General features: G+C 50.3%; 27 protein-coding genes, 1 long non-coding RNA gene, 2 other non-coding genes and 1 pseudogene across 108 annotated transcripts; 18 read left to right on the plus strand and 13 right to left on the minus strand.

The window, feature by feature from the left end:
• Positions 1–2,899: 2,899 nt before the first annotated feature.
• On the plus strand, positions 2,900–9,568 carry CTSW (cathepsin W). The gene is made up of 10 exons (XM_003828647.6): positions 2,900–5,620; positions 5,881–5,965; positions 7,086–7,199; positions 7,854–8,008; positions 8,109–8,205; positions 8,288–8,368; positions 8,458–8,583; positions 8,748–8,812; positions 8,894–9,103; positions 9,187–9,568. The coding sequence occupies exons 1-10, from the start codon at positions 5,534–5,536 to the stop codon at positions 9,295–9,297; spliced, it is 1,131 nt and encodes a 376-aa protein (XP_003828695.4). The 5' UTR covers positions 2,900–5,533; the 3' UTR covers positions 9,298–9,568.
• A 31-nt stretch (positions 9,569–9,599) lies between these two features.
• Positions 9,600–14,226, minus strand: FIBP (FGF1 intracellular binding protein). Of its 3 annotated transcripts, none has more exons than XM_003828645.5 (10): positions 14,008–14,226; positions 13,608–13,806; positions 13,274–13,400; positions 11,998–12,098; positions 11,209–11,342; positions 10,757–10,865; positions 10,614–10,677; positions 10,249–10,335; positions 10,071–10,168; positions 9,600–9,722 (listed from the first exon to the last, which is right to left on the minus strand). In XM_003828645.5, the coding sequence occupies exons 1-10, from the start codon at positions 14,090–14,092 to the stop codon at positions 9,653–9,655; spliced, it is 1,074 nt and encodes a 357-aa protein (XP_003828693.1). In that variant the 5' UTR covers positions 14,093–14,226; the 3' UTR covers positions 9,600–9,652. The 3 variants fall into 3 exon arrangements, 2 of the variants coding, with proteins under 2 accessions (XP_003828693.1, XP_003828694.1); XM_003828646.5 differs by having other exon boundaries at positions 11,188–11,342; positions 14,008–14,194; XR_010113441.1 differs by lacking the exon at positions 9,600–9,722 and having other exon boundaries at positions 10,249–10,367; positions 11,188–11,342; positions 14,008–14,192.
• A 2,232-nt stretch (positions 14,227–16,458) lies between these two features.
• On the plus strand, positions 16,459–17,310 carry CCDC85B (coiled-coil domain containing 85B). The gene has a single exon (XM_034933047.2). It carries the CDS (start codon positions 16,459–16,461, stop codon positions 17,065–17,067), a length of 609 nt encoding a protein of 202 aa, XP_034788938.1. The 3' UTR covers positions 17,068–17,310.
• Positions 17,311–17,896: 586 nt separating this feature from the next.
• On the minus strand, positions 17,897–26,297 carry FOSL1 (FOS like 1, AP-1 transcription factor subunit). 3 transcript variants are annotated; one of them, XM_003828648.6, is made up of 4 exons: positions 25,929–26,297; positions 22,481–22,678; positions 19,689–19,796; positions 17,897–18,972 (listed from the first exon to the last, which is right to left on the minus strand). In XM_003828648.6, exons 1-4 carry the CDS (start codon positions 26,025–26,027, stop codon positions 18,562–18,564), a joined length of 816 nt encoding a protein of 271 aa, XP_003828696.1. In that variant the 5' UTR covers positions 26,028–26,297; the 3' UTR covers positions 17,897–18,561. The 3 variants fall into 3 exon arrangements, with proteins under 3 accessions (XP_003828696.1, XP_034788937.1, XP_063464649.1); XM_034933046.3 differs by lacking the exon at positions 19,689–19,796 and having other exon boundaries at positions 25,929–26,232; XM_063608579.1 differs by lacking the exon at positions 22,481–22,678 and having other exon boundaries at positions 25,929–26,109.
• A 16,249-nt stretch (positions 26,298–42,546) lies between these two features.
• Positions 42,547–44,865, minus strand: C9H11orf68 (chromosome 9 C11orf68 homolog). 2 transcript variants are annotated; one of them, XM_034933048.3, is made up of 2 exons: positions 44,646–44,865; positions 42,547–43,955 (listed from the first exon to the last, which is right to left on the minus strand). In XM_034933048.3, the coding sequence occupies exons 1-2, from the start codon at positions 44,765–44,767 to the stop codon at positions 43,196–43,198; spliced, it is 882 nt and encodes a 293-aa protein (XP_034788939.1). In that variant the 5' UTR covers positions 44,768–44,865; the 3' UTR covers positions 42,547–43,195. The 2 variants fall into 2 exon arrangements, with proteins under 2 accessions (XP_034788939.1, XP_034788940.1); XM_034933049.3 differs by having other exon boundaries at positions 42,547–43,952; positions 44,646–44,803.
• Positions 44,866–45,047: 182 nt separating this feature from the next.
• DRAP1 (DR1 associated protein 1) lies at positions 45,048–47,274 on the plus strand. The gene is made up of 7 exons (XM_034933050.3): positions 45,048–45,275; positions 45,511–45,583; positions 45,679–45,772; positions 46,074–46,193; positions 46,300–46,393; positions 46,603–46,691; positions 47,049–47,274. The coding sequence occupies exons 1-7, from the start codon at positions 45,234–45,236 to the stop codon at positions 47,152–47,154; spliced, it is 618 nt and encodes a 205-aa protein (XP_034788941.1). The 5' UTR covers positions 45,048–45,233; the 3' UTR covers positions 47,155–47,274.
• A 23,958-nt stretch (positions 47,275–71,232) lies between these two features.
• TSGA10IP (testis specific 10 interacting protein) lies at positions 71,233–91,564 on the plus strand. Of its 10 annotated transcripts, none has more exons than XM_008954091.5 (9): positions 71,234–71,580; positions 75,657–75,764; positions 76,824–76,960; positions 77,054–77,772; positions 77,947–78,094; positions 83,494–83,664; positions 88,816–88,915; positions 89,123–89,247; positions 89,750–90,806. In XM_008954091.5, exons 1-9 carry the CDS (start codon positions 71,575–71,577, stop codon positions 89,871–89,873), a joined length of 1,638 nt encoding a protein of 545 aa, XP_008952339.4. In that variant the 5' UTR covers positions 71,234–71,574; the 3' UTR covers positions 89,874–90,806. The 10 variants fall into 10 exon arrangements, 9 of the variants coding, with proteins under 9 accessions (XP_054950513.1, XP_008952339.4, XP_054950515.1 ...); XM_055094539.2 differs by having other exon boundaries at positions 71,541–71,559; XM_063608580.1 differs by lacking the exons at positions 71,234–71,580; positions 89,750–90,806 and adding exons at positions 91,203–91,328; positions 91,430–91,564 and having other exon boundaries at positions 75,618–75,764.
• Positions 91,565–91,705: 141 nt separating this feature from the next.
• On the plus strand, positions 91,706–108,826 carry SART1 (spliceosome associated factor 1, recruiter of U4/U6.U5 tri-snRNP). The gene is made up of 20 exons (XM_003828650.5): positions 91,706–92,026; positions 94,015–94,072; positions 94,456–94,511; positions 95,036–95,162; positions 95,286–95,391; positions 95,646–95,723; positions 95,831–95,930; positions 96,020–96,162; positions 96,294–96,500; positions 97,203–97,327; positions 97,415–97,530; positions 97,623–97,765; positions 106,138–106,311; positions 106,412–106,522; positions 106,770–106,857; positions 107,319–107,409; positions 107,520–107,655; positions 108,327–108,416; positions 108,520–108,641; positions 108,739–108,826. The coding sequence occupies exons 1-20, from the start codon at positions 91,714–91,716 to the stop codon at positions 108,755–108,757; spliced, it is 2,403 nt and encodes an 800-aa protein (XP_003828698.3). The 5' UTR covers positions 91,706–91,713; the 3' UTR covers positions 108,758–108,826.
• EIF1AD (eukaryotic translation initiation factor 1A domain containing) lies at positions 105,175–131,915 on the minus strand. Of its 19 annotated transcripts, XR_010113452.1 has the most exons (10): positions 131,775–131,914; positions 130,037–130,215; positions 129,787–129,895; positions 129,299–129,407; positions 129,079–129,129; positions 128,230–128,481; positions 121,386–121,507; positions 115,761–115,898; positions 113,696–113,888; positions 105,175–106,647 (listed from the first exon to the last, which is right to left on the minus strand). XR_010113452.1 is itself a non-coding variant. In XM_008954098.4 (6 exons), the coding sequence occupies exons 2-6, from the start codon at positions 130,121–130,123 to the stop codon at positions 128,337–128,339; spliced, it is 501 nt and encodes a 166-aa protein (XP_008952346.1). In that variant the 5' UTR covers positions 130,124–130,239; positions 131,775–131,915; the 3' UTR covers positions 126,286–128,336. The 19 variants fall into 19 exon arrangements, 5 of the variants coding, with proteins under 5 accessions (XP_008952346.1, XP_003828701.1, XP_008952345.1 ...); XR_010113454.1 differs by lacking the exon at positions 113,696–113,888 and having other exon boundaries at positions 105,417–106,647; positions 131,645–131,784; XR_010113453.1 differs by lacking the exon at positions 113,696–113,888 and having other exon boundaries at positions 106,516–106,647.
• Positions 131,916–131,965: 50 nt separating this feature from the next.
• BANF1 (BAF nuclear assembly factor 1) lies at positions 131,966–133,881 on the plus strand. 3 transcript variants are annotated; one of them, XM_003828655.5, is made up of 3 exons: positions 131,966–132,248; positions 132,970–133,108; positions 133,361–133,881. In XM_003828655.5, exons 2-3 carry the CDS (start codon positions 132,986–132,988, stop codon positions 133,505–133,507), a joined length of 270 nt encoding a protein of 89 aa, XP_003828703.1. In that variant the 5' UTR covers positions 131,966–132,248; positions 132,970–132,985; the 3' UTR covers positions 133,508–133,881. The 3 variants fall into 3 exon arrangements, with proteins under 3 accessions (XP_003828703.1, XP_003828702.1, XP_054950516.1); XM_003828654.4 differs by having other exon boundaries at positions 132,166–132,305; XM_055094541.2 differs by lacking the exon at positions 131,966–132,248 and adding an exon at positions 132,483–132,869.
• Positions 133,882–138,577: 4,696 nt separating this feature from the next.
• CST6 (cystatin E/M) lies at positions 138,578–145,493 on the plus strand. The gene is made up of 3 exons (XM_034933062.3): positions 138,578–142,034; positions 142,570–142,695; positions 143,060–145,493. Exons 1-3 carry the CDS (start codon positions 141,795–141,797, stop codon positions 143,141–143,143), a joined length of 450 nt encoding a protein of 149 aa, XP_034788953.1. The 5' UTR covers positions 138,578–141,794; the 3' UTR covers positions 143,144–145,493.
• Positions 145,494–146,221: 728 nt separating this feature from the next.
• Positions 146,222–159,121, minus strand: CATSPER1 (cation channel sperm associated 1). Of its 2 annotated transcripts, none has more exons than XM_055094542.2 (12): positions 155,340–159,121; positions 152,634–152,846; positions 151,550–151,663; positions 151,280–151,427; positions 150,878–150,969; positions 150,595–150,738; positions 150,348–150,411; positions 150,101–150,173; positions 149,924–149,984; positions 148,599–148,674; positions 146,821–146,935; positions 146,222–146,677 (listed from the first exon to the last, which is right to left on the minus strand). In XM_055094542.2, the coding sequence occupies exons 1-12, from the start codon at positions 156,160–156,162 to the stop codon at positions 146,651–146,653; spliced, it is 1,950 nt and encodes a 649-aa protein (XP_054950517.2). In that variant the 5' UTR covers positions 156,163–159,121; the 3' UTR covers positions 146,222–146,650. The 2 variants fall into 2 exon arrangements, with proteins under 2 accessions (XP_054950517.2, XP_003828705.3); XM_003828657.4 differs by having other exon boundaries at positions 154,947–159,121.
• A 12,614-nt stretch (positions 159,122–171,735) lies between these two features.
• GAL3ST3 (galactose-3-O-sulfotransferase 3) lies at positions 171,736–179,079 on the minus strand. 3 transcript variants are annotated; one of them, XM_034933059.3, is made up of 3 exons: positions 178,794–179,073; positions 175,074–175,310; positions 171,736–173,461 (listed from the first exon to the last, which is right to left on the minus strand). In XM_034933059.3, the coding sequence occupies exons 2-3, from the start codon at positions 175,196–175,198 to the stop codon at positions 172,291–172,293; spliced, it is 1,296 nt and encodes a 431-aa protein (XP_034788950.1). In that variant the 5' UTR covers positions 175,199–175,310; positions 178,794–179,073; the 3' UTR covers positions 171,736–172,290. The 3 variants fall into 3 exon arrangements, with proteins under 3 accessions (XP_034788950.1, XP_034788951.1, XP_034788952.1); XM_034933060.3 differs by lacking the exon at positions 178,794–179,073 and adding an exon at positions 173,674–173,701 and having other exon boundaries at positions 175,074–175,205; XM_034933061.3 differs by lacking the exon at positions 175,074–175,310 and having other exon boundaries at positions 178,794–179,079.
• Positions 179,080–181,475: 2,396 nt separating this feature from the next.
• SF3B2 (splicing factor 3b subunit 2) lies at positions 181,476–198,655 on the plus strand. 4 transcript variants are annotated; one of them, XM_008954101.4, is made up of 22 exons: positions 181,476–182,288; positions 182,444–182,490; positions 182,798–182,875; positions 184,865–185,104; positions 185,324–185,374; positions 186,621–186,738; positions 187,049–187,158; positions 187,819–187,915; positions 188,079–188,170; positions 188,595–188,810; positions 188,966–189,103; positions 189,279–189,359; positions 189,549–189,776; positions 190,349–190,498; positions 191,453–191,542; positions 191,658–191,765; positions 192,774–192,881; positions 193,165–193,307; positions 193,393–193,494; positions 197,709–197,808; positions 197,911–198,096; positions 198,437–198,655. In XM_008954101.4, the coding sequence occupies exons 1-22, from the start codon at positions 182,156–182,158 to the stop codon at positions 198,506–198,508; spliced, it is 2,688 nt and encodes an 895-aa protein (XP_008952349.1). In that variant the 5' UTR covers positions 181,476–182,155; the 3' UTR covers positions 198,509–198,655. The 4 variants fall into 4 exon arrangements, with proteins under 4 accessions (XP_008952349.1, XP_008952351.1, XP_008952350.1 ...); XM_008954103.4 differs by having other exon boundaries at positions 181,917–182,288; positions 185,327–185,374; XM_008954102.4 differs by having other exon boundaries at positions 181,940–182,288; positions 187,052–187,158.
• Positions 182,915–182,999, plus strand: LOC112441320 (small nucleolar RNA U13; annotated as a pseudogene).
• A 1,378-nt stretch (positions 198,656–200,033) lies between the features above and the next one.
• Positions 200,034–398,822, plus strand: LOC100990116 (phosphofurin acidic cluster sorting protein 1). Of its 11 annotated transcripts, none has more exons than XM_034933063.3 (39): positions 200,040–200,608; positions 323,498–323,585; positions 341,239–341,328; positions 342,011–342,136; positions 346,973–347,117; positions 347,374–347,465; positions 347,549–347,629; positions 350,600–350,659; positions 351,487–351,647; positions 352,010–352,103; positions 358,358–358,438; positions 361,360–361,475; positions 361,617–361,752; positions 362,984–363,088; positions 363,772–363,878; positions 364,598–364,752; positions 364,945–365,055; positions 366,114–366,216; positions 366,711–366,753; positions 369,766–369,808; positions 370,104–370,239; positions 372,392–372,618; positions 373,877–373,996; positions 381,170–381,282; positions 389,505–389,780; positions 392,701–392,931; positions 393,082–393,151; positions 393,776–393,998; positions 394,622–394,709; positions 394,813–394,914; positions 395,008–395,181; positions 395,307–395,406; positions 395,985–396,034; positions 396,130–396,197; positions 396,617–396,725; positions 396,816–396,974; positions 397,055–397,179; positions 397,396–397,453; positions 397,836–398,822. In XM_034933063.3, the coding sequence occupies exons 1-39, from the start codon at positions 200,253–200,255 to the stop codon at positions 397,917–397,919; spliced, it is 4,806 nt and encodes a 1,601-aa protein (XP_034788954.3). In that variant the 5' UTR covers positions 200,040–200,252; the 3' UTR covers positions 397,920–398,822. The 11 variants fall into 11 exon arrangements, with proteins under 11 accessions (XP_034788957.1, XP_034788954.3, XP_034788955.3 ...); XM_034933064.3 differs by having other exon boundaries at positions 398,134–398,822; XM_034933065.3 differs by having other exon boundaries at positions 398,137–398,822.
• LOC112441312 (small nucleolar RNA U13) lies at positions 282,512–282,616 on the plus strand. The gene has a single exon (XR_003029246.1). It is a non-coding gene; the product is annotated as a small nucleolar RNA U13 (small nucleolar RNA).
• LOC129393381 (uncharacterized) lies at positions 375,790–389,367 on the minus strand. 5 transcript variants are annotated; one of them, XR_008620211.2, is made up of 3 exons: positions 389,246–389,367; positions 377,106–377,303; positions 375,790–376,055 (listed from the first exon to the last, which is right to left on the minus strand). XR_008620211.2 is itself a non-coding variant. In XM_055094547.1 (3 exons), the coding sequence occupies exons 1-3, from the start codon at positions 388,498–388,500 to the stop codon at positions 375,992–375,994; spliced, it is 312 nt and encodes a 103-aa protein (XP_054950522.1). In that variant the 5' UTR covers positions 388,501–388,611; the 3' UTR covers positions 375,839–375,991. The 5 variants fall into 5 exon arrangements, 1 of the variants encoding a protein (XP_054950522.1); XR_008620210.2 differs by lacking the exon at positions 389,246–389,367 and adding an exon at positions 388,278–388,532 and having other exon boundaries at positions 375,801–376,055; XR_010113455.1 differs by lacking the exon at positions 389,246–389,367 and adding an exon at positions 388,702–388,840 and having other exon boundaries at positions 375,839–376,055.
• A 656-nt stretch (positions 398,823–399,478) lies between the features above and the next one.
• On the plus strand, positions 399,479–408,432 carry RAB1B (RAB1B, member RAS oncogene family). 3 transcript variants are annotated; one of them, XM_003828664.5, is made up of 6 exons: positions 399,479–399,655; positions 402,742–402,814; positions 403,102–403,197; positions 403,310–403,405; positions 406,748–406,879; positions 406,988–408,432. In XM_003828664.5, exons 1-6 carry the CDS (start codon positions 399,642–399,644, stop codon positions 407,180–407,182), a joined length of 606 nt encoding a protein of 201 aa, XP_003828712.1. In that variant the 5' UTR covers positions 399,479–399,641; the 3' UTR covers positions 407,183–408,432. The 3 variants fall into 3 exon arrangements, with proteins under 3 accessions (XP_003828712.1, XP_063464670.1, XP_063464672.1); XM_063608600.1 differs by having other exon boundaries at positions 399,500–399,655; positions 406,748–408,432; XM_063608602.1 differs by lacking the exon at positions 403,310–403,405 and having other exon boundaries at positions 399,501–399,655.
• Positions 408,433–409,113: 681 nt separating this feature from the next.
• CNIH2 (cornichon family AMPA receptor auxiliary protein 2) lies at positions 409,114–415,133 on the plus strand. Of its 2 annotated transcripts, none has more exons than XM_034933069.4 (6): positions 409,114–409,477; positions 413,190–413,258; positions 413,664–413,711; positions 413,966–414,078; positions 414,179–414,322; positions 414,501–415,133. In XM_034933069.4, the coding sequence occupies exons 1-6, from the start codon at positions 409,397–409,399 to the stop codon at positions 414,526–414,528; spliced, it is 483 nt and encodes a 160-aa protein (XP_034788960.1). In that variant the 5' UTR covers positions 409,114–409,396; the 3' UTR covers positions 414,529–415,133. The 2 variants fall into 2 exon arrangements, with proteins under 2 accessions (XP_034788960.1, XP_034788961.1); XM_034933070.3 differs by lacking the exon at positions 409,114–409,477 and adding an exon at positions 412,352–412,505.
• A 373-nt stretch (positions 415,134–415,506) lies between these two features.
• Positions 415,507–420,110, minus strand: YIF1A (Yip1 interacting factor homolog A, membrane trafficking protein). 3 transcript variants are annotated; one of them, XM_003828663.5, is made up of 8 exons: positions 419,882–420,110; positions 419,008–419,219; positions 418,739–418,843; positions 418,525–418,603; positions 416,628–416,685; positions 416,308–416,463; positions 415,800–415,893; positions 415,507–415,710 (listed from the first exon to the last, which is right to left on the minus strand). In XM_003828663.5, exons 1-8 carry the CDS (start codon positions 419,910–419,912, stop codon positions 415,564–415,566), a joined length of 882 nt encoding a protein of 293 aa, XP_003828711.3. In that variant the 5' UTR covers positions 419,913–420,110; the 3' UTR covers positions 415,507–415,563. The 3 variants fall into 3 exon arrangements, with proteins under 3 accessions (XP_003828711.3, XP_008952355.3, XP_063464668.1); XM_008954107.4 differs by lacking the exon at positions 416,308–416,463 and having other exon boundaries at positions 419,882–420,071; XM_063608598.1 differs by having other exon boundaries at positions 415,507–415,893; positions 419,882–420,071.
• Positions 420,111–422,916: 2,806 nt separating this feature from the next.
• TMEM151A (transmembrane protein 151A) lies at positions 422,917–427,745 on the plus strand. Its single transcript, XM_003828666.4, has 2 exons — positions 422,917–423,175; positions 425,404–427,745. Exons 1-2 carry the CDS (start codon positions 423,101–423,103, stop codon positions 426,733–426,735), a joined length of 1,407 nt encoding a protein of 468 aa, XP_003828714.1. The 5' UTR covers positions 422,917–423,100; the 3' UTR covers positions 426,736–427,745.
• A 17,795-nt stretch (positions 427,746–445,540) lies between these two features.
• On the minus strand, positions 445,541–448,477 carry CD248 (CD248 molecule). Its single transcript, XM_034933071.4, has one exon. The coding sequence runs from the start codon at positions 448,072–448,074 to the stop codon at positions 445,801–445,803; it is 2,274 nt and encodes a 757-aa protein (XP_034788962.3). The 5' UTR covers positions 448,075–448,477; the 3' UTR covers positions 445,541–445,800.
• Positions 448,478–463,243: 14,766 nt separating this feature from the next.
• On the minus strand, positions 463,244–468,445 carry RIN1 (Ras and Rab interactor 1). Of its 4 annotated transcripts, none has more exons than XM_003828667.5 (10): positions 467,499–468,445; positions 467,160–467,340; positions 466,944–467,058; positions 466,792–466,864; positions 466,589–466,680; positions 465,696–466,433; positions 465,098–465,403; positions 464,706–464,837; positions 464,437–464,588; positions 463,244–463,931 (listed from the first exon to the last, which is right to left on the minus strand). In XM_003828667.5, exons 1-10 carry the CDS (start codon positions 467,582–467,584, stop codon positions 463,455–463,457), a joined length of 2,352 nt encoding a protein of 783 aa, XP_003828715.3. In that variant the 5' UTR covers positions 467,585–468,445; the 3' UTR covers positions 463,244–463,454. The 4 variants fall into 4 exon arrangements, with proteins under 4 accessions (XP_003828715.3, XP_008952356.3, XP_008952357.3 ...); XM_008954108.4 differs by having other exon boundaries at positions 467,856–468,351; XM_008954109.4 differs by having other exon boundaries at positions 467,473–467,599.
• A 73-nt stretch (positions 468,446–468,518) lies between these two features.
• Positions 468,519–476,235, minus strand: BRMS1 (BRMS1 transcriptional repressor and anoikis regulator). Of its 2 annotated transcripts, XM_003828669.5 has the most exons (10): positions 476,120–476,235; positions 473,241–473,386; positions 472,713–472,803; positions 472,386–472,513; positions 472,147–472,226; positions 471,954–472,050; positions 471,301–471,393; positions 469,901–469,965; positions 469,423–469,462; positions 468,519–469,069 (listed from the first exon to the last, which is right to left on the minus strand). In XM_003828669.5, the coding sequence occupies exons 2-10, from the start codon at positions 473,377–473,379 to the stop codon at positions 469,062–469,064; spliced, it is 741 nt and encodes a 246-aa protein (XP_003828717.1). In that variant the 5' UTR covers positions 473,380–473,386; positions 476,120–476,235; the 3' UTR covers positions 468,519–469,061. The 2 variants fall into 2 exon arrangements, with proteins under 2 accessions (XP_003828717.1, XP_063464669.1); XM_063608599.1 differs by lacking the exon at positions 476,120–476,235 and having other exon boundaries at positions 468,519–468,987; positions 473,241–473,379.
• On the minus strand, positions 468,519–478,875 carry B4GAT1 (beta-1,4-glucuronyltransferase 1). Its single transcript, XM_003828668.5, has 3 exons — positions 477,638–478,875; positions 476,120–477,388; positions 468,519–473,386 (listed from the first exon to the last, which is right to left on the minus strand). The coding sequence occupies exons 1-2, from the start codon at positions 478,691–478,693 to the stop codon at positions 477,197–477,199; spliced, it is 1,248 nt and encodes a 415-aa protein (XP_003828716.1). The 5' UTR covers positions 478,694–478,875; the 3' UTR covers positions 468,519–473,386; positions 476,120–477,196.
• Positions 478,876–478,903: 28 nt separating this feature from the next.
• On the plus strand, positions 478,904–494,578 carry LOC130540599 (uncharacterized). The gene is made up of 3 exons (XR_008954594.2): positions 478,904–479,247; positions 484,628–484,791; positions 494,465–494,578. It is a non-coding gene; the product is annotated as an uncharacterized LOC130540599 (long non-coding RNA).
• TRNAS-GCU (transfer RNA serine (anticodon GCU)) lies at positions 479,297–479,378 on the plus strand. Its single transcript has one exon. It is a non-coding gene; the product is annotated as a tRNA-Ser (tRNA).
• On the minus strand, positions 493,714–503,687 carry SLC29A2 (solute carrier family 29 member 2). 6 transcript variants are annotated; one of them, XM_034933074.3, is made up of 14 exons: positions 503,547–503,687; positions 503,198–503,449; positions 502,751–502,799; positions 502,432–502,513; positions 500,567–500,730; positions 500,258–500,397; positions 499,735–499,869; positions 498,970–499,067; positions 498,662–498,746; positions 497,629–497,762; positions 497,324–497,429; positions 497,134–497,219; positions 495,421–495,620; positions 493,714–494,743 (listed from the first exon to the last, which is right to left on the minus strand). In XM_034933074.3, exons 3-14 carry the CDS (start codon positions 502,777–502,779, stop codon positions 494,632–494,634), a joined length of 1,371 nt encoding a protein of 456 aa, XP_034788965.1. In that variant the 5' UTR covers positions 502,780–502,799; positions 503,198–503,449; positions 503,547–503,687; the 3' UTR covers positions 493,714–494,631. The 6 variants fall into 6 exon arrangements, with proteins under 6 accessions (XP_034788965.1, XP_063464662.1, XP_008952359.1 ...); XM_063608592.1 differs by lacking the exons at positions 503,198–503,449; positions 503,547–503,687 and having other exon boundaries at positions 502,751–503,103; XM_008954111.6 differs by lacking the exons at positions 499,735–499,869; positions 503,198–503,449; positions 503,547–503,687 and having other exon boundaries at positions 502,751–503,106.
• Positions 503,688–531,504: 27,817 nt separating this feature from the next.
• On the plus strand, positions 531,505–539,976 carry LOC103783334 (uncharacterized). 9 transcript variants are annotated; one of them, XM_063608203.1, is made up of 5 exons: positions 531,561–532,296; positions 532,695–532,883; positions 532,988–533,203; positions 533,691–533,808; positions 539,632–539,976. In XM_063608203.1, the coding sequence occupies exons 1-3, from the start codon at positions 531,653–531,655 to the stop codon at positions 533,028–533,030; spliced, it is 876 nt and encodes a 291-aa protein (XP_063464273.1). In that variant the 5' UTR covers positions 531,561–531,652; the 3' UTR covers positions 533,031–533,203; positions 533,691–533,808; positions 539,632–539,976. The 9 variants fall into 9 exon arrangements, 6 of the variants coding, with proteins under 6 accessions (XP_063464273.1, XP_034788971.1, XP_034788972.1 ...); XR_001338626.5 differs by adding an exon at positions 531,505–531,550 and having other exon boundaries at positions 532,201–532,296; positions 532,695–533,808; XM_034933080.1 differs by having other exon boundaries at positions 532,700–533,203.
• Positions 539,977–543,849: 3,873 nt separating this feature from the next.
• NPAS4 (neuronal PAS domain protein 4) lies at positions 543,850–549,525 on the plus strand. 3 transcript variants are annotated; one of them, XM_003828672.4, is made up of 8 exons: positions 543,851–544,189; positions 544,940–545,091; positions 545,271–545,373; positions 545,494–545,761; positions 545,943–546,052; positions 546,398–546,533; positions 546,655–548,090; positions 548,781–549,525. In XM_003828672.4, exons 1-8 carry the CDS (start codon positions 544,015–544,017, stop codon positions 548,807–548,809), a joined length of 2,409 nt encoding a protein of 802 aa, XP_003828720.1. In that variant the 5' UTR covers positions 543,851–544,014; the 3' UTR covers positions 548,810–549,525. The 3 variants fall into 3 exon arrangements, with proteins under 3 accessions (XP_008952363.1, XP_003828720.1, XP_054950525.1); XM_008954115.4 differs by having other exon boundaries at positions 543,850–544,189; positions 546,655–549,525; XM_055094550.1 differs by lacking the exons at positions 543,851–544,189; positions 544,940–545,091; positions 545,943–546,052 and having other exon boundaries at positions 545,277–545,373.
• Positions 549,526–552,481: the final 2,956 nt, after the last annotated feature.

A 552,481-nucleotide genomic window follows, 5' to 3' on the forward strand; every position in this document is an offset into this window, starting at 1 on the left:
GGCTCACGCCTGTAACCCCAACACTTTGGGAGGCCGAGGTGGGCAGATCACAAGGTCAGGAGTTCAAGACCAGCCTGGCCAACATGGTGAAACCCTGTCTTTACAAAAACACAAAGAAATTAGCTGGTGTAGTGGCACATGCCTCTAATCCCAGCTACTCGGGAGTCTGAGGCAGAATAATCTCTTAAACCCGGGAGGCAGATGTTGCAATGAGCCGAGATTGTGCCATTGCACTCCAGCCTGGGCGACAGAGTGAGACTCCATCTCAAAAATAGTAATAATAATAATAGCTCTTTAAAACGAGAAAGACAGTAACAAGTGTTGACAAAGATACGGAGAAACTGGAGCCCTCATGCACTGTTGGTGGACAATGGTCTGGCAGTTCCTCAAAATGTTATCACATGACCTGACAATTTCACTCCTAGGTATACATACCTAGGATAATTGAAAAGATATGTACACACACACAAATCTGTACGCAGCGTTTATAGCTGCACTATATATAAGAGCCAAATGCAGAAACAACACAAAAGCCGTCAACTGATGAATAACAAGATGCAGTACATCCACACAGTGGAACATTATTCAACCATAAAAACGAATGAAGTACTGATGCATGCCACAATATAGGTGAATTCTTTTTTTTTTTTTATTGAGACGGAGTCTTGCTCTGTCGCCCAGGCTGGAGTGCAGTGGCGCCATCTCGGCTCACTGCCAGCTCCGCTTCCTGGGTTCACGCCATTCTCCTGCCTCAGCCTCCCGAGTAGCTGGGACTACAGGCACCCGCCACCAGGCCCGACTAATTTTTTGTATTTTTCGTAGAGATGGGGTTTCACCGTGTTAGCCAGGATGGTCTCAATCTCCTGACCTTGTGATCCGCCTACCTTGGCCTCCCAAAGTGCTGGGATTACAGGCGTGAGCCACCGCGCCCGGCCAATATAGGTGAATTCTTGAAACTACTATGTGAAGTGAAAGAAGCCAGACACAAAAAGCCACATATTCCATTTACTTTTTATTTTTTTTAGATGGAGTTTCGCTCTTGTTGCCCAGGCTGGAGTGCAATGGCATGATCTCAGCTCACCACAATCTCTACCTCCTGGGTTCAAGCAATTCTCCTACCTCAGACTCCGGAATGGCTGGGATTACAGGTGCCTGCCACCACACCTGGCTAATTTTGTATTTTTAGCCAAGATGGGGTTTCACCATATTGGTCAGGCTGGTCTCGAACTCCCGACCTCAGGTGATCCACCCACCTTGGCCTCCCAAAGTGCTTGGATTACAGGCGTGAGCCACCGTGCCTGGCCCACGTATTCCATTTATATGAAATAACCAGAATAGGCAAACCCAGAAAAACAGAAAGTAGATTAATGGTTGCCAGAGGAAGGTGGGGAATGGGGATTGTCTGCTAATGGGGTCTGGGTTTTCTTTGGGATAATGAAAATATTCTAATACTAGATAGTAGTGATGGTCACACAACTATGCAAACATACACAAACCCACTGAATTGTACACTTCGAAAAAGTGAATTTTCTTTGGGAGGCCGAGGCGGGTGGATCATGAGGTTAGGAGATCAAGACCATCCTGGCTAAGACAGTGAAACCCCATCTCTACTAAAAAAATTAGCCTGGCATGGTGGCAGGCGCCTGTAGTCCCAGCTAATTGGGAGGCTGGGGCTGGAGAACGGCGTGAACCTGGGAGGTGGAGCTTGCAGTGAGCCGAGATCGCGCCACTGCACTCCAGCCTGGACGACAAAGTGAGACTCCGTCTCAAAAAAAAAAATGTGAATTTTATAGTATGTAATAATACCACAATAGGCCAGGCACGGTGGCTCACGCCCGTAATCCCAGCACTTTAGGAGGCCAAGGTGGGTGGATCACCTAAGGTCAGGAATTCCAGACCAACTTGGCCAACATGACAAAACCCCATCTCTACTAAAAACACAAAAATTAGCGGGCTATGGTGGCGAACGCCTGTAGTGCCAGCTACTCAGGAGGCTGAGGCAGGAGAATCACTTGAACCCGAGAGGTGGAGTTTGCAGTAAGCCAAGATCGTGCCACTGCACTCCAGCCTGGGCAACAGAGCAAGACCCTGTCTCAAAAAAAAGGAAATATAAAAAAAGGCAGGAAAGGGGTGCTGCTATCACCCCATTTCACAGATAGGGAGGCTGAGAGACTTGTCCCAGGTGAAGGATGGGACTTGCACTCATGTCCCATGGACTTCAAGACTCGCTGGGCTCCTTGCCCCATATTAGAGCATTAAGGACCCACCCCGCAAACACCCACTCTGTGCCAGCCACAGTGGTGGGTGCTCCACTAAGTATCTTCCACTCAAGCCTCAGCCTGAGAATTGTCATTGCCAATTAGAGATGAAGACATGAGGCCCAGGGGGGATGACTTAGTGCACAGCTGGTGCACAACCTAGACCTGAACCTCCATCTTTGCACTATCCAGCCCGAGTGAGCCTTCCACTTGGAGTTGCCTCCTCAGAATGCCTCCCTCGTCCTCTGCACCCCCAGTGACTTTCCCTGCCTTCGCCTGCTCTGCACTGGGTCCCTTTCAAGGTCCCAGACACCACTGGATCAGTGTCTCCCTCCTACCAAGCAGGGAGCTCCTCTCAGGCAGTGAGGCCCCTGTGCCCATGGCCCAGCCCTTATTGGGTGCCAGCTGGGATCTGCAGAGTAGGCAGTTGAATGAACAAATGAGTGAGTGGGTGGAGGAAGTTCATTGATTCACTCAACAAATGTTTTCTCGGCCAGGTGCAGTGGCTCACGCCTGTAATCCCAGCACTTTGGGAGGCCAAGGCAGGTGGATTGCTTGAGGTCAGGAGTTTGAGACCAGCCTGACCAACATGGTGAAACCCTGTCTGTACTAAAAATACAAAAAGATTACCCCAGCATGGTGGTGCACACCTGTAGCCCTAGTTACTTGGGAGGCTGAGGCAGGAGAATTGCTGGAACCCGGGAGGCAGAGGTTGTGGTGAGCCGAGGCTGGGTGACAGAGTGAGACTCTGTCTCAAAAAAACAAAGCAAAGCAAAACAAACAATGTTTACTGAGTGGCCACTGTGAAGCAGATGCTGTGGTGCTAGCCAGGGACACAGCACTGACCAAAAACAGACCCAAACCTCCTGGCCTCGGGAGCTCTAGTTCAAGGGAAGGGAGGAGAGGATCAAAGGGAAGGCCACTGGGCCCCACACCTCCAGTTCCTTTTCCCCGTGGCCTCCCACATCCCCTACCATCACAAGAGGCCCACACTGGGACCTCCACCTCTGAGGGCTGACATGGAGCCTTAACTATCAGTCACACACAGGACAAGACTGGCTGGGGCCCATAATTGGGCTCTAGAACCACAGGGCCAGGCACCACTCTGGGGATGGTCTGTCCACTGCATTTCAATAAAGGCAGCAGCATGCTTTTCAGATAGAGAAGCCCCTTGGTTTACTCTCTGGGCAGGGTGACAAAGTGTGGCCTCACGACTCTGGGAGGAATCCTAATAAAGAAACATGGTAGGCCGGGCGTGGTGGCTCACGCCTGTAATCCCAGCACTTTGGGAGGCCGAGGCGAGCGGATCACGAGGTCAGGAGATCAAGACCATCCTGGCTAACATGGTGAAACCCTGTCTCTACTAAAAAATACAAAAAATTAGCCGGGCGTGGTGGCGGGTGCCTGTAGTCCCAGCTACTTGGGAGGCCGAGGCAGGAGAATGGCGTGAACCCAGGAGGTGGAGGTTCCAGTGAGCCGAGATCGCACCACTGCACTCCAGCCTGGGCGACAGAGCAAGACTCCATCTCAAAAAAACAAACAAAAAAAAGAAACACAGTAGTGAGCATGTAAGTGAATAAATCCCAGGATTATAGCTGTCCTGTCTCCCACCCCATGGAACCCTAGAAAGCCAGCTCTTCACACCCTTCTCTGGTCTTGGTCACCAGTTCTCAGCCTGAACTCCTATAGGGGAGGTCCCCAGCCCAAGGACCCACTTAGAACAAAGGCAGCAGTAACGGGTGTTAATGCTGCTGCCCAGCCCTTGACCTCACAAGTCAGGCTTTGGCCTCCCTCTGTCTGTGATGCTCACCCTGTTATCCTTCTGGTTCTTCAGCCCCCTCATCCTCATCCCTAGACCGTGGGAGGGATGAGGAACGGGAGGCACTGGCTGCAATTGCTGCTCCCGGACTCTGACTCTGCGCTTTCCTGTTTTGTTTTGTTTTTTGAGATGGAGTTTCACTTTTGTTGCCCAGGCTGGAGTGTAATGGTGCGATCTCGGCTCACTGCAACCTCCACCTCTCAGGTTCAAGTGATTCTTGTGCCTCAGCCTCCTAACTGGGATTATAGGCGCCCGCCACCATGCCCAGCTGCTTTTTTGTATTTTTAGTAGAGACAGGGTTTCACCATGTTGGCCAGGCTGGTCTCCAACTCCTGACCTCAGGTGATCCACCCGCCTCGGCCTCCCAAAGTGCTGGGATTACAAGCGTGAGCCACCGTGCCTGGCCTGGTTTTGTTTTTTTGACACAGGATCTTGGACCCACGCTGGAGTACAGAGGCATGATCATAGCTCACTGCAGCCTTAATCTTCCAGGCTCAAGCAATCCCACTGGCCTCAGCCTCCCCAGTAGCTGGGACTACAGGAGAGCACCACCATGCTTGGCTAACTTTTTTTTTTTTTAAGTAGAGATGAAGCCTTGCTCAGTTGTCCAGGTTTGTCTCCAACTCCTGAGCTCAAATGATTCTCCTACCTTGGCCTCCCAAAGTGATGAGATTACAGGCATGAGCCATTATGCCTGGCCTGCTTTCCTGTTTAAAACTCATGATGATCAATTGTTCAGTCAACAAACACCTAGCGAGCCTGCCTCATGCCTAGCCCTATCCTGGGCACCGAGGACACAAGCGAACTGAACACTTCTGGTGTGGTTGGAGGCAGATGCCCAATGGGCACAGGTGCAGCTGGGCTGAAGGGGCTGCAAAGCTTCTACCAGAGGTTGGGGAAGCAGGGAAGGCTTCTTGAAAGAGGTGGCCATTGAGCTGACTGAGCTTCATAGGATGAGCAAGAGTGGTTCCCTTGGCTGGGCGCAGTGGCTCATGCCTGTTATCCCAGCACTTTGGGAGGCTGAGGCAGGTGGATCACCTGAGGTCAGGAGTTGGAGACCAGCCTGACCAACATGGTGAAATGCTGTCTCTACTGAAAATACAAAAAATTCGCTGGGCATGGTGGTGCATGCCTGTAGTCCCAGCTAGTCGGGAGGCTGAGGCAGGAGAATTGCTTGAACCCGGGAGGTGGAGGTTGCAGTGAGCCGAGATCATGCCACTGCACTCCAACCTGGGTGGAAAAAAAAAAAGAAAGAAAGAAAGAAAAAGGGGTGGGATGGGGAGCAGACAGGCAGGGACTGAAAGCCTGAAGGCCTGAGCAACTTGTGGGTTCTAGGGGTCCACCCCCAACCCACCAAGCCTGTCTTCCCCTTCGTGGTTTCTCCAGCCCCGCCCTCACACCGTCCTCCTCGATCTGCGCGGCTTCCTGCCTCCATGCCACTCCAGACTGCACCAGCATGGCACTGACTGCCCACCCCTCCTGCCTCCTGGCCCTGTTGGTGGCAGGCCTAGCCCAAGGCATCAGAGGCCCCCTTAGGGCCCAGGTAAGTGCTCCCAAACCCTTACCTATGCCAGTCCCACGCCTGGGGTCACCCCTTCAGAAACAGCTGGCCTGTCATTCTCATTTTTCAGAGGGAGTCGCTGAGGCTGGAGAGGGGGCTGACGTGCCCAAGGGCACATGGGAAGACAGAAAAGGCTAACTGGCTGACCCCTAGCCCAGTCCTTGCACGGCTGGGAACTAAGGTGGGGCCCCAGCAATGATTCCTCTGCCCACTGCCCCTCTCCACCCTTGGTTCCTTGCCAGGACCTAGGTCCCCAGCCGCTAGAGCTGAAAGAGGCCTTCAAGTTGTTCCAGATCCAGTTCAACCGGAGTTACCTGAGCCCAGAAGGTATCACAGGGCACATACATCTCCAGTCCAAGCCCCCACTTTTTTTTTTTTTGAGACGGAGTTTCACTCTTGTTGACCAGGCTGGAGTGCAATGGTGTCATCTTGGCTCACTGCAACCTCCACCTCCCGGGTTCAAGCGATTCTCCTGCTTCAGCCTCTGAGTAGCTGGGATTACAGGCATGCGCCACCACACTTGGCTAACCTTTACATTTTTAGTAGAGACGGGGTTTGACCATGTTGGCCAGGCTGGTCTTGAACTCCTGACATCAGGTGATCCGCCTGCCTCGGCCTCCCAAAGGGCTGGGATTACAGGTGTAAGCCACGGAGCCCAGCCATCCCGCTTTGTAATAGATGAAGAAATCGAAGCTCAGGGTGGGGAACAGGCATGGCCAAGGCCACTCAGCAGGACAGGCCAGGGCTGGGGGTGTGTTCCCTGGTTTCCCGAAGGCATGAGTGGGTCCAGGATCATTCTTTGCTATGGATCTGGAGGGCAGTGGCAGGAGGTGGGGTCCTGCCCTAGTCCTACGTGATCCCCTGGCTCCACAGCCACTTCCCTGCGATTCTAGGCAGTGGACAGGAGGCCACCACCTAGTCATTTGCTCATTCAGCAAACACCCAAGGACACCCATTTTGTCCCCACGTTGGGGACTTCTTCTCTAGCCCATGATCTAACCCCTGCCCCTGCCCTCTTGCTGTGCTGATCTCTCTAGGGGGCTGATCTGTGTGTGCCTTTTAGCCCAGACTGCCTGTGCCTTGTCATCTCCTCTCCCTGCCATGTTCCAGCTCTCCTCCTGTGGTCAGAGGTGTAAAGGAGGTGGCCTGGCAGGAAGCTGGTCTCCAGCCACACATCCTTGAGTCACCACCACCGGACCCCTTGCCTGGCTTCCCACCTAGGGTGGCCAGAGATGGTCCTCTGGCTGCCTCTGGGGAAAACCCAACCCTCGGTGGGCTGGGTAACCACTTCCTGGGCCTGGGTATCTGCAGTGGGGCCTTGTGGGGGCTACAGGAAAGGAGCCAGTGCTCAACTGGGTGGGTGTGGGTGGAAGGGTGCCCAGCCAGCGGCTACTTCCTGCCCCTAAGGGCTTGGGAGTCAGCCTAGGACAACTCCCTTTTGGTCCAGAGCATGCTCACCGCCTGGACATCTTTGCCCACAACCTGGCCCAGGCTCAGAGGCTGCAGGAGGAGGACTTGGGCACAGCTGAGTTTGGGGTGACTCCATTCAGTGACCTCACAGGTACCATTAACCCTTCTGGCTCATAGGTGGTGGTTGGGAAGCGATCTCCCCAGGGACACTGGCAGCTGGACCCAGCGGACCTTCTATTTTTACTTCCCAGGGAAGGAAATTCATTTCCCTGAGGACCAGGGGCTTGGGTGCTGGTATCAAATCACCCAGTGCAGGGGCAGAATCTCTGCAGTCCTGTGTCCTAATCCAGCCTAGGGGCCAGCGCAGCAGCTGCAGGGAAGCACCCAGCAGGGAGCCCAGCCTCTCTAGGCTTGGCACCCTTGCCTTTTTGAGACAGGGTCTTGCTCTGTTGTCCAGGCTGCAGTACAATAGTGCAATCACAGCTCACTCAGCCTCCACCTCCTAGACTCAAGCAATTCCCCCGACCCCTCAGCCTTCTAAGTAGCTGGGGCTACAAGCCTGCACAACCACGCCCAGCTAATTTTTCTACTTTTTGTGGAGATGGGGTCTCGGACTCCTGACCTCAAGTGATCCACCCACCTTGGCCTCCCAAAGTGCTGGGATTATAGGTGTGAGCCACCACGCCCGGCGTATCCTTGCCTTTTTGCCCCTCAGGGAATTATGGGACCAACAGCTGGAGTGGGAGAGGCAGAACAGGGAGAAGGGGTCAAAACGGAGACCTCAGTGGCCCTGTCTGTTCCCCAGAGGAGGAGTTTGGCCAGCTCTACGGCTATCGGAGGGCAGCTGGAGGGGTCCCCAGCATGGGCAGAGAAATAAGGTCTGAAGAGCCAGAGGAGTCAGTACCTTTCAGCTGTGACTGGCGGAAGGTGGCCGGCGCCATCTCACCCATCAAGGACCAGGTATCTGCCGCTACCCAGCTGGCTCTAATTCAGCTAAGTGGTGGGAGGGAGAGGGGCATGGCCCGAACACCTAGCCCCGCCCCACCCTCTCGCCCTCCAGAAAAACTGCAACTGCTGCTGGGCCATGGCAGCGGCAGGCAACATAGAGACCCTGTGGCGCATCAGTTTCTGGGATTTTGTGGACGTCTCCGTGCAGGGTAGGGTTGGGAGAGGGTGCGCGTGTGACAGGGGAGGGAGGCCTAGGGGCCTGGTCACCCACACTGTCCCTTCTTGCACCAGAACTGCTGGACTGTAGCCGCTGTGGGGATGGCTGCCAAGGTGGCTTCGTCTGGGACGCGTTCATAACTGTCCTCAACAACAGTGAGTGCACTGCCCCACCACTCTGGACATCTGCAGGGGGACAGGGTGGGCAGGAGTGGAACCTCCTCCCTTGTCTTGCTTATCTGCAGGCGGCCTAGCCAGTGAAAAGGACTACCCGTTCCAGGGCAAAGTCAGAGCCCACAGGTGCCACCCCAAGAAGTACCAGAAGGTGGCCTGGATCCAGGACTTCATCATGCTGCAGAACAACGAGCACAGTGCGGGCAGGGCAGGGACACGGGCGGATGGCAGGGACAGACACCGGGGCAGAGGCAGACACGCTGGGCTACTGGGCTAGAAGACAAGAGGGGGTGGGGGGAGCGAAGGAGCGAGAGACCCACACACCCACATGCCAAGGGTCTGATGATGTTCCTGTCCCCAGGAATTGCGCAGTACCTGGCCACTTATGGCCCCATCACCGTGACCATCAACATGAAGCCCCTTCGGGTGAGACGGGGGAGCTGATAGGGGAGGGGCATACAGGAGACTTGGCCCCACACTCAGCCCCTCGGCCCCCACCCCCTGCAGCTATACCGGAAAGGTGTGATCAAGGCCACACCCACCACCTGTGACCCCCAGCTTGTGGACCACTCTGTCCTGCTGGTGGGTTTTGGCAGCGTCAAGTCAGAGGAGGGGATATGGGCAGAGACAGTCTCATCGCAGTCTCAGCCTCAGCCTCCACACCCCACCCCATACTGGATCCTGAAGAACTCCTGGGGGGCCCAATGGGGAGAGAAGGTGAGTGTGATCTATTGGGGGAGGGGGCAAGGCAGAACAGGCCTCTTCCCACCTTCCCGCCCCTATGTCCCCTAACCTCCTAGGGCTATTTCCGGCTGCACCGAGGGAGCAATACCTGTGGCATCACCAAGTTCCCGCTCACTGCCCGTGTGCAGAAACCGGATATGAAGCCCCGAGTCTCCTGCCCTCCCTGAACCCACCTGGCCCCCTCAGCTCTGTCCTGTTAGGCCAACTGCCTCCTTGCCAGCCCCACCCCCAGGTTTTTGCCCATCCTCCCAATCTCAATACAGCCTGAATAAACCAAGACAAGACCTCTGGCTTGTGAGCAGACTCTTCTGGTGGATGGGCCGAGCACAGACACCATTCCCTGAGATATGTCCCAGTTCCCAAGGAGCCACTGTACACATCCATCCTTGTACACGGACACCAGGTGCTCAGAGACAGACACAGGCACATCTGCACGCCCCCCACTTGCTCCCCGGAGCGAGGACCAGGCTCCAAACTCAGAGCAACTTTATTGTCAGCGTGGGTGGAGCGTTGGGAGGCGCCTCAGTCATGATACAGGCGCAGGAGGCAGCCGCGGAGGGTGCCCATGTAGCGGTCCCAGAGGGCCTGGTGTCTGTAAGAACATGAACAGTGACAGCTGAGTTTTCACAACATTCACCGTGATGGAGGCCCTGCCCTGCGTGCTTTCTACACCTTCATTCATTTTGCCCTTAGAAAATCCTTACAATTCTTCTCATGATGAACCCTAGTTTGTACATGAGGAAACTGAGGCATGGAGAGGTTAAGAAACCTGCCCCAAATCACACAGCTTCTAAGAGGGAGAGCCAGAGCTTTGGTCCAGAGACTTTGGTCCCACCCCCAGGGTAGCAGAATGGGGAACCTTGAGTCTGCAGGAGGCGAGGTCCTGGCAGGTGGCAGGCTGGGGCAAGGCCAAGCTGGACAGGAGGACAGGGCTGCTCACCGGAAGCCATCGAGGGAGTGGACAGACGCTGAATACTGATTCAGGAAGAACCGCACGTCGCTGAGTGGCCAGTGGTCGGAGCGGCAGGGTTCCACAAACTGCGGGCCCAAGAGAATACTTAGCACTTGTATAGGCCAGGGACAGACCAGGTTGGGCGTCAGAGAGCACGACAGCTCACCTTCTCCACGAGGTCCACAAACAGGTCTCTGACATCTTTATTGTGGGTCAGCTTGGTGGCCACGTTCACCAGCCCCCGGGACAGGTTCTGTGGGGCAGGGATCCTTGGAGTTCTGCTTTCTGCCCCAGAAGTTGGCAGCTGAGCACAGAAGCTGGGGGAGGAGGAGCAGGCCCCTCCCCAGATCCATCCACCTCCCTCCATCAACCAACTCCCCATTGTTTATGAGCTCCTCCCGTCAGCGGCCACCAGAGGGAGCAGCAGTGCCACCTGCCGGCCAATCCCTGGCAGGGGCAGAGCTGCCCAGTAGGGGTGGCGAACTGGAGGCTGAAGATGCCAAGGGTCAGAGGCTGGATGGGACCACAGACCTTGAAGTTGGCTTCCATCTCAGAGAAGACGCCCAGCTTTCCCCGGAGAGCAGTGCACACCAGGCTGCAGAGAGACAGGGTCACGCCTATAGCCACCTGGGCCCCTACTGCAGGCCCCGCCCCATGGGCCCCTACAAGGTCACCTCTTGTGCAGGTCCAGAAGGTCCTTGTCAGCCACTAGCACCTTGAGCTCCTTCAAGTCCTGGAGAAATTCCTTGTCTAAGTCCATGTCCATGTCATCCATCTGCGAGTCTGTGAGGCCATGAAGGGGGTTGGGGTGGGTGATAAAAAACCCCTCCTGTGATAGCCTAAGCCTTTCCTCACCCACCACCTCATTTCCCCCCTGGGGACAAAAGAGGAAATGGAGTGTCAAAGAGATGGAGTGACATGCCCCAGGCCACAGAGAGGCAATGGGCCCTTTGTCTGCAGACAAGGTGTGTGTGGGGAAAACATTCGTGGGCAGGGGGAGCCTGGGTGGGGGCCATGAACAGGAGCGGATGCCAGGAACTGAGGGCCTGTGGGAGAAACTACTGGTGGGGAATCAGGTCCTGAGGATGGGGAGGCGTCCAGGCACCTGGGTCAGTGGGGGCCTCACCGACGGCTCCAAGGGTCCAGTTTTGGATCATGAGCTCAGCGCAGAAGGCAAAGTCACCGAAGCTCAGATACTGCAGTTTTTTCTTCCCTGTCTCAAAGCGGTTGTTAGCAAAGAAGACGATGGCTGCATAGTCCCTGCACAGACGAGAAGAGGGTCCTCTTAGGGCTTGAAATTCCTTCTTAGGAAGCAGCTCCCACCTGCAACCTCAGCTGGGTGTCCGAGTTCTGGCCTCTCTCTGCCTTAAGTCACTGTGTGACGTGTCTCAAGTCACTTCTCTATGACCCTTCCCCATCTGTGCGAAGAGAAGGTTCCAGCTCAAGTTTACTAGTGGATACAGTGGGAGACCATAAGGGTAACAGTTACTATTTACTGAGCGCTTCCTAAGTGCCAGGGCTGTGCCATGGGCTTTACATATGGTACCTCTCAACAGCCCAGCTGGAAATCGCTGGACTGTGCTTTGAATCCAGGTCAGTCTGGTCCAAAGTACAGACCAAGCTGGGTGCGGTGGCTCAAGCCTGTAATCCCAGCTACTCGGGAGGCTGAGGCAGAATTGCTTGAACCAGGAGGCAGAGGTTGCAGTGAGCCAAGATTGCACCATTGCATTCCAGCCTGGGCAACAAGAGTGAAACTCCGTCTCATTAAAAAAAAAAAAAAAAAAGTACAGACCAAAAGTGGGATAATCATTCCCCCAGCATACTCAGGAGGTCAGAAGGTTTGGGGTAGGGAAGGTGGACGAGCCTCCGGGCCCAGGAAGTAGTGTGCGGGATGGGGAGGTGGCTAGCTCCTCACCTGGCCAACCGGTCAGAGAGGAGGAAGTGTTGCTGAATATTGTCCACCAGGGAGCCCCGCATTTCCTCTACCACCTTGAAGACCCGTTTAAAGTTGTCAAACTGCAGGGCAGTTAGGGTAGAAGAGAGGACTGGTCAGAGTGTACACTGTGTCGCTCACCCAATAAACCACTTATTGAACATCTCTCCCTTCCCCATCCACCTATCCAGTCAGCAGACGCTGATTTAGCATTTGTTATTCCTTCAACCAACTATTAGTTATTAGTACTTGTTATCAACTCAAATGCTTAGCAGCTCCTGCTGTATCTTGCCTTGAATAAATGTTTACTCAATCTTAACTCTAAATCCAACCCCATTTTAGCACCATGCTCTCCAGATCTTCACAAGTTTGAGTTGGAAGAGACTTTCCTGGCTAAGCCCTAGGAACTAAAAAATAAAAAACAAATGCTAAGCTATAAACAGAAAGCTCACAGGAGATACAAAAGAAAGGCAACCCAGAAGGGTTACTTCTTCCTGGCGTACCAAAACGGCTTGTGGAGAAGGTGGCATCTCACCTCTTGTCTTGGATTTCAAGGGGTAGATATTGCCAAGAACAGTACCCTCCAGGTAGAAGCAACATGAGTAAAGGAAAGCCTGGGGCTGGAGAAATGTAAGCCTAGAGAGGTCTGCAGGGATGAGATCACAGGACAGTCCATAGGTCAAAGCCAAGGAGTGCAGCTGCTACCCAGGAGGCAGTGGGAGCCAATGAAAGTTTATCAGGGGTCTGATAAAATTTCAGGTCATTCTGAAAGGTCACTCTGGCCATACAGTACACGATAGCTTGGAAGGCACAACAGGGAGCCAGGCACGGTGCCTCACGCCTGTAATCTCAGCACTTTGGGAGGCCGAGGCGGATGATCACTTGAGGCCAGGAGTTCAAGACAAGCCTGGCCAACATGGTGAAACCCTGTCTCTACTAACAATACAAAAATTAGCTGGGTGTGGGGGCGGGCGCCTGTAATCTCAGCTACTGCAGAGGCTGAGGCACAAGAATTACCTGAACCCAGGAGGCGGAGGTTGCAGTGAGCTGAGGTCGCGCCACTGCACTCCAGCTTGGGCCACAGAGCAAGACTCCTTCTCGAAAAAAAAAAAAAAAAAAAAAGGAGGGGAAAGGGGAAGGGAGGAGAAGACTAGGTATGAAGCTGCTGCCACAATCAGAGGCTGGAACTGGGCCAGTGGCCAAAGGGAGGGAGTGAAGTGTAGATGGGATGCTGTGTCCGTGTGGATGCAGTGCCTACCTGTCTCCGGCAGCTCTTGAGGGTGATGCCTGTTTTGGTGCTGATGTCATCCAGATCTTTCTTGGTGCCTTTGGACAGCTTCTTGCCCAGCACCTCCCGAACAAAGGCCTCATCAAAGGCATAGTACCTTGTGGAGTCAGAGAACACCATTGACCCTCCATAAAAGAGAGGAAAGGGAGTCTGGCGGGGCCTGGCAGGGCCTAGGTCTGACCCCTTCTACTCTCAACTTTCTGATGGCTGGGTAAGTCCCATCCCTCCCTGGGCCTGTTTCAGCCGGCAAAATGGGTATACAGTCAGACTGGTTGATGTCTCCACCATCCCACAGGGTGAGCACCTCTCGATGAGTAGTGCCTGCCGGGAGGGCGGAATCTGGAAGATGAGCTGGTGCAGTAGCTTGGGCGGCGCATGCAGCAGCCGCTCGAGCATGTGGAAGGTGCGGTAATGGTCCATGGTGTCGCTCTGCAGCACCGCTGCCGTGGCGCCAGTCTGCTCCAGGATTCCCGAGCGCACCCGCAGGGCCACCGCGTCGGTCACTGGAAAGCGGACGCTAGCATCAGGCCCCGCCCCGCCGACGCCAGAGGCCCTTAAGGGTTTCCATCCCAGACCCCTATAACACCTCTTATTCCCAGGCGCTCGCCCACTTCCCTAAAGGATGCCCAAGTCTTAGCCCCGCCCCCTCTCCCATTCAACACAACCGCTCCGCCGACTGGCTTCCCCACACGCCCCTCACGGACCCGAGTAACCATCGAGCCAGAGGCGATACACGTCCTCGTCGATAAGGGTCGTGTTCCCCACGAAGATGTCCAGCTCGCTGGTCATGGCGACGCCCGGGGCCGCAGCGCCCCGAGCAGGAGCGAGCACTGCTCGGGACTGGCGCGCCGCCTCCGGGCCACTTCCGGGAGCGCCGAGATTCCGCTCGCGGCATCGGGACCCAGCTTATGACCACTTCCGGGACACAGCCAGTCGGGGAGGGGACGGGGCGGGAGCGGCGAGGGAAGAGAGGGGGAGGCCTGCGCGGAGGAGCACCGCTTCCTCCCGCCGGGAGGGGGAGTCCCGGGCTCCTGCGTCCTGTCTCCCTCCCCGGCCGTCTGCAGGAGCACGAAGGGAGTGCCTCCTCTTCGTTTCCTCGGTCCCCGTAACTTCTCCCCTCACTTCCTCCTGGCTTTTCTCCCACCTTCTCTGCCCTCTTCGGGACCTCCTAAGTTTGATCTGTATCCTAAACTTAGGGGTTTCACAGGGCTCTATCCTAAATCTCCGCAAAAATGGGGTATGACCCGACTTCCTCGGGCTCTTGCTGGAGACTGGTTTGTCCATCCTGCGCATGAGCACCTCTCCTGGGTTTGGGGCACCTGCTCCCACCTTGGTTTTAATCCCACCCCCACCCCCACGAGCTACTGACGTCTCTAATTCTGCCCCTCCGAGCTCTGCCTGGAAGTCCACATCCGGAGGGGCCGCCTATCGGCCAAGTCTGTCCACACTCTTCCCGTAAGCCCCTCAAAAGCTCAACATATTCTAGACAGACCTCTGCCTCTCCCCATTTGTTTCTTTCCTGCGTCCCTATCTCAGTGACAGCCCTAACATCCACCAGTTCTCATACGAGAAACCTGGGCGTTCTTCCAGACTCCTCTCTCCCCACATTCAGTTCGGCTGATTTGCCTCCCGAATATTTCTAGTATCTGTTTGTCCTCTCCACCCCCACTGATGCTGCCCCAGCCGTCTTTCTGCTTAGCTCTCCTTGCTCTTGCTCTTTGACACCGTTACTAATCTCCCTGTTTATGTCCCCTCCCCGCAGGGTCCGGCCCACACAGATCAGCCCAATCTTTTTAAATACATTTTTTTTTTCGAGACAGCGTCTCGCTCTGTCGCCCAGGCTGGAGTGCAGTGGCGCGATCTCGGCTCACTGCAACCTCCGCCTCCCAGGTTCAAGCAGTTCTCTGCCTCAGCCTCCCGAGTAGCTGAGATTACAGGCTTCTCCCACCACGCCCGGCTAATTTTTGTATTTTTAGTAGAAACGGGGTTTCACCATCTTGGCCAGTTAAAGGCATATTTTAAAATGTTACTCCCTTGCTTAACATCCTTACAAATGTTACTCTCTTGCTTAACATCCTTAGTGGCCTTTGGAAATGCTCCAACCTGGTACTGGAAGTTCTTAAGAATCTGGCTTTTACCTACCTTTGAAGCCTCGCTCTCTCTCTCTTAGCATTTTCTCGACACATCTGCTTTTCAAAAACCAAGCTATCCTCATTGTTCCTAAAACAGCTAGGCTCTTTCGGGCACCAGTGTCTTTCACTATGTTATTCTCTCTCCCTGAAATAGCTCTTTACTTGGCAAAGTCCTATGGATCTACCAGAGCCTCTTGGATAGCATCTCTTTTGGGAACCCTCTTAAGGACCCTCAGACCATACGCCTCCCGGATTTATTTCTTGCTTAACACAGCTTGACTTCCCGGACAGACTGCGACCTCCTTGAGGATGGAATCGGTATTTTGGTTAAATTTATTTCTGCATGGGCCTTGCACATAAAAAACGTTTATTGAACAAATGAATCCTGTATGTTCCTCCCCCCAGGCAGGAAACGCTCCCTAGGAGGGAGGGTAGTCTATTGGTGAGCTAGGACGTTTGGACTCAGGGTTCCGAGGAACCAGGAGCGATCCTTAGTGGGCCGAGACTTCCGAATTTGATCAAAGGTAAAGAGGGACTGGAGAGCGGTCCATCTGACTTCTGTGGGGGATGGGCAGGAGTCAGGGGCGGACGCCTGAATCTTGGTTCTCAGAAGAGCCGAGAGGCCTAGGCTCAAGCTTGGGGCGATCCGGTACTTGGAGGTACGAAGCTCCTAGTTTCGGGTTGAGACCGATGTGGAGGGCGATGACGCGCGGGTTCCTTGACATCGAGGATCAGTAACACCCGGAGTGGGTGGGGAACGAGGGGGGGCGGCCCCTGAGCTCAGGCCCCGCCCCTTTCCGGGGACGTTTCACCGGATTGGCTGTCCTTCCATAACGTCATGCGGCCCCGCCCCGGCGCGCGCCCCGCCGCGTGCCCAGCCCGGGTAGCTGCTGCAGCCTACGCTGCCTCGGCTACTGCCTGCCGCGCGCGGAGCCGGAGCCCGAGCCTGAGTGGCGCCGGGCCCGACGTGGGGCTCCTGGGCCGCGGCGGCGGGCGGGCGATGCTCCAGAGGCCTGACCAGCCATGGAGGCCGAGGCAGGCGGCCTGGAGGAGCTGACGGACGAGGAGATGGCGGCGCTGGGCAAGGAAGAGCTAGTGCGGCGCCTGCGGCGGGAGGAGGCGGCGCGCCTGGCGGCACTGGTGCAGCGCGGCCGCCTCATGCAGGAGGTGAATCGGCAGCTGCAGGGCCACCTGGGCGAGATCCGCGAGCTCAAGCAGCTCAACCGGCGTCTGCAGGCAGAGAACCGTGAGCTGCGCGACCTCTGCTGCTTCCTGGACTCGGAGCGCCAGCGCGGGCGGCGCGCCGCACGCCAGTGGCAGCTCTTCGGGACCCAAGCATCCCGGGCCGTGCGCGAGGACCTGGGCGGCTGTTGGCAGAAGCTGGCCGAGCTGGAGGGCCGCCAGGAGGAGCTGCTGCGGGAGAACCTAGCGCTTAAGGAGCTCTGCCTGGCGCTGGGCGAAGAATGGGGCCCCCGCGGCGGCCCTGGCGGCGCCGGGGGCTCAGGAGCCGGGCCAGCACCCGAGCTTGCCTTGCCCCCGTGCGGGCCCCGCGACCTAGGCGATGGAAGCTCCAGCACTGGCAGCGTGGGCAGTCCGGATCAGTTGCCCCTGGCCTGTTCCCCCGATGATTGAAGGCACTGCTTCCTCCACGCCGACGCCCGCCCGGATTGCTCCCCGAGCCCCGGGACCGCTGTGGACCTCGGGACCTGGACGCCGTCCTGGCTGCGCAGGAGGGGCCGCTGGCATGGACTAAGAAATCCTGACACCAAGAAGGGCCCCTCGCTCTTGCTGGCAGGGCAGCAGGGGGACTGAAGGCTGGAGCGGAGGGACTTGCTGGGGGTTGGATTGGGGGTAATAAACCCGGACGGAAGCGGAGCCCACGGCCTGGGCAGCGTCTGTTTGGTACTCGCCGGGGTTGGGGCGAGGGTGGGGTGCTGATACAGGGTACAATTCCCATCCAGAAGGACTGCAGAACTAATGATTCCCCCATTACTTCGAGCCTGGGGTGGGATGCGGGGCAGTGGTAAACCAGACTTCCCCCATCAGGCGCCGGGACCGGCCTTAATCCAGCCCCTGAAGTGGCTCTAGCTCCCTTCCCGGCTCCTTCCTGTCCAAGACAATGGGGCAGGAAGCAGGTGCTGGGGGCCTAGAACCACTCGGCCGCCTCCTCTGAGGCTGGAAGGGGGCATAACAGCGCCCCCCCCGTGGCACACGCAGCAGCACTGTGGGCCCCCACGGGGAGAGGGGCGGTAAGCCTCTTCGCTTTTACCCCAGAGGACTGTCTCCCCTCAGTCCTGGAGATGAGGCCGAGCGGATGTAGCCCCACTTGTCAGATAAGACAAAGTCCAAAAATATCAAAGAATTTGTCCAAGGTCATGCAGTGAGTCTGTAGAGCTAAGGCTGGGACCTAGGGCTCCAAATACTCTCCCATTGGCCTCTGGGTCCAGTGAGGCACTCAGGCCACAGCTTCAAGCCTTTTATTCCATTTTGGTAGGTTTGTATAAAAATACTCTCTTTAGGAAAATAAATAGCAGCTGCCCTCGCTGTGGAGGCTTGGATTCCCTGGAGCTGAAGGCTTCTCAAAGCTGAGATCCGCAGATCAGCTCATCACAGAAGCCAAGGGCGCCTCCTGAGCTGTGCGGTTCAGGAGGGGGCGGCAGAATGGCCTGGTCCAATCACCTGCTGCTGCTGGCAGTGGGGCTGGTGAGTTAGTGTTCTAGGTGGGTAAAGTGGCACCTTCTGTCAGGAGATAGGGTTGGGTGGATCACAGGAAGAGGGTGATGGAGAGTGTGGCAGTGATCTGGAAGGGGTTAGGGCTCCAGAGGACCTCTAAGGATCTACAAAGTCTCTGGGCTGCCAGGATTCCTCTGACACAAATGGGAAATATTTTGTCTCTGATTTAGTGCAAATTGTGCTAGAGAGGCCAGCTCAAGAGAAACAGTGGGCAGCTTTGGTGGCCCCAAGCTGGCTCTACTGTGAAGCACAATATGGTCAGTCTCATTAGAGGGATGGAGAAGAAGCTGCTGGAGTTGGATGTGGGATACTGTCCAGGCCAGCTGGACCAGTGGGGGAAGGGGAGGAGACATTGGCTAGGGTGGCATCTGCAGGGAGTAGGGCTCAGGCGCCTCACAAAGCGAGGAGGGTTGGAGAGCCAAGGGGGTCAGAGGATGGGTCTCCGCTGCTGCTGCTACTCTTGCGATGAGCTGAGGCACAAGGCTCAGGAGTGCTGGGGTAGGTGAAGACCAGGCTGGGGGTGAAAGGAGTTAGGGAGGGTGTGGTCATGAGTGTGGGGGTGTGCAGTGCCTCAGGTTCAAGCACAGGCCCTGGGGAAAGGGAGATACAAGGTACAGGGCGGCAGGGGGCTGGTGGGCTGCTGGTGCCACTGGTACTGCCTGTGTCCCCCTCCTTGGCTCCTTCCGGGATTTTGCAGATGGGTCGGTGGGCTTCCAGCACCAGCTCTAGGCGCTCCTTCTGCTTCTGCAGCTCCTCAATCTCTCGCTGCAGCCCAGATTTTTCATCTTCCAGTTTGTCAGTCTCCTGTAGAAGATCAGGAGAGGAGTCAGGAAGGTGAGGGCTGAATACCCCAGAGCCTCAGACGTTTGGACTCAGGGTTCTGAGGAGCTGGGGTTGGGCGGGGGGAGGGGGGGGCAGTGGAGAGTCCCCAGAAAGTCTGGACTACAACTCCCATAAGCCCCTGGGAGAAAATGGGCACAACTCCCATCAGGCCCAGACGTTTTAGGAGATTGCTGGCACCAGGCAGTGACTCCAGCCTGTAATCCCAGCACTTTGGCAGGCTGAGGCGGGCGGATCACTTGAGACCAGGAGTTTGAGACCAGCCTGGCTAACTTGGCGAAACCCCGTCTCTACTAAAAATACAAAAATTAGTCGGGTAGGGAGGCAGGCGCCTGTAGCCCCAGGTACTCAGCAGGCTGAGGCATAAGAATTGCTGGAGCCTGGGAGACAGATGTCACAGTGAGCCATGAGCCGAGATCTCGTCACTGCACTCCAGCCTGGGTGACAGAGCGAGACTCTGTCTCAAAAAAAAAAGGAGATTGCTGGCTGAGCTTCAGCTCTGCTGTGAGTGAGACATGCTGCAGCCAGTTTCTAATCAATTTTTCCTCATCATTTTCCCAGAAGGACTGCCCCTCAGACAAGAAGCTAGGATGGTGAGGAGGGGGCTACATATACTGGGGCTCTGGGGGCTCTGGGAGACAGGGTCCCTCTGAGCTCGGTGGACCAGGGCTGGTGCTCACCGCCTGCAGGAAGTCGGTCAGTTCCTTCCTCCGGTTCCTGCACTTGGCCGCAGCCAGCTTGTTCCGCTCGCGCCTTACTCGGCGTCGCTCCTCTTCCTCCGGGCTGATCTGGGGGTGAGACCGGCAGTGAGGAGAACCCTGGGCTACTGGCTGCCTGGAACTCGCCCCTCACGGTGGCCCAGTGGTAGGACCCTGGCAGAGGTCATGGCAGGGCCCCCTCAGCCGGTGATTTAGGGATCACTGCACCCAACCAGTTCCCTGCACTGAGGCGCTGTCTGCTTTGATTGGTAAAATTTCCTCCTCGCACCTAGCTTTAGTGCACATTCCTCTCCCATAATGCCCTCCCCCTCCGCAAACCCTAACCCTCCTCATCTCCCAGGACTCAACTAAGATGCTCCTGCCTCCAGGAAGCCGTCTTATTCCCCAGCCAGAAGTGACCTTTCCTTCTCAGCACCCTCTTTGCAGGACCCTCATCCTTCTGGATCTGTGGACAACCAAGTCTCCTCTTCCATGAGCTGTAAGCACTAGGAGGGGCTAATGAGTGCTGCTGATTAAGTTGCAATTTATTGGAAAACTACTATGTGCCAGCCAAGTACTTTATGTAGATTCTTGTTTTTCACTGAGAACATGCAAATATTTTATTTTATTTTATTTTTTTTTTTTAGACAGAGTCTCACTCTTTCCCAGGCTGGAGTGCATTGGCCCAATCTTGGCTCACTGCAACCTCCACCTACTGAGTTCAAGTGATTCTCGTGCCTCAGCCTCCCAAGTAGCTGGGATTACAGGCATGTACCACCACACCTGGCTAATTTTTGTATTTTTAGTAGAGACGAGGTTTCACCATGTTGGCCAGGCTGGTCTTGAACTCTTAACCTCAGGTGATCCACCCTCCTCAGCCTCCCAAAGTGCTGGGATTACAGGCATGAGCCACTGTGCTCGGCCTTTTTTTTTCTTTTTTTTTTTTTGTATAGTGACGGGGTCTCACTGTGTTGCCCAGGCTGGTCTGGAACTCATGGGCTCAAGGGATCCTCCTGCACTGGCCTCCTAGAATGTTTGGATTACCAGGGGTAGTCACCACAGCTGGCCTCTTTTTTTAAAAAACATAGATTCTTTTTTTTTTTTTTTGAGACGGAGTCTCGCTCTGTTGCCCAGGCTGGAGTGCAGTGGTGCCATCTCGGCTCACTGCAAGCTTCGCCTCCTGGGTTCACGCCATTCTCCTGCCTCAGCCTCCCGAGTAGCTGCGACTACAGGCGCCTTCCACCACGCCCAGCTAATTTTTTGTATTTTTTAGTAGAGACACGGTTTCATCATGTTAGCCAGGATGGTCTCGATCTCCTGACCTCATGATCCACCTTCCTTGGCCTCCCAAAGTGCTGGGATTACAGGCGTGAGCCACCATGCCTGGCCTTAAACTAGATTCTTAACGCAACTTTCCATGAAAAACTGAAGCCCAGGGAGGATAACTTACTTATGGTTCCAGAGCAGGACTTAGAACCCATAGAACTCACTCACTCTATTCCACATTGAGTGACAGGCCAGATGACAGAGACCATTTCACCAAAAGGATCCAACTCACAGCTCACAGCCCTACCTGGAGAACCCAGGATCAAAGGGTCACCCTCAGGACCAGGCTGAAGGAAGGACACACAGGAGGGTTTACCCCTGGCCCGCTTCTGTGGCTCACACCACAGTCCCTCCTCACCACAAAGGCCAGACATTCTGTTCTGGGAAACCTGTCTCTGGCTGATCTCTCACCTTTCCCAGGGCCCTAACCTCTCTCCCCATCCTCTACCTGCCGACCAAGCTTTTTAACCTCATCCCCTGTAGTCTCCCACACCAAAATGCCCCAGGGAGAGGAAAGATGAGCCACTCCTTTAAAGACTCGCCATCTCTTACTCACTTATTTTGGTAAGGGCTTTGGGGAGCCAAGAATTGTCAGTTCCCTCTACTTTGAGCCTTCTGTTAGCTCCCAGTGAGACAGCGTGGCTTGGTGATTAGTTTTGGGGGTTTTATTTTATTTTGTTTTTTCGGTAGAGACAGGGTCTCTCTATGTTGCCCAGCCTAGTCTTGAACTCCTGGCCTCAAGTGATCCTCCTGCCTATGTCTCTCAAAGTGCTGGGATTACAGGCATGAGCTACTGCACCTGGCCCTGGTTTGGTGGTTAGGATCTGACTTTAGAGTTGTATAGACCTGGGGCCAAGGCCAGTCCTGTGTCATTACTCACTACTTGTGTGATCTTGGGCAAGTGACTACCCTTCTGTGCCTTCATTTCTTTGGTGGAAGATGGGGAAAACCAGAGTACATTCCCCAGAGAGATTTTGTGAGGATTAAATGAGACAGGGAAACTGAGACTGAGGGAGTAGCTGAAGGGAACCCTCTTGTTCCTGTTCTCTCCCAGACAACATAAGCGCCCCCTCTATGCATGTCAGCAGGTGGAGACCCCCTCACCATTCCGTGTGCGCACCTTACATGTTCTTGCCTCCGCCTCCATCCTTGCTCCTGCCACCCCCGCTACCTGGAATGTCCTTTCCTTCCTCTCTGCCTCTGCCAGTCCTACCCATCCTTCTAGGCTAATATGCCACCTTTTCCAGGAAGCTTTCCCTGATCCAGAAGTGACTGTTGTACCCTCTGGGCCTCCCGTGGGGCTCCTATCACTTTCAGCCTTGGGCAGTAGTCACCTGTAGCCTACCTTACCCCCTCCTAAGCCTGTGCTCTCCTTTCTGGCAGGAGCTTCTCTGCACCCTAGCACTCCTGGGTGGGGTCGGAACCACTGCAATGCCTCTGTGCCTTACCTGTTCACAAGGCCTTCGACGTACCCCTGGAGGCGGCCCCAGGGCCCGGATGACTCCTGGCCGGGGTTGTGGGGGGCTGTACTGAGGATAGGTCAGAGGCCTGGGGTAACTGCTGGGCCCCAGGAAATGAGGCTGTACCATCCACTGCAGCTCCTGACTGCCACTCATGGTGTTGATGCTTGGCACCAGGTGGAACTTCTAAGGAATAAGAAATGGAAGGCCACAGATGAGGTCCGTGTGGATTGAGGGGCTTCCACTGGGCAGAGGCTACACTGCTGTCTACCTTCAATGTACAGGCTAGCTCTGGGAACAGAAAGAGCACAGCTTGGCAGTCAGAGACTGACCTGGTGGCAAATCCCTGCTCATAAGCTGTGTGGCTTTGGGCAGGTCACATAACCTCTCTGTGCCCCCATTTCCCCATTAGAACTAACATTTATAAAGCATAAACTGCCAGGAACTGTTCTAACCACTTTACAAATACTGACTCATATCATTGGCATAGTAATATCTTCATTTTCTTTTCTTTCTTTTTTTTCTTTTTTTTTTTTCAGATGGAGTCTCACTCTGTTGCCCAGGCTGGAGTGTAGTGGCACGATCTCAGCTCACTGCAACCTGCGCCTCCCAGGTTCGAGTGATCCTCCTGCCCCAGCCTCCTGAGTAGCTGGGATTATAGGCGTGCACCACCATGCCCGGCTAATTTTTGTATTTGTGGTAGAGACAGGGTTTCACCATGTTTGCCAGGCTGGTCTCCAGCTCCCAACCTCAGGTGATCCACCCGCCTTGGCCTCCCAAAGTGCTGGGATTACAGGCGTGAACCACAGCGCCCAGCCTAGTATCTTCATTTTCAGACGGGAGAACAGTTGTCCGCAGACACAGAGCCAATGAGCCCAGCAGCTGGGCTCTTACCCACTCCTGCACCCGTTTGCATGAAGAGGATAATTACAGCTCCCAGCTCAAGGGGAGGCTGTGAGAATCAGGTGAGAGAATGTGTGCGACAGTCTGGTAAGTGGCAGGTGCCCAGTGCAGAGGGGCTGAGGCAGGAAAGAGTCACTGCTCTGGGTTCAGGCCATTCCATTGCTTTTTTTTTTTTTTTTCTTTCTTGAGACAGGGTCTCACTCTTTCACCCAGGTTGGAGTGCAGTGACCTGTGGGCTCAAGCAATCCTCCCACCTCAGCCTCCCAAGTAGCTGGGACTACCGACGTGCACCACCACATTTGGCTAATTTTTTTTTTTCTTTTCTGTTTTTTTCTTTTTTCTTTTTTCTTTTTTTTTTTGAGACACAGTCTTGCTTTGTCACCCAGGTTGGAGTGCAGTAGCCCGATCTTGCCTCACTGCAACCTCCACCTCCTGGATTCAAGCAATTCTCCTGCCTCAGCCTCCCGAGTAGCTGGGACTACAGGCGCCCACAACTGTGCCCGGCTAATTTTTGTATTTTTAGTAGAGACAGGGTTTCACTATGTTGGCCAGGCTGGTCTTGAACTCCTGACCTCTGGTGATCCACCCGCCTTGGCCTCCCACAGTGCTGGGATTGTAGGCATGAGCCACCGCGCACGGCCTGGCTAATTTTTTTAAAATTTTTTTGTAGAGACAGGGTCTCACTAGGTTGCCCAGGGTGGTCTCAAATTCCTGAGCTGAAGCAGTCCACCCACCTCAGCCTCCCAAAGTGTTGAGATGACAGGCTTTAGCCACCTGGCATGGCAGGCTGTCCCAATTCTAATCTCAGCTCTCAGCTACTTACTGGCTGTGTGACCATGGGCAAGTTATTTAACCTCCATGTGCCTCAGTTTCCTCATTTTTAATATTGTTACAGGTGAGGATTACAGGATTTCACTGATGTTAAGAAGTACCCTTTAATAGCTCTGAAATCATAGTTTAATTGGCAATTTAAAAAATTTTAGTGGACTAGGCATGGTGGCTCATACCCAGCACTTTGGGAGGCTGAGGTAGAAGGATCACTTGAGCTCAGGAGTTTGAGGTCACACCGGGCAACACAGTGAGACTTCATTTCTACAAAAAAATTAAAAAATTAGTTGGGTGTGGTGGTGCGTGCCTGTGGCCAGGTCGCTTCCCAGCTAGGATCTCAGTAGGATTGCTTGAGCCCAGGAGGCTGAGGCTGCAGTGAGCTGTGATTGCACCACTGCTCTATAGTCTGGGCAACAGAGGGAGACCCTGTCTCAGAAAAAAAAAAAAAAAAAAAAAAGGAAAGAAAATTAGTGGCATAAAGTTATAGTGGGTTTTTTTTCAATCGATGAGGTCTTCGATTCCGTGAAATGTGGTAAATGATGTAGCAAGAGCCCAGCACAACGTCCCTGTTCCCATTCTATCAGCCAGCTATCTGAGGAGTGGGTTGGGATGCGGCTCAGTGTTCTGGGAGAAGTGGGTTCTAGCTCTGCCGCTGGGCCCTGGGTGTGGGCGCCCAATCGTCCGGGAAGCGCCCACAAGCCCAGGCAAGTCCCGACAGCGGTAGCCCGAGCCCAAGCGCTGCGGGCCCGGCGTCCCAGTGACCCCAGTTCCGGGTCCGAGGCACCGCCGGCGGCATCTCCCACTCCCGGGCCCGGGCCGCTCAAGGCCAGGAAGGGAGGGACGCCCCGGGTGACTCAGCCGCCGTGACTCGGCCGCCGTGACTCGGCGGAACGGACGCCCCTCCTTCCCTCCCCTGTCGACACGTGCTCGCAGCCCCTCGACAGGAAACGGGCACCTGCAGCCTCCCGGGTGCCCCCCGGCGGGCAGCGGGCGCCGTTAGGGGCCGAGAGTGGGGTCGCGAGAGTCGCCCGCAGCCTGACCCCGCGCACGTCCCGGAACCTCGAGGTCTCTATTCGCCGCATTCGGCAAAGGGATCGAGGGCCGGTCTCCGGGGACCTGGCAGGTTCCACTACCCGGACCCCCCTGGACTCCCCAGGCCGAGAAACGATAGGGACTTGGCGACGGAGGGGCGAAGGACAGACAGACGGACGGACACGCGGAGGGTCGCAGACCGGGCCGGGACTCCCACCCTGGCCCAGCTGCTCTCCCGACGGATCCCGCCTCCCTCCCGTGTGGGGACGCTCACCCCAGCCCAGACTCCAGATCCCAGGAATTCAGCCCGAGGCGGAGAGACCCTCCTAGCCGTCGAGGCGACCACCCTAGGCGCCCACGCCCCTTCTGAAGCAGGGTGGACGCAGAAGTCAGAGGTGGGCAGGAGGAGAGAAAGCGGGCACGGAGACGGAGGGACGGACGCGGACGGCGAGGGAGAAGGGGGCGGCTGGGAGAAGGGGAGTTCGCGGGTCTCTGCTGCCCGCTGCGCGGTGGGGGCAACTGGCCCCGGACGGCGAGGGGCAGGATCCTCGCCCCAGCCCCCAGCCCGGCCCCGACTCCGGTTCCCCGCTCCAGTCCCGGAGCGTGCGGGAGTTGACCCCGGCCTCCCACGCGCGGTCCTCCCGTGGGACCACCGGCGTCGGGCCCCACTCACCTGCTGGGCTGCCTGCGCTGCGGCCGGGGGCTGCGCGGGGCCGCCGTACCCGCCGCCGTTCCCGGAGCTCGGGCCGGGTTCCCCGAAGTCTCGGAACATGCCCGGGGCTGGCGGCTCTGCGGGGTACACGGCTGCTGGGTTCTGACTCACCCGCGCCGTGCGGAGTCTTTTCTTTTATGAATGAAAAGTTCTCGGGCTGAACCACTGCGACCGCGGGGGGTGGGGGCGTTGCAGCGGCGCGGTCACCTCCAGGCTCCACCCCCGAGACGCGCCGCCTTGGCCCGTCGGTCCCGAACTTGGCGACGCCTCCCCAAGTCCGGCGGCAGCCTTTTCACCGGGATGGGCCCGGCTCGGCGTTCCCCGGTGGCTGCGGGCCCGCCCCCCTGACGTAGCTGCCCATACATGGTGTAACTTCCTCGCCGCGCCCAGGTGGAGCCCCGGGTTCCCCTGCGGACTGACGCACCTGCCAGAGCCCGCGCCCCGCCCCAGCCCTCTCGAGGCCTGGGCTAACCTCCGTTTCTGCTCCCACAAAATAGCACGAAAGAATCACATCTCTAGGAGCCACGCCAACCGCCACCCAAAGCTTCGTGGAGTGAGGTCTTTCCACTGGCCTTGTTTTAAGGCTTCGAGTATATGAAAAGTGAATAAATGACAAACCAGGGTTACAAAAATGGTGGCATATTTTATTTTACTTTATATTTTTGAGACCGGGTCTCTGTCACCCAGGCTGGAGTGCAGTGGCTCGATCTCGGCGCACTGCAGGCTCAACTTCCTGAGCTAAAGGGATGCTCCTGCCTCAGCGCCCCCTCCAAGTAAGTGGGACTACAGGCGCGCGTCCCCACGCCCAGGTAATTTTTGTGTTTTTTGTAGAGATTGGGTCTCGCCGTATTGCCCAGGCTGGGTGGTATATTTTAAATGTTTGCGATAAGGTAATGCTTTGAACTAACCCCACATAAAATGCAATATAATAGTATTACTCAGGATAATTTCAGGAGCTATAACGAGTTTTAATTCAGGGCCACTACAGGTGTCCTGAAGTCTGATAAACGCCATCTTCATTACGGTCAGTGCCTTTCGGAGGCTTGTGGCCACCAGACTTGTTTGGAGAGTATGTCAAAGGTGAGTGAATGTGAGGCAGGTATCATCCTCATCCCTGTTTTACAGATGGGGAAACTGAGGCTGGGGGATGCTGAAATGAATTGCTTAAAGTCGCGAAGTGAGTAGCTGGCACAGGTTGCCAAGTCACAGCCGTGGGCACTCCAAGCCCAGGCTCAGCCAAGATTTTCAAAGCCCTTACACATTCACAGACACCTTGTCGCACATCCAGAATGTTAGTGCTGGGCACCATCCTAAAGCTTCTCTCTGATTACTTCCATCATAGATGAGGAAACTGAGGCCCAGATGGAGTACTGAGCTGTCAGTTGTCACACGACTACAGAAAGAGGGCTGGGGCCAGGTGTGGTGGCTCATGCCTGTAATCCTAGCACTTTGGAAGGCCAAGGCAGAAAGAACCATTTGAGACCCCATCTCTACAAAAAATTATAAAATTTTCCGGACATGGTGGTACGCCTGCCTTGTGGTCCCAGCTGTTCTGGAGTCTGAGGCGGGAGGATGGCTTAAGCCAGGGAGGTTGAGGCTGCGGTGAGCTGTGACTGCGCCACTGCAGTCCAGCCTGGGGGACAGAGCAAGACTCAAAGTAAATAGATCAAGAGAGGGCTGGGCTCTCCTGCTTCTCCATCGGTCCTTCCATTTCATCAGCTCTAGCTTTGCCCTCTGGGCTACTTTCCTTGGGAACACAGGCCAGAAGTCTGTGGGTGCACTCAGGACTTAGAGCCAGGAAGTCCAGATTGCCCCTGGGGTTCTAGTCCCAGAGCTACCATTTTCTGTCTGTGTGACACTGGGCAGGTCACCTTCCTTCAACTGGGCCTCCCTGCTGATCTCACGGAGCTGTTGTGGGATCAAGTGAGATCACAGATGTGAAAGTGCTTCGTAAGCTGTAAAGTGTTATGCACTCAGAAAGTGGTTACCAGCCTGGTGCCTCTCCTTTGCCTTTGAGCGACCCAATGCTTGTCACCCTCTTGTCATCATCATCTCTGTGTGTGTGTGTGTGTGTGTGTGTGAGAGAGAGAGAGAGAGAGAGAGAGAGAGAGAAAGGAGAGGAGAGTGTTTTTGAGGCAGTGTGATCCGTGGACAGAACACCCGTGCTGGGGTCAGACAGCTCTGGGGTCTGGGTTTGAATGTGGTTAGGCTGCTCACCAGTTGTGTGACCTAGGTGAGGCACACAATCTCTCAGAGCCTCTTTCATTATCTGTGAAATGGAGACATAATGATAACTATCTCAAGGGTTGTTGGAGGACACAAGTAATGTCACATGCTTAGCACAGCACATAGTAAGAATTTGACACATAGGCTGGGTGCCGTGGCTCACGCCTGTAATCCCAGCACTTTGGGAGGCTGAGGCAGGTGGATCACGAGGTCAGGATTTCGAGACCAGCCTGACTAACATGGAGAAACCCCGTCTTTACCAAAAATACAAAAATTAGCTGGGCATGGTGGCCCATGCCTGTAGTCCCAGCTGCTTGGGAGGCTGAGGCAGGAGAATCGCTTGAACCCGGGAGGCGGAGGTTGCAGTGAGCCAAGATTGTGCCATTGCACTCCAGCATGGGCAACAGAGTAAGACTCCGTCAAAAACAAAACAAAACAAAACAAAACAAAAAAACCCAGGGGTGAGAGCCTTTGGGACTGATCACACATGAAGGCACTCACACAGCACATGTGCACACACACTGATACCTCAACTTCTTGGCAGAGCCCAAGCTGGACAGGTCAAGTGTGACACAGGTAACCAGGGGAGGGGTGACACAGGTCAGCCTTGACTGCATTCACTTGCCTGCTCCAGAAACATCACCCTGCACCTGACCCCACCGCCCCCAAGCAGTGGATGCTGGGGCCACTGGGGCAGCTGAGGGAGCAGGGATTCAGGTCTGGGGTGTGTGTGTGTGTGTGTGTGTGTGTGTGTGTGTGTGTGTGTGTGTGTGTGTGTGTTACATGACTTTGAAAGTCTCTTCCTGCTCTAACCGTCACTGGAGCCACAAGGAGGTCCTTTCAGAGGGAGCACATTCCAACCTCCTCAGTCACTAACCCCCGCCTTGTGGCCGTAGAAACGTTCCTGGCCTCTGACCTCACCAGCTTCCACCCAGGGAGGCCAGGAGAGAACCCCAGGGGGCCACAGCCATCGCTGGAAGTTTGGGGGCAGGGAGGCCTGAGGGACCCTGCCACTGTGCCTTGGTGGCTCTGTAAGACTGGCTCAGTCCCTTCCCATCTCTGAGCCCCAGAGAATCCCTGCCTTTTGGGGCTGCAGTGAAGGAGAGGAGGCTTGGCACCCTGTGCATTCTCAGCATGGCCAGGGCATTGGAGGTGATATTTATGTTTATCAGTTTCTATTCACTCTTTAATTGAAGTCTATGTTGTTTTTGTTTGTTTGGTTGGTTGGTTGGTTTGAGATAGGATCTCACTCTGATGCCTAGATGCCTAGGCTGGAGTGCAATGGCAGGATCGCAGCTCACTGCAGCCTCAACCTTCTGGGCTGAAGCGATCCTCCCTCCTCAGCCTCACGAGTAGCTGGGGCTACAGGCGCGTGCCACTACGCCCAGCTAATTTTTTTTGGCTCAAGCAATCTGCCTGCCTCGGTCTCACAAAGTGCTAGGATTACAGGCGTGAGCCACCGCACCTGGCCTTTGAAGTTTACGTTTTTACTTGAGATTAAATTCATGTAACAAACAATTAACTACTTTAAAGTGTACACTTCAATGCCATTTATTACATTCACAATGTTGTACAACCACCACCTTTCTTTAGTTTCAAAACTTCATCACTCCAGAAAACACCCCACACCTATGAAGTAATTACTCCCTATTTCCCCCTTCCCTCATCCCCTGGTATCCACTAATTTGCTTCCTGTCGCTATGGATTTGCCCATTCTGGGTATTTCAAATAAATGGACTCATTCATATATTATGTGATCTTTTGTCTGACTTCTTTACTTAGCATAACATTTTTTTTTTCTTTCTTTCTTCTTCTTCTTTTTTTTTTTTTTTTAGATGGAGTCTTGCTCTGTTGCCCATACTGGAGTGCAGTGGCCCAATCTTGGCTCACCGCAGCCTCTGCCTCCTGCACTCCTCAAGTGATCCTCCTGCCTCAGCCTCCCGAACTGCTGGGATTCCAGGTGTGAGCCACCGCACCGGGCCAGCATAACATTTTCTTTTCTTAGTATTATTATCTTTTTTAAAAACGGAGTTTCGCACTGTCGCCCAGGCTGGAATGCAGTGGCATGATCTCTGCTCACTGCAAGCTCCACCTCCTGGGTTCACAGCATAACATTTTCAAGGCTCATTCATGTTATAGTATGTATCAGTACTTTGCTCATTTCTATGGCTGAGTATATATAACCATTTATTTATTTATTTATTTTTGAGATGGAGTCTCGCTCTGTCGCCCAGGCTGGAGTGCAGTGGCACGATCTCCGCTCACTGCAAGCTCCGCCTCCCGGGTTCACGCCATTCTCCTTCCTCAGCCTCCCGAGTAGCTGGGACTACAGGCGCCTGCCACCACGCCCGGCTAATTTTTTGTACTTTTAGTAGAGAAGGGGTTTCACTGTGTTAGCCAGGATGCTCTCGATCTCTTGACCTTGTGATCCGCCTGCCTCGGCCTCCCAAAGTGCTGGGATTACAGGCATGAGCCACCACGCTGGGCGTTTTTTGGACAGATATCTATTCAAATCTTTACTTTTTTTTTTTTTTTTGTAGAAATGAAGTCTCAATATATTGCCCAGGCTAGTCTCAAATTCCTGGCCTCAAGTACTTCTCCTGCCTTCACCTCTCTTCACGCTGAAATGACAGGTGTGAGCCACTGCTCCCAACCATTGCCCAGACTGGAGTGCAGTGGTGCGATCTTGGCTCACCGCAGCCTCCACCTCCTGGGTTCAATTGAGTCTCCTGCCTCAGTTTCCCGAGTAGCTGGGATTACAGGCATGTGCCACCATGCCCGGGTAATTTTTGTACTTTTAGTAGAGACAGGGTTTCACCATGCTGGCCAGGCTGGTCTCTAACCCCTGACCTCAAGTGATCCTCCCACCTCAGCCTCCCAAAGTGCTGGGATTATAGGTGCCCGCCACCACACCTGGCACATTGCCCATTCTTAATTTTTTTTTTTTTTTTTTGAGACGGAGTTTTGCTCTTGTCACCCAGCCTGGAGTACAATGGTGCAATCTCAGCTCACCACAATCTCCGCCTCCCTGGTTCAAGCGATTCTCCTGCCTCAGCCTCCTGAGTAGCTGGGATTACAGTCACGCGCCACCACACCTGGCTAATTTTGTATTTTTAGTAGAGACAAGGTTTCTCCATGTTGGTCAGGCTGGTCTCGAACTCTCAACCTCAGGTGATCCAACCGCCTCGGCCTCCCAAAGTGCTGGGTTTACAGGCGTGAGCCACTGCGCCCGGCCAATTTTTTTTTTTTAACGTTGAGTTGTTCTTTTTATATTCTGGATACTAAACCTTTATCAGTTATATGATTTGCAAACATTTTCTTTTATTCTGTAGGTTGTCTTTTCACATTCTTGAAAATGTTCTCTTTTTTTTTTGGAGACGGAAAGATGTTCTTTGATGCACAAAATGATGCATTACTATTTTTTATTGAAGCCCAATGTATCTTTTTGTTGTTGTTGCTCATGCTTTGGATGTCTAATGTAAAAATCCATTGCCAAATTCGAGGTCGTGAAGATTTACTCCTATGATTTCTTCTAAGAGTTTATAGTTTTAGCTCTTAGATTTAAATTGTTGACTAAATTGAAGTCAAGCACACATACAGTAAAGTGCACACATCAGTGTGTTCAGCTTAATGACTTTAAAATAATTCATTATTTTTTATTATTATTTTGAGACGGAGTCTTGCTCTGTTGCCCAGGCTAGAGTGCAGTGGCATGATCTCAGCTCACTGCAACCTCCGCCTCCCGGGTTCAATAAATACTCTTGTCTCAGTCTCCTGAGTAGCTGGGACTACAGGCATGCGCCACCACACCCGGCTAATTTTTGCATTTTTAGTAGAGATGGGGTTTCACCTTATTGGTCAAGCTGGTCTCGAACTCCTGACCTCAGGTGATCTACCTGCCTCAGCCTCCCAAAGTGCTGGGATTACAGGTGTGAGCCTCCGCACCCTGCCTTATTTATTATTATTTTTAAGACAAGGTCTCACTCTATCTCCCAGGCTGGAGCACAGTGGTGCAATCATAGCTAACTGCAACCTTGTACTCCTGGGCTCAAGCTATCCCCTAACCTCAGCCTCCCAAGTAGCTGGGACTACAGGTCTGCCACCATGCCAATTATTTATTTATTTATTTATTAGTAGAGAGGAGGCTGTTGCCCAAGCTAATCTCAAACTCCTGAGCTTGAGTGATCCTCCCGCCTCCGTCTCTCAAAGTATTGGGATTACAAGTATGAACCACCAAGCCCAGCCTCAATGACTTCTGCATCTATATAAACCCATGTAACTACCACCCTTATCATGATGATGTTTTTAGCAACTCGGAAGGCTCCTCTGAGTCACACTCCCCACCCATAAGTAGCCACTATTCTGACTTCTGTCATCATAGATTAGTTTTGCCTGTTCTTCAACTTCATATACATTTGACCATATGGCATGTTCTCTTTTGGTCCTGGCTTCTTTTAGTCAACATGTCTGCAGGATTCATCTGTGTTACTGAGTGACCTGGTAGCTTGGTCTTTTCTCTTGCTGCATCCCATTGCACAAATATTCCACAATCGGTCTCTCCATTCTCCATTCCCCTGCTGATGACTTGGGGGGCCTTCCAGTTTTGGACTATTATGAATAAGGCTGCCATGAATATCCTTGATACATCCTTTTGGGAGCCAGTTGTATTCATTTCTCTTGGCTATGTGCCCGGGTTGGGAGGAATTATTGGGTCATATGGTTGGTGTACATTCAGCTTGAATCGATCCTCTCCACCAGTGCTCCAACGTGGATGTACCATTTTGCATCCCACCCATGTTGTTCAATGGGTAACAGTTCCAGTTGCTCCACATCTGAAGACGACTTTTTTTTTTTTTTTTTTGAAACAGGGTCTTGCTCTGTCACCCAGGCTGGAGGGCAGTGGTGTGATCTCAGCTTACTACAACCTCTGCCCCCCAGGCTCAAATGATTCTCCTGCCTCAGCCTCCCAAGTAGCTGGGACTACAGGCGCCTGCCACCATGGCCGTCTAATTTTTGTATTTTGTGGAGACGGGGTTTCATCATGTTGGGCAGGCTGGTCTCGAACTCCTGACCTCAGGTCATCCGCCCACCCTGGCCTCCCAAAGTGCTGGGATTATAGGCATGAGCCATGGCACCTGACCTGGAGATGACATTTTAATTCACTTCTACAAACATTTATTTTCCTTGGTCCTGGCCCCATCCTCTCTCCCCTGAATGCTCTCCACAGCTTCCAGCTCAGCACTTCCCACCCTGCAGCCTTAGGGATAGTTTTAATCACAAAAAATTTTAAGAGTCTGAGCATTTCACCCTCAGACTTGGACCTACCCCAGCTGGAATTGCTACCCAGGAAGGCCTGAAGCCTGGGAAGGGATGGGCTAAGGGTGCTTGGCGTACCCTGTGTTCTTTTAGGTTACGTGCTGCCTGGGAGACTTGAGGGGCTAAGAGGATAACACTAGTGGCTCTTGCTCATTGAACACTGATGAACCAGATGCCATTCCAAGTAACATGTTTAATCCTCACAGCAACCCTGTGAGAGAGATGGTATAATACACCCATTTTACGGATCAGGAAATGGAAGCACAGAGAAATTAAGCAACTTGCTAAAAGCCACACAGTGAGGAAGGAAAGTGTGCGGAATCCAGATCCTCGTAAATCTGGCGGGGCTTGGCCGAATGCACAGGCTTTTCCTTCATAGGCACCTGCTCACTCTCAGCCCCAGGCTGCCAGACGGAGCCCCTCACCTTTGCACAGATGGCTCCCTCTGCCCAAGGGACCTCCCTTGTCCCCTCACCTGGCTGACTCTTATGCTGCAGCTTTCAATTTCCCCACCATTACCTCAGCAAGGTCTTCTGCGAGCCCCAACCCAAGTGAAATCCCTTAATCCCTTATGCAATGAGCAATACAGTCCCCTCGTGCAATGAAGGACATTACCTTTTATTCTCCCTGCTTGGAATAATGTTTGAAGGTATTGCATTTTGGAGACGGATATGCGTGTATCTATATGTATATCTGTATCTGCATCTACCAAGTTGATGGCCATAAAAAGGGGATGTGGAAAATAAATTATTTTATCATATTTTATTTATTTATTATTTGAGATGAAGTCTTGCTCTGTCGCCCAGGCTAGAGAGCAGTGGTGCGATTTTGACTTACTACAACCTCTTCCTCCTGGGTTCAAGCAGTTCTCCTGCCTCAGCCTCCTGAGTAGCTGGGACTGCAGGCACCTGCCACCATGCCCGGATACTTTTTTGTATTTTAGTAGAGACAGGGTTTCACCATGTTGCCCACGGTGGTCTTGAACTCGTGAGCTCAGGCAATCAGCCCACCTTGACCTCCCAAATTGCTAGGATTATAGGAGTGAGCCACCACACCTGGCCTGGAGAAGAAATTATTTTAAAACGTCGTTTTTATTTTTAATGTTGCTTTACACTAAAACATTTAATTGCATTTCTTTTTCAACTAGGTAATACATTAAGATATTTTAAAATTCAAAAGCTACAAAAGGGGTAGAGTGAGAAGCCTCCCCTCCATTTTAACCAGTTTCTTGCGTATTTTTTCACCCAGAAGGTAGCCTATCTACATCCCGTATCGTTTCTTGCTTTTTGGTTTTCTAATAATAATCTTGGAAGATCTTTCACTGAGTATATGTAGATCTGCCTCGCTGGAAAGAAAAATCTAGCTGAGCACTGTGGCACACGCTTATAATCCTAGCACTTCGAGAGGCTAAGGCAGGAGGATCACTTAAGCCCAGGAGTTGAAAGCTGCAGTGAGCTGTGATCAGACCACTGCACTCCAGCCTGGGCAACAGAGTGAGAGCCTGTCTCACGAAAACAAAAACAAAAGCTACCTCGTCGTGGTTTATCTTACATTCGGTAGAATGCACACTTTGTTAATGTGCTGGTTATGTGTATACACCTGCGTAGCCACGTTCCAATCCAGATACAGAACATTTCCATCCCCTTAGAAAGTTCTCTCCTGCCTCTTTGCAGTCGATTCCCCCACCCCAGGAAATCACTTAACTCATTTCTGTTGTCATCGATTAGTTTTGTCTGTTGCAGAATTTCACATCAATGGAATCGTTCACCGCGTGCTCTTTTGTGCCTGGCTTCTGTCCCCCACTGCATAGATGTACCACAGTTTCTTTATCCATTCTTCTGAATTAACTGAACTAAAAGTTGAATGGAGCCAGATGTCGGGGAGGTAGGGACGATTAAAGACTTAGTCCCAGGCGCGTGGTGGCGGGTGCCTGTAGTTCCAGCTACTCGGGAGGCTGAGGCAGGAGAATGGTGTGAACACGGGAAGTGGAGCTTGCAGTGAGCCGAGATCGCGCCACTGCACTCCAGCCTGGGTGACAGAGCAAAACTCTGTCTCAAAAAAAAAAAAAAAAGACTTGGTCCCAGGCCAGGGGTGGTGTCTCATGCCTGTAATCCCAGCACTTTGGGAGGCCAAAGGGGGCAGATCACCGGAGGTCAGGAGTTCAAGACCAGCCTGGTCAACATGGTGAAATCCTGTCCCTACTAAAAATACAAACATTAGCTGGGTGTGGTGGCGCACTCCTGTAATCCCAGCTACTTGAGATGCTGAGGCAGGAGAATCACTTGAACCCGGGAGGCAGAGGTTGCAGTGAGCTGAGATCGCGCCATTGCACTCCAGCCTGGCCAATAGAGTGAGACTCCGACTCCAGAAAAACAAAAAACAAAAAAACCCCAGCAACTTCGTCCTCCTGGCCGCAAGGCACTTTCAGCCCAGAGAGGTGGTCAGACACTCAGACTAGTCCTGGTGCTAAGGAGACAGTGCTGGGGGGAGGAGCCAGAGAGTGCCAGGGCCATTACTGGAGCCCCAAAAGGAAGAGTTCTTTCCACCTGTGGTGGGGGTGGGTAGGAGAAGACTTCCTGGCAGACGAGGATTTGGGAAAAATATTCATAAAAAGTGGGGCTCGCTTTCCCTCACCAGCCACCCCTCCAGCCCAGGACTGTGGGGTGAACATCAAAGACACAGCTCCAGCCTGGCTGGGTCTCTAGTAGTTCAAGTGACTTCATTATGTGACTTCGGGTCAGTCTCTTTCCCTCTGGGAGCCTCAGTTTCCCCTTCCTGCAGATGAGTGGTTTACATACTGTGGACCCTGAAACTAGAGGTTTCCATGGAGATGGCAGGGGCTGGGATGGGGTTTTGGGCCCCTCATTCTTGCTTCAGTAAGCGTCACTCAGCAGGCAGGAGGGGCTCTGGCAGTGGACGACTTGGGTTTGAATTTCAGTTCAGCCACTTCCTGGCTGGGCAAGCTGGGCAATTCCCTAACTTCTCAATGCCTCAGTTCCCTCACTTGTAAAGAGAATGCTGGCCAGGCGCAGTGGCTCACGCCTGTAATTCCAGCACTTTGGGAGGCTGAGGCAGGTGGATCACCTGAGGTCAGGAGTTCAAGACCAGCCTGACTAGCATGGAGAAACCCTGTGTCTACTAAAAATACAAACTTAGCCGGGCATGGTGGTGAATGCCTGTAATCCCAGCTACTCGAGAGGCTGAGGCAGGAGAATTGCTTGAACCTGGGAGGCAGAGGTTGTGCTGAGCCAAGATCGTGCCATTGCACTCCAGCCTGGGCAACAAGAGCGAAACTCCGTCTCAAAAGAAAAAAAAAAGATGCTAATAATCAGACCTGCTTTTCACGGTTGTTGGGGAGTGACTGAGCCATGGCATGGACAGTGCTGAGCATGGCACCAGTACAGTAAGCGATGGATAAATGTTAGTGAGAATTTTCTTGCTGTTTTATTTTGTGCTTTACGGGCAATTTCCTCTGAAGGGAGATATCAGGGGCTCTGCTGTCAGTGCCCAGGATGGATTTGCCTGCTTAGCCTAGCCCCTTAAGTTTCTTGGAGTGGCTCCTGCTTCCTGCAGACCCAGGCTCAGACAGTTGGAGCCTGTCACCCAGTTCTCAGGCTCCCCCTAACTCCTCAGACCTGGGCCATACCCCGACCCAGTACCCCATGGGTGCCAGCTCCTGCTCTGGGCCAGGAGTGGGATGAAATGCCCGTCCTGGATGAAAGGCTGGCAGGCCTGGGCTGGGCCAATAAACCGCCCCACCCATCCTGGGAGGACCTCCGGGCACCGGTGTAAACTGAGTCATGGGGGGTGAGGGGGTGAGTCACACAGCCTGGGAGTGGGAGCCAAATGGGACAGAGCTCGCCTGTGTGGGGTCCCTGGCCCCATCTCAAACAGCCACAACTCAGCCCACCTCCAACACCCATCAGGCCCCTGGCCCATGGCAGAGGTAAGCGGGGCCAGACCAGGTTCCCAGAGGGCAGGAGCCTGGAGGCTGGAGTCCCAGCACGCACGCATGTATCTGTGTGTGAGTTTGTGTCATGTGTTGTGAGGGGCGGGTGGCAGACCGGAAAGGGAGGCTCTGACTCGGGAGGAAAGGATGGATTGGGGTTTGGAAAAGAGTCAAAGCCCTGGAGAGATTTTGGCGGGAATGCTTCGCTGCCCTCTCCTGGCCTCTGAGGGTTGGGCTGATTTTCCTGCCTGAACCAGCTTTCTCCCTTTAGGGGAGGGAGGAAGAGGAACTGGGCCCTGGTGGGTGACCTCCCCGTCCTCTAGGGTCTACAGAGGGCAGACTCGGTCGGAGGAGGGAAGATCCCCAGAAGCCAATTTGGGCTTCACCCCAGAAAGGTCTTTACCCTCGGGGCCAGAGCTGCTCAGGGACCAGGGACAGAGCTCCCTGGGACACGGGTGTGTACAAGGACTCTTGGGAGTTGTGGAGGTCCCCAGAGCATTTCTAGCCTTGACCTTGGCCAAGTTGCCAAGTTATTTAACCTCTTTCTGCCTCAGTTCCCTCATGAGTAAAAGGAGGAGGTCTGTGAGGACCATAATGAGTTAATGCATCTGAACTGCTTAGGGTGTGCCTGGCACAGAGTAGGTCTGTATACAGGTTTGCTGTTTTTCTTTTTCTAGACAGGTTTGCCAGGCTGGAGTGCAGTAGCTGGATCATGGCTCACTGAAGCCTTGACCTCCCAGGCTCAAGCGACCCTCCTCCCTAATAGCCTCCTGAGTGCTGGGAGTATAGGAATGTGCCACCATACCTGGCTTTTTTTTTTTTTTTTTTTTTTTTTGGTAGAGATGGGGGTCTCATTGTGTTGCCCAGGCTGGTCTTGAACTCCTGGGCTCAAGCAATCCTTCCGCCTCAGCCTCCCAAATTGCTGTTATTATAAATATGAGCCACCATGCCCAGCCCATGTTTACTTTTACTATTTGAGCCTGTTTTCTTATCTATAAAATGGGTAAGAAAGGACCCCTGAGGGAGGTGGCCCTTGTACAGGTTTCTCTCTGGTCCCAGTCTCTGGTTTTATTCCCTGGGAAGTTGCCCCCTAAGCCCTGCCACCCTGCCTGACTCTATCTCCCGGGGATTTTTTCCCAGTAAGCAAAGGAAGATGGGGTTGGTGGGCTTCTCAGCTGGGTGTCCTCAGGTTTACCCCCTAGGTGCCTGGGGGATGTGTGTCAGAGGAGTGGGGAGTTTCCCTCCTCAGATGAATCAGCTGTGTGACCTGATCCTCATCCCTGCCAGAGCCCCTCCCAGCCGGCAAGAGTGGGGCGCAGCTGCCCCACTGGGAAAATCCCCCAAATCCTGCCAAAGCTCTTGCTGAAGCGTTCTCTTGACTCAGCTGTTTTAGTCCTCTTTGAGTCTGCCCAAGTTCCAACAGGAGTCAAGTCGGGCAGATTCTCTCCTTCCCTGGACAGACCCTCTGGAGCCTCCTCCCTGGGGTCTGGGGTTTGCAGTATGTGGGAGTGGGAGGAAAAGGAGTTGGGGCTTTTTCCTGGCCTCAGTCACCCTTCCCCTGGTTTTATAAAAGGAGCAGAGCACAGGACTTGTCCAAGTTTGCCCAGCACCCCCTGGGCCAAAGGCACTTCCCTGCTCCAAGGTAGGAACAGGCCAGCCAAATAGAGCAGAACTCACTCCAGCCTGAGGGGGTGGGTTTTGGGGGGGCCATTGACCTGGCAGGGGGCCAGTTCCCACTGTAGACCTGGAGACCCTTCCTGCCCAGTAGGCTTCGTCATTGCACTCTCTAGGCCTCAGTTTTTTCATCGGTAAAAAAGGGACTTTCGGCGGGGCATGATGGCTCATACCTCTAATCCCAGCACTTTGGGAGGCAAAGGTGGGCGGATCACCTGAGGTCAGGTGTTCGAGACCAGCCTGGCCAACATGGCAACCCAGGAGGCGGAGGTTGCAGTGAACCGAGATCATGCCACTGTACTCCAGCCTGAGTGACAGAGTGAAACTCCATCTAAAAAAAAAAAAAAAAATAGACTCTCAGTTTTGGCCCAGCTTCTCTCCCAGGTGGTTCTGAGGACCCAACCTCCTGTGTGCTTTAGAAACCAGATGCTGAGTCCTGCAGGGTCTCATCTATCCTTGCAGCCCCCACCCCAACAGCACTTCGATAAAGTGGAGGTTCAACAGTGCATAAGGTGCCCTGGAGTTGGGTGAACTGGGTTTGAATCTTGGCTCTGCCACTTACTTTCTTCATAACCTTGAGCCAATTATTGAACTTGTCTGGGTCTCAGTTTCCTCTTTTGCAAAATGGCAACAATAATAGAGCCAGGTGAAACTTAGATGAAATCATGTAGGTAAACGCTTAGCACCGTGCCTGGCTCTTGTCATGAATAGAATGAGGAAACTGAGGCCCAGAGAGAGAGTGGCTTTCATTCACTCACTCATTTATTCAAGAATGTTTGGCTGAGTGCAGGGGCTCATATTTGTAATTCCAGCACTTTGGGAGGCTGAGGTGGTAGGACCGCTTGCGCCCAGGAGTTCAAATCTGCAGTGAGCCATGATCATGTCATCGCATTCCAGCCTGGGCAGCATAGCAAGACCCTATCTCAAAAAAGAGGCCGGCCGCGGTGGCTCACGCCTGTAATCCCAGCACTTTGGGAGGCCGAGGCGGGCGGATCATGAGGTCAGGAGATCGAGACCATCCTGGCTAACACAGTGAAACCCCATCTCTACTGAACATCCAAAAAATTAGCCAGGCGTGGTGGCGGGCACCTTGTAGTCCCAGCTGCTCCGGAGGCTGAGGCAGCAGAATGGAGTGAACCCGGGAGCCGGAGCTTGCAATGAGCTGAGATTGCGCCACTGCACTCCAGCCTGGGTGATAAAGCGAGACTCCATCTCAAAAAAAAAAAAATGTTAATTTGGCATCTGCACTAGGTTGGGCCCTATGCCGGATGCTGGAGGATAAAGCATTGCCACTGTCTGAAGGGATCTTACACACAGATGAGAGCAGCAGGTGGGCGGGAGCTGTGGGAGCCTAGGGGACATGCCTGCAACACTTGGGGTGAGGAAGGATCCGGAAGCATCCTGAAGAATTACACCTGAGCCAGTGGGTCTGCAACGTGACGCCAGCCAGGGAAGTGGGCGAGGGTAAGCTAAGCAGAGGCTACGGCACCAGCAAAGGCGTGAAAGTGAGAAAGGCCACCATGTGTACAAGAAAGTCACACGCAGCTCAACGTTCTTGGACAAGGAGTGCAAAGCAGGGAATGGAGATGGGATGAGGCAGAAGGGTCCAGCAGGGGCTGGAGTCGCCAATTACCTCATTCATTCATGTAATAACTTACGGAGTCGTTGTTCTGGCCAAGCACTGTGGTAGGCTCTGGGAACAGGGCTGAGATCTAGCCACTGTTCCTGCCTTCACAGAGCACAGTGTGGGCATGGGGCTTAGGGGCCAGCAGGAGACAGATATCAATCAAGCCATTACACAAGTCACCACACACTCTGGCCATCAGGGCTGCAAGGCAGGTGCTCAAGCAGAAGGAACAGCCCGAGGCCCAGGGTTGTGCACCAGGGAGTGAAGGAAGTAACAGATGGCTCCAGCAGGGTGAGCATGGGCAGAAAGGGGTGCCCGAGGGAAGCGGGGGAAGTCTATGGGAACCAGGTCACGGCCAGTGCAGGAGAGCAGACTCCATCCTGCAGGCTGTGGGGAGCCATGGAAGGGCTTTTGGCAGGACATGGCCACTCTGCAGGAGGGATCTGTTGACCTGGCTGTGGAGAACGGAGCGGGGACAAGAGGAGGGTGGAAGTGGCTTGGGAGACAGTGAGTTGTGGGCTGGGGCAAGGCACAGGGATGAAGAGGGGCTGTGTGTGTGACACACTCAGCTATGGAAGAAGCCAGTGCTGTTGACCCCACTTGGGCATCTCTGCGGGACCCATGAGGTACCTTGGCCCACTTTGGTGGAGTGCAAGGCCCTGGCAGCCCGAGGGAGGCAGAGCACCAGGCTCCAACTCGGAGACCACCCAGCTCTGGGGACTTCCCAAGGCTGGGCAGAGGGGGACTCAGCCCTGGGGAAGCTCAGGGTGGGGAGGAAGCTGGAGAGAGCACTGAGCCAGCATCTCATGACTCAGCCACTTCCACCCAGTCAGCCCGGTGGCATCTCTGCTACCCTGCTCTAAATTCCGATTCGGTGAGACTGCTGGAGGCTGAGTCAGTCCCGGCACGGCACGAGAGCTGTGTCCCAAGGGGCTCCCTGCCAGACACCCTGGCCCCCAATCAAGGCCAGGGCCAGGCACGGGGCTGGAGAGGTGGCGGGGTGCAGGAGCCAGGCTCCGAGGCTACAGCAAGTCCCAGCAGAGTGGGGCGGCCCAGTGAGATCACGTAAGTGAACATGCTTTGTGAGTTATGAAAAGCTCACTGTTTTCCTCAGTGGGCTCAGGGACCTCATTGCCTGAGGAAGGGACTGGGATGCAAGTCCTAGCTCTGCCCACCTCATCGCATGACACTGAGAAAACTCCTTTCCCCTCTTGGCTTCAATTTCCTTGACCGCAGAATGGGGCCAACATCTCCCAAAGGGGTTGGGAGAATTAAATTTAATGCATATGAAAGCGCTTTGCAAACTGTCTAGTGGGCCCTATGATGGTCAGGGTGGTAGGAGAGGAGAGTATGAATGGCAGGGCTTCCAGAGAGACTACCTAGGGTTGTGCAGGTTGTTCACTGCACAAGGATGTCCAGCCTAGGGTGCTGAAATCCAGCCCATCCCATCCTCTGCTCCCCAAACCGTGTACCCCGGCCTAGGACTGCTTGGACTTGGTACCTTTCTCTAATATGCACAAATGCACCCTGAGGGCTAGCAGTGGCCCCTTAGACGTTCCTGGAGGGGTCAACCCCTGGAATTATGGGAAATCTCTGAGAAACTGATTAGGGATGGAGGGGAAGGGGGGCTGGTTTTGCAGAGGTTCTTAAGAGACAGTGCCTAACCTCAGCAGTGAGGCACAACTTATTGCTAGGGGCAGCTATGGGGGCCTGGCCGGGTCAAGGGGGTAGTCTCTCCTGGCCCTGCCCCTCCCTAGCAACGAAAGCAGGTAACCACCAAGACAGTATTTTAAAAAACACTCAAGACACAGACCCAAGCCGGGTTTTATTGAAATGCCAGGAGCAGGCACATGTCAAAGTAGCCAAGGAAGGGGGGACAGTGGTACAGGCTGTGTAAGTTGGCAGGGATGGGCAAGCCTCATGTCCATGGTCCTGGCATCCCCTCTGCCAGGGGATAAGTAGGCACAACTACCCTCCCCTCAAAATGGCATGCTCAGGCCAGTGGGGCCCCTACCCCTGGACCATGAAGGCTCCAAGAAGGGCTGGAAGCACTAAGTTTTCTCTCTCCTGAGGGGGAAGGAAAGAAGGGGAGATGCAGGAGGAAGGGGAGGTATAGCGGGGGATGAGCGTTCCAAGAAGTCTCTCCTCCTAGGTGTCTGCACCCAACTCATGGTGCTGGGCAGTGGAGAGGAGCAGCATTACAAAGGGAGGCTGAAGGCTCATCCCTCAGGGAACCGGAGCCCCCCAGCCTGTGGGGCTTGTGTCAGCCCTGAACAGAGGGCAGAAGTTCAAGGGGACTGAAGATGCAGGTAGTTCCCAAGTGACCTAGGAGTCCCCAGAGCTGGGGGGTGTGGCCTTCATGGGACAAGGAGGAAGACAGGAGGATCCAACCCCAGCATGGAGGGGGGAGTGGGCAGTCTCCCCAATTTGGCCCCTCTAGGTCAGTTCCACGTTGTTGGCACGGTCAAGCACTCGGGAGCCACGGGCACTGCCCCCAAGCTGGAAACGGCTCTCATAGAGAGTGGGGCAGAGGTGCCAGCGATTGGCCCGGTAGATGCCCAGGTAGGTGTAGACATCAGGCTTGTAGGTGAGCAGGCACTTAATGCCCGCCGCACGGATGGCTGAATCCGCCTCCAGTACACCCAAGCGGTCCGTGAAGTCGTCCGTGTAAACACAGATGACCTGGCGCCCACCCTCCTTGGCCCGTGGGCTCACCTTGGCCACCTGAAGCCGGCCTTCAACCACGGCCCGGGCAATGCCAGCCCAGGCGTGGTCCAGCTTGAAGCCCGGTGCCAGATGCATAAGCCACTTGCCCGAGAGCACGTGGTGGGTGATGGCGAGCTGGCGCAGGGTACCCGGTGTGATGGGCCGCCCACTGGTCTGCAGAGCTTCCCAGGCTGCCTGCAGGCCCTGCACGTCCCCGGAGTTGGGGCTGTAGCCCTGCCCATACACTGCAATCCAGCCCACAGGCTCTGAGTTGGGTGAACCGGGGTCCCCATAGCGGGTAACTTGGGATGGTGGGTACTTGGCCAGCCAGGCATCCAGCTCAGTGGCAGGCGTTGTGCGGGCATCAAACACTAGCCAGGGGTCCATGTCAGCTGCCATGGCCTCTGCAGCCAGGTGCTCGGCGGTGAAGCCATCCTCACGGCCACCTGGAGAGTCCTCCTCTTCCAGCTCCTCACCTGGTTCCATCCTGCTGTGAGGGAACCGAGTCAGGGCAGGGTCTGAGACAATAACTACAGATGCCAGGCACTGGATTAAACTGTGGCCTTGGGTAAGAGTTACTGTCGATGCGCCTCAGTTGCCTCATCTTTACAATGGGATAACAACTGTTCCTGTCCCGTAGATCTGCTATGAAAATTAGATGCCTGAGGAGTCAGCGCTCCAGAAGGGTTGCTGCAGTTATTACTATTCTCCTTGACTTACAGAAAAGGAAACTGAGGCTGAGAAAAAGGACTTGCCCAAGGTCACACCTGTAGTGCGTGGCAGGGCCGAAGGGTGAATCCAGGCGTGGGAGCAACCGGCCCCAGCTACACCTCCCGGCCCTGCCAAGTTCCCCTTTTCCTGGCAGGTATCCGGTGCGCTGGCATTTAATAGAGGAACGCAAAGAAGCGCACGTTCGCGCAGCTCCCGAGGCCGGCTCTGTAAGGCCAGGCCTCCCGGGCAGGCGTTATCGGGCCCACTTAATGACGAGGACGCTGAGGTCCAGAGAGGTTACAGGCCGTTCCGAGGCCAATGGGGCGGTTCCCAGACTCGAACCTGGGCTTGTTAGAGCCTGCAGGAGAGCCAGGCTCCGGCCGTGCCGCGCCCGCCGCCATTAACGCCCACGGCCCGAGCTGTGCTCCCGCCCCGGCCCTGCCCTGCCCCTCCCGCCGCCCGTAGTCACCTCCGGCCTTCGCTGCGTTCGACGCCGGCCCAGCCCCGGGCCCGGCTCCGCTCCTGCCGTGGCTCCGCGCCACCGCCGCCGCGCCCCACCCCCGCCACGGCCGCCGCCGCCGCCGCCGCCATCTTAGCGCCGCGCCACCTCAACAACTTTATAGACAAGCGCAGCCACAGGGCGGAGCCGCGGGCCTCAGCGGCCGCCGCGGCCGCGCTGTGGGGCGGGGCCGGCAGGGGAAGGGGCGGGGCCGACGGGGAGGCGCTGACTGGGGGCGGGGCCATCGCGGGAACCCCGGGATGGGCGGGCCGCGGGGGGCGGGGCCAACGTTCGCTCTTCTGGCCTTGGGGGCGGGCGGGAGCGGCGGTCCAGACTGGGGAGGGACGCGCACCGGCCAGGAGGCTCCAAAAGGAGGGCACTAGGGCCCTGCGAGCGGCGTCTTAACCGGCGGCGCTAGGACTCCGCGGGAAACGGCGGGGGCGGAGCGGGCGGCACCAGGACCCAGGGGAACCGCGGCGGGCGGGCGGCGAGCAGGCCCGGGAGCCGGGAGGCTGCGGGCGGCGGCGCTGGACCCGACGCGGCGAGAGAGGCCCCGAGATGCCGAGCAAGAAGAAGAAGTACAACGCGCGGTTCCCGCCGGTGAGCACGTGGCAGAGCCCGGCAGGAGTGGGCCGGCTCCCGGGTGGCTTGGGCCCAGTTCCCGCTGGGGAGGCGGGCGCGCCGCGGTGTTCGGGGGCCTGGACGCCCCGCCCCCTCCATGCCCTCCCCGCGTCCGCGTCCCCCGCCCCCTTTCTCCGGGGATGCCCCTTCCTCCCCCAGCACCCCCTTAGGGGACGGTGGCGACGGGGTCTGAACTCTGCTCCCCCACCCGCAGGCGCGGATCAAGAAGATCATGCAGACAGACGAAGAGATCGGGAAGGTGGCGGCGGCGGTGCCTGTCATCATCTGTATCCTGCAGGGGGCGGACCGGGTCTAGGGGCGTGGGGGAGGGAGGCAGCGGGTCGCCCTCTCCCGCCCCGGAGTTCTCCTTGACGCTCCTCAGCCCGGGCGCTCGAGCTCTTCCTAGAGTCTCTGTTGAAGAAGGCCTGCCAGGTGACCCAGTCGCGGAACGCGAAGACCATGACCACATCCCACCTGTGAGCGGCGAGGAGCCGGGAGGGGCCGGCGGGTTTGGCGCGGGGAGTTCACACACTGAGGGAGGCAGAGCCTGGGTGGCGAGGGAGGTGGGCGGCAGCCGGGACACCAGCAAGGCCACAGACTGGCAGAGGAGAGGCTGGGCTTCCAGGCAGAGGGAGCCACCTGAGTAAAGCAGGGCAGGCCCGGGAGCGGAGATCGGCCCGGGCTCCAGCCTGACATCTGGGGCCCCTTGCTGCCACCCACTGCGGGTTTGGGTGTCTGGGCCCCTCTTGAGTGCCAGCCCCTCCTCATCTCTTCCAGGAAGCAGTGCATCGAGCTGGAGCAGCAGTTTGACTTCTTGAAGGACCTGGTGGCATCTGTTCCCGACATGCAGGGGGACGGGGAAGACAACCACATGGATGGGGACAAGGGCGCCCGCAGGTGGGGCCAGGGCCTGGCATACAGTGGGGAAGGCCAAGGCCACAGGGCTTGGGGGTGGCCAAGGAGTAGGGAGAACTCCGGGCAGATGGACTGTACCTTCCCAAAGGGGCCGGAAGCCAGGCAGCGGCGGCCGGAAGAACGGTGGGATGGGAACAAAAAGCAAGGACAAGAAGCTGTCCGGGACAGACTCGGAGCAGGAGGTGAGTGAGGCCCCTGCCCTTGGTGATGGGACAGGCAGCCTCGCCCCAGGCTGAACTGGCAGGAGGCCAGCTCTCATCCTTTTCTGCAACCTGTTTGCTCACTGGTTTATTTGTAAATTGGGGCTATGAGGGTCTACTGCTGTCCCTGCCACTCCCAGTGATGGGTTCGTGTCTTTTCTTGTCAACTCTGACCTCTGCGGTGCTCACAGGATGAATCTGAGGACACAGATACTGATGGGGAAGAGGAGACATCACAACCCCCACCCCAGGCCAGCCACCCCTCTGCCCACTTTCAGAGGTGAGCAGCCCAGAGGCATGGGAGGGTGCTGGCAGACTCCCCAGAGCCAACTTACTCCTCTTGTTCTCCCTGGCCCCTTGGTCTTGTTGATTGTGGCAGATTTGGGGGGTGGAAGGAGAATAACTGAGGAGGGCTTGAAGGCAGGAGACTGTTCTCCCGAAAGATCCTGCTCCACCCTGCCAGGGCCCGTGGGTGGGGCCTGGGCCTGCCCTGCGTGAGCTGCCCTGGGCCTTGGCCCCATGGATCTGGAGGGTGGTGGTGGGAGGGTCAGATGGGGGAGGGAGGGTCTTGGCAGCTGCCCCTGTGGAGGGCATGGTGGGGCTCAGGCCTGACTCTCTCCTGCCTTCTGCCCTGCAGCCCCCCAACACCCTTCCTGCCCTTCGCCTCTACTCTGCCTTTGCCCCCAGCGCCCCCAGGCCCCTCAGCACCTGATGAAGAGGACGAAGAAGATTACGACTCCTAGCGCCTTCTGCCCCCCAGACGATAGCCCCTTTTAGTTGGTTTTAGTTGCTCTGGGGGGAGGAGAGAAGGTAGAGCTGTTCTTAAATTTATTAAAAAAATAATAAAAGGGAATCTCAGTGTCTGTTCCAGGCTCTGCGCAGGACGTCATGGTTGCCATCCCATCCACCCACCTGCCTTCCCCACATGAAACTGGGAGCTGGGGCCGGGTGCGGTGGCTCATGCCTGTAATCCCAACACTTTGGGAGGCTGAGGCGGGCAGATCACCTGAGGTCAAGAGCTCAAGACCAGCCTGGCCAGCATGGTGAAACCCCGTCTCTACTAAAAATACAAAAATTAGTTGGGCGTGGTGGTGCATGCCTGTAATCCCAGCTACTAGGGAGGCTGAGGCAGGAGAATCGCTTGAACCTGGGAGGTGGAGGTGGCAGTGAGCTGAGATCACGCCACTGCACTCCAACCTGGGCGGCAGAGTGAGACTCCATGTCAAAAAAAAAAAAAAAAAAAAAAAAAGAAACTGGGAGCTGGGGCCACGTCAGTGGCAGGTGAGGTGGCAGCGAGGGGAGAGAGGGGTCATCTGGGGAGGCTGGAGGCCCTGGGTCTGCTGAGTGCACCACGGCTGCGGACAGAAGGGAGTTGGGAGAGCTTGCAAGTGCTGGGCATGCGGGGGACACTTGCCCCGTGGTGCTGACCCCCGGCGGGCTGCTGACCCCCGGCGGGCTGCTGCCCTGCTCTGAGCAGCCCCTTGTCTCTCTGATGGAGACTGTTCTGCCCCCTGTAGGCTGCTGTGAAGGGATAAGTGGGACAGGGAACAGGTACAGGTCTTGGAAACTGTAGAGTCCTGTGTCCAGTGTAGTGAAGGGCAGGTGGAAACGAGCAAACAGAGAGAGATGGTGGAGGGCCTTGAAGGTGGTTTTTGAGCAGGGCAGTGACACAGTCTGTTCATCCAGATAACCTTTCAGAGCAGACCCAGGAGCTGTGCTGCCTGTAAAGCAGAGGTACTCGGTGAGGCTGGGGAGGGCGCAGGTGGCCCACATGGGGCCTCCTGGAGCCCGCAAGGCATTCAGTTTTAAAGGTCTGCTGGCATGGTGGCATATGCCTATGGTTCCAGCTGCTTGGGAGGCTGGGACAGGAGTTCCAGGCAGCAGTGAGCCATGATTGCACCACTGCACTCCAGCCTGGGCAGCAGAGCAAGACCCCATCTTAAAAAAAAATCTCAAAAAGAAAATGTATACATATAGTCTGTTTCTTAGCAAGCTCACTGGCTTTCTTGTGGGCACTGGTGGCAGCAGGGAACTGACTCAGAAGTCTGGGTGAGGGTGATGGCAGCTGGAGCAGGACGAGATAGGGGCACAGTGAGCAGTGGGCAGACTTGGGTCTGTGCTGGCCTCAGCCTTGAGCATGGAGATGGCTGACTGGACGTGGAGGTTGAGGGGATTGTTAAGGGTGACCCCCAGGTTTCTTTCTGCAGCAGCTTTGGTGGGCAGGGGCTCCTTCCCTGCTAGGGGACACAGGAAGAACAGGTTCAGCCTGAAGGTCATAGTCTGGCTGTGATGACTTGGGGGTGCCTGTGAGGCTGCTGGGGGAAGGTGCCGAGTGGATGCGTGAACATGGGACAAAGACGCGTGTAAGCCTCAAAAGCAGGTGACGTCGCCGAGCATGGGGTGCTGGGGCAGACCACCAAAGATGAGAGGGCCCAGAACCCAGGCCACCCAGGTTCCACAGTGGTGCCCATCCAGGTACATCTGGAAGCAGGGAGAGGTCAAGTGTCAGATGCTGTGGACAGGAGGTGGCGCCTGCAAGGTGTCCCTCGGCTTTCCTGGAGCCTCTACCAGTCCTGCTTGGGCCTTGGTGGTGGTTGTAGGGGGTGAGGGGGCTGGAGGTGAGAGACCCTGAGGCGTGTGGAAGCAGCACTTAGGGATGCCAAGCAGAGACCGCTCAGAGTGAGGGGCACAGGGGTGGGGGGTCGTTTGTTTATTTACATATATATTTACATTATATATTGTATATACATACATTTCTCACACTATATGGATGTATGGGGTGGTTTTTAGATGGCGAGAATGCAAGCCTTTAGAGAGAGAGGGGCTGCAGGGATAGGATGGGAAAGAATTGATGGGGTGAGGTCGGGGAACCTCAGGCCAACCTCAACCTGCCAAGGGACAGGGCAGTAAGTGGGTTTTGGGGGGAGGACTGAGGTAACTTTTTTTTTTTTTTTTTTTGAGATGGAGTTGCTCTTTTGGCCCAGGCTAGAGTACAGTGGCGTGATCTTGGCTCACTGCAACCTCCACCTCCTGAGTTCAAGCGATTCTCCTGCCTCAGCCTCCTGAGTAGCTGGGATTACGGGTGCCCGCCACCGTGCCCAGCTAAGTTTTGTATTTTTAGTAGAGACGTGGTTTCACCACGTTGGCCAGGCTGGTCTCGAACTCCTGACCTCAAGTGATCCCACCTGACCTGGCCTCCCAAAGTGTTGGGATTACAGGCATGAGCCACTGTACCCAACCAGAGGTAACAATTTTTTTGTATTTTAAATTTTTTGTTTTGTTTTGTTTTGGAGCCAGGGCCTCTCTTTGCTACTGTAGAGCAGTGGCACGATCATGGCTCACTGCAGCCTTCTGGGCTCAAGGGATCCTCCCACCTCATCTTCTGGAGTAGTTGGGACTATAGGCATGGTGTGTGTGTGTGTGTGTGTGTGTGTGTGTGTGTGTGTTTGTGTGTGTAGAGATGAGGTCTCACTATGTTGCTCTGGCTGGTCTCGAACTCCTGGGCTGAAGTGATCCTCCCACCTTGGCTTCCCAACATTCTGGGCTTACAGACATGAGCCGCCACACCTGGCTGGTCTTCACAGTTTTTATCTGATGGTGTCTGACTTCTCTGTGAAGCAGGGGGCGGGTCTCCTAACCTGAGTGAGGGACGCAAAGAAGGAGAAGATGGGTTAAAACACCCAAGACTGATGGGAGGGTGAAGGATTTGAGGCATGGAGAGGGGACAGCCCTGGGGAGCTGGAAACAGGCGTCTACGGGCCCTGCCTGCCTCTGGGTGCCCTGCTGTGGTAGCAGTGCTTTTGGTTTCTTTTCAGGAACCATCTCTCCTCTGCTGGAACCTGTGCTTTGTGCAGCTGAGCCCCCTCCCTGGGGCTGAGGGGTGGGAGTGGTGCACCAGGCTAGTCCATCACAGAGCCACCCACACTCCACCACTGGTTGGTGCAAGGGTGGGGTCCTGAGCCCTGGGACTTCAAGTGGGACCATCGGGAAAGGGTTTTGACAGGATCGCTGGCAAGATGACAGTGGCCACACTGGGGCAGCAGAGCTGGCGGAATGCATGTGGTCCGGGAGCTGTTGGAAGTCACTTATTACCCCAAGGGCCCATCCTGCCTGAGAACAAAGCCAGTACAGGGAGCAGAGCCAAGAGGTCCAGAGACAAGAGCTTCCTGATGCCATCTGGGCACCTGGGGCTGAGCTGGCTCGAGGCCTGTGGACCTTGGACTTCTTAAGTCACAAGAGCCAATAAACATTTTCCTCCTGTAAGCCAGTTGGGTTTCTGTCACTTGTCACTGAAAGAGCTCTGGTTGGCATAGTCTGTGGACAGGAGGTGGATCTCACTGGCCCAGGGGCAGCTTTCTCTCAAAACAGGTTGGGGGTAGACCCAGGGAAGGTAGACACTTGGGGTCACCAGAGCAGAGATTGTGCCAAGTGCATGTGAGGAGTGGGAGAGGGAAAAGCCCCTGGAGGCCTGTTGGCCGGGTCCATCCAAGAGGTGAGGGTCAGAACGGGGAGGGTTCAGGGTGATGCCTGGGAAGGCGAGGAGGCCGGGGTGCAGGGTGCAGCCCTCACTGCATCCAGGTGAAAGGCCCGAGGAGGCCTAGGTGGGCGGGAGGAGCTGCCCGGAGCAGCCGGCCTGCACCTCTGTATTCTTGGCCTGCTGGTTCAGCCTTGAGGCAGAGCACTTAAGACTGGAACCTCTGGAGCCAGGCCCAGGGTTCAAATCCTGACTCTTCCACTTACTAACCTCAGACAAATTCTCCAACTTCTCTGTGCATCAGTTTTCTCATCTGTAAAATCGGGTTAGTTGTTACCTATGTTAATGATATGTACTATATATTTTCTTTTTTTAAACATATGTACTATATATTGAATAGTCACTTCTCAGTATCTGGGGGATTTGGTACCCCATGGATACCAAAATCCGTGGATGCCCAAGTCCCAAAGTTTGCTCTGCAGAACCTGCCAACAGGAAAAGCCAGCCTTTCATATCCATCGGTTTCACGTGCTGTGAATATTGTATTTTTGATCTGTGGTTGGTTGAATCCACAGATGTGGGACCTGCGGGTGTGGAGGGCCAACTGTACTGTATATACCTGTATGAGGGCAAAGCTTGCTGATGTCATAAAGCCCAAACATACAGGTTCAAATGCAATGGAAGTTTGTATCTTGCTTACATAAGGTTCATAATGGGATTTATCTGATCAGTGGTAGCACTTCTCTAAGAAGGACTTCAGGCCTTGGCTCTTGTGGTGCCGTCTTCCTCAGCCCGTGACTTCCAAAGTCACTGTGGAAGGGGAAAGCTCAGAGCCCATGGAGGTTTTTACGGGCTAGTATGGGAAGTAGCCCAGTGCCTCTGCCCACCTCCCACTGGCTAGGAGTTTCTGCTGACCTCACAGGCCACGCCCAGCCTTTGCCAAGTGTTAGGATGCAGCCTCCTGAGACAGAGGGCAGGGGCCCAGGGGAGATGGTGTTCCTGGCTGGGCCACGTGGCCTCTGGGTGCCTCCTAGGAGTGGTGAAAGATGGCCTTTGCCCAATGGGTGCCACTGGACACCAGGAAGGGGCAGCCTGTCAGTGCCCTGTCTGCAGAGCTCTGCTGGGGAACCAATGATTTTCTGTCTTTTTTCTAGCCGTGGGAAGCCTTTAGCCTAGTCTGTCTGAATGTCTTGGTCTGATCTCAGCTGCGCCCGGAGTATAGGTGTGACCAGTATGTGGAACAGGGAGCAGCTTCTGAGGCCAGCATGGCAGCCAATGACAGTGACACTCCCTGCCAGGTGGAGAGCCACTCTCCATAGCCCACCACAGGGTTCTATCAGCAGATGTTTCCTGAGCATCCAACATCATTACTCAGCAGGGAAATGAGATGACAGTCACCCACCCATTAAGAGTCTGACATCCCTGGCTGGGCACAATGGCTCATGCCTGTAATCCTAGCAGTTTGGGAGGCCGAGGCAGGTGGATCACCTGAGGCAGGGAGTTGGAGACAAGTCTGGCGAACATAGTGAAACCCCATCTTTACTAAAAATATGAAAAATTAGCCGGGTGTGGTGGTGGGTGCCTGTAATCCCGGCTACTCAGGAGGCTGAGGCAGGAGAATCACTTGAACCCAGGAGGCAGAGGCTGCAGTGAGCTGAGATTTCACCATTGCACTCCAGCCTGGGCAACAGGAGCAAAACTCCATCTCAAAAAAAAAGAGTCTGACATCCCCAAGTACTGCAGAGGAAGAGGCTACACGGCACTCATACACGGCTGGTGGAAATGTCAGTAAGTACAACCACTTCGGAAAACCGTTCAGCAGTTTCTTATTAACACACACACTTCCCCTATGACCCAGCAATTCCACTCCTAGGTAGCTACCAAGAGAGATGGTGGCATAGGGCCACTGGAAGACATGTACAAGCCTGTAGCCCCAAACTGGAAACAGCTCAAATGCCCATCAGCAAGAGCAGGAATACGTAAATGGTGGAATGTTGTATGATAGAACAGCAGTAAAAGGAACCACTGTCAATGCAACACCCTGGGTAGATCTTGTAGACCTTACGTGGAGCAAAAGAAGCCAAACAAAAAAGTACATGGGCCAGGTGCAGTGGCTCACACTTGTAGTCCCAGCACTTTGGGAAGCCAAGGTGGGCAGATCGCTTGAGCTCAGGAGTTCAAGAGCAGCTTAGGTAACATAGTGAGACCCTGTCTCTACAGAAAAATACAGACATTAGCTGGGCATAGTGGGGCCTGCCTATAATCCCAGCTACTCAGGAGGCTGAGGTGGGAGGATGGCTTTAACCCAGGAGGTAGAGGCTGCAGTGAGCTGAGATTGCTCCACTGCACTCCAGCCTGGGCAACAGAGTGAGACCCTGTCTCAAAAATTAATTAGTAAAAATGAAAAAGAGTACACCCTGATGTAATTCATTTAAGCCAAGCTCAGGAACAGGAAAAACTAATCAACAGTGATGGAAGTCAGTACATCCATAAGGGGTGGGGATTGGCTGGGGGTTGGGTACAGGGAGCCTTCTGGAAGTGTTCTTCAACTTGACCTGGGTTATGTATAAAACGATTAAGCTGTACACTGAAGATTGGTGCACTTCTTTGATACCTTCATAAAAGTTTTACTTAATCTTTATCTATCTATTGAGACCCTATTGCACACCAGACACTGTTCTAGGTAGTGGCGATCAAGTGAACAAAATGTTCTTGGAGTTTATTTCTGAAGTGGTGAGACAGACAATAAAGATGTATCATGCCAGTCATGGTGGCTCACACCTGTAATCCCAGCACTTTGGGAGGGTGAGGCGGGTGGATCGCCTGAGGTCAAGAGTTCGAGACCAGCCTGACCAACATGGTGAAACCTCGTCTGTACTAAAAATTCAAAAAATTAGCCGGGTGTGGTGGCAGACGCCTGTAATCCCAGCTACACGGGAGGCTGAGGCAGGAGAATCGCTTGGAGCCGGGAGGCGGAGGTTGCAGTGAGCCAAGATTGTGCCATTGCACTCCAGCCTGGGCAACAAAAGCGAAACTTCGTCTCAAAAAATAAAAGATGAATCGCATGTCGGCTGGTGATCCATGCTGTGGGGAAAATAAATAAAGCAAAACAGGTGATCCAGGGTGATAAGGGAGGCCTGCATCCTTTTTTTTTTTTTTTAGAGACGGAGTCTCGCTCTGTCTCCCAGGCTGGAGTGCAGTGGCACGATCTCAGCTCACTGCAATCTCCGCTTCCTGGGTTCAAGCGATTCTCCTGCCTCAGCCTCCCGAGTAGCTGGGATTACAGGTGCCTGCCACCACGCCCAGCTAATTTTTTGTGTTTTTAGTAGAGATGAGGTTTCACCATATTGGCCAGGCTGGTCTCAAACTCCTGACTTTGTGATGTGCCTGCCTCGGCCTCCCAAAGTGCTGGGATTACAGGCATGAGCCACAACACCCAGCTTTGGGGGGCCAGCATTCTTAACTGAGTTCAGGCAAGACTCTGGTGACAGTGAGCATGGAGTGGGCGGGCTCACAGCCTTCCGTGGGGAGAGGGCTCCAGGGAGAGGGAACAGCAAGGGCAAAGTCTGGGAGAATTGGATTTAATCTGTCAGTTTCCCTGTGGTCTCCTCTGCTCCCACTGTGTCAGCCACCACCCAGGGCCTGACTCAGGGGCCACCAGCTCTGGACTCAGCCCACTTTAGCTGGGAGGTGTCCTTGTGGCACTGACAGCCCCTTGGGCCTGAGAAGCTTGGTGCAAAGGGAGAAGGAAGAAGCATGGGGCACCTACCACACCCCTGCCCTGGGTGCTGCTGGACCTGGGGCCCCAGAGGCTGGGGAAGGAGGCAGAAGGGGAAGGAGAGTTGAATGACTGAGTGAACCTGCTCGTCCTCTCCCAGCCTCATCCCTGGCCTGGTCAGGGAGCTGACGTGCTGTGGGATCTCTTGATTTCCCCTTTCCCTCTCTGGGCTTTGCCCTCCACAGCCATGAAATAGGTCTGCGGATGCCTCCCCCGTGGTTGATGGGAGGCAGGAGGCGTTGCAGCAGCACGTTGCTCTGTGCTTGTCAGGTGTGAAGCCACCATCAGTTTCCCTGCACCCCCGAGCCCTCCTCTAGGAGAGATGTCCTCATACCCCCACCTTATGGATGAGGAGACTGAGGCTCTAGAAGTGACATAGTGGCCCAGAGGTAGGCAGGGGTTTGGTCTAGGCATGTATGTCGTCCAGGACTTGGAGAGGTGGAGTTAACAGCTTAACCCCCAATACACACCCAAGGGCCATCCCTTTCTCTGGAGCAGGGACACTTGGCTCCAGGACATAGACACGACCAAATTCCCACTCAATTAGGCTATGGGCCCTGAGGCAGGGGACTGGCACCCGTGCTCTGGACAATCTACCAGGGGCCTGGTCCCTCCCCTCTTTGGTGCAGGGCCTTTGATGAGAGTGGGTCTGGACTTTCTCGGGGGGCTCCTTGTATCCGGAGAGTGACAGGGCTATGTGACTGCCACCTCCCATCATCAGTGAACTATTTCTATTTTGAAATCCCATTTTTCCTATTGTGTGTTCAAATGTCATTTTAAAAAATGGAATAAGGACTAAGATTTTTGCCAGTAATCAGAGAGCTGCAAAGAAAAACAGGATCCCACACGATGCCCATCAGATAAAACTGAAAACCAGATAAAACCTGTTGCTAGTGAGGATGCCAGTGAATGGAATTCTGGCATTTGGTAGGCGTGTAAGTTAGTGGGGATGTTTGAAAGGGCATTTTGGCAGTTGTGTGTCCCCTGGCAGGTCCACTCCTGGGTTAAACCTCTCACAAGCAGAAAGATGTGTCCTAGGCATGGTTTGAGGTGGCAGAAAAATCAGTGTCCATCAATGGAGAACTGCTTGGGCAGAAGGCAACAGGGATAGAGCTTAAATGCAGAGTGCTGAGTGACAAATAGTCAAATAGAGAACAAGAAACAAAAAACGCAGACATACATGAGAATCCTTTATATGGCATTTCTGCCACTTACTCTGTTACCTTGGACAAGTGACTTTAAGCTGTCTCTACCTCTGTTTTCTTTTTTCTTTTTCTTTTTATTTTTTTGAGACAGTCTCTCTCTCTGTCGCCCAGGCTGGAGTGCAGTGGAGCAGTCTTGGCTCACTGCAACCTCCACCTACCAGGTTCAAGCGATTCTCCTGCCTCAACCTCCTGAGTAGCTGGGACTACAGGTGCGTGCCGCCATGCCCGGCTAATTTTTGTGTTTTTAGTAGAGTCAGGGTTTAGCCATGTTGGCCAGGCTGGTCTCAAATTCCTGATCTCAAGTGATCCGTCAGCCTCGGCCTCCCAAAGTGCTGGGATTACAGGCATGAGCCACCGCGCCTGGCCTGTTTTCTTTTATAAATAAATAAAAGAAAGGCAAGGGAATGGTACTTGTGATCCAGGCCCTCCACCACGGGTCTGGTCCCTCCCCTTTTTGGTACAGGGCCTTTGATTAGAGTGGGTCTGGACTTAAACACAGGTGTGTGTGTGGAACAGGGCATGGAGAGGTGAAGTTAACAACCTATCCCGCCACACCTGAGGCCATTCCTTCCAGGTTGCAGGGATGCTCGGCTCCAGAACATGGACGAGACCGTATAGATACAAATATATATGTATATGTCTCTATATACACAAATATATGTATTTTTATATGTATATGTGTGTGCCTATATATGTGTGTATATATATGTGTGTGTGTGTATGTGTGTGTATATATATGTACACACATATATGTACACATATATATATGTATATATATATTTTTTGAGACATGGGATCTCACTTTGTTGCCCAGGCTGGTCTCAAACTCCTGACCTCAAGTGATCCACCCTCCTCAGCTTCCCAAAGTGCTGGGATTACAGGCATGAGCCACCCCACCCAGCCGCTACCTCTGTTTTCTTTTCTTTTTTTGAGGCGGAGTTTCTCTCTTGTCACCCAGGCTGGAGAGCAGTGGTGCTATCTCGGCTCACAACAATCTCCGCCTCTCAGGTTCAAGCGATTCTCCTGCTTCAGCCTCCCGAGTAGCTGGGATTACAGGCATACGCCACCACACCCGGCTAATTTTGTATTGTTTTTAGTAGAGACAGGGTTTCTTCATGTTGGTCAGGCTGGTTTCAAACTCCTGACTTCAGGTGATCCGCCCGCCTCGGCCCCCCAAAGTGCTGGGATTACAGGCGTGAGCCACCTTGCCCAGCCTATCTCTATTTTCTAATCTGTAAAACGGGGATCATAATAGCACCTCCTTCAGGGACATGTGATGGTTTCATGAGATATGATATGTAAGTCGCTCAGCACAGTGCCTGGCATACAGTAAGCACCCAATAAATGGTGCCTGCTGTTATGGACATTTATGGAAATAAGATCCTGGAAAGCAGATTGGAAGGGCATGTACTAAACAGACAAGGGGATGTCGTGGCTCAAAGCAGCAGGAGTAGGACTGGGATGCAGGGAAGGGGAGAGTCCATTGAAAGGGGAAGCTTTAGGCTGGGTGCGGTGGCTCAAGCCTGTAATCCCAGCACTTTGGGCAGCCAAGGTGGGCGGATCACCTGAGGTTGGGAGTTCCAGACCAGCCTGACTATCATGGAGACACCCCATCTCTACTAAAAATACAAAATTAGCCGGACGTGGTGGCGCATGCCTGTAATCCCAGCTACCCGGGAGGCTGAGGCAGGAGAATTGCTTGAACCCGGGAGGCGGAGGTTGCGGTGAGCCAAGATCGTGCCATGGGACTCCAACCTGGGCAACAGGAACGAAACTCCATCTCAAACAAACAAACAAACAAAAAAGAAAAGAAAAGGGAAGCTTTTCAGGGCCCTATGGCTGCATGGAGTGCCCCAAACTAAGGCGCATGTCTGCTTGATTCTATGCACCCTGTGTTCAAAAAACAGAAAAGACATTGTCAGAATGGGCCCAACCTCAGGGGACAGCATCACATAGGGCAGGGTAAAGCATGGCCCTGCAGGATTCATGGGATCATACATTGTCTTCATTCAGTCACTCAAGAAATATTTGCTGAGCACCTACTCTGTGCCGGGCCCTGCTCTGGGCTTGGGGAAGGTGAACTCAGAGAAAACACACAGAGCCTCTGCTCCCTAGCTCAGTCCAGTTGGGGGAAGGGGCAGCAGACTGATGGTAAACAAATAGGTACATTCACGCCTCTCCAGGGGTAGTGGGGAGAGGGGACCCCGAGGAGGCCAGGGTGTTGAAGCCGCAGCAAGCAAGTGGGTGGGCAGGGCCCTGGTTCCTCCAGGGGGGTGCGGCTGCCCTGTTTTTAGCCACAGATGCTCTTCCATTCCAGCCTGGTGCCCAGAATCAGTTTCACTTTCCTCTTACCCGTTTTCTTAGAGTTTGGTTTCTGTTTTGTGGGTTCCCTGCCCCCCTTCCGCCTTTGTCTGGAGTTGCAGATTAGCCTAGTGGTTCTCAACCCTGGCTACATCTTAGAACCCTGGGGAGCTTTTTTTTCTTTTTTTCTTTTTTTTTTTTTTGAGACAGGGTCTCATTCTGTCTCCCAGACTGGAGTGAAGTGGCGCAATCTTGGCTCACTGCAACCTCTGCCTCCCAGGTTCAAGTGATTCTCCTTTCTGCCTCAGTCTCCCCAGTAGCTGGGGAGGCTACTCGCCACCACGCCTGGCAATTTTTTGTATTTTTAGTAGAGACAAGGTCTCACCATGTTGACCAGGCTGGTCTCAAACTCCTGACCTTAAGTGGTCCACCCGCCTCGGCCTCCCAAAGTGCTGGGATTACAGGCCTGAGCCACTGTGCCTGGCCGACCCTGGGGAGCTTTAAAATACCCATATCTGGGCCTGTCTTCAGTTAGATCAGAAGCCCTGAAGATGAGCCTTCCCAAACTCTGGTCTCGTCTTCTTAACTCGGTGAGAACAATGGTTGCCCTCCCAGTGCAGTGGTAGGAAAATCACCTATGCAATGTCAGGGCTCCTCCCCTTTATCTTCCGTTTTTCAGGGATCACAGCCCTGAGCTGCCCTTTGTCTAATATCTGAAAACACTTGTTTCCTGTGCTTTGTCCAGTTTCTTAGCTGTTTGTAGAAAAAGGGCAATTTCAGTTCACCTTACTTCCTCAAGGCCAGAACCTAGAGTCCCTCCTCATCCTTTGAACTCCCCAAGTCCTTCACCTGTCCCCTCTCCAAGTTTCTTCCCATGCTCTGGCTGGGATAACTGTGCTTGCAGGTTTCACCTCCACTTCTGGAAAGCGCCCCTCTTGGGGACACAGGGCCTGTCGGATTCACGTCTGTGTCTCCGGGATGTCTCACAGGGCCTGGCACGTGGTAGGTACGTGGTGGGCATGTTTTTGTGCATGGGTCTGCCCTGCCCTTCTTCCTTCAGGCCACCCCAAATCATATCCGTATCCCTAGAGAACTGACGCCCACCCCACTCCAACCAGGTGGCACCTCCAGGACCGCTGGTCAAGATACCCTCCCCACGGCCATTGGTCAGGGGTGGCCGTGAGACTCAAGACAGCACATGTGGCCGGGTGCAATCGCTCACGCCTGTAATCCCAGGACTTTGGAACGCTGAGGCAGGCAGATCACCTGGGATCAGGAGTTCAAGACAAGCCTGGCCAACATGGCAAAACCCCATCTCTACTAAAAATACAAAAATTAGCGGGATGTGGTGGTGGGTGCCTGTAATCCCAGCTACTCAGTAGGCTGAGGCTGCAGAATTGCTAGAACCTGGGCAGTGGAGGTTGCAGTGAGCTGAGATCGCACCACTGCACTCCAGCCTGGGCGATTGAGCAAGACTTCGTTTTTTTAATAAATTACCCAGTTCCAGGTTTTCTGTTATAAGCAACAGAGAATGGGTGAAGACATTTATTTTTATCTTTAATAATGTATTTAGGCCAATTGTATGCTAGAGAGACCTGACTACTACAAGACATCATTGTATGCTTGCTGAATAAATGAAATACCATTGATTAATTTGCAAACCACATTCCCAGTGCACCTGAGGTGGCTTCCAACAAGAACAAGGAAGGTAAAATTTAAAAAACAGAAATGGAGATTCAAGAATGTGGATGGGTGCAGTGGTATACACCCGTGCTACTAGTGGTGCACTCCCAGCTACTCTGGAGGCCCGAGGAGGGAGGATCACTTGAGCCCAGGAATGAGTCCAGACTGGGCAACATAGCAAGATCTTATCTCTAAAAACAAAAAATTTTAGGCCGGGTGTGGTGGCTCATGCCTGTAATCCCAGCACTTTGGGAGGCTGAGGAGGGTGGATCACGAGGTCAAGAGATCGAGACCATCCTGACCAACATGGTGAAACCCTGTCTCTACTAAAAATACAAAAATTAGCTGGGTGTGGTGGTGCACGCCTGCAGCCCCAGGTACTCGGGAGGCTGAGGCAGGAGAATCTCTTGAACTCGGGAGATGGAGGTTGTAGTGAGCCAAGATCGTGCCACTGCACTCCAGCCTGGTGACAAAGCGAGATTCTGTCTCAAAAAAAAAAAAAAAAAAAAAATTTAGGCCACATGGGATGGCTCACACCATAATCCCAGCACTTTGGGAGGCCAAGGCAGGAGGATCACTTGAGGCCAGGAGTTTGATATCAGCCTAGGCAACATAGTGAGACCCTGTCTCTAAAAAAATTATTAAAAAAATTTTTAAATAAAATAATAAAATATAATTAAAAGAGAAAATAAAGATCAGAAACAATAGCATACATATATAAATATGCAACCCATAAAGGCCTGTAAAAGTGCTTTATTAATTCAATATCAAATTTAGTTCTGAGCTTTCTGGCAGCCAAAGCAAAAAACTTTTTTTTTTTTTTCCGGAGAAAACTTCTTCAGTGGAAAGAAATTTTTTCCTAGACTTTAGCTGCAAAAGAACAGTTTCAGATGGGGCCCGCGGTGTGATGTGGTGAAGGCCAATCTCAGCCGCATTCGCACAGCCAAAGCCTGTAATAAGCCTCCCACAATGAGTCCTTGGAGAATGGGGTCCAGGCGATTCAGTTGTTCTCATTTGGGCTCGCCTTGACCTCTCAGTGGCTCTTGTCATAGTTGGTCGCTTGCCTCCTCTTTGAAACACTTTCTTCACTTGGATAGGGGCCCTCACTCTCTTGGCAATCTTTTTTTTTTTGAGACGGAGTCTCGCACTCTCACCCAGGCTGGAGTGCAGTGGCACCATCTCGGCTCACTGCAAGCTCCGCCTCCCGGGTCCACACCATTCTCCTGCCTCAGCCTCCCGAGTAGCTGGGACTACAGGCGCCCGCCACCACGCATGGCTAATTTTTTTTATTTTTACTAGAGACGGGGTTTCACCGTATGAGCCAGGATGGTCTCGATCTTCTGACCTTGTGATCCGCCGCCTCATCCTCCTAAAGTGCTGGGATTACAGGCGTGAGCCACCGCGCCCAGCCTCTCTTGGCAATCTTCTTCCCCACCGTGGGCTGTGGTCTTGTCTCCATGGCCACATCTCCCTGACCTCTCTTGACCTCTTAATGGTGGCGGTCCCGGGCTCAGACCTCTCCCCTGCCCTCCCTTCCCCTCCCTTCCCCTCCCCTCCCACTTCCTGGATGACAGGCCACTGTTTCCACCCCAGGCCCTCCAGTCTAATTTCTACTCACAGCCAGAGGGAGTGCAGCCATTACATCTTATGCCATTTCCTCATCGTCCTGTGATCACCTAAAGTTACTAAACAAATCTCTATTAAAGTGCCCAGTTTTGTGTAGTGGCCAAATCCCAGAACTTGATTTAGAATGAAGTATTCTTGGGCTGGGCGTGGTGGTACGCACCTGTAGTCCCAGCTGGTCGTGAGGCTGAGGCTGCAGGGATCGCTTGAGTTTGAGGCTGCAGGGACCCAGATAGCACCACTGCACTCAAGCCTGGGCAACAGAGCGAGAGCTTGTCTCAAAACAAACAAACAAACAAAAAAAACGAACACAGCTTTTTCCACTTCTGGCCATTGCAGCCCCCACTGATAAGGAGTCAGGGAAGTCGGGTCTGCGCCTCTCCCTGGCCCCACTCCCAGGCTTGAGAAGACGCTGCCTTTGGAGAACAGGGAGGGAGGGCAGTGGGTGCAGAGAGTGCATCCTGGATTGACACTGGTGTAAGATGGCATCTCACTCCTTGGGTGGCAGCTGTCTAAAGCTGGCTCCTGCCCTCAGGGGTTTTATGGGCTCCCTTATGTACTACCCCCTTGACTGAAACTCCTGGCAAAGGGGCAGCCCCTCTCTGTTGACTGGCTCTGGTTTTCTTTCAAGTGGCATGCACTACCCCACTCTGTTGCATACCCTGTGCCAGAGAAAACAAGCCCGTGGGGCCAGACCCCTTTTTCCATTCCTGCGGTCCAGTGCCCACTGCAGGTCACCTCCTTTCTGGAGGCCTTTCCTACCAATGACCCACGGGGGTGCCATGACTGCAGGAAGCCCACCTCAAGCGCTCTGGGGGGCTTCCTTGAAGCACTTCTCACCAGATTTGAGGTTAGAAGGCAGCTCCCCAGCTCCACCCCCTGCAGACTCACTGCCATAGCAGCTCTTTCCAAATCAAATCACCGCAAACTGCCCCTTTCAAATCCACCCTCGATCCCTTTATACTCTTGCAGTGGATGAGGGGCTTCGACAGTGGCAACATGGGTTTCTGCTTTCTTTAAAATTTTGCAATTTGGCCAGGAGCAAGCACTTCACTTTGGCATTTCATATCCATTCCATTCTAGAGCCTCAGTCAAATATTCTTGCACGCTGTTCATCCTTAGGACAAACCCAGAATCCTTTCCCTGGCTCCCAGGCCCCACGTGATCTGACTCTTGAGCAACCGCCTCGTGGAGGTTTATTTATTTATTTTTTTGAGGCGGAGTCTCACTCTGTCGCCCAGGCTGGAATACAATGACGCGATCTCAGCTTGCTGCAACCTCCGCCTCCTGGGTTCAAGCGATTCTTGAGCCTCAGCCTTCCGAGTAGCTGGGACTACAGGTGTGTGCCACCATACTTGGCTAATTTTTTGGTATTTTTTTAGTAGAGACGGGGTTTCACCATGTTGGCCAGGCTGATCTCAAACCTCTGACCTCAAGCGATCTGCCCAACTCGGCCTCCTAAAGTGCTAGGATTACAGGTGTGAGCCACCGTGCCCAGCCCCCCATGGAGGTTTAAAATATCAAAATACCAACCTGGGCACAGTGGCACACACGTGTAGTCCCAGCTACTCAATAGGATCGTTCTAGCCCAGGAATTTGAGTCCAGTCTGAGCAACATAGCAAAACCCCATTTCCAAATAACATAAAATATCAAAATACCAAAAAACATTACAAATAATTGTATGTTGGTAAATATAGAAACTTAAGCAAAGTAAATACCTTTCTGGAAGAATGTGAAATGTCAAAATTGGCACAAAAATATCAAAACTTCAGTAGACCCATAACCAGGAAAGAAAATTGAGTAGCTCATGCCTGTGACCTCAGCACTTTGTTTTATTTTGTTTTTGAGATGGAGTCTCACTCTTGTTGCCCAGGCTGGAGTGTGGTGGCGCAATCTCGGCTCACTGCAACCCCTGCCTCCCATTTTCAAGCGATTCTCCTGCCTCAGCCTTCCGAGTAGCTGGGATTAAAGGCGCCAGCCACCACGCCCAGCTAATTTTTTTGTATTTTTAGTAGAGACAGAGTTTCACCACGTTGGCCAGGCTGGTCTCGAACTCCTGACCTCAGGTGATCCACCTGGCTAAGCCTTCCGAAGTGCTGGGATTACAGGTGTGAGCCACTGCACCCGTCCTAACCTCAGCACTTTGGGAGGCTAAGGCAGAAGGATCATTTGAGGCGAGGAATATAAAATCAGCCTGGGAAACATAGCGAGCCCCTGTCTCTTGGGAAAACAACAACAACAACAACACTACAATAGGCCGGGCACAGTGACTCACGCCTATAATCTCAGTACTTTGGGAGGCTAAGGCAGGCAGATCACCTGAGGTTGGGAGTTTGAGACCAGTCTGGCCAACATGGTGAAACTCTGTCTCTACTAAAAATACAAAAATTACCCGGATGTGGTGGCACATGCCTGTAATCCCAGCTACTTGGGAGGCTGAGGCACGAGAATCACTTGAACCTGGGAGGTGGAGGTTGCAGTGAGCCGAGATCACTCTACTGCACTCCAGCCTGGGCGACAGAGCAAGACTCCATCTCAAAAAAAAAAAAAAAAACTAAAAGAAAAAGAAACTTGTAATCTGAGACTCCAATGTGAAAAAACCCAATAGAAATGTTTTTATAGGGCAGTTCTACCAGCCTTTCGAGGAACAGATGGTCCTTATCTCACACCAGTTGTTACAGAAGCCAGAAAGAGAGAAGGCTGCCCAATTTCTTGTATGACCCCCGCAAGCCAGATAAAGACAGTATCAGAAAAGTCTGTACACAGAGCATTTCGTTATGAACACAGATGTTAAGCGTAAACTAATAGAATAGAATATAGGAAAATACCCCACCTAGGGATAGGAAAAGGAAGACTCTCAAAATACAAAGCTCTATTCAAAAACATTTATGAGTCTAACTCCATCAAAATTAAAGATTTTTTTTACCAGACTTAAAAAAAGATTAAGCATTTCTGGCCAGGCACGGTGGCTCACACCTGTAATCCCAGCACTTTGGGAGGCCGAGGTGAGTGAATCACTTGAGGTCAGGAGTTCGAGGGCAGCCTGGCCAACATGGTGAAACCCCATCTCTACAAAAATTAGCCAGTCGTGGTGGCACATACCTGTAATCCCAGCTACTCAGGAGGCTGAGGCAGGATAATTGTTTTGAACGTGGGTGGTGGAGGTTGCAGTGAGCCGAGATTGCACCACTGCACTCCAGTCTGGGTAACAGAGCGAGAGAGCGAGAATCCGTCTCGAAAAAAAAAAAAAAGTACCAGACCTCATTTTATGACCCCAGGGTTAGTCAAAATTCATAAGGTGAATAATGTCAATGTTTGGTGAGAATGTGGGCAGACAGAAATCCTTGGTCTTCTGTAGGCACATAAACTGACAGCCCTTCTCTCAAGCAATCTGAAATTAGGTGTATGTTTATGCCAAGACCTTACACTCTCAGTCTTGGATAAGTAGGCCAGAGAGATTCTCATTCAGGTGTACAAAGAGGCATGTGCAGCGGCGTTGACCACGGTGTTCTTTGTGAGAACAGGACTTGGGAGCCAGTCTGGCATCCATTGTCAGAAGGATGAATTAAGTAAAGCATACAAAGGGAAACTACGGAACACTATGCAACAGTCAGGATCTACAAGGCTTTTAAAACACAGTGCGGGCCAGGCACAGTGGCTCACGCCTGTATTCCCAGCACTTTGGGAGGCCGAGACGGGCGGATCACCTGAGGTCAGCAGTTCAAGACCAGCCTGGCCAACATGGTGAAACCTGGTCTCTACTAAAAAATAAATACAAAAATTAGCTGGGTATGGTAACGCAAGTCTGTAATCCCAGCTACTTGGGAGGCTGAGGCAGGAGAATTGCTCGAGCCCGGGAGGTGGAGGTTGCAGCGAGCCAAGATTGCACCACTGCACTCCAGCCTGGGCAACAGAGCGAGACTCTGTCTCAAAAAAAAAAAAAAAATCGAAAAACAAAAAACAAAAACAAAAACCACAGTGTTAGCAGCGGAGGGTGGCATGTGCCCATAATCCCAGATACTTGGGATGCTGAGGTGGGAGGATCTCTTGACCCCAGGAGTTTGAGGCCAGCCTGGGCAATATGAGACCTTGTCTCTAAAAACAAAACGATGGGGCATGGTGATTCATGCCTATAATTCCAGCTTTTTTTTTTTTTTGAGAAGGAGTCTCGCTCTGTTGCCCAGGCTGGAGTGCAGTGGCGTGATCTTGGCTCACTACAAGCTCTGCCTCCCGGGTTCACGCCATTCTCTGGCCTCAGCCTCCCGAGTAGCTGGGACTACAGGCGCCCGCCACCATGCCCGGCTAATTTTTTGTATTTTTAGTAGAGACGGGGTTTCACCGTGTTAGCCAAGATGGTCTCAATCTCCTGACCTCGTGATCCTCCCGCTTCGGCCTCCCAAAGTGCTGGGATTACAGGTGTGAGCCACTGCGCCCAGCCTAATTCCAGCTTTTATTTATTTATTTATTTATTTCTGAGATGGAGTCTTGTTCTGTCACCCAGGCTGGAGTGCAGTAGTATGATCTCAGCTAGCTGCAACCTCTGCCTGGGTTCAAGTGATTCTCCTGCCTCAGCCTCCTGAGTTAGCTGGGACTACAGGTGTGTGCCACCATGCCCGACTAATTTTTGTATTTTTAGTAGAGACGGGATTTCACCGTGATGGCCAGGCTTGTCTTGAACTCCTGACCTCAAGTAATCCACCTGCCTCGGCCTCCCAAAGTGCTGGGATTACATGCATAAGCCACCTTGCCCAGCCTGATTCTAGCATTTTGAGTAGGCTTAAGCGGGAGGAGTCCTTGAGGCCAGGAGTTCAAGATTAGCCTAGGCAGCATAGTGAGACCTCTGTCTCTCCAAAACTAATTTTTTTTTAAAGTAGCCAGGCATGGTGGCACATGCCTGTAGTCCAAGCTACTCAGGACGTTGTGGTTGTGGTAGAGGATCACCTGAGCCCAGGAGTTCGAGGCTGCAGTGAGCTATAATCACACCACTGCACTCCAGCCTGGGTGACAGAGTGAGGCCTTATCTCTAGAAAATAAAATAAAATTTAAAAACCCTAAAACACAGTTTTGAAGGAAACGAGTAAGGAACAAAAGTGAGATCAATACTGCTTATGCAAATTAAATACATACAATACCATTTATTTATTTTTATACTTAGTTTTATTTTTTATGTTTTTCTTGAGACAGGGTTTCACTCTGTCACCCAGACTGGAGTGCAGTGGTGTGATCATAGCTCATTGCAGCCTCAACCTCCTGGGCGCAGGTGATCCTCCCGCCTCAGCCTCCCGAGTAGCTGGAACTACAGGGACATACCACCATGCCCAGCTAATTTCTTTGTATTTTTTTGTGGAGCTGGGGTTTCACCATGTTACTCAGGCTGGTCTCCAACTCCTGAACTCCAGCGATCCACCTACCTTGACCTCCCAAAGTGCTGGGATTACAGGCGTGAGCCACTGCACCCGGACCACAATACCACTTACATAAACAAAAAATACATACACACAAAAATGATAAAAGCTTCACAATGATCCATTAACATCTTTCTTTCTTTCTTTTTCTTTCTTTCTTTCTCTCTCTCTTTCTTTCTTTCTCTCTTTATTTATTTATTTTTTTCAGAGTCTTGCTCTGTTGCCCAGGCTACAATGCAGTGGCATGTTCTCAGCTCACTGCAACCTCTGCCTCCCATGTTTAAGCAATTCTCCTGCCTCAACCTCCTGAGTAGCTGGGATTACAGGCACGTGCCACCACACCTGGCTAATTTTTGTATTTTTAGTAGAGATGGGGTTTCACCATGTTGGCCAGGCTGGTTTCGAACACCTGACCTCAAGTGATCCACCTGCCTCGGCCACCCAAAGTGCTGGGATTACAGGCATGAGTCACCACGCCCAGCCTATTCACATTTAAATAGGATGGAGCGGGGATCAAAGATGAAGAAGAAAATACAAAGGCAAAACAAGAGTCGCATTGCATCCATTGATGCTTCTTGTATGCTGTGAAATAAGGAATACAATAAACTCAGCTATCTGCTCCCCAGGACTAATGAAGAAGAGAAATGTGCAAAGGACATGGACAGGAATTCACAGAGGTAGCACAAATGGTCCATGGAGATAGGAAAATACTTGAACCTCACAAATAATGAAGGTGTGGAGACAAAAATGACCCCATCTTAGACACGAATCCGCCATGCTGACTTCTGAATAGCTGCAGTCCCGTGAATCCCTCCTGATTCCTACTCTATTTACTGCCCTTAGCATAAGACTATGTCCACCTTGATGTTATCACACCAATTATAGGCTATGACGTATGCAGATTCTTGCCTGTTCTGGAGGGCTGCCTTTAATTGTCTTGCACAGAACACTCATACCCTTTCCCTATGGTACATAAGCCTTGGCTCTAGGATGACAGGCACGGAGATCTGTTTGTCTCGTGGCTGCCCAAGACCAAGCTTGTCTGTAAGGTCCCCCAAATAAATCACCCTGTACCAGCAAACTGGATTTGTCTGCCTTGTTCTTTGGTTTCTCTGCTCCTTCAGCATTCGGGAGCTGCCTTGCATATCTGGCCCTTTCATGAAAGAGAAGAGAATACAAGTTATTGCAACAATGCAATAATAGCTTTTCATCTATCAGATTAGCAAAGTGAAAATTATAATTGCTGGTGAGGGTATAAATACTGTTGATGGAAATCTATAATGATTGAGCCTTTAGGGGGAATAATTAGGCACCATCAAGATCTAAATGGCTTAGAGCTAGCTAGTTTGCTTATAGAACATTACCTTGCAGAAATCTCAAGACACATTTCCAGGGATGTCCGCAGCTGCAGTGTCTGGAGTGAGGACGCAAGCGGAAGCAGTCCCCGTGTTTGACAAAAGGACACAGGTGATGTACATTAGGTGGGTCAGACAGCCAAACAGTGATGATGGTAAAGACTGGGTGGCTCTGTATGTCCTGACATGGAAAGAATATAACATTCTAGTATGCAAAACCAGGATGATCCCATTTTTGTTGAAAAATATGTATATGTAGGTTTGTATACACACACACACACACACACACACACACACGTCTATCTCTAAAATCACAAGATATTCAAATGGTACCCTGGTTCAGGTCTTGGTTTTGCATCGGAGGCCAAGGACAAAGCAATAGCCCCAGGGCCCTGCGTTGCTAATCAGGTGCCAGGCCCCCTTGCAGGGAGGACAGGACACTCCTGACCTCAAGTGATTCACCCACCTCAGCCTCCCAAAGTGCTGGGATTACAGGCGTGAGCCACTGCGCCCGGCCCAGACTAGACATTTCAATTTCAATTTCTGAGGCTGTTCTTAGTGATCAGAGGACTTTTCACTACCTGAGGTGACTTGAGAAGTCATAGTGCCTGCTCACGTCTTATTCAGGCCTGGGAACGGCTTGGCCCAAGGGGGAGTGGGTGGGTGGAAAAGGATGCAGCTGTCTCTGTCCGAATGCTGCACCCCGCCTTGCTCAGGATGTCAGTTCCACATTTGTTTGTGCTCACAGGGGAAAAACACGGGCCAAATACACACCCAATAGTTAACAGCAGTTCTACTGCACAGACTTAATTTTTTTTTAGACAGAGTTTTACTCTTGTTGCCCAGGCTGGAGTGCAGTGGTACGATCTCGGCTCACTGCAACCTCTGCCTCCCTGATTCAAGCGATTCTCCTGCCTGAGCCTCCCAAAGTAGCTGGGATTACAGGCACCTGCCACCACACCCTGGTAATTTTTTTGTATTTTTAGTTGAGACGGGGTTTCATCATGTTGACCAGGCTGGTCTCAAACTCCTGACCTCAGGTGATCCACCTGCCTCAGCCTCCCAAAGTGCTGGGATTATAGCTGTGAGCCACTGCACCTGGTCATATTTAAATTTTTGACAGTGTGCATATATTACTTCTATTATCTGAAGAACCAATAAAGATATGTTTTCTATCTGTACATGTATTTATTATTTTATTTTATTTTATTTTATTTTTTGAGACAGTCTCATTCTGTTGCCCAGGCTGGAGTGCAGTGGTGTGATCTCGGCTTACTGCAGCCTCCACCTCCTGGGTTCAAGCAATTCTCCCATCTCAGCCTCCCGAGTAGCTGGGACTACAGGCATGCACCTCCATGCCCGGCTAATTTTTTTGTATTTTAAGTAGAGACAGGGTTTATCCATGTTGCTTAGGCTGGTCTCAAACTCCTGTGCTCAAGCCATCCTCCTGCCTCAGACTCTCAAAGTGCTGGGATTACAGGCGTGAGCCACTACTCCAGGCTCCCATTGCAGGTTTTAAGCAGAAGTCTTTAAAAAATGGCCCAGGCTGGCCGGGCTCGGTGGCTTACGCCTGTAATTCCAGCACTTTGGGAGGCAGAGGCGGGTGGATCATGAGGTCAGGAGATCGAGACCATCCTGGCTAACACAGTGAAACCCCGCCTCTACTAAAAATACAAAAAATTAGCCGGGCGTGGTGGCGGGCGCCTGTAGTCCCAGCTACTCGGGAGGCTGAGGCAGGAGAATGGCGTCAACCCAGGAGGCGGAGCTTGCAGTGAGCCGAGATTGCGCCACTGCACTCCAGCCTGGACGACAGAGCGAGAGACTCCGTCTCAAAAAAAAAAAAAAAAAAAAAGAAAGAAAGAAAAAGAAAAAAGAAAAAAAATGGCCCAGGCTGCTGGGTTGGGAATTGACCATGAAGAAGCAGAAAGTCTATGTAGAAGACAACGGATGTTGAGAATGCTCCAAATGGCTGGTGGTAAGCGTTCAGATTCTGAATGCACTTTGAAATCAGGAACAACTGTTGGATAGGACGTGGCATTTCAGAGAGAGAAAAGCCTAGGCTTTTGGCTCGAGAAACTAGAAGGATAGCATAGTCACTAGGCCAAGATGGAGAGGGCTGTGGGGAGGGTCGGGGAGTCAGTTTCAGAGTTGTTGAATGTGAGATGCCTGTTAGACACCTAGATGGAGCAGTGGACTGGGTTATTCGAGTTTGGGAGGCAGGACTCACCTTCTGAGCTTGAGGGAGATGTCCGGACTACAGATAAAAGTGGGGTTCATTGTCTGATAGATTTTATTTAAAATGAGCCTGTCATGCCTGTAATCCCAGCACTTTGGGAGTCTGAAGCAGGAAGATCTCTTGAGCCCAGGGGTTCGAGACCAGCCTGTGCAACACAGCTAGACGTTGTCTCTACAAAAAATACAAAAAATCAGCTGGGCATGGTGGTGCACACCTTTAGTTCCAGCTGCTCAGGAGGCTGAGGCGGGAGCGTCACTTGAGCCCAGGAGGTCGAGGCTGCAGTGAGCCATGATCACGCCACTGCACTCCAGTCAGTCTAGGTGACAGAGTGAGACCTTGTCTCAAAAAAAAAAAAAAAAAACAACCAAAAACCCAAAAACACAAAACCATGGTCCTGGTGAGTCCAGTAAAAGAGGAGCTGTGGCCGGGCATGGTGGCTCATGCCTGTAATCTCAGCACTTTGGAGGCCGAGGCAGGCGGATCACGAGGTTAGGAGTTCGAGACCAGCCTGGCCAACATAGCGAAACCCCGTCTCTACTAAAAATACAAAAATTAGCCAGGCATGGTGGTTTGCGCCTGTAGTCCCAGCTACTTCGGAGGTTGAGGTAGGAGAATCGCTTGAACCTGGGAGGCGGAAGTTGTGGTGAGTCAAGATCTCACCACTGCACTCCAGCCTGGGCAACAGAGTAGCTGTGGACAAAGAAGACAGACCGGGCAGCTGTCCCTCTCCTGCAAGAGGAGGAGGAACTGGCAGAGGAGCTGGGGAAGAGCTGGCCACTGACCTCATGTTAGTGGGAGGGAAGGCATCGGTGATTTTGGCAGGTGCAGGCTCACAGGGTGGTGGGGGTGACAGCTTGCCTGGAGTGGGTTCAAGAAAGAAAGGCAAGGGGGAAATTGACCTTGCCCAGTGAAAACTCTTTCAGAAGGCTTTGCTGCAAAAGGAACAGAGAAATGGGGCAGTGTTGAAGAAGGGGAAGTGAGTCAAGAAAGAAGGAACAGTAGTGCTGATGGAAATGATGCCAGAGAGATGAGACATTGCTGATGCAGGAGAGAGTGGGAGGACGGCCGGAGCCACATCGCTGAGCAGGCAATCAGCAAATGAATGAATGTGTGTGAAGCGGTGATAAGAGAAGCAGAGCAAATGGTGGTGCCTATTAGGGACTTAGGGGATCTGGGCAGGGAGGGCTTCTTTGGCAGGTGTCATTTTAGCAGAAACCTGGAGGTCCTGAAGGAGTAAGCCATGTGGATTCTGGGGAGAGAGCATTTCAGGAAGAAGAAACAGTCGGTGCAAAGGGCCTTAGGGGAGACTGGCTGGCGTACCGAAGGGAGAGTGTGGTTGGATCGGAGCGAGAAGGGATCATGGTGGCACTTGTGGGCAAACACCTGTGAAACATGCAGGACCTAGTGGGCCAGTAAGGACTTTGCCTTTTACTCAGCGAGACCCAGGACCCATCACAGGCGTGATGGACTCTGTTTTTGTTTGGTTTTTTTTTTTTTTTTTTGAGTTAAGGTCTTGCTCTGTCACCCAGGCTGGAGTGCAGTGGTGCAATCAGGGCTCATTCTGCCTCCTGGGCTCAAGTGGTCCTCCTACCTTAACTTCTCTAGTAGCTGAGATCACAGGCATACTCCACCACACCTGGCTAATTTTCGTATTATTTTTTGTAGAGAAGGGGTTTGCCATGTTGCTCAGGCTGGCCTCGAACTCCTGGCCTCAAGCCATCCGCCTGCCTCAGCCTCCTAAAGTGCTGGGATTACAGGTGTGAGCCACTGCGTCCAGCTGGGCTCTATTCTTCACAGAATCACACTGGTTGCTGAGTAGAGAATGGTATCAGGACAAAAGCAAAAACCGGGAGGTTGGGTGTGGTGGCTCACGCCCGTAATCCCAGCACTTTGGGAGGCTGAGGCAGGTGGATGGCTTGAGGCCAGGAGTTCGAGGCCAGCCTGGGAAATATAGTGAGCTCCCATGTCAATAAAAAATAAATAAATAAGCAAAAGCCGGAGATTAAGCGTTACTGAAATGATCCAGAAGAGAGAGGGTGTTGGTTTGGAGAAGTGCTGGATTCTGCATGTATTTCAAAGGTGGAGCTGGTAGGGTTTGCTAAGGCATTAGGGGCAGAATGTGAGTCAAACGAAAGAGTCAAGGATGATGCCAGGGCGTTGACCTGAGCAACAGGAATCTCAGACATGCCCCTGACTGGGATGAGGCAGGCCAGTAGTCTGACCTTCAGCATGTCAAGTTGAAATGCTTATTTATCCAAGTGGGGATGTCAGATGGGCCACTGGATATTTAAGTATGGGAGAGGTCAGGCTGAGATACGTAAACCTGGGGACAGGTGGAAAACAGCAGGTGCTGGCCTGGCGCAGTGGCTCATGCCTGTAATCCCAATGCTTTGGGAGGCCGAGGCAGGCCAGGAGTTCAAGACTAGCCTGGACAACATGGCAAAACCCCATCTCTACCAAAAAATATAAAAATTAGCCGGGCATAGTGGCGCGTACCTGTAGTCCCAGCTACTCGGGTGGCTGAGGTGGGAGGATCACTTGAGCCTGGGAGGTTGAGGCTGCAGTGAGCTGTAATGGCACTACTGCACTCCAGCCGGGGTGACAGAGTGAGACTCTGTCTCAGAAAGCAAGCAGCAGGTGGCTTTTAAGGCCATCAGACTGGATGAGCTCACTTAGGGAGGGAGTGTGGTAAAGGAAAGAGGTCTGTATGCACCTCATGAGAATATCAACCTGAGAAACCCAGACCTGCCCTCTGCCAAGGAAGAAAGTGGCCCAGAGTTCTGGACTGTCCAGGAAATCACCTGGGGTTGAGGTCTGGAAGGGGCTCCGTTTCTGAAAGTGAAGCCGCCTACATGTGCCTTCCACTGGGCCCCAGGTGTGGGAGAAGGATGGCAGCCCCCTAGAAAGAAAAGAGTTTGCATATTTTGGGTGGCAAAAGAGCTTCACCTGGAGCAGCACTATTTAGGATATTTACATTGGACGTGCTGATTATGAGGTGCCACTGGGATGGAGTCTGAGAGCAGAAGAGGAGCCACAGGGCCACAGTCTGAGAAAAATCCTGCCTCTATGGCATCTTCCAGGATAGTCTGCTTCCCTGGGGCCACATCATTGATTAATTAATAATGGCAACACGGCCCGGTGCAGTGGCTCACACCTGTAATCCCAGCACTTTGGGAGGCCAAGGTGGGTGGATCACTTGAGGTCAGGAGTTCAAGACCAGCCTGGCCAACATGGTGAAACCCTCTCTCTACTAAAAAAACAAAAAATTAGCCGGGCATGGTGGCACATGCCTGTAATCCTAGTTACCCGGGAGGCTGAGGTGGGAGAATTGCTTGAACCCAGGAGGCAGAGGTTGCAGTGAGCCGAGATCACATCACTGCACTCCAGCCTGGGCAACAGAGCAAGACTCCATCACAAAAAGAAAAAAAAAAGATAATAAGAATAACAGCAACGCTAACATAGCAGTTCCCATGAGCCATGAGGATGTTCTGTTTGTATCTGCATAGTGATTTAATCCTTACCACTATCCTGGGAGTAGATCCGATTATAACCATCCCCTCCCCATTGCCTATGAGAAAACAGGCACCGAGAGGGTACGGGACAAGTGGAGGAGCTGGGATTTGCACCCAAGCGCTTCCTCTATGCTCTTAGCCATGATGCTCTGCTGCCTCAAAAGAACGGCCAGCTAGTGTTAGTAATAATAACATTTACCAATTTCATCGTTTGGGGTTTCATGTAGTCCTTGCAACAAACCTATGAGCTGGGCCCGTGATTCCAGTTTTGCAGAGTGGGGAGTTGGTCACAGAGCTAGTGAGACCAGGCCTCCAGCCCAGCTGGTCCGTCTCCAGGGCCTCAGCTCAGCACCACATCCCTGTACTGCAGGCCTCAGTGGTCAGCACCAGGCGTCCCATGGGGACTTAAGATTCCAAGGCTTTTGAGCACTGCTAGAAGTTTGGGGTAAGATCTTTTTTTATATTAAAAAAAATATTTTTTTGAGATGGAGTCTCACTCTTTCGCCCAGGCTGGAGTACACTGGTGTGGCCTTGGCTCACTGCAACCTCCACCTCCCGGGTTCAAGAGAACCCGGAGAGGGAGAGCCTCAGCCTCCCGAGTAGCTGGGATTACAGGTGCCCACCACCATGCCCGGCTAATTTTTGTATTTTTAGTAGAGATAGAGTTTCAATCCAGGTGGGAGATGGGGTTTCACCATGTTGGCCAGGCTGGTCTCCAACTCCTGACCTCAGGCAATCCGCCCACCTCGGCCTCCCAAAGTGCTGGAATTACAGCCACTGCCCGGCCTGGGGTAAGCTTTCAATGTTGTAACTCCCTCCAGAACCTCATGGCCCATGAAGATGGCCAGGTGGGCCTGGGCCCAGGCTCTGAATGGCCTGCTGCCTCTCTCCTGGACACAGCATTCAACTTCCTGGCTGGGGCTGGGAGTGCAAAGATTTGTTTATTTGTTTCTTTTTTATTGAGACAGAGTCTCACTCTGTCGCCCTGGCTGGAGTGCAGTGGTGCAATCTGGGGTCGATGCAGCCTCTGCCTCCCGGGTTCAAGTGATTCTCGTGCCTCAGCCTGAGTAGCTGGGATTACAGGCATGCGCCACCAGGCCTGGCTAATCTTTTTTGCATTTTTGGTAGAGACGGGGTTTTGCCATTTTGGCCAGGCTGGTCTTGAACTCTTGACCTCCAGTGATCCACCTGCCTCAGCCCCCCAAAGTGCTGGGATTACAGGTGTGAGCCACCACTCCCAGCCTGGGAGTGCAAGGATTTAAATAAAATCTTGTGAAAGTTCAGTTTGGCTCCTTCAGGGACTCGGCCAGGCCGGGGGGCAGCACAGGAGACAGGCTGACTCCCCTGTACAGATGGATGGGGAAACACAGGCAGAGTAGGGACAGGGGACTTACACCAGGTCACACGGGGAGCCTGTGGATGAGGCAGAGGCAGGACTTGGGCCTGGGTCTCTGCGCTAAATGACTCCTGGGCATCCTGCTGAACTCTCTCCCAGAAGGAGATTGGCCTCACATACCCCACTGACCCCTTCCTAGCATGCTTTTTGCCAGACCCGTTGAGACTGGCTGAGGACTGGTTGCCATAGAGATGGCCTGTTAGGCAGTTCTATGGTGGGGATGGGGGATGGGGCAGGATGGGGCAGGACACCGATATGCTAAATACCTACCAACAGTTGGTTAGGACCCCGTCGGCGCGACCAGGGCAGGACGTGCGGCTCCAGGCTCCAGGAACCAGAACGGGGCTGCTCAAGCTGCTGTCGACCATCTCTCAGGACAAGCAGGTGAGGGAGGCCCAGTGAGGACACTTCCAGCTGCCTAGAGCCAGGTGGGTCAGGGAGGCCTGGGCTGGGGAGGCCCTTGAGAAGCCACAAGACCTGAGCTGAGGTCCAGATGAAACTCAGGGAGGCAGGAGTGGGACAGGGACCACAGGGAGGCCTAAGGGCCTTGGGAGAAGCCGAGGGATGACGCCCAGGAGTGACTCCCAGGGATGATGGAGCCATTCAGGGAACACTGCGGAAGGAGCAGGGTTTCAGGAAAGATGAAGACCACCTTGATGAAGACCACCTTGGTTTCTGCCTTGGCTGTAGCAGGTCCAGGGCCCAGTGGGACATTTGGGAGTGCAGTCCAGGGCCCAGAGGTGGCCTAGTGCAATGGTGACAAATCTGGGCTCCACCACTTCCCAGCTGTGTGACCTCAGTTACTCAGCCTCTCTGAGCCTCAGCTTTCTCCTCCACATGATGGGGGTGATAGTGAGTACTGGCCTCCTAGGGTCCTTGGGAAGGTTATGTGTGTTTATGCATGAAAGTCCTGAGCACACAATAGGTGCTCAGCAGGTGGCAGCTGTTGCTATTTTAATATGCAGAACGGAGGTGGTGCTCGGTCGGGCTTTTTGTTTGTTTGTTTTTTTGAGATGGAGTTTCACTCTTGTTGCCCAGGCTGGAGTGCAACGACACAATCTCGGCTTACTGCAGCCTCCAACTCCTAGGTTCAAGCGATTGTCCTGCCTCAGCCTCCCAAGTAGCTAGGATTACAGGCGCAGGCCACCACACTCGGCTAATTTTTTTTGTATTTTTAGTACAGACGGGGTTTCGCCATGTTGGCCAGGCTGGTCTCGAACTCCTGGCCTCAGGTGATCCGCCCCCCCCTTGGCCTCCCAAAGTGCTGGGGTTACAGGTGTGAGCACCACACCCAGCCCTGTTTGGTTGGTTTTTATGGTAACGAGGGCCCAGAGGGACCCAGCCAGGCCCAGCCAGGTGCATAGAGGGAGCACTCGGGTGAGGTGCAACACAGTCCAGGAGGCTGCTCAAGCTGGCTGCTCCTCCCCTACTGTCTCTGCCCAGGGCTGCCTGGGGAGTGGTGATGGTGTGCCAAATCAAGACCTGCAGCGGAGGTCTCAGAGCTCAAGGCAGACAGCAAAGAAGGACTGCAAGCCCAGGGGCCAGAGCAAGAAAGGACAGGGCTCTGAAGAGTCTGAAGAGTAAGCAGCAGTGGGATGGGTCAGGAGGCTGTTGGGGGTCAGGGCTCTCTGGGGGCTGGCGCCGACCCTGACCCCCACCCTTTCCTTCTTCAGTCTCTTCCCGCTTCTTCCTCGGAAACCCTCCTTCCCCTTCCAGTGGGCCTGGGAGAGCATCGCCACAGATGTCCGGGCTGTGCTTCAGCCAAGCTCCCCAACCCCTGGCCACCAAGCCCTGCCCATGCCCTCCTCGTTCTCCCAGCGTCAGTCCAGGCGCAAGTCCACGGCCAACCTCCCAGAGGCCCATGGCTGCTGCCGGAAGACAGAGGCGCAAAACCTGAAGGCGAGACAGCAGCTGGGAGCCTGGGGCGGTGTCTCCATCCCTACTGGCAAAGGGGAGCTAGGACCAGAGCCCCCCAGTGGTCTCCAGCTGCCTGGGAGGAGGCCAGGATCAGGATCGGCGTCCGACAAGCAGGTCCAGCTGCAAGGCCTGGGTGCTGAGGAGGCCGAGAGGGATCTGAGTTCTGGGGTGCTGCCCCAGCGCCCCAGGAGGGGGTCGATCTCAGAGGAGGAGCAATTTTCAGAGGCCACAGAGGAGGCTGAGGAGGGAGAACACAGGACTCCCTGCAGAAGGAGGGCTGGTTGTCAGAGAAAGGGGCAGATTTCTGGAGAGGAAGCCTCGGATGAGGGGGAAGTGCAGGGCCAGAGCCAGGGGAGCAGCCCCAGCTTCAACAACCTCCGAAGGCCACAGTGGAGGAAGACAAGGGCCAAGGAGCTGCAGGGGCCGTGGGACCTGGAGAAGCTGCACAGGCAGCTACAGAGAGACCTGGACTGTGGTGAGCATGCGGCTCAGAGCCTGGATTCCCCCGAAGCTACACCGCAGGGAACAGGGAGCAGTCAGGGAGGCAGGGGCTCAGGCAGGCTGGGCTGTGCTCTGGGTGCTGGGGGGGGGGTTGCCTGGCGGGCTGAGAGGGAGAGGGCAGCCCCTGACTTGGTCCCACTGTGGGCAGGCCCCCAAAAGCTGCCCTGGAAGGCTTTGAGGGCTGCCTTCCAGGCCTCCAAGCGGAATGGAAAGGCCTATGCCTCGGGATACGATGAAACTTTCGTGTCTGCCAACCTCCCTAATCGCACCTTCCACAAACGACAGGAAGCCACCAGGTAAGAGGGAAGAGAAGGGAGTGGGAGCCCAGAATGAGAAGTAGAGATGGAGCCACTTCTCCAAGAGATGCTTAGGCATTTGAACTCTCATTCATTTATTTATTTATCCATTCACCAAACTTTTGGATCATCCATCCATCCATCCATCCATCCACCCATCCATCCATCTATCCAACTACTGATAACATCCACTCAACCATTCATCCATCTCTCTCAATACCTGGCCAATTATCTATTGATACAACCACTTTTATTTCCCATCTTTTGTTCTATCCATCCATTAAATTATTAACTAAGTGATTAATGCAACATTTATTATCTACTCATGGGCCCTTAGGATATAACTATGAAAATACTTGGAATTAGCTGGGCATGGTGACACGTGCTTGTAGTCCCAGCTACTCAGGAGGCTGAGGCAGGAGGATCTCTTGAGTTCAGGAGATCAAGACTGCAGTGAGCTATGATCCCACCATTGCATTCAGCATGGGCAACAGAGTGAGACACTGTCTCTAAAAAAGAAGTTAAGGGGCCGGGCGTGGTGGCTCACGCCTATAATCCTAGCACTTTGGGAGGCCAAGGCGTGTGGATTGTCTGAGCTCAAGAGTTCGAGACCAGCCTGGGCAACATGGCGAAACCCTGTCTCTACTGAAAATATAAAAAATTATCCAAGTATGGTGGTGTGTGCCTGGAGTCCCAGCTACTCAGGAGGCTGAGACATGAGAATCACTTGAACCTGGGAGGTGGAGGTTGCAGTGAGCTGAGATTGCAGCACTGCACTCCAGCCTGGGTGACAGAGTGAGACTCTGTCTCAAACGAACAAACAAACGAACAAAAAACCCAGCCTGGTCAACATAGCGAGACCCCTGTCTCTACAAAGGAAAAAAAAAAAAGATTAGCCTGGCTTGGTGGAAAGTGCCTGTAGCCCCAGCTACTCCAGAGGCTGAGTCAGGAGGATCTCTTGAGCCCAGGAGATCAAGGCTGCAGTGAGCCATGATGACATCACTGAATTTTAGTCTGGACAACAGAGCGAGCCTCTGTTTCTAAAGCAAAGGAGACAGTGGGAGCTGAAGGGGAGACTGGAGGCTGTGAGGAGACTGTTGGCAACACTGAGGTGAGGAACCAGGAGGCCCTGTGGATGGAGGGAGGGGATCCATTTAAGAGACACTTAGAGGCTGGTTCAATAGGCCGTGGTGACTGGTGACAGGAGGCATGTGAGGGCAGGGGAGAGTTCATTCAGCATTCTTATAGCACCCCACAATTTTTTTTTTTTTTTTGAGATGGAGTCTCACTCTGTTGCCCAGGCTGGAGTGCAGTGGCACAGTCTTGGCTCACTGCAACCTCCGACTCCCAGGTTCAAGTGATTCTCCTGCCTCAGCCTCCCAAGTAGCTGGGACTACAGGAGCCCACCACCACACCTGGCTAATTTTTGTATTTTTAGTACAGACGGGGTTTTACTATGTTGGCCAGGCTGGTCTTGAACTCCTGACCTCGTGATCTGCCCGCCTCGGCCTCCCAAAGTGCTGGGATTATAGGCATGAGCCACTGCGCCCAGCCACAATTCTTTTTTTAAAATTTATTTTATGTAATTGATAAATAAAAATTGTATTTATGGTGTACAACATGAGGTTTTGAAATATGTTTATATTGTTGAAGGTCTAAATCAAACTAATTAACATATGCATTACCTCGGTTTTTTTTTTTTTTTTTTTTTTTTTTTTTGAGACAGAGTCTTGCTCTGTTCCCAGGCTGGAGTGCTGTGGTGTGATCTCAGTTCACTGCAACCTCCGTCTCCAGGGTTCAAGCAATTCTCATGCCTCAGCATCCCAAATGGCTGGGATTACCGGTGCCTGCCAGCACACCTGGCTAATTTTTGTATTTTTAATAGAGATGGGGTTTCACCATATTGGCCAGGCTGGTTTCGAACTCCAGACCTCATGATCTGCCCGCCTCAGCCTCCCGAAGTGCGGGGATCACAGGCGTGAGCCACCACTCCCGGTCTTACTTGATTTTTTTTTTTGTAGTGAGAACACTTAAAATCTACTCTTTTATTGATTTTTAAGTATACAATACATTGCTTTTAACTACAGACACCAGATCATACAATAGATCTCTTGAACTTATTTCTCCTCTCTAACTGAAATTTCTTATCCTTTGACCAACATCTCCCTTCTTCTCCCCACAAACCCAGTGAGGACTTGGTAACCACCATTCTACTCTCTGCTTCTATGAGTTTGACTTTATTTATTTATTTATTTAGAGACAGGGTCTTGCTGTGTTGCCCAGGCTGCAGTGCAGTGGCACAATCATGGCTCACTGCATCCTTGACTTCCAGGGCTCAAGTGATCCTCCCACTTCAGCCTCCTGAGCTCTAGGACTGCAGTCATGAGCCACCATGCCTGGCTAACTTTTTTTTTTTTTTCTGAGACGGAGTCTCGTCTCACTGTTGCCCAGGCTGGAGTGCAGTGGCGCGATCTCAGCTCACTGCAAGCTCCGCCTCCCGGGTTCACGCCATTCTCCTGCCTCAGCCTCCTGAGTAGCTGGGACTACAGGCACCCGCCACCACACCCAGCTAAGTTTTTGTATTTTTAGTAGAGATGGGGTTTCACTGTGTTAGCCAGGATGGTCTCGCTATCCTGACCTCGTGATCCACCCGCCTCAGCCTCCCAAGGTGCTGGGATTACAGGCGTGAGCCACCACACCTGGCTGCTGGCTAATTTTTAAAATTTTGGTAGAGATGGGGTCCCGTTATGCTGAGTTTGACTTTTTTAAGATTTGGCACATAAGGGAGATTATATGGTATTTGTTTTCCTGTGCCTGGCTTATTTCACTTAACATAGTGTCCTCCAGGTTTATTCATGTTGTTGCAAATGATGGGATTTTCTTCTTTTTAAGGCTGAAGAATGCCATTGTGTATATATACCACCTTTTCTTTATCCATTCTTCTGTTGATGGAATCTTAGGTTGATCTCATATCTTTGCTACTGTGAATATTCCTGCAATGAACATAGGAGTACAGCTACCTCTTCAACATACTAATTTCATTTCCTTTGAATATGTACCCAGAAGTGGGTTGCTGGATCACATAGTAGTTCTACTTGTAATTTTTTGGGGAACCTTGATATTGTTTTCTATAATGACTGTACTAATTTATATTCCCACCAACAGTAAACAGAGATTCCCTTTTCTCCACATCATCACCAACCCTTATCTTTCATCATTTTGGTAATAGTCATTCTAACAGGCGTGAGGTGATATCTTATTATCATTTTATTTTGCATTTCCCAGATGATTAGTGATTAGTGATGAAAAAGACATTTGTATGTCTTTTTTTGAGAAATGTCTATTTGGGTTATTTGCTTATTTTATTATTATTATTATTATTATTATTTTGAGATGGAGTCTCGCTCTGTCCCCCAGGCTAGAGTGCAATGCCACGATCATAGCTCACTGCAGCTTTGAATTCCTGGGCACAAGTGACCCTCTCACCTCAGCCTCCTGAGTAGCTGGGATTACAGGTGCATGCCACCACATCCAGCTGATTTATTTTTTAACTTTTTATTTGTAGAGATAGGTGTCTTGCTATGTGGCCCAGGCTGGTCTCAACCCCTGGCTTCAGGTGATCCTGCTGCCTCCACCTCCCAAAGTGTTGAGATTACAGGTGTGAGTCACCATGCCCTGACTCTTTGCCTTTTTTTTTTTTTTTGAGATGGAGCCTCACTTCGTCACCCAGGATGGAGTGCAGTGGCATAATCTTGGCTCACTGCAACCTCCCCCTCCCAGGTTCAAGTGATTCTCTTGCCTCAGCCTCCTGAGTAGCTGGGATTACAGACGTACACCACGAGGTCTGCCTAATTTTTTTGTATTTTTTTAGTAGAGACAGGGTTTCACCATGTTGGCCAGACTAGTCTCGAACTCCAGACCTCAAATGATCTGCCCGCCTTGGCCTCCCAAAGTGCTGGGATTTCAGGCAACAGCCATCGCGCCTGGCCTTTGCCCATTTTTTGAGTTATTTGCTTTCTTGTTACTGAGTTACTTGAGTTCACATATTTTGGATATTAACCCCTTTTCAGATGTATGGTTTGCAAATATTTTCTCCCATTCTGTATGTCATCTCTGTTGATTGTTGCCATTGCTGTGCAGAAGCTTTTCAGTTTGATGCAACTTCATTTGTCTATTTTAGCTTTTGTTGCCTGTGCTTTCTGGGTCATAGCCAAAAAACCATTGCCCAGACAAGTGTCATTAAGCTTTCTTTTGTGTGTGTGTGTGTGTGTGGCGTGTGTGTGTGTATGTGTCTGTGTGTGTGTGGCAGAGTCTCAATCTGTCACCCAGGCTGGAATGCAGTGGCTCAATCATGGCTCACTGCAGTCTTGACTTCCTGGGCTCAGGTGATTCTCCCACCTTAACCTCCCGAGTAGCTAGGACTACAGGTCTGGTCCACCATGCCTGGTTAATTTTTTGTATGTTTAGTACAGATGGGGTTTAAGGCTGAAGAATGCCATTGTATATATATACCACCTTTTATACACAATATATACACAATATATACCATTGTGTATATATACCATGTTGCTCAAGCTGGTCTCAAACTCCTGGGCTCAAGCAATCCACCTGCATCAGCCCCAAAGTGCTGGGGTTACAGGTGTGAGCCACCATGCCTGGCCTTTTTTTTTGGCTCAAGATTGCTTTTGCTGTTTGGAGTATTTTGTGGTTCTATATTAATTTAAAATTGTTTTTTCTATTTCTGTGAAAAATGTCATTGGAATTTTGATAGGCTTGCATTGAATCTGTAAATTGCTTTGGATAATATGGACATTTTAACAATATTAATTCTTCCAAAGCACCCTTCATTTCTTTTTTCTTTCTTTCTTTTTTTTTTTTTTGAGATGGAGTTTTGCTCTTGTTGCCCAGGCTGGAGTACAATGGCGTGGTCTCGGCTCACTACAACCTCTGCTTCCCTGGTTCAAACAATTCTCCCGCCTCAGCCTACTGAGTGGCTGGGATTACAGGCATATGCCACCACGCCTGGCTAATTTTGGCATTTTTAGTAGAAACAGGGTTTCACCATGATGACCAAGCTGGTCTCAAACTCCTGACCTCAGGTGATCCGCCTGCCTCCACCTCCCAAAGTGCTGGGATTACAGGCATGAACCACCGTGCCTGGCCTGGAAGCAGGAGACTTCTAGAAAGAGTAGGGAAAGGCCTTGAGCTGGGACCGAGGGCTGAGCCTCCAGGGCAGTCTCTGTCATGGACGTCCATGACAAACCCTACTCCCAGGACACTGGCTCTGGACACTGCAGCCCCTCCCCACAGGCTTCCATATTCCCTTATCCAGCCCCTGGCCCTCCGTGAGGCTCCTGCTGCCCGTGAACCTCTCATTCCCCTTCCCTTTCTCACCCAAGGAGCCTGCTGCAGGCCTGGGAGCGGCAGCGGCAGGAGGAGCGGCAGCAGGCCGAGCTGCGGCGGGCCCGGACACAGCATGTACAGCGGCAGGTGGCCCGCTGCCTGGCAGCCTACGCACCCAGAGGGAGCCGGGGCCCTGGGGCGGCCCAGCGCAAGCTGGAGGAGCTGAGGTAGGGAGCCTGGGCTTCGGGAGGCCTGGTTGGGAGAGGGCAGGGAGGCCATGTCAGGTCTCAGTCTACAGGACCGAAGAGCACCAGCCCTCGCCTTCCCTGGGGCTAACCAGGCCACTTCACCGCGTTTCCAGATAAGGACGCTGAGGCATGGGGAGAAGGGGTCTGTCGAAGGCCACCCAGTTAATAATGACAATCTCTGCAGCTGTTGAATGGTCAAGGTTAAAATATTCTACATGTATGATCACACTTTCAAATCTTCATTTTCTGATTTCCAATGCCAGACATGCTTGTTATAAAATTTCAAAGATTACAGAAATAATGCCTGGAGAAGGTGAACAGCCGTGTGACCCCACTCTGGGAGACAACCATTGTTCACAGTCAGCTGAAGAGTCGCGTTTTGTTCTCTTCCTATATTGTGACCATTTTCCTTTTTTTTTTTTTTTGAGACGGAGTCTTGCTCTGTCACCCAGGCTGGAGTGCAGTGGCACGATCTCGGCTCACTGCAATCTCCGCCTCCCAGCTTCACGCCATTCTCCTGCCTCAGTCTCCCGAGTAGCTGAGACTACAGGCGCCCGCCACCACACCCAGCTAAGTTTTTTTTTTTTTTTTTGTATTTTTAGTAGAGACGGGGTTTCACCATGTTAGCCAGGATAGTCTCGATCTCCTGACCTCGTGATCCACCCGCCTCAGCCTCCCAAAGTGCTGGGATTACAGGTGTGAGACACTGCACCCGGCCGTGACCATTTTCCTAATAAGCAGATTTGTGGGCTAACCTTTTTGGACTCCTAACAGGTCCGTGAAGCAGGGAGTATTGCTGCTGGTGGGCCAGGTCAGGTTCTTCCCTTGGCCGCACAAAAGAAAAAGTTTATTGCAAAGCAAAGGCCACCTTGACCAACATGGTGAAACCTCATCTCTACTAAAAATACAAAAATTAGCCAGGTGCGGTGGCACATACCTGTAATCCTAGCTATTCGGGAGGCTGAGGCAGGAGAATTGCTTGAACCCGGGAGATGGAGGTTGCAGTGAGCCGAAATTGAGCCACTACACTCCAGCCTGGGCGACAGAGCAAAAACTCCATCTCAAAAAAAAAAAAAAAAAAGCCCACCCTGAGGACTGCTCAGAGGGAGAGATGGCAGCTTGTGCCTTAAGAGGAATTCCTTTTATGGAAGTTGTTTATACCTAGTCACAAAATACTGGTGAGGTCAGGTATGCAAAGGTGGACCTGTGGTGGGCGCATGCGCTCAGCATCTGCATGCTCCAACATGCATCACATGTAACATTAGCATATACAATCTCTACCTAGGGGTGTGTTTTTTTACCATCAAAACGAGGAAAATGTTGCTATAAGCTAAACCTTGAGCCTAGCTGTGTATGCAGAACCCCGAGAAGTCCTTAGCTCCCTCCAAGGCAGGAATTTGTAGCTAATAGCTTCTTGGGCTTTTGGTGCTGATTGGCTGGAGATCGGGGAAGCTACATTATGAATAAGGGGCTTTTGTTTTTTTTTTCCTGGGCTGTGCTAGGTATCAGGGAACTTGTAGCCATCTGGTATCCCCTAAGACTGCTTATCTTGCAAAAGAGTTAGGTACTCGGCTGTACGCCGTGGCTCACACCTGTAATCCCAACACTTTGGGAAGCCGAGGCAAGTGGATCACCTGAGGTCAGGATTTCGAGACCAGCCTGGCCAACATAATGAAACCCCGTCTATACTAAAAAAAAAAATACAAAAATTAGCTGGGCGTAGTGGCGCGCGACTGTAGTCCCAGCTACTTGGGAGGCTGAGGCGGGAGAATCACTTGAACCCGGGAGGCGGAGGTTGCAGTGAGCCGAGACTGCACCATTGCACTCCAGCCTGGGTGACAGAGAAAGACTCCGTTTCAAAAAAAAAAAAAGAAAAGAGTTAGGTGCTGATGCACGAGGGCACAAGGGCTGCAGAGCTCCTGCAAAAGGAGCCCCTGGGGCTTCATACAAGGGGAAAAGTCAGTATGGCCCGCTCACCTTACTATCCTACCTTGGTATCTCCACCTGCATAACCCCACCGGTGAGGAACCTGAGGCTCAGAGATCTTCAATAATTTGTCAAAGGTCATGCATGGGCAGCAGAATTGGGTTCCAGCCATGATGCTGCCCTGCCTGAGCACTCAAATCCTCCGCTTTTAGATGAAAGGCACCAGGACCTTCCCCCAAGAGCCCAAACCAATGACACATGTAACACAAATAAATCAAATAAATATGACCAAAACCAGTGCCATTGATTTGAGCACCTCCTGGGTGCAGCGGGCGCAGGGCATCTTTTTCTGCACCCTGTCTCCTTTGGTCCGTGGCAAGTGGGGTGAGGGTCCTGCCCTGCCTTAAGGCCACTGACGGCTCAGCGGGGTTCTTATCACCTACTCTTTGAGGCTCAGTCTTTTTTTTTTTTTTTTTTTGAGACAGAGTTTCGCTCTTGTTGCCCAAGCTGGAGTGCAATGGCGCGATCTCGGCTCACCACAACCTCTGCCTCCCGGGTTCAAGCGATTCTCCTGCCTCAGCCTTCCGAGTAGCTGGGATTACAGGCATGCGCCTCCACGCCCGGCTAATTTTGTATTTTTAGTAGAGACAGGGTTTCTCCATGTTGGTCAGGCTGGTCTTGAACTCCCGACCTCAGCTGATCCGCCCGCCTCAGCCTCCCAAAGTGCTAGGATTACAGGCGTGAGCCACCGCGCCCGGCCAAGGCTCAGTCTTAATCACCCCAATTTTACAGATTTGGAAACAGGCTCTGAAAGGTCAAGTGTGTTTTTGGGGACTGCTTGGGCCAATGTTTAGGGGGATCCTTTCTCCTTCCCAATCTTGCTCTGTTGCCCAGGCTGGAGTGCAGTGGTGTGATCTCAGTTCACTGAAACCTCCATCTCCCAGGCTCAAGCAATTCTCCTGCCTCAGCAACCTGAGTAGCTGGGACCACAGGTGCGCGCCACCACACGTGGCTAATTTTTTTGTATTTTTGGTAGAGACAGGGTTTCACCATATTGCCCCAGCTGTCTCAGACTCCTGACCTCAAGTGATCTGGCTGCCTCGGCCTCCCAGAGTTTTGGGATTACAGGCGTGAGCCACCGCGCCCAGCCAAGTGTTTTGTTTTCACAGTGAGGCAGGAAGTGTAAGGTTCAGAACTCCAAGTGGCAGGTGCAGCAAAAAGAGTGATTCAACCTCACTCCTTTTACTTTCTATTTGAGAGGGCTAAGGCATAAGTAGGTCTCTCCCATGCAGTCTCTCAGCCATTACAGCCTATGAACTTCGCTGTCTGAGCGGAACAGGAGACTCTTTCCTGCCTAGGAAGGGCAGGCACAAAAGAGGTTGTCCTGTGGGAGGGAGGGATGTGTCTCCTTCCATTCTGAGATGATGGACGGGGCTGACACCCATAGGCACCACTTCCCTTTCTGCTCAGGGCTCCTGTCATTGTTTTTTTGAGACAAAGTCTCGCTCTGTCGCCAGGCTGGAGTACAGTGGTGCAATCTCGCCTCACCATAACCTCCAACTCCCCGGTTCAGACGATTCTCCTGCCTCAGCCTCCCAAGTAGCTGGGATTACAGGCGCACGCCACCACTCCCAGCTAACTTTTGTATTTTTAGTAGAGGCAGGGTTTCACCATGTTGGCCAGGATGGTCTCGATCTCCTGACCTCGAGATCTGCCCGCCTCGGCCAGCTCCTGTCACTTCTAACAGAAATAGCATAAAGTATCCAGCAGGAAAAGTGCACACAATATCACAGAAAAGATAGGGACTGCCAGCTCATTTGCCACCTCCCCTTGTAACTGCCATAAATTCCTTCCTAAATGGTGAAAGCCGTTTTTGCAGTAACTTGTGTTCCTGGCCATGGGTTTTCAAGTCCATGTCTTTTTCTCAATGAAGGACGGTACCTTCCCTGGCACAGGGCCACAGCAAGGGTGGCATGGCCCAGCAAGGCTGAGTTTTTCCACCGGGCCCAGCACAATCGCTGAGATCCCAGTACAGGTCTTGGGGTCTTGTCTGTGTCTCCCCTCCCCTCCTGTCATCTTGTCTGCGTCTTCCCTCCCCTCCTGTCCATGGGTGCTGCCTCCACACCTCAAGGCCTCTCTTACATGCTTCACAGATGGATGCCTGGTCCCATGTGGGTGTGGCTCGAAGGCCCCTCTTGCTGCTAGAGTGCTCTCTTCATGAGTGGCAGTGATACTCAAGTTTGTCAAACAGACACATTTCTGACAAGTGCACAAACTGGGTTTTGGGTTTTTTGAGACAGGGTCTTGCTCTGTTGCCCAGGCTGGAGTGCAGTGGCACAATCTCAGCTCACTGTAGCCTAGAACTCCGAGGCTCAAGCGATCCTCCCACCTTGGCCTCCCAACTACCCAGGACTACAGGTGCATACCACCATGCCTGGCTAATTTTTGTAGAGACAGGATTTCACCATGTTGCCCAGTCTGGTCTCAAACTCTTGGGCTCAAGTGATCCACCCTCCTTGGCCTTCCAAAGTGCTGGGATTACAGGTGCGAGCCACCACGCCTGGCCAAATTGGGTTTTTATAAATGAAAATTGTGCTTCCTCAGTGGAACCCTGATCTCTCAGGGGTGTGTTTTTTAAATTTGAAACATTTTTTTTTTTAGTTTCTCTGTCCCATTTTCCAAGCTGTCTGCTTACAAGAACCACAGAGAATGCTGGCAAGCTTGTCCGATCCCTACTATAGCACAGTGAAGTAAACTGAGCCCAGAGCCAAGAGCCCAGAGAGAGGCCTCACCCAAAGTCACACAACCAACAACCACAGCTCCCCTTCAAGGGAAAGAGGATGGGGAGGGGAAGCTATGTAAGCACGTGTCTGGAAGCTCAGAAGCCAGCACTGGCCCCTTTCCCATGGGGGTGGCACAGGAGGATGGGCAAACCCCAGCTGCACAGGGCTCGGCCCCTCACTTCCCAGCTGCACAACTTTGAACAAGTCCCTCAACCCTCCCGATCCATCCGTAAATTGGGTGAATAATTTCCACCTTGGCTGACTTCACAAGGAATCCAGGCAAGAATGGGAATGAAACAGCTTTGTAAAGGTGAGGGTGAGGACATGAATATCAAGTCCTTAGTGAAGATAAGCGGGCTCAGGAGTGGAGATCAACAGTTGTGTCCATGGTTAGCTGCACAAAGGCCTGTCTCCCCTGCAGGCGCCAGGAGCGACAGCGCTTTGCTGAGTACCAGGCGGAGCTGCAAGGCATCCAGCACAGGGTGCAGGCCCGGCCCTTCCTGTTCCAGCAGGCTATGCAGGTGAGGCTGGCACCTGGGCAAGCACATAGCTGCCCCCTGTGAAGAGCTGGCTGAGTGGGTAGGGAAGCAGGATGCAAGTAGGTCCCTGCAGATAGGATCCCAGGGCTGCTGCCCTCTGGAATCCCTGGGACCCCCTCAGTAACCCGAGCCCCACTTTGCCCTCGGCAGCCCTGGTGCAGAGCAGGAAGCTGTCTTCTCTCTCCTCAGGCCAATGCCCGGCTCACCGTCACTCGGCGCTTCTCCCAGGTGCTGTCAGCACTGGGGCTGGATGAGGAGCAGCTGCTGTCTGAGGCAGGAAAGGTGGACAGAGAGGGCACCCCCAGGAAACCCAGGTGAGTCTCCCCGTCAGGTCAAGAACTGACTCTGCCATGCTGCTGCGGGAAGGGGCGCCCACACCAGCACTCTGGGCTCTGGAGGGCCTCCCCCAGGACAGGCAGAGAGCCCAGAGGAAGGCAAGGCCAGGGTTGTCATTCCTACTTCTCAATAAGGAAACTAAGGACCTGAGGGGCAGGGCCTTCTTTAAGGACGCAGGAGCGAACAAGCAGCAGAACCAGTCTGGGACTCTGCAACCATCTGAGCGGCCACACACCAAGTCCCTCATTAGGGGCTGGCACCACCACGCTGGTCACCCCATGCCTTAGAATAACCTGGTACAGAGCAGCGATTATGAAGCCCACTTGACAATAAGGAAAGTGAGACTCGAGAAGAGTCACTTTGCCCAGGATCACACAGCAAGCCAGCACTGAAGCAGGGTTTGAAGCCACATTGTCAGTGGTTTCCTTGGGCATGGGGGTGGGAGCTGCAGAGTCAGGGGCCTCTATCTGTGTCTTGAAGGAGCCACAGGTCAATGGGGGTGAGAATGGAGCACTCTCCTCAGAGGCCCCCAAGGACAGAACCCACCAGCAGCCAGCCTGACAGGCACTACAACCCCAGCCTGGACCCGGAGTGCAGTCCCTGAGATAAAATTAAAGGCTTTATGGCAAACACAGTGTGGGATTTCTGGTGGTGGGGGTGGTGGAAGCTACGGGTTGGAAGTTGGAGGTGGCAGGTGGGTGGGCAGCAGGCTTAGCTCTGTCCCCGCACCCCCTCCCCACCAGGAGCTTTGGCTCTTTTGGTTCCCCCCACCCAGTACACACAGCCCCTTCTCTGCTCCTGAGGAGTGGGGACATCTCGAAGAGCAAGAGCTGTGACTTCTCCACCCCATCTCCAATGTATATGTTGGGTCCTATAAATTCAAGCATGAATAAGATGAAATGACTCCTGCCTCTGAGGACGCCCAGTGAGTGGGAGAGGGGGTGGATCCTTAAAGGGGCGCATACGACATAGCCTAACACATGCTGAGTTGCGCCACACAGGGAGCCACAGACCGAGCAACCACTGGGTGAGGGGAGGGGTTTCAGGAGAGATTGGGATTGTGTGCACTGGGCTTTTTTTTTTTTTAAGACAGAGTCTCGCTCTGTCACCAGGCCGGAGTGCAATGGTGTGATCTCAACTCACTGCAACCTCTGCCTCCCAGGTTCAAGCGATTCTCCTGCCTCAGCCTCCTGAGTAGCTGGGACTACAGGTGTGCGCCACCACACCCAGCTAATTTTTGTATTTTTAGTAGAGGCGGGGTTTTACCATGTAGGCCAGGATGGTCTTGATCTCTTGACCTCGTGATTCGCCTGCCTTGGCCTCCCAAAGTGCTGGGATTACAGGCGTGAGCCACCGCGCCCGGCCTGCACTGGGGTTTTAAGTCCCAATAGTTTTAAGTTACGGCTGGTCTCCTCAAGAAAAAAACTCATACACACAGATGTGCCACATTTTGCATTCAATTTCAGGGGTTCCAGGGATACACTGACGCCCATGTGGAGCTCCTAAACAATCTTAACAGTTCACGGGGCCAGGTTTTAAAAATCCAATCCAGGGCCAGGCGCAGTGGCGCATGCCTGTAATCTCAGCACTTTGGGAGGCCAAGGCGGGTGTATAGCCTGAGCTCAGGAGTTCGAGACCAGCCTGGCCAACATAGTGACCCCACCCCCTACCCCCGCTCCCCACCAACCATCTACAAAAAAATACAAAAATTAAAGGGGCGTGGTAGCGTACGCTCGTAGTCCCAGCTACTGGGAAGGCTGAGGTGGGAGGATCACTTGAGCCCAGGAGGTCGAGGCTGCAGTGCGCTGTGATCACGCCACTGCACTCCAGCCTGAGCAACAGAGTGAGATCCTATCTCAAGGGAAAAAACAAAACAAAACAAAAAAAACAGGGAACGTGGGAAGGAAGCGTTCCCTGACGATACTGGTTATAGCGGGTCTGAAGCTGGGCTGTGGAATTGGAGATCTCGGAAAAACAACACCCGTTGGAGCCACGACCCTAGGAGTCCACTAAGCGAGCGCCCATTGTAGGAGGGAGGTGTCTACGGAAAGACCGTGAGGTAGTGAACACCCCGTTGCCGGTGAAGTGCAAGCGCAGGGAGGCCGGGGAGGAACTTCCAGCCACGAAGACACTGACTTAATGGGCTCTAAGTCCTTCCAGTTCTGGGATCCCACCTCCGGGTTAATTCCGCTTCCCGTGAGGAGCGCATGCGCAATGGGACCACTCGCTCAAAGAAGCCAGCCGACCCGAGACGGCGCGAATGGGCAGTCGAGCGCTGATCCCGGCCTTCCCATGAGCCTCTGGGGCAGGCTCCAAGGCGAGCGACGGAAGCAGCCGCTCTTAGTTTCCGGCAACACGACAGCGGCTGCCGAGCGACCCGGAAGTATTCCCATTTTGCGTTGTCTGGGCTTGGCGGCAGCCGGGCTCGGACTGGACGTGCCACTATGGGGTCGTCCAAGAAGCATCGCGGAGAGAAGGAGGCGGCCGGGACGACGGCGGCGGCCGGCACCGGGGGTGCCACCGAGCAGCCGCCGCGGCACCGGGAACACAAAAAACACAAGCACCGGAGTGGCGGCAGTGGCGGTAGCGGTGGCGAACGACGGAAGCGGAGCCGGGAACGTGGGGGCGAGCGCGGGAGCGGGCGGCGCGGGGCCGAAGCTGAGGCCCGGAGCAGCACGCACGGGCGGGAGCGCAGCCAGGCAGAGCCCTCCGAGCGGCGCGTGAAGCGGGAGAAGCGCGATGACGGCTACGAGGCCGGTGAGGAGGCGGGGCCTGCGCAGGGGGCGGGTCGGGCAGGGGTCCCGGAACGCGTGGGTCTGGGTGTGCGCGCAGTGTCAGCGAAGCTCTTCAGGCCAGGAAACCCCCAAGCTGTCTACCAGCTCTATTAAATAGTCTTTCTACGGGATCCCTTGAGCCCAGGAGTTAGAGGCTGCAGTGAGCTGCGGTCCCGCCAGTGTACTCCAGCCTGGGCAACAAAGCGAGACTCTGTCTCAAAAAGAAAAAAGTCTTTCTACGGTTGTTTGGGATTAGAGGTTGACTTTCTCCACTTAGCTGCTTGAGGACAGAGGGCTTCTGTTTTCCTCAGTTGTCTGGTACAATCAGATTCTCAATAAATATGTTGAATGAGTGAATGAAGTAGTGTCAGCATATACAGAGGCAAGAAAAACCTGGTATTGGACGAATCGTGTAGGGCGCATGGTAGAGAAATGAGGGAGTAAGATAGACAGGGATGTGAACACAAAGGACCCTGTACTGTAGGCTCTGTTAAGAACTGTAGATTGTCTTGAGGATAGTAGGGAGCCATGGATGTGAGTTGAGGAGTGAGTTGCTCAGATCCGTATTTTGTAAACATCACTGGATTGAGAATTTAGTCAAAGGTAGTCAGGACTGGAGACCAGGAAACCAGGAGGGCTATAGGCCAGGGGAGGGCTGATGGTGGCCTGCACCAAGGCAGCAGCAGTGGGATTGAGAGAAGTGGACAGGTTGGAGAGGTGTTTTGGAGGAGGAATGAACAGAACTCAGCACTTGTATGAGGGTGGGAAGAAGGAATGGAGGATGACTCCTTGAATTTTGGCTTGAGCAGCCAGATAGGTAGTGGGTGTCATTTCTACTGAAATTGAGGAGTAGGGAAGAGAAGCAGATTTGGAGCGGGTGTGGGGGGAGATAGTTCACTTTTGGGGTTGTCAAGGTTGATGGTAATGGGGAAATCCAGAGTTTGGACTGGATAAAGCCATTGGGAGTCAGTATCTGGGTGGCCAGTGAAGCCCCTGAAAGACTGTGACATGAGAAGAGGGGGTCAGGACTAGAACCTGAGAAATGCCCTTATGTTAGTAGTAGGCAGAGAAAGATGTTAGCAAAAAAAGGAGACAGAGTAACCAAAAAGGCAGGAAAACCTTTGTGTCATGGGAACTTTGGGAAGAGAGTATTGTTAGAAGGAGGGAGTGATCAGCAGTCCCACATACCACAGGAGATCAAGCAAAACCAGAACCGAAAAGAACCCACTAGATTTAGAAACGAGGAGGCTGGTGACCTTGGGGAGCCTGGAGAGGTTGGGATCCACGGCCCAGGTGGAGAGAGAAGCCTTTAAGATAAAGGAGAAGGTAGGATGCGGGATGGGAATGCAGGAAAGGAAGAGTTGTTTTTTTGTTTTGTTTTGTTTTGTTTTTTTGAGACAAAGTCTTGCTCCATTGCCCAGGCTAGAGTGCAGTGGCACGATCTCAGCTCACTGCAAGCTCTGCCTCCTGGGTTCAAGCAATTCTCCTACCTCAGCCTCCCGAGTATCTGGGATTACAGGTGCGCACCACCGTGCCTGGCTAATTTTTATATTTTTAGTAGAGACGGGGTTTCACCATCTTGGCCAGGCTGGTCTTGAACTTCTGACCTCATGATCCATCTGCCTCGGCCTCCCAAAGTGCTGGGATTACAGGCATGACCCACCATACCCGGCCCAGACCTTGTCTCTTAAAAAAAATGAAAGAAAAAAGTAGAGGGCAGAGTGGTGACTACAGCAGTTTGGATGTCTTGGGTCAGGAAAGGAAGGTGCACAGAAGAGGCAGGGCTCTGAGACTGGACTCGGGCAGAGGAGCTGCTGGGGAGCTTGGGTGGAAGAAGCTGCTGTTTTCTGGTGTTTCAGCAGGCCCAGGTGCTGGTGAGGGGCCCTCATTTTTGATCCTGCAGCTGGAGCCAACGATGCTGGCTTCTTGGCCCTGTGTTCAGCTCCTGAGCCATGCTTCTTCTTGTTCCAGCTGCCAGCTCCAAAACTAGCTCAGGCGATGCCTCCTCACTCAGCATCGAGGAGACTAAGTGAGTACTGTCTCCCTTGTTTCTACTTTGTTTTTCTAAGAGAGGTGGCTCTGGGGCCAGCACGGGGGAGGCTTTCTCACATGAAAGTGTGCTAATCAGAGTTGGAAAGATTGTTTAAATCATCTTAGCCAACAGTTGACTTATAGAAGAGAAAACTAGAACCTAAGAGTAAAGTGGCATTCACTGGTTAGACGCAGACCAGGCTGGCGCCCATGTTTCCTGCTTTGGAGGCCAGGGCCCTTCCCAGTGTCCTAGGCTGCCTGGGGCAGACTCTGTGTTTGGGACCACTCACTCCCACCCTGTTTCTCCTCCTGTCTGTCTGGAAATGCACATGGCACCCTGTGTCTTTAATAGCCCCTAACACTTGTATCTCTTGTTGTCAGCAAACTCCGGGCAAAGTTGGGGCTGAAACCCTTGGAGGTTAATGCCATCAAGAAGGGTGAGTATGGGGCTGAGGATAGGGTTTGGGGGAAAGAGGCCATCTGAAGGGATCTTTGAAGAAGGTGGGGTTAGAGGGCAGGTTCAGCACTGTTTAGTGGTCTTACACATGCATATTTGCCGGAAGGCATGAGGTCCCTCCTTGCTGGTATAATGGGGATCTGGGGCTCCGCCTGCTCTCTGAGTTGGAGCTGTGGCCGTCGCATACTCACTCTGGCTGTGAGGAGTTGTTAGATGGACTGGAAGATGTGCACACTTGCTGCAGACTGCGCTGTGCGGGGGTGGGTTTCTTGTTTTTCTTTAAAGCACGATTTGAGGGGCTTTGGAAGCCACAGAGGGTCCTGTCGTGCTGCATGGGTTGGCCAGGAGTGTGGGGACGAAGTGGGAGTAGGGAGGTGAAGGATTGTTCCTTCCTGTCCTGACCCCTTCTGGCCCCCTGAGCTGGAAGGGGGCAGGGTGAGTGGCTCCCTCCTCTCCCCACCAGCCATGGGCGGGCATAGCCTCATGTCTGGGCCCCCCTTCCAGAGGCGGGCACCAAGGAGGAGCCCGTGACAGCTGATGTCATCAACCCTATGGCCTTGCGACAGCGAGAGGAGCTGCGGGAGAAGCTGGCGGCTGCCAAGGAGAAGCGCCTGCTGAACCAAAAGCTGGGGTGAGGGGTCCTGGCCAGGGCAGGCAAGGGAAGGGCTGGGGAGGCCACCATCCTTGGCTGCCTCTTGAGTGGGGTGGGGAGCAGGAGCTGGGCTCCTCGAGCATCACTTTCTCCCCTTTTCAGGAAGATAAAGACCCTAGGAGAGGATGACCCCTGGCTGGACGACACTGCAGCCTGGATCGAGAGGAGCCGGCAGCTGCAGAAGGAGAAGGACCTGGCAGAGAAGAGGGTGAGCACCTGGGCAGCATGGCGTGGTCGCCTAGTGCTTCTGGTGGCCTGACGGCACTGAGGCAGGGGCCGACCCCAGAGAGGTGAGACGGGGCTTGGAGAGGGGAAGGGCCGTGGTCAGTAGCATCCACTTTGGATTCTCAGCAGCTTTCCTGCAAGGCCTGCCCTTTTTGCACTCCGCTTGGTAGAGCCCTGAGTGTTTTCTGGTGATGCTGAGTGGCCTGAAGTCCTAGGTCACCCCTCCCTGTCCCGTAGGCCAAGTTACTGGAGGAGATGGACCAAGAGTTTGGTGTCAGCACTCTGGTGGAGGAGGAGTTCGGGCAGAGGCGGCAGGTGAGGCTGCAGCAGGGGTGGTACAGGGGGCACTGGTGGCCTCGCTACCGGAATCCCGAGGTTGGGTGCGTGGAGGGAGGTTCCTGACTCGCCGATTCTTCCCTTAGGACCTGTACAGTGCCCGGGACCTGCAGGGCCTCACCGTGGAGCATGCCATTGATTCCTTCCGAGAAGGGGAGACAATGATTCTCACCCTCAAGGACAAAGGTAATGCGAGCTGGGTGCCCTGGGTGGGGGCACAGCCTCTGCTGAGTTGCGGACAAGTGTGAATGGCCACTGCTCTGTGCTGCCCCCAGGCGTGCTGCAGGAGGAGGAGGACGTGCTGGTGAACGTGAACCTGGTGGATAAGGAGCGGGCAGAGAAAAATGTGGAGCTGCGGAAGAAGAAGCCTGACTACCTGCCCTATGCCGAGGACGAGAGCGTGGACGACCTGGCGCAGGCACGGCCTGGGCAGGCTGGGTGGCGGGGGCTGAGGTGGAGAATGTCGGGAATGGGGGCTCTGAGGAGGTGGTGGCTCAGTGGCTTTTCAGGAGCCAGCCTGGGTCCCAACCTGTACCTCTTGCCTTGCAGCAAAAACCTCGCTCTATCCTGTCCAAGTATGACGAAGAGCTTGAAGGGGAGCGGCCACATTCCTTCCGCTTGGAGCAGGGCGGCACGGCTGATGGCCTGCGGGAGCGGGAGCTGGAGGAGATCCGGGCCAAGCTGCGGCTGCAGGCTCAGTCCCTGAGCACAGTGGGGCCCCGGCTGGCCTCCGAATACCTCACGCCTGAGGAGATGGTGAGCCCTCCCGTGCCTTATACTCGGGGTCACGATTCTCCCTCCCTCTGGGGCTCCTGCCCTGCCCGCAGGCACTGAGAAGACAGGGCGAGTATTTGTGTTCACAAAACGCTTGGCCTCGCGGGCGAGCACTAAATGGCAACCGGGGGAGGCACCAGGTGTGGATGGGTCAGGGCTGCTGAGCCAGATGGGCCCCAGTCTGTTTCGGCTCTGCCATGCTGCCAGCTCGTGCCTTGGATAAACCATTTAACTGTGAGCCTGGGGCACCCCATCTGGAATGGCAGTGACAGGAGCCGCCTCCTGAGGTTGCTGTGAGGATGAGTGACAGCGTGGGTGAGGGGTGACTGGAGAGGTGTGCGTGGATTCTGTCCACAGGGTGACTGTGTGAACGTGAGGTAGACAGCTGGTGCGGTAGGCGTCTTCCTCAGTGGGTAAGAGCAGGACTCTGGAGCCAGACTGCCCAGCTCTCCCACCTAGGAGCTGGGCAACCTTGGGGAAGGTACTTAACCTCTCTGTGCCCCAGTTTCCCTAGCTCACCAGTGGAATTGAGATAGTAACCACCCCACATGTTGCTCATGTGTGGGAAGCGCTCAGGACACTGGCTAGCACAGAGGAACACCAAAGAAGTGTTCACTCTCGAGGGCTTGTGGCGACCTGCCTTTCTGTGGCCCCCGCTCCATGTCTCGCCCCTCTTCCCTTAAGGTGACCTTTAAAAAGACCAAGCGGAGGGTGAAGAAAATCCGCAAGAAGGAGAAGGAGGTAGTAGTGCGGGCAGATGACTTGCTGCCTCTCGGGGACCAGACTCAGGATGGGGACTTTGGTTCCAGGTGGGCTTGGACACGGTGGTGGGGCGAGATGGCTGGGCTGGGGTGGCCTGGGGACCGGTGCTCACCAGAGAGGCCTCCTTCCCTCAGACTGCGGGGACGGGGTCGCCGCCGAGTGTCCGAGGTGGATGAGGAGAAGGAGCCTGTGCCTCAGCCCCTGCCGTCGGACGACACCCGAGTGGAGAACATGGACATCAGTGATGAGGGTGAGGGCCCGGCCAGGGGGTGGGAGGGGCAGGGACAGGAGCCGCGGGTTGGAGGAGATGGTCTGAGCAGGCATCCCCTGTGTTTCCCCCAGAGGAAGGTGGAGCTCCACCGCCGGGGTCCCCGCAGGTGCTGGAGGAGGACGAGGCGGAGCTGGAGCTGCAGAAGCAGCTGGAGAAGGGACGCCGGCTGCGACAGTTACAGCAGCTACAGCAGCTGCGAGACAGTGGCGAGAAGGTGAGGCTGGGCGTGGGCGGGCCTAGGGCTACCAGTGCGTCAGCAGTCACCTGTCCTCACGAGCACCTGTGTCATAGGCGACAGCCACATTCCTGTCTGAAGCCTCTTTTCCATTTGTTTTTTGTTTTCTGGGTGTTTTTTTTTTTTTTTTTTTTTTTTGAGACAGAGTTTCACTCTGTCGCCCAGGCTGGAATGCAGTGGCGCAGCCTCAGCTCACTGCAACCTCCACCTCCCAGGTTCAAGTGATTCTCATTCCTCAGCCTCCTGAGTAGCTGGGATTACAGGCGCGCGCCACCAGACCCGGCTAATTTTTATATTTTTAGTAGAGACGGGGTTTCACCATGTTGGCCAGGCTGGTCTCCAACTCCTGACCTCATGATCTGCCTGCCTCTGCCTCCGAAAATGCTAAAATTACAGGTGTGTGCCACCGTGCCCAGCCCACTATTCTGTTTAAAGTCATGTTTTGCAAAAATTTTTAGATGCCTGCTTTAGTAGGGGATCCTTTCCTCGCCTCTCTCTTCTGTGCATGTTTGTTGAATGCCTGCTGTGAGTAGTGCATTGTTCTTGGGCTGAGAAGGTCATTGGTGAACAGGACAGCCATGGGGCCCTGGGCTCATGGAGCTGGCTTTCTAGAGTGTGTGGGGGAGAGCGTGGGGAGCAGCAGTGACTTTGTTAATGCAGGAACGGTAATTTCTGATGGTGGTGGGAGCTGGGCACTCAGTAAACCAAGATAACGTGCCGGGGGTTGGGATCTTAGATGGGAGAGTGCAGGGAAGACCTTTCCAAGGTACTAGTTCATCTGAGACTTGAGTCACACAGAGGAGCCAGCCTTGCGGGGGGTTAGGGGTGGCAGCAGGTGGACAGGCTGGCATTTAGGCAGTAGACCAACCAGCAGGTGTCTCAGGAGAAGCGACCTTAGAGTGCCTGAGGGCCAGGGAGGCTGGAGCAGAGCAGAGAGTGAGGGGTGGCGTGAGCTGAGATGGAGAGGTAGGGGGCCAACGCAGGGGGAGCCTTGACCCCATGGTTGTCGCTGCCCCACAGGCACAGTGGGCCGGGCACTGCTCACATGTTCTGTGTTTGTTGATTCATTCCATCCTCCCAGCAACACCCTATGAGGAAGGTTCTGTCATCTCCATCATTCCAGAGGCCACACTTTTAGCCCTACCCCACACTTCTCACCTAGGAAGAAGCCAAGAAAGCGTGTCCAGGAGAGGGAGCAAGGGAGGGAAGCTTCTGATACTACTGGGAGGCAAAGTGGGGACAGTTGCAGTGGATTCAGGACCCGGAGGACAGGGGAGTTGAAGAAGTGAGGGCTGAACCCGGGACGGAGGCCAGGCTTACTGTTGAAGGGCTGGAGAGGACATATTTGAGGTTTAAGGGCATATGGTCTCTGTTAGGCACCTTGGATGCTGTGCTGTTATAGGGAAAACAGCCAAGACAGTCTGTAAGTGAGTGGGCGTGGCTGGGTTCCAGTAATACTTTATTTCTAAGAACAGGTGTTGGGACATAGTTTGCCCGGCTAAAAAGGAACAGAGAAATGGGGCAATAGGCTGACAGGGCTGTTTTACGACTGAAATGAACATAAGGGTTTCTAGCCCCGTGGATCTCAGCCTGCCTGCACATTAGACTCACCTAGGAGGTTGTTTTTGTTGTTGTTTTAAGAAACAAGGTCTCGCTCGGTTGCCCAGGCTGGAGTGCAGTAGTGCAATCATAGTTCACTGCAGGCTTGAACTCCTGGGCTCAAGGGATCCTCCTGCCTCAGGCTCTCAAGTAGCTGAGACTACAGGCGTGCGCCTGTGGGTCTCAGTGTGTTGCCCGGGCTGGTCTCAAATTCCTGAGCTCAAACGATCCTCTCGCTTCCACCTCCCAAAGTGCTGGGGTTACAGGCATGAGCCACCAGGCCTGGTGTAGCCTAGAAAGTTTTTGTTGTTGTTTGAGACGGAGTCTCGCTCTGTCACCAGGCTGGAGTGCAGTGGCGCGATCTCGGCTCACTGCAACCTCCACGTCCCGGGCTCAAGCAATTCTCCTGCCTCAGCCTCCTGAGTAGCTGGAACTACAGGTGCATGCCAGCACGCCCAGCTGATTTTTGTATTTTTTAGAAGAAACAGGGTTTCACCGTGTTGGTCAGGCTGGTCTCAAACTCCTCACCTTGTGATCCACCCTCCTCAGCCTCCCAAAGTGCTGGAATTAGAGGCATGAACCACCACACCCGGCCACCTAGAAGGTTTTTTAAACATATGAGCCACACCCCACACACTGTGCAGGCAAAAAAGTGGAAAGCCTATCACAGTGAACACCTTTGTCCTCTAGAGTCAGTAATTATAAACATTGTTACAGTTCTTTTCTTTCTCTTCTTTTTTTCCTGACCACTGGGAGTTGCAGATATCATGACACTGCATCCTTAACGACTTCAGCAGGCATCTGGCGAAATCAGGGCCTTCTCCCGCATAGCCACACTGCCCTAACAAGCCCATAAATGCTGTAAAACAGCAGCTCGCATGTCAACATTTTCCAGTTATCCCCCAAAATGTCTTTTTAGTTTTTTGTTGTAAGCAGCATCCAATCAAGTTTCCCACCCGCAAAGGAGCCTTTTCTGACTACCGGAGATTCTAGAGTATGTGGGAGACACATTTATGACGGAAGAAGAAAAAGATCTCGGCAGGCGGTGCTGGGGCCTAGAGTGCAAGTGAAGGGTGGGCTTGAGTGAAGCCAGCTCGTGTCGTCATTTATTTCGGGAGGGAAGGTGGGGAGGGCACAGCAGCTGTGGGTGACCTTGTTTAGGGGAAGTCAAGGCAGCCCATGGCCGATTGTTCTGGTGTTTTCCAGTGAAGAGGTGGCAGAGGTGGTGGTGCAAAGAGACGGGAGATGCTGTTCTGGAGAGTGGAGAGCAGATACACCCCGGGAGAAGAGCAGGCCTGCCAGTGGCAGTGTGGATGGTGGGATTCATGAGCTGAGGAGGGGGATGGTGGGATTCATGAACTGAGGAGGGGGATGGTGGGATTCAGGAGCTGAGGAGGGGGATGGTGGGATTCAGGAGCTGAGGAGGGATGGTGGGATTCATGAGCTGCTGAGGAGGGGGATGGTGGGATTCAGGAGCTGAGGAGGGGGATGGTGGGATTCATGAGCTGCTGAGGAGGGGGATGGTGGGATTCATGAGCTGCTGAGGAGGGGGATGGTGGGATTCATGAGCTGCTGAGGAGGGGGATGGTGGGATTCATGAGCTGCTGAGGAGGGGGATGGTGGGATTCATGAGCTGCTGAGGAGGGGGATGGTGGGATTCATGAGCTGCTGAGGAGGGGGATGGTGGGATTCATGAGCTGCTGAGGAGGGGGATGGTGGGATTCATGAGCTGAGGAGGGGGATGGTGGGATTCATGAGCTGCTGAGGAGGGGGATGGTGGGATTCATGAGCTGAGGAGGGGGATGGTGGGATTCATGAGCTGAGGAGGGGGATGGTGGGATTCATGAGCTGAGGAGGGATGGTGGGATTCATGAGCTGCTGAGGAGGGGGATGGTGGGATTCATGAGCTGCTGAGGAGGGGGATGGTGGGATTCATGAGCTGAGGAGGGGGATGGTGGGATTCATGAGCTGCTGAGGAGGGGGATGGTAGGATTAATGCCCCGAAGCAGTGGATGGTGGGATTGAGGATTGGGTTTTCTAGGGAGGAGGGACAAGGCAGTTAAGGGTTTCACAAAGGAGAGGTTCTGTTGATTTCCCCGAGTCTAAACTGGGTAACGAGGGACATAACAGAGAATGATGGGTGTGAGGACAGGGCCTGGAGTCGTGATGTGGTTGAAGAATTACTGGATTGAAGTTAATACAGTCAATGAGCTAGAAAGAAAGGCTGGAGAGGACAGAAAGGATCCTTGGAATTGAGGGGTTGTTTTGTTTTGTGATAGTGTCTCACTTTGTCACCCATGCTGGGGTGCAGTGGCTCTATCTCAGCTCACTGCAATTTGCACCTCCTAAAGGTGCTCTGTCCACATGCAGTCATTGGGGGTTAGGGCTTCCCGATATGAATTTAGGGGGTACACAATTCCTAGATAGGACAATATATTGTCAAGATGTCCATCTCCTGTAGTTCATTTCTAGGTTAAATGCAACTCCAGTAAAAATCCCAATAGGGATTATTTTGGAAGCTGGAAAACTGATTCTGAAATTGGATAAAGTAGGGGCATTGTGGCAGTGTGGGATTGCATAAGGATAGACTAACAGAACAGAGAGACCAGACAGCGGGGCCCCGAGACAGAATCGTGTCCCAGTGGGAAGAGTCGCTCGTCAGTGCAGCGAGTGGGCGTGGGACAGTCAGTTATCTATTTGGGGAAAAAATGAAATTGGGTTTGTACCTCACACCTTGCAGATAGATTAAGAACTTCAAAGTAAAAACTTCACATTTTGGAATCAAATTAAGGAAATTACATTTATAACTTTTTGGTAGAAAAGATCTTTTAAGTTGTCAGCATAGCCAAGGCAGGAGAATTGCTTGAGGCCAGGAATTTGAGACCAGCCTGGGGCAACACAGCAAGACCACCCCCCAACCAACCCCATCTCTAAAAATGTTTTTTTAATTAGCTGGGCATGGTGGCATGTGTCTGAAGCCTCAGCTACGCCGGAGGCTAAGGCAGGAGGATTGCTTGAATCTAGGAGTTCGAGGTTATAGTCAGCTATGATAGACTATAGCTGACTATATCACAGATAGCTATGATAGCCTGGGTGATAGAACAAGATCCTGTCTCAAAAAAAAAAAAAAAAACAAGAAACCCACAGGTTCCATGGGTGAGTTTCTTCAAGAAACCATGAAGAAAAAAGTGAACATGTAACTACATAGAAATTGAGAACGTGGCCGGGCGCGATGGCTCACGCCTGTAATCCCAGCACTTTGGGAGGCCAAGGCGGGCAGATCACGAGGTCAGGAGATGAGACCATCCTGGCCAACACAGTGAAACCCTGTCTCTACTAAAAAAAATACAAAAAAATTAACCAGACGTGGTGGCGGGCACCTGTAGTCCCAGCTACTAGGGAGGCTGAGGCAGGAGAATGGTGTGAACCCAGGAGGCGGAGCTTGCAGTGAGCCGAGATCGCGCCACTGCACTCCAGCCTGGGTGACAGAGCGAGACTCCGTCTCAAAAAAAAAAAAAAAAAAGAAATTGAGAACGTAAGTTTTTTGTTTTTTGTTTTTTTACAAAACATACCATGAAGAATATAAAAAGGCAGACCAAAAAGAGAAGGTATTTGCCCATATATACCACCAAGAATGGGTTGGTGTCAGGAGTATACAAACAGACAAAACAAATCAACACAACAGAAAAATAGGCGAAAGATGTAGATAAGACAGGCAGTTCACAGAAGAGAAAGCCTAACTCACCAGGAAAATACCCGGTGAATCCAGTTTCAGGAGGGATCACAGAAAGGTGAACCAAAACAGTGAGGCACCTGCCACCTGCCAACAATTCCGCAGAAAGGTCCAAGCCTGACAGTAGCGAGTAGGAGTAAAGGACATGGAGCGGCCAGAGTCCTCAGCCACGCTACTCATAGCCATGGGCAGGAGTCTAATTAGATGAGAGGGAATGTGTGCGTGCCCGGGGCCCACCCCACACCTCTCCCGAGTGTGCCCATGTGCACCAGGAGACATTGTCAGTGGCCCTGCAGCCGCAGTACTTGGGACAAAAAAAGTCCATCCTCAGTGGGCTAGAGAGCCAGATCAAGGAGCATCCAGCTCACGGGCTGTGATTCCATAGTGGAAACTGATGAGCTACAGCCATGTGCATCAGGGTTACTCTCAGGGGCACAGATTTTTTTACAAAACAAATCACAGAAGAGTCATACAGTGTGACTCAGGTTATAGAATAATTAATACACAACAAAATAACTGTTCAGGGGCAGGTCCTTATGTGCCAAAGCCATGAAGACAAGCCGGTGAGTCATGACCATGGATGGGGAGGGGACACTCAGGTCTGGGCAGGGCATTAGTGATGCTGCCCCAGCCCCAGGGAGAGGGACATGGGTGTGTGTTTAGTTACTGTTTTAAAAACTATATCAGCGGCTGGGTGCGGTGGCTCACACCTGTAATATCAGCACTTTGGGAGGCCTAGGCAGGTGGATCACAAGATCAGGAGATTGAGACCATCCTGGCTAACATGGTGAAACCCCCTCTCTACTAAAAATACAAAAAAAAAAAAAAAAAAAAAATTAGCCGAGCATGGTGGTGCATGCCCGTAATCCCAGCTACTCAGGAGGCTGAGGCAGGAGAATCACTTGAACCCGAGAGGTGGAGGTTGCAGTGAGCCAAGATCGTGCCACTTCACTCCAGCCTGGCCAACAGTGAGACTCTGTCTCAAAAAAAAAAAAAAAAAAAAAAAAAAACCATATCAGCCGGGTGTGGTGGTTCACACCTATAGTCCCAGCACTTTGGGAGGCCGAGGTGAGTGGATCACTTGAAGTTGGTTTCGGGACCAGCCTGGGCAACATGGTGAAACCCTGTCTCTACTAAAAATACAAAAATTAGCTGGTTGTGGAGGCATGCACCTGTAGTCCCAGCTACTTAGGAGGCTGAGGCAGGAGGATCACTTGAACCTGGGAGGTGGAGGTTGCAGTGAGCCTAGATCGCCCCATTGCACTCCAGCATGGGTGATAGAGTGAGATGGTCTCAATAAATAAGTAGCATATGATGTATTAGATATACCTCGTTTTATGTTTACAATGTTCATTAAAAAATAAGTGTTCCTGGCCGGGCGCGGTGGCTCACGTCTGTAACCCCAACACTTTGGGAGGCCAAGGCAGGCAGATCACGAGGTCAGGAGATGGAGACCATCCAGGCTAGTACGGTGAAACCCCGTCTCTACTGAAAAAAAATACAAAAAAATTAGGTGGGCGTGGTGGCAGGCGCCTGTAGTCCCAGCTACTCGGGAGGCTGAGGCAGGAGAATGGTGTGAACCCAGGAGGCGGAGCTTGCAGTGAGCTGAGATCGCGCCACTGCACTCCAGCCTGGGCGACAAAGTGAGACTCTGTCTCAAAAAGAAATAAAAATTAAAAAACAAACAAACAAATGTTCCTGGATGTCCTGGAAGACTTTTTTTTTTTTTTTTTTTTTTTTTTTTTGAGACAGGGTATTGCTCTGTTGCCCAGGCTTGAGTGCAGTGGCAAGATCACGGCTCACCATAGCCTCAGCCTCCAGGCTCAAGCAATACACCCACCCCAGCCTCCCAAGTAGCTGAGACTACAGGCATACACCACCATGCCTGGTTGATCTTTGTATTTTTTGTAGAGACTGTGCTTCACCTTATTGTCCAGGCTGGTCTCGAACTCCTGGGCTCAAGTGATCCTCCAGCCTCGGCCTCCCAAAGTGCTAGGATTATAGATGTGAGCAACCACCCGGCCCCTGGAAGAATTTTTTTTTTTTTTTTTTTTTTTCGAGACGGGGTTTCACTCTTGCCCACTCTTTTGAGTGCAGTGGTGTGATCGTGGCAGCCTTGATCTCCCAAGCTCAAGCAGTCCTCCCACCTCAGCCTCCCCAGTAGCTGGGACTATGGGCGTGTGTGACCACAATGTCTAATTTTTATGTTTTTTGTAGAGATGGGATTTGGGTATGTTGCCCAGGCTGGTCTCGATCTCCGGAACTCAAGCAATCCACCCGCCTCAGAAGATATTTTTTAAAAAATGAATGTAATATAAAATGAAAGAGGGGTGCAGAAGTGGACATAGTGACTCGAACCTTCACTGAGGAGTGAGGACTTTGCTGTCTGGGCTGCAGGGTTGAGGGAGAAGTTTTTTAAAGAGGGGAGATGGTAATCATTGTGTGTGGCTGGGCATCTGCGACAGGAGGGAAAGCAGAGGGTGCTGGTGGCCGTGTGGGGGTCGCTGGATTCAGTGCTGGCAGCATGAGTGAGTTCTCTTCCCATGTCACGGAACCTGCTTTCTTGGTGAAGCAGGAAGCGAGAAGCTGGGCTGTGGGAAGTCAAGCGTGGGCCACCTCACCACCCTGCGGGTTCTAGAAGTGCTGTCTAGAGTCCTGAAACCGGAGTTTGTCGGGGGAGGGGCGGGTGGCAGGAGGGAGCCTGGAGGAAGGAGTTTGAGGCTGAGGTAGTGTGCGAGGGGCTTTGGAGGGGGATTGGCACAGGCCTGGTCAGGAAGGCCCTGTAGGATGTTGGGTATTCATTCAAAGGGCATCCAAACCTGTTGATGGGTTTGGAGCAGAAGAGTGACCCCAGTGAAAGAGGTGCAGAGTGGAGTTAGGAGGCAGATAGCAGCTGGGCCTGCATGGGCTGTGGGCGTGGCCTGTCTGGCTGCTGCCAGGGAGGACCCTTAGGTTCCTGGGTCTCAATGGCATCACCCCAGAAACTGCTGGGTTTGCCCACAGCTGCTCCCTCCCCCAGGTGGTGGAGATTGTGAAGAAGCTGGAGTCTCGGCAGCGGGGCTGGGAGGAGGATGAGGATCCCGAGCGGAAGGGGGCCATCGTGTTCAACGCCACGTCCGAGTTCTGCCGCACCTTGGGGGAGATCCCCACCTACGGGCTGGCTGGCAATCGCGAGGAGCAGGAGGAGCTCATGGTGCATCTGGGGCGGCCCCGCCCTCTGCTTCCCTCGGCTGGGTGGGCTGGCTGGGTGGGCTGGCTGGGGCCGGGGCCGACCCTGGTCTTTTATGCCCCAGGACTTTGAACGGGATGAGGAGCGCTCAGCCAACGGTGGCTCCGAATCTGACGGGGAGGAGAACATCGGCTGGAGCACGGTGAACCTGGACGAGGAGAAGCAGCAGCAGGATGTGAGGGCCGCGCCGCTGGGGGGTGGGCGTTTGGGGGCGCTCAAGCTGGAGATGAGCACCGGGCTCGGTGTCTAGAGCCTCAGCCTCCTCATCCAGAGTGGGCTCTGCAGACCTCCCACGGCGATCTGAGGAGTAAATGAGGAAATTAAATGTTGTGGAGGGCTGGTGCCTGGCAGGTGGTGACCAGTGGGTGGGGCTGAGAAGAGCCGGTATGGCCTGCTAACCACCCCCGCCATGTGTCCCGTAGTTCTCTGCTTCCTCCACCACCATCCTGGACGAGGAACCGATCGTGAATAGGGGGCTGGCAGCTGCCCTGCTCCTGTGTCAGAACAAAGGTAGGGAGCTCAGGGCAGCCATGACTTGGGTGGGCTTGGGTGCTGCTGCAGGTGCAGGCAGGGCCCCCTCCGGTCCCCTCTGCTGCCCCTTTCTCTCAGTCCCAATGCTGGAGCCAGCTGCCCGGCCCAGAGCCACTCCTTCCCCTCCACTGTGGCATCTGTCCGTCTGCTCTGCCTTTGAGGCTCCACACCTGCTTGGGGAAGGAGAGGGGAGTTGAAACTGTTCCAGCTGTGGCACAGAGAGCCCTGGTGTTAGGACCCCAGCTCTGCCATTTCCCTGGCCAGTGACCCTTGGCAAGGGGCTCATTTCTGCATCTTTGCTTTGCCTGTAGAACAGGCCTGATGGCTTTCCAGAGGCAAGGAAAGGGAGATGCCCCCACAGGGCCTGCTCTGCCTTCTCAGGCGGCCCTGGAGCTGTGGCTCTCGAGGGGTTGGGAGTCTCACAACCCCTCCATCCCTAGGGCTGCTGGAGACCACAGTGCAGAAGGTGGCCCGGGTGAAGGCCCCCAACAAGTCGCTGCCCTCAGCCGTGTACTGCATCGAGGATAAGATGTGAGTGTGGTGGGGCCTGTGCAGGGCTGAGGGGCCTGTGCCAGCTCGGAGCTTCGGGACCACAGCAGGCGGCAGCTCCTCACACTAAGGCCTCCTCTGTCTCGGGCCAGGGCCATCGATGACAAGTACAGCCGGAGGGAGGAATACCGAGGCTTCACACAGGACTTCAAGGAGAAGGACGGCTACAAACCCGACGTTAAGATCGAATACGTGGATGAGACGGGCCGGAAACTCACACCCAAGGAGGTGAGCAGGGCCTTTTGCAGGCGGAGGCCCGGCCTGCCACAGGGAGGCCAAGCCCAGGGCCATGCAATACCCCAGGGTCCTGGCTCCACCAGCCTCTGGCTGGGGGCCTGATGAATGCCACGGATGGGGAGGGGGCCCTCAGGGCCGAGGAGGGCTGTGCCTCAGTTTGTCTCTAGTGGGCACAGCAGTCTCTTCGCAAGCCTGGCAGGAGGGTCAGACAGGCACTCGGGACCTCTGCCCTCCTGTCCTCACCTGCGTGAGCCCTTCACTGGCTTTCCTGGCCCGCAGGGCCATTCCAGCGTCCAGGCCCTTCCAGCACTCTCGCAGGCCGCCCGACCCTCCTGCCCTACCACTCAGCTGCCCCCTTGCTCTCTGGGGTTTGTCTCCCTCCAGCCCCAGCGTCCAGGCCCAGCCCCTGCGTGGCAGGTCTCCAGGTTCCCCATGCTCTGCCCCCATGGCAGCGCATCCACTAGCCAAGCTGGTCTCCCGGCCTCTGCTGGGGCCCTGCAGGGTGCCAGCGTCTGTGCTCTTTTCCCATCTCCTTCCCACTGCACCCCAGGCCTGGCATTGGGGTCAATCAACACCCGCCCTGTTATTATACACCTTGTGGGCACAGGTGGCTCCGGCCCCACCCAGGGCCCTGCATCTCCTCTCATGCCCCGCGTCCCCAGGCTTTCCGGCAGCTGTCGCACCGCTTCCATGGCAAGGGCTCAGGCAAGATGAAGACAGAGCGGCGGATGAAGAAGCTGGACGAGGAGGCGGTGGGTGCCCTTGGGGACGTGGGGGGCCCTGTGCCTGCCGGGGCAGGGGTGGCTGGTGTGTGGGGCCTGCTGCAGCCCTTTCTGAGTGGCCCCGACCCCTCAGCTCCTGAAGAAGATGAGCTCCAGCGACACGCCCCTGGGCACCGTGGCCCTGCTCCAGGAGAAGCAGAAGGCTCAGAAGACCCCCTACATCGTGCTCAGCGGCAGCGGCAAGAGCATGAACGCGTGAGTGGCTCGAGGCTGATGGGGTAGGGTGTGGTGGGGAGGGGTGGCGTGGCCTGTGCCTGCCTCTGCAGCCTCACGCCCCTGTTCTTCTCTGCAGGAACACCATCACCAAGTGACAGCGCCCTCCCGCCCCGGCCCTGCCTCAACCTTCATATTAAATAAAGCTCCCTCCTTATTTTTTCCTCCCTGGTCGTGGTACAGATTCCAGGGTTGGATCTTTGGTTGGGTGTGGCACAGAGTCTGGCTCCTGCTAGGTGAGACCTGGCCATCAAATGACACAAACAACTAAACGATGGAAGAGAGAGCGAGCCCGGGTCCTGTAAGGCTCCTTCCTTCTCCCCTGGCTGTCGGTCACACCTCTGCAGGGCCGGCTCTCTGATAGAAAGTGGAAGGCGGTTTTAGAAACTCATCACCCTGCTCTCTCCTGGCCTCGGGGGCTGCACAGGTCACTGTCCTGTAATGTCTCCCGGTCAGGGCAGCCCAGGACTGCCCAGCCTGGTGGGCTGGGGATTGGGCTTTGGGTAGGGCACAGGTGCCACCTTCTGTCCTGGCTGTCCTGTGCCACCCTGGTCTGTGTCTAGAGGAGTGAAACTCCCAGGGTTGGGCTGGGAGTATTTGGTGCACGCGGTATGGGGAGGGCTGAGCCCAGTGCCTCCTGGGAGACTTGTCCCGTGTACAGTGACCCAGAAAGATGAGATTCCTTGGCCTGAACTCTGTGATAGAGTGTGACTGAGCTGCTGGGGGACATGTGAGCCTCAAATCCATAGAAAGACAAACGGCCACCTTGGGTGCCCAGGATACTGGTGCCCCGCCCCACGTACACCCACATACTTCCCAGATGGCTCCCACATTTTAAGATTTTAAAAATGAAACCAAAAAATAAATTGAAGAAAACTGTAAACTTTAAAGAATAATCAGCTGGGCGCAGTGGCTCATGCTTGTAATCACAGCACTTTAGGAGGCTGAGGCAGGAGGACTGTTTGAGCCCAGGAGTTTGAGACCAACCTGAGTAACGTGGCAAAACCCCATCTCTACCAAAAATACAAAGATTAGCCAGGCGTGGTGGTGAGCGCCTGTAGTCCCAGCTACTTGGGATGCTGAGGTGGGAGGATCACTTGAACCTGGGAGACACAGGCTGCAGTGGGCCCTGATTGAGCCACCACACTGCAGCCTAGGTGACAGTCAGACCCTGTCTCAAAAAAAATAAAATTTAAAATAATCTTGGGGTGAGGAAACTGTAGACAAGGTGCAAAACCCAGTAGCCTGAAAATGCATGGTTGGCATTGACGCTGTCGCTTCTGCACGGCTAGAGCTGTGGGGCTGAGTCTTAGCCTGAAAATGCACGGTTGGCACTGACACCATTACTTCTGCGCAGCGGGAGCTGCGGGGCTGAGTCTTTGGGTGCCCTTCCTTGAGCTCTGTATTCTCTATAGTTTGACATCTGACTCTTGATTCTGTTTTCACCTTGGCTGCTTCCTTGGCTTCCTCAGGAAGGGTGTCCTGGGGTGTCTAGGCTGGGACTAGGACTTGGGGCAGTCACAGTCTGTTTCTCTCAAAAGCCTAGGAGGAGGCTGGGAACAGTGGCACATGCCTGTAATCCCAGCACTCTGGGAGGCTGAGGTGGATGGATCACTTGAGGCCAGGAGTTCGAGACCAGCCTGGCCAACACGGTAAAACCCTGTCTTTGACTAAAAATACAAAAAAAAAATTAACATGTAGGCCGGGCGCGGTGGCTCACGCCTGTAATCCCAGCACTTTGGGAGGCCAAGGCGGGTGGATCACGAGGTCAGGAGATCGAGACCATTCTGGCTAACACGTTGAAACCCCGTCTCTACTAAAAATACAAAAAATTAGCCGGGCGTGGTGGCAGGTGCCTGTAGTCCCAGCTATTCGGGAGGCTGAGGCAGGAGAATGGCGTGAACCTGGGAAGCGGAGCTTGCAGTGAGCTGAGATTGCGCCATTGCACTCCAGCCTGGTCGACACAGCGAGACTCCATCTCAAAAAAAAAAAAAAAAAAAAAAAAAAAAAAACATGGCATGATGGCAAGTGCCTGTAATCCCACCTACTCAGTAGAATCGCTGGAGCCCAGGAGGTGGAGGTTACAGTGAGCCGAGATGGTGCCACTGCACTCCAGCCTGGGTGACAGAATGAGACCCTGGAAGCACCTCCTAGGCTTCCAGGGTTGGGACTGGGCAGTCAGGTGTCCCTGGCATGGACCCCAGGCCCTGGCCTACTGTCCAAGTCACACCTTGACGTCTGCAGGAAATGGCCCATTAGGAGGCTGTCAAAGCTGCTGTCACAGCTGAAAATGACCGCAGCCTGGGCTAGAGCCCAGGTGGAGCCAGGGTAGAAAAGACCAGCTTCAGCTCTGCAGCCGACTAACTTTCTGGCTCTAGTAACTGGGCAGACTACGTGGTGAACCAGGGGCCTCCTCGTTCACGCCATCTTGCTTCCTCTCTGCATCTCTGGCTCTTGGTCCTAGCCCAGAGACTTCCCTTCTCTGCCCTGGTGTACTCTGCTCTGCTCCCCAGCTGTGTCCTGCCCATGTGCCCAGGGCTGGGAGGGGTTGGGGACTACCAAATCCCTGGAGGCCTGAGCCCCCAGAGCAGACAGAACCCAAGGCGGCTTCCCACCTCTGCTGCTCAGTAGCCGGACGACACCAACGGTGCTTCTCCTGCCCTCAGGTACCTGAGGGGCAGCGATGGCTCAAAGGCTGCCCTGAGGGTCAGTGAGCCCTCAGCCAGGGCCTCAGCCAGGTGGGTGGCACTCAGGGAGGACAGGGTGCTTATGTTTGCCCTCTATGTTTCCCTTCACTGCTGCCTGACCTGAGGCAGGTCACCAAGTCTCTGTCTTACCTAGAAAATGTGTGTGTTGAGGGTGGGGGGCGTGATCTCAAGACTTCTAGGGCCACCCTACTGCATAGTTGAGGACTGATCCTTCCACAACTTCAACAAAAATGTACCGAGCATCTGCGAGCGCTGCCTAAGAACCCAGAGCAAAGCCGGACAGGCTGCCTGGGCCCGTGGGGCATGGGCCCTAAGAGCAAGCAGCCACTGCGCAAGGGCACAGCCAGGTGTGAAGGATGGGACGAGGCCCAGCTCCTGCCCTCCCAGGGCCCATCTCTCCTCGTGATGGGCCTTCCGGGTGTGGTGATGCCAACCCCAGCCCACAGCCCAGCAGTCCAGTGCTGTGTGGCCTTGGCTCTGAGCAAGACCAGGATGGGGTCCCCCTCTTGCTCTCGGGGCCTGCCCTCTCCTGTGCCCACCCCCTGCCCAGGTCCTCCAGGCTCCTCCAAGCCTCTGCCTGTGGCCCCAAACCTGCCCCACCCAGCCCCAGGCAGGGCCCTGCCTCTTCCTCCACAATTCAGAGATGCTCTGGAGGGTGCAGGCAGGCCCTGCCAGCATGGGCTCCCTGTGGACCTGGGAAAAAGTGCCCTTCTGGGCAGTGGACGCAGGCCTCAGGAGCACAGCCTGGTGGGCAGATTCACCCCCATTCATCCTACAGCGTGGTCCCTGGCGCCCCTCAGTGCCAAACCCACGATTGCCCTGGGGCTTTAGTTCCCTGCACTGCCTTCCCCAGCTGGTCCTGTCATTGTCCCTTGGCATCCTCAAGAAGGGCTCAGCCCAGGTGTACATTGGGCAGTGGACTGAAGGGGACAACCAGGGTGAGGACCTGGCTTTGCTGGTGTCGGGTCTCTGCGTTTCAGTGCCATGGGTGGGAAGGGCAGGCTGGTCCCAGGAAAGTGGGGATTCAGCAGTAAGTTCCCAGGAGGAGCAGGATTAATTGGCTGGAGTTCCCAGAGAGACCCACCAGCAGCCACGTGGACAGTGGAGAGCAGGGTGGGGCTGAGGACCCTGGCAATGCAGAGGTTGCTAAAAAGATTTTCCGAAACCGTGATACTGTTTAGAACCCATAGGAGAAAAATGATAGCTACTAAGATTTAAAAAAAACAAAACAAAAAAACAAAAAAAAAACTACAGAACCCATAGGAAAAGTTGCAAGCGATACAAAGTGTTTCCCCTTGAACCATTTGACAATCGGTGGTCAAGGGGATTCCGTACCGCCCCAACTAAGTGTGTGTTTCCTGCAAACAAGGGCGTTCTCCCACATAAACTAACGCCACCTAGGACATTGGGAAAAGTACCGTTGATGCATCACTTCCACCTCGTTTTAGACCCCAACTGTCCTAATGTCTTTTTTTTTTCTTTGAGTCGTAGCCTTATTTATTTACAAGCACTGGATGAGTCCCTGGCCACCCCCCAGGACAGAGCAACCCTACGCAGCCCCAGCGCAGTTAAATACAGTTGGGAGCTAGGGGACTGGAGGGAGGAATTAAGGGAAATACAGGACTAGGGACACATACTCTGTTAAGTGGTCACATACGGGCCAGATCCTGTAGTCTGCAGAGCCATGGCTGTCACCACCCCCACACCAGGACATGAAAGGTAGGGAGAAGAGCCTGAGGGAGCCGAGGCAGGCCCAGGGGTGCCCACCCGTCGTGCCCTAGAACGTGGAAGGGACAGGAATGGCTCTCAGGGAGTGTATGGGAAGGACGAGGCCAGAACTGTCTTCTTACGGGACCCAGTTTTAGGAAGAACACCTGGTTTGCTTTTCTGTAAACACAGCGGCCTTGAGGGAGCAGCTGCCCAGCAGAGGCTCTGCCTACCCCAGACCCGAGCACAGTCTAGCTCCTTCCCACCTCTACCCAGAAAGGATGGCAGCTGCTGGCTCCCAGCTCCCTTGAAGGGACCAGGCACAGTCTGTGAGTCCTCATGGGGCTCAGGAGAAGCTCTGGACAGGGTGGCTGACCTTCAGGCAGGCCCGAAAGAGGGCCTGGCCCAAACACAGCACAGCCAACAAGATGACAGACACCAGGCTGCATGGAGGCCTCCATGTCGCCCTGCATGCTTCCCTGAGCCAAAGCAGGTAGCAGATATGTCACTTCCACGGATATCTGCACCCATAGATGACACTTTCCAACAGTGAGGGTGACATGTGAACTCTGTCCATGGAAGAGTATTCCTGCAGTGCCCACGGATGGCCCTGACACCCACCTGAGGTTCTGGACCCCACAGTGATGATTCCTTTGCAGTAGGGCCGAGGGCAGGTAACCCGCTGGGAAGTCACTTTGCAGATGAGACAGCTATGAGGACTTCAGACATCTTTCTCCCTCGGGTGCGTTCTGGATTGGAGCAGCTTTGTTGCAGGTACTGCATTGACTACAAGCTGATGAGTTCTGCCTTCCACCTTGATGAGCAGTGGGCACTCTCACTCCCCAGGCTGGTCAGGGTGAGTAGGGGGCTGGGTGTACCTCATAGAAGGGGGTATGCCTGGGGTGGGGCAGGTTTACTGGCTTCACTCAATGGTACAAAGGGGGTCAGCATCTCTGGGCCCAGCCCCACTCCCATCCCACCCCACTAAATCATTGCCAAGGGAAGCCTCTCCATCTGCGGCCACCACTAGCAGGTCACCAGCCTAGTAATATCCTTTTTACTTTTTTTAAGACAAGGTCTCACTGTGTCGCCCAGGCTGGAGAACAGTGGTACAAACATGGCTAGCTGCAGCCTTGACCTCCTGGCTCAAGTGATCCACCCACGTCAGCTTCCTGAGTAGCTGGGACCACAGCTGCATGCTATCATGTCTGGCTAATTTTTTTGCAAAGACAGGGTCTTGCTATGTTGCCCAGGCTGGTCTCAAAATTCCTGGGCTCAAGCAATTCTCCTGCCTCAGCTTCCCGAAGTGCTGGGATTGCAGTACTAGCCACACCCAGCCGATAGTAGGTTTTAGCAAAAGGATTCAGTTCAGGCAACTGCACCCATTGCAGTTCTGGCCATGAGCCACCACACCCAACCAGAATTATTTCAAAAGATTTTAAGATAGAATATTTTGACCTCACATCCCTAGTAGGATATCTATTAAAATTTTTTTAAATTAACATAATGAAATCTTAAACACATTTAATAGTCTTATTGTTAGTAATAATAATGATGATATTGGCTGGGCATGGTGACTCGTGCATGTAATCACAGCACTTTGGGAGGCCGAGGCAGGAGGATTGCTTGAGGCTAGGAGCGGGAGACCAGCCTGGGCAACATTGCGAGATCCCCATCTCTACAAAAAATTTAAAAATCAGCCAGGCATGGTGGCATGCACCTGCAGTCCCAGCTACTCAGGAGGTTGAGGCAGGAGGAGTTGGAGACTGCAGTGTTCTAGGATCATGCCATTGCACTCCAGGCTGGACGACAGAGCAAGACCCTGTCTCAGAAAAAAACCCAAAAAATACAAAGAAAAGAAAACTGAAGCTGTGTAACAGGTACAATGGGATTCATTATTCCATTCTATCTACTTTTGAGTATGTTTGAAAATTTCCATTGTAGAACTTTGTTTAAAAAGAGAGAACAAGAACATGTTGGCTTAGCAACAGAAAAGCATACATATGTTCAGCTAAAGACATGAACAAGAATGTTCTTAACAGCACTATTTATAACAGCCCCAAACTGGAAACAACCCAAATGTCCATTAACAGAAGAATGAATAAATAGCCAGGCATGGTTCTTAGTGCCTGTAATCCCAGCTACTGGGGAGGCTAAGGATCCCTTGAGGCCAGGAGTTCAAGACCAGCCTGGTGACATAGTGAGACCCACCTCTAAAAATATTTTTTAAATTTAGCTGGGTGTGGTGGCTCATGCCTGTATCTGTAGTCCCAGCTACCCGGGAGGCTGAGGCAAAGGATTGCTTGAGCCTGGGAATTTGAGGCTACAGTGAGCTATCCTCACACTTGTGAATGGCCACTGCACCCCAGCCTGGGTGACAGAGTGAGACTCTGTCTCTAAAAAAAAAAATCAACAAAGGGTAGACATTCATATAACCGAATGAGTAACATGGATGAACCTCATGGACATGAAACTATACATACTGTTTGCTTCCATTTAATACAAAATCTGGAAAAATTATTTTATTCTGTTAGAAGCAGTATAGAAGGCTGGGTGCGGTCACTCATGCCTGTAATTCCAACACTTTTGGAGGCCAAGGTGGGAGGATTGCTTGAAGCCAGGAGTTCTAGAGCAGTCTGGGTAACAAAGCAAGACCCTGTCTCTACAAAAAAATTTTAAAAATTACCTGGGCATGGTGGTGTGTGCCAATAGTCCCAGCTACTTAGGAGGCTGAGGCACAAGAATCACTTTAACCTGGGAGGTGGAGGTTGCAGTGAGCCGAGATGGTGCCATTGCGCTCCAGCCTGGGTGACTGAGTGAGGCTCTGTCAAAAAAAAAAGCATCGTTTTAAATAATGACATAAATATAAAAAATGGCCAGCATGGCTGGGCGCAATGTCTCACGCCTGTAATCCCAGCACTTTGGGAGGCTGAGGCGGGCGGATCCCGAGGTCAGGACATCGAGACCATCCTGGCTAACACAGTGAAACCCCATCACTACTAAAACTACAAAAAATTAGCCGGGTGTGGTGGCGGGTGCCTGTAGTCCCAGCTACTCGGGAGGCTGAGGCAGGAGAATGCCGTGAACCCGGGAGGTGGAGCTTGCAGTGAGCCGAGATCGCGCCACTGCACTCCAGCCTGGGCGACAGAGCGAGACTCCGTCTCCAAAAGAAAAAAAAAGGCCAGCATGAGAATGAGTGAAAGTTCATAAACTCTTCCTATGGTGACTCACATATGGCATAAGGAACTAGCTCACTGGTTTTGCCTTCTCCTTCCTCTCTTCTGTAAGGTTCTTCATTTCCCAGGCCTGTAACTTGCTGTCTTCCCACTACGGTGCCTTCTAATAAAGAGCTTCCAAAACTAAAAACAACGTAAATCTTTGCTGTGGTTATTTTTTGACACATCAAAAAAGGCACCAAGCCTAGATGTTTTTAAAGCTTCAAAAGTTTATTGACCGGCACCGTGGCTCACACCTTTAATCCCAGCACTTTTGGAGGCCAAGGTGGGCGGATCACCTGAGGTCAGGAGTTCAAGACCAGCCTGGCCAACATGGCGAAACCCTGTCTCTACTAAAAATACAAAAATTAGCCGGGAATGGTGGCAGGTACCTGTAATCCTAGTTACTCAGGAGGCTGAGGCAGGAGAATCACTTGGGGCCTGGGAGGCGGAGGCTACAGTGAACTGAGATGGTGCCATTGTATTCCAGCCTGGGTGACAGAGTGAGACTCCGTCAAAAAAAAAAAAAAAAAAGGTTATTATCTAAAGGCTTTACCTTTAGATAATAGATCATTCAAATGCTATTTAAACTACTCCAGATCAGAGAAAAAGATGGTAAGCGCTCTTAACATATTTTATGATATTAATAAAATACTGATAGCCAAATCTTCTCATTGTTTCTGAAGTTTGTTTTCTAGAAGTTCCTTCTGTCTGCTGGTGATAAACTCCTATATTCTGTTGGTCTGAATGTCTTCACCATGGTGTAGGGAGGAGACAGCCGTCCTGGCCCCCAGGGCTGTGGTGAGAATCAAAGCTGTCCTGCCTTGGGCATGTCTCCAAAGCCCAAACACACTGGGAAGACGGAGTTGGCCCCACTCAGGGTCTCCACTCAGGCCAGGCTGGGTCCCACTTCCCTCTCCCTGAGCCCCGGACACATCGATGCTGTCATTGCATGCTGATTCTCCGAGTCCCTGAGCCCCGTACCTCCCGGCCTTAAGGAGCCTTGCCAGTGTCCTCCCCACCTCGCCCCTGCCCAACAGACACAGCACGCCACCTGCTCTGCCTTGGGTCCCAGGCCTTTCCCTCCCCAGGCACCTGTTCAGGGGCAGTGAGAGAAGCAAAACAGCCCTTCTGTGCCAATGCACACTCCACCTGGGGGAGGAGGCAGACAGGAGGGCTCCTCAGAAACGGCTGATTTGTCAGCCCTGGACAAAATGAAAGGGAGAAGCAAGAAGCAGGACAGATGGGCAGGTCTCCTGCGGCCCACCCCCCCAAAAAAGGAATGTGTGGACTGGGTGCAGTGTCTCACGCCTGTAATCCCAGCACTTTGGGAGGCTGAGGCGGGTAGATCACCTGAGGTCAGGAGTTCAAGACCAGCCTGACCAACATGGTGAAACCCCGTCTCTACTAAAAATACAAAAAATTAGGCAGGCGTGGTGGCAGGTGCCTGTAATACCGGCTACTCAGGAGGCTGGGGCAGGAGAATCTCTTGAACCCAGGAGCCAGAGGTTCCAGTGAGCCGAGATCACGAAGCAAGGAAGGAAGGGAGGGCACGAGGAAGGAAAGGTGTGGCCACAGATCGTGAGTAGGATCGATAAGACAGACCTCCATTGTCAAAAGCTAAATTATGGCAGACACAAAGTGGATGGGAGACCCACGTGAAAGAAGGCACTTGGAGCCTTCAGAGAAGAACGCAGGGAGGCAAAACCCCCAAAGGCCTGAAAGCTTCAGCAGTCACTAGAAGGGGAGCTGAATACATGTGCTAAGGGGCCCTGGGGAGACGACCCCTCCAGAGGCCGCAGTTCTTAGGTCTCACCAGCCCCTCCTTGCTGCCCATCTACCAGGTCCAAGGCTCCCTGAATCCTCAGACATTAACTACAGGGGTACCTCATCCTTGTCCAGAGCAGGGTTTCTGGGGGACACAGCCACAGACACCTCCATGTGAGTCTTCCTGCACCTCAATTTGGGTGCTTTCTAACTGAAAGACCAGGGCGGCCAGGCGCGGTGGTTCACGCCTGTAATCCCAGCACTTTGGGAGGCCAAGGCGGGCAGATCGCCTGAGGTCGGGAGTTCAAGACCAGCCTGACCAACATGGAGAAACCCCATCTCTACTAAAAATACAAAATTAGCCAGGCGTGGTGGCGCGTGCCTGTAATCCCAGCTACTCGGGAGGCTGAGGCAGGAGAATCGCTTGAAACCAGGAGGTAGAGGTTGTGATGAGCCAAGATCGTGCCATTGCACTCCAGCCTAGGCAAGAAGAGTGAAACTGGGTCCCCCAAAAAACAAAAAAACCAGGGCAGTTCCCCACCACCCTCCAAGCACTGTACTCCAGCTTGTAAATGCTGCTGGGGAGGAAGGCCACTTCTGATCATGCCTTGGTGAGTGAATCCATCTCTCGGGGCGTGGAACTTGTGTTCGCAGTGGTCTACCAGCATCCTAACTGCTGTTGGGGCATGTGGACCCTTTGATTGGACCAAGAATGCAGTTCCCTTATGAGACTGTAACTAGGTTAGATGCTTTCGGGTTCTGTAGCCCAAGGCAAGGTGCTGACTTGCTGGTTTTACGTGCTTAGGGTGACCTCTGCTGGTGGCTTCTCTAAATGTTGGCTGAATACACAGCCAGGAACTGCTGGTACCGTCTCACATCAGCCAGTAGTTGGAGCCACATTGCTACCAGGAGGAAAAGAGTGCTCTTCTCATACAAGAATTATTAAAACAAAGTGATGCCCAATGCTGTTCAAGAATGAACAGCCTGGTCTGGTTAGTAACAAAGGATTCTGGTACTTGGCAACTCATTGTGGATTAGCAAGGGTTAAATAACAAAGTGGGTATTTTAGCGTCATGAGAATCTATCACAATAACTGGAAGAATTGCTGCCAGTACTGGCACCTGGTGTACAGCCCTGGGCACTGCTAGTTCTTTTTTTTTTTGGTTGGAGTCTTGCTCTTGCCCAGGCCGGAGTACAGTGGCGCCATCTCGGCTCACTGCAACCTCTGCCTCCCCTCCTGGGTTCAAGCGATTCTCCTATCTCAGCCTCCCGAGTAGCTGGGATGACAGGCGTGCACCACCACACCCGGCTAATTTTTGTATTTTTTTAGTAGAGACAGGGTTTCACCAGTTGGCCGGGCTGGTCTCGAACTCCTGATCTCAGGTGATCCACCTGCCTTGGCCTCCCAAAGTGCTGGGATTACAAGCGTGAGCTACCATGCCCAGCCTGTACTGCTAATTCTTCATTCCTCAGTGTCACCAGATGAGGCATGCGGCATGCCTCCACACCTCCCACAGGGGCTTTTGGATTCTCTTGCAAATGTCACCAGTGGATCAAACACACGCACAGCATGAACTGCTGGTGGTGTCCGTGGTGTCCTGACTTCTTGCTTCATCAGTGATTTTCTGAGAGCGGCTCCCACTGAGGAAACCGCCCACACTTCTCTGTATGCTTCTCAGACACAGGTCAGTAGAGATGTTTGGGCCTTGAATGAAGACAAAACCCACGGTTCTGTGGCCCAAGTCACTTTCCTGGGAGACAACTGGGCAACTACTAAAGACGAAGCACCAGGCCGGGCACGGCGGCTCACCACCTGTCATCCCAGCACTGTGGGAGGCCAAGGCGGGTGGATCACCTGAGGGCAGAGTTCGAGACCAGCCTGGCCAACATGGTGAAATCCCGTCTCTACTAAAAATACAAAAAAATTAGCTGGGTGTGGTGGTGCAGGCCTGTAATCCCAGCTACTCGGGAGGCTGAGGCAGGAGAATCACTTGAACCCTGGATGCGGAGGTTGCAGTGGGCTGAGATCGTACAATTGCACTCCAGCCTGGGCGACAAGAGCGAGACTCCATCTCAAAAAGTAAGTAAGTAAGTAAATAAATAAATAAATAAAAATAAGTAAAAATAAAGCAAACCATGTAAAAAGAAAAAAAGTGCACATGGAATTCGGACAATGGTTGCCTTGGGTGGGACAGCAGAGAATGGGCTGGTCAGGGTAGGATGGGAGGTGGAGTATGTTACTTGGGTTATTGTTAAAGTCCTAGCCTTTATTTTGTGGTGGTGGGTTTGAAGCTGCTCACATTATTAAAAATAACCAACCAAATATTTAATTATTCTTGACTTTTAATTTTTTATTGAAAGGGAGTCTCACTATGTCACCCAGGCTGGCCTCAAACTCCTCAAGGGCTTAAGCAATCCTTTCCCTTCAGCCTTTCAAGTAGCTGGGATTACAGGCATGTGTCACCATGCCCAGCCAAAATGTTTAAATATAGGCCAGACTCAGTGGCTTACGCCTGTAATCCCAGCATTTTGGGAGGCCGAGGCGGGTGGATCACCTGAGGTCAGGAGTTCGAGACCAGCCTGGTCAACATGCTGAAACCCCGTCTCTACTAAAATATAAAAATTAGCCAGGCATGGTGGTGAGCGCCTGTAATCCCAGCTACTCAAGAGGCTGAGACAGAAGAATGGCTTGAACCTGTGAGGCACAGGTTGCAGTGAGCTGAGATTGCACCACTGCACTCCAGCCTGGGTGACAGAGCAAGACTCCATCTCAGAAACAAAACAAAACAAAACAAAACAAAACAAAGAAAGGAAAAAGAAAAAGAACTACAGGATAAACCCAGAGGGATTGGTTTGTTTCCCATTGGTTATGAGAAAAAAACAAAAACAAACAAAAACAAAGGGAGTATAAGTGGGAAATACGGTAAGAGCAGCAATTAATGAAATACCAATACAAAGAATGACAACAAAAAGCTGGTGCTTAGAAAAGACTAATAATGACCTTCTGCCAAGATTGACCAGCTATAACAGAGAGAAGGCACAAATAAACAATATTACATATAAAAAGGGGGACATAACTTTGGATACAGCCAAGATTACAAACATAAGACAATCATACAAATAACTTTGCGCCAGTAAGTTTGAAGCCATAGCAAACATGAGAAAATATGGGGGCTGGGTGTGGTGGCTCACGCCTGTAACCCCAGCAATTTGGGAGGCTGCGGTGGGCAGATCACCTGAGATCGGGAGTTTGAGACCAGCCTGGCCAACATGGTGAAACCCCATCTCTACTAAAAATACAAAAATTAGCCGGCCATGGTGGCACATACCTGTAATCCCAGCTATTCGGGAGGCTGAGGCAGGAGAATCACTTGAACCTGGGAGGCAGAGGTTGCAGTGAGCCGAGATGGGGCCACTGCACTCCAGCCTGGGCGACAGAGCAAGATCCTGTCTCAAAAATAAATAAATAAATAAATAACATGAAAATATTTTTCCTTGAAAATATGACTGAAGAACAGAACACCTGAGTAATCTATTACCACTGACAATCTAATTCCAAACCTACCTACCCACCCACCCAAAAAATCGCCAGGCATGGTTGGTTTTACAGCAAGCTTTACCAAAAATTGTAGAAATGCAAAATTCCAATCTTATACAAACTCTTGTAATGAAAATAAAGGGAAAACACTTTCCAACTTATTTATATGAAGCTGGTATAACCTTGATACAAAACAAAGGGTGGGGGCAGTACGGAAAAGGAAAAGCTTAAACCATTTCACCTATACACCTGGATGCCAAAATACCAGAGAACCAAATCCGGCAGTATAATAACAAATCCATTGTGACTGTCTTCTTCCAGGAATGCAAGGATATCTTAAAGTGAGAGAATGTTATGATACTCCACCACATTTACAGATTAGAAGAGGAAAACCATGTGGTGAGCTCAGACTGCCATCTGTGCTCCCTGGCACACACACAGGGGTGGCTGGGTGGCAAGGGGGGAAAGCGCACTGGGCCACACGGGGAAGCCCTGGTGGAAATGACCTGGCTGTAGAGGTTAGTCCTGAAGTGACAGAGGTGCAGATTCTGAAGGGCCACAAAGTCTCAAGCATAACTGCAAGAGAAGCCAGTAAGTACTATTAGGCAGCCAGTCACAGGGACTGGCCATGACATCGGGACAAGGGGCTCTTACATCAGATCTCAGCTCACTCAGGGAGATCTATTCATACATGGTTGGATCCCACCATTCAGTTGGGAGAACAGAGGTGGAATCCAGCTTCAGAGAATGACATAGGAAAGTAGCATGCAGAATACAAGGACCCTACCTCCATCAGTACCCTTAGCTACAGCCCACAGAAGCTGAATGGCTGGTAAGAGATGAAGAAGTGGAAACGAAAAGGTTTTAGGGGGAAAAAAAGATGTTACTAGGTGGATCACAGTATCACTGAGAGAATAGAGAAGAACATAAGACCAAGCTTACAGATAAAACGCCAAAACACACACACACAAAGTGGGGAACAGTCAAAGGACTATTTAGAAGAAAACATATAGCCCTGAATATATTAGAAAACAAATTGAAATTAAATTAGCTAAGCACACATCTCAAGAACCCAGAATGAGCAAATAAACCCAAAGAAACGAAGGAAAAGTCCAGTAAGGAAGACCTCTTGCAAAGCTAGCCAAATAAAATACACAAAATATAAACATATTTTGTTGATTTCACCTGCCCTCACCCCTTGCCCCACTTTTTCTGGTAATAGAACCTCTCTATTCCATGGGAAACATATAAGAATTACTTGTGGCTCATCCTGCCCCACCCCAGTCCTCCACACCCTCCCACCCCCAGCCCTGGCCACAGTGACTGCTCAAGCACAGCAAGTGACCTGAGGAAGATCAATCGCCCTTCACGGAAATACAGGGATCCTCAAGAGCCCCAAGGGGCTCTGTCTACAAGGACTGTGTATAAACTTGAGCGTCCTGGCTGGGCGCAGTGGCTCATGCCTGTAATCCCAGCACTTTGGGAGGCCGACGCAGGCGGATCACGAGGTCAGGAGATCGAGACCATCCTGGCTAACACGGTGAAACCCTGTCTCTACTAAAAATACAAAAAATTAGCCGGGCGTGGTGGCGGGCGCCTGTAGTCCCAGCTACTCAGGAGGCTGAGGCAAGAGAATGGCGTGAACCCCGGGGGGCGGAGCCTGCAGTGAGCCGAGATCGCGCCACTGCACTCCAGCCTGGGCAACAGCGAGACTCCGTCTCAAAAAAAAAAAAAAAAAAAAAAAAAACTTGAGCTTTCTACAGAAAACATCTGTAGGAGGGAAAGAAATTAATCAGCCGGGAGCAGAGATGACAGAGATAAATGAGAGAGCCTGAGGAATTCATGCTGCTGGCATTGGTTCATCCCTGCCCGATGCGCACCACTCAGAGACCTCAGGTCAATGAGCCTTGTTTACTTCTCCTAATTTGAGTTCAATTTTGTCATTTATAAGAAAGTCCCGCATACGCCAGGCATGGTGGCTGTCACCTGTAATCCCAGTACTTTGAGAGGCCAGGGCAGGAGCATCACTTGAGCCTGGGAGTTCGAGACCAGCCTGGGCAACATAGGGAGAGCCTGTCTCTACTAAAAATAAAAAAAATTAGCCAGGTGTGGTGGCGCGCACATGTGGTTCCAGCTACTCAGGAGGCTGAGGTGGGAGAATCACTTGGGCCTGGGAGGTCAAGGCTGCAGTGGCGCCATGATGGCCTGGGCAACAGAGTGAGAGGCTGTCTCAAAAAAAAAAAAAAAAAAAAATTACTGGGTGCAGTGGCTCACCCTTGTAATCCCAGCACTTTGTGAGGCTGAGGGGGGCCAATCACCTGAGGTCAGGACTTTGAGACCAGCCTGGTCAACATGGCAAAACCCCATCTCTACTAAAAATACAAAAATTAGCTGGGCGTGGTGGCGGGTGCCTGTAATTCCAGCTACTCGGGAGGCTGAGGCAGGAGAATCACTTGAACCCGGGAGGTGGAGGTTACAGTGAGCCGATACTGCACCACTGCACTCCAGCCTGGGCGACACAGTGAAACTCTGCCTCAAAAACAAAACAAAAACAAACAAAAAAAGAAAGTTCCAAATAATACAAATATTATGCATGAACTTTTGCCCAAAAAGCTTAAATATATATGAAATATGATCCTAGAATGATACAAATGATCAAAATTGACTCAAGGATAGAAAACTTTAGACAGAACACAACTGAATAAACTAAAAGGCAGTCAAAGATCCACCCCTGAAAAAGGTACCCAGCACAGATGTTTTTGTAAACAAGTTCTACAAAACGTTGAAGAAACAAATGCCTGGCCTATAAACTATTCAAGCCTGAAGAAAAAGACGTCTCCAAACCCATTTGCAAGGCTAGCGTAAAGCTAATCTCGAAATAGAACAGGAAGGTCATTTTTTAAAAAGAGGGAGGGGATTGGCCCAGGGAGAGAGATAAAACTCCTAAGTAAATACATAATATACTGTAAAACTAAGCAAGGTTTATATCAGAAAGTAAGGTGTGTCCAACATTAGGAAACCTATTACTGTAACTCAGTACAATCATACAATAAAATCTTTTGATTTTCTCCATAGATGTCAACATTCATCACTGTTAAACAAAAGGGAAGGAGAAAAAAAAAAAAACAGTAAGATGGAACAAAGAAAACATCTTCAGTCTAATGAAGATCATCTACCGGAAGCCCAGAGCAAGCGTCCTACCTCAGGATGCAACGTGAGAACCATTCCCACTGAGAAAGCATCAATCAAGGGTGCCATGCAACCACGGTGGAGGTCCTGGCCTCTGAGATTCACAAGAAATAGACATGAGTGTAAAGGAGGAGATAAAACTGCCATTAGTGGGATACGATTTGGCTATCTAGAAAGCCACAAGATCAACTGAAGAACTGCGCATTAGACAAGGTGGGCAACACAAAGATGGACACACAGGTGGATGCCAGGGATGGGGAAAGGTGATTTCCACAGATCCTTCACTACCAGTAACTAGGACTTTCATAAAACTCCTAAGACTAAACCAAATTGGAAGTAAAGGCCCATTTGAAGACCACACCACCTTACCAAAGAACATACCTCATTTCTGGACAGGAAGATGAAAAACTGTTAATTTTTCTACAATATTTATTTAAACAAAACTAAAAATAAACTGTTAAGATACCACTTCTTGGGTGGACATAGTGGCTCACGCCTGGAATCCCAGCCCTCTGGGAGGCTGAGGCGGGAGGATGGCTTGCCCAGGAGTTTGAGACCAGCCTGGGCAACATAATAAGACTGGCTCTACAAAAAAAAAAAAAAATAGAAAAAGAAAAATTAGCCCGATGTGGTGGTGCACACCTGTGGTCCCAGCTACGCAGTAGGCTGAGGTAAAAGGATCGCTTGAGCCCAGGAGGTGGAGGCTGCAATGAGCCGTGATTGCACCACTGTGTTCCAGCCTGGGTGACAGGAGTGAAACCCTGTCTCAAAAAAATAAATGTTGAAACTCCGTCTCTACTAAAAATACAAAAATTAGCCGGGTGTAGTGGCAAGTGTCTGTAGTCCCAGCTATGGAGAGGCTGAGGCAGGAGAATCGCTTGAACCTGGGAGGCGGAGGTTACAGCGAGCTGAGATCATGCCACTGCACTCCAGCCTGGGTGACAAAGCAAGACTGTCTCAAAAAAAAAAAAAAAAAATGCAGTATGGGCACACGGATCAATAGGACAGATTAGAAATTCCAAAAAAGATCCATATATATGCAGGAATTTATGTTTTAAAAGATATTTCTGGCCAGGCGTGGTGGCTCATGCCTGTAATCCCAGCACTTTGGGAGACCAAGGCAGGCGGATCACGAGGTCAGGAGACTGAGACCATCTTGGCTAACCACGGTGAAACCCTGTCTCTACTAAAAATACAAAAATTAGCCGGGTGTGGTGGCGGGTGCCTGTAGTCCCAGCTACTCAGGAAGCTGAGGCAGGAGAATGGCGTGAACCCGGGAGGCAGAGCTTGCAGTGAGCCGAGATGGCGCCACTGCACTCCAGCCTGGGCAACAGAGCGAGACTCCGTCTCAAAAAAAAAAAAAAAGAAATATTTCCAGTGAGCAAAGAATGAACCTTTCAAGAAATAGTACAGGGACAAGTGACTTTCCCTTTAGGGAAAGTTTGCTACCTCTCAGAAAAAACAAACTTCAGATGAATTAAAGATAGATACACACACATACATATCTTTAACCCATCTCGTTTATTTTTTGTATATACATCTACATACATTTTATACATTATATTCATATATACATATATACAAATGTATATATGTTTAAAGCCACGCTATAAGAGGAAGTAAATGAGAAACAGACAAATGAAGTGGTAGCTGGAGGACGTGGGAATCAGTACAGGTTTTCACGCCTGTTTCAGAAATGGGAGATTCTACAGCACGCTCGACACTAACACATCACATCCATAACATATCACATCCAATAGACAGGACAGCCAAAAACACAAAACAAAAAAAGAATCAAATACCCAAACCCAGACACAACAATACTCAACAACACAAATACCCGACCAAAGTCTTTAAGAAAGCAAAAGAGGCCGGGCACAGTGGCTCACACCTGTAATCCCAGCACTCTAGGAGGCCGAGGTGGGTGGACCACTTGAGGTCAGGAGTTCGAGACCAGCCTGGCCAACATGGCAAAACCTCGTCTCTACTGAAAATATAAAAATTAGCCAGGCATGGTGGCGCACGCCTGTAATCCCAGCAGTTTGGGAGGCTGAGGCAGGAGGCTCATTTAAGGTCAGGAGTTCGAGACCAGCCCGGGCAACATGGCAAAACCCCGTCTCTACTAAAAATACAAAAAGTTAGCCAGGTGTGGTGGTGCACGCCTGTAGTCCAAGCTACTCGGGAGGCTGAGGCAGGAGAGTTACTTGAACCCAGTAGGTGAAGGTTACAGTGAGCCGAGATCACGCCACTGCACTCCAGCCTGAGCAACACAGGGAGACACTCTCTCAAAAAAAAAAAAAAAAAAAAGATAGTCTCCAAAACACAAGAGGTAGGGTTTAAGTCCCATTGGCTTACGACAGGAAGATATGTGCACATCTGCAGAGCTGGTAACAGGGAGGCAGGCATTCCCTCTGATGGTTGCTGTTTCTTAATGAGGCATGTGTTGTGGTAACTACCACAAGGGGGAATTGATAGATAAGACAGAAGTTTTGAAACAGACATCCCAGAGTAGATCTGCTGGGCAGTGCTTAGTGTCCATCTGAGGTTTGTAATGATAAACCTAAGGTACAACTGGTGGCCAGGCTGGCTGTTTTCTCACCTAATGATGGTGACTTGGGTTTGGGCACAGAGGTGAATGATTGGGTTTACCCAGGGTTAGGGTTTTACTAGCGGAACAGAATGGAGGGAGACAGAGGGGTATAGGGTGGACTACGGAATTGATGCTACACAAGAGGGAAGTGAAGGCAGGTTACTCATGAGAATGTCAGGGCTGGTTAGAAGAATGAAGGGTGAGGGTGGAAAAGCAGCCTCTATTTAAAAGGTTATAAGACAATCAATGTCCTCAGGGAATAATCAGGTTTCAAATAAAGTCAGGAGATGGATGGACCATTCAAAACAAAGTTAAGGATAGAGAGATTTGCCAGCCACCTTCTGGAAGTGATAGATGGTACAGAGTGGGAGAGATGAGGTCGCATGTGGGGATGGACACAGTAGCTGGAGGTGAGCACTCCCGTACACAGGGTGACTAGAAAGGCGGGGAGAACAGCACGAGGCACCATGGGCTCCTGAGCGTCTCTTAGAGGCAGGTGGGTGTTAGGTCCTAGGGCTGTCATCCTGAGTGCTTAAATTGGTATGAACTGCAAGCAGGCAAGGAAGCAGGAGTGCTCCCAGCTGTTAAACACATGCAAGGAGGCCCAGAGCACGGCCTGGCACTTTCTAAGTGCCCAATAAGAAAGAACAAACCACCTGGGAAAGACTCCAGCCATTTCCCATTTCCTCCCCATTCAGCCCACCCACCCACAAGGTCTCTAATAAATAGGGAGCAGTTTTTCACTTCATCACAATCTCCCTCCCCCGAGAGAGCCACTCAGACACCAGAACAAGTCACCAACCCACCAGGGGTTTAATTCTCTGAATCAAAAGATCAGTTCAGAGAGGAGCCCTACTTTGTCCTCATGCAGGGGTGAAGATCTGCAGAGCACCCTGGGAATGTCCAAGCCCAGAAGAGCCAGGGGCCAGTCCCTGAGCAAGTGGAGAATTGGGTCCTGGAGTCTCAGGCTGCCTCCTCCTCTTCGCTCTCCTCCTCACTCTCATGATACTGTCTGCGGTTTGTGTTAACAAACAGGTCAGAATCATCTTCTGAGCTGGACTCCTCTCCTGATAACTGTGGCTCAGCTGGGAGTTCTGGTTGAGTTTGTCTGCACGAAGGGAAGAGAGCAGGGTTAGCCCAGCGCCTTCTGGGAAAATAAGATCTACAATCAAGGAGTTCCAAAAAAAGGCCCAGCAGTCAGGGCCCTACAGCACCCTTTAAAGACTCAAACAAGGGACACAGGAGAGCAAACAGTGGGGAAACGTGGCCAAAGAAACAGGCTAAAGACTGACCCCACTCCCCAAACGTGTGCCACAGCCATTTGTTTTAGTTAGAAATAATGATTCTACGACCACCAACTAACACTTAATGGACCCATATCACATAATAGATACTGCACTAAGCAATTTTACAAGCCATCCACTTCTTTAATCCTCACAAAGCTCCCATTTTACATATAAGAAAATAGAGTTTGAAGGAATTAAATAACGTGCTTAAAGTCATTCAGCTTTAAGTGGCAAAGCCAAGATTTTAACCCAGAGCATCTGACCTTCAAGCCCCATTCATAACCATGTTATACCACATGCTTAGGAGCTCTCAACAGATACCCTATGTAAGGAGGAAAGAAGGCTCTATTTTTCCCTCAAGGCACCAAAGCATGAACCCCTTATTTTCCATGTACCCCACCCCAAGGCTTGTTCCTCACCTGTTCCTGTTGTTGTTGTGTTTCTCAGCCACTTCAGAGAAGGCCTCAGGCCTATGCCAAGAGATGAGCCAAAGTCAGAAAGGACAAATAAATTTCTCACAAAAGAGCTGCTTCCAGCTGTGTCTGCCTGGGATGCCATGACCTTCCCTCCCCTAATTCCCAAGCTAGGAAGGCAATGCCTCCAGAAGCCAGACAGCCAATGATCAAGGGGACCACCTACCAAAACCCCTCCTTCTGCAGAGAGCGCACGTGGTCCTTGCAGAGCACAAACGAGATTTCAGCCTTCACCTTTTCTCCCTCTTCAATGGGGTCAACAATGAGAAAGTCCCCTGTAGGTAAGAAGAGAAAAGGCAAAGTCAGGCCTGCTTGCAATAAGGAAAGCCAAAGCCATAGGAAGTGGTTCTATCTCCTAGAGAGGGCTGCCTCTCTCACCTCTCTCTCTTTTTTCTTTTTTTTGAGACAGGGTCTTGCTCTGTTGCCCAGGCTGGCAAGCAATAGCATGATCATAGCTGACTGCAGCCTCCACCTCCCAGGCTCAAGTGATTCTCAGGCCTCAGCCTCCTGAGTAGCTGGGATCACAGGCACGTGCCCAACTAATTTTTTTCTTTTTGTAGAGACAAGGTCTCATTATGCTGCCCAGGCTGGTCTCAAGCGATCCTCCCATCTCAGCCTCTCAAAGTGCCGGGATTACAGGAGTAATCCTCTCACCTCTCTTGATCCAGATGTTCTTGCGGTATTTGGAGGGCATGCTCACCAGGAAGCGCTGCCCTTGGGCTGTCTCCACCTCATGCAGATTGTTCCCTGGGGTCCTGAGTACCTGGTTCAGGAGAGACCAAGAATCAGTCTCATCAGTCAGATCAAACACCCTCTCAGACACGCTGCACCCTACCCCCACCCCAGGGGCCCTCCAGGGCTGCAGGGGTGGGGAGCAGAACAGCTTGTGCCCCAAGCCACTCACCCTGACAATCTGCTGCTGGTCGGAGGGCACTATGTGCTCCCCTAGCACCTCCTTCACCACATGCTTCCTCTTGGTGGCCTGAGACATGCTGAAGTTGTCCCACGCTGGTTAGGAACGAAGACACTGTCAACTCCTCCTCCTGAGTTCCTTGGATGGCAGGCTCAGAACCCAGGACTGTTCTGAAGATGGGGAGGGGCCTTTTACTGAGGGGTGACACGGTGTCTTGGTTAAGAACATGGGTTCTGAAGTCTAACTGCCTGGATTCAAATCCTACCTTGGTTTATTTCCTAACTATTCAACTTCTCTAGGTCCCAGAGAAATAACAGCTAACTCAGCACTGTTACAGTATGGTATGAGGCCACCACTTCTCCTGTTGGCCTTCTTCGTTTCTCCCCAACCTCCCCTTTTCCCTAGTTTATAAGACAGGAGAAAAGGGAGAAAGCAAAAAGTTGGAAAGAAACAGAAGTAAGATAAATAGCTAGATGACCTTGGCACCACCACCTGGCCCTGGTGGCTAAAATAATAATAATATTATTAACCCCTGACCAAAACTACTGGTGTTATCTGTAAATTCTAGACATTGTATAAGAAAGCACTGTAAAACTTTTTGTTCTGTTAGCTGATGTATGTAGCCCCCAGTCACGTTTCTCACGCTTACTTGATCTATTATGACTTTTTCACGTAGACCCCTTAGAGTTGTAAGCCCTTAAAAGGGCTAGGAATTTCTTTTTCGGGGAGCTTGGCTCTTAAGACACGAGTCTGCCGACGCTCCCGGCCGAATAAAAAAACCTCTTCCTTCTTTAATCTGGTGTCTGAGGGGTTTTGTCTGCGACTCGTCCTGCTACAACAGAATGGGACAATACAATGCATGTCATGTAAAAGTAACTCCGGCCGGGCGCGGTGGCTCACGCCTGTAATCCCAGCACTTTGGGAGGCCGAGGTGGGCGGATCACGATGTCAGGAGATCGAGACCATCCTGGCTAATACGGTGAAACCCCCTCTCTACAAAAACACAAAAAATTAGCCGGGCGTGATGACGAGCGCCTGTAGTCCCAGCTACTCGGGAGGCTGAGGCAGGAGAATGGCGTGAACCCGGGAGGCGGAGCTTGCAGTGAGCCGAGATCGCGCCACTGCACTCCAGCCTGGGCGACAGAGCAAGACTCCGTCTCAAAAAAAAAAAAAAAAAAAAAAGTAACTCCTATAATCTTAAGTACTGGTGTAATATAAAACTATACGCATGCTCCAGAGAAGTCATCCTGGCAACCTCTCTGGAAGGAGTTTGAAATAAACCGTATCTTTCTCAACACGCTTGTACACCCCAAGTCTAGCATAGTCACACAACAGAGAAGTTCAGTCTGGCAACACACTACAGCCGGAGACAAATTAGGTGGCCACCGTGATGGTCCAAGCCAGGAACTAGTTAATTAAAGGTTGAGGTGAGCAGGCTTGTCTGCGACATTTGCATATTTCTGACTTGCGTACTTAGAAGACGAAGGCCAGTACCCTTAAGACTGATGGTTTCCGAAGGAAACACTGTCATCTCTAGTTGCTGTCCTCCTTCCTCCTCCCTGTCTATCCCGGAGAAAAGACCCTCAGAGAAACACCCACACTTAGTCTCTGGCCCTCGGCTCCCAGGAACGCTGCCGGAGCAACCCCGCCGTCTAGGCTGGACGCTGAGAGAGGATCGTCCACGACTCACTTCAAGGCTGAACCAAGAAAACACAGTAAAGGAACTTGCCGGCGGCCGCGACGGTAGCGTCAGCTAGAAATCAGGTCTCCAGTGTTCCCAGTTCCCACCAGTCCAACTGCGAGGAGTGCAACGTGAGTCTGAGTCTGATCCCTCCGAAAACCGTACTTCCGGCGCTGTCTCGGAGGCCTCCCGTCCCCTCCCTTGTCCGTCTTCTAACTCTTCCCCACGCCAGGTCCGTCAAGCCTAAGTCCTTGAGTTCCGGGTCCGGGCAGCAGAGAAAGGAAGTCCTCTCCCTGGAGGCCTATCTCCCTCAGAACTGCGCGAGAAGCGAGACCTTAGAAGGCAGGGCTTCCCGCGAAGGACCGGAAAGGAGCGCCTACTAAGGACGCCGTCGAGGTCCCGGGCGCCTCAACTCTATAGCTCTAACTGGCTAGAAGTGCCCAACGTGGAAGGTTTCTTTTTTAAAGGCGGCTCTTGAAGCGACCCGGAAACGGAAGTGGAAGAAAGTTCTAGTGGCTTGAGGTATCCGCAGGAGCGGCCGGGTGGCGGGAGGAACCGTTACGGGAACTGAAGTTGCGGGTGAGCGCCAGCCGCGGAGCAGGGCCCTGACTGGAGGCCAGAGGGGTTGCGGGGAGAAGGGGAGGAGAGGGGTCGCAGGCGCTGTGGCGGGCCCTGGGGGAGAGCTTGGCCGCGCTGCGGGGAGGGGGCGGGGTGCGGCGCGTGGGAGCCGGGCCGCGGGAAGGGGCGGGCCGCAGCGGCGCTCGGTGGGGGCGGAGCTGGGGCGCGGCGTGAACCCCGCGGGCGGGGAGCGGGTGTGCGCAGCGCTAGGTGTGCGCTTCGCCCTGTAGGTAGAGAGACCCTTTGGTTAGCTTTCCACGCCAAGTGGCCGTTCCAGGCAGTCAGTGTCGTCTTGGTTCAGCCAAGGTCGCAGAGGGAGTGACAGCTTCCGCGCAGCCCTGGCTACGGACTCTGGGAATCTTTCCACTGCCCCGCTTGCGCCACCTGTTAGGCAGGATCGTTTTTCCTCTGGGGCAAGATCAAAATCCAGGTCCTGCAGGAAGAAACTCCTCTTAAAAATAGTAGGGAAGAGTCTCCCTGGAACTGGTTTCTCCTTTCCGGATGAGGGGGATCGAGCAAGCCACGGTAACCCCTGGCTTGGCTTCCTCTTACTATGAGATTGCTCGTGGGCCCTTAGGAGTTCCAGGTCTTCAGCCCTAATCTGCCTTTTTTTTGGGATTCCTAGATTAAGCCTGATCAAGATGACAACCTCCCAAAAGCACCGAGACTTCGTGGCAGAGCCCATGGGGGAGAAGCCAGTGGGGAGCCTGGCTGGGATTGGTGAAGTCCTGGGCAAGAAGCTGGAGGAAAGGGGTTTTGACAAGGTGTGGGGTGGCTGCGTGTACCTAGTGCAAGCGGGGGGTGGAAGGGAAGTGATTCCATCTGCTGGGGGATGGACAGTAAGGTATAATCTGAAGAGGCTGCCAGAGCCTGGGCACCTGGTGGAGAGGAGAGGGGGGCAAAACCTGCGCTGCTTCCTGGGCTTGTGTGCTCTGAATGGCACAGGAATGGCTGTCTTGCTCTTATCTCTCACTGAGCACTGAGCAGCACGCCCCTTCCTTTTCCCTGTTTTGCAGGCCTATGTTGTCCTTGGCCAGTTTCTGGTGCTAAAGAAAGATGAAGACCTCTTCCGGGAATGGCTGAAAGACACTTGTGGCGCCAACGCCAAGCAGTCCCGGGACTGCTTCGGATGCCTTCGAGAGTGGTGCGACGCCTTCTTGTGATGCTCTCTGGGAAGCTCTCAATCCCCAGCCCTCATCCAGAGTTTGCAGCCGAGTAGGGACTCCTCCCCTGTCCTCTACGAAGGAAAAGATTGCTATTGTCGTACTCACCTCCGACGTACTCCGGGGTTTTTTGGGAGTTTTCTCCCCTAACCATTTCAACTTTTTTTTGGATTCTTGCTCTTGCATGCCTCCCCCGTCCTTTTTCCCTTGCCAGTTCCCTGGTGACAGTTACCAGCTTTCCTGAATGGATTCCCGGCCCCATCCCTCACCCCCACCCTCACTTTCAATCCGTTTGATACCATTTGGCTCCTTTTTTGGCAGAACAGTCACTGTCCTTGTAAAGTTTTTTAGATCAATAAAGTCAGTGGCTTTCATGACTGGGCTTTGTGCACTGAAAAGCAAGTGGGCTGGGAGTTGCCTCTCCTCCAGGGACTGACCATGTTTCCCTCACTCCTTATCAGTAGAGACCGAAACTGGCAGCTTCCCTTCCACTCCCAGAGGGCAGCCACCCTAGCCATGTAGGCCTCAGGCAGGTGACTTGTGTCTCAATCCCTGAGTGATGTGGGAGAGGGTGTGGGTGGATCTTTTCCTGGGAGCCAGATGGACTGTGCTCCAGATGTCAGTTAAGTCAACAGCTGGGCTAGGCAGCACCTGGTGGAAAAGTCAGTGGGAGTCAGAGGTACCAGACAGGGTGGGCCGGATGTGGGTGAGAGTTCACCTGCCAGTCATCATATCATCTGCTCTCCCAGCCTCTGTAAGGGTGGGCAGGGTGCTTGCCATCTTCCATGATCTCTTAGGGAGGAGAAGGAGCACAGGCATCACAGCTGGAAGGATGTGAGGGGAGTACACCTCAGTACATTTTAGTCCCGTTCTTTTTGTTTACTTTTTAACTTAATAGGGACAGGGCCCTGCTCTGTTGCCCAGGCTGGCCTTAAGCGATCCTTAAGCCTCCCAAAGCGCTGTGACTATAGGTGTGAGCCACCATACCCGGCCAGCCCTATTATTTCTTGAACACTTAGTATGAACCAGGCTTGAAGCTAAAACCTTCGCAAACATTTTTTTCTTTCACAATAATAAATATTTTCTCCTTTACAGGTGAGGAAATTTGAGGCTCAAGAGAGGCTAATTTGCCCATGGACTTGCTCCTGGGAAGTAGCCAGACTGGAACTCAAACTAGCTTGGAAACCCACGGACCCGGCCATGTGTTCCTTGGTCATGTGGCTTAGCCTCTCTGAGCCTCAGTTTCTCCACTTGGAAAATGAGGTGGTTGTAGGGAAAGGATATTTGCAGCAGTATAAACAACAAAGGACTATTTCCATAGCACATACAGAATTGCAATCAAGAAAAAAGCGGACTGGCTGGGCGCAATGGCTCACGTTTGTAATCCCAGCACTTTCAGAGGCCGAGGTGGGTGGATCACCTGAGGTCAGGAGTTCAAGACCAGCCTGGCCAACATGGTGAGACCCCATCTCTACCAAAAATACAAAAATTAGCCGGGTGTGGTGGTGCACGCCTGTAATCCCAGCTACCCAGGAGACTAAGGCAGGAGAATCGAACTTGGGAGGCAGAGGTTGCAGTGAGCCGAGATCACGGCCATTGCACTCCAGCCAGGGTGACCAGAATGAAACTTTGTCTCAAAAAAAAAAAAAAAAAAAACCAGAAAAATGGGTAAAAGACCTAAGACAGCCACAGAAGAGGGTTCCCTCCCAGTAAATAAGCACAGGAAAGGTGCTCCATATTGCTAGTAATAAGACATCACATGCCATTAACACCCACCTGACTGGCAAACACTTTTAAGTTGGACAATACCAAGTATTGATGAGATAATGAAGCAACAGGAACTGATACCTAGCTGGTGGGAGTATAAATTGGTCTAAACAATTTGGGAAGACAGTTGGGTGTTATTTAGTAAAACTGACACGCCCTGTGACCAAGCAGTTCCACTCTCGGGACTGTGCCTTGAAGAAAGTCCTGAACACCTGCAGCAGGACCTAGATGAGTTTGCAGCTGCATTGTTGGGAGCAACGCTAGCGGCTGTCAATACTAGAGTAGATAAATAGGCACTCATGCCACCGGACACTGGACGGAGGTAAAAATGAACAAATGATAGTTGTGTACAACACGAATCTCAATAGCGAATGAAGACAAACAAATTCTTAGGAATTCCTACATAGATGGTAAAACTAGAAGGAAAACAAAGGAAATGATTATGGTAAGTAGTAAAGGAAAAAGTCTACAGGGATTATCTTTGGGGGAGGGTGTGGAAGGGCTTAAGGGTAGGCTTGGCCTACCCTGACCTGTGTTTCTGACCTATGGGGTAGTGGTACAGGCATTGACCAAAAGTGTATGTTCTGCGCCCTTTTCAGTGTATTCGCTACATCTCAACAATAGATAACAGGAAAACCAAAAATAAAGACCTGAGGCTGGAACGATTGCGTGAAAGGTCAGAAACTAAATTGTTATTTGTAGGGATGAGAGTTCTGTGCAAGGCTGGGACTGGGAAGTGCGAGTGGCCCAGCTTGAAAGGGACACCAGGTGACTGCAGCAGGGCCCAGCTTGTGCTTCAAGCCGCTTCCTGGGAGGCTGCTGGTCTGCGTCCCGGCTGAGGTGGTCACGAGGGCTCTCTTGAGTTTCAGACTGTTTCTGATGTCTTCCCGGCTAAGTCCCCTCAGCCTTGACCCTCATGCTATGATGCTGTCGCAGGCCTTGTGTGCTTAGGTGGGGGCTTTGCAGGGCTCCGGCCTCACCACACCTCAGCCCTGATGCTGCCAGCTTGTTGCTGGTGCTCTGTGAGGTCATGGAGACTCCTCCTCCACGAAGCCCTTCCCTGGGCTCCTGCCCACGCTGGCCTCCTGGTTTGGCCTCGCCTGGCTGTGGCACTGGGACCCTGCTGGAAGCCTGCGGCTCATGCTGTCTGCTTTATTTCCTTGTCGTCTGCCTTTCCCGGCTCACCCACAGGCTTTGCCATAGAAGGGACTGGAACCTGCCTTCTCACCTCTCCCTTGGGGCACAGGCAGTGCATATACCAGGTGGCAGGCCACAAACCCTTTATCAGGACTCCATATTGCATCCCACACAAGTTCTTGGCTCTGTCCTGGGACAGCAGTAGACAAAGGGCATCTAGAATGTACCTTGTGACAGTGTGGCCTCTCAGATCCAGCCCGACTCAGCCAGCAGGACAAAGGGACCACGGCTTGGAATGCTGGCGCAGAAAGCAGACCTGGCTGGTGAGGGGTATGAGTCAGGTTGTCTCAGTGTCAGCCCGTGGTGTCCAACAGGACATGCCTGGCCACCCACTAGCCTGGGACATAGGTGGGCCCAGAAATCAGCAAATACTGACCCCATCCCCCCATCACACCCAGCCAGAGCTTGACCCCCTCAGCTGGTCTAGTCATGAGTGCTCAGAGCCAGCCTAGAACTTGATGTGAACCCAGCCCATGCACTCTGGGGTCCCGAAGGGCTCCTGCTGCCCCCAGAAAGGAAGTAGGGGGAGGCTACCTGGACCACCACAAGCCCTGCCCCCGGCAGCCTGCTGAGCATGGAAGGCTCCCAGCAGGTGCTTGTGACTGTCGATCCCTTTCCAGGCTGGCCCCTCCCTGTGGGGACCAGGGCTCTTTCCTGTCACTCCCAACCTTGACTGGTGGCAGCCTTGAAGAGCCAGCCAGGCCCGATTCTGGGGCTTTGCTCCCCATGCGATCTGGAGCAAGTTGCTTCACTCCCCTGAGCTACAGCCTCCTCTGCCAGCTGATACAGGGTTGTGAAGATTCAACCAGTGAATCAGCGGCGCTTAGGAGCGCTCCTCCCCAGAGGGGAGCTTTAATCCCTGTTGGATTACAGGTTTCCTTGCTGAAAGATCTCCTTTCCAGGATATGGGGCTACAGAGCCCTGGGGGGAGGGCAATATCCTCTGCCCAACTGAAGGTTCAAGGAAGAGGGTTCTGGGGGAAGCATCAAAGCCTTGGAGAGCCTGATCCCAGAGGGAAGGAGATGTCAAGAACCTGCCCTGGTCATCTCTACCCATCAGGCCAGGGGCAAGAGATGGGTGCTGTGGAAAACCTGGGGTGGGATGTCTGGGCCACTGCAAAACTGGAGGCTCTGCCCTGTGGCCAGTACATTTGACTGACCTCAAGCTCATGCTTGGCGCAAACCTCCTGGAAGCCAGAGTGGTCCAGACGGGATGGAGTCAGGCCCTGGGAAAGTCTGCTCAGGGACACCCCATCTGCAAGAAACAACCCCTACACCATGCACAGCAGACCTCAAACCCCTGTGGAGCAGCCCAGGACTCATGCACCGGGACCCACCACTAACCTTTCCCCTTTGATCTCCCATTTCCTCCTTGTAGGAAGAGATAATAATCATTGTCTGTGCAGAGCTGCTATGGGAATGAAAGAACATATATTGAATCCCTGGCGCAAGGCCTGGCACACAGCAAGAGTTCTTACCATTGTTAATCCTCCCCACCTTTTCTTACCAAGATACCACTTCTAGCTGTGTGACCTTAGACAAGTGTCCCGACCTCTCCGATTAACTTCTTCATCTGCAAAGTGAGGATAATGTGTACTCCCTCAGGGTGCTTGTGAGAATCAGTGGGTGAAAAGTCCTCAGAAATTGCTAGGTTGTACTGCAAAAAAGTCCTTGGCATCAGCACAAAGCAGAGGCAGGTGGAGTGGGTGCCCTTGGTGAGTGGCAGACAGGCCTTGGCTAGTTTTTGAGAGAGCTGTTGGAGGTACCTGTGGCCATGGCTAAGCTCCAAGTGATGACACAGCAGGCCCAGGGGAGCTGCCTCTCCCACCTCGCCCCTGTGGCACGATCCTGGGACTCTTCCTCTACCCCTCCCAGGCTTTCAGCTCAGAGTCCTGGCCAGGCGTCATCCTCCTGATCAACTCAAGCTCGGCCAGCACTTCCACAAACTGGAGTCTGTCCCTTTAAGCCAGACACCTGAGGCCGCCAGGAACTTGTGACGGTTCCTTGGAATCCCAGGAAGATGGCAGAGTTGGTTTTCCACAGCTGGGCTGAGGAAGTGAGGTGGGTAGCAGGCTGGCAGCTGCCCTGGGCAGTGAGTGACCGCTGTGGTCTAGGTCTCTGTGTGGGAAATCACTTCCTTTTGTGGTCCTGGGATTCTAAGGCCCAGAATCAGGAAGGGAGGGTGACACGCTGGATGCCTACATACAATATCCATCACAGTGACAGCTGCCAGCTGCTCTTTACGTACTGTGACCTAGCACCTCTTCCAAGCCCCAGTGAAGCCCCTGGAGGCTCTAAGCACTGCAAGATCTTAGTGCCCCAGGGACAATAAGCCCCTGCCCCCCAGCAACATGGAATTACAAATACAAACTACACTGAACTCTAAAATGCAGACAAATAATTCCAAGGCCTGCCTGTAATCCCAGCGTTTTGGGAAGCTGAGGTGGGAGGATCTTGTGATCTCTTAAGGCCAGGCATTCGAGACCCACCTGGCACTACTGTGAGACCCCATCTCTACAAAAAAATTTAAGAATTAGCCAGGTGTGAAAAAAAATTAACCTGGCATGGGGGCATGCGCCTGTGGTCCCAGCTACTTGGGAGGCCGAGATGGGAGGATAGCTTGAAGCCAGGAAGTCGAGTTATAGTGAGCTATGATAGCGCCACTGCACTCTAGCCTGGCTGACAGAGCTCTGTCACAAAAAAAAAAAAAAAAAAAAAAAAAAATTCAACAAAATCCAGACTTTTCTTGCGTTGACTACTTCAACACTGCTTTTCATCTGTTCCTTTTTTTTTTGAGACAGGGTCTTGCTCTGTCACCCAGGTGGAGTGCAGTGGCACCATCACTGCTCACTGCAGCCTCGACCTCCCAGACTCTAGTAATCCTCCCACCTCAGCCTCCCGAGTAGTTGGGACCACAGGCGTGCACCACCATGCACAGCTAATTTATTTTAGATTTTTTGGTAGAGACGAGGGCTCACTATGTTGCCCAGGCTGGTCTCAAACTCCTGGCCTCAAGTGATCCTCCTGCTTCCGACTCCCAAAGTCCTGGGATTACAGGTGTGAGCTACCGTGTGATTAATAGATCACCACCTATTAATAATAATCAATTAATTATTGGAGTCTTTTTTTTTTTGAGATAGAGTCTTGCTCTGTCACCCAGGCTGGAGTGCAGTGGGTGCCGTCTCAGCTCACTGCAACCTCTGCCTCCCAGGTTCAATTGATTCACCCACCTCAGCCTCCCAAGTAGCTGAGACTACAGGTGTGCACCACCACGCCCAGCTAATTTTTGTATTTTTAGTAGAGATGGAGTGTTGGGAGCCGAAAGGGCCAAAGGGATTGTGACCAACTCAGCATTCCGCTGAAGGCTATATGATCAAACAGCCACCTGTTTATCACGAATGCAGGATGTGGACAAACTCCCACTGCCCTGCCACCAAAAGGTTTGCTGAGGGCCTCACTCCTTGGCACTGGGGTCCCTGAAGTTATCTACTGAGAAAATTAGCACCTATTGTTCAAAGGATGCAGTCTCACAAGCCTGCTGTGAACCAAACTGCTGACCGACAATTACCTGACATACCCGACAATCACCCTCCCCCTTTCTCGCTATCTCTTTTGCCTACTACATACAGAGGGCTGTGTAAAGCTCAGGGCCCTTGTCCACTAGAGGCAAGGTGCCCCCTGACCCCTTCTTCCAAATATACTCTTTTGTCTCTTGTCTTTTATTCCCACGTTTGCCCGGCTTTGTTCAGTCCCCCTAGGTCCGTGCGGGCTACAATGGGGTTTCACCATGTTGGCCAGGCTGGTCTCGAACTCCTGGCCTCAAGTGATCTGCCCACCTCGGCCTCCCAAAGTGCTGGGATTACAGGCGTGAGCCACCACAGCTGGCAATTATTGGAGTCTTTAAAAACACAGTCATGGGCCTTGTTTGCTGGTACCTCCAGCACATGCTCACTGTATCCACGGGACAGCCAGATTCGAAACATCAATATCAGAACAAACTTAGGAGATAAGGTGTCTTTCAGACGAGGGCACGGAGGCTCTGTGTGGGAGGTTGAGGGACTTGCCCAAAGCAATGCCGTCAGTAAGATGGCAGAGCTGACATGACTGACACCCCCTCCTTCTGGGCAGTTTGTGTCCTGTGGGCTCAGTCTGGTTTAAGACCACAGATTTGACTTAGACTGTCAGCACACACAAGCCAGTGTCACCATTTATTTCCTGCCGGTGTCTTTGGGCAAATCCATTTTCCCTTCTCTGTAAAGTGGAAACTATTTTTTTTCTTTTTTTCTTTTTTTTTTTGAGACAGAGTCTCTGTCGCCCAGGCTAGAGCGCAGTGGTGCCATTTTGGCTCACTGCAACCTCTGCCTCCCAGGTTCAAGCAATTCCCCTGCCTCAGCCTTCTGAGTAGCTGGGAATTCAGGTGTGCACCACCACGCCTGGCTAATTTTTGTATTTTTGGTAGAGACGGGGTTTCACCATGTTGGCCAGGCTGGTCTTGAACTCCTGACCTCAAGTGATCTGCCTGCCTCGGCCTCCCAAAGTGCTGGGATTACAGGTGTGAGCCCTCACGCCCGGCCTTCTTTTTTTTTTTTTTTTTTTTTTTTTTTTTTTTTGAGTCAGCGTGTAGCTCTGTCGCACAGGCTGGAATGCAGTGGTGAGATCACGATTCACTGACTTGAACTCCTTGGCTCAAGTGGTCCTCCCACCTTGGCCTCTCAAAGTGCTGGAATTACAAGCATGCCTAGGTGCCTGGCCAGGTAGAAACATTAGTCACTCGCGCTCCAGGAAGGTTGTCAGGCAGCGCTGAGCAGTAATGTGTCCTACTCACCTGCTGTTTATCCAGCACCAGACCTCTTCTAAGAACTTTACCTGTTTCAGCTCACTGAATCCTCATAACACCCATTGTACAGAAGAGGAAACTGAGGCAGCAAGTGGTTAAGTGACTTCTCCGAGGTTACACAGCTAGGAAATGGTGGCAACAGTAAGAGCCCACGAAGAGCTGCGGTTGGTAGTTCATTCTGGAGAGCCCTCCCGTGAACCGTCCCTGTACTGGCACTTGTTGCTGGGGACTGTTGCTGTCCTCTCCCTCCCCGGGCCAGGTGTGTCCTGGAGGGCAGGGAAGCGTCTTGGCACGCGGGTGCGCGCCGCCCCCTCGGCCTCCTGGGCTCCCTGAACCTCGCAGGACCCCGGCAACTTCGAGCCCCGCCCCAGCTCCGGGCCGCGGGGGCGCATCGCGGGCGTCGGGCGGGGCGGCCCAGCGGGTAAAAGCTGCGCGGCCGCGGGCTCGGCACTCAACGGCTCTGAGGGCTCCGACGGCACTGACGGCCATGGCGCGTTCGAACCTCCCGCTGGCGCTGGGCCTGGCCCTGGTCGCATTCTGCCTCCTGGCGCTGCCACGCGACGCCCGGGCCCGGCCGCAGGAGCGCATGGTCGGAGAACTCCGGGACCTGTCGCCCAACGACCCGCAGGTGCAGAAGGCGGCGCAGGCGGCCGTGGCCAGCTACAACATGGGCAGCAACAGCATCTACTACTTCCGAGACACGCACATCATCAAGGCGCAGAGCCAGGTGCGGCGGGCGGGGTGCTGGGAGGGGACACCCGCCCCAGATAGGGGAGGCAACAGGCGCTGCCCCAGCGTGCATGAAGGGGGCCTAAAAGCGCAATCGGGATATTTTCATGCAATATTTTAAAAATCGAATTAATGCTAAAACTCCACGATGGACAACCATCTAAATTTCAAGGAAAGACATAATTAAACCCTGTATTGCACTACCTGCCTTCCTGGCTTGCCTGGTCCTAGTCTCTGCCCTGATGGGGTGGATCGGGGAGGAGGGAAGGCAGGTGGGGACAGTGGGCAGCTCCCTAGATGGGGCATGTCTGATGTCTGCCAAGGCTGCTGGTGGGGCTCAGCCTCCAGGCCTCTCCACCCTCCATCCCCACCAGAACTTCCCCCACCCCCCACCCCCCACCCCCCCGTCTGAATCATCCCCTCTCCCTCTCTCCCCACCTGAGTGCCTGGGGGCAACAGGAGAATATATCAAGAGGTGAGAAGTGACGATCAAGGGTCAAGACCCCTGACCTGCCCCTACCCTATGTCCCCAGCTGGTGGCCGGCATCAAGTACTTCCTGACGATGGAGATGGGGAGCACAGACTGCCGCAAGACCAGGGTCACTGGAGACCACGTCGACCTCACCACTTGCCCCCTGGCAGCAGGGGCGCAGCAGGAGGTAACAGCTGGGCTCCTCCAGCCCCAGCCCTCCCCAGAGCCTCAGGCACTCAGGTTGTCCATCCCGAACTGGTTTGGCTGGACACGTAGATGTCTAGATGTCTGGCTGAACCTGTCGTCCTTCTGGATGAGTCAGCCTCTGGGCCAAGATGGGGTGCAGAAAGGAAGCTGGGGCTTCCCTCGGGAATGGGGAAGTTGGCTACCAAGATCTGGAGTCTAGCCCCAGACATGCAGCTTGACATCCGTTGGGTCAGTGATTGTCCCTCTCTTGGCCTGGAGCGGCCTGGCAGGCAGAGGGCTGGCTGTTGGGAGGAGACAGGTCGAGGCTGGGCTCACCCCCCTTCTCCCCCATATTCCCTCCACAGAAGCTGCGCTGTGACTTTGAGGTCCTTGTGGTTCCCTGGCAGAACTCCTCTCAGCTCCTAAAGCACAACTGTGTGCAGATGTGATAAGTCCCCGAGGGCGAAGGCCATTGGGTTTGGGGCCATGGTGGAGGGCACTTCAGGTCCATGGGCCATATCTGTCACAATAAATGGCCAGTGCTGCTTCTTGCATTGGTTTCTTCCAAGTGCTTCGCTTCTGCCCCCATCCCCCACTCCCACTTCTGGCAGCTGCCAGCTCCCCAGCCCAAGCTGAGAGGTCACCCTGCCACCTGCAGCAGAGCTGCTGCTGTCCCAGCCCAGACAGTGCTGAAGGTGCAGGGCTGAGCCTCCAAATGTGGAGCCCCCAAACACCCCAGCATCACAGGCATAGAGGAACAAACCTTAGAGCCCCCACACACAGCCAGAGACTCCCAATATTCTCAGAGGTCAGGGGTGGGGGCAGACTCACAGAGGAGGGGCGATGGCCTGAGATAAGAACAGGGCCGGCTGCCTGGGAGCACTCTGAGGAGGAGTCTGTGCTCTGCTCCCACTCAGCCCCAGGAGGAGCTCATGGGTGGCATGGGGGGCTTCAATCAGGCAGTGTCCTCACCCAGGACACTGAGCTCCCAGCCTATAAAGATTCCTCCACCTGCATGTGGCCCAACGATGGCAGAGTCCCTGCAGGCCAAGAGACCATGAAGGCTAGGACAGTGCCTCTCAGTCCACACTGTGGGCTCCACGCCACAAGGACGCCTCTCTTGCCTTGCCCTGGGCAAGACGCCTGAAAGGGGCTAGACTGGGAGCCGTAGAGGGACAGAGATTGTCTAGTGCCCACAGGAGGGGTGAGGGGACAGATTCAATGTAATGTCATTTAAAGAAAACAGCATTGCAGCCGGCCTCACGCCTGTAATCCCAGCACTTTGGTAGGCTGAAGTGGATGGATCACCTGAGGTCAGGGGTTCAAGACCAGCCTGGTGGCTGGGCGCGGTGGCTCACGCCTGTAATCCCAGCACTTTGGGAGGCCGAGGCGGGCAGATCACGAGGTCAGCAGATCGAGACCATCCTGGGTAACACGGTGAAACCCCGTCTCTACTAAAAATACAAAAAATTAGCTGGGTGTAGTGGCGGGTGCCTGTAGTCCCAGCTACTCAGGAGGCTGAGGCAGGAGAATGGTGTGAACCCGGGAGGCGGAGCTTGCAGTGAGCCGAGATGGCGCCACTGCACTCCAGCCTGGGCGACAGAGCCAGACTCCATCTCAAAAAAAAAAAAAAAAAAAAACCAGCCTGGCCAACATGGTGAAACCCCATCTCAACCAAGAATACAAAAATTATCTGGGTGTGGTGGCGGGTGCCTGTAATCTCAGCTACTCAGGAAGCTGAGGTAGGAGAATCGCTTGAATCCAGGAGGCAGAGGTTGCAGTGAGCCGAGATTGCGCCACTGCACTCCAGTCTGGGAGACAGAGCGAGACTCCATCTCAAAAAAATTAAAAATAAAAAAAAGAAAGAAAACAGCATTGCAACATTTGCACATCTGAATTTATGGCTGCAATTCATACCCCCCCCATACATATACACACGCACACACCCAAAGCACAACACACCAGACATACACACACAGACACCCAGAGCACACACTCAGATGCTGGCAGATATCACATGCATACCCAGAGAAACACAGCCTAGCAACTCATGAGCACAGAAGCAACACACCCTAGAGAAACAACCTGGAGATGTACACACAAAACTCAAACACAACCCAAGGACCCACATGCCACACCCAGAGGTTCCTCAGATGCACAAGCACACACCCACACTTGGGATATGGGCCTTGGGGGCGCTAGGTATAGGCACCATCAGGCCCAGGCAGGCAGCACTGCAGTGGCTGCGGAGAGCATCCCACGGTCCTTCCTTTCTGACAAGGCCTCACACCCTGCTTGTGCCTGCCTGGTCCCCTGCCCGTGCCTGCCTGGTCCCCTGCCCAAGGCTGGGGCCTAATAAGCAGCAGCCCCAGCTCCCAGGCCCTGCTGTCGGCCTTTGGAGGCCAGATTGGGGTAGAGACGGGGAAACGGGAAGTAGACCCTGGGTCCCACCTGGGAGTGAGAAGCTGAGGGGTGGCATTTGACAGGAGCTGGGGACCCAGGAGACAACATCCAGCCCTGCTTCTGCTCAAGCTTGTCAGATGTGGCAGCTCAGACAGCCCAGGGTGTGTGCGGGGCCTGCTGCTTGGAAGGGCTCCCATGTGCCACCAAGCAGGGACTCCCAGCATGGGGCAGGCACAGGGTGGGTGGCAGGAAATGCCTGTTGAATGAATGTGTGAGGTGGTGGAGAGAAGCAAGGCCCAGAGACACCTGCCCGGTGACCTCTCCGCCCCTGGAATCTGTGCCCAAATCCCAGATGGCATTTCCTCCGCATAGTCTATTCCTGGGCCCTGGGCCCTGGGCCAGCCAGTGCCTTCTGCCAGACCAGGGAGGGGAGGTGCTTCTTCTGTCCTGGGACGCTGGAAGCTCCAGCACTGACTGGTCTGGTCCAGAGATGGGAGGGTTGGCAAAAAACTATTGCCCTTCAGCTCCCGCTCCTGACTCCCTCCGGCCTGAACTGCACCCTGGATTCGCCTCTACTAGAGGTGAGATGGCTGTTGTAGATAATGGAAAACCCTCCACTTAAGGAGAGACCCCTGGGGCCAGAGCGAGGCTTGAACTTGACTCAGTGCTAGGTCTCCAGCACCCAGCATAGGCCAGTGTCCCACTGTCACCCCCAGCCATGGGGACAGGGGCTCTGGACATCCAGCCTAGGCTCAGGCTATCAGTCGGGGAGGTCATCTAAGTCCTAGAGCAGGCAATGGGGCGCAGCCTTCAGCCTCATTCCCTGCTTCCCTCTCCCAGCAGCAGGGTCCTCCACACATCCCTGCCCACCCCTTGCCCTGAGGCCAGAAGGACTTGAGCAGCCCCGACTCCACCTCCCCTCAGTGGGGCTCTAGAGTCTGACCCCAGAAAGGGCAGGATATGGCAATGACCTCCGACCTCTGGGTTCATGATATCCCCATCCAGTTGGTGCTCTTCTACTGGAGCTGAGGGTCCTGGTAGGATTGAGTTCCTGGGCTCTGAGTCCCCATTCCTAGAGCCTATTGGGCCCCCAGGCCCTGGTAACCCGGGGGTGTTCAGGCCTATTCTTTTTCTCCTGACCTGTGGGCCAGATGGGCCTTCCTCCCCAAAGCAGGGTTACTGCCTCCTCGGCCCTCCCGGCACCGCCGGCACCTGAGCTCAGCCCACGTTCTGCCTCATCCCTCCAGCTGCTGCTAATGCCCTGCTGGGCTGAGCTAGCATGTGGGCGCTGGTAGGGCTGGAGGGGATCCAAGAGCAGCTCCTTTCACATGCAACACGGGCACACACTCGTTCGTGTGTGCGCACCAATTCCCTTCCCTGCGCCTTGGCCTAGTCAGTGAGGACATGGAGCCTCCTGGGGTTTAAAAACTCTGTTGGGGCCCCTACTCTGCAGGGCCCGGACAATCATTCCAGCAGATCTGGGGACCCGTCCCAGTGCACCCAGGTGGGCAGACTGCCAGGGGCTGAAGTCTGTATCTGGTGTCCTCCTGGGGTCAATTCCTGAAGTCCTCTTCTCCAGCCTGCAGGGGTGAGTGGGGCACTGGTGGGTGAATGAGCCAGACTTTGCCTTCCCCGATCCCCATGGGAGTTACTTGGAGCCATTTCTGGCTACAAGCCCCTGGGGTTCCCCTCGCCGGCCCCTTCCCGCTCCTGCCTGGTTCACCTCAAATGTGGTGTCCACAATCTCATCGATGACGGCTGCCTGGGAGCGGAACTTCTGCTGCTCCTGCTCCACGCTTGCCACCAGCTGCAGGTAATGGAACAGGAGTTCCTGCTGCCTGCGGGTGGGTGGGGGGGTCGCAGAGACAGGGGCTGGGCTGACCTGCTGGCTGGGCCTACTGCACCCCAGAACCACCCAGAGGCTCTTCTTGCCTGCCTCCTCCCCACAAAATTTATATGACTGCAGACCTGCATTTCCAGGAGGTCTCCTTTTCCAGATATGAGAAAGAGCCCAAGTCTGCCTGTAGCGCAGAGGCTTCTGGCTTTAATTGTTTATCTTCCTAACCACCCATCCCTCCACCCACCCATTCGTCTGCCCCATTCCTCCCCATACGCCCACTCGACCATCCGCCCATCCACCCACCCACCTCCTTATCCAGTCACTCACCCATCCGGCCCTCCAGCCACTCACAACTCACCTCCCCCTCCACCCACCTGCTCTTCCCTGTAGCCACCCCCCACCCACCCACTGACACCTTCATCATGCTGTGTAGTCAGTCACCCACCTGTCCCTCCACCCACTCATCTGCCCACCACATTACCCATTGTCCCATTCACACCCTCCCCGCCATCTTGTCAACCCATTCATCAAAGAACACTGGAAACAATGAACACAGCAAGGTACTCCGAGGAGATGGAGATGAATGAGAGACAGCTTGCCCTCAGAGCCAGACAGCTGCTGACACTTTGAGGCATGAAATTGGGTTCTGAGGGGCCCAGAGGAGGGAAACCTCGCCTGATGCTGGCGACCTGGAAAGACTTCTGGAGGCAGCGTCAATGAGCTGAGTTTGAAAGATAAGTGAGAGGCCAGGCGCGGTGGCTCATGCCTGTAATCCCAACACTTTGGGAGGTCAAGGCAGGTGGATCATTTGAGGTCAGGAGTTCCAGACCAGCCTGGCCAACATGGTGAAACCCTGTCTCTACTAAAAAAATATACACACACACAAATAGCTGGGTGTGGTGACATGCACCTGTAATCCCAGCTACTCGGGAGGGTGAGGTGGGAGAATCGCTTGAACCCAGGAGGCGGAGGTTGCAGTGAGCCTAGATGGTGCCACTGCACTCCAGCCTGGGTGACAGAGTGAGACCCTGTCTCAAAAAAAAAAAAAAAAAAGAAAAGAAAAAAGAAAAAAAGAGAAAGATACATGAGGGTTTACCAGGCTCGGGCAGGGCTCCTGGTGCTCCCAGGCCTGGCTCCCCAGAGATCCTTCTCATGGGGACAGCATGAGTCCCCAGATGTCCTGGCCCAGCTGGCCACTCAAGTAGACAGGAATGGAGGTTGAGCATCGGACCTCCAGGCCTTGATCTAAGCTGTTCCTCCAACCGCCTCATTATCCCTCCACTTGGCTGAAGTCTACTCATTCTCCATGGCCCAACACAGGTCTTTAGAGGTGGGGTCCTTATGGGCAGGGGCTGAATCTGTGTCCTCTTTGGGTCCCTGGAGCCCTCACAGGGCCCAGACTTGACAAAGGTTGGGGATGGTTCTGGGGTGAAGGAATGGGTGGCACCCCTGCTGCTGGGATTAGCCAGGTGGCACACACACCTCTGGATGTGCAGAAGCCACCCAGGGTCTCCTCGTTGCACCCACAGGCTCATCCACAAGCCTTAGCGCTCCATCCCCTTCTAGAGGGGCAGGCAATGTCCCTTTCCCTCCAGCCCTCCAGCCAGGCCCCCAGGCCTCACCCTCAGACCCCAGGCCTCGCTCCCTTCCTGTCTCCTCACTTCTCTGTCATGGTCCCAAACTTTTTCTCGATGAGCTGCTTCAGCATGGTGCCTTCACTCGCCACCTCTTTGGGCTCTGGATGTAGAGAAAGAAGGGTGAGGTCAAGGCCTGGATTTGGAGAGGAGGCAGAGGAACCCCATGTGTCAGGAAGATAAGGGCTAATGGAGTTTCTGGCCAGGCTGCTCCAGGAGGTTGCTTCTCCGGGCATGCAGCACGATGCAGTTCCCTTTGTTTGCCCGTCTAGCACCCACCCCACTTCTGGAAGAAGTGCCCCAATTGTCTTGAGGAACAAATCACTTCTACCCCCTTTCAGTCCATGTCCTTTGGCTGAGGTTAGCCCCACCTCCAGCTTCAGGGATACCCCCTTTCAGTCCATGTCCTCTGGCTGAAGTTAGCCCCACCCCACCCCCCCACCCCCAGCTTCAAGGACAGGTAACTTAGGCCTGGCCAATTAGAACTTCTTTTTTTTCTTTTTTTTTTTTGAGACGGAATCTCACTCTGCCGCCCAGGCTGGAGTGCAGTGGCACAACCTTGGCTCACTGCAACCTCTGCCTCCCGGGTTCAAGTGATTCTCCCGCCTCAACCTCCCGAGTAGCTGTGATTACTGGTGCCCACCACCATGCCCAGCTAATTTTTGTATTTTTAGTAGAGACAGGGTTTCACCATGTTGGCCAGACTGGTCTTGAACTGCTGACCTCAGGTGATCCGCCCGTCTCAGCCTCCCAAAGTGCTGGGATTACAGGCATAAGCCACCGTGCCCGGCCCCAAGTAGGTCTTTTAAGATTTGACAAGCACAGTCAGGTGTGGTGGCTCACACCTGCAATCTCAGCACTTTGGGAGGCTGAGGTGGGAGGATCATCTGAGGTCAGGAGTTCAAGTTTGAAACCAGCCTGGCCAACATGGTGAAACCCCATTTCTACTAAAAAATACAAAAACAACAACAACAACAACAACATTAGGCGAGTGTGCTGGCGCATGCCTGCAGTCTCAGCTACTCAGGAGGCTGAGATGGAAGGATTGCTTGAGCCTGGGAAGCATAGGTTGCAGTGAGCAGAGATTGCAGCACCGCACTCCAGCCTGTGTGACAGAGCAAGACTCCATCTCAAAAAAAAAAAAAAAAAAAAAAAAAGACTTGACAAGCAGTTTAACTGGCTTTGGGAGGATTGTTCTAGGGTCCTCTGGACTAAAGTCCTCCTGAGTCTCAAATTCTAAAACTCTAAAACTGAGTCTGGAATTCTGTGACTGTGGAAGGAGGTTAGGGGGATGGAGAGACTGGCCCCCACTGCGGACGGGCAGGTGGGGCCAGGGCGGGCCAGGCCCATACCTGCAGCTCTGAGCTCCGTCAGTGAGTCTTCCAGCAGCTTCTCTTGGATCCGGGCGGCCCTCTGGGAAGAAGAGGCCTCAGATCTGCCAGAGTCCCAGGCCTGCTCAACCCTGGAGGCCCCTGGCCTCACTCCTCCAGCTTCCTGATCTGGTCCACCTGTCCCACCCCACTCGGTACCTCCTGCTTCGCTTTCTCAAGGCCTTTGAACAGCGCCGTCTGGAAGCTATCCACCAGGACAGTAATCACCAGGCTGGGGAGAGGGACAGGGGTGTGCCCTCAGCGAGGAGGCCAGAGGAGAGGGGCACCCGGTACTTCTTGTGGGTTCAGCGTGGCATGACCAGGGTGAGAGGGCTGGGGTAAGGGTCCCAGGGGAGAGGAGGAAGTGCGGGTGGTGCTGGGCAGCAGAGCAGGGGTGAGTCCTCACTTGAGGAAGATGAAGTACTGGATGATGATGTAAATTATGAGGATGGGAATGATGTACCAGGCGCCTAGGGGGAGCAGGCCAGAGGGCACAGTCAGGCTGTGCTCGCCACCCCCAACCACGACCTGCTCCCTTCCCACACCCCGACATGCAGGCATCAGAAGCCCCACTTTGCCGATGGGGTCACTGAGCCCTGGCCGGTCCACCCCACCAATCCCCGGCCCTCCCTGCAGCCTGGGGCCTGCCCTACCCTGGGCACGGCTGTCCATGTAGATGAGGGACCAGTCATCCAGCGTGAGCAAGGTGAAGAGGGTGAAGATGGTGGTGAAGATGTTCTGGAAGCGCTTGGGGTCAGATTTGCGGAACAGTGCCCGGAGGACCGCGGAGAAGAGGACTGGCTATTCAGGGCCAAACTCAGCTCTCCAGTGCTATCCCCACCCCAGCGCCCCTCGTCCTGCCCCATCCCTGCTCCCCGCACCCCTTTCACCGCAGCCCCTCAGGCCCCCACCCCAGCCCCTGCAGCACCAGGATACAGAGGCAGGTAAACATGAGGATGAGGATGGCTGCGATGGACGGCAAGGACTGGCCCAGGGTCCCTGTCACTTCCTGGACGCTGGTCAGGAAGCTGTGGGCAGAAGGAGCGGGGACTGAGTCATCGGTGAGGGGCGGGGGTGTGTGTCTCTGCCCAGCAGCCACAGCTGGCGCTGAAGGCAGGAGGCTCCTGACTTGTTGGTGACTTGGGTGAGTCCTGGCCCCTCTCTGGAAAAATGAAGGGGCTGATTCCAGTGCATGACAGAAGGCAGAAGCAGGCTGGGGTCAGCAGCCTCCTGCGCCCCCATCCCTTGAGCAGGTCACAGTGGATTTCTTGGGGGCCCCGGTCTGTGTCCCCTCTTCCTTTGGAGTCCCCACCCCAGGTGGGAGCCGTGGCCACTGACCTGAGCCTCCGCAGGACCCGGATTGCCCTCAGGGCCCGCAGGCTCTTGAAGACCTTGAGGATCCGGAAGAGGCTTTGGTGGTAGATGGCGAAGGAGTGGGTCTGCATCAGCAAGAAGTCCAGCACGGCCATGGCCATAATGAAGAAGTCTGAGGGCACGGGGTGCCTGAGTCTGGCGGGCTCCCAACGCCAGCGCCCCCTTCCCCATCCTTCTCTCGTCCCGAGCCTCCCCCAGACTAAACACACGCAGCCTGGCCCCGGCCGCACCCACCCAAATTGTTCCAGAAGTCAAAGAAGTACGAGAGGCCCAGAGCGATGATCTTGAGCAGGGCTTCCACCACGTAGATGCAGAAGAATATGGAGTCCAAGGCCATGAAGTACCACTCTGCAGGAACACAGGGGTGCACTCAAGAGCTGTCCCCAGCACCCAGTGCCCTCTCTCTCCTCAGCATTAGCCTCACACAAGCCCAGATTCCCAGGCTTTCCCCGGCTCTGCGTAAGCAGCTGCGCGACTTCACTACTGCTGTGTCTCCGTTTTCTTGTCTTTAAAATGGGGATAATTGTGTCCAGGAGCAGTGGCTCACACCTGTAATCCCAGCACATTGGGAGGTTGAGGCGGGCGCATCACTGGAGGCCAGGAGTTCGAGACCAGCCTGGCCAACATGGTGAAACCCTGTTTCTACCAAAAATACAAAAATTAGCTGGGCATGGTGGTGGGCACCTGTAGTCCCAGCTACTTGGGAGGCTGAGGCAGGAGAATCACTTGAACCTAGGAGGCGGAGGTTGCAGTGAGATCGCGCCACTGCACTCCAGCCTGGGTGACAGAGCCAGACTCCGTCTAAAATAAAATAAAATAAAATGGGGATAATTGAAGTCCACTTGATAGAGTTGTGAGCGTTAAATGCATGAACACAAGCGAAGTGCTTAGAATGGAGCCTGAGACAGCGAGCCGGGCAGCTCCTGTCCTTCACCCTGCTCCACGGCGTTGGAGGGCCCAGCCTTCCCCGACCTTCCACCCTCGCCCCTCCAGGGCCTTCTCGGGCTCCCGGCCCTTCCGCGAAGCTCGGGCTCCAGGCGCCCGCCCGCCCTCAGCAGCACATTTGGAGCAGATGCGCTCCCTAGTGGCTGCGGCGCGAACAGCACCGCCTCCCGCCTAGCGGGTCCTTCTGTCTCGGGCCGGCCTCAGCGGGGTCTTTCTGAGACGCTCTCTAATACTGGGTAAGGCCATCTACTTCCCAGGGGTGAGGATCAAGTGAGCTGAGTCCTATAAACCGCCCGGCACTGGATCAGGCCCATGGAGGTCCTGGAAGAGCATCGGTGGCTTCTCCATGGGAACAGGACTCCCTGGCTCTTACCGCCCCGGATCTCGACTTCAGCGAAGGTCTGGGCCACCAGCATGACGGTGTTGAGGCAGACGACGAAGAAGATGAAAGTTTCAAAGGCCAAGGATTGGGTCAGGTTCCGGATCATTTCCCGGAAGCCCTGAATGAGGAAGGTTAGCTTTTCCCACAGCCACTGGAAGAGATTGGTAGAGTGTCCCTTCTTGCGGGTCCGCTGGAGCCGGCCGGCTGAAAGGAACAGGGCCAGAAAGTCAAGTGTGTGCAAGAGGGGACACGAGGTCCCAGGCACCCCCCAGCCTGGCTCAGCGTCCATGGTCACTCCTGCCTGCTTGCTGGCCCTCTGCCTCCCGGGTTCAAGCAACTCTCGTGCCTCAGCCTCCCAAGTAGCTGGGACTGCAGGTGCCTGCCACCACGCCCGGCTAATTTTTGTATTTTTGGTAGAAACAGGGTTTCAACATGTTGGCCAGGCTGGTCTCGAACTCCTGGCCTCCAGGGCTTCCACCACGTAGATGCAGAAGAATATGGAGTCCAAGGCCATGAAGTACCACTCTGCAGGGACACAGGGGTGCGCTCAGGGCTGTCCCCAGCACCCAGTGCCCTCTCTCTCCTCAGCATGAGCCTCACACAAGCCCGGATTCCCAGGCTGTCTCCAGCTCTGCGTAAGCAGCTGCGCGACTTCACTACTGCTCTATGTCTCAGTTTTGTTGTCTTTAAAATGGGCATAATTGTGGCTGGAAGCAATGGCTCACACCTGTAATCCCAGCACTTTGGGAGGTTGAGGCAGGCGGATCACTGGAGGCCAGGAGTTCGAGACCAGCCTGGCCAGCAAATCCCCAACAGGCTGGTCCTGTGCCTTCTGTGGCAGGGGCCAGCCTGTTGGGGATTTGCAGTTGGCTTCTGGGGATCCTGAGGGCTCCCACTCCTATGCCTCCATGCCTTTCTTTGCTCACGTGGCAACTTACATATGGAAAACCCACCCTCCTCATCATCCCATCCTCTTGGTAAACTTATCCTCTCCCTTTCAGGTCCTGATGAAATGTTCCCTCCTCTGGGCTGCCTTTCCTGTCCCCATTTAATAACACACTTGCCCCTCTCTGCTTGTTCCTGAGACTGTTGTCATATTTTGTTTGTTGTTGTTGTTGTTTTCTGAGATGGAGTCTCGCTCTGTTGCCCAGGCTGGAGTGCAGTATCGTGATCTCGGCTCACTACAACCTCCGCCTCCCAGCTTCAAGAGATTCTCCTGCCTCACCCTCCTGTGTAGCCAGGATTACAGGCACGCACCACCACACCCGGCTAATTTTTGTATTTTTTTGGTAGAGACAGGGTTTTGCCATATTGGCCGGGCTGGTCTCCAACTCCTGACCTCAAGCAATCTACCCACCTTGGACTCCCAAAATGTTAGGATTACAGATGTGAGCCATCGCACCCAGCCTATTTGTTTGTTTTTTGTTTTTTTTTTTTCTACGGAGTCTTGCACTGTCACCCCGGCTGGAGTGCAGTGGCACGATCTCGGCTCACTGCAACCTCAGCCTCCTGGGTTCAAGCGATTCTCCTGCCTCAGCCTCCCAAGTAGCTGGGATTACAGGGTTGCACCACCACGCCCAGCTAATTTTTGTATTTTTTTGGTAAAGATGGGATCTCACCATGTTGGCCAGGCTGGTCTTGAACTCCTGACCTCAAGCGATCCACCCACCTCGGCCTCCCAAAGTGCTGAGATTACAGGCGTGAGTCACCGCGCCTGGCCTGTTGTCATGTTTATTGAACTACTAGGAAGAAAGTTTGGTGGCGTATGAGCTAAAGGCCATGGTCCCTCCTTGCCCTCCAATAAGGCCCTCATTCAGGCATTAGTTCCTAATCTCTGTTCTCAAGCAGCTCACAGGTGAGTGGGAGAAATCTGGACAGATAGGATCCACCGTGGTAAATGTTCTGAGGGCAGGCCCCAAGCACAGGATGATCTGTGGTCAGCTAAGTGACCACCCCTAGTCTTGGGCCCCTCGAGGGCAGCGACTGTGTTGAATTTTTCCCCATGCTGCCATGGCCCAGGCAGGCCACACACCCACATTGGATGAGTATCAATGTTTGACTGGTGGACATATGAATAAATAAGGCAGTGACTGAATGAACAAACACCTCATGGCCTAAAGAGGTGCATAATTCAAGGAATAAAAGATGGGACCATGAACAGTCAGGAGAGTGAATAGCCAGTGGGGGACCTGTGCAGGAGGGTAGGGCCTTACGATCTGCGGAAGGACAGTGCGGGGCCGAGATCAGGTCTGGATCCTGCGCCAGGCAGCAGGAGTTGGCATGGGGGGCCCAGCAAAGACTCACTTTTGCGTTTCTGAAATTGCCCTTCTTCTTTGCCCCAGTCTTCTGAATGTTTGGTGGAGATATCCTGGGTATGGACTTTTTTGGACATGTGGGTGACACGTGAGCGGATTGTGCTGGAGGACCGAGTCATGCTGTGAGCCGAGCCCCGTGGGTGTGCTACGTGATAGGGGAAGACTCCTGTACGAGAAGCAGCAGGGCCGGGGGCATCGTGAATCAGGCTCCGGGACATGTGTGGGATAGAGAGTTGGGAAGTGCTCTGGACGTAGTCGCCCTGGAGGTAACTGGAATGATAGGCGCCGTGGTGGTCTCGGTGCTGATGGTAGTCTCGGTGCCGGTGGGTCCGGTGGTAGTGGTGCTGTGTGTGGTGGGGATGCTCGCCATGGTGGTACTCACTGGGGTGGTGATCACCTTGGTGGTACTCGCTGTGATAGTCAGATATCCCACGCTGGTAGGACCCCACAGAGGAATGAGGGGAAATGGTCTCTCCGTGATGAGGAGACTTTCCATGCTGGTGGGCTTCATGATGACGGGACCTGCCATGGTGGTGGACTTGGTGATGGTGGGGCCAGCCACGGTGGGGGACTTGGTGATGCTGGGACTCATCGTGTTGGAGCCCGCTAAGGTGGGAAGCCTCGCTGTGGTGGAAGGACTCACTGTAGGGATTGGGTCCATGGGGGAGGTAGGACCCACCATGGTGGGAAGCCTCACCGTGGTGGGGCACGCCAGAGGAATAGTGGGATAAATTCTCACCGAGATATTGGGGTCTGCCATGGTGAGACCCCCTATGGTAATGGGAGTCACTCTGCTGATGGAACCCACTGTATTGGGACCCATCATGATGCCTCCTGCCATCACGTTGGAGCTCATCATGGTAGTCCTCACCGTAGGAACGGTGGGAGGGGACGGCGCCTTGAGAGGGAGCCAGACCAAAGCCTGTGGGGCCATGGGCTCTGCCGTGATTCCGTGCCTCGCTGTGGTGGTGAGATTGGTGGACATGGGAGGACAAGGCTTGGTCGTGGAAGTCTTGGAACTCCGGAGGGTGGTGAGATTCACCACGTTGGTGGGGCACGCCGTGATGGTGCAACTCGTAATGTTGGAGAGCTCTGCTGTGGCCTGGCCTGTGGTGTGGGGGTGATGAGTGAGAGCGAAAGAACCTATCTGCGTTATTGGTGTCTGCCTCATTCTGAGCCTTTTCAGGCACTGAGTTTTGATCCATGACTGTGCTGGGAACTCTGGAGCCAAAAGAGCTCAAGACCTGGGCCCAACAGGCCCCGCCTGGATTTCCCTTCTTTCCTGAGCCAAGCTCAGTGCAGACTGTGGCACTGGGCTTCCAGAAAGGCCTGACTATTCTCGTGGAACTCTCCCCTCTATGATGTCACCAGCAGGCCAGGGCCTCATTCCCAAATGCCTCTTCCTGGGCTATAGTTCGGAATCAAGAATTATTGTGTCAAACTCCTTCATTGTAAATGAGGAAACCGAGGTCAAGAAAAGGGAAGGACTAGACCAAGGTGACCTCACAGGTCACTGGCAAAGCTGGACAAAGAAGTCCATGGGGGCGCCATGGCTTCATCAGCTACTTTAGCCCTGTTGTTGGAAAGAAAATGGTCCAAGTGGTCCAGTCTTCAGTCCCATCTAGAGATTAGCTGGCTCTGGGGTGAAGACTGCCTGACTCCCTCATAAGTAGGTGTGTGACCTTGGGCTTGTTGCTGAACTTTCCCGTGCCTCAGTTTCTTCCTCTGTAAAATGGGAATAATAATACCTAGCCCACAGGATCAAAAAAGTTAAGATATGTAAGCCTTATATTAACAGCATAATACATGGTTTTTGTTGTTATTGTTGTTGTTGTTTGTTTCTTTGTTTGTTTTTGAGATGGAGTCTCGCTCTGTCGCCCAGGCTGGAGTGCAGTGGCACGATCTTGACTCACTGCAACCTCCACCTCCCAGCTTCATGCCATTTTCCTGCCTCAGCCTCCCAAGTAGCTGGGACTACAGGCGCCCACCACCACGCCCAGCTAACTTTTTCTATTTTTAGTAGAGACGGGGTTTCACCATGTTAGCCAGAATGGTCTTGATCTCCTGACCTCGTGATCCGCCTGCCTTGCCCTTCCAAAGTGTTGGGATTACAGGTGTGAGCCACTGCGCCCAGCCCATGTTTTTTTTGTTTTTGTTTTTGTTTTTTGAGACAGTCTCACTGTCACCCAGGCTGGAGTGTAGCGGCATGATCTCCACTCATGGCAATCTCTGCCTCCCGGGTTCAAGTGAGCCTCCTGCCTTAGCCCCCTGAGTAGCTGGGATTACAGCCACCCACCACCATACCCCACCCCAGCTAATTTTTTTTTTTTGAGACAGAGTCTTACTCTGTCACTAGGCTGGAGTGCCGGGGTGCAATCTTGGCTCACTGCAATTTCTGCCTCCTGGGTTCAGGCAATTCTCCTGCCTCAGCTTTCCTAGTAGCTGGGACTACAGGTGCACACCACACCCAGCTAATTTTTGTATTTTTAGTAGAGACGGGGTTTCACCGTGTTGACGAGGCTGCTCTCGAACTCCTGACCTCAAATGATCCACCCAACTCGCACTCCCTAAGTGCTGGGATTTCAGGTGTGAGCCACCATGCCTGGCCAATACATGTTAATTGGCATTATTATTCTCTTCTTGATCTTGGAACCCCCCTTTAGGGTTATTACCAAAATTAAACTATCAGCCATCATTTATTGAGGATTGCTTCATACACATTTTGTTTTCTTTCTTTCTTTTTTTTTTTTTTGAGACACAGTCTTGCTCTGTCGCCTAGGGTGGAGTGCAGTGGCATGGTCTCAGCTCACAGCAATCTCCACCTCCTGAATTCAAGCAATTCTCCTGCCTCAGTCTCCCAAGTAGCTGAAAGTACAGGCGTGCACCACTACGCCCAGCTAACTTCTTTTGTATTTTTAGTAGAGATGGGGTTTCACCCTGTTGGTCAGGCTGGTCTCGAACTCCTGATCTCAAACGATCTGCCCGCCTCGACAACCCAAAGTGCTGGGATTACAGGCATGCGCCACCGTGCCCGGCCCATACACATTAAATTTAATCCTCACAATAGCCCCACATGGTAGATATTGTTTATCCCCATTTGACAGACAAAGGTGCTATGGCTCAGAGAATATAAATGAGTTGCTTGATGAATGAAAACTTACCGTCAGTGCTATCTCACTCCAAGTCTGTATCTGTAACCTTCATGCTGTCCTGTCTTCCTCCTGGAATCCACTGCAGAGCTTGCCCTGTATGCTGAATTCATATGTGCACAGCGCAGCTCTTCTGGAAGCTTATGGGTCTCAGCTTCTTGAGTGCTTGGTCAGAGCCATGTCCATAGTGGCTGCTGGGTTCCCAGTGATGAAAGAGACACGGCTCCTGTTTTAAGGAGCTCACTATCTGTTGCCAGCAGCAGACAAAGAAACAATTTGTGTGGGCTGGGCATGGTGGCTCACACCTGTAATCCCAGCACTTTGGGAGGCCAAGGCGGGTGGATCACCTGAGCTCAGGAGTTTGAGACCAGCCTGGGCAACATGGTGAAACCCTGTCTCTACTAAAATACAAAAAATTAGCTGGATGTGGTGGTGTGCGCCTGTAGTCCCAGCTGCTTGGGAACTTGGGAGGCTGAGGCATGAGAATTGCTTGAGCCCAGGAGGCGGAGATTGCAGTGAGCTGAGATCACACCATTCCAACGAGAGCGAAACTCCACCTCAAAAAAAAAAAAAAAAAAAAAAAAAAAGAAAGAAAGAAAGAAAAAGAGAAGACTCTACCCTGAGAGAGAACAACAACCTCACATGTTGATGACATGATCTCTGATACTGAACAGGTTTTCATTTTTGTTTTCTTGATAATAAACTGAAAAACAACTTGCTTTTTTTTTTTTTTTTTTTTTTTGAGACAGAGTCTCCCTCTGTCGCCCAGGCTGGAGTGCAGTGGCGCGATCTTGGCTCACTGCAATGCCGCCTCCTGGGTTCACGCCATTCTCCTGCCTCGGCCTCCCGAGTAGCTGGGACTACAGAAGCCCGCCACCACGCCCGGCTAATTTTTTGTATATTTAGTAGAGATGGGGTTTCACCATGTTAGCCAGGATGGTCTTGATCTCCTGACCTCATGATCCGCCCGCCTCAGCCTCCCAAAGTGCTGGGATTACAGGCGTGAGCCACCACACCCGGCCACAACATGATCTTTATCCTGGCTGATGAGTCAACTTATTTCACCAATAAAATGGTGACTGCTTACCACGCCATAGCACTAGTAAGATCTGTAAATGGTCAGCATGATCATCGAGAAAATGTTTCAGCTTTTCCAAACAAACAAAAAGCCAAGATAGATTTAATGTCATTTCATATCAGGAATCATCAAAAAGTCTGTCTTGGAAGAACTACCTCGGCATTTATACTGATGGTTCAAATCAGTGGTTAGCTCCATAAGAATTTTTACTGTTCTTGGATTGGAAAGAAACAAAACCACAAACAAAAACCTGATGTTGTCACAACACACTGCTTTCTTCACAGAGAGGCACTGGTGTCAGAAACTCTTGGAGATGAAAAGTAATAATGGAGCAAAACGTTTGCCTTTATTCAACAAAGACTCGCTCACTTGAAAATGTTTTAAAAACTGGCCAGGCAGGCTGGGCTCAGTGGCTCATGCCTGTAATCCCAGCACTTTGGGAGGCCGAGGTGGGTGGATCAGGAGGTCAGGAGATCAAGACCATCCTGGCTAACACGGTGAAACCCCATCTCTACTAAAAATGCAAAAAATTAGCCGGGCGTGGTGGCGGGCACCTGTAGTCCCAGTTACTTGGGAGGCTGAGGCAGGAGAATGGCGTGAACCCGGGAGGCGGAGCTTGCAGTGAGCCGAGATGGCGCCACTGCACTCCAGCCTGGGTGACAGAGCGAGACTCCGTCTCAAAAAAATATATAAAATAAAATTTAAAAAATGTGGCCAGGCAGGCTGGGCGTGGTGGCTCACGACTGTAATCCCAGAACTTTGGGAGGCTGAGGCAGGAGGATCACCTGAGGTCAGGAGTTCGAGACAAGTCTGGCCAACATGGTGAAACCCTGTCTCTACTAAAAATACAAAAATTAGCTGGGTGTGGTGGCGGGTGCCTCTAATCTCAGCTACTTGGGAGGCCAAGGTGGGAGAATCGCTCGATCCTGGGAGGCGGAGGTGGCAGTGAGCCGACATGGTGCCACTGCACTCCAGCCTGGGCAACAGTGCTGGGATTACAGGCGTGAGCCACCAAGACTGGCAATATATTTGTTTTTAATTTTAAAAACTAAAAGAAAAGCCGGCATGGTGGCTCATGCCTATAATCCTAGAACTTTGGGAGGCCGAGGCAGGTGAATCGCTTGAAGCTAGTAATCTGAGACCAGCCTGGCCAACATAGCAAAACCCTAGCTCTACTAAAAATACAAAAACAAAAACAAAATGCAGCTGGGCATGGTGGTGGGAGCCTGTAGTCCCAGCTATTGAGGAGGCTGAGACCTGAGAACTGCTTGATCCCAGAAGGTGGAGGTTATAGTAAGCCAAGATCGTGCCACCGCACTCCAGCCTGGGTGACAGAGCAAGACTCTGTCTCGGAAAAAAAAAAAAAAAACTTAGAAAAACTGAAATGAATTAAAAGCACTGTATAAAAACATAGACAAGGCATTCTTTTTTTTTTTCCTTTTTGAGATAGAGTTTCACTTTTGTTGCCCAGGCTGGAATGCAATGATGCGATCTTGGCTCACTGCAACCTCTGCCTCCCAGGTTCAAGTTCTCCTGCCTCAGCCTCCCGAGTAGCTGGGATTATGGGCATGAGCTACTGCGCCTGGCCTGAGCACAGCCATTTTCTTTTCTTTTCTTTCTTTCTTTTTTTTTTTTTTTTTTGCGACAGAGTTTCGTTCTGTCGCCCAGGCTAGAGTGCAGTGACACGATCTCGGCTCACCGCAACCTCCACCTCCCAGGTTCAAGGGATTCTCCTGCCTCAGCCTCCCGAGTAGCTGGGACTACAGGTGCCCGCCACCAGGCCTAGCTAATTTTTTTGTATTTTTTTGGTAGAGACGGGATTTCACCGTGTTAGCCAAGATGGTCTCCATCTCCTGACCTCAAGTGATCCGTCTGCCTCGGCCTCCCAAAGTGCTGGGATTACAGGTGTGAGCCACTGCGCCGGGCCAATTGAGCACAGCCATTTTCTAGCACACGCAGACATCTGGTGGTGGAGCACTCTGTATGGGACCATTGAGAAAGCATGGGTCTGGCCAGGTAAAGAGGCTGACACAATCTACAGCATGAGTCATCCCATCTCATCACCGAGGGCTGCTGCACCGATGGCTCTCTGATGGGCACTTCATATGGGAATCTTCCCACCCTGTGACTATTTTGAGAAGCTGGCCACAGTCCTGTCTCCTAGGCCATCGGATTGCCAGTTGTGCTCTTTCCAAGTCTCTGCAGCTGGCCAGCCTATCAGATGCTGCTCACCAGTCCATGTAAATCTGTACCTTAGGCCACCTTTCCTCCACAGAAAGCATCCACAGATGTATTGCCCCAAAGTTCCACCCACTGGGAGAATTTTCCTTCACCACTGTCTGTAACCTCAAACTCCTGGGCTCAAGCAATTCTCCCTCCCCCTTTAGCCTCCCAAGTAGCTGGTACTACAGGTATGCACCATCACACCTGGCTAATTTTTAAACCTTGTTTTTGTAAAGACTGGGTCTCACTATGTTGACCAGGCTGGTGTGAAACTCCTGAGCTCAAGCGATCCTCTTATCTCAGCCTCCTAGGATGCTGGGATTACAGGCATAAATCACCATGCTTGGCGCTCTTGTCTTGTCTGTCTGTCCCTCCCTTCCTTCCTTCCTTCCCTCCTTTTCTTTTTGCTTTTTTTTTTTTGACGGAGTTTTGCTCTTGTTACCCAGGCTGGAGTACAATGATGCAGTCTCGGCTTGCTGCAACCTCCACCTCCCGGGTTCAAGCAATTCTCCTGCCTCAGCCTCCCAAGTAGCTGGGATTACAGGTGCCCACCACCACGACCTGCTAATTCTTGTATTTGTAGTAGAGTCGGGGTTTCGCCATGTTGGCTGGGCTGGTCTTGAACTCCTGACCTCAGGTGATCCACCTGCCTTGTGCTCCCAAAGTGCTGAGATTACAGGCGTGAACCACCAAGCCCAGCCTCTTTTCTTTTTTTAAAAAAACTGAGTTTCGGCCGGGCGCGGTAGCTCACGCCTGTAATCCCAGCACTTTGGGAGGCCAAGGTGGGTGGATCACGAGGTCAGGAGATCGAGACCATCCTGGCTAACACGGTGAAACCCCGTCTCTACTAAAAATACAAAAAAATTAGCTGGGCGTGATGGCAGGCGCCTGTAGTCCCAGCTACGCGGGAGGCTGAGGCAGGATAATGGCGTGAACCCGGGAGGCGGAGCTTGCAGTGAGCCAAGATTGCGCCACTGCACTCCCACCTGGGCGACAGAGCGAGACTCCGTCTCAAAAAAAAAAAAACAAAAACAAAAACTGAGTTTCACTGTGTTGCCCAGGCTAGAGTGCAGTGGCGCAATCTTGGCTCGCTGCAACCTCTGCCTCCCAGGTTCAAGCAATTCTCCTGCCTCAGCCTCCCAAGTAGCTAGGATTACAGGCACCTGCCCTGACGCCCAGCAAATCTGACGCCCAGCAAATCTTTGTATTTTTAGTAGAGACAGGATTTCACCATGTTGGCCAGGCTGGTCTCGAACTCCTGACCTCAAGTAATCTGCCTGCCTTGGCCTCCCAAAGTGCTGGGATTACAGGCATGAGCCACCGTGCCTGGCCCCTCCAGTGTTTTCTTAAATCCAGGCTAGAGGTCAGCAAACTCCTTCCATGAAGTGGTAAATGTCTTAGGCTTTGGATGCCATATGATCTTATTGCAGTTACCCAACTCTGCCAGTGTAGAGCATAAACAGCATTAGAGAAGAAGTAAATGCATGAATGTGGCTGTGTTCCAATAAAACTTTATTTACAAAAACAGGTGGTAAGCCAGATTTGCTTGTAGTTTGCTCATCCCTGGTCTAGACAGTCAACAAATCAATAAAACCTCTGATGTATAATGTTTGTTGATTTGTAGTGTAAATACTCTCACGATGGCTGATTTCAGGCTATCAATGTAACACCACCAAGTGCTGTCCTGGAAGAGATAGGCAGTAAATAACACACTACTGGCTGGGCACAGTGGCTCACACCTGTAATCCAGCATTTTGGGAGGCCAACGCCTGCAGATCGCTTGAGCTCGGGAGTTTGAGACTAGCCTGGGTAACATAGTAAGACCCTGTCTACTAAAAAAAAAGATTTAGCCTGACAGAGTGGCACCAGGGATGCCAGGCTGAGGTGGGAGGATCACCTGAGCCCAGGGAGGTCAAGCCTGCAGTAAGCCAAGATCTCACCACTGTACTCATCTGGGCAACGGAAGTGAAACCCTGTCTCAAAAAAAAAAAAAAAGTAAATTGTAGTAAACTAATTAGTAAGTGATGAGTTTTGAGTATTTATCGTCTTTATTACTTATTTATTATTTTTTTGAGACGCAGTCTCACTCTGTCGCCCAGGCTGTAGTGCAGTGGTGCAATCTTGGCTCACTGCAACCTCCACCTCCCGGGTTCAAGTGATTCTCCTGCCTCAGCCTCCTGAGTAGCTGGTATTATAGGCGCACGCCACCATGCCTGGCTAATTTTTGTATTTTTAGTAGAGACGGGGCTTCATCATGTTGGTCAGGCTGGTCTGGAACTCCTGACCTCGTGATCCGCCCGCCTCGGCCTCCCAAAGTGCTGGGATTACAGGTGCGAGCCACTGAGCCCGGCCTATTGTCTTTATTATTTATACAATTTATTTAATTGTAATTTTATACAATTTAATTTTTTTTCTTTTTGCACCAGAGTCTTGCTCTGTTGCCCAGCCTGGCGTGCAGTGGTACGATCCTGGCTCACTGTAACCTCCACCTCCCGGGTTCAAGTAATTCTCCTGCCTCAGCCTCCTGAGTAGCTGGGATTACAGGCACGTGCCACCATGCCCAACTAAGTTTTCTATTTTTAGTAGAGATGGGATTTCACCATGTTGGCCAGGCTAGTCTCAAACTCCTGACCTAAAGTGATCCACCTGCTTCGACCTCCCAAAATGCTGGGATTACAGGCGTGAGCCACCACGCCCAACGACAATTTAATTTTTAATAATGGTTGTGTCCAACAACTGGCTTGCACAATTCAGCTTTTTTTTTTTTTTTTTTTTTGAGACGAAATCTCGCTCTGTTGCCCAGGCTGGAGTGCAGTGGCACGATCTTGGCTCACTGCAAGCTCTGCCTCCCAGGTTCATGTCATTCTCCTGCCTCAGCCTCCCAAGTAACTGGGACTTCAGGCGCCCGCCACCACGCCCGGCTAATTTTTTGCATTTTTAATAGAGATGGGGTTTCACCGTGTTAGCCAGGATGGTCTCCATCTCCTGACCTTGTGATCCGCCCGCCTCCGCCTCCCAAAGTGCTGGGATTACAGGCATGAGCCACCGCGCCCGGCCACAATTCAGCTTTCAAGAGCCAATAAGAGGCTGACCTGACATACCGTTGTGTTCAGGGAATGGAATGTAATCCAGTGTGGCTGGAATATGATGGCATAGGGGGCAATGGGAGATGTAGGTGGAAGGTTCTGGGGATCAGATTAGGTTGGCGTGGGGAGAGGTGGTTTCAAACAGGGGAGTGAAAGGATCATATTGCTTTAACAAGGATCACCCTGAATACAGAGTGGGAAGCACGTTTGGTGTGGGGAACGTCCGAGGCAAACTGTTGGATTAAGGCAGATGTTGTAGGGAAAGAGGTGTGCAGAGTCACAGTTATTCAGGAGTCAGAATCTACAGACGTGGTGACAGGTGGCACAAGGGGAAGGGGGAAGGAGGCATTGGGAGGTGCCAAGGTTTGGGCTCAAGCATCAACTTGAGTGGGGGGTTTCAGTCATGGAAACTGACAGACTGGAGATGGAGCCAGTTTGGGTAGAAGATGAGATGTTTGGTTGTGAGAATAGTGGGTTTGATCAAGCTGGGGGACACCCAGGCGGGGAGCCCTGGGCTGGAGACAGAGTTGGGATACAGGAGCCAGGGTCCTACTCCTGTGGCCCCAGCTCATGGGGGTGTCCTTATTCTCAGGGCTCTGCCCTGGCTCTGGGCCACCTCTGGGAGCCACATTCCCTCTCTAGTTCTCAGTCTTCCCATTTGTTTTTGTTTGTTTGTTTGTTTGCTTTTTGTTTTTCTTATTGAGATGGAGTCTCACTCTGTTGCCCAGGCTGGAGTGCACTGGAGTGCAGTGGCGCGATCTCACCTCACTGCAACCTCTGCCTCCCAGGTTCAAACAATCCTGCCCCAGCCTTGTGAATAGCTGGGATTACAGGCACGCACCACCATGCCCAGCTAATTTTTGTATTTTTAGTAGCAACAGGGTTTCACCACGTTGGCCAGGCTGGTCTCAAACTCCTGACTTGAAGTGATCCACCTGCCTCGGCCTCCCAAAGTTCTGGGATTACAGGCGTGAGCCACCATGCCTGGGCTGAGTCTTCCCATTTGTAATGGAGTATGAGAGCCTGACTCCTTCACCCTCTGTTGCCTGGGTGTTGTAGCAATCCCATGAGATCGAGATGAAGGTGGAGGATGGGGGTGGCAGAGGGTGATCCTGTCCTGTCCTTTGCCCACTGGAGGGCACCAGGGAAACTCTTGCTGGGGAGAAGAGGATTGGCTGGCAGGGATCCTCAGATTTCTGTAGCCCTGCTGGGCCAGAGGAGCTAATCTAGAATCTATGAGGTTGAGAAAGGGGCTCCCCTTCCTCTTCTCCATGCCCTTCTCTGGCTGGGACTGACTGTCTAGCCCCTTTCTTCAGGCACCTCTGCCCCACAGCCCCTCTCCACGCCTCTGGCCCATTCTGGGAAGCTGCCTGGTTGTGTTGGCAGAGCACCAGCTTCTCTCTCTTTGCCTCACCTCACCTTGGGCTCCCAAAGAACTTGGGCTCTCTGCCTCTCCCTCCCACTCAAACCTGCTCCCAGGAGGCTTTTATAATGAGGCTGTTTAATAAGGAGCCTGCAGGGATGGCTGGGAGGGTGTTTCATGGGGTCGGGTAATGTATTGTGGTGGGAGGACCTGGGCTTTGGAGCCTGAGCAGTCTGGTTTCTGTCCTAGCTCAGCTTCTCCCGGCTGTTATGAGCCTGGGCACTTCAACATTTTGTATCTCAGTTTCCTCTTCTACAAGAGGGGATATAGCTGGGTGTTTAGTGGTACCTGCCTGTAATCCCAGCTACTCAGGAGTCTGAGGGAGGATTGCTTGAGCCTGGGAGTTTACGGCTGCAGTGAGTCACGATTGCACCACTGCCCCCTCCGAGTAGCTGAGACTTGTCACTTGGGTGACAAGTGAGACCCTGTCTCTAAAATAAATAAAAGAGAGAGAGAAGAGTAACAGCTACCTCTTAGGGTGTTGTAAAAATCAAGTAAGTTGGCTGGGCCTGGTGGCTCATGCCTGTAATCCCAGCACTTTGAGGGTCCAAGGCAGGTGGATCGCTTGAGGCCAGGAGTTTGAGACCAGCCTGGCCAATATGGTGAAACCCTGTGTCCACTAAAAATGCAAAAATTAGCCAGGTGTGGTGGTGGGTGCCTATAATCCCAGCTATTCGAGAGGCTCAGGCAGGAGAATCACTTGAACCTGAGCGGCAGAAGTTGCAGTGAGCCGAGATCATGCCACTGTACTCCAGCCTGGGTGACAGCGCAACTCCATCTCAAAAAAAAAAAAAAATCGAATAAGTTAAAATACATAAAGTGTAGAGAAGAGCACCTAGCACAGGGGTCCCCAACCCCCAGGCCATGGACGTTACCACCTGAGCTCTGCCTCCTGTCAGATCACCATTAGATTCTCTTAGGAGTGTGAACCCCCTATTGTGAACTGCATGTGCGGGGGATTTAGGTTGTGCACTCCTTATGAAAATCTAATGCCTGATGATCTGAGGTGGAACAGTTTCATCCCAAAACCATCCCCCTTAACCCCTCACACCACGGACAAATTCTCTTCCACAAAGCCAGTCCCTGGTGCCAAAAACATTGGGGACCACTGACCTAGCATATAGTAAGTGATATGGTTTGGCTGTGTGTCCCCCCCACCCGCCCAGATCTCATGTTGAAATGTGATCTCCAGTGCTGGAGGTGGGGCCTGGTGGGAGATATTTGGATCATGGGGTAGATCCCTCATTAATGGCCTGGTGCCATCCCCTTGGTGATCGGCGAGTTCTTGCTCTGAGTTCACAGTGATCTGGTTGTTTGAAAGTGTGTGGCACCTCCCCTCAGAGGGCATTGACCTTGTTCCTGCTTTTGGCATGTGATATGCTTGCTTCCACTTCACCTTTCACACAATTGTAAGCTTACTGAGGCCTCCCCAGAAGCCGAGCAGATGTCAGCACCATGCCTGTACAGCCTGCAGAACTGGGAGCCAATCAAAACTATTTTCTTTTCTTTTCTTTTTCTTTTCCACTTTGTAGCCCAGGCTGGAGTGCAATGGCTGATCTCAGCTCACTGCAAGCTCCACCTCCTGGGTTCACGGCATTCTCCTGCCTCAGCCTCCCGAGTAGCTGGGACTACAGGTGCCCGCCACCACGCCTGGCTAATTTTTTTGTATTTTTAATAGAGACGGGGTTTCACTGTGTTAGCCAGGATGGTCTTGATCTCCTGACCTCGTGATCCACCCGCCTCAGCCTCCCAAAGTGCTGGGATTACAGGCGTGAGCCACCGTGCCCAGCCCCAATCAAACCTATTTTCTTTAATTACCCAGACTCACGTATTTCTTCATAGCAATGCAAAAACAGCCTAATAGAGTAAGTGCTCAGTAAAAGTTAGTAGCATTGTTCTTATTAACGTGCCTTCTCTCAGTGGCATTTGCAGCTTTTTTTTTTTTTTGGATGGAGTCTCTCTCTGTCACCCAGGCTGGAGTGCAGTGGCACAATATCGGCTGTCTGCAACCTCTGCTTCCTGGGTTCAAGGCATTCTCCTGCCTTAGCCTCCTGAGTAGCTGGGATTACAGGCGTGCACAACCACACCCAGCTAATTTTGTATTTTAGTAGAGATGGGGTTTCACCATGTTGGCCAGGCTGGTCTCAAATTCCTGATTTCAAGTGATCCACCCCCACTTGGCCTCCCAAAGTGCTGGGATTACAGGCATGAGCCACTGCACCTGGCCATGCAGCTTGTTACTAAAGGCCTTTCTCCTGCTTACCTCAGTGGCTCCCCATCACCAACAAGAGAGCTGTCCTTACATGCCACGGCTGCAGATGGACAGAGACAGTGACTTCCTCAGCTCTGGGGACAGCCTGGCCTCCCCTGCTGGTCATCTCTGGACATTCCACTTATGCCAGCATCCCAGGCAAAACAATCCCAAGTTTTAGAAAAATTATTTTAAAAATCTCCTCCTGATTTGGCCCAGCAAATAGGACTGACTGACACAGTATGGCCTTTTGAATCATTCTCAGAGGAATTCAGCTGGGATCAGGAGAAATGGATAAATGTTTTTTGAGAGAACAGATGGCATCTGGGGCAAGAGCGCACCCCCACCCAAAGAAAAAAAGTGTCTTAAATGTTCATTGTTCCTTTTTTTTTTTTTTGCCTCAAAAGTCACATTTATTCAAAGAAAAGAATGACAAGGCTGAGTGCAGTGGCTCACACCTGTAATCCTAGCAATTTGGGAGGCTGAGGCAGGAGGATCACTTGAGTCCAGGAGTTTGAGACCAGCCTGAGCAACATACTGAGAACCCTGTCTCTACAAAAAAAAGTAAATAATTAGCTGGGTATGGTGGCATGAGCCTATAGTCCCAGCTACTTGGGAGGCTGAGATGGGAGGATCACTTGAGTTCGAGGCTGCCGTGAGCTATGATCATGCCACTGCACTCCAGCCTGGGCAACACAGTGAGACCCTGTCTCAAAAAAAAAAAAAAATCAAGGCTGCTCATAGCCCATACCATGGCTGTGGGGAAAGTAGAAGAAGTCACCCCTTCCTCAAAATGCTTTCTTCCATCTGCTGAAAAACTCTTGTAATAGATGTGTCAAACTATAGCATCTGTAACATGAAAGGTGTTGACCCTGGAGGAGTCCTGATGAAACCAGAGATGCCATCTTGGGAGAACCTCTGTGTGCCAGGCCCTGTACTAGGGGCCTGCTTATTTCACAGGTGAGGAAAGTGAGGCTCAAAGGCTAAGTTCAAAGTATGTAACTGGTAGATGGCAGAGCCAGGGTTTGAACTCCAGAGCCCCAGTGTTTAATCATTAGGCAAGATCATCCCCATCGAGTCACTGTTGGCCAGGTTTACTGCCTCCACATCGTCTCTAGACCTTAGGGTGAGCTCCTCAAGGCAGGGACCACTTTTCACTCACTGCCAAAGCTCTGGCACTGTTCGGAGTAGGCACAGAGGTAGGCAGCACCAAGTGTTTGTTGGTGGAAGGAGCCTCTTTGCAGGAGTTCTAGGGGCTGAGGCCTGTTCCCCTGGGTTGTGGCTGAAGCTGGAGATGTTCCCACCAAAGAGTTCCAGAGCCCCTGCTCAGCTTTAGGATTTGCTCTTGCCCCTGAGTCAAACAGAGCACCCTCTCCTAGTGCCTGATGATTCCATTTGCCCCTGATTCCAGATTTTTCTGAGGCCAGAGTTGTGCTCTCTGCTGAAGCAGGGCAAGGTTTTTAAAGGAGGGCCCGCCTACCTGAGGGCCAGGGAGGCCAGGGGAGGCCTATTGCAGTGGTTTGGCTATTTGTCCCTTAAACCTCATGTTGACATTTGATCCCCAATGTTGGAGGTGGGCCTAATGGGGGGAGGTGTTTGGCTCATGGGTATGGATTCCTCATGAAAAGATTAATGCCCTTCCTGGGGGATAAGTGAGTTTTTTCACCCTTAGTTCCAAGAGCTGGTTGTTAAAAAGACCTGGCACCTCCTCTGACCCCCTTGCTTCCTCTCTCACCCTGTGGTCTCTGCATACTTGGGCTCCCGAGCGGAAGCAGCCTGAGACCCTCGCCAGATACAGATCCCAATCCTGAACTTTCTAGTCATCAGGATTGAGTCAAATAAACCTTTTTCTTTACCCAGCCTCAGTCACTCCTTTATGGCAACACATAATGAACTAGGACACTTATCAAAGTAGACTTGGCCGGGCATGGTGGCTCACGCCTGTAATCCCAGCACTTTAGGAGGCCAAGGTGGGCAGATCACCTGAGGTCAGGAGTTTGAGACCAGCCTGTCCAACATGGCCAATCCCCGTCTCTACTAAAAATACAAAAATTAGCCAGGCGTGGTGGTAGACACCTGTAATCCCAGCTACTTAGGAGGCTGAGGCAGGAGAATCACTTGAACCCAGGAGGTGGAGGTTGCAGTGAACCGAGATTGCACCACTGCACTCCAGACTGGGTGACAGAGTGAGACTGTCTAGAAAAAAAAAAGTAGACTTAAAGGCACGTCTGAATTTTCCAGGCCAACTGAGGGCAAGGTGAAGGATTTTCCTGGCAGAGGTATGACCAGAGGCTAGGGCTGGGGGTGCAGATGGAGACAATGGCAAGCACCTTATTGGCTGGGGGCCAGAGGACACCTGTTTTTGGATAGATCACTTTGAGTCTGGTACAATTCTTTACTGCTGCTTAATGTCAGAAACTTAATTATGCTTTTGCATGATTCTAATTATTGCCTTTTTCAGAGCTCTGCTGGTAAAAAGTGGGGTGCCATAAAAACAGTCCCTTTTCAAGCCCAGCGTGTCATGCATCCTGCCAATCAATCACTGTAATGTCCATTGTCCAAACAGGTCAACCGTTGTCTCCATGAAAAACTGGATAAAGAGTTGCTGATAGCAGTGTCCTGGTTTTTCCCTTTACATTCTTTTGGGGGAAGGTGCTGGGAATCAGCCTAGCTTGTGGCATGTGACCTTTTTTATTTGAATGGCACTACAGACAGCACTTGTGAGCACAAACTCTGAAGCCACACTGCCTTGGTTGAGATCCTAGTGGCCACTTTCTGGCTGTGTGACCCTGACTTAATTTCCCCCAAGTTTCAGTTCCCTCACCTGGAAAACGGCACCCATCTCCAAAGTTAACATACATAAAGCCCTTAAACGGTGGCTGGCACACCGTAGACCATAATAGCTATTGTTTTTTATCACTTGTCCAGATATGTCGATATAGCTCTGAAGAAAGTAACAGAAAAAGTTCCAATTCTCTGCTAGTCTTAAGGGAGATTTCACCTGGAAGTGCTGGCTATCTTGCTGTGTTAAAGGAAACTGCAGAAAGGGACTGGTCTTCATCTGAGTCCAAGTTGTCTCCTTGTGAGGAAAGCAGGCCATTAGTGAAGTCAGTGATTCACAGGAGGAGGTCAAATTCTGAGTTAGGCAGCTCCTTATCTGAAAATGATCCTCCTTCCACCCAAAGAGGTGTTGTGCTCTAACCCCTCCAGTCCTTCCTCTTTGCTTACCTGTCTTGCTCCTGTTCCAATGTTTTCCCATAAGCTCCATGAAAATAAGGCCCTATCTATCTGGTTCACCTGTATCCCCAAGTTACAGAGATGATGCTCAGTAAATGTCGCAGAATTTTGTGAAAAAGAACGATGTGGAAAGTGAGTGGGGCTAAGGTGGCCAGTCTGTGTTGGGGGCCCAGTCGGTCAAGCGGTTGAGGAGGGTTGTAGGCCTATGCCAGGTGGCGGGGGACCTTGAGTCCAGGCCCCCATCCTCATGGGTCCAGCCACAGCTCCTCCTGGGCATCCGTTTCATCCTCAAATGTGGGGAATCCGGCTTCTATGACTGACATACAACTCGCACATTTTAAAGATGTTTTATTAAAAAAAAGAAAAACCAACCAAACAAAAATCCCAACCCAAGAACTCTTGGTTCTGGGAGACTGGGAGCAGCTTAGGTCTGTGGGGAGGGTAGAACCTGGAAGACAGAAAAGTATAGGGAGCCTCAAGCCCTGGGAGGGAGAGCAAGAGCAGCCTTTCCCTAGGGCTGAGCCTCTCTCCATGGGGCCTGGGCTTATCCACTTGGAAAAAACAGGTTGTGGGGGCTCAGCCCCCAGAAAAAGGCAGGGTGAGCAGTTCTGGACAGCCCTCAGGCCTCTCGTCAAAATCACCAACCAGCTGGGAAGGAGAGGGTGGCCCAGCGCTGGATCCAGCCTATCAGCGCCGTGCCCGAAGGCAGGGTTCAGCCCACGATCGGGAGCGGGGGCTCAGATAGGGAGGCGTACCCCAAAGTTCAGCGAGGGACTCAAGCCCCTTGAAAAGAAAGGGCTCTCATGGGGGCAGGACATGGAGGCAGCCCCTGGCTGGACTCCTGGGAGGGCAGGGCAGGACCCATACTCCTGGAGGCCTGCGGAGCTCAGGGACCTTGAGGGCCGCGAGGCAGCACTCGGATGGGCCGAGGCGGGGGATTGTCCAGGACGGGCTCGGGCCGAGCCCGCGCACCGCCCCGGCGCTTCTGCTTGCGCAACAGGTAGTTCGAGTACTGGACCTCGGGCATGGCCAGCTTGAGGCAGGCCTCGGTGGCCGGGCCGGCGCCGCCGCCGGGCAGGTCATAGCCCATAATGTCCACCTTGCGGCTGGGCTGCCACGGCTGCAGCTGCTTGGTGCGGATCTGCGCGGCAGGCCGCAGCAGTGGCTCGTCCCCGAAGCAGCGCCGCAGTAGGCGCTGGCGGGCCTCGCGCAGCTCGCGCGCCTCGCGCTCCACGCACGCGCGGCCCGCGCGCGCCACGCGGCGCCAGAAGGTGGCGTTGAAGTGGTCGTAGAGGCCGGCGTCCAGGGCGTTCCAGGTGCGCGCCGCCCGCGCCAGCGCCGCGGGGATGGCGGCCAGGCGCGAGCTGGCGGCGCGCGCGTTGAGCTTGGCGTAGAGCACGTCGTCCAGGTCCCAGGCCAGCAGGCGCCGCAGCAGCACTAGCGACTCGTCGAAGTACTCGGCGATCATGACGAGCGAGAAAACCTCCTCCACCTGGCGGATGAGGCCCGCCAGGTAGGCGGCGTCGTCGCGCGGGCTGCGCTCATTGTCGCCGCCCAGGTCGTAGGCCAGCGTGTTGTGTGCGAACATGGCGAAGTGCTCGCCAGCGCGGTAGTATGCCTCGGGCGCGCGCAGGAAGGCCTCGAGCGAGGCGTTGGGCACGCGCCGGAAGGCCGGGCAGTACTGGTTGTAGTAGCTGAAGAGCGACTCGAACATGGCGGCCGGCTCGCGCAGGATGGTGACATAGACGGTGCCGGGCGGCATGAGGCGCTCCAGCTCCGCACGGTCGAAGCGCAGGTGGCTGGCCAGCACGTGCGGCGGCCGCGTGGCCGGGTGCACGAAGTGCGCCGAGAAGTTGCGGGGGTAGCAGAACTGGTGCTCGCAGCTCGGGTGCGGCAGGGCCACCGTCAGGTTGTGGCGCTCGGCAAAGCGAAACAGGATGTTCTGCACCGTCGTGCCTGCCGTCTTGTGAGTCTTCAGGAAGGCCACAGTCATGTGCTTGGGGCGCGGCGGCGAGTTCCGCAGAGGAGGGCAGCTCAAGGGGAACAGCTTGGGGTACCTGCCAGGCCCAGGGGGTGTGCGGAGAGGAGGGTGTGAGGGGGCTGCCGCTTGACCCCTGCCCTTACCCAAGGACTGTGGGATGCCCCACAGCGCGGCCCCGCCTGGGCTGCACTCATGGAAAGGTCGAGGGCGGTGCTTGGTAGCCTCTAAGATGCCCCCTATGATCCCTGCTGCCCTCCTGGTATTCACGCCCTTGAGTATTCCCCTCACCTGAGTTAGGCTGGACTTATCATTGCATCTAAAGAAGAGAAGAGGGCAGAAATGATGGGATGTCACTTCTTAAATTTCATCATAGAAAGACTGTGGCTGGCTAGTATCTTGGTGTCTTTCACTCAATCTGGGATGACATGATGGGGGAAGCAAGCTGCCATATAGTGGGCAGCCCTATAGGGAGCTACCACTAAGTGGGAAAAGCCAACAAGGACCTAAGGCCCTCAGTCCACCAGCCGGCTTGAAGACCTGAAGCCTGTCAAAACCACGTGAGTGAGCTTGGAAGCTGATCCCTTCCAATCAAGCCTTCGGATGAGACTGCATCACCAGCAAACACCTTGGTTGCAACCCCATGAAAGACCTTGGTCCAGAAGTTCCCAGTAAGCCACACCTGGCTTCCTGACCCAAAATAACAGAGATGTTTGTGTTTTCAGCTGCTAAGCTTTAAGATAATTTGTTTATGTAGAAATAAATAAGGGACAAAGACCCCTGGAGATCTTTGAGGAATCCCACTTTGTATATGTAGAAACTGAGGGCCAAAAGGAGAACAATCACTTACACAAAGTCTGGAGACGACTCACGTGGTCACTAAATCCTTTTGCTCTTTCTCATTTTTACTCTTTAACTGACTCCTCACTTTGTAGATGGTTGGCACTGGGCTTTGCAGCAACCCATTGTTATGTTTCTCTTGAGGCTTCTAAAGCCTCATTCATTCAGTCATCAAATATTTTTTGGGTGTCCACTATGTGCCGGGTTAATGCTAGGTTCAAGAAATACAGTAATATACGAAAACAATCCTAGCCCTCGTGAAGCTTTCATTTCTGTTGCTTCATTCTTAAAACATGGGTGTTTGGGATTTCAAACCAAATTATCTGGCAAGGGGGGCTGGGCGCATTCACACCATTCTCAGGGGCAGACAGTGTAGAAAATGGGGACATGAAGTCTCCGAGAGGTGCAGGGATTTGTTGGGTTCACACAGTGAGTCAGGAGTAGGGTTGGGGTTCCCATGAATCACATGGTATCCTGTGTGAGGGTGACTGGCTGTGTCACACATATCATGTCTCACGTTATAGATGAGAAAACGGGGGCTCGGAGAAGTGAGGGGACTTGGCCTTGCCCAGCACTACGGAAGTTGTGAGAAGTTGTTTCCACTGGGGAAATGCTTAGCTGCATGCTGTGGGGAGTTGAGCTGGATTCGGATCTCAGCTAACTGATTCTGTAACTTTGAGCAAGTCACTCAGCCCTTTCATTGAAGAGCAGTCCCTGTCCAGGGAGGCTGTGTGGCCCTAAAGGGAAAGCACTTTCAGAATAGAGGGGAGGAGCAAAGCCTAGCAGGACCCTTCTAGCAGGTGGAAGAATGGGGAGGGGAGCTCCCGCCCCCTGGGGCCACGCCCCCTTACCAGCTGAACTGCGCCCCCTGGTGGATGAGAAGGCTTACGGTGCTGCACCCTAGCACCAGCAGCAGGATTTTCCGGCGGCTCATCATCTTGGTGGCCTGCTGCAGGCGCTGGAGGATGGGTGGCATGGCGGAGTACCCACCCCTGGACCAGCCAGGGCCTCACTATCCAGGACTCCCTTCACAGGCACTCATGGGGGATCCTGCGGCTCTGGTAGCAGGGCCAGTGTTCCCGAGAAGCCTGGCAGAAGAAGGCAGACGGGTTTGCAGTGGGCAGAGGAGATGGGATCTGGCCCCCAGCAGGTCTGATGCAAAGAGCTCCAACAGGTGGGGTAAGCAGAGAGGCCAGGGCAGATCGGATTCCTACCTCCCATTATCAAGACCCTATCTCCTCACTGCTCCAGATAACTTAGTCTTGGGTGGAATTACAGGGTCTGGGGTGTAGCCAGCCCTTCAGGCTGTAGCCACTCCCATCCCTCAGCCCTGTCTCTGTCTCTCTGCCTGCTCCTAACTCGTCTTTGTCTCATGGTTATTTGTACATGTCTCCCCAGTGGAGTGGCTTTAGCGCCAGGGCTTGGCTCAGAACATAGAGGTCTCAACTCAAAGTTTCCTCTCCTCCAGGACTCCTTGCCCAATTGCTTTAGCCCAGGGTTGGTCCTGACTCCCCAGAGAAACCGAGCTCCTCGGAAACACTGATCAGGCCTTCACCTCCTTGGATCGATATGGCTTTGAGTCGATACTGCAGGCTTACTCTATGTACTGTATTATTACATACTTAATCCCATTTAGTCCTCACCACAGCCCTGACCTAGGTATTATTCCCACTGTATAGATAAGGAAACTGAGGCTCTAAGAGATTATATCACCTGTCCATAGCTACACAGCTGGTAACAGTAGAAATGAGAGTCATACCTGCTGTTTCTGGCTTCAAAGTCCATGCCCTTAGACACTGTATATGCTATTTCTGTAGAGAACTGGTTTCCCCAACCTTGCCCTAGACTCTGGCAGTTCTGCATCCTTCTGAGTCCTGAGCGCTCCTAGCTGGGCTCCTGCCCTGAGGGCCCAAGACTGAGAAATTCATGAGGGAAAGGAAGGTCTTGAAATCCTGGAGCCCTATCTGGATTCCATCCCCAGACACCTGAAATCCAGGCGGCCCCATCAGCTGACTCTGCAGGGAAAAGTGCCTGACCAAAGCAATGAGATGGCAGCCTGGGCGGGGTGTGGGTCGGGTAAGAGATGGCTCCTGCTTGTTGCCCTACGGAGGATCTCCAGGAGAAGGTGAGCTTCCATCCCAGGTAAGCCCAGGAGTAAGAGAGGGGAGGAGGGCTTGGTCACACACAAGTCTCCTTTCCCCACAGGAATGCCTTGGCTTAAGGGCAGCCCAATCCTGGGCAGCTCCCGTGGAAAGTCCACTTCAGCAGTGATGCCTGTCCCCAAGCTAGGGTGGGGCCTTAGTCTCCAGGTTCAAGTTTAGCTTCAGCCCTCACACATATCCTTCTCCACGGGGGAGGGGGAGCCTGGAACCTGATGGGCATGTGCATGTGGAACTAGGACACCTGGGTCCCAGGAGGGGTAAGGTAATATGAAAACCCTTTTGATCATCACCTTTTCCGGGAGCCCTGGGCTTGGCTTCCAGTCTCTCTTCTTGACCCTGCTCCCTTAATCCTGGATTACATTTAAACCTGTTTGGGTGGAAAGATGTTCTGCTTATGCCTCCCCTTCTCTCTAGGCCTTATCGCTGCTTCCCTCCACCTGCCTGCAGACAGACTTAATCCGGCCGGAGCCAAGGGTAAAGGGTCCAGCCACAGAGGGTAACCAAGGGCACAGCAGAGGAAGTCTAAGGCCCTCCCTGTCTCTTCAAGGATTGCTGGGGCAGAGAAGGGCTGGCCTGGCCTGGCTGGGGCTGCTTGCAGGAGGAAGTGAGAGCCCTTGGCCCTCTAAGGATACACACCTTTTTCCTCTGTCACTCCTGCTGCTTAGAGAACTTGGTGATTAGACAGAAGTGTCCCAAGATGGGAAGAGGGGAGTCTACATCCACCTTTGCTAAACTTGCAGAAACCACCCTATTTCTCAGAGGATTCAGGGTCAGCCAAGGAAGTCAAGTCTAGCTATGAGGGACCTTTCCCGAGGGCAGAGCTTCTACTGGCCACACAGAGAGAGTGACAGGTGCCTGGTATCCCCCTCTGTCCCACTCTTGGGCCTTTCCCCACTTCCCTACATGGCTGAGCTCTGGGGAGCTAGCCAGGCCCCAGTCTGAGGCCTGCTTAGGGACAGGGGACAGGGCATCCTCAGTGCAGGAATTCCCTGGACACCAGCCCCTGAAGGTGGGCACCAGCTTCTGTATGGCCACTGTCAATGACAGGGTGTTCATCACCTCCTGATACAGCCTGGTCCATTTCTGAGCAACTTACAGCTTGTTCAGGTTCTTTCCGGGACAGCCAGGATTACCCTGCCAGTGGTAGCACCTGCTTGGGCCTGCCCCTTCCACCTCCCATTCTGCACTCTTGGTAGTGCTGCCCTCCTAGAGCACACAGAACATTTTTCTCCATGACAGACCTTCAGGTATTTGGAAGCAGTAACCCTGTCTCCTCTGGGTGGGCACTCGGCCAGGCTAAACATTCCAGGTCCTGAGAGAGGGTGCTGCTCGGACACTGTGGGAGGCCTGCCTTCCCTTGGCAATTTGACTCCAAGATGCCTGTTTTGGAGATGGGGCCAAGGCAGTGCCTCTCAGGGAGGGGGCCACTGGGCTGGGTTTCCATCGGATTTTCTGGCTGGTGTGGGGTGCATGATGGTGCTGCTGGAGCTGCGCTTTAGAGCAGTGGCCCTGGCTCCTGCCCTCAGATGCTTCACACGACTCCCCATTGTGCCTGGTGTCTTCTCCATAGAGAGAGTTCTCCCAGCTATCCCAGGCAGGTCAGGACGCCCAGGCTCATCAGAATGTCAGTGCTAATTTTAGTCAGAACAATCTACCTCACGCTGCTGCCCAGTTTTGCAAATTGCTAGCTTTTCTCCAGGGAACCAAAGAAATAGTAGAGCCGACCAGAGCTTTGAAAATGGGCCTGGGTGCCCACCCTCCTAAAGGAGCCCTTTCTCCTCTGTCTCCTCTGAGCTCTAGAGCTGAAACCGATGCACTTGGAGGAAGGGGTGCCCTGGACTGGACCACTTGGACCTGACTGCTGGATGGCCCGGAGACTCCATCCTGTCCTGACTTGAGGGATGGGACAGCCCAGTGTTGAGGGACGCTGACCCAGGGTGCTCCAGAGGAGGGGCGAAGGGCTGAGGGGGTCTGCAAAGTACTGGCCTGGGAGAGCAAATCTTTCCACCTCCCTCTTTTTCCTCCTCCCCCACCCCCCAGCCTGCACCAGGTCTGCCCCTGGCCCCCCAGCCTCCTCTCTCTCTCATCCACCCCCGCGTCATCCCTGCCTTGGAATTCCCTCCATCCTCCTGTCTCCATTACTGCCCACCAGCACCATACCTCCCACTCCCTCAATTTCATCCCAGCATCCCCCAGGGATCCTGCCAGTGGGATCTGATCACCATAGGGGATAGGCCAGATTGGCCCGCTCACCCTATCTTCTCCCACTTTCCAGGGGTAGAGCGCCCCCCTCCTCATGCTTTCCAACCACTACGCCCCCAAGACACTCTCCCGCCCGCCTCTCGGCCCCCATCCCGGTCTGGTCCACTCCCACCCCTCCAACCCCATGCCGGCCACTGCAGTACTCACACCGCACGCCTGGGCTCTGCCTCTGGCCCGGGTTGGGGGCGGCCGCCGCTATCTCTGGACCCTTGTCTCGAAATCCGCACGGGGTCCGAGGGTGCCCGGGGCCCTGCGCGCCGAGTGCCGGTGGCTTGCCTCTCAGCGCCTGGATGGGATCAGGTGGCAGCGTCCACTAGGCTCGCTCCTCCCGGCTCTGCCCGCCCCCCGCCCCCCGCCCCCCATCGCACACAGGAGGAAGGCGAGGGGCGGGGCCAGGCCACGAGCAAGTAGGGGAGAGGGGAGAGAGGGGAAAGGAAGGGGGACGGGGGAGGGGGGGTGGTTCCCTGGCTTGCCCGCTGGCTGCCGTGAACAGTCTCTGGGTGGCATCTTCAGATGCAGTTGTCTTACTCTGGCAACCTTGCAGAGTTGGACACTAATGTGGCCAGCTCCCTTCTCTCACTCAGGCAGGGAAACTGAGGCCGGGAAGGTGTCTGGATACTCCTGCATTGCTGGGTATTCCGGGGCACCGCCGGTCATACTTGGGCTTCTGGGTGAGCCAGATGCTGGTACACGTGCAGGTACCCACATCCTCTCTGTCCTCCTCCAGTAGAGAAGCAGTGCTCCAGCCTTGTCTGGTCCCATCTCTGCCCACACACCCCCTTCCCTTCCAGCGTGTCTCCCATACCCTCTGATGTAGCTTCTGGCTGCTCACCCATTTTTCCTCACTAGGACTCCAGACCCACTCACTCCTGACCAGAGCTATAGTGAGGCTGGGACCCCTGCCTAGGCACCTGCCACCAGGCATCAAAGAACCCAAGTTCAATCCTGGTTTGCTCTTAAATCCCAGAGTCAAGAGGCAACTCCCTAAGCCCTATTGCTTCCAGCTGTAAAATGGGAAGCTGTTCTGAGGTAGCAGAGATAATACACACGAAGGCTCCATGTGAACTTCTTAGTCCTCAGCTCCCATCACCTGGGAGCTGGGCAGCAGCACCTCCCAAAGCCATGCCAGACATCAACAGCCCTACACTGAGTTCTGTGGCTGGCCTGCACACCTGCTTTCTATTTTGCTCTGGGCCTGGTAAAGCAAGGATCCTGGAGCTGGGTAGCCACCCAAAGGTGGGACTGGAAGGGGCTGGATACGCCCTTCTAGGCCCACATAGGAAATAGTATGAGGGTCCTTGTTATGGTTGAGGAGGAGGAAATAGGGACTCTCAGAGTCAGAAGGACTGCTGGTGGCCCCAGTTCGGCCCCTTGGGCATGTCACCTTCTCTGCCCATCAATCTTCCGCTGTGTACAATATCGTGGGGGAGGAGGATCTTGAGACCTTGCCTCCTTCCCAGGGCTGTTATAAAATGAGACTCCAGGCCGGGTGCAGTGGCTCACGCCTGTAATCCCAGCACTTTGGGAGGCTGAGGCGGGCGGATCACGAGGTCAGGAGATCGAGACCATCCTGGCTAACGCGGGGAACCCCGTCTCTACTAAAAAAAATACAAAAAAATTAGCTGGGCGTGGTGGCGGGCGCCTGTAGTCCCAGCTACTCGGGAGGCTGAGGCAGGAGAATGGCGTGAACCCAGGAGGCGGAGCTTGCAGTGAGCGCAGATAGAGCCACTGCACTCCAGCCTGGGCAACTGAGTGAGACTCTGTCTCAAAAAAAAAAAAATAATAAAAAATAAATAAATAAAATGAGACTCCATCAGCCTTTAGTTTATCCTGCCTCAGAGACCCCGCCCCCTTCCCTAGCACCTACACATGCCTTGGGGTCCTCAGCCTCAGATGACCTGCCCTGGGCTCTCCAGTTACAGGGAGCAGAAGAGCCTTCCTTTGGGCTAGAAAGGTTCTGCCTGAGTGGGCTGACAAGCTGGAGGGAAGGGCGCTGTTTTTCTGTCTTCGTTACTGTCCTTTCCGGGTTTGGCTTCTCCTCTGGGAGTGTGGCTGCAGGAGCCTGCCATAGTGATATTGATGGAAAGGGGAAAGGTCAAGGTTTGGGTAGGAGGAAGAGGACTTCCCACCCAGTGCTAGGATGTGAGCCAACCTTTCTCAACCCAGTCCTTTTCCCTGTCTCTCCCAAACCTCACCTTCCCCCGACCTGGTGCCCCATTCTTTTTTTTCCCTGTTCCCAGCTTCTTCTCCACTGGGGGCAGTTGGCAAAATGGAGCTGGAGAAAAGATCTGAAGGGGATGTGTAGGGGGAAAATGAGACCATTTCACTTGAGTCTCCCCACTCCCTTTCTCAACACACATAAAAACACACACAGGCTAGCTGTTGGTGAGAGGGCAGAGCTAGTGGCAGAGGTGGGGAGAGAAACTGAATTGATGGTGTGGGACAGGGAGAGGTGGATGCTAGGCAGGCAAGAATCCCTGCCAGTCTCTGCCTCTGTCTCCAAAGGCCAAGGGGAGTTGGGGTGGGGAGTGGGAGGCAAGGTGGGGCCCCCAGTGCAGGTGCGGCTGAGGGAAAAGGGCCTGAGTTTATTTTTGAGACTAAAAAAGACACAAATGCTGTCACCAGAAACATTGTTCCTTTTTTTCCAGTAATCATTTTTTGGGCGCCTCTTGAACGCCAGGCGATGCGAGACTGAAAATGATCAAGTCCCTGCTCACATTTTTGGGATAGAGGTAGGAAGAAAGGGCAAGACTTAACAAACGGTGGAGATTCGAATGTATTATGGGAGCTCTAAGAAAGGAAAGGAAAGCGGGAGGAGGCTTAGTGGAGAAGACGACATTTGAGCCGGCCTGGAAGGTGGAAAAGGGGGCTTTAGAGTCGCCCTTCCCCCAGGTCGGCAGCTGGAGCTCAGCCCGGGCAGGCCTGCTGCTCTCCCGGCTCGGATCCCCTTTCAGCCCATTCATCCGGGCCTGGGCCGGGGGTGGGCGGGCAGACAATCAGACACTGTTTTATCCCAGGCATCGGCTCCAGCCTCCCGCTTGGCGCCCGCAACGCGGGGCCGCCGGGGAAATGAGTCTCTCGGGACTCCCTGGGAGCGTAAGCGTTCGAGGATCTGACCGGAGGGCCGGGCCGGAAAGCTTGAGAGCCTTCGCTCCCGCAGGTGAGGCGCAGAAAACACTCCCTCGGGGAAGTGCCAGCCCTCCTCGCAGCCCCGCCCTCCGGCCCGCCGCCGGCCTTCGGGGCCGTAGCCGCGCGCAGGGCCCGCAGAGACCGACACCTGCGCACTACAACTCCCAGGAGGCCTCGCGACCAGACCGCCGAGGGGCCACTAGAGAAAGGTGCGTCTGCGGCGAATCCCGTCGCCCAGCGCACGGCAGCGGGTGTGCCTGAGTGCGCGTCGCCTCCCAACCAGAGAGGACGTGGCTTACGGCGCCACCGGAAGTTCCGGAAAGTGGGCCCTGAGGCTGGCCCGAGCTTCCGGGTTGGTCGCGCGCCTTCCTGCGGCTAAGATGGCGACGGAGCATCCCGAGCCTCCCAAAGCGGAATTGCAGCTGCCGCCGCCGCCACCTCCAGGCCACTATGGCGCCTGGGCTGCCCAGGAGCTTCAGGCCAAGTTGGCAGAGATCGGAGCTCCGATCCAGGGTGAGGAACACAGGAAGTCGAGGTGCCTTTACGGGCCTGCGGAGAAGCGGAGCCTGGTTACCCGGGAGACCCGGGCGCGAGGGGCGGAGGCAGGCCGCTGGGGCCTGACCTGGCCGGGCTGGCCTGCCCCATTGATCGTGTACTTTGCCCTGCAGGTAATCGCGAGGAGCTGGTGGAGCGGCTGCAGAGCTACACCCGCCAGGTAGGTGTTGGCGGCGGGACGTCAGGATAGGCCGAGCTTCTCCAGGAGACCTTATATACCCCATCATGGCTCGGTCTTCATTCTTTCTTTATCTCGGCACAGCAAGGCGGAGGCTTGCCCTTTTTAGCTTGTTCTTGCCTTTGCCAGCTTAGTTGTAATTTCTTGTATCCATCTTGGTCCTCTTCAGTGCCCAGCCAGAGCGCTGGCAGACAGGCACTGGGTACGTTTTGTTGAATGAATTGGGAGCGAACGTCGTTTAGTGAAACAGCTAGTTTTGGACTGACCTAGAGTCCTTTCTCTTTTGCAGACTGGCATCGTGCTGAATCGGCCGGTTTTGAGAGGGGAAGATGGGGACAAAGCCGCTCCACCTCCCATGTCGGCACAGGTAGGGAGATTCTTCTGTTTTTTAAGATTCCATCTGCTGATCCTTTTGTAGTTCATGAGCATGATGATTGGGTGTTCACGTGCATGTGTGAGATGTGACACCCTTGCACATTACTCGCCTGACCTGAGTGGGGAAAAAAAAAGATTCCATATGTTCAGGGTAGCCCTTCCTCTCACTTGCAGTGTTGGGCAGGGAGGTACTGCCATGACAGAATTGTGAGCTCTTCAGTTCTCTCTTTGATGCTGACACTTGCCTCCTTTTCCACTGTCTGCTTCTCCAAAAGCAGCTTGTGGCCGGGTGCAGTGGCGCATGCCTGTAATCCCACCACTTCGGGATGCTTAGATGGGACGATCGCTTGAAGCCAGGAGTTGGAGACCAGCCTGGGCAACATAGTGAGACTCTGTTACTACAAAAAATTTAAAAAATTAGCTGGGCACGGTGGCACGCGCCTATAAAGTCCCTATAAAGAGGCTCAAGGATTGCTGGAGCCCTGGGGTTGGAGGCTGCAGTGAGCTCTGGTTGCGCCACTGTACGCCATGTACTCCATCCTGGGTGACAGAATGAGACTTTGCTTCTTTAAAAAAAAAAAGGGGGAGGTGATGGGGGAGGGGCTGGGAGAGTGTCAGAAAAAATAGCTAATGCATGCCAGGCTTAATACTTAGGCAGTGGGTTGATAGGTGCAGCAAACCATCGTAGCACACATTTACCTATGTAACAAACCTGCACATACTGCACATGTACCCCAAAACTTACAATAAAATAAAATTAAACCAAAAAATAGGAAAAAAAAAAAAAAGAGGCAGGGCGTGGTGGCTCATGTCTGTAATCCCAGCACTTTGAGAGGCCAAGGCAGGTGGATCGCCTGCGGTCAGGAGTTTGAAACTAGCCTGGCCAACATGGCGAAACTCTCTCTACTAAAAATACAAAAATTAGCTGGGCGTGGTAGCACATGTCTGTAATCCCAGCTAGTTGGGAGGCTGAGGCAGGAGAATCACTTGAACCCTGGAGGTGGACGGTGCAGTGAGCCGAGATCAAGCCACTGCACTCCAGCCTGGGCAATAGAGCGAGACTGTCTCAAAAAAAAAAAAAAAAAAAAAAAAGAGAGGCAGGGCATGGTGGCTCATGCCTGTCATCCCAGCACTTTGGGAGGCTGAGGTGGGCGATCACTTGAGGTCATGAGTTCAAGACCAACCTGGCCAACATGGTGAAACCTCGTCTCTACTAAAAATACAAAAATTAGCCAGGCATGGTGGCAGGTGCCTGTAATCCCAGCTACTTGGGAGGCTGAGGCACGAGAATTGCTTGAACCTGGAAAGCGGAGGTTGCAGTGAGCTGAGATTGCGCCATTGCACTCCAGCCTGGGTGACAGAGCGAGACTCTTGTCTCAAAAAAAAAAAAAAAAAAAAATACAGCTTGAATACAAGGAAGCCTGACTTGTCCTTACCCAGCTGGAAGCAATCACCCTTTTCTTTGCCTGCCCCAGGCACAGTTCCCATGTTCTTTTGCGTGACATCGAGGACTCCCTGATTTGATTTCACACCCCTTGCGTTTAGTAGTCATTGGGGTTTGCATTGCCCAGATACAGTGGTTCCTGTTTATGTAAGTCCTCTCAATTTCCATGTTCCTTCTGATCCAGGATTTGCCTCATTTTCTCTAAAGCAGTGGCTCTGACCTGGCATCTACTGATCTCTGTGTGTAGGATGAGGAGTCCCTAGATGGCCTCAGAGGCGTCTTTGAGTCTCCTAGAATTGTATGCAGAATCTGTATTCAGGATATCTTTCTGGAGAGAGTGGATAGCTTCCTTTGGTTGGTGCCGGAAGTTAACATTCTCATATCTTTATAGAGCTGTGGAGCATTCTCTCTTATGGAGTGGTAACTATGTATCATTTGACTTAGAATTCCAGCTCCTGACTCAAAGTAGATCCCCCAGATATTTGCAGAATGAGTAGATAAATGCTTCCTAGTTTTATGATCATATTTTCTCCACAGCTCCCTGGAATTCCCATGCCACCACCACCTTTGGGACTCCCCCCTCTGCAGCCTCCTCCGCCACCCCCACCACCTCCACCAGGCCTTGGCCTTGGCTTTCCTATGGCCCACCCACCAAATTTGGGGCCCCCGCCTCCTCTCCGTGTGGGTGAGCCAGTGGCACTGTCAGAGGAGGAGCGGCTGAAGTTGGCTCAGCAGCAGGCGGCATTGCTGATGCAGCAGGAGGAGCGTGCCAAGCAGGTAGGGCAGGTGGCAGCCCTGGCCTTGGACTCATTAGGTCCCTGAAGGGGCAGTGGAGCCTTAGAGAAAGCTGGGTCCTAGAACTAAGGCTTCTGGGAAGGTCGGGACTAAAGATTGGAACATGGGCCCTTGACTGGAAGAGGATCTCAAGAAGCAAGAGTTGTGGCAGATTGGCGTGTTGGGTATTGGTGCTGGTATGAACTTGTTTTCTTTTTTAAGCAGGGAGATCATTCGCTGAAGGAACATGAGCTCTTGGAGCAGCAGAAGCGGGTAATACCCCTCCCCCTAACCTTTGACCTCGTGGTCCAGTCCGTTGGCTGTCATTTATAGTGCTTAGAGTGCACCATTCAAGTTTTCCCTGGAGGCTACTTTGTTCTCAACTAAGTTCTAGTATCTTCCAAAGCTTTCAATTTTTCTTGAAGTTCAGGAATTGACAAACTATGACCTGTGGCCTGCATGTGTATGGCCTGTGAGCTAAAAATAACTTTAAAATTTTTTAAGGGTTATAAGAAAACCCAAACCAAAAATATGTACCAGAGTCTGTACAGCAACCCATAAAGCCTAAAATATTTACCTTCTGACCTATTATAAAAAGAGCCTGCTGACCTCTGCTCGCCTTACATGACATCATTCTAGATAGGACTCTGGGTAATTGAGTTATTTGTATTGGATTTAGACAGAATAGGACTGTAAGTCTGGGAATGTTATATAAGATATTTGGCCCCAGAGGTGCATTGCATCAGTCATTACCCAGTGGGTTACTCAGGAGTATTAAAAAGTAAGTGTTAAAAAGCAACAAGTATGAGCTGGGTGCCGTGGCTCACACCTGTAATCCTAGCACTTTGGGAGGCTGAGGTGGGTGGATCGCTTGAGCTCAGGAGTTCGAGACCAGCCTGGCCAACATAATGAAACCCTGTCTCTCAGAAATACAAAAATTAGCCAGGTGTGGCGGCGCATGCCTGTAGTCCCAGCTACTTGGGAGGCTGAGGTGGGAGGATGGCTTGAGCTGGGGAGGCAGAGGTTGCAGTGAGCTGAGATCATGCCACTGTACTCCAGCCTAGGCAACAGAGCCAGACTCTGTCTCAAAAAAAAAAGAAAAAGCCACAAGTCTGGACCTGTGGGTAAAGTACTGTCTTTGCCCAGATTGTGCTGGATCTTGAGGGGTGGATATAAGAAAAGAGCTCAAAAGTTTCTTCTGTATAATTTAATCTTTTGGGGAAGAAAACTCTCTGAAAAGTAGAAGGCATTGTTTGGCTCAATATGAAATTCTCTGCTAGGAACCAGAAGTTTCCTGGGGTTTTCCTTGGTGTTATTTCTAGGGATTTTCCGTTGTGATGAGAGGGCTCCTCCGTTTGGATTAGTAGCCTGGAAGTGTGGGGGTGGAGGGGATGTCAGCACCCAAGTGGTTCATGATTGTTCTCCTTGGGCCCATTACCCGGCTGAAAGAATGCATTTGCCAGGGGCTGCCTGCCAAATGCGTTTTCAGGCAGTATCTACTCCCACTTCCCTCCCGTAGGCAGCTGTGTTACTGGAGCAGGAACGACAGCAGGAGATTGCCAAGATGGGCACCCCAGTCCCTCGGCCCCCACAAGACATGGGCCAGATTGGTGTGCGCACTCCTCTGGGTCCTCGAGGTGAGACCCTGGAACCGAGGGGAAGGGCAAGGAAGGTGATTTAGACATTTTTAAAAAGACTTTTAAAGTATCTATCACATTTAAAAAGGGCATATATAGTAAATATATAGTTTAATGGTTTTTTACACACTGAACACACCTGTACAACCAGCACCTGGACCATGATCCAAAACATTACCAGCATTCCAAAAGCCACGCCACGTGCCCTCCTCCCCTGCAGGTTTACCATCACCCTTTCAGCAGGAGAGGTAATTTTTTACATGAGTGTTTTGCCTCTTCTGACATTGGATTTCTTTTTCCCGTCTCTCAGTAGCTGCTCCAGTGGGCCCAGTGGGCCCCACTCCTACAGTTTTGCCCATGGGAGCCCCTGTTCCCCGGCCTCGTGGTCCCCCACCGCCCCCTGGAGATGAGAACAGAGAGGTGAGACTGATGATTTATTCCTAGGGATAAGAGAGTGGTAGTTTAGGATGGGACTATTTTTGGATTTTTAGAGAAAGGTTCTGTGAGAAGATAGGGGGACTTAAATTCCTGGGGGTAGTGGGGAGCCTTACTTATTTAAACTAAGGGTATGGCAGAGGGACTGGGGAGACATTACTGAGGCAGAGTCTTGGGGTCCCTCTGAGGAACACTAAACCCCACTGAGCCCAGTTGGTGTTGCCCACTCTCTGCTGCTTACATCACCTGGGCAGCAGCCTTTCTAGTCCAAGAGGTGGAAGTTGGTGGAAAAAGGGCACTGTGGGCTGGGTGCGGTGGCTCACACCTGTAATCCCAGCACTTTGGGAGGCCGAGGCGGGCGGATCACCTGAGGTCAGGAGTTCTAGACCAGCCTCAACATGGAGAAACCCCATCTCTACTAAAAATACAAAATTAGCCAGGTGTGGTGGTGCATGCCTGTAATCCCAGCTACTCGGGAGGCTGAGGCAGGAGAATTGCTTGAACCTGGGAGGCGGAGGTTGTGGTGGGCCGAGATCGCGCCATTGCACTCCAGCCTGGGCAACAAGAGCAAAACTCCATCTCAAAAAAAAAAAAAAAGAAAAAGGGCACTGTGATTTGCCTTCTCTGACTGGGTGTCTCTGGCAGATGGATGACCCCTCTGTGGGCCCCAAGATCCCCCAGGCTTTGGAGAAGATCCTGCAGCTGAAGGAGAGCCGCCAGGAAGAGATGAATTCTCAGCAGGGTGAGTGCCAGGCGTTCTGATGCTGTAGCCACAGAACCTGGAGAGGCTGAGCTGAGTCCTCATCCCTCTGTCCCTTTCCCTGGCTCTTGGTAAAGGCAGGTTACTGTGAACGAGTGCAGGGCAGTGGCACCATGAAGACTCATCACCACCTTCTTCCTTACAGAGGAAGAGGAAATGGAAACAGATGCTCGCTCGTCCCTGGGCCAGTCAGCGTCAGAGACTGAGGAGGACACAGTGTCCGTATCTAAAAAGGAGGTAGGGATTGGAGCTGAGTCTGGAAGGAAAGCCAGGAGATGGGACTTGGGTACGGAAATAACACAATTTGTAAGTGTTCAGTAAGTAATAGCTTCTATTTTGTGCCAATTTCCGCCCTCAGCATCTTATAGATATTTTTCATTTAATTGCTTTGAGTTCCAAGTACTATACGTGCCTACATTTTACAGCTGAAAAAGCAGAGGTTCTGAGACGCACAGTAATTTACCCAAAGGCATACAGCTTGTGAGTGGCAGAACTTTGGAGTCTGACTCCAAGGCCCCTTCGCAGCTACTTCATGAGATGGCCTCCTTGGGAAAAGCCTGACTGTTGAACTGTGGGGGAGAATGGGGGAGGAGTTTAGGGGTTGGGGTGCTGGCACAGTGCTTGGATTCCCTGACCCAGCTGGTTTTCCTCCTCTTGACAGAAAAACCGGAAGCGTAGGAACCGAAAGAAGAAGAAAAAGCCCCAGCGGGTGCGAGGGGTGTCCTCTGAGAGCTCTGGGGACCGGGAGAAAGACTCAACCCGGTCCCGTGGCTCTGATTCCCCAGCAGCTGATGTTGAGATTGAGTATGTGACTGAAGAACCTGAAATTTACGAGCCCAACTTTATCTTCTTTAAGAGGATCTTTGAGGCTTTTAAGGTACAAGGAGAGCACACTAGGAAGGGGCAGTGCCAAACAGGGAAGGGGCTCAGAGGTGGGTGAGAGGCAGCGGTGAACAGGCATCTTTTAGTGCTGCCCTTAGGAACTGGGAAGGGGCTCAGAGGGCAGGGGTTTCACCTTGTCTGCCTCCTCAGCTCACTGATGATGTGAAGAAGGAGAAAGAGAAGGAGCCAGAGAAACTTGACAAACTGGAGAACTCTGCAGCCCCCAAGAAGAAGGGATTTGAAGAGGAGCACAAGGACAGTGATGATGACAGCAGTGATGACGAGCAGGTCAGGCCCAGCCCTCCTGGTGGGAAGCAGGGACTCTGGGCACAGGTGGCTGAGATGCATCCAGAGAGGGACCATGGTGAACTCTTGCAGAGCTTTGGTGGCTTAAGGTTGGGGTGGGTTGGGCAGTTTCATTCACATCTGAGTCCTGCTTAAAAGGGCTGATGTTCTGTTCTAGGAAAAGAAGCCAGAAGCCCCCAAGCTGTCCAAGAAGAAGTTGCGCCGAATGAACCGCTTCACTGTGGCTGAACTCAAGCAGGTAAGACCTGAGAGGATCCTGCAGGCCCTGGAGCCCAGCTGGGAGACCACCTGGGGAGCTAGGGAGGTGAAAAGGAGTTCTTTGAAGGAGGTGTGGGTGATTTGGGTTTGGGTCCTTTGAGGAAGAAGAAGAGCTTCAGAACTGAGAAGTCGGGGCTCTCGAGAACACGGATTACTATGTGTTTTCCAGCTGGTGGCTCGGCCCGATGTCGTGGAGATGCACGATGTGACAGCGCAGGACCCTAAGCTCTTGGTTCACCTCAAGGCCACTCGGAACTCTGTGCCTGTGCCACGCCACTGGTGTTTTAAGCGCAAATACCTGCAGGGCAAACGGGGCATTGAGAAGCCCCCCTTCGAGCTGCCAGACTTCATCAAACGCACAGGCATCCAGGAGATGCGAGAGGCCCTGCAGGAGAAGGTGAGGGCCTGGCAGGGCTCAGACCTGCCCCCGGGTGTCCCCATCCTTCATAGCAGTGTGCTTCAAAATGGGAATCTGGTTTGAAACCCACCTACCACCTACTTGTTACTTGTCTAATTATCCTTTTGTTTTCCTCCTCTGCTCTTCCTCCCCTCTGCCTTCACTTTGCCAGCTCACCTGGTGACTCCTTTCTCAGATGTACTTTGTGGCTAGAGATTCATGATGGTTGTGTAACTTCTTAATTTTAAAGCTTTTAGTTAAATGCTTTGAATTCAGGAGGTAGAAAAGAACATGGGGAAGTCTCTGCTTTCCAGAGAACTGATGAGATTCATCTCTTGATGAGATGGTTTAAAAACTAGTTATTGATATACACGGCTGAGGCTGATATTATATAGTCTGTTTTGTTCAGTATGGATTATGTAATTTTGAAAGGTTTTAGCAGGAAGGATTTTGATGACTTTCAGGGTGAGATAATTGAGGCTTCCCATGATCTCATTTGGAGTTGGGAGCTGGATTCTCTACATGAATTTGGTGAGTACTTGTTAAGGCTTGTTTGCTGCCATTCTCCACAGGAAGAACAGAAGACCATGAAGTCAAAAATGCGAGAGAAAGTTCGGCCTAAGATGGGCAAAATTGACATCGACTACCAGAAACTGCATGATGCCTTCTTCAAGTGGCAGACCAAGCCAAAGCTGACCATCCATGGGGACCTGTACTATGAGGTTCGGGAGGGGGCTGGGAGAGGTCAGGCTGGGCCTTGGGGTTGAGACTGTCTAGGGCTTTTGTTTGTTTGTTTGTTTTTTAAAAAAAGATGGAGTCTCACCCTGTTATCCAGGCTGGAGTGCAGTGGTGTGATCTCGGCTCACTGTAACCTCTGCCTTGTGGGCTCAAGCAGTCCTCCCATCTCAGCCCCCTGAGTAGCTGGGACCACAGGCACACCACACCTGGCTAATTTTTTGTATCTTTGGTAGAGACAGGGTTTCGCTATGTTGCCCAGGTTAGTGTGGAACTCCTGAGCTCAAGTGATCCACCCACCTCAGCCTCCCAAAGTGCTGGGTTTATAGGCATGAACCACCGCACCTGGCCAAGGAGGGCTTTTGAAGCAACTATGATAGTTCCTCAGCCTTAGAATTGCCCATCGACTACCCTTGGATGAGATGGAATTTTAAAATGAGGTTCTATTTGGAGGAGAGATGCAGATCTGGTGGCTTCTTTCCCTGATAGACTCTTCGTATCCTGTCTTAGAAATGATAATAGTTTGTGGTAGGTGGTTTAGGGATGGAGGGGCCAAGGGGCAGATGCTTTTAGGAAACTTTTAATATTGGGAGTGGTAGAGAAATTGCTGGTTTTTTCTGATCCTTGAAATCGTAGTCACCGTGATGTCATGGAATTTATGAGGTGGAAGAATTTTGCATATCTTCCTGTCGAGTGCCCTCATTTTACAGATGAGGAGGCAGGTCCTAACGTTGGCCGTGTTCTCATAGTGGGTTATTGACAGCACTGTGAGTCTGGCCTGGTTTTTATTCCTTCCCCCACTTTGGCCAGGGAAAGAAGTGATGAGAATCAGAGTGGGAGCCAGGTAGCCCTCACTGGGATTTTATATCTGATGTGCGTTAGGATTGTGCTCCCACTGAGTGTCTGGGTCTACAATGTAGCATGCTCTGCTTTTCCCTCAGGGGAAGGAGTTCGAGACACGACTAAAGGAGAAGAAGCCAGGAGATCTGTCTGATGAGCTAAGGATTTCCTTGGGGATGCCAGTAGGACCAGTGAGTGTCAGTTAGCTGTCTGGGGAAGCAGCGAAGAGGCTGGTGGGGATTGGAGCGGAAGGCAGAGACAGGGATAGGGTTTGGCAGATGGTATCCTGTTCTCTTTTTCCTGCAGAATGCCCACAAGGTCCCTCCCCCATGGCTGATTGCCATGCAGCGATATGGACCACCCCCATCGTATCCCAACCTGAAAATCCCTGGGCTGAACTCGCCCATCCCTGAGGTGAGCATTGTCCTTTCGTTCATTCTTGGCCATTTCTGCTTTTGAACTGGAAGGTAATTTGTTTGTTTTCCTTCTCTAACTCCACCATGTGTCTCTTTATTTACTTAAAAAATATTTTATTGACACATAATATTTGTCGTATACCATGTGTATGTGTAGAAAAACAAGTAATGGTTTTTGTTTTTTAAAAAAACTGACATGCTCATCATAAAATATTCAGTCAGAATTGACAAGTACAAAGATGAAAGCAAGTCACAATTTTACCACTCAGAAATAGCCAAATTCACTGTTTGGTGAATGTGTTTCCAGATATGTCTCTGAATATTAAGAATGACCAGAGAGAAATAATTTTACCTCAGCCAGATGTGGTGTCTCAACACCTGTAATCCCAGCACTTTGGGAGGCTGAGGTGGGAGGATCCCTTGGGGCCAGGGGTTTAAGACTAGCCTGGGCAACATAGTGAAACCGCACCTCTACTTTAAAAAAAAAGAAAAGAAATAATTTTTTTTTTAGCTTCACTTCAGTCTCTCGGAAATAATTTTATCTCAAGAATGTCTTCAAATTTATTCTTATTTTAAAATAAGCATTAAAAAAATTGATGAGTCATTAAAGTAAAACAGTAGTATTGTTAAATTTTAGATAGAAATTTCTGCCCCTTAAGATAAATAGATTCTGAACAAGCTAGCTTTCCAAAGTTAGGAAAACTCAATAAGAAATTGAAGTCATGTTTTCAATGTACGTATTTTGGTTTCAGACAGTAAAGACTCTGCCATGACAGAAGTTATTAGCATACTTTCTGCCTCCTGTCTCCTTATCCTGTTGCCTCCAGATTTTAGTTGTTTATTAATTTTGGTTTCTAATGCTTCATAACATTTGATTTAATTCTGCAGTCATAATTTCTGGAGTTCCCAAGTATCAGCTCTGTACTTTTGAGTGTGCCTTTTCTCTAGGGCTTCAGAATTTCTTTTGCAGCTAAGGAGTGAACTGATCGTGCTCACTGTCTTGCAGAGCTGTTCCTTTGGGTACCATGCTGGTGGCTGGGGCAAACCTCCAGTGGATGAGACTGGGAAACCGCTCTATGGGGACGTGTTTGGAACCAATGCTGCTGAATTTCAGGTATGGGCCATGTACTGGCGATCTTGGTTTTACTTAATGTCATGAAGGTTAGATTGTTGGTTTATAGCTTCATTATCAGGGAGTTGTGTGTTCTGACACAGCAGAGTCTGGAAAAGGGCATACATTTTCCTGAGATGTTAATGTAAGCTCCTCACTAGAATTTGAGCTCTAGGTAGGTAGGGATTATTGTGTTTTGACTCTTACACCCCTTCAGCTTAAAACAGCCTGGCACATAATAGGTACTTAGAAAACATTTGTTGAATGATAAAGTGATCTCTTTCAGACCAAGACTGAGGAAGAAGAGATTGATCGGACCCCTTGGGGGGAACTGGAACCATCTGATGAAGAATCCTCAGAAGAAGAGGAAGAGGAAGAAAGTGATGAAGACAAACCAGATGAGACAGGCTTTATTACCCCTGCAGACAGGTGGGAGAAGCAGAGAATGCCTCTTGGAAGTGGGCTATCTTTGGGGTCCTTCTCTTTACTCCAGAGCTTGTTCCTCTCTTTACAGTGGCCTTATCACTCCTGGAGGCTTTTCATCAGTGCCTGCTGGAATGGAGACCCCTGAACTCATTGAGCTGAGGAAGAAGAAGATTGAGGAGGCGATGGACGGGTAAGGGTACCAGACAGGGCTGAGAGGGGAGGACCTTCACTTCCCTTTGGCTGGCTGGCTGACTGTTGTTCCTTTCTCCCTCATCCCTTTTTAAACAATTATTGAACCAACTCTCTGCCAGGCACTACTGTAGGCAGTGAGGAGTCAGCAGTTGAGGTAAACTGGTAATCAGAGAACAAGATACTTTCAGATGTAGATAAGGATGTTGAAGCAGAGGAAACTGGGTAATGGGATGGGGTGGCAGGGACGCCTTTGGGAAGGCCTCACTGGGGAGGTGGTGCTTGAACTAAGACCCGAATGAAAAAGCGCCAGCCACAGGATCATCTGGGTCAGAAGTAACAGTAAATGCAAGCAAGTGCAAAGGCACTGAGACAGGGATGGGCTAGTATTTTGAAGCTCCATTTTTAGGTAGTTGAATGTGTAGTGTTGTTAGTTCTTCATGAATTGACCCCTTTATCATGAAATGACCCTCTCTTTATCCATTCTGCTCTTTGTTCCCTTTTTCCTGTTTTTCTACCTTCTTTTGGATTACTTGAACAATTTTTATGATTTCATTTTATCTCCAGTGTTGGTTAATTAGCTGTTAAGTTTTTGCTTTGTTATTTTAGTGGTTGCTCTGGGGTTTATAGATCATGTCTTTATCAGGATCTACCTTCTCTTGATGTTACACTGCTTCCAGATAGTATTAAGAGCCATTATAGTATACTTCATTTCTCTCCTCCCAATTTTTGCACTATATTGTCATATATTCACTTTTACATATGTTATAAATCCTATACTATATAGTTATTATTTTTGTTTAAATGGTCAGTTATCTTTTAGGGAGGTTTAAATAAGAATCATGCATGAAGCCATGTAGTTACCATTTTTGTTTCTTTCATTTCTTTGTGTATATCCAGGTTTCTATCTGATATCATTTTTCCTCTGCCTGAAGGGCTTCCTTTAACATTTCTTAAGTTAGGGGGCATGGTGGCTTAAGCCTGTAATCTCAGTACTCTCAGTACTTTGGGAGAAGGCTGAGGTGGTAGGATTGCTAGATTCCAGGAATTTGAGACCAGCCTGGGCAACATAGTGAGACCCCATTTCTACAAAATATTAAAAAAACATTTCTTGTATTGTGGGTCTGCTGGTTTTGAATTTGTTCTGCTTGAGTAGTCTTAAAAATTCTTTATTTGGCCTTCATTTTTGAAAGATCTTTGCCAGGTATAGGATTCTAGGTTGACAATCTTTTTTCTTTCAATACTTTTTTTTTTTCTTCTTTGAGATGGAATCTTGCTATGTCACCCAGGCTGGAGTGTAGTGGTGTGATCTTGGCTCACTGTAACCTCCACCTCCTGGGTTCAAGCGATTCTCCTGTTTCAGCCTCCCGAGTAGCTGAGATTACATGTGCATACCATCACACCCAGCTAATTTTTATATTTTTAGTAGGGATGGGGTTTTGCCATGTTGGTCAGGCTGGTCTCGAGCTCCTGGCTTCAAGTGATCTGCCTGCCTTGGCCTCCCAGCTTGTTGGGATTACAGGTGTGAGCGACCGCATCAGCCTTCTTTCAGTACTTTTAAGATGTTGCTCCAGTGTCTTCTTTCTTGCATTGTTTCCAGTGAGAAAACTGCTGTCATTCTTACCTTTGTTCCTGTGTACATAATGTGTCATTTTTATTTGGCTGTTTTTAAGATTTTATCACTAGTTCTAACAATTTGACTACAATGTGCCTTGGTGTAGTTTCTGAATGTTTCTTTGCTTGGGGTTTTTTAAGCATCTTAGATCTGGGTTTTTAGTTTTTATTAATTTGGGGAAAATTTTGTCATGATTTCTGCAGATATTTTCTCTGTTCCCTTCTCTTTCCTTTGGGAACTCAAATTATTCCTCTATTAATGAAATAATAAATGAAAAAATAAATGAAGAGCTCACTGATGCTCTTCATTTTTAAAGAAATTCTTCTCTCTTTGTATTTCACTTTAGAAAATTTCTATTGCTATATGTTCAAGTTTACTATTATTTTCTTCTGTAATTTCTGATCTAACAGTAATCCCATACAATATAATTCTCCTTTCTAGAAGTTTGATTTCGGGTCTTTTAAATCTATTCTTTCTCTCTTAACTTTTTGAACATGTGGAATGCAGTTATAACAATATTTTATTTTTATGTTATTTTATTTTATTTTATGACGGAGTCTTGCCCTGTTGCCTAGGCTGGAGTACAGTGGCGTGATCTCGGCTTACTGCAACCTCTGCCACCCAGGTTCCAGCAATTCTTGTGCCGCAGCCTCCCAAGTAGCTGGGACTACAGGCGTGCGCCACCCCACCCAGCTAATTTTTTTGTATTTTTAGTAGAGACAGGGTTTTACCATGTTGACCAGGCTGTTCTTGAACTCCTAACCTCAGGTGATCCGCCTGCCTCGGCCTCCCAAAGTGCTGGGATTACAGGCATGAGCCACCACACCTGGCTATAACAACATTTTAATGTATTGTCTGCTAACTCTAACATCTGTGCCATTTCTGGGTTGACTGCCATTAGTTGATTCATTTTCCTCATTATGGATTGTATTTTCCTACTCTTTTGCACGCCTGGTAATTTTTTTTTCTTTTCCTTTCTTTTTTGAGAGAGGTTCTCACTGTGTTGCCCAGGCTGGTCTTGAACTTCTGGGCTCAAGCAATCATCCTGCCTCAGCTTCCCAAAGTGCTGGGATTACAGGTGTGAGCCACCAGGCCTGTCCAGTGCCTGGTAATTTTTTATTGAATGCTAGGCTTTGTGAAATTTACCTTGTTGGGTCCAAGATATTTTTGTATTCCTGTACATTTTCTTCAGCTCATTTGGGAATATAGTTATATGGAGATAGTTTGATCCTTTCAGGTCTTGTTTTGGGGTTCTTGAGGCAGGACTGAAGCAGTCCTCCCCATTGTGAGGCACAAGTACCTGTGTACTCTACCCACCACCCTGTGAATCAGGAGGTTTTTCTGGCTGGCTAGTGGGAGTTACACTATTCCCAGTTCTGAGTGAGCAGCAGGTGCTGTTATGAATCCTTTTGGGTGCTTCTTTCCCTGTCCTTGGTAGGCATGTGCTGCTTAGTACTCCCCTGCATACTTGAGGACCTTCTGTAGGTCTCGAGTTCTCTCTCTGCTCTTTTCTCCAGTACTCTATCCTGTGAACTCTAGCTGCCTTGATCTCCCTGGACTTTCAGTTTCATCCTCCCAACTCACGGAGTCCTCAGGGCTCTCCATGAGTCTCCCCTCTGTTCTGTGGCCTGCAAACTCTCAGGTGTGGTATGCTGGGGCAGTTGAAGGGCTCATCACATTTGTTTCCTATCTCGCAGGAATCACTGTGCTTTGTTGCCCCATGTGTAGTGTCTTGAAAACCACTGTTTCATATATTTTGCCCATTTTTTGGTTGTTTCAGGCAGGAGGGTGTATCTGGTTCCTCTTGCTCCTTGTCAGGAAGCAGAAGTCTCAAGCTTTGCATATTCAAGGAAGAAAAATAAAGAAGGGTACTGTGGACAGAGTATAGTGAGGAGGGCTTGGGTAAGGGACCAGGCTATGAACCCTTTAGGTCATGGTAAGGAGTTTGGATTTTATTCAGATAATGATCAGAAGCCTCAGAGGGTTTTGAGCAAAGGTCTGACAGGACCCGACATCCGTTTTAAGGTATTTTCTCTGGCTCCTGTGTGGAGAATAGATTGTCACCTCTTCCAGTGGGAGAGGTGGAGATGATGGGCATAGTCTGGGGTGATAGTGGTAGATTTGCTCTTGTTCCTAGTGTAATCCTTGAAATTAGTGGTGAAACTGGCTGTGGATGGCTCTTGCGTTGGAAGGCCTGGAAGTGTGAATTACATACATGAGAACTCCAGGCATGACATTCTTCGGGTGGGAACTGTTGTCGCCTGCTCTCTCTTGCCAGCTTCTCTGTACCAAAGTTCTTTTGGAAACTTTGAGCCTCTCTGACCTTTTGACCTTTATGTGCATGTGGGAGTCCTGGTCTGTGATCCCTTGACTTGATTCAGGGGGCCCCTTAGCTCCATCTGTGTTCCCTGGAGTCAGCACTGTGCCACCCCCCCGCCCAATTCTTTTCTGTCATGGGCAGAACTGCAGAGGCTGCATCCTTGGGGAGCTCAGAAGCTCTCCAAGGCGCTGAGTGGAGGTGCCACCTGTATCTTTTGTTTCCGCTTCTGGAGACCCTTTTGTCCCTTGCTTTTTGGGCCTGATCCCATTGTCCTTCACAGAAGTGAGACACCTCAGCTCTTCACTGTGTTGCCAGAGAAGAGAACAGCCACTGTTGGAGGGGCCATGATGGGATCAACCCACATTTATGACATGTCCACGGTGAGTACTTGGAGGATACTGCTTTTGGAGGCTGAGAAAGGCAGCAGAAGCTAGGGCTTCTCTGACTCTTTGGAGATGACCAGGCCCTGATCTCCTTTCCAGGTTATGAGCCGGAAGGGCCCGGCTCCTGAGCTGCAAGGTGTGGAAGTGGCGCTGGCGCCTGAAGAGTTGGAGCTGGATCCTATGGCCATGACCCAGAAGTATGAGGAGCATGTGCGGGAGCAGCAGGCTCAAGTAGAGAAGGAGGACTTCAGCGACATGGTGGCTGAGCACGCTGCCAAACAGAAGGTAGGCGCTTCCAGGGGCGCTGGGCTGGGTGAGAGCCAGGGACCCTGGCCTGCCATTTTCAGTGGCGTGGTGCCCTCTAGTGGTGAGAGTGAGGGTGGCCTCTGCTTGCTGCCCTGTGCTTCCTTAGATTTGGAAGTCTTAGAAATCCTCCAGTGGGCTGCCCTCTTTAAGGACGATGAGGGGGAGGAACTCAGCCAAGTCTGAGAGGGAGCTCGAAGAGAATTCAGATTCAGCGCCTTTCCCACAGACTTCTATGTCTATGTCAGGCTGCCCACCCTTGTTTTGGGGGTCCGGGGGTGGTTCAACCTGTCGTAACCTGTGTCTCTTTCTCCCTATACAGCAAAAGAAACGGAAAGCTCAGCCCCAGGACAGCCGTGGGGGCAGCAAGAAATATAAGGAGTTCAAGTTTTAGGTCCCCTCACACTAGCCCTTTTTTTGGCCCTACGTCTGGATGCCTGGGCTTCACACAAGAACCACCTCTCCCGCAGTTCCCAAGGACTTGTCATTTCATGTTCTTATTTTAGACCTGTTTTGTAAATAAAGCTGTTTCCCAAGGAAAGAGATGAATATTTAACACTCCTGAGCCTCCCTCATCTCCTTTTAGCCCCTTCTTGCAAAAGGACTAAAATAGTCTCTTTCTACAATCACTGGGCTGCCCCAGTAACCACGAACATAAACTGGGATTAGACGGCGCATTTGACTGGTGGTGACGCCAACCCCAGGCTGAAATCTGTGTTTCACCACTGCCCTGCTTTGTAGGAAGGCTTGGGGGAAGTACCTCTAGGTCTGGTTTGACCTTACTACTTTGTCCTTGGGGAGTAAAAATAGCCAGATTAGCGCCCTAGCGCGGCGGAGGAAGTAACAGTGGGCTTGGGAAGTAGGCCAGGGCAGGCCTTCCCAACTGACCTTGTGACCAGAAGTTCAAGTCCTTACCTGTGCGACAACATAGCTCAAAAGCTAAATTGTCTTGAGTCCATATGAACCCTTGGGTTCAAGCAACACTAGTCGCTGGGGTTTGGGATTTGTATGTGGGATGGGGGGACTTACTTTCTCCAGGTTGTAATCTGGTCCTGAGTAGCCTTTCTGACAGACTAGAGCAGGCTGGATCACTGGCTCCCATGGGCATTTGCCAGCCTGTGGGGAGGGTAGTCATGCGCTGCTGTTGTACTACTGTTGGTGTTTAAGTGCACCAGTGGAGGCGCTCACTTGCCGGAGGGTTCAAGATGGTCTCGGGGTTGGGGGGGGCATGATCCAGATAGGACGTGGCAGCTGAGCTAGGCCTTAGGAGGAATGGAATTTTAGAAATTTGGTAACCAACAAAGCACTGGCACTCTAAAGAGGCATTTGGGGGGTAGGGAAAGAAGAGGAAGGTTGGCTCCAGATGGGCCCCGGGGTAGCTTGAGAATTCACTTATGCGAAGAACCTTCTGGACTCCAGGTCCCTGAGCCCCCGCTTGCCCTCGAGGCGGGAACTTCCCGGGTCACAGGCACCCGCGGTGGCGGCGGGCCCCGGGTCTCCGCCGACCTCTCTGTTTGCCGGGGCCGCAGGGCAGGGCTAGGTCGGCAGGCGGAGAGCCGGCTTCCCCGGGCAGACCCCCACCGCTGGCGGCGGGTTCCGCATTGGCTCCGAAGACCCGAGGGGCCGAGGCGCGCTCCCGCGGCGGCCCCCTCCCTGCAGGGACCGAATCCCGGAAAAGCCGGGTTTCCGCTGGCGGGGCCGCGGCCGGCCGTGGGCGGGGAGGGGAGGAGCGGGGGCACACTGGCAGCGGATTTGAGGGCAGGACCCGTGGGCGCGCGCTGGCCACAGACCACCCCTTCTACTCCGCGGGAGCGAGGGGCGCGCGCGGCTGCACGCAGGGCGCGAGCGCGCCCGGCCCGGCCCCTCCGCGCTGGGTGGGGCCGCGCGGGCCGGGCTCCCCGCCCCCTCCCGGACACGCCCACCCGTGTCGGCCTCGCGAGCCGCAACAGGCAGCGGCGGTCGAGCGCGAGGCCCGCGCGCCCAGAGGCCCCGCGCGTGCGTGCAGCTCGCTGGCTGCTCGCGCTCGGGCAGGCGGGCTGAGGAGGCTGCCGCGCCCCCGCCGCCGCCGCCGCCGCGGGGGAAGCCTGGGAGCCAGATCGGCGTCGCCTCGGCCTCCGTAACCCCCGCCTAGCCGGGCCATGGCGGAACGCGGAGGGGCGGGCGGTGGTCCCGGAGGCGCCGGGGGCGGCAGCGGCCAGCGGGGATCCGGGGTCGCCCAGTCCCCTCAGCAGCCGCCGCCGCAGCAGCAGCAGCAGCAGCCGCCGCAGCAGCCGACGCCCCCCAAGCTGGCCCAGGCCACCTCGTCGTCCTCGTCCACCTCGGCGGCGGCTGCCTCCTCCTCGTCCTCGTCTACCTCCACCTCCATGGCCGTGGCGGTGGCCTCGGGCTCCGCGCCTCCCGGTGGCCCGGGGCCAGGCCGCACCCCCGCCCCGGTGCAGATGAACCTGTACGCCACCTGGGAGGTGGACCGGAGCTCGTCCAGCTGCGTGCCTAGGTGAGCGCGGGAGGGTGCGGCGGGGCGCCGGGGGAGCGGGGTGGCCGCCGGGGCCCAGCCCTCCCCGCCCCAGCGCCCATGGGGTCCCCGCCCTCCATCTCCCCGACTGTCCCGCGGCCCGGCCTGGCTCCAGCCAGGCCTCCCGGGACTCCTGCCACGGGGACCCGCCCTCTCCTGGCAGCCCCACCTTCTGCCTGGGGCCGGGACCACCCTTCTGTCCTCCCGGAGGGACCTTCTGGCCTCGGCCCCGGGCTTTCTCCGATTGGGCTGACCGAATCCGGCCTTCCTGGCAGTCAGTTTCCCTGAGTAAGTCACTCTCCTGCCTCGCCGGCGCCGGGAGCTGTACATACATGGATGTGGTATAGATCTCTTGATATTATTATTTCCCAATAGACTCAGCATGTGCCAAACTCGATTGTCACCTCTTGCAGGTGAAGCTCATATAATCACCCTAGGGGCTTCTCATTAGCCTTCGGCACACATGTTCATTTGAACTTCATATTACACACGTTCTGTCCCAAGCGCTAGGCTCTTAGTTTTGGGGCCCTATTTAATGTGTCCTCAAGTGTATTTTTACCTCCCCTCCCCCACTAAAACTGGTCCCAGAATCTCCCAGCTCTGCAGGGCTCTATGAAATTACTGCCTTGTTCCTAAATTCAATCCATTCCTCTCTGTCTGTTGGAACCATCTGGGGACTTTCCTTCCATTGGCAAAATAGGCCTGAGTTTGGGAATATTTTCTGTTTCTGTATTGGCAAGGCAGTCTGTCTCCAACTCTGGGGACAGTGTGCTGTGTCTTACAGTTTGCCACTTGAATAAGACGGTGTGTGGAGCTGGTTTCACCCAGAAAGCCCAGAGAAGTGCCTGGAGGTGTTCTTTTTTGTCACCTTGTAGCTGAGTTGATTCTGTTGCCTTGAAGTCTTGGGCTCTCTCCTCACTGTTGGTTAGGCAGACGGATGTGTAAGTCAGAGTTAGAGAGGATTGCTGGGCTCCCCCCTCAACTGTCTTCCTTTCCCCACCTTTATTCTGGATAATATTGTTTTATATATATATCCCAGATAGGAATGATGAGAGTACATCTTTCTGTTTCGCTCAGCTTAAGGAACAGAGCATTATCGCTTCTGTTGAAGCTCTCAGGGTGCCCCTTCCTGACTGTCTCCCCTCTTCCTTTTACAAAGGTAAACACTATTTTGAATTGTGTTTATCATTTCCCTTGTTAGAAAAAAATTAGTTTTACTACATAATGCATCTCTATATATTTTATAGTTCTGAATGTTCTTGAAGTTTGTGTACATGGTGTCATCCTGTATGTGTTCTGTGATTTGATTGGTTTTTTTATTTTTTTTTAAATCAGCATTAGGTTTGTGAGAATCATCCATGTGGTATGGTAGCCATAGTTTAAATATTTTCATGATGGGTAGTATTCTGTTGTGTGAATGAATATACTGTAATTCTCTTGAATATGTAGGTTGTTTCCTGTTTAACACCCACAGTAATGCACACATTTCCCCCCAGGACTCCTAGTGCTCTTGTGCAGAAGTTTCTTTAGGTTGTATTCATATGGAGGGGTGGGATTGCCGCTCGCAGGGTATAGATCTGGGACTTCACTAGGCAAAAGTAGATTGTTTCCACAGGCTGCTTCCACTCTGTGTTTCCACATCACTTAACAGATTTACACATTGTTTTTTTTTTTCTCTGTCCTTTCTCTAGGGAAATCAGGAGCCACATTAATTTAGTTTGCTGTGGCCAGATCCATAGCACAACACCAAGCTCAAGCGAGAGTTGAGTATGTGATGGTGTTCCTCTCTTGATCCTAAGCAGGCCTCTCTTTCTATACAGGCCCATCTATCGCTGAAGTATCCTAACCCACCTCTTTCACACATAGAAACACTGTGTTCCTTCCTACGTGGGTCCAGTCTTTCCCATTTCTCCTTCACTTTCATGCCTGTGTTTGGTGACGTTTGGGCAGCTGCCTTCTCCATCTCGTTAGGTTGAAAAGGCGCGAGCCGACTGGCAAGGAGCTGCAGCAGAGGGGCGTGAATGAAATCATTGACTGCTGTTGATGTTTGGTCTGCCCCTAGGTCTTTTGGTCACTGCAAAGTCCACGTAATAAATTATTAGCCTAAGAAACAGCCAGGCATCCTGATCAAATGTATAATTATTATGCTAACTTGCTGTGAGAGGCTTAGGCGGACTTATTTTTACATTCCGGGAGTGTGCAGTTATGTCACGTTTACTGACCAGTCCTTGAGTTTGTCCACTGTCCTGCTCCGACCTTGTTTTCCATCCATCACCCTTGTACCTCCTCACTCCTTGTGGAACACATGTGCTCTTTGAGCATTTTGCAGGCCGGAATAACACCCTGTGGGGAGAAAATGGCCTGCCATTGGTCTTTCCAATTATTAGAGTCATCTGGTTAATTTGAGGTCTCCTGGGTGTCCTTGTTCATGTTGTTTAGAATATATAGGCAACATGCAGCACTCTATGGAGGGATTAACATTCTTGTCTCATGTAACTCAAACGGGACACAAATACATGAGATACATGCCCTTTAGAAATGTAAACATGCTTGTGGATCTAAGGTTAGGTGTGCATAAGAATGTCATGGGATTTGGTCTCTTAGGGCAGAGAAGAGGGGCTCGAACAGTACAGTGTTAGGAAGGTCCTGCTGCTTTTCTTGATGCCTGTCAAAATATAATTTTCTTTTGAAAAAAATACCGTTTCCTGTATTAGATATTTAAATAAAGAGCAGTGTAGTTGTTCTTCAGGTAGGTGTCTGCTCTTATTTAACATCTGTTAAATTCCCCCAGAATACATAGTACTTTTGAAAAACTTTATATAGGTGAATAGCTTACTCACAGCTGGTTTTAAAAGAATGAAATTGTTCTGTTGATCACATTTTTCACCAGCATTTTTTGTTTTTTTTCTTTAGATGGAGTCTTGCTCTGTCATCCAGGCTACAGTGTAGTGGCACAGTCATAGCTCACTGCAGCCTCCAACTCCTGGGCTCAGCAATCCTCCAGCCTCAGCCTCCCAAGTAGCTGGGACTATAGGCATGTGCCATCACACCTGGCTTTTTTTTTTTCTTTTTTTTTTAGAAACAGGGTCTCACTATGTTGCCCAGGCTGGTCTTGAACTCCTTGCTTCAAGCTGTCCTCCTACCTCGGACTCCCAAAGTGCTGAGATTACAGGTGTGAGCCACTGTGCCCAGCCTTTTACCAGCATTTTTATTTAAAGACAAAATGATTAATATATGTCCATGATTAGAAATTTGAGCAGTATGGAAAGATGGAAAGCACAAAGGAAAAAGCCCCCAGTCCATCCCTCTTCTCACGTCCCAGAGGTAATCACTGTGAAATACAGTTGGCTTTTAAGATTCTGTTACAAAAAGGTAGTTTTGCTATAGTTCCTTTATCTTTTATGAAATTCAAGCTTTAGAAGTTAGCATTGTTTCCCCTTCATGCTAAGTAGTACTTCCTCTACTATGGTCCAGTATGGCATGGACCGTGGTGCAGGGTTATGGTGACCAGGTGGCATGCTGCTTGATGTTAAAGGAAGGGTGTTAGAGCCTCATTGTTGATCCCTTCCCTTCTGCCTTTGTATGGTGAGGTTTCCCTGATGTTCTTTTCTTTTTGTGTTGCTGTAAGTAGGAGAGGCAGAAAAATTACTAAATTTTACAAGCATTCAAAATTTCCTCAGTGGCATAAAAGTGATTATTAAGAGATGAAATGTGCTCTGCTGTATCACTCGCAAACCATATCCAAAGCCCATTTGCATACCCTTATGTGTATGTGAACTTAGGGTAGGAGTTGGCAGTTATCAGTCACTTTTCTCCTTAGGCCACATTTTTTTTAAGTGGGTGCTGAGGTCAAGCCTTAATGGACAAAAGCGTTGGATCCACAGAAGGTGGCCATAGCTGAGTCGGCATGACTGGTCTGCAGCAGAAGTGTTACTTTCAAGAAAACGCTTGGGGGCATTTGCCCCTTTAACCACAGAAGCACTATACGAGCCAAGATATACTACTCTATCTTCTTACTATATACTAGGACAAACTCTTCCTTGCATTAGTTTAATTTTATTAATTTTTTTATGGTGTTTTTTTTTTTTTTTTTTTGAGATGGAGTCTCACTCTGTCGCCCAGGCTGGAGTGCAGTGGTGCAATCTCGGCTCACTGCAAGCTCTGCCTCCCAGGTTTGCTCCATTCTCCTGCCTCAGCCTCCCGAGTAGCTGGGACTACAGGCGCCTGCCACCACGCCTGGCTAATTTTTTGTATTTTTTTGTACAGATGGGGTTTCACTGTGTTAGCCAGGATGGTCTCGATCTCCTGAGCTTGTGATCTGCCCGCCTTGGCCTTCCAAAGTGCTGGGATTACAGGCGTGAGCCACCGTGCCCAGCCTTTGTTTTGTTTTTTTGAGACACAGTCTTGCTTTTTTACTCAGGTTGGAGTGCAGTGGCACAATCACGGCTCATTGCAACCTAGACCTCCTGGGCTCAAGCACTCCTCTCACCTCAGCCTCCTGAGTAGCTGGGACCATAGGCACTTGCCACCATGCTAGGCTGATTTTAAGATTTTTTTGTAGAGATGGGGTCTTGCTGTGTTGCCCAGGCTGGTCTCGAACTCCTGGGCTCAAGTGATCCTCCCGCCTCAGTCTCTTGAAGTACTGGGATACAGGTGTGAACCACTGTGCCTGGCCCATGCCTTAGTTTTTTCATCTTTATGGGAATACTTTTACTTACCATCCATTCTTAGATGTGGATGAAATATATATAAAATTGGATCTATAGAAGCGTGGGAGAAAGTATTTCTTAAATTATAGGTATAAAGTAAATGTAATTGATCAAATAAGAAAGACCTGATGAAATTTCTATTACTACCCTAGCATTAAAAGTCTTTTTTTTTTTTTTTTTTTTTGAGACGGAGTCTCGCTCTGTCCCCCGGCTGGAATGCAGTGGCGCGATCTGGCTCACTGTAAGCTCTGCCTCCTGGGTTCACGCCATTCTCCTGCCTCAGCCTCCCAAGTAGCTAGGACTGCAGGTGCCCGCCACCACGCCCAGCTAATTTTTTATATTTTTAGTAGAGACGGGGTTTTACCATGTTAGCCAGGATGCTCTCGATCTCCTGACCTCATGATCCACCTGCCTCGGCCTTCCAAAGTGCTGGGATTACAGACGTGAGCCACCGCACTCAGTCACATTAAAAGTCTTAAAAGCATGTTTGTACCTTAGGAGATTTGAATTTCACATTGTGAGTGTTGTAATAGAATATCATCTCTATCAGGGTAATAGTATCCATCGTCCCTGTGGAAGCTCAGATTACATGAGTTAGAAAGATAATGACTTTCACAGAGTCCATTTTACATGTATTGATTTACAGATCTTTTGGACACCTTAGCGGTTATGTGATTTCTTTCTAAACTAGTTTTCCAATTTCTTAGCTAAGCCAGTAAGTTGTCACTGTTGTTGTAGGAGCTGGAATGAGGGCGGGTACGCCTCAGAAAATGTTAGAGCTGCGTCTTTTCACTACCTCAGTTCAGGAGGCTTGTCCAGTTTGGACTTGGACTTTTTTTTTTTTTTGAGACAGGGTCTTGTTCTGTCGCCCAGGCTGGAGTGCAATGGTGCGATCTCGGCTCACTGCAACCTCCGCCTCCCAGGATTCTTGAGCCTCAGCCTCCCAGGTAGCTGGGACTATAGGCACACGCCACCACGCCCAGCACATTTTTGTATTTTTAGTAGAGACGGGGTTTCCCCATGTTGGCCAGGCTGGTTTCAAACTTCTGACCTCAAGTGATCCGGCGGCCTCGGCCTCCCAAAGTGCTGGGATTACAGATGTGAGCCACTGCGCCTGGACTGGCCTGGACTTGAAGGTGTTGATGTAGATGCCAGCATGCATCTACATGGTGGGTCCTCTGAAATTTGGTGTTGGCCTGGCTTGCACCCATGTTGTCACATTCCGGAAATTCCGTGGGAATCTAGCGTAGCTGTGGGAATGATTTGCCAACGTTGGTCTTCTTCCAGCATAGGGCTTGGGGTGATATTGAGGGCTCTTGAGGAAAGTCAGAGTTTGGAGTTGGACTTAGAACTTCTTTCAGAGGGCCATCAAGCAAGGTGGGCAGTCTCTTAGGTTGGCAAGCACTGACAGGGTCTTCTTTGTGGACCTAGATAGAGGAATAACCAGCTTCCAAAGGTTTTAGAGACCAAGATATGCACCAGCTCTAGAGTGTTACCCCTTATAGACGTTCACAGGGCAGTCAACTGGACCTGTGTTCCCCGTTATCTCATTAAAAACCAGAGAATGGCTTTGGTCACAACTCAGGGATCGCCACTTAGGCAGACCTGCACCCTGCCTCTTGACCTTGGGAATCGCAGTAGGACAGCTAACCAATGAAACACATCTAGAAAACTTCTAGAAAATAGTTTATTAAAACATTCCAAGGCTGGGCGTGGTGGCTCATGCCTATCATCCCAGCACTTTGGGAGGCTGAGGCGGAAGGGTCACTTGAGCCCAGGAGTTCGAGACCAGCCTAGACAACATGGCAACCCCTCTCCACAAAAAATAAACAAAATTAGCCAGGTGTGGTGGCGTGCGCCTGTGGTCCCAGCTACTCAGGAGGCTGAGGTGGGAAGAGCACTTGAGCTCTGGAGGTCGAGGCTTCAGTGAGCCATGATCTCGCCCCTGTACTCTAGCCTGGGCAACAGAGTAAGACCCTGTCTCAAACAAAAATGGTTGAATAGAGAATGTTCTAAGTCATTACTTTCCTTGTGTTGAGGTAGATGGCGAGGCATAGGTGATAAAATAGTGTTGATGGCAGGTTTGTTTATTTAATTTTGTGCAGATCCTTTTAAATTGTAAGTTTTTTGTTTTTTGTTTTTTTTTGAGACGGAGTTTTGCTCTTGTCACCTAGGCTGGAGTGTAAAGGCGCAGTCTCGGCTCACGGAAACCTCCGCCTCCCAGGTTCAAGCAATTCTCCTGCCTCAGCCTCCCGAGTAGCTGGGATTCCAGGCATGCACCACCATGCATGGATAATTTTGTATTTTTAGTAGAGACGGGGTTTCACCATGTTGGCCAGGCTGGTCTCGAACTCCTGACCTCAGGTGATTCGCCTACCTCAGCCTCCCAAGGTGCTGGGATTACAGTTGTAAGTAACCATGCCTGGCCAACTGTAAGGTTTTTAAGGTACAACAAAGGTTGGAATATTTGAGTTTAGTGCTAGCTTCAACAATTTTTCTGAATCTCAAATATCGTTCTTCCTCTTTTCTCCTTGTGAGTAATGATCTGTGTCCACTCTCAGATCAACCTGGGCTCCCTTCATCCTTTCAACACTTTCAGTACTTTTAGTTTTGTAAATACAGTGGTATCCACAGGTCATTTTGGCAAAAACACTTTTTAGAACTGTATGCATCTTAGAAATTGTGCTGTGGGTAATTTGCTGTGTATGTTTTTTAGTGACCTGGTATAAATATAGGTTGATGTGAAAGGAGTGACGCCTTAAATTTGCTCCCTACTGTAACACCTGTTCCCTTCTTTGTAGTCTGTGTAACTCCTCCAAATGACAGATCTTTTGGACACATTAGTGGTTATGTGATTTCTTTCTAAACTAGTTTTCCAAACTACCTCTCAAAACTTTATTATGAGTAGGATTTCCCCCAGCTAACATTTTGGGTATGACTGGCATGTTAATTGTCTCTGAAGGATTTTAGACTGGTTATTTTGTTTTTGATTTTGAGATAGGCTCTCACTCTGTTGCCCAAACTGGAATGCAGTGGCATGAACACAGCTCACTCTGTTCAGCCTCAACCTCCTGGGTTCAAGTGATCCTCCCTCCTTAGACTCCCAAGTAGCTGGAACCACAGGCACACGCCAACATGCCCTGCTAACTTTTTAATTTTTTGCAGAGACAAGGTCCCACTATGCTGCCCAGGCTGATCTCGAACTCCTGGGCTCAAGCAATCCTCCCGCCTCAGCCTACCATAGTGTTGGGATTATAGGCGTAAGCCACCGCACCCAGGCTAGACTGGTTATTGTGCTGAGATATAGGAAGGCGTTTTTTCTTTTCAGCTGTTTTCTTTTCTTTTTCTTTTTTTCTTTTTGAGACAGAGTCTTGCTCTCTTGCCCAGGCTGGAGTGCAGTGGCGCGATCTTGGCTCACTGCAACCTCTGTCTCCCGGGTTCAAGTGATTCTCCTGCCTCAGCCTCCCAAGTAGCTGGGATTACAAGTGCATACCACCATGCCCGACTAATTTTTGTATTTTTAGTAGAGACAGGCTTTCACCATGATGGCCAGACTAGTCTTGAACTCCTGACCTCAAGCCCGCGTCAGCAGATTACTGGCGTGAGCCACCGCCCAGCCTCTTTTCAGTTGTTTTTCTGAAACATTGTGTGTGTTTGTGTGTGAGTATGTGCACTTCTGTATCTGTCTGTGAGTTTTCTTTTGTTCCTCTTGGTAGGTGAGACATTCTTTGTAGCAGGTTTTTTTTTTTTTTTTTTTAATAGTTTATTGCTGGGAAAAGGTCTGGGTAAAAAAAAAAAAGTTTAGAACACACTAAGGCTTGGGGCATCAGTCATCATTTACTGATCCCTCCTCACTAACCTTTTCCTGCCTCTTGTTTACAAACACCAAATGGCTTCAGGGTTTAGGGAGCAGCTTTTCCCTTCTGTTTTTCTGTTTTATGGTACCTCTCAAACACATTGCATTGTAATCCCTCCCAACCTCTGCCACCTTAGTCCTTCCCAGAAAGTAACCACTAGTGGCAGTTCAGAGTGATATTTTAAAATGAAAATCAGAACTTGTCACACCCCCTCTATAATCTTCCAGTTCATTCATTCAGCAAAAGCTTATAGACCAGCTGATATGTGCCGCAAGCAAAATCCTTGATCTCATGAAGTCTGCATTCTAGTGGGTGAAGATAAGAGACACCATCCAGTAACTTTCCGTCATACTTAAAAAAGATCCCCTTTTCATGGTTCAGGAGATGCTAAACGATGCAGCCCCTTCCCATGTCTTTGACCTCACCTTTGCGTTCTCCCCTTGTTCCTGCGGTGGGTCACCCTCGCCTTAGGGCTTTTGCACTTGCTGTTCCCTCTACCTGTGATACCCTTTCCCTGGATCCTTGGATCACTGAGACTAGCTCCTGGGTATCATTCAGCTCTTCACTGACCTGCTACCTTGGAAGGCTGTCCTCACCTGCCCAACCCCTTCTGGGAGTTTATAAAGCTACTTCACACCTACTCGCCATTACTGGAAATAATCTTGTTCCTTTATTTAGTTACTTTATAGATGCTCAATAACTACATTTGTCAAATCAATGACACTGATTTTCCTATAGTGTTTTATAATGTTTATTGAATGACTATCTGTTATGCACAATTCATCCATTCACCAAATATTTACTGAGTGTTTCTGTGTGCCAAGCACTGATCTAGGCTCTGGAGAAGCAGCAGCAGACAGGCTGACAAAGTCCATTCTCTCCCGGGGTCTGCTTTCTGGTGGGGGTGACAGATGAGGAACAATTATATTGTTATATCTGTGATAAATGGTCAGATAGCGAGTAGGGTCACAAAGAATAGTGTGGTGGGGAACTGAGTGTGGGGGGAAAGGCTGTCTTGGTGAGGGAGGGCCTCTGGTAAGGTGACAGTTGCGCTGATGCTCGCTGCAGTGAAGCTGATGACCAGAGCATTTACTGTGTGCCACAAAACTGCCAGAGCCAGGTGCTACAATCCCTTTTCTCAGAAGGGAAAATTGAGGCCCTGTGAGGTGAAGGCATTTTTTTAAGACTACAGTTTAAAAGTGGGCGGGGCTGGGATTTGTCTCATGACTCATGATTGCTAGACACCAGAGCCGTTTCTGTGTTTAAACTTGGTCCCCCAAGCCCTGTCTGGTTCTCATAGCTGACAAATAATATTTAATGCCTTATTCTTTGCCAGCTGGAATTACAAAACACTGCTCAATTTCCATCATAGACAGTGAGAGGCTGTGTGGCATAGTGGCTGTGAGTGTGGGTTCTGGAGCCAGTCAGGTCAGATTTTACTATTTGAGTGACTCTGGACAAGTTTTTAACCTCTATAATGCTTCAACTTTTCTCATCTGTAAATGGGCATAATAATTGTCCCTGCTGAGTGTGGTGGCTCATACTTATAACCCCAGCAATTTGGGAGGCTGAGGTGGAAGGATTGCTTGAGCCCAGGAGTTCGAGAGCAGCCTGGGCAACATAGGGAGACCCCGTCTGTACAAAAAATAGAAAAAAAAATTAGCTGGGCTTGGTGGCACATGCCTGTGGTCCCAGCTACTTGGGAGGCTGAGGCTGGAGGATTGTGTGACCTCAGGAAGTCGAGAATTCAGTGAGCTGTGTTCGCACTACTGCACTCCAGTCTGAGCGACAGATCAAGACCCTGTCTCAAAAAAAAAAAAGAAAGAAAGAAAAGAAAAGTCCCTGTCTCACAGGATTATCATCAGAATTAAATAAGGTTAATTTTGTTATTAACACATGTTAATCGTGTGTGTGGCAACATAGAAAGCACTTAATATCAGCTATTACTGTTGCTGTTTTTCTTGTCAACCTAATTTCTCTGTCTTCCCTGCCCCTCCCCCCAACCAAAACAAAACAAACAAAACAAACATGCTTTCTTTCTAGAATTAGGGTAATATTCAGATTTCCTCGGTGGGACCATCACAAGGTCTTGGGTTCACCTGAGGCACAGATCCTGCCAAACCCCAAGCTTATTAGACTACAAAGTCAAAACAAAATATTTTGGTTCTCTGAAGCAGTGGCTGGGTCGGGATCCTGTTTCTACATCCTGCCAGCTTATATGAACGGAAGAGATGGTACAGGCCCCGCCTGCAAACCACAGCTTTGTTTTGAGCCAGCTTGACTTGACAGCTTCCCTGTTTTACCTGCTGACTTCTTTAGCCCTGGTTTGGCAGCAGAAGAGCAACTGAACCGGTTTACAGCTTGCCATTTGTCACCAGTGAAAACGGAGCAACTCCTAGGAAAATGAGGGTTTAAATGTAGTTAATTTTTTTTTCTCTTGTCTTTTTAAGTTTTCCTTTTTGTGTCTCAAGCCATAGAAAAACTACATTCTACTTTTACAGGAGAAACCTGATAATACATTTGTGGTCTCTCCTGAAACATGTAGATCTTTGGGTGTATGTTAATTTTCACCTTTAATAAGCATCAGGACTTTATTTTTCCATTTTGGTTGGAAATCTACAATTATATTTACTTGTTTCTGGTTCTTCTTTAAGAATGTATAAAACACAGATTAACATTTCCTTGAATCTGGATCTTAATGATGAATGGATTCTCATGGTAAACATCAGGGCTTAATGAAGAGTGTAGACTGGTACATGGGGCACAACTGCTTTCTTTAGTTTTTTGGTTTTGTTTGTTTGTTTGTTTTTGAGACAGTCTTACTCTGTCCCACAGGCTGGAGTGCAGTGGTACAATCATAGCTCACTGCAGCCTCGAATTCCTGGACTCAAGTGATCCTCTAACCTCAGTCTTCCAAGTACAGGTCCACATCACCATACCCGGCTAATTTTTAAATTATTTATAGAGATGGGGTTTTGCCATGTTGCCCTGGCCTCAAGTGATCCTCTCACCTCAGCTTCGCAAAGTATTGGGATTACAGGTGTGAGCCACTATGTCTGGCCACCTTAAAAAAAAAAAACAAAAAAACACCTCATTTGTTATGAAGATAGATAAAATGTTTGTTTGTAAAATGTTTGCGCATCAGGCCGGGCGCTGTGGCTCACGCCTGTAATCCCAGCACTTTGGGAGGCCGAGGTGGGTGGATTACCTGAGGTCAGGAGTTACCTGGCCAACATGGTGAAACTCCATCTTTACTAAAAATACAAAAAAATTAGCCGGGCGTGTGGCGGTCGCCTGTAATCTCAGCTACTTGGGAGGCTAAGACAGGAGAATCGCTTGAACCCGAGAGGCAGAGGTTGCAGTGAGCCAAGATCATGCCATTGCACTCCAGCCTGGGCAGCAAGAGCAAAACTCTGTCTCAAAAAATATAAAATAAAATAAAATAAAATGTCTGAGCATCTATGTTCATAGAAATCATGACCTTCACATCTTTGAGGAGTGTCAGTGAAACTATGAATATGATGGTATAATATTTATACTGCAGCAGCTCTCATATCAGCCACCTTTTACATTGTCTTCACAAGCAGGTTTTTGTTTGGTACTTTAAATCACAGGCGATGGAATGGGGCAGTGTAATACGCCTTAAGTCTATTGTTTATGAAATTATGTCCTCAGAGTTAAAATATGTAGAAAGTAGTTGACAGCATTCTGTCATCTCTCCCATGCACCGCTTTTGCTGTGGATGAAAATGAATAAGCAACTCTGGAAACCAATGTCCTCTGGGAACATAAAAACTCCTGTGGCTATTAATGGATTTAATTGTATTTCCTCTCTGCCACCAAGATATGCAATAAATTGTTTATGCCCTTGCCGTTAGTGGGGAGAATTGTTCATTAAACGCATGTAATGTCATTATTGCTTTGTTTTTATTACTTGTAGATAGTCCTATCTCTCCTTTTAAAAAAAGTATAAAAAGAATGGCCGTAATTATTAAACACTGGCCATTAATCCCTTTGGTTGACTTTTTCCTCCATGGAGAAAAAGGAAAGTATCATCTCACTGGGGAAGCAAGCTTGGGCTGGAAATGGGTCATGGTCTCCCAAATCTAAGATCTGGCAGAAGGTTGGTTTTGTATACTTTGGACTTGGGCCAAGTGATATATTTACTTAGGCTCCAGAAGGGCCTGGTTCTAAGGCAGCCACACTGATAAATGAATGCCTTGTATCAAGTGTGGAGAGGCTTCATTATATTTAAATCCACTTAAGAGAACAGCTATAGAAGAATGACTGTTTAGGACTGTGGCTCTGTTTTCTTGTTTGTCATTTAGATATTTCTGCCAATTATAATAAATGTGGAGGAAAAAAAAAGCCAGCAAATTGCTATAGTCTCTTTAAAACCATGTGCCAGAAATGCTTTGACATTAAAGTTTGATTTCTCACTTGGCTTTACCCCACCATGTGGGTTTGGATAAGTCTTTGTAACTCTTCCTGCACATACCTCTACTGTTTCCTCATTTAGTTGAAAGATACTTATTGAGCACACATTACAGACCAGTCACTGCTTGGATACTGAGGAGAGAGCAGTGAACAAAACAGACAGAAATTCCAGCTCTTGCGGAGCTTACCTTCTGGGGACAGGGTGGGCAGCAGGCAGTAGTGAGTGAGTGAGCAAATATTAGGGTGTGTTGGACGGGAAGAATAAAGCTGGATGGGGATAAGTGGGCAGAGGAAAGAGGTCACGGTTTTAAACAAGGTGGTCTAGAAAGACCTCAGAAAGCGAGCCGGCCACATGGAACACACATTTAGGTAAGCTGGGTGCATTTTATGGGATGAGGCCCCCCAGTAGAGGGAACAAGAAGTACTGGCAGGTTCCAGAGCATCCAGGAGGCCAGTTTGGCTGGAGCCAGGTGAATTAAAGAGAGAGTAATGGATAAAGTCAGAGAGGTAAAACGGGTGATCTCACAGGCCATTGTGGGACTCTGGCTTTGATCTTGAGTGAGATGGGAAGTCACTGGGGCTTCTGAGCCAGCGAGGAGGCATGATGGTCACTTCCACCCTAAAAGAACCCCTGACCACTGTGTGTGGAAGCAGGGAGTCCGGTCAGGGGGCTGCTGTGATGATCTAGGTGGGAGCTGATGCTGGCTTGGACTAGGGTGGTGGAGGTGGAGATGAGAAAGTGGTGGGAGTCTGGGCGTATTGTCAAGCCTGAAGGATTTGCCTATGGATTGGATTTGAGGTGTGACAGAACAAAAGGATTCAAGGATGACACCAATAGTTCATTTAACTTCTTTGTGTCAGTTTTCTGTTTGTTTTCTTTAAAAATAATTATTGTCGTCTCTTTATCTTAGCGACTTTCTGTGAGAACGAGATCTGTGTAACAGAGCTCTTGAGGGAGTTTTTTTTGTTTCCACTTTTACCATTTGTAATTAATTGGAAATAAAATTTCTTGGGAATGTACTGGGTGATAGAATAATCCATAGGTTGGCACCTGATTGTTTTAAAAACCTGGATGAGTTCTTCTTATGCTTTAGGCCACAGTGATGCTGTGGGAATGGCTGAGTCTCAATATCCCTAATTACTCTGCTGTTGTGTTTGCTGTCTGGTGTCCCCTCTGCAATCCTTATTTATTTGATGGTTTCCAAAGAGGTAGATTGCAGAAGCCATTAATAACTGTAGCCCCATAGCCTTTGTCACTAACCCAGCAAAATAGAAAAGTCCAAAACATCATGTTTTTTTCTTTTTAAATATTTTTTCTTTTCTAATGTAACTGTAAGAGTTTTTTTCTTTTTTGAAAGACTGGTTTGCTGTATCAGACAGCCTGTCTGCACTTCCTAGGAGCTGTTCTGTGAGGAGGAATCCTGCTGCAGAATGATCTAATTTGTGTAATCTTGAAGGTGGAGCTATTTTTGAAAGAGAACAGAAAAATAATGGAGCCCTTTGCTCAAGATTGCCAAACTGGATCTTACTGTTTTATAAAGGCAAAGGACTCAGAGTTTGCAGTTTGAACTCCTATTTCCCTCTCGTTCTGCTCATTATATCTAGATCAAATTTATGATAGATATACTTAGATAATTACTCTTGAAAATGACAGCTGGGTTTTCATTTGTTTCTTTCATTCGTTCATTTACATTTTAGTTAAGTATATTATTCAACTTGTGGTATTGATGATGTGAGTAGTATAAAAGAATAGTTACCAAGTTTAGGAATTCGAATTCTCTTTACAGTTCTTAACAATAGACTGATGGTTTGTAACTAGTTCTCAACCCTGTCATACCCTGTGACTCCCTTTAATATCCTGAAATAAAATTCCCAGATAAAATCTACTGACCTGTCTACAAAGTCTTAACTGTAATATGAAAGAAAAATGAAAGGAACATTATGGTAATAAAACATTATGGTAATAAAATATGTATTTCTGTGTAAATTCTCAGAAGACAAATGTAAATGCTCACAGCACATTGGAAACTGGAGCCATCAGGTGCTTGTGGGTACACGTGGCTTTATTTGTGTGAATATGACACCTATAAATAGAGGCCAATACAGGTGTATTGTGTTGGTGACTCAGATATGTAGCAATGCCACTGGCGATATGATTTTCTAAAATGGTGACCAAATCTTCATAAAGTTCTACACAAAACAAAGTATAATCTTTCCCTTATTTACATAGTAGTTACATTCCTGGAAAATTTAGTGTATATTTAGTGGTGAAAAAATGCTTATGATTTCTTTTTTTTTTTTTTTGAGACGGAGTCTCGCTCTGTCGCCCAGGCTGGAGTGCAGTGGCGCGATCTCGGCTCACTGCAGGCTCCGCCCCCCGGGGTTCACGCCATTCTCCTGCCTCAGCCTCCCGAGTAGCTGGGACTACAGGCGCCCGCTACCTCGCCCGGCTAATTTTTTGTATTTTTAGTAGAGACGGGGTTTCACTGTGTCAGCCAGGATGGTCTCGATCTCCTGACCTCGTGATCCACCCGCCTCGGCCTCCCAAAGTGCTGGGATTACAGGCGTGAGCCACCGCGCCCGGCCTGTAAGATCTCTTTAGGTCTAGGCTGAGATAGTTATAAACTGCTTTTTACTTAGATGATGTGTCTGGCAGGGCCAAAGGCCGATTTGTTATGAACCTGATGAAGCTTTTAAGTTTTAGGGCCCTGTACATGCACAGGCTACTTCCAGGGCCCTAATTAGAAAAACAAAAGCAAAAACACCTTTTTTCTTTTCCCTTGAGACAGAGTCTCATTCTGTCCGCCAGGCTGGAGTGTAGTAGTGTGATCTCAGCTCGTGGCAACCTCCGCCTCCCAGGCTCAAGTGATTCTCGTGCCTCAGCCTCCTGAATAGCTGGGATTACAGGCACACACCACCATGCCTGGCCAGTGTTTTAATTTTTTTGTAGAAATGGGGTTTCACCAAGTTGGTCAGGCTGATCTCGAACTCCTGACCTCAAGTGATCCACCCACCTCTGCCTCCCAAAGTGCTGGGATTACAGGCGTGGGGCCGGCCCCAAACACCTTTTGAGCACGTTTTCAGGGCCTTCTGAGGCTGTGTCATGGAAATAAACAAAAAACCTTTTGTTTGGAATGTCATGTACACTCAGAAAAGGACATATATCATAAGCCTAACTTGATAAATTTTCATAAACTGAACATATAAGCAGCACTCACATCAAGAAACAACATTACCAACGCCCCAGAACATTACCATGCCCCCTTCTAATACCACCCCTCCCACTCCACCAACGATAGCTAGTTTCCTAATTTCCAGCAGCACGCATTAGTTTTGCCTGCTTTTGTGCCTCACACAGTGGATGAAGTACAAAAGAACACTTGTTTTTTTTTTTTGTTTTTTTTTTTTTGAGACAGAGTCTTGCTCTGTCGCCCAGGCTGGAGTGCAATGGCACGATCTCTGCTCACTGCAACCTCCGCCTCCCAGGTTCAAGTGATTTCCTGCCTCAGCATTCCCCTGTAGCTGGGATTACAGGCATGCGCTACCATGCCCCGCTAATTTTTTGTATTTTTAGTAGAGGAAGGGTTTCACCATGTTGGCCAGGCTGGTCTTGAATGCCTGACCTTAGGTGATCCACCTGCCTTGGCCTCCCACAGTGCTGGGATTGCAGGCATGAGCCCAGCTAAGAACACTTGTATCTAACTTCTGCTGCTCAACAGTATGTTTATGTGATGCATCTACCTTGTTGCATGGAGTTGTAGTGAATGTAATCTTGTTGCTATGTAGTACTGTATTCCATGGTGTGAGTATATCATAGTTTGTGTACAGTCCGCTGTTGATGGCTATATAGGAGATTTCCAGTTTGGGCTATGCTGAATAGTGCTACTGTGGGCATTCTTGTACATGTCTGTTGGTAGACCAAAGCACTCATTTCTCTGCAGTATATACCTGGGAGTCAGATTGCCGGGCTGTGGGGTATATGGACAGTATATTCAGCTGAGCAATATATGAAAGTTCCTGTTGCTGCACATCTCCACCAACAATTGTTTTTTTTGTTTTTTTTTTTTTTTGCCTTTTTCAAGGCAAAGAATTGGGCTGGAGTAAAATGATTTCTCCTATGGCTTTAATTTGCATTTCCCCGATGATGTTGAGCACCTTTTCATGTATTTGTTGGCCGTGTGTGTATCCTCTTTTATGAACTGTCTGTTCAGGTTGATTGCACATTTATCTATTTTGGTTGTCTCTCTGTTTCTTATTTACCTTTAGGAGTTGTTTTTCTCAAAAATATCTTCTCATACTCTGTGTGTTCCTTTTTTACTCTTTATATTTATTTATTTATTTTTATGACGATATCAAGCAACCTTTTTACTCTTTTAGTGGTGTCTTTCAATGAACAGAAATTCTTAATCTTATAATTCAATTTATCAATTTTTTCCTTTGTTTAGTACCTTTTATTTTCTATTTAAGAAATCTTTGCCTACTCTAAGATCATGAAGATGTCCTCTACTGTTTTCTTCTAAAAGTTTTATTGTTTGCCTTCGACATTTAGAGTTCCAGTCCATCTGAAATTGATATTTGTATGTGATGTGAGGTATGGATTAAGACACATTTCCCCTGATACGGATACTCAACCCTGTACCATTTATTTACAAGGTCATCCTTTTCCCACTGCACTGCATTATCACCTTGATCATAAGTCCCATGATATTTTACATGCAGTTCTAATTTTAGGCTTTCTGTTCTGTACCATCGGTCAGTCTGTCCATCCTTGCATCAATGCCGCCCTGTCTCCGTGACTGTATCTTTATAATAGGCCTGTTACGTAGTGTGTCTTCCCGCTTTGTGCTTCTTCATAATTGCCTTAAGGTAGTCTTTGCCTTTTGCATTTCCTTAGGAATTTTAGAATCAGCTTTTCAGTTTCCTTAAAAACTTCTCTTGGGGGAGAAATTTTATTCAGGATTGCATTGATCTCTATGGATTGATTTGCAGATAATTGAAATCTTTAAAATTGAATCTTTTAATTCATAGACATATGTCCCTTTATTTAGGTCATGGTTTTGCATATTTTAGCATATAAGTATTCTGCACTTTTCTTTAGATGTATTCCTATATATTTGATATTTTTAAACCCTAAAGCTAATTTTATAATTGTAATTTTGTATGCTTTTTCTTATAGAGGACTCTTTTTTAAGCTGTAGGCCCTACAAAACCTCATTCTATCCCTGGGCAGAATGTTTTCACTCACATGAATGTTGAAAATCATGTGGGAAGCTAGTCATTTCTTAATTGTGCAGGACTCGAAGGTTCCCACAACTGTGGGTCGTAGGATGTTTGGCATTCTTATTTTTCCCACCACTGAATGTCAGTGAATTCTCAATCATTGTGACAACCCCAGAGACATTACCACCACCATCATTCTTTTGAGACTCAATTGTTAAAGACATTTTGCTCTTATTATGACAGTTATTATAGTCCATAAATGTAAGCATGCTTGAATGTCCCCAAGTGCGTGTGATTTTTTTGCAGGAAGAGACCTAAAATAAGTCAACAGTTTCAAGTGTTGCCATTTATTAATACAACCTAGACTTTATAAAAATTAGCAAACGGTTAATCTTTACAGACTTCTGTTTACAAGCTTCCTGGTAGAGTGGATTGAACGCTGGACTTGGAACCAGAAGAATTAAATCCTTCTTTTAGCAATTAGAAACTCTGTGATTTGGGGTCTGTGACCTTTTGCGGCTCAATCTTCTCCTCGAAATAGAAATAAGTAAATATAACTATCTAGCTGACTACTCAGAGTTCTTGGGAAGAACAGACGAGACAACTTATAAATGCTTTGTATCTCAGAGCACCATAGAAATGCCATTGGTGGCTGGGCGCGATGGCTCACGTCTGTAATCCCAGCACTTTAGGATGCCAAGGTGGGCAGATCACAAGGTCAGGAGATCGAGACCATCCTGGCTAACACGGTGAAACCCCGTCTCTACTAAAAATACAAAAAATTAGCTGGGTGTGGTGGCGGGCACCTGTAGTCCCAGCTACTCGAGAGGCTGAGGCAGGAGAATGGCGTGAACCCGGGAGGCTGAGCTTGCAGTGAGCCAAGATTGCGCCACTGCACTCCAGCCTGGAGGACAGAGCGAGACTCCATCTCAAAAAAAAAAAAAAAAAAAGAAATGCCATTGGTATAAATTCACGTATTTGTTAACTCTTCTTTGCCGGGACTGTGGGCATAATTACCAAGAGGAAACCTCCTAAATAGTTTGGATCCATCCAGTTTGGGGTTCTTTGAACATGGACACTTTAGCCATAACTTACAGAAAGTGGCTTGGCTTGACTTGGCTTGGCTTGGCTTTTCTTTTCTTCTTTTCTTTCTCTTCTCTTCTTTTCTCTTCTTTCCTTTCTTTTTTTTTTCAGATAGGGTCTTGCTCTGTTGCCCATGCTGGAGCGCAGTGGCATGATCTCAGCTCACTGCAGCCTGAACCTCCCAGGCCCAAGCAGTCCTCCCATCTCAGCCTCGGAAGTAGCTGGGACTACAGGCCCGTGCTGCCACACCCAGCTAATTTTGTTTATTTTTTGTAGAGACAAGGTCCCACTGTTGCCCAGGCTGGTGAACTCCTGGACTCAAGTGATCCTCCTGCTTCAGCCTCCCAAAGTGCTGGGATTACAGGCATCAGCCACCGTGCCCTGCCTAAAAGTGGCACCTGTTTTCTAAAAGTGTGTGTATGTAGGAAGGCAACAAGAGCACTGATCTGTTGGGATTCCTATGTCTTAATTCTGATTTTGTAAATGAAAGTAGGCAAACCACTCACTTTCCAGACCCTTCATTGTCTTACTGCTTAGAAATGCTCTGAGGAGAAAGATAGAATCTCTAAAGAGTTTTATGTTCCTCAGTGAAAGGTATCAGATGAATATAGGTGATATATTATTATAATTAGATTTTCTTTCATATAAATGCACGATAACCCTGACTTTCCAGCCAATGGATTGAGAAATCCTTGGCCTGTTAGTGGATAAAAAGATAATGAGAACTTGGAATGTAAGTTGTGAAGAAGAAGGGATACAGTTTTTACAATTTTAATATGGAATATGCCTAATACTAATAAAATATTGAATTTCAATACGATTTCTCCACCCCAGTAAATCTTAGTCTCTTTAATTAGCATTACATTTAGCATACAGATTCTTAGAAAAGACAAATGCTCCTTTTAATTGTGTTTTTGTTTCATTTGAAGTTTCAGCATTTGATTACTTTCCTCCCTGGTTTGTTTTATTTATTTATTTTTTTGAGACAGACTCTCACTCCAGCCCAGGCTGGAGTGCAGTAGTGGATCTCAGATCACTGCAACCTCCGCCTCCCAAGTTAAAGTGATTCTCAGGCCTCAACCTCCCGAGTCTCTAGGATTACAGGTGTGTGCCACCACACCAAGCTAATTTTTGTATTTTTAGTGGAGACGAGGTTTCACCAAGTTGTCCAGTCTGGTCTTGAACTCCTGAGCTCAAGCAGTCCACCCACCTCGGCCTCCCAAAGTGCTAGGATTACAGGCATGAGCCACCACGCCCAGCCTGGTTTTATTTTTTGGTAGTCCAAATTCCCCAGTAGTTTTTTTTCTCATTGTTGTTGTTGTTGTTTTTTTCTTTTATTATTATTATACTTTAAATTTTAGGGTACATGTGCACAATGTGCAGGTTAGTTACATATGTATACATGTGCCATGCTGGTGTGCTGCACCCATTAACTCGTCATTTAGCATTAGGTATATCTCCTAAAGCTATCCCTCCCCCCTCCTCCCACCCCACAACAGTCCCCAGAGTGTGATGTTCCCCTTCCTGTGTCCATGTGTTCTCATTGTTCAATTCCCACCTATGAGTGAGAATATGCGGTGTTTGGTTTTTTGTTGTTGCGATAGTTTACTGAGAATGATGATTTCCAATTTCATCCATGTCCCTACAAAGGACATGAACTCATCATTTTTTATGGCTGCATAGTATTCCATGGTGTATATGTGCCACATTTTCTTAATCCAGTCTATCATTGTTGGACATTTGGGTTGGTTCCAACTCTTTGCTATTGTGAATAGTGCTGCAATAAACATACGTGTGCATATGTCATTATAGCAGCATGATTTATAGTCCTTTGGGTATATACCCAGTAATGGGATGGCTGGGTCAAATGGTATTTCTAGTTCTAGATCCCTGAGGAATCACCACATTGACTTCCACAGTGGTTGAACTAGTTTACAGTCCCACCAACAGTGTAAAAGTGTTCCTATTTCTCCACATCCTCTCCAGCACCTGTTGTTTCTTGACTTTTTAATGATTGCCATTCTAACTGGTGTGAGATGGTATCTCATTGTGGTTTTGATTTGCATTTCTCTGATGGCCAGTGATGGTGAGCATTTTTTCATGTGTTTTTTGGCTGCATAAATGTCTTCTTTTGAGAAGTGTCTGTTCATGTCCTTTGCCCACTTTTTGATGGGGTTGTTGGTTTTTTTCTTGTAAATTTGTTTGAGTTCACTGTAGATTCTGGATATTAGCCCTTTGTCAGATGAGTAGGTTGCAAAAATTTTCTCCCATTTTGTAGGTTGCCTGTTCACTCTGATGGTAGTTTCTTTTGCTGTGCAGAAGCTCTTGAGTTTAATTAGATCCTATTTGTCGATTTTGGCTTTTGTTGCCATTGCTTTTGGTGTTTTAGACATGAAGTCCTTGCCCATGCCTATGTCCTGAATGGTAATGCCTAGGTTTTCTTCTAAGGTTTTTATGGTTTTAGGTCTAACGTTTAAGTCTTTAATCCATCTTGAATTAATTTTTGTATAAGGTGTAAGGAAGGGATCCAGTTTCAGCTTTCTACATATGGCTAGCCAGTTTTCCCAGCACCATTTATTAAATAGAGAATCCTTTCCCCATTGCTTGTTTTTCTCAGGTTTGTCAAAGATCAGATAGTTGTAGATATGCGGCGTTATTTCTGAGGGCTCTATTCTGTTCCATTGATCTATATCTCTGTTTGGTACCATGCTGTTTCGGTTACTGTAGCCTTGTAGTATAGTTTGAAGTCAGGTAGCGTGATGCCTCCAGCTTTGTTCTTTTGGCTTAGGATTGACTTGGTGATGCGGGCTCTTTTTTGGTTCCATATGAACTTTAAAGTAGTTTTTTCCAATTCTGTGAAGAAAGTCATTGGTAGCTTGATGGGGATGGCATTGAATCTATAAATTACCTTGGGCAGTATGGCCATTTTCACGATATTGATTCTTCCTACCCATGAGCATGGAATGTTCTTCCATTTGTTTGTATCCTCTTTTATTTCATTGAGCAGTGGTTTGTAGTTCTCCTTGAAGAGGTCCTTCACGTCCCTTGTAAGTTGGATTCCTAGGTATAAAGAGTCAAGACCCATCAGTGTGCTGTATTCAGGAAACCCATCTCACGTGCAGAGACACACATAGGCTCAAAATAAAAGGATGGAGGAAGATCTACCAAGCAAATGGAAAACAAAAAAAGGCAGGGGTTGCAATCCTAGTCTCTGATAAAACAGACTTTAAACCAACAAAGATCAAAAGAGACAAAGAAGGCCATTATGTAATGGTAAAGGGATCAATTCAACAAGAAGAGCTAACTATCCTAAATATATATGCACCCAATACAGGAGCACCCAGATTCATAAAGCAAGTCCTGAGTGACCTACAAAGAGACTTAGACTCCCACACAATAATAATGGGAGACTTTAACACCCCACTGTCAACATTAGACAGATCAACAAGACAGAAAGTTAACAAGGATACCCAGGAATTGAACTCACCTCTGCACCAAGCGGACCTAATAGACATCTACAGAACTCTCCACCCCAAATCAACAGAATATACATTTTTTTTAGCACCACACCACACCTATTCCAAAATTGACCACATACTTGGAAGTAAAGCTCTCCTCAGCAAATGTAAAAGATCAGACATTATAACAAACTGTCTCTCAGACCACATTGCAATCAAACTAGAACTCAGGATTAAGAAACTCACTCAAAACCACTCAACTACATGGAAACTGAACAACCTGCTCCTGAATGACTACTGGGTACATAACAAAATGAAGGCAGAAATAAAGATGTTCTTTGAAACCAACGAGAACAAAGACACAACATACCAGAATCTCTGGGACACATTCAAAGCAGTGTGTAGAGGGAAATTTATAGCACTAAATGCCCACAAGAGAAAGCAGGGAAGATCCAAAATTGACACCCTAACATCACAATTAAAAGAACTAGAAAAGCAAGAGCAAACACATTCAAAAGCTAGCAGAAGGCAAGAAATAACTAAAATCAGAGCAGAACTGAAGGAAATAGAGACACAAAAAACCCTTCAAAAAATTAATGAATCCAGGAGCTGGTTTTTTGAAAGGATCAACAAAATTGATAGACCACTTACAAGACTAATAAAGAAAAAAAGAGAGAAGAATCAAATAGACGCAATAAAAAATGATAAAGGGGATATCACCACCGATCCCACAGAAATACAAACTACCATCAGAGAATACTACAAACACCTCTACGCAAATAAACTAGAAAATCTAGAAGAAATGGATAAATTCCTCGACACATACACCCTCCCAAGACTAAACCAGGAAGAAGTTGAATCTCTGAATAGACCAATAACAGGCTCTGAAATTGTGGCAATAATCAATAGCTTACCAACCAAAAAGAGTCCAGTACCAGATGGATTCACAGCTGAATTCTACCAGAGGTACAAGGAGGAACTGGTACCATTCCTTCTGAAACTATTCCAATCAACAGAAAAAGAGGGAATCCTCCCTAACTCATTTTATGAGGCCAGCATCATCCTGATACCAAAGCCGGGCAGAGACACAACCAAAAAAGAGAATTTTAGACCAATACCCTTGATGAACATCGATGCAAAAATCCTCAATAAAATACTGGCAAACCGAATCCAGCAGCACATCCAAAAGCTTATCCACCATGATCAAGTGGGCTTCATCCCTGGGATGCAAGGCTGGTTCAATATACACAAATCAATAAATGTAATCCAGCATATAAACAGAACCAAAGACAAAAACCACATGATTATCTCAATAGATGCAGAAAAGGCCTTTGACAAAATTCAACAACGCTTCATGCTAAAAACTCTCAATAAATTAGGTATTGATGGGACGTATCTCAAAATAATAAGAGTTATCTATGACAAACCCACAGCCAATATCATACTGAATGGGCAAAAACTGGAAGCATTCCCTTTGAAAACTGGCATAAGACAGGGATGCCCTCTTTTACCACTCCTATTCAACATAGTGTTGGAAGTTCTGGCCAGGGCAATTAGGCAGGAGAAGGAAATAAAGGGTATTCAGTTAGGAAAAGAGGAAGTCAAATTGTCCCTGTTTGCAGATGACATGATTGTATATCTAGAAAACCCCATTGTCTCAGCCCAGAATCTCCTTAAGCTGATAAGCAACTTCAGCAAAGTCTCAGGATACAAAATCAATGTACAAAAATCGCAAGCATTCTTATACACCAATAACAGACAAACAGAGAGCCAAATCATGAGTGAACTCCCATTCACAATTGCTTCAAAGAGAATTGTTGTTGTTTTGAGATGGAGACTTACTCTGTTGCCCAGTCTGGAGTGCAGTGATGTGATCTCCACTCACTACGAACTCAGTCTCCTGGATTCAAGTGATTCTCCTGCCTCAGCCTCCTGAACAGCAGGGGTTACAGGCACATGCTACCATGCCTGGCTAATTTTTGTATTTTTAGTAGAGACGGAGTTTCACCATGTTGGCCAGGATGGTCTCGAACTCCTGACCTCAAGTGATCCACCCGCCTTGGCCTCCCAAAGTGCTGGGATTACAGGCGTGAGCCACCACACCCGGCCTCATTATTGCTTTTATTTTTAATCAAAGTTATACATATATTTTAGAGAGTCACGTAGTTTTACAGACTTATTTAGAAAACAATCTTTAGGTATTATCTAGTGAATTCCAGCTGTCGAAAACTGGGTTTTTCATCAGCACCCACATTTTCCCAATAAGTTTGTAATTTCTTCTTCTTTTTTTTTAAATTTTTGAGATAGTCTCACTCTGTTGCCCAGGCTGAAATGCAATGGCGTGATCTGAGTTCACTGCAACCTCCACCTCCCAGGTTGAAGGAATTCTTCTGCCTCAGCCTTCTAAGCAACTGGGATTACAGGCATGCACTACCATGCTCAGCTAATTTTTTTATTTTTAGTAGAGACGGGGTTTTGCCAGTTGCCCAGGCTGGTCTTGAACTCCTGCCCTCAAGTGAGCCACCATGCCTGGTTTTCTTTTTATCTTTTTCTTTCTTTCTTTCTTTTTTTTTTTTTTTGATGTAGGGTGTTTCGCTGTGTCACCAAGGCTGGAGTACAGTGATGGCTCACTGCAGCCTTAACTTCCCAAGCTCAAGTGATCCACCTGCCTCAGCCTCCCAAAGTGCTGGAATTAGAGGTGTGAGCCACTGCGCCCAGCTAGTAGTTCATTCTTTTTTATTTCCAAGTATTTCATTGAAACATGATATAATTTGCATATCCATTCTCCTGTTGATGGACATATAGGTTCTTTACAGCTTTTAGCTTTTATGAATAAAGTTGCTATGAATTTTTTCTTTTTTTTGAGATGGGAGTTTCACTCTTGTTGCCCAGGCTGGAGTGCAATGGCGTGATCTTGGCTCACTGCAACCTCTGCCTCCCGGGTTCAAGCGATTCTCCTGCCTCAACCTCCCTTGTAGCTGGGATTACAGGCATGCGCCACCATGCCTGGCTAATTTTTTTTATTTTGTGGAGACGGGGTTTCTCCATGTTGGTCAGGCTGGTCTCAAACTCCTGACCTCAGGTGATCTGCCCACCTCGGCCTCCCAACGTGCTGGGATTACAGGGCTGAGCACCGCGCCCAGCCGCTGTGAACATTCTTACACAGGTGTTTTTACAGACATACATTTTCATTTCTCCCTCTCTCTCTCTTTTTTTTTTTTTTTTAATGTAGAGACAGTCTCGCTTTGTTGCCCATGCCAGTTTTGAACTCCTGGCTTTGTGGAATCCTGTTGCCTCACACTCCCAAAGTGCTGGGATTACAGGCATGAGCCACCACGCCCAGCCCCATTTTCATTTCTTTGGGGGTACATATGTTGGAGTGGAATGGTGTGTCTTAGAGTAGGTGTATGTTTAAACTTTATAAGAAACTGCCAATTTTTTCAAAGTGATTGTATCAGTTTGCATTCCCACTAACTGAGGCAGACAGATTCTGAAGTGGCCCCCATGATAAATACCCCCTGGTATTTATGGCCTAGTAGTCCTGTGCCCTTGGGTGCAGGTGGGACCTGTGATCGACTCCTCACTGATAGAATATGGCAGAGGTGACAGGACGTGTATGGTCATGCATACCTGATTATTCCGAGTCAGATCATAATGCTCATCTTGTGAGGAGACTCTCTCCCTTGCTGGCTTTGGTGCTGTGTTGTGAGCTGCCTATGGAGAGGGCTCTGTGGCAGGGAGCTCAGGGCAGCTTCAAACCCACAGCTAGCAAGAGACTGTGGCCCTCAGTCCAGCAGCCCACAAGGAATTGAGTGTTGCCAACAACCATGTGTGCTTGGAAACAGATCCTATCCCACTCAGTTCTCAGATGAGACCATAGTCTCAGCCAGTACCGTGGTGGCATCTTATAGAGGACCCAGCTAAACTGTGCCTGGGCTTTTGACCTATAGAATCTGTGAGATAATAAACATGCATTAGTTTAAGCTGCTGCTAAGCTTTGCTAGTATTATTATGCTACAGTGGATAACTAATACGAGCAATATAGTTCCTGTTGCCCTGTATCTCCACCGACATTTAGTGCCTGTCTTTTAGATTTTAGCCATGTTAGTGGGCATGAAATGGAAACTCTGAGGCTTTAATTTGCATTTCCCTAATGACGTTGAATACCTGCTAATTGGACATTTGGATACCTTCTTTTGCGAAGTATCTGTTCAAGTCTTTTTCTTATTTTAAAAATAGGTAGGGTGGGCATGGTGGTTTACACCTGTAATCCCGGCACTTTGGGGGCCAAGGTGGGTGGATCGCCTGAGCTCAGGAGTTTGAGACCACCCTGGCAACATGGTGAAACCTCATCTCTACTAAAATACAAAAAAATTAGCTGGGCATGGTGGTGGGCGCCTGTAGTCCCAGCTATTCAGGAGGCTGAGGCGCAAGAATCACTTGAGCTCGGGAGATGGAAGTTTCAGTGAGCCCAGATCATGCCACCACACTCCAGCTTGGGCTACAGAGTGAGATTCCGTCTCAAAAATAATAAAAATAATAAGAATAAGAATAATCAATATGTTTGTCTTTTTATAATTTATTTGTAGAAGTTCTTTATATATGACGGGTTAAGTTCTTAATCAGATGTGCGTGTGTGTGTGTCTCTGCATGAATGTGTGTTGTATGTTTGTGTGTGTATCTGATAGAGTTTTCTTCTAGTCTGTGATGGGGAGGAACTTGCACATTCCTCTCACCTCATGCAGATTTCCAAACTGTTCACGTTTTACTGCATTTACTCTATTGTGCTATTTCTCTCTCTAAATCAGTTTTTTCTGGGTCATTTGAGACCATGTTATGCACATGCTATCCTAGCACCCTTAAATATTTCAGTGTTCATTTTCCCCCAGTTAAGGGCACTCCCAAATAACCACTACATACTCCTTTAAGTCAGACAATTTGCAGTGATAAAACCCTATTGTCCAATCTATTGACCCCATTCACAGTTTGCTGCCCCAACTATATCTCATTTCTGTTTTGTCCCAGAATCCCAGGGAGGAGTGTGCATTGCACCTAGCTGTCAGCGTCTCTTCACACCCTCCAGTCTGGGATCATCCTTTGTCATCCCGGTCGTTCTTGTCCACAACCGTTAGATATCCTGTAGGGTGATTGGCAAGGCGGATCTTATAGTATTTCTTTATGACCAAATTCAGGTCATGATTTCTTGGCAAAAGTATCACAAAAATGATGCTGTAATAGTCTCAGCACATCACATCAAGGGGCACATTCTGTTAACCAGCCCTGTTACTGCTGTTGTTGGCCCTCATCACCTGCTCGTGTTGGTGTCTTCCAGGTATCTCTGTTTTTCTTACTGTAATGCCATTGTTTTTCTTTTCTTTTCCTTTTCTTTTTTCCCTTTTCCCTTCCCTTTTCAATGGAGTCTCACTCTGTAGCCCAAGCTGGAATGCAGTGGCACAATCTCAGCTCACTGCAACCTCTGCCTCCAGGGCTCAAGCAGTTCTCCTGCCTCAGCCTCCAAAGTAGCTGGTACTACAGGCGCATGACACCACACCCGGCTAATAGTTATTTATTTATTTATTTATTTATTTTTGAGACAGAGTGTCGCTCTATCGCCCAGGCTGCAGTGCAATGGCACAATCTCTGGTCACTACAAGCTCCGCCTCCCAGGTTCACTCCATTCTCCTGCCTCAGCCTCCCGAGTAGCTGGGACTACAGGCGCCCACCACCACACTCGGCTAATTTTTTTGTATTTTTAGTAGAGATGGGGTTTCACTGTGTTAGCCAGGATGGTCTCAATCTCCTGACCTCGTGATCCACCCGCCTCGGCCTCCCAAAGTGCTGGGATTACAGGCATAAGCCACCGTGCCCAGCCTATCACTTTCTATATCATTTTCTTTTTTGGGGGGGTTTTGAGGGCAGGGTCTGGCTCTGTCTCCTAGGCTGGAGTACAGTCGCTCGATATCAGCTCACTGCAACCTCCGCCTCCTGGGCTCAAGTCATCCTCCCACCTCAGCCTCCTGAGTAGCTGGGACCACAGACATGTGCCACCATACCCAGCTAATTTTTGTATTTTTTGTAGAGTTGGGATTTTGCCATGTTATTCAGGCTGGTCTTGAACTCCTGAGCTCAAGTGGTCTACTCACCTTGGCCTCCCAAAATGCTGGGATTATAGGCATGAGCCACCATGCCTGGCCTATATCTGTTTTTGTTTTTTGAGATGGAGTTTTGCTCTTGTTGCCCAGGCTGGAGTGCAATGGCGCAATCTCGGTTCACCACAACCTTGGCTTGCTGCAACCTCGGCTCACTGCAGCCTCCGCCTCCTGGGTTCAAGCAGTTCTCCTCCCTCAGCCCCCTGAGTAGCTGGGATTACAGACATCCGCCAGCACACCCGGCTAATTTTGTATTTTTAGTAGAGACATGGTCTCGCCATGTTGGTCAGGCTGGTCTCGAACTCCTGACCTCAGGTGATCTGCCCGCCTCGGCCTCCCAAAGTGCTGGGATTACAGGCGTGGGCCACCACGCCTGCCTTTTTCTTTATATATCTTAAAAACCATGTATTCAGACTGATCTCTTAAATTCCAATGTAACATTTTAGGGTTCTCTCCAGCCTAAGCCCTTTGCATGTTTGTAAGTACCTCTTCCAAGAGGTACTTGGAAGAAACCTGGCTTTCACTATTCTCAGTATATTTACTTATTTGCTCCTTGTAACTGGTCTTTCACCTACTCTGACCTTGCCTTCTGTCTACCACATCTGCACGTGCCCTCACACCCCTGCCTCAGCACCCTGCGTCCTTGAGCACTAGTAGGTGGAAGCAGGAAAACAGACGTGTAAACTTCATAACAGTGACTCATAAGACAATAGAGGTGGAAAGCGAGAAGCCAATTTACTCTGCAAAATCATAAGTAGTATTTTTTCCATTATCTACTGTTGTGTAAAAAAGTCTCTCCAAAAGTTATCACTTAAAATAAGGGCAGAACTATTTTGCATACAAACTGCACTTTGGGCAGAGCTCAGCAATAATACTCAATTCTCTCTGCGGCACTCAAGTGAGGTGGGCTGGTTCAAAGTTGGAGCATCCAGGGGCGGAGGCTAGAATCTTGTGCAGTCTCCCTCACCGTGTGATGTCTGGCAGCTGATGCCAGCTATTAGCTGGGACCTCCATGAGAACTGTGGCTGGAACACCTGTAGTGGCCTTTCCACGTGGCTGCTTGGCTTCCTCACGGTACGGTGGCTGGGTTCCAAGGGCAGGCATCACACAAGCAAGAGCGAGCTGGCGGAAGCCTCAGTGCCTGGCCTCCTCCAGTGTGGAGAGTCACATGGCCTCATTTCTACTGCATTCTGCTGGTTAGAAGGAAGTCACTAAAGCCAGCCATATTCAGGGGGAGGGTAATTTGTTTCCACTTTTTCATGAGAGGACTGTTAAAGAATTTATAGATATGTTTTAAGACTGGCACAGAATTTAAAAATATACTATTTTCTGGAAGAATGGAAGATTCATTTGTACAGTTGCATTCGTTCAGTATTTTTAATTCATTTTGTTTAAAAGTTTTAAACACTTACATCTACTGGTATATAGGTATGCTTGCCCCATTTCCTTTTCTTTTCACTTTCTCTTTTTGCAGAACCCTGCTGCCAGCTAACTCATGTATGTGTCCGTTCATGCTTTTGTTCATTCTTGTGTGATACAGAAATGTATATACACATACATACAGTGGGTTGGGAATCTTGTTTTTAAAAAATAGAATCACATTGAAACTAATTTTTGCATCCTGTTTTTCTGAACACCTTGGAGAAATCCCTATAAATCAAGAGGTTTCATTCTAATTTGTTCTTTTTAGATGCTGCACATACTCTGTTTTCTGATTTGGTTATTTGATCATGATGGGGTAGGAATAGAGAGGGACAGGCTTCAAAGAAAGGGTAGTCAGGAATGAGAAAGAGGAGGAGTGCTAGGTATTCCTGGGGTCTTCAACCTGATGTGTCATCGAAGTGGGTGGGAAGTTGGGAAAATGGTGGTGGGGAGGTGTGTTGGTTGGTTTTAGCGGGGAAATGAGTATTTTTTTATATGCACTAAAATTACCTACCAGGCAGTTGAATACATAGGAGCAGGGAGTGAGTCCAAGGATAGGACTGGAGTTGATAGACAAAGCTATAAAGGGAGACGGTTACTGGGGGGAGAGCTCTGTCTCGCTTAGCATCACTTGCTGTTAGTGGTGGGCCCAGACAGTGACTGAAATATTTTCATTCCAGACCAGGGTCCAGTGTATTTATACTTGATGCATTAAGTTCTGATCTTTAAAAAGCTGCCAGTTTTTTAGAAGGAGAGTTTTTATTTTCATTTTATATGGTGTGGGCTGAAGGAATCTTTTGCTAAATATAACAATGTGAGTTTGCTAGTCTTTCTGAGGCATTGAAGGCATTTAAAATTTGAAACCAGAGCTACCTGATGGGAACATCCTTGATCTCTTCTCCAAGTCAAACCAACCTAGGCCACGTGTAATAATTAGTTCAATTGAATGGCTGAAGAAGGATTTATTTGCCCCTTTTATGTTACAGAGGAGATCCACAGTACAGCTAGAAAAGGGATGCAGAATGAACAGGACAGACACGTGATTCTGACCCTGATAACCACTCTGTTTCCATCGGATTTACTATTATTATTATTATTATTATTATTTTATTTTTTATTTTGAGACGGGTCTCACTCTCTCACCCAGGCTGGAGGGCAGTGGTGCGATCTCGGCTCACTGCAACCTCCGCCTCCCAGGTTCAAGCGAGTCTCCTGTCTCAGCCTCCCAAGCAGCTGAGACTACAGGTGCGTACCACCACGCCAGGCTAATTTTTCTGTTTTTAGTAGAGAAGGGGTTTCACCATGTTGGCCAGGCTGGTCTGGGATTCCTGACCTCAAGTGATCTGTCTACCTTGGCCTCCTAAAATGCTGAGATTACAGGCCTGAATCACTGTGCCCAGCCAAGTTTACTATTATTATTAAAAATACTGGTGGCCTTGAAATCAGTGTAAAATAATAATGTCATCTTTTTAGGAATAAAAATACTGCTCTCCCCATGCCCCACCGGCTGTAGGAAAATTGAGGGAAATGGTTGTTATTTTCTCCTTGTAGGTTGGATTACTGAAGCTCGGAGTGAGATGACCTGTGAGTTTTATTTATTTTTATTTATTTCATTTTATTTATTTTGGAGACAGATCTTACTCTGTGTCCCAGGCTGGAGTACAGTGGCACGATCTCAGCTCACTGCAACCTCCACCTCCCAGGTTCAAGCCATTCTCCTGCCTCAGCTTCCCGAGTAGCTGGGATTAAAGGCATGTGCCACCACGCCCAGCTAATTTTTGTATTTTTAGTAGAGAATGGGTTTTACCATGTTGGCCAGGCTGCTCTGGAACTCCTGACCTGAAGTGATCCATCTGCCTTGGCCTCTGAAAGTGCTGGGATTACAGGCATGAGCCACCAAGCCTGGCCAACCTGTGAGTTTTATATAAATGGCACAGTTGAAATGATAAACGTCCTTAAGATTTAATTTTGATTAGGGGAAGTGAGTGAAAGGTATTCCTCTTGTTGGTTTTCCCTGTATTCTGTTTGGTTTGGTCTTTTTTCAGATAAGTTCAACAGAACGTGGGGTGTCAATTATATGTAAAGTACATGGAGAAAGCTGCAAGGATGTGGGTGGCTCAGGCCTGTCCTTAGAGAGCTCCCCATCTTGGTATCTACAGCTCACAGCAAGACAGAGCAGATTGAAATAAGTAACAACTAGAGGTACATGTGAGGTAATTTAGGAGAAAAGGGCATTAGTCCCTTTGGAATCTGGCATTTGACCTGGAATTTTTCTTTTCAGTTTTTTGTTTGGAATTTTTTTTTTTTTTTTTGAGGCGGAATCTGGGGCTGGAGTGCAGTGGCACAATCTCAAGCCTCCACCTCCTGAGTTCAAGTGTTTCTCTTACCTCAGCCTCCCCAGTAGCTGGGATTACAGGTGTGCACCACCACGCCCAGCTGATTTTTGTATTTTTTTTAGTGGAGACGGGGTTTCACCATGTTGGCCAGGGTGGTCTCAAACGCTTGACTTCAAGTGATCCATCCGCCTCAGCCTCCCAAAGTGCTGGGATTACAGGCATGAGCCAGTGTGCCCAGCTGGAAAATTTTTTAAATATACAAAAATAGAGAAAGGTGTGTGATGAATCCCTGTGTACTCACCACCCTGCTTTATTATCAGCTCAGGGGCAGTGCTGTTTTATCTGTGCCCCCATCCCCTCCCCCCACTCCCACCCCCAGATTATCTTGAAGCAAATCCCAGACATCATCACATTTCTTTTGTAATAATTTCAATATGTGTCTTCAAAAGATAGGGACACTTTAAAAAATACATAACCACAATACCATTATCTCTCCTAAAATAATAGTAAATCCTTAATTTTATCTGATTTGCAGTCACTTTAGTTGGAATTTACAAAAAGAAGATTTTAATAGATGGTGAATGGGAGGAAGGGAATTCAGATAGAGGGAATAACACATGGAAAATCAGGGACCGTGTGTAAGTGAAAGGTAATAAAAGTCTGATTTAGGGCTGTGGCATTGGGTGGAAAGGAAATTGCAAATGTCAGTCACGGCAGAGGTAAACTTAATGGAATTTTCCAGTTGAGGACAGCACGTGTGTCTTCCTTCTATTTCTGGTTAATAGTAGTCATTTTGAACCCTATAGAACAGGGTTGACAAACCATGGTTTGTAGCCCAAATCCTGTTCTCAGTCTGTGTTTGTAAATAAAGTTTTACTGAAATACAACCACACCCATTTGTTGATGTATTGTTGTGTATGGCTGCTTTCATGAACCCCACAATGGGCAGAGTCAAGCAGTTGCAGCAGAGACTCTATGACCTGTAAAACCCCAAATACTTACTACTATCTGGCCCTTTATAGAAAAAGTTTGCCAACCTCTGATCTAGAAGAAACTGGGCCCTGGATTTAGTGCTTGCTCTCAGAGGAGTTGAGTAGAGTATATGGATTAGAAACAGCCATGTCTTTGTGATATATAGGGGTATACAGGAGTCAGAAACAGTGGATTTTGTTTTGCTCTGTCTTTATCATTCATATTATAGCCTGAGAAAGTAAGTCTAAGAATCTTTCTGCCTCTGTTTATTATTTGATTTTATATTGTGAACTAAGCTCTGTGAAATCAGAGGTTTTTGTCTTTTCCTCGCTACTCTATTGGCAGGGCCTGGATCAGTGCCAGACATTTAGTAGGCATTCAGTAAGTAATTGTTGAATAAGTAAGCAAATATTTTAGTCTTTTTGCTTCTCTTCTGTATTACACACATTTGGAGTTTCTTGGGGGAACAAGGATGATATATTTGTAGGTGGCAATTATGTTATTATGTAAATCTGTTATAATTTTTCCCAAAAGTTCAGAAAATTGTTTCATTAGTACAATGGAGTATTAAGCAGCAGTTAAAACTAGTAATTATGGGCTGGGCACGGTGGCTCACTCCTGTAATCCCAACACTTTGGGAGGCCGAGGCGGGCAGATCACCTGAGGTAGGGAGTTCGAGATCAGCCTTACCAACATGGAGAAACCCCGTCTCTACTAAAAATACAAAATTAGCCAGGCGAGGTGGTGCATGCCCATAATCCCAGCTACTCCAGAGGCTGAGGAGGGAAAATCGCTTGAACCGGGGAGGCAGAGGTTGCAGTGAGCTGAGACTGCGCCATTGCACTCCATCCTGGGCAACAAGAGTGAAACTCTGTTTCAAAACAAACAAACAAGCTGGTAATTATGATAACTATAAAAATGAGGAGAAATGTTTATGGTAGGTCAAAATCTTAGGCACACTGCCTCCCTAAAATATGAATGAATATGGACAAAGACTGGAAGATAATGTGAAAATGAAATCATTTTAAGACAGTGGAATTTTTGGTGGTTTTTCTCTCCAAAATTTTCTTTAATACTATTGCTTACTCATCTTTTCAGAAATGATTTTAAATATGTATAAACTTTCCATGCCCTTCCCTGCACTATGTACAGAAATAGAATCTTTAATGTGGATCACAAATAACACAATAATCAGAAATTAGAGATGGTGTTGAATCTCAGCATTGGTAATGAGAATAGGCTTTATGGATACATATTCCACTTTATCCTGAGATACACAGCTACAGTATACTTTCTGGGAGGAGTATGCCTATAAGCATCCTTGGCTGGAACCTGAATTGGGTTTACAAGCTTACATTTAGATAAAAGCCTTTTTATTTGAGATGAAACCCATACAGGCAGGGTAGAAAGGAGTGGCCTGGGTGAGAATGTCTAATGTTTGGGTTTTCTCAAAGCGTCATTCCTCCTTTCCTCTTATTCTGGCTAGCTTTTCCACAGTGTCATGTAAAGAGGCAGCATTTTCTAGAAGATGCAAGTCATTTGAAGTAGTCATTTGGTTTTCTTCTCATTTCACTTTCAGCCTGCCTTTAAAAATGTAGCTGAGGCCCACCGCTGTGGCTCACACCTGTAATCCCAGCACTTTGGGAGGCTGAGGCGGAAGGAGCACATGAGCCCAGGAGTTCAAGACCAACCTGGGCAACAGAGGGAGAACCTACAAAAAATGAAAAATAAAAAATACAAAAATGGCCGAGTGCAGTGGCTCACGCCTGTAATCGCAGCACTTTGGGAGGCTGAGGTGGGCAGATCACCTGAGGCCAGGAGTTCAAGACCAGCCTGGCCAACATGGTGAAACCCCATCTCTACTAAAAATACAAAAATTAGCCAGGCGTGGTGACACGTGCCTGTAATCCCAGCTACCTGGAAGGCTGAGACATGAGAATCACTTGAACCCGGGGAGGTTGCAGTGAGCTGAGATCGTGCCACTGCACTCCAGCCTGGGTGACAGAATGAGACTCCATCTCAAAAAATAAAAAAATATATTAAAAAATTAGCCAGGCGTGGTGGTGCATGCCTGTAATCCCAGCTACTGGGTGGAGGTGAAGAGGTAGGCTGAGGTGGGAGAATCGCTTGAGCCCAAGAGGTTGAGGCTGCAGTAAGCCAGGATCACACCACTGCACTGCATGCAACCTGGATGACAAAGCGAGACCCTGTCTCAGAGAAAAAAAAAAGATAAATCTTGTCTTTGTACCTTAGTTTCTCCACATGCAAAACTGGTTCTTTATACCTTTCCAAAGGTTGTGTGGTGAGTTTGCTGCTAAATAGGTTTTTGTGTTTCTTCTACCAAACTACCTTTCCAGGATATCTACAGTTGGTGTTCAAGCCATTGCCTCTGGGCTTCATGTGAGCATTCTTGCCACGGGCAGGAATTCTGCAGCACAAAACAAAGTACTAAAGATTTTACCCTTTGAGAAGCCTACTCCTTAAGGGAATATTACCTCCCAGGTTTAGCAGTTGGGAAGACATGAAGTACCTGTTCTCATTTCATTCAAATGCCATTCAGTGGTCTATGAGTCTACATGAAATGACTCCCTGCGGACAGCACCCTCCCCCAGTCTGACCACCTACTACTTCCTCCCAGGTCACTCCCTTGCAGCCACGCAGGCTTCTTTGCTCTTTCCTGAAAATGTCAATTATGATCTGCCTTGGTCTCTGCACTGCCTCTGCCACATAGAGTCATGGTTCGTTTTCACTCCTCCTCAAAGTGTTTGCTCATGTGTCATCCGTCCCAGTGAGGCCTGTCCTGTGCTCCCCTCCCCCCTCATTATTCCTGCTTCCCTTTCTCCATAGCACTTGTCAACTGCTAACACACTATATCCTTTTCCTGTATACTATGCTGATTGTTTACTGTCTCCCTGTTTCCAGGTAGAATGAAAGCTCCATGAGGGCCATGATTTGTACTGATTTTGTTCACTGTTCTATCCCCAGTGGTTAGATTAGGGTCAACCACATAGTAAGTGCTTGGTAAATATTTGTTGAATGAATGAAATGGCTGGGACACTGAGTTTCACCCTCTGCTTGGAATTCTTTTACTTATATGATTGTTACCACTATACCACGTTGGCCAGGGATGCTCTGTTCCCCCTTTAATGAACAAGGACAAAAACATCTTCTCTTGGTTCTTTCTTAGCATAACTGAGATAGGCTGGAGAGTTCAAGGAAGTGTTTTGAGTACTAAGAACAATAGAGAAACCAGCATAGAGAATGCAACAAGTATTACAACAGTCTGGCTTAATAGTGTTTCACTCTTGGAGCTGCCATATCTAGCTTGTTCTCATATTTTGCAGGCCCCATCCTAATCTACCCACTTAGGAGAAATCTAATTCCAGCTTCATAGGACTAGTCCTGACCTTGCCTTGATGCCCTGCATGTGGCACCATCTCATAATCTGTTACGAAGGAGCTCCCTTTTGTACATCATGACAGCTGCCAACAAGGTCAAGAGAACCCAGCAAGGCCCATTTTCTAGTTTGAGTGTTGTGTTAGTCTGCATGGGCTACCATAACAAAATACCATAGAATGAGTGGCTTAAAAAGCAAACATTTTCTCACAGTTCTGGAGACTGGAAGTCCAAGATTAAGGTGCCAGTAGGGGTTGGTTTCTGGTGAGGCCTTTCTTCTTGGCTGCAGACGGGCACATTCTAGGTGTGTCTTCATGTGGCCTTTCCTCTGTGCACAGAGAGCATTTTTTTTTTTTTTTTTTTTTGAGACGGAGTCTCGCTCTGTCGCCCAGGCTGGAGTGCAGTGGCGCGATCTCGGCTCACTGCAAGCTCCGCCTCCCGGGTTCACGCCATTCTCCTGCCTCAGCCTCCCGAGTAGCTGGGACTACAGGCGCCCGCTACCACGCCCGGCTAATTTTTTGTATTTTTATTAGAGACGGGGTTTCATTGTGTTAGCCAGGATGGTCTCGATCTCCTGACCTCGTGATCCGCCCGCCTCGGCCTCCCAAAGTGCTGGGATTACATGTGTCTTCCTTTAATAAGGATGCCAGCCCTATCAGATTAGGGCCCCACCCTTCTGACCTCATTTAACCATATTACATCCTTAGGGCACTATCTCCAAATGCAGTCACTTTAGGGATTAGGGCTCCAGTATAGGAATTTAGGGCCAGGTATGGCAGCCCACACCTGCAATCTCAGAGCTTTGAGAGGCCAAAGTGGGAGGATCGCTTGAGCCCAGGAGTTTGAAACCAGCCTGGGCATCATAGCAAGACCCCCTGTCTCTACAAAAGCTGGCAGCCTGAGTATTAAGATCTTATCTCTACAAAGAAAAAAAGAAAATTAACCAGACAGGGTGGTATGTACCTGTAGTCCAAGCTACTTGGGAGGCTGAAGTGGGAGGATCACTAGAGCCTGGGTAATTGAGGCTGCAGTGAGCCATGATTATGCCACTGCACTCTAGCCTGAGTGACAGAGAGAGGCCTTGTCTCAAAAAGAAAGAGAGAAAGAGAGAAGAGAGAGAAAGAGAAAGAAAGAATGAATGAATGAGTTAGCTGGGTGTGCTGATGTGTCTGTAGTCCTAGCTACTTGGGGCTGAGGTAGGAGAATTGCTTGAGCCCAAGAGTTCAGGGCTGCAATGAGCTATGTTTGTGCCACTGTACTCCAGCCTGGATGACAGAGCAGCAAGACCCTGTCTCTAAAAACAAAACAAAACTAAGAATTTTAGGATGACACAACTCAGTCCATAGCAAGTGATACCTCTCTGACTGGAACAAATAACCTTATGCTTCAGGTGCAATATCTCACACAGACACTATGGCCTTCATTCACTTTTTAAACTAGCATTTATTGAAGACAAAACTATGTGCCAAGTTTTATGCCAGCTGCAGGGGATATCCCGTACCCTCCACCAGTAGAGGAGACAGAGCCAGTTTCAGAGAAGGGTGATGAGTACCTGGAGATGGATGGATGTGTCAGGAAAAGTTTCATTGAGAAGGTCGCATATGGCCAGGCGTGGTGGCTCACGCATGTAATCCCAGTACTTTGAGAGGCTGAGGTGGATCACTTGAGCCAAGGAGTTTGAGACCAGCGTGGGCAACATAGTGAGACCCCATCTCTATTTTAACAAAAAGTAAAAGAAAAAGAGAAGGTCGCATATGGTCTTTCAGGTCTGTCAAGAAGTGTGTGCATAGTTTAACACACAACAGCATATGAGTCATGTCACCATCATTATTGTCATCACCCATCTTTATAGTAACAAGAAGGTAGTTCCTTCACACTCTAACCTAAGCCCTTTTTCTTCATCTTCACCTGGCTTTGGTTCTTTTGCTACAGTTACTCCAGCCTCTCTCCCCAGCCTTTATCTTCCAAATTTTCTGCCGTGTTGTTTCAACAGCCAGTGACTTTTCTGTTCATACTCTATTGATGATGAAGTAAAAATTGATTTTGATTTGTTTCTGATTTCTTTTCCTTAGTAAGTTTGAGTTGAACCTTTAGTTCTCTCTCCTCATCTCCTCGCTTTCTACAAAGGCAATTCCTGGTGTTAAGTGAAAGCTGTTCCCGTTAGAGCCTACTGTTTGCCATTAATAAGTGATAAGGGAGGTTGTCAGCCAGCATTAATACTCTGTTTATGAAATTACAGTTACTGATGCAGTATTTTGTGAAGTTCTTAAGATATAAACGGCACAAGTGATTTGATAAGTTATAGCTCCAGAGAATTCCTTACATAGTATGCCAGTATTTCTTTTTCCCCTCTCAACGGGACACACGTAACATTAAATTAAGTTTGTCTTGGTTGCCATTTACTTTAAACGGATCTGGTGCCTGTGCTCAGATATGTTTATGAGAGTATAATTGACTTCTCTGAAAGCATTGAGATTGAGGGAGTAGCTATATCTTACCTTAGTCTCATTGATGATTCATGGAATTGAAATAATTAAAAAGTACTTATTACATGCCTGATTGCTTCATGACCCTTTGATAAACTACCAACACTCATATCAAATGTCTCCTGATTTTTAAAAAAAAATTTTTTTAATACATATATAGACAAGTTCTCACCGTGTCACCGAGGATGGAGTATGGTGGCTTTCACAGGCATGATCATAGCTCACTGCAGCCTCGCCCTCCTGGGCTCAAGGGATCCTCCTGCCTCAGCTTCTCGAGTAGCTGGGACCACAGGCACCTGCGTCTAGCTAAATGCCTCTTGATTTTAATGGCATGTCTTGTCTTCATAGCATATTCCACAAAAAACTCTAAAGTCTGATAGAAATGATCCTTCTCTTTCCTGTAGTTTTTTTTTGTTTGTTTTGTTTTGAGAAAGGGTCTCACTCTGGTTGCCCAGGGCGGAGTGCAGTGATGCGATCTCGGCTCACTACTACAGCCTCTGCCTCCTGGGTTCAAGTGATCCTCCCACCTCCTGAGTACCTGAGACTCCAGGTGTGCACCACCATGCCCAGCTAATTTTTGTATTTTAGTAGAGACGGGGTTTTGCCATGTTGGCCAGGCTGGTCATGAACTCCTGACCTCAAGTGATCCTCCCGCCTCAGCCTCCCAAGGTGCTGGCGTTACAGGCATGAGCCGTAGCACCCAGCCAACATTTTACTCTTTATACGTGTGTTCAGCTACAAAACTTTCTTCCCTACCAACCCTCCCAAGTCTAAGTAAAATTGATCTCGGAGTCACTTGACCTATTTATCTGGTATTATCCTGGTACGCTGCTAGAGGTATATTTACAGGGTCATGTGTCACTTAAGGATGAGAATGTGTTCTGAGAAACATGTCATCATTGAGTGTACTTACACAAACCCAGATGGCATAGCCCACTACGCACCTAGGCTGTGTGGTATGGCCTGTTGCTCCTAAGCTACAGACCTGTACAGCACTGATTCAACTTTAGGCAATTGTAACACAGTGGTATTTGTGGATCTAAACATAGAAAAGGTACAGTAAAAATACAGTATAAAAAATGTTGCATCTGTATAGAACAACTCCATTATAATCTTATGGGACCCCTGTTGTATATGTGGTTTATTGTTGACTGCATGTTGTTCTGGGGTGCATGACTGTACTAGTTTTAAAAGCAGAACTGTCTCTATAATCCACTTCTTAGCTTCAGGTACTATTTCCTAATATCAGACACGTGGCACTGACTTTTCTACTTAACTCCAGACTTATGTATCCAAGTGCCTATTTGACATCTGCATTTGGATATTGGATCAGCATCACAAATTTAATACAAGGACCTAACTCTTGATTCTCTCCACAACGCCAAACGTATTTTCCCTCTAATTGTCCCCACCTCAGTCAACTATATTATCCACCTAGCTGCCTAAGCCAGAAACCTAGGAATTATCCCAGATTATTATTCTTTTTTTTGTTTTGTTTTTTGTTTTTGACTCACTCACTCTGCTCAGGCTGGAGTGCAGTAGCATGATCTCTGCTCACTGCAACCTCCACCTCCCGGGTTCAAGTGATTCTCCTGCCTCAGCCTCCCTAGGTGCTGGGATCACAGGCATGCGCCACCACGCCCAGCTAATTTTTGTATTATAGAGATGGGGTTTCACCATGTTGGCCAGGCTGGTCTCGAACTCCTGGCCTCAAGTGATCCGCCTGCCTTGGCCTCTCAAAGTGCTGGAATTACAGGTGTGAGCCACTGCACCCAGCTCAGATTCTTCTTTATAATGCCTGCCTCATCTAGTCCCTCAGCAGGAGCTATTGATTCTGAACCCTTCCCATCCCCCATGGTTCCCTTGCTCTCCTGTCGTTCACACCACCCTGTCTCACCTGCATCACGCAGTAGCCACCAGACTGATCTGTTTCACTGCCTGTACAGTTCTTCTCTACACTGCCGGCAGAGTGGTCTCTTTGAAATGCAGATCTGATTGTTGCACTCACCTGCCTAATCCCCTCCAGTAAAACCCAGACTTCTTCTCCTGGCCTACAAGATCCTGTTTGGCTTGGCCTCTGCCTGCTCTCCAGCCTGTTTCTTACCCGCTTCGCCTAGTTTGCTGCATGCCTGCCACATGGCCTGCCTTCTGCTGCTGCTTGGATAGGAGAGGCTCAGTCTCTCCTTAGGGCCTTTGCGCTTGCAGTTCTTGGAAATGCTTGGATGTCAGAAGGTTACATGGCTGTCCCGTTGGTGTCATTCAGGTCTCACTCAGCGCAGACAGGCCTTCCCTCGCTGCCCAGTTAGTCACATGCCTCTCGTTGCTTTCTTAATATTTTACTTTAAACTTTTTTTCTATTACATACCTTATCTGACATGATTTTGTTTGTGTGTTTTACAGGAGAGGGGTTATATCTGTCTCGTTCATGACTGAGTTCTCAGTGCCTGAACAGTTCCTGACATCCAGTAGACCCTTTATATCTATTTGTTGAATAAGTGACTGCTTTTCCCGTTGTGCATGGGCCAGTGCCAGGGGTCGAGTTGTAGTGAACTGAGAGTACATGGACAGTGCTGAATGGGGAAATGAAAGTTATCAAAAGCCTCTGGTGCCTTGCTTATTCATAGCAGATTTGTTCATAATAACAAAAGCTGGAAAGAACCCAAATGCCCATCAACACATGAATGAATAAACTGTGGCTATGATTTGGCTATAAAAAGAATGATACATGGTGGAATATGGATGAATCTTGAAAGCATTATGCTGCATGAAAGGAAGCCTTACACAGAAGAGCACATACTTAGGATTCCATTGATATGAAATTCTAGGAAGGGCATTTAATTTATAGTAAGAGAAAAGTGGCTAACCAGAACCCAGGATGGGAGAGGGTTGACTGGGATGGAACACAGAACTTTTAGGGTAATGGAAATGTTCTGTATCTTAAATATGGTGGTGATTACACAGGTATAAATTTGTCAGAACTTATCAAAATGTACAATTAAATCGGTCCACTTTATTGTATATAAACTAATTCTCAAAGTTGAACTGGTGTCTGACATTTAAATGTACTTTGGATTTCTTTTGTTTACCTACCCACTTCTTGGGCAGATGACTTTTCTTTTAATTTCCAGTTCTCCTAGCTACCTGCTGACTCATCCCAGACGTACTTACATTCCTGTTTCTGAATCAGTTCCAACATCCTTTGGGTCTCTTGTCCTCAATCTCTAGTTAGCAAAACATCTTTCTAATTGCAGGGTTATTGGTTATCTTCAGATATGCTATTGGAACTTACTTACCATCAAGGCTAGTTGGGTCTCCACCTCAAAGACTAAGTATCTCCAAACAGATACTTTTACAACGTAACAAGCAAGGAAAAAAAATGTTTGCAGCACATGTAGTTTGACAAGACGACATAAGAGTATATTTTAAACTCTCAGTTCCTTTAGGTATGATGACTTGTATACTTTGATCAGACTTCCTCTTCTGAAGTTGTAGTCTTTATGTTTAGGATTCCTCCTGTTCCTGTTAATACAGCAGCTGAACTGAAAGCTGTATAGAGATTTGATGAATAGTTGACTGTCTCGTGATCAAACTCTTGCTCTGACATTAATATACTTTATTTAGTATCAAGTCTAATTTTCATCTTTTATTTTTCCTCCCTTTAGTTCACAGAATCACCCAGTCCTTTCTTCCTTTATTAATACATTATTTTGCAAGTGATATATGACCACAGCCTCATAAAGTACTCAAGCAAACACATAGGGTATGATGTGAAAGTGCCACTGAAGCTCTTTTGCATCTCTCCACCTCCCCAGACAAAAATACGATTAAGAGTTCGGCAGACATTCTTCCAGATCTTTTCCTAAGCATTGACATAGGACATGTGTACAGATACATAGACATTGTTTACGTAAGCAGAATCACTATGAGTTGTTCAGCTTGTTTTTTTTTCACATAAAAACGTATCTTGGGGGCCGGGTGCGGTGTCTCACGCCTGTAATCCCAGCACTTTGGGAGGCCGAGGCGGGCGGATCACAAGGTCAGGAGATCGAGACCATCCTGGCTAACACAGTGAAACCCCGTCTCTACTAAAAATACAAAAAATTAGCCGGGAGTAGTGGCGGACGCCTATAGTCTCAGCTACTCGGGAGGCTGAGGCAGGGAAATGGCATGAACCCAGGAGGCAGAGGTTGCAGTGAGCTGAGATCCCACCACTGCACTCCAGCCTGGGCGACAGAGCGAGACTCCGCCTCAAAAAAAAAAAAAGTATCTTGGGGATTTTTCTGTTTTTGTACTTACAGGCCTATCTCATACTTTTTAATGGCTGCTTAGTATGCCATAGAATAGAGAAAACACAGTTTATTTAACTAATCCTACTAAATGGACATTTATTTCTAATTTTCACTCTAATAGTCAAAAAATGAATTTAGAAAATGCAAATAATTTGTGTTTTTAGGGTCTTTCATTTCTTATTTAGTTATATAATTATTCTACCTTTTAAAAAAGCTTATTAGGGTGGGAAGTGCCTCACTGATACTGTAATGTTAGAACTACACTGAAAACTTTGTTTCAGAAGAAAAAGTTGAATGTAAGTTCTCTGTGACTGCGGACTTCATTAGCATTGTGTCTTCAGGGCTTTCTTTTTAGGTATGATTATAAACCAAAAGCACTATAAGTGGTTACATAATTTTCTTACAGTTTGTATACCTCATTCAAAAGAAGCATACATCTCTAAGGATTAGAACTAGAACCATAAGCCAGGTGTGGTGGCTCACACTTGTAATCCCAGCACTTTAGTAGGCTGAGGTGGGAGGATCATTTGCACCCAGGAGTCAGAGACCAGCCTGGGTAACATAGGGAGACCCCATCTCTACAAAAAAAAAAATACAAAAATTAGCCGGGCATGCTGGCTCATGGCTGTGGTCCCAGCTACTTGGGAGGCTGGGGTGGGAGGATTGCTTGAGCCTGGGAGGTCAAGGCTGCAGTGAGCTGTGATTGTGCCACTGCACTCCAGCCCAGGTAATAGAGCAAGACCCTATCTCAAAAAAAAAAAAAAAAAAAAAAACTAGAACAGTGACCTTTGGTTGTAACATGATCAGCAGTTGGTTATAATGAGTGCTTTAAATTAATGTTTTCCCATGGAGCTGGAGCCAAGCATTTGTGAAAAATGTTTTTTCTCTCTCCCTTTTTCAGTTTGAAATCCTGCTAATACACTAATTTCTGTGGAACTTTCTACCAGCCTCTACTGGTGACCAGCAGTTGCTGGTTTATTAGCACTCAAAATATTTAAAACAAGCAAGAAACCTGTCTTTCCATCTCCTTGCCCTGTATATGGAGATGCACAAATATGGAAAATTCTGATGTTTAAGCAGAATTAGTTATATTTCAGGTAGATGGATTTGAATCTTTCAAAACCCCACATGAGGTAAGTATATTTCTTCAGCCCTGCTTTTCAGCAAATAGTGGGACTGCAGAGCAGGCTGACATTTGTCTTAGCTACCCAAGAAGGACCAAAATTGCCTTCCTGTTAGGTTTTGCCTGCATGTTTAGTTATGAGACAGCCTGAGACCCTGTTTTTCTTTCGTATTAGCTGACCTCGGTATTAACCTCACCTTCCCTCCTCCCCTTCTTTTTTTGGTTTCTGGTTTTCCTTTTCAGTTTGTTACAAGTACGCTTAAAGCACGAAGGCGTTGCAGTTGTTAGAGATTATTTTGTTCTCTGGCGGTTTAAGTTATCTTGACTTTAAGCTCTCTTCCTCTTAGACAAATAATATAGGCAGCTGTCATATCTGAGGGTTTTAAATTCTTGTTAACCTTTTAACTTATTGTGATTAAGATGAATTTGAAAAGAAAGCCATTTCCTCTATTTAAGAATTGCCTTGGCAAGAAGTTGGAAATCCTAGAACCTTGTTGCAAAGGAATGTGTCGCTATTTGTTATGAATGAGTCTGGTTGGGTCCAGTGAAACCTTCCTATTGCTAATGTACAATTAGGTATCTTCAGTGAGGGAGAGACTGTCCTCTAAGCAAAGCAGCTAAAGCTCCAGGGGCAAAGGTCAGAGCGAATAAGCAGGGGCCTGGGTCATCGATTTTGTTCTCTGGCCTGAAAGCATTTGACTGCTCATCTCACATCCCTTCTTTGCCCTCAGTCATTAGATATTAGGTCTACTGTGGATGAATGAGACTGTCTACAAAAGGGTTCCAGTGCTCACCAAAAGCTGTTTGTAAATATGAAGTATTACATATTATCTTTCCTAAGGTTGTGAGAACCTAGAAGAACTGCCTTTGATTAATGCTAGAAAACAGCTCTTATGAGACATAAAGTTCATTTAATAATCCCACAAATGCTTACGAGCAACTATTCTATACCAGGCAGTTTTCTAGCTTTTTGGAAATAGAGTGGTGAACAAAATAGATGAACATCTCTGCCTTCATAGAACTTAGATTCTAGCTGGGCACAGTGGCTCACGCCTGTAATCCCAGCACTTTGGCTGAGGCAGGTGGATTACTTGAGCTCAGGAGTTCAAGACCAGCCTGGGCAACATGTTGAAATCACATCTCTACCAAAAATACAAGATATTAGCCAGGCGTGGTGATGTGTGTCTGTGGTCCCAGCTACTCATAAGACTGGGGTGAGAGGATCACTTGAACCTGGGAGGTGGAGTTTGCAGTGAGCTAAGATCGTGCAACTGCACTCCAGCCTGGGTGACCAAGTGAGACTCCATCTCAAAAACAAAAAAAAAACAACTCAGATTCTAGTTGGGGAGACATATACTAAATAAGATAACACAAATAAAGGGCAGTGTATAGTGAATTCAGTAGGGACAAATGCTGGGTAGAAAAAACTAAGCAGGGGAAGAAGACAGGAAGTGTCAGGAGTAGTACTGTGGCTTTATTATTATAAATTGTTTCCTTTTAAAAACGATGTGTATTATGCATTAAAGCATTGCTCTGAGAAGGGGTCCTCTGACTTCTCCAGACTGCCAAAGGAACCCTGGCATTGAAAGGGTTAAGGAGGCTGGGCGCAGTGGCTCACACCTGTAATCCCAGCACTTTGGGAGGCCTAGGCGGATAGATCACTTGAGGTCAGGAGTTTGAAGCCAGCCTAGCCAACATGGTGAAATCGCGTCTCTCCTAAAAATACAAACATTAGCTGGGCATGGTGGCGGTCACCTGTAATCCCAGCTACTCAGGAGGCTGAGTCAGGAGAATCGCTTGAACCCAGGAGGAGAGGTTGCAGTGAGCCGAGATCGCACCACTGCACTCTAGACTGGGCAATAAGAGGAAAACTCCATCTCAAAAAAAAAAAAAAAGAGAAAGAAAAAGAAAAGGTTAAGGACCCCTCATTAGAGTTACAAGACCAGCCCTCAACATGTGATTAAAAGATGTTTGTTATGGCCGGGCGTGGTGGCCCATGCCTGTAATCCCAGCACTTTGGGAGGCCGAGGCAGGCGGATCACCTGAGGTCGGGAGTTCGCGACCAGCCTGACCAACATGGAGAAACCCCATCTCTACTAAAAATACAAAATTAGCTGGGCGTAGTGGTGCATGCCTGTAATTCCAGCTACTTGGGAGGCTGAGGCAGGAGAATTGCTTGAACCCAGGAGGTGAGGTTGCAGTGAGCTGAGATTGCGCCATTGCACTCCAGCCTGGGCAACAAGAGTGAAATGCCATCTCAAAAAAAAAGAAAAAAAAAAGATGTTTGTTTCCTCTTTGATGCTTTATGTGATAATGATGCGGTAGACTTTCCACATATCTCCCTATTATATCTGGTAATTGTGGCTTTAAATTATTTGAAGCTGTCATTCACTTTTGAGACTAGTGTTTGTAGGATGTTTTTTCCATTTGTGTTCTGTAGAACCCCAGGGTACCCTGAAGCCTTTTTGGCACATGTGGAGGTCATTTTAAACGTATGTTTGGATTATTCATCTACGTTAGTCTAAACAAGTAATCAGATGCCTGGCTTTGAGGTAGGTATAAGTAAAGAGAATAGACTAAGGGGTTGGTGCATATTTATGGAACATAAACAGCATAGATGGTTAACAGATGCTACACACAGGTGAACCACTGATTTAACCTGTTATGTGTATGCCATTGAGCCACTATCAAGACCTTGAGCTGCTACCTAGTGTCTGTATAAAGATAAGAATTTCCAGCCAGGGGCCGGGTGCTGTGGCTCATGCCTATAATCCGGGCACTTTGGGAGGCTGAGGCAGTAGGATTGCTTGAGCCCAGGAGCTCAAGACCACCCTAGGCAACATAAGGAGACCTTGTCTCTGCAAAAAATGAAAATATCAGCCAGATGTGGTTGTGTGCACTGGTAGTCCCAGCTCCTTGGGAGGCTGAGGTGGGAGGATCACTTGAGCCTGGGAAGTCAAGGCTGCAGTGAGCCATGATTGTGCCACTGTACTCCAGCCTGAGTGACAGAGTGAGATCTTGTCTCTAAAATATAAATAAATAAAAAGGATATTTTCTAGGCCAGGCGTGGTAGCTCACGCCTGTAATCCCAGCACTTTGGGAGGCTGAAGTGGACCGATCACCTGAGCTCAGGAGTTTAAGACCAGCCTGGGTTTAGGCAACATGGCGAAACCCCATGTCTACAAAAAAAAAAAAAAAAGAAAAAGAAAAAAAGATATTCTGAGCTTATTTTCTCGTTATTTCCTTCTCTCCCTTCCCAAATATTTTTTTGAGCATCTGTGTCAGCTAGGAATACAGAAACTAAAAAACGTTGCTTGCCCTTGTGACTGGGGAGATATAGACAATTGAATAATCAACCACAACATGTTATAGTAAGTGCTAAGATAAAGATAGGCACAAGTGTCAGGGAAAACACAGAAGTGGGACGCCTGAGCTGAGTGGGAGTGGAGGTGGCCCAAGAAGGCTTCCTGAACCAGTGGCACCAGATGGACAAGGGAGAGGCCCCCTGCTCCCTGCTTGTCCTCTGCTCTCTTCTGACCGGTAGCGTTAATACTTCTTTGGTTTAATGCAGGATCACCAGACTCTGTGGCCCACGACCTGTTTTTGTGTAGCCCATTAAGACATACCTTTCTAAGTACTATAGCTGAAAAACATCAAAAGAGTAGTAATATTTTGTGACATGTGAAAATTATATGAAATTCAAATTTCTGTCTGTAAACCTCACTGGAACACAGCCATGCTCATTCGTTTGTATATGGTCTGTGGCTGCTTTCTCCCTACAATGGTAGAATTGAACAGTTGCATCAGAGACCTTATGGCCTGCTAGGCCAGAAATGTTAAGCCCTTTACAGAGAAAGCTTGCTGGCTCCTGTTTAATGCTTTAACTGCCCTACTGAAAGGCAGGAGGCTGAAAAAATGATGGTAGTCAAAAGGAATGCATGAAATCCTGTTATATTCTGTTAGCTGGTTGCAAGTAGTACACAGGATATATTTGAGACATCTCTTTTCCTATCTCCCACCAAAGCATAATTCAGGCGGATCTCAGTGCACAGGCACAGGCATTTGCCTCATTCTTGTTTTGTCTGTTTTGAATTTAGTTATGGGAATATTTTAATATCTCTCAAAAATAGGGTATCTGGTATGAGTCAGAATGATTATAGAACATGCTTGCCTGGAGAATAGGAAATGCGGGATCCACTCCTGGTGTGCTGTTAGCTGAAGGACGTCAGAACTGTCCTTTAACCTCCCTGCAGGTCTCTAAATGGTAGGATTGTTTGGGGATTACACTAGATCATCTCTAGGCACCGTTCAGCTCAGTAGAGACATTGCTGCATGGTGGAAGGAGTGACCTCGGTGTGAATCCTGGTTCTGTCCCTTTCTGCCCAGGAGACCTTGAGCAGCTTATCTAAATGCTGTGTGCCTTTGTTAGCTCATCTGAAAATGTGGCTGTAAGAATGACCTCATGAGAATGGACCGAGATCATATTCTTAAAACTGTGAAAATTATGTCTGTGAACTCTTTTTTTTTTTTTTTTGAGACAGAGTCTCGCTCTGTTGCCCAGGCTGGAGTGCAGTGGCACGATCTCGGCTCACTGCAACCTCTGCCCCCTGTGTGCCACCACTCTCGGCTAATTTTTGTATTTTTAGTAGAGATGGGGTTTCACCATATTGGCCAGGCTGTTCTTGAACTCCTGACCTCAAGTGATCCACCTGTCTTGGCCTCCCAAAGTGCTAGGGTTACAGGCGTGAGCCACTGGACCCAGCCTGAATACTAATTATATACTTCATTTTAATCAAACTTAATTTGTGAAATAGCTGGATTTAGGATTTGCTTAATGAAAGAGATATGACGTTCCTTTAAAAGCCAGCTTTTCTACTAGAATCAACATTATTTGAATTACATGCAATTATATGAGATCATATCAATGCATAGGAAGCTAGACATGTATTAGATTGTGGTTAAGGGCATACGCTTTGGAGCCATATAATATAGCTGTGGTTCAAAGCCTGGCTTTGCCATTTACTTACTAGCTGTGTATGATCTTGGTCTTCCATTTCCTCCTGGGAATGATAATAATACTTGCTGTGAAGATTAAATGAAATTACCCATGTGAAATGCTTAGCATGGTACCTAAGTAGTGCCACTCTAAAGTTTCATGGCCTCCTACTCTCTGGACACATACCTATCCTCTGTCTGCTAGAACTCCTCACTTCTCTGTTCTCCTAACTTACTTATCCTTCAGAGCCCAGTTCAAGGGACGTCTTCATGAAGTCCCACTCGCCCCAGCCCTGTGCTTCCACAGGGCCTGTGCACGCCTCTCTCTGCTTCCCACTGTGTGCGGGCCCTACCTCCTCCTTTTATTGTGCTTCACTTTCTTGTGCTTCACAGATGCTGCATTTTTTACAGATTGAAGATTTGTGGCAACCCAACGTTGAGTAAGTCTGTCGGCACTATTTTTCTAATAGCATGTGCTTACTTTGTATCTCTGTGTCACATTTTGGTAATTCTTGCAGTATTTAAAATTTTTTTATTATTGTATTGGTTACGGTGATCAGTGATCTTTGATGCTGCTGTCGTGATTGTTTTGGGGTGCCATGAACCACATCCATGCGAGACGCTAGACTTAATTGATAATGTTGGCATGTGCTCTGACTGCCCCACTGACTGGCCATTCCCCCATCTCTCTTCCTCTCCTCAGGCCTCCCTATTTCATGAGATACAGTATTGAAATTAGGTCAATTAATAACCCTACAATGGCTTTTAAATGTTCAAGTGAAAGGAAGAGTTACGTGTCTCTCACTTTAAATCAAAAGCTAGAAATGATTAAGCTTAGTAAGGAAGGAATATTGAAAGCCAAGACAGGCTAAAAACCAGGCGTCTTGCAGCAGTTAACCAAGTTGTGAATGTAAAAGAAAAGTTCCTGAAGGAAATTAAAAGTGCTACTCCAGTGAACTCCGGAATGCTAAGAAAGCAAAACAACCTTATTGCTGATGTGGAGAAAGTTTCAGTGATCTGGACAGAAGATCAAACCAGCCACAACATTCCCTTAAGCCTAAGCTTGATTCAGTGCAAGATCCTGACTCTCTTCAATTTTATGAAGGCTCAGAGAGGTGAGGAAGCTGCAGCAGAAAAGTTTGAAGCTAGCAGAGGTTGGTTCATGAGTTTTAAGTAAAAAAGCAACATAAAAATGCAGGGTGAAGCAGCAAGTGCTGATGCAGAAGCTGTAGCAAGTAATCCAGAAGATATAGCTAAGGTGGCTAGATGATGAAATGAAGGTGGCTACACTAAACAACAGATTTTCAGTGGAGATGAAAGAGTGCTCTGTTGGAAGAAGATGCCATCTAGGACTTTCATAGCTAGAGAGGAGAAGTTAGTGTCTGGCTTCAACATTTCAGAGGACAGGCTGACTCTCTTGTTAGGGGTGAATGCAGCTGGTGACTTTAAGTTGAAGCCAATGCTCATTGACCATTCTGAAAATTCTAGAGCCCTTAAAAATTATGCTCAATCTACTCTGCCTGTGCTCTATAAATGGAACAAAAAAGCCTGGATGACAGCATATCTATTTAGAGCATGGTTTACTGAATATTTTAAGCCCACTGTTGAGACCTGCTCAGAAGAAAAGATTCCTTTCAAAATATTACTGCTCATTGACAGTGCACCTGGTCACCCAAAATTCAGATGGAGATGTACAAAGAAATTAATGTTGTTTTCATGCCTGTTAACCACAACATCCATGCCGCAGCCCATGGATAAAGGAATATTTTCAATTTTCAAGTGTTATTAGTTAAGAAACATTTTGTAAGGTTATAGCTGCCATAGGTAGTGATTCCTTTGATGGATCTGGGCAAAGTAAATTTAAAACCTTCTGGAAGGGATTCACCATTTTAGATGCCATTAAGAACATTTGTGGTTCATGGGAGGAGGTCAAAGTATCAACATCAACAGGAGTTTGAAAGAAGTCGATTTCGACTCATGGATGATTTCAAGGTGCTCACGACTTCAGTGGAGGAAATAACTGCAAAGGTGGGGGAAATGGCAAGAGAACTAGAATTAGAAGTGGGGTCTGAGGATATGACTGAATTGCTGTAATCTCGAGATAAAATTTGAACAGATGAGCAGTTGTTTCTTGTGGATGAGCAGAGAAAGTGGTTTCTTGAGATGGGACCTACTCCTGGTAAAGATGCTGTGAACACTGTTGAAATGATAATGTATACAATAATTTATAACAATAACTATGTATTACATAAACTTAGTGATAAAGCAGCAGTAAGGTTTGAGAGAACTGAATCCAATTTTGCGAGAAATTCTGCTGTGGGTAGCATGCTATCAAACGTATTGCATACTTTAGAGAAATCTTTAATGAAAGGAAGAGTCAGTGTGACAAACTTCATTGTCTTATTTTAAGAAATTGCCACAGATACCCCAACCTTTAGCAGTCACCATCCTGATCAGTCAGCAGCCATCAACATTGAGGCAAGACCCTCCACCAGGAGAAAGATTGCAACTTGCAGAGGGCTCAGAAAATTGTTAGCTTTTTTTTTTTTTTTTTTTTTTTTTTTTTTAATGAGACGGAGTCTTGCTTGGTTGCCCGGGCTGGAGTGCAGTAGCATGGTCTTGGCTCACTGCAACCTCCGCCTTCTGGGTTCAAGCAATTCTCCTGTCTCAGCCTCCCAAGTAGCTAGGATTATAGGCACGTGCCACCATGTCCAGCTAATTTTTGTATTTTTAGTAGAAACAGGGTTTTGCCATGTTGGCCAGGCTGGTCTTGAACTCCTGACCTAAGGTGATCCACCTGCCTCGGCCTCCCAAAGTGCTGGGATTATAGGCGTGAGCCACCACGCCTGGCTCAATAAGCCATTTTTATTTTTTTATTTTATTTATTTATTTATTTTTTTGGGACAGAGTTTCGCTCTGTCGCCCAGGCTAGAGTGCTGTGGCGTGATCTCGGCTCACTGCAAGCTCCGCCTACCGGGTTCATGCCATTCTCCTGCCTCAGCCTCCCAAGTAGCTGGGACTATAGGCGCCTGCCACCGCGCCCGGCTAATTTTTGTTGTTTTTAGTAGAGGTGGGGTTTCACCGTGTTAGCCAGGATGGTCTCGATCTCCTGACCTCCTGATCCACCCACCTCAGCCCCCCAAAGTGCTGGGATTACAGGCGTGAGCCACCGCACCCAGCCCATTTTTAAATTAAAGTATATACTTTGTTTTTTTTTTTTTTTTAAGACAATGCTATTGCACAGTTGATAGACTACTGTATAGTGTAAACATAACTTTTATATGCACCGGGAAATAAATAATTTCATGTGACTTGCGTTATTGCAGTGGTCTGGAACTAAAGCCACAATATCTCCAAGGAACTGTTTACTTGCTGTCTCGCTATCAGACTGTGAGACTGTCAAGGGCAGGCATTCTGCGCAGCTTTGGCAATACCGTCTAGTTGTAAAAAAGACGGAACTGTTTCAGGCCATGGGCATTCTAGTGGGAAGACAAATATTTAATCTCAAGTGTGCAAAATGCTGTCATAGAACAGGAGTGCAGTGGAGCATAATAGGAGCTCTGGACCTTGTCTGAACACATCAAAGAAGCCTTTTTTCTAAGGAGTGATTGTTTAAGTTGAAACCTGAAGGATGTGTGGGAATTAGCTAAGTGAAGAGAAGGAAGAGTTCCAGGCAGAGAAAACTGTGGACATAGTGGCTTTGGGCAAGTTACTCAGCTTCTTCTCTGCTTCAGTGTCTTCATCTATAAAATGGGAATAATATAACCTAGAGTTATATAGTTAGGGTTGTTGTGATCATAAAGACAGTATTTTAAGTCATCATCTTCTAATATTTCTGAAGTGGGGCATAATTGGTTCATTCAGGATAACTTCTGGGTCCACGTTTATGTATTGAATGGCTAAATGTATGGATCTGCTTACTGCACTTTAACCTTGTTCTTTACCTGCTCTGAAGCCTTTCTTGCATTTTAATGACAAGAACGGTCTATTTTGCCTTTCAGTGAGTTTGTTAATTATGGAGATCAAACTCTGCCTTTCATTACTGCATAAGTCTCATGGTGTGTCAGATATCTTAGGTCAGTGTGTGTCATCAGTTAGAATGCTTTCACCTTCAAGAAACAGAAAAGCCAGCTCAATGACTTAAACACACAGATGTTTATCATTTCAGAAAACAAAAGTCTGGGGCAAGGGTGAGTCCAGTGCTGGTTAACTGAGCAGCCTGGCAAAGGCATCAAGGAGCCAAGTTCATTTTGCCCTCCTGCTTTGTCATCCTCAGTACAGGCTTGCCCGCTGGCTCCCCATGGTCTCAGGTGGCCTGTCGCAGTTCCAGGTGCCACAGGGAGACACCAGAACATCCCATTGAGGAGGAGGAACTGTTTCTTTCCATGTCTGTCTCTTTATTGATGAACATTTGGGTGGCTTCCACCTTTTGTCCATTGTGAATAATGCTGCTTATGAACATTGGTGAACAATAAATTCTTTTTAAAAATACAGCATCTGGGGGCTAAGCTATGAGGATGCAGAGGCATAAGAATGATACAATGGACTTTGGGGACTCGGGTGAAAGGGCAGGAGGCAGGTGAGGGATAAAATACTGCAAATTGGGTACAGTGTATACTGCTTGGGTGTTGGGTGCACCAAAATCTCAAAAACCTATGGAAATAAAAAATTAAAGTACCACATCAATTAATGCGTAGACCAAATCTTATTGCAATTAAATTTCTACTTTTAGCATCATTTGCTACAATGAAGTTCTAGTATTTGAAATATTTTGAGCCACTGACTTGCTGTTTAATGGGATTTGATCCCATAGTAAAGAAGATATAAACCAAGTAAGTCAAAAGGATCTTAGAAGCAATTTTATTCCATCCTCTATTTTGAAGATGTTCTGGATTCAGAGTGATTTTCCAGGGTCAGAGAGCTAAGTCATGTTAAATAATTCAAAGTGTATGAAAATACACATTACTCACAGATTCAAGTAGAGTAACCAGGGGTGTCTTTTGCCTCTAGTCTTACTCTAACCAGTGTCTAACTATGCCTGTGTAGATAAAATAAAATAGAAAACTGGGATAATTCAGGTATTCAAGTAATTGAAGAAAATCAGTCCTGTTTAAAATATCTGGGCAGGCCAGGCATGGTGGCTCATGCCTGTAATCCCAGCACTTTGGGAGGCTGAGGCAGGCAGATTACTTGAGGTCGGGAGTTCAAGACCAGCCTGGCCAACATGGTGAAACCTCGTCTCTACTAAAAATACAAAAATTAGTCATGCATGGCGGCGCATGCCTGTGATCCCAGCTATTCAGGTGGCTGAGGCAGGAGAATTGCTTGAGTCCAGGGAGCAGAGGTTACAGTGAGCCGAGATTGTACCATTGCACTCTAGCCTGGGTGACAGAGCAAGACTGTGCCTCAAAAAAAAAAAAAAAAAAAAAAAAAGTGGGCAACTCTAATACTTATCTTTTAGGTATTTGCTTCAGTGGTCCACTTTATGTGTTAGTGTTCGACATTACTGGTGGGATTTTGCTTCTCATGCTCTATTTTCTGATTTCTATCACCAGTGGTTTCATAGTTGTATACAGTAATCTCTGGTTAGAGACAGAGGCAGTGGCCTGCTGGGGAACACACCAGACGGAAAGTGAGAGTTCCTTGTTTTGGGCTTTACTTTGCCCTTGACTTCCAGTAATCAGGGTGTTTCCTTGTTCTGAAACACGCTTGTGTTAGTCACAACAGGTTCACAACTGGCAGACAGGTAATCCCTGAACAAATAAATCCCAGTGGAACCAGAAAACTGGGTCTTGTTTTCCTTAATTGGAACCTGACTTAGAATCAGCTATTGAACTGGGAAACAAACAAAAAGTAAGTGTTAGCCATTAGAAAATGAATTTAAATTACTGGTCTGTCCCTATTTAGAATTTCTTGCAATCATTTCCACTGTATGTAACACTGAAATCCTTTGTGGTTGTCTGCTGCAAAAATGAATCTTTGACCCAGCAACTTTAAATGCTTTTGACACCGTTGGGAATTTTGAGAATTGTTAATTTAATCTGCACTTGTCCTAGGTGGGGGTGGGGATGAGGGAGAAGTGATGTCCTTTTGCATTGGCAGTTATGCTGTTTGTAAGCAGAGGCTTGTGCTTCTGGAACTTATGTTTACTAGGGAGTGATTATTAGCATAATAAGTGTCATATTCTAGCTTTTATTTCTGGAGGCAGTAAAGAGCCAGCCAAGCAGAGAGAAGAGTGGGAGGTGACTGGCAGCAAGGGCCTCGTCGCTATTAGTGCAACACTGCTGCGGGTGGAGGAGCGTTTCATCAAAGCAGGAAGAAGGGGAGGCCTTTTCTGCCTATGACTCCAACTTCCCTGCATGCCTCATCTTTGCAGGCCTTCAGTGAGGTTAGGATGTAAACGACTTTCTTTTCTTTCCCATCCCAAGCTCATCGTGGGTTCTCTCTAACTGATTCTTGTTCTCTTAGTAATTATTTAGCTGTCAAGCAGGGACTTGTCCTGACAAGGAGAACGGGAAGGCCCTCTGGTTCCTGTCTACACAATGTCTGTAGTCCCTTCTCTCAAAGACTCAGTGTTGAGACTCACATGTCTCCCCGAAGGGAAGGAGGAGGCATTCAAGTAGAAACACATTTACGTCAACAGGTTTTCTGAACCCCCGGTGAATTTTGAGTTCTTAGTGCAACCTTCCCCTGCTTCACCGTTCCTGTTTCTTCTCTGTGCCTCTGTTTTCCGGTTGGGGAAGTGGAAAGGATCCTGACTCTGGAGGAAAGTGGAGAAGAACCAGTGGGCCCGACTGCATCAAGGGCCTCCCCTTAGCAGAGAACCGCCTGGTCCTCCTCACTCACACGTGCTGTCTGTGTGCAGGGTGCTCATGGGAGATGTTGAAGAGGTGTAAGAAGGCTTCTTCTCTGTGTAACTGGGGAGCAAGACATGCACACAAAGACAAGTGCATCAGGGTACGTTCAGTGTGTAACTTTAAATAAGCGACAGACATAGTGTGGTGGGCAGAACTGTGTGTATTTCAGACAGCGGCTCAAGGACTGCTTGTCTCTTTGTAGGAACACTGTAGGCCAGAATCAGTCTGTTAAATGGGAGTTGATGTCCTGTGACCCTTTTCTAGATTAAATGGTCCTAATACTCTACAATAAATGCTTTTGTTTTTAGTTACTTGAGGAAAAAGATGGTATTTTTCAAAAAGTGAGACAGAAAAAGGCGTATGGGACATTGTATGTATGTCCTGGTATGTGTGCACACCACCACCTGTGAAGCAGCCTTGCTGCTAAAGTAGACCCCGAGTTTGATAAAATGCCTAGATCTTACTGTGTATTTATAGGAAATACGAGGGATGGAGAAACATTGTAAATGGCTTTTTGGGGATAGAATCAGCAAATTCCAAACTGCATTATAGGATAAACAGAACAGTTTTTTCAACAAATAAATCATAAGGGGAAAAGGTGAGAAAAAAGCCTCTATAGATAAAAAGAGATTGAAGAGATGAATGAACCAATAGTCATATATGATTGATTCAGACAAAATGAAGAAAATGTGAGGCAATCTGGGAAATGTGGACACTGACTGATTATTTGATGGTATTAATGGTATTAAGAAGTTTATTTTATAAAACAAACCAAAAAAGACAAGAGGAAATTTATTTTATATTGAATATTGACAACAAATAATTAAATTTAAAAAATTTGTTAGTTAAGTGTGAAAATTGTGGATACGTTTTAAAAGAATATCCTTTAAAGAGACATACATATTGAAATATTTACATATGAAAAGAAATGCTGTCTGTGATTTGCTTCAGAATAGCCCAGGCAAGGGAGTAGGTGGGAGAATCACCGACACAGGACTGGTTATGCATTAAACATCGTTGAAGCTGGGTGTTGGGCAAACTAGGCTCATTCTACTGTTCTACTGTGTATATGTTTGAAAATTTTAGAATTAAAATTTAAAATTTAACAAGTGAGTGAGGGCTGGGCACAGTGGCTCATGCCTGTAATCCCAGCACTTTGGGAGGCTGAGGAGGGTGGATCACCTGAGGTTAGGAGTTCGAGACCAGCCTGGCCAACATGGGGAAACCCCGTCTGTACTAAAATTACAAAAATTAGCCAGGCGTAGTGACATGCGCCTGTAATCTCAGCTACTTAAGAGGCTGAGGCAGGAGAATCACTTGAACCCGTGAGGCGGAGGTTGCAGTGAGCCGAGATCGTGCCACTGCACTCCATCCTGGGCAACAGAGCCGGACTCCATCTCAAAAAAAAAAAAAATGTGAGTGAGATATCTTGACAAAAGACGGAGTAGTGGTTGCCTGGAGCCTGGGTAAAGGGGTGGCGTGGCTGCAGAGGGGCACAAGGGATCTTTTGGGGTGATGGGAATGATCTGCGTCTTGGCTATGATGGTGATTTCATGGGTATGTACATTTAAACTAATCAAACTGTTCATTTAAATGTGTGTATTTTATTGTATGTAAATTATACTGTAATGTCAATTTAAAAATTGATTAAAGTTAGTAAGAAGGGGCCAGGTGTGGTGGCTCATGCCTGTAATCCCAGCACTTGGGGAGGCCGAGGTGGACAGATCACCTGAAGTCAGGAGTTCAAAACCAGCCTGACCAAGATGGTGAAACCCTGTCTCTACTGAAAATACAAAAATTAGCCAGGTGTGGTGGCGTGCACTTGTAATCCCAGCTACTTAGGAAGTTGAGGCAGGAGAATCACTTGTACCTGGAAGGTGGAGATGGCAGTGAGCTGAGATCGCACCACTGCACTCCAGGCTGGGTGACAGAGCAAGACTCCATATCAAAAAAAAAAAAAAAAGGGTTTAAAAAATATTATTATTATTATTATTAAAATAGAGACGGGGCCTAACTATATTGCCCAGGCTGGTCTCGAACTCCTGGGCTCAAGTGATCCACCCTCAGCCTCCCAAAGTGTTGGGATAATGGTGTGAGCCACTGTGCTTGGCCAGTAAGAAGGGTTTTTGTGTATTATACACATAGTGTGGAATCAGTAGTGTCAGAAGTATGAGGCAACCAGCACTGCCAGGCAGCAGGGATTACCTGGCTTGTGCTGCATCTTTATTTTTCCCTTCACCTCAAGTTAACTTTATCGTTCATATTTCTGATTTTGCAGTAGTGTCTCTAATTTCTCCTTGCAGCTGTAGAGTCAGCTTGAATTTTGTGATGTTTGTCCATGTGTCTGCCATCCAAAAGGACATGCATTTTTATGCTAGAATAAATGATGTTAGGAGGACATCTACCCATTTATGATAATTCTTTAAACATTCAATTGGTTACATTATAATAGTCAAGCGCTAAGGGTACACCTGAGCTGAAAACAATTCAGCTGGATTATAATTTTGATTTATTTTCCATCCAGTCTACCAACCAACCAACCAGTCAGCCAGTCAGCATTTATTGAATGTATTCTTTGCACCATCCCCCGAGTTGGGTTTTGGGTGCATGAGGATGAATATGATACAGTCCTGCCCTTAAGGATGTAACTTTCAGGGTGAGAAGATAGCTGTGTATAATTTCAGCAGCATGACAAATGCCATGGTCAAAGTGGGTGCAAGATGCAATATAGTAGGCCGCATTTATACATATTGGCCTCCTCCCTCCCTCCCCTCTAGCCCCCTTCCTTACCTGGTAAGTCAAATGAACCAAATGTCAAACAGTTTGGAAAGGAGAGTTGAAGCAGAAGGAAACTTCCTTCTGCCCCTTTGAATTTGTTACTTTTTCTTCCAAATAAAAATGTGTTATTTTTACAATACCATTATATTGACATTGCAAGGGTCCCTGGTGTTTTTATTGTTTTCTGTTGTCACTTTGTATCTCTTCTCCCATTCCCATCCCACTCCCATTAGCATCTTCTCTGATGTGTTTAATATGTATCCTTGGATATATATGTATTCTTACATGGTGTTTTCTGTAAATTTATATAAATAGTATTACATGATAATTCTCATTCTGATCCTTTCTTCATTTAAAACTATGTTTTTCAGTTCTGTTGGTGTTGTGTTTATATGGTGCTTTTAGCCACTGCATTGTATTTTTATTGCTCTGTCTACTGCGTTTTATTTGCCTGTTCCCCTAAGTGACAGACACCTTATTTGTTCTCCCTGTACCACAAACAATGCTCTGTGGGTATAGTGGCTCACACTTATAATCTCAGAACTCTGGGGAGGCTGAGGCAGAAGGATCGCTTGAGCCCAGGAGTTCGAGACCAACCCGGGCAATGTGACAAAAACCTCATCTCTGCCAGAAATTAAAAACTTAGTTGAGCACAGTGGCATGTGCCTGTGGTCCCAGCTACTTGAGAGACTGAGGTGGGAGGATCGCTTGAGCCCAGGACGTTCAGGCTGCAGTGAGCCTTGATTGTGCCACCACTGCACTCCAGCCTGGGCAACAGAGTGAGACTGTCTCAAAAAATAAAAGATAAAACTAAATAAATTAATAAGAAAATCCTCATATATGTCTTCTTACGAACTTGTACAAGAGTTTCTCTGGCTAAATACCAAGAAGTATCATTGTTGGGTCACAGAGTATAATCATATTTAATTTCACTAAGTAATGCATGATTGCTTAATTTGTATTTCCACTACTAAGTGCAGTCCTTAGTATTTGACTTTAAAACTTTTGTGAGTTTGGCAGGTTTCACATGTTATTAATATCTTTTTAAACTCACATTTCTCTGATTACTAATGAGCATGGCTAGATTTCTGTATATACTGGGTAGTCTTTGGATTTTCCTTTTATGAATGACCTGGTCATATCATTTTCCCATTTTTCCAGTAGAGTTTCTTATATATTGTAGCTATTAATCCTAAGGCAGTTATAAATGTTTCAGATGTCTTCTTCTGTCCCTCATCTACCTGCTAACTTTGTTTGTGGTGTCCTTTATTCAGCAGAAATCTTTTGTTTTAATTTAGACATTTCCTTTGGTTTTTCCATTTATAAAGATTTGTGCTTTTTGATGTCTTACTTAAGAAATCTTTTCTGGGCCAGGCGTGGTGGCTCATGACTGTAATCCCAGCACTTTGGGAGGCCAAGGTGGAAGGATTGCTTGAAGCCAGGAGTTCGAGACCAGCCTGGGCAACGTAGCAAGACTCCATCTCTATGTAAAAAAAAGGCATTATCCTGTATTTTCTTCTAATTAGGTTTATATGTGTCTCAAATTTACATCTCCAGTTTGATTTTTTCTCTGATCTCTAAATTTGTATACTCACTGTCTACCTGATAGCCCCACCTAAATATCTAACAGATATCTCAAACTTAGCATTGCTAAAACTTATTTTATCCCTTCCTCATTAAAAAGAAAAAAATCTGTTCCTCTCCCAATCTTTATTCATCTAAGTACACTTGTCCCTTGGTATCTCTGGGGGATTGGTTCCACGAGCAGCCCTCCACAATGGATACTGATATAGGTTAGCTGTGTGTCCCCACTCAAATCTCATCTTGAATTGTAATCCCTGAGTTTGTTAAGGGAGGAACCTGATGGCAAGTGACTGGATTATGGGGGCGGTTTCTTCCATGCTGTTCTTGTGACAGTGAATGAATTCTCACAAGATCTGATGGTTTTATAAATGGTGCTTTTTTCCTGCGCTCTCACACACCTCTCTCTCCTGCCACCATGTGAGACAGTCCATGCTTGCTTCCCCTTCACGATGATTGTGAGTTTCCTGAGGCCTCCCCTACCTTGTGGAACTGAGAGTCAGTTAAAACCCTTTCCTTTATAAATTACCCAGTCTCATGTAGTATCTTTATAGCAGTGTGAAAACGGATTAATACAGATACCAAAATCCACAGATGCTTAAGTTCCTTATATAGTGACACTGTATTTGCATATAACCTACACACATCCTCCCTCGTACTTTAATCTCTTGAATACTTATAATAGTTAATACAATGTAAATGCTATGTAAATTGTTGTTATACTGTATTATTTAGGGAATAAACAAGAAAAAAAAAGTCTGTACATGTTCAGTATAGATGCAACCAGCCTTTTTTTCCCCCTAAATATACATATAGGTACATATTTCTTGAGATGGAGTTTCACTCTCTTGCCCAGGCTAGAGTGCAGTGGTGGGATCTCTGCTCACTGCAACCTCCGCCTCCCAGGTTCAAGCAATTCTCATGCCTTAGTCTGCTGATTAGCTGGGATTACAGGCACACGCCACCACGCCCAGCTAATTTTGTATTTTTAGTAGAGACGGAGTTTCACCATGTTGGCCAGGCTGGTCTCGAACTCGTGACCTCAAGTGATCTCCCTGCCTTGGCCTCCCAAAGTGCTGGGATTACGGAAGTGAGCCATGGCACCTGACTTTTTTCCTAAATATTTTTGATCCATGGATATGGAACCTGTGGGTACAGAGGGCCGACTGTAAATGGTGCTGCCTTCCACCCTGTTGCTCAAGCCAAAGACCCCGGAGTCATCTTTGCTTCTTTTTCATGCTCTGCGTGTGCAATCTGTCAGCAAGTTCTATACATTCTGACTCCAGAAAATTTCTGGAATCTGTCCTGGGCACTTTATGGCCTCCTGCTGCTACTCTAACCCATGTCACCTGTCTTCGTATAGCCATTATTACTCTGCTTTGCAGAGTTTATTTGTTGCATTTATTCATTAAAGACTCTCACCTCAGCTTTATAGCTAGCTTTGCAAGATAGAGCACTAGGTCTGGCTAGCCATATGCTGCCAGATGGAGGAGCTGAGTTTCTTTCCTATGTTCTGCTCCTTGGCTTCACTAGTGGCTGCTGGAGGCATCACTGTGCACAGATGCTTGGGGCAAAGGATCTTGCCAACCTCGATGCAGGTCACTGGAACAGCTGATAATGTCCGTGGTTTATAACCTGATGTAGATCCAGAGATGTCATTGAAAGATTTTTGCCTGCCAGCAGGTCTGAGTCTGAAGACCATGCCCAGGCTGGGGTGGCGCTATCATAGCTCACTGCAGCCTCCGATTCCTGTGTTCAAGCTGTCCTCCAGGGTAGCAGGAACTATAGGCACACACCACTACACCCAGCTAACTTTTCAATTTTTTTGTAGAGATGGAGTTCCACATCTGTCGGTCAGACTGGTCTGAAACTTCTGGCCTCAAGCGATCCTCCTATCTCAACCCCCCAAAGTGCTGGGATTACAGGTGTGAGCCACTGTGCCCAGCCAGACTTTTTTGTTAAATGTACCTTAAAGCAATGCTTTCTTCTTTTTTTTCCCATCACAAATTTAATTATTTATAAAAATATCTAATGGAAAGAAACTGGATTAGCAAGCCAGACAGATACTTGTCCTGGCTAAGTGTGATACTGGGCAAGTTGTTGACTTCCTTCTTCAGATGCCTGTGATACATACCCCATGTTTATTCTAATTTCTTAAAGATATGAGAACCTAGCTCTAACATAAGCATGAAATGCCTATTCCTGAGGCATTGATCACATTGTCATTGTTCCAGGTTCCTCTCTGTGCTCCCTGAAATCCCCATTAGCGTAATTCCCCACCATCCCCTTGTGCGGAGTCCACTGCCCCACTGTGCTGCTGCCCTCGACTGTTGTGAGGCCGGCTGAGTTTCAGTAACAGGGACTCGGTGATTAAATTTCTTTTTCTTTTTCTTTTTCTTTTTTTTTTTGAGACGGAGTCTCGCTCTGTCCCCCAAGCTGGAGTGCAGTGGAGCAATCTCGCTCGGCTCACTGCAACCTCTGCCTCCCGGGTTCAAGTGATTCTTGTGCCTCAGCCTCCCTAGTAGCTGGGACCTACAGGTGCCTGCCACTACACCTGGCTAGGTGATGAAATTTCTTCAGCTTTCTCTGGCCCTCCCTACTTCTAGGATCCAAATGACACGCTACGTATCGTTGCCATTTCTGATTTGGATGTACAAATATAGGGACAGATGGGTTTGTGTTTGTTTTTGATGTATTTTTTTTCTTTCTTAATCTGGCTGTAAAAGCATTTCCAGTGGCTTATAGTTTAGTATGTGTTCCCAAAGTGGGAGCAGCCTATACATATGAAAGTCCAGTTGGGTAGGGCTCCCTGTACCCTGGCGCCAGGGCGTTGTTCTGACCGATGGTGCCCCCTGATGGCCAGTGTAGAAACTTGGTCATGGTGTCATCTTTTTCTCACTATCACTGGGGATTCCCTTCACTCCCCAGCAATTACTCACTTTTATTCTGTCTTGAATCTTAGATAATTATGCCGGAGATAATCCTTCTTATCTCCTCTTTGGGTTTCTTATTTCTTCCTTATTTATTGCTCTCTTACCTCAAAAATATCTTATTTCAGCCGAGTGCAGTGGCTCACGCCTGTAATCCCAGCATTTTGGGAGGCTGAGGCAGGTGGATCACCTGAGGTCAGGAGTTCGAGACCAGCCTGGCCATCATGGTGAAACCCTGTCTCTACTAAAAATACAAAAATTAGCCAGGTGTGGTGCTACTCCAGCTACTCGGGAGTCTGAGGCAGGAGGATGGCTTGAACCCGGGATGTGGAGGTTGCAGTGAGCTGAGGTCACATCGCTGCACTCCAGCCTGGGCAATAGAGATAGACTCCATCTCAAAAAAAAAAAAATCTTATTTCTTCTCACCACTCATTCTTTTCATTATATTTTGAACTAAAAGCTTGTCCTGGTAATGGCTAAAAAGTACTTAGTGGTGTGTCCATATCAAAAAGAAAGGAAGCCCTTGATTTTGAAGAGAAATTAGAAGCCACGCTAAGGACTCATGGTTGCCATCTTCACGAGCTCTGAGATAGGTAAGGCACGCCCTTCAGAATCTTTATGGGTTTTTGTTAGCTCCTCAGCTTTCTCCAACTAAAATTGCTTTGGCTTAAGCTTTAGAACTCAAGATAAATGAAAGTTCTTCATTTTAACTTTAGTTGATAAATTACTAGTATTACAGAGCGATTTTCTGTGTGGAAAACATGCCAGCACTGTCACCCAGACACACTGTGCACAGGTTCAGCATGTACCATGGCTGCCTGAGGCCTGCCCTCGTCCCTGCTGGCCTCCTCTCCTGCGCTTTTTTTTTTTTTTTGAGACAGAGCCTTGCTCTGTCACCCAGGCTAGAGTGCAGTGGTGCAATCTCAACTCAGTGCAACCTCCACCTCCTGGGTTCAAGCAATTCTTCTGTCTCAGCCTCCCGAGTAGCTGGGATTACAGGTGCCTACCACCATGCCTGGCTAATTTTTGTATTTTTAGTAGAGACGGGGTTTCACCATGTTGGCCAGGCTGGTCTCGAACTCCTGACCTCAAGTGATCCACCCCACTTGGCCTCCCAAAGTGCTGGGATTACAGGCGTGAGCCACTGCACCCAGCCTCCTGCGCTCCTCTTAACGTGGTTTCAGATTCTGCCCACGTACCTTCCAGACTAGCTTCTGAAACACTGTCCACCTGTCAGTTGAATTATTGAGCTACTGATTTGTCTGTGACTTTTAGCTCATAATTGGACTGTCGTAAATGACGTAGATACGTAAGTACGTCCTACGGGTTATGTGGCTATGCTGCTGAGACCTCACACTCAACCCTCCAGCACTAATTCACTCTCTTTCAAAATTGTGCTGTTGCTTTCAGTGTTTGGGGAGCCCAGGAGAGGAATGTGAAACAGGACTGCCCAATCCTGCTACCACACACACACACACACACACACGCCAGGAATGTGAAACAGGACTGCCCAATCCCACTGACACACACACACAAACACACACACATACACACACCAAAAACCAAAACAAACCAAAATATTCCTGAGTGCAGGAGTTATGATTTAACAAAACCTTCATATCCTCTAACATCCCCACTCCAGAGAACACCCTACTTAGAATAAAAAGCTAGGAGTGATGAGCACCATGGCTTTCAGTCTTTATGGAGCTGTGATGGCCCATCATTATTTGATTTATTCTCCTATCTTTTCCAGAGTGGATGTAGTCTTTGAATAGAATTGCATAATTTTAGGGTTTTAAGCACCCTCAGTAATCGTGCAGTTTAGTTTCCCATCTCATGCCTTCCAAAAAACTTCATACAAGTTGACCCTCATCTAGCCTTGGCCTGAGTGCTTCCACTGAACAAGAATTCAGCAGTTTTTTAAGCAGGCCCATTCCATTGTATGGACTGCCCGAATTATTAGTAAGTTCTCTATCTTCGGCTAAAACTTAACTCATGGGAATTTCCACCCTAAGTCCTGATTTAACCATTTGTAGAAACGAATGACTCAGTTTTTTCACTCCCACAGAAGTGGTCTTCAGCTATTGGAGGACAGTGCCCGGGCTCCGTAGGCTCTCCAGCCTCAGCGTTGCCCACTTTTCTCTTGGCTTGTTGGGCTTTTTTCTTCTTGATTTTTGGGGATTTTTGAAAATAGCCCTATGTCTTGGATATGAGTCACAAATTGCCCCCCCCCTCCATTTCGTCATTTGTCTCCGAGCTCTGTTTACATCGGTGTTTGCTGTGCAGAATTTTTTCTTTAATGTAATAAAATGTAGCCATCTTTTTAAAAATGACCTCTGGACTTCATGTGTTTGGAGTTTATTCATACTTAGAAAGGCCTTGTCCACTTGAGGCTGTTTAAAAAATACCCATATTTTCTGCTAGTACTTAAATGGATTTGTGTGAGTGTGTGTGTTTGTGTTTGTGTGTGTGTGTGTACTTAAATCTTTTATGCATCTAGAATTTATTTTAAGATAAGATGTGAGGTAGGGGTTCAAATTAATTTTTTTCCAGCTAGCTGTCTAGTTACTCCAACGTTATTGAATTACTCATTTTTTCCTGTTTTGAAATGCCATTATATTAAATTCATGACACACTTTTGGATTTATTCCTAGAGTGTTTCATATGTTTTATTTCCAAGCAAACCACCACACACATCTTATACCTTCATTACTGAAATTTTTAACCTAAATGTAAAACTTGTTATGTGCTTACCTGGCATCCAGCCGGTCAGGATGGTCTGACTCTGCTCCTTCCTGCCTCAGCAGCCTCCTCTTTTGTGCCACCTGCGGGTTAATAAGCATCTCTTATGTCGTTATCCAGGCCATTGACCAAGGGGTGACAATAATATTGGCCATTGTAGGGCTGTCCTTTGGACTCCAGTGGAGAGCCATTACTCACTGTTTCCTATTTTAGAAATGCAGCATGATAGGTTAAAAAGTGCTTAGGGTTTTGGTTTCAGTTGCAGAACTAAATTTGAGCATCCCTTCTATTCATTGTTTCTCAGACTTTAATGTGAACAGGAATAACCTGAGAATCTTGTTAAAATGCAAATTCTTTTTTTTCCTTTTTTTTATTTTTAGTAGAGACGGGGTTTCACCATGTTGGCCAGGCTGGTCTTGAACTCCTGACCTCAGGTGATCCACCTGCCTTGGGCTTCTAGAATGCTGGTATTACAGACATGAGCCACAGCACCCAGCATAAAATGCAAATTCTGATTCAGTAGGTCTGGGGTAGGCCAAGATTTTGCCCCGTTTATTTATTTATTTATTGGACAGTATCACACTCTGTCACTCAGGCTAGAGTGCAGTGGCCTGATCATGGCTCACTGCAGCCTCAAACTCATGGACTGAAGTGATGCTCCTGCCTCAGCCTTCTTAGTAGATAGGACTGTAGACTTCTGCCACCATGCCCAGGTAATTAAAAAAATTTTTTTTATAGAGATGGGAGTCTTGCCATATTATCTGGGCTGGTATTGAAATCCTGTCCCCAAGCAACCACCCAAAGTGGGATTACAGGGTGAGCTATGGTGCCCAGACGGCTTTTGCATTTTTAATAAGTCCCCAGGCCATGCTGATGCTGATGGTCCATGGACTACCCTATACTTTGCAGGACCAAGACTAGGGTGAGTCAAGTGACATGCCCCACGAAGTGTGTGAGGAGGCACTTACTGTCTTGGCACTTGCACAAACCTGAGAGCAAGCACTTCTTTAAGTTTTGTACCCTGGGTCCCTTGCTTGCCTCACCCTAATCCCAGCCCTGATATTGTGTTTCTTATTATTGTTAGGCTTACTGCTGATGAGGCTACTAAATAGGACTCTTGAGAGGTGAGCTCTTGCTGTCTGCACTTTTTTTTTTTTTTCGAGACAAAGTCTTGCTCTGTCGCCCAAGCTGGAGTGCAGTGGCGCGATCTTGGCTCACTGCAACCTCCGCCTCCCGGGTTCAAGTGATTCTCCTGCCTCAGCCTCCCGAGTAGCTGGGACTACAGACATGCGCCACCACGCCCAGCTAATTTTTGTATTTTTAGTAGAGACGGGGTTTCACCATGTTGGCCAGGATGGTCTCGATATCTTGACCTCATGATCCGCCCGCCTCAGCCTCCCAAAGTGCTGGGATTACAGGCGTGAGCCACTGTGCCTGGCCGCTGTCTGTATTTTTAAACAGGTTCCCCAGGCGACCCTTAGGCACACCAAAGTTTGAGAACCACTGAAAAAGAGAAGTTCTGACTTTTAGGATTAATTTACAGCCTGTTATGAAACCAGTGCTTGCAACCTGAAAACATCATGCTACTGTTTACCTTTAGTTTTCATGATGTGCTTGAGATAGTGGTGGCTAAGCCCGAAATATATAAATTTTTAATTTTCATGTTTGTGGGTACATAGTGGGTGTATATATTTATGGGTTGCATAAGATGTTTTGATACAGGCAGGCAATGCATAATAATCACATGAGGGTAAGTGGGGTGTCCAACTCAAGCATTTATCCTTTGTGTTACAGACAATCCAGTTATACTTTTTAGTTACTTTAAAATGTATAATTAAATTATTTTGTACTATAGTCACCCTGTTGTGCTAGCAAATATTAGGTCTTATTCATGCTTTGTAACTTTTTTTTTTAATCCATTAGCCCTCCCCACTTCCCTCCCATCCACCCCCCTAACCCCACCACTACCCTTCCCAGCCTGTGGTAACCATCCTTCTACTCTTTGTCTCCATGAGTTTAATTGTATTAATTTTTAGCTCTCACAAGTAAGTGAGAACATGTGAAGTTTGTCTTTCTGTGCCTGGCTTATTTTATTTAACATAATGATCTAGTTCCATCCATGTTTCATCCATCCATCCAAAGGATCACATTCTTTTTTGTGGCCGAATAGTACTCCATTGTATATATATGTACTGCATTTATTTATCCATTCATCTGTTGATAGACACTTGCTTTCAAATCTTGCCTACTGTGAATAGTGCTGCAGTAAACATGGGAATGCAGAGACCTCTTTTCTATACTGATTTCCTTTATTTGGGGTATATACCTAGCAATGGGATTGCTGGATTGTAAGGTAGCTCTATTTTTAGTTTTGGAGGAACCTCCAAACTGTTCTCCATAGTGGTTGTAAAGTTGCAAATATTGACAGTAGTTACTCAAGTGGTGCCAAACTACAGGAGAAGGCCTACTTGTATTTGACAAAACCAACCTTTACCCACGTACTGAATCTGATAACGTGGCTTTTGCTCAAAATCCAACTCTGATGTGGTAAAAACCTTAATTGAAAGTGGACCATAGCTCAGTGCTTCTCAAACTCTAATGCGGGTAAGAATGTTCTGGGTGTCTCGTTAAAATGCAGATTCTGATTCAGCTGGCCTGGGGTGGGACCTATAAGTCTGCATTTCTGACAAGCTTTTAGAGGGTGCTGAAGCTTTAACTCTACAGCTGTGCTTGCAAACCGAGGAGATTTTTGACTGAGCTCTAGTTCGGAACTTTTTCCTAACATGTGAGAGTTTTGGTTAGGAATGTTTGGAGAAGTTATTCATGGATTTTACTTCAGCAGACAGGGAAAGATGCTTTGTATCCGCGTGACCTGCCTTGCTTACAAAAGCCAGTGATGGATTCCCAACCGTGGACCTCCCAGACTCAGGCATGACTTGTAACTTGTACTCTGCCGTCACGGTGCATGGCTGAGAGAGGGATGCCCACTGGGTAGAACTCTTTGTTTCGTTTTTTTAAATGTGTGAATAGGCAATACATTTACAAGGTTCAAAATTCAAAAGATATAGAAGGAGATACACAGCGAGTAGTGTCCTCCCCTTAATTCCCCATCCACTCAGTTCCCAATTTTCCTCACCCCTCCAACCCTGCCAAATTAGTAAAAGTACTTTATTAGTTTCTTGTGCATCTTTCCAACTATTTTTATGTAATACAAGCAAACATAAATTTATTTATATATAATTATATATAGTGTCTCTTTCTCACCTTAAAACAAATTAATGTTAACATACTATGGACATTGTTCTGCACCTTGATTTTGTTTTTTCATGAAAAAATTAATCTTGGAGATCTTTCCACATGTCCACATGAAGAGCTTTTTTTTTTGTTTTCTTTCTTATTGGTATCTTATTGTATGGATCTACCATACATATCGTGGTATCTTATTGTATGGATCTACCATAATTTAACTAGAAACTTATTTACTGATGGACTTCAGATTGTTTCCAATTTCTTGCTGTTAAAATGCAAAGAATAAATTCACATTTGTATATTTTATGTACATTACACATTTTGTTTTCTTTTATTCAGCAATGTTCTATTTTATGAAGTCTTAAAATTTTATGTATCTTGAACTTTTTGTATGTTTAATGAAATATTACTTTTATATCTTTAAGTTCTCCTTTGATGAGTTTGGAATGCTTTTTCACATTCCTAATGTTATTAACACAGAACAGATTAAATATATTTATATGCATTTTTCCTTTTTTTTCCCCAGAGACAGGGTCTCGCCGTGTGGCCCAGGCTAGAGTGCAGTGGTGCAATGAAAGCTCATTGTAGGCCAGGCACTGTTGCTCATCCCTGTAATCCCAGCAGTTTCAGATACCAAGGCGGGCAGATCACCTGAGATCAGGAGTTTGAGGCCAGCCTGACCAACATGGTAGAACCCCATCTCTACTAAAAATATAAAAATTAGGCGGGCATGGTGATGGGTGCCTGTAGTCCTGGCCACTCAGGTAGCTGAGGCAGGAGAATCACTTGAACCCAGGAGGCGGAGGCTACAGTGAGCCGAGATCACACCACTGTACTCTAGCCTGGGCAACAGAATGAGACTCCATCTCAAAAAAAAAAAAAAAAAAAAAATGCTCATTGTAACCTCAGACTTCTGGGCTCCAGTGATCCTGGTGCCTCAGCCTCCTACGTAATGGGCCCTACAGGTATGTGCCACCACACCTATTTTTTGTTGTTTTTTGTAGAGATGCAGTTGTTTTTTGTTTGTTTTGTTTTGTTTTTTGAGACGGAATCTCACTTTGTCACCCAGAATGGAGGGCAGTGGCACATCTCAGCTCACGGCAGCCTCTGTCTCCCGGGTTCAAGCGATTCTCCTGCCTCAGCCTCCTGAGTAGCTGGGATTATAGGCGCCCACCACCACACCCAGCTAATTTTTGTATTTTTAGTAGAGACGGGGTTTCACCATTGTTGGCCTCTGGGCTGGTCTCAAACTCCTGACCTCAAGAGATCTGCCTGCCTTAGCCTCCGAAAGTGCTGGGATTACAGGCATGAGTCACCACTCCCGGCCAGAGATGCAGTTTTGATATGTTGTCCAGGCTGCTCTCCTGGGCTCAACTGATCCTCTTGCCCCGGCTTCCAGAGTGCTGGGATTATGGACATTGTTCTGTACCAATGTGTGCTGGGTGTGCAGTCACTGCCCAGCTGGGCTGCATATATTTTTTCCAAAACCCAGGTAAAATGTGTTCATCGCTTAAGAATCAGCATTTTTTAATTTTAATTTTTATTTTTTTGGGTGAGACAAGGTCTCACACTGTCGCCCAGGCTGGCGTGCAATGCCGCAATCTCGGCTCACTGCAACCGCCACCTGATCCTCACGCCTGATCCTTCTGAGTAGCTGGGACCATGGGCACTTGCCACCACGGCCAGCTAATTTTTTGTATTTTTTAGTAGGGATGGGGTTTCGCCATGGTGCCCAGGCTGGTCTTGAACTCCTGAGCTCAGGCAATCCTCCCACCTTGGCCTCCCAAGGTACTGGGACTACAGGCGTGAGGCACTGCGTCTGGCTCATCAGCATTTTATTTAAAAAAAAAAAAGAGGAAGGAGATAATTGCGTTGAAACCTGATAGTTAGAACTTTCAATTTAAGCTGAATGGGAGTGGGGCTCCTGAAAAAAAGGTTTGTGACCAGCATGGGCAATGTCTCTACTAAGAGAAAAAAAAAGAGGGAAGAAGGTTCAACCTGCTGCCATTTAACACTGCTTCTCCCAGGAGAGCAGCCCTGTGAGGCTTGGGTTTCTCTGAATGATGTCTTGGGTTTCAACATTGTCCCCTTACTTGTTAGCCACCTTCATGGAAAAAAACCCACAATCCATGAATATTTGTCATCTCGCATGCCATTACTGGGCAAACAAAATGAATCACAAGCCGGGGCTTGAATAGAAATTCCATTATTTACAGACAGGTCAGATTAATCTATCTAGGAGGGACAGTGAAAGAGGCTATTTTTCCTGATGGTACTTTTTAAACTGCAGTAAGGTGGTGCTGTTAATGAAAATGCCAAAGAGAAAGAGTGATTTCCTTCCTAAGCAGTATTAGATTATAGTGTTGTCAGGAGTCTTGCAATTGAATTACCTTTTTGTAATCAATTCCACCTTATCAGTTAACTCTACTTGTAATGGACTGCTGGCTTCAAGAGACTGAGTCTGGATTATTTAAAACTTCTTGCTGTAAAGGAGACATCACCTGTAGCATCTCCCCTTCCCCAGGTGGAGCATCCCCTGTTGGAGCACTTTGGAGGCTGCAGTGTTATGAGCTCTGCCCTGTCTGGGAAGGGTTCTGGAACAGGTCTGAAGCCCTCAGAGCAAAGGCTCATTTGTCTGCTTGATGCCAACGTGCTGTGGGTTCTCCAGAGGCTGGGGCTGGTTGCTTCTGAGTCCTTGTTAGTATTGTTACCGCACTTCCCATTCGCATCTGCCTGTCATGTTCTACCACTAACCCCCAGGAAGAAATGAATGGGAAATTTAGTTTGCCATGATTTTTGCCCTGATTTAACATATGGTACTTAGTTTGGGAAGCCATTTGCTGTTGAAGACCTTCTTTCTTGTTTTTTTAAGACAGAGTCTTACTCTGTTGCCCAGGCTGGAGTGCAGTGGCACAATCTCGGCTCCTTGCAACCTCTGCCTCCTGGGTTCAGGCGATCCTCATGTCTCAGCCTCCCAAGAACCTGGGTTTACAGGCACACACCACCATGCCTGGCTAATTATTGTATTTTTAGTAGAAATGGGGTTTTGCTATGTTGGCCAGGCTGGTTTCCAACTCCTGACCTCAAGTGATCTGCCCGCCTTGGCCTCCCAAAGTGCTGAGATTACAGAGATGAACCACTGCACCTGGCCCCTGTTGAAGACTTTTGTGAAACAAAGCATTTTTTAAAGTTTCATAAGTAATATTGGAATTAACTTAGAGTGGACTGTGTGAAGTAAATGCTTTGTCACAAACTTAACGGTGTCAACATGGTAACAATATTGAAAAATGCTTTTAATTTTGTGAGATGCGTATTCATAGAACTAAGAGTCAGAAGTTCTTGAACCTTGATTCCTGTTTGCCTCTTACTGATAAAGGACTATATTTAGCCTTTTCTTGGGTTGGGTCGTTATCAAAGAATGAGAAGACTAACTAATAGTAACAATAATATGTGTTTGCTGTATGACAAGAGCTAGCCAGGTGATTTGCAGTTTTAGTAGGGTAAGGTACAGCACTATGAACCATTTGTATAACAAAAAGGAAATGTATCATGTCAAAAGAGTAAACAAAGTTTTTTAGAGAAGAGGAAAACAAATCTTGAATTTGTTATTTGTACAAATATACATAGAAGGCTATCAGGGCTGTCTGAGTTTTCTTTCATGTGTGAGAATGAAGGTAAAACTTGCTCCAGGTGCTTAGATAAGACTTGAAGGAAACACAGGCATTTATTTGGTTTATTGTTAGATCAATGTAGAGTTGTACAGCAATCTTTTACATTTTCCACTCTCAAGACCTAGAAATGCATGGTATAATAGCTTAGAAAGACAACTGGTGTGAAGTATGTTCATTATTCTTTTTTTTCTTTGAGATGGATCTCGCTCTGTGGCCGAGGGTGGAGTATCTCGGCTCGCTGCAACCTCTGCCTCCCGGGTTCAAGCAATTCTCTTGCCTTGGCCTCCCAAGTAGCTGAGATTACAGGCATGCACCACGACGCCCAGCTAATTTTTTGTATTTTTAGTAGAGGTAGGGTTTCACCATGTTGGCCAGGCTGGTCTCGAACTCCTGACTTCAGGTGATCCACCCACTTTGGCCTCCCAAAGTGCTGGGATCACAGACGTGAGCCATCGTGCCAGGCCTGTTCATTATTCTTGATGATCTCACATTTGACTTACAGTGCACTTTTATGTCATGTGATGAGGTGATATGTTTGAAGATGAAAGAGGGCATTTAAAAGTAGCTGAGGACAGAATCAGAACTTTAGTAGTTACAGTGAGGAAGTCAAAATCTCTCCCCACAAAACAACAATAATACCAGACAAAATTGTTAAAAGCAACTGTTTCAGGGCTCTAGAAATGGAATAAATGCAAGAAAGAAATGGAGAAGCATTTATCCAAGAGAAACTGCCAAACTTCAGGTAAGAACAATGGGAGTCTTTAACTCCTTGCCTAAATGGTAGGGGGTTACTCCCATCCCCTCCTGCCATTGGTGTGGTAATTCTGTTAGGGCACAGCAGGCCGTGAAAACTAACAGCTTGGCTGCCAGAGGTAATGCGCTTGATTTGGAGCAGGTGAAAAGCCCCTGTCCGGTGGCATTGACAGTGAAAGTAATGACCCTCAGTAGCAAGAGAACAAGGAAGGCCAACAGTTCTGGTAGTAAGAGAGCTATCCCAAGTGGGTCAAGCAACAGACTGGCAAACTAGCCCAAAACTTAATTAACAGAGATCCTGGAAATGAGACAGTTATAGAGGGGTCTGAAGGGCTGTCCACACATTTCTGGCTGACTTAGAAGCCTCTGCACACATGCAGGTAAAACTAGAGAGATCCCATGGTACCCATTTGTCCCTGGTTGGCTGGGAATCTGCATGAATGTATGAAGGAAATGTGACAGGGCTGATCCGAAAGGAAAAGTGGGATAGACCTGAAAACTGCTTGAACTTTTGCTCCCTAACCCTGCACAGACCCATGGGCAGAGGTTGGAAGCCTAGTAGGCTCAAGAGATGCAAACACAACCTGTAACCAATCATTGCCTGATCACTAAGCTGTGTGTCAGCAAGTCAGGCTTAAAAATAAAAACAAGAATTTGAAAAGAAAAACTGGAAAAAAGAAGAAAAGAAACTGAGTAGAGACATCAAATAGCCACACATCACAGGGGAGACAGATTTTGTAGATTTAGTCAGGGCAAATTACTAAAGAAATAACACACGTGAAAAATTACAGTTGAGAGTTGCTACAATATATTCTCTAAAACATCTAGTTTTTTAAAATTATGATTATGTCTAATTTATTATGGTTATGTCTGTAAGGAATGGCTACAGAAAACAAACAGAAAAACAAACACTAATGGGACAAAAAAAACAGGAAAGGGTGGTTCATATTCAGGGAAGATAATCAGTCAATAGAAACTGTCTCTGAGAGAGCCTAGATGTTAGGTTTAGTAAACAAAGACTTCAACACAGCTATTATACATGTGTTCAGGAAATACAGGAAACTATGCATGTCATGTTTAAATATTTAAAGAAATGTATGATGACAGTGACTCAATAAATCTCAATAAAACAGAAACTGTAAAAAAGAACCAAATGCAAATTCTGGAGATGAAAAATACAGGAACTAAAATTAAAAATTCACTACAGGAATTCAACAGCAGATTTGAGACACAGAAGAAAGAATCAGTGAACTTAAAGATAGATCAATAGAAACTGCCAATCTGAAGAACCTGAGAGAAAAAAATGAACAGAGCCTCAGAGATCTGTGAGACAACATCAGGCATACCAACACACATGTCACAGAATCCTACAAGGAAAGGAGAAGAAAGGGCAGGAAAAAAATGTATGAAGTAACAGCCAGAAACTTCCTACATTTGATGAAAATCATGAATCTATGAAAACTTCAAATCGGATAAATATTGAGGGATCCACACCTAGGCATATCCTGGTCAAATAATTGACAGGCAAAGACAAAAAGAGGCTGGGTGTAGTGGCTCACGCCTGTAACCCCAGCACCCCAGCACTTTGGGAGGCCGAGGTGGGCAGATCACTTGAGGTCAGGAGTTCGAGACCAGCCTGGCCAACATGGTGAAACCCCCGTCTCTACTAAAAAATACAAAAATTAGCTAGGCGTGATGGCACATGCCTGTAATCCCAGCTACTCAGGAGGCTGAGGCAGGAGAATCGCTTGAACCTGGGAAGTGGAGCTTGCAGTGAGCCAACATCATGCCTGCCACTGCACTCCAGCTTGGGCGACCAAGTAAGACACTGTCTAAAAACAGACAAAGACAAAAAGAATAAGAATGTCTTGAAAGCAGCAAGAAAAAGATAACTCCTCAAGTTTTTTATTGTAACAGTATGAATGTTTGCTGACTTCTCAGCAGAAACAGTGTAGGGTAGAAGGCAATGGAATGACATATTCAAAGTACTGAAAGAAAAAACGAAACAAAACAAAATTTTTACATCTAGCAAAAGTATTCTTCAAAAATGAAGGCAAAATAAAGACATTCCTAGATAAACAAAGACTAGGAATTGCTTGCTACCAGATCTACCTGAAAGAAGTTTTTTTGACTGAGAGGAAAATTCTACCAATGGACAGTAATTCAGATCCACAAGACTAAAGGAAGAACACCAAAATTGCCAAATATTTGGGTAAATGTAAGATAATATATAAAAATAGCTGAGGCTTAAAGTAGTAAAGAACATTCTCCTGGTAAGAGGAAAATGATAACAATGGAAACTTGAGTCAATTTAAAAGAATAAAGAATGCTAAAAATAGTAAGTATGTAGGTAAACATAAGAAATTTTCTAATGTAATTTTTCTAAATGGTAATTGACAGTAAAAAGCAAAAATAATAACAATGTATTATGGAGTTAAAACATGTAGAATAGAGAGTAAAGGGGTGATTCCTGGAGGCTGGGAAGGTTAGGGGGGAGTGGGAGGGAAGTGGGTTAGTTAATTGGTACAAAAAGAAAGAATGAATAAGAGCTAGTATTTGCTAGCACAACAGTGTGACTGTAATCAGAAATAATTGTGATATAAAAATAACTAATTATTGTCTGTGACACAAATGATAAATGCTTAAGGTGATGGATACCCCATTTACCCTGATATGATTATTAGGTATTGCATGCCTATATCAAAGCATCTCAAATAACCTATAAATATATACACCTTCTATATACCCACAAAAATTAAAAATAAATTTTTAAAATTTAGAAATGAAATATACGGCCATAGTAACAAAAGACATAAGGAAAAAAAAATACCTGAGACTCTCTTGTAGTTTGTTGAGTGTAATTGGCATAATCCTTTTGAAAGCTAGTTGGGCAGTAGCCATTAAAAATGTACTTTTTAAAAATTAATTATTATTATTTTTTTTTGAGACAGAGTCTCACTCTATTGCCCAGGCTAGAGTGCAGTGGTGTGATCACAGCTTACTGCAGCCTTGACCTCCTGGGCTCAAGTGATCCTCTCAGCTTAGCTTCCCAGGTAGCTGGGACTACAGGCACACACCAGCATGCCTGGCTAATTTTTGTATTTTTTATAGAGATGGGTGTCTCGTGAGGCTGTACTCACACTCCAGGCCTCAAATGATCCTCTTGCCTCGGCCTCCCAGAGTGCTGGCATTACAGGTGTGAGCACCATGCCTGGCCTGCCATTAAAAATTTAAATGTTTAGTCCTTTTGACTTAGCACTTTCAGTTTTAAGAACACATATCATAGAAACACTACAATAACTTTGTAATAACTAAGAACTATAAAAAAGTCAAATGCCCATCAGAAAGGGACTGATTAAGTAAGTAGTATATTTATTTTGACTAAATATTATAACCATTAAAAGGAATGAAGTCAGGCCGGGTGCGGTGGCTCACGCCTGTAATCTCAGCACTTTGGGAGGCCAAGGAGGGCGGATCACTTGAGGTCAGGAGTTCAAGACCAGCCTGGCCAACATGGTGAAACCCCTTCTCTACTAAAAATACAAAAATTAGCTGGGCATGTTGGCGTGCATCTGTTATCCCAGCTACTTGGGAGGCTGAGGTGTGAGAATTGCTTGAACCAGGGAGGTGGAGGTTGCAGTGAGCCGAGATTGCACCTCTGCAGTTCAGCCCAGGTGACAGAGTGAGGCTCCATCTCAAAACAAAACAAAACAAAACAAAAAAGAATGAAGTCACTATATATGTTTTAACATGGAAAGGTGTCCACTTAACAGCTGCTAAATGTGATGCATTTGGTCGAAAAGAGATTGAGCAGCACAGAAGTATATGCTCAAAGGTATGTGTGAGCATGTGCACATGCACACACACTTTTTTTTTTTTTTTTTTTTTGAGATAGAGTCTCCCTCTGTCACCCATTCTGGAGTGTAATGGTGTGATCTTGGCTCATTGCAACCTCTGCCTCCTGGATTCAAGCAAGTCTGCCTCAGCCTCCCGAGTAGCTGGGATTACAGGCGTGCACCACCACACATGACTAATTTTTGTATTTTTAGTAGAGACAGGTTTTCACCACGTTGGTCAGGCTGGTCTCGAACTCCTGACCTCAGGTGATGCACCTGCCTCGGCCTCCCAAAGTGCTGGGATTACAGGTGTGAGCCACCATCCCCAGCCAACACGCACTTTTTTTTCTTCAGCCTTTTAATAGTGATCTTCTCTGGCGATTTATAGGATTGTTCCACTTTATTATATATTTCCAAAATAAGAGGTTTTTTTTCTACTGTGTGTTTCTACTTTTTCTACTTTTCGAACTATTACTTTAAAAACAAATATTTTATAAACATATACATTTTAAAAAGTTGCTCATAGCATAACATTAACTTTGTATTTGAAATTGTGAGATGAAATCAAGTACCCGGTCTATAAACAGCACTTTCTACATCCATTCCACATCTTGTGTTCGTGTGTGTGTGTGTGTGTGTGTGTGTGTTTTACATGTCTGTTCAGTACATTATAAGATCTTTGGGGGGCAAAACTGATCTTTTTTTTGAGACGGAGTTTCGCTCTCTTTGCCCAGACTGGAGTGCAGTGGCATGATCTCGGCTCACTGCAACCTCTGCCTCCCAGGTTCAAGCAATTCTCCTGCCTCAGCCTCCTGAGTAGCTGGGATTACAGGCATGCACCACCACACCTGGCTAATTTTGTATTTTTAGTAGAGATGGGGTTTCTCCATGTTAGTCAGGCTGGTCTCGAACTTGCCACCTCAGGCGATCCACCCGTCTCGGCCTCCAAAAGTGCTGGGATTACAGGCTTGAGCCACCACGCTCGGCCAAAACTGATCTTATTCATATTTGTTCAATTTCTCCCCCACATCCCCTCTCTCTATTCCTATCGTATAGTGCTTTGCACATAACAGACCATCTGTGAATATTTATACTTTATTAAAGACATATAAAATAGTAATTATTCTCTACAGCAATTGGAATCCAATACAGTAATCTATATACAGTTATTTGATCCACTGACATACGTTCTTTCTCTTTCTCCCAAAAATAACCATTGAGACTAACAAAACCAAAACAAAACCGAAACAAAGAGCTCTAGCTTTTCCCATCTTCTCCAGTTACTAAATGTAGAACAGACTGGGTTTTGCTGACTTCTAGGCAGGAAACAGATTCTATTTCTAGGAACAGAATTCCTATATCTAACTGAGCTATTCTTTTTCTTTTATGTTGTTTCCTTTTCACTAAAATAGAAAAAAAAAAAAAAGAAACATTTTAAGCCTTTCTACCTTTGCTATATGACTTTATCACATGCAACATTTGGAATATTTGATCTAATAAATTTCTAAAGACAATTAGGACTTTGCCACTGAAGTGTTATTGTTCATTACTTGAAAACGTGTTACTTTTAAATGTTTTGTTTATAGCACTATGCCTTTAAAAGTAAGGTGTTATATTTAAAAATCCAAAAAGTAAATTACTTTCTGTTGGATTAGAGGAAATTTCCATTAAGGGAGATTGAAGTGGTTGCATAAACCCTCCTACAGATAACAATTGAAAGATCTGGGTAAAATATAAGAAACAACTAAAAGCATCCAAAAGCTGTCCCTAGAACCTGAGGAGAATTGACTCCTGAAACACTATAATAGAAGGAGCAAGAATTGCAAGTTTGTGACTTTTTTGCAGAGGTTATGCATCAGTACCCATGGTGGTTTCAGTAGAAAGAAATGATAGTGGAAAGCTGCAGCCTTACAGATGAGAGGTGCCAAAGAAGAGAAGTCAGGGATGGAAGAGAAGCTGGAAAGTTCAGGGGGGAATCCTGGAAACAAGAGAGGACTACAGAAAGGGGGAGGCCCCACATCTGAGTGAAAACTGCCCAAATTCCTGGTTGACTATTAAACTCTAAATGTATAGTGAAATCCCAGGGAGCCCAGCAAAACAAAAACAAAAATAAAAACCAGCCAACCAATGAAACAAAGCAAGCAGGCAGAGGCTAGAGAGGAATCTACCCTTAAAAGACAGACCTATACTAGATGAGATCTGTGAGGTTCATGCTTTTTAAAACAGTATATCCCTAAACTGTGAGCAGCGAAGCAGTGGAAAGCTGAAGCCTTACTGGCTTGGGGTTCAGAGGAAAGACCCTAATATTGCCCAAGCAGCTGAAAACTTAGGAGGAAATCACAAGAACACAAAAGTCACAGAGTGTGAGCCCCTAAATCTGAGTATGATCAGCCTAAATCCCTGGCTGTCTGCAGATTACACAGAAGCATGGGAGACCCCAGGGAGCTAGGCTAGATGTTGTAAGAGCTGAGCAGAGATAGCAGCTGCTTCATACGACAGGAGAGACAGTTTGCAGTTTGAATCCAGGCAAGTTAACTGCCTACTAGAATATAAAAAGAGAAAGTTCTCAGAAGAACACAGTAGAATCCAGAGTTGCTATAACATCTTATCTACAATGTCAAGTTTTCAATCTACAATTACTAGACATGTAAATAAAGTGGAAAGTCTAACTCATACTCAGGAAGAAAAGCAGTCAGTAGAGACTGACTCTGAGCATCTAAGTGGGTACAGTGTTGGATTTTGCAGGCAGACTGCAAAGCCACTCTGCTATGATCAAAGAATTAAAGGAAAAATAAGTGAACAGATAGAGAAATTGTAACAAAGAAATGGAAAGTGAAAAAATGGAAGTTGTAGAGCTCAAATAAGTAATAGCTGAAATAAAAACTCACTGGAGGCCGGGTGCAGTGGCTTACACCTATAATCCCACAACTTTGGGAGGTCAAGGCAGCAGGATCACTTGAGCTCAGGAGTTTGAGACCAGCCCGGGCAACATAGTGAGACCCCACCTCTACAAAGCAATTTTAAAATGATCCAGGCATGATGGTATGTGCCTGTAGTCCCAGCTACTTGGGAGGCTGAGGTGGGAGGATCGTTTGAGCCCAAGAGATCGAGGCTGCAGTGAGCTGTGATCGTGCCACTGCACTCCAGCCTGGCTGACAACATGTCTCAAAAGAAAAAAAAAGTTCACTAGATGTGCTCAACAGCAGTTTTGAAATGACAGAGAAGAATCTGTGCCGTTGAAGATAGATCAATAGAAATTATCCCATCCAATGAAGAGAGGAGCAAAGATTGAAAAGTGAGTAGAGCCTCAGAGACTTGTAGGACGATATCAGGTAGCCTAACATAAGTGTACTTGGAGTCTTAGAAAGGGAAGAGAAAAATAGGCAAAAAACAATATTTGAAGAAATAATATCCCCAAACTTCTTAAATATGGTAGAAAACACTATAGATTCAAGAAGTTCAGTGGAGTCTGAGCACAAAGAAAAAGCACTCATAGGCATATCATAGTCAAATTGCTGAAACCAAAGATAAAAAGAAAATCTTAAAAGCAGATAGAGATCCTTTTGCAGCTCATGAGTGTGACAATTGGGTGTTCATGCATGTGTGTGAGGTGTGCCACCCTCTGAACCTTGTTACAACATCAGCACATTACGTCTCTGAACTTGCATGGGGAGGGGAAGCAGGTAGAGAAAAGTGACACATTACATAAAAGGGATCAGTGTTACAAATGTGACTGACTTTTCATCAGAAATGAAGGAGGCCAGAAGACACTGGAACAGTATAGTCAAATACTGAGAGAAAAACCCTGTCAACCAAGAATCCAGTATCCAGAGAAACACATTTTCAAAAATGAGGGCTAAAGACATTTTCAGAAAAACAAAAATTGAGAGAATTCATCACCAGCAGATTTCCACTAAAAGAAGTTTTCAGAATGAAGGGAAATGATACCAGGTGGTAACTCATCTACAGGAAGAAATAAGGAGCATTGGAAATAGTAAATATGTAGGTAAATATAAAAGACTATGATTTTTTTCCTTCTCTAATTTCTTTAAGATACATATGTGTTTTTTTTTGAGATGGGGGTCTCACTATGTTGCCCAGGCTTGAGTGTGTTGGCTATTCACAAGGACAATTATGGTGCACTATAGCCTTGAACTCCTGGGCTCAAGCTATCATCCTGCTTCAGCCTCCTGAGTAGCAGAGACTACAGGCGTGTGCCACTGTGCCTGCTGGTGACATAAGAAACAAGATTTTAAAGATTTTATAACACTGTAGTGCTGGGTTTATAATGTACATATAGGTTGGTCACAGTGGCTCACACCTCTAATCTCAGCCCTTTGGGAGTTCAAGGTAGGAGGATTGCTTGAGCCCAGAAGTTTGAGGCCAGCTTGGGCAACATGGTGAGACCTTTTCTCTACCTAAAAAATAAAAAACCTGGCCAGGCGCGGTGGCTCACGCCTGTAATCCCAGCACTTTGGGAGGCTCAGGTGGGCGGATCACGAAATTGGGAGATCGAGACCATCCTGGCTAACATGGTGAAACCCCGTCTCTACCAAAAATACAAAAAATTAGCCGGGCATGGTGGTGGGCACCTGTAGTCCCAGCTACTCTGGGGGCTGAGGCAGGAGAATGGCGTGAACCCGGGAGGCGGAGCTTGCAGTGAGCCGAGATGGTGCCACTGCACTCCAGCCTGGGTGACAGAGCGAGACTGTCTTAAAACAAACAAACAAAAAAAACCTTTTAAACATAATATATATATAGGTGTAATTATGACAACAGTAGCACTAAGATGGGGCAGGGCAAATGGAAATTTACTGTTGTAAGATTTGTACATTTTACCTGCTTAGAAGAGACACACTTTAAACACAGAGACGCAGGTTAAAAGTGAAAGGATGGAAAAAGATTATACCATGAAAAGAATACACATAAGAAAGCTGAAGTGGCGATATTAACATCAAATGAAATAAATTTTAAGATGAGGAATATTGCTAGAGATTAAGGATACTTTATAATGATAAAAGGGTCAGTATCTTACAGAGCTATAAAAATCTTCAATGTGTATGTCCCTGATAACAGAGCTTCAAAATACTGAACCAGGTGCAGTGGCTCACGTCAGTAATCCCAGTGCTTTGGGAGTCCAAGGCAAGAGTATTGCTTGAGGCCAGGAATTCAAGACCAGCCTGGGCAACATAGTGAGATCCCATCTCTGCAAAAAAGTTTTAAAAATTAGCTTATTGTAGTGGTGCACACCTGTAGTCCTAGCTGCTCTAGAGGCTGCGGCAGGAGAATTGCTTGAGCCTGGGAATTCAAGGCTGCAGTGAGCTATGATAGCACCACTGCCCTCCAGCCTGGGCAACAGAGTGAGACCCTGTCTCTAAAAAATAAAAATAGAAAGGCTACTAGGACTGGTAAGTGAGTTTAGCGAGATACAGTAGGATCTCACTACTGTAAGAATACAAGGTCAGTATATCAAGAAAACCATTTATGTTTTGGTCAGAATACCAAAATAACAGATAACTGGAAAAAAAATTTTAAGTATAGTATTCCACTTGCCATATCATCCAAATACATGAAGTACTAGGGATAAATTTAACAAAATGTATGTAAAACTTACATACTGAAAACTACAAAATATTAGTATAAATAGGCTCGTGGATTGGAAATCTCAGTATCATAAACATAATCAATTTTCTACAAATTCATCTGTAGATTCAATACATAATCAAAATTTCTGCGTATTTTTGTTGTAGAAATTGAAAAGCTGGTTCTAGAATGTGTATGGAATGCAGAGTACTTAAAACTGGCAAAGCCAGCAAAAATTGAGGACTGACTTCTACAGCACCGCAAGGCTGTGATACTGGCAAAATAATAGACATGTACATAAATGAGAAGATGGAATCCAGAAAGAGATCCACACGTAAATAGACAATTGATTTGCAGCAAAGGTCCTGAGGCAATTCAATGGGGAAAGGAACATCTTTTCAACACATGGTACAGCAGCAACTAAATATCTGTGTGGAAGAAAACAAACATTAACCCATACCTTATACACTGCCCAGAAAGCTCAAAACGGACCAAAGTCCTAAACGAGTTAAAACTATAAAGCTTCTGGAAAAATTATAGGGGAAAATGTTCATGTGACTTCTGGGTGTGAAAAGATTTTCTAAGTAGGATACGAAAAGCACATACCATAAAATGAATGCTAAATTGGACTTTATCAAAATTGAAATGTGCTCTTCAGAAAGGAATGAAGAAAATGTACAATATGGGATAAAATGTTTACAACAGATAAATCTGACAAAGGATTGTAAAGAACTCTTATAGTTCAGTAATAGTAACCCCATTTTTTAAATGCACAGAAGATTTCAAAGTATACTTCACAAGGTGAGATAAAACAGTGGCCAGGAGCTACATAAAATACTTCATATTATTAATTATCAGAGAAAAGCAATTTCCAGCCATAATGAACTACCGCTCTTTACCCTCTACGTATGGCTAAAATTTAAGAGACTGATAGCTCCAGGTGTTGGCAAGTATGTAGCACAAGCAGAACTTTCATATCCTCTGTTGAGAATGTAAAGTAGTACTAGTTTAGAGAACAGTAGTTTGTTTTAAAGTTAAACAACAGTTACTCAAGGATACAGTAATTCCATGCCTAGATATTTATCTGAGAGGAATGAAAACGCAGAGGCTTCTCCATGAGTGTTTGTAGCAGCGTATTGATGACGGCCAAAGGCTGGAAACAATCCGGGGGCTCATCAGGTGAATGGATGAACAAACTGTGCTGTCCCAGTCCAATGAGAGCTCTGAGCAGGAAAAAGGAGCTCTAGACAGCATGGATCTGGCTCAAAAACATGCTTTGTGAAAGAAGCCAGACCCAGAGGTGTACATGCTGTATATTTATATAAAAGTCTCAAAGGTGCAAACCAGTGGATAGTGACAATAAAATAAAGGAGTGATTGCCTGGGGCTTGGGTGGAGGGAAGATTGCAAAGAGGCGTAAAGGAACTTTCAAGGGTGATGGAAATGCTCAGTGTCTTTATTGTGGGGGTGTTTCCACTGGTATATTGTATGTAAATTTTGTTTATTGTCTGTAAATTATATCCTCCACAAAGTTGTTTCTTCATTTTTTAAATTATATATATATATATATATATATTTTTTTTTTTTTTTTTAAAGACAGAGTCTTGCTCTGTCCCCCAGGCTGGAGTGCAGTGGTGTGTGATCTTGGCTCACTGCAACCTCTGCCCCCCGGGTTCAAGCCATTCTCCTGCTTTCCGCAGCTGGGATTACAGGCATGTACCACCACGCCCAGCTAATTTTTGTGTTTTTAGTAGAGATGGGGTTTCACCATGTTGGCCAGGCTGGTCTTGAACTCCTGGCCTTAAGTGATCCATCCGTCTTGGCCTCTCAAAGTGCTGGGATTACAGGCGTGAGCCACTGCACCTGGCCTAAAGTTGATTTTTAAAAAAATCTTTCCGGCTGGGCGTGGTGGCTCATGTCTGTAATCCCAGCACTTTGGGAGGCCGAGGCAGGCGGATCACAAGGTCAGGAGATCGAGACCATCCTGGCTAACACGGTGAAACCCTGTTTCTACTAAAAATACAAAAAATTACCCGGGCGTGGTGGCAGGCACCTATAATCCCAGCTACTCGGGAGGCTGAGGCAGGAGAATGGCGTGAACCTGGGAGGCGGAGCTTGCGTGAGCCGAGATGGCGCCACTGCACTCCAGCCTGGGCGACAGAGCGAGACTCTGTCTCGAAAAAAAAAAAAAATCTTTCCATGGTTTAATAAAGGCAGCTATTCAGTATTCACTCTCTAGGTGATGATTATACTTTAGGTTGTTTATTCTCTTTCCCAGAACCTCTTTCTTGTTCAGGTATCAGATTCCTCTTTGTGGTGATGTTCTTCTAGGAAGAATGTTCTGACCCCAAGTTCTGGTCATTTTGCTTTGTTTGATAATTTTGTCTCCCCTCAATTACGTAGGATGGTACATGTTACCAAGTTGTGACCAATGACAAATGAACAGATGTCTTCAGGGTCAGGAGAGACTTTTAGAAAAGATGGAGAAATGAGATGGATTATATTTCCTCCCTCCCCAACCCCACTAAAATGACAGTAAAGGAATTTTCTTTTAAAAAAGTTACAAATCTATAAGGATGAAGAGATTGGGAGAGGAGATCACAGTGGGCCAGAATTTTTCCCTACAAAATTTTGAAAACTGAAATGTAGGTGCATATATGATGAGTCATTTAGGTTTCAACTTCACCTGCTCCACTAAGTATTTGCAGTGGAGGAAGCTAACAGGAAGCAATCCTGTTTTCAGCCACATGTGGGCCATGTTCTGAGATAAGTTTTAGGTACCTGTGAATATAGGATATACACTGGGGCTGAAAACAGGAAAATGAGTTGAAAGTCTGAATGTGGAAGAGTTAGCACCCCAGATCCCCATCCCCAAAGAATATGTGTGTCAAAGTCTAACCTGGGGAAACCCTGTTATAAATGAGGGTGGGAGGCAGGTTTCTTACCCAAAATAGTAGATCAAGTTGAAGTCTGCATATTCAGCCAGATCTTTCCACCTACCTTCCTGTCTTGGCTCCTACTGTCTTGGCTGTGGGACTTGTTATCACAGACACCATCTCTGCCCACCAAGACATTGAAAGATCTCAGAGCAACTGACCCATCCTTGGCTCCTAGAATACTCATTTATAAGCCCCTCAGCCAGGACATTATCACATTTCTGTCTGGGGAAATTGACTAGCCTATGGGAAAAAAAAAAAACCTAACATGGTATTTAGAATTTCCTTATCCCATCACATGCTGTGAGGTCCCACAGGAAGCAAGCGGTGCTTATCCACATAGAATTTCTAGTTAGCTCTTTAGCACCTCTTTTGTTTTTTGAGACAGGGTCTGGCTCTGTTGCCCAGGCTGGAGTGCAGTGGTATGATCACAGTCTTGGCTCACTGCAGCCTCCTTCCCCTGGACTCAAGTGATCTTCTCACCTCAGCCTCCCGAGTAACTGAGACTACAGATACGCGCCACCACACTTGGCTAATTTTTTTGTATTTTTTGTAGAGACAAGGTTTTGCCATGTTGCCCAGACTAGTCTCGAGCTCCTGAGCTCAAGTGATCCACCGGCTTTGGCTTCCCAAAGTGCTGGGACTACACGTGTGAGCCACTGTGCCCGGCCTGCACTTTGAAAAACAAATTCCTTAGAGATAAGATGTTACATCAAGGAAACAAGAGCAGGATGCCATGTAAAGGAACTATTCAAGAATGTTCTTGAGAATTGAAAAATCTCACTAAGTGAAGATTGCAGTAAAGCAGTTGGAAGATAGGCCGGGCGTGGTGGCTTACAACTGTAATTCCAACACTTTGGGAGGCCAATGTAGATCGCTCACTCGAGACCAGGACTTTAAGACCAGCCTGTGCAATATGGTGATGATACCCTGTCTCTACAAAAACAGAAAAAACTAACTGGGTATGGTGGGGCACACCCCTAGTTCTAAGTACTTGGGTGGCTGAGGTGGGAGTATTGTGTGAGCCCAGGAGTTCTAGGCTACAGTGAGCTATGACACACCACCACACTCCAACCTGGGTGGCAGAGAGAGTAAAGTAAAGCAGTTGGTCAAAGATAACAGACAATAAGTGGAAGAAAAAAGAAAATTAAAGGATATCTAGGAGGTCCAACATCTGACTATTGGAGTTCTAGAAAGATGAAGGACAAGGCATTATTTAAAAAGCAACACAAGAGGTTTTCCCCAAAAATGTCTCAGATGGATAAGAGCTCACCCAGTGTCCAGAATGAAAAAAGTGATGAAAAAGACCCTCAACAGAGTACATTGTCATGAAATTTTGTGACACTGATGACAAATTTTAAAGGCATCAGAGAGAAAAGTCACATAAAAATGATCTAAAACAAGTGACATTAGACCAGTTAACAATAGCACTGGGATCTATAAGATAATAGATGAATGCCATCTAAAGCCTGATGGAAAAATTTTCAGTCTGTAATTCTACACCTAGTCAAACTGTCAAATCAAGAGTGAAAAATGTTTTCAGAAATGCAGGGTCTCGGCCGGGCGTGGTGGCTCACGCCTATAATCCCAGCACTTTGGGAGGCCAAGGCAGGTGGATCACCTGAAGTCGGGAGTTCGAGACCAGCCTGACCAACATGGAGAAACCCCATCTCTACTAAAAATACAAAATTAGCTGGGCGTGGTGGCACATGCCTGTAATCCCAGATACTCAGGAAGCTGAGGCAGGAGAATCACTTGAACCCGGGAGACGGAGGTTGCCGTGACCCAAGATCACGCCATTGCCCTCCAGCCTGGGCAACAAGAGCAAAACTCAGTCTCAAAAAAAAAAAGAAATATTGAGTCAAAGAGTATGTGCATATGCAAGGTGGGGAGACATTACCAAACTGCCCTCCATAGGGGTGTGCCAGTTACATTCCCACAAGCTAGGTACCAGTGCCTGCTTCCCCACAGCCTGGCCAAGAGATTGTCGTAGGTTTTTCAGTTTTGGGGGTGGGGGAGCGGGTGGTATTTGCTGATCTGGTAAATGTAGGATGGCAGCTGTTTAGTGTTGATCAATCCACCCTTATGAGACTGACATGGAAGATTACTCCACTTTCACAGAAACAGTGGAAAAAGTCCAGCTATCTTTACATTTAACAAGCTGTGAGGAAATGCTAACGGATTAAGAAATTAACCACAGGACCTAATTAGAAAAAGATCTGGCAACATGCCCAGCTCATCCAGCGGCAGAGGGAGAAAATATTCTGCATTCGTGACACTGTTTAGAAAGGGGTAATTTAAATGCCCTTTAATCTGGGCTAGTATTGTCCAATTAAGAAGTCTGTTAGGATGATAACACTTGGGTTTTTTAATACTTAGTGTGGTGAAGCAGATTTATTTTCTCCCCTTAGTATATTTATATTGAATGGTAAAGGTTATAGTTTAATTAAATAAGCTACACATTTCCTGTTTCCTTTTAAACCACTGTGCTAGGAGTTATATTCATTAAGAGTTGGACATGGTCTCTGTTCTTCAACACATTAGCGCAATGTGACTGAAATTCAAATTGGAGTTTGACACCGAAGTTTTATATCTAATTTAGGCAGCCTAACCTAGTTAACACAGATTGGTGCTAGATCCTGGCTGACACCCACTAGCTGCGTGACCTCAGGTAAACTACTGAAGTTTTCTGCACCTCAGTTTTCTCAAATATAAAATAAAGATTATAATTGTTTTGAGGATTAAATTATATACATTGCACATAACAGTATCTGGCTTACAGTGTTATATGTTTGCCAGTATGATGTTACACCCCCACAAATTGTGAAAGTTTTGTTTAAAAATATATTTTCCTGATTAAAAAAATTAATGCATGATCTTTATAGGAAATGTGGGATATATAGAAAAGCTTATTTTTTTTTGAGATGAGGTCCCTTGGCCAAGATGGAGTACGGTAGCCCTAACATGACTCACTGTATCCTCAATCTCCTGGGCTCGAGTGATTCTCCCACCTCAGCCTCCCGAGTAGCTAGGACTACAGGCATGTGCTACCATGCCTGGCTGATTTTTTTTTTTTTTTTTTTTTTTTTGGCAGGGGAGTGAGGGTGGGGATGACGTCTCACTATGTTTCCCAGGCTGGTCTTGAACTCCTTAGGCTCAAGCGATCCTCCTGCCTCGGCCTCCCAAAGTGCTGGGATTATAGGTGTGAGCCACCGCACCTGACCAAAAAGCATTTTTTAAAAACTCATCTGTCACCTCACCACTAATAGAACAGTGTTAGCATCTGGGCACATCCTCAGAGGCAGTCTTGCTTGCATTGTGGTTAAGAACATGGACTCTGAAGCCACCTACCTGGGTTCATATTCAGGTCCCACTGTTTACTAATCTCTGTTCATCTCTCTCAGTTTCCTCATCTGTAAGATGTGGCTAATAGTACCCCTCACTTAGGATAAAAGATGCTAATATATGTAGAGCATCTAGAATAGGCGAGGCAGAGGTAAGTGTATGTGTTTGTGTTGTTGTCGTTATTCTGTCTGTGTATATGGCCAAAGTTTAAAGAAATTTCATCAGCCTCTGAAATAGAGAATATATATATGGCACTAATGAGTGGTGCCGGCAGGCAAGAAGTGCTACAGGGGATAAACAAACATACACAAATATGTAATTTCTGTGACTGGCAGATGGCTGAAAGGCACTAAAAAAAAATTAGCCGGGCGTGGTGGCATGTACCTGTCATTTCAGCTACTCAGGAGGCTGAGGGAGTTAGGATCATAAGAGCCCAGGAGTTCAAAGCTTCAGTGAGCCGAGATCACACTGCTGTACTCTAGCCTGAGGGACAGAGCAAGAATCTATCTCTAAAACAAAAATAAAAACACCAAATAAATAAAAATAAAGAAGGCACTAGAGTGGAGAAAGGAAACTGAAGTAGAGCGGATGGAATCTTAGTTCCCCCTAGCTAACTGGAAAATAATTTCTTCCTGGGCAATTAGAAAAAAAAGTGAATAAATCTTTGGTTTAAAACTCAAGTAAAAGATAAGAATGTCTATATTGTGGGTAATAAAAAAAGATCCTATTACTCTAATTTCATTGGGACAATGAATAAATTCCCACTTTAAATCTCAGCCAGAAAAGTAAGTAGAAATTCAATTGGCTACATTTTTTTTTCCTACGGAAAAACCCTTACTCTGATTTGCAAAACAGATAAATTAGAGAATGAGCATTCACAGCCTCGAGAGATTCCCTATTGACTTCCTATAAATAATAGCTTTTCCACAGTCAGGTTGGATTCCAGGAGGAATGTGATGATTGCCATGAGAGGCAAACACACATTATTTTAGGAGCCCAACCTGATGGATATTAATTGGTGTAGTGGGTTGAATATTGGCCCTCAAGTAACCCCTGGTACTTAGGAATGTGACCTTATTTGGATCGAGAGTCTTTGAAGATGAGATAATCTTGGATTGAAGACAGACCTGAAATCCAATGACTGATGTTTTCTGTTGGTGGTGGTGGTGGTTTTTTTTTTTTTTTTTTTTTTTGAGACAGTGTCTCTGTCGCCCAGGCTGGCGTGCAGTGGTGTGATCTCAGCTCACTGCAACCTCTGCCTCCCAGGTTCAAGTGATTCTCCTGCCACAGTCTTCCCAGTAGCTGGGATTACAGGCACCCGCCACCACGCTAGGCTAATTTTTGTATTTTTAGTAGAGACAGGGTTTCTCCATGTTGACCAGGCTGGTCTAGAACTCCTGACCTTAGGTGATCTGCCCACCTCGGCCTCCCAAAGTGCTGGGATTACAGGCCTGAGCCACCACGCCTGGCCTGATGTTCTTATAAGAGGAAGGAGAGAGAGTTTTAAGACATAGAAATGGGAGAAAGGCTATGTGAAGACAGAGGCCAAGGTTGGAGTGACAGGGCCAAGAATGCCCAGGATTCCCAGCAGCCACTGGGGGCTGGAAGGGGCCAGGCGGGAGCTCCCTTAGAGCCTTTACAGGCCGCACAGCCCTGCCTACACCTTGGTGTTGCTCTTCTGGTCTCCAGAGCTATGAGAGAATAAATTATGGTTGTCTTAAACCACCAAGTTTGTGGTAATTTGTTGTGGCAGCTTTAGGAGATGAAAACAAGGCATAATTTGAAGTTGTCAATGGGAAAATTATTTTATGTACATGCGCAAAAATATATTTGCTAAGACTAATGTGTCTATTATGTGAAACCAAGTAAGCAATGTTAAAATTTTATCCGCAGTAAATGTGGGGTTGGAGAAGTCAAAGATACCATTTTAGATATCAGCAATCCTGATGGGTATAATAAAATGACCCTTTTTATTTGGAAAATTTGAAGACTGAATATGGTTATTAAATTTGCCATTGGAGAATAACTAGAAATCTAAAAGTGATACAAGTAAGTCTCATTTCCTATTAATACAAAAAAGTTTATTGCAGTTTCTCCTTAAAAATAGTTACTGGTGGCCGGGTGTGGTGGCTCACACCTGTAATCCCAGAACTTTGGGAGACCGAGGTGGTTGGATCACTTGAGGTCAGGAGTTTGAGAACAGCCTGGCCAACATGGTGAAATGCCATCTCTACCAAACAATACGGAAATTAGTTGGGTGTGGTGGTGCGTGCCTGTAGTCTTAGCTGCTCAGGGAGGCTAAGGTGAGAGAACTGCTTGAACGAGGTGAGCAGAGGTTGCAGTGAGCTGAGATTGCTCCACTGCACTCCAGCATGGGCGACAGAGTGAGACCCTGTCTCAAAAAAAAAAAAAAAAAAAGTTATTGGTAGTCTGACCTGATGCTGTCCTATCCCAGTATCTCAGTCACACCCAGCATTTATAATTACCTGGAAACCATGCTTTGTTTTTGTATTGCTGCTAACATTTCTGATACAAAGCTAGATGATTATTCAGATCTTACGTCTAAAATTTATACTTCCTGTATTGAGGTCTCAACAGTAGACTTAAAGATGCTCATTCATATCATCTTCCACAAGGTGGAAGATCTTTGAATAGGTAGCTATGATGTGACGTGTATTGTTATTTGAATCAAAGTCGTCTGGTTTCAAACAGTAAGATAATGGTATTTTCTGTCTGTGAAGTCCTTTATCAGGAATGTCTAAGGATTATTTTGTTTTCTCTCTCTGAGTGCAGCTGTTTGTTTCTAAAGCAAAATATAGGTCTTGCCTTGAGGTGGGATAGATAGGGAGATCAGAGAAAGATGGAATTATCTCTGGTCAAAAAACCCCAGCTGATTATACAATGCTTTAAAATGTACCATTTAAAGGTAAAATAGCAAGTTGTTTTGGCCTCCGTGACCTATTTTTAAAAAATGTTAATTGTCTTTGTAGATAAAGACATCTGGAGTCCAAATTGCAGTTTTCTTACTCTGTTTAAGCATTGTAAGACTGTCAGAAGCTGAACTTTGTGGGAGGGGAGTCAAGTGAGGAGAGAATGCAAGTAAGAAAGGAAAAAGAGTGAAATCACAAGTTGGTGTTTCCCGTCCTGGCTTTTCGGTTCACGGGAAGTGGCAGAATCTGGATTTAATGCCTCCATAATTGGGAAAAAGAGCAGAAATCTTCATATTTAGCCTCTGGGTATTACCGTGCAGCTTTCGAACTCTACAGAGTTAATGATTTCTTCCATGTGCGTTTTTCAGTTCATCACTCAAGTCTTGTTACAGAGGAGATACAGATCAACTCCTGATCTATATGATTTCAAAAATAGCACAGTGACCCTGGGGTAATGATATGGTAGGACATAATTGAACCTTTCTGGGCACTTGTGTGCTATGTCATTTGTCCTGTATGTAGTTCTAGAGTGACATCAGATCTATTAAAAAAAATTTTTTTTTCATTTGTGAGTATAGTCCCAGCTACTGGGGAGGCTGAGGCAGGAGGATCCTTTAAGCCCAGGAGTTCAAATCCAGCCTGGGCAACATAGTGAGATCACTGTCTCTTAATACATATATATATTTTATATATGTATTATATAATATATAATACATATATATGTATTATATATTATATAATACATATATATGTATTTTTTTTTTTTGTAAAGACGAAGTCTCATTATGTTGCCCAGGCTGGTCTTGAACTCCTGAGCTCAAGTGATCCTCCTGCCTCAGCCTCCCAAAGTGCAGGAATTACAGGTGTGAGCCACCGCACCTGGCCTTCTAAAATTTTTTTTAAATAACAGTTTTAAAACATTGTTTATAGTTTGTTGACATTACATTCAGGTCCCCCTTCACATCTCTTCCCTATATTCTCAGGTGAAACTTCACTTCTCTCTTAACAGGGAATCCTCAGAACCACAAGAGATCTTAGAGAACATGTGGTCCCAACATCTTAACAAGCTGTGCTAGAAATTGAGTTGGTGGCCTTACTGCTGGCCAGTGTGGAGACCAAGCTGCAGGTGCAGGTTCCTTCTGCTGTACAGCATGCCCTTTATTGCAGCTTGAAATCTTGTCCTCTGTCCTTTCTTTCATCTGCAACTGATTGTCTTCCTAAGAAGGAAAGATCCTTTAGTCAAATGTTTTTCCTGCTTCACTGAAATGTCTACTATTGTAGTCACCAGTATTCTTCATTCTGCCAGATCCGGTGATGAGTTTTCTGTTCTCAGCTTATTCCACTCCTCGGCAGCATCTGATACATCTTCTCGACCACTTTCTTCTCTAAGTTGTGAAGGCGTGTCCTTCCGGTTTTCCTCCCTCATCGGCAGCTCCTCAGTTTCCTTTGCTGAACTTTTCTCCTCTGCCAGACTTCTAAGCCTTGGAATACCCAGGGTCCCATTCTTGGCCTATTCTCTTTTCTACCTGAACTCTCCTCTGGAAGATCTTAGCCAATCCCATTGCTTTAAATACCATCTCTATGCCTCGACTCCTAAATCTGTCTCTCTAGGCTGATCTTTCCGTTGAGATCAAAACTCATAAGCAGCTGGCCTAATAGTAATTCAGTTTTCTACTCAGATATTTAAGATGTCTCAAACTTGCATGTCCTGACTTTTCTGCCCTATTTACCCCAAAACTTCTCCCAGTCTCCTTTGTCTGATTAAACAGCACCACCATCCATCCACCCTGTTGCTCAAGCCAAAAGCCCAGAAACATCTTGGAGTTTTTCTATTTGCCCCATACCCTGTGGGTATTTATATATATATGTATTAAGGGTAAAATATATATATGTATTAAGAGACAGTGATCTCACTATGTTGCCCAGGCTGGATTTGAACTCCTGGGCTTAAAGGATCCTCCTGCTTCAGTTCATCATCAGCAAGACCCGTCAGTTCTATCAGTGTTCCTGAGTTCCACACTTAAATCCAGCTTTACTACTCTTCAGAACAAACTTCTTCCTGCCTTTCCTGGGCCACGCCACAGCCTCCTAACTGGTTTTCCTGTTTCCACTCTCCCCTTTCTTTGTCCATTATTCACCTAGCAGCAGGGCGATCTTGCACAAATCATTTTCTATCACCTCTTTGTTTATAATTCTTCAGTGGCTTTCCATCATAAACAAAATAAAGGTCCCTACTGCATAGTCCAGGCTCCGTTTGCCTCTGACTTCACATCTTTTTGTTTGTTTGTTTGTTTTGTTTTTGAGACAGAGTCTTACTCTGTCACCCAGGCTGCAGTGCAATGGCATGGTCTTGGCTCACTGCAACCTCTGCCTCCCGGGTTCAAGCAATTCTCATGCCTCAGCCTCCCGAGTAGCTGGGACTACAGGTGCCCGCCACTACACCCAGCTAATTTTTGTATTTTTTGTAGAGATGGGGTTTCACCATGTTGGCCAGGCTCTCTCGAACTCCTCACCTCAGGTGATCCACCTGCGTTGGCCTCCCAAAGTGCTGGGATCACAGGCGTGAGCCACCATGCACAGCCTGATGTCACATCTTACAGCTGTCGTCATTTGCCATGCACTAGACATCCTTGCCTTGTTTCCTTCAAATATCCCAGCCTCACTTTATTTAGGTTTCATCTTCTTTTTTAAAGTTTTACTCTATATGTATTTCCCTGCACAATTAATCGTTTATTTTTGCTTGGTTTTGAATTTGATATAGTACAATATTATAGGTAGTCTTCTGCAGCTTAAGCTTAGTTCATTCACTTTCATTGCTGGATAGCTTTTGATTGTGTGAATTTACAGATTTGTCTACTCCTCTGACAGTGTACACTTGGGTTCTGATGAGAACAGTGCAAATATTGTCTAGTATATAAGGAACTTATAATGGGCCAGGCAGTGTTCTCAGTGCTTTTATATATATGGGCACTAAGAGCAACCCTATGAGTTGGTATTATTACGATGCTCATTTTTCAGATGAGGGAGCAGAGGCATAGGAAGATGAGTAACTTACCCTTGTCATCTGGTAATGAGTGAAATTGCTGGATCATGGACTTCACATATGTTTAGCCTCAAAAGATGATGCCTAATAGTTTCTGAAGTGATTGTACCAGTTGATACTCCCACCAGCAGCATATGAGTTCCCATCGTGCCGCATCTTCACACACACCTAGTTTTGCCAAATTTGTGGGTGTAAAATGGTATTTTGATTTCAATTTGCATTTCCCCGATTCCTAATGATTTGAGCATATTTTTGTATATTTATTATCCATTAGTGTTTCCTCTTCCGGAAACATGGAGCATCTGTTCATGTCTTTTGCCCACTTTTCCATTGATTTGTCAGTCCTTTTCTTACTGACTTATAGTTCTTTCCCTTTGTCAGTATTAGGAGTTTCAGTCTTCTCTGGGTTCATGGCTTTGGCTTGTCTTTTTTTTTTTTTTTTTTTTTTTTGAGACAGGGTCTTACTCTGTGATCCAGGCTGGAGTGCAGTCATAGCTCACTGCAACCTTGAACTTGAACTCCTGGCCTCAACTGATCCTCCCACCTCTGCCTCCCAAAGTACTGGAATTACAGGCATGAGCTACCACAGCTGCCTTTGGCTTGTCTTTTGAGTCTCTTTTTGGTGTCTCTTGATGAATAGAAATTCCTAATTTTAATATAGTTGGATTTCTCATTGTTTTCAATGTCTTATTTTTAGAAATCTACTCTTACCTCAGAGTCATAAAAATATTGTCCAATATTCTAAAATTTTGCCTTTCACATATAAGTATTTAAGCTACATGAAGACTATTTTTATGTATGGTGTGAGGTGTGGATCCAACTTTCCTTTTTTGCATTTCATAGTTTATTTTTTTTCCCAGTTATTGAAATACTGCCTTTTTCTTATATTGTTTCTGCATGATTGTGGGATTATTTCTGGGCACTCTATTCTGTTTCATTGATCTTTTTGTTGTTCCTTCACTAATACCATAGTGCTTCAACTACTGTTTCTTTACAGTAAATCTAGATACCTGATAGCCTAATTTCCCCACCTTGTTTCTTTTCTTCAGGAGTGTCTTACAGTGGTGTGATCATGGCTCATTGCAACCTCAACTTCCCAGACTCAAGCAGTCTTCCCACCTCAGCATCCCAAGTAACTGGGACCACAGGCACATGCCACCACCATGCCTGGCTACTTTTTAAAAATTTTTTGTAGAGATGGGGTCTCGCCATGTTGCCCAGGCTGATCTTGAACTCTGGGCTTAACTGATCTGCCCACCCTGGCCTCCCAAAGTGTTGGGATGACAGGCATGAGCCACCATGCCTGGCCTGCTCCTCCTTATAAATTTTAGAATTAGCATCTGTGGAAAATCCTGTTGGAATTTTGATCGGTGTTGTGTTAATTTTTTATATCAATTTGGAGGAGAATCAACGTATCAATGCTAGAGTGTCTCTTGTGCATGAACATGGCATCTCTTTTGTCTTACAATGACATTTGTATACGTACAGTATATCTTACAACTCCATGCAGGTCTTGCACATCTTATGGAGCGAGACAGTGTAGAGACAGCATAGAGTAGTGGTTTTAGGAGCAAAGGCTTCGGAACCAGGCTGCCTGGTTTCAGTCCTCACTTAGCTGCTTACGGTGTCATCTTGGGTTTCAATCCTGTTGGTTTCAATCCTCACCTAGCTGCTTACAATGTCATCTTGGGTAAGTCAGCCTCTCTGTGCCTCATTTTCCTCATCTGTAAAATAGGCGCTAATATTTCTACTTCATAGGGGCATATAGTAAATGCTCAGTGGTTGGTAGCTGTTGCTATTATTTTGTTTTATCCCTAGGTGTCTTATTTTTTGTTGCTTCCTAAATAGTATATATATGTGTGTGTGTGTGTGTGTGTGTGTGTGTACATTTACACACATTTACATTTTTTAATTTTACATTTTTAAATTCTTTGTTGCTGGTGTTTAGAAATGCATTTGAGTTTCAGAAATCTAGCAACCTGGTTAATCTCTCATTAAGCCTAATAATGAGAATTCTTCTGGATTTCCCAAATGGGCTATCATAAATCAACCTGCAGATAATGGCTTTTGTTTCTTCCATTTCAAACTTCATATTTTTATGTCTTTTTTGTTATTTTACTGAGCTGGTCTTTTTTTGCTTTTAGCTGAACAGCCTTCTCAAATAGCTAGTCTTGACAACAGTATAACCTTGAATAAAAGTGGGACTGGTGAACACCTTGTCTTATTCCTAGTTTTTAAGAGAACATTCTAATGTTTCACTATTAAAGTGTTTGCTGTAGATTTCTGATGTGTATCTTTTATGTCAAGGAATGTATTCTATTCCAAGTTTGCTAAGAGGACTTATCATAAATGGATGTTGAGTTTTACCAAATGCTTGATATAAATCTGTTGAAATGATAATATATTTTGTCCTTTAATCTGTTAATGATGAAGATTACAGGCATTGGTTTTCTAATGTTAAAGCATCTTTACATTCCTGAAATAAATCTAAATCTAACTGGTTCATTACTTTTTTTTTTTGGAGACAGAGTCTCGCCCTGCCACCCAGGCTGGAATGCAGTGGCTCAATCTTGGCTCACTGCAACCTCTGCCTCCCAGGTTCAAGCGATTCTCCTACCTCAGCCTCCTGAGTAGCTGGGATTACAGGTGTGTGCCACCACGCCCGGCTAATTTTTTTTTTTTTTTTTTTGTATCTTTAGTAGAGATGGGGTTTCATTCACCATGTTGGCCAGGCTGGTCTCGAACTCCTGACCTTGTGATCCACCTGCCTTGGCCTCCCAAAGTGCTGGGATTACAGGTGTGAGTCACTGTGCCCGGCTATTTTTTAAATACATTATTTGTTTTGCTAATATTTTGTTTTAAAATTTTTCATTACTGATCATAAAAGAGATTGGCTAATTATTTTTCTTTCTTGGGTACTGAGGTTATGTTAATTTTATGAAATGAATTGGAAAGTGTTTCCTCCTTTTGATCCTCTGGAAGAATGTATATAAGATTAAAATGATATTTTCTTTGAACATTTGGTAGAATTTGCCTGTAAAGATAATCTGGACTTGGTGTTCTCATTTTCAGAAGAGTTTAAACTACTGACCACTGTCTTTAATAGTTGTAGAAACTTTCAGGTATTCTCTAGCTTCCTTAATAATTTCTGTTAAATTATATGTTTCTAGAAATCTACCTTTTTCATCTAAGTTTCCAGCTTTACTTGCATAAAGTGGTTTGTGGCATAGTGTAGTCTTATGAATCTTCGCTTAATCTGGAGTATGCTCCTTGAAAAACAATTCTAGGTTTCTAGATTTTATTAGCCTCTTAAGACTAATATATATATGCTTTCTATTCTGTGAAATTTGCTTTTATCCTGCTTTCTTTTAGATTTTTAGGCTTATTTGGCTGTCCCTTTATTTTTTACTTCTTAATGGCTGCTTAATTCATTAATTTCAGCATTTCTTCTTTTCTCATATAACTACTTAAAGCTGTTGTTTCCTTTAAAAAATAATAAAATAAAGTTTCCCCTAATACCTGCTTTAATGGCATAGCAAAGTTTTGATACGTCATATTTTAGTGTTTGGTTCTGAATATTATCTGATTTATATTATAACTTCTTCTTTGACCCATGAGTTCTTTACAGGGTTGTTTTTATACTTTCAAATGCATTCTCTTTAAAGTTATCTTCTTATTACTGATTTCTAATTTAATTGCATTTTAATGAGAAAAAGTAGTTCTCATATTACTGATTCTTTGAAATTTATTGGTAAAGGCTGGGTGGGCATGGTAACTCATGCCTGTAATCCTGGCACTTTGGGAGGCTGAGGCAGGTGGATAGCTTGAGTCAAAGAGTTCGAGACCAGCCTGGGCAACATGATGAAACCTCATCTCTGAAAAAACAAAAAAAAAAATTTGCAGGGTGTGGTGGCATGCACATTAGTCCTAGCTACTTGGGAGGCAGAGATTGCAGTGAGCCGAGATTGTGCTACTGCACTCCAGCCTGGTTGACAGAAAAAAACCCTGTCTCAAAAAAAAAAAAAAAAAAAGGAAATTTGTTGGTAACTTACTTTATACCTAAATACAAGATCAGTTTTTGAAAACATTCTATGTATGTTTGAAAAGATTGTGTATTCTCTTGTTGTGGGGTTCCGGATTTCATGTGTTCGTTTGAATATTGGTAATGTTAGCATTTTTTTCTGTTTAATTATCAATTACTAAGAGAGGTATGTTAAAATATGCCCCTCTGATAAGTAAGCTTGTCACTGTCTTATACTTTTGTCAGTTTTTGTGGTATTTATTTTTAAGACATTTTATTAAGTTTATATAGGTCTAGAATTATCTTCCTGATGATTCTCTCTCTAGTAATTCTATTTTGTCTAATATTATCTATTCCAGCTTTCTTTTGATTATTATATATCTGGTATAACTTTCTAGTCTTATTCTAGGTGAATCTTATGAAGAACATATAAGTAGGTTTTGTTTTATAAATCTAATCTATATCTTTTACCTTAGGAGTTTAATATATTTATACTTACTGTGGCTATTGATATCCATAGGTGTTTTTTCTGCCATCTTAACTTATGCTTTCTATTTGTTCTTTTTTTGGGGGGGCGGTGTCTCTATTTCTGGATGACTCTTTAGCCTTCTTTGTCTCGTTTTGAATTCGTTGATGGTTTTTCTCTCATTCCATTTTTCTTTTCTTTTCTTTTTTTGAAACGGAGTCTCGCTCTGTCGCCCAGGCTGGAGTGCAGTGGTGCAATCTCGGCTCACTGCAAGCTCCGCCTCCCAGGTTCACGCTATTCTCCTGCCTCAGCCTCCCGAGTAGCTGGGACTATAGGCGCCCACCACCACGCCCCGCTAATTTTTTGTATTTTTAGTAGAGACGGGGTTTCACCATGTTAGCCAGGATGGTCTCGATCTCCTGACCTTGTGATCCGCCCGCCTCGGCCTCCCAAAGTGCTGGGATTACAGGCGTGAGCCACCGCGCCCGGCCTCATTCCATTTTTCTAAACTATGCATTCGAAAGATAGACATTCAACTTTTATTTTCTTAGTTTACTCTCAAGCTTTGAATGTGAATACTTAAGAGTTTAAAGTTAGTCAATTTCCATTCTCTTCTGAAATAATTAAAGGCCCTAAAAAATGCTTTAATCCAGTCAGTTCCTCCCACCACGCTTGCCGTACCGTTTACTGTGCGTAAATCAGACATTGCCATTCTTGTTTTATAAAAGCAATGTTTGTTTAAATTTCCCTATATTTTTACAGTTTTCTTTGTCCATCATTTATTTTTCTATCCTTGATCGTCTTTCTGGGACCTTTCCTTACTTTTACGGTATATCCTTAAGACACTTCATGAAATGTGTGAGCCAGCCTCCACGGTCTCCCTTATGATTGTGGCTCTCTGTGACTCACACGCCCACACCGAAGAGGGCTGACCTGTGTAAGCATTGGAACGTTGCAGCAGTGATGGAGCGTGACTTCTGAGGCTGGGTCATAAAATACGTTGCACCTTTTTGCCTTGCTCTTTCTTGGGCCACTCACTGTGGGATGCCGGCTGCCATGTCATGAGGTTATCAAGCAGTCCTGGGAGGATTCCATGTGGAGAGGAACTGAGGCTCCCTGTCAACTGCCAGTACAAACTTGCCAGCCTTGCAAGGCAGCCACACGGGCAGCAGATCCTGCAGCCCCATCAAAGTGACTGTAGCCCCAGCCACCAACTGGATGGCAACCTCACAAGAGATCCTGAGCTAGGACCACCTAGCCCAGCTGCTTCTGAATCTCTGACACACAGAAACTGTGAGATAATAAATGTGTTTTGCAGCCGGGTGCGGTGGCTCACATCTCAGCACTTTGGGAGGCCGAGGCAGCCAGATCACAAGGTCAAGAGATCGAGACCATCCTGGCCAACATGGCGAAACCCCGTCTCTACTAAACATACAAAAATTAGCTGGGCGTGGTGGCGCGTGCCTGTAGTCCCAGCTACTCAGAAGGCTGAGGCAGGAGAATCGCTTGAACACAGGAGGCAGAGGTTGTAGTGAGCTGAGATCACACCACTGCACGCCAGCCTGGTGACACAGCGAGACTCTGTCTCAAAAAAAAAAAAAAAAAGTGTTATCAGTATTGTTACACAGCAGTAATTAATACACATTAGTGAGAGTATTCTGGTAGTAAACTCTGTTTTTATCTTAAAATGTTTTTTGATTTTGGGTTTTTTTTTTTTTTTGTGGAGACAGGGTCCTGCTATGTTGCTCAGTCTGGTCTTAAACTCCTGGGCTCAAGCAATCCTCCCACTTCACCCTCCCAAGGTGCTGACATTACAGGCATAAGCCACCACATCCAGCCATCTGAAAATGTCTTTAATTAATGCCCATTCCTAAAATATATTTTATCTATATATACAATTCTGTATTCACAATTATTTTCTCTCAGCATATTGAAGACATTTTTTATTTTCTTCTGAATTCCATTATTGCTGTTAAAAGTCCATTGTCAAATAAAAGACTTGTATCTAGACTATGTAAAAAACCTAACACTCAGCCGGGCGCAGTGGCTCACGCCTGTAATCCTAGCACTTTGGGAGGCCGAGGCAGGCGGATCACTTGAGCTCAGGAGTTCGAAACCAGCTTGGCCATCATGGTGAAACCCTGTCTCTACTAAAAAATACAAAAAATTAGCTGGGCATGGTGGTGTGTGCCTGTAATCCCAGCTACTTGGGAGGCTGAGGCAGGAGAATCGCTTGAACCCGGGAGGCAGAAGTTGTAGAGAGCCAAGATCATGCCACCGCACTCCAGCCTGGGCAACAGAGCGAGACTCCATCTCAAAAAGAAAAAGAACCTAACACTCAACAAACACCTCAGTTTAAAAATGGGCAAAAGATTCGGGCCAGGCGTGGTGGCTCACACCTGTAATCCCAGCACTTTGGGATGCCAAGGTGGGCAGAACACCTAAGGTCAGGAGTTTGAGACCAACTTGGCCAACATGGCGAAACCCTGTCTCTACTAAAAATACAAAAATTAGCTGGCCTGGTGGCACGCGCCTGTAATCCCAGCTACTCAGGAAGCTGAGGCATGAGAATCACTTGAACCTGGGAGGTGGAGGTTGCAGTGAGTCGAGATCGTGCCATTGCACTCCAGCTGGGCAACGGAGCAAGACTCTGTCTCAAAAAAAAAAAGGCAAAAGATTTGAATAGAGATTTTACCAAAGAAGATATGCCAAATAAACACTTGAAATGATGCTCAAAATCATTAGTCGCTTGAGAAAGGCAAATTAGTCACGAGGGAAATCCAAATTAAAACCACATTAAATAAAATAACAAAAAAATCAAAAAACCATAATAAGATAACACTTACTGAATGACCTTAATCAGAAAAGCAGACAATAATAAATGGTGGTGAGGATATAGAGAAACAAGAACCCTCATACATTGCTGGTAGGAATGTAAAATGGCATAGCCACTTTGGAAAATACTTTGACAGTTTCATAAGGAGTTAAACATAAATTTACCATATGACCCTGCAATTCCAGTGGTAAATATACACCCAGGAGAAATGAAAGCTGGGTCCAAAACATTCAAAGACTTGTATGTTCATAACATCATTATTCATTGAAACTAAAAAGTGGAAACCACTCAAGTGTCCACCAACTTGTAAATGGATAAATAAATATTATTCACCAATAAAATGAATAAAATACTGATGCATGCTACAAATGGGTCAGTTTCAAAACATGTTAAATGAAAGAAGCCAGACATATTGTATTGTCCCTTTTGTATGCAGTATCCAGAAAAGACAGACCTATAGAGATGGAGACATGATTGGCTTCCTGGGAGGGAATGGAAATAGGGATTAACTGTAAATGGGCACAAGGGGGTCGTATTTTGATGATGAAAATATCCTAGTACTGTATTGGGGTGATGGTTGCACTATCTAACAAATTTATTGAAGATCATTGAATTGTACGTTTAAAATAGGTGAATTTTGGCCAGGGGCAGTGGCTCACACCTGTAATCCCATCACTTTGGGAGGCCTAGGCGGGTGGATCACCTGAGGTCAGGAGTTCGAGACCAGCCTCACCAACATGGTGAAATCCTGTCTCTACTAAAACTACAAAAATGAGCTGGGCGTGGTGGCAGACGCCTGTAATTCCAGCTACTCGGGAGGCTAAGGCAGGGTAATCGCTTGAACCCAGGAGGCAGAGGTTGCAGTGAGCCAAGATTGCACCATTGTATTGGTGCAACTGGTCTGCCTGGGCGACAGAGCAAAACTCTGTCTGAAAAAAAAAGAAAAAAAAATGGTGAATTTTATAATATGTAAATTAAACCAATACGGTTTTGTTTTTGTTTTGTTTTGTTTTAAGTCGTCAGTCTGGGTGCTTCTGTCTTTTTTCAGGCAGCTTTTAAGTCTTCTTTGTCTTTGGTATTCTACAGATTCACAGTAATATGTTTGATTGTGGATTCATTTTTCTTTACCCTCCCTTTGAATTTGTTGGGCTTTCTAAAATGTGAGAGTGGGTGGCTTTGGTAAATTCTGGAAATTTTTTTGCCATTGGCCCTTTGAATAATGCCCCTCACCTGTTCTGTCTATTTCCTTGGAGACTCATTGCATCTAGATTAGATTTCAGCTCTAACTTCTCTGTTTTCTAGGTCTAACTTTTCTTTTACACTTTCACTGTCACTTTGCTACGTTTTGTGTAAGTTGTGATCTGTCTTCCACTGTACAAACTCCATCAGTCCCAGTGGCCTTTAGGGGACATGGAGTGTGCTTATCACTTCCCATACATAGGTCACGGGCTTTACTTCTGGAGCCAGGGTGGTGTCACCTTCTCCAGGACCAAGTGGATTTCCACAAACCATGTTGGGGAGGGGTGTGAATGGCAATCACATATACTGATCATTCAACCCGGAAACCTGAGCGTCGTCTCTGATTTTTCCTTCTCTACTCTTGGCATCCTGTAGGTTGAAATATCACAGGGTTGATTCCGCTTTCTAAATGTTTCTCAGATTGAATTTTTTTCCTTTTGATCTCAGTGACCACATTCCAGGTTCAGGAATTCATCATTTCTCACCTGGACAGTTACAGTAACTTCCTAACTCTTCTTGTCTTTATACTCACCAGTTCCAATCTACTCCACACACTTTGACCAAAGTGGACTTTCCAAAATATAGACATTATTTCCTTCATTTTTAAAAATTTCAACTTTTCTTTTAGATATAGTGGGTACATGTGCAGATTTGTTGCATGGGAACATTGTGTGATGCAGAGTTTTGTAGTACAAATCCCGTCACCCAGGTAGTTATCATAGTACCCAATAGGTAGTGTTTTAAACAAACCACCCCACCTAGCTCCATCTCTGGTAGTCTGCAATGTCTGTTGTTCCCATATTTATGTACATTTGTGCTCAGTATTTAGCGCTCACTTATGTGAGAACATGCATTTTAGTTAAAGAGAGTATATCTGCATTTTAATGTTACTCCCCTGTCTAAAATCCTTTAATTTCTACGTCCCAGCATAAGATCCAGATTTTTTTTTTTTTTTTGAGATGGAGTTTCACTCTTGTTGCCCAAGCTGGAGTGCAGTGGCGTGATCTCGGCTCACTGCAACGTCTGCCTCCTGAGTTCAAAGGATTCTCCTGCCTCAGCCTCCCGAATAGCTGGGTTTACAGGCATGTGCTACCACGCCTGGCTAATTTTTGTATTTTTTATAAAGATGGGGTTTCACCACGTTGGTCAGGCTGGTCTCAGACTCCTGATAGCAAGTGATCCGCCTGCCTCCGCCTCCCAAAATGCTGGGATTACAGGCGTGAACCATCATGCCTGGTCCATATACACTCTTAATTTCCACCTACTTACCTGCTTTCTTAAAGAACCAGTTCTGTGGCTTTGAACATGATGTTCTCTCTGACTGGAGTGATCTTTCCCCTCCCTGCCAGGTGAGCTCTGACTCATCCTTATTTTCTGTGAAGCCTCCTCTTACTCCCCAGGAAAGACGTCAGACACTCCTTTGCATTCCATAGTAACTTGCATATGTCTCAAGTAAAGCACTTATAAGTTAGGCTGTTGTTTGCATGCCATTCTCACTAGACTGAGGATGCTCTGAGGTCAGGGATCGTTCTTGATTTACTTAGCTCCATCCCTGTTCCTTCATTTGTCTTTTTCAACAGTGGCTGTCTATCCCAGGGCTACTGGTAGTTCTTTTTCAAGTCTGTTTTGGGCAATGCAAGGATAGCAAAAAGGAAAAGGAAGATTTCTTAGAAAGGGGAAAGGATCTCCAGGTTTAAAAATACTTTCAGAAATGTTCTGAGAGGAGAAATTTGTGTTAATTTTTGTGAGAGCATATTACTAAACAGCAGCCTCCTCTCCCCAAATTGAAAGTGGTGCATCCACCGCCTCCTGGGTTCAAGCAATTCTCCTGCCTCAGCCTCCCAAGCAGCTGGGATTACACCATGCGCCACCATGCCTGGCTAATTTTGTATTTTTAGTAGAGACGGGGTTTCTCCATGTCGGTCAAGCTGGTCTCGAACTCCTGACCTCAGGTAATCTACCTGTCTTGGCCTCCCATAGCGCTGGGATTACAGGTGTGAGCCACTGCACCCGACCAAAATAGATAATTTCTGTATTTCAGCTAGACTTTTCAGTTGTTCTTGGCAGGTGTGCTGATTTGCTGCACCTACTCTATCCTTCTATTAAAAGTCCACCTTCTCTTCCTATAAGGCTTTTTTTGTTTTGTTTTGTTTTTGAGACTGGTCTTGCTCTGTCATCCAGGCCCAAGTGTAATGGTGCGATCATAGCTCACTGTAGCCTTGACCTCCTGGGTTCAAGCAATCCTCCCATCTCAGCCCTGCAAATAGCTGGGCCCACAGTTCTCACACCACCATGCCCAGATAATTTTTAATTTTTTTTTGTAGACACGGGGTCTCACATTGCTGTCCAGGCTGCAGTAAGCATTTTAAGAGTGGGAACTTTGCGTATTTTGTATCAACATTTAGCACATTTGTATTTGTAGCATAATAGTATTTGTATTCAACAATTAGCACAATAGTCCATAATGGATGCTTAAGAAAAATGTAGTGAATTAATGCATCCAGGTGTCTAGGTTCCATTTTTAATATTTAGATCTGCTTCATCTTTTCCAGAGAGTTGAACCAATATGATCTCTAGTTGTTATATTAAATATCAAGTGTTTTACTAAGTATTGAGTAGATATATAGGAATATTTAGTATATATATCATGTAAAGAATCACATTACAACAAACACCCAATAACCTACCACCCAATTTAAGAAAATTAATTTAATTATCAGGAGTTCCTTGTATGACCTTTTTTCTCATTCCTTTCCCTTCTTCTCAGAAGTAACTGCTATCCTAAATTCTGTTTTTATCATTCCCTTGAGTGTTGCCTTCTTGAACAGTATATTGTTAGTGTTGCATGTTTTGAGCTTCATGTACATGGAACCGTACTGGATGTGTTCTATTTTCTTATTTCTGTGTATAGCAGTAATTCTTTCCTTTTCACTGCTATGTAGTATTCCATTGTATTACTACATGTGCATGCGTGTGTGATAGACATTCACGGTGTTAAGCAGTTTTTTGATTTTTTGCTTTTTCCAAAGAGCAGTGCTAAAAAATTCTTGTTCCTGTTTTATGGTGGATTATATCTATCAGTATTTACTGTATTAAAATTGAAATAGAAATGTTTTAAATGTTTACTTAGTAACTCATTTAGAATAACAATTTAAAATAATAAAATTAAAATAAAAATGGATGTTTTTATGAAAAATAACTGTTTTAAAACAAAAAAACAGAAGTGTGGCATTATTTTATATTTTTTTCAGATCTCTTTACTCTGTGGCTTAATAGAAAATAGCTGAGTTCTCACATCTCTTTCTGCATTCAATCTGTTACAGTATCAACAATAGTCAGAAACCTCACTGTATACTTGAGAGAGAATGAGGTTGAAATAGGAAATAAAATATATAATTATTTTGAAAATAGCTTTGACCTTGCACATCTTCTGAAAGGGTTTCAGGAACTCCCACAGGTCCCAGATCACACTATCACACTTAAAGAACCACTGCCCCAGGGTGTGTCCATTCTCCCCCTTTGCTGGTAAGGCCAGACCCCTCCAAAGTGAATGAATGTATTAAGTTGTCCCCTGCCACCCACCAGCAGTGTTTAATTGTTTTAGTCACTCTCATCACATCACTTGATGTTGTCAGATTTATAATTTTTGCCAGTCTGGTAAAAATGAAATACTGTCTCCCTGTGGTTTGATTTGCATTTTCTTTGTTACTAATGAACTTAACCATCTTTTTATATTTTATTGACCACTTGCTCTCCTTTTCTGTTAAGTACCTATCCAGTATTTTTCAGCCATAACTCAAGTTTCATTCTACCTTGTAAAGTAATTTAAAAGGTTTCTTTTTAAAGTACACATTCGAGGGTCAAATGGACTGTTCCCAGTTTTATTTAAGCAGTAATTTAAACATTCAGGAAAATGTTTAAGATTAAGAATATTGTTTAGACCTCGGGTGATCGGCCCGCCCCAGGCTTCCAAAGCTGGGATTACAGACGTGAGCCAGTGTGCCAGGCCTAGAGGTTTCCTAGATTTCTTTGGGAGCTATTAACTGGCACTTTTGCAGGGGGAAACTTGTGTAATGTTTGGGTCAGTATAACATTCAGTATTAACATATATACCCATTCTAATCAGAGGAAATGTATCTTGACTTAAAAGGTTTCTGTTATCTCTTTGGACCTCAGTTTCCATCAGTAAACTGGAAATAGTACTTTCAGCTCCAGTACTCTGGGTTCTAATTGACTTTGTTTAATCTTTACTTCAGTTGTATAAAGGGGCTTGAAATTAACTTAAACCATAGGTACTTTTTCTTTAAGTGCCCTTTAACAGTTAATTGTGGCCCTCTGAATTCTGTTCAGCCTGTTCCTTTTGCTCCCATTGTTTGTTTGTTTATTTTTATGTATTTATTTTGAGACAGAGTCTCCCTCTTTTGCCCAGGCTGGAGTGCAGTGGCATGATCTCAGCTCACTGCTACCTCCACCTGCCAGGTTCAAGTGATTCTCATGCCTTAGCCTCCTGAACAGCTAGGATTCACCACCACATCTGGCTAATTTTTGTATTTTAGTAGAGATGGGGTTTCATCATGTTGGCTGAAGTCCTGACCTCAGGTGATGCGCCCACCTCAGCCTCCCAAAGTGCTGGAATTACAGGCGTGAGCCACCAGGCCTGGCCTAATTTTTGTATTTTTTTTTAGTAGAGATGGGGTTTCACCATGTTGGCCGAGCTGGTCTCAAACTCCTGATCTCAGGTGATCCGCCTGCCTCAGCCTCCCAAAGTGCTGGGATTACAGGCATGAGCCACTGTGCCCAGCAGATTTTTTATATTTTAATTTGATATTATCTTGGCCGAGCACAAATGCGCCACTGCACTCCAGCCTGGGCAACAGTGAGAAACTTTGTCTCAAAAAAACAAAAAACAAGATATTATCTTAATGCTGCCACCAGCTTTTTTGGTTGATTCTCTTGAGATCCAATAATACACAGTCATACATTTACAAATAAGGATTGTATTGTCTCTTTCTTTCAGCTTTTTTGTGTGTGTGTGTGAAACGGAGTCTCACTCTGTTGCCAGGCTGGAGTGCAGTGGCGTAATCTCAGCTCACTGCAACCTCCCACTCCCTGATTCAAGCGATTCTCCTGCCTCAGCTTCCTGAGTAGCTGGGATTACAGGCACGCACCACCACGCCTAGCTAATTTTTGTATTTTTAGTAGAGACAGGGTTTCACCATGTTGGCCAAAATGGTCTCGATCTCCTGACCTCATGATCCGCCTACCTCAGCCTCCCAAAGTGCTGGAATTACAGGCGTGCACCACCGCACCCAGCCTTATTTTTTTACTTACTTAATTTTGGGATAGGATGTTGCTCTCTCAACCAGGCTGGATTGCAGTGGTATGATCATAGCCCACTGCAGCCTTGACCTCCTGGGCTCAAGTGATCCTCCTACCTCAGCCTCCCTAGTAGCTGGGACTACAGGCATGAGCCACCATACTTAACAGATTTTTAAATTTTTTGTAGAAATGTGGTTTCACCATGTTGCCCAGGCTGGTCTCAAACCCCTGGGCTCAAGTGATCCACTCTCCTTGGCCTCCCAAAGTGCTGGGATTGCAGGTGTGAGCCACCATGCTCAGCCCTTTCAACCATTATCCCTTTTATTTCTAATTACTTCAGCCAGCTTTCCAGAGTTTTATGTAAGTAACACAGATAAGCCCTTCCTTATATTGTTCTTGTCTGCAGAAGGAATGTTCCGGTCTCTCATTGTTAATCCTGATGCTAATTATACACAAATATGTAGCTGTATATATTTATGGAAAGTATATATTTTTTAAATGTATGTTAAGGAAGTATTTTTTCTGTTGCTTTTTTTTTTATTTTAATTTTAATTTTTTATTTTTTATTTTTTTTGAGATAGAGTCTCACTCTGTCTCCCAGGCTGGAGTGCAGTGTCGGGATCTCAGCTCACTGCAACCTCCACCTCCCAGGGTTCAAACGATTCTTCTGCCTCAGTCTCCTGAGTAGCTGGGATTACAGGTGTCCACCACCACACCCGGCTAATTTTTTTTATTTTCAGTAGAGACGGGATTTCACCATGTTGGCCAGGCTGGTCTGGAACTCCTGACCTCAGGTGATCCACCCACCTCAGCTTCCCAAAGTGCTGGGGTTATAGACGTAAGCCACCCCACCCAGCCCTATTGCTCTTTTAAAATTAGTAGTGTATGTTGAATTTTATTAAGTGCCTTTTTTAGCATCTAATAAAATAATTATGCTTATTTGTTCTTTTGAGCTTATTAATGTGATAATGTATTAAGTTTCTAATATTTCTTGTCTTAGGAGTCTCCCTTAGATATAATATATTTTTGTTTGATTAGTTCTTGCCCAAATTGGTTTTGGCTGGAACCTGGATGGTTTTTTGTTTGTTCTTTTTTTCCCCACACACCCTGGACAGTTTCTGTTTGTTTTTGTTCCTCCCACGTACCTGCTTTACCTCAGTCACTGAGACACATGTACTAATGGGTTGTCATGAATGAAGAACTGGAATTTCAGTGTCTAGGATTCGTCAAATGCTGATGACATGTAAGGTTCTCTTTAGCAAAGTTTAAGGAAGGCAGTTCACCTTTTTGAGCACTTCTGTATGCCAGAGTCTATGCTAGGAACTTTTCACATTTGCTAGTTCACACAGCAATTCTATTTTATAGATGAGAAAGCTTACATTTAAGTCTCTTCTGCAATACTAAAGGAGCTACTTTGGACCTGAGACTTTTTGTATCTGGTTTTAATAAGCAAAAGTCCACACCCTACCTCTGAGGCCTGTTTCCCAATCCAGAAAATTATCATCAAGGAGATTGCAGAGAGAGATAGAAAATGTCATACATTGTGTTGGTCTGTGCAAGTAATTGGCATTCATAACCCAAAGATAAACATACCCTGAGTAACTGAAAATTTTCTTAGAATCTTATGTCCCTCTACTTCATAGAAAGCCACATCCTATGGCTATGGAGTAAAATATCCCTAAGGATGTGCCTTAGTTCTGTTTATTGTTTGGGCTTAAGTTTTTTCTCATTCGCTGATATTCTCCCATCTGAGTGATTTCAGGATGAAATTGCCCCATTCAAACATTTTCGGGAAGAAAATTTAGTTGCTTTGCTTTTTTTTTTCTTGAGACATGGTCTTGCTGTCACCCAGGCTGGAGTACAGTTGCGTGATCATAGCTCACTGCAGTCTCATCTCCCAGGTTCATGTGAACCTCTCACCTTAGCCTCCTGAGTAGCTGGAACTACAGGCACGTAGGCACATGGGCGCGTGTGCCACCACCCTGGGCTAATATTTTTTAATGTTTTTATTTTTTGTAGAAACAAGGCCTCACTTATGTGCTCAGGCTGGTCTTGAACTCCTGAGCTCAAGCAATCCTCCTGCCTCAGCTCTCCAAAGTTCTGGGATTATAGGCATGGGGCACCATACCTGGTCTAGTTGCTTTGCTTTTGAAAAATCTGCTTTAAGGTTACTGGTTTAAAAATAATGCCTTAAGCTGGGTGTGGTTGCTCACACCTGTGATCCCAACACTTCAGGAGGTTGAGGCGGGCAGATCGCTTGAACTGGAGTTTGAGACCAGCCTGGGCAACTTGGTGAAACCTCGTCTCTACTAAAAATACAAAAATTATCTGGGTGTGGTGGTGTGCACCTGTGGTCCCAGCTACTTTGGAGGCTGAGGTGGGAGAATCACATGAGCCCAGGAGATGGAGGCCGCAGTGAGCTGAGATCATCCCACTGCACTCCAGCCTGGGTGACAGAGTGAGACCCTGTCTCAAAAATAAATAGATAAATAAATAAAAAATGCCTTAGTTCATTGTTTCACAATCAAAATTATGCTATTTCATATGAAATAATAGGTTCAGTATCTACATATATTTGGGTAACTTCTTCAGCAGTAAGAATATAGTGCTCAGAAATTTACTTGTTGGTGTTATTGAAGTTTGTTGAGACTTCCACAGGTGCCTGTAAAATAGAAACAATTTTAGAAATGTTTTTACTCTCACAAAGGAAAACCTTTTTCACAATTTTTTTCTCTTGGTTTACTCTTTATGTGAATAAATGCTGTTAAGGGAAGAGGCAGAGCTTATTCTTCCCATCTTCTGATTAAAGAACTCACACAGAGAGGAAAATGCCTTGCTCATATGACACAGCCATTTCTTGGTAGGACAAAGGAGTAATCCAGGTCACTTGTCTTCTATTCCTTGCATTTATCTGCTCTGGTCACAAAGGGACCAGTGTAGGACAGGCAAGCCCCAGAATTGGGGCTTAGCCCAGGAAGTTTCTTTGCTTTGCTCAGGAAAGAATTCAAGAGTGAGCCAGTGGTAGAAGAAACCAGCTTTATTGAGGTGGCAGTGTTACAGCACCGTGACTGCTCTGCAGAGCAGGGATAGACCTGGTAGGCAGCCTCAAGAGCAGCACTCAGTGGCAGTTCTGCAGTCGTATTTATACCCACTCTTAATTACATGCAAATTAAGAGGCAGATTATTCAGAATTTTCTAGAAAAGGGGTGGTAACCTGCAGGTTGTTGCCATGGAAAGGAGTAGTGACATCTGGGTGTTGCCATGGCAATGGTAAACTGACATACACCAGTGGGTGTGTCTTAGGGAGTGGTGGTGTTGCCTCTTTTCTGTTACAGCCAGTCTTCAATCTGGTCCAGAGTTCTGCCTCCTACCTCACGACCATCATTTTGATTTGGGGTCTAACTATTCAGGTTTTTATTTCATCCAGATCTTTGTTTCTCCTTTCTTCCCCTTTTTCTGTGCAAAATGTGACCACTTTGCTGTTTATTGATATCTTATTAGAAGGGTATTAGCCGGGTGGTAGTGGCATGCACCTGTAATCCCAGCTACTTGGGAGGCTGAGGCAGGAGAATCGCTTGAGCCTGAGAGGCAGAGGCTGCGGTGAGCCGAGATCGCACCACTGCACTCCAGTCTGGGTGACAGAGTGAGACCCTGTCTCAAAAAAAAAAAAAAAAAAAAAAAAAAAGAGATGAGAGGGGAATGGAATATGACCATTTCTCTCTTAGTGAGCCTCTCAAGTTTGCATGAGAGTAGGTTAGAAACAGCTGTTAAATGCAAGTTGAGGATCATTTGTAGAAATTATTCAAGGCTGTTTCTCCTTTATCCTACAGTCACGTATAAACTAGAATTATTTAGAAGGTTTCAAAAGATTCTTGTCACTATATTTTGTTCTTTTCTGCACCCAGTTATCAAGTAGACAGCCTTATTCTTTCAGACTTAGTCTAATGAGAGCTAAATAATTTCTTGAGAGAATTTGCTTGTGCTCAAATATGTCCTCACTGAAGCCTTAGCCCAGTTACTCAGTGATCTCCTTTTGTGTAATTCAGAACTTAATTATGCACTGTCATGTTTGTTGGTTAATTGTTTGATATACTTAAATCCTGTCCTTTCAACTAGGTTATGAATTGCTCAAAAGCAGAGATTATGCCCATTTTTTTCTTTTTCAGCTCCTAGCACAGAGCTAAGTACAGAGAATATGTACAGTAAAAGGCTGATGGAGGTCTTTCTGGGAACACTCTATCAGCGGTACTCTGTCCTTCCTGCTGGTGGCAATGGGAATGTTCTCTGCAAGGGCTCACGAGGGCTTGCATGCCTATGAAGTGGAAGAGAAATGGCTTGAGGTGCAGGGAATGAGGGGACAGGCCAGGAACTCTCGGCCTAATTATAATAGCTATTGCCTCGCTGCTCTTATTGGACTGCTCTTATTGGAAGGAAATTGATCCCAAAGAGAGTCAAAGACAGGCTAAAACACTGAACTCATAAAAATATGAAAAGTAAGTGGTGAGAGCAGATCAAGGGACCAAGATTCGTTGTTTTGTTATTGTTTTATTAATGATGGTCTAGGACTTCCAAATGGAGTTTTAAAAGTTGAAAATAAATGACCTGTTACTAATATATTTTCAGAATGCCTATATAGAGAGGAAGATTATTTCTCAGCTGAGTAACCTGGGATCCTCCTTTAAAAGTCCTTTGGACTCTAATCATCTTTGTAATACTCTGTTTTACTTTGAAGGCAGACTCGACTTCTTAGAGTTCCAGCACATTGAGCCCTGTTTGTCTCATCCACCTTTTCACTGACCTTCCAAAGGTGGACTGGCTGAAGAACCCCAGCTGTCCATTGTGTTTGAAATCCCTTTAAGTAGGGACTCGGCTAGAGGTGTTCTTCTGCCTGATCCCCAGGTGAAAAGGACGGGAGGGGAGTGACAGAGGAGTCTTCAGCCAGCTGCCATATCCCCATGCCGGACCATGGAACCTGACTTCCAGCGCACTGTAGCAGAGAGGTAGCTAGAGAGCAGAAAGTAGAGATTTGGCTCTCCTAGGGACCTTGGAGAGAACTTTGTTATTTCAGCTTTTGAGATATCTTCTCTTCCTTCATAAGGATGAGACCCAGGGTTTCCTGATAGGGCACTGCCCTTTAAAATGGACTTTGGGAATAATTTGGCCAACTGGTTCTTTTTGAAAGTATTAATGTTTGGGGGGTTGTAACTAAAGTCCTAACACCTTGGGAATCTGTTCCTGGTGAACATTACTTAAAGATAGGTTCACCTGCATACACAACAGAAAAACCACAAAGAAGAGGTTTCTTTCTTTCTCACGTAAAAATGAAAAAATCAGCTGGCAGCAGTGGCTCACACCTGTGATTTCAGCACTTTGGGAGGCCGAGGCAGGAGGATCGCTTGAGCCCAGGAGTTACAGACCAGCCTGGGCAGTGTAATGAGACCCCATCGCTGCAAAAAAAAATTTTTTTTTTCTAATTAGCTGGGTGTGGTAGAATGCACTGTAGTCTCAGCTACTTAGGAGGTTGAGATGGGAGGATTGCTTGAGTCCCAGAAGTTCAAGATTGCAGTGAGCTTTGATCATGCCATTGCATTCCAGTCTGGGTGACAGAGCAAGACCCTGTCTCTTAAAAAAAAAAAAAAGCCACATCTTGCGTATGGTTTACAGAGGCCTGCATGTGAAGCAGCCCCACATAAGCTCCCTGGCCTTGCTGTTTCACAGGCAGACCAAGCATGCAGCCAGCTTAAGGCCTATGTACTTCTTCCCCTCAACCTAGAACGTCTCAAGGAGGCCCACCCTGGCCACCTAACTCAGAATTACAGCCCTCCCCGCTCTCCTCTGCCTCTTGCTCGCAATACCTAGCTCTATTTTCACACAATCTGACCTACTACATAATTTACCTAATTATTATGTTTATTGCTTATTGACTGTGTCCTTTCACTAGAGTGTGAACTCAAGGACAAGACATTTTGTCTGCTTTGTTTACTGATGTATCACAAGTGACCAGAACAGCATGTGCCTCATTATAAGGCTGACAGATGAGTGACAGAGTAACGTGACAGAGCTGCAGTTCAAACCAGGGTGTATCTGACTCTACAGCCTTCATTCAGGCATTTTTTTTGTTTTAAATCAATGTGCAGATTGCATACAGTGGAGTGCATGGGTTTTGGATATAAGCCCTGTGGGTTTCTGCTGGTGTGTAGGCCCGTAACGTTGCCGTTGTTGGCCAGAGGGCTCCCTCATATCTCTTCCAATCAGTGCCTCCACCTGCCTTGGTCACTGTACTGGCATCACCACATGTTGGTCTTACCTGTTCTTGAACTTCACGTGGATGGTAAGACAGTACGTGGTCTTTTGGGTCTGGCTCTTCCGGCTCAGTGTAGTGGTTTTGAATCATCCATGTTGACACATGTATCATAGCTTGGTCTTTTTTGTATACTACATTTTGTTTGTTCATTCTTCTGTTGGTGGGTGTGTTGTTTCCAGTATAGGACCATTGTGAGTGGAGCTGCTTTGAACCTTATTTTTTAATTTTTTATTTAATTTTAAAATTGACCGATCGTACATATTCATGGGGTACGTAGAGATGTTTTGATACATGCAATGTATGATGAACAGAACAGGGGGATTAGCATACCCATCATCTCAAACGCTGATCATTTCTTTGTGTTGAGAACATTGACTCTCCTCCTCCTAGCTATCTGTAATTAATATTATTATTAACTGTAGTCATCTTTCTGAACACTAGAGCTTATTCCTCCTATCTAGCTGTAATTTTGTACCCTTTAAGAAATCTCTCCATTTCCCTCCCTTTCCCCTGCTATTCTCAGCCTCTGGTATCATCTGTTCTACTTTTTACTTCTATGAGATTAACTTTTTTAGCTTCCATGTGTGAGTGAGATCACGCAGTGTTTTACTTTCTATTCCCAGCTTATTTCACTTAACACAATATTCTGTTCCATCCATGTTGCTGCAAATGACAGGATCTCACACTTTTTTATGGCTGAATAGTACTCCATGGTGTGTGCACACCACATTTTCTTTATCTGTTCCTCTGTTGTCGGACCCCTAGGTTGATTCCTTCTCTTGGCTATTGTGAACGGTGCTCGGTAAACATGGGGGTCTGCATTGTCTCCCTGATACAGTAATTTCCTTTCCTTTGAACCGATTCCCAGTAGTGGGATTGCTGGATCATGTGGTAGTTTTATTTGTAGTTTTTTGAAGGAACCTCCATGCTGTTCTCCATAGTGGCTGCACTAGTTCACATTCACTAGTTACAACAGTGTAGAAGAGTTCGCTTTTCTTTGCATCCTCTCCAGCATTTGTTATTTTTTGTCTTTTTGATAGTAGCCAGCCCAACTGGGGAATATGATACCTCATTGTGGTTTCGATTTGCGTTTCCCTGATGATTAGGGATGTTGAATTTTTTTTTATATGTTCGTTGGCTATTTGTATGTTTTCTTTTGAGAAATGTCTGTTCAGATCGTTTGGCGATTTTTTTAATCGGATTTTTTTTTTTTTTTTTTTGGCCGTTGAGATATTTCAGTTCTTTGTATATTCTGGGTATTAATCCCCCCATCAGATGAGTAGTTTGCAAATATTTTGTTTTATTCTTTTCACTCTGTAGATTGTTTCCTTTGCTGTGCAGAAGCTTTGAACGTTCTCGTACCTGTCTTGTTGTGGTGTGCCTTCCTTTCTCTTGGGTTCCCTTGGGAGCTGGTTATAGGAGTAGACACACACAAACACACACACATATATGTAAAATCTAATCAACTACCAAATGGTTTTCTCGAGTAACTGTACCATTTTCCACTGTCCCCAGCCATGAGTGTAAGTTCTGGTTACCCTACATCTTCACCAGCACTTGGAATTATCAGCCTTTATAATTTTGCTGTAAAATTATTTTCTGCTGTAGAAAAAACAATTAAAGCAGGAGTGTCATCAGGGAAAGACTCTTCCCTTCAGGCCTTGTATCCTACATTTTCACTGCATGAGAAGCGCCCACCAGTGAAACATAGGGTAGCAGGAAACCTGGGGTGGGCAGCTAACTAACCCAGCTTCCTAATCACTGAGACTACTTCGTTACAATGTCTTGCCAGACACAGTCAGCATGAGTCATCCTCACAACTATATCTAGGAGTCTTTCCATCAAATGTGTGCGAATGCGGGTTTATGGAGAAATTTATCTTACTTCCTTAGTGTTCTCTGTTATATTAAGGTATATGTTAAAAACGTTCATTTATAATTAAAATAATTCTTCTAATTTGCTAATAAAATGCTTTATACCAACTTCAATTGGTCTCTGGACTGTGATAGGCCTAAGTGTGCATCATGTCTTGACTACTTCCTATGTGACCTGGGGACATTTTCTTAACTCTTCCAGCATCCGTATCTGTAAAATAGGTATAATACCCACCTCTTAGCATTACTGTGAAACTTAAAAGAGATAATGAAATGCATGTCAGGCAACTAGTACCTGATAGATACTGAATGAGGGACAAACATTTTCTTGTACTTTGAAGAATTAGAATACATTTGAGTCCCCAAGTACCTTTGAGTCATGCCATTGAAAACAAACAAAAAAAATCCTGTTGAACTGATTGCCACAGGTTTCAAAATCAGTGTGTTGTGTGGCATTTCTGTGAAAACATGGAACATATCCAGTCTTGCTGTTGCTTTACCTAATGTACTAAATCTTTCTTGGCCATCTTGTTAACATGAGGTGCCGTGGCATAAAGGTCTGTCTTGTCTATTTATTCAACAAATATTTATTGGTCTGTGATGTTTTTTCCTCCTAACATAATTCTGCCATATTATCCTATGATGTTTTATATGTTATGTAAGAGCCTTCTGGGGCATAATAGAGCAGCAGCACAGAACGTAACGTGATTGTTTGCCTTTCCCGCTGCGCTGTGTAGCCCACATCCTTCTACAACTCCAACAACTGGTTCAGTACCAGGCGCAGAGTGAATGTTCTCTAAATGTGGGCAGTGTTGATGAGTGAAGAATCTTAAGCAGAGAAGAAACTCATGTCCCTGACTGACTCCTGTGAGACGTTTATCTTGCAGTGAGTTTATTCAGCAGCCACAAATCAATTTGAAGGTGGAAAATGTTTGCTTTGAAAACAAGGAAAAACCTAACCCATCAGAAGCGTTCATGATTAGCAGTCTGCGAAAGTTGATCATACACATTGAGTTATCCTCATCATACCCAACCAAAACAGAGCCGAGAAACTAGGGGAAAGGCACTCAAGGCATTGCTCCAGAAATGGAATTCTCTGCAAACCTGGCTGCTGAAACTGCCTGCTATAACCTGAAACCTGTTTTATCTGATGTCTACTGTGATGACGTGCTGCAGCTCTAAGACTAGCTTTGCCCACCACTCTCACTCACCTATCAGAGATTGCCAGTTTCCCAAAACCTTTCTTGTGCCGATGAACTTTCTCGAAGAGCAATAGTAACATTTCTCTTTTTTATAAAACATCTAAGCTTCTCTTTGTTCTTTGGACATACTGAAGACTACCTGATCTACAGGTATGCTCCCAATTGCAGCAGTTTTTTTCTTCTCAAATAAAACATTTGAATTTCAGAGATTTGTTTCTATTTTATTTGATTTTGGCAAGCCTCAGATGAGGACGAACGTTGGGCATATTCAGTCTTTTCCATTGGCTCATCCCAGTCATGTCCCATTTCATTTTGAGCCATCATTTTTTGCCTTGATGAAGGCACAAAATTCAGTTAAACAATGTACGTAGTTAACTACATTTGTTTTTGTTTGTTTGTTTGTTTTTTGAGATGGAGTCTCCCTCTGTCACCCAGGCTGGAGTGCAATGGCACAATCTTGGCTCACTGCAGCCTCCACCTCCCAGGTTCAAGCGATTCTCCTGCCTCAGCCTCCCACATTTCTTTTTATTTTTAAGAGACTGGGATCTTTCTATGTTGCCCAGGCTGGCCTCGAACTACTGGGCTCAAGCAGTCCTCCCACCTCAGCCTCCTGAGTAGCTGGGACTGCAGGAGTTAACTACATTTCTGAATAGCCATTTGTGAACTGTAATAATCCCTTTGATATCAGTAGAACCAGAGTTCCCTGTGGGACAGCACATCTCTGCTCTGAAGGGAAGGGAGAAACAGGCGGTGCTGTGGGCAGTCATTGAAGGGGGGATTTTGGAGGAGACAGCACGAACCCAGATGACTCCAGAGCAACAGATGTCAGGAGAGTGTTTTAGGACATCAGAGTTGAGGGCACCCAGGTCACAGGCTGAGGAGGTGGTGACGTGATGGGGAAGGGCCAGGCCCTGGGATGAGGGGTGGTTCACTTCCTACTGCTGCTGTGACGAGTGGCCACAAACTTAGTGACTTCACACAACACACGTTTATTATCTTGCATTTCTGCAGGTCAGAAGTCCAAAATAGGTTTCACTGGGCAGCACGGAAGGTGTGGACAGGGCGGTGCTCCTTCTGGAGGCTGCAAGGAAGGACTGTTTTCTTGCCTTTTCCTGCTTCTTGAGGCTGCATATTCCTTGGCTCCTGACCCCCTCCCTCCATCTTCAAGGCCATCAGCCATATCTCCAGTCCCTGCTTCCTCCTTTGACTCTTTCCTCCCTGGCCCCCTCTTTTAAAGGCTGTTGTGATCATATTGGGTCCACCCAGATAATCCAGGATAATCTCCCCATCTCAGGAGCCTTAACTTAATCACATCTGCACAGTCCCTTTTGCCATGGGACTTTGCCAAGGTACCATATTCACAGGTTTTGGGGATTAGGAGATGACATCTGGGTGGTGGGGGCTGGGTATTTGGTCCACCACAAAGAGATTAGTTAGAATCCAGCTCTGTCATTTACTGGCTATAAGTGAATTTGGGCAGGTCACTACTCCACTTGAAATGTTTTTCTGTTGCATGCGTAGAACAGTGAGCCCCCCAACACACATCCACACAGTCCTGTTTTTGAGGTCTAGGTAAAATGATATAGATGAAGAGACCTGATAAGCTTTCATACATTTTATTTGATTTTGATTCTAGCTTAAAGCAAAGAAAGAGATTTGTTTTTCTTTGTGTTAGTCAGCAGGTCTTTGAAAGTACTTGGGTGACTGGGCGTGGTGGCTCACGCCTGTAATCCTAGCACTTTGCCAGGCCGAGGCAGGCGGATCACCTGAGGTCAGGAGTTTGAGACCAGCCTGGCCAACATGGTGAAACCGGTCTCTACTAAAAATACAAAAATTAGCCAGGCATGATGGTGGGTGCCTGTAATCCCAGCTACCCAGGAGGCTGAGGCAGCAGAATTGCTGGAACACGGGAGGTGGAGGCTGCATGAGCCAAAATCATGCCACTGCACTCCAGCCTGGGAGACAGAGTGAGACTCTGTCTCAAAAAAAAAAGAAAGAAAGTTCTTGGGTGAGGTTAATTCAAAACCAGAATTTAGTTCTGTTGACCTGGATTTGTCCTCCTTTAAAAAAAAAAACAAAACATGAATTATATTAATTTCTTCACATACTCTTGTTAATCTGATTTTAGCTAGAAGCCATTTTAGGAAACTTAATGTAACAAATATTTGCTGAGCAACTATATACTGTGCCCAGCATTTGGGCAGATGTTGGGGGGAGAGCAGTGGAGAGGCAAGCCTACTGCCTGCCCGCCGGAAGTTACACTCCAGTGGCATGATAGGAATTGTGCTGGGGACACATCACAGACTTTGCAAGGCATCGGGGGAAGTTCTCCTGGCAGAAATGCATAACCCAAGGCTGAGGAGGCGTTAGGTGACAGGGTGGTGCCAACAGAAGGAACAGCAGCCTCCAAAGGCCCTGAGGCGAGAGAGGGTGGCACTGCCACGGAGCCAAAGGAAAGTTAGTGTGGCTGGAGCTGAGGGAGGGCTGTGGAGACGCAAGACAGGGGCCTGAGCAGGGCCTAGAGGGCCTCAGCACGGAGGAAAAAAGAGGCATGAAATCCAGCCGGATTCTCTGGACTTGTCATGACTCTGGTAAGCAACATCCCTCATGTGTACCGTTCCCCAGAACCTCTCCCAGGAGAAGAATGTGTAAAGACTTTGACCACCCAGGCAGCCATAGAAAGGCAGCTTCCAGAGTCTCCCTCCCACTCCTGCTGGAAGTCCAGGGTGGCCCTGCTGTGGTAAGGCCAAGGTCAAGTCAGAGCAGAGTTACTGAGACTCCACAGTGAGGGACAATCCTGTCACTTTTGAGTTGCGGGGAATTTCTTGATTTGTGGCACTGAAGATTTTCTGCATATTTGGAGCAAAATGCAGCTGAAATAGAATTTGTGACCATTTAACCATTTCCTGCCAAATGATGTATGTTTTGTTTGTGTGGATTATCTCCTCTTGCTAAAGATTTACATCTGTACATCTGTCAGGTGTGATCAGGTGGAAAGTAGAAGAGGAACTGTGTGATTCTCCTCCCTTGGTCTCCTCTTCCCCCTCAGAAATGGCTCCAACATACTAGGCATGGAAAATGTTTTGCCTTTGGCTTGAGATAAATGATATCCATGGAAGTTCACACAATAATGTACCTTTTGACACTTAACTTTAGAAGCTGGGCATGGTGGCATGTGCCTGTGGTCCCAGCTACTCAGGAGGCCAAGACGGGGAGGATCCTTGGGCCCAGGGCTCCAGTCTGGGCAACATAGTGAGACCCATCTCTTAAAAGTATAAACATTAAGTAAGAGGGGATGCTCTTCTACTGAGAGAGGGGACCCCTGGGACTGAGGACAGCGTTCTCACATTCTTACTTCAGGTAAGGCAGATTGCCTAACCAATTGTTCATCACTTTTCTCGTAAGTTCCTCGCATATGACAGCATCTTCCTTCTCTGTTTTTCTAGGCTATTCAGCTTGACCCTGAAGAAACTCGTCATGCTAAAAGAAATGGACAAAGATCTTAACTCAGTGGTCATCGCTGTGAAGCTGCAGGTGAGTGGGGCAGGACTGTTTGTTCAGGGCCCAGGGAAGCTGGATAACCATTTGCCCACTGCTGCGGCTTCAGAAACACTACTGGGACCACCTCTGTCTTCCTCCTCTCAGCACAGCAAGGTGCACAGTGGAAAGATAACAGAGCTCACGGGACCTTCTGAGCCCAGCTCTGCCTCTTGGTTAGGGCACTCAGTTTCTTCAAACCTATCTTTGTCTGAAGAACAGAAATGGTTTTTCCTACACATACTGTGAGGATCAAGTGATATAGATCCTAAAGTGTTTATTGTAAACTACTCAGAAATTACTAGGCTGGCTAGCTTTGGTTTCAGTCTTAGTCCCAGGATTGCTAGATCCAGGTAGATGCACAGGTATGGGAAGCACTTTGAAGGTTTTCTTTTATTTTCTTTTGAGACAGAGTCTCGCTCTGTCACCCAGGCTGGAGTGCAGTGACGCGATCTCGGCTCACTGCAAGCTCCGCCTCCCGGGTTCACGCCATTCTCCTGCCTCAGCCTCCCTTGTAATTGGGACTACAGGCGCCTGCCACCACGCCCGGCTAATTTTTTTGTATTTTTAGTAGAGACAGGGTTTCACTGTGTTAGCCAGGATGGTCTCGATCTCATGACCTCATGATCCGCTTGCCTCAGCCTCCCAAAGTGCTGGGATTACAGGCGTGAGCCACCGCGCCCAGCCTGCACTTCAGAGGTTTTCTATAGGGTGGAAGAAACTTACAGATTGTTATTTCAGACTTGGCAATTTAAAGTTTACTGGGATATTTTATCTCTATATAAATCCCACGTATAACTCCTTACATTTGGTATATTCAAGGGACCCAAAATATTTCACAAACATTTGTATTCTTAAGTATTCCTGAATTTAAGGAAAAGAGAAGGGAAAAGCTGAATTATAGAAGGGCTCAGGAATTTACCTGTTGCCAGCTAATTACCAAGCGACAGAACTGGGACCAGAAACTAAAGAGTGGGTAATTTGTGTGCTCATTAAATCCCATCACCAGACCTCCCTTAACTGATTAATCCTTTCTGCTGATGACTCCCTGGAGTAGAGTGAGATTCTGCAGTGCCTCTGGAGTCACTAAATAATGACTGGAGTCTTCAGCTTAAGGATGGTGTATTTACTGAATTCTTATTCGTTGAAAAATAGCAAACTGTATGATAACTCCCTACTAACCAGAATATTTTATTAGCTAGTTCACCTACTATGCTGCAGTTTATTGTACTATATCACCTTCATTAAAATCAACTTCTATATCACTCTCAGTGTGTGAATCATATATTGAGGTGCCTCGGCCTCTTTCTGGGATAAAGACGTTAGTCCCAAATACATAATTTAGTCCTCAGAACTTAAAATGTTGGGCCGGGCACTGTGGCTCACACCTGTAATCCCAGCACTTTGGGAGGCTGAGGCGGTGGATCACTCAAGGTCAGGAGTTCGAGACCAGCCTGGCCAACATGGTGAAACCCCATCTCTACTAAAAATACAAAAATTAGCCAGGCGTGCATGTAGTTCCAGCTACTCAGGAGGCTGAGGCAGGAGAATTGCTTGAGCCTGGGAGGGAGAGGTTGCAGTGAGCTGAGATTGTGCCACTGCACTCCAGCCTGGGTGACAGAATGAGACTCCATCTCAAAACAACAACAAAAACTTAAAATGTTTTAATTACTCATGAATTCCTGTGTGTCCCACCTTATATTCTAATTCCCTGTTCATTTTATGCATAATTCCTTCCAAATCTATGAAATGTTCCCAGAACACTGTGTTGGGAAAGCAAGTGTGGGACAGCAATGTGAACTATTAGTGTCTTGTCCTCCTCTCCCGATTTTGGTCCCCATTTCTAGGTCACAGGCAGTGTTCCCGTTTTCAGGAATTGCTTCCTTTGCTAAAGAATGTTTCTGTCCTGTGCCAACACCATTGGGGTGGTTTTGAAAGTTCCCCACTGCGTTTGCCATCCCTGCAGCTAAATGCTTTTGCCAAAGAAATAATTTATTTCCTGATTAAATATTTAAGATTCTATAATTCTAAATTATACCAAAACTACAAATATTTTGAATTTTTAAATTGTTCTACTTCCAAGCAGCTGAAAGTAATTACAGATGTCACCACATTCATTTATTCAGTCACTTATTTATGCATTCATATAATAAATACTTATTGAGCATCTATTATGTGCCAAACATTGTTCTAGGCACAGGGGATAAAGCAGTGATCAAAACAGACAAAAATCCCTGCCTTTAAGAAGCATTGAGCAGTAATTCCCCAAAGGAGATCTGCAGACCCTGAGGTCTCTAAGACACTTCCAGGGGGTACAGGAGGCCACAACTATTTTCATGATAATACTGTGGCATTATTTGCCTTTTTCAGCATGTTGACTTTTGCACTGAAAGTACAAGAGCAACAGTGGATAAAGCTGCTGGTGCCTCAGCACAAATGCCCCCAATGTCCCAGAGGTCATTGTGTTGTTTACCATCTCATGAGTGAAATAAGAAGATAAAAGGGCTGGGCACAGTGGCGCACCCCTGTAGTCCCAGCTACTTAAGAGGCTGGGGCATGCGGGTCACTTGAGCCTAGGAGCTGGCTGGAATGAGCTGTTTGTGCCAGTGCACTCCAGCCTGGGTGACAGAGCAAGACTCCGACTCAAAACAAGGGAGAGAAAGCCAGTTTTGCTTAAGAATGTTCTTAAGAAAGCAGTAAAACGTGTTAATTTATTATATCTCAACCTTGAGTCTGCATCTTTTTCATATTTTGTGTGATGAGATGGGACGTGTACACTGAGCACTTCTGCCTTGCAGCAAAGTTCGATGTCTGTCTCTAAGATTAGAGCCTGTGTGAGGTGGAGCTACTGAGTTGTGAACCACAGTAGCTGCTTTTTTCATGAACACCATTTTTACTTCAAAGAGGGACTTCCAGACAAACAGGTTATTTAGACTCAGGTATTTGGAAGGTGTTTCCTTAAAATTGAACAGAGTTACCCTATCAATTCAGGGAAAACAACTTAATATTGGTTGCCAATGATAAATAAAATTTGACCTTTTTTTTTTGTTTGAGACAGAGTCTCTCCCTGTTATTCAATGGCGTGATCTCAGCTCACTGCAATCTCCATCTCCTGGGTTCAAGTGATTCTCCTGCGTCAGCCTCCTGAGTAGCTGGGACTACAGGCACCCACCACCATGCCTGGCTAATTTGTGTATTTTTAGTAGAGACGGGGTTTTACCATGTTGGCCAGGTTGGTCTCGAACCCCTGACCTCAGGTAATCTGCCCACCTTGGCCTCCCAAAGTGCTGGGATTACAGGCATGAGCTACCACACCTGGCCAAAATTTGAGCTTTTAAGTAAAAATTAGAATTTTGGAAAACTTGCTTCTGTCACTGAAAGCTTAACAGCTTCCCAGTTCTTAAAGACTTTTCTGAAGAAGTCAGAAGTGATATTAAACATTTTTAGTTTTTTATATTGTATAATATGTAACATTTGAATATTTTCTAAATGACTAATGCATGAGTTTACAAAATCATGCTGGATAAAAGATCCTTTCAAAGAACAAAATAGACCAGTGGATTGGGTTTTTAACTTTCTATTTTAAAATACTTTTAAATGTACCCAAGAGATGCAGGGTTAGTCTAAAGAGTTCCTGTATACCCCACCCAGCTTCTCCCAACACTAATATCTCTCTTAACCATGGTACATTTATCAAAACTAAGAAATTATCATTGGTATGATACTATTAATTAAATTCGACTTCAGATTTCCTAGTTTTTTCATTAACGTTCTTTTTCTGTTAATTGGATTTTAACATATAAGAGCACAAAAGTCTTAGTGATATTATTTAAAATTCTACTTTGGAAAAAAAATTTTTACTTTGCAACTAATCTTTAGGAAACTACCACTTAGAGAGTTAATGGTGTAGTATCAAAGGAAAATAGTCCACAACTGGCTGGTCACAATGGCTCATACCTGTAATCCCAGCACTTTGGGAGGCCAAGGTGAGAGGATTGTTCAAGCCCAGGAGTTCAAGACCATCCTGGGCAACACAGCAAGACCCCATCTTTACCAAAAATAAAAACTATCTGGGCATGGTGGCATATGCCTGCAGTCCCAGCTATTTGGGAGGCCGAGGCAGGAGGATTGCCTAAGCCCAGGAGTTCAAGTTTACAATGAGTTATGATCACACCACTGCACTCTACCCTGGGCAACAGAACGAGACCTTGTCTCTAAAAATAAAAAATAAAAATAAATAAAAAATTCCACAGTTGTCTGAAAAGGCTGTTAAAATGCTCCTCTGTTTTCCAACTGTGTATCACTTTGCATCTGGATTTTTTTCATATACTCAACCAAAGTAATGTTTTGCAACACATTGAGTCCGAAATAGGAATGAGAATCTAGTTGTTTTCTATTAAGTCGTTCATTAAAAAGATTTACAGAAATGTAAAACTATGCCATCTCCCTCATACACTGCTGTTGGGAATGTAAAATAATGCAGCCACTGTGTTGTTTTGTTTTGCTTTTGTTTTTATTTTAGAGACAAGGTCTTGCTGTGTTGCCCAGGCTGCTCTCAAACTCCTGGCCTCAAGCAATCCTCTCGCCTTGACCTCCCAGTGCTGGGATTATAGGCTTGTGCCACCATGCCCGGTTCTCAAAAGGTTAAAGACAGAGTAACCATATGACTTAGCAATTCTACTCCTAGGTATGTCCACAAGAGAAATGAAAACACACAAAATCTAACATGCAAATGTTCATAACAGAATTATTCACAAGCTAAAAAGTAGAAACAATCCAAGTCCATCAACTGATCAATGGATAAATAAAATGTGGTCTAGTCATACAGCTTCGGAATACTATTTGGCAATAAAAAAGAATGAAGTACCTCCATGCTCCAGGTGGATGAACCTTGAAAACATGATGCTAAGTGAAAGAAGCAAGACACAAAAAACCACATATTGTATGATTCCATTTATATGAAATAGGCAGATCCCTAGGGTCAGAAAATAGATTGTAGTTGCCAGGGGTTAGGGGTGGGGGTGGGGGTGGGCAGACTGCAGAGGGTGATAATTAAAGAATATGAGGTTTCTTTGTTGAATGATGAGAATGTTCTGACACTGACTGTGGTGATGGTTGCACAGCGCTGAACATACTGAAAGCCATTGAATTGTACACTTTAAATGGGTGAATTGTGTGGTATTTGAATCATATCCCAGTAAAGCTGTAATTTTTTTAAAAAACTATGTCTTCTCACTAAATTATTTTTGTTTGGGGAACATATATTTTTCATTTTAAAACTTTGTATGTAAACACATAATAGGTTTATTGTTAATTTTAAATGGATTAATAAATATTTTAAAATATCTGTTTTAATTCATAATATGGTGACTATTGAAAGATAAACCTACATAAACAAAATATTGATAGATATACCTACATACACAAAAGCTATTTGGGATTCTAAGAGTGTAAAAAGGGCCGGGCGTGGTGGCTCACGCCTATAATCCCAGGACTTTGGGAGGCTGAGGCAGGTGGATCATGAGGTCAGGAGATCAAGACCATCCTGGCTAACATGGTGAAACCCCATCTCTACTAATAATACAAAAAATTAGCCAAGCGTGGTGGCGGGCACCTGTAGTCCCAGCTACTTGGGAGGCTAAGGCAGGAGAATGGCGTGAACCCAGGAGTCGGAGCTTGCAGTGAGCCAAGATCGCACCACTGCACTCCAGCCTGGGCAACAGAGCGAGACTCCATCTCAAAAAAAAAAAAAAAAAAAAAAGAGTGTAAAAAGGTCCTGAGGCCAAAAATTTGAGAATTATTATAGTAGAAGGAAAGAAACATAAAGAAAATAAGAAAATTATATATAGGCATTCCTGAAAAATTTTGTTTTATTTTTTGAGATGGAGTTTTGCTCTTGTTGACCAGGCTGGAGTGCAATGGCGTGATCTCAGCTCACTGCACACTCCGCCTCCTGAGTTCAAATGATTCTCCTGCCTCAGCCTCCCAAGTTGCTGGGATTACAGGCATGCACCATCACACCTCATAATTTTTGTATTTTTAGTAGACATGGGGTTTCACCATGTTGGTCAGGCTGGTCTCGAGCTCCTGACCTCAAGTGATCCACCTACCTTGGCCTCCCAAAGTGCTGGGATTACAGGTTTGAGCCACCACACCCAGCCACATTCCTTAAAATCTAATCCATTCCTGAAAATATGATGGATGGCAGAAGCCTATATTTTATTATTTAAGTGGGAAAAATAAGAAATACAGAATATCACAACACTATAATTGTGGTGTGTAAATTACTCATATTTTGAGTAGGAAGACTAAAAGACGAGCCTATCAAAAATAATAACTATGGGCCAGGCGCGGTGGCTCATGCCTGTAATCCCAGCTCTTTGGGAGGCCGAGGTGGCTGGGTCACCTGAGGTCAGGAGTTCGAGACCAGCCTGACCAGCATGGTGAAACCCTGTCTCTACTAAAAATACAAAATTAGCCAGGCGTGGTGGCACATGCCTGTAATCCAAGCTACTCAGGAGGCTGAGGCAGGAGAATCACTTGAACCCGTGAGGCAGAGGTTGCAGTGAGCCAAGATGGCGCCACTGTACTCCAGCCTTGGCAACAAAGCGAGACTCCATCTCAAAAAAAAAAAAAAGAGGGAGGGGGGATGAAGTTGAAATATAGAGTTTTTATTGGTTTTCTCTTTGCTTCTTTGTTTTTTGTTTTTGCAATCAGAGTTAACTTACCATTCAGTTTAAAATAATGTTTTATAAGATGTTATTTGCAAGCCTCATGGTAACTGCAAATCAAAAAACCCTAAAACAGATACACAAAAAATAAAAAGCAAGAAATTAAAAACATACCATCAGAGAAAATGACTTTCACAAAAAGAAAGACAAGAAGGAAAGAAGGAAGGAAGATAAGACCACAAAACAACCAGAAAACAAATAACAAAATGGCAATAGTAAGTCCTTACTTATCAATAATAACATTGAATGTAAATGGACAAAATTCTGCAATCAAAAGACGTGGAGTAGTTGAATGCATTAAAAAACAAGACCCAGCTGGGCACAGTGGCTCATGCCTGTAATCCCAGCACTTTGGGACCCCAAGGCGGGCAAATCATGAGGTCAGGAGTTCGAGACCAGCCTGGCCAACACAGTGAAACCCCATCCCTACTAAAAATACAAAAAATTAGCTGGGTGTGGTGGCGTACGCCTGTAATCCCAGCTACTCGGGAGGCTGAGGCAGGAGAATCGCTGGAATCTGGGAGATGGAGGTTGCAGTGAGCCCAGATTGCACCACTGCACTCCAACCCAGGCAACTGTGCGAGACTCTGTCTCAAAAAAACAAACAAACAAAAAAAACAAGACCCAGCTAGGCACAGTGGCTCATGCCTATAATCCCAGCACTTTGGGAGGCTGAGGTGAGAGTATTGCTTGAGCTCAGGGGTTTGAGACCAGCTTGGGCAACATAGTAGGACCTTGGGTCTACAAATAATTTGAAAAATTAGCTGGATGTGGTGGTGTGCACCTGTAGAGTCATCTACTCAGGAGTCTGAGGTAGGAGGATCACTTGAGCTCAGGAGGTTAAGGCTAAAGTGAGCTATGATTGTGCCAGTACACTCCACCTTGGGCAACAGAGTGAGACGCTGTCTCAGAAAAACAAAAACGAAAACATGATCCAAACATCTATCGCCTACGAGAATCACACTTGACCTGTAAAGACACATAGAGACTAAAAATAAAGGGTTGGAAAAATATACTCTATGCAAATGGAAACAAACAAACAAAAAAAGAGTAGGAATAGCTATACTTATATCAGACAAAATAGATTTCAAGATAAAAATTGTAAAAATTGATAAGTTCATTATATAATGATAAAGGGGTCAACTCAGCAAGAAGATATAACAATTGTAAATATATATGCACCTAACACTGGAGCACCCAGATATATAAAGCAAATATTACTAGAGCTAAAGAGAGTGTTAGACCCCATTACAACAATAGCTAGAGACTTTAACACCCCACTTTCACCATTGGAAAGATCATCCAGACAAAATAAAGAAACATCAGACTTAACCGCACTGTAGACCAAATGGACCGAATAGATATTTACAGAACATTTCTTCCAATGGCTGCAGAATACACTTTTTTTTTTTTTCGTTAGCACGTGGATCATTCTCAAGGATAGGCCATATGTTAGGTTACAAAACAAGTCTTAAAACATTCAAAAAAAAAAAGTTGAGGCCAGGTGTGGTGACTCACGCCTGTAATCCCAGCACTTTGGGAGGCCAAGGTGGGTGGATCATGAGATCAGGAGATCCATAGCATCCTGGCCAAAATGGTGACAGCCCATCTGCCCTAAAAATACAAAAATTAGCTGGGCATGGTGGCAGGCGCCTGTAGTCTCAGCTACTCAGGAGGCTGAGGCAGGAGAATTGCTTGAACCCTGGAGGTGGAGGTTACAGTGAGCGGAGATTGCGCCACTGCACTCCAACCTGGGCGACAGAGTGAGACTCTGTCTCAAAAAAAAAAAAAAAGTTGAAATAATATCAGGCATATTCCCTGACCATAATGGAATAAAACTAGAAATCAATAGCAAGGAATTTGGAAAGCAATAGGCACACATGGAATTAAACAGTATGCTCCTAAATGACCAGTGGGTCAATGAATAAATTAAAAAGGAAAATTGAAATTTTCTTGAAGCAAATGATAATGGAAACACAACATATCAAAACCTATGGGATACAGCAAAAGCAGTACCAAGAGGGAAGTTCGTAGCTATAAGTGCCTACATCAAAAAAGAAGAAAAACTTCAAATAAACAACTTAATGATGCTTCTTAAAGAACTAGAAAAGCAAGAGCAAACCAAACCCAAAATTAGTAGAAGAAAAGAAATAATGAACATCATAGCAGAAATAAATGAAATTGAAAAAAAAAAGTCAACAAAACAAAATGTTTTGGGTTTTTGTTTTTTTTTTTCCGAGACGGAGTTTTACTCTTGTTGCCCATGCTGGAGTACAGTGGTGCAATCTCAGCTCATTGCAACCTCTGCCTCCCAGGTTCAAGTGATTCTCCTGCCTCAGTCTCCTGAGTCGTTGGGATTACAGGCGCGCACCACCATGGCGGCTAATTTTTGTATTTTTAGTAGAGACGAGGTTTCACCTTATTGGCCAGGCTGGTCTTGAACTCCTAGCCTCAGGTGATCTGCTTGCCTTGGCCTTCGGTGCTGGGATTACAGGTGTGAGCCATCACACCCGGCCAAAGAGTTGTTTTTTGAGAAGACAAAATGGATAAACCTTTAGCCAGACCAAATAAGAAAAAAAGAGAGAAGACACAAATAAATCAGAGATGAAAAAAGAGGTGACTGACACTGCAGAAATTCAAAGGATCATTAGTGGCTGCTATGAGCAGCTATATACCGATAAACTGGAAAACCTAGAAGAAATGGATAAATTCCTGGAAAGATACAACCTTCCAAGATTGAACCATGAAGAAATTCAAAACCTGAATAGACCAATAACAAAAAATGAGCTAGATGCCATTAACAAAGTCTTCCAGCAAAGAAAAGCCCAGGCCTTGATAGCTTCACTACTGAATTTTACCAAACATTTAAGAAGAACTATTTCAAAAAATAGAGAATAATTCCAGACTCAATCTATGAGACCAATATTCCTCTGATACCAAAACCAAAGAAAGTGACAGGGCAGTATCTCTGATGACCACTGATACAAAAATCATCAAGAAAATACTAGCAGAGTTTAGCAACACATTAAAAACATCATTCATCATGACCAAGTGAGATCCCAGGGATGTGCAAGGATGGTTCAGCATACACAAATCAATTAATGTGATACATCATATCAACAGAATGAAGGACAAAACCCATGTGATAATCTCAATTGATGCCAAATGGCTGGGTGTTGTGGCTCCCACCTGTAATCCCAGCACTTTGGGAGGCCAAGGTAGATGGATCGCTTGAGGCCAAGAGTTTGAGACCAGCCTGGGCAACATGGCAAAACCTCATCTCTAGGAAAAAAAAAAAAAATATATATATATATATATATATATATTCTGAAAAAGCATTTGATAAAATTCAACAAGGCTTCATGATAAAAATCCTCAAAAAATGGGTATAAAAGAAACATACCTCAACACAATAAAAGCCATATATGATAGACCTATTGCTTGTATCAGACTGAATGGAGAAAAACTGAAAGCCTTTCCTTTAAGATCTGGAACAAGACAAGGATCACCACTTTCACCACTGTTATTCAGTATAGTACTGGAAGTCCTAACTAGAGCAGTCAGGCAAGAGAAAGAAATAAAGGCATCCAGATTGGAAAGGAAGAAATCAAGTTATCCTTGTTTGCAAATGATATGCTCTTCTATGTGGAAAAACCTACACTTCACAAAATAACTATTAGAACTGATAAACAAAATCAGTGAAGTTGCAGGATACAAAATCAACATACAGAAAATCGGTAGCATTTCTATATGTCAACAGTGAACAATCTGAAAAAGAAATCAAGAAAGTAATCCCATTTACAAGAGCTACAAATAAGATACCTAGGAATAAACTTAGCCAAAGAAGTGAAATATCTCTATATTAAAAACTGTAAAACATTAATGCAAGAAATCTAAATAGACACACAAAAAATGGAAAGATATTCCATATTCATGGATTGGAAGAATCAATATTGTTAAAATGTCCATACCACCCAAAGCAATCTACAGATTCAATGCAATCCCTATCAAAATACCAATGACATTCTGCACAGAAATAGAAAAAAAAATCCTAAAATGTATATGGAACCACAGAAGACCCAGAATAGCCAAAGCCATCCTGAGCACAAAGAACAAAATTAGAGAAATCACATTATCTGACTTCAAATTATACTACAGAACTATAGTAACCAAAACAGCATGGTGCTGGCATAAAAACAAACACCTACACCAATGGAAGAGAATAGATAATCTAGCAATAAATCCATACATCTACAGTGAACTAATTTTCAACAAAGGTGCCAAGAACATACACTGGGGAAAGGACAATCTCTTCAATAAATGATGCTGGGAAAACTGGATATCTATATGCAGAGGAATTAAACTAGACTGTTGTCTCTCACTATATACAAAAATCAGATAAAAATTGACTGGAGACTTAAATCTAATACCTGAAACTATGACACTACTAAAAGAAAACATTTTTCCAACTGCTTTGGCCACTAAAATAATAAAAATAAAAGAAAACATTGGGGAAACTCTCCAGGAAATTGATCTGGGCAGAGATTTCTTGTGTAATACCTGGCACTGGCAACCAAAGCAAAAATGGACAAATGGGATCACATCAAGTTAAAAAGCTTCTGGGCCAGGCGCGGTGGCTCATGCCTGTAATCCCAGCACTTTGAGAGGCTGACAAGGGATCCCTTGTCCATCTGACAAGGGATTAATAACCAGACTATATAGGGAGCTCAAACAACTCAGGAAAATATCTAATAATCTGATTAAGAAATGGGCAAACGATCTGAATAGACATCTCTCAAAAGAAGACCTACAAGTGGCAAACAGGCATATGAAAGGGTGTGTAACATCATTAATTGTCAGAGAAATGCTAATCAAAACTACAATGAGATATCATCTCACCCCAGTTAAAATGGCTTTTATCCAAAAGACAGGCAATAGTGAATCCTGGTGAGGATGTAGAGAAAAGGGAACCCTCATACACTGTTGGTAGGAATGTAAGTTAGTATAGCGAATATGGAAAATAGTACGGAGTTTCCTCAAAAAACCAAAATAGTCCCATGTAGCACTATTCACAATAGCCAAGATTTGGAAGCACCTAAGTGTCCATCAACAGACAAACTGATAAAGAAAATGTGGTACATATACACAATGGAGTACTATGCAGCCATAAAAAAGAATGAGTTCCTGTCATTTGCAATAACATGGATGGAACTGGAGGACATTATGTTAAATGAAATAAGCCAGGCACAGAAAGACATACTTTGAATGTTCTCACTTACTTCTGGGAGTTAAAAATTAAAGTCATGGAGATACTCTAATGATGGTTACCACAGGCTCATATGGGCAGTCAGGCAGTGATGATAGTTAATGGATACAAAAACATAGAATGAATAAGACCTGGTATTTGGCCAAGCATGGTGGCTCACGCCTGTAATCCTAGCACTTTGGGAGGCTGAGGTAGGAAGATTCCTTGAGTCCAGTAGTTTGAGACCAGCCTGAGCACCATAGTGAAACCCCATCTCTATTTTTTAAAAACTTTTTTTTTTTTTGAGACGGAGTTTCACTCTTGTTGCCTAGGCTGCAGTGCAATGGTGCAATCTCAGCTCACTGCAACCTCCACCTCCCAGGTTCAAGTGATTCTCCTACCTCAGCCTCCCAAGTAGCTGGGATTACAGGTGTGCACCACCATGCCCAGCTAAATTTTGTATTTTTAGTAGAGACTGGGTTTCACCATGTTGGCCAGGCTGGTCTTGAACTCCTGACCTCAGGTGATCTGCCCGCCTCAGCGTCCCAAAGTGCTGGGATTACAGGCATGAGCCACCACACCCAGCCAAAAAAATTATTTTAATTATAAAAATTTTTTAAATGTTTTAAAGATCTGATATTTGATAGTGCAACAGGACGATTACAGTCAATGATAATTTATAGTACATTTAAAAATAACTTAAAGTATAATTGGAATATTTGTAACATAAGTAAATGATAAATGCTTGAGGCGATGGATACCCAGTATAACCTGATGTGATTATTACATGTTGTATGCCTGTACCAAAATGTCTTATGTACCCCATAAATATATATGCCATGTACCCATAAAAATTATTAGTTAAAAATTGAAATAAAGAATAAATGAAAAATAACAACTTATTTTCAGACATCCAAGAAACCCCAACAAATTTCCTCAAATATCACTACAATACTCTTAATTTTTTTTTTTTTTTTTGAGAATGGGATCTCACTATGTTGCCCAGGCAGCTCTTATACTCCTGGGCTCAAGCTATCCTTCCACCTCTGCCTCCTTAAGTGCTGGGATTACAGGCATGAGCCACCACATCCAGCAACAATACTGTTAAATATCTATATGATAAGAATTTTTGGTTTAAATAAGAAGCATTTAAAACACCAGTAACCTGGCCGGTCGCGGTGGTTCATGTCTGTAAATCCCAGCACTTGGGAGGCCAAGGCAGGTGGATCACCTGAGGTCAGGAGTTCAAGACCAGCCTGGGCGACATGGTCAAACCCCATCTCTACTAAAAATACAAAAATTAGCCCGGCATTGTGGCACACGCCTGTAGTGCCAGCCACTTGGGAGGCTGAGGCAGGAGAATCGCTTGAGCCTGGGAGGCGGAGGTTGCAGTGAGTTAAGATTGCACCACTGCACTCCAGCCTGTGCAACAGAGTGAGACTCTGTCTCAAAATAATAATAATAAAACACCAGTAACCTAATTTTTAAAATATATTAATATTAATATTGGATATTTTAATGTGCTATGTTACTTTAGTATTAAATATAAATGGTTTTGCTTCTATACTGCAAAAGAAGATATACTGTTATATAGATAAACAAATGATACAAAAGTATATTAAAAATAATTTTGAAATTGGACCCTGGTTGGTAGTGCCCCAGGCACCTGGAAGAAGCAAATACTGGAACCCATGAAAGCTAAACCCCTGGGGAAGGGTAGGAAAGATGAGGACAGTAGCGCACCATGCCTGAAAGGGCTGGGCTGGGCTGGGCCTGGCTGCGATCCCGTGACACACTGCACTCCTCATCCTGCTACCTGCACACGCAGATTACTTCTAGCGAGTTTGAAATTCAGATAGTGAATTTGGGATACAAAGTTTTACAGGTATATAGAGCACATACTTGGGTGGTGAGAGTTCATATAATCATATAATGAGGCTACTGCTGTTGGAAGGTGATGTCCTATAGTGACAATAACTAAGATAAAGGGGACCAAGAGGGCTGGGGTGGAGGAAGTTAACGGATTCCCTACGGTGGTCACGGTAGACCTGGTTGAGAAGATGACATTTACCCAAAGACTTTGAGGGAGGTGAGGGCCATGCAGGTATCTGGAACAAGAGCCTTCCAGGCAGAGGGAAGACCCAGGACCAGGCCCTCAGGCCTTCATATTCTGTGAATATATGCTCTGAGCTGAGAAATCTTAAAAGAACCCTAAGCACTGATTACTTTTTTCAACTTTTATTTTGGAAAAATCTCAAACATGCAAAAGTAGACAGAGTAGTTTACAATTCCCTCGAACCCCTTACTAAGCTGCAGTTGTTATCAACTCATGGCCAGTCTCGTTTCGTCTGTGTCCCCACCTGTTTCCCTTCACCAGTGTTATTTTGAGGCAATCCATACATCATAACATTTCACCCACAAATATGTCAATATGTATTTCAAAAATGTAGGCAGTATTTTTAAACAAAACCGCGATACCATTATCACACCTTGGCCGGACGCGGTGGCTCATGCCTGTAAAGCCAGCACTTTGGGAGGCCAAGGGGAGCGGATAACTTGAGATCAGGAGTTCGAGGCCAGCCTGGCCAACATGATAAAACCTCATCTCTACTAAAAATACAAAAATTAGCTGGGCGTGATGGCACGCACCTGTAATCCCAGCTACTCAAGAGGCTAAGGCAAGAGAGTCGCTTGAACCTGGGAGGCGGAGATTGCAGTGAGCCGAGATCACACTACTGTACTCCAGCCTAGTCGACAGAGCAAGACTCTATCTAAAATAACAAAAACCTTAATATCACAAAATCAGTGTTCAAATTTCCAGTTGTGGCATGAATCTCATAAATGTGTGGGTCTTGTGGGAGAGAGTGGCTGTTGGTTTTGCTTTTTATAGTTTATTTGATGCATTCGGTCTTCAGTTGCCACTATAGCACTCGAGCTTCCGGGTGTCCTGAGGCCCTGGCCTGTATGCGGACTGACTGTGTGCTTCTGCTGATGTTATTTTATTTTTGCTGTTTTTTGAGACAGAGTCTCGTTCTGTTGCCCAGGCTGGAGTGCAGTGATATAATCTTGGCTTTTGTTTTGTTTTTTTTTTTTTTGAGACGGAGTCTCGCTCTGTTGCCCAGGCTGGAGTGCAATGATATGATCTTGGCTTATTCCAACCTCTGCCTCCTAGGCTGAAATGATTCTCCCACACAGCCTCCTGAGTAGCTGGGATTACAAGTGCATGCCACTATGCCTGGCTAATTTTTGTATTTTTCGTAGAGACGAGGTTTCCCAGTGTTGCCCAGGCTGGTCTTGAAGTCCTGAGCTCAGGTGATCCGCCCACCTCAGCCTCCCAAAGTGCCGGGATTACAGGTGCCACCACACCCAGGCTTCTGCTGATTTTATACCCAGCCTTCCCCCTATGGCCATTACCCATAGGCAGCATCACTATAGAATGACATAACCATCAGGGCTCCACTTCCTTGGTCTCATTTTGGCCTCATGAGTGGCTGAGGCGTTTTTCCATGTGTGGAATTTTCCTCTAAGGGTCAGCACTGCGGCGTAGTACCATTTCAACAGAAACAGCTCCCAGAGTAATCACAGCTTTGCTGAAGACACGTGAGAGATGAGCAGCTCAAAAATTTGTCATTAATTATAAACAGGGATGAGTGTGGGGCTCAAATCTGTAATCCCAGCACTTTGGGAGGCCGTGGCAGGAAGATTACTTGAGCCGAGGAGTTCAAGACCAACCTGGGCAATGTAGCGATACCCCGTCTCTACAAATAAAAAATAAAAACGGTAAAAATAATGTTTCAATGAACAGCTCCTTGTTTACAGATTTGCTTCTTTTTAAAACTCATTCCTGGCCCAGCCTGGTGGCCTATAATCCTAGCACTTTGGGAGGCTGAAGTGGAAAGATCGTTTGAGCTCAGAAGTTAAAGACCAGCCTGGGCAACATAGTGAGACCTCGTCTCTCTTTTTATTAAAAAAAAAAAAAAAGAAGAAGAAAAAGAAAGGAAGGAAGGAAGGAAAGAAAGAAAGAAAGAAATCATTCCCTCCAAGTTCATGGGATCAAGGGAGAAAAAAGAAAATAATATATAAAAATCCTGCCCTTAGAATTTATTTTTTTGGATTACAATTTTTGAATGGAAATGTTTCTTTATTGCCAGGCTACTTTCTAAAAGGGTTATTGTAATTTACTTTGCTTCGACAATGAATGAATTTGGAAATTCTACCACATCCTTACCAACTTTGGATGTTGTGGGGTTTTTTTTTATTGGTATTAATTTTAAAACTGATTTTTTTTAAGACAAATTTATTCAACACTGTTTATTTGTGTGCTGGGAATCATACTGAACAAGACATATCTTTGTCTCATGGATCTCGAAGTTTAGTGAGATTCAGTAACTGGCAGTAAGAGGGCTGTCTAACCCAAATACAAGGTTTGGAGGCGGGGAGGTTACAGAGGAAGTTCCTGGGGAAAAAAAATTCAGCTGAGACCTGAAAGATGAGTTGGTTACTTGTGTTCAGAAGCCAAAAAAAGCATCCAAGAAGAGAAGAAAAGCACATGAAAAGGCCCAGAGACAAGACAGTATGCCTGGGGAGTCAGAGGGAGGATCACTTGAAGTCAGGAGTTCGAGGCCAGCCCGGCCAACATGGCAGTAAGAGGGCTGTCTAACCCAACTATTAGGTTTGGAGAGCGGGGAGGTTAAAGAGGAAGTTCCTGGGAAAAAAAAGGAACAGTGGGCAGGGAGGGTCTTACACACCCTGGAGACTGACACTACCGGCCTCTTCCCCAGGAGTGCTGGGAACTCACAGACGTTAACAAATCATTTTGCTGTGATAACCTTTTATGCACCCTACAGCATCATATATGTAAAATCAGACTTATGGTAGAGGCTTGATTCAAATAAGTACAATAAAGACTCATGAAATATTTGGACTGGTAAGAATGTTTGGGCCGGGCTCAGTGACTCACGCCTGTAATCCCAGCACTTTGGGAGGCTGAAGCAAGCTGATCATCTGAGGTCAGGAGTTCAAGGCCAGCACATGGTGAAACCCTGTCTCTACTAAAAATACAAAAAAATTAGCCGGGCATTGTGGCAGGTGCCTGTAGTCCCAGCTACTCAGGAGGCTGAGGCAGGGTAATCGCTTGAACCTGGGAGGCGGAGGTTGCAGTGCGCCGAGATCACGCCACTGCAGTCCAGCCTGGGTGACAGAATGAGACTCGTCTCAAAAAAAATAAAATTTAATTTTTTTTTTTTTTAAGAATGCTTGTAGAGTTTAGAAGTTGTTTGCAAACATAGTATTTCTTTTGGTCTGATTTTTGGTGACACAGCTTTGACAGATTTTTTTTTCTTTTTATTATTGATATTATTTGAGACAGGGTCTCGCTCTGTCACCCAGGCTGGAGTGCAGTGGCAGGATCATGACTCACTGCAGGCTTGAACTCCCGGGCTCAAGTGATCCTCGCACCTCAGCCTCCTGAGTTGCTGGGACTACAGGCATGTGTACCACCACACCCAGCCAATTTTTTTTATTTTTTGTAGAAACAGGAGTCTCACTATGTTGCCCCAGGCTGGTCTCAAACTCCTGAGTCCAAGCAGTCCTTCTGCCTCAGCCTCCCAAACTGCTGGGATTACTGGCACAAGCCACTGCACCTGGCCAAACAGACTTTTCTTCTTGGTTTCAGGGTTCAAAAAGAATTCTTCGCTCCAACGAGATCGTCCTTCCAGCTAGTGGACTGGTGGAAACAGAGCTCCAATTAACCTTCTCCCTTCAGGTGAGACTCTCCTAATCTTAGGCCCCTAACATGCTATATCCTGGCTAGTCCCCAGACAGTCCTCTAACCCAGAGACTGTTTTATCCCAGAGCCCCCATTCCCCAACTTGGGCGGGAATGAATAAAAGTCACCTGGAGGTTTATGGCTGGCCTGGAGGGCCAAAGCAACCCTTTAGCCAGTGACGGTAAGGGTGTGGAGACCTGGGTAGGCACCGTGGCCCCTTCCCTTCCTCTGCCTTGGCTAACACTGTTAGCCATCTGCTGCACCACATCACATCTCCTTAGTGATCCTCGCACACCCCGTGGACCGTGCCACCGTCAGCCTCCACGTCGGGATCTCTGTCCTTCCCCTCTACTCCGTATCCCTCCTAGTCGGTGTCCCTCTCATCGTAATTCCAGTAATTCAATGCCCAAATTGAAACACATGGAGAAAACACCTGATAAAGTGGCAAGGGAAGAGACAGTTCTCTGAATGGGTGTGGACCCCAGAGCTGTGGCGTAAAAGCCAGGCATCAAGCCGAATCAGCTCCACCAGCAGCAACTTCATGGCTCTCCTTTCAACCCTGACTGCCCCCTTTTAGAGACAGGAAGAATTGAAGCACAGAAAGACTGTGTGTCCTCTAGAACCCCTCAAGGACCCAGCTGCCCATTAACCATGCTCGACTCTGTTTTGTATTTCGTAGTACCCTCATTTCCTTAAGCGAGATGCCAACAAGCTGCAGATCATGCTGCAAAGGAGAAAACGTTACAAGAATCGGACCATCTTGGGCTATAAGACCTTGGCCGTGGGACTCATCAACATGGCAGAGGTGAGAGGAACACAGTCTCCAGACTGTTGGCCATTGAGTCACAGAGCCCAAGGGACACCCCAGCCCAGCCAGTTGAGCCTTCCAGATGATTTTCCCAGCCTGCTGGCTAGGTGCTTAATTCTGTTTTACGAGTTAATTATTTGCTGGAAATTCAGAGTATACTTGTTTTTATCAAGTACTGTCTCCTTCATGAAAAGTTTTAATTTTGAAAAAGGTAAAACTCAAAAAATTACATAAAATTTCAAACTTTCAGAAAAGTTACAAGAATAGTACAAAGAGTTCCCATATGTGGATTCATCCAAGTTCTTTAACATATCACCACATTTCATATGCTCTCCTCATAGATATATTGATAGGTATTATTTTCTGAGCCATCCGAGAGTAAGTTGCTGGCACGACGCCCCATTACACGTTAATACTGCACCATGTTAATTTCCTTAACATGAGAATACTCTGCTGTCTAAACTCCCTGCCACCATCAAGATCAGGACACTAACGTTGAGATAAGATTGCCGTCTAACCCACAGTCCCTATTCGGATTGTGCTGAGTGTCTCAGTGATACCCTTTATGGACCTGGGATCCGATCTAGGATTATGTGCCGCATATCACTGTGTCCTTCGTCCCCTTCAGTCTGCAGCAGCCCCTAGGTTTTCCTTACCTTTCATGACCTTGACATTTTTTAAGTGCACAGGCTGGTTACTTTTTTGAATACTCCTCAGTCCAGGTTCGCCTGATGTTGCCTCAAGATTAGATTCCACCTGTGTGTTTCTGGCAGCATTACCACAGAAGTGCTCTGTTCTCAGTGCAGCTTAGGCAGCACCTGATGGCAATTGGTTCCTTTCCTGGGGATATTAACTTTTAATTTTTTTTATTTTTACTTTTTTTTTTTTTGAGATGGAGTCTTGCTCTGTCGCCAGGCTGGAGTGCAGTGGCATGATCTTGGCTCACTGAAACCCCCGCCTCCTGGGTTCAAGTGATTCTCCTACCTTAGCCTCCTGAGTAGCTGGGACTACAGGCGTGCACCACCATGCCCAGCTAATTTTTTTTTTTTTTTTTAGTAGAGACGGGGTTTCACCATGTTGGCCAGGGTGGTCTCATTCTCCTGACCTTGTGATCCGCCCGCCTTGGCCTCCCAAAGTGCTGAGATTACAGGCGTGAGCCACTGCGCCTGGCCTTAACTTTTTTTTTTTTTTTTTTTTTAGAGACGAGGTCTTGCTCTGTTGTCCAGGCTGGTCTCAAACTCCCAGGCTCAAGCAATCCTCCCTCCTTGGCCTCCCAAAGTGCTGGGATTATAGGCATCAGTCTCTGTGCCCGGCCTGATATTATCACTTGGTTAACATGGAGTCTGCAGGGTTTTTCCACCACAAAGTTAATTAATAAGCATTTTGTACTTACTGGAAAAAATATTTTACGAGGAGGTAAATATATTAAGGGGAGAAGAAGAAAGGCAACTATCTTTTTCCTTATCACATCACCCACTAGTTTTAGCATCTATTCATGATTCTTGCCTGAATTGGTCATCACTATACTTGGATGCTTACCAGACAGTGAATTTCTAATCCCACCATTCCTTACATATTTATTAATTGGCTTTATTTATTTATTTATTTTCGAGACAGACTCACTTCATCACCCAGGCTGGAGTGTGCTGGCACAATCTCGGCTCACTGCAACCTCTACCTCCCGGGTTCCAGCAGTTCTCCTGCCTCAACCTCCAGAGTAGCTGGGATTACAGGGACCCGCCACCATGCCCGGCTAATTTTTTTAATATTTTTAGTAGAGATGGGGTTTCACCATGTTGTCTGGGCTGGTCTTGAACTCCTGGCCTCAAGTGATCCGCTGCTTTGGCCTCCCAGAGTGCTGGGATTACAGGCGTGAGCCACTGCTCCCGGCCTCATTAATTGGCTTTCTGTAGTAAGATAGTGCTTTTCCTTTGCTCTCATTTATTTGTATCAGTTATGGACCGTGGATTCCTGTTTTATTTGATGGGGCTGAATCTGCTACTATCATTTTTTTATTTTGATGCACAAACTTATCAGATTTGGCCCATGGGAGCCCCTTCATGCCAGCTTCGAGTCCTTAGTACTATGTCTCATCATTCGTTACATCCTACCATACTTTCTGGTACAAAACATTTCAGGCTCATCTTGTACTTTCCCTGACCCAGCTCCCAGAATGAGCAGTTTCTCTGAGGAGCCCTGGTTCTTTTCAGTAGAGGATGGTGTTCAGAAACCAAGATCTGGGTACCAGGAGTGCCCATGTCCCCAACTGGGTGTCATGCACTCCCAGTGAGCAGACAGAGCTGAGAAAGATATGTCTGTATGCACACATGTGCTCGTGTCTACACACACGTCACAGCTCCTTTCAGGTCTAGGTCCAGATCTATCTAACCATGAGCACACATCGATAATTTCAGTTCCAACCCAATGCCTTTTTATAGCTTTTCTTTCTCCATGTTTCTAATTCCCTTTTGGAATGGTAAGAAGTCAGGCTGTGGGCTGGGCGCAGTGGCTTACGCCTGTAATCCCAGCACTTTGGGAGGCTGAGGCAGGCGGATCACGAGGTCAGGAGATCGAAACCATCCTGGCTAACACGGTGAAACCCCATCTCTACTAAAAATACAAAAAATTAGCCGGGCGTGGTGGCGGGCGCCTGTAGTCCCAGCTACTCGGGAGGCTGAGGCAGGAGAATGGCGTGAACCCAGGAGGTGGAGCTTTCAGTGAGCCGAGATTGCGCCACTGCACTCCAGCCTGGGCGACAGAGCGAGACTCCATCTCAAAAAAAAAAAAAAAAAAAAAAAAGGCTGTGATTATTCTCAATACATGTACTTATTGGTGCAGCTCCCTGTGTGCCAGGCAGTTCCTCTCAATCCTAACAGGAAGAAGAAAGCAGCCGCTAATCTGTTTTTAAAATTATTTCTGTACTTTAGTAAATTAAATAGGAACAATTTTGTGGCCATGATAGAAAATTTGAGATAGTTCCAGCCCGTCTTTCTGTCCTGCTCAGTCAGTGTTTGTGTCAGTGTGGAGACGGGGCAGTGAATTCCCGCCAGCACCCACTGCCCCTGCTACGCCAGGCTCTGCCATTCCCTGTAGACTGGGCTCCTTTTCCTCATTGCCAGTGACAGGCGACCACCACCTATAGGCCTGGCCTCACCCAGACTCAAGAGCAAGTTTCTCTGTGAAGGACTTACACTAAAATTAGTCTTAGAGATTAGCAACCATTTCTTTCCTTCCTTCCTTCCTTTTTCTTCCTTTCTTTCCTTTCCTTCCTTTCCTTTCCCTCCCTCCCTCCCTCCATCTTCCTTCCTTCCTTCCTTCTCTCTCTCGCTCCCATTCTTTCTTCCTTTCTTCTTTTTCTTTTCTTTTTTTTTTTTTTTTTTTCCTGAGATAGAGTCTCACTCTGTCACCCAGGCTGGAATGCAGTGGTGCAATCACAGCACACTACAGCCTCGACTTCCTGGGCTCAGGTGATTCTCCCACTTCAGCCTCCTGAGTAGCCGCAACTACAGGCATGCGCCACCACACCCAGCTGATTTTTTTATTTTTAGTAGAGACAGGGTTCCACCATGTTGCTCAGGCTGGTCTCAAACTCCTGGACTCAAGCAATCTGCCCGCCTCAGCCTCCCAAAGTGCTGGGATTGCAGGAACAGGCTACTGTGCCCGGCCGAGCAACCATTTTCTTTTCTTTTCTTTTTTAGATGGAGTGTTGCTCTGTGACCCAGGCTGGAGTACAATGGCACAATCACGACTCACTGCAACCTCTGCCGCCTGGGTTCAAGTGATTCTCCTGCCTCAGCCTCCTGAGTAGCTGGGACTACAGGCGCCCACCACCACGCCTGGCTAATTTTTTGTATTTTTAGTAGAGACGGGGTTTCACTATGTTAGCCAGGATGGTCTTGATCTCCTGACCTCATGATCCGCCTGCTTCGGCCTCCCAAAGTGCTGGGATTACAGATGTGAGCCACCACACCTGGCCCGAGCAGCCATTTTCAATCTTTGATTGTTATCTTTAAGCACATGGCCCTGACCAGCACTTCTGGGGATAATTTTAAAGTTAAGACCTTAGGCCAAGTGCAGTGGCTCACGCCTGTAATCCCAGCACTTTGGGAGGCCAAGGCAGGAGGATTGCTTGAGCCCAAGATTTTGAGATCAGACTGGGCAACATAGTGAGACCCCATCTCTACATAAAATTTAAAAATTAGCCAGGCATGGTGGTGTGTGCCTGTGGTCCCAGCTACTGAGGCTGAGGCGGGAGGATCACTTGAGCCTGGGAGGTCGAGACTGTAGTGAGCTGTGATCACACCAGTGCGTGCCAGCCTGGGTGACAGAGTGAGACCCTGCCTTTAATAATAATAAAAAACAGGCTGGGTGCAGTGGCTCACACTTGTTATCCCAGCACTTGGGAAGCCGAGGCAGGCAGATCATGAGGTCAGGAGTTTGAGACCAGCCTGGCCAACATAGTGAAACCCTGTCTCTACTAAAAATGCAAAAAATATTAGCTGAGCGTGGTGGCAGACGCCTGTAATCCCAGCTACTTGGGAGCCTGAGGCAGGAGAATCGCTTGAACCTGGGAGGCAGAGGTTGCAGTGAGCCGAGATCACGCCACTGCACTCCAGCCTGGGCGACAGTGAGAGACTCCGTCTCAAAAATAATAATAATAATAATAAACAAAGTAAGACCGTGAAGCAGTAGGACAGTAGGCATGGATTTGAAAGTAAGGAAGAAAACGTATCAGCAGAATGCTGTTGCCCCTGGGGTCTTGTGCGTTCCTTGGCTGTGTTTCTCCAGGTGCCTCTGTAGTAACACGCCTCCACCACCTCCCCTGGCTCCTAGGTGATGCAGCATCCTAATGAAGGCGCACTGGTGCTTGGCCTACACAGCAACGTGAAGGATGTCTCTGTGCCTGTGGCAGAAATAAAGATCTACTCCCTGTCCAGCCAACCCATTGACCATGAAGGAATCAAATCCAAGCTCTCTGGTAAGAAGCATGCAGCATCTGGAGACCCTACGAAGAGGGAGCCCATCCTGGGAAAGGTGAACAAGACAGTGCCCGAGATGTTCCTGGGCAAGAGACCTTTAGAGACCCCTGAAAGTAAAATGTGGCTTCGGCCCTGGCCCTCCCCTCCACCCTGGCTGTGTTTCCACCCAAAAAGAACCATTGATTCCAGCCCATCGAAGTTTCTTAGGCCAGATCTTCCCATTGCAAGGTTATCTTACTCAGGTGTCTGTTGCAGATCGTTCTCCTGATATTGACAATTATTCTGAGGAAGAGGAAGAGAGTTTCTCATCAGAACAGGAAGGCAGTGATGATCCATTGCATGGGCAGGTAACTTTCTGTGGTCCCTCACATGGCGTGTCCAAGAAGCTCCTGGGGTTTCCCACCCTCATTCTGTCCCTGTACCCACTTAGGACTTGTTCTACGAAGACGAAGATCTCCGGAAAGTGAAGAAGACCCGGAGGAAACTAACCTCAACCTCTGCCATCACAAGGGTGAGCCTCAAAGGTCTGGGGAGTGGTTGGCTAAGATTTTCAGTCTGGGGGTAGGTTGGCAGCAGCATATTCAGGCCTAGTGGAGACTTCTTAAAATCAACACAGGGTCATCCCTTCAACGATTCCAATGAACGCTCTATATCCTCACCACCGCCCAATTAGACTCACTGTTGTTGGGAACCACAATTACTGATAAGAGTGTTATATCCTTCAGGTTATCGTCAGATAGAAAAAAGGAGGAGAACCCTTCTTGTAGAATTCAGAACAGATAGTGGTCCGTCAGGGAACAGACCGCCTCCCACCCATTCCAGTGGCTGCTTCATGTCACATGCTGTCCTCTGCAGGGAGAAAGCCAGCTTCCTCTAGGAGTAGCACTAGTTTTAATCATGTGCTGAACTTAGGCAGAGATAATAGGCTAGTCATGGGGTGCTCCTATGACCCTGGGCTTGCTAAGCTTTAATTACATCAGATATCGTTCCTGCCTTAACGGATCCATAACCTTGGAGACCAGGTGCCTTTTGATACTTTTCCTCCATAAGACTTCCTCAAGAGTCACTGTTTTGATGACATTTGAGTCCTGAACTGAGAAGCTAAAAACCTGAATTCCTAGGTGGTCTTTGACAGATTCTGGAGTGCCTGCATGAAGTGTGGGAGGGCCAGAAGTGCTGGGAGCATTTCCGAAGGGGAATTCACAGCTCCATTTACCCAGAGGCATCCTGATTCTCCCCAGTGCAGAGCTAGCCTAGGGACCAACCCCCTGAGAGCCGAGATGCCCACCCCTTCAGGGATGAAACGGAGGCCAGATCACTCTCCCATCACAATGAGGTGTCACTGGACTTCAGGTAAATCCGTGAGACTGTGACCTGGATTTCCCATCCAGTCAGCAACTAGGGAGCGGGAGGACTGTTTCCTTGTCCTCAGGTATCCACCTCTCAATTGGTGCTCCAAATGGTCCCCATGAGGTGTGTCACCAGTACCCCAAATGCTTGACCTCCATTGCACTCTGGAAATAGGGAGTGGCTGTAGGATCTCTCTCTAGTCAGCCCCTACTGCTGAGGCTTTCTTTTTCCTACTCTGTAACCAGAAAGCGGCCCTATTTTCTTCCCAACGGGTGCCCCCAGAGCTTCATAAGTCACCTCTTCCTACGTGGGGTCTCTTCCTTGGCATGACCCTGGATCATGACCGGAGTTCAGTGCTCCTGCTAATGTATACTCCCCCAGAACTGTTTCTTTTTAAGCTGCAGGCACTTTCCAGTTCTATCCCAGAGACTCAGTGACCTCCCTTAGTGCCTGTCTCCTCTGTGCATGCGCATTCTTCTCTCCCACCAAGAACACAGATATACTTGACCTTCTGTGAACATGTCTCATGCTGCTCTGTCACTGGGAGCTCGACTTTTTTTCTCTGCTGTGAATGCCCTTTCTGCCCTTTCTTTGAAGACCTATCAGCCTCGCAAGTTCTTTGTTTTCATCCCCAGATGGCAAGTCTGTCATTCAGGCAGGAAGTACATACAACCACAGGCTAAGCATCGTGCCCAGAGACAAAGAGATAGGGCCCAGTCCATGCCATCAAGCGCACAGTGTCTAGTGACACCACACATTTCAACAAATAATTACAGCCCAGTAGGACAGGTGCCATAAGACAGAGCTTTGCAATGACACCAGGGGACTGTGGCCACCTGTCCCAGGAGTGCCAGGACAGCTTCCCAGATGAGATGCTGAGAGATGGGTTTTTTAAAATAAAACTTCACCAAGTGGATTTGGGGAAAATTTTTATTCAAGGCAGAAGATACCCTATATAAAGACCCAGTACAGTGCTGTGGCTCACGCCTGTAATCCCAGCACTTTGGGAGGCTGAGGCAGGCGCATCACAAGGTCAGGAGATCGAGACCGTCCTGGCCAACATGGTGAAACCCCGTCTCTACTAAAAATACAAAAATTAGCTTGGTGTGGTGGCACGTGCCTGTAATCCCAGCTACTCAGGAGGCTGAGGCAGGAGAGTCACTTGAACCAGGGAGGCAGAGGTTGCAGTGATCTGAGATCACCTCACTGCACTCCAGCCTGGCGACAGAGCAAGACTCCATCTCTAAAAAAAAAAAAAAAGGCCCAGTACAACAGCATGCAGTTTTTCCCAGGAACTCAAAGCAGTGAGTTTCCACTTGACTATGGGGTGTGAAGGGTCAAATAGAGAGATAAGGCTAGAAACAGGCAGACCCAGGCTTCGGACACGTACAGGCCTGACTGCTGAGCTCTGTTCAAGTAGTGGAGGCCAATGAAGACTTCTAGTCGGAGGGTAGCATAAGCAGGTTTGCACTCAGAAGGACCACTGTGGGCTGTGGAGGGAGAAAGACCAGAAACAGGCGGGCAGGGTATGAGATGTCAGCTGAAGGCTGTTGCTATGATCCCAGAGAGGCAAGGAGAAAGGCCTGACTGGAAACAGTGGTGTCACAGATGGAAAAGGGAGGATCTGGGGTAGCTAGAATGGGCCTGCGGGGAGAACGAGAAGGAGAGACTCCAGGCGTAGATGTGGGTTCAGGTGTGTTGGCGACATCAGTAAGAGGATCGGGGTGCAAGGAGAAGACGGGACGCTGCGTTCCACCGTGGAGGTGGTAAGGCTGAGGTGCCCGCGCTGTGCATGCGCAGGTAGGAGTCAGCAGTGGGCACTGTGAATCCGAAGGGCAAGAGAAAGAGATGAGCTGGAGACCCACATTTGGGAGGTGTTGGGGCACAGGGGGGTGGAGGACCTGGGGATAGACATTCCTTCTCCCCGCAGCTGCACCCAAGGCCCAGGAGCTACACTGGAATTTGGCCTGTCTTCCTGACAGGCTTTGAGTGCCAAGGGCAGAGACCAAGTCCTCCAGTCTTCGTGTCTTCCCACAGCTCGTCATGAAAGTGGGCTCTGGTGGGTGTTTATTGACTTGAATTGACCCCAAGTGGACGTTGCTGAGAACTGTCATGCAATTTGTCCCTACAGCAACCTAACATCAAACAGAAGTTTGTGGCCCTCCTGAAGCGGTTTAAAGTTTCAGATGAGGTATGGCCTCTTACTCCCAAGGTTAATGGTGAGTAGAATTCCCCGGGTTTCACCCAGCATCCCTGGAGTACACTCTGTATTGCCACTGAGAGTCAGGATTCCAGGATTAATATTCCTGCTCCCCGTGGCATACCTGGTAGAGCCCTAAGGGAGAGGGTGGCTAAGAAGGACTTAAGCAAGCAGAGGAGAGAAAGAGGCTATGCACACAACGCAGGGCAGCACAGCTACGCCCGACCCTTGGTGATGCCCAAGCCTCTGGCATGCGATACAAGGACAGACCCGGCGGATGCTGCTGCGGTTGTCACTTAATTTCCCCTCTTATCCCACGGGAACATCAGTGAGCAGCAGCTTGTAAGGTGGAAATGTCCTTGTTGGTCAGCCTTGGAATAACCAGGAATGGGGCCGCTGAGAGAGAAGCAGTCTTTTCCCTGGGCTCCGGGAGGGGCCCGTTTCCACAGGCCTCTCAGTGGGCTAACAGAGGGATAAAGATGAAAATTATTGAGAGCGATTGCTTCGCCTTCCTGTGAGCTGTAAGGAGGGTAGGAAGAACCCACATGGGCGATGGGCCTCGGGATTCCTCAGCTGTCCCTCCTGGCACAGCTTCACAGTGTGGAGCAGTGGCAGGAACTGGGGGGAAGGTGGCCTCACTATGTCCCCGCCCTCAGGCTGGATCATGGAAATGACGTGAAGGTTACTCCAGCCAGTGTGAAGCTCTGGCGTGTCCCTTAAGCAGGACTATAAGGGCGGCCCAGGAGAAAGGAGCTGCTCATCAACCAAAATTGTTAATAGGGATGACCCTAAATTCAGAGATTCTTTTTTCCCTGCAGGTGGGCTTTGGGCTGGAGCATGTGTCCCGCGAGCAGATCCGGGAAGTGGAAGAGGACTTGGATGAATTGTATGACAGTCTGGAGATGTACAACCCCAGCGACAGTGGCCCTGAGATGGAGGAGACAGAAAGCATCCTCAGCACACCAAAGCCCAAGCTCAAGTGAGCCCCCCTCTCTGTAGCTGGCCTCCAGACTCTCCTTCCTGGCCATAGCAGTCTCCTGACCCCTCCCTCGCTGTCCCCTCTATTACCAGAGAATCTTGGTCCTTCATCCTTTCTGAACCTCTGGCTGTCTTGGAGAAGGTCACTGTTTTGCCTCTCACTGACAGAAGTCCTATAGGACTCTCAGGAAGTACCCCCTCTCCCGACCCGCCCCTCCTCTTCACCCTGCACTTCCCTGCTCACCGGGCGTTCTGGACACCCGTAGCTTGTTGACCCACCCTGAATGCCAGCTCCATTCAGCTCTCCCAGCATGCTGTTCTGAGCCCTGGCAGCACTGACCCTGGCTGTGCTCTTCACCACAGGCCTTTCTTTGAGGGGATGTCGCAGTCCAGCTCCCAGACGGAGATTGGCAGCCTCAACAGCAAAGGCAGCCTCGGAAAAGACACCACCAGCCCTGTGAGCGTGACCGCGACTGCGGGGCGGGGTGGGACCGTGGCATGTCAGGGCTCGACGCTCTGGCCCTCTGCATCTCTGATCAGGGCTCATGTTGTGACCTTAGAAAAGTGGCCCCATTGGCTGGGCATGGTGGATCACAACTGTAATCCTGGCACTTTGGGAGGTGGAGTCGGGCAGATCATGAGGTCAAGAGATCGAGAGCATCCTGGCCAACATGGTGACACCCCATCTCTACTAAAAATACAAAAATTACCCGGGCGTGATGGTGTGCACCTGTAGTCCCAGCTACTCAGGAGGATGAGGCAGGAGAATCACTTGAAGCCGGGAGGCGGAGGTTGCAGTGAGCCAAGATTGAGCCACTGCACTCCAGCCTGGCGACAGAGCGAGATTCCCTCAAAAAAAAAAAAAAAAAAAGAAAATGGCCTCATCTTGTTTCAGCCTCAGTTTTCCTCCCCTCAGTCTGGCTGGGAGCTTAGCTCTTTGGGGTCATTGCTGTGTCAGGCTGGGTTGTTCCTTTTGGTCTGTTTCTGCCATGGCCCAGAGCCTTCCCTCTCAGAACACATACAATCTCCCCCTCTGCTGGGCGTGGTGACTCATGTCTATAATCCCAGCTCTTTGGGAGGCCAGGGCGGGTGGATCACTTGAGCCTAGGAGTTCGAAACCAGCCTGAGCAACATGGTGAAAGCCCATCTCTACAAAAAATGCAAAAGTTAGCCAGGCATGGTGGTGCACGTCTGTAGACCCAGCTACTTGGGAGGCTGAGGCAGGAGGATCCCTTGAGCCCAGGAGGCAGAGGCTGCAGTGAGCTGTGATCGCACCACTGCTCTCCAGCCTAGGTGACAGAACAAGACCTTATCTCAACAAACAAAAACCTCTCCCTTCGTGTCTGTTCTGTGGTAGCTGAGAGTGTGGCATGGAGTGGGCGTTTGGCCAGTAGTGAGTGGCCCTGCACCAGACTGGGGAAGGAGCAGGTATGGAGAGGAGGGGAGCCACTGAGACGTGCTCAGGAGGCCCTAGTAGGCTTTATTGGGCCAAGAATCCATAGAGGGGAGCAGTGCCCCGAGGAAATTTATAATTTAGTCAAGAGGTTTCCATTTTTTCTGGTGAGCAAGGGGAAAAGGGGGCATGTACTGTAGCAGCCGGAGCCACGACCTGGGCCTTGCTCCGCCCCTCCTAGAAAGGCCCTGCTCCCTCAGCAGATCACAGGCAGGGGTGGGTGTGAGCCTGAAGTGACCTCAGGCCCTAGGAAGCTGCTCTTCCTTCGTTTACAATGGAAGGCAAGTGAGTGTTGTCGCGATGTGAGTGCCCAGCTTAGGATTTGCCCTCCAAAGCCCAGTGTCTTTTCTGTAGATCAAAGAAACAAATCCTTTAAGTCCTCCTGTTCACCTGCTTTACTGGCAGATGAAGCCTAGTCATGGTTCACCAGGGGGAATACCAAACTCGCCCTGCAGATCGGTAGTAATTGTGTGGAGATGATAGGAAACAGGAGAGGCCTCTACCGCTGAAAAGCACGGGTCTGAAAGGGCAGGTGCCTGTCCTGGAAACCACCTTCTCTTGGGGCATCCCCTGGCTGCCCTTCTGCCTGTTGCCACCAGGTGGGGCTCTCTCCCAGCTCACCGCTCTTCCTGCTTAGGACAGCGCCCCACGTGACGTTAGTGAGGCAATGCATGGGAAACTGCAGCCCAAACAGACTCCTCCCTGGGAAAAACCCCAGGCCTGCCCCTGCAGACCCTGCACCCTAGACGCCGTTCCAGGCCGGGTTCATGGGGATCCAAGAACTGAGGAGACCTCGATTTACAAAAAAAAAAAAAACAAACAAAACTCTTTCTAAATTTATTTTTTATTTTTATTGGAGTCGGAGTTTCGCTCTTATCGCCCAGACAGGAGTGCAATGGAGCGATCTCGGCTCACTGCAACTTTCACCTCCCGGGTGCCAGCGATTCTCCTGCCTCAGCCTCCCGAGTAGCTGGGACTGCAGGCACGTGCCACCCACACCCAGCTAATTTTTGTGTTTTTAGTAGAGATGGGGTTTCTCCATGTTGGCCAGGCTGGTCTCAAACTCCTGACCTCAGGTGATCCACCCGCCTCAGCTTCCCAAAGTGCTGGGATTAGAGGCTTGAGCCACTGTGCCCGGCCTTTTTTTTTTTTTTTTTTTTTTTTGAGATAGGGTCTCGCTGTACTCCCCAGGCTGGAGTGCAGTGTGTACCCAGCCACCTCACTTTCTTTGGTATTAGTGTTTAGGATGTGGCTTGGAGATGCATTTCCTCACATGGAACTGCTGAATGGCCCTGCTGAATTGACAGCATCCACATGGGCAAACCCTACTGGGCAAACCCTACCCCTGGCCATGAGAGCCAAATTCCCTCTTAACTATATGGGATGACTCTAGAAAGATACCTGGGAGCTGGCGGAGGGAGGACTCTTTCTTAGTGTTCCAGGAATGTAGAGCAAGTGCCCTAATATAACAAAATGTAACTAAATTACTAACTGAGACAGTGCCCCAAAAGCAGTAAGCAGAACACCTAACACTGTGGATGTTCAATAAATGTTAGTTACCTGACTTATAAAACTTACAGAAAAAATTACTTAGACACTCTGAGCCTCGGTGCCTCATCTGTAGGGTTGTGGTGTCGGTATAGGAGCCCATTTGGCTCAAAAGCCAGTTGAGGGCGGACACGGTGGCTCAAACCTGTAATCCCAGCACTTTGGGAGGCCGAGGTGGGTGGACCACTTGAGGTCAGGAGTTCGAGACCAGCCTGGCCAACATGGCAAAACCCTGTTTCTACTAAAAATACAAAATTAGCCAGGCATGGTGATGCACACCTGTAATCCCAGCTACTCGCGAGGCTGAGGCAGAGAATTGCTTGAACCTGGGAAGCAGAGGTTGCATTGAGCCAAGATCCCGCCACTGCACTCCAGCCTGGGTAACAGAGCAAGACTCCATCTCAAAAAAAAAAAAAAAAAAAGCCAGGTGAGTGTCAGCCTTTATAATATGATGGCCTAAGGGCCTCTGTCAGGGCAAAAACACATTTGGGACAGGGTAGAGCTTCTGAGTTTGAGTCTTGACTCCACCACTCCACTGACTGTGTGATCTTGGGCATGTTACCACGCCTTTGCTTCCTCATCTACAAGGTACATGTTAAAGCTCGTGCCTCCCAAAGGTAGTGAGGAGATGGAACAGGATCATGCACATCAGACTGCTGCGTGGGGTGTGCCTGATTGACTTACTGCACACGGAGCACTGCTCATTGCTCACCGACTACTATTGCTTTTATTATTATAATTCCTTAGTGCCATTTCAGTTGTGGACTCCTAAAATTGATAGAATCTAGATGTCTTTTTAGTGAGTCGTTCAAATTCCGGTTCCCTTGGCCACGTTTCAGACTCACTTTGCTGGTTCTGTGCTGATATTTCTATTTTGAAGAGCCCCATATGTCTGGATGTGGGTGTGAAACTTTGGAATCCTTTGGTATGAAAGGCGCTTTGGGAACAGCAGAACAAGACTGTGCTCTTAAATGGAGAACTTCTGAATGGATTAGGAAAAACCACGAGATTGTGCACATGTAGGCAGGTGTGCATGCACCACCTCAACTTGTGTGCTCTCTTCCCTGGTTTCCTAGCACTGTTATTTATTTATTTTTCTTAATCTTGCTTTTTGTTCCCCACATTTTAGAGGATTCAGTTTATCGCTAGAACCAGAAAGAATTTCTCCTGATACAAATTATTCCAGTTGTTGAATTTTCCCAAGGCTTGAGCACACAATGGCAACATAATTTGGTTCTCCAAGCTGATAACAATGAGCCCTGACAGTGCGTCAGGGCAGCCACAGATGCAGACTTCCAGCCAGGACTGCCTGCTGCTAAGTCGCTATTTCCACAGCACTATAAATAATGGCATTAGAGCCTAGTCCTTCATGAAATGATAGCCTACACATTACCCACTCTTGCCCCCTTCTCTCTGACACGGGCCTACACTCTTACCCTTCAGCAGCTGACATTGTCCATGAGCACAGTGGTGCAGACTTCTGGGACCTCTAGTGATGCCTCATCCATATCCCATGCCAAACACTTGGTCAGACACAGCTGGAGTCCTGCTGGTGTTCCAACATCTTTTGGGGGAAAAAGCCCTTTAGTGTTTATAGAAGCAGGAACAGAAATGTGATGAAATTGGGAATTTGTCCCCAGGAGGATTGTCTGGGACATCTGGAAGAGCCAGTAAATAGCCAGCAGGTGTCCTCTAAGCCCAATCCAAGTTAAAGATATTATCAGGAGATGGATATGCTAATTACCTTGATTTAATCATTTCACAGTGTATCCATACATCAAAACATGTTGTATACTGTAAATATATACAATTTTTATTTGTCAATTATAGCTTAATAAAGCTGGGAGGAATAAAGATCTTAATAAATGTTGCAGCTTTGACATGGAAGCAATGCTGTAGCTGTCATAGGGCTTAACAACAAGGCGTGCTACTTCAAAACCTCCCAGCAGACCTGTGTTATCACCCAGTTCATTCTCTTTAAAACGCGTTTAATTAATTTGTCATATTGAGATCGAAAATGGAGTGAAATTATCTTTAGTCTCAGGTCTAACCAGAGCTTTTCCATGATTCTAGATTCTATTAATGTTGGCCGAGGCTGGGCGTGGTGGCTCACACCTGTAATCCCAGCACTTTGGGAGGCTGAGGCAGGTGGATCACTTGAGGTCAGGAGTTCAAGACCAGCCTGGTCAATCAACATGGTAAAAGCTGTCTCTACCAAAAATACAAAAATTAGGCAGGCATGGTGGCAGATGCTTGTAATCCTAGCTAATCAGGAAGCTGAGGCAGGAAAATCACTTGAACCCGGGAGGCAGAGGTTGCAGTGAGCCAAGATTGCACCACTACACCCCAGCCTGGGCAGTAGAGTGAGATTCAGTCTCAAAAAAACAACAGCAACAACAACATTGGCTGATCATATAGACAAGGTGTAAATGAGCTAGCTCTGCAATCTGGAAGCAACCTGTTCTGTGGCTGTGAGCCATTACACAAGCCAAACCATCTGAAGATCTGGGGTCCCAGAGTCTGGCTCAGGCATGCTGAGTGAGTCCTGCAAATGGCCTGGAGCAGGGGTTCTCAACTGGGGATGATTTTGCCTCCCAGACATATGGCAATGATTGGAGACATTTTTGTTTGTCACAAATTAGGGAGTGGAGAGTTGCCACTACCAGCACCTAGTGAGTAGAGGCCAGGGATGCTGCCAGACATCCCACAGTACACAGGACAGGCCCCCACAATAAGAATGAGCCAGCCCCAAATGTCAATCGTGCCAAGGTGGAGGAACCCTGGTTTAGAGTGTGACATAGGGAGCCTGCTGTGGTGATCCTTGTTCCATAGTTTACTAGGTGACCCTGAACTTACTAGCCTGATGCTTCTCAGTATTATATGATTGACTCAGAGAAAGGACTTTGAGTCATTGGGAGGAAGTGGGATATCATTTATATTTTTCTGCCTCCTATGGTTCCCTACAAGAAACAAAAAGATTCACGAAAGCCAGTACCTTCCCTGCATCTAAGACCTACAACCCACACGTCACTGCTGGTGACTTTGAGTTGCTGTCTGCACAGCAAGAAGCAATATTAACAAATACGAAAATCTGGTTATGTGTCTATATTTGCAAAGGAAATTTTTAATATTTATGAGAAATGCTAATAAGAGTTGGGGACAAATGGAGAATTAATTTACACCTAAATGGCTTAACATTGGGTGTCTTTCTGCTTAGTATATCCTGTTAGAGGGTTTTCTGGATGTTCCCACCAAGCAAAAAGCATTTGGCTACCATGGATGTCTTTAGTCTCAAAATCAAAGACCTGAACCTAGCATACTCCTTTCTCTGGCAAGCAAAGGAGGCCTCCCCTCTATGTCCTTCCTGGGCAAGTGTATTCACTGGATCCAGGGTCAAAGACTTCATGGATGCAATAGCAAAGCCATCTAAATTTTGAGCTTCTCTTGCCTAGTGACACCTCGTGGAGTCAGAATTTCTGGGTTCTGAATCTCCGTGTTATTGACTTGATGACAAAGATAACTGATCCCTCCAAAACCTGGTTTTCACAGAAATGTACCCGCCTCCCCGGCCCACATAAGAAAAAAGCCCTGAAGATTTTATGAGGTTTGAGATTAAATGAAAGTATTTTAAGCTTCATAGGGACCTAGTAAAACAAATTAAAGTGGTAGTTATTTGGATCAGTGATAACTAATTCTTATAATTTTTGCAGATGGAATTGGCTGCTCTAGAAAAAATTAAATCTACTTGGATTAAAAACCAAGATGACAGCTTGACTGAAACAGACACTCTGGTATGTATGGGTCAGTTTCCTGTTTCAGCTGTTTCAAATAGTGTTTGTCCCTTTAGAAATAACGGCAGAAGGACCCTCAGGACCACCATAGAAATTTCACCTAAATCTGCAGGCTTATGAATGTCCTGCACTCTCTTTCTCCTGAAATCCTTACCCGTGGAATGCAACCTACTACCTGGTGTAGACACCAGGTTGCTCTCAAACTTAGTATACCAGAAATGTCCTCATTCTGCCCTTTAATAAGAGCAGACCAAATGCTAGCTGGGGAAACTTCTCACCATCTGTCATCAGCGTTCTCCCTGGAAAATCATCCCTTCCTCATTGGATGTTGCTGTTTCCGTGGCCAGGCAACCCACAACATTCAGTCTCTGACTGGTACTGGTCCGTGTTCTAAGAGGTGCTGGAGCTGCCCAGGAGTGCAGGCCTAAGCCCCAATGAAGTGGAATTGAGTTGGTTGGGATGCCCAGTTTTTTTACAGGTCGAATTGCACAAACATTTACTGTGCACCTGCTTGTGCTGGGCACTGAAGATGCAAACATGAGTGAGCCACAGTTTGCATCCCCTGTACCTCCGGCCCAGGGAGGTACAGGGGATGCAAACTGGAGAAGCGACATCTGAGCTGGGCTTTGCAGGTTACATCAAAGTTCATCCCGTGGGACCAGAGGCAGGACCCTTGTGGGGAAGGAGCAGAGAACTTTACAGAATGCCATCTAGGGATGAGCCTCACGGTGGGACCTGCTGGGAGTTGACTAGAATCTGTGAAAGAATTATTTTAGCCTTATGTTTTCTATAGTAAATAAGACTACGTTAAAGATCTTATGTATTTAGGCTTGATTCAAGATTAATTTGAAACTCACTACCCTAACTTACATTTTCTAGTTCACCAGTAATCTGAATAATCCTACTTCCACTGTGGCCCCACCATAGTCCGTACTGCACGTGGCAAGTACAGTGTGGCCTTTTCAAAATTAAATTCCAATTGTGTCACTTCCTGACTAAAACTCTTCAGTGATTGGCCAAATCTCAGCAATTTAATGTTGAGTGAGTAAAAGAAGCCGAATGCCAAAAAATGCACGCCATAGGATTCCAGTTCTGTGAAACTCACAAACAGGCAAAACTAATCCATGAGGGTGACGTCAGCATACCTGTTACCCAGGGGAGAGGGAGGGGCATCGGGAGGCCTCAGGAGTGCTGGAACATTCTGTCTTGATCTGGTTAATGGTCACCTGGGGGCATATTTGCATAAAAATTCAAGTTGACTATTCTAAATTTGTGCTTCTTACTTTATAGAAGTTATGCCCTCAGTAAACATTTTGAAAACATAAAGACCAGGCAGAGGCAGGGAAGTAGGCAGGTGTGCGGCCTGTATCGGTAGCAGAGTCCTCCCTGAGGGCTGGATCATTAGGGAGGTAGTGGGCCCAGGGAGGAGGCACGGGAGGTTAATTTAGAAAGGTGGCCCAGGCTGGGTCATGGTGGGCCTCAGAGGCCCCACTAAAGAATCAGACTTGGCCAGGTGTGGTGGCTCACACCTGTAATCCCAGTACTTTTGGGAGGCTGAGGCAGGCACATTGTTTGAGCCTGGGGATTCAAGACCAGCCTGGGCAACATGGAAAAACCCGTCTCTACAAAAAAAAAAAAAAAAAAAAAAATAGTAATACAAAAAAATTAGCCAGGCATGCTGACATGCACCTGTACTTGGAAGGCTGAGGTAAGATAACCACTTGAGCCCAGGAGTTCAAGGCTGCAGTGAGCTGAGACCATGCCACTGCACTCCAGGCTGTGCAAGAGAGCAAGACCCTGTCTAAAAAAAATTTAAAAGGATGTCAGGAATTAGGCTGGGGGCGGTGGTTCATGCCTGTAATCCCAGCACTTTGGGAGGCCGAGGCGGGCGGATCACGAGGTCAGGAGATCGAGACCATCCTGGCTAACACGTCTCTACTAAAAATAAGCCGGGCATGGTGGTGGGCGCCTTGTAGTCCCAGCAACTCGGGAGGCTGAGGCAGGAGAATGGCATGAACCCAGGAGGCAGAGCTTGCAGTGAGCCGAGATCGCGCCACTGCACTCCAGCTTGGGCGACAGAGCAAGACTCCGTCTCAAAAATAAATAAATAAAATAAGTAAATAAAATAAATAAAAAAGGATGTTGGGAATTCGAGACCTGCCTGACCAACATGGAGAAACCCCGTCTCTACTAAAAAAGAAATACAAAATTAGCCAGGCATGATGGCACATGCTTGTAATCCCAGCTAGTCGGGAGGCTGAAGCAGGAGAATTGCTTGAACTTGGGAGGCGGAGGTTGCGGTGAGCCAAGGTTGCGCCAAGATTGTGCCACTGCACTCCAACCTAGGCAATAAGAGTGAAAATCCATCTCAAAAAAAAAAAAAAAGTGATCTGAGGAAAGGCAAAGGCCTGGGCTCAGAAGGTGGGATAGAGAGGGTGGATGTGAGAGTGTGGCCAGAGCGGGGACACACAGCGGTGGCTTGGGGATGAGGAAGGAAGGGAGAATCTCAACGGAGATGCAGGTGGCTTTGGCCAAGGTAAGGAATGGGGCTATGGCCCTCCCTGCTCTTCTAGACCAGATAAGGTCCGGTCAGGGCACCAGGGAGATGTATCTAGGGGTCCCCTCTTCACTCCTGGAGACAGCAGATCATCAGTCCACTCTTCTTGTGCCAGCAGGTCGTTTGTAACTGGATATTTACTGGATTGCAGCATATGGTGCCCACACGGGGTGTACTCAGTCACCCGTGAACAGTGGCGATTTTCCTTCGGCTGAGGCAGGAGCTTTAGGACCACTTGCTTTCGGGAAAAGAGAATGAGTAACTCTCTCTTCAGGATGGTGATGGGGCCTGGCCAGTCCAAGGAGGTTCCTGGGTGGTCACTGAGTGGGAGGTCATCTTCACTGTTTCCTCTCCTCCGTGGTAGGAAATCACTGACCAGGACATGTTTGGAGATGCCAGCACGAGTCTGGTTGTGCCGGAGAAAGTCAAAACTCCCATGAAGTCCAGTAAAACGGATCTCCAGGGCTCTGCCTCCCCCAGGTACTGCAGATGGAAAGGAAGCAGGGGGTACAGCCTGCAGCTGTGCTTAGCATGGGCTTCAGGGCTGAGGGAAAGCGGGGCTGGCAGCAGCTTTGGGGTTGGAGGGGCTATTTCACCAGCCTTTTTCCACCTCCCTGGCAGCAAAGTGGAGGGGGTGCACACACCCCGGCAGAAGAGGAGCACGCCCCTGAAGGAGCGGCAGCTCTCCAAGCCCCTAAGTGAGAGGACCAACAGTTCCGACAGCGAGCGCTCCCCAGATCTGGGCCACAGCACGCAGGTACTTCTGGGTGCCCCCAAAACACCAGGACCCTCTGAGATTCCCTGAACTTCAGGCTCTGTTTTGTTGGCTTCCTTGGACAGTTAGTTGGAGAGAAGAGGAATACTTGGAAATGCTCTGAACAAAAACTCTTGAAGAAAGACTAAATTAGAGAGGTCTCCTATATTCCTTGCTTACTGCCAGTGTGGAACTGGCTTCCACGCTGACCTCTAGGGCGCAGGCAGGGGAGCCAAAAACGCTGTGTGGTCCTGGCCTGCCACGGCTGCAAGTGTCGATTCCACACCACCGGTGTCTCTGCCTCCATCAGACGTCAGTCTGGAGATTGTGCCATGAATCCACTGTTGCAGAGGACAGCAGCCTCTGGATCTCGTGGGACATCCTGACCTGAGCTCCCAACCTGAGTATTGCTGTGGGCGGTCATCGTGCTTTCAAGCCGGGAAGCCAACAATATTAAACTGTTTCAATGGAAGGACCTGAGAGTGGGTTGGAGAAGAAGTCAGAAGAACTGGGCCTCAGGAATTGTGTTCTCCTTTTGAAGGCCTGTGGTGTCAGAGATCTGGGACAGGGATTTTCCTGGCACACCTTACACAGTTCCAGTTCTGCTAGGGTTAAACAGCCAGCCTGTTCATTCCCCTGATAACTTACCAAGTGCATTGTCAGTGTGGCCTCCTGAGCTCCATGCTATTACATGGCTGAAAATGAACTTGAGACTAGAATAGCCCAGTGCCTGGGGTGAGGTATTGTCCTTCTTGTTAATCACTGTTCCTGAAATACCTTTTGTTCCCTCAGACAGCAGGTACCCACACAGCACTCACTGCCACTCTCATTATTTCTCTCCCCACTGCCCTCGTTTCCGTTTCTCTGAGCACCTGCTGGCTGCCCTCTGCCTCTCCCTTCCTGGTTCTTACGCTGCTGCCCCTCCTGCCACCCACACCGTTTCCCATCCGCGAGGCTTGCTGCACCTCCATCCTCTCCACCTGCCCTGGCAGGACAACCGCTGTGGCTTTGTTCCTCATCTCCATGTGTCCTCTAAGGACTTGCTTTGCTGCTTCTTTCTCCTCCTCTCCATCGTGGTCTGGCCAGTGGGAGACTGAGTCTCCCTCCCAAAGTCCTGATATCTGTTCTCTCTAACACCCCTGCTCCAGAGACTCCCCATGCACCAGTCCAGCAGCCCTGTCCTCAGGCTCCCCGGGGACTCCCTAACAAGAGACACTTTCTTTTGTTCCTGCAGATTCCAAGAAAGGTGGTGTATGACCAGCTCAATCAGATCCTGGTGTCAGATGCAGCCCTCCCAGAAAATGTCATCCTGGTGAACACCACTGACTGGCAGGGCCAGGTAAGTGCTGAAACTGCGAGGCCATGTGGGGTCCTGGAGGGCAGGCAATGCCCAGTTGCATTGTCAGTGTGGCCTCCATGCTATTGCGTGGGGAGGTGGGAAACTCACCCCTCCATCAGCCCCCACCTGCTCTGAACTGAGCCCAGAACTCTGAGTTCTAGTCCAACTTCTGTCATTGTCCAACTTGCGGGATCTTAAATCACTAAGTTTGCTCTACCTCAGCTTCCTCATACGTTAAAAAACAAACAAACAAAAAGCAACAGTAATTCCTCCAGGGCGCCACATGCGTCAGGCAGCATAGTGGAACGGGGGCCTGTAGAGAAGCACCTGGCTGTAACCTCCAGGGCTGCCCCATGAAGGCAGGTCAGCAAGGCAGAGCATCCCTGCCTGCTCCCTCACCGCTGTCCACCTGGCTTAGACACTGGTGCCGGGGACACCTGGAGTGTCCTAGCATGTGAAACCCCCTAAGGCTTCCCATCTCTCACACTCTGCGTGTCTCGTGGGTCGGCCCCACCCTCTCCTTACTGGCAGTCCGGAGACCTGGCTGCCTTTGCCCAGCTTCGGTCTGAACTGCAGAGGACAGGGGCCCTGCAGCTCGGTCTGGGTCTCACTTGCCTCTTGGCCCTTGTGAAGGAGCGATGTGTTCTCACCTGTGTCCCTGCTCTCCTCCCTCCCTATCCCAGTATGTGGCTGAGCTGCTCCAGGACCAGCGGAAGCCTGTGGTGTGCACCTGCTCCACCGTGGAGGTCCAGGCCGTGCTGTCCGCCCTGCTCACCCGGATCCAGCGCTAGTAAGGGCTCTGGCCTCCCTTCTCCTGCCCTTAGAGATTCCCTCTGACCTCATCTTCCAACCCTGACTTCTAAGCAATGATAGACCCTCCTGGCCTCATCAGACCAATAATTTGCAGAGGGGCGTATGTTTAGGGGGGTGGCGGCAGCAGACTGTAGGGCTCGAGGCCCCCACAGACCCCAGAGGATCGGGGGTGGAAATATCAATTCCTGTGCTCCCTGCCTCCCTGCCTGGACCCCCGCCATGCCTTGACTTGCTTTATCCTCTTAAAGCCATGATGAAGGAGAGGACACACTGGTTTTAAAAAGATCTTTTATTCCTTCCATCTGCAACATGCTGCTAGACACTCAGGAGTCAGTGCTTCCCCTACCCTCAGGGCCTTCTTAAAAGGCCCAAGTCCCTTGCCCTTGTGAAAGAGAACTATGGATTCCAGGCCTGGGGGCACACACCCTTCGGGCATCCCAGGCACACTGCCGAGTCCTACGTTAGCCTCAGCTGTTCCGTCTGCTTCATGGGCAATGCCCTCTGACCCTGGATTTTTCTCTTGGTTGTGAAAGCACTGTGGCTTATTCCCTGTATGATCCTCTCTGTTTTATTTTGTGGATTGGTTTGCTTTTCCCCTGTGGGTTGTTGAGATCACAGAAAGTCAGCTCTGGGCCTCCCCCGGGCAGGATCCTGGCACCCCCTGAGCACTGCTATGACGCTCCTCTTCCTCCCCAGCTGCAACTGCAACTCTTCCATGCCGAGGCCAGTGAAGGTGGCTGCTGTGGGAGGCCAGAGCTACCTGAGCTCCATCCTCAGGTTCTTTGTCAAGTCCCTGGCCAACAAGACCTCCGACTGGCTTGGCTACATGCGCTTCCTCATCATCCCCCTCGGTAAAGACGGGAGGCACCAGGAGGGCGTCGGGCGTGAGGGTTCCATAGACAGATGCCTCATCTGGAACAGGACGGTGGGGTTGGGGCCTAGGAAGGGACAGTCAAGGAGACCAAGGCCGTAGCCAGGGACAGCTGCTCCCACACTGTCTCATCTCCTGACGAATTCACCACCTCTGGTTTTCCATCTACCAGGTTCTCACCCTGTGGCCAAATACTTGGGGTCAGTCGACAGTAAATACAGTAGTTCCTTCCTGGATTCTGGTTGGAGAGATCTGTTCAGTCGCTCGGAGCCACCAGTGTCAGGTAATGGCCCCGTGTAAGGAGCTTATTCCCACCCCCGGGGTCCACAGGTGCCAGCCTGGCTGCAGAAGGAGGCTGAGGTCATGCTGCTTTCCTCCCTGCAGCTCTCACCTTCCCGGTCACTCTGTCCATTCATTTTTCCATAAGTGTTTATTAAGCGGAGGCTCACTGTGCACAGCCCCTCCACTCTGCCAGTTTTCATCCTCTGCTATTTGCTCTGCTCCTGTTCATCTGGAAGGAACAAGGGCCATGCTGGCATAGTGGCCAGGGCATCTCTAGTTGTAGAGATGAAATACAAGGAGCAGAGAATAGCAGTCAAGTGACAAAGCAGTCACTTGATAAATGAATAGCACCCCACCAACCAGGTGCTTTCTTGAATATCAAATAAAGGTGGCAGAGGTCAAGGGCACGGTGGATCACTTGAACCCAGGAGTTCAAGACCAGCCTGGGCAACATAGCAAGACCCTGTCTCTACAAAAATACAAAAATTAGCTGGGTATGGTGGTGTGCACCTGTAGTCCCAGCTACTCGGGAGGCTGAGGTGGGAGAATTGCTTGAGACCAGAAGGTTGAGGCTGCAGTGTGATCACGCCACTGCACTCCAGCTGGGGCAGCAGAGTGAAACTCTGTCTCAAAAGTAAAATAAAATAAAAATAAAAAAATAAAGGTGGCAGGGATCAGAAAGAGGTTGAGCTCTTCCAGGCTGAGAGGTAGTGAGGGCCTGGCGCAACTGAGAAGGAGGTGATGGCAAAAGTCTGTGGGGTGAGGCTCCTCCAGGCCACCAGATGGGTATGTGCAAGGACAGGCAGGAGCAAGTGGACATGAGAAGAAGGGTGTGCGTGGCCCAAGAAAGAGCAGGGCTTTGAGGAACTGCAAAGATTGGAAGGGAGAGGACCATCCTTGGGCTCATGATTCCTTCAAACCAAAAGGACCGTAGAGCCCCATCCTTCACTCAACTCCTAGAGTCTGACGGGTCTCAGGAAGGGAGCCCTCTCCGAGAGGGTCTGCAGATTTGCCAGCTGAAGTCAGTAGGCAGTTAGTGATCTCTTGGCTTTTCTGCAGAGCAACTGGACGTGGCAGGGCGGGTGATGCAGTACGTCAACGGGGCAGCCACGACACACCAGCTTCCCGTGGCCGAAGCCATGCTGACTTGCCGGCATAAGTTGTAAGTTTGACTTTGAGGGGTTTCTTAAAAATAGGTTGGGTGGGTTAGAGGAATCTTGAGTCTTCCTTGCTTTCTCACATTTTCCTTCTCCACATGCTATATTCCTTCATAGGAACCCAAAAGGATATGAGTGGTTTTTACCACCACCTCCCCAGCACTCCTTCCTTGCCCAAGGCCTCCCACCCATAGGAGCCTGAGTTCATCAGTTTCCTTTCCTGCCCTTCAGTATAAAGCAGCCCATCCTCGTAGCTGGAACTCAGACGTGGGAAGCAGGGAGCGTAGCTTGCATGATCAGGTCATTTGCCCTCATTTTGTGAGCTCCACATGCACAGCAAGTCCCAGACCTTCCCCATGCCGCCCCAGGATGTGATGGGCAGAGGCAGCCCAGCATCCTGGACTCTGCTGCAGCCACAGTGAGATAGGAAAGGCCAATTCCCCAGCACTCCTCCCTGTCTCTCCTACTAACTATGAAGCTCTCCTGTGTCTCCCAACAGCCCTGATGAAGACTCCTATCAGAAGTTTATTCCCTTCATTGGCGTGAGTACTGACTCCCTCTGCTTGGCACCCCACCCGTTCTCCTGGTCTTCCTGTTCCCCCTTACACAGGAAAACAAAAGATTCATCTAGAACAGTGGTTCTCCAGACACTGGAGATTTTGCCTCCAGGGACTACCTGGCAGTGTCTGGAGACGTGTTTGGTTGTTATACGGGGGGTACCCAGTGGGTGGAGGCCAGGGATGCCGCTGGTCATCCTCCAGTGCACAGGAGGTCCCGCAGCAGAGAATGGCTTGGCCCCAAGTGTCAGTAGTGCAGAGGTGGAGAAACCCTGGGCCGGGACATGGATTGGGCTGTCCCTTTTAGTGTCTGCCTTTTCCAAATCATGAACTGTTCCTGGGTCCATCACTGGTGTCTCCTGTTTATTACACCAGGCCCTGACCTCGCTGCCTTCACCCGGGGAGTGATGTCCAGACGTGGCTCACGGGAAAGGGAGCTGCTTTGGTAGTAGTGGAAGGCAGCATTCAGAAAAGTCTGAAAACAGATACTTCTGTCTTCATGGTTGGATAGGCCACTGAGAGGAAGGCTTTCTTCTTTCCTTTTTTATTTAACCAAGGAGAAATCTCTATACTAGTAAACTTTGAAAGTCAAGGAAGAACCCCGTGGATGTCTCATGGCAGGTGCATTGCCGGCTGTCTGTTCATCAGCAGCTGGGCCACAGGCTCAGCCTGACCTAGGGAGGGGTCCGGGGGAGCTGTGCAGTCCTGCCAGAGGCCAGAGCATGGCACCGGAGCAGGACTGAAAACTCTGATTTCCACTTAAAAGAGCTTTACATTTCCCTTCGAAACCAGCTTCTATCTTTTTTTATTTTTTATTTTTTTATGAGATGGAGTCTGACTCTGTTGCCCATGCTGGAGTGCAATGGCACAATCTCAGCTCACTGCAACCTCTGCCTCCTGGGTTCAAGTGATCCTCCTGCCTCAGCCTCCTGAGTAGCTGGGACCATAGGTACATGCCACCACACCTGGCTAATTTTTTTTTGAGACAGAGTCTCACTCTGTTGCCAGGTGGGAGTGCAGTGGCGCGATCTCGACTCACTGCAACCTCCGCCTCCCAGGTTCAAGTGATTCTCCTGCCTCAGCCTCCCGAGTAGCTGGGATTACAGGCACGTGCCACCACACCCAGCTAATTTTTGTATTTTTAGTAGAGACGGGGTTTCACCATGTTGGCCAGGATGGTCGGTCTCGATCTCTTGACCTCGTGATCCGGCTGCCTTGGCCTCCCAAAGTGCTGGGATTACAGGCTTGAGCCCCTGTGCACGGCACGCCCGGCTAATTTTTGTATTTTTCTGCTGAGATGGCATTTCGCCATGGTGCCCAGGCTGGTCTCAAACTCTTGGACTCAAGAGATCCACCTGCCTCAGCCTCCCAAAGTGCTGGGATTACAGGCTTGAGCCCCTGTGCACGGCACGCCCGGCTAATTTTTGTATTTTTCTGCTGAGATGGCATTTCGCCATGGTGCCCAGGCTGGTCTCAAACTCTTGGACTCAAGAGATCCACCTGCCTCAGCCTCCCAAAGTGCTGGGATTACAGGCGTGAGCCACCGTGCCCCACCAGCTTGTATCTTTTTTTGTAATTTCCTTGAGGGTCCCTCGTAGCTTCTAGACAGGGAGGGGCTCATGTGGATGAGGGGGCCTAGCTCCCTGCTCTCCCTGCTCTCTGCGCATCCAAGATGTGGGTGTCTTGAGTGATCTCAGGAGATACCTGAGCTGGGGAAATCCAGCAGCCCTTTCTCGTGCCTTGCAGAGCCTCCTGTCCTGCAGTCTAGCCAGTCCCCGGTTAGCCCCTGGGCTGCTCCCATAGCCACATTACAGGCCCCAAGACCATGGCCCATAGCTGTGGCTGGTGGTTTGACACATCTTCGTGGAGCTGTGAGTTGCTGCTCACTCAGGCCTCGCAACCGAGAGAGACAGAGAGATAACAAATTTAAAACAAATTAAAAACCAAAAGAGCTAGCAACCTCACCAAATGCCAGGCGAACAAGGAGAGAAGGGGAGTTGTATCCAGGAAGCCCCAGAGTGGCAATTTGTTCCTCTCTGGGAATCAAAAGAAGGGCGCATAGAGAATCGGGACAGACTTCAGCAAACACAGCCTTGCTGTCGCGGCAGCCTCCAGGCAACCACCTGCAGGCCTGTGCGGTAGATTTCGCCCCATCAGGTTCCAGCCCTCTGGACTCCCAGCCCAGCTGCCTCTTTGCCTGGGCCTGGGCCCAGGTGATAGGGCCCAGGACTTTACCTGTCACCTCAGACCACAGCCTGGATGCTCACCTAGTCTGTGGCTGTGTTCTTTTCTAGCCACTGGAGGGCCCAGGCTGTCCTTTCCAGAATTCTCTATGGAGAATTGAAAATTCCTAAAGAACCCCCCCACCCCCATTCAGTACACTTCCACATTCCAGGAAGACCAGAGAGGAGAAGGCTGGTGTCCACACCTTAGCACGTCCACTTGGCTTTAGACTCTCCCACCTGGCAGAGACAGAGCCATCTTCCTAGGCCCTCTGCCCACAGGACCTTAGAGAAACAACATCAGGACATCACAGTGGTTCCTGCCTTCAGCCCTTTATCCCCAGAGAAGAGCTGCAAAGTCTCGCATGCCCCACCTCATTGTTGCAACTAGGTTTTGTTGTTTTTTGTTTGTTTGTTTCTACAGCTGGGCTGTTCCAGATTTGCAAAGATTTTTTTATTTACTTATTTATTTGATGTATTTATTTATTTTGAGATGGAGTCTCGCTCTGTCGCCCAGGCTGGAGTGCAGTGGCGCCATCTCAGCTCACTGAAACCTCCGCCTCCCGGGTTCAAGCGATTCTCCTATCTCAGCCTCCCAAAGTGCTGGGATTACAGGCGTAAGCCACCACGCCCGGCCCAGATTTGCAAAGATTTTAAAGTCGGCAATAAAATAATGTGTAGTGATGGCTCTTGTGCCACCAATCTGTTTCTGGTTGGATCAGAACATGCCTGCTTTAACAGAAGGATCTAATGAGTGCCTCTTCTCTCCTTGCAGGTGGTGAAGGTGGGTCTGGTTGAAGACTCTCCCTCCACAGCAGGTGAGCCTGGGGCTCCCTTGTTCTGTGGAGTGAGGCTGGTGCCCTCCCTGTCTTCCCTCTAGTCCAGCAGGCCAGAAGTTAAGCTCTGGATGCCCTGAGGGAAGTCAGAGCTTGAGCAGGAAGCCTGTGGGCGCCCTCACTCCCCTGCTGCGGTGGTGGCTGGGGGAGGTGGAAGGAGCCTGGGGCCAAAGGAGGAAAGCAGGCCACGGGATGGGAGGAACCCCGGCTCCTTGCCACCACCAAGTCAGAGATAGCTTCCTCTGGCCAACTGTGTTTGTCGTTTGTCCCCTGACAGGCGATGGGGACGATTCTCCTGTGGTCAGCCTTACTGTGCCCTCCACATCACCACCCTCCAGCTCGGGCCTGAGCCGAGACGCCACGGCCACCCCTCCCTCCTCCCCATCTATGAGCAGCGCCCTGGCCATCGTGGGGTAAGGCTCCTGCCCGTACCTGTCCTGCCATGCCCTCCATCAGGCCCACCCAGCTGATTCCAGTGACAGGCGCATGGGCTTAGAAGGTAGCCACAGGAAGCCGGGCGTGGTAGTGCACACCTGTGGTCCTAGCTACTCAGGCTGAGGCAGGAGGATTGCTTGAGCCCAGGAATTTGAGGCTGCAGTGAGCCATGACTGCGCCACTGCACTGTAGCCTGTGTGACAGCAAGACCCTGTCTCTCAAAAAAAAACCCAAAACACTAAAGTTAGAATTCAGAGACATATCACTAGCCGGCCTGGTCATGGGAGGACACTTTCTGCCCTGTTTCACAGTATTGGGTTGAATGAGACAATGTTGGCAGAGGCCTGTGAAGTGCTGTGCAAGTGTCTTGTTATGGGACCTCCCAGGTGTTGTTATGGGACCTCCCAGGTGCAAGAAAGAGCATGGCACTTGGGAAATAAAACACACGTGGGTTTGAGTGGTTCTGTCTTGTCTCTGCACTGCCTTAGCTTAGACAAGTTACTGAACTTCAATTTCATCTAATGAAAAGAGGTGAAGTGGCCACCTTGCAGGACTGTGGAGCAGGTTACATAAGAACGTGGAAACCAGGCCTCATCCTGTAGTTCCAGCCACTCCGGAGGCCAAGGCCGGAGGATCGCTTGAGCCCAGGAGTTCAAAGCTAGGCCTGGGCCACGTAGTGACGTGGATTGGGCTGTTCTTTCTAGTGTTTTCCTTTTTTCTTCTTTTTTAGGGACGTGGATTGTCTCCTTTGGTGACAGTCAGAGGGCCTCTCTAAAGGAAACAATCCACGTCTCTAAAAAAGAAGAGAAAAAGAACATGCGTGTCAGTGCCTGGCACAGTGAGGCGGCCCTGCTGAGGCGCTAGAGCTGGAGCCGGCGCGGGAGCAAGCGGCGGAGCTCGGGTTCAGGCTGAATCTCTGAGACCACTGGAAGCAGTGATATAGCAGGAGGCCGTGTCTTTAGGATCTCAAGTATCTACAGTTTAGATCAAGGGTCCAGCAGCAGGGGGCAGAGAGAGGGTGGAGGGGTGGGCTCCTGACAAGAAGGCTGAGGTGAGGAGAGCAGGCGTGGTCAGCGCTGGGAAGGAGCAGCCTGCCTTCCCTTCCCCCATTTCGCTGCCTTCCGCCTTCGCCTCTTCCCTTTCCTTGTAGCAACAGCGAGGATGGCATTGGCCGGTGGCTTCCCCCAAAGTGCCAGTAATGTGTTGGGTGGCACGAGGCCTGCCCCAGAGCTAGAATCCCAGTCCCTGGTCTCCCTCAGCCTCTGCTCCTCGGGGCACTTCCCTTCAGGGTCTTCTGGAGGGAACAGTAGAGGAAAGGAGGAAGTACCCACGCAGCCGAGTTCTGCCCTGGGGACCTCAGGTTCCCGGCCTCCTGGAGGCGTTTTCTCTCATCTCACCCCACAGTGGAAGGGTTTCTGTCCAGCATGGGTTTGGGGAGCCTTGGCACCAACCCTTTCCTCTACCTCCTTTCCCTTCCAAGTTAATCTTGTTTTTTAACGGAACCTCCAAAATGAGGCAGAAAGAGAAAAGTCAGATGACTTTCCTAGCCTGTGTACCTATTGTGTCTGACACCTCCTTTCAAGACACACCAGCCCTTCTCCTGGGAGCTAAAATTATCGCTGAGCTAAGAGTGCCATGAAAAGGAGAAAGCTGCAGATCGGGCGGCACCAGCCGCTGTCCTGAGGCTGCACTGGAGCCGCCCGCAGGGGCTTCTGCCAGGCTCAGGCCTTCTCTCCAGCTCGAGGCTCAGTTTGGCCCAGGCTTTGCCTGCTGGGCGTGTGTGTGTGTGTGTGTGTGTTATATGTGTGTATATGTGTGTGCACGCATGCACTTATGTACACACACACATTCTTCCTTCATAAAGCTTCCTTCTCTGCTGCCCTTGTCATCCTGTGAAGATTTTATTTGGTTTCCTTTTCGTGACTTGGGCCTTTATTCTCCCCAGCTTTGTTCTCAGATCAGCCTGATTCTCCTCTCCTACATGAGCTGCTCTGTGTGGCTGGAGGGAACAGAGCTGCAGCCTTCCTCAGCCTGCCCTCCCGGGGACTGGCATGGCCCCTACCCCATCAGGCCTATGCAGTTGGGAGCTGAAGGCAGAGCTGACCTCTCCTCTTTGTTCCCTTTCCTCAGGAGCCCTAATAGCCCATATGGGGACGTGATTGGCCTCCAGGTGGACTACTGGCTGGGCCACCCCGGGGAGCGGAGGAGGGAAGGCGACAAGAGGGACGCCAGCTCGAAGAACACCCTCAAGAGTGTCTTCCGCTCAGTGCAGGTGTCCCGCCTGCCCCATAGTGGGGAGGCCCAGCTTTCTGGCACCATGGCCATGACTGTGGTCACCAAAGAAAAGAACAAGAAAGGTAAGTACCCCCAAGGTCGGGGAAGACCATGGGCCACCAGGCCTCCCGTCTCGTCTCTCAGGGCCTGGGAATAAATCTGCTTTTGGGATATTTGGGATGAAGAAGCATCCCATGGTCTGGCATGGGGTGCAGAGGGGGCAGTCCCACCTCCCCTTGAGGGACAAGGCCATTCCTTCTGTCATGCAGGAAACCGAGGCTGCAGAGAGTCGCTTGTTCACTCTCTGCTGAGCTCCAGTACTTTAGGGGCTGAGGCAGCTGCCACTGTGTAATGAAGGGGGCCTTTCTGGCCACTGCTGTCCGGGATGGACTGCAGACAGGGAGAGGCCTCTCTATATCACAGCTCCAGGTCCCTGTGACGCAGGAGTAGAGAACTTGCACCCAGCCCTGGAGGCCGCTCCAAAGAGGCCTCATGAGCAAAAGGACGTGGTTGTGTTTTCAGGATTAAGGGGCATACAGTCCATTCTGGATAGCAGGGGTAGCTTAAGGAGCTGGAGGGGAGTTGGAGCTGGCCCGGCTCCTGTGCGTGGGAGTGAGGCAGGAACCCCTATGGCTGGGCCAGTGCTGCGGCAGCGCCTGCCACCGTTGGTGCCAGCTGGGGACCCGCAACTGGTAGTGCACCTGCAGCACTGGCATGACCCCAACCCCGCCTCCTTTGGGTACTGCAAAGCAGCTGTGCCTATTTCTGTGTGTGACTCCCCTCTGCAGAGTTCCCCTGGGGGGTCAGGCATGGGGCTGTGCCAGGCCCACAGCCAAAACCCACGGCCTGCAGCACAGAAACTTGCAAGGGGCAGCTGCCTGCTCAGCAGTGCCCTCCCTGCCCTTGCTTCCTTTCTGGAGTGGGAGTGGAACAGGGAGCACTCCCCGGCATCCCCAGGACAGCGTGAGGACAAACTCATGCTGCACTGGCTCCTGCATAGAGCATGCGCCTGATAGGGAGGCAGGCCCCTGCCCCACAGGCTGCCTAGAACGTTCCAGCTGGAAAGGACTTCAGAGACCATCTGGACCAAGGTCTTCACTGAACAGGCGAAGATATCGAGCCCCAGGGGGAGAAGTGGGACCTTAGCCAAAGTCACCACCTCAGTGCTGGGACTGAGTCAGGATCCTGAAGATCCTGACCCACAGCCCAGTGCCAGGGAGGAGGGGTTGGTTTGCAGATCACCTCCCCTCGCCACAGGAAGAAGGGGACAGTTGGCTGGGGAGGAGAGGGGTGGCGGCCTCCCCAGGGGCTGGGACACAGGTGGCCTTGCTTGCTTTCCAGTTCCCACCATCTTCCTGAGCAAGAAACCCCGAGAAAAGGAGGTGGATTCTAAGAGCCAGGTCATTGAAGGCATCAGCCGCCTCATCTGCTCAGCCAAGCAGCAGCAGACTATGCTGAGAGGTGCGAGGGCGGGCAGGGCCGGGAGGAGGGCAAGAAAGGGACTGGAGAGGGAGGCAGGCAATGGCCTTTCCCAAGGGGCCCTGGGGAGATGGCCTGAGCAGTCTGGTCACCCCTCCTCTCCTGTCACCCCCAGTGTCCATCGATGGGGTCGAGTGGAGTGACATCAAGTTCTTCCAGCTGGCAGCCCAGTGGCCCACCCATGTCAAGCACTTTCCAGTGGGACTCTTCAGTGGCAGCAAGGCCACCTGAGGCCCTGTCTCCCAGCCACTTTCCCTCCTGGCACTGCCACCAGCCTCACCGCCTGCGGGCAGGGGGAGGCCAGCAGGCCCGGGCCCAGCATCCCTTCCCTGGCACCAGGGTCTGCCTCTCACTCGCCCAGGTCCCGAAGGACACTGCCACAGGGACGCCTCCCCTCCCCTCCCCTCCAGCCCACCCCTGCACAGCCCCTCCTCATTCCCGCTTTTCCCCTTCTCCCTCCTGCTCCAGGCCCAAGGCGTGTTGGTTTTGCCTTCTGGTGCCCATAGTCCCCTGGACTGAGTCCCCCAGGCCTTCCTTCACCCGACTTCCAAACTCTTCCTTGTGGTATCAGTTTCCTTCCCGGAAATGAGAAAGCTGGAATCCTGGTCCCCAGCAGGAGAGCCTAGTCCTCCCCCAGCCCCTCCAGCCACCAGGGTGTCCTCTAAGATGCAGCTGCCAGATCCACTCACTCTGCCGCCTCCAGCAGGACCCAGGGCCACTTTCAACTCTTATGGGGTTCTCCACCTGCCCCAGAGCTTCCCAAGGGAGGGTAAGGGGGCACCCTGAGCCCACAGGACCCCTGCTTCACAGCTCACAGGGGCAGGAGGCAGCTCCCCCGCCTCCAGGACCCTGTTGCTATGGTGACACAGCGTTTCTAGGACAGAGGGGCCTCCCAGTCTCCCCCCACCACCCGTGCACGACTTCCTCACCACCCCCAGGTTCCCTGCAGATGTCGTGTGTGTCCTGAGTGTTTCTTTGGTTCTTTGCACGCCAAGTCTCTTGGTTGTACCATGTGACACACCCTGTGCACTGGTCGCTGTCTTCGTGGCTTCCACCCTTGTTGATGATGCTCCTGCCTCTGCCTCCCAGCCCCTCACCCAGCACAGCTCTGCCTGGACTTAGAGAGATGGGAGGCAGACCCCCACCACCATACATGCTGTCTGTGGCCCCTCAGACATTCTGTTTCATCTCCCATTCATCTCCCTCCTCCCACCGTGTCAGTTTTTCTGCCTTTCCCTGCTCTGTTCTTCCCCCTCCTTAGGCCCCAGCCTGGGCCCAGACCCATCCTCCCAGCCAGGTTTCCCTCCAGCAGGCTCCTTCCCTCCCTGTCACCTCCCTCTCACCAACCCGGGGTCTGAGCCCCTCAGTCCTGACCGTCCGTGTTCTCAGGAGTGGTTGAGGACACAGGGCCCCAGCCCAGCCCTCTGCACCCCACAGCCCCTTTGGAGCTTTTCTCTTGTCCTCTCACTCCTTCCCAGAAGTTTTTGCACAGAACTTCATTTTGAAAGTGTTTTTCTCATTCTCCATACCTCTCCCAAGCTCTCCTCCAGCCCTTCCCAGGGCTCAGCCCTGCTGTCCTGAGCGTCTCCTGAGCCATAGAGAGGAGATAGGGGTGGGAGGGACTGAGTTGATGTTGGGTTTTTCATTCAATAAACTGGTGATTTCTTACCGACTGCCTTGGGCTTCTATGCCCCCTCACTGTGCCACAGGAGCTGCCCAACCCCTTTTCCACAGTGCAGCCCAACTCCAGTGAAAATCCACCAGGAACGTAGGTGGAAAGAAGCGTACTCCCATGTTCTCAATCATGGAAACAGGCATGAAGGTGTCTCACCTGGCATGAGGCAGGCAGAGGTCGGAAACAGGAAAGATGTCATTTCCACACCAAAAGCCCGTTTTTCCCCAGGACCCACCATCCCCAAATCCACCTCCCAAGGCAGTGACGTGTTGAGTGTGGCTTCCCCATCTTCTGATCAAAGGTCAGAACTTAGCTTCTCTCCCCTGCTCCAGGTTGGTGAAGTCCGAGCCAGTGGGGTCTTTGCCTCTGCAGGTGGAGGAAATAGGGCTGAGGGACATCTGTGGAGTTCCTTTTCCTGCCCGCCCTTGACTTAGAGATGGAAAGCAGTGGTAGCCACTGTCCCCTGGGCGCCCGGTTTTTCCACTAGCTTCCAAGACAGGCCTGCACACACAGCCTTCCCCATGAAGAAGTGCCCAGAGGTGGCCAGGCGCAGTGGCTCACGCCTGTAATCCCAGCACTTTGGGAGGCCAAGGCAGGCGTTTTGCCTGAACTCAGGAGTTTGAGACCAGCCTGGGCAATGTGGCGAAACCCCGTCTCTACTAAAAAATATAAAAAATTGGCTGGGTGCGGTGGCTCACACCTGTAATCCCAGCACTTTGGGAGGCTGAGGTGGGCGGATCATGAGGTCAGGAGATTAAGACCATCCTGGCCAACATGGTGAAACCCCGTCCCTACTAAAAATACAAAGATTAGCTGGGTGTGGTGGCACGTGCCTGTAATCCCAGCTACTCAGGAGGCTGAGGCAGGAGAATCACTTGAACTCAGGAGGTGGAGGTTGCAGTGAGCCGAGATCGCGCCACTGTACTCCAGCCTGGCGACACAGCGAGACTCCGTCTCAAAAAAAAAAAAAATTTTTGCCGGGCGTGGTGGTATGTGCCTGTAATCTCAGCTACTCAGGAGGCTGAGGCACGAGAATCACTTGAACCCGGGAGGCGGAGGTTGCAGTGAGCTGAGATCGTGCCACCGCACTCCAGCCTGGACGACAGAATGAGACTCTGTCTCAAAAAAGAGAAGTGTCCAGAGGTGAAGGCTTGCAGGAGAGGCAGCGCTTGGCATCCTTGCCCTACAGGTATAGCCCCAGAGGAGTGGATGGCCATCCAGAGCTTGCTGTCACTGGCCTCAGTCTTGGGTTCCCCAAGCCCTGTGCCCAGACGACCTCACATAGAGAGGCTTGGGGACCCAGCTGTGTGGCCCTGCGCAAACTCTCTGAGCCTAGAAAATGAAAATCATACCTGCCTTCTAAATGAGGTGATAGCGGGGCTGGTGAGAGGAAAGGCCAGGAGAAGCAAATCATACCTAGTGTGACCTGGATCCAGGGTGTGAGTGTGGCTGCAGAGCAGGGTGAAGTGCCCACGAGGCCTTCCCGGAGCACAGCCAGGCGAGGGCTGCAGGGCAGGAGCTGTGCAGAGCTGGGGGCCAGGGAGTTCCAGTGGAGGGGGTGGGACAAGTAGACTTGGATCCCAGCTTCTGGCCCTCTTAGGTTCTGGCTTAGAGCTAGGAGAGAGGGTGAAGGGTGAACTCTCAGCCCGTCTGCATCTGACACCATATCCTCAGCCTCCCCTTCTGTGGCAATAAATGTCCCACCCTGCTCCCATCCTCGGGGCCCATCCCTCTTCACTCCTTGAGGGCTTTTCTCCTACAGTCGCCCTCTCTCCTGCACCACGGGTTCTCCCCTCTGCCAGGACTTTCCACCCACTTACATGCATCCCAAGTGGGTATAGCTCAATATCAAAGACCAGAGACTTCCAGATTCCCTTCAGCTGCCATGCCTTGTCTCTGCTCCCCTTACAGCAAAACTCTTCCAAAGAGCTGTGTGTGTTCCCCGTCTCCACTTCTGCCCACTCCCTTCCAGTTTTTTCCTCACAATCCCACCAAAAGTTTCCTTTCCACAGTTGCCAGTGACCTGGGTTGCCCAGTCCTATCAGTAGCATCGGATGCAAATAATCACCCGCTTGAGTCTTTCCACCTGGCCTGTGGACAGCTCTGTGCTCTCCTCTCACCTCCCTGGCCTCTCCTTCTTGGCCTCCCTTGCTATGGTGTCCTCAGCTTCCCAGCCTCAAAACCCTGGAGGACTCGGGGCTCCAGCCTCTAATGTAGCCTCCTCTCTCCCCACACTCAGCCCTAAAGGGAGCTCACTCGGCCCCATGGTGTGAAATGTGCTCCCCTGGGGAGACTTCCCTCCTAGTAAATGCAAACTCGGTTCTTCAGTTCCAAGGCCGAAAACTGGGGAATCCTCCTCGATTCCTGTTTCTCTTGTACCCACCATCTAATCCATGAGCAAATCCTCCAGGCTTATCCTGACAGTGCCTTGCCCCTTCCTCTACTGCGATTATCTCTTGTCTGGATATTGCAATAGGCTCCTAATTATCCCTGCTCCCACCCTCTTCTCCCTGTAGCCTGTTCTCCACTCAATAGCCAGAGATTTTTCAGAGCTGAGCAGATCGTGTTGGATTGCTGATCCAAATTGTGCAGAGTGTCCCACCTACCTAGGTGTGTAAGCTGAAGCCTTACCTGTGAGGGGCCCACATGGTCTGATCTCCCAGGAGCTGCTGGATCTTAATTCCTCTTATGCTTCCCCTCCTCACTGGCCTCTCAACATTCCTCAAACACCACTCAGCCTCAGGGCCTTTGCACGGACCTTTGGTCCTGTCCATCCTGCTGCTGCCCTCAGGCCCGTGTGGCTTGCTCCCTCATTCAGGTCTTGGCTGAAATGTCACCTCAGGAGGCCTTCCCTTCTCCAACCCCTCTTTTTTTTTTTTCTTACTCATATTTCCCACTCCTTGGCATTAATTATTCATTTGTCTCTCCCACAAGAATGCAAGCTCCAAGAAAAGAGGAAATGTTTTTCCCTGTTGTATCCTTGGCACCCAAAATACTGCTTGGCCCATCACAGGTGCACAATAAATATTCGTTTGCAGAATGAAGTTCCCTCTTGCTGCTGGAATTGGGTCCCAAATCCAGATGTGCTACTCAAGACATTTTAACTGATGCCTTAGCCCAAAAGACACCTGGGTTTTCTCATAGGCTCAGAAGTAAGAAGATAGACTCCTACCCCGAGCAAAGAAGAGGAAATCAGCTGTGTAGGGACAGTTTGGAGCACAAGGCAACTCAGGTGGAAGGTGCTGACTCAGACCCTGAAGCAGCTGTGCCCAGTCACCAGGAGTTAAGGCTGGACCAGAGCAGAGCTGCCCAAGGTCCGCCAGAGACTAAAGGCAAAGGGATGGCCTTTTGATGCAGAAAGTGGAAGAGCCTCTATCTAACCTGCACGCCAACTCCAGACTGGTTTTATTTTTAAGTAAACTATTTTATTTTAGAATACCTTTAGATTTATGGAAAAGTTGCAAAAATAGTAGAAAGAGTGGCTATATACCGCCCTGCCAGTTTCCCTTACTGTTAACATGTTATATTCATGTGCATTTGTCATAACTAGTGAGTCAATTGTGATGCACGATTATTAACTAAAGTCCCTATTTTGGCCGGGCGCGGTGGTTCACTCCCATAATCACAGCACTTGGGGAGGCTGAGGCAGGTGGATCATCTGAGGTCAGGAGTTCAAGACCAGCCTAGCCAATGTGGTGAAACCCCATCTCTACTAAAAATACAAAAATTAGCCAGGCATGGTGGTGGGCACCTGTAATCGCAGCTACTCGGGAGGCTGAGGCAAGAAAATCGCTTGAACCTGGGAGGCGGAGGTTGCAGTGAGCCAAGATTGCACCACTGCACTCCAACCTGGGCGACAGAGTGAGACTCTTTCTCAAATAAATAAATAAATGTCCCTATTTTATGCATGTCCTTAGTTTTTCCCTAATGTCCTTTCTCCATTTCAGACTCCCACCCAGAATGCCACACTACGCTTGGTCATTCTGTCTTCTTTTTTGTTGTTGATTTTAGAGACCAGGTCTTGCTCTGTTGCCCAGGCTGGAGTGCAGTGGTGCCATCCTAGTTCACTGCAGCCTGGAACTCCTGGGCTGAAGCCATTCTCCCACCTCAGCCTTCTGGGTATCTGGGACTACAGGCATGTGTCATTACACCTGGCTCTTTGTTTTGTTTTGTTTTTTTTGGTAGAGATAGGGTCTTGAACTGACCTCAGTTATCGATCCTCCTACCTTGGCCTCCCAAAGTGCTAGGATTACAGGCGTGAACCAACACATCCAGCCCATTCTGCCTTCTTAGGATCCTTTGGGCTGTGACATTTTCTTAGACTTTTTGATCTCTATTTTTGATGACCTTGACAGTTTTGAGGAGTATTGGTCAGGCATTTTGTAGAATGTCCCTCAGTTGGGGATTGTCTGATGTTCTTCTCGTGGCTGGATGGAGGTTATAGGTTGTGGGGAGGAAGACCTCAAAGGTGAATGCCCTTCTCAGCGCAGCCTGTGAAGGGCACATGCCATCAACATGACATCATGGATGAGGTTGACCTGGGCTCCTCACTGTAAAGTCCCACACACCTGCTCCCATGCTGTTCTCTTTGGAAGGAAGTCGCTGGTGCAGCCCACACTCGGGTGAGGTGTTGATTATCCCTACATGCATCATCTGGGATTCTGCTGTACAGGAGGTTTCAGACTAATCTTTAAACTGCTTCTTTCGCCACCCCTTTCACCTGCCGTGTCCAAGGACTGACAGCATTAATAGCTGTCACCGTCACCTACAGGGCATTGCCTTTGAGCCAGGCTGCTGCTGAGTGCCTTATATGGTTTATTTCATCGAGTCCTTAAAGCAGCCCTCCCTGTGAAATCAATTCTGCTGATGCTTCCTTTTGCAAAGGAGGAAACCAAAGGTCAGAGCCTCCCCTCCCAACTCTAGAGCCTCCCATTTAACCTAACCACTTATGTTGCGACCTGAACACTCACAGTCATCCCAGACTTCACATGGCCAAAGCAAGACTCCTGATTTCCCTTGATCTTCCCCAGTCGGCAATGGCACCAGCCTCCATCCTGTTACTCCAGCCAGAAACCCGGACTCATCCTGCGCCGCCCCTCCCAATCCATCAGCAACTCTTGTCCATGCTGCCTCCCAAACGCTGTTTCCAACTATAAGCCAGGGTACCTTCCTCGCATAGAGTCCTTTGTCGTCCTGTCCTCCCAGTGCCCTCTGAATAGAGACCAACCACCATCCACCAGGCCCGTGGTCTGGCTCACTACCTTCACTTCTAGTTGCTTTCCCCCTGCCATGCTCACCACCCTCGAGCCACACCTGACCTTTCAGTGCTCACATCCCTCTTCCAACCCCAGAGTAAGCTCCTTTTCCTTTAAGATGTGGCCTTTGTATCACCTCCTCCAAGAGCCTTCCCCAACCACCCCACCCAAAGCCTGGTTGTTAGCCTCTGTCTCTTCAGTCATAGAGTTCACTATTACCTGCAGCAAATGTCTCTGTACTACATTCGAATGAGAGCTCCAGGAGGACAAAGACCCGAGCCGCCGGACTCATTGTTGCAGTATCCAGCACCCTGGCATGCGGCGGACCCTCGATAAAGGTTGGTTCAATGCGTGAGTGAGGGTTAAGTCACTCGTCCAATGCACACATATCGGCTGAGAAGAGGTCAGGTTTCTAAACCCCATCATCTGACTCAGGCCATATCCCTATTCAGATCCCATCTTCCCAACCATCCATACATCTGGCTTTTATTAACTTCCTACTAGTTCGTGTCCTAGGTACAGCATGAACCTAGGTTGGGTCCCAACCTATACAGGAACTCTAAGGCCAGTAGGGGAGACAAGCAGACCATCGCCACACAGCATGACAGGTTGCACTGGTGCACACAGGAGGGATGTCCACCCTGCAGGAAGAGGTGTCCAAGAAGATGTCCCAAAGGGAATGACACCTGAGTGGCATACTGAAGACATCTGACAAGGATGGATGTTCTGGGCGTAGGATGTAGCATGAGATAAGGGAGATAAGAGAGATAAGGGAGAATGTGGCTGATGCCAAGAACCACACAGGGCTCAGTGCAGCTGGAGACCATGGGGATGGTGAGTGCCAGTGGGAGCGGAGGAAGAGTCTAGGCCCTGAGGAGCCTCGTAGCTGTTACTGTTACTACTGTGAGCCAGAGCAAGGACTGCACACTCTGTCCTGAGAGACAGGGGAGCTGGCGAAGGGACCTAGGCAGAGAAGTGAGACGACATATTTCAGAAAGATCTCCTTAATACAACACACCGGGAGAAACAAGACCTGCTCTGCAGACCAGCAGATGAGCTTGAAGGCTGCAGCAGCCATTTAGAAAAGATGTGATGAGGACATTGTAAAGGTGGAAGGGTTAGAAGGAAATAGATAAATCTGAGAGCGACTTAAGAGGTTGAATTAATAGGTTTTGGTAGCTGGTTAGAAAACGAGAGTTGAGGCCGGGCATGGCGGCTCACGCCTGTAATCCCAGCACTCTGGGAGACCAAGGCAGACAGATCACTTGAGGTCAGGAGTTTGAGACCAGTCTGGCCAACATGGTGAAACCCTGTCTCTACTAAAAATACAAAAATTAACCGGGCATAGTGGCGGGCACCTGTAATCCCAGCTACTTGGGAAGCTGAGCCACAAGAATCGCTTGAACCTGAGAGGCAGAGGTTGCGGTGTGCCAAGATCGCGCCACTGCACTCCAGCCTGGGCAGGCGACAGAGTGAGACTCCGTCTCAAAAAAAGAGGCCTGGCATGGTGGCTCAGCACCTTGGGAGGCCGAGGCGGGCAGATCACCTGAGGTCAGGAGTTCGAAACCAGCCTGACCAACATGGTGAAACCCCGTCTCTACTAAAAATACAAAATTAGCCGGGCATGGTGGCGCATGCCTGTAATCCCAGCTACTCAGGAGGCTGAAGCAGGAAAATCACTTGAACCCTGGTAGCAGAGGTTACAGTGAGCCGAGACAATGCCATTGCACTCCAGCCTGGGCAACAAGAGTGAAACTCCATCTCAAAAAAAAGAAAACAGAGTTGAAAGAGAGTCCAGGACAGACTGACTGTCCTGTGTGAACATCCCTGCAGGAGATTCGGACAGGACTTAGTGCTATTCCAACTGGAAGTGGAATATATGGGTCTGGGTAGAGCTCAGGGGACTGATCTGGGCCAGAGATGGAGATGTGGGCCTCCCCACCGTGTGGGAGAGCTGACGTTGGGGAGAGGTGAGCTCATCCCTCGCTGGGCTCATCTCCTTCCTGATCACATGGGCACCTACTGTCCACACTACACAGCTCACGCTTGCTTCTATTCAGTCTCTGCCGCCTCATTTGTGGCTCACCTTCATTCTGAGTGCATCTCTGTCCAACAACACTGCAGGCAGAAGCTGCCCCGTATTTCTCATTCTTTTTCCACACCTTGCGCTCAGGGTCTGTTGACTACTAAGCTTGATGGTGATGAGAATAAACAACCACTAGGAATAGTGTCTGTTATGTACAAGGCCTAATGTTAAGCCTTTATGCCTTTTTTGTTTGTTTGTTTTTGTTTTTTGAGACAGAGTCTCGCTCTGTCCCCCAGGCTGGAGTGCAGTGGCGCGATCTCGGCTCACTGCAAGCTCCGCCTCCCGGGTTCGCGCCATTCTCCTGCCTCAGCCTCCCGAGCCACCACGCCCGGCTAATTTTTTGTATTTTTAGTAGAGACGGGGTTTCACTGTGTTAGCAAGGATGGTCTCGATTTCCTGACCTCGTGACCCCCCCGCCTCGGCCTCCCAAAGTGCTGGGATTACAGGCGTGAGCCACCGTGCCCAGCCCCTTTATGCCATTTTATTGCATTCTCTGGATGTCCCAACAAAGTAGGTAATAGGAACCCTGCTTTACAGATGAGGAAGCAGGTAAAATAACAGACCATGCCTAAAAAGCGACACCACTAGCAAATGGAGAAACGCGGCTTTGAACTTAGCTGAGTCTGACCCCAAGGCCTGCGGTCCCTCCACTGAGCAGGGCAGGACCGGTCTACCCTGGCTGGGAGGTCACAAGGAAGAGAGGGTGCAGATTTGCCATAAGGCCACAGGACAGGAACCAGGAGCCTCTGGGGACAGCTTTGAGTAGACTGATTCTTGGCTCAGTGGCAGAAAGAACCAACAACTAGTGGTGTCCAAGGTAGACAAGGGCCCCTCAGGAAGCTCAGGAAGCTGGGGAGACATGGTCTTTAAGGAGCCTCCCATCTTGAGCACTTACGGGTGAATGTGCTGACTTTTTTTTTTTTTTTTTTTTTTTTTTGAGACAGAGTCTCACTCTGTCGCCCAGGCCTCTCAGGTTCAAGCAATTCTCCTGCCTCAGCCTCCCAAGTAGCTGGGACTACAGGCAAGAGCTACCACACCTGGCTAATTTGTTGTATTTTTAGTAGAGACAGGGTTTCACCATGTTGGCCAGGCTAGTCTCAAACTCCTGACCTCAAGTGATCCGCCCATCTCGGCCTCCCAAAGTGCTGGGATTACAGACGTGGGCCACTGTGCCCGGCCTTATCTGCTGACATTTCAAGTGGGATGACAGCCTTGGCAAAAGTGCCCCAGCCACTTCAGAGAAAGGGAGGGAATCTAGCCAAAAGAAAAAGAATAATTTAAGAAAGCAGATTTCAGTGGGACGAGGGCTTCTGAGGATCTAAAGGGATGCAGTAGGAGAAGTGGGAGTGATTTTCAGGGAGGAAACAGTAATATTAAAAGTAGCAAGAACAACTTCCCAGGCATGGGATGGCAGGGGGCTGCTGAGCACTGTGGAAAGAGCATAAGGAGCTGAATCACCACTGGGCATGGATTTCTTCCTTTATTCTCCATTTACTGAGTGCCCATCAGCAGCCTGGCATGAGATCAGCAGCTGCTGGGGGAGCACAGGACAGTGCAGGATGAAGTAACAGTCTCTTCCTTTGGGAGACACACAGTGCAATCCTCAGAGACAAGATAAAAAGCCAAGTGGCTGAAAGGGCCGAACACATGCGAGGCTAAGCGACAAGAGCATGAGAACCAGCAGGGAAGGCCCAGCCTTCCCCCACCAGCACACCGGGCGGAGCAGCCAGCGCCTAAGGAGAATCCCAAAGGAACCACTGAAGCCCACAGATGGTGAGCAGAACAATTGGAGCCAGGAACCTGCACAAGTCACAAAGGGAGATTGAGAAGTGTTCTCTCCATTTACCGGGAAAAAGGTGATAAAATAAATGTGCTCCCTGGCCAGGCGCAGTGGCTCACGCCTGTAATCCCAACACTTTGGGAGGCTGAGGCGAGCGGATCACCTGAGGTCAGGAGTTTGAGACCAGCCTGGCCAACAAAAAATTAGCCAGGTGTGGTGGCAGGCGCCTGTAATCCCAGCTACTCGGGAGGCTGAGGCAGGAGAATGGCGTGAACCTGGGAGGCAGAGGTTGCAGTGAGCTGAAATTGCGCCACTGCGCTCCTGCCTGGGGAACACAGCAAGGTTCTGTCTCAAAACAAACAAACAAACAAAAAAGCCTATTAAGCCCGGTGCAGCCGCCTTTCACTTCTCTGAGCCTCAGTTTCTTCACCTGCAAAACAGAGACACTGAAACAGCACTTTCAATCCAGGGCACACAGCACAGGCACCACTTAAGCTTTAAAGCCACAAGAGGCGGCCGGGCTCCGTGGCTCACACCTGTAATCCCAGCACTTTGGGAGGCCGAGGTGGGACGATCGCTTGATCCCAGTAGTTCAAGAACAGCCTGGGCAACATATGGACAGCCCATCTCTACAAAAAATAAAAATTAGCTGGGCATGGTGAGCACCTGCCTGTAGTCCCAGCTACTCAAGAGGCTGAGGCGGGAGGATCACTTGAGCCCAGGAGTTCAAGGCTGCAGTGAACTATGATTGTGGCACTGCACTGCACCCTGGGTGACAGTGGGGCCTCGGCTCTTAAAAAAAAAAAAAAAAAAGTCCACTTTGGGAGGCCGAGGTGGGCGGATCATGGTAAATGGTAAATGGTAAAAATAATGGTAAAACCCTATGTCTACTAAAAACACAAAAATTAGCCAGGTGTGGTGGCATGCGCCTGTAGTCCCAGCTACTTGGGAGGCTGAGGCAGAAGAATCGCTTGAACCCAGGAGGCAGAGGTTGCAGTGAGCCAAGATTGCACCACTGCACTCCAGCCTGGGCGACAGAGCATGACTCCATCTCAAAAAAAAAAGTCCCAAGAGGTGCCCAGGATTCACCCTGGCACCACCAAATCTCAATCTCTAGAGGGAAAGCCTTCTAAGAAAGTTATTTCTCAAAAGATTTTGAAACCCAGTGTCATGAAGAACAAAAGTGCCTTGTGCTCCATATTCTGTTTCCTCCCTGTGAACAGAACATGCTGGGCAGGTGGGAGTCCAGTCATGGTCGGATGTAGTCTCTATGCACAGAGGCAGACTTACCAAAATGCAATCAGTGCAACATATATGTAGGTATATATTTTGAGACAGGGTCTGGCTTTGCCGCCCAGGCTGGAGTTCAGTGGCATGATGTTATTTCTGCTCACTGCAACCTCCACCTCCTGGCTTGAGCCATCCTCCCACCTCAGCCTCCTGAGTTGCTAGGACTACAGGTACACACCACCATGCCTAGCTAGTTCTTGTATTTTTGTAGAGATGGGGTTTCACCAATGTTGCCCAGGCTAGTCTTGAACTTCTGAGCTCAAGCAATCTGCCCGCCTCGGCCTGACAAAGTGCTGGGATTACAGGTGTGAGCCACTGAGCCCAGCCCAACCAGTGGCAATATATCTGGAAAATAAGGCCAATGTGAGGGCTGAAGGATCGCAGATCCCAAACGCAACAGACCCCAACCTCAGGGGCCCTGGAGGAAAACTGACCAGCTGAAATGGACAAGGATAAACACAAGCTCAGCACTGATGCAAATAACATAATCAATGGACATAAGAAACAACAGAAGTTGCTTCCGGAGAGCGGGGCTGGATGGCTGAGGACAGCAGTCACAGAGATAACTACATTTCATTGTAACTTGCTTGTTTGCCTTTTTTTTTTTTAGTTTTTTTTTTTTTTTTTTTTGAGACAGAGTCTGTCTCTGTCACCCAGGCTGGAGTGCAGTGGTGCCATCTCAGCTCACTGCAACCTCCGCCTCCCGGGTTCAAGCAATTCTCTTGCCTCAGCCTCTCCAGTAGCTGGGACTACAGGCGTGCGCCACCACGCACAGCTAATTTTTGTATTTTTAGTAGAGACAGGGTTTCACTATATTGGTCAAGCTGGTCTCAAACTCCTGACCTCAGATGATCCACCTGCCTCAGCCTCCCAAAGTGTTGGGATTACATGTGTGAGCCACTGAGCCCAGTCTTTGTATGTCTTTTGAATGTTGCACAAATGAAAGTATCTGCTATCCGGAAAAAAATCATTCCAGTCACGGTGTCTCATGCCTGTAATCCCAGCACTTTGGGAGGCCGAGATGGAGGACTACTTGAGACCAGCCTGGGCAACATATCGAGACCCGAGACCCTGTCTCTAAGAAAATAAATCGGAAAAAAAAAAAAAAAAGCCAGGTGTAGTGGCATGCACTTGTAGTCCTAGCTTCTTGGGAGGCTATGATGGGAAGATTTTGTGAGCCCAAGAGTTTGAGGTTACAGGCTGGGCCGAGGCCAAGGTGAGTGGATCACCTGAGGTCAAGAATTTGAGACCATCCTGGCCAACATGGTGAAACCCGTATCTACTAAAAATACAAAAAATTAGCTAGGTGTGGTGGTGGGTGCTATAATCTCAGCTACTGGAGAGGTTGAGGCAGGAGAATTGCTTGAACCCTGGAGGCAGAGGTTGCAGTGAGCCAAGATCGTGCCACTGCACTCCAGCCTGGGAGACAGACTCCATCTCAAAAAGAAAAAAAGGAGTTTAAGGTTACAGTGAGCTATGATCACACCAGTGCACACCAGCTTGGATGATAAAGTAAGAACCTGTCACTTAAAAAAAAACATTGGCAGAGCACAGGTTTGAGAAGAACCTGGTTGGATGTAACTGAGATGTGTAAAATAGAGGGTCTTCACTTGTGTCAAAGGCAGCCTGATTTACAGCTTTTTTTTTGTGGACAGGTGGCATCCTTATTATGGGGGGACGTCCCTCTGATCTTTGCAGTTCATTCCTTGTCTCTGGTCACTGGGCCCTGGGCTGATCACCACCTTCTGAGCAGGACCCAGACGGACAAGCTAGACTACACCCAGAAAGGAGAAATTAGGATGGGGAAGGGTCAGGAAACTGCGGTAGGACTGAGTGAAGGGACCAGGGGCAGCCCAGGGAAGAGATGAGACCACGCGGGGCACCATCGCTGTCTCCAAATACCTTAACTGACACAAGGGAGCAGCCTTCTTTCTGAAGACAGAGCTAGGGCTGTGGATGAGCACTGCAGGAAGGCACTTCGGGGTCTATCAGAGGAAATTTCTGCTAGCCTTCCGAGTTGTCTCAGAGCCAAACGTAGTAAGCTACCTGTCACCGGATGTGCTTGAGCTAAGGGCGCTGAACCACCTCTGTCAGAGACGGTGCATCCCCCACCGGATGGGACCCCGGGATGCGGAGCCTGGGGTCAGATCTGCGAGCCAGATAACAGCGGCACTCACTTCTCGGGTCTTCGTGAGCATTAAGTCAATGAACCCAGGGCACCAAAGCGCGCAACACGCAGTAGGCGCTCAGTTAGTGGCGCCTCGCTCTGTACTCCAGGAAGCCCAACCTTCTCCCTGCGCCTCAGTTTCTCCCGACGTCCTCGATGGCGCCATGGCGCCACACTAGGTACCTTCGGGTTCGACCTCCCGAGCAGCTCCACACGCTGAGGCCCCGTGGCATTTTGCGGCCGAGGGCACCCCTCGGGGCCGGCGGGCCCTGGGAACTGCGCCCCGGGCGGGTCCTCGCCCCGCCCCCGCCTCGATGGCCCCGCCCCGTCCCCCTCCCGCAGGAGCCGGCCCGGCCCGCGCTCCTTTAAGGCAGCGAACGGGCCAAGAGAAGCGTGTTTCGCCCCCTCCGACGCCACCGAGGTAGCGGCTTCACCTTTAAGGCGGCGCGGGGGCTGCTGGGAAGGCCGGCGGGATGGAGGCGGCGGGACCGGCTCGCGGCTGCGGGTCCGGGTGAAGCCGGAGGCAGCCAGAGTCGGAGCCGGGCCCGAGCACCAGGCGCAGGTCGGCGCGGGCCGATTGGGCCGGGAGACGGGGTCAGGCCCTAAAGCGGGGGAGGAGACTCCGGGTCGGCCTAGGGGAGGGGGTCGTCATGGGCGCGGCCTGTGGGAGGATCGGGCCAGCCCTGGTAGGGGGCGCGGTCCCGGGTGGCCCGGGGCGGGGGCGCGGCCTTTTCAGGGAAGGCCTCAGGGCGTTGCGCTGGCCTAGGGGAGGGGTCGTCGTGGGCGTGGCCTGGAAGGACTGGGGGCCGCGTACTCAGCCCCTCTAGTTGGAGGGCCTCCGCAGGGTCGGCTCGTCGGGAGGATGGGCTCCGCGGCTTGGCCTGCCTTTTGGGGATGGGGCTGTCCGAGGGGCTGGGCCCGGATCGCCGGAGGGGCCAGGGTCTCCTGCACAGGAGTGAGCCCCCACGTTCCCCATACCTGTCCTGGTTAGGGGGTCCCCGGGGAAACCCGGACACTGAGCCGCCTAAGTCGGCCTGAGCCGGTGGTCTGGGGCCGAAGCAGGATCCGGCTGCACCGCATTGCGTCTCCCAGGCCTAGACAAGCTAGGCGCGCCCTCTGTAGGCCAAGCGCGGGCACGGTGCGGGCTGCCGGCTGGGGGACCTGGGCACACGGGAGACTCAGGCGTCCGGGGACCGCCTGTTTACCTAATCCGGGGCGGACGGCGGTGTGGCCCCAGGCCCGGCGCCCGCCTGCCCGCACCCTCGTCCTCACAGACGCCACAGCCATGGCCATGATGGTGCTTCCGCGGGAGGAGAAGCTGAGCCAGGATGAGATCGTGCTGGGCACCAAGGCTGTCATCCAGGGACTGGAGACTCTGCGTGGGGAGCATCGTGCCCTGCTGGCTCCTCTGGTTGCGCCTGAGGCCGGCGAAGCCGAGCCTGGCTCGCAGGAGCGTTGCATCCTCCTGCGTCGCTCCCTGGAAGCCATTGAGCTTGGGCTGGGGGAGGCCCAGGTAGGTCAGTCTGGGGCATTGAGGTGGGAGGTCACTGGAGGGATCGAGCCTTCAAGAGGAAACCGGTAATGTAGGAGAAGAATCTGAGCAGGGAACCGTCTGTTTCCTGGAGCCCCATGTTAGGACCCCAGTAAATACCTTTTGAAGAAATAAATGCACTTTGGCGACCCCAGCCCTGCCCTAAGAGACCATGATCACCCTTGCCCCCACGCAGAGCCCCATTTCCGGCTCCCCTCTACCTAAGGGAGACTGGATGGCATATGAGAACAGAAAGAAAATCCTTAAGGAAACACAGCCTCCCACCAATTAATTCTTCTATTCACTCGTTAACAGATGAGTTATTGAGGGCCAGCCAGGGTGTTAGGTGGATACAGGGCCCAACAAAATAGACAAGATTCCTGCCCTATTAGAGACAAAAACACACATACAGAAATAATTGGTTGTTACAAATTGTGACGAGTTCTGCAAAGAAAAGAACAAGATTTCATGATAGCTCGCAGCAGCGAGTCTTGTCTACTGGTCATGCAGGACTTCTGTGAGGAAATGACAAACTGAAACCTGAGGGAAGAAATGAACCAGCCTCCAGGAAAGGGAGGCAGGGGAGAAGTTGCATGTGCAAAGGTCCTGGGGTAGGAAAGAGCTTGTGGTGGAGGAACTCGGGGAAGAACTGTGTGACTGGAGCTTCATGGAAGGGAGAGAGGGACAGAAGAGGCCTGGGGAGAAGCCAAGAGCCAGATCATGGCCTGGTTGGTTTAGGTTTTATTCTCAGGAAATCAGAAAGCCTCTGGAGGGCTTTAAGCAGGCAGGCAACACAGTCTGACTTGAGTTTCTAAAAACTCTCTCTGGCTGAGATGTGGAGAATAAACCTCAGTGGGTCGAGGATGGAATCACTCTCCAATGAGTGGTTAGGAAGCCACTGCTGGAATTCAAATGAGAGCTGGTGCTTGGAATTAAGAGGTGGCTATGACGGTGGAGAAAAGGGACCAGTTCTGGATGTTCTGGAGGTAGGTCCAGCAAGACCTGGGGGTGGAATAAAGGAGAGAGAGAGGAAGGCAGCATCACTCCCAAGTTTGTGATTTAAGCAAATGAAGGGAGGAGAGGGCCTTGGTGGATCAGAACTCTGTTTTGGCCTCCTTTAATTGAGGCTGCCAGGATGATATGCAGTTGGAGATGTCCAGGAGCCATTGGGATGTACAAGGAGTTAGACTTGTTTTATTCCCCTCAGAGCTTGGCTGAGCCCCTGCCTGGCACGTGAACCCTGGGGAAGTTGTATCATTTTGGTTTCCTTGTCTTTAAAATAGGGATTATGCCATCTGCTGTGTACACTTCCAGGCTGTTGGGGGAATTTTTTTTTTTTTTTTTAAAGCTAGTGGTTATGGAAACACCTGTCACTTAGGCATTTGCTAACCAACTACAAAGTACAGGGTCTCAGACAGCCTGGCCCTCTGCAAGGACATTCACTCCCTGCCAGTTGGCCGTCAGAGGTAGAGAGGACCACTCAGGGGCCCCACACCTGGTGGAGCACGTGGACTCTCACAGAGGGGGAACAATCTGCATGGAGGGCATGGGCATCAAGGCCATGTGTGAAGCTGGAGCAAAGTGGGAGGTGTGACTAGCTGGAGACACAACTGCAGAAATGATCCTGAACTGGGAAGGACTGGGAAAGGGTGGAGGCCGGGTGTGGTGGCTCACACCTGTAATTCCAGCACTTTGGGAGGCCCAGGTGGGAAGACTGCTTAAATCCAGGACTTCATGAGACCCCGTATCTACAAAAAATAATTTTTCTTTTTTTTTTGAGACAGTCTCGCTCTGTTGCCCAGGCTGGAGTATAGTGGCACGATCTCAGCTCACTGCAGCCTCTGCCTCTCAGGTTCAAGTGATTCTCCTGCCTCAGCCTCCTGAGTAGCTGGGACTACAGGCACGCGCCACCACACCCAGCTAATTTTTGTATTTTTGGTAGAGATGGGGTTTCACCATGTTGGCCAGGATGGTCTTGAAATCCTGACCTCGTGATCTGTCCGCCTTAGCCTCCTGAAGTGCTAGGATTACAGGCGTGAGCCACCGTGCCTGGCCAAAAAATTTTTTAAATTAGCCAGCTGTGGTGGTGTGCACCCGTAGTCCCAGTTACTCAGGAGGCTGAGGTGGAAGGACCACTTGAGCCTGGAAGGTAGAGGCTGCAGTGAGCTGTGACGGTGCCATAGCCCTTCGGCCCAGGTGACAGAGTGAGACATTGTCTTAAATTAAAAAAAAAAAAAAAAAAGAAAGAGCAAGAAGGGAGGTTGGACCCTAGGCAGGAAGGCAGGAAGAGACTGGAAACTAAGGAAAGGAGTTGCAGAGGCTGGGGAGAGGGGTAGGGGTTGAGGCCAAGGCCTTTGGATACTTTTCCTGCCCCTGTGGCTCCTCATGCCAACTGAGCATTTGGGACACATGCCCCTTCCCTACCTGGGAGCTGCAGAAAGGCAGGGGATGCTGTGGCCCCTCAGCAGAAGTGGGGATGGAGTCTTTGGGTGGTCCTTCAGCCATCTAGCAGAGTTCTGTGGGCAAGCGCTAGCCCTGAGGCAGGGAGCAGTAACCTACTGGCTGTGGCAGCAGGGGCTTGAGTACAACCCAGGGAGAGACGAAGGAAGGGGCTAGTAGCTCAGGGAAAGCACAGCACCCCAACTAGCCCTTTTGGGGTTCTCCTGATCCTAGAAGGAAGGAACTGGGGACTCCCAAGCCTCCTGGGTTTGGGCTTTGCATTATGGTGTGTCGGGGGCCTTGAGGAGATTCTCCCTTGACAAGCAGAGAAAAGACCTGCAGCTCCTCACTGTAGGGCCAGGCCTGGCCCTTAACTGGGTCCCAGAGCCAAACTAGGCCCAGGCTACAGTCATAGGCGAGGGGGTCGACAGGGCTCCGACCCTTACCTGGGCTGGTTGCACAGGTGATCTTGGCATTGTCGAGCCACCTGGGGGCTGTAGAATCAGAGAAGCAGAAGCTGCGGGCGCAGGTGCGGCGCCTGGTGCAGGAGAACCAGTGGCTGCGTGAGGAGCTGGCGGGGACACAGCAGAAGCTGCAGCGCAGTGAGCAGGCCGTGGCCCAGCTCGAGGAGGAGAAGCAGCACCTGCTGTTCATGAGCCAGATCCGCAAGTTGGATGAAGACGCCTCCCCTAACGTGAGCTCCTACCATGGTCACTGTTGCCCAGCAAGGGGGCCTGGGAGCAGGGAGGGGCAGCATGGAGCAGATTCGGCTCCACCCCAGCCCATGGACACCCCGGCTGCCCTGTGCCTCCTTCCCTGATGCTCATCCTGTCTTCCTTCCCAGGAGGAGAAGGGGGACGTCCCCAAAGACACACTGGATGACCTGTTCCCCAATGAGGATGAGCAGAGCCCAGGTGAGGATGGGCAGTTCTGGAGTGGGGGAAGGAAAGGTTGTGTGAACTCTTGGTCCTTGGGACCGAGTGGCTGCCATGTTCCTTCCTGCCTCACTTCTGATCATGACACCCTAGTGTGTTAGAGCTTCAAGAACAGTTGTACGTGCTGCTGCTTCTCACATCCCCCCAGCTCTGTGGTGAGCAGACATCACAATTAAGAGCTGTGGAGTCACCAGCCTGGCTTCCAGTGCTGCTCTGCCACTAGCTTCCCTGACCCTTGGGAGAGTTCTCTTCCTCTCCGAGTCACCTCTGAAGGAGGCACATGCAGACAGCCACAATGGGGCCAGTGCCTGCTTTGCTGATGGTACTGGTTATGCATCGGGGCCTCCACTCTGTACACAGGGACACAGGCTCAGAGGTTAGGCAGCTTGCCCCAGGACACAGAGCCTGAAGTACTGGAGCTGGGCCTCTACCCCCTCTTTCTATGGGGTAACTAGACCCACTCTATAAATGGGGAAACTGAGAAAGAGTGGTTAGTGACTTCCCCAGGGCCATGTGTCAAGTGGCTCAAAGGCACAGCTGGCATGTGCCATCCCAGTCCAGTGGGCAGATGGTACATCTGACCTCCTGCCCTTGGCCCTGCAGCCCCTAGCCCAGGAGGAGGGGATGTGTCTGGTCAGCATGGGGGCTACGAGATCCCGGCCCGGCTCCGCACCCTGCACAACCTGGTGATCCAATACGCCTCACAGGGCCGCTACGAGGTAGCTGTGCCACTCTGCAAGCAGGCACTTGAAGACCTGGAGAAGACGTCAGGCCACGACCACCCTGACGTTGCCACCATGCTGAACATCCTGGCACTGGTCTATCGGTGAGGACTCTCTGGGGGTGCCCAAATTCTTCTGGAAGGCTCCAGCCCTGGATCACTAACCCTTGGTGCCTGCTGTGGGCCAGGACTCGTGGCCCACCTGCGTGGAGCTGGGCTACAGATGCAAGTAAAACTGTCTAGTGTAAGAGAGAGGCTTGGCCAGAACTGGGGAGGGACTGCACATGAGGACTCCAGGGGTCCTGGGGAGTCCACACAGCTTCTCCAGGCACCAAGGCTGGAGGAGGGGCTTTGCCAGAAAGTGAGTTTGCCCAAACACAAGAGGGCTAGAAAAGGTTCCCATGGCAAAAAGCCAGCATGAGCAAAGGCACTGGGACCTGGAGAGCAGGACACGCTAAAGGGGCAGCAGGAGAGCCATGTGGCGCCCAGGAATGCTAGGCACCAGGCAGTCGGTGGGACCCCAGCACTGCGCACCCCAGCCAATTGTGAGAAAACTGCCTACAGCCCCTGGAGCTCGGAGAGCAGGAGCTGAGCAGGTCTCCCCACACTCTGGGTCTCACTCTGTCATACACACTCAGTGAGTACAGGAGTGACCACAGGGATTGCAGACCACTGGGGAGGGCCTTGAGCTGGAGGACAGCCCTGACCATGCTCCTACCTGCTCCCAGGGATCAGAACAAGTACAAGGAGGCTGCCCACCTGCTCAATGATGCTCTGGCCATCCGGGAGAAAACACTGGGCAAGGACCACCCAGCTGTGAGTGAGGGTTGGGTGGGAGGTGGGGGCTGTGCCCCATCCCCTGCAGGTCCCAGAGTCCTGCAGGGCCTGGGTCAAGAAGCTTCCGTTCTCCCACCTCCAGGTGGCTGCGACACTAAACAACCTGGCAGTCCTGTATGGCAAGAGGGGCAAGTACAAGGAGGCTGAGCCATTGTGCAAGCGGGCACTGGAGATCCGGGAGAAGGTGGGAACAGGCAGGGCTGGGCAGGCCGGGGGTCTGGGAGGCAGGGGCCCGGGCAGCCCTGAGCCCAACCCCTGGCTCCCTCTCCCATCCCAGGTCCTGGGCAAGTTTCACCCAGATGTGGCCAAGCAGCTCAGCAACCTGGCCCTGCTGTGCCAGAACCAGGGCAAAGCTGAGGAGGTGGAATATTACTATCGGCGGGCACTGGAGATCTATGCTACACGCCTCGGGCCCGATGACCCCAATGTGGCCAAGACCAAGAACAACCTGGTACCTTGGGGCTGGGAGGAGCTGGAGGATGGGAAGGAGGGAGGCAGGGATGAGGTTGGGGAAGAAGGAGAGAAAAAGGCTTGGCTGCATGCATCCCGCTCACTCTCTGGGTCTCCCGCTTCCAGGCTTCCTGCTACCTGAAGCAGGGCAAGTACCAGGATGCGGAGACCTTGTACAAGGAGATCCTCACCCGCGCTCATGAGAAAGAGTTTGGCTCTGTCAATGGTGAGTGCGTGGTCACCAGGTGCCTCTAGCCCATCCATCCCAGGCCCGCTCTGCCATCAGCACCCAGGACAAATCCCTCAGCAGGGCAGGCCCTCAGGCTTTGGCCTGGCTGGTCACCAGCCTCACCCTCAGATGGTGCCCAGCCACCTGTGCTCACGTTTGCACACATGAGCACACACCCAACTCACGTAGCCCCCTTGGCCTGCTAGTGCCTCATACGCCTTTGCATCCCCCTTCTCCACTGGCGATTCTTGCTCACCTTGAGGGCCTGCCCCAGTGTCTCCCACTCTGGGAAACCACCTCTGGCCCCGGATGGTCAGTCATCTGCTCCTGAGTCCCTCGGAGCCTGGCCCATCATTCAGGCCTAGCACATGTCTTGGGCTGTGGCCTGAGGTGCAAGGGTCTGTTCTGCTCATCTCTGTCCAGAAGAGGGTCAGTAGTGTTTTGGGTCTTACTCTTGTTCATGCATTCAACGAAGCCCAACCATGGTCTCCCCTCCCCTGACCCCAGTCCTGTGTCCAGCCCAACCAGGTGAGACCTATATGGTAGGCTGGTGACAGTCCCCTTTCTCTCCCCAGGGGACAACAAGCCCATCTGGATGCACGCAGAGGAGCGGGAGGAAAGCAAGGTAGCTCTGTGGGGCAGGCTGGGCGGCTGTCAGGGGAGGCTGGGATGTGCAGAGGGGGGCCTGCTCTCACTTCTTGTGACCATTCTTTCCTCCAGGATAAGCGCCGGGACAGCGCCCCCTATGGGGAATATGGCAGCTGGTACAAGGCCTGTAAAGTAGACAGGTGAGTGGGGCGGGGCTGGGCTGGGGAGCAGGGCACGGCAGGGCGGGCTCCACATTCCATACTCTCACCCCCAACACACCCCTCCTCTGCTGCTCATCTGGCAAGGCCCAACTCACAGGTCACCTGTCCCAAGAAGGCTCTGTCTTCTAATTCTCAGCCTAATTCTCTGGCTCTGGGTCTCCCAGCTTTTGGTCCTGGTGACAACATCCCATGAGGGCCCTGGGGCCAGGTCCCCAGCCCTGGGGTGATTTCCCCAGGACAGAAGAGGCTGGGTGGGCCCAGCACAAGGCTTGACATGGGAAGGAATGGATTCTGGCTACCCCGGAGGTCCATGCTTCCTCAGGGCCCCCTGTGGGCTGGGTGCCAGGATGGGCCCTGGGTCTGGGGGAACATGGAGTTTGAGACTGTCCCATCCACAGCCCCACAGTCAACACCACCCTGCGCAGCTTGGGGGCCCTATACCGGCGCCAGGGCAAGCTGGAAGCCGCGCACACGCTAGAGGACTGTGCCAGCCGTAACCGCAAGCAGGTGGGGCTCCATGCAGGAGGGGGTGGGCAGACACCTGTGTGGCCCTGGGTGTGGTCCATTCACTGCCTGATGCCCCTGCCCCTCCCTCAGGGTTTGGACCCCGCAAGCCAGACCAAGGTGGTAGAACTGCTGAAAGATGGCAGTGGCAGGCGGGGAGACCGCCGCAGCAGCCGAGACATGGCTGGGGGTGCCGGGCCTCGGTCTGAGTCTGACCTCGAGGATGTGGGACCTACAGCTGAGTGGAATGGGGTGAGTCCGGGGCCTGGGCCGGGTCGGGCTGGGAGCCTAGGTGGCCAGCGGGGCCTAGAGGCGAGCCTGTCCACCTGCAGGATGGCAGTGGCTCCTTGAGGCGCAGCGGTTCCTTTGGGAAACTCCGGGATGCCCTGAGGCGCAGCAGTGAGATGCTGGTAAAGAAGCTGCAGGGGGGCACCCCCCAGGAGCCCCCTAACCCCAGGTGAGCCCCCCACCAAGGTGAGCCTCAAGAACCACCCCAGCAACCCCAGATGAGCTCCTGACCCAGAGTGTGCCCCACTGACCCCAGGCAACCTCCCCATCCCTCTCAGGCTCTACCACCCACCAGTCTGCTCCCTCCCCAGCCCCACTCTTCTCCCTGCCCCCATCTCCTGTGAGTTCCTCCTTGGGCAAATCCCAGGCTGTCCTTTTCCCTTAGGATGAAGCGGGCCAGTTCCCTCAACTTCCTCAACAAGAGCATGGAAGAGCCGACCCAGGTAGGGGCAGGCGGGTGTCTGGGCACTGGGCAGCTGCGGCCGGGGCTGCATGCGCGCTGCCAAGCTTCCCTCCAGCATGCCTCTTCATCCAGCAACAGTTCCTGGCTCTGTCTCAGGCCTACTTTGGGCTGGACAACGGGGAGACACGAGGGGAACCCAGCCTCTCCTGGGGGTGGACGTGTAAACGGCCAGTGCTAACACAGTCACTGTGGAGATGGACGGGAGTGTCAGGGCACCAGGGTGTGGCCTTGGGTCAGAACTGCCATTGCCTCTGCCCAGCTCAGGGATTCCGGCTGCCTCTGCCAGGTCAGACCCCTTCAGGCCAGGGAGGCACAGACTGGCAGCAGCACAGGGCTGAGCCACCTGCCCCCTCTGCCCACAGCCTGGAGGCACAGGTCTCTCTGACAGCCGCACTCTCAGCTCCAGCTCCATGGACCTCTCCCGACGAAGCTCCCTGGTGGGCTAATGCTGAAGGGGCAGCCAGTCACCAGAGCGCCCACCTGGCACACCCCCCTCACCCCAGCCCTGCGCATGGGCCTGCTGCTTGTCCCGCCTGTCTCTCCCACAGCCCCTGTCTTTTCTGTTCAATCTCAGGGTAACCTTCTCCCTTGTCATCTCAGCCTGAGCCCTGGAGGCTGGGCCTGCCCACTCCAGCTCCATCCCTTATTTATTCCTTCCAGCAGGGCCCTCTTCCCTAGGTTCGGGCCAGCAGGAGGTGCCGGCTGGAGTCTCCACCATAGACTCAGTGGCCTGGCCTCCCCAGACCCCAGAGCCAAGAACACTAAGCACTCGCCGGCCCTTCGGCACCCTCGCCCTCCCTCCCGACTCAACCCGGCCGTTGCTTCTGTATATAGAGAAATAAGTTATTGGCCGCGCCCCTCCCTTCAGTCCACGGTATACCCGGGCCTCCCCTCGTCCCTCTTCTAGTGGTACCGCCCAGGCCTTAATCACCCCCATTCCGTGCGGTGGTATCTCCCAGGCTCTACATTCTCGGGAGCGGCGCCTCCCAAGGGGGTCCTGGGACCTTCTCGCGCTCCTCCTGGCCTCTGAGGGATGCGTCCTACCCGCGCCATCGCCCCGTCCCCCAGGACGGGGACCTCCCCTTAGTCCGTCCTCCCACCGCCGGGCCCTGCCCCGCATCCCGGCCTTATGCACTGCCCCTCCCACCCGGCCCCGCCCAGGCACGACCCGACCCCGCCCCGGGCACCGCCCACCGAGCCATCCTGCCACGCCTACCCCCACGCCTGCAGCTTCTCGCGAGGGGCGGCGACGGTCCCCTGGTGGCAGGAGGGGCTCCCCCTGTTGCGGGTGAGGCGGTTGCTCTCTATTTTCAGATGTTGCTGTAGAAATAAAGACGGTTTAAATCTGAGCTGGGCTTGTTTTGAGACGGAGGTCGGGGGCCCCCAGCGTCTCTAGACTGGGGTGGAGCCGGGAAGGGTCGTGCGTGAGTGGGGGACAGTGTGTCTCGCTCAACCGCTGTCCGCGCAGCTGGGCCCAGATATTGTGCCCCACCCCGGAATTGCGTGGGGGGCCCACAAGTCAGGCTTTCCCTAAAACACTCACTTGTGGGGTTCTGGAGACCGCGGGCTCTTACGAGCTCTGCTCCTCACAAAGTTTTTGACCTTGAGTGAGTTTCCCGAGACTCAGTTTTTTCATCTATGAAATGCGGGTGATGACGCGCGGCTGTGAGTTAGGACTGCCCAGTACACGAAGAACCCTGGACAAATGTACTTTTATTAGTCTTACTAGAACACACATTCTCATTTAATGTTCACAACGTGGGTATTGGGAGGGCAAGGATGACTACCTCCGTCAGACAGATGTGAAACGTGCCAAGCCCAGCCCTAAATTGAGCTTTCTAAACACCGAGTCGCGGTCAGGCTTTCCAGCACTGTCCTCAAGCCTGAGTGCGTCCGGCGTGCAAACTACAAGCCCCAGAAGGCAATGCGCCAGCAGTGATGGGAGTGGGCGCGGAGGCGCGGGCTCCCCGACTACGCCTGCGCAGCGGGGCTGAGTTGGAGAACGTCTTAGACTACAAGTTCCGAGAATCAGCGCGGCGAGGCCTGAGAAGAGGACGTTTGCGCCTGCGCGTCGCGGGCGGGGCCTCTGGGGCGGAGCGGCCACCATCTTGGAACGGGAGGCGGAGCAGAGTCGACTGGGAGCGACCGAGCGGGCCGCCGCCGCCGCCATGAACCCCGAATAGTGAGTGAGCCCCGCCCGCGCCGTCCAGCGCAGCCTCGATCCCGAATACAGGGCTGTACGCTTACCGGGGTTGTCTGGCCCGGGTCAGGACTGTGCGGCGCCCCCACATCCGGGTCCCTCTTCCGCTGACCCCCCCCCACATCCGGGTTCTGCCCCTCCCCCCAGGGGCCCCAGGACCCCGGCTCAAAACCCCGAGCCCTCGCACCCGGGGCCCAGACGTGGCGACCCCCAGGGGCAGCTCTTGGAGCTCGAGACATCGGTCCTACCAGGCCTTATCGGTCAGATGACCCCGCAGTCCCGGTCACTTCAGGCCTCAGTTTCCCCACCTGCTGCTTGACAACTGTCCCGGAGTTTTGGAGCCCGTCTTGATAGTTTCTGGTCTCGGGTTCAGGCTTGGGCCCCTGAGGTCGGGCAGTGAATCCCTCTACCCTTCTCTTTCTTCTGAAGCCCGGCTCCAGGGGCCGGCCCAGAAGCTAGCCAACTACGCGGGAGGCCCCGAAGCGCCGCTTGGGTCGCGTCTCCCGCAGGTCCTCTCTTCCGGGGCTGCCTCCTACCCTTTGCCTGGGTCGCGCTGTCCTGTCGCTCCCGGCTGTCCGTCCTTTCCCGCCCTCTCCTCGCTTTTGCTCAGGCCCCCAACGCCACCGTCACACCCCTTCCCTTGGCTGTCACACTGCCTGTGAAGTTTAGATGAATATGGAATTTGCTCTCCCCCTTCCTGTGGGATTCTCTGGTCCTCAAACTCTCCTCACTCTTGGTCACTCCCCCTGCGGGTAGGTGGCCCACATCTCATGCCCAGGACTAATAGTTTTCCCCAAGTATCAGTTATCTTCTTCCTCTTCTGCCACTTCCTTTTTCTCCTCCACATCCAGGTCTCAGATTTCCTTGGGGAAGGGTGAAGCTCTGAGCTGGATTGGGAGGGGAACAGAGAAGGGAACCAGCAGGCTCTCGAAGGGACTTTGGAGTCTGACAAACCTGGTTTGAGTCTTAAAGCGATAAACTGTGTAAGTTAGGGCAAGTCACTTCCCTTCTCTGGCCTCTGGTTTCCTCATTAGTTGACAATGACAAAACTGACTTCATTGAACTGTTGTGAAGATTAAATGAGATGATGCATTTAAAGTACTTCACACAGGGTCCGTCCACAGGTTGGAACTTAATAATATTAAATGTGATTACCTTTTGCCTTTTTTTTTTTTTTTTTTTTTTTGAGACAGGGTCTCTCTCTGTCACCCAGGCTGGAGTGCAGTGGCGTGACGATGGCTCACTGCAGTCTCCAACTCTTGGGCTGAAGCAGTCCTCCTGCCTTGTCCTCCTGAGTAGCTGGGAATACAGAGGCACACCACCACACCTGGCACATTTTTTAATTTTTTGTAAAGACAGGGTCTCGATATGTTTCCCAGCCTGATCTCAAACTCCTGGGCTTAAATGATCCTCGTGCCTCGGGCTTCCAAAGTGTTGGGATTACAGGTGTCAGTCACTGCACCCAGCCTTAAGTGCAATTTTCACTGCAACTTGACCACCTCTTCCTGGTGACTTCATAACAGGTTTTTGTTGTTGTTGTTGTTGTTGTCTCCAAAGAGATGGGGTTAGCCGGGTGCAGTGGCTCACGCCTGTAATCCCAGGACTTTGGGAGGCCGAGGTGGGTGGATCACGAGGTCAGGAGATCGAGACCATCCTGGCCAACATGGTGAAATCCCGTCTCCACTAAAAATACAAAAATTAGCCAGTCATGGTGGCGTGTGCCTGTAATCCCAGCCACTCTGGAGGGTGAGACCGGAGAATCACTTGAACCAGGGAGTCGGACGTTGCAGTGAGCCGAGATGATGCCACTGCACTCCAGCCTGGTGAGAGAGCGAGACTCTGTCTAGAAAAAACAAAAGAAAAGAGAGACGAGGTTGTGCTGCATCACCCAGGCTGGTCATACACTCCTAGGCTCCAAGGATCCTCCTCCTGCTTCAGCCTCCCCAGTAGCTGGAACCACAGGCACACGCCACAGCACCCAGCCATCAGTCTCTCTACGTGGGTTTTCAACTTAATAGGTTCTAGGCTGGGCCCTGGCTTCTACTTCTGGGGCCTCCTCTGCCAAGCTAGGCACACGCAGGGCATGTACTGGAGATTCCCTAAATAGCTCCTACTGGACCAAACCATGAAGTCTCAGAAATCAGGGTAGGATACCCAGCTCTGTCGCCTTGGCAGGTCACGTGCCTCTCTGTGTCTTGATTTCTTTCTCCATAAAGTGAGAATTTAGACTCAGCAAGCTGAGAGCCCTTTGGGCTAGCTGTTTGTGGAGGGAGGCATCAGCCCTCCCTGACCGGGACTGTTGGGAAGATCTGGTGAGCACCATAGTATTCTAAACCAAGGGATGGCCAGGCGCAGTGGCTCACCCCTGTAATCCCAGCACTTTCAGAGGCCAAGGCAGGTGAATCAATTGAACCCGGGAGTTTGAGACCAGCCTGGGCAACATAGTGAGACCCCATCTCTACAAAAAATGAAAAGATTAGCCAGGGGCCGGGTGTGGTGGCTCACACCTGTAATCCCAGCACTTTGGGAGGCCAAGGCAGGTGGATCACCTGAGGTCAGGAGTTCGAGACCAGCCTGGCCAACATGGTGAAACCCTGTCTCTACTAAAAATACAAAACTTAGACAAGCATGGTGGCAGGTGCCTGTAATCCCAGCTACTCGGGAGGCCGAGGCAGGAGAATTGCTTGAACCTGGCAGACAGAGGTTGCAGTGAGCCAAGATCGCGCCATTGCACTCCAGCCTGGGCAACAAGAGCAAAACTCAGTCTCAAAAAAAAAAAAAAAAGGTTAGCTAGAAGTGGTGGTGGTGGTGGACACCTGAAGTCCCAGCTACGCAGGAAGCTGAGGTGGGAAGATCACTTTGAGCCCGCAAGGTAGAGGCTGCAATGAGCCGTGATCACTTCAGTGCACTGTAGCCTGGGTGACAGAGTGAGACCTTATTGCTAAAAAAAAAATAAAAATAAACCAAGGGATGCCTCATGGGGTGGGGGAATCCTGTAATTGTGACTCCAGGATGATGGTAGGTGGGCTCCCTGCCTCCCTTCACGCCTTCCCATCTTCTCTCTCCAGTGACTACCTGTTTAAGCTGCTTTTGATTGGCGACTCAGGCGTGGGCAAGTCATGCCTGCTCCTGCGGTTTGCTGTGAGTAAGAAGCCTCCCATACCATCCACCTGGGGTCCTGACTGGCAGCTGGGGGGAGAAGGGACAACACAGAGCACAGTAGTTGCAAGATCTGGGAACCAGGGGTGAAGATGTAAGACCTGCCACCAGTACATCTGCCCTGAACAAGACAGGGCTGGCCAGCTGAGTGCTGGGAATTGGGGCTTGGTGGTTCGGAGACCCAGCTGGGGCAGGGAACTGGAGGGAGGCTCTCCAAGTGGGCCTCACCTCATTAACTCCCATGATTTCATTGGCCCCTGAACTTTCAGGATGACACGTACACAGAGAGCTACATCAGCACCATCGGGGTGGACTTCAAGATCCGAACCATCGAGCTGGATGGCAAAACTATCAAACTTCAGATCGTGAGTGTCGCTCTTCCCAAAATCCCCAGTACAGAGGTATCCACCTTGGGAGGGAAGGGACTCTGGGACTCTGGACCTCAGCTGACCTGCTCCTCTGCCTACTGTCTCCTAGTGGGACACAGCGGGCCAGGAACGGTTCCGGACCATCACTTCCAGCTACTACCGGGGGGCTCATGGCATCATCGTGGTGTATGACGTCACTGACCAGGTACTCCTGGACTAGCCATCCTCAGCTTGGCCTCCTTAGCCTTAGGTCTTTGACTCTTCTTTTTCCTCCTTCCATCCTCTCTTTCCTGATGCTTCCTGGAAAGGACACTATTTGTCTGCTTGCAGGAACTAACTAGGAAAAAGAAAAAAAATAGGTGACTGTACTTGGACTCATTTCACAAGGAGGGAAACAGCCACAGAAATGGATCCTCTGAAGGCCCTGCTGCAGGTTCTGGCAGGACAAGGCCTCACACCTTCCTTCCCCACCAAGCCAAACTTGCCACCTTATTGTAGACCTTCTGGGCACCTTTGTGTTGTGGGAGTTTAGTCAGGCGGTTGGCTGCTATGCTGGGCCTGTGGCTTCCTGTGTGAAGACACAGTGCAGGGGGACAATTAGAGGGCCTTAGACAAAGAAGCAGGGAAGCTTGAGCTCTGGACCCAATGTGAGCAGAGATCCAGAAGCTCTGCCTCCAGCAGCAGCGTTAGTCCCATGTGACTAGCAGTGGTGGTAGCAAGGGCTGGAAGTGGTTCCATGAAACCTTATAGTTTACAGAACCTGGCCCAGCCCTCAGATTGCCTCTGATGCTCAGAAGAGGTCTGTGTTCCCATCGCACAGGTAAGGAGCTGGGCTCAGGATGGTGAGGTGACTTGCCGAGGGTCCTTCAGCTAGTCCGGTGGCAGAGGCAGAAAGCCTGGATGGCTCATTCCACCTGCTTTGTTTTTTCTACCAAATGTTGTTGCTTAACAGGGCCAATCCCTGAAGATAAGGAGAAGCTTAAATCAGCCGTGGGCCGGGAAGAGTCCCTGTCTGAGGAGCAGCCGGGCTCTTTAGCTCACCAGGGACTCATGATGTCCCCAGCTCTGGATGAGCTGTGGGGAAGCTACATACCACCCAGACAAGTTACCAGGGCCCACCTGACTGCCATATATCCAGTGATCTTATTTCAGCACATTGACCTCTCATGGCTTTGGACACTGTTCTCTTCTCTCTCCTTGAAAAGTGGACCATCCCCCGCTCCTCAGTCTCCTGCAGTACTCGATTCTCTATTGTCAGTGTCTATTTGCTGGTCTGTCCAGTGCTGCCTCCCATCACCCTGTGTTTGGTGCTTCCCCACTGCCCTGGACTCTCCTCCTTACTCTTGTGCATGGCTGCGGCCACTCTGTGGTTTGCTTCTTCTGCCTTGTGTTCTGATTCCTGCATCTAACAGCCGTGGCTGTGGCTTCCCTCCTCTGTCCATGTCTACACTGGCACTTTGTGTCTGTATTAATCCTGATCTTCATGATCTTCTCTAGTAAACTAAATGGTGAGGTCTGTGTTTTCTAGATGAGGAAACTTGCTTGGAGAGGTGTTAAGTAACTTGCCACCGGTCTCACAGGAAGGGCAAAGCCAGTTTTGGAGGGCTCTTGGCTTTTGAGCACACCCTTTCCCACCCTCAAGCAGCCTCTGCAGAATTCAGATGTCCAGCGCTGGCCTCACTATCTCTCCCCAAACCAGCGCCTCTATCCCCATTTTTAATATTTTTATTTATTTTAAGACATGGGGTCTCACTCTGTCACCCAGACTGCAGTGCAGTGGTGTGATCATAGCTCATTGTAACCTCAACCTCCTGGGCTTAAGGGATCCTCCTGCTTCAGTCTCCTAAGTCACTGGGACTATAGACACACACCACCATGCCCCAGCTGCATCCCCATCTTTGTGACACAATCCTTGTCAGCCTGACCAGGAAACTCTTCCCTCCCCCATCCAGTCAGTCTCGAGTCCCCTCTATTCTCTCCCCGTCATCTTTCTGAAATCTGTCCCCTCATAATAGCAGTGATGAGGATAATAGCAGCTCTTGCCAATTAAGCACTTGTTATGAGACAAGCCTGCGTTCATTCTCTTCATGGCTCACAATCAGCCCTTCTAGGAGGTACTGTTTATAGAAATGAGGAAACTGAGGCTCAGAGTGGTCAGGTAACATACCTGGGGTCACACAGTAAATGGCTGAGCCAGGCCTTCAGCAGCAGTGGTCTGACTAAATCCTGTGTGGTTCCCTGGCTCAGTGCACGTTCTCTTCCCTGGGTTATTCCAGCCATTCCCAGTTGGTCTCTATCTTGCTATTCTGATCTGGGCTCTGCCTCCTGTCAGGACTAGCATAGGTGTGACCCTGTTGCTTCTGGCCTAAGAAACGCCCACTGGCTCCTGGTCTAAGTCCAAGACTTAGCCATGCTAAGACAGTCTGTGCTCTGGCCTCTCCCCAATCCCCCCTCTTTCCTCCCCTCTTCCCCCTCTCCCCTCTTGCCTTTCTCCTCCCCCCTCCCCCATTCCCCCTCCCTGTCCCCCCTCCCTGTTGAGTGTCTGCATCCCAGCAACATTCCATTTCCTCCCATTCCCCAGACACACCATGCCCCTCCCGTTCAGTGACCTGGCACATGCTGGCTCCCCAGCTGGCACCTCTCCTGCACAAGGCCAGTTCCCACCTGCAAGTTTAGGTCCACTGTTGCTCCCACCTCAAGCAGAGGTGGTCTGGGGGCTCCCCAGCCCCTGCCTTCTAACCTGTTTTGCCCTTGTGTGTGGCCTGGTCTATTCATCTACTGTCCCGTGAATGTGTTAGGGCAGGGCCCAAGTATGATTTCCCCCTTTGTCCCCAGCACTTAGCACAGGACCCAACTTGGAACATGGCAAGAGGTCTAAGTTTGAGCCAGTGTGATATGACCAGGCTTCTGGCTCCTAAGGAGGATAAGTGGCCCTAGCTTGAGCACTTCCTTGAAAGTCCTGTCCTTTGTGTGTGGGGTAGGGGCGCAAGTGCTGGGAGAGTCTGAAGCCGAGTAATGAGGCTGTTGGTGCCAAAAGTAGGATGAATTTTAGGCTGTTCCCAGGATTCCTGTCTCCCCACAGGCCAGGGCCACCTCTGAGAGGACCCTCGAACTCCTGTGCTCCAAGGCTTCAAACCTTAAAGGGATTTTCAGGCCACGGTGGGAACGGTGGCTCTTGGGGACCCGTTACTCTCTGTTCCTATCTCCTGTCCGCTCTCTCTTTGCTTCTCACATGTGGTTAGGGCCTGCAAGTGTCTCAGGGAGAGAGACAGCTGCAAGGAGCAGAGCTGGCAGGCCCAAGTTGGGGCAGCTGTTGAGGTGTTGGGGCAGCTGGCAGGCTGCTGGGGCTGTTCTGGGTCTCGGATGGAAGAGGGCAGGGAGGAAGGTTCAGCCTGGAGCAGAGGGCTTCCTCTGCATCTCTGCATCGCTGAGCCCAGGACTCAAGGGGCCCGGAGCTGTACTGTTCCCCTCAGAGAAGTTCTTCTCCAGGCCTGGGGTAGGGGTGACAGTTGGGAGCAAAATAACTTTGCCCCCTGGCCCCCTTTAGGAATCCTACGCCAACGTGAAGCAGTGGCTGCAGGAGATTGACCGCTATGCCAGCGAGAACGTCAATAAGCTCCTGGTGGGCAACAAGAGCGACCTCACCACCAAGAAGGTGGTGGACAACACCACAGCCAAGGTAGCCGACGGGCCGGTCTGCCCGGGGTCGGGGCGCTGGGGCCTGCTGCCCCTCACCTGTTCTCCCCTCCTCTTCTCTCCCCTCCTCTTCTCTCCTCTCCCTTGTCAGGAGTTTGCAGACTCTCTGGGCATCCCCTTCTTGGAGACGAGCGCCAAGAATGCCACCAATGTCGAGCAGGCGTTCATGACCATGGCTGCTGAAATCAAAAAGCGGATGGGGCCTGGAGCAGCCTCTGGGGGCGAGCGGCCCAATCTCAAGATCGACAGCACCCCTGTAAAGCCGGCTGGCGGTGGCTGTTGCTAGGAGGGGCACATGGAGTGGGACAGGAGGGGGCACCTTCTCCAGATGATGTCCCTGGAGGGGGCAGGAGGTACCTCCCTCTCCCTCTCCTGGGGCATTTGAGTCTGTGGCTTTGGGGTGTCCTGGGCTCCCCATCTCCCTCTGGCCCATCTGCCTGCTGCCCTGAGCCCCGGTTCTGTCAGGGTCCCTAACGGAGGACACTCAGGACCTGTGGCCAGGCAGGGCGGAGGCCTGCTCTGCTGTTGCCTCTAGGTGACTTTCCAAGATGCCCCCCTACACACCTTTCTTTGGAACGAGGGCTCTTCTGTCGGTCTCCCTCCCACCCCCATGTATGCTGCACTGGGTTCTCTCCTTCTTCCTGCTGTCCTGCCCAAGAACTGAGGGTCTCCCCGGCCTCTACTGCCCTGGCTGCAGTCAGTGCCCAGGGCCAGGAATGTGGCCAGGGGATCCAGGCCCTGGGATCCAGGGCCCTGGGCTGGACCTCAGGACAGGCATGGAGGCCACAGGGGCCCAGCAGCGCACCCTTTCCTCTCCCCACTGCCTCCTCTCCCCTCCCACACTCCCAGCTCGAGCCGTCCAGCTGCGGTGGGATCTGAGTATATCTAGGGCGGGTGGGCGGGTAGCAGTGCTGGGCCTGTGTCTTGAGCCTGGAGGGAGTCTGCTCCTGCCGCCTTCTGCCCTGCCAGAGACAGACCCATGTGCTGCCTGCCCACCGTGCCCCTTTGTCCCCATGTCAGGCAGAGGCGGAAGGCCCACCGTGCCAGAGGCTGGGCACCAGCCTTAACCCTCACTCTGCTAGCACCTCCTCCCTTTCCCCAAGGTAGCACATCTGGCTCACTCCCCACTCTGTCTCTGGAGCCCACCAGGGAAGGCCCTCATCCCCTGCCGCTACTTCTCTGGGGAATGTGGGTTCCATCCAGGATTGGGGGCCTCTCTGCTCACCCACTCTGCACCCAGGATCCTAGTCCCCTGCCCTCTGGCACAGCTGCTTCCTGCAAGAAAGCAAGTCTTTGGTCTCCCTGAGAAGCCATGTCCCTCGTGCTGTCTCTTGCCTGTCCCACCTGTGCCCTGCCCTCCAGCTTGTATTTAAGTCCCTGGGCTGCCCCCTTGGGGTGCCCCCCGCTCCCAGGTTCCCCTCTGGTGTCATGTCAGGCATTTTGCAAGGAAAAGCCACTTGGGGAAAGATGGAAAAGGACAAAAAAATTAATAAATTTCCATTGGCCCTCGGGTGAGCTGAGGGTTTTTGCAAGGAAGTTGTGGTGGCCAAGTGTGGTCTGTGGTCTAAGCCCAGCCTTGGGGTGGGGGGATGGAACTGGAACCCTGGGCTAGGTGGGGTGCACGGGGGTCCTGGCTTGGTTTCTGTGACCTAAGGCTGCTGGCAAAAGCCCTTGACCCCGTTTCCTGGGGCCAGGAAAGCTGCTTGTGCTTCTGTGGTCTGTCCCCAAGGGCCCAGCACCGTTCTGTCAGGGAAAGAGGCAGGCGGCCATCAGCTCATACCTGGCGTGCCGCAGCCAACTCCCGCGGGGCGCACGGCAGAGGTGTGGGGTCGCGCAGCCGCTGAGAGGGCCCCCACTGCACCTGGCCCAACCTCCTTCAGCGCCCCCCAAAACCCCACTGCCCCCATTCAGCCCCTGTCCTGGCGTCATTGTGTGTCCCAGCCAGGTGCTTCTGCCGTCTCCGACAGTGACAAGTGCCTCGCACTTCAGCCTTTGCCCTGAGCGCCCGCCCGAGGGGGCCGAGTGCGGCTGTGCCGGTGGCTGGAGTGCCGAGGGGTGCGGGGTGCCGGGGGCGGCCGCGTCTACGCTGTCCGGAGGGTGAACGGCCGCGGGCTTGTCGGGGCTGGGGGTGGCGCCCGAGCCGGGCGGGCAGACGAGCGGCCCGCGGAGACCCAGCCCCGCCCGAGGCCGCTCGCGCGGCGGCCCCGCCCCCGGCTCCGCCCCGCCGGCTTCGCGGGCTGGAGAGCGAGGGAGCCGCGGGCGAGGGATCGCAGGATGAGCGATCGGGGCCCGGGCAGCCGGCAACGGACGCGCCCCCCGAGCCCACCGGCCCGCGCCCCGCGCCCCCCACGGCCCCGCGGTCCCGGTCCCGGCCGCATCACCCACGTCCCCCGAGCCCCACGGGACATGCCCGGCCGGCCCTAAGCGCGGGCCGGGGGGCGTCCCCTTGCGCCCGGGCCCCGCGCTGGCGCCCCCCGGGCCGCCGCCCGGCGCGGGGGCCATGGCGTTCACCTTCGCCGCGTTCTGCTACATGCTCACCCTGGTGCTGTGCGCCTCCCTCATCTTCTTTGTCATCTGGCACGTAAGGCCGGGCTGGGGCTGGGGGCGGGGTGGGGGGCAGGGGCCACGCGGAGCTGGAGGGACCCAGGGCGGGTGGTCTCAGAGCCCAGGGGAAACTTGCTATCCCCCAGCCGTCGGCTTGTCGGCTTCGCCCCCATTAACACCCCCCGTGGTCGGCTTTCTTCCCGGGGCCCCCCTTCCTCCGCCGCCCCCGCCTGTCTGTGTGTATGTCAGTCGGTCTCTGACCCCCTCCTCTGCCCTCGTCCTCTGCTCCCATGCAGCCCGTGAGGTGGGGGGTGGAATTCTGGCATTTTTGTTCCTTTATCTTCTATGTCCCCCCCGACCACCATCCAGCCGCCTCCATTAGTCCATCCGGCAGTTTGTCTGTCTGCTGCCCCCCACCCTTTGTGGGTTTTTCCAGCCAGAGTGATGGAGCTGGTTGCTATGGCAACTGCATCTGTTTACAGGACCCACAGATCTCAGAGTCCATTAACCCTTTGCCTTCCCAGCCCCCTCCCTGACCAAGCAGCAGTTGGCTCTCATCAGCCCCCAGAGACCTAGCCCCCACCACCGGCTCACCTTGGGTTTCCCTACTCCTCCTGTTGGGGGCTTCCCAGCCCCCCAGGTTTCCTCTCCATTTTCCAGCTTCCCTCCTCTTCCTGTCCCCCTTCCCCTTTCTCTCTCACATACCCCTTGGTCTGTCCCTCGCCCTGGCCTAGCCTCACACCTGATTCTTCAAAATGTCCATTCCTCATCCTGCATCCGACCCATTGCTTCCCCCAGGCTCCCTCCTCCTCCCCTCCCGCCCCTCTCCTCCAGGGCCTCCTCTGCCTGGCTCCCGTCCCCTCACTACAGAACTATCAATCAGCCTCCAGCTGGTTGTTGGGGGCCCCTGGCCCCACTTTACTGCCCTCCGTCCCCACCCCCACCCAAACCCCGTGCCTGTTTCTGTAACAGCCTGCCCAGCTCGGCCCTGGCTGGCTCAGCTCAGCATCCTCTGCTCACACCTCCCGCGCACACCTCCCTGATTGTCATTCCCTTTCAGGGGTCCTCTTATCCCTCCCTCAATCCCATTTCCCATAGCCCTTCCCTCCTTCCTCCCGGTGCCTCACCTGCTTCTTTCCCGGGCTCCCCACTTCCTCTCTCCTTTCTCTTCCTGGGACCTGCCGCCTGCTCCATGGTTCCCCCTGCGCTCCCTTTGCCATCCCCTGCCACCTTGCTCTTTGACATCGGGAATCCATAGACTGACTGAACCCCTACTGTGTGAAGAGTGAGCCCCCAAAGGCACCTCAGCACACACCCCAGCTCCAGCCCTGTCACTCCTTGGCCTGGCTCTGCTCTCTCTCTGGGTCTTGGTTGCTTTGTCTTTCCCCCTCTCCCCCGCACCCCGAGTTACTCTATTTTTCTTTCTGTGGGGTAGGGGCAGGAGGGCTAGGGTTCTAAGGACTGGAGGGAGCTGGGGGCCACAGGCTAGGGAATGCAGAGCTGACCAGCTCCTGGGAGAAGGGCTCCTGGAATTCAAGAAGCCCCTTTTTGGGGCCTTCCCCACCCAGGGCCTTCCCACAGCCCCTGTGGGGTCCCTGTCCTCAGGGGATTCTCAGCAGTTTATCCACCACGCCTGCATTGATGCTTCCCAAAGATCAGGCTCTGGGTGGCTTTGAGGGGGTCAAGGATGAATAAAACCCAGACTTTGCCCTTGTGGAGTGCCCAGGCTGGGAGGAAAGGCCCAAGCTTTGAAGAAATGTCTTTGTTCATTCAACAGATATTGATTGAGCACCTATGTGAGGTACTCTGTCCACTCAGCCATTTAGCTGGACAATCTTAGCAAGTCATTTGTCCCAAGTCTGGTTCCTCGCCGGCAAAGTGGACCTGTGCACATCAGAGTGCCTAGTGCGGCCTGCTGGGTGGTAGGGGATAGGAGGCGTGGTCCTCAGTCCTCAGCTGCTAAGAACTAGACTCTTAACAGGGCGGGACCCCAGATCCCACTCCAGACCCTCAGCCCAGGCCCCAGTGGTTCCTAGGCAACCCTGGCGGTGAGTGACGCGTGTCAGCTGTCACCATGGGGGATTGTTTGTTCCGGGGGGCTGAGTCAGCGCCAGGCAGCCTGGGGGGTGGGAGGCGCGACGCCCGCCGCCTGCTGGTGGTGCCAGCTCTGGGGTACAGACGGCACCCTTCTGCTCCCTGTGGACCCTGTTGCTGTGCGTGCCAAGCGGCGCTGCCCAGAGTCAATGGGGAGCTGGGCGGGGAGGGGGGGTGATCCAGATGGCCTCAGCTCCCTCCAGGAAGCCCATGTTCTTTCTCTCTGAGCCGTCTGGGGCCTGGGATGCCTGGGGGTGGTGGGCCTGCTGCCTCATCCTAGGGTTGGAGCCGACAGGAGGGGACCCCAGCAGGCTCCTCTGCCAGCCCATGTCCCCCAAGTCACCTGTCAGCTCCTTCCCATCCCATCATCCCCTCAAACACTTGCTCCCCTGGAGAGTTTCCACCCGTGAGGACACTGCCGTCTGCCAGACACCCCAACACCTGAAGCCAGCTTAGACTTCTGCCTTCACTTCTCGGCCATTTGAACCCTCTGGAGTCTGGCTCCTAAAGAGCTGTAGAATCCCATGCACGCCTTCCGTCTCTACTACAACTCTCCTCACTCAGACCACCATCAGCCCTGCCCCTAACCCTCCAAACCGTCCCCTTGCTGGTCTGGCCTGAGTATGACACAGTGGTTAGGAATTTTAACTCTGGAGTCACACTGGGTTAGAATCCACTAACCAGCCGTGTGGCCCTGGACAAGTCACTTAACCTGCCTCAGCTTCCTCATCTGCAAAACAGACATGAAAATAAAACTAGTACCTAAGTCATAAGGTTGTAAGAATTAAATGAGTGAATCCACATACCGGCCAGGAGAAGCACCACTTAGATCTCAGCTGTGACTGTCAGTGAGCTCGGATTTCCTGCCCCACCAATCCTGAGACATGGACCAATCCTAAGACATGGACCTGACCACCCCACTCTGCTGCTGTGTACTCTTCAATGCCTCCCCCCAAAATTTTTGTGTTAAAGTAAGTCCAAACTCCTGGTCTGACCTCACAGGGTGCCCATGTCTGGCTCTGCTGAATTCTCCAGCTCCTCTTCCACCACTCTCTCTTTTCTTCCTGCTTGCTGCGCTGTCACGCCAGCCCCATGAAACCCGCAGCCTCCTGAATGTCTCCTGACCTTTCACCCCTCTGCCATTGCACCTTCTACTGCTTGGACTGCATTTCCCCCATTTGCTCACCAACACCTACTCCGAGTCGAGCCTGAACTCCCTCACCCCCCACACAGGGTTAAGCGCCCACTCCAGGTCCTCCCTGTACCCCAAACCCTGATCACCTGGAAGGCAGAGTGATCATCCCTCTGGGCCTGGGTTCCTCCTGGGCAGGGGCTGCATCCCAGGCCTCTGGAGCCCCAGTGCTCAGCACAGGGCCTGAGACTTGGCAGGGCAGACACGAAGCCATGTCTTGGGATGTTTTGGAAGGGGGTGTAGTGGACATGGGCCTGAACTGGGCATCCCGACGCTAGGGTTCCCTTCTGGACTGTTGTAATGACCTTGGACCAGGCCCTGCCCCTCCCTGGACCTCGGTTTCTCCACCTTTGCAACAAGCTCCACCTGGCTGGTCCTCTTCAGTAAACTATCCCACAGAAGGACTTAGGGGGAGGCCATAAGCTGCTGCCCCAACCCTGACGGGCACACGCCCCTCCCCCAGATCATAGCCTTTGATGAGCTGCGGACAGACTTCAAGAACCCCATCGACCAGGGGAACCCTGCGCGGGCAGTAAGTGATACATGTGCTGTGCCGAGGTGTGTCCGTCCGTCTGTCTTTCCATCTGTCGTGGGCTGGGGGTGGGAGACAGGAAGACGGGGGTGGGGTGGTGGGCCTACGGCCATGCCCCCTTCCTCTCTGTCTCCGCCCCCAGCAAACACCTGGCGCGGGCTCAGGGCTGAGTTCCTCTTGGCGGGGCGGTGGTTGCCAGGCTCTGGGCCGTTGCCATGGAGACGCGGGTGAAGGCCCTTCCATGGTGACGGTCGCCATGGGGACGGCGCGGCTGCTTCCGGGCCGTGCCGACAGTGCCGCAGAGATCGCTCTGGCGCCCCCTGGCGGCCACATGTGGAGCGGTGGGAGCTGCTCCAGTACCTGCTTCTCCGCCTCCCCATCGCGGCCTTTTCCTTCCCCCAACAGCGCGAGCGTTTAAAAAACATCGAACGCATCTGCTGCCTCCTGAGGAAGGTCAGTGTCAGGGCTGGAGGCAGGAGGCTCCTAGCCCAGCGCTGCCCCCACTGTCTGTGGCCCAGAACCAGGCCTTCCCCTGCTTTGGGCCTGTTTGATCCACTCTACTTGGGAGGGAGTGGGAAGCCAGAGGCCTTTTAATCCCCAGAGGTCACGGTGGGTGGGCACCTCCCAAACCCCAGCTCCTCTCTGTCCCCTTGAAGGCTGGTCTGTCATAGCATCAGGCCGCTGACCTCTCACCCTCACTCCCCCAGCTGGTGGTCCCAGAATACTCCATCCACGGCCTCTTCTGTCTGATGTTTCTGTGTGCAGCAGAGTGGGTGACCCTGGGCCTCAACATCCCCCTCCTCTTCTACCACCTCTGGAGGTGAGGGTAGCAGCTGCCTTGGGGAGGCTGAGATGGGGAACAGGGGCAGGATGGGGGTGGGAGTCCTGATGGCAGACACTCAGGCCCCTGTCTGCCCCAGGTACTTCCACCGTCCTGCAGATGGCTCTGAGGTCATGTATGATGCGGTCTCCATCATGAATGCTGACATTCTCAACTACTGCCAGAAGGAGTCCTGGTGCAAACTTGCCTTCTACCTGCTCTCCTTCTTCTATTACCTGTACAGGTGAGGCCTTGCCCACAGCAGTCAGAACTCAGGGAAGGGATGTCCCAGCATCACGCTTCCAATCCCAAGTTCCTGCCTTTTGCCCTTGAGGACTGAGGGCAGCCCAGGGTGTGACCAGGTGGGCATCTGGGTGGCTGTGTGTGTGCAGGGCTAGGCTCACTGGCTCATCTTCCCACAGTATGGTTTATACGTTGGTGAGTTTCTAAGGGGGAAGCCGGCCAGGGAGCGAGCCCAGAACGGACCGGACGCCTGTGCACCCCCAGCCCTGCCCCTTGGCCGCAGAGGCCTCAGCCCTGGGGAGGGAGGGGGCACTGGTGCCCCCAGCCTCTCCAACCCCCAAACTGCTGCTGCGGGGAACCCCCCCCCCACCTTCAGAGCCCTCCCCCTTGGACTAGAGCGGCTGGGCAGAGCTCTAAACAGGGGCAGGGGCTCCTCTGCCAGCCTGTGGGCATGGCAGTCATTCCTGGAAGGGGCAGGACCTCCGGCCTTGTCCATTTCGGGGGAAACTTGGGCCCTGCCAAGGGGCAGAGCTTGACCCTGGAAATTCTGGGCCATCCCCCTCCACCCCCACCCTGAGGCTCCCCCTGCAGGTGGGGGGGTACCCGCACCAGAACGAGCAGGCTCAGCAGGGGGGCAGCCCCACCCCTAGTCTGCCCTCCCCTCTCCCCCAGGCTCTTTCTCCAGCCCTGTCTCCATCTGCCCCAACCTCAGCCCACCTTGTCTCTTGGACCTATTTTCTATGTCGCCTGGAGGAGTCCGGCACCCCCTCCCCGGCCATTTGTGACAAAATATGAATAAACTACTGCAAATATGTGGGCCCCGGTTCTGCTCCTGGAAAGCTTGAAGAGGAGATGGGGGCCGATTACAGGGACTGTATAGGGGGCAGCCCTAAGCTGAATCCCCAGCCTGGCTTGTCTCACCCCACTAGCCCACAGACCCTGCTGGAGCCCCCCAGAGGGATCAGACGCCTTCCAGGTCCCCTCAGCAGCCTCCTTCCATCTTCTCTTTCCCAGCTGAGGCTGCTGAAACCCTTACAAGGCAGTATCAAGGTCATCAAAGTCATGAAGCCCTCCCTGGGTCCACCTTCTTCCTAGACGGCCCCAAGCCTGGTCCCCTGGGCAATGCAGAGGCGCAGAGGTATCTGTAGCTCCCCATCAGGCCCCAGGAACAAGGGTCAGACAAAGTCAAGGAAATCAAATCTTCAATGAATGAAAAACTCAGTGCCATCTGGGGCCAGGGGGTCACCGGACCAGGTGGAAAGTCAGCCAGTATATGATGAGGGGCTGGAAGGCTGCAGCTCCCAGAGTCAGGTAGAGCTGGAGACGCTGCCGGGGGACGGGGCCCCCCATGCTGTCGGGGCCCAGGGCTGCTGTCCGCAAAGAGCGCACCTGGAAGAAAGGAGAACTGAAGCCTGGCCAGGAGGGGGAGGTTTGCCCTCAAGTGAAGGCAGGGGAATGGGGGGGTGCACCAGACTCACAATGAAGTACATGAGCGCCGATGAGGTCCAGGCCAGCGCCACGTAGTAGCCATCGCTGCCGAACAGCAGCCCCGTGAGCACACTGAGGATCATTCTGGGGGTGGGAGGAGGAAAGGGTTGGTGACTCCCAGGGGTCTAGGCCTGAGATTGGCCCTACCCCCAACGCCCAGAGCCCAGCTAGACCCCACCTCCCACAGCGCCTTTTACTCTCAATCTGTCCCCACAGGGACCCAGACCCCAAAGGGGTATGGAAGGCCCAGGACTCAGCCCCAGGACCTGGATCTGAGACCCCCTTCTCTCCCCAAGACTCGCAGAGTGACTCTCAACACCTCCCCAACCTCTGCATGGCACGCAGATCCTCAGGAGACTGCTGGAGACAGCTGCTCCCTCTTAACAGAGCAGTGCTAGAGGTCACTAGGGGCCGAGACATGTCCAGGGTCACAGTTCGAGGCTACAGCTATGCAGGCCCAGATCCAAGGCCACCTCCCCCTGGCCCACAAGTGCTCACCCCACGTATTTGTAGCCACTGTAGGCCAGCAGGTGAAAGGTGCTCAGGTCACTGCGCACGGTGGCCAGGTAGAGGCCCAGGAGCAGGGCCAGCACCTCCATCACCACCCACACCAGCGCTGTGCTTGCACACAGGCCCAGCACCTCCGGGGAGAACCTGCGCCAAAGCAGGGGTGGCTCAGAGCCAGGCATCCTGAGGCGGGGGTGAGGAAGAGAGACTGGGGCAACAGAGGGTGAGCTGGGGACCACCACATATGCCCTAGGGAGGTTGGGAGAAGAGCTCACAGGGAGGGGAGGGTAAGGGAGGGGCTTGGCACTGACCTTTTCTGAATGCCCAGTGCCATCCCAGCCAGGAGCACGTAAGTAATGAAGGCCATCGCTGCCAAGTGCCAGAGAGATGCCATCAGCTTGGCTTCCTCCATCAGAGCTGCCTTACTAGGCATTCGGGTTCACCGACACGTCCCATACTTCCTTCTCTGAATAGCCCAGCATGGCCTGACCTCCACATTCTGCTTCCAAATGCCCTGCCTGGAATGCCTGTCTCCGATCAGCCCTCTCCCACTGTGTAAATGCCACCTGACCCTTCTTCCAGAACCACAAGCCACCTTTCCTGTCCCTGTGCTGGGAAGCTCATCAGTGTTCTGCTGCATCTCAGAAACTGTATCATGGGCCAAGGCCATTGTTCCGCCTATACAGGGACCAAACTGGTTTCTGCCAAGACCAGAAGCCAGGTTCAGTGGACACCCATGCTGTCCTGAGTCTGGGGTCATGGAGATGACCTCACCGCAGTCAGCAATTCTAAGTCTCAGCACTGGCTAGGGCTCTGGCTGCCCAACAATGCAGGGAACTCCAAGTTTAACTTTGGGCAGTATTCATAAAAGCTCAGAGCCAGTGGGAGCCGGGCATTAGCAGCAGTTTTAACTCTGTCTTCTGCCCCGCTTAAAGCACTAGAATTGGCTGGGCGCAGTAGCTCATGCCTGTAATCCCAGCACTTTGGGAGGCCAAGGCAGGCAGCTCACTTGAGCCCAGGAGTTCAAGACCAGCCTGGGCAACATGGCAAAACCCTGTCTCTACTAAAAATACAAAAATTAGCTGGGCCTGGTGGCAGGCGCCTGTAGCCTGCAGTCCCAGCTGCTCAGGAGACTGAGGCAGGAGGATCACCACCTGAGCCTGAGAGGCAGAGGCTGCAGTGAGCCAAGATCACACCACTGTACTCCAGACTGGGTGACAGAGTGAGACCCTGTCTCAAAAGAAGAAGAAAAAAAAAGCACTGACATGACCACCAGCGGGGAGTGTCTGGAGTTCTGGAGTCAGGAAATCAGCTGTACCACCTGTCAACTCTGAGGCCTCAACGATACTGAAGCTCCTCTGAGGCTTGGCTTCAACATGTAAAATGGGGATGCCAGTTCCAGCCTTACACGGTGGCTACGATGGGCACATGGGATAAAGGATGGAAGCCCCTGTGCTGCCCAGCACACCTAGGCTGGCTGCCTGCCCTCAGTCCCACTGGCTGCCCTCACTGTAAGCTCATCTGCGGGCTGGTCCCTGCACACTCACTCACCCTGGGTGTCCACGATGGGCCTGGCCCTGTGCAGCCAACAGGACAGAGAAGAGTCAGCTGTATGTGTGGGCAGCCTGAAAAATGCCATGTGGACAGGCAGTTGTGGGAACCCAGAAGGGAGCCACCACTTGCTCAGGGGGTCAGGAAAGGCTTCTTGGAAGAAGGGATAACAGAGCACGCCTTGGAGGACAAGCAATAACGATGATAAGAGTTAATGTTTCCTACGTCCTTCCTGTGTGCCAGGTGAGGTGCTGAGCAAACATCACCTTGCTGAATCTCTCCAACAGTCCTTTGGGGTAGGGACTACATTAGTCCTGTTTTACTGAAAAGTACAAATAACCAGCCTGAAATCCCATAGCTGGAGTCTGCAAAGCCAGGTCTAAACCCAGAGCTCCAGGCTGGGGAGGGATATAGTCCAAATCAAGAGACAGGAAGGTCTCAAAAGGGTGTCCTGGGGACACTGAAGGCACATTCAGGAAGCTCCTTACTGGTCACCCTGCACTGCCTGCCTGGTGTCTTGCAACTGCCACACATACACAAAGCACCAAGAACAGATGCTGACTCAGTAGCTGAGCTTCTCCTCCCATTCATCCCTCAAGGCACAAGTCCCCCCCGACCCCACCCCACCACGTTCCCCAGCCCAGGTTGGAGACTCACTGGGGATATAGAGGTCAGGGGCGTTGAGGTCTTGCCGGGGGGGCAGAGGAGCATCACGACTGTACTGCACTTCCCAGTTCTGGCAGTGGCAGTGGCAGCAGCGGCCACATCAGGAGGGGAAGAAGAGAAAAGAGGAGAGAAGGAGGTTGAGGTCTGGGGGCCAGACTCGGGCAGAATGAGGAAGGCCCACCAGCTCCCTTGGTAGGAAGCTCACCTGGTGTGTGTAGGGGAAGACCAGCAGCCCTAGCTTCTTGGCCACGTAGGCTGTGTCCACAGCAAAAAAATACTTGAGTTTGCTCACAGACACAAAACGGTGCAGCTGGGAGGGGAGAGAGGAAGCTGTGGGCAAGCCGCACCCCAGGCCTCAGGGTGCCCCTCTGTGTGCTCCATCCCTGAGGGCACTGTGAGGAATCGGGTGGAATCCCATGATGCCCCAGCCCTAGCCAAAAATTCTGCCACCCGTGCCCCGGGGGCAGGCCACACCTCCTTGTGCACCATGTCCTTCCCATGGGATGCGATGGAGCTGCCATAGGCCATAGCCACATTAGCCACTGGGTCCCCAAGCAAGTGGTTGACACTGAAGGCCACGTCTGCTCCTGTGGCTGGGTATCCCCCGGGCTGGCTGGAATAACCACCGCTTGTGTCATCGAAGAGGGGAGGGGGATCCGGGGCTGCCCGGGCCCTGTGCTTGGAGCCTGTGGGTTTGGAGGTATCAGAGTAGATGACAGAAATACCAAGCATGAGCCCAAACCACCGCCCCTTCCCTGGCTGGACAGCCCTGCACGGGTCCTGGAGGCACCGATCAGTGAGGGGACCCCAAGCTGGGTGAGGGGGAGCTAACTGAGAAAAAACTGTGATGAGGGATCCTTTGCGAGAAATCCGTTGCTAAATGTAGGCAAAGAAAGAGCTGAGGCAGCGCCTAGAACTGGTTGCCCACTTGGGGTTTCTGAAGGCCTCTCACTGGAAGTGACCTCTGAACTGAGCCACAGTGAGTAGAAGTTTGCTAGGTGAAAATAACTGGGAGGGCATCCTTCCGTGAACAAAGCTGGGAGAGGCGACAGCTGGCTACCTGGAGGCCCTGGACAGTGATCAGGGACCTCATCAGGTTCACAACAGTCAAAGGAGTTTCTGGAGGAGGAGGCGGACCCCGTTTTTGCCCGACTCCGGCAAGGGATTCCCAGGACTGGGCCGAGAGGGCGAAGTCCGGGACGTGTTGGAGTGTTACGAGGGGCAGGAACCCGAGTGACACCCCCGCCCTGGGCAGCGGTCCCAGTCGCTATCTCCCTCGGGGTGAGCGGGCCGCGCCGCCGACTCTCCCCCCGCCGGCCGCGCCGCGCCCCGCCCGCGCCCCACGCACCGTGGGCTCCGTAGCCCGAGTGATAAGCCATGGCCGCGACGCTCGCTCTCCCCGAGGGCCCGCTGCGCCGCCTCGTGGGTACGAATACTAATGAGGCAGCTGCTCCGCGCCCAGGGTACCGACCGAGGCCACCCGGCCGCGCGACACGTCCCCCACCCCACCGGTCTCGGCCACCATGTCCGTGGCGTCATCCCCCGCGCCTGCCATTGGCTCTTCGGCGGCGCCGGCTCGCCCCTCCCCTCTCCCAATTGGCCACTGACGAGCTCTGGCCTGAGCGGATTCGGCAGAAGGCAACATCCGGGTGAGGGACAGGCGGAGCGACTTGCGGTGCCTGGGATTGGATCACGGGCTTGCCAGTTCACGGTGGGAACAGCCAATAGAAGAGTTAAGGAAGAAGGTGGGCGAGAATTATTTGCGCGCCTGCGCGGTGAGGCACTTGACGCACCCTGCCACGACTACACCAGGGAGTCGAGAGGTAACCTGCAGCCGGAGTCAGGAACAAAGCTTCCTTGGTGGGACGTACTCCAGGAGGGAATGGGGCGGTCGAGTTCCAACCAAGCCCTGCCCTTCGGGGCGCCTGTTTCTTCCTCTCTGGGCTTGTTTTCCTCCCCCGTCACCTACACTTCACCCAATCTTGGAACGGAGCCCCGGCAGCCCCGGAGGTGGTGGTGGGAGGCCGGACCTATCAGTGACAGAGCTGCCAAGCAAGCCCCAGGATGCTGACCCCTCCCGCCTCCCACTCCTCTTCTCCGCGCGGGTGCTGTCCGTCGTCCGGTGCTGAAAATGTCCTCCCGCCTCAGCCGCCATCCTGTAGACTCCCGGGGGCCTGCGTATGGGAAGATTTGGGGTCTCGAACCACACGCTCCTAGCGAGCGCGTGGCCGCACGCACACATACACGCATACTGCAAAACTGGGGCCCAGAGGATCCGAAGTCTGAGAGATTGGGTGGTATAGGTGGGGCAGGATCCTGCCCCGGGCCTGTCCCATAGACTCTCCCGTAGTCCAGCAGATTTGGGGGCAGAGGTGTGCTGATTTGCGTCCTGAAGCTGCAGCCTAAACTCCTGAGTCATCGCCGGGCCTGTGGTCTTCTTGAAGTGAGGCCCCTAAGCCTCACTTGTAGTCCCGGGGGTTCCTTTCTCTCCACCCAGGTTCTGATCACTCCCACCCCCGCGGAGACAGTCTTCAGGGGCCTCCCTCTCACAGACCTTCAGCCACCGCTTTCTAGAGAGCATGAGCAGGTTCTCTGCGACCTCTCTAATTAGCTACCAGGTATCCAGTTACACCAGATGACCTTCCTGCTCCCCAAACTCAGCCCACGTGGTCTGATTGCAGTGCCATTGCCCAGAGGTCCCCTCCACCTGGGATGCCCTTCCCCCTCATATCCACTTGTCCATAAGCCTGGTTATCTTTAAGAGTCAGTTCATCTCGTGCCTCTCAGAGGGACAAAGGGGACAGAGACCTGACCCGGTCAGGGGTGGAGGTCATAGGCTGGGTTCTAGGCCCCCTCTGGGTGCACCCAATTTGCCCTGCATGTAAGTTCCATGAGGACAGGCCCTGTTGTCATTCTCCACTTCCACCCTTGTCTTCCCAGTGCCAAGCACAATACTTGCATATGGAAGACACCCAATAAACATCTGTGTCCAAGAAATTCATAATAAATAGATAAAACCCTGGACCAGTCCTTTCCTGTGTCCACATCTCAGTTACCTTTAAGTGGGTAAGGATGTTTAATTGAATGGTCTTTGAGTTGCTCTTTGCCTGAACACACGCACATACAAAAATGAATTAACCCACCAGTATTGCAGCTCATTTTCTGCCCATATTGTCTAGTTTGGGAGCAAAGCCAGACCCAGACACAGATGTGAAGATCTGAGGCCCTGGGGGGCTAGGAGGTAGCACTGGGGCCACGTGTACCTGGGAGGGGGTCATCTAATGCAAGTCAGTTCCCTTGTCACTGCAGGGCACAATGGATGCTTGTGAACTGAATCCAAAAGCTTTCTATGTCTTTTCTTTCTTTCTTTCTTCTTTCTTTCTTTCTTTCCTCCTCCTCCTCCTCTTCCTTCTTCGTCTTCTTCTTCTTCAAGACAGGGTCTTACTCTGTCACACAGGCTGAAGTACAGGGCATGATGGATGCTTGTAAACTGAATCCAAAACCTTTCTATGTCTTTTTTCTTTCTTTCTTTCTTTCTTTCTTTATTTCTTTTTCTCCCTTTCTTTCTGTCTTCTTCTTCTTCTCCTTCTCCTTCTCATTCTTCTTCTCCTTCTAGGCAGGGTCTCACTTTATCACGCAGCTGGAGAACAGTGGTGCAAACACAGCTCACTGCAGCCTCTTACTCCCAGACTCAATTGATCCTCCTGTCTTAGCCTCCCAAGTAGCTGGGAATACAGGTGCACACCACACCATCATGCCCAGCTCATTTTTTAATTTTTTGTATAGGCAGGGTTTCGCCATGTTTCCAAGGCTGCTGGAATTCCTGGTCTCCAGTGATCCTCCCACCTCGGTCTCCCAAAGTGCTGGGATTACAGGCATGAGCCACTCAGTCCAGCTTCTATCCCCATTTTTCAGATGGGAAAACTGAGGTTGAGAGTGGAGCATGCTGGCCCAAGGTCACGCAGCCTAGGGTCCCTTGTGTCCTGGCCCCAGCCTGCCTGTCCTAAGCTGAGCCCAGCACCCCTGCCCAGCCAGTGAGACCCGTCACGCTTTTCTCAGCTGTAACTACCCTCTTCTCCAAGTGAGGCTTCAGGGATGGGATCTGGGTGGGCTTAACTCTGGGCCTACTCCTTAGAGATGGGACCCCGCGAGCGCCCACCCACCTTGGAGATTCTCCTTCCTCGAGGGTTTTACAGCCCGGGAAGCTCAGGCGCCAGAGGGTTAGACCAGCTCAAGGTCGCGAGCGCGAGCGCGGCCGGAGGAGAACCCAGGGGTCCAGCCGCCCAGCGGGGGCTTCTCGGGGACGGGCGGAGCGCCCGCGGTGCCAGGCGCTGCCGGCGGCGCCGCCGGTGCCGCGGGGGCGGGGTCAGCGGAGGGCGGGGCGCCGGGCACCCGGGCCGCCAACGCCGCCGCCGCCGCTGCAGCCGCGCTCGGGCTCGAGCTCCGCGCACTCCCTCCGCGGCCGCCGAGCCGAGCGGACGCCCCCGGGGGCCGCGTCGCAGCCCTCCGTGCTCCCCCCTATCATGCCCGGTGCCCGGGCTGGGGCCGCCCAAGCAGCCAGGACACCATGCCCGAGGACGGCGCTGGCGACGGCGGGGAGGTGCCCGCGCTCATCCCGGACGGCGAGCCGCTGCGGGAAGAGGTACCGGCGCTGGGGGGGCCGGAGCCGGGCCTGGTGCGGCGTGAGAGGGACCAGTGCAAAAGGCGACCCCAAGAGAGGGGCTGAGGAGGGAAGTCCCAGAGCCCCTACGGCCAATGACGTCATTGGGGTCACCTGCGCCCTGCCAAGGGTCCAGGGGCCCGCGTTGGGGGTAGGGGTGGGGCGGCTGGACAGCAATATGCGGGGCGACTTCCGCCCCCGGCGCCCCCTCATCCAGCCTCGCCCGTCCTGTGACGTCAGTGCCTGGCCCCCACGCGTCCCAGTGCCGCAGCGCAGCGGGGGATGCTGCCCCCACCCCCAGGGCCGCGGGGTCAGGTCCCCAGCCCGGCCCAGCCGCTCACGAGGTGTCCGGGCAGCGCCTGCAATGCAGCAGCAGTCGCAGAGCCTAGAGGGGAGGAGGGGAAGAGGAAGGGAGGCTCCTGGGTACCCCTTCTCCTTGTCCTCGAGGTGAGGATTGAGGGCCCATTCTGCTGGCTGGGACCCCCGACGGCCCCTCCTCAGCCCTAGCCAGGAAGGTCTGCAGGACCTGGGGCCCCGAGTGATGTGTGGGGTGATAGGGTGGTGAGTGGGGCTGTGCGTGCATTTGGGTGAATGTAGCCTGCTTCTGTGTGTGTGTTGTGTGGGTGTGTGAATTGGGTGTGTGTGCCCTGTAGTCAGGTGAGGGGTGAGTGGGTGCCTGGCTCGGGTTGTCACCCAGTGGTCTAGGTGTGAGCATGTGAGTGAGTCCCTTTGTGGGCAGGTCTCTCCCTGTGGAGTCTGAGGAGCCTGGGGGTCAGTTTGCAGTGGGGGGTGGGGAGATGTGCACTGTGGTCAGGTGAAGGTCTGGTATGTCTCTGGGCTTCACTGCACGTGCAACGTGTATGTGCACGTGTGTGTCCTGTGGTGGATGGGTATGTGGTGTGTGCATGTGTGTATGTGTGTGTACCATGCTACGGTTCTGGGAGTCTGTGCCCTGGGGACAGGCGAGGGTCTGGAGTTTCCTGGGTGACAAGCAGTGTGGCCCTCCACGGTGGGTGGGTCTGTGATGAGCATGTGTTGGAGGGGCGTGGACAAGTGTGTGTGCACCTGACAGGCCTTGCAGGTCAGCTTGCGCTGTGCTCCCATGCTGGGTGATGGGGACAGGCTGTATCTGGGCTGGGCTAGGGGGTGGTTCCTCTCCTCTTGGGCCTCTGGAGGCCTGGTAGGTCTGGGGTAGGAGAGGTGGCCCCTTAACCCCCCTTTTGTTGTTCCACTTTTTTCCTCCCCTTTTTACCCTTCCCCTCTCCCCACTTTATCCCTACCTGCTTCTCTCTCCATGGCACCTGAGGGTGAGGTGGCTATGCTGGCAGCCCTGCCAGGGAGGGTGTGGCAAGCCCTCTGAGCCAGGGAGTGGCCCCTGCTGCCCAGTAGCTGTGTCCCACCCCCTTGCTCAGCACAGACGGGGAGTGGAGGATGGCCCTCCATCTGCTCCCCACCCCAAGACTCGCACCTCCCCTGTTCTTGAGGCTCCCTCTTTCTCGTCAACTCAAAAGCCTCTGCCGAGACTTCTGAGTCCCTATGGAACAAGGGACCAGAGGGAGTCTCAGGGTAATGGTGATCATATTTATTCCCATGGCCAGACCCTGTGCTCACTTCTTCACACATATGATCTTGTTGAATCCTCACAATAGAACCAGTTTACAGATGAGGAAATTGAGGTCCAGAGAGGATGAGGGACCTGCCCAAGTCATACAGTAAGTAGTGGAGCCAGCACTGGCTCCTGGGCAGTGGAACTCCAAAGCCCATGCTGTTTACACCTCAGACCCCTTCCACCCTGGCTTCCCAGAACAACAGGACCAAGAATCAAGGCCCAGAGAGGGCAGAGATATAGCCAAGTCCACACAGCAAATCAGGGCAGAGCCAGGACCAGAACCCACAATAGCCAGTGCAAGGATCCATCCCTCCTGGCTGAGGTGGGCCTGCTGTCTCCTGTGTGCGGTTGGCCGAGTGCTAGCACGGCACAGTGGAGGATGGGTTTGGGGCAGCGAGTCCTGGGTTTGAACCTGCAGCGCCACTGTGAGTGAGCTGGAAATGTGAAGCCTGGAGCAAGCTGCTCATCCCTCTAAGCCTCAGTTTCCTCCTCTGTAAAATGGGGCTCACGGTATCACCTTCCTCAGCCGGGTTAAGCAAAGTGGCAGGCCCCACTGATGGCCCCACCTGACACAGACTTCCCTTTCTCTGCCCACCTGCAGCAGCGGCCCCTGAAACAGTCCCTGGGAAGCTCCCTGTGCCGCGAGTCGCACTGGAAGTGCCTGCTCCTCACGCTGCTCATCCACGCCTGCGGGGCCGTGGTGGCCTGGTGTCGCCTGGCCACAGTGCCGCGGCTGGTCCTGGGGCCCGAGGCCGCCTTGGCCCGGGGAGCCGGGGGCCCGCCACCGACCTACCCAGCCAGCCCCTGCTCCGATGGCTACCTGTACATCCCGCTGGCCTTCGTCTCCCTCCTCTACCTCCTCTACCTGGCTGAGTGCTGGCACTGTCACGTGCGGTCCTGCCAGGCGCCACGCACCGACGCCCACACGGTGCTGGCGCTGATCCGCCGGCTGCAGCAGGCGCCGCCGTGCGTCTGGTGGAAGGCCACCAGCTATCACTACGTGCGGCGCACCCGCCAGATCACGCGCTACCGCAACGGCGACGCCTACACCACCACGCAGGTGTACCATGAGCGCGCTGACAGCCGCACGGCCCGCGGCGAGTTTGACTACTCGGCGCACGGCGTCCGCGACGTCTCCAAGGAGCTGGTGGGGCTGGCGGAGCACGCGGCCACGCGGCTGCGCTTCACCAAGTGCTTCAGCTTCGGCAGCGCGGAGGCCGAGGCCTCGTACCTCACGCAGCGGGCGCGCTTCTTCAGCGCCAACGAGGGCCTGGACGACTATCTGGAGGCGCGCGAGGGCATGCACCTGAAGGACGTGGACTTCCGCGAGTCGCTCATGGTCTTCGCCGACCCCCGCAGCCCGCCCTGGTACGCGCGCGCCTGGGTCTTCTGGCTCGTGTCGGCGGCCACGCTGTCGTGGCCCCTGCGCGTCGTGGCCGCCTATGGCACGGCTCACGTGCACTACCAGGTAGAGAAGCTCTTTGGCGCCAGCTCGCCCCCGCCGGGGGCCGTGCCCAGCGGGCCCCCGCTGTCCCGCGTGGCCACAGTGGACTTCACTGAGCTCGAGTGGCACATCTGCTCCAACCGGCAGCTGGTGCCCAGCTACTCGGAGGCCGTGGTCATGGGCGCGGGCTCAGGCGCCTACCTCAGAGGCTGCCAGCGCTGCCGCCGCTCTGTCAGCAGCAACTCGCTGCCCCCCGCCCGGCCCAGCGGGCCCCGCCTGCCCTTCAGCCGCAGCCGCCTCTCGCTGGGCGCTGGCGGCCGGGCCACGCCAGGGGTCTTCCGCAGCCTGAGCGGGGGGCCGCTGGGGCGCCGTGGAGAGGACACGGAACCTCTGGAGAGCCCGCCCTGCTATGAGGACGCCCTCTACTTCCCGGTGCTCATTGTCCACGGAGACAGCGGCTGCCAGGGGGATGGGCAGGGTGCTCTCTGAGACCCCCACGGCCCCCAGAGTGGCCCCCTCCCCACCATTCCACCATGGGCTTAGATGCCCGAATGATTGTTGTCCAAAACAGGCGGGAAAACAGACCAGCCACACACAAGGGGCAGGGGTGAGGGTGGGGGTGGGGGTCCTTAAACAGACTAAAATGCAGTTACCTGTGGTCATTTTGGAGGAAGTGGAAGCCTAAGAATCGCCCCCAGCATGGCTTCATCCCCCAAGATGGCCGATGATCTGGCCTGAAGGCCTCTCACAAAGGGCAGGAGAAGAAGCTTCCAGAAAGGCTGGGATGGAGGAGGAGTCCTGCGGCCAGCTGTTGCCTGCAGCAGAGGCTGCCTGTGGACACTACCCTACCGGGGCTGAGGCCATGCTGGGAGCCCCCCCAGTGACGCAGAAGCACAAATTGGAGGGTTGGGGCCGTGCCCAGCCAGGTTGGCTTCCCTGGGGCTGAAGAGCTGGCTGTGGTGGCACCATGGCCTTGGCCCTGCTACTCACCTAACATTCCCATCCTCCCCTGATAGGCCCCTCCTCCTTGCCTGCCCTCTCTCCCGCTGCTCAGGGCCAGTCACTCCCCCCACATGCAGCTACCCCTACAACCTGGGGTTCCTTCTCAGGGCCTCACCTGGTCCCCACATCCCCTGGCCTCTGCTCCTGCCTCCCAAAGTCCATGTCTGCCTCCATCAGCCACACACACGCAGGGACGCCCGTTCCTTGCCCTCCCGGACTTATCTACTCTTCACTTTCCTGATGATCCATGGGGCCCAGGCCTAGAGGGCATCCGAGGGGCTGGGCCTTGGCCACAGCCTCTTGGATGATGTCCTTGCTCCACCACGCAGGCCCTTGCTTCTCCCATCAACGAGTCTTGGCCCAGGGGACACTGACCCTCCCCCAGGGAGGAGAGAGGAGTTCCTTCCCTTTCAACGAGGGCTTCCACGCCCTCTAAGGGGTGGCGGGGAAGGGAGGAGGCTGAGAAGATGCAGATTAAATAAAGATACGGAATGGAAGGCCTGTGCATTCCTGGGTCATGGGTCTAAGGCCTCCACTGCAAGCATTATGGGCCCCCATGGTTCAGGGCACGATGAGGGGTTCTGGGAAGGGACTCAGAATTGGGCTCCAGTGTTCCCAGGAACCAACTAAGCAGAGGAGAGGAAACCTCCCCTGCCTAGCCTGGGGCCTCTGAGACTCAAGTGTGAGGCGCTCTGAGCACCTGGCTCCCCTGACTCCGGTATCTGGGCCTGGGTCACTGCTAAGGCATTGTCAAGGTGGCCCTTGTTCCAGCTCAGTGGGACATTCCACTCTGCTGCTGGGCATGCCGAGGGCTAAGGGAGTGGTGGCCGGTCCCCAAAGTGGGGAGAAAGAGCTATGGTCTGTGACTCGAATTCGGTGCCCCCCAGCGGCTACTGACATTATCAATCTGAGGGAAAGGGCATGAAGCAGGTCAGAAGACACAAAGCTGGAAAGGGCAGCCCCAAACCAGGGCAGGCTGGCATGGAATCCAAAGGCAGAGAAAACGTCAGGGAAAAGGAAGGTCCTGACTCCCTGATGGAGCTCTGAAAGATTCCTGGACGTGGCATTGTCACATGTGCAGCAGTAAAGGGTGTTCACTGTGCAAGGGCAGTGGGCTAAGGGGCAAGCGTGCATGGAATCCAGCCTACAGGCCACTCCCCAAACTCTGGCATGGAGCTACATCCACTTGGAGAAAGGGGACCGTTTTCCTTTTCAAGCAAAGGTGGCATAAGGGCTAGTGGTGGCCCGGGAAGTGTGCTGAGAATGGGTGGATTTCCCTAAGCAAAGACATGGCAAGCAATGTCTTGGACAGCCGATGCTGCCCAGACAAAGGCCTGGTTGTCGGGCATGAGCTGAGGTGTGACAAGGAGAGAGAAGCAAGAAGCCATGGAAGGCTTTGCTGCAGCTTCCATGCCAAACCCTAGAATTTGTCCTTAAACTGGAGCAAACTGGGCAATCTGGAACCATGGAAGGGGGTTGGGCAGGGACGTGATACAGTCAAGGCTGCATTTTAGGATATTTAGCAAAAGTCCAGCTACCTGCTGGCTCTGTCGGGAGGGTGGAGTGAAAGACCAGAGTTCTCCCTGTGCGTTAACCCACAGCCTCTCTTCTTTGGGTGTGAAATCAGTTCCTCGTTCAGAAGCAAATTAGGTGGAAAACCCTGTGGTGCCCAAACATTCAACAAGGCTGCAGGGGGTGGCCAGGCACAGTGGCTCATGCCTGTAATTCCAGCACTTTCGGAGGCCGGGGCAGACAGATCATTTGAGGTCAGGAGTTCGAGATCAGCCTGGCCAACATGGTGAGACCCCCCCCCCACCCCCGTCTTTACAAAAAATACAAAAATTAGCTGGGTGTGGTGGCGGGCACCTGTGACAGCTACTCAGGAGGCTGAGGCAGGAGAATCGCTTGAACCCGAGAGGCAGAGGATGCAGTGAGCTGAAATTGCGCCACTGCACTCCACCTGAGACTGTCTCAAAAAAAAAAAAAAAAAAGGCTCCAGCAGGTAGGGAGGCCAGCATGCTGGTTTCAGCTCCTTGCCATGGGAAAGACCCTTTTTCCACCATTCTGCTCTAACACCGTAGCCAACAACTGCCCACTGGCCACTCACTGTCCATTCTCCTCCCTTCCCCAATAACAGAACCCCAGTTTTGCTGCAGAAGGCAATGTGCCCAGCTAAAGGGCAACATTTCCAGCCTCCCTGGCATATATGGTATGACTGTGTGGCTGAATTCTAGGATATTAGATATAAACAGAAGGTGCTGGAAGGGATCTCCAAGAATGCCCCTTGAATAGAAGCAGTATTGATGAAGGCCATTTTTGTCCTCTCTGCTTCAGCCTGCATTCAGCCTTGGATGCATATGTGATAGCTGGAACGCCAGCAGCCATCTTGGAGCAGGAAGTGACCTTGAAAATTGTAGCCACAGGCTGGGCGCGGTGGCTCACGCCTGTAATCCCAGCACTTTGGGAGGCCAAGGCGGGCAGATCTCGAGGTCAGGAGATCGAGACCATCCTGGCTAACACGGTGAAACCCCGTCTCTACTAAAAATACAAAAAATTAGCCAGGCGAGGTGGCAGGCGCCTGTAGTCCCAGCTACTTGGGAGGCTGAGGCAGGAGAATGGCATGAACCCGGGAGGCGGAGCTTGCAGTGAGCCGAGACTGCGCCACTGCACTCCAGCCTGGGCGACAGAGCAAGACTCCGTCTCAAAAAAAAAAAAAAGAAAAAGAAAATTGTAGCCACATGCTGAAGACAGCAGAGCAACAAGGGAAAAGATCCTGGGCTTCTGATGACACCATGCAAGTTTCCATGTCATCCCTTGGGTCGCCTACCTCCAGACTTCAATGAGAAACAGAAATAAATTGTAAGTCTGCTTAAGCCCATTGCTTTTTTTTTTTTTTTTTGTCTCTATTACCAGCAGCTTTTACCAATTATCTACTGCCACATAACAAATTATCCTAACCCTAGTGGCTTAAAAGAGCAATAATTATTATGCTCTCTCCTGGCTTCTGTGGGTCAAGAACTCAGATAGGACACAATGGGGATGGCTTCTATGCTCCACGACATCCAGGGCCTCTGCTGGAAGACTCAAAAGCTGGGGCTTGAATCATCTGAATGCTCATTCACTCACATGTCTGGCAGTTGATGCTGGCTGAGGGCTGAGGGCTGAGAGCCTAACTAGGGCTGTTGGTGGGAACACCCACACAGGTCCTCTCCAAGCGGCTTGACCTTCCTCATAACATGGTGGCTAGGTTCCAAGAACAAGTATACTGAGAGGGTGAAAGCTGTATTGCGCTTTGTGATCTAGCCTCCTAAGTCACATGGCATCACTTCTGCCCCTTTCCATCGGTCAAGGCTACTATGAAGGTCCACTCAGTTTCAAGGGGAGGGAATATAGGATCTCATCTCTCTGTGGAGGCTTGTCAATGTCACATTGTTAGAAAAGCATGCGGGATGGGAGATATATTAGTGGTCATCTTCAAAAATGCAATCAACCGCTGAGCCAAATGCCATTTGCCATTCCTAACTGATTGATACCTGTAAAGTGATCTGCAAAATGAACACCAAGCTCTTTATAGTGCTGGTTTAAGGAAGGAAGGTGGTGGCATGTCAGATATGGGCCTGCTCAGGGCAAAGTGAGCTGCTCAGATCATTTATGGGGACCTTCAGGCCTATGGTAGATTAAATATGGCCACAAATTCTTTGCCACTCCTCTCCTCAAGAGGTGGAATCAGGCCGGGCGCAGTGGCTCACGCCTGTAATCCCAGCACTTTGGGAGGCCAAGGCAGGTGGATCACTTGAGGTCAGGAGTTCAAGACCAGCCTGGCCAGCATGGTGAAACCCCAACTCTACTAAAAATACAAAAATTAGCTGGGCGTGGTGGTGTGCACCTGTAGTCCCAGCTACCTAGGAAGCTGAGACAGGAGAATCACTTGAATCCAGGAGGCAGAGGTTGCAGTGAGCTGAGATCACGCCACTGCACTCCAGGCTGGGCAACAGAGCAAGGCTCCATCTCACAAAAAAAAAAAAAAGAAAAGAAAAGAAGTGGAATCTGTTCGCCCTTTAAATCTGGGCTGGACTTGTGATTTGCTGTGACCGATTGGATGTGAGGGAAGAGATGTTGGCCCACTTCTGAGGCTAGGCCTCAAGGACTCTCGCAGCTTCCACCTTTGCCCTCTTGCAATCCTGAGACCACCATCTGTAAAGATGTCCAGCCAAGCCTCCTGACAGATTTGAGGCTGCGTGGAGAACTGAGGCCCCCAGCCAAGAGCCAGCATCAGCTCCAGATATGGGATGACAGAGGCCATCTTAGACACTGTAGCCCCACTTGAGCCGCAGATGGCAGGAGCCTCAGAAGTGACCCAAGGTGAGACCAGCAGGTGAACTACCAAGCTGATCCCAGCCCAGACTGCTGTCCTATAGAATGAGGGGAAATAAATCCTTGTTTTAATCCACTACATTTTGGAGTGATTTGTTACATGTTACATGATCACTGTCACAAGGCTGTAAACCCACCTGCACCTCATGAGGGAGGGCACTGGGCCTGCACAGCCAGGAAGAGGAGGGATCCAGAAGCCCCAGTGTTTGATGGACAGCTCTCAGCTCACAATCTCCTGATGGGAGATGGGGTGGCCACGTGTTCAGACTCTCTTGGAGTCAACATCAAGCCAAGGTGTTCTCTTCTAAACCGTTCTCAAGAGAAGAATTCATGCCTGAGGAGGGGTGCAAAGCCTGGCTCCCAAACCCCAGCGGCCTCTGCCTCTGCTCTCTCCTGACATGGGCTACCCACAGCATGGCAGGAACAGAACCTGTAATTTCCACCCCTACCATCACCTGCTCCTCTCTGTCTTCCATCTCAGGAAATAGAGCTACCATTCAGCCAGTTGCCTAAGCCAGGCACCGGCACGGCAAGCCTCTTCTTTTTTTTTTTTTTTTTTTGAGATGGAGTCTCGCTCTGTCGCCCAGGCTGGAGTGCAGTGGCCAATCTCAGCTCACTGCAAGCTCCGCCTCCCGGGTTCATGTTCATGCCATTCTCCTGCCTCAGCCTCCCGAATAGCTGGGACTACGGGTGCCCGCCACCATGCCCGGCTAATTTTTTGTATTTTTAGTGAGACAGGGTTTCACTGTGTTAGCCAGGATAGTCTCGATCTCCTGACCTTGTGATCTGCCCGCCTTGGCCTCCCAAAGTGCTGGGATTACAGGCATGAGCCACCGCGCCCAGCCGCCTCTTTTTTTTTTTTTTTTTTTTTTGAGATGGAGTCTCACTGTCACCCAGACTGGAGTGCAGAGGCATGATCTCAGCTCACTGCAACCTCCGCCTCCCGGGTTCAAGTGATTCTCCTGCCTCAGCCTCCTGAGTAGCTGAGATTACAGGCACATGTCACCACGCCTGGCTAATTTTTGTATTTTTAGTAGAGATGAGGTTTCACCATGTTGGTCAGGCTGGTCTCAAACTGCTGACCTCGTGATCTGCCCACCTCAGCCCCTCAAAGTGCTGAGATTACAGGCGTGAGCCACCCCGCCCGGCTGTCTCTTCTTTTTTTGAGACCGAGCCTCGCTCTGTTGCCCAGGCTGGAGTGCTGTGGCGTGATCTCCGTTCACTGCAGCAACCTCCGCCTCCAGGGTTCAAGTGATTCTCCAGCCTCAGCCTCCCGAGTAGCTGGGATTACAGGCACCCGCTGCCACGCCCATCTAATTTTTGTATTTTTAGTAGAGATGAGGTTTCTCCATGTCGGCCAGGCTGGTCTTGAACTCCTAACCTCAGGTGATCTGCCTGCCTCAGCCTCCCAAAGTGCTGGGATTACAGGCATGAGCCACCACGCCTGGCCTGTTCTTTCTTTAAAACTTTGTATTATGTAAAATTTCAGCTTGTAATCCCAGCACTTTGGGAGGCTGAGGTGAGAGGATCACTTGAGCTTGGGAGTTTGAAACCAGCCTGGGCAAGATAGTGAGAGCCCATCTCTACCAAAAAGTTAACAATTGGCCAGGTGTGTTGGAGCTCACCTGTAGTTCCAGCTACTCAGAAGGCTGAGGTGGGAGGATCGCTTGAGCTGGGAGGTCAAGAGGTCAAGGCTGCAGTGAGCCGTGATTGTGCCACTGCACTCCAACTTGGGTGACACAGCAAGACTCTAGTCTCAAAAATAAAATAAAATAAAATATCTTTCTTTCTTTTTTTTTTTTTTTTTTTTTAGACAGAGTCTCGCTCTGTCACCCAGGCTGGAGTGCAATGGCGCAGTCTTGGCTCATTGCAACCTCTGCCTCCTGGGTTCAAGTGACTCTCCTGCCTCAGCCTCCCGAGTAGCTAGGATTACAGGTGTGTACGACCACACCTGGCTAATTTTTCTAAAAAATAAAATAAAATTTCAAACATCACAAAAGCAGAAAGATTGGTGCAGTGAGGCCCCTTCTACTCAGCACCCAGTGCTGTGGTGATCATCCACCTGCAACCACTCTGGGCTCCATCCACACTCAGCCCCACTTATTTGGGCTCCAACCGGATTATTTGAAGAAGACCTAGAAGCTGTAGCATTTCGTCAGCTCCCCTCACCCGCCCCACCACGCGTGATATCGACCACCCAAGATTCTACTCAGAACACAACACACCCCACCTCCTCTCCACCCCAAGCCACCTTGCTCCAAGTGCCCAGGATTCCTCCCCCATGACTCCGACAGGCCTCCCACGCCCACTTACTCCTGCAGCCTATGCAGAGACCTCATGTAAATCAAATCACGTCCCCATTGGTTTCTGTCTGAAGTTCTCTCCCACCGACTCTCAGCTCGCTTTGCATTTCCTTTTGGCCACTCACCATAAGTTACAATTATTTTCATTTATTTATGCACGAGTTTCTTTATCTGTTTCTTCTATTAGAATTAAGGCCATGGGGCTGGTCATGGTGGCTCACGCCTGTAATCCTAGCCTTTGGGAGGCCGAGGCGGGCGGATCATGAGGTCAGGAGATCGAGACTATCCTGGCTAACACGGTGATACCCTGTCTCTACTAAAAAAAAAAATACAAAAAATTAGCTGGGGCGTGGTGGCGGGTGTCTGTAGTCCCAGCTACTTAGGAGGCTGAAGCAGGAGAATGGTGTGAACCTGGGAGGCGGAGCTTGCAGTGAGCTGAGATGGCGCCACCGCACTCCAGCCTGGGCGACAGAGCAAGACTCTGTCTCAAAAAAAAAAAAAAAAAAGAATCAAGGCCATGGGAGGCGAATAGTTACAGGGCCAGACCCTTGAGTTGGTTGAATAATTCCAACTCTCCACTACAACCTGAGAAGCCCTGGGCAAGTCACTTATTCTCTCTCTTCTTCAGTCTTCTCATCTGCAGAATGAGAGATGACAATAGAACCTATTTACTTCAGGCCGGGCGCGGTGGCTGACACCTGTAATCCCAGCAGTTTGGGAGGCTGAGGCAGGCAGATCACGAGTTCAGGAGATCGAGACCATCCTGGTCAACATGGTGAAACCCCATCTCTACTAAAAATACAAAAATTATCCAGGTGTGGCGGTGTGTGCCTATTGTCCCAGGTACTTGGGAGGCTGAGGCAGGAGAATTGTTTGAACCTGGGAGGTGGAGACTGCAGTAAGCCAAGATCACGCCACTGCACTCCAGCCTGAGTGACAGAATGAGACTCCATTTCAAAAAAATAGATAGACAGATAGATAGATGATAGATAGATAGATAGATAGATAGGAGATATATAGTTTTTTTAAAATTCATAGACAGGGTTTTGCCATGTTGCCTAGGCTAGTCTCAAACTCCTGGGCTCACAAGATCCTCCTGCCTCAGCCTCTGCAGTAGCTGGGACCAGAGGTGTACACCACCATGCCCAGCTATATATGTTTATATTTTGTAGAGATGGGATCTCCCTATGTTGCCCAGGCTGGTCTCAAACTCCTGATCTCAAGCAATCCTCCCACCTCGGCCTCTCAAAGTGCTGGGATTACAGGTGTGAGCCCCTGTGTGCCCAGTCAAATTTTTTTTTTTTTTTTTTTGAGGCAGAGTCTCGCTCTGTCACAGAGGCTGGAGTGCAATGGTGAGATCTTGGCTCACTGCAACCTCCACCTCCCAAGTTCAAGAGATTCTCCTGCCTCAGCCTCCTAAGTAACTGGGATTACAGGCATGTGCCACGATGGCCAGCAATTTTTTGTATTTTTAGTACAGACAGAGGTTCACCATGTTGGCCAGGCTGGTCTTGAACTCCTGACCTCAAGTGATCCACCTGCCTTGGCCTCCCAAAGTGCTGGGATGACTGATGTGAGCCACTGCACCCGGCCTATAAATAAATATATATTTTTAAATATTTATTTATTCCCCATCTAATCTTATAGACGGCCTTATCTAAGGCTCTCTTATTTATTTATTTATTTTTGAGACGGAGTCTTGCTCTGTCTCCCGGGCTGCAGTGCAGTGGCATGATCTTGGGTCACTACAACCTCTGCCTCCTGGGTCCAAGCGATTCTCCTGCCTCAGCCTCCCAAGTAGCTGGGACTACAGGCATGTACCACCATGCCTGGCTAATTTTTGTATTTTTAGTAGGGATGGGGTTTCACCATGTTGGCCAGGCTGGTCTCAAACTCCTGACCTCAGGCGATCCACCTGCATCGGCCTCCCAAAATGCTAGGATTACAGGCAGAAGCCACTGCGCTCGGCCAATAAATATTTTCTTAAAAGATACCATGTGACCGTGCTTAAATCAGGGTCTCAAGCATAGGAAGTGCTCAATAAAGATTGCTATCATCATCATTTGCATTATTATAAATTACAAGTGGACGCTCCCTCTTACAACATACGCACACTTCACCAGCAGCCAGCGCGGTGCCTGGCACACATAATGGATGTCTAGTCAATCTGTGTTAAGTGAATGATTCCCGATCTCCTACCAACACTTCCAACTTCCTGGGGTTAGCTGGGTCCTGAGGGCCAAGTGGACCACGGCCCAGACCAGCCAAAGTTTTCATTGCTTGGCCACACTTGCAGTGGAGCTTTTCTGATCTTTGGTTAGTGGGCTTGAGAACTTAGGGCACCCAGGGAAGCACTTGCCACCTACCTAATCCAGCAAACCATGGCATTCTATGTTTCCTCCTTGGATCCAGACCCCAGACCACTAGACCCCTAGAGCTTCCCCGAGGTGGCAGGCCCAGGTGCATTCATTTTTTGTGAGTTTCATCTTCCCTCTTACATCACACCTGCTGCCTTCTGTTCTTCAGAGCCCGTGAGTATGAAGTCACTGCTGAGATGGCCTGGGATGTATCTGGAAAGGGCAAGGAGGATCAGGCATCCAGCCAAAAGTTGGATACACCCTGAGTGAGGATGGGGAAGGTGCACTGCTGCCCTTCTGGGTAAAGGTCAAAGCTCCTGGAAGTCAGATTCAACAGAGACCAAGACAGACAGATTGGCTAAACTGATGACTACATATCAAATGTAGCTGTGCCACATCTGCTCCAAGGAGGCATTTCTGTCCAGAATATCAGCTGAGACTGAAATTGGCTAGTTCTCAGTAACCCATAGTCACAGTCCAAAAGATAGATGTATTTTTCTTTTTTCTTTTTTTCTTTTTTTTTTTTGAGACGGAGTCGCGCTCTGTCACCCAGGCTGGAATCCAGTGGCGCAATCTCGGCTCACTGCAGCCTCTGCCTCCTGGGTTCAAGTGATTCTTCTGCCTCAGCCTCCCAAGTAGCTGGGATTACAGGTGTGTGCCACCACGCCCCACTAATTTTTTGTATTTTTGGTAGAGACGGAGTTCCACCGTGTTAGCCAGGATGGTCTCGATCTCCTGACCTCGTGAGCCACCCACCTCGGCCTCCCAAAGTGCTAGGATTACAGGCATGAGCCACTGCGCTTGTCCATAGATGTATTTTTCTTCTCTTTTTAAAAAACATATAAAATAAAACGGACCAAAATACGAATACTTTTTTCAGTAGAATAGTTTCAATTTATGTGTTATAAAAGCACAATACAGGCTGGGCGCAGTGGCTCATGCCTATAATCCTAGCACTTTGGGAGGCCAAGGTAGGCAGATCACTTGAGGTCAGGAGCTCAAGACCAGCCTGGCCAACAGCGCAAAACCTTGTCTGTACAAAAAATACACGCCTGTAGTCCCAGCTACTTGGGAGGCTGAGGTGGGAGGATCGCCTGAGTTTGGGAGGTTGAGGCTGCAGTGAGGCATGATTGTACCACTACACTCCAACCTGGGTGACAGAGTGAGACCCTGTCTCAAAAGAAAAAAGCACAATACATTATAAAAGACAATAACATTGTGCTATAAAAGACTGCAAAAGTGGGCCGGGTGTGGTGACTCACACCTGTAATCCTAGCACTTTGGGAGGCCGAGGTGGGCAGATCACCTGAGGTCAGGGGTCTGAGACCAGTCTAGCCAACATGGTGAAACCCTGTCTCTACTAAAAATACAAAAATTAGTCGGGGGTCGTGGTACGTGCCTGTAATCCCAGCTACTGGGAGGCCGAGGCAGGAGAATTGCTGGAACCCAGGAGGCAGAGGCTGCCGTGAGCCGAGATCGTGCCACTGCACTCCAGCCTCGGCAACAGAGCGAGCCCGTCTCAAAAAGAAAAAAAAAAGAAAAGAGAAAAAAAGACTGCAAAAAGTATAGAGACTATTTTAATAAAGATCAAATTCCGGTTGGGCATGGTGGCACAAGGCTATAATCCCAGCATTTGGGGAGGCCAAGGCCAGAGGATTGCTTGAGGCCAGGATTTCCAGACCAGTCCCGGCAGCATACTGAAACCCCTATCTTTAGTTAAATTAAGTTTAAAAAAAATGTTTTTTGAGACAGGATCTCACTCTGTCACCCAGGCTGCAGTTCAGTGCTGTGATCACGGCTCACTGCAGCCTGGACCTCCCGGGCCCAAGTGATCCTCCTTCCTCAGCCTCCTGAGTAGCTGGGACTACAGGCATGCACCACCACATTTTTCATTTGTTTTATTTTAAGAGACAGGGTCTCACTATGTTACCCAGGCTGGTCTCAAATTCCTGCGCTCAAACCATTCTCTTGCCTCAGCCTCCCAAAGTGCTGGGATTATAGGCGTGAGCCACCTCGCCCAGCCTAATTTTAAAAAGATCAAGTTCAAACCTCCATAATTAACTTCTGAGATGAAAACATAATCATGTAGAAACTCAAACAATGTGGACATACATGAAGTCAGGAGTAGGAGTGCCCTCTGTTGCTTTCCAAAGCCAAACTGGGAAACCACGGGCAGGAGTGCTAGGACTCCTCGTCATGCTTAAGGTGGTGGTGCTGGTGGTTTCTGGGACTCTCCCAGCAGTGGGATATAATGGAAACTCAAATCTGACCTTGAACCTGGACCTCGGTTTTGAGCCCCAGATTCGGGTAGCCAGGTGTCTTACCAAGCAGTCCACTTAGATAACTTCCCAACACCTCAAACTCAACATAGCCCAAGCTGACCATACCATCTATCTTCCCAAAGCACCTTTTTCACCTATGTCTCCATCTCCGTGCGTGGCATTACCCAGGAGAGGACCTTTCTTCTCCTTCAATTCAGCCAGTCACTGGGTCCTGTTCAAATCTTCCTGCCGGCCACCCCTCAATGTTGCCGTCTTCTCCTTTTCCAACTCTGCCTCTGCCTAAGGTCTCTTCTTGCCTGGGCAGTGCCCTAAGTGGTCTTATCATAAGTATACTTGCTGTTCTCCTATCTAGTTACTTTAGTATCCCTCATCCCTAGTGGAGTCTCTGAGGCATAGCAGGGTCTCAATTAATATTGAATAAATGAATGCACAGTTTATTATCTTAGTGTGCAGGGGGCTCCAGTGGCCTCTACCTGTAATAGCCCTTGGGTCAGAAGGCAATATGGGAACTCTGAGTGTAAGTTACCCTCTTAGGAACCGGGAAAATAGCCTAGGTGCTCTGTGGGCAAGTCCTGCAGTAAAACACCTGGGAGGGTAAAACACCTGGGAGGGCAGAAAATGAAATCTACACTTTATTATTTGCCTATTAGTGAGAGAAACTGCCACATAAAAGTTGCCCATCACTTTTTATCTAGCTGGTATTAAGACACAAGTGGCTGAGCGCGGTGGCTCACGCCTGTAATCCCAACACTTTGGGAGGCCAAGGCAGGAGGTTCACCTGAGGTCAGGAGTTCAAGACCAGCCTGCCCAACATGGCGAAACCCCCCGTCTCTACTAAAAATACAAAAATTAGCCAGGTATGATGGCAGGTGCCTGTAATCCCAGCTACTCGGGAGGTTGAGGCAGGAGAATTGCTTGAACCCAGGAGGTGGAGGTTGCAGTGTGCTGAGATCAGAGGTGGAGTTTGCAGTGAGCCAAGATCACGCCATTACACTCCCGCCTGGGCGATAAGAGTGAAAATCCATCTCAAAAAAAAGCCAAAACACAAATACCTCTTTTCTGTACAAATACTTTTTTATTTAATTAATTAATTTTTTAGACACGAAGTCTTGCTGTATTGCTTAGGCTGGCCTCAAACTCCTGGATCAAGCGATCCTCCTGTCTCAGCTTCCTAAAGTTCTGAGATCACAAGTGTGCGCCACTGTGCCTGGCCAACAAGTATTTCTTTTCTTTTCTTTTCTTTTTTTTTTTTTTGAGAGAGAGTCTCACTCTGTCGCCCAGGCTGGAGTGCAGTGGCGCAATCTTGTCTCACTGCAACTTCGCCTCCCGGGTTCAAGAAATTCTCTCGCCTCAGCCTCCCAAGCAGCTGGGACTACAGGCGCGTGCCACTGTGCCTGGATAATTTTTTGTATTTTTAGTAGAGACGGTGTTTCACCGTGTTAGCCAGGATGGTCTCGATCTCTTGACCTCGTGTTCCGCCTGCCTCAGCCTCCCAAAGTGCTGGGATTATAGGCGTGAGCCACCGCGCCAGGCCGCCAACAAGTATTTCTTATGTTGTTTGGACCTAACTTTTTTTTTTTTTTTTTTTTTTTAAAGCAGGGTCTCTCTCTCTCTCTCTCTCTGTTACCCAGGCTGGAATGCAGAGGCATGATCTCGACTCACTACAACCTCCACTTCCTGGGCTCATGTGATCCTCCCACCTCAGCCTCCTGAGTAGTTAGAACCACAGATACATGCCACCACACTCCGCTAGTATTTTTGTATTTTTTTGTTTGTTTGTTTTTAGAGACAGGACTTTGCCATGTTGCCTGGACTGGTCTCGAACTTCTGAGCTCAAGTGATCTGCCCATCTCGGCCTCCCAAATTGCAGGCGTGAGCCACCGCATTATGAAATGGAACTGTGGAGTAATTCTTTCATGACATTCATAGGCCAAAAAATACCTAACAGCAGTTCGATAGTGTCATGAAAAAATTACTATGTTGTTGGACCTATTTATGAAATGAAATTGTTAGGTATTTTTTGGCCAATGGTGTCAGGAAAAAATTACTGAGACACCCAAGACAAGTGAAGGAGAGTGTTCGAAGCCTCTACCTCAGGGATGTGGTGGGCTTCAGACGTCAGTTTCTGCTGATTCAGCTCTCCCCGTGATCAGTTACTGGACTCTGTCTTCAGGGATCCCCAGAGCCAGCTAAAGCAGATGGTGTCTTTGATAGCAGCTTCCTGCACCATCCTGAAGATACTCATAGGCTTCAAGCAGGAAACCTTAGTTTTCCTCATATAGAATCCTTCCTCCTCTATAGTATCTCTGCTTTTCAAATGAGGAGGCAAACATAGAGCAATAAAGGAATGTCCCTGAGGTCCCCCAGCCATTAAGCAGTGGAGCTGGCATGCAAACAAGGCTGATGCAGAGTGCTAGCTCTTACCACTGTGCTAGTTGGCCTCCCAGGAAAATCACTGGACTCACTGAAACCAGGCTAACACATGGGCCGACAGATGCCCCAAGGCCGCACCTCGCCTGGGCACACGGTCCAGATCCCACGATCCCAGCAAATGCTTTATTTACCAGCATCACCTGCCAAAGCCACAGACGACAAACTCTCCTTGGGGGAGGAAGGCTTCAATCTCTCTGGTCAATCTCAGTGCCGTCAGCCTCTCTGAGAGTCTGCGTCTTGCAGCCTCACCCTTAAAAGTGAGTTTCCCAGGGTGTGGGCATTTTCTTTTCTTTTCTTTTTTTAAACAGAGTTTCACTCGTCACCCAGGCTGGAGTGCAGCTCACTGCAACCTCCACCTTCTGGGTTCAAGCGATTCTCCTGCCTCAGCCTCCTGAGTAGCTGGGATTACAGGTACCCTCACCATGCCTGGCTAATTTTTGTATTTTTAGTAGAGACATGGTTTCGCCATGTTGGCCAGGCTGGCCTCGAACTCCTGACCTTAAGTCATCCCCACGCCTCAGCCTCCCGAAGTGCTGGGATTACAGGCGTGAGTCACTGCGTCTGGCCAGGTGTGGGCATTTTCTGATTAGAGACTTGGCTATCACATATGGACTGGCTTTGCTGTAGGGGGTAAAGATCACAGGATCTGCCTGGGTTCAAACCCCCACTTACTAGTTGGTCAACTAGGGCAGATGGCTTAATGCAGTTAGGCAAGTGCCTTCAGCTTCCTACTCTGTAAATTGTGGTAAGAACGGCACTTACTTCTTGGAGGTTGTTATGAATCTTACATGGATTAAGCCAAGTAAAGCCCTTAAAAAAGGACCGGGCATGTAAGAAGTGCTTCAAGGCTGGGCATGGTGGCTCATGCCTGTAATCCCATCACTTCGGGAGGCTGAGGTGGGTGGATCACCTGAGGCGAAGAGTTCGAAACCAGCCTGACCAACATAGTGAAACCCTGTCTGTATTAAAAATACAAAAATTAGCCGGGCGTGGTTGTGGGTGCCTGTAATCCCAGCTACTTGGGAGGCTGCGGCAGGAGAATCGCTTGAACCTGGGAGGCGGAGGTTGCAGTGAGCCGAGATGGCGCTATTGCACTCCAGCCTGAGCAACAAGAGAGAAACTCCGTCTCGAAAAAACAAAAACAAAAAAAACAAAAACAAAACAGAAGTGCTTCAAGCATTCACTATTATTATCGTCATTATTTAGCACTAAACCCTATTTACATTTGTAATGGCTAGTGCACGAGCATTGGAACCTGGTCTGGAAAGTATCCCTCTCCCCAGGCCTGATTTGCCCGGAGGTGGGTAAGGGCAAGGTTGGCAGCTAAGGCAGGAAGCAAAGGGCCCAACTGGAGCTCAGTGGTGTCAGCTCCCTTCCTCCTCAAGGGTTGCTCCCTGTCTGTCCCACTAATGTTTGAAAAATATTTTACTGGGCTCCTAGCCCTGAACTTCAGCGTCTCCTGCCCTCCAGGCTGTTATTTTCAGAGGTAGAGATGAGAGCTGAGATAGGGTCTCCCTTGAGACACTGTCCCTAAAAACTACGACCTTCAGCTCCTAATTGAGGGCTTCCCCGCCCAAACCCACCCCTTCGCAACACACCCCCCAGGGAAGGTGTCTAGCCTTTGGAGCACTAGGTGGGGGCGGGGGAAACCTGGTCCTAGGAATTCTAGGCCGCCAGATGAGAGGCGATGCTTTCGCCCTCCAGGCGAAAGGATTTGTCGGGGAGAGACAGCAAGAGTTCGACCAGCCAGCCACTTTAGAGATTGTCAGGGGCGCTCAGCTCATAGGGTGGCTCGAGGGCCAGTGCGAAGCTCCCTTAGGGACGAATTTCCACATACGACGAAAGGCATCTGCGAAAGGATGGGCTGTCCCGTGGGGGAAGTCGGCAGATATTTAAGTAACACTAACATTTAACGAATTAAGCAGCTATTTCTATTTACTGAGCAATTAGTACGCTTTGAGAGAGAGGCCCTACCGAGGCCTCGCGGTGGCTGTAAGTCCGCGGGGCCGAGGCCAGGTGGCGCCAAAAGCCCATCGACGCCATCTGCCCGGCTGTCCGGGCCCAGTCTCCGGGCTCGCCCAGAGAACCCGAAATCTGGACAAACGGAAACCGTAGGTGGAGGAAGAAGAGGGCTCCAGGGCTAGGTTCAAGGGCATCGTGGTGAGAGATGAGGGGTTCGGAGGACTGGTGGATCTGGGCATATCGCGAAGGTGGTAAGGGACCCAGGGGTGGAGTGGGCGGTGCTTGCGCCAAGAGGGTGAGCCTGAGTGTGGGCGGGGCGTGCGATAACAGGCTCGCTCGGTAGCGCTCTTCGCAGAGAGGTATTTGTGCGCTACGCCGCAGCCTGGGCGCTCTGGGTGGGCGGGACTCCAGGGCCCCCAGGGGCGTGGCTTGCATCTTTCGTGGGCGGCCCCGGGGGCGGGGCTCCGTGTAGGTGAACCGCTACCTCCGCTCGACGTGTGAGGTGTGACAGTCCTGCGAGGGCGCAGTTCTTCCACTTTTGTGAGCTTGAGAGGGGGCGGAGCTTGTAGCTGGGGACGGAGCCTGAAGAGGAGGTTGAGGGGAACTTCACACGTTTCCCTGGACGGCGGAGTTTACATCGTCCCCCGACAGAGTTAAGACTTCTGAGGGATTCCCTGCTGTGTCCAGGGCTCTGTGAGGCGAAGCTTGCAGTTGTGTTGGGCGGGGCCTGTAGCGCCGCGTGAAGAGAATGTGTAAACTCGGGGCGAAGTTCATACCTCCTAGAAGCCGAGACTAATAGTTCCGCCAATCTGCGCGCGCCGAGCGGAGGAGGTGGGGCTTGTAGGTTGTGGGCGGGGGACTGGGCGGGGCCAAGAGGGCAGGGGGCGGGCACAAGCGCTGCTGGAATCTTTTGAGTTGGCAGGGGCGGGGCTTGTGGCTTTGTGGGCGGGGCCTCTGGAGAGCTCCCGGGGGCTCTCTTCTGTTCTGCAGCGAGTAGGCGTGGCTCGTAGCTCCCGGGTCCGGGCTGATACCGCCGGAGTATGCAGTTCGCCGCCGCGCCCGAATGAGGCGGGGCCTGCGAGTAAGTGGGCTGAGCCCGGGCTGGGCGCAGGCCGGGGCTCTGCCCTAGGAGGCCGTCTGTTTAGGCCCGCACGCAGCTCCGCATCTGGTGCTCATTACCAGATGACAAAGAGCCGGCTCTGGGCCCCCTTCCCCACTCCCATCCCCCGCCTCCGACTGCAGTGTATTTAACTGTTTCCTGCCCTCGAGGCGCTCTAGATCCCTACCCGAGGTCACGGAGGGGACTCCAGACCATCCCGTCTCTGCAGGCCTTGTCGCTCCCCAGGCTTCCTCACCCCCTTCCCAGACTCAGCCGTCTGTGCCGCCTCGCAACCCTCAATGGCATCCAGCAAACCTGCCCGACGGCGTCTCCGAGGTTAAAGCTGTGCAGGATCTGGCGGGGACGTCTGGTTTGAGTTAGGGGAACGTGAGAGCGGGGACCGGGGGCGGTGCGTAGCGTTCCCTCCGCCCCCTCCGCGACCCCCTGGTTCATCCCCAGCTCCGGCCCCTCCTTTCCTGGTTCCCTGGGGCCCAGCTCAGCCTTCCAGCTCAGGTCCAGGCCCGAAGGGGGCGCTGGGCCACTCCTCCTCGCCTGCCCGGGTGGTCGTGGCGGCTCTGCCCCTTCCTAATTAGAGGCCCCCAAGAGGCTGTAACTGAAAAATTACAGAGGCGGTGGGAACTGGCGCCTCCCCTCCCCAGGTCTCACCCCCGCCCCCCAAGGCAGTGAGCCCGAAATGAGGGAGGTCACTCCCACCAGGCTGTGATCTTTGACCAGGCCCTCCAGTTCCTGGGACACCTCAGTCCTGAGCAGCCGGAGCCCTCGCTCAAGCTCGGGTCTGCTGAGCTCTGTCTGTCCCCCACCACCCCCAGCCAACATGGACAAGAGCAAAGTGCGGCCCTGGCAAAAGGAGGCCTTGCTCCTGTGGCTATCCAAGCAGTTAGCATGGGATCTCTCCCAGGTTCCCGGCCTTTCCCATCCCAGCCTCCTCCCCGGAGCAAGCGGAGGAATGCCTCCAAGAGCACCCACAAACCAGGGGTTGGCAGTCCCCTTGAGTTACCCTGAGCCCCAGCCCCCAACTTCCGCGAAACTTACAGGGATGGGAAGGGAAGTGTCTGAAGAAAGGAGCAACTCACCCACTAGACCCCTCCTTCACTCCTCTGAATCACCAGCCCCAGAGCCTACTTTGACCCCTAAACCCCAGTCCGGTTCAGCAGATGCCCTAATTCCACAACCGTCCCCCAGATTCAGCCCCACCTTCTTGGAGCTTTGGTAAAATAAGGAATAAATATGAAATTCTCCCCATGCCAAACCTCCCACTGCTGGGCTCAACTGTGTGACCTTGGGCAAGGCTCTGCCCTCTCTGGGCTCCTGCTTCCCTGAGAATCTCTGAGGCATACCCTCCCTTAAAGGGATCTTACCTTATCTCTTTGAGGACTCAGACAAACTGAAGGAAGATCCCTCCTTTTTGCTGAGTCCTCCCAGAACCTCCCTTAAGCACCAGTGGGGGTCAGAAGCCTTGGGTAAGGTTGACACCCCATTTATTGGAGAAGACCCCAGCACCCGCCCCCTGAGGTCTTAAGGGCTTTGGTGTATCCTTGGTCACGAGCGCTGGGCCAGGAAGCAGAGTTCCTGAGAGCCAAGTCTAGTGGTTGAGAGAGGACCCTGGCTGGGCCTGGGGAGCAGGAAGCCATCTGTCCAGCTGGGCAGCCCCCATGGGTCCCTGGTGCAGCCCCGGCCATGTGTCCAGCGCCCCATACTCCATGAGGGGGGTCTGCACCCCATCACACGCTGGTTCTGCAGGTCTGCACCCCTGTGAGGCTGCCCCTGGGGGGCATGGGTTCTGTTGGGCTCTTGCTCCCAGCATGGATGACCCAGCGATAGCAGTCAGTGATGCGCTTGTTGGGTGCATGGGGGCCACAGCGGGTGCAGTACACGATGCCCAGTGCAAGCAGGACCACCAAAAAGACACACGTTGGCACCAGGAGCGCCACCAGCAGCCACCGGTCATCCCTCTGGCTGTGCTCGGCAAGACCAGCCTCCCCCAGGGCTGTTGGGGCTGCTGTGGGAGCTGGTGAGGGCAGCCACAGGGCCAACTTGGGACTGGGGCCATCTTCCCTTGGGATTTGGGGGGCTTTGGAATGGGGATGTGTAGGGCTGATGGGTGAGGTCTGGTTAGTGGGGCTGTGAGAGGGCAGGAGGGTGGGGAGGGCTGCGGGCTGGGTGGCAGCAGGCACAGAGATTTGATGGGCAGGAGACACAGGGGACCTGGAAGTGGTGGTCAGAGAGGGCTGGGCAGTTGGGATAATGGGAAGCTGGGTGGCCTGGGTTCTGAGGACAAGGGCATCTGGGGCTTGAGGGGGTAGCTGGGCACCGAGGGTGGTGACCAGAGGGGCATGGTTAGGTGGGATTCCAGGCAAACGAGTGGTGGTCTGGGTGCCAGCGACCCGGGTGTCTGGAAACATGGGGGACTGGTGGGCAGGGAAGAGCTCCGGATATTTGGTTGAGATCATGGGGGGCTGGTGGGCAGGGGGCTGTGCTGGATGAGAGACAGAGAGAATACCAGGTTGGTAGGCAGAAGGCAGATCTGGATAGTTGGCTGCGATCACGGGGATCTGGTGGTCACGGGACAAAGCTGGGTGTGTGGCAGGGATCACAGGAGGCTGGTGGGCAGAAGGCAGTGTGGGGCGCGTGGCAGAGACCACCACAGGCTGGGTGACGGAGAGCACTGAGGAGTGGTAGGGGACCCTGGGGGCACTGAGCGGGGGTGGCCAGGTGGGCTCCGGGTAGGGTATCTGTGGCTCTCTGTCCTCTGGGAAGCTCGGTCTATAGGCCAGGGCAAAGTCAGGCGGCTGCGTAGGCTCCATCCACAGGATCCCAGGCATCTCCGTCCAGCCACCGTTGAAGGCCTTCCAGGCCTCGTCTTCATCTTCCTCATCCTCCCCGTCATCCAGCAACTCATCTCCGAGGTCCTGGGAAGCCTGGGCACCCATGGCCCCTGCAGGGCTGCAGCTGATGCCATCAGCCTCCAGCTCATGTCCCTCGCTACAATAACACTCGAAGCCACCAACGTAGTTGACACACATCTGCTGGCACACACCGGCAATCTGGCACTCATCTGTGTCCACACAGCGGTGCGGATCATCCTCCGCTGGCCGGAAACCCAGGCGACAGTGGCAGCTGTAGCCTTGTGGCCCACCGGGCTCACACTGCTGCTCGCACGGAGCCTGGGCACAGGGGTCCTCGCAACTGCGCCCGTCTGCTGCCAGCCGGAAGCCCTCAGTACAGCGGCATGACACGTGACCATCCACCTCCTCCACACATTCGTGTTCGCAGCCCCCGTTGTCAGGGCTGCAGCCAGTCCCCAGGCACAGGGGCCCAGCCCGTGACCAGCCCACACCTCCCTCAGGCTGCTTCACGCAGAGCAGAGAGGCTCCCCTGCCAGCCTGGCACTGCACAGCGGCCACGGAGCCGAAGGGCAGCCACTCAAACTCTGTGGAGACCAGGTGGAAGGGCGTGGTATACACGGCTGGGCCGGCCTGGCCCGCCTCATCTTGCAGCGCCGGGCAGGCGCCCTCGAAGCCAAACTGGCACAGGTAGCCGTCGACAGCCAGCGTGCACGAGCCCTCCAGCCAGCGGTGCTCGCCACTTGCCTCCAGGGCCACACAGCGCTGGGCCGGGCAGGGGCCTCCAGAGGCTGGCTGGGCCCAGTTGGTGAAAGCCGTGTCCTGGTCCCCTGTGGTCCACGTGAAGCCGCGCAGTGGGCGCTGCAGCTGGCATTGCCGGGCCTGCCGCTGCAGCCCGATCCACAGCAGCCGGCTGGCTGGGCCCGCACCCACCAGGCTGTCCACACGCTGGGCCTCCTCGGGGGTCCGAGGAGTGGCCAGGTCGCCCCCCAGCTCGCGGCAGGCTCGCCAGGCCTCCAGGAAGGTGCGGCGCCGTGGGAAGAGAGCGTAGCAGCTGCTGGGGCCGCAGGCGGCACGGGGCTCAGCAGCCCAGGGGTTCTGGCCCAGTGTGGGCCCTGCGGCCGCCCAGGCCAGCAACAGGCGCAGCAGCATCGCGATGCCCCCGGACTGGTCCGGCCCCGGGCCGGCGGCAGCTCTTGACAGGGGGAGGGCCTGGGGCCTCCTGCGGGCGGGCCGGGGGCGGGCCTGGGGCCGGGCTCAGGCCTTGTAAGGAGTGGGCTGGGGCGGCTGCCAGCTCCCTGCTCCCTCTCCCCCGGGGGCCGCTAGAGCAGGAAGCAGTGGGGTGGGGGGCTCTAAGGTTGGGGGCGGAGGAGGGGAGAAGGCGCAGTTGACGGCTGCCCCAGGCCCCATGGGGCTGAGAGTCAGGGGGTGGGAAAAGCCTGCCTGCCGAGCTCTGTGACCCTTAAGTTGAGGCTCCGGGCTGTGGGGTGAGGTCGCTTCCGAGAGACTCAGAGACCCAAATCTGGACACAGCAGCCCCATCACACCCGGAAGCAGTCTCAGCCCAGCTGCTCACCATGCACGGGAACACCCTCATGCCCACTCCTTGCCCCCACAGACGCGCGCATGCGCCTCCCCCACCCCCAACCCCATGCAAGAGTGCACTCTCTGCCAAGCTGTTTGTCCCTTCACCTCACCGTGGACCTATGCTGGCTTGCAGATGACTCCCTTGCCACACGTACACACATTCTGACATGCTGAGACCCTAGGTGCACATACAAAAATGGTGTGGCATTCTACATGGCCTGACATATGAAGACCTCCGATTCGGCCTGAATGGAAACAGCTTGGTCACCCAGGCACAGGCATCCTCAGCCTCTCATTTATTTACTGAGCCCCTGCGTCAGCCTCTCCCCCCAACACTCAAGCTTTCTGGTTCCAGCTGGGCCAGCGTGTGGGGGTGTTGGGGGAGTGAGGGGGCCAGGGGCTGCCCTCCCCTCACCCCAGCTCAGCCTGGGGCCCTGGGAACCTGGGCTTAGAGGGGGAGGAGGCAGCCCCTAAACAGGAAATGCCTCTCTGGGCTCCTGCGTCAGGAAGGCAGGGTGCGTGGTTTAGGGGGCTGGGTGGGGGCTGGGCTGCATGCAGGATGTGGAAGGCTGTGAGGGGACCCATGCAAGGCCATGTATGGGCATGGGGCACACAGTGACATATATGTGTATATGTGACACAGGCATCACGTGTGTGGAGCCCTCCCTGCCCCCGGGGCCTGCTGTTTCGGCCTGGCCAGGGTCCTCTTCCCGCCCTTCCTGGAGGCCTCTGGAGGCATGTGCACTGAGCCCATCACCCAGGATGGCCTCTGGGGAGCTGGCTGGCGGATTAACCCATGCACACCCGCTGCACTCTTAGCAGAAGTTAGAAACAGTGTGGGGAGGTGGGGGAGAGGTTCCGCCCTTCAGTAAACTGCCCTGATGCAGCTTCCCCCTCTGCCACAGATGGATCGACTTTGTGACTGCAGGGGAGTCACTGGCCCTCTCTGGGTCTCCTTTTTTCTCGGTTGCAACATGAGGGCAATGAGTCCAGGATCTTTAGCTCAGCAGGGCTGAGATATTGCGTCACAGCGCTCAGTGTTTGCAAATGTGCTTTGTCAGCTGTGGAGCCTGAAGCAAATGTTCCTGTCTTCTGAGCATATGTGGTGGGTGGAGACCAGGGTGCGTTTTTGCAAACCACCTTACAGTGCCTAGGCTGGCCCTGCAGACCCAGCCAGCCCCTCGAGAACCAGGGCTTAGGAAGTTCTTGCCATATGCCTGGAAGTTCCTTCTTACAAGGTCTATACATGTGAAGCACACAGAATGACTCCCCTTCTCAGGAGACAAAAGTCAAGATGGAGGAGTTCATCCTTCTGTTGGCTCAGGCCCCAAACCTTGAGATCATGCTTGACTCCTCTCTTTCTCCCACAGCCCACATCCAGTCTCTCAGCAAATCCTGTTGGCTTCACTTTCAAAAGAGATCCAGAATCTGACCACTCCTGGACACCTTCTTTGCCACCCACCCCCGGCCCAGGTGGCTAGCAACGCCAATCTAGATTTCCCCAACAGCCTCTCCCGTGGTGTCTCTCTTGCCCTCTCCATCCTGCCAGAGGGATCCTTTCAAAATCCAAGTCAGATCTGATCACTTCTCCATTCAGAACCCTCTGAGCCCCCCATCTCGCTTAGAGGAAGGGCCACAGTCCTTGCCATGGCCTCCAGGTCTATGTCATCTGCCTCCAAACTCTGGCCTCATTGCTGTTCCTTAAATGCTCCAGACACTCTGCCTCACAGCCTTGGTCTTGGCTGTTCCTGCTTCCTGGAATGCTCTTCCTCCAATATAAAAATGCTCTGCTTCTTTACCTTCTCCAGGGCTCAGCTCAAGTACCAGAGTCCTTGACCATCTCACCCCACCCCACACCGCCCCCTGGGGCTCCTTGACCACTGGATCTTCCTGCATTTTCTCGTTCTGCACTTATCACTATCTGACATTAAATATATTTACTTGTGAAATTAGTTGGACGTGGTGGTGCACCTGTAATCCCAGCTACTCGGGAGGCTGAGGCAGGAGAATCATTTGAACCTGGGAGGTGGAGGTTGCAGTGAGCCAAGATTGCGCCACTGCACACTCCAGCCTGGGCGACAGAGCAAGACTGTGGAAAAGAAAAGAGGAGAGGAGGGGAGGAGAGGGGAGGGGAGAGGCGAGCGGGAGAGAAAAAGAAAAGAAGGAAAGATGTTGGGAACAAGCCCCCCAAAATTTGGCCATAAACTGGCCCCAAAACTGGCCATAAACAAAATCTCTGCAGCACTGTGACATGTTCATGATGGCCATAACGCCCACACTGGAAGGCTGTGGGTTTACCAGAATGAGAGCAAGGAACACCTGGCCCCGCCCAGGGCGGAAAACCGCTTAAAGGCATTCTTAAGCCACAAACAACAGCATGAGTGATCTGTGCCTTAAGGACATGCTCCTGCTGCAGTTAACTAGCCCAACCTATTCCTTTAATTCAGCCCATCCCTTCGTTTCCCATAAGGGATACTTTTAGTTAATTTAATATCTATAGAAACAATGCTAATGACTGGCTTGCTGTTAATAAATACGTGGGTAAATCTCTGTTCGGGGCTCTCAGCTCTGAAGGCTGTGAGACCCCTGGTTTCTCACTTCACACCTCTATATTTCTGTGTGTGTGTCTTTAATTCCTCTAGCACCGCTGGGTTAGGGTCTCCCCGACCAAGCTGGTCTCAGCAGAAAGAGAGAACGAACGAAAGAAAGAAAGAGAAAAGACTTACATGTTAGACCTAAAACCATAAAAACCCTAGAAGAAAACCTAGGCAATACCATTCAGGACATAGGCATGGGCAAGGACTTCATGTCTAAAACACCAAAAGCAATGGCAACAAAAGCCAAAATTGACAAATGGGATCTAATTAAACTAAAGAGCTTCTGTACAGCAAAAGAAACCACCATCAAAGTGAACAGGCAACCTACAGAATGGGAGAAAGTTTTTGCAACCTACTCATCTGACAAAGGGCTAATATCCAGAATCTACAATGAACTCCAACAAATTTACAAGAAAAAGCAAACAACCCTATCAAAAAGTGGGCAAAGGATATGAACAGACAATTCTCAAAAGAAGACAATTATGCAGCCAAAAAACACATGAAAAAATGCTCATCATCACTGGCCATCAGAGAAATGTAAATCAAAACCACAATGAGATACCATCTCACACCAGTTAGAATGGCGATCATTAAAAAGTCAGGAAACAACAGGTGCTGGAGAGGATGTGGAGAAGTAAGAACACTTTTACACTGTTGGTGGGACTGTAAACTAGTTCAACCATTGTGGAAGTCAGTGTGGTGATTCCTCAGGGATCTAGAACTAGAAATACCATTTGGCCCAGCCATCCCATTACTGGATATATACCCAAAGGATTATAAATCATGCTGCTATAAAGACACATGCACACGTATGTTTATTGCAGCACTATTCACAATAGCAAAGGCTTGGAACCAACCCAAATGTCCAACAATGATAGACTGTATTAAGAAAATGTGGCACATATACACCATGGAATACTACGCAGCCATAAAAAATGATGAGTTCATGTCCTTTGTAGGGACATAGATGAAGCTGGAAGCCATCATTCTCAGCAAACTATCGCAAGGACAAAAAAACCAAACACCGCATGTTCTCACTCATAGGTGAGAATTGAACAATGAGAACACGTGGACACAGGAAGGGGAACATCACACACCGGTGACTGTTGTAGGGTGGGGGATGGGGGAGGGATAGCATCAGGAGATATACCTAATGCTAAATGACAAGTTAATGGGTGCAGCACACCAACATGGCAAATGTATACATATGTAACAAACCTGCACGTTGTGCACGTGTATCTTAAAACTTAAAGTATAATAATAATAAAAAAAATTAAAAAAAGGAAAGAGAGAAAGAGAGAAGGAAGGAAAGAAGGAAGGAAGGAAGGAAAGGAGAAGAAGGAAGGGGAAGGAAGAAGGAAAGGAGAGGAAGGGAGGGGTGGGGATGGGAGGGAAAGGAAGGGAAAGGAAGAAGGGAGGGAGGGAGGGAGGAAGGAAGGAAGGAAAGAGAGAGAGGAAGGAAGGAAGGAAGGAAGAAAGAAAAAGAAATTTACTTGTGGATTTGCTTATTGCTTATGGCCCAAATCTCCCCTAGCCAGTGTTTCTCAACCTTGGAGTTACTGGTATTCAGGCCTGGGTAATTACTTGTTGTAGGGACTGCGTGGTGCATTGCAAGGTGTTTAGCAGTGTTCCTGGCTCCTATGTAGATGCCAGTGGCATCCCTCCAGTTGGACCATCCAAAATGTCTCCAGACATTGCCAAATGTCATGTTCCCTGGAAGCAGCATCACTCCCAGGGGAGAACTTCTGCCCTTGGAGACTGTGAGCTCCATGAGAGCAGGGTTGTTATTTGGTTCCCTGCTCTATCCCCAAGCCTAGAAAGCTCCTGACTCATTCACAATGCCTCGTGAATGAGCTTCAAAGAAGTGATGAACCTGGCTCAGGGAGATGCAGTGGGGAGCTGGGATTCTTCCTGCAGCCAAAGCTCACGTGTCCCCAACACTCACTGGCCTTCCACATGAAGTCAGACCACCTCTGGCAATCGGCAGGCCTTTTTGCAGATGGGGAAACTGAGGTACAAGGAGTTTCAAAGAGTGTCGGTGGCAGGAATGGGACTAGAGCCAAGGTCTCCTTATTCTTATTCCAGTTCTCTTTTTGCTGTAGCACCCTCAGGCATCATTTGAGCAAAGTTCTGAGAGTTAGGCCTCAAGTCAAAAACCAAAGACGGGGCAGGGCACAGTGGCTCACGCCTGTAATCCCAGCACTTTGGGAGGCCAAGGTGGGCCCATCACATGAGGCCCGGAGTTCGAGACCAGCCTGGCCAATATGGTGGAACCTCGTCTCTATTAAAAATACAAAAATTAGCCCGGCGTGTTGGTGGGTACCTGTGGTCCCAGCTACTCGGGAGACTGAAGCACAAGAATCGCTTGAACCTGGAGGCGGAGGCTGCAGTGAGCCGAGATCACCCCCTGCAGTCCAGCCTGGGTAACAGAGACTCCATCTCCAAAAAACAAAAACAAGATGGGAGGAAGGCATACCAGGAAGAAGGCACAGCCTGGGCAAGACTACTGAGGTGGCAGAGCTCAAGATGGGTTTGGAGAATACAAAGGACTCCACCAGGCTGAAGTGAGGGACATTGTTAGGGACAGTAAGGAGTGGAGAAAAGGAGCAGGGGCCTGTCTTGAAAGGTGTTGAAGTTGTCCCTAAAAGTCCGGAGCTCCCTTCTGGAGGCCATGGGGAAGAGAGGCATGATGAGAGATCTCTGTGGCTTGTGTGTGGTGGGTGGAGGGGGCTTGGAGGCCAGGGACCAGTTAGGAGGCTGTTGCAATAGTCTGGGAAAGGGGAGGGAGCTGGCTGGAGAGCCCGGCGGCAGGGCGGGCCGGGCTGGGGGAGGCAGCCTCCGGAGGCTCCTTAGGGGCAGTCCTGAGCCTGGTCCAAGGGTGTGGTGAGCCCAGTCATGAGTCGGGCAATGGCCAGTACTAGGGCGTCTAAGGGGACGGACGGCTGCAGGCCGTCTGACAAGTGGGTGGATGGGATCAGAGGTCAGGAGTCCAGCCTCTGTGGGGGTGAGGGGTTGGGGGGCAAGCAGGCAAAGCAGGAGAAGAAAGGTCAAAGGCCAAATTCCAGATGTCTTGGCTGGGCCTACTTGCAAGTGGAAGGAGGCCTGAGCCAGCATGAGGGATGGAGAAGGCAGGAAGGGGCACCTCTGGCCTCTGTGAGGCTAAGCGTCTGGTGGATTGGGAATGAGACTTGGAGAGGTATCTTGTTGCTCAGTTCGGGAGGGTGCCCAGCACTCAGCAGCCTCCCCAAGGTTGTGTGAGGTAAGGTTGAGGCTGCCCAAGAACTGTTTTATCTAGTGAGGCTGGAGGATGTAGCGGGCATAGCATCAGGGATCTGGGTTTAAGGGGCTGGAGAGGGGTTGGTTGGGGTCTTGTTCTTCCTGCTAGTCTTTCAGCCTAGCAGAGAGAAGATGCTAATTGATACAATAAATGCTTGGAGGATGGGTGGGTGGATATATGGATGGATGGATGCATGGATGGATGGAGGCATGCATGAGTGGATGGATTGATGGACGGATGGATGAATGCATGCATGGATAATGAATGAGTGGGTGGCTGGCTGGGTGGATACATGGATGTTGATCTGGGGTGGGTGTGTGGGTGGATGGATGCATGGATGGGTGAATGCATGGGTGTGTGGGTGGGTGGATACATGAGTAGATGGGTAGATGGATGAATGCATGTATGCACAGATGTATGAGTGGGTAGAAGGATGCTTGGGCAGAAGATGGATGGATGGGTGGATGGATGGATGGATAGATGTATGCATGCATAGAGCTGTATGTGGCTGGACAGATGCATGGGTGGGTGGCTGGACAGATGCATGGGTGTGTGGGTGGGTGGATACATGAGTAGATGGGTAGATGGATGAATGCATGTATGCACAGATGTATGAGTGGGTAGAAGGATGCTTGGGCAGAAGACGGATGGATGGGTGGATGGATGGATGGATAGATGTATGCATGCATAGAGCTGTATGTGGCTGGACAGATGCATGGGTGGGTGGCTGGACAGATGCATGGGTGGGTGGGTGGATGAATGCATGGGTGGGTGGATGAGTGGGCAGAGGCATGCATAGATGATGCATGGGTGCGTGGTGGGTAGATGCATGAGTAGATGGGCAAATGGATGGATGCATGGGTGGGTGGGTGGATGGATGCATGCATGCATGTATGAAGGCATGGGTGGGTGGATGCATGGGTGGATAGATGGATGGATGCATGGGTGGGAGAGTGAATGGATGGATGGATGGATGCATGGTGCATGGGTGGGTGGGAGGATGTTTACGTGGAGAATAGGTGGATGGGTGGTTGGGTGGACGGGAGGCTAAATGGAAGGATGTAGAAATGAGTAAGTGGATGGATGGATAGATGGGTAGGTGGGCAGGTGTGTGGATGAGAAGATTTTGAGATGCATGTTTGGATATAGGGCCACAGGCAGAAGTGGGAGGTCCTGAGTCATAACTAGCAGCCACCATGATGAATGACATGCTCAGAACAGAACTCCGCGGCTCTGCAGAAGTGCAGCCCAGGAGGACAGGACAACTTAGACTACCACTGGCAGGGATCAGGTGTGATGCTTCTCGTGGTACCAAACAGCCTGTTTTCTGCTGGGTTCTGAGGCCAACATGTCTCCCTGGCTGAGGGTAGGGACGATGTACCTTCCAAGCTCAGGAGGCCAGGCTCAGCTCACATCGGGGGTCAGGAGGCTGGGGTTCCCTGCTCTGATCATGGCCCATATGAGGGGAGCTCATCTGAAGAACAGCATGAACACAGAGGCCCATGGCCTGAGAAGGAGCCTTGTCTTGCAGCTACTGGGACAGGCAAGAAGCAGATGGTGGTTTTGGATGCCATGTGTGGGCCTGTGGGGGTGAGGGTGAGGGCGGCCTGAAGAAGGGCTGGCCCAGAGAGGGCCCAGTGGAACAGCCAGGGTGGGGTATCGAGTGTGATTAGGGGACGCCCCCCAGGCAGGCGTCCTGGACGGCCTTGGCACGCCAGGCCGCTGAGCCAGCACATTGCTTTGTGTACAAATCACCTCCTTTTCTCCTTTTCTTCTGTTCCCATCCCCCACCTCCCTCCACGCCTAAATTCTTCCCAAACCACCCCAGCCTTCGGACTGTCAGGAGGAAGCTTTGATGTGTGGTGGGTGGGAGGCCACTGGTCTTGGGTGGGCGCTGGGGGGTCCCTGCCACCCAAGTCCAGGCATCTACCCCAGGCAGGAGTTGGGGAGGGAAGGGAGCGACTGCAGCCTCCTCCCCCTCCCCAACCTGTGTGCTTCTGGATGGGAGATCCCTGCCGGAAGGGGAGGCAGTGGTGCTGGGGAATGGGCCGGGTGGGAGGAATAGGCTTGGGGAAGGGGGACCCAGGAAAAGCGTGGTCCAGACCAGGCCTAGCCCCTGAGGGTAAAGGATCCTGCCGACCGAAGGGGGCTGAGGGTTGGGGGTGTATTTACCATGGTGAGAGGCCATGTTCGTGTTCCTGGATGCTTGCATGTGTGCATGTGTGTGTGCACGTGCATGTGTTTGTGCATGTGTGTGCGCGTGTGCATGTGTGTGCTTGCAAAGGCCTGGGACTGCTGTGAGTGTATAGCTGGGTGATGTGCGTGTGTCCCCGCGAGTCCACACCTGTGCCCACAGCTGTGAGGGAGCAGCATATGGCTGCCCCCAGATTGTCCAACCTGGGCCCAGCTGGGACCCCAGTTCCCTCTCGTGGCAGAAGCCTGACCTGAACATCTGGCCCCATCTGCCCATAAGAAAGGGAGTCCCAGAGCACGTGTCAGAGCTAGAAGGGCCCAGGCCTCCTGCCCCAGTGTAGGAGCAGCCCTTCTCAGGGTCACAGGTTCCTCACCTGTGCAAGGGGTGCCTGTGGAGTGGACACTGTGGTCCCCGTGGTGTCTGCCAGAGGCCTACCACCCAGGGCAACCAACTCGTCCAGGTTTGCTGACCACTTTCTTGGTTTCAGCACTGAAAGTCCCACGTCCTAGGACACCCTCAACACCCCTGCCAATCCCAGGAAATCGAGATGGCTGGTTCCACTTGCCTGGGACACTTCTCTTTCCACCACATCCTTCCCCCTGCTACCCCTGTCCCTGCCTCCCCCCACCCCATCTCTGGAACCTTCTCTGAAGGTTCTTACTTTCCCCTTTGCTTCCTGTCTTGTGCCCTCTTCCTCCTGCCCCTTACTGTCCCCAGGGTCTCACTCCGTCTCTCTCTGGCTGCAGGGGTCTCTTTCTCTCTGCTCCCCTCTCTTCCCTCTCTGTCTCTCTCCTCTCCTGCCCTCAGGATCGTCCCCTGCTTGGTTTCTGGGGTCTGTCTCTCCATTCTCTGCTCACTTTGGTCTCCCCCTCCACCACCGGTGTCTCCCTGTCTCTGTCTCAGGGTCTCTGGCTCGCCACCTTCCCTGGGTGGTCCAGACCTCCCTCTTGTCTCCTGGCACCACACCCCCACGGGGCTGGCTGGGGTGGAAGCCAGGTCTGGGGGCTGTGACCAGGCCGGGAAGGGGAACCCAAGCAGACATGATATTTATGTTAGGACTTCAAAGTGGGGCAGAGGCCGCAGTGGGGGTGGAGGGAGGGAGGGAGGTGCTAGCAGAAGCCAGACTAAGGTCAGCACCGGCCCCTCCCAGCTGAGGGTCTCCTTGGTGACACATACCTCCCCGTGGGACCCTGAGACTCAGCGTAGGGACAGAATGGACTATTTTTGTGCAGAGTTCCAAGAAAGGCACTTCCTGCACCTCCGCCCTGCCCCCAGCCCCATCCTTTCTTCCTGTCACCCTGCAGCTGGGTCTGGGCGCTGCGGGCCCCACCTCCTCTGAGCATCAGCCTGGCCCGGGAGACAGGGGTTCTGAGGGTGGCAGAAGCACAGGGCTCGACCTCAGCAGGAAAACATCCCTGGCATGGGGACAGCCCGTGCGTTCCCGGCTCTCTGGCAGAGGCCTCGCCTGGCAGGGCTGTGCGGGGCTGTAACCCAGTTGGCCCCAACCCAGCCAGGCGGACCCAGCCCTTTGGGGCCTCTGAGCTGTCAGCCTGAGGGCCTGAGGGGCCAAAATGGGCCAAGAGGGTCACCACACCCCTGCCCCCACCCTTGGCCTAACCCCTGCTAAAGACACCCAGCTGCTAGGACCTGGAAGGCGTGGGGTCAGGGGCCCTGGCCCTGGGTGGGGTGGGTGGGAAGGGCCGATTGTCTCATCCTGCAGCTCAGCTGAGCCCCGAGCCCCTCCCAGGGGCTGCGTCCAGCAGGCACCCTTCAGGCTGGGCCACCCCCTCAGGAAGTCCTCTGCCCCCAGACTCAAGGCTCACTCTGGACCCAGGACCCTCTGGTCCAAAGCCCATTCAGGCCCCAAATGCCCCAGCCCCTGGGCCAGTGTCTCCTCCAGGGTCCTCCCCAGGCTCTTCCTGTGAATCACTCAGGCTGGAATCTGATGAGCTCAGGCCTCCCCACCCAGCGCTGCCTGCCTCTGCCTCCTGCCTGGCTAGTGGGGTCACCACACCCCTCATGGGGGTCTTTTCCAGCAACCCACATCTCCCACCAGGGTCTAGCATGGGCTGGGGTGGGTGAGTGGTGGTGGGACAGGCCAGGGCTGGAGTGAGGAGACTCGGGAGAGGGCTTGGACCGCTTCTGTGTGCTCCAAAGTATAAAAGTCTGTGTGTGTCTGTGTGTGTGTGTCTGTGTGTCTATGTGTGTGTGTGTCTGTCTTTGTGTGTCTGTGTGTCTGTGTGTGTATGTCTCTGTGAGTTTCTGTGTGTGTCTTTGTGAGTGTGTCTCTGTGTGTGTTTGCACTTCAAATGCTTGGAGAGTGGGAAGGGGCAGCCGTGTGCTGTGTCTCGGGAGAGTGTGCGCCGTTGCGTCTGAGTGGGGGATGGAGTGTGCCGGTGGCAGTTCTGCACAGGTAGGTCTAGTGCATCATGGGATCCCAGTGTAGGTGGTCACCATGTGTCTCTGTGTCAGCCTGTCCCCGTGTGTGTGTCCAGGAGTCACACTCTGAACCCAAGAACAAGGGTGCTGAAATATTTCAGTGTTTGCAGATCCAGGGATGTCTGAGTGGGTGGCTGGTCTGTGTCAGGGTGTGTCTGGGAGGAGGGGCGCCAGTGTGTCCCTGCACCCCATCCCGCAGGAGTGAATGGCTGACAGTGTCAGGGTGTGCCTGTTAACCCAGGGGGTGCCCCAGGGTTGTTGCACGTGCCCGTGGCTGGCAGGATGTGCACCCTGTGTGGGAATGTGGGTCAGACAGTGTCACTGTGTGTTAATTGTGGGTGTGAACATGGGTTGCAAGGCCATGGCAGGGTGCTAGATGCTCTGTGTTGAAGGTGTGGCAGGGTAGGGTGGGACTCAATGACTGCCTTCTGCTGCACCCCTTTCAGGCCACCCAGTAGGCCCCTGGTTCCTAGAGCACACTGGCCCACAGAACCAGGGATATGCAGCCCTTCCCTCACTCCCCATTCGCAGGGTCCCAGGGACCCACCACCGGGTGCTTTCCTCCTAGCAGCAGGCTGGGAGCACTGAGTCCCCTGGGTCCTCCGCCTCAGCAGAGGGGACCCTGCACGTGGCCAGGAATGAGGTGCGCTCTGCCCCCTGGTGGCAGCGATGAAGGATGCGCCACCCTGCACCCCAGGAAAGCGGAGGGACGGTTTAGGCTGTGTCTTTCCGAATCAGTCATTCCACATAGATTCACAAGTGCCAGTTCCGGCCCGGCCATTGTTCAAGGCCCTTGAGATTTAACTGCGAACAAGGTGGGGTTGGCTCTGGCATTCTAGTGAGGGAAACAGACAATAAACTTGCATACAGAACCACCGTGACTTTAGGAGTGATAAGGTCAGTGCTTCCAAGTAAGGAAATGACCCGGCTGCTCTTTAATAGATCCAAACGTCAGAGTTCCAGTCTTGCCCTGCAGCAGCAGACGCTGGGCCAGGCATGTCACCTCTTGGAGCCTTGGCTTCTTTTTCCATAAGGACAAAGGCTGGGGAAGGGGTGGCATGGAATCCCTAGGACACAGTGAGCTTTCAATTACCACCCAGATCACGCCATGCAAATGGAGAGATGTGACCTATTTCCCTTTGGCTGGAGCTGGGGGCGCTTGGTGCTTGGTCTATAACAGACACTTTTGTTGTTGTTGTTGTTTGATTTTTTTTTTGGAGTCTTGCTCTGTCGCCCAGGCTGGAATGCAGTGGTGTGATCTCAGCTCACTGCAACCTCCACCTCCCAGGTTCAAGCAATTCTCCAGTCTCAGCCTCCCAAGTAGCTGGAACTACAGGCATGAGCCACCTTGCCCAGCTAACTTCAATATTTTTAGTAGAGATGGGGTTTCACCATGTTGGCTAGGCTGGTCTTGAACTCCTGACCTCAGGTGATCGGCCTACCTCGGCCTCCCAGAGTGCTAGGATTACAGGCCTGAGCCACCTTGCCCGGCCTATAACAGATGTTTGATAGATGTGCTGAGTGGACATATAAATCAGCCCCTCTGCTTTGAAGGACTACAGAACCTGGTGTCTGAGCCCTTTGTCCTGTAACAAGGCACTTTCCCTGAGCAAGTCTGAGTTTTCTCATCTGTAAAATGGGGCTAGTGAGACTGGTCTTACACTGGCCTATCATTGTCTGCCTTGCCTGGAGGCTCTGCCCCAGGATCATAATCTTGTTGATGCTGATTTGGCCTGGACCCCTGACCAATCAGTTTCTTTTTTGTTTTCTTTTCATTTCTTTTTTTTTTTTTTTTTTTGAGATGGAGTCTTGCTCTGTTGCCCAGGGTGGAGTGCAGTGGTGTGATCTCGGGTCACTGCAACCTCTGCCTCCCGGGTTCAAGTGATTCTCTTGCCTCAGCCTCCCCAGTAGCTGGGACTACAGGTGTGTGCCACGACGCCTGGCTAATTTTTGTATTTTTAGTAGAGACGGGGTTTCACCATGCTGGCCAGGCTGGTCTTGAACTCCTGACCTCAGATGATCCACTGGCCTCGGCCTCCCAAAGTGTTGGGATTACAGGCGTGAGCCACCAGGCCCAGCCCAGAGTTTCTTGAGAAGAAAAACCACAAGACCCAGGCAGCAGCTCCCTGTGGTGCCCCATCACTGGGGAGGGCAGGGAGGGGGTCAGGTCATGCTGAGCCTGGCAACGGTGGGAAGGGCTTGCAGAGGCCCCAGAGCCTCATTCCCATGAGACCAGTTGTACATCCGGCCCCTGGGATCCTCCGAGCACCCTCTACAAACATTCCAGGTCCTTCCTCTGGGACTGAGCTTGACACATCCCGTGTTTGATTCCCAGAACCGAGTCCTCCCTTATACTCCCCAGGTTTCTGCCTCACTGTCCCTCACTCCTGGTTATCAAACTCCAATCAGTGAACAACATTTATTGAACGCCTATGGCATTTGTGCTCAGCATTGGACTGTGTGAGGCACTAGAGGTGAGTGGTGAAACAGGGAGGGGAATAGAAGAGCCAACGGGACACTTCCTATCAGCGAGAACCTTGGGAGGGCGTGGAAGTGGGGAGGGAAGAGCTGCTGGTGGCCTAGTGACAAAAAAATGGGAGCCGTGCAACTGGGCTGTATCTGGACTGCTCATCTGAAAGTCAATGTCTGGCTGGGTGCGGTAGCTCACGCCTGTAATCCCAGTACTTTGGGAGGCCAAGGCAGGCGGATCACCTGAGGTCGGGAGTTTGAGACCAGCCTGGCCAACATGGGGAAACCCCGTCTCTACTAGTAACACAAAAATTAGCCAGGTGTGGTGGTGCACACCTGTAGTCCCAGCTACTCGGGAGGCTGAGGCAGGAGAATCACTTGAACTGGGAGGCGAAGATTGCTGTGAGCCGAGATGGCACCACTGCACTTTAGCCAGAGTGACAGAGCAAAACTCCATCTCAAACAAACAAACAAACGAACAAAAAAACCCAAAAAGCCAATGTCCACGATTTCTACCTCCCAGTTGTCATGTCTGACATTTGGGCTGACGTCCCCTCTGTGCTCAGTGCCCGAGGAGAGAGCCTCTGGGGTCATCCTCCATAAGGGGACAATTCCTTCCTTCCTGGGGATGGCCCCCAAGAGGCTGGCCTTACCCAGACCCCAGAATCTAAGGGACCTGGGGGCTAGTGGCCTTGGCCCCTGTGCTGTCCCCAGGTTGCCTGATGCTGCTGGACTGCAAGGCCCGGGACCCCCTCTGCTGCTGCAGCATTGGAGGCGCCCTCACCCCTGGGTGATCACCCTCTCGGCAGATTCCCGGGCCGTGCACACCCCCTCGTGGTTGGTGGTCGGCACTTTTCCTTGTTTGGATTTGCTGCCTGCTCTGGGCTTCCTTGGGGGCTGCCCCGGCCTTTGTGGGTGGCTTAGAATGGAGGGTGGAGTTGGAACCTGATGCCCTGGTTTGGGCGCGGGAACCCTTAAGGACTTGCTATATGACATCCTGGGAGTCACTTTCCTGACCCTCAGTGGGCCCAAGTCATGGCCAAGTAAAGCTTTTGTGAGGGCCAAGAGTTTAGTGCAGAGAGCATGGTTTCTGAGCCCCCTCTCCATTCTGGAAGCTTATCTGCCAGCTGGTGGATCTCCCCAGAGATGCTGGAGGGCCTGGGAGGACTCCAAATCTTGGTGAGAGACTGTAACTTGGGTATTTTCTCCCCAGGGCCTGATTTCCAGGGGAATAACCTCCCTGAACTGGGCATCAGCAGGTGGGAGCCCTGTCTGGCAGAGAGCGGACTCCGGGAGAGAGTTAGCAGCCCAGCTCTCTCCCTCCCTTTCTGCCATGAGCTCTGCTTGTAGCAAAATCACCCATTTTGATCACTGGGACACTTCTGGGAGCCGAGCAGGGCAGCAATAGTGTCCCCACTTTACAGATGAGAGTACTGAGGCTTGCAGGTGCAGGTCCTTCTGGTGTCCAGGACAGGGGTGGGCCCCAAGCCTTTGCTGCTGTTCTGTGGCCTCTCTAAATCCTCCTGACACCTAAGAGCCATTGGAACATTTTAGGGTCTGGAAGTCCCAGCCTGGTGGGAGATACTTGGGTGGAGCCCTGCCTCAGCCATGCCCATGAGGGGAAGGGTAAAAGGAGCTGAGACCATCGCCCTCCCCACGTCAGAGGTTGGGCATCTGTCGGATTCGCCCCCACTTGGCACACCCTCATTGCAGGCTGGCTCACCCTCAGCTGGGGGAGAAGAACAAGAGGCAAGGGGCCTTGGGCACACAGTCTGGGGGTCCCCGAAGCCCCCTCATCTTTATTCCAGTTCCTCAGATGTGGCAGTTCCCCCAGCTTCCCTGGAAACAAGTATCAGACAAAGGTGGTGGCAGACACAGGACAGGGCCCTGGGTGGGGCTGCTGGCGCTAAAAGGATTTCTCAGCAGGCTCAGGGTCTCCCGCCCCGAATGACCCTTCTGGCCACTTCAAGCTACTCCTCTGCTGCCCGGCTTCCCTCTGCCTCTGGTTCCCCTGGCTGAGCAGGGCCTTCCTGGGCTTGACCCTGGCCCCCTTCAGCAGTTGTCTCAGACTGTTCCCGAATGTCCCTGGGGCTGGCTTTGACCCCAGCATCCCCATCTCCCTGGCACCCTTGCTCCTCCCCTCTGCTTCTTGCCTCTGACTGCCCACTGCCCTCCTCCTCTGTCGCAGCCCCCTGGGTCTCAGGCCACTCCGCCCGGCGGTAGACGAGGTAGCCAGTGGTGGGCAGCCTGTGGGCCAGGGCCCCAGGGGGCAGGCGGTGGTAGCCCTGCTCCTTGTACAGGAAGAGGCCAAAAGTGTTGGGCTGGGTCACTCGGAACTTGGTGGCACAGAGCTGGTTCAGGGTGGCAATCGAGGCCTCTGGGGGCACGGCCAGGGTCTTGGAGGTGCAGCCACTGCTGGGATCCTGATAGGCTACTCGGAGGAGGTGCTATGCAGGAGGAGAAGCAAAAACAAGTACTCAGCCCTGGCTGGCATGCATCTGGCTCCAAAGCTGAGCCATCAGCTTTCTGGGCTGTGCAGGGACAGGGTGGGTAGGTGGAGATCCAGTGGGAGAACCAAGCGGCAAAAGCTCTATGAGCTCCAGGGGTCGGCTTGTGGGCCACAGCTGCAGGTGCAAGGACAGCCCAGTGGGGCGCTCACAAGCCTGAGATGAAGATTTGATAGTGAGTAATTTGTGCCCCAAGCACTCTCCTGCATTAACTCATTTAATCTTCACCTCAACCCCAGGAGGTAGGTCCTATTACCCCATTTTACTGATGAGAAAACTGAGGCACGAAGTAGTTAAGTAACTCGCCCAAGTCCCCAAAACCCAGTGGCAGAGCCAGGATTAGAACCCAGGATCTGTCTACAGAGTCTGGACTCTTCACCAAGGACAGGAAGGTGAAAGGCGGGGATGGCGTCTGGCTCTGAGGACACGGTGGAGGGCCTGTTACCTGGAAGCAGTGGGTGGCAGGCAGGCGGCGCTGCTCCCAGAGGCTGAGGGAGCGCCGTAGCTCCTGCACGGGGCTCAGTGGGAGGGTGTGGGCCTGACCCAGGCCACTCAGCAGGGCCAGGCTGGCAGAGAGGCTGGTCAGGTAGTAGCCACCTGGGACACAGGGTGGAAGAACACGGCTCAGGCTGGGTGTGGGGCACCCCATCCCCTCTCCCCTTCCCTGCTTATTCAGGGCCCACCCAGACAGGGAGGTGGGTGGGGGTCCCTCACCCTCTCCAGTAAGCAGGCTGGGCTCCAGCAGCTCCGACATGTACTCGGCCTCCAGCAGCAGCTCAGGAAGGTCACAGTGGGCCAAGACGAGGCTCAGCAGAGGCAGGAACTCGTCTGCACCCGCGCCCTCCCCTGTGGGGACATGGTGAGAGGAAGAAGCTTCAGGTACAGTCCTTGCTTTAGGCAGTGACCCCTCCCCATGCCCTAGCAACCATTGAGGGGCTTCAGAAAGGATGCGCTCCTCTCTAGGCCTCAGTTTCGCCATCTGCAAGAGGGGAGGGTGGGCTCATTCTCTCCTGCAGGGCTGTTCTAGGGTCCTGGGGACCTGCCGCTGGGGTGCCCGCCTCTGACTCAAAGGGGCAGGGCAGGGTGAGGTGGTGGCAGGGACATACCTTCCTGGGTCCTCAGGGCCATGTAGAGCAGCTTGCAGGCCTGCAGGAGCCGCTTGACCTGGGCGCTGGGTGAGTAGGTGCGGAGCAGCTGCAGCAGCTTCTGGCGCACCTGCTCCAACTCTACTGGGGAGGGCAGGCTCAGGTGGGACCCGAAGGCTCCGGGGCCCTGGGCCCGGGCCAGGCGGAGGCCCTCAGCTAGGCGGCCCAGGGAGCCATCTGCGGCAAGCCGGCGCCGCAGGCGGGCTGCCAGGATGGGCCGGAGAGGCTTGAGCACAGAGCAATGCAATGACTTCTCCAGGACATGTTCTGCCGGAGGAGGGACAGGGAGGGGTCAGGGGAAGACTGGGGGTATGGGGGGCAGAGGCAAGGGGAGAAGGGAGCAGGCGTAGAATCGGGGAGGAGAGGCAAGGAAAGCAGGAGGAGGTAGCCTGGGTGAGACAGAAGAGTTGGGGGAGAGAGGGGATGGAACTCTCTCGAACAGTGGTAAGACAAGATGGATTTATAAAGCAGCAGAACAGAATCAGACAGGCTGGCGCTGTGGAGGGGAGCAGAGGGTCGGATGGGGCAGTGCTGGAGCTATGGAGAGACGGAGCCTCACCCAGCCTCTTAGGCGACAGCAGCTTCTCAGGGCCCAGCTCCGCACTCAGCATGGCCCGGGCCCGGCTCAGCGCCTGACGGATGCCCTGCAGCTCCTGGGGCTCGGGCCCGGCCCGCACCTGGGTCAGTAGGTCCTGTACCAGCTGGCCCGCGGCTGTGTGTCGGTCCTGCATCAGTGCTGCCGCGGCCCGGCCCACCTGCCGCTCCGGTGCCAGTAGGGAGCAGAAGGCAGTGCTCATGGACCGAAGCAGAGGTCGTCGGCGGTCCAGGTGGGGTGAGGTCGCTGGGCTCCCCTGGGACCCTGGCACCCCCTCCTCCTCGGAGCTGCTGGGGGAGCCGCAGTCCACCTCTTGGAGGGAGGGCATAGGCGGAAGGCTAGGGCCACTGCCTGCTGGCACGCGGTACCCCACTGAGCTCTCCCTCCGTAGCAGCTGGCAAGGGGGCAGCCGCTCTGTCTGGCTGGGGACTGCCCCTGGCAGCACGGGGACGGGGGGAGGTGGCACGGCAGGTGGAGACAGGGGGCTGGAGGTCTCTGTGGACACGCGCACTTTGAAGCTTCTCTTGAATTTCTCCCGCTTGGTGGGCCCTAGGTCCCCCGGGAACAGGGGGTTGAAGAAGCACAAGGCGGCTCCGGTGCCCTGGTCCAGCTCTTGAGGGGACCGGGCCTTCAGCTGGGGCAACACTGGGCCTCCAGCCGGGCCCTGCTGAGCCTTGATGTTGAGGGAGGAGCTCCAGAACTCTAGGGAACAAGAAACCGACTGGGGCCTCCGGGATTGGTTAGGGGAAGTTTCCCAACCAAGGCAAGGCAGGGGCTTCGGGCGGTGTGCTGCGAGCCTTGCCTTCCCATCAGCCTCAGCTTGTTCATCTGTGCAATGGGTGGCAGGAAGCCCTTACCAATGCCCAGATGGGAGATGGCCTCCAGCTCTTTGTGAGTGGCTGCGTGGTGGATGGCTCTGGGGAGCTGCAGCGGGAGGAGAAGGATGTCCCTGAGGCCAGAGAGGGAAGCAGAAGGGAGTGAGGGCCGAAGAGGGCGGGAAGGATGGGCTGTCCCAAGGAGCAGGGCCCCTGGACACCAGGCACCCTGCAGGCAGACTCACCGGGTGTGGCAGTAGGCACAGATGAGCTGGACTAGGTCTGGGAACATGAGCTCCGAGCCCTCCAAGGAGACGCCTGAGAGAGGAGGGAAGTGAGGTGCTTCTCTGGGGAACCTCCCTGCCTCCAGCCCCTTCCCACCAGGCCAGACCCTCACCGCCAGGGCTCTCCAGGATGTAGTGGCTGGAGACGAAGGAGGGGCCACTGGCTTCAGGCAACCGCATGCACAGGGCCTGGCACTGGCGGGTGTTAGATTTCCGCACGAGGAACGTCTGCAAGTGGATAGGGCTCAGGCAGCTCAGGACCTTGGCGTCCCATCCCTCTCCCTCCCACCCCTGGCTGGCCAGTCCCTGGAGTTTGGGGCAAGACTCACCCCCGGGGGCTCAGTCCTCAGCATGTGCAGTGCGGCCGCTGCGTTGGCTTGCAGCTGCAGCCACACGGGCCGGGTGAGCAGCAGGCGCTCCCGCAGGCTCACAACGCGCCCCGGCCGCTGCGGCCCGCCTGCCTGCCCGCCGCTGGCATTGGGCACGTCATACAGTGGGTCCTGGGCTGGCCTGGGGGCGGGCACCCAGATCTGAGCAGGGAGCCAGGGGCTGGGACCCTTGCTCTCCTCTTCCCCACTCCCGGGTTTCCCACCTTCTCTATCCCCGGATAGGCCCTTCTCTCGCAGCCCCTCCCTGCCCCACCTGGCTGCCCTGCCAACTTCACTAACTTTTCTCTCGCCAGGTGCCCAGTAGTGAAGCTGGACGGGCTGGGGGCTCCAGGAGAGCCCACGCCTGACTCTCCAGGGCTTTCCATGGCTGGGAGCTCCTTCGCTTCAGGAAGAGAATCCAGTCCCAAGGCAAGGCACGCACATCCCCAGTGAGTAACACTTCCTGAGGGCGGTCCGCCTGTCACACCCGCCAGTTAACTCTTGTGTGTCCACCCTGCCTGGCCAGTGCCCGCCTCCTCTGTTCTGGACCCTGCTTTGGGGGTCAGGGGTCCCCTCCATGCTAGCCCTGCTCTGAGGGCCCCAGCTGGGGGATGCCACCTCCACACACGGCCTCCTGCAGCCTCACCAGCTACTCACATTGCACACGTGGGCGGGAAGTGGTTAAGCGGCCTCAGTCCCCACAGGCCCCAGCCATGCTCTGGGGGCACCTTTGGCTCTGTGGTCAGTTGCTCATCTGCCCCTGGCCTCAGGTCAGCCTTGTGGGAGAGCACCCTCTACTGTCCATAGATGACTCATTCCTGAACCTGGGTTTTAGGATTTTAGGTTGCCATGGAGAAAATATGCCATGTCTCCATGGAAACCAACCTATTTGCTTAACTGAGGTTCTGGGGGTGGTTCTGACACTCAGCGCTAACCAGGGGGAGTCTGGCTGTGAGGTCGTCAGCACATGGCGGTGCTGCCGGCTGCCTCCCACGCACGCAGGCTCTGCCAGCCTGCCTTGCCAATCTGCCAGGCAACTGGGACAGGTGCAGACATGACCCAGGCTCCAAGCACACGCATCCACCCTCCCCGCCGAGGCACTCTCCCGGTGCCATATGTTGACTCTGCCCAGCGCCAGGCAGCCCAGCGCCCACCTCCCCCTCCCCAGCCTGGCCCCACGCACAGTGCTCCAGCCTCTGCTGGGTAGTGTGAGGAGTGGCAATCTGCAGGCACCCTAGAAGTCGGCCTGGTTCAGGTGCTCCCCACAGAAGCCCTGATTCTCTTGCAAGGTAAATCACACACACACAGGGCACGCCAGAGTCCCAGGAAAGGTTTTAATTCCAGTCCTTGGAATCTGAGAAGCAGACACCAAGAACTGCCCTGAGAACACCTGGGGGGCCTGGCATCTTGCCTCCAGATCCAGCCAGGGTGGACAGACCCCCAGATAATCACGTCTGACTCAGAGTTCCCGCACAGTGGAAACTGGCTCCCTGGCCATGAGGCCGGACAGCCTGCATCCAAGATCAGCAAGAGGATGTGGCTTCGACTTCGGCTGTCTTCTCTGTCAGGGGAGCCCCAAGAGATGGATCTTCAGGAGTGGGAGGTGGCAGGCGGCTCAGGGATGGAGATAGCAGCCTTGCCTGGTCAGGTCAGCTCCACGGCCACAGCTGTGCAGGCCTCGAGGAGGGCAGAGGAGGAGTCCAGGCCAGTGCCAGCTGGAGTGGGAGGGCCCAGCAGCACCACAGGAGCCTGGCTGGGCAGACCCTGAGGGGCCTGTGGGTCCGCCTGTCTGCAGGAGGAAGACGAGAATCCTGGATGCAGTGCCAGCTGCTCTGAGGGTCCCCCTGGCTGTGAACAGCAGGGTCAAGGTCCTGTGCATATGTGGGAAGAAGAAAACTGTCACCAGTTAGGAAGCTGAAAGGAAGGAGGCAGCCACTTACTGAGTGGCTTTGGGCTGGCCCAGGACAGGCCTCCTGGGCAGCTCCACAGCCCTCCCTGACCCCTCCTGAGTGGGAGCTCCATCAACCCAGAGCTTCCCCAGCCCCATCCTGGTTCCTGCTCCTCAAACTCCCACAAGCCCCTCAAATCTAGACCATCCTAACTTTCTTGAGCCACTGATTCTGACACAGTCACAGCCTTTCTCTGGGCTCCTTCCTGGAAGCTGAGCTGAGGAAAGGTGATGGCAAGGGGGCAGGGAAGGCCATGCAACAGCCATGGTTCTTACCATCCGATTTTCTCTTCTGAGGGGACACAGCTGCCCTAGCCTGGGTGGGTGAGAAGAAAAGCTCCCCTGAGAGATCACCTCCAGCTTGGCAATCCCTGCCCCACCCCCCACCTCTGTGGCTTGTGGGCTGTTGCCTCAGTGCTGTGCCCCCAGGACCGCGAGCATAGGCCCCACCCAGGCAGAGCTCCCATGCTCCTGACTGCTGGCCAGCTCAGCGGCTCTCCTGCCTCCCCGCCACCCTCCCACCCCATCAAAACCTGCCCCGGAACGGGAAGGGGCTGACACAGACTAGAAATCCCTTTTCCCAGGGCCGCCTTGAGCAAGAGGACTTGTGAGCCAACTGCAATCCAGGGACCCTGGGCTGAAGATGGGGGAGCCTTGGTGAGCAGAGAACTCCCAGGCCTGCAGATGGCAGAGCTGCTGCCAGGGTGGGGGGCCCTGAGGTGGGGCAGGTCACGTGGGCAGCAGCGGCCCCCACCTTTTTGATGGCTGTCCAGTCCTCCAGGATGTCGATCTCTTGAAGCATGTACACGATGTATGGGCCTGTGGTGGGGGTCAAGGAAGCCTAGTGGAAGTGGCAGGTGATGAGGGCAGGGCCACCCACCTGACATTCAGGAGTGGGGGTACAGCGGACAGCATGGAGTGGGAGCTGAGGACCTGGGTCTGACGTCAGGTTCCACCTCCTACCTCTTAACCCCCTGGTTCCGGGGGTCGTCCTGGAACCAAGTCTATGGAGGACACCAAATGTTGTTCCCTGTCCCTTGCTCACCCTCACCTCGTCTTAGGTCAGCTGGCTGAGGCCCATCCCATCTCACTCTGCAGCACTGGCCCTGACCTGGCCCCTTCCCTGATCCAAAGACAGACGCAGGGCTTATCCCTTCAGAGACAACTCTCCCTCCCCCAGTGCTCCCTACTTGATGTCTCCATGCCTTCACCTTCCATTCACTCAAGTCATGGCCTTCCAGATTCCTCCCTCCCTGCCCGGGCCTGCTCTCCAGCACCAGGTTGCCATAATGACTAAGACTGGCTGCTGCAGGAATACCCTCAGGGGTGCAGGAGGACTCAGCTCTGCCAGGACAGATGAAAGCACAGCAGGCCCTGGACTAAGCTTAAGCTAGCCCTGCCTAGGGAGGGGCGGAGGCAGCCGGTGCCCTCTGGGATGTGGGTACCCCATGGTAGGGCACAGAAGCACACAGGAGAGTGAAGCCATAGGCACCAGGGTAAGACCAGAAGAGGCCTCACAGAGGAGGTAACGTTTGAGATGAGCCCTGGACAGTCGGGACAGGCAGGACTTCCAAGAGGAGGGTGGGATATGAGCAAAGGCTCCCCAGGGAAAGCTGGGGACCCGCTCGGACAACCCCGGGAGATGGAAAGGCCTCAAAGGCCAAACCTCACTCAGGCTCAAGTGCAGTGGCACCATCACGGCTCACTGCAGCCTCGATCTCTCAGGCTCAAGCAATCCTCTTACCTCAGCCTTCAGAGTAGCTGGGACTATAGGTGCACACCACCACGCCTGGCTAATTTTTGTTATTTTTTCTAGAGATGGGTTTCACCATGTTGCCCAAGCTGGTCTCGAAAAGAACTCCTGGGCCCAAGCAATCTACCCGCCTTGGCCTCCCAAAGTGCTGGGACTGTAGATGTGAGCCACGGAGCCCAGCCCGTTTCTGTTTTCCTAGGGTTCACATAGCCCAGAGAGACCCAGGACCCCGTAAGAAACTGCTGACAGCTGGATTTGCCTGGACATATTCATATGACACCAAGCAACCACGAGTGCATCTAGTGTGACTGTCCTCCATGTCCCCTCCAACCCCCTCCCCCGGGTCTGGAGGTGACCCTAACATCCTGCCCACTTTTAGGCCACCTTGGGTGAAAGGATACCAGAAACCAGAGGTGCCTTCTTCCTCTTGCTGGGCGGCAGGGAGTCCCAAGACCTGGAGCTGCCTCTGGCGTGCAGTTTGTCGTCCCACCATTCTGCCCCGAGACCCAGAGTTAGAATTGGGGTGCTGGCCCACAGGATACTCCCTTTTCTGTAGCCTCTGCCTCCACCATGGGCCGGCCTGGCCTCATCTCCCCTGTCCCATCACCACCCTGGGCTTGGGGTAGAAGCCCCTTAGGGCTGTTCAGGTCCTGCCTGCACAGCTGCACAACCCTGGGAAGAGGCCACTGCACTTCTGTGAGCCTCATCTGTTTAGTGGAGAGTGGGATGACGACAATTCCTGCCACCCCAGGACTCCACATGAACACAGGTACTATGAACATGGAGGGGACTAGAGCTATTGCATGTGACTGCATGTCACACTGATACCTGTTTTGGAAAGAGCAGGGGCAGAAGAGGCAGGGAGACCCACTCCGCTTGAGCCCCCATTATGTGCCAGGCCCTTTCCAGGCCTGGTCTCCTTCAGCCCTCACACTGACCCCAACAGGCAGGTCCTCTGGCTGTCCCCTTGACTTCAGGACATCTGAAGCCCAAAGAGGGGTGGGCGTGGACTGAGCGGGGCCCAGTTCCGGGGTGCCCAGGCTCTCGCGCTTACCAGAGCTGAGGTCCAGGCTCTGGCGGTCCTCCTCCAGCCTCTGGATCCGCTCCTGCAGCTCCCCCTGCAGCGTGTCATAGAGCAGCAGCTTCTCACTCTGGAAGAGGGGGCAACAGCTCAGCAGGACAGATGGGGTGAGGCCACTTCAGGCTTTGTGCCCTGCCTCGCCCCCAGTGTGCCCAATCAGGCCCACCTCCAGGTGCTGTTTGGCTCCCTGCAGCTCACATTCGTACTTATTCCTGATCACATCCAGACAGAAGCCCTTGTAGATCCCTGCAGAGAAAGGGAGGAGGGTCCCTGCTTGGCTGGGGAGCCCGGTGCCCACATAGGAGGGCTGAGAGCAAAGGGCAAGGCCGGGCAGGAATGAGAGAGGAAGGGGACAGGGTGCCATGGGTTCTGGGAGGGGAAGAGGGTGCAGAACCACCCACAGACCTGCCACCTGAATGCGAATCTTGAGGCTCCGCTGCAGCCCCCCAAGGGGCTCCGTGTATTCAGGGGCTCTCTCAGCCCCCACTTCCTCCAGCCGCAACCGCAGCTGACTCAGTCGTTCCCTGAACAACCTGCGTGGTAAAAAGGCAGCCGTGCACCCATTTGCTCACCCATCGCTCTTGGGCAAACACATACCCAGCACCCATTCCACAGCAAGCCCGGTGTTAGGCGCGCACTTCCTGGGCACCAACCACGCCTGCCCAGTACCAGGCCCACCACCTCCTCATCCCAGATCCTCGCAGACCCAGCCCAAGGTGTCCCCACGCTCACTTCTCCTTTAGCTCCGAGAACTGCTTCTCTAGGTCCAGCATCTCACTGACACACTCGCTGCGGCGTCGCTCATAGTCCTCATCATCCATCTCTGGGACAAGAGGCCAGTAAGGGCTAGCTCTGGGGAGGAGTGGTGGGTACCCGCATGTGTGCATGTGCGTCCTGCATGTGTGTGTGTGCATGCATGCCTGTGTGTAGGGCCTGTGTGTGTGTGCGCGTGCATGCTTGTGTGAAGGGGCTGTGTGTGTGCGTGTGTGCTTGTGTGTAGGGGCTGTGTGTGCATATGCGTGCGTGCTTGTGTGAAGGGGTTGTGTGCACGTGTACTTGTGTGTAGGGGCTGTGTGTGCGTGCTTGTGTGTAGGGGCTGTGTGTGCGTGTGTGCGCTTGTGTGCAGGGGTTGTGTATGTGCTTGTGTGTAGGCGCTGTATGTGCATGTGCGTGCATGCTTGTGTGTAGGGGCTGTGTGTGTGCATGTGTGTGTGTAGGGGCTCTGTGTGTGTGTGTGTGTCTGTGTGTGTAGGGGCTCACCGGAGCTCTCCTCTTCTGACTCTGTCTGGCTGCCGCTCCGCTCCTCCTCACTCTCTTCCTCCTCCCCATTCATCTCAGCAGCAGAATCACCCTCTGCTTCCATCTCTTCTGTGTCTTTGCTTGGAGGCTGGACAGGCATCTGGACTCTGGGAGAAGGAATGGAGCTATCACTTATGGCTGCCCACAGCTCAGAGGGGGTAAGAGGCAGCAGGGAGCTGAACACAACTCGATCCCAGATGGGGAAAGCCAGGGAAGTAACTGGCCTGGCCACACCTTGAGCACAAACTGGGTGACAAGGGTGCAAATGGCCATCTGCACCTCTCACAGAAGGCTGGGAGCTGTGGAACTGCTCCTGCTCTTGGATGTCACTGGTGATCCTAATCCTAGCAATACTGGCCAAGGCTGTGATCCACAGAAAGGAAAGGCCCAGGGGGCACTCTCCACTGCCTTTGCAACTGGACCTAAATTTCTTTTCTTCTTATTATTTTTTGAGACAGAGTCTCGCTCTGTTGACAGGCTGGAGTGCAGTGGCACGATTTCAGCTCACTGCAACCTCCTCCTCCTGGGTTCAAGCGATTCTCCTGCCTCAGCCTCCTGAGTAGTGAGATTACAGGCGCCCGCACCACACCCGAACTGGACCTAAATTTCTAACTGGGGCTTTCAAGGTCTTTCCCAGACTGGACTTGACCTACCGGTCCAGCTCCTTCATCCCACCATATAATGGCTAGTGCTTGCACTTCCACTATCCACCCTCTGCCTCAGCTGTTCCTTCTGCCTATAATGTCCTCGGCTTCTCTTCCAGATAATGTTACAATCTCCTTGTCTTTCATTGTGCTCTGGGTCAAATCCCATCTCCTTCTGCTTCCTCTTGGACCGCAGGTCATCAGTGCTCCCCTCTCTTTTCTGTGTCTTCAGCTTCTAACTCTTAGCAACCTCCTTCCCATGAAACTTTGGATGTGCTTGGGTATTTCCTAGCATTAACAAAACACAGAAACACAAAACCTCACCCATTCCACCTAACTGCTCCATTTGCCACTTCACAGTTACACTTTTCAAGGTCTCATGAACACTGGCTGTTCCTACTTTCACCTCCCACTTGTTCGATGTCCTCAATCTCAGCTGAAACTGATCCCGTAGCATTAACCAATGACTTCCTTGTGGCTAATGCCAATATTTTTCAGTGCTTATTTTAATTGTCTGCTCGGCAACATCGAACACTGGTAAGCATTCCTTCTTTTACTGACTCATCTAACATGTATTGAACATCTAACATATGCTAGGTACCGTCAGACGCTATGGTATGCAGGCGCCCAAGTGTGACTGTCTTTGACCTCATGGAGTTTACAAGTTCCTGGGAGACAGGGGCAAAGGAGCACACTATAACCATGATAGGAGGAGAGTTAAGACCAGGGGCATAAGGGAGGGGTATATAACCAGGACCTGGAGCCCGATGCAGCAGGGAGGCTTCCAGACAAAGATGGACCAGCTGGGTGAGCTGCACTTATTGAGGGAACATTCCAGGTAGAGTCAGTAGCAAAGACCCAGAAATAAGAGAAGGAAAGCAGCTGGGGGAACATGGGTCTAAGTCTCAGTGAGAAATCTGAGCTGCAGGGATTTGGTCGTCAGCATACAGCAAGTTCTTCATGCCACAGGAGAAGGTGCAACCAGCAAGGCACAATGTGTGTGATCAGAAGACGCCCAGGGTCACCAAAGGGGCAGATGAGGAGACCCCTACAAAGGAGGAGGCAAAACCCGAAGTGGTGGAGAAAGAGAGTTTTAGAAGAAAGCCAAGTACTGCCAAGGAGTAATTGCACTGATAGTGCCAAGTACTGCCAAGAGATCACCTAAGAAGAAGAAAACAGTCCTCTCAGCAGATAATCTCTCAACCTCCTGCAGGCTTCTATTTTATTGTGTTCTTCCAACTTCTCTGGACACTGCTTTGTAGTCCTTTAGAACAGTGCAGACACCACTCCCTCCAGGAAGCTTTGTTTATATCTATTTGCCTGTTCTCATATCTGTCCCCGCAATCAGTCTATCAGCCTCACTAGGGCAGGGGCTGCACATGTAACTTATTTACCTAGCACAGTGCTGGTTCACTTGATGACTGGAGGATTTGCAAATACAAATTTAACAAAAAAATTTTTTGTGAGACAGACATTAGTTTTTACTTTTCGGTAGTCCCAGGTCCCTGTAATGGTAGCAAACTTTCCTTGACACCAGTTCAAGTTGTGTATAGTAAGCCTGGCCTAGGTGAGTGTTTAGTCATATTCCTCAACAATTTCACTAATGACCTGCACCTGACTTGAAAGGCTCGGTTCTCTAAACCAGCTTCATCTTTCCCGTTATCAAGCCTCAGTTCCCAACATTTGCAATGCCTCTTCACTGTTAGTATATTCACTTTGTAAGATGCAGCTTAAGTCTATCTCTTCCAGAAGCCTTTCTTTCCTCCCCCTGGTTCTCATTATGAGTGAGTTAAGTCACAACCTTCCCACCTTACCCCGGGTGCAAAAAGCGGATAACCATTCCTGCTCTGAGTGTTGAGGAGCTCACAGGTGGTAAGGGATGGAAAAGCACACTGTAAAGCGCTGTACACAGGCAATTTATCTTTTCAGAATGGCAGCTCCTCCGGGGCAGGCCCCTAGGGAAGGCAGACCCTCCCCACTCTCGCAGAGGTCAATCCAGCTTCTCCGCAGCGCCCAGGGGGCCTCCCGCTCCCTTCTAGATGCGCCGGAGCGGGCCGGAATATCACTGGCTCGCCCGCAGCCCAGCACGCGTCAGGCCGGTTAAATCTCTGCTTCGGCCTCGGAGGAGGAGGTTGTGCCGGCCCTGCTCGACTAACCGGAGAGGCCGAACCAAAAGCCATGCATGACGATACGCACCGCGGGGACTGGAGTCTCTGGCCTCACGACGGAGATTCCCTGAGAGCTGCCCGTGGTTGCCGGTACCGGCTGCTGCCGCCGGACTCCCGTAGGCGCTGCGCGGCTCCCTTTTCTTCGGGAGGCAGAGCCTATCGGTGCTTCCGTGTGCGTCATCAGGAGGCGACCGTCGGGGATGCTCACAGTTGGACAGTTTGGTCCCGAGGCATGCTGGGATACCGCGGGCCGGTCTCCATAGTAACTGGCCGACATTCGCGCAGGCCTTCGGCCTGCAGGGAAGGCCCTGATGTTTCAGTGCTTTGCAGACGGTGCCCTTCGTCCGCGGCCATCTCCCCACGGCGTGCAAGGGGAGAAGCCGGCCCCGATCCCCCCACCCCCAGCTCAGGAGAGTAACGGAGCCAGCTGTGGGTGTGAACACGCATTTATTTACACATTGTCATCGGTAGGCACATACCCAGCCCAGCCTGTTGAAGGGACAGATCTCAGTCTGTCACCCATGGAACCTGCAGACCCTTCCCTCCTCCAGAACCCTTGAAGGCGAAGGCCTGAGAGAACCAGGAATTTTAGGCTTCTGTTCAAGAGCTAAGAACTAAATTTTATGCCTTCATCTGATTTCTTTCCCAAAAGTCCATTTCATTAAGTATTCAGACTTCTTAGCTCCATCCCATTCATACTTTTTGCTCTCCTACTACCCACCCAAGATTGTTAATAATAACAATAATAATAACAATAATAATACTGCGATAATATTAATACTTCACATTTGTACGAAGCTTACAGAATGTTTTCACATATAGCATCTCATCTGAGCCTCCCAACAGTTCCGTGAGGTAGGTATTCTCACCTCCCTTTTTACAGACAGGGTAACCGAGGCTCAGAGAGGTAACGGGATTTACTCAAGGCCACACAGCTAGTTAGTGGTAAAGCTAGGAATCGATCCCAGCACCCCATATCCAAGTCCAGTGTTTCAACACCACAGCTACCTCTGTAAAGTGGAGCGACATTTCTTACCCCAGTCAGGCCTAAATGGTGGCCTGAGGAGCCAAGAGGCTGACTTCTCAGATTAGGGGAGGGAAGGGCTCAGCAGCGTCGGGGAGAGTTGGGGTACTTGGCCTTCAACTCCTGTTTGAACTGGCGATATAGGATCTTATTGTGCTGATTTTCAGCCTCCTTTTGGGGATGGAACTTCAACGCTTCTTTGAAGCCCTTATGAACCAAGAAACCTTCGTTCAGGACCTCAAAATCAAACCCCGCCACATGCAGCTCGCAGGCCTGCAGGAGGAAAGACAGGTTAGCAAAGTTTGATGACATTGACAGGCCTGAGACTGACTTCCCTAAAGCCACAGTCCAGCGTCCTCACCCCTCTGGAAGTATCCTGGATCTTCCACACCATCCACCCACCTCCTGAACTATGATCCCTCCTGCTTCATTGCCTCCTTTCCATCCAGGGCCACTCCTCATAACTCCCTGATCCCACCACCCCTCCTGCCCCATTACCCCTGCCCTCTCCCTTAAGAGCACCTGGCTGATTCGGTTGAAGCCGTACTGCCGAAAGCGCTCGTCGAAGGTGGGCACCTTGCCTCCTGCCACGTAGAATGGCTCCCAGGGGTCCTGCCAAGGTACCACGTAGGCGGGCCGCAGCAAGCTCTCTTCCGGCAGGTTGACCCAGCGGGAATAGTTGGTGGGTGCCTGGCAGGGGGTGCACAACCCATAATAGAAGGGCCGCACCTCGCCAACCTGGTAGAGCTGCACCAGCTCGTTTTTGTTCATGGGCATGCGGCGGGCTCGTCGGATCTCGAAGGCAGGCACCACCAGCGCGGTGCCTCCCCACTGGTTGCTCTGATCCAGCATTTCCCGCAGGCCTCTCCACAGCCCCTCGCTGGGCACCATGTCTACATCGATCACCAGGGCATAGTTGGCCCCCTCACGAGCCAGATTCCTCAGCAGGTTATTGGGGTAGGAGACATTGGTGCCCAGCGCATAATTAATCCCGGGCTGGGCCACCCTGGCTAGCTTGTCAAAGACCTCCTGGCAGGACCGCAGCAGGGCAAACTCCCCCGGCTCCCGGGGGTCGGGCACGGCTGCCTCGTAACGCGAGGGGCACACGAGGTGCATGGCGACCCTGGCGCGCATGTCGGGGCAGTGGCTGCTCAGCGCGTAGGCCAGCACCGTGGCCAGCTGCGCCTCCTCCTTGGTGGCCGCGAACACCGACACGGACAGCGGGCCCTCCCAGCGCTCCAGCAGACCCGACAGGTGCAGCAGGTTGTCCACGCTGGCGTGCGTGGCCAGGATCACATCGTTGGGGTCCATGGTGGTCTTCAGCAGGCCCCTGTAGACGCGGTAATCGCCGCTAGCGTCCAGGACGCCTCCAGAGGCCAGCGCGGTGCGGAGCTGCGCCTTGACCTGGTCCACGGACCGTGGGGACGGGGGAAAGAACTCAAAATATTGGTCTTGCTCCTCCTGCCCGTGCAGTCCGGACAGCAGCGACAGGTAGAGCAGCTGCAGCATCGCCACCAGCATGAGCGCGGCCAGCAGCAGCTGGTAGAAGGCGCACCGGATGGCGTAGGACATCTGCATGGCTCTCGGGGCTCGGGGCGCGCAGCAACGACCACCCGGCCACAGACTACGCCAGCGGCCGCAAGCCCGGATTTACCGCAGCCTGCCGAGCGCAGCCGAGGCGAGCCGAGGCCAGCCGAGCTCCGAGCGCCGCCCCGCCCGCCGCCCGCCGCCCGCCGCCCGCCGCCCGCCGCCCGCCGCCCGCCGCCCGCCGCCCGCCACCGCCCCCAGCCCCCGGCGCGCCGGCTCGCCCCCTACGAGGGAGGAGGAGCCACGGCCCCGCCGCTCGGCCGCGCGCCGTGCAGACGCCCCGCCCGCCCGGGCCCCGCCGGCTTCCCGGGAAGCACTCCTCTCCCTCCCCGCCGGCGCGCGCACCCTGGACCGAGCGCGCCCTGAACGCGCGGCGCGCTCGGCCGGACTCGGAGGGAAACCGCGGCAGAGCTCGGCTGCAGCGTGGTAAAGGATGGCGCGGGCTCAGCAGAAAGGAAATCAAAACGCTCCCTTCCTTCCGCGGTTTCTTCTTTCCCTGTGTCCGAAGAGGTCTGCGTTGCGACATACGTGGTAGTGCTTGGAAGGTGCGGAGTAGATGAGAGATAAGTGAATGTGGACAAACCTATCACGTAGGACGAGGTGGCCGAGTGGTTAAGGCGATGGACTGCTAATCCATTGTGCTTTGCACGCGTGGGTTCGAATCCCATCCTCGTCGGCCCTGTTTTATAGAGGTTGGGGGGGAAGCATCTAAATTTTCACATCCTGCCTATTTGGAGCAGCAAGCTGGAGGTGCGAGGGGTGAGGCATCTAAATTTTCACATCCTGCCTATGGAGCAGCAAGCTGAAGAAAACTGAACTGGGGGTGAGAGTGGAATTCGATCCCAAGTCTCTCTGGTCTTTATCCACCACGCATCTCCTGCCTGCTCCTACTTCAGGTGTCTGTAGCTCTGGGCAGAGGCCAAAGGTGTTTTCTTTCCTTCTAGAAAGAGGGCCCAGGGGTTGGTGGCACGGAAAAGGCTAGAACCGGGATTCTGGCCAGTGTGAAGTTGGGGGCCAACGTATGATCTGCAGGAATCAGGGAAGCCCCCCATTGGAGGCATCGCCCTCCCCGTCCGAAGTAGTGGTACTTGTCCTACTCTCCAGCACTTCTCCTAGGGCGGAGACCTTGTGTCCACACGCCCTGCTCCCCAACACACACAATCTCTTTTTTTTTTTTTTTTTTTTTTTGAGGCGGATTCTCGCTCTGTCGCCCAGGCTGGAGCGCAGTGGCGCGATCTCGGCTCACTGCAACCTCTGCCTTCCAGGTTCAAGCGATTCTCCTGCCTCAGCCCCGAGTAGCTGGGACTACTAGCGCGTGCAGCACGCCCGGCTAATTTTTTGTATTTTTAGCAGAGACGGAGTTTCACCGTGTTAGCCAGGATGGTCTCGGATCTCCTGACCTCCTGATCCGCCCACCTCGGCCTCCCAAAGTGCTGGGATTACAGGTGTGAGCCACCGCGCCCGGCCGCACACAAACTCTTAAGCAGAAGGCTTTGAACATTCCAATATCAGGCCACTATACTCTTAATAAGTATTTGTGGATTAATTCATCTGTGGACTCTTTAGAACAGGAGAGGCCGTGGGAAGGGCAGACACTGCCACTGCTAAATCAATTACCGTATATTACTCAACTTTTTAGGCTGAGCCAGGGAGGCCCCTATAGGGCAGAGTGCTCTGAATCTTGGGATGTCAGGACAGACTGGGCAGGGCTTCAAATAAGGATAAAGTGTTTGTCCCGCTATTCCACAGGCAGTAGGGTGCCAAGGTTGTTGAGTTGAAGAGTGATCAGAAAACCTTTATTTTGCAGCCCAGAGCAAAAACACACACTGAGTACCTGCTCTCTGCCAGGAACTGTGTTAGGCACGAGGGATGGGCCTTGCAGGAGACACAGGTATTGTCCTTGAGGGTTTCCACTGGTGACCTTGGCTGTAAAGAGGAGAAAAGCAAGTGCAGATCCTTTCAGCACAGGCCTTATAGACTGGAGGCTCAGAAGTCAGACATGCTGCCATGTGGATTTTCTTTGACCTCCTCAGTGTTTTATTTTTTATTTATTATTATTATTATTATTTGAGACAGAATTTTGTTCTTCTTGCTCAGGCTGGAGTGCAATGACGCGATCTTGGCTCACTGCAACCTCCGCCTCCTAGGTTCAAGTGATTCTCCTGCCTCAGCCTCCTGAGTAGCTGGGATTACAGGAGTGCACCACCATGCCTGGCTAATTTTTTGTATTATTTTTTAGTAGAGATGGGGTTTCATCATGTTAGCCAGGCTGGTGTCGAACTCCTAACTTCAGGTGATCCACTAGCCTTGGCCTCCCAAAGTGTTGGGATTACAGGTGTGAGCCACTGCGCCCAGCCCTATTATTATTGTTATTATTTTGAGACAGAGTTTCGCTCTTGTTGCCCAGGCTGGAGTGCAATGGCTCGATCTCGGCTCACTGCAACCTCTGCCTCCTGGGTTCAAGTGATTCTCCTGCCTCAGCCTCCGGAGTAGCTGGGATTACAGGCATGTACCACCATGCCCAGCTAATTTTGTATTTTTAGTAGACTAGGGTTTCTCCATGTTGGTCAGGCTGGTCTCGAACTCCCGACCTCAGGTGATCTGCCCACCTCGGCCTCCCAAAGTGCTGGGATTACAGGAGTGAGCTACCAAGCTCAGCCAGTGTTTGTATTTTCAGTGGACAAGTTTTTTACTTCCTGGGTTAATTTTTTCCTAGGTATTTTATTCTTTTGTATCCTATTGTAAATGGAGTTGTTTTCTTAATTTCCTTTTCACGTTGTTCATTGTTAGTGTATAGAAATATAACTGAATTTTTGTTGTTTTGTTGTTGTTGTTTTGAGATGGAGTTTCGCCCTTTCACCCAGGCTCGAGTGAAGTGGCGCCATCTCAGCTCACTGCAACGTCTGCCCCCCGGGTTCAAGCAATTCTCCAGCTTCAACCTCCCGAGTAGCTGGGACTACAGGTGCATGCCACCACACCCGGCTAATTTTTGTATTTTTAGTAGAGACGGGGTTTTGCCATGTTGGCTAGGCTGGTTTCAAACTCCTGACCTCAGGTGATCCACCTGCCTCAGCGTCACAAAGTGGTAGGATTACAGGCATGAGCCACTGTGCCCAACCTGAATTTTGTGTGTTAATTTTTTTTTTTTTTTTTTTTTGAGGCAGAGTCTCACTCTGTCTCCCAGGCTGGAGTGCAGTGGAGTGATCTCACCTCATTGCAACCTCCGCCTCTTAGGTTCAAGTGATTCTCCTGCCTCAGCCTCTCGAGTAGCTGGGACTACAGGCGTGCGCCACCACACCCAGTTAATTTTTATATTTTTAGTAGAGACAGGGTTTCACCATGTTGGCCAAGCTGGTCTTGAACTCTTGACCTCGAGTGATCCACCCACCTCAGCCTCCCAAAGTGCTTGGATTACAGGCACGAGCCACTGAGCCAGGCTATTGTGTGTTAATCTTGAATTCTGCAACTTTGCTGACTTTATTAGCTCTAAAAGTTTGTGTATGTGTGTACGTGTCTGTGTGTGTGTGTGTGTGTCTCTGTGTGTATGCATGTATTCCTTAGGATTTTCTATATACGTATATATTATGTCATCTGTGACTATGAATAGTTTTACCTCTTTTTCAATTTGGTTAACTTTTGTTTCTTTTTCTTGCCATTTTTTTTCCCACCCCAATGCAGAAGCTCATTTCTTGCCAAATTGCTCTAGCTAGAACTTCTAGTACAATGTTGAGGAGATGAAACGGTGAAACCACGTATCCTTCTCTTGTTCCTGATCTTTGGGGGAAGGCTTTAGGTCTTTCGCCATTAAGTATGATGTTATTTGTGGATTTTTCATAAATGCCCTTTATCAGGTGAAGGAAGTTTCCACCTATTCCTTGTTTATTCAGCATTTTTATCTTGAACGCATGTTGGATTTTGACACATGCTTTTTATCTTGAACGAGTGTTGGACTTTGTCACATGCTTTTTATCTTGAAAGCGTGTTGGATTTTGTCACTTGCTTTTTGTTCATAAATTGAGGTGATCACTTGGTGTTTCCTCTTCATTCTATTAATGTGGTGTATTACATTGATTGATTTTCTTTTTCTTTTTTTGAGACGTTCTTGCTCTGTTTCCCAGGCTGGAGTGCAGTGGAGCGATCTTGGCTCACGGCAACCTCTGCGTCCTGGGTTCAAGTTATTCTCATGCCTCAGCCTCCGGAGTAGCTGGGATTACAGGCATGCGCCATCATGCCTGGCTAATTTTTGTATTTTTAGTAGAGATGCCGTTTCACCATGTTCGCCAGGCTGGTCTCGAAATCCTGACCTCAAGTGATCTGCCCGCCTCGGTCTCCCAAAGTGCTGATATTACAGGCATGAGCCACCACACCCAGCCTTTCTTTTTTTTTTTTTTTTTGAGATGGAGTCTCGCTCTGTCACCCAGGTTGGAGTGAGTGGCGCGATCTTGGCTCACGGCAACCTCTACCTCCCAGGTTCAAGTGATTCTCCTGCCTCAGCTTCCTGACTAGCTGGGATTACAGGTGTGCACCACCACAGCCAGCTAATATTTTTTGTATTTTTAGTAGAGACGGATTTCACCATGTTGTCTAGGCTGGTCTCAAACTCCTGACCTCAAGTGATCCACCTGCTTCAGCCTCCCAAAGTGCTGGGATTACAGGGTGAGCCACCGTGCCCGGCCACACTGATTGATTTTCATATGTTAAACAATCTTGCATTTCTGGAATAATTCCTACTTGGTCATGGTGTATAATTTTGTTAATATGTTGCTGGGTTAGGTTTGCTAGTATTTTGTGGAGGATTTTTGCATCTATATTCATATGAGATACAGTCTGTAGTTTTCTTGGGATGGTCTGTATATTAGTTTGGCCTCAGGTCACATAGAATGAGTTGTAAAGTGTTTTCTATTCTTTGGAAGAGTTTGAGAAGGATTGTTGTAAATTTCTTTTTACTTTGCACACTACACTGTTATAGGATTGTTGTTAATTCTTTTTGTTTTGTTTTGTTTTGTTTGTGACAGAGTCTCGCTCTGTCACCCAGGCTGGAGTGCAGTGGCATGATCTCGGCTCACTGCAACCTCTGCCTCCTGGGTTCCAGCGATTCTCCTGTCTCAGCCTCCAAAGTAGCTGGGATTACAGGTGTGTGCCACCATGCCCAGCTAATTTTTGTATTTTTACTAGAGACGAGGTTTCACCATGTTGCAGGCTGGTCTCAAACTCCTGACCTCAGGTGATCTGCCCTCGTCCGCCTCCCAAAGTGCTGGGATTACGGGCATGAGGCACCTCGCCCAGCCGGATTGATGTTAATTCTTTAAGTGATTGGTAGAATTCACTTGTGAAGCCATCTGGTCCTGGGATTTTCTTTGTTGGGAGGTTTTTGATTACAGATTAAATCTGGTTACTTGTTATAGGTCTGTTCAGATTTCCTGTTTCTTCTTGCATCAGTTTTGGTAGTTTGTGTGTTTTCAGGAATTTGTCCATTTCATCTGATTTGTTAGCATACAGTTATTCATAGTATTCTCTTATAGTCCTTTTTACTTCTGGGTAAAGGCATACCTCACTTTTTTTTTTTTTTTTAGACGGAGTCTCGCTCTGTTGCCCAGGCTGGAGTACAGTGGTGCAATCTAGGCTCACTGCAAGCTCCACCTCCCGGGTTCACGCCGTTCTCTTGCCTCAGCCTCCCATGTAGCTGGGACTACAGGCGCCTGCCACCATGCCTGGCTAATTTTTTTGTATTTTTAGTAGAAATGGGGTTTCATCCTATTAGCCAGGATGGTTGCAATCTCCTAACCTTGTGATCCACCCCCCTCCACCTCCCAAAGTGCTGGGATTACAGGCGTGAGCCACCACGCCCAGCCAGGCATACCTCACTTTATTGCACTTTGGTTTATTGCACGTCACAGATAATTGCATTTTTTTTTTTTTTTACAGATCGAAGATGGCGGGTTCCTGTAGTCCCAGCTACTCAGGAGGCTGAGGCAGGAGAATGGCATGAACCCGGGAGGCAGAGCTTGCAGTGAGCCGAGATCGTGCCACTGCACTCCAGCCTGGGTGACAGAGCGAAACTCCGTCTCAAAAAAAAAAAAAAAAAATCAGTAAGTGTTGTGTGTGTGCTGACTGCTCCACCGACTGACTGTTCTCCCCTTCCTCATACCTCCCTATTTCCTGAAACACAAAAATATTGAAATTAGGCTGATAATTCTACGTTGGCCTCTAAGTGTTCAAGTGAAAGGAAGAGTTGCACTTCTCTCACTTTAAATCAAAAGCTAGAAATGATTACACATAGTGAGGAAGGCATGGTGAACACTGTGATAGGCTGAAAGCTAGGCCTCTTGTGCCAAATGGTCAGCCAAGTTGTGAATGCAAAGGAAAAGTTCTTGAAGGAATTAAAAGTGCTACCCCAGTGAACACACAAAAGATAAGAAAGTGAGGCCGAGCGTCGTGACTCATGCTTGTAATCCCAGCACTTCAAGAGGCCAAGGCAGGCGGATCCCCTTGAGGCCAGGAGTTTGAGAACAGCCTGGGCAACATGGCGAAACCCCGTCTCTACTAAAAATACAAAAAAATCGCCAGCCATGGTGGCGCATACCTGTAGTCCCAGCTACTCAGGAGGCTGAGGCGGGAGAATCACCTGAACCCAGAGGTCTAGGCTGCAGTGAGCCATGATCATGCCACTGCACTGGAGACCTTGGAATACGTTGATGACTTTGAAGGGTTCAAGACTTCAGTGGAGGAAGTAACTGCAAATATGATGGAAATAGCAAGAGAACTAGAATTAGAAGTTGAGTCTGAAGATGTAACTGAATTGCTGCGATATCATGAGAAAACTTGAATGGATGAGGAGTTGCTTCTTCTGGATCATCAAAGTGGTTTCTTCAGATAGAATCTACTCCTGGCAAGGATGCGGTGAACATTGATAAATGACAACAAGGATTTAGAATATTATGTAAACTTAATTGATAAAGTACCTGTAGGATTTGAGAGGATTGACTTTAATTTTGAAAGAACTTCTACTGTGGGTAAAATGTTATCAAACAGCATCGCATGTTAGAGAGAAATCTTGCATGAAAGGATCAATCAGTGCAGCAAATTTCATCGTTGCCTTATTTTAAGAAATTGGCACAGCCACCCCCATCTTCAGCAACTACCATCCTGATCAGTCAGCAGCTATCAACATCGAGGCAAGACCCTCCACCAGCAAAAAGATTACAACTTGCTAAAGGTTTCAGGATTATGACTTACTGAAGGTTCCGGTGATCACTAGCATTTTTAAGCAATAAGGTTTTTTTTTTTCTTTTTTCTTTTGAGGTGGAGTCTTGCTCTGTTGCCCAGGCTGGAGTGCAGTGGCGAGATCTCAGCTCACTGCAACCTCCACCTCCCAGGTTCAAGTGATTCTCCTGCCTCAGCCTCCCGAGTAGCTGAGATTACAGGCACGCATCACCATGCCCAGCTAATTTTTGTATTTTTAGTAGAGATGGGGTTCCTCCATGTTGGCCAGGCTGGTCTCAAACTCCTGACCTCAGGTGATCTGCCCTAGCCCACCGTGGCCTCCCAAAGTGCTGGGATTACAGGTGTGAGACACTGCACCCAGCCACAATAAATATTTTTAATTAAGGTATATACATTGTTTTTTAGACACAATGCTATTGCATACTTAATAGACTACAATGTAGCATAAGCATAACTTTTTTTTTTTGAGACAGAGTCTTGCTGGAGTGCAATCCTGCGATCTCAGCTCACTGCAACCTCTGCCTCCCTGATTCAAGCAATTCTCCTGCCTCAGCCTCCCGAGTAGCTGGGATTACAGGCACCTGCCACCACGCCCAGCTAATTTTTGTATTTTTAGAAGAGACAGGGTTTCACCATGTTGGTCAGGCTGGTATCAAACTCCTGACCTCAGTTGATCTACCCGCCTCGCCTCCCAAAGTGCTGGGATTACAGGCATGAGCCACCGCGCCCGGCCAAGCATAACTTTTATATGCACCGGGAAACCCCAAATTATTGCAATATTTGCTTTATTGCAGTGGTCTGAAACCAAACCTGCAATATGTCTTAGGTGTGCCTATAATTGGTAGTAATATTACCACTTGCATTTCTTAGTATTAGATTTTAGTACCTTAAAGGCTTCTCTCTATTTTTCGTAGTCAATCTAGTTAAAGGTGTGTCAGTTTTGTTGATCGTTTCAAAGAACCAACTTTTGGTTTCATTAATTTTCTCTATTGCTTTTTTCCCTCCATTTTGTTTGTCTTTAATCTTTATTATTTCTTTCCTTCTGCTACCTTTGAGTGTAGTTTGCTCTTCTTTTACTAGTTCCTTAAGTTATTTATTTATTTATTTATTTATTTATTTATTTATTTATTTTTGAGACAGAGTCTTGCTCTGTTGCCAGGCTGGAGTGCAGTGGTGCGATCTCGGCTCACTGCACTGCAACCTCCACCTCCCGCGTTCAAGTGATTCTCTTGCCTCAGCCTCCCAAGTAGCTGGGACTACAGGGGTGTGCCACCACGACCAGCTAATTTTTGTATTTTTAGAAGAAACAGGATTTCACCATGTTGCCCAGGATGGTTTCAATCTCTTGACCTCGTGATCTGCCCACCTTGGCCTCCCAAAGTGCTGGGATTACAAGTGTGAGCCACTGCGCCTGACCCCTAGTTCCTTAAGTTCTAAAGTCAGGTTATTGTTCTGAGATCTTCTTTTTTAACGTAGGCATTTATAGCTATAAATTTCCCTCTACGCACTGCTCTTACTGCATCCTGCAAGTTTTGCTATGTTGTATTTTCGTTTGCATTTATCTCAAAGTATTTCCTAATTTCCCTTTTGATGTCTTTGACTCATTAATTTTTAAGAATATGTTGTTTAATTTTTATGTATCTGTGAATTTTCCAGCTTTTCTTCTGTTGTTGATTTCCAGTTTCATTCCATTGTGATCAGAAAAGACCCTTTATATGATTTCAGTCTTTTAAAATTTATTGAGACTGTTTCGTGACCTAACATAGGATCTGTCCTGGAGAATATTTCACAAGCACTTGAGGTTATATATTCTTCTGTTTATAGGTAGAGTATTCTATATATGTCTGTTGTGGTTTTGGATCTAAAGTGAGTCTCTTATAGACAGTTTATAGTTGAATCACTTTTTGTTTAATTAATTAATTAATTTTGAGACAGGGTCTTGCTCTGTCACCTAGGCTGGAGTGCAATGGCACAATTACGGCTTACTGTAGCCTCTACTGCCTAGGCTCAATCAATCCTTCCACTTCAGCCTCCTGAGTAGCTGGGACTAAAGGCGCACGCCACCATGTGTGCCTAATTTTTAAATTTTTTATGTAGACATGAGGTCTTGCCATGTTACCTGGGTTGGTCTCAAGCTCCTGGGCTAAAGTAATCTGCCCTCGACCTCCCAAAGTGCTGGGATTACAGGCGTGAGCCACTGTAATCCCAGTTGAATCTTTTTTTTTTTTTTGAGACGGAGTTTCGCTCTTGTTGCCCAGGCTGGAGTGCGATGGTGCCATCTTGGCTCACTGAAACCTCCACCCCCCGAGTTTAAGCGATTCTCTTACCTCAGCCTCCCAAGTAGCTGGGATTACAGGCATGCGCCACCATGCCTGGCTAATTTTGTATTTTTAGTGGAGATGGGGTTTCTCCATGTTGGTTAGGCTGGTCTCGAACTCCCAACCTCAGGTGATCCGCCCGCCTCAGCCTTCTAAAGTGCTGGGATTGGCGGGGCGCAGTGGCTCATGCCTGTAATCCCAGCACTTTGGGAGGCTGAGGCGGGTGGATCATGAGGTCAGGAGATCGAGACCATCCTGGCCAACATGGTGAAACCCCATCTCTACTAAAAATAATACAAAAAATTAGCCGGGCGTGGTGGCGGGCGCCTGTTGTCCCAGCTACTCAAGAGGCTGAGGCAGGAGAATGGCGTGAACCCGGGAGGCGGAGCTTGCAGTGAGCCGAGGCCGCGCCACTACACTCCAGCCTGGGCGACAGAGCGAGACTCCGTCTCAAAAAGAAAAAAACAAACAAACAAAAAAATTAAGTGCTGGGATTACAGGCATGAGCCACTGCGCCCGGCCCTAGTTGAATCATTTTAAAAATCCATTCTTGAGCCAGGCACGGTGGTTTATACCTATAATCCCAGCACTTTGGGAAGCTGAGGCAGGAGGATTGCTTGAGCTCTAGGAGTTTGAGACCAGCCTGGGCAGAGAGATCCTGCCTCTAAAAAAAAAATTTTTTTTTAATCCATTCTGACAATCTTGCCTTTTAATTGGAGAGTTGAGTCAATTCCATTTCAAGTAATTACTGAGGCTGGGCGCAGTGGCTCAAGCCTGTAATCCCAGCACTTTGGGAGGCCAAGGTGGGCACATCACTTGAGGCCAGGAGTTTAAGACCAGTCTGACCAACATGGTGAAACCCCGTCTCTAATAAAAATACAAAAAGTAGCCGGGTGTGGTGGTGCACACTTGTAGTCCCAGCTACTTGGGAAGCTGAGGCAGGGGAATTGCTTGAACCTAGAAAGCGGAGGTTGCAGTGAGCCGAGATCACACCACTGTACTCCATCCTGAGTGACGGAGTGAGACTCTGTTTAAAAAAATAATAATAATAATTACTGATAAGGAAAGACTTACTTGTGCCATTTTGCTATTTGTTTTCTACGTCTTGTATCTTTTCGTTCCTCATTTCCTCCATTAATGCCTTCCTTTTTTAAAAGATAGGGTCTTGTTCTGTTGCCCAGACTGAAGGATAGCAGTGCAGTCACAACTTGCTGCAGGCTTGAACTCCTGGCCTCAAATGATTATCCTGCCTCAGCCTTCCAAGTACCTAAGACTACAGGCATGTACCACCATGTGTCTTGCTATTTTATTTTATTTTATTTTTATTTTTGTGGAGACGGAGTCTTGCTATGTTGCCCAGGCTGGTCTCAAACTCCTGGCCTCAAGGGATCCTCCCGCCTTGGCCTTCCAAAGTGCTGGGATTATAGGTGTGAGCCACCACGCCTGGACTTCTTGAGTCTTTTATGAGCATGCATCTTGCCCTGCATGTATATGGCTTTCTCAATTCCCTCATATTTGAGGGAGCTTTTCAGTTCCCCAGAGAATGTCTCCCCACCTTTTCCTTACAACCTTTCAGCTTGTCTGTTGTTCATGTAAACTGTAATCTTTGCTCTGGACAGCAGAGGTTTGTTAATTTGCCTTTCAGTGTTTTGGAGAACTGTCCTCTTAAGTAGAAGCTTTTCCATCTTGAGAGATTTCTGAGTCAGGCAAAACAAAAGCGAATGTCTGGCATCCGTTCTTTAGGTAGTCCCCAGACAGGTCGGAACTAATAGATACAATCCTTTGAGAACAAAGTCTGCTTTGCTCCCTTGAGAACCAAAGGCTAGGGTCCCACAATGGGAATGCCATCTTCACACCACCACTAACTCAGAAGGGAAATGGGGCAAGGGCAGGTAAAATACTGCAAAACTCTCATTATATTAAGTTGCCACTTTCTTGATTCAGCACTTGCTTGGTTGTTGTAAATCTTTGATTATTTTCCAGAGTTCCGACAAAGGTGGTTCCAACAGTCATTGCTCATGTTTTCCGTTTTGTTTTTTTTTTTTTTTTTAAGGCACAGGCCCTTGGAGCTGTCTGTTTTACTACTTTTGCTTACATTCTATTAATATTGAGCCCCATGGAACCTCAGTTTATTCATCTGTAAAATGTGGTAGTGCGCAGGGCTTCTGCTTCACAAACTCTGGGGCTGCAATGAAAAGGGAGTCCAGGCCGGGTGCGGTGGCTCATGCCTGTAATCCCAACACTTTGGGAGGCCAAGACGGGCAGATCACTTGAGGTCAGGAGTTCAAGACCAGCCTGGCCAACATGGTGAAACCCCATCTCTACTAAAAATACAAAAAAATTAGCCGGGCATCATGGCACGTATCTGTAATCCCAGTTACTCAGGAGGCTGAGGAATAACTTGAACCCAGGAGGCGGAGGTGGCAGTGAGCCGAGATCGCACCTCTGCACTCCAGCCTGGGTGATGGAGCAAGACTCTTATCTCAAAAAAAAATAAATAAATAAGGGGGAGTCTAGCCAGGTGACCTCAGTCAACAGTAGTTTGTTCAAGAAACCTTGAGAAAAAGAGAGCAAGAAGAACAAGGATGCCACCTGGCTCCATCTAGGATATCATGATGACTCTAGTGACCACAAAGCAATTCCCCATTCTATTATGTTGTTGACCCTGCCTGTGACCTTGACCCTGCCTATGACCTATTCCTTCTAATGTGCCAGTAACCTCGAGACAACCCCCACTCATGTTGTGGCTTCATTCTCCCAGGAGAGATGATCTGATTGGTTCCTCTCATCAGGGAAGCTGGACCGGGCCACCTCATAGGCTGCTGGCCAGTCAGTGAGTGGCTGCCATGGCTCAGACCCCAGCCCTGGTCCAGTCAGCCCTGGCTAGAGATGCCATTCCCATACAAAGCAGGGCGTGAGGGTTAGGTAGGGGGGCCTCTGGGGCCACTCAAAAGGGGCCAAACTCTGACAACATGTGGCATGTTGAGGCAGGTGGAAAAGCAGATCACAAATGTCAAATGCTTTTCATGTAGTAGAATTCTTTTTTTTTTTTTTTTTTTGAGATGGTCTTGCTCTGTCACCCAGGCTGGAGTGCAGTGGCGCAATCTCGGCTGACTGCAGCCTCCACCTTCCGGGTTCCAGTGATTCTCCTGCCTCAGCCTCCCAGGTAGCTGGGATTACAGGCGCCTGCCACCACTCCCGGCTAATTTCTGTATTTTTTTAGTATAGACCAGGTTTCACCATGTTGGCCAGGCTGGTCTCAAACTCCTGACCTCAAGTGATCCGCCCACCTTGGCCTCTCAAGGTGCTGGGATTACAGGTGTGAGCCACCATGCCTGGCCTCATGTAGTATAATTCTAACTACCAGTCTCCTCTTCCATAAAAGGGTCAGCAACTTGAGGGTAAGGATGTCTCTCTCCACTGAGCCCAGCTCAGTGCCCTGTGCAGTGCGAGTGTTTGCTGATGGAAACTGGCTGCTTCTGTGGGAATCCGGGCCTGTCGGCAGAGCTGTAACAGGGTGGGCAGGCAGCAGTAGCTGGGGACTAGGCATCAGGCGAGGGGCAGGCAGGTGTAGCCAACCAGTCCAAGAATTTGTTTCCAACATCAAAGCCCCTGCACCCTGAGCTGATGAAGTTGTGCTGGGTCTACTGGGAAGGAGGATGGGAAGACGGAATCCCAGGTTGTGACATCATGATCCTGAGGGGTAAGTGTCCTCTTTTTGGGCCCCATCCTCCACTGCCCAGCCCGAACCTGGGCTTGCTGTGGGTGACGGGTGGCCCCAGTGGGTTTCCTGGGACTGTCTGGCCTGGGAGGTGGGCAGATGGTTGTCTGCCTTCCTGGTCCCAGGTGGATCTGGCAGGTCTAGGGAGCTTTTTTTTTTTTTTTTTTTTTTCTTTGAGGCAGAGTTTCGCTCCTATTGCCCAGGCTGGAATGCAGTGGCACGATCTCGCCTCCCGGATTCAAGCGATTCTCCTGCCTCAGTCTCCCAAGTACTGGGATTACAGGCATGCGCCACTACGCCCGGCTAATTTTGTATTTTTAGTAGAGATGGGGTTTCTCCATGTTGGTCAGGCTGGTCTCAAACTCCCGACCTCAGGTGATCCACCTGCCTCAGCCTCCCAAAGTGCTGGGATTACGTGAGCCACCGCGCCTGGCTTCTAGAGAGCTTTTAGGTACAACGGACAACAGTTGTACTCTCCTCTGAAGGTAGAGGAGAAGGAGACCCAGCAAGTGTTGGGGTCCTGCCTCCAACAGTCCCAGAGAGCACAGGTAGGCCTATTGGTCTTGCAAGAGACTCCAAGACTCCAACAACCGTTTCCCTAATATCATCAGAGGTGGTACTTTAGTTCCAACCTCACTCCAGGACTCTAGCTCAGGCAGGTCATAAAGAAAAGGGCCTGGATTTGACCCAGGACTCTGGGTCAGCATGCATGCACTTATCCACGAGGTTAGCTGGCCTCCATAGAGGCAGCCTCCCTCATATCTCCTGTATCAGTCGTCCTCTCTAAGCCACTGTCTAGGCCCCATCACCTCCCCGCTGGACTGCTGGGATCAACTCCTCTGTGGCTTCTCTGCTTCTGCTCCTCCTCCACCTCAGACTAGCAAATTCATATTCATCCCTCAGGGCCCAGCTGGGGAAATACCTCCTCTGGAATGGCTGCCCTGACTTCTCAGGTGGAATCAGTGGCTCCCTCGACATGCTTCTGCAGGGCCCTCACAAGACGTATCACAAGTTATATTTGGCTTCCTGTGGCCTTGGGAGCGGGGACTGTGTCTCCTTTGTTTCAAAGTCTCCAGACCAGGCAGGGCCTGGCTCGGGGCAGCTGTCTGTGAACAGTGCTCAAAGGAATGAATCCTTCCTTGGGGTCTGCCCTGTGGCTTATTTCAGCAACCAAGGTCATATCTTGCCTGTCTTCCTCCTTGATGCCAAAAAGCCCCTGGCTTCTGAGCAGGTACCCTGTGCTGGTTGAGCACCTAATATCTAATAGGTGCTCAGTGAATGTTCACAAAGGCAGGTGGGCAGAAAACCCTTGCTTTTCTCTGGGACGGGCAGGGTAGTATAGGTGTGTGGTGAAGCAGGCCTTTCCTCCATCCGTGTGTAGAATTGGTGGGGTCGCCAAAGCCCTGCCCACACTGACTGCCTCTCTAAGGCCAGATTTCCAAGGAGGAGCTATCCTGGGGAGGCAGAGGATGCTGGTGAGAGCCCAGGGACTCATGGAGTGGGAGAGCAATAGTTGTCCATCCAACTAGGTGCTCTGCCCAGGAGCTCAGGATTCCTTGCAGGTCAGTACCCCCCAGCTATCATGTGGTCCAGAGGACCCAGCACAGAGATGCCCACCAATCCCTACCCCTCTCAGGGCCTCAGTCATCCCACCTGTCAAGGGGGTACAATCTTTCCGACCCCACCCAGTTCACTGAGGCCAATAGAGCCAACAGCACTTCGGAAATAAAGACTTGGTGAACGCATCATACAAATAAATGGGGTTGTTATTAGACCCAAGAGCAGGGTCAGAAGGAGAAACAGCAAAAACAGGGAGTAAGTGCCCAGGCTCCTGCCCCAAACCCCTTGAGGAAAAGAGAAACAGGTGTTGGGCAGGAAGAACAGCACCTACAGGGAGGAGAGAGAGGGGATTGGGTCCCGGCTCTACCACGGACCAGTCACTTTCCCCAGGACTCAGTTTTGTCACCTGTATAATGGGGGAAGCACAATCCTTGCCTGACTCCTTCCAAGAGCCTCAATTAGGCTTCGGTGAGAGAGTGGGTATGGAAGAGCTTTGCAAACTGTAAAGTGCAGTGCACACATGCAGGCTAGCTGTGGCTCTGGGGCCCAGGCCCAGCTGGGCTCTGCGGAGTAGGTACAGTAAGTGTTGGCAATGAAAACACTGCTTGAAGCTGAGCCTGGCCCTTTGAGCACCCTCAGGTCCTCCATATCTGTTCCTCCTCTCAGGTGCCCACAACTTCCCTGGCACCTTTTACCCTGGGTGGCTGAGGCCTGGGAAGACGAGGCGCTCCTGGCCTGGGCTGGCCCCGCCTCCCACTCTGAACCCTCTGGTCACCTCTGCTCCTGATGATGATGAACAAATGCAGACCTGGTGGTGGGGAGCAGCCGTGCCCTGCACCCTCTTTTCCCTAGTCATCACCCTTTCCATGAGGTCTTGTGCGAGTCACTCCCATTCCTGGGTGAGGGTTAGAATGACCGGTGGTGATTTCTTCCCCGCAGCACTCCAAGTGGATGAAGAGCAGCTCCTGCCCGCTGCTGGCAGCCTCAGGCCCAGGGGCCTCCACCCCGCAGAGGCCTGAGCCAAGCTCGCCATTCGCCCTGGGCTGGATCTCAGCTCCGGAAGGAGACGTCGAGAAGAGGCTGCCAAAGAGCCTGGAGGGGCCACTTCAGAGCAGCGCCTTGAAGAGGAAGGAGAGGGAGGCTCCACAGGAAAGTCCCAGGGCCAGGAAGAAGGTCATGAGGGCGCCGGCCACCTCCCTCTCGTGTGGCAGCACCTGCCTAGAACACCCGGGAACAGGAGCTCTTAGAAAATGCTGGGTCTAAATCTGGACCCAGCTCCACTGCCCTCTGCCCATCCAGTCTGGGCTCTGACCCAACCCCTCTGTCACCATAACTGGCCCCTTCTTTCCGGGCCTCAGTTTCCTGGTCTGTAAATGAGGCTGCTGGATAAGGATGTCTCTCAGGGCCTCTGAGTCTAACATGATGGGATTCCAGATTCCACAGCCTGCCCTTTCCACAGTGCTCTCAGCCTGTCTGCCCTGCCAGCTTCATTCTCTCTGGATTCTCCACTCCATTGCCCCTTGAAGAAATAGCCCATAACCTTGTTTTTGGTCAAAACCTTAGCTCTCCTTCAACTGAGAATTTTACAGTTAGATGGGCCCTGAGGGATGACAGTTCAACCCATTTTTTTTTACAGATGGGGAAACTGAGGCGCATTGAGGCGGCCCCAGAACCAGTGCCTGGGCTACTTGGTTGGGCGGGTACCTCCCTAGCCCAGTTCTCTCCCCTGCAGTTAAGGCTTGGCCCAGTAGGGGGCGCCAGCAAGGCCTGCAGACAGCTAGGGTTGGGCTGGCCAGAAGCAGGATGGGCCGTCCCTCCCTTGCAGGCGGTCCCTTCCCAAAGACTGAACCCACCTCCCCACTCCCAGCCCCCCACCCCACCCCATTCCCCCGGACCTGGGCGCCAGGCACATGGTGAGGGACACCAGGTAGCCATTAGAAACAGCAAAGAGCAGCATGAAGGTGATGAAGTAGGCATCCTGCGGGAAGAGGATGGGCAGCCGGGACCTCTGGGGCACGTGGCACAGCATGAAGAGGGGCACGAACAGGAACCGCAGGCAGACCAGCAGGGGCAGCAGCCGGCTGTCCTCGTCTGGCTGTGGTAGAGGCTGAAGTCAGCATGGTCCCTGGAGCCAGGTCTCTGCTCCAGGGCATCTCAGGACACCCATAGAGTACTTTTTTTTTTTTTTTTTTTAGATGGAGTCTTGCTCTGTTGCCCAGGCTGGAATGCAGTGGCCCTGATCTCAGCTCACTGCAACCTCCACCTCCTGGGTTCAAGAAATCCTCCTGCTTCAGCCTCCTGAGTAGCTGGGACTATAGGCGCCCGCCACCACCATGCCCAGATAATTTTTGTATTTTTAGTAGAGCCAGGTTTCATCATGTTGGCCAGGCTGGTCTCGAACTTCTGACCTCGAGTGATCCACCTGCCTCAGCCTCCCAAAGTGCTGGGATTACAGGCGTGAGCCACCATACCCGGCCTCTATTTTTTTCATTAAAAATTTGTGTGTGTGTGTGTGTGTACAGACAAAATCTCACTGTGTTGCCCAGGCTGGTTTTGAACTCCTGAGCTCAAGCGATCCTCTTGCCTTGGCCTCCCAAAGTGCTCGGATTTTAGGGTTTTTTTTTTGTTTGTTTGTTTTTGAGACAGAGTCTCGCTCTGTCTCCCAGGCTGGAGAGCAGTGGTGCGATCTCGGCTCACTGCGGCCTCTGCCTCCCTGGGATTACAGGTGTGCACCACCACACCTGCTAATTGTCTTTTTAGTAGAGATGGGGTTTCACCATGTTGGCCAGGCTGGTCTCGAACTCCTGACCTCGTGATCCACCCGCCTCGGCCTCCCAGAGTGCTGGGATTACAGGTGTGAGCCACCGCGTCCAGCCCCAGAGTGCTAGGATTATAGGTGTGAGCCACCACGCCTGGCCCACCCATAGGATAGACCCATCTGTCACCCCCTGACCTCCTCTGACCTGACCTACCTGGTGAGCCAGTGAGGGAAGACCCAGCACTGGGGCCTGGGCCAAGTCCACCCAGAAATCAGGGACTGGCCTGGGGCTCACCTCTGCCTCTTCCAGGCTCCAGCTTGTGCTCTCCACCGCATCTACAGTTTATGTACTCGGTTCCTCAGAGCACCCACTGGTGGTTCCACAGACCCCCCCTGGGGGCAGATGGGGTTTCTGAGTGGGATTGGAAGCTGTAGATCAGCTCCTGTCCTGACTTGGATGAGACCAGCTCCTCTTTCACCTGCGTTATGTATTGTCTCTTTGGAAGATTTCATTTAAAGATATAGCACCATGGCTAAAACCAACCCCAAAACTAAGACTCTTGCTCAGTCCCTCACCTGGTGCAGGAACCTCCATGTAACATTCTCTGAGCAGCAAAGGCTGGATGCTGGGGACACAGAGGTCAGCTGGACATGATTTTTGCTTTCAGGGAGCTCACAGTGCAAGCCCTGGCCTGCACGCCTCCAGGGCCCAAGTGCTCCCTGCTGCTTGGCCAGTGGTTGCATTACCAGTCCACTTGGACTACCAGAAAATCACCTCCATGCTCTTTCAAGCCCTCGGATCCCAAACTGCTTCCTAAAACATCGGATCACCCAGCCCTGGTGTGCTTACCCACAGGAAGTAAGAGGTCAGGCTCCGTCCCAGCCAGTCCATGATGTTGAAGAGGAGGAAGCAGCAGATGGGGTTGAAGAACTGACCTGGGAGGGAAACGGCTGCAGCTCATACTGGTCTCCAACTCCCCTCTCCCGTCCTCTCCCCTTTGTACCCCCTGCCCTGCCGTCTTCTCCACCCTGACACTCACTCCACTTCCCGGGACTGGTGGAGCTGGTCACCATGGCTGTGATGGCGGGGAAGACGGACAGGGTGACTGTGAAGACCAACACAAGGCACAGCGCTGTCAGCCAGATCTGGGAGCCAGAGGCAGGGGTGTGAGCAGGCAGGGCAGTCCCAGGGCCCCACCCTCTTGCCCAAGCCCCATGTGGGAGCAGGACACTTGGGGCCTGGCCCAGCTGTGTCCCTGACCCACTATGACCCTATGACCTTGGAGTCAATGTGAGCCCCATTCTTCCCCAAAGATGGTGGTTGGGGGCTGTATCCAAGCCAAACCTTCTGGAAGACAGTGAAGACTGAAGGTTTTCCTGGCTTCTGGGGCTCATCTGGCTCTGATTCCGGCTCCTTCTCCAGGTCAAGATCCAGGGTCAGAGCTACTTTCTGGGGACTACTGGGAATCCCGTTCTCATCTGGGGTGAGGGGGGACGGGGAAGGGTCATGCTTGTGACCCAGGTTTCCCGACAGCCAGGCCCAATGAAGGGAGATTCCCAGCAGTTAAAACAAGTGATCCTCAGCTCGGCATGGTGGCTCACGCCTGTAATCCCAACATTTTGGAAGGCCGAGGCGGGCATATTGCTTGAGCCCAGGAGTTCGAGACCAGCCTGGGCAACATGGTGAATCCCCATCTCTACAAAAATAAAAAAATTAGCCGGGCATGGCAGCCTGCACCTATAGTCCCAGCTACTCGGGAGACTGAGGTGGCTCACTTGAGCCCAGGAGGTCGAGGCTGCAGTTGAGTTGTGATAGCACTGCAGTGCAGCCTAGGTGACAGAGTGAGATCCTGACTCAAAATAACAACAACCCCCTCACCCCAAAACAAAAAAAGGTGATCTTCCTCCAGCCTAAGCTGAGGCTGCAGGCGAAGGGAATTCATGATGGAAATATGCATAGCTACCAGGAAGCGCATGCATGGGTCGGGCGATGAGCGAAGCACCTTAGATGGATTATCTCATTACCATTGCTTTACAAATGACACATTGAGGTTCAGAGGGGTGCAGTGGCTAAGTGGTTTGTCTCAGGCCACACAGCTGGGATGTTGTGAAACTAGTATTCCAATTCAGAGGTCTTCGGATCCAAAGTTTGCATGCATGGAACCTCTATCGCCTCCCCATTTTATAGAGGTGGAAACTGAGGCCCAAACAACAGCAGGGATGACTTTAATCCTACCAACTTCCCTTCATGATCTTCCTGTTTGCACAAGGCTACTAGGGGTGGGCTCTGGCTGGGAACAGATGGAACAGCTTCCCAGGGGAGGTGGCTCTAGCGTCCTCTGCATCTCCCACCTCCCCAGGAGGGTCTCAGGGCTTACCAGACTGGAGGAGCTCAGCTTTGGTCTCCAGCTCCTGAGCTTGGGCCTGGGATGATTTATTGGCCAGGTAGTAGCGGGCAAACTTCTGCAGAAGGACAGGAAAGTGTTGGGCCTGCCTGGCTTGCCTGAGGTGTCTGGATCCCTCCCCATACCATTGGCCTGGAGGCTGGGGCCCCTCAGTGTCTTCTCTGGGGGTCAGGGCTGAGACCAGGTCTCCTCCACCTCCCCTGGCCTCTCTCAGGGCCTCAGGCTCAGGACTCTATCCAAGATGCTTTGAGGTGGGGCCTCGAGCCCAAGAGCAGGCTCACCAGGTGAGGCAGGCTCAGGTAACACACGATGGACATGAGGATGCCCACACAGGGCGTGATAAAGTACCCCAGGGCAGAGGTCTCGGCGTCCACGCCACCTGCGGAGGAACTTCAGCTGCAGAAGAGAGGCACCTGGTCCCGCTGGCTCCCACAGGGCTTCCAACTCTTGTCCCACTTCCCATTGTGTACTTCTCAGACCCACTCCCAGCCTCTTCCGCTCCTCCCTTCACTGACAAATGGGAATCTTGTACAGGGCCCCAGAGCAGCCCTGCACTTCTCTCACTTTCCCCATGTGTCATTTTTGTTGAGCACGTACTATGTGCCAGTAGCCTTCTCTCATTGCATGCTCATTACAATCTGAGCAGGGAGCTATACCAATCACGTCGGTGGGGAAACTAGCACAGAGAGGTGACAAGCCTTGTCCAACACCCCTAGCTGGTAAGCGGTGAAGCAGATTCAAACCCAAGACTATCTGAATCCCAAACCCATCCCCTTATCTTTCAACTTCAACCTGCTGCCACATGCCAGTATTAGCCCCAGGAATCCTGCCCCTGTCCCTGAGTTAACCCAGTCCTCACTTGGTTATTACTCCTCACTGCAGGGCCCATGCGCCCCACTCCCTAGCCCCAGACCCAATCCCCATTTCTATATCACCCGCTTACCTCCATCTTCACCCAGAACCCATGTGTCTTGCTCTCACATGCCCTCTCTCTTCCCCAAACCTCAGAGGCCACCCCAGCCCTCCAGCCACCCAAGTGCACTCACTGGCCATGGACAGGAGCATGGCAAGGGCAGCAAAGATCCCAGCCAGGCCCTGGCCGCTGAGGAAGAGGGTGCTGTAGGTGGAGGGCATGGTGCCCAGCTGCCCGAAGAGGCTGCCCTGTAGGACTGCACTGAAGGCTGTGGAGGACAGGGATGGGGGCTGCTGCTCAACTAGGCAAGACTCAGAGGCTCCCTGGAGGAGGTGCCAGCAGGATACACAGGGGACTCTGGACAAGGTTGCGCAGGTGTGAGCTTCCCTAGGGACTCTGAGCACTCGGGGGCAACACCCGCTATTCAGTCCTCTTCTGAGGTGCAGCCATTGGTCTGTGGGGCTGTTGACCAGGAGGCCTGCTCCTAGGTCACCGGACAAGTGACTCTTCCCCTCCCTGTGGGCCTCAGTTTCTTCACCAGGGATATGAGCGACCATGATGCTGTCTGCCCTTCTCGGATATGCTGGGCCCTTTCAATGATGAGGCCAGGCTGAAGCCCTGCATAGGCTGGCTGGGGAGGGGGTGGAGGTGCTCACAGTTGATGAAGCAGACGGAGGCCATGGTGATGGAGAAGAAGGGTCCGGGGCTCATGTCCACCTTGACCAGCGCTGCCGTCAGGGCAAAGAGCATCAGTATGGCCAGCAGGCTGCCCAGAATGCGCACCGTCTCCGGGACGCTGCTCAGAAGCAGGCAGAGTGCATCAGTGGGGCCCAGGCCAGAGGGGGCTGGGGAAGGAGGCTCGACACCTGGGGCTGGGCAGTAGAGCTGGGGGGCAGGGGGCACAGGGGAGGGCCTCAATGAAGCTGCCTCTGCAGGGGGCGCAGGAGCCAGGGCAGGCCTCTCACCACTGGTACAGGAAGGAGTTAAGGAGGGTGAAGAGCAGCAGGGGCAGCTGGGACAGCAGTGTCACCCAATTGTTGAAGTTGAAGGCATCCTCGGAGCCCGTGTGGTTGGTGCTCAGGATCCTGGCTGTGCTGTTGCCGGCCCCGGCCAGTCGCACCTGGAAGTACTGCCAGGTGGGGAGGTGGTGGAGGGTCAGCACCTCTCAGCCTTCCCCCGCTGCCTTCCCCCTCACTTGTGATTGCTTTCTAATGTCTGTGGGGACTTGTCTGCCTTGTCCTTGTTCTGTTCCCAGCAGCCGGCACACAGTCGGAGCTCCATGAATGTGCGCTGAGTTAAATGGCTGAAGTCTGGGACACAGCCCAAGCATTAAGAGCCCCCAGCAAGAGCCTCGATCCAGCCTTGGACGGCCCCTCCTCTTCAGTGCCCTGGTTCCAGCCCCCATCCCCACTCCTGCAGCAGCTGCTACATTCATTCATTCCACGGGTATTTATTGAGCGCCTACTGTCAGCCAGGCTTTGGCCTAGGTGCTGAACAACTGCATTCTCTCTAGAGCACATAGCCTGCCACTCCTCTGCTTAACCTCCTCACTCCTCAACACCCCGCTTCATGCCTCCCTATTGCCTGCAGGGCAAAGCCCCAAATGGAACAGCTCTTCAGAATCAGATCCTAGTCTCCCTTTGTGCCCCATCTTCTGCTCCATCCTGCTAAGCTCCAGGCAGCCCTGGCTGTGGATCTCTCTCTAAACAGGCTGATCGTCTCTTGCCTGCCTGCCTTTGGCATGGCTGTCGCCTCGGCCTGGAATGCCCTACTGACCACACCCCTCCACATGCACTTTGCCTACCCTACTCCCAATTTACAAATCTCCTCTTCCATGAAGCAGAAGGAACTTTCTCCCTCCCCTGGGGACCCACTGCACTCTGCTGCAAGCCTGGAATGTCACGCATCATGTTACATTATTAATAGCTCTTTGGCCCCCTCTTGCTCTCAAGCCCAGGGGCTGATTCATCTCTGGGTTTCCAGGGCCCAGCACAGAGCCAGTACCCAAGAAGCATTTGCAAAGTTGTTGCAGTGAATACAGATGAATAACCCGGTCCCAAAGACAATGCAAACCCCACATTTCTGCCTTCCCTGAAGAGCCTCCCTGCTGTTTCCTCCTGTGTCCCCAGTGCCTGCTCCACAGTAGGTGCACATTAAAAGTTTGTTGAATGAGGCTGGGCACGGTGGCTCAAGCCTGTATGGGAGGCCGAGGCGGGAGGATCACGAGGTCAGGATATCGAGACCATCCTGGCTAACACGGTGAAACCCCGTCTCTACTAAAAATACAAAAAAAATTAGCCGCGCGTGGCGGCGGGCGCCTGTAGTCCCAGCTACTCGGGAGGGTGAGGCAGGAGAATGGCGTGAACCCGGGAGGCGGAGCTTGCAGTGAGCCGAGATCGCGCCACTGCACTCCAGCCTGGGCGAAAGAGCCAGACTCTGTCTCAAAAAAAAAAAAAAAAAAGAAAGTTTGTTGAATGAATGAGTGAATGAATGAAATTCATGGTATTTCAAAGAAAATCAAACGTTCGATAACCGACTTTTGGGGTGACTGACTCAGGAATAACGACACACAGAGAGGGGTGGGCAGCGCCTTTGCTCATTCCAGACCCTGTGGGCTGGTGGCCTTGCCCCTCTGAGATGTGGGCATTGCTGAAGTTCTACTTTCCTAGCCACGGGGGAAGCATTCCCCTCTCCGAGCTTCAGCCCATAATGAGCTCAACGAGGGGTCACAGGTGCGCGGTGAGGAAGCGCCCGCTAAGCCTCATCCAAAGGGCTGGAGGGAGGGGTGCTGGCTGTGGCCACGAGGCTGCCACGCCGCCAGGAGTCTCACCGGGATGGCGGTGATGAAGAAGTTCCAGGGAAGGAGGGTGCCCAGCCCCAGGATGAAGAAGCTGATCCCGACCAGGTGGTAGCTGTGGGGATCGGTGGGAAGGTCACCCCGAGGACGCACCCGCCTCCGCAGGCCCTCCCGCCTCCCAGGCCACCCCCTCCGGAGCGGACTACAACCCCCATCACCCCGCTTCCGGCGGCCGAGGGAGTCGGCTGATGGGAATTGTAGTTCGATCCGGTCTTCTCTGAGCCTCGGAGCGCCTTCAGGGAGCGGGTCTGCAACGCCCCCGGCCACTTGCAACGCACGCGGGCCCACTCACCTGTCCCGCGGGGCGTCTCCTCGCGCCATGGCCGCCGCGGCGGATGTGCCTGGGGTGAAAGGGACAGAGAAGCCGCACCTGCACCTGCGCTGGGGCGGAGGGCCGCAGACCGGTGGGGCGGGGGGCGGGTCTCCCCAGATTCGGGGGCAGGGCGGCTGGAGCCGCACAGGTAGCCTCGGGCGGATTTCGGCGTGTCTCGCGCTCCGCAGGCTGGGACCTGGGCTCCGCCCCGAGGCGGGGACAGAGGGTCGCGCCACCCGTCTCTCCTTCCCCCACCCGCCTCCGGGACTCGACTCCGGCTCGGGCCCCGCCCCACCTAGGCGCCTGCGGAACCCGCCCGCTCCCCGCACAGCCCCTCCCCGCAGCCCCCCGTCCTCTCCGCGGGCGCGGGTCCCGGATCCCTGCGGCGGAGGGGAAGGCGGGGGTAGGGACGAGGTGTAACCTCACCTCCACCCCCCGCCGAGAGCTCTGTAGGGGCAGCACTGGTGCGGGGCTCTTCCCGCTTCGTCAGCTCCGAGGTGATGCCAGAGCCGCTCCTGCGACCCCTAAAGCTGGAACCCACCGGGGCGCCCCCTAACTAGCCGCTGCAGAGTCCCCGCCCAGAGCGTAACCCGAGCCGGGCCCGGGCGGGGGAACCAGAGCTGCCACAGGTCGCCCGCGATCCTGGCGGGCTTCGCCGCGCTGGGTCCCCGGGAGTGCCTGGAAAAAAACAGCATTACTTTCAACTCCCTACTCTTTTTCTGTTAAAAAAAAAATTTTTTTTTGAAAAGACTATAAATCATTAATTTGCTCCTACTCTCATAATCTACGAATAGGTGTGGATTCTCTGCAATCCCCGGGCGAATCGGGGACGCTGGAGAAGTGAGAGGCTCCAAAACACAAACTATTTTTTTTGAGACTGAGTGTCGCTCTGTCGCCCAGGCGGAAGTGCAGTGGCGTGATCTTGGCTCACTGCAACCTCCCCCTCCCAGGCAGGTTCAAGCGATTCTGGTGCCTCAGCCTCAGGAGTAGCTGGGACTACAGGCGCATGCCACCACGTCCGGTTAATTTTTGTATTTTTAGTAGAAACGGGGCTTCACCAGCTCTACTGAAGAGGTGGCCAGGCTAGTCTCGAACTCGTCTTTTGACCAGGCTGGTCTCGAACTCTTGACCTCAGGTGATCCGCCCGCATCGGCCTACCAAGATGTTGCTATTACAGGCGTGAGCCACCACGCCCGGCCACAAACTATTTTCTTAAGCAATGACATTTTATAGCCATTCCCAGGTTGCTTATGTTTTTCCTCCAGCCGACTGAGAGTCTGTAGGGGCAGAGGCTGTGCTTATCTAGTCCATTGGTTTACTGGCAGCATCTAGCGCCGTTGAGTGATAAATGGGTGGTTGCAGTAAAATGCAGGTGATTTTAGGGAGAACAGGGACAGCATTAAATTACACCGAAAGAGAAAGTTATTCTTCCCATTTTCTTTCAAGCCTCTGAATATGTCAAGGGTGTTAACAGGTTGCTAACACTTCTTAATCTGCCTTCCCATCCCTTCCCCTCAGTTAGCCTCAGAGGGTCTGCTGACAATTTTATCAAAAGTTATTAACTTGTATTTTTCTTATATTTATTTTTATAGCAACTTTATTTTCAGGGCTACTCATACTGGTTTCCTATTTATGATTATGATATCAACTTTTCTTTGAAAAATCAATTTATTTATGGAAAATGAGTTATTTAAAGAAAATCAAGCGAGGCCGCTGGTGCAGCACAGCTATGGCACAGGTTGTGAAGGAAGGACTTGAGAATGGAGGCTAGGGAGCACTGAATTTGTTGAGACAGTGAAGGGAGAGGATGAGGGCATTTCAGGGAGAGAACAGCCTGTCCCAAGACAAGGGACAAGAGAGTGCTGACACATTCTGGGACATACAAATAGATCCCTTTGGCTGGCATTGGTGGGAGGAGGGGACAGAGCCTCTACAACAGCCAGGCTGGTTATGGCAAGTCTGAGGGCTGATTAAGGAGTTCAGATTTCATTTCAAAGCACAGACGGTCAGCTGGAGCCGATTCCATCGTCCTTGTAATAAATATTTTGTTACTATCCTGCAATGAAACTCATATAAAACAAAACCTACCTATACACAATAACATTTGATGTCGAGATAATATCCTGATTTTACTGCAGATGAATCATAAAGGAAATTATTTAGTAATAACATGGTGTGTGTGAATGTGTTAATATTCATGGTACATGAAGCTGTCAAATGCTTGCCCCTCTTTCTAAAACTGCAGTGAATCCACGGCTACAAACTCACATGCGATACAGGCATGCAGTGAAACTGGCCACTCAGAGACCCACTAGTTTGCCAGGATTTTCTTTTCTTTTCTTACCTTTTTTTTTTCTTTTCTTTTTCTCTTTTTTTTTTCTTTTTTTTTTTTTTCAGACGGAGTCTCTCTCTGTTGCCCAGGCCAGAGTGCAGTGGCAGGATCTTGGCTCACTGCAACCTCTGCCTCCTGGGCTCACACGATTCTCCTGCCTCAGCCTCCTGAGTAGCTGGGATTACAGGCGTGTGCCATGATGCCTGGCTAATTTTTGTATTTTTAGTAGAGACAGGATTTCGCCATGTTGGCCAGGCTGGTCTCGAGCTCCTGACCTCAGGTGATTTGCCCGTCTCAGCCTCCTAAAGTGCTGTAATTACAGGCATAAGCCACTAAACCCAGCCTCTTTTCTTTAAAAAAAAAACACAATTTTTTTTTTTTTTGAGACACAGTCTTGCTCTGTCACCTAGGCTAGAGTGCACTGGCGCAATCTCAGCTCACTGCAACCTCTGCCTCCCAGGTTCAAGTGATTCTCCTGCCTCAGCCTCCCCTAGTAGCTGGGATTACAGGCACAAGCCACTATGCCCGGCTAATTTTTGTATTTTTTAGTAAAGATGGGGTTTCACCATCTTGGCCATGCTAGTCTTGAACTCCTGACCTCGTGATCCACCCACCTCAGCCTCCTAAAGTGCTGGGATTACAGGCGTGAGCCACAGTGCCCGGCCTAAAAAAAAACTTTTTTCCTCATTTATGTTTTAAATTTTATTTTTATTTATTTTATTTTATTTTACTTATTATTATTATTTTTTAAGACAGAGTTTTGCTCTTATTGCCCAGGCTAGAGTGCAGTGGTGCAATCTTGGCTCACTGCAACCTCCACCTTCCGGTTTCAAGCAATTCTCCTGCCTCAGCATCCCAAATTGCTGAGATTACAGGCGCCCACCACCACGCCCAGCTAATTTTTTTGTATTTTTAGTGGAGACAGGGTTTTACCATGTTGGTTAGGCTGATCTCGAACTGCTGACCTCGTGATCCACCCGCCTCGGCCTCCCAAAGTGCTGGGATTACAGGCGTCAGCCACCGCGCCTGGCCCTATTTATTAATTTTTTTGATACATAATAGATGTACATATTTTCAGGGTGTATGTGATAATTTAATCTATTCATATAATGTGTAAAGATCAAACTAGGACAACTGAGATGTCCATCACCTTAAATATTTGTCTTTTATTTATGCTAGGATGTGATTTTCTTAAATGTGACCAAGTCCTGGTCAAGTTCCAAAGAAGTCAAAGGGCAGCTGTCCGTCAACACAGACAGTAGCTGTGTTACTGAAGAATGCTGTGTATATTCAAGCCTTGTAAATAATACATTTTGTCTAAATGTAAAAAGGATTTAGAGTCTAGGCTCAGAAAAATTATCAACATGGTTTTAAAAAATAAATAATAGATTTTATTTTTAGGTTGTACTTAATCTAATGTTAAACCTGTGTACTGAATTTCATTCAACATTGATGATGATGACGATGATGCTGATGATGATGATGATTATTATTATTATTTGAGATGGAGTTTTGCTTTTGTTGCCCAGGCTGGAGTGCAATGGCGTGATCTCGGCTCACTGCAACCTCCACCTCCCACGTTCAAGCGATTCTCCTGCCTCAGCCTCCCGAGTAGCTGGGATTACAGGTGCGAGCCACCACACCTGGCTAATTTTTGTATTTTTAGTAGAGACAAGGTTTCACCATGTTGGCCAGGCTGGTCTCGAACTCCTGACCTCAAGTGATCCACCGGCCTCAGCCTCCCAAAGTGCTGAGATTACAGGCATAAGCTACTGGGCCCAACCTGGCTTCTTTCATTTATATGTGTGCTTAAGGTTCCTGCATGTTTTTTCTTGGCATGATAATTCATTTCTTTTTTTTTTAATTTTTTAAATTTTTGAGATGGAGTTTCACTCTTGTCGCCTAGACTGAAGTCCAGTGGCATGATCTCAGCTCACTGCAACCTCTGCCTCCCAGGTTCAAGTGATTCTTCTGCCTCAGCCTACCAAGTAGCTGGGATTACAGGTGCCTGCCACCATGCCCAGCTAATTTTTGTATTTTTAGCAAAGACAGGGTTTCCCCATGTTGACCAGGCTGGTCTCGAACTCCTGGCCTCAAGTGATCTGCCTGTCTCGACCTCCCAAAGTGCTGGGATTATAGGCATAAGCCACCGCGCCCAGGCAACACATTTATTTTTATTGCTAAATAATACTCCATTGTATGAATTGCCATGGTTTGTTTATCCGTTTACCTATTTCAAGACGTCTTGGTGGCTTCCATGTTTTGGTGATCACAAATAAAGATGCTATACACAATTGTGTGGAGGTTTTTGTGTGGACATAAGTTTTCAATTTATTTGGGTTAAATGCCGAGGAGCACCATTGCTAGGTCATATGGTAAGACTGTTTAGTTTGGTAAGAAACTGCCAAACTATCTTCCAAAGTGCCTGTACCATTTTTTGTTCCCAGCAACAATGAAACAATTCTTGATGCTCCACATTTTTGTGGGCACTTGGTGTTAATGTTTTAGAGTTTAGCCAGTCTAATAAGTATGCAGTGATATCTTGTTTTATTTATTTATTTATTTATTTGTTAATTTTTGTATTTTTTTGAGACGGAGTCTCACTCTGTCGCCCAGGCTGGAGTGCAATGGCTCAATCTCGGCTCACTGCAACCTCTGCCTCCCGGGTTCAAGTGATTCTCTGCCTCAGCCTCACCAGTAGCTGGGATTACAGGTGCACGTCACCATGCCCAGCTGATTTTGTGTATTTGCAGTAGAGATGGGGTTTCACCGTGTTGGCCAGGCTGGTCTTGAACTCCTGACCGCAGGTGATCCACCTGCCTCGGCCTCCCAAAGTGCTGGGATTACAGATGTGAGCCACCATGCCTGGCCCTTTTTTGTATATTTTGGATAACAGTCTGTTATCTGATGTGTTTGTTGAAAATATTTTATCCCAGTCTGTGGCTTTTCTCTTCATTCTCTCAACAGTGTCTTTCGCAGGGCAGAAGTTTTTAATTTTAACGAAGTCCAACCTATACTACTTATTTCATGCCTTGTGCCTTTGGAGTTGTATCTAAAAAGTTATCACTATATCCAAGATGATCTAGGTTTTCTCCTATGTTATCTTCTAGGAGTTTTATATAGTTATGTACAGTTTAAGTGTTTTATATAGCTTTGTGTTTTACATGACCAATTTTAAGCTAATGTTTGTGAATGATTTAAGGTCTGTGTCTAGATTCAATTTTCCCATGTGGATGTCCAGTCGTTCCAGCACCGTTTGTTGAAAAGACTGTCTTTATTCTGTTGTATTTCCTTTGCTCCTTTGACCAAGATCATTTGACTGTATTTCTGTGGCTCTATTTCTGGGCTCTGAGTTCTGTTTCATTGATCTATTTGTCTATTCTTTCACTAATAGCACACTCTCTTGATTACTGTAGCTATATTAATTTTTTTTTTGAAATGGAGTCTCACTCAGTTGCCCAGGCTGGAGTGCAGTGGTGCGATCTTGGCTCACTGCAACCTCCACCTCCCTGGTTCAGGCGATTATCCTGCCTCAGCCTCTTGAGTAGCTGGGACTACAGGCACATGCCATCATGCCCGGCTAATTTTTGTATTTTTAGTAGAGATGGTGTTTCACCATATTGGTCAGGCTGGTCTTGAAATCCTGACCTCGTAATCTGCCTGCCTCGGCCTCCCACAGTGCTGAGATTACAGGCATGAGCCACCGCTCCTGGCCGTTATATTAAATACTTAACTTGGGTAGTGTCAGTCCTTTGAGTTTGCTCTTTTCCTATATTGTGTTGGCTATTCTGAGTCTTTTGCCACTTCACCTAAGCTTTAGAATCAGTTTGTCAATATCCACAAAATAATTTTCTGGGATTTTGATTGGAATCATGCTTAATCTATAGATCAAGTTGGGAAGGAGAGATATCTTGACAATATGAAGCTCTCCTATCCATGAACAGGGAATATCTCTCCATTTTATTTATTTATTTATTTATTTATTTATTTATTTATTTAATTTTGAGACAAGGTCTCACTCGGATGTCCAGGTTGGAGTGCAACGGTGCAGTGACAGCTGACTGCAGCCTCAACCTCCCGGGCTCAGTCGATCCTCCCTCCTCAGCCTCCTGAGTAGCTGGAACCACAGGCATGTGCCACCACTGAGCTAATTTTTTAATTTTTTGTAGAGAATAAGTCTCACTATGTTTCCCAGACTCATCTCAAACTCTTGGACTCAAGTGATCCTTCTACCTTGGCCTCCCAAAGTGCTGGAATCCTAGGCATGAGCCACCGGTCCCAGGCCTCTCCATTTATTTAATTCTTCTTTGATATCTTTCATCAGAGTCTTACAGTTTTCCTCATATGGATCTTGCGTATTTTGTTATATTCATTACACGTAACTATTTCCATTTCTGGGATGGTAATGTAAATTATAATGTGCTTTCATGTATGTTTATTGCAGCACTATTCACAATAACAAAGACTTGGAACCAACCCAAATGTCCATCAATGATAGACTGGATTAAGAAAATGTGGCACATATACATCATGGAATATATGCAGCCATAAAAAAGGATGAGTTCAGCTGGGCGCGGTGACTCATGCCTGTAATCCCAGCACTTTGGGAGGCCAAGGCAGGCGGATCACGAGGTCAAGATATCAAAACCATCCTGGCTAACACAGTGAAACCCCGTCTCTACTAAAAATACAAAAAAATTAGCCGGTCGTGGTGGCGGGCGCCTGTAGTCCCAGCTACTCGGGAGGCTGAGGCAGGAGAATGGCATGAACCCAGGAGGCGGAGCTTGCAGTGAGCCGAAATCGTGCCACTGCACTCCAGCCTTGGGACAGAGCGAGACTCCGTCTCAAAAAAAAAAAAAAAAAAGGATGAGTTCATGTCCTTTGCAGGGACATGAATGCAGCTGGAAACCCTCATTTTGAGCAAACTATCACAAGGACAGAAAACCAAACACCGCGTGTTCTCACTCATAGGTGGGAATTGAACAATGAGAACACTTGGACACAGGGTGGGTAAGGTCACACCCAGGGGCTTGTCGTGGGGTGGGGGGCAGGGGGAGGGATAGCATTAGGAGAAATACCTAATGCAAATGACGAGTTAATGGGCGCAGCAAACCAACATGGCACATGTATACCTATGGAACAAATCTGCACGTTGTGCACATGTACCCTAGAACTTAAAGTATAATAATAAAAAAAAAAAGAAAAGAGGAGCACCCACTAAAAATGTTTGGTTGATTTCACAAAGCAGTTTGTACCTTCTGAAATGTACAAGTTGCTAAAAAAAATTGCATTTTTTTCCTCTTTTTATAGAGTACATTCTTTTTTTTTTTTTTTCTTTTGAGACAGAGTCTCGCTCTGTCGCCCAGGCTGGAGTGCAGTGGTGCGATCTCGGCTCACTGCAAGCTCCGCCTCCTGGGTTCACACCATTCTCCTGCCTCAGCCTCCCTAGTAGCTGGGACTACAGGCGCCCGCCACCACGCCTGGCTAATTTTTTTGTATTTTTAGTAGAGACAGGGTTTCACCGTGTTAGCCAGGATAGTCTTGATCTCCTGACCTCGTGATCCGCCTGTCTTGGCTTCCCAAAGTGCTGGGATTACAGGCGTGAGCCACCACGCCCGGCTATGGAGTACATTCTTAATGTGGTAAAAAAATTATAATGTGCTTTAAATTTTGCTTATTCATTGCTATATATAAGAATATGGGGCGGGGCGGGGTGGCTCACGCCTGTAATCCCAGCACTTCAGGAGGCCGAGGCAGGCGGATCACCTGAGGTCGGGAGTTCGAGACCAGCCTGACCAACATGGAGAAACCCCGTCTCTACTAAAAATACAAAAAAATTAGCTGGGCGTGGTGGCGCATGCCTGTAATCTCAGCTACTCGGGAGGCTGAGGTAGGAGAATCGCTTGAATGCAGGAGGCGGAGGTTGCGGTGAGCCAAGATCGCGCCATTGCACTCCAGCCTGGGCAACAAGAGCAAAACTCTGTCTCAAAAAAAAAAAAAAAAAGATTGACTTTTGAATATTAACCTGTATCCTCCAGCCTTGGTATAATTGCTTATTATTTCCAAAGCTTTTTTGATTCTTTCAGGTTTTCTACCTAGGAAATTATGTCATTAGCAAACAAAGACAGTTTTATTTCTTCTTTCCCCATCTGTATGCCTTTTATTTCCTTTTATTAACTTATTGTGTTGGCTAAAACTTCCAGTAGGATGTTGAAAAGCAGTGGTGAGAGGGGACATTCTTGCCTTGTCCCTGATCTTACCGGAAAAGCTTCAAGTTTGTCGCTATAAAGTATATAGTTAGCTGTAGTTTTTTTTGTGGATGCTCTTCATCAAGTTGCTTTCTAACCCACAAAATGTCTATTTCCCATGATTCAACCTAATAACAACGTGGGAAAACATTCATTGATTTGTAGTATTTTGTGAACATTTTTGATGGCCAAGTATTGTCGATGAACAATGCAGTAACTTGCTGAGTGGGCGGGTCACGAGGTGAGGAGATCAAGACAATCCTGGCCAACATGGTGATACCCCGTCTCTACTAAAAATACGAAAGTTAGCCAGGCGTGGCAGCACATACGTGCCTGTAATCCCAGCTACTCAGGAGGCTGAGGCAGGAGAATTGCTTGAACCTGGGAGGGGGAGGTTGCAGTGAGCAGAGATTGCACCACTGCACTCCAGCCTGGCTACAGAGCTAGACTCTGTCTCAAAAATAATAATAATAATAATAGAAATAAAAACCAAACAAGCAAAAACAAGACAAAATAAAAACCAACCCTCTTTGCCACTGCTGGAAGCGGTTGGCTGCATCACACCAACTCTTAACTCTGAACATTGGTAATTTAAGAGGAAACTATTCAGCATGTATGGGAAGTCATTAGGGTTGAAATATCATGATACTTGGTTTTTACTTTATATATTATATGTACTTTATATGTAATTATGTATTATTATGTTTTTTCATATAGATGGAAAAATGTTGCAAAATATCAACAATTGCCACCTAGGCTGTGGGTTTACAAGTGTTCATTGTGCTATTCTATCTTTCTGTGGATTCAAAGCTTTCTATGAAAAAAAGTTTAAAAAGTAAGAATTTCTCTTACTTTTCCTATTTAACCATTCGTCAGAAAGTGTTTTTTTTTTTTTTTTTTTTTTTTTGAAATGGAGTCTCGCTCTGTCTCCCAGGCTGGAGTGCAACGGCGCGATCTGGGCTCACTGCAAGCTCCGCCTCCCGGGTTGACGCCATTCTCCTGCCTCAGCCTCCCGAGTAGCTGGGACTACAGGCGCCCGCCACCACCAGGCGCCCGGCTAATATTTTGTATTTTGTTTAGTAGAGACGGGGTTTCACCGTGTTAGCCAGGATGGTCTCAATTTCCTGACCTCGTGATCCACCTGCCTTGGCCTCCCAAAGTGCTGGAAAGAAAGATGTTTTTATATGTTTCCTAGCATTTTTTTTGAGATGGAGTTTTGCTCTTGTTGCCCAGGCTGGAGTGCAATGCTGTGATCTCAGCTCACCACAACCTCCACCTCCTGGGTTCAAGCGATTCTCCTGCCTCAGTCTCCCAGGTAGCTGGAGTTACAGGCATGCGCCACCACGCCCAGCTAATTTTGTATTTTTAGTAGAGACGGGGTTTCTCCATGTTGGTCAGGCTGGTCTCAAACTCCCGACCTCAGGTGATCTGCCCACCTCGGCCTCCCAAAGTACTGGGATTACAGGCGTGAGCCACCGTGCCTGGCCTTCCCCGGCATTTTAGTTGCACTATACCGGGAGCAGTTTCTCTGAATCATATTGCCTGACTCCTTAAACTTGTTTTTGTTTAATAACGTTGTTCATTGTATAGCTAAACCATAATGTTTTAAAGTAGTCCCCTATTGGCTGGGTGTAGTGGCTCACGCCTGTAATTCCAGTACTTTGGGAGGCCAAGATGGGAGGATCTCTTGAGACCAGGAGTTCGAGACCAGTCTGGTCAACATAGTGTGACCTCATCTCTTAAAAAAAAGAAAAAATGGCCGGGCGCGGTGGCTCATGCCTGTAATCCCAGCACTTTGGGAAGTCGAGGCGGGCGGATCACGAGGTCAGGAGATCGAGACCATCCTGGCTAACATGGTGAAATCCCGTCTCTACTAAAAATACAAAAAAAATTAGCGGGGCGTGGTGACTGGGGCCTGTAGTCCCAGCTACTTGGGCGGCTGAGGCAGGAGAATGGCGGGAACCCAGGAGGCGGAGCTTGCAGTGAGCCGAGATCACGCCACTGCACTCCAGCCTGGGTGACAGAGCGAGACTCCGTCTTAAAAAAAGAAAAGAAAAAAAAAAAAAAAAGAAAAGAAAAAAGAAAAAAGGCTGAGGCAGGAGAATCGCTTGAACCCGGGAGGTGGAGACTGCAGTGACTCGAGATTGCGCCACTGCACTCCAGCCTGGGCAACAAGAGCGAGACTCCATCTCAAAAAAAAAAAAAAAAAAAAAAAAAGTAGTCCCCTATCGATGGACATTTACGTTAGATTGTTTCCAATCTAGAAAAAAGTACAAAAAAGAAAAAAAAGCATAAAATAAACAAGAAACAAAAACAAACACAAAAATAAAATAGATGATTTCCATTCATCTGTTATTATAAATAATGGTGCAATGAATAACATTTGGGAGTTTATCTGTAGGTGAAATTCCTAGAAGTGGAAATGCTTTCGAGGATATATACAGCTAAATTTTTTTTACACCTGTAATTTTAATAGATGCTGCTAAATTGCTCTCCACAGAGATTGCACCAGTTCACAGTTCCACCAGCTATATATGTTGGTGCCTGTTATCCAGCCAGCAGGATGTTGTTAAATGTTTTGTTCTTTTTTTTTTTTTTTTTTTTGAGACAGAGTTTTGCTCTTGTTGCCCAGGCTGGAGTGCAATGGCGCGATCTTGGCTCACTACAACCTCTGCCTCCCGGGTTCAAGCAACTCTGCCTCCCGGGTTCAAGCAACTCTGCCTCAGCCTCCTGAATAGCTGGAATTACAGGCATGCGCCACCACGCCTGGCTAATTTTTTTTTTTTTTGTATATTTCGTAGAGACGGGGTTTCTCAATGTTGGTCAGGCTGGTCTTGAACTCCCAACCTCAGGTAATCCGCCCACCTCAGCCTCTCAAAGTGCTGAGATTATAGGTGTCAGCCACTGCACCTAGCACTTTTTTTTTTTTTTTTTTTTTTTTTTGAGACAGAGTTTCATTCTTGTTGCCCAGGCTGGAATGCAATGGGCGATCTTGGCTCACTGCAACTTCTGCCTCCTGGGTTCAAGCGATTCTCCTGCCTCAGCCTCTCGAGTAGCTGGGATTGCAGCAGCGCGGCACCACGCCTGGCTAATTTTTTGTATTTTTGGTAGAGACGGGGTTTCACCAAGTTGGTGAGGCTGGTCTCGAACTCCTGACCTCAGGCGATCCGCCCTCCTCGGCCTCCCAAAGTACTGGGATTATAGGCGTGAGCCACCGTGCCCAGCCTAAATGTTTTGTTCTTAACCAAACTGTAGGTGGAAACTGGTATCAGTATAGTTTTAATTGGCTTTAACCTTTTGTTGTGGGTTAGCAACTTTTAATAGTTAAATCATATAAAGTTGTCAGTTTTATAAGTCAAAAGTCAATATTGGCAACTTTATATGGTTCAAGCTAATCTATTTAAAAGCCTCTTTTTCTGAGAACTGTTTCTGTTATTTGTCCATTTTTCTACTGGGTTGTTGCTCTTTTTGTTGCTTCTTAATAGTGAATGGCAAGAGGTCTTTTTTTTTTTCTTTTTTTTTTGAGACGGAGTCCCGCTCTGTCGCCCAGCCTGGAGAGCGCAGTGGCGCAATCTCTGCTCACTGCAAACTCCGCCTCCCGGGTTCATGCCATTCTCCTGCCTCAGCCTCCCAAGTAGCTGGGACTACAGGCGCCTGCCACCACGCCCAGCTAATTTTTTGTATTTTTAGTAAAGACGGGGTTTCACAGCGTTAGCCAGGATGGCATCGATCTCCTGACCTCATGATCCACCCACCTTGGCCTCCCAAAGTGCTGGGATTACAGGCATGAGCCACCGCACCCGGCCGGCAAGAGGTGGCCTCCCAAAGTACTGGGATTACAGGCGTGAGCCAACCGCACCCGGCCGGCAAGAGGTCTTTATTTTGGGAAAATTAAACGTTTGTGTGTCATACGAGTTGTGAATTTTTTCTTAGTTTGTCACTTGACTTTGCTGATGGTGGTTTTTCTCTGCGGATTCTTTTTGTTTTTGTTTTTTTTTGAGATGGGGTCTCACTTTGTCACCCAGGCTGGAGTGCAGTGGCATGATCTCGGCTCACTGCAACCTCCACCTCCCAGGCTCAAGCCATCTTCCCACCTCAGCCTCCTGAGTAGCTGGGACTACAGATGCACGCCACCATGCCCGGCTAATTTTTTGTATTTTTGGTAGAGACAGGGTTTCACCATGTTGCCTGGGCTGTTCTCAAACTCCTGAGCTCAAGCAATCCGCCCGCCTTGGCCTCTCAAAGTGCTGGGATTACAGGCATAAGCCACTGCACCTGGCCTATGCAGATATTCTTGATGTCGACTTTGGTCACCTGGTTAAGTCATGTTTGCCAAGTTTATCTAGTATAAAGTTACTATTTGTCAGCCGGGCACGGTGGCTCACGCCTGTAATCCTAGCTTGGGAGGGAGACAGAGGCGGGCGGATCATGAGGTCAAGAGATCGAGACCATTCTGGCCAACATGGTGAAACCCCCGTCTCTACTAAAAATACAAAACTTAGCTAGGCATGGTGGCACACCCCTGTAGTCCCAGCTACTTGGGAGGCTGAGCCAGGAGAATCGCTTGAAACTGGGAGCCAGAGAGCTGAGATCATGCCACTGCACTCCATCCTGGGAGACAGAGCAAGACTCCATCTCAAAAAAAAAAAAGTTATTATTTGTCCTTTCCATACCCTATTCTTTGGAGGCTAGTTGCTAAGTCCAGCCTACAGTTACAGGAGGATGGTACTAAGCTCTACCTCTTGGATTAAGGAGTATCTCTATATATTACATATTATTTGAAATTCTTCTGTAAGGATGATTTGTCTCTTCTCCCCTATTTGCTTATTTATTCAATTATTTTATATCAGTATGATCAGTATAGACTCATGTGGATATATTTCATACTTTGACTTATAATTCAATACCATGCTATTTACTTTGTTGCTCAAATTGTTCCAGCATTGGCTGCTGGAATTTCTTTCAAGTTGGCTTCCATGGCCCTGTGACATGTGACAGGCTTTTTTTTTTTTTTTTTTGAGACAGAGTCTCGCTCTGTCGCCCAAGCTGGAGTGCAGTGGCACGATCTCGGCTCACTGCAAGCTCCGCCTCCCGGGTTCACACCATTCTCCTGCCTCAGCCTCCTGAGTAGCTGGGACTACTGGCGCCTGCCACAACGCCCGGCTAATTTTTTTTTTTTGTATTTTCAGTAGAGACGAGGTTTCACCGTATTAGCCAGGATGGTCTCGATCTCCTGACCTGGCGATCTGTCCGCCTTGGCCTCCCAAAGTGCTGGGATTACAGGCATGAGCCACCGCGCCTGGCCTTTTTTTTTTTTTTTAAATAATCAGAGTCTCATTCTGTTGCCAGCCTGGAGTGCAGGGGTGTGATTATACCTCATGGCAGCCTTGAACTCTTGGGCTCAAGCAATCCTCCCACCTCAGCCTCCTGAGAAACTGGGACTATAGGTATGTATCACCATGTCCAGCTAATGTAATTTTTTTTTTTTTTTTTGGAGATGGAGTCCCGCTCTGTTGCCCAGGCTGGAGTGCAGTGGCGCCATCTGGGCTCACTGCAACCTCCGCCTCCCAGGTTCAAGCTATTCTCCTGCCTCAGCCTCCCGAGTAACTGGGATTACAGGCAAGAGCCACCATGCCTGGCTAATTTTTGTATTTTTAGTAGAGATGGGGTTTCACCATGTTGGCCAGGCTGGTCACCAACTCCTGACCTCAGGTGATCCACCTGCCTTGGCCTCCCAAAGTGCTGGGATTACAGGCGTGAGCCACCGCTCCTGGCCAAGACCATGTTTCTTAAAAAACAAACAAACAACAACAACAAAACAAATATCTATATCTATATCTATATATTTATATATAGATATAGATATAGATATAGATATATATACACACACACACACATAAGCAGAGGGACAGGAACCAAGAACATCACACGATTTCACATCCTAGGGTCCTCCAGAGCTCAGATTATAGATGGATGGCCGGGAGGGGGTGTCTACCACTCTAATTTGTTAATCACCAGAGAATCGCTTGAACCCGGGAGACGGAGGTTGCACTGAGCTAAGATTGCGCCATTACACTCCAGCTTGGGCAACAGAGCGAGACTACATCTCAAAGAAAAACAAAAACAGCTTGGCTAAAAAGACCAGCTCGGCCTTGCCCGGAGTGTCCACAAGGGGGCAGTCGAACATTTGCTTACGAGTTCCCCAAGGGCGAAAGATCGGTTTTTAACCTCATTCAGGAACAGAAGATGGAATCTCGGGCTTTGACGGGCGATAAATTAGAAATAAGATCCTTGCACAAAGCCAGGACCCTTGAAGGGCTGCAATCACTTTGTAAGGAAGACCAGTAAACTTCCCACTGGCCAAGGAGGCAACCGGGAAGCTCATCTCAGCTGTTGCCTTGGCTGGGAATAAAACAAGGTTTCCTAATCTCCAGGCGGGCAAGGAGCCTAAATCAGTCTATTCCGTGGGAAATTCAAGCTGATACATTATCATAAAAATTAATCCCAGGCTGTTTCTATATCATGGTCTGAGTTTTTGTCCTCCTATTCCAATTAATGTGTTGAAACATAATCATCAATGTGATACTATGGAGGGGGGTGATTAGATCATGGAGGTAGATTCCTTATAAATGGAATGGCGTCTGTATAAAAGAGGCCTCAGGGAGTTCCCTCACGCCTTCCATCATGTGAGAACACGTGAGAATGTGCAATCTGTGAACCAGGAAACAGGTCTTCACCAGATACAGAACCTGAGAGTGACTTGATCTTAGACTTCCCAGCCTCCAGAACTTTGGGAAATAAATTTCTGTTGTTTACAAGCCACTCAGTCTATGGTATTTTGTTGCAGCAGCTCTAACAGACTAAAACAGCAGAAGCAACTACAAGAACACTTTGGTGGAACACAGCCCTTCTCAACATGCTCACAGCCATATGAAGAAACAACTTCCCATGAGCAAGAATGAGCAGACAGCCATCAAAAGCATTACCTCCTTTAGGGGCTAACTCATGTTTCTGGGTAGAAGCTTTATAATAAGTCTCAACAGGCTGGGCACAGTGGCTCAGGCCTGTAATCCCAGCACTTTGGGAGGCCGAGGTGGGAGGATCACTTCAGCTCGGGAGTTCGAGACCAGCCCGGGCAACACGGCAAAACCCTGTCTCTACCAAAAATACAGAAAATTAGCCTGGCCTGGTGGTATGCACCTGTAGTCCCAGCTACTTGAGAGGCTGAGGTGGGAGGATTGCTTTTGAGCCTGGGAGGCAGAGGTTGCAGTGGGCCAAGATCTCACCACTGCACTCCAGCCAAGGTGACAGAGTGAGACCCCATTAAAAAAAAAAATTCTCAACAACTTAACTTGTTATTTTCTCAACAACTTAACATGTTATTTTAATGTTATAATTAAACTCTTAGGGTTATTTTATAGCATATGAAAACTGCTTTTGAAATTCATCTTGGAGAAGACATGAGAGAGAATAACTAATGACAGATTTAATTTTTTTTTTTGAGACAGAGTCTCACTCTGTTGCCCAGGCTGGAGTGCAGTGGCGTGATCTTGGCTCACTGCAACCTCCGCCTCCCGGTTTCAAGCGATTCTCTTGCCTCAGCCTCCCGAGTAGCTGGGACTACAGGTGCGCCACCACACCCAGCTAATTTTTGTATTTTTAGTAGAGATGGGGTTTCGCCATGTTGGCCAGGCTGGTCTTGATCTCTTGATCTCTTGATCTTGTGATCCGCCCCCCCAGGCCTTCCAAAGTGCTGAGATTACAGGTGTGAGCCACCGTGCCTGGCCAGAGCTTTTCATTTTCTTTAAACTCTCCAGGGTAGTTAAAAGCATCAGCTGCTCCTCAAAAGATATTTATTAATTGCAAAGAGAAACGTAGTTATTTTGCAGTGGAGGAACTCAGAGCAAACACTGCCTTAACCAAGCACTCAAGGTTAAAATCACCAGTTTAAAGGCCAGGCATGGTGGTGGATGCCTGTGGTCCCTGCTATTTAGGAGGCTGAGGTGGGAGGATTGCCTGAGCCTGGGAGGTCGAGGCTGCAATGAGCCTAGATTGTGCCACTGTACTCCAGCCTGGGCAACAGAGTAAGACCCTATCTCAAAAAAAAAAAAGTTTGTTAAGTCACTAAGTTTGTGGTAATTTGTTACAGCAAACCTTATGGTTTACAGTGTGGCCCAGACTGAGAAAAGATTCTCCAGCCAAACCAGGCTGCAGTCTAAGCAATCCTCTTCTTGTCTCTTATTACTCTGTGGAGCCAATGACACCAGATGGAGAAACTGTATGGAGCTCAGGGAAAGGCTGTATGGGAGAATTGGAGCACGTGCCCTGTGTTTTGTTGGTTTTATTTGGTTTTGGTGGGGTTTTTTTGTTTTCTTTTTTTTTCTTTCTTCTTCTTTTTTTTTTTGAGAGAGTCTCACTCTGTTGCCCAGGCTGGAGTGCAGTGGGATGATCTCAGCTCACTGCAACCTCCACCTCCTGGGTTCAAGAGATTCTCCTGCCTCAAGCTCCCGAGTAGCTGAGATTACAGGTGCCTGCCACCACACCAAGCTAATTTTTGTATTTTAGTAGAGACGAGGTTTCACCATGTTGGTCAGACTGGTTTCGAACTCCTGACCTCAAATGATCTTCATGCCTCGGCCTCCCAAAGTGCTGGAATTACAGGTGTGAGCAACTGTGCCTGGCCTGTTTTTTTGTTTTTTGTTTTGTTTTTGTTTTTGAGACAAGATTTCACTCTGTCACCCAGGCTGGAGTGCAGTGGCACATCATAGTTCACTGTAGCCTCAACCTCCTGGGCTCCAGCAATCCTTCAGCCCAAACCTCCTGAGTGGCTGGGACTCCATGTACACGCTGCCACACCTGGTTAATTTTTAAATTTTTTGTGGAGATGAGTTCTCACTATGTTGCTCAGGCTGGTCTTGAACGCCTGGGCTCAAGCGATCCTCCCACCTTGTCCTTCCAAAGTGCTAGGATTCTAGGTGTGAATCACTGTGACTGGACTCCCTGTCTTTTTTTTTTTTTTTTTTTTTTTTAGTTAAACTTTTTTTTTTTGAGACAGAGTCTCACTCTGTTGCCCAGACTGGAGTTCAGTGGCACAATCTCAGCTTGCTGCAACCTCCGCCTCCTGGGTTCAAGCAATTCTCCTGCCTCAGCCTCCCAAGTAGCTGGGATTACAGGCGCCCACCACCACACCCAGCTAATTTTTGTATTTTAGTTCAGACGGGGTTTCGCCATGTTGATCAGGCTGGTTTTGAACTCCTGACCTCAAGTGATCCACCTGCCTTGGCCTCACAAACTGCTGGGATTACAGGCGTGAGCCACCACACCTGGCCGTTAAACTTTTTATTTTGGGATAATTGTGGATGTACATGCAGTTCAAAGAAATAATACAGAGCGATCCTTTACCCGGTTTTCCCCATTGATAATATCTTGCAAAACTATAGTACAATATTGGCCGGGCACGGTGGCTCACACCTGTAATCCCAGAGCTTCGAGAGGCCGAGGCCGGGCGCTGTGGCTCATGCCTGTAATCCAGAGCTTTGAGAGGCCGAGGCCGGGCGCAGTGGCTCACGCCTGTAATCCCAGCACTTTGAGAGGCCGAAGCCGGCCGCGGTGGCTCACGCCTGTAATCCCAGAGCTTTAAGAGGCCGAGGCGGGTGGATCATGAGGTCGGGAGATCGAGACCAGCCTGGCCAACATGGTGAAACCCCGTCTCCACTAAAAATACAAAATTTAGCCGGGCATGGTGGCGCGCGCCTGTAGTCCCAGTAGCTACTCTGGAGGCTGAGGCAGGAGAATTGCTTGAACCCAGGAGGTGGAGGCTGCAGTGAGACAAGATCGCGCCACTGCACTCCGAGCCTGGGCGACAGAGCGAGACGCTGTCTCAAAAACAAAACAAAACAAAAAACTATAGTAAAATATCACTACCAGGATATTGACATTGACACAGTCAAGATACAGAACACTGCTATCACTTCAAGATCCCCCATGCTGCCCATTATGGTCATACTCACTTTCTTTCCCCATTCCCCTCTCCTTCCCCACATCCTCAACCCCTGGCAATCACTAATCAGTTTTCCATTTCTATAACTTTGTCATTTCAAGAATATTATATAAAAGGAATCATAGGCTAGGTGTGGTGGCTCACGCCTGTAATCCCAGCACTTTGGGAGGCCGAGGTGGGTGGATTACCTCAGGTCAGGAGTTCAAGATCAGCCTGGCCAACATGGAGAAACCCCATCTGTACTAAAAATACAAAAATTAGCCTGGCATGGTGGCGTGTACCTGTAGTCCCAGCTATTAAGGAGGTCAAGGCAGGAGAATCACTTGAATCTGGGAGGTGAAGGTTGCAGTGAGCCAAGAGCCAAGATCGAGCCACTACACTCCAGCCTCAGCAACAGAGCAAGACTCTGTCTCAAGAAAAAAAGAAAAAAAAAAGGAATCATACAGTATTCAACATTTTGGGATCGGCCTTTTTCACTTAGCAGCATCCACTGCAGGTTCATTTAGGTTGTTCTGTGTGTCAGAAATTCATTCAGTTTTTTTCTTTTTTTGAGACGGAGTCTCGCTCTGTCACCCAGGCTGGAGTGCAGTGGTGCCATCTCAGCTCACTGCAATCTCTGTTTTCCAGGTTCAAGTATTCTCCTGCCTCAGCCTCCTGAGTAGCTGGGATTACAGGCACGCACCACCACGCCCAGCTAAGTTTTGTATTTTTATTTATTTATTTTTATTTTATTTTATTTTTTGAGTAGGAGTTTCACTCTTGTTGCCCAGGCTGGAGCGCAGTGGCACGATCTCGGCTCACCACAACATCCACCTCCCAGGTTCAAGCGATTCTCCTGCCTCAGCCTTCTGAGTAGCTGGGATTACAGGCGTGCACCACCATGCCCTGCTAATTTTGTATTTTTAGTAGAGACAGGGTTTCTCCATGTTGGTCAGGCTGGTCTTGAACTCCTGACCTCAGGTGATCCACCTGCTTCGGCCTCCCAAAGTGTTGGGAATACATGCGTGAGCCGCCGCGCCCGGCCTAAGTTTTGTATTTTTAGTAGAAACGAGGTTTCACCATGTTAGCCAGGCAGGTCTCAAACTCCTGACCTCAGGCGACACACCTGCTTCAGCCTCCCAAAGTGCTGGGATTACAGGCGTGAGCCACCATGCCCGGCCAAGTTCATTCACTTTTATTGCTAGCACTCTTCCATGGTATTGATTGTTTAACAGGCTATATAACCATTTGCCTGTTGGACAACATTTGGGTTGTTTCCAGTTTTGAGCTATTCCAAATAAATCTGCTGCAAACATTCCTGTATAGGTTTTCATGTGGACATGAGTTTTCATAATGCCCAGGAGTGCAGTTGCTGGGTTGTCTGGTAGATGCATGTTTAACTTTTCAAGAATTGGCAGGCCAGACACGGTGGCTCACGCCTGTAATCCCAGCACCTTGGGAGGCTGAGGCAGGTGGATCACGAGGTCAGGAGTTCGAGACTAGCCTGGCCAATATGGTGAAACCCCGTCTCAATTAAAAATACAAAAATTAGCCGGATGTGGTGATGGGCACCTGTAATCCCAGCTACTCAGGAGGCTGAGGCAGAAGAGTCACTTGTACTCGGGAGGTGGAGGTTGCAGTGAGCCGAGATCGTGCCACTGCACTCCAGCCTGGGAGACAGAGCGAAACTCCATCTCAAAAATAAATAAATAAGTAATAAAAAGAATTGGCCAAACTCTTTTCCAGAATGGCTGCACCATTTTACATTCCCACCAGCAATGTGTGTGACCCAGTTTCTCTGTAAACTTGCTAGCATTTGGTGTTGTCTGTGATCCATTTAGAGTTAATTCCTCTGTTAGATTGTGAAACCTAGCTTGTAATTTTATTTCTTTGCCTATGTATGTACAATTGCTGCAATGCTACTTGCTGAAAAGGCTGTCTTTCCTCCACTGAGGAGGCTTTGTCTAAAATCATTGGGCGTATTTGTGCAGGTGTATTTCTGGGTTCTCTTTTCATTTGATTGATCTAGGTGTCCATCCCTCTGCTGACACCACACACAGTCTTGATGACTCTAGCTATATAATAAGTCTTAAATTCTTAGAGTAATTCCACTAACTTATTCTTTTCTTCAAAATTATTTTAGCTATTCTAGTTATTTTGCCTTTTCATATACATTTTAGAATAATCTTGTCTATACCTATAAAAAATCCTGCAGGGTTTTGATAGGAGTTGAATTAAATCTATATATCAACTTGGAGAGAATTGACATCTTTATTATGCTATCTTCCAATCCATGAACACACTATGGCTTTCCATTTATTTAGATTTTCTTTGACTTCTTTCTGAGCATTTTGTAATTTTCAGCCTACAATTCCTTTACATATTTTCTTAGATTTACACCTAAGTATTTCCTTTCTATTTTAAGCAATTGTAAATGACATTATATGGCCAGGAACGGTGGCTAAAGCCTGTAATCCCAGCACTTTGGAAGGCCGAGGTAGGCAGATGACTTGAGGCCAGGATTTCAAGACCAGCCTGGCCAACATAGTGAAACCCCATTTCCACTAAAAATGCAAAAAAAACCTTAGCTGGGTGTGGTGGTGCATCCATCTCTGTAATCCCAGCTACTTGGGAGGCTGAAGCACGAGAATCACTTGAATCCGAGAAGCAGAGTTTACAGTGAGCCAAAATTTCATCACTGCACTCCAGGCTAGGCGGCAGAACGAGACTCTATCTCAAAAACCAAAGAAATAAATAAAGCAAATAACATCATATTTTTAATGTCTGTGTCCATGTGATTATTGCTAGTACATAGAAATACAATTGATTTTTGTATGTTGAGCTTACATCCTACAATCTTTTTTTTTTTTTGAGATGGAGTGTTGCTCTGTCGCCCAGGCTGGAGTGCAGTGGCACAATCTTGGCTCACTGCAAGCTCCGCCTCCCGGGTTCACGCCATTCTCCTGCCTCAGCCTCCTGAGTAGCTGGGACTACAGGCCTCAGTCACCACGCCCGGCTAATTTTTTTTTGTATTTTTAGTAGAGACAGGGTTTCACTGTGTTAGCCAGGATGGTCTCGACCTCCTGTCCTCGTGATCTGCCCGCCTCGGCCTCCCAAAGTGCTGGGATTACAGGGGTGAGCGACTGCGCCCAGCTTTTTTTTTTTTTTTTTTTTAATAAGCACAGGGTTTCACTATGTTGCCCAGGCTAGTCTTGAACTCCTAAGCTCAAGCCATCCACCCACCTCAGCCTCCGAAAGTGCTAGGATTACAGGCGTGAGCCACCACACCCAGCCATATATCCTGCAATTTTGTTACTTATTACTTCTAGAGTTGAGTGTTTTGTTTTTGTTTTTGTTGTTGTTGTTGTTTTGTTGTTGTTGTTTTGTTTTGTTTTGTTTTTGAGACAAAGTCACGCTCTGTTGCCCAGGCTGGAGTTCAGTGGCTCATTCTCGGCTCACTGCAAGCTCCGCCTCCAGGTTCACGCCATTCTCCTGCCTCAGCCTCCCAAGTAGCTGGGACTACAGGAGCCCGCCATCACGCCCGGCTAATTTTTGGTATTTTTAGTAGAGACAGGGTTTCACCTTGTTAGCCAGGATGGTCTCGATCTCCTGACCTCATGATCTGCCCGCCTTGGCCTCCCAAAGTGCTGGGATTACAGGCGTGAGCCACCGCGCCTGGCCGATTCCATGGGATTTTTGTATGTTAATAACCACATCATTTGCAAACAGGCACAGTTTCATTCCTTCTTTCAATCTGTATGCCTTTTATTTCCTTTTCTTGACTTATCTCAGTGGCTAGAACTTCTGGTACTAAATTGAATTAAGATGCTGGAGTACGCCTGTAATCCCAGCTATTTAGGAGGCTGAGGTGGGAGAATTGCCTAAGCCCAGGAGATCAAGGCTGCAGTGAGCTGTGATTGCACCACTGCACTCCAGCCTGGGGGACAGAATAAGACTCTGTCTCAAAAAAAAAAAAAAAAAAAAAAAATTTGAATAAAAGCGGGGAGATCTGACAGCCTTGCCTTGTTCCCAATCTTAGAAGCAGTTCAGTTTTTGCCATTAAGTATAGTGTTAGCTGTCGAGTTTTTGTAGATGCTTTTTATCAAGTTGAGAGAGTTTCCCCTATTCCTATTTTTATTTATTTATTTAAAGATGGAATCTTGCTTTGTCGCCCAGGCTGGAGTGCAGTGGCGCGATCTCAGCTCACTGCAACCTCCACCCCTGGGTTCAAGCGATTCTCCTGCCTCACCCTCCCAAGCAGCTGGGATTATTACAGGCATGCACCACCATGCCTGGCTAAGTTTTGTATTTTTAGTAGAGACGGGATTTCGCTATGTTGGCCAGGCTGGTTTCAAACTCCTGATCTCAAGTGAGCCACCCGCCTCAGCCTCCCTAAGTAAGGGGATTACAGGCGTGAGCCACCGCACCCGGCCATGCCTGGCTAATTTTTTTGCATTTTTTGTAGAGATGAGGTTTCACCGTGTTGCCCAGGCTGGTCTCAAACTCCCAGGCTCAAGTGATCCTCCCACCTTGGCTTCTAAAAGTGCTGGGATTTCAGGCATGAGCCACCGCACCTGGACTGAAATGCAATTTCCGTATCAATTGATATGATCATGTGATTTTTTTTCTTTAGCCTGTGTTATGGGCTTATGTGTCCCTCTTCTCCTCTGCCCCAAAATTCATGTATTGAAGTCCTAACCCCCTGTACCTCAGAATATAACCATATTTGGAGATACAATCTTTAAAGAAGTAAAATTAAAATGAGATTATTAGAGTGGTCCCTAATCCATTATGACCAATGTCCTTATAAGGAGAAGAAATTTGACCACAGACACACACAGAGGGAAGATGATGTGAAGATAGAGAGAAGAAGGCCCTCAGAAGGAACCAATCCTGCTGACACCTTGATCTTGGACTTCCAGCCTCTAGAACTGTGAGATATAAATTTCTCACAGTGCTTTCCCCAAGTCTATGGTACTTTGTGGCACCATGCCCCCTTCAGAACACAAGCTGAGATACTCATAAAGAACTGAGTTTTGCCTGACCCACCAAGCCATGGCTGGGCTTGCAAAGTTATTCCCCATCCTTAATGAAAGTTGTGCATATGACCTCAAGCTCAAGCATAGCCTGGAAGCCGAAGTGGGTCTAACAAGCAGGGGGCTCCCACTTCCAGTGTCCCCAGACTCTCCCTGCCTGGCCACGTCTCCCTCAACTTACACCCATGGCCTGATGGGGAGTTCTGAGCCCAGCACACACAGCACATGTGTGACATGGCACCAGCTGGTAGTGGACTGCTATGGCATCACAGCGCACGCATGGGTGTCACTGAAAGACAATGCAAAGAGATATCTCCAAGCAGATAGAGTTTTGAGGGGTACATCTGTCCACTTTGTTTTGATGGAGAGTAGTTCTGAACTGTGGCTCTACACAAGGGCTGTGAATAACAGTTTAGCTGTTGTGAGAAATATTGTTACCTTAGGAGTTAAAAGCTTGGATTTGAGCTGACTGCCTGGGTTGAAGTCCCGGCTTTGCTACTTACTGTCCATGCAACTTTAAGCAAGTGATCAAACTTTCTGTACCCCTATTACCTCTTCTTACCATTTTAAAGAAGGTAATAATACCATCTACCTCATAGAGTTGCTGTGGTGAGGACTGAATTAATATAGGTAAAGTACTTAGGACCTGGAACTCAGTAAACACTGTGTAAGTTTATCTGCAATGGATGATGATGGTGATGATGATGCCCAATAGTCAGGGATTTGGAAGGAACAGAGCTAGGATTCATAACAAAAAATTCTGGCAGATTCACAAATGGTTCAAATCCTATAGGGTTGAAAATTTCCCCCACCAGGGAAAGAATGCTGATCCGCATGGTACAGGCTGAAGGCAAAGAGAAGGTGGAGGGGGTTATGAAGAAAGGTAGTTGTAAATATCAACTACAGCCTTAGGGCTGTTGCAGAAATAAAGATTCCAACAGGCATCAAATGCTTTGTCCTTGTCCTATTATGTGACCCTTTTCACTTTTCTTCCCCTCTGCCTTTCCTCTTCTGTTTTATATATGGTGATCCTTCTCAGCCAGGGGTGATTTTGACCTATGGGGGACTGATATGGTTTGGCTCTGTGTCCCTACCCAAATCTCATCTAGAATTGTAATCCCCATGTTTACAGGGAGGGAGGCGATTGGATCACGGGGATGGCTTCCCCCATGCTCTTCTCATGATAGGGAATTCTCACGAGATCTGATGGTTTTAAAACCTGCGCTCTCCTGCGCTCTCACTTCTCCCTCCTGCCGCCTTGTGAAGAAGGTGCCTGCTTCACCTTCCACCATGATTGTAAGTTTCCTGAGGCCTCCTCAGACATGCAGAACTGTGAGTCAATTAAACCTCTTTCCTTTTATAAAGTACCCAGTCTCAGGAAGTTCCTTATAGCAGTGTGAAAACGGACTAATACAGGGACCCTTGCCAATGTCTAGAGACATTTTCAATTGCCATGACTTGGGAAAGGGGAGCGCTACTGGCATCTATCAGGTAGAGTAAGGGAGGCTGCTAAATATCCTACAATGCACAGAAAAGTCCCCCACAACAGAGATTATTTGGCCCAAAATGTCAGTGTTCTCAAGGTGGAGAACTGATAGAGAGTACAGATGGTGGTTCATATTTTAAGTCCACAAGTTACAGGATATCAAGATGGAATTGGGATTGAACCAAAGAAGGTTGAATAATACCCAGAAATGGGTGTGATGACTGAGCTACTATGTTGTCTTTTAAGGAGTGTGATATGGCTTGGATCTGTGTCCCCACCGAATCTCATGTCAGAGGTGGGGCCTGGTGGAGGTGACTGGACCAGGTGGGTGAAGTTCTCATGAATGGGTTAGCGCCGTCCCCTCCATGTTGTTCTCTTGTGATAGTGAGTGAGATCTGGTTGTTTAAAAGTGTGTAGCGCCTCTCCCTGCTCTCTCTTCCTCCTGCTCCAGTCCTGTGAAGATGCCTGATCCCACTTTGCCTTCCACCATGATTGTAAGTTCCCTGAGGCCTCCCCAGAAGCAGATGCTGCCATACTTCCTGTACAGCCTTCGGAAGCATGAGCCGATTAAACCTATTTTCTTATCATTTACCCAGTCTCAGTTATTCCTTTATAGCAGTACAAGAACAGACTAATACAGAGTGACTTAGTACTTTTATCTTTGTATGAGAAAGAGAGAGTTTTTGTGTTGGGGCCGGGTGGTGGTTGATGTCATTGTTTGGATGTTTGAGGATGAGGGCACAAATGAATGTTGAGTGTCTGAAAGGGTGGGATTCGGCAGGCGTGGTAAATTGGTTAACTCACGATCTCTCCCAATCTCTTTCCAGTGTGCTTTCCTGTTCTTCAGATTCTACAAAGAGAAACACTCTGTTTCCCAGACTTGCTTACAGCAAGGGACTTAGATCCCGCCAGCCAGAGGCACTCCCGTGAGATGGGCAGCAGTGCAGGAGGCATCTGTCCTGCCGTGCAATGCTCAGGCACAACCAGTTTTGGAGCCAACAGTCCTGACATTGACTTTCTATCCCTCAGACGCCAGCCAAGGCAGTGCGTTCCTGGAATCAACGCTCTCAATAGCAGCTTCCCAATCCTTGGCCAAAGTGATGTCACTCAGAGCCAGCGGTTAGGACAGAGGATTCTCCAGCCTCAGATTGCGGCAGAGTTCACAGTACCCTGGGGTGGGCTGATTCTGCAGGGTTGTTTTTTATGTCATTTCTGAAGGTCCAATTAATAGCCTATTTCTCCAGCTCTTCCAATTATTTTATAAACACTAAAACCCTATATAGAATCCCTTAATGCTTAAAATGGTAAGAGTGGTTTCTGCAATAGAACCCTGATCGATACAGCAATAAATAGTATCCACAATGACTTATCAATAAGGAAAAGGAAAAAGAGAGAGAAAATTAAGTAAAAGACATGAATATTCCAGAGGGAAAAAATAAGAATGTTCTATAAACTTGAAAAGATGTTCAACCCCATCAGTATTAAGGGCAACCACAACAAGATACATTTTCACATCCACCAGATCAACAGTTTTGATGATGCCCCTAAGTAGTCCTGAAGCAGTGCCTCCCAACCTCTCTCACCTAATGGTGCACAGAGAAAGCCATAGAATGTTACCAGCACAGGCTGGGCGCTGTGGCTCACACCTGTAATCCTGGCACTTTGGGAGGCCGAGGTGGGGGGATCACTTGAGATCAGGAGTTTGAGACCAGCCTGGCCAACGTGGTGAAACCCCATCTCTACTAAAAATACAAAAATTGGCCAGGTGTGGTGGTAGGCACCTGTAATCCAGCTATTTGGGAGGCTGAGACAGGAGAATCGCTTGAATTCAGGAGGTGGGGGTTGTAGTGATCTGAGATCGCACCACTGCACTCCAGCCTGGTTGACAGAGTGAGACATCATCTGAAAAAAAAAAAAAAAGAAAAAAGAAAATACAAGCCAGTAAGAACAAGCTATCAACAGCCTCCAAAGACTTACATAAGATCAGTATTTCTGCAAGAAAATCAAGAAAGCAATAGACCCAAGAAGATTCACTGAAAAACAACGCCAACGCGTTAAGAACAGCAAGCAAAGAGGAGGCATTTTTCTCACTTAATAGTAGATACGTACAAGGGTTCCACCACAGCAGGAAGATTACATCGTAAGACAACAACATTCAAACACGAAACACAGTATATATAAAATTAGAGATATTGCTGGGTGCAGTGGCTCACGCCTATAATCACAGCACTTTGGGAGGCCCAGGCAGGCGGATAACCTGAGATCAGGAGTTTGAGACCAGCCTGGCCAACATGGTGAAACCCCGTTCCTACTAAAAAATACAAAAATTAGCTGCACCTGCAATCCCAGCTACTTGGGAGGCTGACCCAGGAGAGCTGCTTTAATCCAGGAGGTGGAGGTTGCAGTGAGTGAGCCGAGATTGTGTCACTGCACTCCAGCCTGAGCAACAAGAGCAAAACTCCATCTCAAAATAAAATAAAATAAAATTAGAGATATTGATAATTGGGGAGGAGGGGGAGAGACTGGAGCATCTAGCTCCTATGAACACCCAAAACGCTGGAAGATAGGGAGACCCCCTGACCCTCTCCTGACTGTGGGCTGCTTGGTTTGTTAACGGTGGAGTAGCTTAGGATGGGCTCCTTCGTTCATCCTAAGGAGCAGGGGCTCACAGAGATGTGTTGGACTCACTTTCACCCTGCTACCTCATCCTAAAAACCTCTGGGTCAGAGGCCCAGAGACCTGAGTTCCACCCTTGGCTGTCTGAAACCTCCGGAAAACCATTTCACTTCTCCCAGTCTCAGTCTCCTTATCTGTACATGGGAATGATTTTAATGCTCACTGTCCTGCTTATCTCAAGAGACTGTGAGGCTGGTCAAAAGAGACAAGGGGTGTGGAAGTGAAAGGGCCCAAGAGCACTTTTCACAGTCATGAGTGCAGGAGGCCGTTCTGCCCCGTGCTGCTCTGGGATCTTAGGCAAAGCCACAACTTCTTTCGGCTTCAGTTTTTCTCACTTTAAAATGATAATAGGCCAGGAGCGGTGGTTCATGTCTGTAATCCCAGCACTTTGGGAGGCTGAGGCAGGCAGATTGCTTGAGTCTAGGAGTTCAAGACCAGCCTGGGCAACATGGCAACACCCCATCTCTACTAAAAATACAAAAATTAACTGGGTGTGGTGGTGCGCGCCTGTAATCCCAGCTACTCAGGAGGCTAAAGCGAGAGGATTGCTTGAACCCAGGAGACAGAGGCTGGAGTGAGCTGAGATCGCACCACCGCACTCCAGTCTTGATGACAGAGTGAGACCCTGTCTCAAAAAATAAGTAAAATAAAATGATATTAATATTCTGCATTACAGAGTTGCTGTGAGAATGGAGTAATACGAGGAAAGCACGTAGCAAGTGCCTAACACATGGAGCGCGCTCGCTGAACGTTAATCACAAGTGTGATTGATCACAAGTTAATCGTAAGTGGTAAGAATGAGTCCCGCGTTAATCAGGGTTCTGGTGTGAAAATTGCTGAGTTCTTTTATGCTCTTCCCCTCTTGCAGACGCCAGAGGGCGACATAGACGGCGGGACTCCAGCCGCCAAGCACGCCCGCCGCAGCCCCACAATCGGCCACGCGGTGGCGCTAAGCCACACAATACTTGGTTTTCCGCAGGCTTTGGGGAGCAGAGGGCTGACCGGGGGAGAGCGGAGACCGGGTAAGGGGGGCCTTGGGAGCCAGGGAGCCCTGAACCAGAGGGTCAAGGACCCCTGGACGGAGTATTCCCCGGGCTCCTGGGACACAACAAGATCAGCTGGGAATGAATGGGTCCTGGGCTTTTGGGAATCTGAGTGGGGCATCCCTTCCTCCGGGCGCCGGGCTGCACCCGCTTACCCTGGGCAGCCGCGGGGCCGTGACGCCTGGCGGAGGGGGCGCGCATCTCGGCGCGCGCCTGTCTTCGCAGTGGCTCATTCATCGCTGCCGAGGCACGCCGTTGCCATGGGGACGTGATGCAGGCGCGGGGAGCGGGAGGGAGAGGGAGGCCCCGGGTGACGTCCGCGCTCTTCTCGCAGCTAGTCTCCCGCGGCCTCCCAATTCTTGCCTAATTTGGAAGAGAGCCGCAGCCCTTCTGCTGATGCGCGCGCGCTGGCGCCTTTTTAAGGCAACTGGCGGAGTGGCGGCTCCACCAGATCCTGGGAGCTGCCCCCGCCCCCGAGCCGCGAGCCCCGCGCCGGGCCGGGGAGTCCCCGGCGCCACACGCCCCCACCACCCCCATCTTAGCGCCCCCCACCCTCTATGGAGACATTTCAACCAGGGAGAAGGGAAGTCCTGCCCTTGCCCCTCGCCCCCGCCCTGCTCCTCCAACAGGGGAGACTTCTGTCCAAACCTTGGAAAGAAACGAGATGCCAGGCCTAGCGCCTTCGGGGATCCTCTCTGGACAAGGCCACAGGGTGAAAACACCAGGTGAGGACTTCACTACCCTTGGGGCCACCATGGGACCCTGGAGACCTTTGCCTCCCTCCAGGCCCCCCCCGACCCCTTAAACTTTTTCTCCCTGAGCTCAGCCTGGAGCAGAGTTAGGATCCTGGGAAAGCCCCTTACCAGTTGCTCCAACCCCCTCCTTAAACTGGAAGGGAAACTGAGGCCCAGAGAAAAGTAGTGATTGACTAGGGCCACATGGCACGTTCCTAGAGGAAGAGCATGGGCCAGAACCCACAGATGCTGACCTCCTGGCCAGAGGTCAAGGCATTCCTTATGGTTGAGCATAGCCAGCCCCGTGTGCCAGTCTCCAGCCCCTGCCCTGCACCAAGCAGAGGGGCTGGACACCTCTGTCATGGCACCAGCTGCCTCTCCTTCCCCAGCACAGTCTGGACCTGGGCGGACTTTTTGGAAAAGCTTCTGGATGCCACGGACTCCACGACCGACCAACTAGGTTGCTGCTGCTTGCAAACATCGCCTCCATTGAAGGATTCCTGCAGCCACCAGCTCTGGAACTTTCTGGAACCAAACATTTCCCCAGACTGCCTACAAGGACCAATTGGCCTCTGGATGTAGGTGTGGCCTGCAGGGGTCCGGCAGGGCTCCCCAGAGTCAAGTGGACCCAGCCCTTTGGACCCCCTGCCCGGTCCTATTGACCTCTGCTCTCTCCCTGCAGCACTTCCTGGAGGCGTTTGACCGGGACTTGGGAGGGCAGCTGAGAAGTGCCTGACCATTCTCAAGGAGCTGCGTGGATTCCAGACATCTCTGGGCTGGTCTCTGGACCGGGATGGGGGACCCAGAGGTGGAGCCGAACACACAAGCAGCACTTGAGGGCTCCAAGGGTGGCAAGGAGAGAAGTTCCTGCTCTGGTACAGCCCTGGGACCTTGAAAGGTGCTTCAACAGAGCGTCCACTCCCAGCGCCTAGCCCTGGGACCTTGAATGGTGCTTTAACAGAGCGTCTGCTCCCAGCGCCAAGCCCTCAGTGCAGAGGGGGAGACTCAGGCGGCCCTCAGACACAATTCGCCAAGGTCGCACAGCAAGTCAGGGTGCCGCTAAGACTAGGACCTACAGCTCTGCCTCCTGGCCCAGGCTCCTCAGCACCTGGGCCCCAGAGGACAGCCTGTGGGAGGCCCACATGGCCACTGCACCATGAACCAAGGACCTGGTCCGGGTCCACCTCCACCAAGTGCTGGCCGTGTGTCACTTGGGTCACTCCACTCTCTGCATTAGGTCTCAGTCATCCAAGACCATCTTTCAAGGGCCGTCACTCCAATTATGAGTCTGGGATTTTCTGAAATTGAGCATTTTGGCCAGGCTGTGGGGTCCCTCTATGACTGCCTGTAAGACACTGCCAAGGGGACTTTCTTCCTTTCACCAGACTGAAGCTAAGAAGTGCTGGAGACAGCAGTTGCTTTAGCCACAGGCTGTGTAGACCACCTGAGGATGAGCTGGGGGTCTGTTTTGTGCACCTTGGAACCCATCGGATCCCTCCAATGGTGAGTCCCCTGGTGTACCCAGCACCAAGCTGTGAGAACGACCCCCAACGGGTTGGGTGGAAGAAGCAAAACTACAGGCTCAGTCCCAGTACTTACTCCCCTGTGTCCACACAGGCCAGGTCTCCAGGGTCCCTGCCCATCCAGGGCTGAGAACGTGGTCCTCTGGGAGCCTTCAGGCCCACTCGGACCCCAGCATTGGGCAATGGGCTCATCCCTACCTGAAACTGGGGCTTGGGGTTGCAGCATTCAACTTCCAAAGCCCAAGAGGCACTGGGACAGGTGGCCCAGCAGGCTCAGAGATGCTCAAGTGCCAGAGGTTGGGAGGGCCCTTTGAGGCTAAGGGGTCTGACCCACTGCCATTTTGCAAATACAAAAACTGAGGCCCAGGGAGGGAGAGAGGTTTGCAGAACACGCCCAGCAGGCTAGTGGCAGAGCTGGGAACAGAATCTGCATCTTCCGCTGCTCCTATTCAGAACTATTCCCCTGCACCAAACATAATCCGCTGACATCTAGACTGAGCTCAGCTCGTCTTCTTCTTGGACCTTGGACTCCTTGGCAGAAGGCTCTCCCAACTCACAGCCTGTCAGGGATGGCAATTCAGGGGCTTTCCCTTCAACCCGATGGTCCTTTCCACCAAAGCTTCCTGGTGCTCCTCCCCTCCCACCAGTGTTCAGCCCTTCTTGGCTTCAGAAGCTGCTCCATCAGCAGCCGTAAGGGTCACTCTCCCCTGCTCACCACGGTTCACCCAACTCCCTGTGGTTCCCGCATTCCCCAGCATGGGGAGCACCATTCTCCCTGCTCGTGGGGGTCTCCTCTTTGTTGCCCCTCGGCCCAGTCCCTGACCCTCTCTGACCACTGGAGCCTTAAATCCCATCAGTCTTTCCTGGGACCCCCTGGACTGTTCCCTGTAGATTCCCTCTCTGTTGGCCCAGGGCCTGTGAGAGTAATGATGGCTGGCATGTCATAGGGCTGCTGTGAGGTTTTCATGAATTAATACACTCATCAGGTACACAAGGTGTGGGTAGGTGCCTCATCTGTAAACTCCTATGTTACGAGCTGTGCCCTGATAGTAACAAGGAGAGACTTGAAGCTGGAGCCTCTGGAGGCTGAGGCATCTGTGGGTGGAAGGGGAAGAAAGGAGGTGCCAGCCTGGAGGAGTTTTTAGTAATGGGAGATAATGGGAGCCACAAGGGTCTTAAGCTGGGAAGAACATGGTCAGGTCGGCTTCCGGAAGAATGGCAAGGGGAGCTGGGCTGCTGAGCACCAGAAGGGTGTGTTGGGCCTGGCCCGGGCCCTCCGTCTCTGGCTTTGGTGAGCAGTGGAGGGGGCAGCTGCTGCCCGGGGAAGGAGCCTGCTGGGGCCCGAGCCAGAGCCCTGAGGGGCACTTTATGTGCATCCCTCCACTTCTCCAGGCTGCAGCCTTAGCCTGGTTTACTCCATCTGGTGCTCTCAGACCTGGCCTGGATCAAAGCTGCCGGTGGGTACCCAGGCTATTTCTACACTTGCAGTGCCAGGACATGTGCTGCCTCCTGAACCAGCCCCTGCCATCTCTGCATAGCCTTGTTCAAAATTATATTTTTCATAAAGTTAAGATAATGACCAACATTCTGCCATGTGAGCATTTCTTGTGCTCCTTTTATGCATCAGGCATTTTCTGAGTGTTTTAACTAATTAACTCCTTTAATGCTAACATCAGTCCCTTGATAGGGGTGCCATCATTCTCCCCACTTCTGTATTTAACAAATCGGTAAACTGAGGCACAAAAGGTTAAGTCACTTAACTGACCAATGTCACAAAGGCAGTCTGTGGAGGAGGCAGGACTCAGCCCAGATTCTCCTCCCCCGCCACCCTCTCCTGCCTCAGGTACATCCCCTCCCGCTGGCCTTTCCACGTGGACCGTGTCTCTCCCACTGCCTCTTGATGGTCCTTCAAACATCTGCAAATGCCACACCACCTCCTCAAGCCTCCTCTTCTCTGAGGAACATCTCTCCATTCCTTCCATCTTTTAAAAAATTCTTACAAATGTTTATGAAGCACTTTACGCTGGAGTTGACAGTGGGCAAAGCAGTCACAGTCCCTGCCATGGTGACCACAGTCTAGTGGACAAGAGACAATAAATTCCTCACCAAAATAAAGGATTAAATCGCTATTTCACCAAGTGCCAACAGAGGCCTGGGGTGCCTGCAAACCTGTAACTGAGGATTTGGCCTCAGCGGTAATGTCAGGGAAGGCTTTCCAGAGGAGACGATATTTAGGCTGAACTAACAGGGGAAAATAGGAAGAACTCGGCAGAGGAGAGAGGCAGTAGCACCCCAGGAGAGAGAACAGCATGTGCAAAAGCACTGTGGCGGCCGGGAGGGTGGCAGGCCAGGGACTGGAAGAAGGCTTATGCAGCTGGAAGAGAGGCAAGGGGTTGCATGAGGCCAGACAGGCTGGAGGGCTTACCAGAGGCAGGCCTGGGGGATGGCCTGGGCCCTGCCTCACAGCCCTGGGTGCAGTTGGCTCCTCCTCACTGGCTGCTCTGCTCAAGGCTGGGCTTGGACCCATAGCATAAGTCCTAGAGCCAAAACTCCTGGCCCTGACAGAGGCTGCCCTCTCTCCACTTTTGCTGCATGTCCCTGTTAACACAACCTCAGCTACAGTGGCTTCTTTTGTGGCTACCTGGCACTGTGTTGAATCTCATTTATGAGGCCACACTCCTCTGTCCACCCAGCCACCCACCCAGCACAGCCTGGCCCAGTCAACAATGACTTGCCACCAGTAGCTCAACTCAAATGCACCTGCTTGGGGAGGCCGGTGCCAACTCCTCAGGCAGGGTCACCCCTCCTTTTGCTCTCCCCAAACTCCCAGCATGCCTCCTTGACAGCAGTATCCCACTGAAGTGGCTGGATGGACCCCTTGCTCTCTCACCAGCCTGCAGGTTCCATGAGGCCAAGACCAGCTGTCTGTGGGCACCATCACATCACTGCAGAGGCTGGCACAAACTCTGCCCTCAGCTGTTTGTTGCATGAATGACTTACACGCCTGAGCCCCTGCCCTGTGCCAGGCCTTGTGCTGGATGCTGGGAACATGAAGACCAGTTGTAGATGCTGGTAGGGGAGACAGCCAAGTAAACATGCAGGGACAATGCAGGGTGCAGAGTGCGGTGACGAGGAAGCACAGGGGCTGGGGGGCACTGAGGGGGTCCCCGGACCTCACTGGAGGACCAGAAGGGCCAGAATTTGCCAGCTGGGAGTGGTGGTGGAGAGGACTCTGAAAATGAATGTGAGGAAAATCCGCCTCCTCCAGCCTCCCCAGGGCACGTCAAGAGTATTGGTCGCTGCTCTGCATTTGAAAAGTGGCTTTAGTTGACTAGGTTTCTTTCCCCTCTTGGAATGTGGCTGCTCTGACTTGCTCCTCACTGCATTCCTTGCGTCCTCTTCTCTCAGCCCTGCCTTCAGGACATTGCCCACAAAAGTTTCATCTTTTCCCACCTGGGCTCTACTCTCCCTCTCCCACCCCCTCCATGGTTCTATGTCCCTCACCTTCCTGGCTTTCAGCTCATTCACCCAGCTCTGGCCGTCTCGATGCGTGGGTGCCAGCCTGCACCCTCTTTACATGAGCTTTGTTGATTTCATAACCATAAATAGATAAAATGTTCTGAATGCTTTCATGTGCAAGTAGAATTGAGGGAGTGATAGCATAATGAAAAGGCCTCAGGAAAAGGAAAACAGCTTGCTAAGATGCAGCGGAAGACAACACGGTCACTGCACAAGCCAGCTCTGCGTGGGTTTCCTATTCTCACTGCACTGACCGCGGAGCCATGGACGCAGGATGGGGAGGTGCTTAGGAATCTGTTAGAAAACCTTTCCCTGGTTTCAAATCCACCAATTCAAAAGAACAACCTAGAAAAAAAACAGTAGAAGTCAGGAAAACCTGGGTTCAATTGTGGATTTATCTCATTCTAGCTGTGTGATCCTAGGCAAGTTAATCAACCTCTCTGAGAAGGCATAGAGAGATTCTTCCCCCCTGGGTCAGACTGGAGGCTTCGGGAGGCCCGATATCCCACAATACCTTCCTTTTCCTCCCATATGTAAATTTTGTCTTCCTGACAATTCGTTAATCACCAGCCCTGAGACCCCCCTGCCCAAAATGCAGTCCTGAAGACTAAGGTTGGAATAGGGATGGAATGGGGTACCCTGCCTCCTCATTGCCTGTTCCAACTCCTGGTGCAGGAAGTGGAGCATCATCCTGCATGGGGAGGGTACATCTCCACAGCCACAAAAGGGGCTGGAAACCAATAAGGAGGCTGACCCATTGGGCTTCCCACCTCTCCTCCTTTAAGTTGTCCAGGAGCACTACTTCTCCATGGCCTTTGGAACAGTAAAGGGGGCTGAAATGATAGCTTGGTATACCCTGGGTTAAGAGAGCTTTCTGGGTGAGAAAGAGAAACAAGTGGAGATATTCCTGGTGTGAACTCATCCTCTGGTCTAAGGATGGCACGCTTTTTCTCTAAAGAATCAATTAGTAAAAAAATGTCAAAAAGTTCTTTAGGCTTTTTGAACCATATGGTCTCTGTTGCAACTACTCAGCTCTTCCATTGTAATGTGAAAACAGCCATAGACAATGAGTAAATGAATGAATGTGACTGTGTTCCAATAAAACTTTATTTACAAAAGGAGGCAGCAGGCTAGATGTGGCTAGATTTGCAGTCCATAGTTTGTCAACCCTAGCCCTATCACGTGGTGCAAAAGAGAAAGCTTGGGTTGGGAGCAGGAACTAGGGGTGAGGCTCAGCATTGCCAGACTTGCTGTGTGACTTTGATTAAGTCATTATCCATCTCTGAGCCTTTGTTTCACCATCTATCAAATGAGCATCATAATATCAGTCAAGGCTGGGTGTCATGGCTCACATGTGTAATTCCAGCACTTTGGGAGGCCAAGGTGGGAGGATTGCTTGAGGTCAGGAGTTCAAGACCAGCCTGGGCAGAAAAAAATTTTTTTAATTATCTGGGTGTAGTAGTTTATGCCTGTAGTCCCAGCTACTCGAGATCCTGACACAGAAGATCATTTCAGCCCAGGAGTTTGAGGTGGCAGTGAGCTATGATCAGGCCACTGCACTCTAGTCTAGATGACAGAGCAAGACTGTATATAAATAACAATAATGATATCAGCCAGATTTGTCGTGAGAATGTGTCTAACAGGCCAGAGCAAATCTGAAGTCTTTTTGTCCCTCTGCTTCATAACGTTAAGTGGATTTGCACCCACTGCCCATGCCAACCTCAGCTGGCCATGCCCTTGCCTGCTGAGGGTAGCAGCAGCCTGCCAGAAAGGAAGGTGTCTCTCTCCAGGGTCAGATTCTTCATCTGTCTTTCCAAGCTCGAGCCCCAAGTGACCCCATTTCTGTAGCAAGCCAAGCACGGGAGGAAACAAGGAATCCCTTTCTTTCCACCATCCAGTCATTTGGCAACAAGCTACAGTTCACTTGAGAGAGTGATGTGGCTGCAGTGGCTGGTGGCCAGGCTTTGGAGGAGGCCTTGGAGACTCAGGCTGGGAATAGAACTATGAAAAATGGGCTTCAGTGCTCCTCTGGAACATTAACCTATGGCCATAAGTTAAGTAGTTGCAGCTGTGGTCTCACTGGTAACTTGCAGCACCACCAATTGCATCAATGCATCTTTCTTGGACCATCTTGCCCACCTGTCTGGTCTGACCACTACTGCAAGCTTGCATCCTTTGGCATATTGTCATTTTCTCTGAAGCCCCATTCAGTGATTCATTCATTCATATTCTTTCTGTCTCTCCCCACTTCCCTTCCCTTCCTCCCCCTTTCTCTTTCTCATAGACACATTTGTCCAGAGCAAGACAAGATCACACTTTGACAGCCCTCTGTCAAGATCCTTGCTCCAAATCTCCAGACTAGCAGCCAGGAGTCTCCATGCTGTTCTGAAGAAGCAGATTCCTCACCCACCCTTCAACTCCTTCCCAGGAGGTAATCCTCCTCCAAATCTCTGGAAAAGATACACCTCCTCTTCTCTGATAAAGGCTGGGGGGTGATGCCCCTCCCCCAGTTTCCCAATAAAGCTATGCAAGACAGGGGCAAGGGATCTCACGGCCTGTTTTTGCTACAAAAACCCTTTTTCGGAAAAAATAATAAAGAAAGGAATCAGCCAATCCCTCCTCGATGCCATCACCTCTTCTCGGTGATTTTTCGGGGAAGGAGTGGGTGGGTTGCTATGGCAACAGATGCGAGCTCGTCTCAGTAAAGAAGGGACCTTGATATTTTTTTCTCTCATTCTCTCAGTTGTGTGTGTGTGCGTGCATGTGTATGTGCGCCTGTGTGTGTGTGCATGCGCGCTACACATGCCTGTGCCCACACCAGGAATTTTTTTTTTTAGAACTAAAGAAAGCCCTTCTCTTCTCTCAGCTCTCCAAATATGGAGTGATGGAAAACCACTTACTCCTGCAGGCCAGGGAGAATTCAGGATGATTCAAGAGAAAAGGGAGAGGTCATGTGGGGCTCCTTTCCTCCATGTTTTTACTAGAGATTGCGTGCAACAAGAGAGCTTTGCAAATGGTTAGGGGGCCTTTGGAAAGAGGGGAAGATGTTAGGTGGAAAGAGGTGAGCAAGATATAGATGGTACAGGAACCCAACGGATGACCTCAGAGAGGGCAACAGAAGCTATATTGAGTCTGGGGACGCATGTACATCCCACCACACCATCAGATGCTGAAAGACCCAGGGCAGACTCAGATATGGACACAAACACAGACACTGACAGAAAGGCATATGGAAAATTGTAGACATAAATACACACAGGCACAAACATAGAACTGCACAGAACATAGGAAGTTGGAGACAAAAAAAAAAGACAAGCATAGATGCAGGCATAGGTAAACATAGATATACAGGGGTACAGACTCGCAGCTACAAAGACACATGCAAACAGATAGAGATGTAGACATACAACCACGTCCAGACAGGTTTGGAGGCAGACACACAGGACACACAAACACAGTCTCAGTCAAATGAACACACACACACACAAACACACAGACACACACACAGAGTCTGGCTCTTTTCCTTCAATTGCCCAAGCATCCTTGAGCAGTAGTGCATAGCTGAGGATGCTGCACGCTTGCCCAGTAGGTTTGGCTGAGAGGCTTGCTCTCCCATTCCTTCTACACGCTCACCCCAAAGCCCCTCTCCCAATTTACTCCCTTGCCCACTTTCCCATAGCCAGCAGGCTCTGATGCCTCCCCCATCTCAGGCTTCTAATTCTTAGCTTGTTCTGCTGCTGCCTGCCACTTGGGGGAGAGAGTGGGGTGACTCAGCCAGGCCAGGATGACTCACACTGCCAGTATTTTTAGCAGCGGCCAGGAGCTCTCTAGTGTGCCAGCCGCCCCCCTCCTCCTGCTTGCTATTTCGGAACCGTCACTGGTGATATAAATAGCTCCTCTCCCACGGCCTGAAGCTGCTGCCAAGCTATTTTTGGTTCTGCACAGTTAAAAATAGCTTCACGGAGGTGGGAGGCAAGGGGAGTGGGAGCTGGCCTAGGGAGAGGAGACATTGGGGCACACAGAGCTTCTCAACTTGAATCAGAGTGGGCGAACTAGGATGAGCCCTTCTCTACCCCCTCCCTTGTCCCTTTCTAGACCCTTCTTCCCTCCCAAAGTGTTTCTTCCCATTCCATTCTCCTGGAAAAAGCCAGGGGCTCTTCCCCTGAGCCCAGTTCTCCTCCCTTGCTTACTTCACCCTTAGAGCCCAGAAATCTTGGCCCCCTGCAAACCCTCCATATTCATTCACAGAGAATAAGGGGACAGTCAAAGAGTAGGCTCACTCTGAGGCCTGTGGGTACCCAAGCTCTACGTCGATGTCCCCGGCAAACCGTAGCATGACTTCCATGGTGACTCTTTCAGCACCACGGACAGCGGTCGGCGCAGTATTCCTTCACTGCAGATTCGCTCAGATTGCTGGAGGCCATGACACCCAGCCAGTAGACTCCTCTTATTGTGGAGGGGGACACTCAGAATGCCTCACAGGCAGCTTTAGCATCAGTGAGTGAAGAACACAGGAACAACCCCCCTGGAATTTCATACGGAAGGGGATCCAAAGATCAAGGGATTGTTCAAATGGAAGCTTGAGAGAGGGGTGGGTAGGTACATTAGAGGTCAGATTGAGATGAAAGAAGCAACACAGACCCGTGTCCAGGAGAAATCATCTCTCTGTCATCCAGGTCAATGGGGTTAGAGACAGTGGCAGACAGATAAGCGGACATCGTTCCCTCCACCTCAGCTGTGACACTGACCACAGGATGGCCCCAACCTCTGCCAAAATGCATAAGACACCAGAATAGGGTCTCCACACCTTGTACACCTCTTCTAAGACATACTTCTCCTCAGCCGCCTCTCCTCCCACTCTACCTCTCTTACTACCACCCCTTTCCATGAGGAGCGGGGAGTTCCCTGGCCCCAAATTGTCCTTTTTGATGGCAAAGTTCATCTCCATGCTTCCTGTGTGACTGGGACTTCCCAGTCCCACCCTCCAATTTTTAAGTGGCCTCATTTCCAGCCACTTAAGTGATTCCATGCGCACACAGCTACTCCATCAAACGAGATTTCAGATAAGAACATTCCCTAGCCCACTTGCTTCTTGCATTATTGAATCCCAGGATAAGAACGGCACATCCTCGCCCCTGTAGAGAGCAATCATCTGTGGTGAAAAGAGAAAAAAAGCGGGTGTGTGTGGGGGGGTGGGGATAGGGCAAAGGTGACAGGATATGAAAAGGATAGAAAAGGATGTGAAAGGACAGAAAAAGAAACGAAGGTGGAGAGTGGAGAGCTGAAGGTGGAGAGGCAGAGCCAGGAGCCTTAGAGGCGCAAATGTGGAGAGGGGTGGAGGGAACCTGGCAAAAATACAGGGTCCCTGGTAGGTGCAGGGGTCATGGAGGGTCCGGCGCTGCCCCTTCGCTTCTCAGCGGCTCCCCCGTCTTGCCCGCCTAGGCAGGGCGGGGAGCCCTCCGGAGCGGTGCGGAGGCAGCCAGGCCCCGCCCGCCGCAGCCGCGGCAGCCGCCGGAGGATTCCTGTCCTAATATGGAGCTGGGATTCCCCCGGCCCCGCCCCCGCCCCCGGCCCGCGGGGAGACAGAGGCTGGCAGCAGGGCGGGGGGAAGCGCTCGCTTGGGGGCCGGCAACGGGGGGAAGGGATGCCTAAGTGCAGACCCAGGTCCTCGACGTGCCCCCACGTCCCTGCCTCAGTTTCCCCTTCAGTAAGGTTAATTAGCTGAGAGGGAAACCACGAATCACTGCAGACTACAGCGCTGGTGTTGGTTTCTATTCTTGGCTGTGGGAAAACAGGATCAACGCCAAATTCAGCTGGTCCCTTTCCCACCGGACCCCCTTTCCACCCATCCTTGGGACTTAGACCCCCATGAACACCCCCTGATAAGCCGCCAAGGCCCGATTTGGGAAGCGGGGGCGGGAATTTGTTCTCTAAAAATGGCCAAGGGAATCCCAGGTTAAATAGTCCCCAGAGAGGAACCCCAGCAGTGACCTGTCCCACGGAGGCCAAGGAAAGTCCTCCTTCCCTGCATGTGAACGTGACCTTGTCTGTCAAGTAACGAGGGGGATTTGTAGACAACCCTGTTCTTCCCCATTCCTCAACTCCTCAGAAAAATTAGTGTCAGTGCCGGCCCCTCTCTGCCCTCTGGGGACTCCTGCCGCGGGCTTCAGGCCGCCCTAACCCTGGCCCTGTCGCTTCCCTCAACTGAACGCATTCAGACGCCAGGGTCCCCACACTCCATTCAAGCTTTCCTAACGCAGCGCCTTCCTCTCCGCTCAGCTCCCGCCAGGCTTGGCCCCCTCCGCAGCCTCCTGCTCCCCCCTCGCCCGCCTCCCTCCCTCTCTCATTCTACGTCATGAGATGACGTCGGAAGCCGGGCGGGAGGAGGAGCCCCCCTCCCCAGTCAGCGGCTCCCGCTGCAGCTTGCTTAGCCCAGCCTCCCGCTCTCCCGCCCCCCCGGCTCTAAAACGAGCCCCCCACGCCTGGCAGGAGCTATATAAGGCGGCGTGAGGCAGGCGAGGGGGGCAGCGCAGCCGAGCGGAGCCCAGGAGAGCAGAGAGCGAGCCTGAGCGAGAGACGGGGAAGCACGGAGGAGGAAGCCGCCGGTGCGTCGGGACGGGAGCGCAGGTGCTCGGGCACCCGAGCTGGAGCTCCGCAGCCGCCGGTCATGTACCGCTCCACCAAGGGCGCCTCCAAGGCGCGCCGGGACCAGATCAACGCCGAGATCCGGAACCTCAAGGAGCTGCTGCCGCTGGCCGAAGCGGACAAGGTCCGGCTGTCCTACCTGCACATCATGAGCCTCGCCTGCATCTACACTCGCAAGGGCGTCTTCTTCGCTGGTGGTGAGCATGCTGGGGCTACCGCAGATCCGAGCTGCCAGGCGCCGGAGACCCTGGAGCTGAGGGAACCCGCTGGGGCTGCCGCATGTCTAGGGCAGCGTGCTGGCGAACTGGGGAGATTCGGGACTTTCTACTTTTCCTCCTGAGCTCCCTCCAGACCTCACCTTAGTTCTGAATGAGAGTTAGAGAGCCTGGACGGTGTCCCTAACACCAGATTATGAGAGGAGAAGAGCCAGGACAGAGCGGCCTCGGTGCCCGCCAGTGCAGAAGCGCTCCGGGAGCCGGGGAGGGAAGCCCGGGAAGTTGCAGGGATGGAGCTGCCTGAGCCTAGGGGAACATAGCTACTGTCCGCGGTGCTGAAAGGGATCTCCTGGCGCCTTCCGGGCGCTGCCCATGGTGCTGACGGCTGCGTCGGCCGTGTATGGCTCTGTCCATGGTTCTGAACCCACAGTCGGCTTCGGAGCTCTGTCCGCGGTTCTGAAATTCAGAGCCGCTTTGGAGCTCTGTCCGCGGTTCTGAAATTAAGAGCCGAGGAGGAGCCGACCCCGCTTTAGAAGTCGAGGGCTTGTGGGCTATGGAGATACAGCAACAGGTTCCCTGGCCAAGAGCTGCGGGCAGCGGGTCAACAGGTGTTTGCAGAGGCAGGTCCATGAGAAATTCCTCTGGATTCTCTGAAACTCAGACCATGCCTTCCTCACTTCTTCTTTGCCTCCCAGTCTTACTCCTGACGCACTACGTCTTCTCGCCCTACAGGCACTCCTCTGGCGGGCCCCACGGGGCTTCTCTCAGCTCAAGAGCTTGAGGACATCGTAGCGGCACTACCCGGCTTTCTGCTTGTGTTCACAGCCGAGGGGAAATTGCTCTACCTGTCTGAGAGTGTGAGCGAGCATCTGGGCCACTCCATGGTGAGTGCTAAGGGTCCTTTCAGCTGAGGCTGGGCATGGAGTGGGTGCCGTGAGCCTTCCACTCCTGAGGAACTGGGAATTACTATGGAGGGAGAGGTTATACCCTACAAGATACTGTAGATCAAAGATTGGCTCCTGCTGTTCTCCCTAATGGTCATCTCTTCTTTTCCTCCCTCCAGGTGGACCTGGTTGCCCAGGGTGACAGCATCTACGACATCATTGACCCAGCTGACCACCTCACTGTGCGCCAGCAACTCACCCTGCCCTCTGCCCTGGACACTGGTAAGGACTCCCTTCTCCCTTCCTCGGTCCAATTTCCCACCTGCTGCCCTTCTCCCCACCATCCACTGTCTCTCTCTCAGCCACTCACCCTCTTATCTGTTTTTCTCTTCATCTATCTAGATCGCCTCTTCCGCTGCCGCTTCAACACCTCCAAGTCCCTCAGGCGCCAGAGTGCAGGCAACAAACTCGTGCTTATTCGAGGCCGATTCCATGCTCACCCACCTGGAGCCTACTGGGCAGGAAACCCCGTGTTCACAGCTTTCTGTGCCCCTCTGGAGCCGAGACCCCGCCCTGGTCCTGGCCCTGGCCCTGGCCCTGCCTCGCTCTTCCTGGCCATGTTCCAGAGCCGCCATGCTAAAGACCTGGCTCTACTGGACATCTCCGAGAGGTAAGCCTGGAGTGTTCAGATTCCAAGAGAAAGGCAGGCCAGAGATGAAGGGACCCTAGATTCTGGAGTCAGGGGCAGGGAGGATGGGGTTTAGGGGGGCAGAGGATCTGGGAGGGAGTGAGATGCATGGGTATCAAGCAAGGAAAACAGAAAGCTGACCTCACCCTTTCCACCTTCCCAGTGTCCTAATCTACCTGGGCTTTGAGCGCAGTGAACTGCTTTGTAAATCATGGTATGGACTGCTGCACCCCGAGGACCTGGCCCACGCTTCTGCTCAACACTACCGCCTGTGTGAGTGTCCAGAGAGGCTGGGGACAAGATAGCAAGCTGGGAAAGGGCATGGGAGACCAGACAAAGAATGATCTGTAGTCAAGAGTGATGCTGGGGAGATAACAGAGGCCAACAGTTTCGGATGCTATAGGGTGAACATGAAGGTGAGGATTCAAGGCAATAATCAAATCAGAACTGGGGAACTCTGAGTGGTGAGGTCAAGGTAGAGAGCTGAGTGGTGCAGGTGAGGGTAGTCAGAAGAGAGGATGTCACGGCTATCTCAATTCAGTGGAGAGGTGACCAAGGGTGGGGAGTAGGTAGAGTTGCCTGGTGGACATCCTAACTCTGCATCTTCTTTCTCCCCAGTGGCTGAGAGTGGAGATATTCAGGCAGAGATGGTGGTGAGGCTACAGGCCAAGACTGGAGGCTGGGCATGGATTTACTGCCTGTTATACTCAGAAGGTCCAGAGGGACCCATTACTGCCAATAACTACCCAATCAGGTAAGCCACAAGCCAGGGGACTAGGGGGCAGCTGAGGTCGGCATGGAGGAGACACAAATCAGGGAACTGCTCTGGATATGGACGTCGGACCCTTACCAGCTGCCTCTTCTCTCCTCTCCAGTGACATGGAAGCCTGGAGCCTCCGCCAGCAGTTGAACTCTGAAGACACCCAGGCAGCTTATGTCCTGGGCACTCCGACCATGCTGCCCTCATTCCCTGAAAACATTATTTCCCAGGAACAGTGCTCCAGCACTAACCCACTCTTCACCGCAGCACTGGGGGCTCCCAGAAGCACCAGCTTCCCCAGTGCTCCTGAACTGAGTGTTGTCTCTGCATCAGAAGAGCTTCCCCGACCCTCCAAAGAACTGGACTTCAGTTACCTGACATTCCCTTCTGGGCCTGAGCCTTCTCTCCAAGCAGAACTAAGCAAGGATCTTGTGTGCACTCCACCTTACACGCCCCATCAGCCAGGAGGCTGTGCCTTCCTCTTCAGCCTCCATGAGCCCTTCCAGACCCATTTGCCCACCCCATCCAGCACTCTTCAAGAACAGCTGACTCCAAGCACTGCGACCTTCTCTGATCAGTTGACGCCCAGCAGTGCAACCTTCCCAGATCCACTAACTAGCCCACTGCAAGGCCAGTTGACTGAAACCTCGGTCAGAAGCTATGAAGACCAGTTGACTCCCTGCACCTCCACCTTCCCAGACCAGCTGCTTCCCAGCACAGCCACCTTCCCAGAGCCTCTGGGCAGCCCTGCCCATGAACAGCTGACTCCTCCCAGCACAGCATTCCAAGCACACCTGGACAGCCCCAGCCAAACCTTCCCAGAGCAACTGAGCCCCAACCCTACCAAGACTTACTTTGCCCAGGAGGGATGCAGTTTTCTCTATGAGAAGTTGCCCCCAAGTCCTAGCAGCCCTGGTAATGGGGACTGCACGCTCTTGGCCCTAGCCCAGCTCCGGGGCCCCCTCTCTGTGGATGTCCCCCTGGTGCCCGAAGGCCTGCTCACACCTGAGGCCTCTCCAGTCAAGCAGAGTTTCTTCCACTACTCTGAAAAGGAGCAGAATGAGATAGACCGTCTCATCCAGCAGATTAGCCAATTGGCTCAGGGCATGGACAGACCCTTCTCAGCTGAGGCTGGCACTGGCGGACTAGAGCCACTTGGAGGACTGGAGCCCCTGGACTCCAACCTGTCCCTGTCAGGGGCAGGCCCCCCTGTGCTCAGCCTGGACCTGAAACCCTGGAAATGCCAGGAGCTGGACTTCCTGGCTGACCCTGATAACATGTTCCTGGAAGAGACGCCCGTGGAAGACATCTTCATGGATCTCTCTACCCCAGATCCCAGTGAGGAATGGGGCTCAGGGGATCCTGAGGCAGAGGGCCCAGGAGGGGCCCCATCGCCTTGCAACAACCTGTCCCCAGAAGACCACAGCTTCCTGGAGGACCTGGCCACATATGAAACCGCCTTTGAGACAGGTGTCTCAGCATTCCCCTATGATGGGTTTACTGATGAGTTGCATCAACTCCAGAGCCAAGTTCAAGACAGCTTCCATGAAGGTGAGTCAGCCAAAAGGTCCAAGAACTCAAGTCCCTGTCCTGCCAATGAAATGCTGGGTAGATTTAGGCAAATCAATTCCCCCTCTCTGTACATTGATTTTATTAAGGGGATGTCATCCCCTGCTGAAGAGAGTAGCAGTGGAGATAAGAAAAAATGAAAGACTTAATATGAAAGTTTGAACAAGCAGACTTGGTAGGGGTTGGGGCTGTGGGATAGAGTGCTAGGGAATTCTTAAGTAAGGGCTTGTGCTTAACTCCATGAGAGGCCTAGATCAGTCTTCAGCACCCCATTTTACAGATGAAAATAATCAAGGTCACAGAGTTAAACAGACTTTCCTTAGGGTGCACAACAAACTGATGGAAGAGGGACTAGAGCTCTATCCTAGTATCCTAGCTCCCTGAAGGGGATACAGAGCAAGAGTTTATGCAAGTTGGTAAAAGAAAGACGAGGCTCAGCCCCTGACTCCATTGAGGTAGCTCCCTGGTTACAGCTCCATCCTTCCTAAACTACAGCCTCAGTTTCACTCCGTCCATCCAAATTGCCCCCTAATTTGCTGAGCCTCTGGCCATCATTTCATCATTGAGCCAATATCTTTGAAGCCCATACTAATACCAACACATTCTCAGCCCCAGGATCCTCTGTGCTAATTGGTCTAACTGATTGTGTTCTCTCTCTCTATCTCTCTGCAGATGGAAGTGGAGGGGAACCAACGTTTTGAATAAGTCTGTGACTTAACGTCGTCAAGTATGGCATATTGTCATCAAGACGTGGAGCCGCTCTCCACCCCCCCGGGACTGTTGGGGGGATTCTGGGGGCCAGAGGGGGATATATATGATTCCCCAGGCCCTGCAGGATTTGGGGGGGGGAGGTGGGAGGGCAAGGGAGGGGAGCTTCTTTTTAAAATCAAGAGACTTCGAGCGATCCCAGTTTCCATTTCAATCTGTATTCACTCGTAGTGAGTTTCCTTGAATGGGATTTCAAGCGGAGAATGGGGGAGTCTCACTTCCCCGCCGCCTTGCCCCATTGGCCTGGGCCAGTTCTCCACTCCTAGGGGTCAAGCCACCCCTAGCCTTGGTGGGGGAAAGGCAGGGCCCACCTGGGCCAGCCCGTGCCCTGAGGGGCTCTTGACACCCACGTAGAATTCTCTACACACCAGTAACGGGATTTCAATTCCGATGGACTCTGCCGCCCTGGCGGCCCTTCCTGTGACTTTTGCGCCCCGCGCCTGGGGTGGGGGGTGCGAAGAGACGCTACGTTCCTTTCCGATGGAGGAAGGCAGACCTGCCGTCACACGTGTGCTTGCACGAGTGCGTGTACCTGGTGCGGGACTCACCCGGCCGCCAGACTGCCTGGGCCTGCCCAGATGGCCACCTCGTGGTGCTGCGGTGACTTTGTAGCCAACTTTATAATAAAGTCCAGTTTGCCTTTTTGGTACCTCTGGTGTCATGCGCTGCTGTGTAAAAGGAAGGGTGGAGGATAAGTTTGGGAGGCTTGGATGGGAGCCTGGGGGCCAGGAGGTAAAAGCTGGACCTGTTTATGGCCCCAGCATTTCTTCATCCACTTGTGAATTCATTCATTCGTTCACTCATTCATTCATTCTTTCACTCAACATCCACATGTACATTGTGTGGCCCATACTGTGCTAGAAGCTGGAAAGTTTAGGGCTGAAACAGATGTTATGTCTTGCCCTCAAGGTGCTTGGCGTCCAGTACTAGAGAATGCTGGCATCTCCTCTCTGTGCCAGGCTTGCAGTGCTCGTGGTGTGGGAGGGAAGAGAGGGCCTAGGAGTGGACAAGAGGATTCAATTTGACGTTGGGTCTGGGCATGGGTTTGAAGCTTCTGCTCACAAGTTCTTTCTTCACCTGGTCCTTCAGGGAAGCAACTTCCCTGTGGGGCCCTGGATCGACTCACTGGAAATTATAACCACGTCTGTTATCCTTGCACAGGGCTTTCAGCTGACACACACTTTTACCTCTCTTATTTGCTGCAACAATGCCTCTGGGCAGGCATATTAGTCCATCTCACTGATGAAGAAACTGAGGACCACAGGCAAAAAGTTATTTGTTCCCACAATTGGTGACAGGCATGGGTGGATGGGCAACATACCCAGAGCATCTGCATCCCAGCCCTGGGCTGTTTTCTCTGCTGGCAGAGCCAGTGAATCACCACCCATCCCAAATCATCTCATCCCAGATTACTCAAGAAGGGCAAATGTGGGCTGGAGCAGGGTCCTCTCTCCCAAGTGTGGGGTGAGAAACCCCTTCTTTTTGCTCTCCAGGTCTGTAAAGTAGAGCGGAGCAGAATATAACTCAGTAAGTCAAGAGAAAAAAGTTTCCAAAAATGCTGTTTTCCTCCAAGCTTGAAGCCCAAACAGCCACAGGGTAGGGTGAGGGGCAAATGAAAATGAGGAGATGGGCTGGGCACAGTGGGTCACGCCTGTAATCCCAGCACTTTGGGAGGCCAAGGCAGGAGGATTGCTTGAGCCCAGGAGTTTGAGATCAGCCTGGGAAACATGGTGAAATCCCATCTTTACAAAAAATACAAAAATTATCTGGGTGTGGTGCACACTTGTAGTCCCAGCTACATGAGAGCCTGAGGCTGGAGAATCTCTTGAGCCTGGGAGGTGGAGGTTGCAGTGAGCCAAGACTGCACCACTGTACTCCAGCCTGGGCGACAGAGCGAACCCTGGATTCAAATCTCATCTCCACCAATTATTTGCCAAATGGGACTTGAGGCTCAGTTTCTCCACAAGTGAAGCAGGGCTGACAAACATGGTACTTATCTCCCAAAGATGCTGTTAGAACTTGATAGTGTCCATTTATAAGCAGAGAAGCACAGAATTGACTTAAGTTATTCAATTGAATTAGAAGGCAATGGTGACCTCAAAGGCTTCCCCAGTGAAGTACAGAGGCTGGGTTCCAGGAACTGAGGGCACAACCTGAGAAAGCCCCTAAGCCTCCTTTTATTCCAAATCCTCCAGCTCTGGGGCCATGCCCTTCAGACAGTCCCATGGGAAGGAAGACACTCCTAGGGACCTGTCACTATTTTTCCAACTTGGATGGGTCCTTGGGTGGAAAAGGAGGGTGGAGTTTTGCCCTCTGCCTTCCTTGTGCATCTGTTCTCCAACTTGGACAAAATAACTGGATTGTCAGCCCCAGGAGGACCCTGGCATGGAGCACAGGACTGGCACATAGCAGACACACTCAAAATGTCTTCTTGAAAGGAATCTTTCTCTCTCTCACTTTCTTTCTTTCTTTCTTTCTTTCTTTCTTTCTTTCTTTCTTTCTTTCTTTCTTTCTTTCTTTCTTTCGAGGCAATGTTCACTATATTGCTGGACTCAAACTCCTGGGCTCAAGTGATCCTCCTGCCTCATCCTCCCAAAATACTGGGATTGCAGGTGCACAGCACCCCACCTGGCTGAGAGGACACTTCTGAAGTTCAGTCAAAGGGTTTCATTAGACTCATCAGTTTCTACTGTAAAAATGTGTTCCTAAGTTCCCCAGAGGGAATCTTAAGTGACCATGAGCTCAAGACATGCATTGGAGTCCCATATAAAAACCTCCCTGGAGTCATTAAAAAAAAAAAAAGGAAAGTCTGGCCACACAATTGTGGCAGCTCATGCCTATAATCCCAGAACTTTGGGAGGACGAGGTGGGAGGATGGCCTGAGCCCACGAGTTCAATACCAGCCTGGGCAACAAAGCAAGACCCAATCTCTACAAACAAAAATTAGCTGGGCGTGGTGGCATGCACCTGTAGTTCCGTCTACTTGAGAGGTTGAAGTGGGAGGATTGCTTAAGCCCAGGAGTTAGAGACTGCAATGAGCTATGGTCACACCACTGCACTCCAGCCTGGGCAACAGAGCAAGACCCTGCCACAAAAACAAAACAAAAAGGAAAATCTGAGAAACCTAAGGAAACATAATGATGAAATAGAATGTAATATACTAGAGCAGAAAAAGGATGCAAGGTAATGAGGAAGTCTGAATAAAGTATGGACTTCAGTTGATAATACTGTATCAACATTGACTCATTAATTGTGACAAATGTATCATGTAAGTGTAAGATGTTGGTAACAGGTGGAAATGGCTGTGGGGTCTGTGGGAACTTTGTAGGATCTTCAAAACTTTTCTCTAAGTCTAAATCTATAATAGGCCAGGCACGGTGGCTCAAGCCTGTAATCCCAGGATTTTGGAAGGCCGAGGTGTGTGAATCACCTGAGGTCAGGAGTTCGATAGCAGCCTGGCCAACATGGTGAAACCCTGTCTCCACTAAAAATACAAAAATTAGCCGGGCATGGTGGCGTGAGCCTGTAATCCCAGCTACTCGGGAGGCTGAGGCAGGAGAATCACTTGAACCCGTTAGGCGGAGGTTGCAGTGAGCTGAGATCAT

The sequence above is a fragment of the Pan paniscus genome, chromosome 9, assembly GCF_029289425.2.
Source record: "Pan paniscus chromosome 9, NHGRI_mPanPan1-v2.0_pri, whole genome shotgun sequence".
In the NCBI taxonomy this organism is placed as follows: domain Eukaryota; kingdom Metazoa; phylum Chordata; class Mammalia; order Primates; family Hominidae; genus Pan; species Pan paniscus.

What these genes read in the sequence shown, in the direction of transcription:
- CTSW (XM_003828647.6), top strand. Translation starts at nt 5,534, where the DNA reads ATGGCACTGACTGCCCACCCCTCCTGCCTCCTGGCCCTGTTGGTGGCA. An exon ending in GAGGCCCCCTTAGGGCCCAG is followed by an intron (nt 5,621 to 5,880) that starts GTAAGTGCTCCC and finishes GTTCCTTGCCAG; the next exon opens with GACCTAGGTCCCCAGCCGCT. An exon ending in TCTCACCCATCAAGGACCAG is followed by an intron (nt 8,009 to 8,108) that starts GTATCTGCCGCT and finishes CTCGCCCTCCAG; the next exon opens with AAAAACTGCAACTGCTGCTG.
- FIBP (XM_003828646.5), bottom strand. Translation starts at nt 14,092, where the DNA reads ATGACCAGCGAGCTGGACATCTTCGTGGGGAACACGACCCTTATCGAC. An exon ending in CTGGCTCGATGGTTACTCGG is followed by an intron (nt 13,807 to 14,007) that starts GTCCGTGAGGGG and finishes TCCGCTTTCCAG; the next exon opens with TGACCGACGCGGTGGCCCTG. An exon ending in TGAGGCCCCCACTGACCCAG is followed by an intron (nt 10,866 to 11,187) that starts GTGCCTGGACGC and finishes ATGGCCTCACAG; the next exon opens with ACTCGCAGATGGATGACATG.
- CCDC85B (XM_034933047.2), top strand. Translation starts at nt 16,459, where the DNA reads ATGGAGGCCGAGGCAGGCGGCCTGGAGGAGCTGACGGACGAGGAGATG.
- FOSL1 (XM_003828648.6), bottom strand. Translation starts at nt 26,027, where the DNA reads ATGTTCCGAGACTTCGGGGAACCCGGCCCGAGCTCCGGGAACGGCGGC. An exon ending in GTCGAAGGCCTTGTGAACAG is followed by an intron (nt 19,797 to 22,480) that starts GTAAGGCACAGA and finishes TCTCACCCCCAG; the next exon opens with ATCAGCCCGGAGGAAGAGGA. An exon ending in TGACCGACTTCCTGCAGGCG is followed by an intron (nt 18,973 to 19,688) that starts GTGAGCACCAGC and finishes GATCTTCTACAG; the next exon opens with GAGACTGACAAACTGGAAGA.
- C9H11orf68 (XM_034933048.3), bottom strand. Translation starts at nt 44,767, where the DNA reads ATGGCGGCGGCGGCGGCGGCGGCCGTGGCGGGGGTGGGGCGCGGCGGC. An exon ending in GAACGCAGCGAAGGCCGGAG is followed by an intron (nt 43,956 to 44,645) that starts GTGACTACGGGC and finishes GTTCCCTCACAG; the next exon opens with CAGGATGGAACCAGGTGAGG.
- DRAP1 (XM_034933050.3), top strand. Translation starts at nt 45,234, where the DNA reads ATGCCGAGCAAGAAGAAGAAGTACAACGCGCGGTTCCCGCCG. An exon ending in GGCGGTGCCTGTCATCATCT is followed by an intron (nt 45,584 to 45,678) that starts GTATCCTGCAGG and finishes GACGCTCCTCAG; the next exon opens with CCCGGGCGCTCGAGCTCTTC. An exon ending in GGGGACAAGGGCGCCCGCAG is followed by an intron (nt 46,194 to 46,299) that starts GTGGGGCCAGGG and finishes ACCTTCCCAAAG; the next exon opens with GGGCCGGAAGCCAGGCAGCG.
- TSGA10IP (XM_003828651.6), top strand. Translation starts at nt 75,618, where the DNA reads ATGGGGCAGGACACCGATATGCTAAATACCTACCAACAGTTGGTTAGG. An exon ending in ACAGAGAGACCTGGACTGTG is followed by an intron (nt 77,773 to 77,946) that starts GTGAGCATGCGG and finishes CACTGTGGGCAG; the next exon opens with GCCCCCAAAAGCTGCCCTGG. An exon ending in CGCAAGCTGGAGGAGCTGAG is followed by an intron (nt 83,665 to 88,815) that starts GTAGGGAGCCTG and finishes TCTCCCCTGCAG; the next exon opens with GCGCCAGGAGCGACAGCGCT.
- SART1 (XM_003828650.5), top strand. Translation starts at nt 91,714, where the DNA reads ATGGGGTCGTCCAAGAAGCATCGCGGAGAGAAGGAGGCGGCCGGGACG. An exon ending in CGATGACGGCTACGAGGCCG is followed by an intron (nt 92,027 to 94,014) that starts GTGAGGAGGCGG and finishes TTCTTGTTCCAG; the next exon opens with CTGCCAGCTCCAAAACTAGC. An exon ending in AGGAGAAGCAGCAGCAGGAT is followed by an intron (nt 106,523 to 106,769) that starts GTGAGGGCCGCG and finishes TGTGTCCCGTAG; the next exon opens with TTCTCTGCTTCCTCCACCAC.
- EIF1AD (XM_008954098.4), bottom strand. Translation starts at nt 130,123, where the DNA reads ATGTCTCAGGCCACCAAGAGGAAGCATGTGGTGAAGGAGGTGCTAGGG. An exon ending in ACCAGCAGCAGATTGTCAGG is followed by an intron (nt 129,896 to 130,036) that starts GTGAGTGGCTTG and finishes CTCCTGAACCAG; the next exon opens with GTACTCAGGACCCCAGGGAA. An exon ending in CTGCAGAAGGAGGGGTTTTG is followed by an intron (nt 129,130 to 129,298) that starts GTAGGTGGTCCC and finishes CTCTTGGCATAG; the next exon opens with GCCTGAGGCCTTCTCTGAAG.
- BANF1 (XM_003828655.5), top strand. Translation starts at nt 132,986, where the DNA reads ATGACAACCTCCCAAAAGCACCGAGACTTCGTGGCAGAGCCCATGGGG. An exon ending in AGGAAAGGGGTTTTGACAAG is followed by an intron (nt 133,109 to 133,360) that starts GTGTGGGGTGGC and finishes CCTGTTTTGCAG; the next exon opens with GCCTATGTTGTCCTTGGCCA.
- CST6 (XM_034933062.3), top strand. Translation starts at nt 141,795, where the DNA reads ATGGCGCGTTCGAACCTCCCGCTGGCGCTGGGCCTGGCCCTGGTCGCA. An exon ending in TCATCAAGGCGCAGAGCCAG is followed by an intron (nt 142,035 to 142,569) that starts GTGCGGCGGGCG and finishes CTATGTCCCCAG; the next exon opens with CTGGTGGCCGGCATCAAGTA. An exon ending in CAGCAGGGGCGCAGCAGGAG is followed by an intron (nt 142,696 to 143,059) that starts GTAACAGCTGGG and finishes TTCCCTCCACAG; the next exon opens with AAGCTGCGCTGTGACTTTGA.
- CATSPER1 (XM_003828657.4), bottom strand. Translation starts at nt 156,162, where the DNA reads ATGGATCAAAACTCAGTGCCTGAAAAGGCTCAGAATGAGGCAGACACC. An exon ending in TGAAGTCGAGATCCGGGGCG is followed by an intron (nt 151,664 to 152,633) that starts GTAAGAGCCAGG and finishes GTGTTCCTGCAG; the next exon opens with AGTGGTACTTCATGGCCTTG. An exon ending in CAGTACTTCATCTTCCTCAA is followed by an intron (nt 150,174 to 150,347) that starts GTGAGGACTCAC and finishes CCCTCTCCCCAG; the next exon opens with CCTGGTGATTACTGTCCTGG.
- GAL3ST3 (XM_034933059.3), bottom strand. Translation starts at nt 175,198, where the DNA reads ATGCCACCCATCCTCCAGCGCCTGCAGCAGGCCACCAAGATGATGAGC. An exon ending in CAGGGGGCGCAGTTCAGCTG is followed by an intron (nt 173,462 to 175,073) that starts GTAAGGGGGCGT and finishes TGGGCCTGGCAG; the next exon opens with GTACCCCAAGCTGTTCCCCT.
- SF3B2 (XM_008954101.4), top strand. Translation starts at nt 182,156, where the DNA reads ATGGCGACGGAGCATCCCGAGCCTCCCAAAGCGGAATTGCAGCTGCCG. An exon ending in GATCGGAGCTCCGATCCAGG is followed by an intron (nt 182,289 to 182,443) that starts GTGAGGAACACA and finishes TTTGCCCTGCAG; the next exon opens with GTAATCGCGAGGAGCTGGTG. An exon ending in GAGAGGCCCTGCAGGAGAAG is followed by an intron (nt 189,777 to 190,348) that starts GTGAGGGCCTGG and finishes CATTCTCCACAG; the next exon opens with GAAGAACAGAAGACCATGAA.
- LOC100990116 (XM_034933063.3), top strand. Translation starts at nt 200,253, where the DNA reads ATGGCGGAACGCGGAGGGGCGGGCGGTGGTCCCGGAGGCGCCGGGGGC. An exon ending in ACACCAAAGCCCAAGCTCAA is followed by an intron (nt 351,648 to 352,009) that starts GTGAGCCCCCCT and finishes TCTTCACCACAG; the next exon opens with GCCTTTCTTTGAGGGGATGT. An exon ending in CCAAGACCAAGAACAACCTG is followed by an intron (nt 395,182 to 395,306) that starts GTACCTTGGGGC and finishes TCCCGCTTCCAG; the next exon opens with GCTTCCTGCTACCTGAAGCA.
- LOC129393381 (XM_055094547.1), bottom strand. Translation starts at nt 388,500, where the DNA reads ATGCCACGGGGCCTCAGCGTGTGGAGCTGCTCGGGAGGTCGAACCCGA. An exon ending in TCGGGAGGTCGAACCCGAAG is followed by an intron (nt 377,304 to 388,450) that starts GTACCTAGTGTG and finishes CCTCTCTCCTAG; the next exon opens with CTCTAAGCCAGAACCTAAGA. An exon ending in CTGGATCCAGGTCACACTAG is followed by an intron (nt 376,056 to 377,105) that starts GTATGATTTGCT and finishes CTCCACCTGCAG; the next exon opens with AGGCAAAGACCCCACTGGCT.
- RAB1B (XM_063608600.1), top strand. An exon ending in AAACTATCAAACTTCAGATC is followed by an intron (nt 403,198 to 403,309) that starts GTGAGTGTCGCT and finishes ACTGTCTCCTAG; the next exon opens with TGGGACACAGCGGGCCAGGA. An exon ending in TGTATGACGTCACTGACCAG is followed by an intron (nt 403,406 to 406,747) that starts GTACTCCTGGAC and finishes GGCCCCCTTTAG; the next exon opens with GAATCCTACGCCAACGTGAA.
- CNIH2 (XM_034933069.4), top strand. Translation starts at nt 409,397, where the DNA reads ATGGCGTTCACCTTCGCCGCGTTCTGCTACATGCTCACCCTGGTGCTG. An exon ending in AGGGGAACCCTGCGCGGGCA is followed by an intron (nt 413,259 to 413,663) that starts GTAAGTGATACA and finishes TTCCCCCAACAG; the next exon opens with CGCGAGCGTTTAAAAAACAT. An exon ending in TTCTTCTATTACCTGTACAG is followed by an intron (nt 414,323 to 414,500) that starts GTGAGGCCTTGC and finishes ATCTTCCCACAG; the next exon opens with TATGGTTTATACGTTGGTGA.
- YIF1A (XM_063608598.1), bottom strand. Translation starts at nt 419,912, where the DNA reads ATGGCTTATCACTCGGGCTACGGAGCCCACG. An exon ending in TCTTCCCCTACACACACCAG is followed by an intron (nt 418,604 to 418,738) that starts GTGAGCTTCCTA and finishes TGCCACTGCCAG; the next exon opens with AACTGGGAAGTGCAGTACAG. An exon ending in GCACTGGGCATTCAGAAAAG is followed by an intron (nt 416,464 to 416,627) that starts GTCAGTGCCAAG and finishes GCTTTGGCGCAG; the next exon opens with GTTCTCCCCGGAGGTGCTGG.
- TMEM151A (XM_003828666.4), top strand. Translation starts at nt 423,101, where the DNA reads ATGCCCGAGGACGGCGCTGGCGACGGCGGGGAGGTGCCCGCGCTCATC. An exon ending in GCGAGCCGCTGCGGGAAGAG is followed by an intron (nt 423,176 to 425,403) that starts GTACCGGCGCTG and finishes GCCCACCTGCAG; the next exon opens with CAGCGGCCCCTGAAACAGTC.
- CD248 (XM_034933071.4), bottom strand. Translation starts at nt 448,074, where the DNA reads ATGCTGCTGCGCCTGTTGCTGGCCTGGGCGGCCGCAGGGCCCACACTG.
- RIN1 (XM_003828667.5), bottom strand. Translation starts at nt 467,584, where the DNA reads ATGGAAAGCCCTGGAGAGTCAGGCGTGGGCTCTCCTGGAGCCCCCAGC. An exon ending in TGTGCCTACTGCCACACCCG is followed by an intron (nt 466,681 to 466,791) that starts GTGAGTCTGCCT and finishes CTCTGGCCTCAG; the next exon opens with GGACATCCTTCTCCTCCCGC. An exon ending in CTGCCACCCACTGCTTCCAG is followed by an intron (nt 463,932 to 464,436) that starts GTAACAGGCCCT and finishes CCTCCTGCATAG; the next exon opens with CACCTCCTCCGAGTAGCCTA.
- BRMS1 (XM_063608599.1), bottom strand. Translation starts at nt 473,379, where the DNA reads ATGCCTGTCCAGCCTCCAAGCAAAGACACAGAAGAGATGGAAGCAGAG. An exon ending in GAAGGCACCTCTGGTTTCTG is followed by an intron (nt 469,966 to 471,300) that starts GTATCCTTTCAC and finishes CCCCCACCACAG; the next exon opens with GCCCATACATCGTGTACATG. An exon ending in TCAGAAGAGAAAATCGGATG is followed by an intron (nt 468,988 to 469,422) that starts GTAAGAACCATG and finishes TTCCTCCTGCAG; the next exon opens with ACAGGCGGACCCACAGGCCC.
- B4GAT1 (XM_003828668.5), bottom strand. Translation starts at nt 478,693, where the DNA reads ATGCAGATGTCCTACGCCATCCGGTGCGCCTTCTACCAGCTGCTGCTG. An exon ending in GCTTCAACCGAATCAGCCAG is followed by an intron (nt 477,389 to 477,637) that starts GTGCTCTTAAGG and finishes TTCCTCCTGCAG; the next exon opens with GCCTGCGAGCTGCATGTGGC.
- SLC29A2 (XM_034933074.3), bottom strand. Translation starts at nt 502,779, where the DNA reads ATGGCGCGAGGAGACGCCCCGCGGGACAG. An exon ending in TCTTCATCACCGCCATCCCG is followed by an intron (nt 500,731 to 502,431) that starts GTGAGACTCCTG and finishes CCCACCTGGCAG; the next exon opens with TACTTCCAGGTGCGACTGGC. An exon ending in ACCTGAGCCTGCCTCACCTG is followed by an intron (nt 498,747 to 498,969) that starts GTGAGCCTGCTC and finishes GTCCTTCTGCAG; the next exon opens with AAGTTTGCCCGCTACTACCT.
- LOC103783334 (XM_063608202.1), top strand. Translation starts at nt 531,653, where the DNA reads ATGAATGGGTCCTGGGCTTTTGGGAATCTGAGTGGGGCATCCCTTCCT. An exon ending in CCACAGGGTGAAAACACCAG is followed by an intron (nt 532,297 to 533,690) that starts GTGAGGACTTCA and finishes TCCTTTCACCAG; the next exon opens with ACTGAAGCTAAGAAGTGCTG. An exon ending in CCCATCGGATCCCTCCAATG is followed by an intron (nt 533,809 to 535,220) that starts GTGAGTCCCCTG and finishes CCACTTCTCCAG; the next exon opens with GCTGCAGCCTTAGCCTGGTT.
- NPAS4 (XM_008954115.4), top strand. Translation starts at nt 544,015, where the DNA reads ATGTACCGCTCCACCAAGGGCGCCTCCAAGGCGCGCCGGGACCAGATC. An exon ending in AGCATCTGGGCCACTCCATG is followed by an intron (nt 545,092 to 545,270) that starts GTGAGTGCTAAG and finishes TCCTCCCTCCAG; the next exon opens with GTGGACCTGGTTGCCCAGGG. An exon ending in CTACTGGACATCTCCGAGAG is followed by an intron (nt 545,762 to 545,942) that starts GTAAGCCTGGAG and finishes CCACCTTCCCAG; the next exon opens with TGTCCTAATCTACCTGGGCT.